Genomic DNA, 576716 nt, shown 5'->3' on the forward strand with positions numbered 1-576716 from the left:
GGAGACTCTTGTGAGTCCCATGGACTGCAAGAAGATCCAACCTATCCATTCTGAAGGAAATCAGCCCTGAGTGCTCACTGGAAGGACAGATCCTGAAGCTGAGACTCCAAGACTTTGGCCACCTCATGAGAAGAGAAGACTCCCTGGAAAAGACCCTGATGTTGGGAAAGATGGAGGGCACAAGGAGAAGGGGACCACAGAGGACGAGATGGTTGGATAGTGTTCTCAAAGCTACCAGCATGAGTTTGGTCAAATTGCGGAAGGCAGTGGAAGACAGAAGTGCCTGTCATTCTCTGGTCCATGGGGTCATGAAGAGTCGGACAGGACTAAACGACTAAACAACAACAACTATGACTGTACCTGAGCCACATCTGCTCACTATCAAGTCTCCACAGCTTATCCAGGTTGACTGTGGGAGAGAAGGGCTGTTTTTTGCTTCAAGCGGTAATGTCCCAGGAAATTGTGAGGTCACATCCACCATTGCCCTAGACATATTAGTAAGTACAGAAAGCATCCTAGAGGGGGTGGAAATGGTGGAGGCATGCATGCCCCCCCCCAGAATTAACTTTGATCAATACTGTCACGGCCACCCAGGACGGGTCCCAGCTCACAAGAGACCTCACTCCGTTGCAGTTTATTTACAGGAAAAGTTTATTGAAGATTTCTGCTTCTCGTACAGTTCAGCATCGTGGCCGTACGTCTGTCACGTTAGACCGCTGAAGTCCCCTCTGACTCCTCCCCTCTTCCACACCAACTTAATAGCCTGGCTCTAGACCACCTCTTCCTCTCCTTTCTTTTCCGCAGGGTCTTCCTGCCCCCCTGGGTTCCCTCTCTCCGTGACTCGCCTGAGGCTGAATCCTCTGCCGCCTCTTCCCCCCTCCTTCTGGCTTTAGGGCCGGGCTCCTCCCCTGAGCTCTCTCCACTTCCGCGCGCCTCTACGTTTGAACTTGGCGCGCGTACGTTGCTGCTGACCTTTCTTTCGACCGCTACACCACCCCTTGTTCCGCTCTCCACCCTTTCCGGCTGAACACCTTGCTCCAACCCCCTTTCTCTGTTCTCTCCTAATCCTGCTCCCTCCGAGAGGCTGACGACTCCACCCCCTTTTCTCCGTTCCGGCTGAGACGCCTCTTGCTGCGTCTGTCTTCCACTGGGCTCCTCTCCGCTTCTCCCTTCTCCTCCCTTTTGCTTGATTAAGGTAACCCCCTTTTGAGAATCCTCTGACTCGCTGCTCAGACTCGTGGATTCCCTCAGAATTCCGTCATCTTCTTCCTCATCCTTCTGCCCCTCCTCCCACTCGCTCTCCGTCTCCTCTGTCATCTCCTCCTCTCTCCCAGAAACCCTGACAAATACCAATTAAATATTTGAAGAGCGTACGTTGTGGTTGACTTTTTGACACCTCGTAACACCCACAGTGTGGATGTCCCCAAAGCTCAGAGGTAAAGCAAATCTTTGGCGTGCAGAAGATCCTTTGTCTTTTCATTCCCCATCAAGGAGATTTTCTGCTTCTCTGCTGGCACCTGCTCAGTTTGTTACCATTGTACGCCTGACCTTTTCTATCTCAGCACGTAGAATGTTTGTGGAAGTTCCGTGACATTCCCCAGATATTTCGCTGCACCTCAGCCAATGAGAGTGGCTGACGCTTGGGGGAAATGATTAATAGGCGACAGCAATACTTAGCACAGTCTTTCCGTATGAAAAATGTTACACCACCTGTCTGTTTATCTTGAGGCTGTTAAGACTGCTTTTCTTTGTCTGAAACTTTGCGGTCGCTCCAGAGCTGCGTAGCGTTTCATTGAAATGTTAAATAACTTTGCCACCTACCTACAGAATGAAGCAGCTTGTCAGGATGATTGACTATGCAGGCTTATGGTGCCATAAGATGCGAGCTTTGACGTTGCTCTGTTAGTCCCCCAACCAACAGAGCCGCGCAGAAACAGCTGAACCCTCAGTGGTGTCAGTCTCTGATTCTCAGCGATTATCATACAGATAACCTTCATTTGCTTAGCTTGCATTTCCGTGCTTTGGAGAGCTCAAGTTTTGCAAAAACAATTTGCACGGTGACCTTGAACTTGCAACAAAGTTGTTGGGTCTCTGTTTTCTCACTGTTGCATGAATTGCTTTCCTCTGCTAAAATGTGGGCTGGTTTTGTTTTTTGTTTTTTTACATAGAATCATAGAAATGTAGAGCTGGAAATGACACTGAAGGTCAATTAGTCCAACTCCCTGTGATGCAGGAATCTCAACTAGATAATACATGGCAGATGGACACCCAACCTCTGCTTAAAATCCTCCAAGGAAGGGAATTCCACTGTCAAACAGCTCTTACTGTCAAAATGTTCTTTGTGAGCTTGAGTTGGAATCTTCTTTCTTGTAACTTGAGTCCATTGGCTCAGATCCATCCTCTGGGGCAGGAGAAAACAAGCTTGCTCCAACTTCCATGTGGCAGCCTTTTAGATATTTGAAGATGGCTATAATATAAAAGACGCCTGCTTCTTGGGAGACAGCATCTTAAAAAGCAGAGACATCACCTTGCCAACAAAGGTCTGTATAGTTAAAGCTATGGTTTTCCCAGTAGTGATGTATGGAAGTGAGAGCTGGACCATCAAGAAGGCTGATCGCCACAGAATTGATGCTTTTGAATTCTGGTGCTGGAGGAGACTCTTGAGATTCCCATGGACTGCAAGAAGATCCAACCTCTCCATTCTGAAGGAAATCAGCCCTGAGTGCTCACTGGAAGGACAGATCCTGAAGCTGAGGCTCCAAGACTTTGGCCACCTCATGAGAAGAGAAAACTCCCCAGAAAAGACCCTAATGTTGGGAAAGATGGAGGGCACAAGGAGAAGGGGACGACACAGGACAAGATGTTTGGACAGTGTTCTCGAAGCTACCAGCATGAGTCTGACCAAACTGCTGGAGGCAGTGGAAAACAGGAGTGCCTGGCATGCTCTGGTCCAGGGGGTCACGAAGAGTTGGACACGACTAAACGACTAAACAACAGCAACCACCACCTTCCAGGGGTCCTTTTTTTACCTTTTATTGGAGCAAGCAGGTTTGTTTGGTTGATGTCCTTCATCTGCCAGAGCAAAGAGGTCCTCTCCCTTGCCCATCAGCTCTGTCTGCCTGTTCATTCACCAGCTCAAGAGTCCTGGCAACAGCCACGGCATTGGAGAGAGAGAGACTTTCCAAATAGTGTGCGGAGACTGGAATCATAGCAAAGAAAACACAGCTTTTCTGCCTGCTATTCAAGCAATAAGGGAAGGCTTTCCATTTAATATTGTGGAATTATGGAAAAGACGGCACAGCGCGTGTTTTCGCAAAACATTGCTCACCAGGTTAAGTCCCACTCAGCTGTGGAGCTCAACGGGAAGCCTTGAAGCAACTCACAATTTCTCAGCCCCTAGGTGGTGGAGGTTTGTGTGCGGCTCAAACGCCATTCAGAGCTCCTTGGAAGAAGGCAGGGGGAGAGACGTAGCAAATGGAGGAAGAATAGCTTGAGCCGCCTTAACCTTAGTGTGCCAGTTGAATGCTTTGTAAACGGAGGACGGATTGAGAACAATGAGAAAGACCATTATGTGCAGCTGCTGTTACCTGAAACACTCCTAATGGATTTGTGCTGCAGTAAACACTAGAGATGCGGTATGGATTTTCAAGAAGGTGGGCAGGTGACCTGGTTTAGAGGAGACAGTCTTCAGTTAGGACAGTCAGAACTGAACATGGAAAGAGCCTGCAGGATCAGGCCAACGGCCCATCTAGTCCAGCATCCCTGTTGGACAAGTTGGACAAAAGGCCCAGATATTGCACTTGGGCAAAAAAATGAGAGGCACAAATACAAGATGGGTGACACCTGGCTTGAGAGCAGTACATGTGAAAAGGATCCAGGAGTCTTGGTTGACCACAAACTTGACATGAGCCAACAGTGTGACGCGGCAGCTAAAAAAGCCAATGCAATTCTGGGCTGCATCACTAGGAGTATAGCATCTAGATCAAGGGAAGTAATAGTGCCACTGTATTCTGCTCTGGTCAGACCTCACCTGGAGTACTGTGTCCAGTTCTGGGCACTACAGTTCAAGAAGGACACTGACAAACTGGAACGTGTCCAGAGGAGGGCAACCAAAATGGTCAAAGGCCTGGAACCGATGCCTTATGAGGAACGGCTAAGGGAGCTGGGCATGTTTAGCCTGGAGAAGAGGAGGTTAAGGGGTGATATGATAGCCATGTTCAAATATATAAAAGGATGTCACATAGAGGAGGAAGAAAGGTTGTTTTCTGCTGCTCCAGAGAAGCGGACACGGAGCAATGGATCCAAACTACAAGAAAGAAGATTCCACCTAAACATTAGGAAGAACTTCCTGACAGTAAGAGCTGTTTGACAGTGGAATTTGCTGCCAAGGAGTGTGGTGGAGTCTCCTTCTTTGGAGGTCTTTAAGCAGAGGCTTGACAACCGTATGTCAGGAGTGCTCTCATGGTGTTTCCTGCTTGGCAGGGGGTTGGAATCGATGGCCCTTGTGGTCTCTTCCAACTCTATGATTCTATGATTCTATGATTCCTCTACTTTCCTATGTGACTGATGTCTAGGATGTGGCTCCACCCATCAAGAAAAGTTTTATGGATCCGTAGGTAGCCAGCACGGTGGCTTTAAATGTTGTTGGATTCAACTCATGAGAACATGGGAATAGCAATATTGGGTTGGGCCAGTGGTTCATCGTCCAGTATCCTGTTCTCACAGTGGCCAACTAGATTTATCTATTTATTTATTGAATTTATATACCGCCCTATACCTGGCAGTCTCAGGGCAGTTCACAGAAAAGATCACAATATATAAAATAAAAATATAAACAACAACCCAATAACATCCCCCAAAGAGAGACACATTTTAAAAGGGTATAGGATGTCAACCAGATGTTCCTTAAAAAGGAACGTTTTTGCCTGGTGTCTGAAGGTGTATAATGAAGGTGCCAGGCGAACTTCCCTGGGGAGAGCAGTCCACAGATGGGGAGCCACTGCAGAGAAGGCCCCGCTCTCGTGTTGCCACCCTCCAGACCTCTCAAGGAGGAGGCACACGAAGAAGGGCCTCAGATGATGATCTCAGGGTACAGGCAGGTTCATATGGAAAGAGGAAGTTCTTGAGGTATCACAATACTGAGCCATTTGAGGTTTTATAGGTCAAAGCCAGCACTTTGAATTGGGCCCGGAAACTTACTGGTAGCAAGTACAATCGGACCAGGATGGGTATGAGATGCTCAAACTGTCTTGCTCCAGTGAGCAACCTGGCTGCTGAATGCTACACTAGCTGAACTAGATGTCCAAGGGAAGATGAGAAGCAGAACATGAATACAACAGCCCTTTCACCTCCGGTGAGTTCCAGCAACTGGTGTTCAGAAACATTGCTACCTCCAACTGCAGAGAAATTTGTTGTGCTGCAACAGCAGCAAAAGCAAATCAGATAGGATCAGGCCTCCGAAAGAGAACTGTCCTTTATTGCTATATAACAGGAATGGGAAAAGAAACTCATTTGGGAGCTGTGCAGCATGCTAACTGCAGGTGCTCCTGGGTTCCGAAGAGCATGGCGCTGAAACACAACACTTCAATATTGCTCTCTATGGATTATTCACTCACTGCAAGCATTCCTGCTTGCCAGACAGAAGGATCCCCTCCATCCCTTTATGGGCTGTTCTGAAGGTTCTCCTGAACCTTCAGAGTGGGATTGGAGAGGCGTGTGGGGCACACAGGGAGTGGAGAGGTGGGAAAGGACATTTGCTCTAGCAAGAGCCTTTGTCCTGGCTTCCACTAGTCAGCCGGGTTCTGATTCACACCAAATTTCTCCTTTATTATTAGATGACCCTTGTGGTCTGTTCCAGCCCTACAATTCTATTATTCTATTATTTTCCAACAGAAACAAAACCAAGCCAATTTTGGAAGTGTGGAGAACTGAACATAGGAACGTAAAAATGAGAAACTGAAATCAATGTCTTCCTCCATCTCTGGCTCTTCTGCAAGCATCCATTGGAGGGAAATTGGGTGGAAGAAAACGATAATTATAAAGTAAATACAGTGGCACCTTGGGATGCGAACGGGATCCATTCCGGAGCCCTGTTCGCATCCTGAATAGAATATAAGACACGACAGCGCATCTGCGCATGCGTGGGTTGCGTTTTGTCGCTTCCGTGCATGCGCGTGACATCATTTTGAGCATCTGCGCATGTGTGAGCGGAGAAACCCGGAAGTAACACACTCCGTTACTTCTAGGTCTCCACAGAGCGCAACCTGAAAATACTTATCCTGAAGCATATTTATCCCAAGGTATGACTATACAGTGGCTAGATATGAACGGGATGCATTCCGGAGCCCTGTTCACATCTAGAAGAAAACGTAACTAGTGACAGCACGTCTGCGCACATGCACATTGCTTTTCGCCGCTTCTGCGCATGCGCATAACATCATTTTGAGCATCTGCGCAAGCAGTGAAACGCAGAAATAATGTGCTCCGTTATTTCCGGGTTGCTGCGGAGCGCAACTCGAACACGCTCATCCCAAAGCGCATTCAACCTGAGGTATGACTGTATGGAGTGACCACAGGAAAAGATCTGGGGGGGGGTGCGCAAACTATGGAAATGTGTGTCGAAACAGGAAAACCCGAGCATTGAATGGGATATCATGTTTCTAACCTGCCCACCCCCTGGGATTTGAAAAGGACAGAAGGGAAGAGAGTTGGGCGCCAAGGAGTTTGTGCTGTTGTCTTTGAGACTGTAACTCACCAGGGGTTGAACAGAAGAGCATCAGCTGCTCCCGGCTGAGATAGAGGATTAATGGAGTGGAAGCGGAGTGGGAAGGAAGCTCTCTGAATGGAATTGGGGATATGTCTAGACTCTGGGGGGAAATCATTAAATTAAGACGGTATAATGGGGCAGACAAAAAGCCAGCAACCCATTCTTATGCACAGCATAGTGGCCTGCTTGGCGGCTGAGCATGGACCTCTGAATATCCTGAGATATTTTCCAAGCCAGATTGTGGGGATTTGTCATCATCAAGACCACTTCTTGTGTGGCTGAGCTCAAGGGAACACACTGGAGATATTTGTCTCCCATCAACAGCCAGGGTGCAAATCTAAGGATGGAGGAGGCATAAGCTTCATGTCATGTTTACAAGCAAACCTCTGCCTGAGTCACGCTCTCCCAAACAATGCAAAAATTCACCCTTCCCCAGATTTTGCAGTGCGGTTCCCCAGTCAAGTAGCAGGCACAAAAAACATTGTGGTGGTCTTGCAGTAAGGTCAAAGCTTACTGGGAAACAGTGCCGTACTTACGTATAAGCTAAACAAGCTATAGCAGGAGGAGGCAACCTAAGGCCCAGGGGCCAGATGTGGCCCAATCACCTTCTCAATCCAGCCCACGGACGGTCCGGGAATCAGCATGTTTCTACATGAGTAGAATGTGTGCTTTTGTTAAAATGCATCCCTGGGATATTTGTGGGGCATAGGAATTCATTCATTCCCCCCCCCAAAAAAAGTCTTATCCACCACATAGTCTGAGGGACGGTGGACTGGCCCACGGCTGAAAAAGGTTGCTGACCCCTGAGCTATAGCAATCTTGGGGGCCCCCAAAAAAAATTAAAGGGGAAAAAACTGGATGTACATTTCCAAATGGGACGCAGGTGGCACTGTGGGTTAAACCACAGAGCCTAGGACTTGCCAATCAGAAGGTTGGCCATGATGGGGTGAGCTCCTGTGGCTCAGTCCCTGCTCCTGCCAACCTAGCAGTTCGAAAGCACATCAAAGTGCAAGTAGATAAATAAGTACCGCTCCAGCAGGAAGGTTAATGGCTTTTCCGTGCGCTGCTCCGTGCTGGCCACATGACCCGGAAGCTGTGTGCCAGCTCCCTTGGCCTATAGAGCGAGATGAGCGCCACAACCCCAGAGTCGGTCACGACTGGACTTAATAGTCAGGGGTCACTTTGCCTTTACCTTTCCAAAATATAAGATAAAAACCAAATAAAATAAAACCTACATACAGCAACAGTGTATTGTGTTGTGTATGCTCCTATGATGTAAGTAATGGACCCCACCTGTTAGCCTGCTCCCTAAAATATCACTGGTTTGCTTATTTCTATATATAGGGTCCCTGCATTCTGCATGGACTGGTTGCACGGCAACATGTGCAAATGGCTTTAGATACCTATTAGGTTCATAAATGGCCATATAGCATATATTCAACAGGAAAAAAACAGTGACAATTTGTTGCTGACAAAGGACAGCTCAACATATAAAGGGCCCCATTACCTTCAGTAGCTGAGGGCCTCATCAAACCTAAATCTGGCCCTCCTGGGAAGTGATATATAATGCAATGAAAAGGATGTTTAAAATAACCTTTGTAAAAAAAACAACAATCAAAAAACCAGAAGCTTTTCTTTTGAGAATTATAGGGACAGAACTACCTGAACTATATAGAAACTTATTCATGTATGCTACTACAGTGGCAAGAATGTAACTTGCCCCAAAATGGAAAGAAGCAGAAGTCCCAGCAAAGGAAGAATGGATACAAAAACTTATGGAATATGCAGAAATGGCGAAACTTACTGGAAGAATAAGAAAGCAAGATAACAAACTTTTTATAAAAGAATGGAAATGGTTTATTGAATATTTACAAACAAATTGTAAACAGATAAGAACACTGGCAGGATTATTGTAATAACCTTCAGTTTCATAAGAGTATATAAAGTAGATGAATAAATGAGCAAATTAAGTTAATTTGGATATGCAGAAGATATTAAAGATAAATTTAAGGAACCGCAGAAAGGGGGGGAGGAGGTCAAGTTTTGAAATGTCAAAGTGATTGTAAAATCAGTGGAATGTATAAACTTGAAAAGTATAAATTTAAAAATTAAAAAACAAAACAAAAATGTTGTTATTTTGTTGTTGTTGGTTGGCCAAAGGACTAAACAGCAAAAATGACACATATTTGCCTGTGTAGCATGTATTTTTCCCTTCATGGATCACTGCCTTGCCGTGGTGAAGGGGCTTGAACAACTCAGAGAAGCTATGAACTATGCCGAGCAGGGCACCCAAGACGAACAGGTCATAGTGGAGAGTTTTGACCAAACATGATCTACCTGGAGGAGGAACCGGCAAGCCACTCCAGTATCCCAGCATCCTAAAAAGCATCTTAAAAAGCAGCATCTTAAAAAGCAGAGACATCACATTGCCAACAAATGTCCGTATAGTTAAAGCTATGATTTTCCCAGTAGTGATGACAGAAGTGGGAGCTGGACCATAAAGAAGGCTGATCGTCAAAGAATAGATGCTTTTGAATTATGGTGCTGGAGGAGACTCTTGAGAGTCCCATGGACTGCAAGAAGATCAAACCTGTCCATTCTGAAGGAAATCAGCCCTGAATGCTCACTGGAAGGACAGATCCTGAAGCTGAGGCTCCAATACTTTGGCCACCTCATGAGAAGAGAAGACTCCCTGGAAAAGACCCTGATGTTGGGAAAGATGGAGGGCACAAGGAGAAGGGGACAACAGAGGACAAGATGGTTGGACAGTGTTCTCGAAGCTACCAGCATGAATTTGACTAAACTGCAGGAGGCAGTGGAAGACAGGAGTGTCTGGCGTGCTCTGGTCCATGGGGTCACGAAGAGTCGGACACGACTAAACGACTAAACAACAACAGCATGTATTTTAATAAAAATGCTCTTGCAGACTCTTTGGACTCCATCCTATAAGGCAGAGACACGAACCTGTGCCGAAGATTTGAGAGGGCTGAGTCGTGCAACAGGAGAAGCAAGTTGAGAGATCTGAACACAGCAGCCAGCAGCTCCTCTCTATCATGCTTGGCAGCCTTCCATGGTGGCAGGAGGAGGAAGAGGAGGAGCTGGCCACTGAAGCTGCCCTTGGCTCTGGGCTTGGCCTCCTCTGCACCCCTATGGTAGGGAACATTGGCGTACGCCCCCCCTAAAGTATTTGAAGGGCCATAAATGCCCCGCCCCCTGGAGTTGGCGCCCCTGCTATATGGCATGACTGAATCTAGCCTGACCCATTGGGAATCTAGTATCTGAACCCCAAAAGGGAATTTCTCCCACGTTAAGCACCGTAAATCACAATTGGGCGTGCTTCGCTCCCTTAATCTTCTTGCACTGCCAACTGGCTTGGGAGTCTATTTGTTCTGAGGTGTGGCGGGTGCCCCCTGCTGAATGAATGAATGAATCTTTATTTGCGTCAGCCATCGGCCATTGCAATAAAACAACAATACAATATACAAAGAATATATACCAATAGGAACATCTCGAACTTGGCCTTGTAGCAAATCAGCAAGCAGGGCAGATCTCTGAGCACAGGAGTTATATGCTGGCAAGACCTCACTGCAGTCAGCAATTGGGCTGCAGCATTATGCTCTAACTGCAGCTTGCAGATCAAGTGCAAGGGAGGCCCTGCGTAGAGTAAGGTTACCAGATTTTTTTTCAGTGAATCCGGGGACAATTTTCAACTTCCTACTAAATATATGGATTTTGTCAGGGGGCTGATTTGTAAATCCAGGGACTGTCCCCGGGAAACAGGGACATCTGGTAACCTCAGCGTAGAGCCTATTGCAGTAATAAAGATAACCTCAAAATAATGCTGGCTTCTTGAGTCCTCTTTGCAGGTGTGTGGGGGAATGCTGGTTTTCCCGATGACCCGAAAACCCACTTAGTCCAGAACCTTGTTCTCACTATGGCTAACCAGATAGCAACTATGAGAAACCTGGAAGCATACCCTGAGAGCAACAGCGAATAGTCTCCCGGGTACACTGCTTACGGCAGGGGAGGTAAAACTTAACCAGGTGTGCCTGGGCTCACTCTTGCAACAGGCTCCCTTTCTAGACAGAAAAGCCATCCTCTCTCTCCCCCTCCCCACCAGATCTCCCCTCCACCACCACCTCTCAAATTACCTCCTCCTTAGCGTAAAATCCACAGGAAAACAATCTGTGGAAAGAAACAGCCAGACTGCGATTCCTCCTCGCTCTGCAGCAAATTCTTCAAAAGCTATGAAATACGGTGCTGCACTCGGGTTGACCTGTACAGATAAAAACTGCTTTGCATGGTTATTACAGCTCATGGGGATGTGGGAAAAAGGCAGCAAGGAAGAGCCTGGCTGAAAATTAAACTCAGCGGGGGACATAGACGCTTAAGGACGGACCTGTATTTTCTGGTCTACCAAGATAATTTGGTGTTGTTGGGGGTTTTCGTGTTTTTGTTTCTGGGACTCAGTCCCTTTGCCCACCCACCACCCAGCTCTGCCTGCCCTCTACTTAATTTCTCTCTAGAGCCTTCTAAATCATAGAAACATAGAAACATAGAATTGTTGAATTGGAAGGGTTCCTGAGGGTCATCTATTCTAGGCCAACCCCCTGCAATGCTGCCCCATACAGAGATCAAACTTGCAACCTTGACATTATCATTGACCCTTTCTGTTCCGCAGAGAATGCTCTAAATATGGTCAAGCAGTAGGTTCTTCAAAGGTCAATAGGTCCAAGATACATAGCAAAAGGAACCATTTAGAACAGAAATGTGAACTGGAAGGGGGAGGGGAATTAATTAATTTTTATAATGTTTTTATAATGTTGCACTGCTTTAGTGTTGTTAACTGCCCTGAACCCGGCTTCAGCTGGGGAGGGCGGGATATAAATTATTATTGTTGTTGTTGTTGTTGTTGTTGTTGTTGTTGTTGTTGTTGTTGTTGTTGTTGTTGTTGTTCTTATTCCAGATCTGCAATTTAGAACTCACTCTGCAGCAGTGCTGCTGCTGCTGCTTCTTCTTCTTCTTCTTCTTCTTCTTCTTCTTCTTCTTCTTCTTCTTCTTCTTCTTCTTCTTCTTCTTCTTCTTCTTCTTCTTCTTCTTCTTACCCCGTCCATCTGGCTGGGTTTTCCCAGCCACTCTGGGCGGCTCCCAACAGAATATTAAAACGCAATACAGCATTAAGCATGAAAAACTTCCCTAAGCAGGGATGCCTTCAGATGTCTTTTAAAAGTAAGATAGTTGCTTATTGTCTTGATATCTGACAGGAGGGCATTCCACAGGGTGGGCGCCACTACCGAAAAGGCCCTCTGCCTGGTTCCTTGTAACCTCACTTCTCACAGTGAGGGAACCACCAAAAGGCCCTTGGAGCTGGACCTCAGTGTCCAGGCGCTGGACCTCAGTGTCCGTGCTTTCCAACCTTGGGTCGCCAGATACAGAGTTACCTGTAATAATAATAATAATAATAATAATAATAATAATAATAATAACAACAACAACAATAATAATTTATTATTTGTACCCCACCCATCTGGTTGGGTTTCCCCAGCCACTCTGGGCAGCTTCCAACAAAAATTTAAAATACATCAAAATGTCACACATTAAAAACTTCCCTAAGCAGGGTTGCCTTCAAATGTCTTCTTAAAAGTCATATACAGTGGTACCTTGGTTTAAGAACAACTTAGTTTATGAACAACTTGGATTAAGAATGCTGCAAACCCGGAAGCAAGTGTTTTGGTTTGTGAACTTTGCCTTGGAATAAGAACATGTTTCGCTTCCTGTTGAGTGTGGTTCCATTTGCAAATTGAGTCCCCCGCTGCTATAGCAAAGCACGCCTTGGTTTAAGAACGCTTTGGTTTAAGAACGGACTTCCGGAACGGATTAAGTTCGTAAACCAAGGTACCACTGTAGTTGTTTATTTCCTTGACATTTGATGGGAGGGTGTTCCACAGGGCGAGCACCACTACTGAGAAGGCCCTCTGCCTGGTTCCTTGTAACCTCACTTCTCAGAAACCTTTCTTCACACTAATGGTACCAGGGCTGTTGTTTATTCCACCAAGAGGACAAGCTGACCCTCAAAGCCTAGTTACACTGCTAAGGCCTAGGAGACCTGGGTTTGAATCCCCACTCAGCCACAGAGCTCACTGGGTGATCTTGGGCCAGTCAGTGTCTCTCAGCGTAGCCTACCTCAAAGGGTTGTTCTGAGGGCAAAAATGAGGAGGGGGAAAACCATGAAAGCCACTTTGTGTGATTTGAAGGAAAAGTTGGGTATATATGTAATAAAGAGCTCATCGAGCAAAGAATAAGTGCTGCGACAGGGCTGAAAGATGCTCTTGATACCTGCAGCGCCATCAGAAATGTCTACTCAGAAGTAAGTCTCATTAAATTCAATAGCACTTCTACTCAGGGATGGCAGTATTGTAAGATTGCAGCTGCAAATACATAGCCAGTTTCTGCAGTGCTTTTGAAATTTTAATGCCCTATCCATAAAGTCTTTTATTGCTTTCTCCAGACACCACATCCTTTCGGACATAGCAAAAGTGGTGGAAAATGAAGAGCACTTTTTCAAAATGTGCCATCGGAGAGGCTTGCTGCGGGTCTTCCCTTTTGATATCTCTCTTTCCCTCAAAAAGGAACCATATATATTACACCAATTTATTTATTTCTGCTTTCTTGTAAGTGTGCAGCTCTAAATAGCTGCTTGAAGAAGGGCAGTGCACCATACTGTGAATCTGGAAACTTTTGAAGCCAGTAACGGTTAGCATATGATTGTGTTTTCTTCCTATCTGTTAGCTCCTATCCGAAAGCCAGTGTGGTGTAGTGGTTGAGAGCGGTAGTCTTGTAATCTGGGGAACCGGGTTCGCGTCTCTGCTCCTCCACATGCAGCTGCTGGGTGACCTTGGGCCAGTCACAATTCTCTGAAGTCTCTCAGCCCCACTCACCTCACAGAGTGTTTGTTGTGGGGGAGGAAGGGAAAGGAGAATGTTAGCCACTTTGAGACTCCTGAAGGGGAGTGAAAGGCAGGATATCAAGTCCAAACTCCTCCTCCTCCTCCTCCTCCTCCTCCTCTTCTTCTTCTTCTTCTTCTTCTTCTTCTTCTTCTTCTTCTTCTTCTTCTTCTTCTTCAGTTGGACTGCCTGATGGTCCTCCAACAAGCTTCATGGCTGGATGGGGTTGTGAGGTGAGGAGCCAACAGCAAGTGTTTGTGTACGATGGGGAAGGAACCTTGGAAGGTGACTTGGAAACTACAACTAATCCAGAATGCGGCAGCAAGACTGGTGACTGTGGACGGTTGCCTGGACCATATCACACTGGTTCTAAAGGATCTTCACTGACTCCCAGTACGTTTCTGAGCACAATTCAAAGTGTTGGTGCTGACCTTTAAAGCCCTGAATGGCCTCGGCTTGTAATCTGGTGAACCGGGTTTGCGTCTCTGCTCCTCCACATGCAGCTGCTGGGTGACCTTGGGCCAGTCACACTTCTCTGAAGTCTCTCAGCCCCACTCACCTCACAGAGTGTTTGTTGTGGGGGAGGAATGGAAAGGAGAATGTTAGCTGCTTTGAGACTCCTTAGGATAGTGATAAAGCGGGATATCAAATCCAAACTTTTCTTCTTCTTCTTCTTCTCTCCTGACTAGATCAGTAGCAACTTTCACAGAAGGGAGCACAGAGGGTGCAAACTGGTTACAGCTGTATGTATTGTTACCATCGTCTGTGATTTGGCTGCTGGTGCTAGAATTTCAGTCTAATTACTGGACCAGAATCTGGTGCCCCCAAAATCCCAGCTTTCATTTTAAAACTACGTTCCTAGTCTTCGTGGGAGATAGTGGTTGGTGTATGCAGAGAGCACAGCCATGATAGTTCATCTGAGGGAAAGCTTCAAAGTGGTACAGTGTCAGCACCCTTCAAAATTTATTACCCTTGCACTGCTTCATCCTCAATCTCCTGATCATCTTATCCAATTTTAATTCTCTCTCTCTCTCTCTCTCTCTCTCTCTCTCTCTCTCTCTCTCTCTCTCTCTCTCTTCCCCACCCCAGTTCCAAGATGGGTGAATATGTCAGTCTCAGTTTCCAGTTTGCTCATTCTTAAGTTCACTTTTCCACATCAGTTTGCTATAAATCCCAGGAACGGTTTCGACTGGCTGGATAAACCGGGTGAGGGTATCCAATGGGTCTCAAACAGTCAGTGAGTTAGTCACTTACCCTGCATGTGAAGACAGGCTCCAGCGAATGGAGCACCCAGAGATCAACAGGTATAGGGCAGTATAAAGGTAAAGGGATCCCTGACCATTAGGTCCAGTCGCGGACAACTCTGGGGTTGCAGGGCTCATCTCGCTTTACTGGCTGAGGAAGCCGGCATACAGCTTCCAGGTCATGTGGCCAGCATGACTAAGCCGCTTCTGGCGAACCAGAGTAGCACACGGAAATGCCGTTTACCTTCCCACCGGAGCGGTACCTATTTATCTACTTGCACTTTGACGTGCTTTCAAACTGCTAGGTTGGCAGGAGCAGGGACCGAGCAATGGGAGCTCACCCCATTGCGGGGACCTTCTGATTGGCAAGTCCTAGGCTCTGTGGTTTAACCCACAGCGCCACCCGCGTCCCATATAGGGCAGTATACTACTACTACCACTACTACTACTAAGTCTAACAGTCAAGAAAGTGGTTTTTACATGTGCTGCAGAGGAAAGTGAGGGGCAGATGGGGCTCCTCAACCTGGGAAGGAAAACTCAGATCCTAAAGCTCTGCTGCCTTGTGGGATATCCTTGGGTGAAGAAAAAGCTAAGGAGCAAACCCTGAAAAAATTGAGAGTGCAGTCCCTAAGTGTCAGGAGGGGTGCCAGGAGCAGGTCAGTACAGTCATATCTCGAGTTACAGATGCTTCAGGTTGCGGTTTTTTTTGTACTTCCAGGTTTCGGAGGTTGCACATGCGCAGAAGCACTAAATCACGCTTTGCACATGCGAAGAAGAAGAAGAAGAAGAAGAAGAAGAAGAAGAAGAAGAAGAAGAAGAAGAAGAAGTAGTTATACCCCGCCCTCCCCAGCCAAGACTGGGCTCAGGGCAGCCAACAACCAATAATAAAAACAAGTTGATTGAAATACAACTTTAAAAACAAGATTAAAATACAACATTAAAACATTAAAGCACTGAATCGCAACCCGCGCATGTGCAGAGGTTGCAAACGCTGCGGGTTGCAAACGTGCATCCCGAATGGATCACGTTCGCAACCCAAGTGTCCACTGTAATAACTCACACAGTGTCAGTGAAGTTAACTCGTTATTCAAAGAAACAAGACAGCTCGGGAGGCCAGGCCTGGAGATCACAGCAACTCTTCCCTGTAGAACTTGCCCCTAGGAGGCCGTTGTGAAGATTGAAGACCCCTTTCTTCTCACAGCTCCTGAGGTTTCTTCCTCCCCGGTTCCTTCCCAAGCAATCTGGGGCTGCCTCATCTTGCCTGTCTTTGCTCTGTATTCTTCATACCCCTTTGGGTATGAAGATGTGGGTGGCGCTGTGGTCTAAACCACTGAGCCTTTGGGGCTTGCCAATCAGAGGGTGGGCGGTTTGAATGCTCGTGACGGGATGAGCTCCCGTTGCTCTGTTCCAGCTCCTGCCAACCTAGCAGTTCCAAAGCATGTCGGTGCAAGTAGATAAATAGGTAAACAGCCTTTCCATGCACTCTGGTTTCTGACACGGTGTTCCATTGCACCAGAAGCGGTTTAGTCCTGCTGGCCACAAGACCTGGAAAGCTGTCTGTGGACAAACGCCAGCTCCCTCACCTGAAAGCGAGGTGAGCACTGCAACCCCCTAGTCGCCTTTGACTGGACTTAAGCTTCCAGGGGTCCTTTACGTTTACCTTACCTCTTTGGGTTCTAAGAGACCAGGGGAGCGGGGAGCTGGTCACAGCAGCAAGAGGAGACAGCTTGGTACCTCACTAGCCTGACTCATCTCTTCCTCTTCTGCTTCTAGTTTTAGACTTCTCTCTGGCACAGGCTCTTTCTGCTCACTAAAGCTTGTTACCTTTTCAGCTTCTAACATCCCCTCCTCTCAGTCTTCTTCCTCTGACTCCTCATCTTTGTCCTACCACCAATCCCCGGAGTCTGCGCCTTCTTCCCTTGGGGCTTCCCCAGCTGCTGCCTTCCACACTGAAAGCCAGTGTGGTGTAGTGGTTAAGAGCGGTGGACTCGTAATCTGGTGAACCAGGTTCGCATCTCCACTCCTCCACATGCAGCTGCTGGGTGACCTTGGGTTAGTCACACTTCTTTGAAGTCTCTCAGCCCCATTCACCTCACAGAGTGTTTGTTGTGGGGGAGCAAGAGAAAGGAGAATGTTAGCCACTTTGAGACTCCTTTGGGTAGTGATAAAGCGGACTATCAAATCCATAGAATCATAGAATCATAGAGTTGGAAGAGACCACAAGGGCCATCGAGTCCAACCCCCTGCCAAGCAGGAAACACCATCAGAGCACTCCTGACATATGGTTGTCAAGCCTCTGCTTAAAGACCTCCAAAGAAGGAGACTCCACCACACTCCTTGGCAGCAAATTCCACTGTCAAACAGCTCTTACTGTCAGGAAGTTCTTCCTAATGTTTAGGTGGAATCTTCTTTCTTGTAGTTTGGATCCATTGCTCCGTGTCCGCTTCTCTGGAGCAGCAGAAAACAACCTTTCTCCCTCCTCTATATGACATCCTTTTATATATTTGAACATGGCTATCATATCACCCCTTAACCTCCTCTTCTCCAGGCTAAACATGCCCAGCTCCCTTAGCCGTTCCTCATAAGGCATCGTTTCCAGGCCTTTGACCATTTTGGTTGCCCTCCTCTGGACACGTTCCAGTTTGTCAGTGTCCTTCTTGAACTGTGGTGCCCAGAACTGGACACAGTACTCCAGGTGAGGTCTGACCAGAGCAGAATACAGTGGCACTATTACTTCCCTTGATCTAGATGCTATACTCCTATTGATCCAAACTACTACTACTACTACTACTACTACTACTATTCTTCTTCTTCTTCTTCTTCTTCTTCTTCTTCTTCTTCTTCTTCTTCTTCTTCTTCTTCTTCTTCTTCTTCCACCACTCCTCTGCATACAGCCATTCCAATTCAGACAGTTGGCTGACGTCTTGTAAACCTTCTGGCAACTCTGGTGCCAATGCATTGCTCTGCTTTCCTTTGAACCCTATCCATGAGACCATTGGGGTGGTTTAGTTATTTGGGCAGCCCAGGACCTCCATACACACTGTCCAGGCTTGTGCCCAAGAGATGTCACTTCGGTTTGACTTCTCCCCCAGAAGCACACTCCATCATCTCTTGAGACAGATGGATGTCAACCACAACCACCACAACACACACCTCCTGGAAATTCATCAGCATTATAGTGTGAATTTACCCTACTTTTGTATGCAATTTTGTTTAATTGCAAGGTCATTTTCCCTAATTCAGTCCATTTTAATATTATTTTTCATGCACAGTTTGCACAAATATGTGCATTTTTGTACACATTGCTTGGCTAAAGAAGTGTGGGTTTTAAAGCATGGGCTGTGAGTGTAAGACGGGGGCACTCATACCGCAACAGATCTTACTTTTCCATTAGTCACAGTTTTGGACACAGCACAGAGAAAACATGGTGTTAGACTAGATGATCCTCAGCATCCCTTTGAAATCTACAATTCTGTGATTCTTCAGCTTCCAACATGTTCCCAGCTCTCATACATGTAACCCTAGCTATTGTTCTCCTACCTAACAGCTAGGTGTGTTGGGAAACGGGGTCATCCCTTAATGTGGAGGGCACAACCACTTAGCTCCTGTAGCCTAGCTTATTCTTTTGGGATGCTGATGAAAACACTTATGTGGCCAGGTATGGCCATTGTCTTATAAAGGAACTTCTCTGACCAGACCAGCAACCTCTCCCACTAGATTCCAACCCTCACTGGGCACTGGACCAGGGAAGGGACTCAATGCATCTTCTGGACTGACCCCTCAAACTCGTAACAGTGCCATCACATCTAGTTGACTTTTCTTTGCAGTGTTTAAATAGCGTGCAAGCATCCTAGGGATGCCTGAGGAGTTTGTTCTTTGCAAATCTGATGGCAAACTGACCTGATTTGCACCTCCTTGTCTCACGTGGCAATCAAAACATAATTATCCTTCAGATTTAACATGCCTCCTAATTTTGCAATGCAATTCTCTCCTCAACAAATGTATGAAAATAGATCTTTAAAAGCATACTTTAGTGCAAAACTGGTTATGAATGTGCGTTCTGAGATAAAAACACACTTTTAAAAGTACAGTTTGCATTCATAAATATATATTTCGATGTGCATTTTTGTGTGGATTTACACACACACACACACACACACACACACACACATACCTGACAGATCAATTTATGAACAGGATTGGTAGATTTATGAATGAAAACATTGACATGGACCAGGAATATTTTTATTTATTTCCTTCATTCATATATATAAAAAAACCATGCCACCCTTCTGGTGCCCATGAATGACTCAGAGCAGCTTACAACAATTTAAGATCATGCTACAATAAATGAATGTTAAAATTCAAAGAGTAAAGCAATACACACAAGTAAAATGCACAACAGATAAAATACAAAACAAAATCTATTCTAAAGCCACAATGGCAGAGATCATAAGTGGTCAGCAACAGCCAAGGCGACATTTTTCCACCTTCGCCGCATCAAGCAGTTGGTCCCTTACCTCTCCCGCCCTGACCTGGCCACAGTGATCCATGCAACAGTCATCTCCAGGCTTGACTACTGTAATTCGCTCTATGCGGGGCTGCCCTTGAAGCTGTCCCAGAAACTCCAGCAGGTACAGAATGCTGCAGCGAGGCTCCTCACGGGGTCTCTGCCATGGGAGCATATTCACCCAGTGCTTTTCAAGCTGCACTGGCTCCTGGTGGAGTACAGGGTCAGATTTAAGGTGCTGCTTTTGACCTTTAAAGCCCTTCACGGCCTAGGACCCTCGTACCTACGGGACTGCCTCTCCTCGTATGCCCCATGGAGAGCCTCAAGGTCCATAAATAGCAACACCCTAGTGGTCCTGGGCCCTAAGGAAGTTAGATTGGCTTCACCCAGAGCCAGGGCCTTTTCAACTCTGGCTCCAGCCTGGTGGAACGCTCTGCCTCATGAGACCAGGGCCCTGCAGGATCTGATTTCTTTCTGCAGGGCCTGTAAGACAGAGTTGTTCTGCCTGGCCTTTGGCTTGGAGCCAATTTGATTCCCTCCCTCTCTTTTTTCCCCTTTCTTTTCCTTCTCCTCCTGCGATGAGGCTACATTTTAATATTTTAATGTTCCATTATTTTAATGTTGTATTTTATTTTTGTTTTTAAGTTGTAATCATTCATCTTGTTTTTATTATTGCTTGTAAGCCGCTCTGAGCCCGGCCTTGGCTGGGGAGGGCGGGGTATAAATAAAAAATTATTATTATTATTATTATTATTATTATTATTATTATTATTATAAGTAAACATGACCATAGCCAGCAAAAGTCTGTTGAAATGAAAATTATTTACCTGCAATTGAAATACCTTATCTTTTCCTATAATCATCCATGCCCCATCCGTGGTGGATTACAGAAAAGGGCTCCCCTTCTTTTTGTAGGGAGCGGGCAGTTTGTTCACCCCACCCTCCCAGTTTAAAGAGAGCAAGGAGAGATAAGGTAAAGCTGAAGGGATCCCTGACCATTAGGTCCAGTTGTGGCCGACTCTGGGGTTGTGGCGCTCATCTTGTTTTATTGGCTGAGGGAGACAACGTACAGATTCCGGGTCATGTGGCCAGCATGACTAAGCCACTTCTAGTGAACCAGAGCAGTGCACGGAAACACTGTTTATCTTCCCGCAGGAGCGGTACCTATTTATCTACTTGCACTTTGACGTGCTTTTGAACTGCTAGGTTGGCAGGAGCAGGGATCGAGCAACGGGAGCTCACCCCGTCACGGGGATTCGAACCGCCGACCTTCTGATCAGCAAGTGCTATGTTCTGTGGTTTAACCCATAGCGCCACCCGGGTCCCTCACTCAGGGAGACATATACAGTATTAATTTTAAACACTGCTGGTTTTTCAGTCTTTCTCCAAATGCATGAGGACTAGGATCTTCGCCCATGACACTTGTCACAGCCACAGCCAAGAGTTTTCCAAAACTCCCTAGCGGAGTCATTCAACTCAAATGAACTTGACTCTGTTCTGTAAATTAGAAAACTATAATCAGAATCCAATTAGTTTGCAGGACTTGAGTCACCAGCACTGGGGAAATCTATTGCCTGGTGAACACTAAAGTGACCCAAATAGCATCATATGGATGAAAGTCTACTGGAAATAGCACAAACATTTCCTTAAAACTCAAATTTCACAAAGCATTAGGACTGAATTTACATATGTGAAGCTATGTTGGTGTTTAGTCTTTATTTGTACAGGTGCAAATAATTTAGAAATAATTGGCTCTTGTCCCAACATATGCAATGCAATACAAGACAACTCTGCTCTCTGTTCTTATGGTTCAGGACTCCTTTAAAAAAGAGAGGACTGTTCTCTAACAGCTGGAAGAGGGATAGCCATGTTAGTCTGCTGGGCTCAGACTAACAAAATGAATATCAATGGGGACAAATGTAAGGTTCTACACTTAGGAAGAAAGAACCAAAGGGAAAAAGCTAATGCTATTGTAGGCTGCATCAACAGAAGTAATAGTACCAATCTATTCTGTCTTGGTCACAACACACCTGGAGTTCTGTGTCCAGTTCTAGGCACCATAATTTAAGAAGGATGTTGACAAGCTGGAATGTGTGGGCAACCGAGATGATCAAGGATCTGGAAACCAAGCCTTATGAGGAACAGTTGAAGGAGCTGGGTATGTTTAGCCTGGATAAGAGGAGATATGATAGCCATCTGCAAATACCTCAAGGGCTGCCACATGGAAGATGGATCAAGCTTGATTTCTCCTGCTGTGGAGGGTAGTACCTGAACCAATGGCCTTGTGCTGAGCCTGGGGGTAACCCATGAAACACTGGTTCAGAATCTGAAGGTTCTGCTAGGAGTCAGTTCAACAGGGCCAAGGCAGGACACGAGGCAGGAAACCAGGCAAGGACAGGTACAGGATCTCAGGCAGGATCTAGCATACAGCAATGTTGCTCCTGCAACCTGGGGCGGGGTCCGACAGCCTTTTATCTTTGTCAGGGTAGCGGCCGGTCCTGATCCCCCAGAAACTCACCTCCCTGTTTCGCCCAAAGGTGAGCACTCCTCCTGCGTGTACTCAGGTCTCTCCTTCTCTCAGACCTTAGTCTCTGCAGCTCGGGAGACATCAGTGGGTTACTAGACTCAGGGGCCACCTCAGCCTCCCCTGACCAAACCGGTAGTGGAGCAGCTGTAAGTGATGGCCCAACTGAAGGCAATGAGGTCATCCCCGCATCTGGAGCCAGGGCAGGCTCAGGCCCCTGACTCGGCCCAGCTGGTGTTTGTTGCATGGGAACCTGTGCAGACTGGGACTCTTCAGGATCAGGCCCCAGACTTGGTTCAGATTATGCCTGAGACAAAAGATCCGGTGCAGACTGAGTCTCCTCTGGTTCCGAGTCTGAGCCCGAGTCCCAGGCCATCACAGGCCTCAAGTTACAAGAAAGGAGATACAGAAGAACTATCTGACAGTAAGAGCTGTTTAACAGTGGAATGGTCTCCCTCGGGAGGTTGTGAAACTCTCCTTCCTTGGAGGTTTTTAAGCAGAGGTTGGATGGCCATCTGTGATTTCTGCATAGCAGGGAATTGGACTAGATAACTTTCAGAGTCACTTCTGACCAAACATCAGGAGGAACTTTCTGATAGTGAGAGCTGCATGACAATGGAACAGACTCCCATGAGTGGTGGTGGACTCTCCTGCAGTGGAGAACAGAGATTGGATGGACATCTGTCATGTATGCTTTAGTTAAGATTCCTGCATTGGGGGGGGGGCGTTGTGTCAGATGACCCTTGGGATCCCTTCCAACTCTACATTTTTATGATCAAAAGAACAAAGAGTCTTGTGGCACGTTAAAGACTAGCACATACGATTATTGTGCAAGCATCAGTCAAAGTGGACTCCAGACCTTGAAAGCTTATGCCAAGGGGTGCATCAATACTTTGCCCAGTGACCATATTGCCTTGTGTGCAAATGTTTGTGAGCTACATGCAACCAAGCAAGTCAGAAATTTCTATAGAAACATCTTTCTGCCTAGGAGTGGCTCAGGGTTCTGGTTAGATCTTGTGAAATCTCATATGCTCCATGAGATCTTGCCAGATTTTGGTGAGATCTTGCAAGAAACTGGCATCGCTGCTAGTGGTGGCAGGTGGGGCACCAACAGGGGTGCTAAATCTTGTGCTTCCACCAGCCGAGGTGGCTGTTTCACTCTGCCTTTGTCCATCATCCTTGCAAGAAAGAAGCATTAGCATAATTCAATGACTCCAAGTGAAAGCAGCCAAGAAGAGTATGGAGTAGAGCTGGTGAGAAGTCTACCCTGCGGATAGGGAATGTGTTCAGTCCATAGGTGTAATGGTTATATGGGGTTGCTCATGCGTACGTTGCCGCCACTCCTGGCTAGGTGGCCTGGTTAAACCTTTCCTGGCTGGACAGCCCTTCACTTTGTGGCTGTTCAGTCACTAGCAGAATCCATCTGTGGGCGTTTCTTGAACCTCTTCCAGCAAATAAGCTCTTTGACGCCAAGTCGCCACCTACTTTCCCTGCACGGAAGTCTTCTGTGCAGGGTGGATTTGGGCAGCGGAGGACCTGTGCTCTCCCCGCTGGTCTCCTGCGAAGAGTCCTGGAGTCTCCTCTCTGCTTCCCCCATCGGCCCCCCTCTATCCCTGGTGTAGCGCTGATTATCTTCCCCAGCCGGAGAACTGCCTCTCTCCTTCCTTGGCCCCTCTCCAGCATCGCTGTGGAGCCTCGCCTCCTCCGCTAGTTGCGATGGCAGTTCCCTGACAATAGGAACCAACTCCTAGGGGCAGAGGGATCTTCAGTGCCCCTAATAAAATAATTGAGAGGGTCAACCCCACCCCCAAAAGTTGATGGGCATTCAAATGGTGTGTGTGATCATTTGTGAGAGGTGGGGCTTCCCTGAAACTTCCAATATTTTATTCAAGTTCGCACCCCTGGTTCAGTCAGAGTCCTGAATCCAACATACAGAGGCCTGGAAGACAGCATTTGACCCCCAGACCTGATGTTCCAAACCCCTGTGGCTTATCCCATAGTAAAAATTGTTTATTTTTAACTCTTGGTCCCCACCACAATTCATGTTCGCTTTATTATGAGCATCAATAAGTTTGATGCTTGTTCAATCCAACCTTTGAGCAGCCATTTATAGAATATGCTGATTTTTAGAGGCATCATTTATTTTAATTTTATCAGGAGCAATATGGCTAGCCAATACGGAGAGACAGGATAATTTTATTTATGGCATGCCTGGTAAATCAGAAGCTAAACAGTTTCGTAACTGAGCAGAAGAAGGACATCTGGATTAATGAAATTTATGAAGCCGTCTCTTTGTTTTACAGTACACCATCCATCCTCTCCAACATACCACAATGGTAAATAGCAATAAATATTTGACCTGAATGCATGCTCTGGTTGAGCTAAACGTTCATCGTAGCCTTCAGATAGTCAACTGTGTTTGAGTCCAATGAGTGCTGATGCAGCCCATGAAGAGCCACGGCTGACCAGAAACAGAAGAAAGCAAGAAGAACCTGTTGGATGAGATCAATGGCCCATCTAGTCCAGGATCCTGTTTTCACAGGGGACAAGCAAAGGGAAGCCTACTAGCAGGATTCAAACACAAGGGAAACTCTCTCCTCCTGTGGTTTCCAGCAACTGGTGTTCAGAAGCATTGCTGCCTCTCACCATGGAAGTTGCAGAATGGAAGGGAAGGAGAAAAGAGAGCCGGGGGAATCCCCAGTCTCCATTGGTGAGTTGGTGACAGAGAAAGCAGAGGAACAGATTGTAGGAAAAGACCTGCCAAGGAAAGTGAAGAACATATTTATGTATGCGACAACGGTGGTAAGAGTCTTGATAGCACAAGGATGGAAGAATGAAGAAATCCTGACAAAAGAACAGTGGCAAGAGAAGTTGATGGATTATGCAGAACTGGCTAAACTAACATACAGTGGTACCTCAGGTTACATACGCTTCAGGTTACAGACTCCGCTAACCCAGAACTAGTACCTCGGGTTAAGAACTTTGTGTCAGGATGAGAACAGAAACTGTGCTCCGGCGGTGCAGTGGCAGCAGGAGGCCCCATTAGCTAAAGTGGTACCTTAGGTTAAGAACAGTTTCAAGTTAAGAACGGACCTCCGGAATGAATTAAGTACTTAACACAAGGTACCATTGTACAAATTGCGTGAGAAGGACAACTGTGACTACAAAGAAGAATGGGAACTTTTTACAAAATACTTAAAGAAACAACAAAATGAATTGGACTCCTTGGCAGGTTTTGAATAAACATACACAAATTTATTTGTTAATATAATAGATGGAAAATTCAGCGATCTTTCCATTTTTATAACATGCAAAGAATAGTACAGTGGTACCTCGCGTTACATATGCTTCAGGTTACAGAAGCTTCAGGTTATACACTCCGCTAACCCAGAAATAGTGCTTCAGGTTAAGAACTTTGCTTCAGGATGAGAACAGAAATCATGCTCTGGCGGTGCAGCGGCAGCAGGAGGCCCCATTAGCTAAAGTGGTCTTCAGGTTAAGAACAGTTTCAGGTTAAGTACGGACCTCTGAAACGAATTAAGTACCGTATTTTTCGCTCTATAGGATGCACTTTTTCCCCTCCAAAAATGAAGGGGAAATGTGTGTGTGTCCTATGGAGTGAATGCAGGCTTCAGGCAGCCATACGCAAGCCTTCAGAGTGCTCCGAAGCCTTGCGGACAGCAGCCTGCACCCCGAAGCCCGGCGGGCACTGCGCCAACTCCCGCTGTGCTCGCCGGGCTTCAGGCAGCCATCCGCAAGCCTTCTGAGCATGGCGGGAGTTCCTGCTGCGCTCAGAAGACTTGTGGATAGCTGCCTGTTCTGGGGGCTGGGGACAGGGGAAGCTCAGGCTTCTCCGCCCCCAGCCCCGCAAGCTTCGGGAACAGCGGCGAGGTTGTGCGCAATCTTACCACCACTCCTGGACCTGTTCTGGGGGCTGGGGTCGGGGGGAGCTCGGGTTTCCCCTGTTCCTAGCCCCGCAAGCTCCAGGAGCGGCGGCGAGGTTGCGCACAATCTTGCTGCCGCTCCTGGACCTGGGGGGGGGGGGGATAATTTTTTGTCACAGTCTTTTTAATGTGAGCTATATACAAGCATTTACAAAAGCAGTTCATACAGAGCACCTGCACCTTAAGGCAAACGAATATTCACCACCACACTACAGCACAACCACAGCACAACCACCACACTTACTGTTGAACAGGCTTTCCTTTTAAAACAGGTGATAGCCAATCACATTCCTGCTGAGTCACTCTGACCCAGCACTTCACAGAGTATTGCATCAGCCTGTTGAAGCCTGCAGACTTACTCAACATCCTGCGAATCCCAACAATTCCCCCCCCTTTATTTCCCCCCTAAAAACAAGGTGCGCCCTATGATTCGGTGTGCCTTATTATTGTTGTTGTTGTTGTTGTTATACTTTGGATCAGTGAGGCTTGCACCCCAAGGAGGTCACTAATGTGGCAAATACAACACAGGAGGCAGCAGTTATGAGTTACCAGTCTCTGTAGCCACAGCAGATGCTGTGATTCTCATAGAATCATGGAGTTGGACGAGACCACAAGGGCCATCGAGTCCAAACCCCTGCCAAGCAGGAAACACCATCAGAGCACTCCTGACATATGGTTGTCAAGCCTCTGCTTAAAGACCTCCAAAGAAGGAGACTCCACCACACTCCTTGGCAGCAAATTCCACTGTCAAACAGCTCTTACTGTCAGGAAGTTCTTCCTAATGTGTAGGTGGAATCTTCTTTCTTGTAATTTGGATCCATTGCTCCGTGTCCGCTTCTCTGGAGCAGCAGAAAACAACCTTTCTCCCTCCTCTATGTGACATCCTTTTATATATTTGAACATGGCTATCATATCACCCCTTAACCTCTTCTTCTCCAGGCTAAACATGCCCAGCTCCCTTAGCCGTTCCTCATAAGGCATCGTTTCCAGGCCTTTGACCATTTTGGTTGCCCTCCTCTGGACACGTTCCAGTTTGTCAGTGTCCTTCTTGAACTGTGGTGCCCAGAACTGGACACAGTACTCCAGGTGAGGTTTGACCAGAGCAGAATACAGTGGCACTATTACTACCCTTGATCTAGATACTATACTCCTATTGATGCAGCCCAGAATTGCATTGGCTTTTTTAGCTGCCGCGGCACACTGTTGGCTCATGTCAAGTTTGTGGTCAACCAAGACTCCTAGATCCTTTTCACATTCTCCAGCAGTTTGACTTCACCCCTGGAGACTCACAGACAGGCGGATGCCAACAATTAATTATATGATTTATATAACAAGGTGGGTCATTGGGCTGATCCAGCAGGGCACTTTATATGCTCCTATTAGTCCAGAAACATCACAGGTTGCCCACACCTGCCACAGATTAGCTGTGCAATTGTATGCATGTTTCCTGAGGGGCTCCATTTAGTTCCGTACGCACTTACACCCCGAAGTAAACGCGTCCACGATTAAAGCCTGAGAAGCGCTCCAAAATTAATCAATAATCTTTTCTGTAGCGGGGTCGGTTTCTCCTGTAATTATGCAGCACAGCTACATTCTCCTTTCTGTGAGATCATTAAAATGAAAAACGTTTAAGTAACAAAGAAAATGACTCCGGAATGATGTTGCTGCCTTGTTTTTAATCAAACAGTCTCTGTTCTTTTTTCCTCAGTGAAAACCAGCAAGAGACGGTTGGCATAACAGCTTCAGAAGACACCTGTTATATCAAAAGGCCAAGTGAACAAATAACTGCTTTCATCACTGGTCCTTTTTGGAGGTCATGCAGATCTCTCTTTTTTTAAGTCTTCAAGGATGGTAGTAACAACCACCAACATAGATGGCTCTTAAAGAGGATTAGACAAATTTCAGGAGAATTGTTCTATGTTAACACAGGAACTGACAGAGATGTATATTTGGGGATCCCTGTATGAAATTGCCACTCATGTGGTCCCAAAAACATGTTCACCAAAAAAGAATTAAGGTAAAGGAAGGTAAAGGAAGTAAGATCAAACCGATCCATAGCTGGACCATAAAGAAGGCTGATCACCAAATAATTGGTGCTTTTGAATTCTGGTGCTGGAGGAGACTCTTGAGAGTCCCATGGACTGCAAGAAGACCAAACCTCTCCATTCTGAAGAAAATCAGCCCTGAATGCTAACTGGAAGGACAGATCCTGAAGCTGAGGCTCCAAGACTTTGGCCACCTCAGGAGAAGAGAAGACTCCCTGGAAAAGACCCTGGTGTTGGGAAAGATGGAGGGCACAAGGAGAAGGGGACGACAGAGGACTAGATGGTTGGACAGTGTTCTCAAAGCTACCAACATGAGTTTGACCAAGCTGCGGGAGGCAGTGGAAGACAGGAGTGCCTGGCGTGCTCTGGTCTATGGGGTCACGAAGAGTCGGACACAACTAAACGACTAAACTACAACAATAACAACAAGGTAAAGGGGGAAAGGTAAAGGACCCCTGGATGGTTAAGTCCAATCAAATTTGACTATGGGGTGCGGCACTCATCTTGATTTCAGGCTCAGGTAGCCAGCGTTTGTCCACAGGCAGCTTTCTGGGTCATGTGGCCAGCATGACTAAACTGCATGATAAACACCATGATGGAAGCCAGAGCGCACAAAAACACCATTTGCCTTCCTGCTGCAGTGGTACCTATTTATCTACTTGCGCTGGTGTGCTTTTGAACTGCTAGGTTGGCAGAAGCTGAGACAGAGCAACGGAAGCTCATCCCATCACGGGGATTTGAACTGCTGACCTTCTGATTGGCAAGTCCAAGAGGCTCAGTGGTTTAGACCACAGCACCACCCGTGTTTACTCCAAAAAGAAGAATAGTGTTCTGATCAAGGTAGTAATAGTGACACTCTATTCTGCCTTGGTCAGAGCACACCTGGAATACTGTTTCCAATTCTGGACACCACATTTTAAGAAGGATGTAGATAAGCTGGAACATGTGGCAACCAAGATGATTAGGGGTCTGGAAATGAAGCCTTATGAGGAACAGTTGAAGGAGCTGAGTAGATAGATAGATGATAGATAGATGATAGATAGATGATAGATAGATGATAGATAGATAGATAGATAGATAGATAGATAGATAGATAGATAGATAGATGATAGACAGACAATTTATTATTGTCGGAGACCAGCTTATAAAACACACTTGGGGGTACAGTCACAGAAGGAAAACAAACAATTAAAACAATATACAACAATAAACTACGGCAGTGACCTGCCACAGTGTCACCCATAGAACTGAGTTTGGGGATTTTCTTAACAAACTAATTTGAGTTGGGAGATGGTCTGCGCCTACACATCTGTACACATAATCTGGCGATCATCCGGGTTGTCTTCTGATCTATGCCTAACAGGAAAAGGTAGAATTTTTGCTTTTCTGGGAGGTCAGCGAGCCTCACCAGTAGGGAATCAATGGTGTTACTGTTACCAAAAAGCACCAATGCGGCAGCAAGCAAAAGCTTTAGCAGCTTCATCAGCTGCAGGTGGCTGGAAAGCCAGACAGGATGTTTGTGACTGTTGCCATGGGAAGAAAGGGGCAGTCCATTCTGTACTGAGCACCGGATGTTAGCTCAGTGTGTGTCATGTGACCCGTACTGGAAGTACATGGGTGGAGTTTATTCTCACTGCTGTTGAGTGCAGACATGTTTCTCTGTACTGCTGTAAGAGACAGAAATAAAAGCATGTAGATACATTTCTGTCTGTTTCTTTCCCCTCCCTGGGGATACCAAAGGGGAGAGAGAAGGAATGGTGTGTTCTTCTCACATCTGGGAAGGATCGCCGATAAGAGACCTCGCTTGTTTTCCTGCCGGGAATCGCAGGGGGAGGTCTACAAGGAATTCAGCCGGTGCCTACGGCATGGCACATTCCTCTGACCGAGGCAGAATTCCAACAGTTACTACGTGCCCCTTCATAAAAGGAACATCTAAAGACAAGTGCTCTGGGCTTCCTATCTCCCCCAATGAACAGGTGCAAAGTCTCTGAGCATATGGGACTTTTTTAAAGGCTCCTTCAAGGACCGAAGAGGGCAGGGCCAAGCTTGGAGCTGGGTATGTTTAGCTTGCAGAAGAGGAGACTGAGAGGAGATATGATAGCCATCTTCAAATAGCTGAAGGGCTGTTGCCTGGAAGATGGAGCAAGCTTGTTTCCTGCTGCTTCAGGGTAAAGGACCCAAACCAATGGATTCAAATAGCAAAAAATGAGATTCTTACTAAATATCAGGAAGAACTGTCTGAGGGTAAAGCTGTTGGACGGTGCAATGGATTCCCTCAGGAGGTTGTAGAGGGATGTTTTGGATGTTTTGAAGCAGAGGCTGGATGGCCATCTGGACTAGATGATCCTTTGCAATCCCTTCCACCTCTACAATTCTATGATTCTATGCCCTTCAGCATAGAGTCAAACAAGCACTGCCTTGTGTGTGTGTGTGTCATGGATGTCTAGGAAAGCTGAATGTTGAAAGATTCAGGTCAGATAAAAGAAATAACTTTTTCATGCAGTGCATAAACTCTGGAACTCTGGAATAGGAGGCAGTGATGGCCAACTTGGATGGCTTTAGAGAAGGATTAGACAAATTCATGGTGGAGAAGACTATCAATGGCAACTAGCAATGCTTCTGAATTCTCGTTGCTGAAAACCGCAGGAGAGGAGAGGGCTCTTGCAGGTTTTCCACAGGTGTCTGGTTGGCCGCTACAAGAACAAGATGGTGGACTAGATGGGTCATTCGCCTTATCTAGCAGGATCTTCTTATGTTCTTAAGTCTTTGCAAGACATCTGAAGAAACGGAAGGGTTTCTTGTCACATATGGCAGAGGGAAGGGCACTTCACAGAGGAGGTACAACAGCAGAAAATGTCATTTTTCATATCACCACTCTATGAATTCTGTAGGGTTCAATGCTACAAGTAGCATCTCCCCAAATGATCTTACAATGTCACACCGTATAGCACTCTGCAAAGTTTCTGGGAAGAACTGGAGTATTTGCTGCAATTCCTAATTTTAGAATCGACATATTTCACTGTTAAATGTTAATTAAGGAATTACCCAGCCCATTTATGACTGGTCAGATGCCCATTCAGGAAGGCAAAGAGGAATTTACCAGTTCAGCAGAAACTGTCCTGTATTTCCCTTTTCAAGCTCAGCCACATGCATCAGGTGTTAAAAAAATAAATTTGCACTGGGAGATTTTTTAATCAGATTGCGGGGCAGGCCGGGGGGGGGGGGAGAGAACATAACAAGTGTTCCCTCAGCTCAGCACAGCGTTATTATTCGCAGCACCTGGAGGTGAGAAAGCTCCTCTTACATAATAAAATGTGTCACTTTCTTCAACTGGGTTTGGGAAAGTTAAAGAATGCATTGGGGTGCGAAAGGGTGAAGGCTGTGCTGACTCAGCCTTCCGCAAACAGCTGAGTCACAGCAAACCCAGCAGCGCCAAGCTCCCTGTCACTGTGTTGTGCTTTTCAGCTTTTGGAGGGGTTATATTATTTAACTGCAATTTGTCCTTTCCCTCCTCTTCCTCAGGCGAGGCCCAGACCCTCCTTACCAAGGCAGCCTGCTATTATCAGTCAGATTGTCCCCTACAGCAGTGAGGGGGCCGCTGTTTCTGCATATCCCCTTATCTACTCGTGAGAGCCTGCCAGCAACTTAGCCAATTAGTGCCAATCATGAGGGTGATGCTTCTTCTCCTTCGCCTCTCTCTCCTGATGTGCAGCACCATTGTCCGCTGAGACTTCAACATGGTGTCCCCCGCCCCTTGCCCAGCAACCATAAAGTTAGCCCTGCACCATCTTATGGTTACTTGGTGCAAGTATAAGATGGGGGGTAGGTTGCAAATGAACTGATTCACTTAAGTCACAGATGGCCAAACTTGGCCTTCCAGATGTTTTGGGACTACAGCTCCCATCATCCCTAGCTAACAGGACCAGTGGCCAGGGATGATGGGAACTGTAGTCCCAAAACAGCTTTAGGGCTGAGTTTGGCTATCTATGACCTAAGTGAATGCTGCTGTTGCAATCTCGTAGCATGTGAAATATTATATGGCTGAGGAACCAGTGGTTCTCAGCCTAATTTCATGTGGCCAGTCCGCAGTGTCATCCAGTGGCATTGCACGGAGGGGGCCACAAGGGCTGTTGCCCTGGGCACAAAATTATTAGGGGTGCAAAGTTTCAAAATCTGGTGCTGCCACAATACAGTTGCACACTTTCGTCGCTGGGCCCCATCGGAAATGGCTTCTCCATACGAACCAGGAAGCGACTTATCCAGACAACAGAATGGCTCTAATTTTTGTATCTGCAATCTCCTGGGTGACATGGACGCCATTAGGCAGCTGAGTACATGCGTGCTCCACCTGTTAATCCCCTCCAAATGGCCCCGGGTGCTGGCAACCCACGCTATGCCACTGGTGTCATCCAGCCATTGCAAATGTTGCAAGGCCACTCTGGCTCTCCAGGCCACTGCTCTGAGGTTCATTTACTCTTCTGGTTTGGGTGTGTGGGTGTGAAACAGAGATGGAGGGAGGGAAGGGGAAAAACACTTACATCTCCAAAAGAGATGTCTTGTTCTCAGCATTAACTGGGAAGATGGTGGCCTCTCCTTCATTGGACATTTTTAAACAGTGCTTGGGTGGCTGTCTGTCTGGGATTCTTTGGTTCCTTCCAACTCTGCAGTTCTATGCTTATATGAGTTGAATCTTGTGGCTGGAACACACACTTGCAACTTGCCTTTCCCCCTGCTACATTCCTGAATCAGTGGCCTTTTCCATGTAGGGGGGTCATAAAGGCATTATCAAAATGCCTCTTGCCAACTTTTTCTCAGTGCTAATATGCATTTCTTCCTGGGCACTCCTTTTACTTGTTTGGAACTTAAGCCTAGTGTCTCCACTAGTACTATGTAATGGGCCCATTCTGTTCATGAGGTCTAGAATGTTTGTTTCACAAAAGGCTTTTCCCAGGAAGGGTGGGGAGGAAAGGTTTTTGTGTTCCCCTGAATTTCCACTCCCAGCCATAACACTGTGTTAAGCTCATTTAATTGGCTGATTCATTTCTATTAACAAGGCCTTCCCGGGCAGGCTTTGAGACTCATAAGTGAAATGATATTAAGAGGCATGTGAGAGGGAAGCTGGAGGAGAAGAAAAACCCTGTGTAGTGTGTTTGAAAAGCTAATTAAAGAACAACCTATAATACAGTATGAGGCTCAGCTGAAGACCTCGGGCGAAAACATAATTTTGTATTAAGCTTTGCAACCCAGTGGAGGTGCTTCTGAGTGGAGCAGCTTTGGATTTTCACAACGGTCCCATTGGGTTATGCAAAGCTTTCTTTCCGAAGAGCTCCTCCCCCAACTCCCTTTTGGAAAAAGCCATTTTCACATTGAAGATGTTGTCTTTCGAATCAGGCGATTGGAGGTCGCTGTATGAACTACAATTCCCATAGTGCTCCAGCTTCTAAAATTAGTGATGTTCTCAGGAGCCTGAGAATGTGCTCTACTTAAAGTTATATAGAGGTGTTTGTTTCCCGCTTTGATCCTGCTGAATGCATGCAATAGCCTTTTTACAGTTTTTACAGACTTGTTTCAGCAGAGCTGCTGTAGTTACCCTAGAGGTCTCCAGTGATATTTTTGGTGTCTCCTAACCCTATTCAGGTCGGCGGTTCAAATCCCCGTGACAGGGTGAGCTGCCGTTGCTCGGTCCCTGCTCCTGCCAACCTAGCAGTTCGAAAGCACACCCAAAGTGCAAGTAGATAAATAGGTACCGCTCCGGCTGGAAGGTAAACGGCATTTCCATGTGCTGCTCTGGTTCGCCAGAAGCGGTTTAGTCATGCTGGCCACATGACCCGGAAGCTCTCTGCGGACAAACGCCAGCTCCCTCGGCCTATAGAGCGAGATGAGCGCACAACTCCAGAGTCAGTCACAACTGGACCTAATGGTCAGGGTTCCCTTTACCTTTACTTTAACCCTATTCAGAAGGCAGCACCTGGAAAGTAGCCAGGAGTTATAATGAAAGAGTGAGATTAAAAACACAAGACACTCTAAAAGTCAAGTAAAATTCTCTTGAGTCAGGAAACTCTCATATACTTCTGCCTGCCCTGGAACAACCAGTGGTCAGCCTGTGTGGTCAGTCCAGAACAGGGGTCAGTGAACTTTTTCAGCAGGGGCCAGTCCACTGTCCCTCAGACCTTGTGGGAGCAGGACTATATTTTTTGGGGTGGGAGAATGAATTCCTATGCCCCACAAATAACCCAGAGATGCATTTTAAATAAAAGGACACATTCTATTCATGTGAAAACATGCTGATTCCCGGACTGTCCACAGGCCGGATTGAGAAGGTGAATGGGCCGGATCTGGCCCCCAGGCCTTAGTTTGCCTACTCATGTTCCAGAACTTTGTTCACTGAGAAGCTCCACAAGGGACAGCAATAAGAGAAACTGCAGTGCTACAGCTTTGCCACGTGGGGCAGCAGTCAGTGGTCCTTCACATTCAGGTCCTACAACTAAACATTAGAACTGTTTTTAACGTCTCCATCACAACACTGATGCTCTATTTGATGAAGCATCTTACTGGAGCGAACAAAGTTGACAAGACCTGGGACTTGAGCCATTGCCATTACTTACCTAAACAATATCTCCAGACAATTCTGTCAAGGAGAAGATTCTCAGGGGGTTTTGAAGGCAGTGGGGAGAAACCACCTTTGCTAAGGCTGGCAAACCGTGTCCGGGGACTTTTGCATAACCACTCAGTTATGATATCAGGTTTCCTTCTTCCCCTCCCATCAAGTTCTAACATTCAGCACCCCCACATAAACGCTAACAAGTGGGTGTAATGATACTGATGGCAATTAAAGGGTCTCACTCCCATCAGCTCCTTAGGAGAGATTTAAAACACCATCCTGCCTGTAGGTGGTAATTTCAAGCTTTTCATTTGAGCAAATTAAAAACCTATTCCTTTCTCCATTTTTCTCTCCCTCCTTGGAAAATGCAAGCCTGCCTGTGTGTAGGCGTTCAGACTAAGCTCACCTTTAGCTATTCCAGTGTAAAAATAAATTCTCTGAGACGCTCAGTTCCTCTCGGGAGATTGCAGAGCTCCTGGTGGGCACCTCTGCAAAACAAAAAAAGGAAAAATGCATGCAATCTATAGGCAGATTTCTGGAATGTAGAGGTGAATGGTGTTTTTTTCTTCTTCTTCTTTTTAAAGTGCCAATTAGGAGTATTTTTAGTCAGAGTGATACCACACACTACCAAACTTAAAAACTTTGAGGTTTCGCAAGGAGGTTCCCTGACTGAAATCCACGGAGCAGCTAGGATCAAGAGTGTGGAAGCTGCTGACCACAAACCTTCACTTGAACACCTATTCAAAGAAGAATTGGTGATGCCATATAGAATCACAGAGTTGAAAGGTCATCTAGTCCAACTCCCTTCAATGCAGGAATCTCAACTAGAGCATCCATGACAGATGGCCATCCAACATCTGCTGAGAAACCTTCAAAGAAGGAGAGTCCACAACCTCCCGAGGGAATCTGCTCCACTGTCAAGCAGCTCTTACTGTCAGAACGTTCTTCCTGATGTTTAGTCAGAATCTCTGTTCTTGTAACGTGAAGCCATTGGTTCAAGTCCTACCCTCCAGAGCAGGAGAAAACAAGCTTGCTTCATCTCCCATGTGACAACCTTTTAGATATTTAAAGATGGTTATCGTATCTCACTGAAGGAAATCAGCCCTGAATGCTCACTGGAAGGACAGATCCTGAAGCTGAGGCTCCAAGACTTTGGCCACCTCATGAGAAGAGAAGACTCCCTGGAAAAGACCCTGATGTTCGGAAAGATGGAGGGCACAAGGAGAAGGGGACGACAGAGGAGAAGATGGTTGGATAGTGTCTTCGAAGCTACAAACATGAGTCTGACCAAACTGCGGGAGGCAGTGGAAGACAGAAGTGCCTGGCGTGCTCTGGTCCATGGGGTCACGAAGAGTTGGACACGACTAAACAACAACAACATCGTATCTCATCTCAATCACCTCTTTTCCAGGCTAAACATGCCCAGAGCCTTCAACCACTCCTCATAAGGCTTGGTTTCCAGTCCCTTGATCATACAGTTTCTTATTGACCCATGGTGCTTTCAAAGTGTAGGGAGAGTTGTGTTGTACTCATGTCCTGCTTGTAGAGTTTCTAGATGGGTTAGCCACTGTAAGAACAGAATTCTGATCTAGGCAGGCTTTTGGACATATGCAGCTGGGTTGTTTTTATGTTCTTATCTTTCTGCTACATGGACCTCTTCTTTGGGCAATCAGAGCAATATACTTCCTTGCCCTACTGCAGTCACACATCCCATTGAAAATTCTGCAGAGTAGATGGGCAAGATCTGTAGCCACCACATGCACACTTGGAAGTGGATGTTCTCCATCCTCACTGAATCCAGTGGAATGCATATTGGGATGAACATCCAAATGTGTACCTCCACCAGAAATTTTCACATAGAAGTGCCTCCCTGCTAAACCAAAGCAATAGTCAGTAATTAGCATTCTTTGCAAGAGTCTATAGAAGTGAGAGAATCTAGCTTAGTGCTAGAGGACCATGCTTTGTATGCAGAAGGTCCCAAGTGTGATCACTGAAATCTCCAGGGTTTTCTTTGAAGAACAATCAGTAGCACAAGGTGGAGAACACCTTCTGATGTTGCTGGACTACAACTCGCATCATCTGTGGACCATTGGCCATCCTGGCTAGGGCTGATGGGAGTTGAAGTCCAACAACATCTGAAGGGCCACTGCTTCCTCACCCTTAAGGATCAGATGATGTTTAAAGACCTTTGCTTGAGACCACAAGGGGCTTCTACCCATCAAAGTGAACAGTGTTGAACTAGGCAGGCACATAAACTGACCTGTCCTATGAATTTGAGTCTCCATGCTCTTAAAGGTCCAGAGCTCCTTTTTTATTTAACTTGGCACTGGTTTGGAGAGAGTAGGTTGCCCCTAAAATCAGAAGACACCCCCAGACATAGGCATCCAAGAATCAAAACACATTTTCTAATTTTTGTCCTAGTCTAAGAGAACACGATGGTTTCAGACTGAAAAGCTTCATTTATTTGAACTCCTAGATAAAGTGGGCAGGGGAAGGGCCCCTCACCCCAGATCTTAATGGATGCTCTTCCAAGACATGAAGCCCACCCTGAAATGTTCTCAGTATCCCTTGCCTCCCTTTGAGGAGGAAAGTAATGCTATAGGGGTCTTTGTTTCTGCAATGCTCTTTGTAGAAGCAGTTCTCTGAAAGTCAGACGTGGGCAGCCTGTCAAAATGGAGAGGATTCCTTACCACATTTTTGCCGCAGTGTTTTTTGTGGAGAGCTTTTTACTGAGGTGAGAATAAAGTATTAGGGAAAGTGTACCTTCTTGTTCCTCTGCCCATCCTCTTGCTGTTATTCCCAATTGCTGCCTCGTGCAAGACTTCTAAGTACAGGCAAGTGGAGGACAAGAGTTACATCAGAAGTAGAGAAGGATCAACGCTCACCCGTCATTTTCCTGTCTGAATCAAAGGGTAAGCTAGTGCCCCCTTTCCGTTCCACATGGAGAAACTGATGGGGCTGGCAGGTGACTCTTCAACATGGGACAGCTGTGTTTCTTCTTTCCATGGGACTTGGGTGGAGCTGGATTAATCAGTCTCTAGCATTAGATAAACAGACAGAAGCTGAAACCCAGTAAGATGGAGGTGCTGTTGACTGGTGAGTCTCAGGTACAGGAATTAAGTAACTCTGGATGTGGTTACACACTCCGCCTTCCCTGAAGGATCAGATATGTCATCGAAGGTTGCTTCTAGAAGTCCAAGTGGCTTCAATGACAGAGAGCGACTTAATAATAATAATAATAATAATAATAATAATAATAATAATAATAATAATAATTTATTATTTATACCCGCCCATCTGGCTGGGCCTCCCCAGCCACTCTGGGCGGCTTCCATAAAAACCAAAAATACAGTAAAAAATCTGTTTCACCAGCTCTGGACATTTCTGGATGGAGATAATCTGGCCACAGTAACACATGCCCCTGGTAACCTCACACTTAGACTACTGTAATGTGCTCTGTGTTGGGCTGCCATTGGTAATAGCACAGATATTTCAGCTACATAGTTCAAAATGCAGCTACAAGAGTGACTATAATAGACTACAGTATATGTATGACAGGAATGCGGATGGCGCTGTGGTCTAAACCACTGAGCCTCTTGGGCTTGCTGATCAGAAGGTCAGCGGTTCAAATCCCCGTGACGGGGTGAGCTCCCATTGTTCTGTCCCAGCTCTTGCCAACCTAGCAGTTCGAAAGCACAGCAGTGCAAGTAGATAAATAAGTACCGCTGTGGCAGGAAGGTAAATGGTGTTTCTGTGCGCTCTGGCACTCGTCACGGTCCTCCGTGTGCCAGTAGCAGTTTAGTCACACTGGCCACATGACCTGGAAAGCTGTCTGTGGACAAACGCTGGCTCCCTTGGCCTGAAAGTGAAATGAGCGCCATAACCCCAGAGTCGCCTTTGACTAGACTTGACTGGACTTAACCATCCAGGGGTCCTTTACAGTATATGACACTAGTCCTTAAAGATTTGCCCTGGCTGCCTGTTTGCTACTGAGTCCAATTTAAGGCGCTGTATGAAGTTCCAAATTGCTTAGATTTCAGTTACCTGAAATAATACACATCCCTGTATTACCCTGGTGGTGACACAAGATCTGCTATGTGTCAGACTTCCCTTCGACTGAGCGATTCCTCCGGTTGAGTCCTACAATGTGATTAACGACATGAGACTCCGGGGACGTTCCTTCATTATGCAGAGTACCCAATACAGAGGGAAGGAGGAGAAGTTTATGAGCTACATTGCTAAAGAGTTTTATTTCTAACTACGCAGACAGAAAAGAAACATACATGCTCTCTCTGTGAAAGCAGAGAGCAACTGAACAACAAAGGAATAGGAAACCAGTAACATCACATCCATCTCCTGTCTTCCGTGAGACTTCCAACAGCCTGGAATCTCTGGAATGTGAAACAGAGTCTTATGACTCCAAGCACTGAACAGTGGCAACACAGAGAAACCAACACTATGGATACCCTATGGGTTATATCATCACTGTATGAAGCTGAGCTGCTGGAACTTATGATAGGGTCTTCTCTGCAGTGGCATCCTGGATATGAAACCCCTTTCCTCTTGAAGCGAGGCTTGTGCCAACTTCAGCCTGTTCTTGGTACCAGCTGAAAACATTTCTTTCCTGCCTGGCTTTTGAGTGAATGAATAATATGAACTAAGGTGTTCAGACTGACAGATGAAAGCTGGTTGTGTGCTGAATTTTATGACCAATTGTTTCGGAATGGCTGTATTGATTGGTGTTACGTTTCTGTATGTCGCAGCTTGCCCTGGGATTGATTTATGATGAACAGCAGAATATACATTTAACAAATGAACATATCTCCCTCTGCACATGAGGCAGCAGGCCAGATTAAGGAGACAAGGAGAAGATGTGGGGCAACTGAGGGGAATGGCTAGGGGTGGGCCTCAGGAGGTAAACAAGGGGAGGCTACCCAGTATCTGCCACCTGGGGCTGTTTCCTGACTGTATCTAATCGTAGGGTTGTGAGATTTGGGTCAGTCTGAAATCTCAGATGTGGTCTCAGATTGGGGAAAGGGCAATCACAGCTCAGTTAATAACCCCTCCCACAGAAGAGGGCTGCCCACTGTGACTCTGACAATATCCATAGGTTTCCCACTGCTTGGGATGGATAAATCTCTGTTGGGGGGTGATAGGATCAGAGACACAGCAAAATTGTTGCCCCAAAACATAGCCTCCCTGTTGCATCTGTGCATGAACGAATTGTCCTGAGATTGCCTCTTTCCCAACCCACCTCAGAACAGAACAGTGACTCATGCAGATATACAGCAGGCGGCTTCCTCCAAAATCAGGTCATATTTGCACACACTATATGTGAACCTTAAGGCTCATGAGGAGGAAATCTGGCTTTAATTTAAATTCAGAGCGGGGAAAGTGGTGCGCTTCAAAGATCAGGCAGTCGAATGCCTCCATAAAATATGCAAACGTATAAATGAAATAATTGTACTTAATGGGATTGAATCTATGCAATTAATGCTGTGTGTATAGAAACGGCAACACTTCTCAGTGACATTTTCCAGTGCACTCATTTAAAACCTCTTAAAAGCAAGACCCGATAAATGAATGGAGTGCAAGGCTGCCTTTGGAGACCTCCATTCCTTTTTGGAGGTCTCGGATCACTACTCAAAGTCCCCCCCCCCCCAAAAAAACCATGTCTTCTTCTCCAGCCATTCCAAAAGACCTTAAATGATAGATTTGCCATGAAGGTGGCAAATGCTACGAAGTATCCTGCTGACTCATCTTCAAGCAGTAATTTCATTTAAAAGCTCTATTCTTGCCGGGGGGGGGGGTCAGCTTGTCTTTCCTGCACCTTCAAGCCAGGAGGTAATGGCCAAAGGAGCTGTCAAAAGCCAGCTGGGTGAGCTCTTTAAACAGCCCCCCCCAACTCATTCTTTCCTCTGATCAGAGCTGAACATGGATTGCTGGAAATAATGGAGCTATAGGCAGCTGGCTAACTGGGACCAGAGGCTGTGTCCATGCTCAGATAGCCATGGATGCTAAAATAGCAGCCCCAAGTTTAGCTCACAGCAGGGGTAGGGTCCCACCTTCACTCCACAGGCCAAATTTCATAGTGGGCAATGTGGGGGAAATTCACCTTGGGTTAAAGTATGGTGGCTCACAATTTCTCAGTCAGTCAGACTTTACTCAGTAATGCATTGCAGGACAGAGTCCAAAGAGTCTGCAAGAGTCTTCCATTAAAGGTAAAGGGACCCCTGACCATTAGGTCCAGTCGTGACTGACTCTAGGGTTGCGGCACTCATCTTGCTTTACTGGCCAAAGGAGCTGGCGTACAGCTTCCGGGTCATGTGGCCAGCATGACTAAGCCACTTCTGGCGAACCAGAGCAGCGCACGTAAAGACTGTTTACCTTCCTGCCGAAGCGGTACTTATTTATCTACTAGTACTTTGACATGCTTTCGAACTTCTAGGTTGGCAGGAGCAGGGACCGAGCAATGGGAGCTCACCCCATTGCGGGGGATTCAAATCGCTGACCTTCTGATCGGCAAGTCCTAGGCTCTGTGGTTTAATCCACAGCACCACCCGCGTCCCTATAGTCTTCCATTAGGTCACACTATATAGCATGGGTAGGCAACCTAAGGCCCGGGGGCCAGATCTGGCCCAATCACCTTCTAAATACGGCCTGCGGATGGTCCGGGAATCAGCATGTTTTTACATCAGTAGAATATGTCCTTTGATTTAAAATGCATCTCTGGGTTATTTGTGGGACCTGCCTAGTGTTTTTACACGAGTAGAATGTGTGCTTTTATTTAAAATGCATCTCTGGGTTATTTGTGGGACCTGCCTGGTATTTTTACACGAGTAGAAGGTGTGCTTTTATTTAAAATGCATCTCTGGGTTATTTGTGGGGCATAGAAATCCGTTCATTTTTTCCCTTCAAAATATAGTCCCCCCCCCCCACAAGGTCTGAGAGACAGTGGACCAGCCCCCTGCTGAAAAAGTTTGCTGACCCCTGCTATATAGGCAAACTTAGGTCATCTTGACTGTTTCGACCCTGTGGGACACCCTCCCATCAGATGTCAAAGAGATAAACAACGATCTGACTTTTAGAAGACATCCAAAGGCAGCCCTGTACAGGGAAGTTTTCAATGCTTGATGTTTTATTGTGTTTTTAATATTTTGTTGGGAGCCACCCAGAGTGGCTGGCACAACCCAGTCAGATCAGCAGCATATAAATTTATAAAAAATCATCATTATTATCCTCTGGCCAGCCACCACATTGCTCCGTCTCTCATCCAACCACAGTCCTTGAACTGCAACTTCAGCCCATGTTTACTATGTGTGCAGAGACCTCCATGTACCTTATCTGGAATTGTTTTTCACTCTAACCGTCAGGATTAGGTTTCCCCTTATCTGGTCGATACTAGTTTTGTGGTATCATACATGTTGCTGGCTTCACTGATTTCTACCTCAGCAACCATGCAGGGGCCACATGCCATTGATGGGCAGGGCCAGAAGCCCAAATAGGCAGATGAATGGATGTGATTCCTAGCCGCTATGTAGTTAGAATAACAGGATCATATAACTGCATAGTTGGAAGAAGCCACAAAGGTCATCTAGTCCATAACCCCACAGTGTAGGAACCTCAGCTAAAGCATCCATGACAGGTGGCCATCCAACCTCTACTTAAGAATGTCCAATGAAGGAAAGTCCACCCCCTTCTGAGGTAGTCCATTCCACTGTCAAACAGCTCTTGCCATCAGAAAGCTCTTCCTAATGCTTTGTCGGAATCTCCTTCTTTGTCATTTGATTCCTTTGTTTTGAGACCTGCCCTCCAGAGCAGGAGAAAACAAGCTTGTTCCCTCTTCCATGTGTAACATCCCTTGAGATATTTAAAGATGGCTATCTTATCAGCATATATGTAAGTGAGAGGTGGACCATAAAGAAGGCTGGCCGCCGAAGAATTCATGCTTTTGAATTCTGGTGCTGGAGGAGACTCTTGAGAGTCCCGTGGACTGCAAGAAGACCAAACCTATCCATTCTGAAGGAAATCAGCCCTGAGTGCTCACTGGAAGGACAGATCCTGAAGCTGAGGCTCCAATACTTTGGCCACCTCATGAGAAGAGAAGACTCTCTGGAAAAGACCCTGATGTTGGGAAAGATGGAGGGCACAAGGAGAAGGGGACGACAGAGGATGAGATGGTTGGACAGTGTTCTCGAAGCTACCGACATGAGTTTGACCAAACTGCGGGAGGCAGTGGAAGACAGAAGTGCCTGGCGTGCTCTGGTCCTTGGGGTCACGAAGAGTCGGATATGTCTAAACGATGACAACAAAATATACCCAGATTCCTCAACTGTTCATCATAAGGCTTGGTTCCCAGACCCTTGATCATCTTGGTCGCCCTTCTCTACACGCATTCCAGCTTGTCAATATCCTTTTCCAGTTGTGGTGCCCAGAAGTCAACTGTGGAATTCAGGTGGGGCCTGCCCAAGGCAGAATAGAGTAATACTATCAGGCTTCCTCAAACTCGGCCCTCCAGATGTTTTGAGACTACAATTCCCATCATCCCTGACCACTGGTCCTGCTAGCTAGGGATCATGGGAGTTGTAGGCCAAAAACACCTGGGGGGGCTGAGTTTTAGGAAGCCTGATCTGGATACTGTACATCTGTTGATGCAGCCCAAAATTGCATTAGCTTATAATTTTATTTGTTTGCTGCATCACAGTGTTGACTCCTGCTAAGTTTGTGACAGCTTTCACACAGCTTGATTCTCATCAGATACACCCAGGACACTGGTGAGAAGTTCACTGATATTCCAGCATTCTTCCATCACAGATCTGAAAGGTAGAGTGCATGGGCGTTCCCCAATGGTCTTCAGTCCAGGTACTTACACCTACACCTACTTAGGTTGAGCAGGAGACTGCAGTACATCAAGTGGGTTTAGCTCTGACCATGCTCTGGGAACAGGAAACCCCCTGAAGTTGCCAGGTAACCACAGAAAACACTCTGCCCTTCCCTGACGCACAAGCAGTTTGGAGTGATGTTGAAATGGTTCCCTAGACAACCAAAAATTGGATCTTGTAGAAATGGCAGTCCCATGAGCTAGAGAATGAAGTGTAGGCACAAGGCAGGAGAGAGCTGCCTGGATCCTCAGCATATGGTTATATATTGCTTCCTCCCTCAAGGCCTAATATATTTGGACAAGCGTCTCACTTATTGAGTGGAGAAACATGCTCAGGGATTTTTTAAAAAAGTAGTTTTGATTGTATTTCATATCATAAGGATGCTCTATGTTGACACTACAGAATGTCCTTAAAAGCATAACAAGAGTCCTGCTGAATCAGACCAAAGCAGTATTAGGCCAGGATCGTATTCTCACAGTGGACAAAAATAATATGAACCTTTGGGGAGTCTGCAAGCAGGATCTGAGAATAACAGCACTTGCTCCACCTGTGATTCCTGCCAATTGATACGACAGGTGTCAGGTGTGCATGCAGGAGCCAGGCCCTGTGACCAATAGGACTTTGCAGGACTTGGGCCTTCCTAAGTTTGTTCTGAAGAGGCAAGGCATGGCCACATAGGTGAGGTTGATTGGCAACTCACAGCACCTGGTGGAAAGAGCTGGGAAGGGACATAAGGTCAGCATTTCCCTTTGGCTCTTTCCCACAGCAACACACTCCCTGCCTTGCTGCATTTGGCTCCCTGCTTCCTGATCCTTGAACCTTGGTTTCTTGACTCCTTGCTTCCTGACCCTCAGACCCTTGACTTCGTGACTCCTTGCTTCTTGATCCTCAGACTCCTGACTTCATGACTCCTTGCTTCTTGATCCTCGGACCCTTGACTTTGTGACTCCTTGCTTCTTGATCCTCAGACTCCTGACTTCTTGCTTCTTGATCCTCTTGGCTTCCTGTCTTCTGGACCACCGTTCCTGCTCCCACCCCACCATCTTGCCCCCAGTCCTGACATCCCCAGCCGGGACTTCAATCGCCCATGAACAGGACCGTGACAAGTCCTACTGCCCCCAACATCTGTCTCTTTGTGAGATGTTCCTATCTTCTAACACACAAATCTATCCAACAAGAAATGAAACGATCCACGTCACGAATGACACCTGAATGCCCATCAATGATCTTCATCACAAAATTTTGGTTCTTCACAGCTTCCAACAATGAGCCCTCTCTGTAAATTTTGTTTAAATTAAGCCAGCATTTAGAAAAGTTAATATATCTGTAGGGAACCACAGACCTTACTTTATGTCAGAAAAACCCTCTGAATTAAGCTTGCCATATGCCAGGAAAATTCCTGAGATGTTGGGGAAAGTTTTGGGGTTTGTTCCTAAAAAGGAAGCTCAACAATTTTGGGGGCCTTCCTAAAAAAAGTTCAACTTTGTAAGTCTCAGGAATTTTTTGAAATATGGCAACCCTACTCTGAATAGTCTGCCTGTTGTCTTCATTTGAAATCTCCAGAAAATAATATTTATACCCCAAACCAACTTATTACAAATCTATAAATTATCTTTCATATAAAAAAGCTTGCACAGGCATCACAATATAATTTTGTCCCAGGGATTCTAATCAAGACGGAAATAATTTCCCTATAGTATTCATATGTAGTTTCCCGTCATTCAAATAAAATTAATACCCAGCAACTGTAATTTGGGAGCGTAAAATGTATGCAAGCTGTTATTCGGTGTTTTAACACTGAAGCAAGTGAACAAAATTTGCAGTGGGGTTTAATTAATTTTGTATTGCTAAATAACTCACCTTTGGTTACCAAGATACCCCCTTACCCACCCTTTAATACCAATTAACTCATCAGAATGTATTCTACACCTTCATTCCAGCACAGAAAGCTTTATACGGTTCACAGAAGATATTAAATTATTGCAAATGCAGAAGGCCCCAGGATCATTCCCCACCAACCTCCAAGTAGGGTTGGATTGCCCCATGTCCAAAACCTTGGAGAGACATTCTGCCAGTCAGTGAAGGCAGAACTAATCTAGACGGAGCAATGCTGCAACTGATGATGATGATGATGATGATGATGATGATGATGATGATGATGATAATAATAATAATAATAATAATAATAATAATAATAATAATAATAATTTTTATTTATACCCCACCCTCTTCAGCCAGAGCTGGGCTCAGGGCAGCTGACACCAGTAAAATTACAATAAAAACATAATGAGGAGAGAAGGGGGGAAAACCAATTTAAAATATGGGTTAAAATACAATTTAAAATGCAGCCTCATTTTAATAGTAGCCCATAGATCAAAACCATAAAGGGAGGGAAACATAAGGGTCAGGCTGAGTCCAAACCAAAGGCCAGGTGGAACAGCTCTGTCTTGTAGGCCCTGCAGAAAGATGTGAAGTCCCGCAGGGACAGAGCATTCCACCAAGTTGGGGCCAGCACTGAAAAGGCCCTGGCCCTATTTGAGACCAATCTAAACACCTTGTGACTTGGGACCTCCAAAATGTTGTCATTTGTGGACTTTAAGGTCCTCCACGGGGCATACCAGGAGAGGTGGTCCCGTAGGTACAAGGGTCCTAGGCCGCATAGGGCTTTAAAGGTCAAAACCAGCACCTTAAACCCGACACTGTACTCCCCCGGGAGCCAGTGCAGTTGGTAAAGCACTGGATGAATGTGATCCCATGGCAAGGAGCTCCACCGCGGCATTCTGCATCCGCTGGAGTTTCTGGGTCAGCTTCAAGGGCAGCCCCGCATAGAGCGAGTTACAATAATCAAGCCTGGAGGTGACTGTTGCATGGATCACTGTGGCCAGATCAGGGCGAGAAAGGTAAGGGATGAGATGAGAAATCTTTCTATGCTTACTTTCTACAGACAGGTGCTGATCTCCTCTTACCCCATTTCTTTATAGCTTTCATTGTTGGGAAATAGTCTCTTTGGTGCCTAGCAATGCTGTTACTTCACAAGGGAGGGAGGGAGGCCAGTGGCTCCAGCACCATGGATAGCTCCAGGTGAGCAGAGTGGTGGTCCAATAATGACTGGAGGTGAATTGAGACCTTTTGAACAGGGGTAGGCAGCCTAAGGCCCAGGGGCCGGATGCGGCCCAGTCGCCTTCTCAATCCAACCTGTGGACGGTCCGGGAATCAGTGTGTTTTTACATGAGTATTATGTGTCCTTTTATTTAAAATGCATGTCTGGGTTATTTGTGGGACATAGGAATTTGTTCTCCCCCCCCAAAAAAAAAAAAATAGTCTGGCCCACCATATGGTCTGAGGGACGATGGACTGGCCCACAGCTGGAAAAGGTTGCTGACCCCTGCTTTTGAATCTCTGCCTCAAGTCCAGGTCTCTTAGGCTCTGCCCCATTTGTTGGATAATTGCAGAGCCTTTGAGTTTTGACTTGTCCCACTCAGTCTGCTTCTTGCTGGTGAGGTAGTGTGGAAGGTACTAGGCAACTTTGGCTCAGAGGGAGGTTTCTCTGCTCTGCTTCTGTGGACCTTAGTGCTGTGACATCTGGTCCAGCAGGCTCCTGCCTGCCAGACCCAAGTTCAGTGAGCTCCTGGTCACCAACATCAGAGCCAGGAACCTGTTCCTCAACTCGTGGCATTTTAGCCTCTTGTTCTGCTGACTCACCCTCTTCTTCCATTCTTTAGCTGTGATTCCTGCATTCCAAGGGGCTGGACTAGATGACCCCTGGGGTCTCCTCCAACTCTTCAGTTCTATGGTTCTATGAAAAGCTGGCATATATATGCAATAAATAAATAGCGTGAGCCAAGATTTAGCTTCCATCAAACCCTATTCAACCCCAACCACACACTAATAATAATAATAATAATAATAATAATAATAATAATAGAATTTTCAATTTTACATTTGAAAATAAACATTTTAGGTACTGTTAAATATCCAATCACTTCCCTCCTTCTCCTTCCCTGGATCATTTTGCTGATCTATCATACCTGCATATTTTACTGTAACCATTTTAATCAGTTCTCCATGTTTACATCACTCAGACATTAATTACTCTGTTGATTTTCTCTTAATGCTGCCAGGGTTTTCAGCTGTGTACTATTATTTCCCGTATACTCAATAAGTATTTTCCACTCTTCTTTTTTTTTTAAAAAAAAATGTGTTCTTCTTGCTCTCTTATTCCTTGTGTAAAACCTGCAAGTTCTTCATATTCTATCATCTTAAGTTGCCAGTCCTTTTTTGCCTGGGAGCTCCCTCACTTTTGGGGGGGGGGCTAACAAAACTCGAGCCATCACTGTTGCATACATAAATATTTTTTTCTGACTCGCAGGAACTTCCGTCTGAACCCTAGCCTTCACTTTTAGGCACAGATAGAGAAGCTGTGGGTCAAAATAAATGTCGCTGCCACCAAGATGTCTAGTTTGACCCAAAGGGCACAGAGACACAAGTCAACAAATTCTGACAGTAGACAGTAACTAACTGCGGGGACGAGAACCGACAGCATAAATGCTTCCTTGTCATCTACTATTCTCTTGCTATTCATCTATCCAATATTTAGCTGCCATAAGCCCCTGCAGGGGACACACCTCCCCAAGACCTCACACCTGAACAGCCAGCTGCGCAACAGATCCCATCTCTCTGATTATTGTTGTCTGACATGCCTCTCTCTCTCTTTGCACTGCAGGTCATGCAGGCAGGTAATCTAATCTCTCGCTGCTCTTTGAAAGCTCTGCAAGCTCTCCCTTCTTTCTCCCCTGAGGCTCATTTCCTGATAGGTGAAGATAACCAGTTTGCCCTGTCTGCCAGCTTTTCGGAACCAGCCGATTGGGAGAGATCATGTCGCGGGTGGCAAATCCTCCCATTAACAATATCAAGAAAAGAAAATACTAGAGGATGCCTCTCATTTCTGGCATCTGGGCAGGAAGGCGTCTCCTTGCATTGGCAAAGGAACTCAATTGTAGACTGCCTCGAGGAGAGGAGGGAGGGAAGAAGAGAAACACAGTTAGAAGAGGCAGCAGTTTGCAGAGTCCAAAGACCAGCTGCTACAGGAAATGGGCTACTGCAGTAATTATAATAATTGTAATTATTATTATTGTTATTATTATTATTATTAATACCCCACCCTTCCTGGTTCAAAAACTGGGCTCAGGGCGGCTAACAACAAATTTTAAACACTTTAAAACAGTTAATTATAAAAGCAGCATAAAATACAGTATAAAAACATGAATAACAATAAAATTCAAAAATCAATTAGATAATCCCCAGGGCTAGCTGGCTGAACTGATCCTACTTGGGCCAGCGAGGAGGCCAGGGGAGAATTTCCTGTGGGGTCTCAGAGCGGGTAATCTTCATAAAAGGGGGAGGGGAGGGAAGAGAAGGGAAATAAAAGATCAGGCTGAATTCAAATTAAAGGCCAGGCGGAATAGCTCTGTCTTACAGGCCGATGGAAGGAGGTTATATCCCGAGGGGCCCTAGTCTTATGAGACAGAGCATTCCACCAGGTCGGAGCCATCACTGAAAAGGCCCTGGCCCTGGTGGAGGATAGTCTGATTTCCTTAGGGCCCAGGACCTCTAAACTAAGGTTATTCATGGACCTTAAGGTCCTCTGCAGGGCAGACCAGGAGAGGTGATCCCATAGATACATGGGCCTTAAGCCACAAAGGGCTTTAAAGGTCAAAACCAGCACCTTGAACCTGACCCTATACTCCACCAGGAACCAGTGCAACTGGTAAAGCACCTGGTGATAATGCTTCGATGGCAGAGGAGCCTCGCTGCAGCATTCTGCACCAGCTGGAGTTTATGGGACAGTTTCAAGGGCAGCCCCGCGTAGAGTGAATTACACACCTAAGGCTGCAATCCCAACCCTGCTTACCTGGGAGTAAATCTCACTGGCTTCCATATATCTCAGTTCTGAGTAGACACTGTTTGTGCTTGCCGAAGAAACTGGGGAAGCAGAACACAGCTCTCTTTTGAAATTTTTCTGCTCTGAATTTTGGAAACTGGAGAGAGAAATTCAGAAAAAGGAAAACTGACAGATTAATCTCTCATGCCCTCCAACATTTCTCCAATGGAAGGAAAAGTGAGACATTCTGGGATCAAATCAGAAACCAGGACAGCCCTTCTAAATCAAGAACATCCCTGATTTAGAGATCGGGGTCTGATCTCTTAACCCTAAAGCTACCATGAGCCCCAGCCAGCTATATTAGCATTTTTCAGTATGTTGGTTCTTTAAAGCATAGTTCTTTAAAGCATGGAAGTGAGAGCTGGACCATAAAGAAGGCTGATTGCTGAAGAATTGATGCTTTTGAATTATGGTGCTGGAGGAGACTCTTGAGAGTCCCATGGACTGCAAGAAGATCAAACCTCTCCATTCTGAAGGAAATCAGCTCTGAGTGCTCACTGGAAGGACAGATCCTGAAGCTGAGGCTCCAATACTTTGGCCATCTCATGAGAAGAGAAGACTCCCTGGAAAAGACCCTGATGTTGGGAAAGATGGAGGGCACAAGAAGAAGGGGACGACAGAGGATTAGATGGTTGGATGGTGTTCTTGAAGCTACCAGCATGAGTTTGACCAAACTGTGGGAGGCAGTGGAAGACAGAAGTGCCTGGCATGCTCCATAGGGTTATGAAGAGTCAGACACAACTAAACAACAACAAAGCCGATGAGATCAAGAAGCATATATCTGTGATGGCCTTTCACATTATGATGCTCAATTCTGCAAAAGGTTCACCAGACTTCCCTCAGCTGCACGGCCTTCCCTGTGCTCTGATGTCTCTAAGTCGCTATGAAAAATGGGAATATCATTGCAATGCCGAAGTTGGAGTGTTTGGCTAGGACTGTGGAGACCCACATTCAGATCTCCACTTAGCCATCAAGCTCTCTCATTTTGGACCAGCTTAACCTATGTCACTGGTTTGTTATGAGAATAAAATGGGGGGGGAGCACCACCCCAAGATCCTTGAAGGTAGCGCCTGTTATAAATCCCACAAAGAGATGGAAAAATGTTTTTGAGTTTTACTGCTGCTTTCAGCGACTGTGAATATATTATGCGCTAATGTTTTCAGGCAGCTTTTATTGGTTGTTTTATTGTACTGTTTAACTGTTAATCATTGTTATATGTGTTTTATATTGTGCATATACACCGTTTTGAATGCTGCTCGCCGAAAAAAAGAGGGAGACGTTGTCAGGTAAGGATGTAAAAAGGCATTCTTTTCCATTCCACTCCGCATTCGTCACACGTGTCACTGTTTCTTCTCTGCTGCAGTTCGCGTTTCACCAAAAACAATGATAAAGATCTCTCTGCCTGATGTGGTGAAATGACACAGATTACATGACTAACGATGAACGTTAAAAAGGTAAAGGTACCTCTGACCATTAGGTCCAGTCACGGATAACTCTGGGGTTGCAGCACGCATCTCGCTCTATAGGCCGAGGGAGCCGGCGTTTGTCCACAGACAGCTTCCGGGTCATGTGGCCAGCATGACTAAGCCGCTTCTGGTGAACCAGAGCAGCACACGGAAACGCCGTTTACCTTCCCGCTGGAGTGATACCTATTTATCTACTTGCACTTTGACGTGCTTTTGAACATCCCTTAATGATGAACACTACATTGCCATTAAGTTACTCAACCCTGATCATTGCAATGCAAAGGGGATGCAATGCAAAACGAAAGGGATGTAATCAATTAATAACATAAGAATAGCTTGCAGGATCAGGCCAATGGCCCATCTAGTCCAGCATCCTGTTCTCACAGTGGCAAACCAGATGCCCTTGAGATACCCACAAGCAGGGTTCAAGCACAACGGTACTCTCTCCTCCTGTGGGAAATAACATATATTGAGTGCAGACTGAAAGCCACAATAACTGGGCCACAATATCATTAGACATCATTTCCCAAAATCCCTTTACTACCTTACAATTTCACCACATATGTAATGAGCTGGGGAAAACCTTTGTTAAAAAGCCTGAAGCTTTCCTTTCAGGAATTCTAGGTGCCAAAATCCGAAAGGAGCAGAAAAGACTATTTATGTATGTGACCACGGCTACACAGATGTCACCGACCCAGAGATGGAAAGAAGATAAAGTTGTCACCAAAGAAGAATGGCAGATGAAATTAATGGACTATGCTGAAATGGCTGGAAGAGTCAGAAATCAGATAGACCAGAATTTTAACAAGGAATGGGTAAATTTTATAACTTGCCTTAAATATAGTTAAAATCATTAGTAGGATTGGAAGAGCGCTTGTAGTTTAAGGCTGAATTCTGGACATAATGGAAGAGGTAAAGGTTTTGGATTATCATAAAAGATGTAGGAGGAAAGTATTAATAAGGACCCACAAAGGGGAGGATAGAAGTCCAGGAGATTCCATGGAATCTTGTTTTTATGATTTATGTGTGATGTAAATAAATAAATTTTAAAAAGAAAAGAAAGCCACAACAACAGAATACTGATTGTATTCCCTGAATTGGTCCATGCCCCCCAGCACATGGCCAGCAGCAGACACAACGTTGAGCGTGGGGTCAGTGGGTGGAGCCACATTACACAGAGCCTAAAAAGCAAAGGGGGCTTCCTTGCCCAGGGATTGTGATTGCAGCTTCTCAAAAGTAAACGTATATTTAATTTTATGAATAGGTTGTGTGCCTTCTGCAAGGTGCTTGCTCAGGCTTCTGTCAAAGAAATTATGAAGGCAGCCGAGTACCCAGTGAGGAAGAGGTTAGCTGCTTTGCAGCAATTGCACAAGCAGCTATAGAACATCTGGCTTATGAAAATTTCAAGAAGCTAAGGATTATGTGGGGATGTTGGAAGCTCTGGAAAGCCGGTTAACTTTCTGATGTAAAGACATCAGCATTTTCCTGCTAGTGTGGGCTTTTAGGGCAAGCCAAAGGTTGCCAAAATGTGTGGAAACTTTGAACCACTTCATACGGGATTCTTTGAACTTGGGCAATGCCCCAGTCTCGATTTGTTACTCTTGTCTTCTTTTAAGGTGACACAGGGCCATATGTATTTATGCATCTTCTTTAAGACTGATTTGATTGACAGTAGACCCCGTGATGGGTCCTGAATACTGATTGAAAGGGATCCAAATGGACCACATCCTCCAGTTGTTCCAAGACCAACCACTCAAACACCTTGCCTAGAAATGGAAGATTTGAGACTGGGCAATAGTTGGCCATAGTTGTTTAGTCGACTCTGACTCTTCATGACCCCATGGACCAGAGCACGCCAGCCACTCCTGTCTTCCACTGCCTCCTGCAGTTTGGTCAAACTCATGCTGGTAGCTTTGAGAACACCGTCCAACCATCTTGTCCTCTGTAGTCCCCTTCTCCTTGTGCCCTCCATCTTTCCCAACACCAGGGTCTTTCCCAGGGAGTCTTCTCTTCTCATGAGGTGGCCAAAGTCTTGGAGCCTCAGCTTCAGGATCTGTCCTTCCAGTGAGCACTCAGGGCTGATTTCCTTCAGAATGGATAGGTTTGATCTTCTTGCATGCAGTTCATGGGACTCTCAAGAGTCTCTTTCAGCACCATAATTCAAAAGCATCAATTCTTCGGTGATCAGCCTTCTTGATGGTCCAGCTCTCACTTCCATACATCACTACTGGGAAAACCATACTGTAGCTTTAACTATACGGACCTTTGTTGGCCATAGTGGTTGGGTTCAAAGATGGTCTTTTAAGAAGCAGTCTAATAACCACCTCTTTAAGGGGTTCAGGAGAGACTCCCTCGCAAAGGGAAGCATTTACCACCCCACAGAGCCCATTGCCCTGCCTAGCTCGCTTTTATGAGCCAGGATGGGCAAGGAACAAGAAGACAGGTGATTGGTTTCATTTGTCCAAACAGCCCTTCCACATCCTAAGAGGTAACAAATTGAAACTGATCCCATACAACCTGACTAGACAGAACTCTGGCATTCTCCCACTCCAGCCTTCCTATCACCATGGAGACTACCTCCTTCCGAATCTGAGCAGAATCTGACACTCTACTCTTCCTTGGTCAGACCCTACCTAGAGTACTGTGTCCAGTTCTGGACACCACAGTCAAAAGCTATTGACAAGCTGCAACATGTGCAGAGGAGAGTCACTAAGATCATAAATCCTTATGAGGAGTGGTTGAAGGAGTTGGGTATGTTCAGCTTGAAGAAGACTGAGAGGTGATAGGAGCTGAAGGGCTGGCACACAGAAGATGGAGCAAGATTGTTTTTCTGCTGCTCCAGAGGGTAGGACATGAACCAATGGATTCAAGTGACAAGAAATGAGATTCCAGCTAAACATTAGGAAAAATTTCTGTTTGACAGTGGAACGGATTTCCTCAGAATGTGGAGACTCTCCTTCTTGGAGGCTTTTAAACAAAGGTTTGATGCCTGCCTGTTAATAATTATTTAGCTTTGATTCCTGCATTGAAGGAATTTAGACTAGATCAGGGTTTCCCAAACTTGGGTCCTCAGCTGTTTTTGAACCACAATTCCCATCACCCCTGCCCACTGGTCCTGCTAGCTAGGGATGGTGGAGGAGTTGTAGTCCAAAAGCAGCTGGAGACCGAAGTTTCGGAAACATTGGACTATGTAATGCCTGTTGTAAGGCATTCTGACAATGTGCCCTCTCATACATGATAGGGCTTGTTCTTCCAAACCCCACCTTCCATACAAACAAATGATCACTACCTCTCCCAGTAAAAGTTTGCCACCACTTTGCTTAGCCAGTTGGCTGAGTAACAATTTGTCTTCATTTAGTTATGAAGAGGAAAAAGTAATTCCATTATGCTTGAACCATGTTTCTGCTCCAGTCTTTTGTTACTTTAGTTTCCTCTCCTAGATTTTCTCCTTATGTCAGGCATAGGCAAACTCCGGCTCTCCAGATGTTTGGGACTACACTTCCCATCATCCCTGCCCACTGGTCCTGCTAGTTAGGGATGATGAGAGTTGTAGTCCAAAACCAGCTGGAGACCAAAGTTCCAGAAACACTGGACTAGATGGTGCATTGGTCTCCTTCCAATGCTGCAATTTCCTGATTCTTCAATTCTAGAATTCTGTCTGGACTGCACCAGTTTTGGGGAAGGCTTCATCCATAGCTGACCATAAATATCTGACCTCGCCTAAGCTGTTCCTTTAGTTAATTCTGACGGAATATCATTGCATTGTTGCTGCCATTCACTGTTCCGCAGCCATTGTGTTTCCAAATGGAGCGACTGCATAGGGCAGAATTAAGTGTTGCAAAAAAAAGAAAAGGCCTGAAAAAAGAGCTTCTACATTTCTATAGCTGATATGCGCTATTATTGCCGTGACTATGATGATGGCTCAACTTGATAATTTGCTCACCGAAAGCCCAGCTCACCCTTTTAATCATCAAATGAAAAATGTTGTTCTCGTAGTACAAAGCTAGATCATTAACTCCAGCAGCCGTCAAGCAGGTTTCCCTTGGGATCTATTATCCTTGGGCTTCTGCTCCAGGGGGAGAAGGAGCTTTGTAACATATTCCCCAGAATGAGTCAGAACCATCGCGATCGGTCTCCCAAGCTCAAAGAAAACAAATTGAGTATTGGATATTAAAGGAACTGCCAACGATTGAGGAGTGGCAGATGAAGATGGTGGATTATGCAGAGTTGGCCAAGCTGACCGGTAGAATCCAGAAACAGCGCAACCAAAAATTTCAAAGAGACTGGAGGAAATTTATTTGGTATATGAACAATTATTGTAAAAATGTAAAAACACTGGTAGGATTGAAATAAATCTTGCAACGGTAAACCGGAAAACCGTTTCTGGCCAGAGAGAAAGAGATGAATTTAAGAATGATAAAGGTCAGAAATTGACGATTTAAAATGTGAGTATAATTATCTGAAAACAAAAAAAAAAAAAACAGTTGAAGGGGTGGAGGGAAGTCATGAGCTCAGCAGAGCAAAGAGCACTAAATAATGATCTCAGGGCCAGTTGCAAGAAATAGCAAGCAGGGAGTAGGAAGGAATGAGATAGGTTTTAGGTTATGTTATGCCTTTAATAGGTTATGTTATATTCTGGATTATGTTATGTTTTATAGATTATGTCTGAATAGGATGAGAGTGTTGGAGATACGTGCAAATGTGTATGTGAACCCGGTCTTTGGGTGTTTGATTTTCGTTGTTGTGTATACTGTGTATATACGGACAATGACAATAAATTTATCTTATCTTATCTTATCTTATCTTATCTCAAAGAGTATACTGTTTGTTAATGTAATGTTTGAAATATTGTGTTAAGAAAGAAAGAAATAAAAATTATATGTAATTGTGTATTTATTGGAATGCCAAAGCCATATTTACCACTTGGGGGAGGCACATTAATTCAATTAGGACAACTCATAGAGAATAAGTCTAATTGGCAGCTGCTCAGATCGGCCCTCCAGATGTTTTGGACTATAATTCCCATCATCCCTGACCAGCTAGACTGGTGACTGAGGGCGGCCGCCGAGACCACATAACACCGGTCTTGAAAGACCTACATTGGCTCCCAGTATGTTTCTGAGCACAATTCAAAGTGTTGGTGTTGACCTTTAAAGCCCTAAACGGCCTCAGCCCAGTATACCTGAAGGAGCGTCTCCACCCCCATCGTTCTTCCCGGACGCTGAGGTCCAGCGCCGAGGGCCTTCTGGCGGTTCCCTCGTTGTGAGAAGCAAAGCTACAGGGAACCAGGCAGAGGACCTTCTCGGTGCGCCCTGTGGAACGCCCTCCCATCAGATGTCAAAGTGATAAACAACTAACTGACATTCAGAAGGCATCTTAAGGCAGCCCTGTTCAGGGAAGTTTTAAATGTGTGATATTTTAGTGTATTTTGGTCTCTGTGGAAGCCGCCCAGAGTGGCTGGGGTACAAATAATAAATAATAATAATAATAATAATAATAATAATAATAATTATTATTATTGGTCCTGTTAGCTAGGGATCATGGTAGTTGTAGGCCAAAACATCTGGAGGGTCGAAGGTTGCCTATGCCTGGTTTGATGGAACCTCCACGTTCAGAGGTCTTCTGTGGGTGCTGCAGACTAAGGACGGGGAAAGGCAGTTGCTTTGCACCTTGTTTGCAGTTGCAAATGCTCCATATCAGAAGATCGCTGCCATCTGTGGAAGAACTTCTCCTGCAAGTTCCGAAGATCTCAGAAGCCTACTCCCAAGAAATCTGGAGTGGGGCTTTTGGTGTTCCATGGTACAGCATTCCTGTTGAGATATGACAGGGATCCACTACCTGCACATTCTGAAAACATGCTTATTCCATTAGGCTTTCCCAACTGGATAAATCGGTCTCTTCTGTGTTTGTTTTGCTTTAAATTTATCGGCTGGCTTTGTATTTTTACCCACTTTTCATTATCTTTAGGGTACATCACCTTGAGACAGCTATTTAGAAGGCATTTAAGAAATGAATGATTTTTAAAATAAAAAATGATATTAATAACTGAGGTCCAGGGGGGACTGTGCAATTAGTTCAAAAAGGCCCCCTTGAAGATCTTTGGGGCAGGCTAACAGGTTGCATTCGGACACATTTGAGAGGTGGAAAAACTCACCCCAGACGTTGGGGTCACCAGGTGCAATGGGGAAAGTTTGAGCTCCTGCTCTCAGAACTTAGAAAGCTGCCTTTCTACCAAGCCAGGTAATATCTCCACCTAGCTCAGGGGTGTGGAACCTTAGCCCAAATGCCACCATCTAGTCCATTACATAGCTATCAAACGTCCCTTATTTGGCGGGACAGTCCCTTATCCCAGCACCATGTCCCACTGCTGTCCCATATTGATGAGGATTCGTTTGGCGGCTGGCTGGGCTTTCTGCCTTTGGCTCGGAGGGGCTCAGAAGTTGAACATACCTGTGCCTGGAAAATCCCTTATTTTGGCTGCTGATCCCTTATTTTCAAATCTGTAAGTTGACAGCTATGGTCCATTAGTCCCTGGCACTCTCTGCATGCCACACCCCCTCTACCCAGGCCACCCACCCTCACCCACCTGTCTTCATACACCCTTTCAGGATCCTTGAACTCTTGCTTGCTTGCCTGAACTCTTGGCTGCTTCCCTGAAAGCAGGATGGAGGGGTTTTGTGTGTTTCTGTTGTCCAAAGGGTGGGAAGAAGAATTGCATTGCTTCATCCCTCTTTGCCTCTGGCTCAGTTCACCACTGTATCCCCATGACCACCACAGGTTGCTCAGAAGAGAATGCAGACTTTTGCTGAAAAACGTCCTCCACACTTGACCTAGCTCAATACTGCCTTCGCCGACTGGCAGCAGCTCTCCAGAGTTTCCAACTGGAAGTCCTTCTCTTGAGATGGTAGGACCTTCTGCATGAACAGACGCTCTGTCACGGAGCTACAAAAACAGAGTTCCTAAGTGCAACTTTTTAATGTCTCCCCGCGGACATATATGGCTGCCACTCACTTGTACGGAGGGAAGTAAAGCAAAGGCCATGCATCAGGGAGAGTTTCAAACCCAGAAGCTTCTATGAAGGATGTTCTCCCTGAAGACACCTTGCACTGTTCCTGCCCCTGCCTCCACACACATGCCTTACCCCTAATAATTATGGGCACTTTTACTATTTCCAAACGTAATATTAAATAAGTGAGAGTGATGCTCTCCATGTGCTGGAACCCTAAATATAGCTGCTCTCACGCAGCAGACTACAGGATGCAATAGCGGTGAACTTTCTTAAAATAGAAGCTCTTGTTCCAAGAGCTGGTCCTGTTTTCTCTCTCCCTGCCGTTGTTTTAAACCAGAAGAGTTCTAAGTCAAAGCCTGCTCCTTCTGCCCTCCTACGGGACATGGTGAGAAAGAATATACACTAAAATCGTAGTTTCCATAAACAACAACTCATCAGTTTGTTTTAATAGAGTTATTATTATTATTATTATTATTATTATTATTATTATTATAGTTATACATACATACATACATACATACATACATACCCCACCAATCTGGCTGGGCTTCCCCAACCACTCTGGGAGGCTTCCAAAAAAATATTAAAATACTGTAAAGCATCAAACATTAAAAGCTTCCCTAAACAGGGCTGCGTCCAGATGTCTTCTAAAAGTCTGGTAGTTGTTGTTCTCTTTGACATCTGGTGGGAGGGCGTTTCACAGGGAGGGCACCACTACCGAGAAGGCCCTCTGCCTGGGTCCCTGTAACTTGACTTCTCACAGGGAGGGAACCACCAGAAGGCCCTCGGTGCTGGACCTCAGTGTACAGATAGAACGATGGGGGTGGAGACGCTCCTTCAGATATACAGGACCGAGGCCGTTTAGGGCTTTGAAGGTCAGTAGCAACACTTTGAATTGTGCTCGGAAACCTACTGGGAGCCAAGACCGGTTATATGGTCTCGGCGGCCGCTCCCAGTCAACAGTCTAGCTGGTGTACATTAAATGTCTTTATTTTATATCTTCTTTTTTCATTCAGAAGGTCCCTGGCACCCCCAGGTAGGGAAGGGAAATGTTTTCAGACTGAAACTATGGAAAGCTGCTGCCAGTCCGTGTGGGCCATGTCAGGGTTGATCAAGGGCCAGCAGAGCACCTGCCACGCTCTGTTCACACTCAGCCTCGGAGGAAAAACACACAGCAGAGAATATCTGATAAAAGCAGCAGACCTGCCAGCACGGTCATGAGAAACGCAGTGAAAGCCACCAGACTGGAAGTGGGCCAACCCAGATGCCCAGATGCTACACACAGGCTTGGGGTGGTGAGCCAATGGATTATTCCCTGTGATGGGGGATCCTTCCAACATCTCACCCTGCAGCACAATCAGGGCTGGGCTGGGGAGGAATTTGATTCCATTCGCATTTAAGAGTAATGCACACTTTCCGAAAAAATATCCAAAATGAAACCACAGGCATTTTTTGAAATCCCCACACCTCCAGATTTTGCAATGGAGCCCTCCAGCCAAACCAAATGTACTGAAATGCATATGAAGTAAATTCAAGTAAATTCTGTGTAAAAATGCATGTATTGGTGAAAATAACATGGGGAAATTATTATTATTATTATTATTATTATTATTATTATTATTATTATTATTATCACCATCATTATTATTAACAACAACAACAACAACAACAACAACAATAATAATAATTTATTTATACCTCACCTATCCGGCTGAGTTTCCCCAGCAACTCTGGGCGGCTCCCAATTGAGTGTTAAAAACAATACAGCATTAAATATTAAAAACTTTCCTAAACAGGGCCGCATTCAGATGTCTTTTAAAAATAAGATAGCTGCTTGGCATCTGATGGGAGGATGTTCCACAGGGCTGGCGCCACTACCAAGAAGCCCCTTTGCCTGGTTCCCTGTAACCTCACCTCTCGCAAGGAGGGAACCGCCAGAAGGCCCTCGGCACTGGACCTCAGTGTCCGGGCAGAACAATGGAGGTGGAGACAGTCCTTCAGGTATACTGGACGGAGGCCGTTTAGGGCTTTAAAGGTCAGCACCAACACTTTGAATTGTGCTCGGAAACGTACTGGGAGCCAATGCAGATCTCTCAGGTGTTATGTGGTCCCAGTGGCCACTCCATTATATTTGAGAAAATTTATCAATAAAATAACCCCCTGCCGCCCCAATATGTGTGCCCCCGGGACTGTGCAAATTGGACCTGCACTGCACCAGAGACTACCCACTCCTCCCTGAAACAATTAAGGAGCTGGGGCTAACAGACCCTCCAAGTGTCCCTATTATTTCAGAACAGTTCTACATTTGCAGATGCCATCCCAGTTTCTGATGTGATCCCAGAATGTCCCGCTTTTCCTTAGGATGTCCCTATTTCAAGTGGAGAAAAATTGGAGAGTATGAAGTTATGTAGCCCACAAACCACCTGAAGCCAGCCCTGTACAGGGGAGTCTTTAAAAGTTTAAGGTTTTTTTGTGTTTTTATATATGTTGGGAGCCACCCAGAATGGCTGGGGCAACCCAGTCAGATGGACGGGGTATAAAGAGCAAAATGATGATGATGGAGGAGGACACCTGTATTTTCATCGAAGAAATGCTGGAGGGTATGGGCTAAGGATTTCTTTACACCCCATTTTATTTTATTTTTTATAATATTTTTTATTCGTTTTACATATAACCACAATGAGTAACATCCTAAACCCTTATTAAATCTCTTTGGCTCAACTGAGCCTAATGACTTTCCTCCTTCCCACCTAATGCTTTACAAATTTCAATTTTTCATCTTTGCGTTTCACATCCTTTCTTATTCTTGATATATCACTACCTAAGGTATTAAATTATTCAACCTGGGGAAATAGCCATTTCATTTTACAAATCTTCAGATAACCCTGCTAATGATGTTAATTGCTTACAGTTGTCTTTCAAATATAATATAATTCCCCCCCCCCCCGTCTTGGTCTCGCTGGATCCAGATTCTTCTCGTCAATTTCACCAGTTCTGCAAAGTCCATCAGTATTGTCTGCCTCTTCTTCTGTTGGTACTTCATTCTTTAAAGCCCATTGAGAGCCAGTGTGGTGTAGTGGTTAAGAGCGGTGGACTCATAATCTGGTGAACCGGGTTTACATCTCTGCTCCTCCACATGCAGGGTGACCTTGGGCCAGTCACACTTCTCTGAAGTCTTTCAGCCCCACTCACCTCACTGAGTGTTTGTTGTGGGGGAGGAAGGGAAAGGAGAATGTTAGCCGCTTTGAGACTCCTGAAGAGGAATGAAAGGCGGGATATCAAATCCAAACTCCTCCTCCTCCTCCTCCTCTTCTTCTTCTTCTTCTTCTTCTTCTTCTTCTTCTTCTTCTTCATTTTAGCACACAGTTAAATCGCACTTAAAATACATTTGGAAGAGGGTGCACCAGCACTGTGCAGGATTGGATCCTCCCACTTACCAGCTGATAAGTGAAAGGACCTGATATGGGAAACCTGCGAGCAGGATCTCAGCACAAGAGCGCTCTCGTCTCCTGTGGTTTTCAGCGATGGTCTTGCAGAGCATTCCTGCCTCCAGCTGTGGAGGAGAGTCATTGTGCTGTGCAATTTAGGCAGATCTCTGCCCTCTTTCTGTCTCTCTCTTGGCAAAGCTTAAATGCCCACTTTAGAAATACCCTGGGTGGTCTTCATCAAGCCACTTTTTCTCAGCTCCAGCCCACCTGCCCACTCCCTTTTGTAACACAGAGATAATCATACTGATCAACGTTATAGGGGATTTGTAAGATTTCTGGCGCCAATGCGAGTGAACTGTGCTGGGCACTTAAGGAGAGTGCTGTATAAACACCAGATATTACAAATATTGCTTCCAAATAAAGATTTGTTACAGTTGAAGCACTGCAAAGTAATTTCTCACAAGAGCCATTGGAAACATGGCCGGCACTTCAAGGTTTAAGAAGCACTTTGTGAAAAAGGAGGGAAGGGATGATTATGTGACCTTTTAATAACAGTAGGGCGGTTTTTTTGGGGGGGGGTTGTGGGGGGTTGTTGCTGTTGAGTTTTTTCCATCTTTATTTTAGATTTTGTTGTGAGTTGTGTGGGGGAAAGGTTCAGTTTGGTTTTGTACTGTTTAATGTTTATTTGTTGCTTATGACTACATTTGCTTTGCCATAGTTAAGTATTCTTTTTTTTTTTTCATGCTGTAAGCCACATTGAGCATGGCTTGAACTGTGGAAAGGCAGCATAGAAATAAAATTATGTATGTATAGATTTATGTACGTCTGAATTTCTCCTATCCAAGGTCCCACTGAACATGTATGAAACAATGTTGGACCAAGGTATCCACCAACCTTCCTGAAATGATATTAATAATAATAAATGGGAATATTCCATTTGATTCTCTAAGTGAATTAGTTCCGTCTCATATGAATCTTGCCGGTGCCTCATACATAATGAAGGTTTGTCCTTTTCTGCAGAGGGTTTTCTTGTAAACTGTACCTCCCTGATGAAACCTCCAAAGGTGGTTATTCAAGCTCAGAGGAAGCTGTTGGAAAAGGCAGGGGCAGAATGCAACCACCAGCTTTTGTGAAAGAAAGAAAGAAAGAAAGAAAGAAAGAAAGAAAGAAAGAAAGAAAGAAAGAAAGAAAGAAGCAGAAAATCATGATTGAGTAAAGCCTTTTGACCACCATTTCCTCACCTGTTCATAATTTAGGTACGTACATCAGACTCTCCTATGTATGCATTCTTCCCCATCTCTTATGGCAAAGTATCACCATCCTGGCTCACCATTCATAGAATAATTGAATTATAGAACTGCAGAGTTGGAAAATGAGAATGTAAGAACAGTGGCATTGCTGCCTCCAACTGTGGAGATAGAGGAGAGTCATCATGGCTTGCTATTGTCAATAGCCCTCTTCTTCATGAATTTGTCTAATCCTCTTTTAAAGCCATCCAGGCTGGTGGACACCCCGTCTCCTGTGGGAATGAGTTTCATAGTTTAACTATGGAAGGGATCCCAAGAGTCATTTAATCCAAAGCCTTTGCAATGCAGGAATCACAGCTACTGAATTCCTGGCAGATGGCCATCCAACATCTGTTCAAGAACCTTGAGTGAAGAAGGGTCCACCACCTTTGGAGTCCCATCAACTCGGAATCATGGACTTCCCAATCCCGTGTTGCTGAATACGCTGGAGAACAAGTAACACTAAGCTCCATCCCCAGGTGTGTTCTCGTATTCTCTCCCCAGCAGCCCCCCTCCTGCTTTGTGAGTTGGAGAGGCAGGTATGATCTTCACCGGTGACCTACCACAGACAGACAACAGCACTTCTGGCCCAGGTGTATGTGAATGTTTGATTGATTACATTTTGTATTCAACCTTTCCTCCAAGGAGCTCCAGGTGTCATATATGGTTTTTCCCTTCCTCAGTTAATGCCCACAACAAGCCTTTGAGGTAAGTTAGGCTGGCCCAAGTTGCCACCCATTCCTGAGTCTTCATTCCTGAGTGGGGATTTTAACCGTGGTCTGCCAAGTCCTACTGTAACACTCTAACCACTACAACACCACTGGTCTCTACTTAACAAATGGAATATGAAAGTCAGGTCTATCTGTCAGGAGCTCAATCTACACTCGAGTAGGACCCTGGCAGAGAAACATGCCTGACTGGCATGTTCTCTCCCTCCTGGTCGATCGTTCAGGAGCTTCAAAAGCTTTCTTCAGCCTGATCATCACAGCGACCAGTGCCAACGACACTGGCACACTTAGGGATCCACAGAGTTTGTGCAGTTGCGTAACAGACCTCAGCAACTCAGCATTTTGGCTAATCTGCTTTATTTACATATAAACACACAGAGAGCACTGCAACATGGCTCCCTCTCTCTCTAGCATCAGACAGCAAAGAGAAAAAGAACAAAGGACAATAGTCCCACTTCACGGAACACAGTAACACAAACATCCTGTCTCCGTCACTTCCCACTCTGTGGAGTCAAAACATATACAGTCATGTGAAAGACAACAATCCCATGACTGCAATCATGGAGCAGGAATTCTATCACTAGCTGCTCCTAGCTTTCTATAATGACCTTATTATTTATGTAACTGGTTCATTTTATTTTTGTTTGATTTATTAATTGAATATAGTGCCACGCTAACAATAAATAGGAGCCTCACATTAACAGAAGCACAAGCCCTGTTTTGCAAATAATTCGTGGAAAACGTCCAGTCCTGTGTGAAGTTCTCCCATCTTTGTCTTTCTCCTAGCACTCAAACACAACGTGTCAGTTTTGACATAATAGTGTAATTGTACATTTTGTTTCCCCATTTAGTTAACAACTGAACAGATAATAATCTCTAATATTCTCGGAGCAGTAGCCATATGGAAAATTAATTCACAGAAAATTGCTGGTATATCTTTGACAAGGATCTTTTAACAAAAAAGATTAATGGAACAAGATATATCCACCAAGCTGTGCTCTTATTATCCTTGATAATACACATACCATTGTTGATATCAGTTCACCCATTTGGGGTTATATCTGAGCATAATAGATTGCCTGTCTATTCTTCTTACAGATGTGCATATTAAAGGTACCCCCGCAACTACTTTAGGGTCTGATCACATTATTTGCATATTTTCAAATCAGCTGCTGTGGTGAGACAGCTGACTGTGGTCGGTAAGTGGGAGCATAGTTAAACTATGGAACTTCCTCCCACAAGAGGCAGAGATGGTGACCAATTTGGGTGGCTTTAAAAGAGGGCTGGACAGATTCATAGAGGAGAGGGCTATTGATGGCTTTTAGCCATGATGGTTGTGCTGGGCCTGGGGGTAAACCTGAGCAACACAGTTCATGTCCAGTCCTGAATCCAAGGTTTCCACAAGGAGTCAGTCCAACAGGGCCAAGGCAGGAAACCAGACTAGATGAGGCACAGGGTAACAGGCAGGTTCTGGCAAGCAGCAACATTGCTCCCACAACCTGGGGTGGGGTCCGGCAGCCTTTTATCTTTGTCAGGGTAAAGGCCAGTCCTGATCCCCCAACGACTCACCTCCCTATTTCACCCAAAGGCGAGCACTCCTCCTGCAAGTATCTGTGTAGCTCGGAAGATGTTTACTTTCTTGGGCTCCATGATCACTGCAGATGGTGACAGCAGTCACGAAATTAAAAGACGCCTGATTCTTGGGGGGAAAGCAATGACAAACCTAGACAGCATCTTAAAAAGCAGAGACATCACCTTGCCAACAAAGGTCCGCATAGATAAAGCCATGGTTTTCCCAGTAGTGATGTATGGAAGTGAGAGCTGGACCATAAAGAAGGCTGATCGCAGAAGAATGGATGCTTTTGCGGGTAGGTTTGTGAATGGCAAGATGGCGACCGGCACTCTACTAATGTGAGCCCGTTGATTTTATCTTTTTATCTTTTTATTCTCTCTTACCCCTTTTAAAGACTATTTTAAAGACTATCTTATTTCTTTTAAAGACTCCTTTTAAAGATTATTTTAATGAACATTGAGCCCAGATAAATTTAAGCACCTCACCGCGAAGAGTTTACAGGAAGATTCATGGGCTGTTCTCACCACAAGTTTGGAGGCACAGACGGAGCATAATTTAGTGTTATGCCGATAACCTTTGGCACACTACTCTTCCTTGAATAGGATACTTTCAAGGAAAATACTCCCTCGACTCTTTGAAAAACCTAGGGAAGATAGAAGAGCGAGGTAAAGGGAGAGATGACTCAGCAATTCAACAGCCCTGCTGAAGCGAGGAGGGGGGTTGGAAAACGCTGCAGAGAATCTGAGGATTTAGAGGAAATGGCATGTTTGCCCCTCACCAAGCAAACCAAAATCAGCGAATTCTTTCATGGAAAAACAAAGGATACTTTTAATATTCCAACCTCGAATAGCTTCTCTCCATTAGCAGAGATAATAGATAAGGAAACTACACCGAAGGAACTTTCCGCTAAACAACCCACTGACCCCCTAAACAACACCATCATGAGACCAAAAGGTCCCAAAAAGGTTCCAACTATTCAGGCGGAAGACTGCATCAGAGAACAAGAAAACCATCTCTCTGAATTACTACTTGAACACTCTACCACGCTAGACCTTGTGGCTAAAACCGTGGACTGTATCTTTAAGTACATAAGAGACATCAAAGGCTCTTTAGAGAAGATCATATCCTTTGTATCCCCAAAAGTTAATGTCAGCACCGTAGACGTTTTACCGGAGGATAGGGCCGAACCAACACCCAGAGTACCTGCCCTACTGCGCTCAACTCCGCAGACTGGCTGCAAATTTGAAAATGAACAAACTATGGAAGACCTACACACCACATCTTCCTACAACCTTTCACTACAAGCCACTAGACTTTGTTTAATTATCCTCCCCTTCAAAGGTCAGGTTGTTAACTGGTCGTCTATACATGTCGCAAGAAGGCATCTAGCTGAGCTCTTGGGCATAAATCCCCTCTCCATCGATCTAGAATCCACTGTCCACATTTACAGCAAGCCACACATGCAGAGGATACTGCTCACCTTCAAATCTAAAAAGTTTCCAACTTATATGATGTCCCTACGAAGCTCCCTGACTAATTTTGGAATTTTTATTACAAGAGTTTTTATCAACACTAAGATTTGCCCTCTCATACCCTACCTTCCAGCTAAAAGGAAAGCAATTAAAAATGAGGGCACCCCACCTACTACGAGCTCTACCTCTCCACCCTCAGACTTAATTAGTTGGACAGAGACCCCCATGCCCCTCCTATCAAAGGCTACTCATCTAGAGAATTCGATGGAGCAGGAGTTACTTGTTTCCTTCTCCCATCTCCCAAAAGCCGAACAAACAGAGATAACGGACAGACTAGATGAGTTATTACTCTATCTTCGCAACCCTGAAGACCTAGCGCCCATAAAAGAGGCAAACACTCCACCTAACTTGGAGCGAAAAATGGAATATGAATCTCCTCAGGTCACGTCAGAACACCCCCCCCTACTCTGCCCAACTGAAATCCACGCCGAAATCGCTGTGGCGCCCCTAACCACATTACCGGAGCCTTCACCACCCAATGGCTGCATCTTCCACGACTCCGGGAAAGTCCTAGATGCTATTGAAGAGACAACATGACTCTCACCTCTATTACTATCCTGGAACGTTGCTGGGTGGCAATCGAAAACAATGGACATAGACGTTCTAAGCTACGTATCACAGTTTAAGATCATCCTGCTCCAAGAAACCTGGATGCAAAATCCTTTCGATCTACACAATTATTTTGCTTTCCACTCCTGTGCCTCAATTGGCCCCAAAGGCGGAAGACCGGCGGGAGGTCTGAGCACCTTCGTATCGATAGATCTAGGAACCTCCCCCACCCAATTGAAAATCGATAAAAAATGGATTTTGGCTGTGAAAATATTCTCTACCCACTTTAAGATCATATGCATCAATGTTTATATTCCCCCACTCATGAAACAAACTGATCTTAAAAACATCTGGAACGAACTGGAAGACTGCATTCTTCTTGTCTCAAATAAGTTTCCCTCTGCCTCCCTAATCATTGGTGGGGACTTTAATGCAAGGCTAGGTCATTCAGACGAACAACTAATCAACGAAAGTGGAATGGGTCCCCTAAATGCTAATGACGAACACTGGCCCCTATTCAGGCGTCATTCACTTGACCCAGTTACCAATTTCGCTGGTACATGTCTCTTTCTAATGGCACTTAGATTAAACCTTGTTATTTTAAACGGCCTCTCCTCGGGAGACTGTCCTGGCCAATTTACTTATTGGTCAGGCTTAAGGCATTCTGTTATTGACTACATCCTTGTCTCCCAAGAACTCTTTGATGAATATATTGAATTCACTGTAGATATAAGAACCGAAAGTGACCATCTCCCTCTAAATCTTAAAAGGACTGAATTTTGGGAACCCTCTAGATGTGGGCTCACCCCACAGACCTCTGATCCTAATGTTCTACAACCAATAGGCAGATCCAGAATCAAATGGTCCCCTTATGTTAATAACAATTTCAGCATTTGGACACAATCAATGGAAGGTCAACTCCTCTGGGCTGATCTGACCTCCAACGATACTGAAGAGCCCTCCCCAATTGGCCATTATAACACATTAATCCGAAAACTCCAACCGCTATTGTCAAGACTCGGGAGATCTAGCCACAATGCGTCCCCTACCAACAAAAAATGGTTTGACCGCGAATGCATCCAGGCAAAACTTATACTCAGGGAATGCTTTAAGGTCTTCCAGCAAAATCCTAACCCTATCACTAAATTAGAGTTACAACTTAAAAAAAAGAACTACAAAGAGTTACTAAAAACCAAAAAAAGAACCGCAGACTCTCTCACCTGGCAGGCCCTCATAAAAGCGTCAATAGAAAAAGACAATACCAACTTCTGGAAAATTATTTCCAGCCAAACCAAAGCTCCTAACGAGGGCACAATAATCCCTGCAAACTCATGGGAAGAGCACTATAAAGTGCTGTTTAGGGAACATCGACCTTCTGCGCTGCTTAACATCCCCTTAGACAATGATACATCATGGCCCCCAATATCTGAAACTGAAATCACTTCGTTAATTCTACAAATGAAATCTGGCAAAGCCCCAGGAAGTGATTTCATTGTTGCTGAACTTCTGAAAGCGCAAATAAACTGGTGGGCCCCGGTTCTTGCAAATCTATTTTCATATATAGATAAGACAACTGAAATCCCTAAAGATTGGGGACTGGCTATAATTGTGCCTATATTTAAAAAGGGTAACCCCTCTGACCCATCTAATTATAGACCAATTAGTCTTCTGAATGTGATCTGCAAACTTTATACAAAACATCTATGCCTAAAATTATGTGAATGGTTAGATCATAATGATTTACTAGAAATTGAACAAGCAGGGTTTACATCTGGACGTTCCACTATTGATCACTGCTTAGTGTTAGATTATTTTGTCTATAAGTATGTGAAACATTGGAAAAAGTCACTGTATGCAGCCTTTGTGGACCTAAAGGCAGCATTTGATTCTGTATCCAGGGGTAGGCTCTGGGCCAAATTGGCCAATATGGGTATTAACAGAAGGTTATTACTTCTGATGATTAAGCTTCATGAGAACAACACCCTCCAGATAAGACTTGCACAGGACGGCAGACTCTCTAGAGAAATCCCAGTCCAAAGAGGAGTTAGACAAGGATGCCTATTAGCCCCATTTTTATTTAACATCTATGTTAACTCCCTGGTCACATGCTGCCGTGAAATCGAAACCCACCCCCCCGTGTTCTCTAACGGCAGAAAAGTACCAGTTTTAATGTATGCGGATGACGCTGTTCTTCTCTCTCAAACCAAAGTGGGTCTGAAACGTGCCTTAGGAAAGTTTAGTGACCAATGTAACACTGAACTGTTAACAATTAACTTTGCCAAAACCAAAATTGTACATTTTAACCGCTCCTTCAGGAAAGATAATTGGAGCGTAAAGGGAAACGCCATTGAACAGACTAAGACCTTCCAATACTTAGGCATCACTTTCTCTTACAATGCCAAATTGTCAACACACCTGACCACATCAGCTATATCAGCAGGAAGAAGTGCAAATGCCATCCTTAGATTATTCAGAAGGAAAGGAGCTGGCTTCCTCCCGATGGCCCTAAAAGTTTTTCAGGCAAAATCTTTAGCCCAACTCCTGTATGGCACTCAAATTAGCCCCTCTGTCAACCTTAAGACCCTTGAAACAGTACAATCAAAATTCTTAAGATCACTATTTGCCACCCCAAAGTGTACACCTAATGCAGTCTTAAGGCAAGAGGCAGGACTACCCAGAGTGGAATTAAAAGTCTGGGAGCAAGCAATATCCCTCTGGCTGAAAATCCATTACAATCCTAAGGGACTGTTACCTTGCTTCCTGGCCGCAGTTCCCTATCCTCCTTGGCTTATGCAAATAACTAACAAGATCAAACAAATTGGCCTAAACCCTGAAAATCTCTTTCTTGGAACTCAGAACAAGGCAAAGGCAATTATCACTCAGAGACTTTACGATGTCGAATTACAACAAGAAGACGCCCTACTCCCGGAGACATATAGATGTTTAAAAGCTTGGCCTAACTTTGCAGCTGCCCCTTATCTAACTAACATCACTAACGAAGCTTATAGATGGGCTTTCTCCAGAGCCCGCTTTGAGACAATGCCCTCAGCAGTGCTGTACGGCAAATTCACGCGGGTACCGATGCATGCACGTCTCTGCCCCTGTATGTCTGATAGGGTGGAATCTGTTACACACATCCTTCTGTCCTGCAGATTTTATAGTGAAGAGCGAGCTCGACTTATCTTGCCGCTTTTGTCAAAATTCGTACCCCTACGGCATTATTTGGAATCCTCCCCCAAAATTCTAAGAAAATACCTTCTGGAGGATTCCTCGGGCTCAATATCATATGAGGTGGCCAAATTTTGCGCTTTAGCAATCAGGAAGCGTAGATTTCTGCTGTTGAATGGCACATAGCGAAGTTCCCTTGTGTAATCTTTTTTCTTCTTCTTCTTGATGTTCTTGTGGATCTCCCTTTTGTTTGACCTTGTGATGTTTGGTGTCGCTGGCTTTTGCCGCAACAAAACTTGGTAAACTTGGTAAACTTGGACTTCTGAAGCCCACCCCATATTGCTGTGTTAACCGATCTTTTAATTTTTCTTATAAATTTTTACTCACCCATTATCTATGCCTAATTAAGTATTCTATGTATATGTTTGGTTCTTGCTCTTATTTATTTAATAATTATTCACTTAGATTCATACTGTTATGCTACTTATTTAGATGTTTTGCTTATGCTGGTCTATGACCGTAATAAAGAACTTGACTTGACTTGCTTTTGAATTATGGTGCTGGAGGAGACTCTTGAGAGTCCCATGGACTGCAAGAAGGTCATACCTATCCATTCTTAAGGAAATCAGCCCTGAGTGCTCACTGGAAGGACAGATCCTGAAGCTGAGGCTCCAAGACTTTGGCCACCTCATGAGAAGAGAAGACTCCCTGGAAAAGACACTAATGTTGGGAAAGATTGAAGGGACAACAGAGGATGAGATGGTTGGACAGTGTTCTCGAAGCTACCAGCATGAGTTTGACCAAGCTGTGGGAGGCAGTGGAAGACAGGAGTGCCTGGCGTGCTCTGGTCCAGGGGGTCACAAAGAGTCGGAAATGACTAAACCACTAAACAACAATATACTAGACCCGGGGGCTGCCTCAGCCTCCCCTGACCTAATCAGTAGTGTAGCAGCTGTGAGTGATGGCACAGGGCAAGCTCAGGCCCCTGACTCGGCCCAGCTGGTGCTTGTTGCAGGGGAACCTGTGCAGACTGGGGCTCTTCAGAATCAGGCCTCAGACTAGGTTCAGATGCCGCCTGAAGCAGAGGATCTAGTACAGACTGAGACACCTCCGGGTCCAAGCCCGAGTCCCAGGCCATCACAATGGCTATGTTCTACCTCCACAGTTAGAGGCAGTGATGCTTCTGAATACCAGGGGCTGGAAACTGCAGGAGGGAAGAGCTGCTCTTGTGGTTGAGCCCTGCTTGAGGGTTTCCCCACAGGTATCTGGGTTGCTACCTTGAGAAGAGGTTGTTGTTGTTGTTGTTTAGTCGTTTAGTCGTGTCCAACTCTTCGTGACCCCATGGCAGGGACGCGGACTTATAAAAAATATTGGGGGGGGGGCCGGGAAAGCTCATGAATAATAAATAAGCTCATGAATATGCAAATAAAGTGGCGCCGCCTCCTCGTGAGCGAATAGGGGAGAGCGTGCTGCGCCTATTAATCAGCTCCAAAGGAAATTGGGTGGAGCTTTTGCTCGGGAGGGAGGGCAGGAGGCATGCAGCCCGCCCCTCCCTGTGCATTTTGGGCTGGGGGAGGGGCGGCGATGGCGCTCTGCTGGAGGGGCACCGGAGATTATTGGGGGGCGGAGCCCCCCCAAACGAATTTTTGAGGGGGCTCGGGCCCCCTCAAGCCCCATGGAGTCGGCGCCTATGCCCCATGGACCAGAGCACGCCAGGCACTCCTGTCTTCCACTGCCTCCCGCAGTTTGGTCAAACTCATGCTGGTATCTTCAAGAACAGTGTCCAACCATCTTGTCCTCTGTCGTCCCCTTCTCCTTGTGCCCTCCATCTTTCCCAACATCAGGGTCTTTTCCAGGGAGTCTTCTCTTCTCATGAGGTGGCCAAAGTCTTGGAGCCTCAGCTTCAGGGTCTGTCCTTCCAGTGAGCACTCAGGGCTGATTTCCTTCAGAATGGAGAGGTTGGATCTTCTTGCAGTCCATGGGACTCTCAAGAGTCTCCTCTAGCACCATAATTCAAAAGCATCAATTCTTTGGTGATCAGCCTTCTTTATGGTCCAGCTCTCACTTCCATACATCACTATTGGGAAAACCATAGCTTTAACTATACGGACCTTTGTCGACAAGCGGTATGATAGTCTAAAGGGGAGATAGCTTGGAGCAAGTGGAGTGCAAAGTCAGGGGATCTGAGATTTGCTCCTTCTGCAGGAGTCAAGGTGCTCTCTCCTTTGAAATCCTGTGTCAGCAAGATGGCAGCTCTCAACCATTCCTTGGAACTTGGTCTAGCAAAGTCTAGGGCTGATCCTTGAGATTGTTAAGGAGTGAAACTCTTGGAGTTGTGAGGTAACCAGCCATTGAAAACTTGGGATTTTAGTACACTTTGACTGTGGAGTATAACACTACATTCAGTCCATTGAACTGTTTCTTTCTTCTGTTGTGTTTTGTGACTTAAGTTCGAAGGGATGAGGACACGAACAGGATTTTGGGATGACGGCATTTTTATCCTTGCAGTCCGTGAATCATAAATTTACTCTTAAAAGAGATTTTCATTGCATGAAGTCTGGTTCCTGTGAATAGGAGGTTGATAACTAGATCTTTCCAGCAAATACAAGGATTACTGCTCTGACCGTTTCTTCAAATGTTAGGGTCAAGATGTTAGCTGCACCAAGTTGACAGACCTGGTTGACAGAAGACTATTACGTGTTGAGTTGTGCCACAAGGTGAAAAATTATAGATCAGAAATTCGTACCCATCTTAACTGAGTTCACCAATAAAAGTAGCACAAGTGACGTTATTTAAGTCCAGGGGTCTTTTACATTCTTAATGACCCAAGAGATTACTGAACTGTTCATTTGACTAAATGAAAGACTTCCTTCTTAAAAATAGACCTGCCTCCATGTAACAGGGTAGCCAACATTGAGCCTTCCAGATAGTGGCATGAGGAGATGGTCCAAAAGCTGGATGACTACAATTCAGGGATGGGGAATCTGGGTGTTGTCAGACTGCAGCTCACAGCATCCTTAACCATTGGCCATCTGGTTGATGGGCAGTTGGGAGCTGGAGCATAACAACATTTGGAGGGAAGAACTATGTAACCCAGCTAGTCTTTGCATAATTTCCAGGACAGAAATCAACAGAATTGTAGAGTTGGAAGGGACCCTGAGGATCATCTAGTCCACCCCACCACACCCCCCCCCCGCAATGCAGGAATATGCAGCTGTCCCATACGAGGATCAAAATGTTGAAAGCCGGTGTGTGGTGTAGTTGTTAGTGTCTCGGATCAGGACCTGGCTTGAATCCCCACGTGGCCATGAAATTCACGGGGGCCACCTTGGACCAGTCACTGCCTCTTAGCCTAACCCAAATCACAGGGTTGTTTGGGGGGATTAAAGGAGGAAGATGAGAGCGGCTGAGCTCCATGGAGAAGAAGTTTGGAAATATATTATGAAAATGATATACAGGTGGTACATGACACCAGTCAAACTTGCAAAAATATATCATTTGCCTGATAATAAATGCTGGAAATGTAAAGAGACCGAAGGTACATTCTTTCACCTTTGGTGGACGTGCCCAAGGATTAAGGCTTTCTGGGAGATGATCTAAAATGAAATGAAAAAGGTATTTAAATATAACTTTCTGAAGAAACCAGAGGCCTTTCTCCTGGGCATGGTCGGCTAAAGAAGGATAGAACCTTTTTTATGTATGCTACAGCAGCAGGAAGAATACTCATCGCAAAGTATTGGAAGACACAAGATTTACCCACCAAGGAAGAATGGCAGATGAAGGTGATGGACTATATGGAACTGGCGGAAATGACTGGCAGAATCCGAGATCAGGGAGAAGAATCGGTAGAAGAAGGCTGGAAGAAATTTAAAGACTATCTACAGAAACATTGCAAAATTAAGGAATGTTAGAAGGATGCTGGAATGAAGTCATGTGGTTTTAGAAGTAATGTTATAAAGGAGTATGTAAAAATGGGTTGTCAACAGGTGAGAATGTAAAGGTACAATATATTAAGATAAATAACTAAGATAAAAACAAAGATGGAAAGGATTTGCTGAATTAACTAATTGAACTAGAATACAAAAAACGGAGGTGTGAGGAGGTCAAGGAAACAAGTAAATGAAAGATAAGTTATGGAAAAACTGATTTGTTTTTAAATGTTTTTATTTTTCAGTTTTTTGTAATTTTTTGTTTTATTATCTTTTTTTACTTTTGTAACTTTTTGAAATTTTAATAAATATTACTTTTTTTAAAAAAAGAAGTTTGGAAATAAATGCAATAGATAATATACTTCCCTCTCGGATAAAGTCCCTCCACATACAAAGCAAACATATTAGGAAAGAGCTCTTTGGAAGTCAAATGAAGCAAAGGATTCAACATCAACATGTCTGTTTCAGCTCCAGGCCTAAGAAACGTCTAAGGTACGAGGCTAGGTTGATTCATGCCAGCTGAGAATCCACCTCCATTCATCTATTATGTTTCAATGTCCTTGTTAACTTTAGTTTCATGGCGAGGTGACTCATTAATAACTATTAAGGGTGATTAGTTTTCATCAGGCTTAAGTCTCAGGCACTACACCCATCCATCAATCCCCTTTTTGCTTTACATGGGTTGTACATATGGGGGACATTTAATTACATTTATTGGGCTGAATTCGCCAGTCTGTTAACCCCAGTTAGTTACTCCTTCAAGCAGCAGGAGGGACCATTTATGCAGCGCTGTAGGTAACTAACAGCAGATTTATTGGTAAAGCCAGACAAAAAGACAAAAAGAGAATTAGACAAATAGATGGAGGATTAGACTATCCATGAAAAACAGCTATGAAGGCGGAGGCAATGGGGGCATTGTATTATTAATAATATGATTTAGGGATGTATAGGGTTTTGGGGAGGGGTGGTACATCTGGTAGGGGACACATCATACTCCTTCTGCACTGGCTCCCGGTGGAGTACAGGATCAGGTTTAAGGTGCTGGTTTTAACCTTTAAAGCCCTATATGGCCTAGGATCCTCGTATCTACGGGACAGCCTCTCCTGGTATGTCCCACAGAGGACCTTATGGACTTCAAACAAGAACATTTTGGAGGTCCCGGGCCACAGGGAGGTTAGGCTGGCCTCAACCAGAGCCTGGGCTTTTTTGGCTGTGGCCCCGATCTGGTGGACCGCTCTGTCACAAGAGACTAGGGCTCTATGGGACTTGACATCTTTCTGCAGGTCCTGCAAGACAAAACTGTTCCACCAGGCCCTTGGCCAGGGCACAGTCTGACCCCCTCCTTCTGTAATCCTCATAGAACTCTAGCCCAATGGTTGCCATTAATTTGATTCTGAATTGATTTTAGAATGAATTGATTGATTGTGATTTTATGTAAACTGTGCTACTTTTACTGTTGTTAGCTGCTCTGAAACCAGCTTCGGTTGGGGAGGGTGGGTTATAAATAATATATTATTATTATTATTATTATTATTATTTTCTGCAGTGGTTTGTCCACCTTTGGTCCCCACTCTGCACTCAGCTGTCACCTGTGGTCCCTAGAAGCTGTCAGCGATAGCAGCTACGACCCAGGAAACGGCTTCAACTGGCCGGCTAAACCAGATGAGGGTAGCCAGCAGCGCTGGTTTGCCCCCACAACAGAGGGGGGCCAGGGCCATGTGATGTCACTATGCCTCCCAATGTGCTCCACGTCAACAGATTTAAAAACGATGCTTAAAACAAATATATTAAAATGGCAATAGTAAAAACAGCATAGCAATGTTAAAAAACCCTTCCCTTAAAAAAAGACAAAGCACAGGTCCCCAAAACACCTGGAATAAAATAGTGTGCACCTGCTCATGGAAAACAGCAAGGAAAGGAGCCAGTCTGGCAGTGGAGGGGCACAATCCAAGTGCCTCTCACCTCCGATCAGTGAAAGAGGAATAAATTATCAAACCAATAACTGGGGAACGTGGGTGGCGCTGTGGTCTAAACCACTGAGTCTCTTGGGCTTGCTGATCAGAAGGTCGGTGGTTTGAATCCCCCTGACAGGGTGAGCTCCCGTTGCTCCGTCCCAGCTCCTGCCAACCTAGCAGTTCAAAAGCACATGTAGTTCAAGTAGATAAATAGGTACCAGTGCAGCGGGAAGGTAAATGGCGTTTTCGTGCGCTCTGGAACTCATCATGGTGTCCCGTTGCACCAGAATTGGTTTAGTTAAGCTGGCCACATGACCCAGAAAGCTGTATGTGGACAAATGCCGGCTCCCTTGGCCTGAAGCAAGATGAGTGCCACACCTCATAGTTGCCTTTGACTGGACATAACTGTCCAGGGGTCCTTTTTACCTTTAAGGGTGCCCCAAATTAGCTAACTTGAAGTAACCACCTAAAGAGCCAAAGTAGATGAGGAAGATGTGAAGGAGCCCTACTTACTGTCTCACAGTTATCTTATAGACGCATAGAATTGTAGAGTTGGAAGGGACACCATGATTCATCTAGTCCAACCCCCTGCAATGCAGGAATCACAGTAAAGACTCCCTGACAAATGACCACCCAAACTCTGCTTAAAAGCCTCCAGTGAAGGAGGGTCCATCACCTTCCATGGTCCAGACTTACACTGGGGTTATGTTTCAGGGGTCAGTGTGCACTGGCAAAATTGCACAAAGTCAGAGCTATTCCTGGAACTGCCCTGCACTATCTGAGATCTTGCGAGATCGGACATGATGCCGTGAGATGTTGCAGAAGGCTCCCAGAGGCCCCATGTGTGCTGGGCTTGGGGGTCACCCATGAAACGTGGTTCAGGACTAGTCCAGAATCCAAAGGTTCTGCTGGGAGTCAGTCCGACAGGGCCAAGGCAGGAAACCAGGCAAAGACAGGTACAGGATCTCAGGCAGGATCTAGCATACAGCAGTGTTGCTCCTGCAACCGGGGGTGGGGTCCGACAGCCTTTTATCTTTGTCGGGGTAGCGGCCAGTCCTGATCCTCCGGCGACTCACCTCCCTGTTTTACCTGAAGGTGACCACTCCTCCTGCGAGTACTCAGGTCTCTCCTTCTCTCAGACCTTAGTCTCTGCAGCTCAGGAGACGTTGGTGGGTTATTAGACCCAGGGGCCGCCTCAGCCTCCCCTGACCCAACCGGTAGTGGAGCAGCTGTAAGGGATGGCCCAGCTGAAGGCAATGAGGTAATCCCTGCATCTGGAGCCAGGGCGGGCTCAGGCCCCTGACTCGGCACAGCTGGTGTTTGTTTCAGGGGAACCTGTGCAGACCAGAACTCTTCAGGATCAGGCCCCAGACTTGGTTCAGATGATGCCTGAGGCAAAGGATCTGGTGCAGATTGAGACTCCTCTGGTTCCAAGTCTGAGTCCCAGGTCATCACACCATGCAATCATCCCAGAGCCCTGTAAGCAAGGCAGAAAGCTTAAAAGCTATTTTTGCACAGGGGAACCGCTGTGGGCTCCAGTACCCTATCTGTTTCCAATCCACATAAGCTTGCAATCACACAAATCTTTAAAAAGTAGTATAAACACCAACAACTGGGAAACACTGGCCTGCGAGCGCTCCAGTTGGAGAACAGCCTTTACCAAAGGTGTAAGGGCTTTGAAGACACTTGAACTCAGGACACAAGGGAGAAATGTGCTAAGAGGAAGACACGCTTGGCATATCCACACCGTGATCAACTCCCACCCAGAAACCTACTGTGGAAGGATGTGTAGATCCAGAATCAGCTTCCACAGTCACTTACAGACTCACTGTTAAAACCATGTTTATGGAAGACAATCTTACTCGATCTCCAAAGAAGACTGCTTGAAAGTTCTTCCTAATGTTCAGTCAGAATCTCCTTTCTTTCACTTTGAACCCCTCGCCTCAGGTCCTATTTCCTATTTGAAATCATATTTGGTTGATTTTTCTGAGAAGAAGGCTTTTAGTGTTGTGGCACCCGTAGCTCGGAAGACTGTTCCTGCTGAAATCAGACAGACACCTGCAATTCTAAACAGCCTCAGCCCAGTATACCTGAAGGAGCGTCTCCACCCCCATCATTCTGCCCGGACACTGAGGTCCAGCGCCGAGGGCCTTCTGGTGGTTCCCTCATTGCAAGAAGCAAAGCTACAGGGAACCAAGCAGAAGGCCTTCTCGGTGGTGGCGCCCGCCCTGTGGAACGCCCTCCCATCAGATGTCAAAGAGATAAACAACTACCTGACATTTAGAAGACATCTGAAGGCAGCCTTGTTCAGGGAAGTTTTTGATGTGTGACATTTTGATGTACCGTATTTTTCGCCTTATAGGACGCACTTTTTCCCCTCCAAAAATGAAGGGGAAATGTGTGTGCGTCCTATGGGGCGAATGCAGGCTTTCGCTGAAGCCTGGAGAGCAAGAGGGTTTGGTGCGCACTGACCCCTCTCGCTCTCCAGGCTTCAGGAGAGCCCCAGCGCCAGCCCCACAAGCTCGGGGGACAGCGGGGAGGCACAGCGTGCCATCCCGTTGTCTCCCGATGTGGTTTGGAGGCTGATGGCGGGGAGAGCGTGCTTCTCCCTGCCGCCAGCCCCACAAGCTCTGGGGACAGCGGGGAGCGCAGCGCACCTTCCCACTGTCCCCGGACCTGGTCTGAAGGCTGGCGGCGAGAAGAGCTCTTCTCCCCGCTGCCGGCCCCACAAGCGCCTGGGGGGGGGAATTCTTTATTTCCCCCCCAAAAAACAGGTGCTTCCTATGGGCCAGTGCGTCCTATGGGGTGAAAAATACCGTATTTTTAATCTTTGTTGGAAGCTGCCCTGAGTGGCTGAGGAAACCCAGCCAGATGGGTGGGGTACAAATAATAAATTGTTGTTGTAGTAGTAGTAGTTATGCTAGCTGTTCAATGTTTTCCTTTCCCAAGTGTTTTTAGAGAGTGAATTTGACTCAGTCAAAAGAGGGAAGGCTGTGACTTCTGCCCCTCCTTCAACACCAACCTCTCCCCACTTCAGCTGGAGGTTTTCTTTTCAGGACATCCACCTCCGCCCTACACGGGGAACCCATTTGCTACCTGGGGAAGCGGCTTAAGGCAGGAGAGCTGTGCAGAGTGCCCCAGGGATCCAACCTTAGCCTTGGCAGCTGCTGAAGTCTAGCTTGACTTACAATTTCCCTAACACTAGGACTTCCTACAGCTCGTGGAAGAAATAATTCCCTCTTCCAAATTGACCAGATAGTTGTGCCGTCTGGGGGGGGGGAATCTCAGGTCACCGCCGTGCAGCCCTGAGAACCAGCATTAAAAGCTGCCCTTGTGTGCTCCTTCAAGGAGCATTCCGTCAGTGGTTCCTCTCTTGTCTCCCTCGGTTCCTTTTGCTTGGCTGGTTTGCTATGTGAGGTATTTGACTGGAAAATAGCCTTTTGTCTGAAGGAAGCCAGTTTTACCAGCTGTGCAGTTCTCTGTTAAAGTGCAGGATTTAAAAGTTAAGCACCAAGGCCAAGTGGAGTCATGCTTGACGCCACCTTCCCTGTGCAAGATTTTCTGTTCTTCCCCATGACAGGCGCCACCTCGCCCAGTGGATTCTCTTCCGGCCGCTGTTGCACTGAAAGCAACCATGCCAGGAAATAATTTCAGGAATTTCCCGTTCAATGACCATAAACTCTGAAATGCGTCATTAACTTCGAATTGCAAGGGAAGTCCAACTGCATGTGCAAAACTTGCTATTATTACTACTCTCAACATTATTATTATCATTGTTTGTTAACATCAAATATATTATCTATTTACTCGTTGCATTGATATCCTGCCTTTTTTTGCAAGGAGTTCCAGGTGGTGTGATTTGTTCTCCCCCTCCTCATTTAACCCCCACAATAACCCTGTGAGGTAGGTTAGGCTGAGAGGCACTGACTGGCCCAAGGTCACCCAGTGCATGTCATGGCCGAGTGGGGATTTGAACCCTGGTCTCTCCCAGGTCCTCCTTACTCCTCCTTTTATTTTTCCTAATGGGTATTTGCCCTATCAGGGAATTTTATCAGTGGTGGGTGATGTTCATAGGAAAATGGCATAGGGAAATAGCTTATCAACCTATGATGTATATAGGTAAAGGTAAAGGGACCCCTGACCATTAGGTCCAGTTGTGGCCGACTCTGGGGTTGCGGCGCTCATCACGCTTTATTGGCCAAGGGAGCCGGTGTACAGCTTCGGGTCATGTGGCCAGCATGACTAAGCTGCTTTTGGCGAACCAGAGCAGCACACGGAAATTCTCTTTACCTTCCCGCCAGAGTGGTACCTATTTATCTACTTGAAGTTTGAGGTGCTTTCGAACTGCTAAGTTGGCAGGAGCAGGGACCGAGCAATGGGAGCTCACCCCGTCATGGATATTTGAACCGCCAACCTTCTGATCACAAGTCCTTGGCTCTGTGGTTTAACCCACAGTGCCAGCTGTGTCTATATGATCTATATAGATCTATATGATCTATATAGATGATTGCAATGCCTGGAGACAATCATTTAACTCATGTGTCCACAGCAGTGACCAGAGGAGAAATGACCACTGGGAGGAGAAATGACCATCAGTGTCTATGACCTGTGTCAGAGGGATGCCAAGCCATCCCTATACGATGCCATCGTATAGTGAACTAAAATTAATGAGGGAAAACTGAGCCAAGAGTAAAGGTTGGTTGGATTCTGTTGAGCAGGCGGGGTGGTGGGAGAGAAAAAGATATTCTAGGACACTCACTATTTTTTTATTAAAGAGCCACACCAGTTGGGTTTGGACTGCTTTAATGATGTCTCTGAGCGCACATCAAATATTAAATAGCAAGAGGCTCCAAGAATTGATGAGCCAAGATTCAAGCCCAATGCAAGTCTTGAACTGGTGATCCAAGAGATATCAGAGATAAAGATAATAGCATTTTCCCCATCCTCTTCCTTTACTGTCCCTCTCCTTTGCTGTGCCCTGAACTCCATTTCCAGCAACTAGGAGAATTTCTAAAATTAATCCTCATAGGAGAATGTGCTCCATTTCCCTCCATTTTTCTGCCCTTTCTGTTCATTTACACCCCATCATCTTCGATAGTACTGTTAGATTTGGGTCTGGACAGGAGAGATGAATTGGTGGGGGTCACTTTTGTTAGCAATGTTACAGGTAAATGGCCCACAGATGACTACGATATAGCCAGATACTTTTTTGCTTCAGTTCACTTTCCCTGGGAGTTTGGAAGGTGTTCTGGAAAGTAGACGCCATTTTGGAATAACAGGTTCCTCTCCCTCGCACCACCCAACCTTCATGGTGAAGATGATGCTACTTAGTCTAGGTTAGTTGAGGAGTGTCAACCTTTTTAGTCTTGAAAAGCACATGATGCTGGAAGAGGAAGTGGGAAAGAATGTCACTCTTCCTCCTTCCTCCTCCAGGTCTATATAGTTTTCAAGGGGCAGTAAGGTAAGGACCATGATCATATCATGACACAGAAAGCATTGTGTGTGTTGTGGGGCAGGGGCTCACAGGCTTCATGGGCATCTATAGGAACGGTGACCCCTGGCCTGGGTTGTCCAAGTGTGTGTGTGTAAAGAACATGCAGACTGATTTTTGAGTCATAGGAGAGTTTGCACTCTGTAGGCATCTCAAGGTGCTTGCCATCTCTCTAGAGATCCTCTGTGTGTGTGTGTCTAACAGAGTTGGGGCAGTATTCAAAAATCGTCTACTCTGAAACCTGGCCAGTCCAGCAAACCTGCTGCTAATCGCCATTCAGCCTCTGCATAAAGACTTCAGACGAGGAGAGTCCATGACCTTCAATTGTTCCACAATTATAGCAACAGGCCATTCTCCCTAACATTCAATCCTTTGTGCCATCATCTACAGCAAAAGTGAGGAACCTTTGGTCCTCCAAATATTGCTGAACTACAACTCCCATCAGCCCTAACAAGCATGACCAATGGTTCAGAAACATCTGGAGGGCCGAAGGTTCCCTACAATTGACCTTTGTAGCATGTATGTGCACATATCAGTGAATTTGCTTTACTTCTGACTGTCTATATCTATCCATCCATCCATCTCAGTGCTTTCAAAATTCAGCCAGTTTCCCCCCATTTCATCAGAAATGAACTAGTCATAGGAAGGAAAGTCATTGGGGAGGTACAATTTAGGCATTGTCTTCTAACCAGTCTTCATGATACATATATTCTGCTTGTGGGCTTCCTGTAGGCATCTGGTTGCACACATAATAGGATGAAGGACTCGATAGGTCATTGGCCTGATCCTGCAGGTTCATCTTACATTCTTATATTGTTGAACTATTATACTTCATCAGATGGAGAAGAGCTGGAGGAACATTACAGCGTGACAGAATACACTTTCAGAACGTTATGAGTGTTATGTTATTTTCACAGCACTAAAGTTGAGGTGCAACTCTTCCCAAGGTCATGTCAACGCTATGACAAACAAGAGTACAGTTGGCTTTATTATTTGTGTTAATAAACACAATACATATAATTAATAAACACATATAATCCATAAATATTGTGTGGTTCCAACTATTCTGGACAACAGCCATGCAAGAAATATGTAAAATAAGTTAGCAAGTATTAGACATCACCCCAGAACTGACCCTACTAAACATCTTCCAAGACAACAATGTCCATTTACACCATAAAGAACTCATAACCCACCTACTTTCAGCATAACCAGACACTGGAGAGACCTGTCAGGAGTAAGCATGGACCAATGGTACCAAATAGTATGGGAAACAGCCCTACTAGAAAAATTAACCAATAAACTGAAACTGACACGGGGACAAACAGAAGAAAACACCTTTACCCTGGTATGGCTCCCCTTTATCACATACACAGCCCAACAAAACAATGGCAGTAATCCACCAACAGCATACGAATCGATATGGCTGGCCTGATCCAAAACACCCACCCCACTCACACACAAAAACAAAGATCACCACAGCCAATCAAAAACAACCACACCCTAGACCAACCCCAACCTCTCTCACCACCAAAGGAACACAAGCGAACAGCACAAACAATGCTGACACCAAACCCTACATACATTAAGCATAATAGAAACATTGCTGCCCGACCCCACCCCCACCCATCTTCCCTCCCTCCACCCCTTGGTTGTTTTTTTCCTCCCCGTAGTGTCTCAACAAATGAAACGGATTTGTAAAAATGTTACATGGAAAAAATATGAGAGACATTACATTTATTTCTGTAAAACAAGAAAATCTTTAATAAAAAAATAATTAAAAAAAATAAAATATTGTGTGGTTGGTGTGAATATTACTCATAAAAGAACATTCTCGTGCCTTGGATAGATAAAATATTGCACCAACAGTTGCATGGGAAAGAACATTTTCATGCCTTTGATGTGTGAAGATCACCTGAGAAACCACATAACCATGGATGGAAATTTGAGCTGTCAGTGTTATCGGGTGGGGAGAGTTCTCAAAGTCTCTTGATCTGAACTGGTTCCTAAAGTATCAGGCAACAGCATCTTAAGATGGCAAGTACACATACAAATCACTTACCTCAAGTCTATAAAGCAGAGGTTCGGTCTAGACTAAGGCTGCAGTCCTAACTTAGCAGGACTTACCTGCTAAGAGATAAGTCCTATTGGATTTAATGGGACCGACTCCCAGGTCTCGGGTGGTGCTGTGGTCTAAACCACTGAGCCTAGGGCTTGCCAATCAGAAGGTTGGCGGTTTGACATATCCAAATTTGTCTGGCAGGGCAAAAAGCCCAGAATAAAATTTAAGATTTTAACTGACGCAAAAGATAGAGGGGGCTTTGCCCTGCCGGACTTAAGACTCTATTATGAATCAGCAGCTTTTTGCTGGTTGAAACATTGGCTGCTTCTTGAAGATACAGACATTTTGGATTTGGAAGGATATGACAATAACTTCGTTTGGCATGCATATTTATGGTATGACAAGGTAAAGGTGTATAAAAGTTTTAAAAACCATATTGTTAGGAAAGCACTATACAACGTTTGGATTCGATATAAAGATTTGCTGGAAAGTAAAACTCCCAGGTGGTTGTCACCAATGGAAGCTAAGGCGGTGAAAAAACTTAATATGGATACTAATTGGCCAAAATATTGTGAAATCCTAGAACAAGATGGTGAGAAGTTTAAACTTCAGAGTTATGAGAAACTAAAGTTCAAAGTTCGAGATTGGCTACATTACCGTCAGATAAATGAGACATTTAAGCAGGACAGGAAAATAGGATTTCAGAAGGAGAGGTCAAAGTTAGAAACAGATCTGTTAGAACCCAATACTAAGAATTTGTCTAGAATGTATAACTTGCTGTTGAAATGGAATACACAAGATGAAACGGTGAAATCAGCTATGATTAAATGGGCACAGGATATCGGTCATGACATTATGTTTGCTGACTGGGAACAGTTATGGACCACTGGTGTTAAATTCACGGCATGTAATGCCTTAAAAGAGAACATAATGAAAATGATTTACAGGTGGTACATGACCCCAGTCAAGCTTGCAAAAATTTACCATTTGCCCAATAATAAATGTTGGAAATGTAATGAGACGGAAGGTACCTTCTACCACCTTTGGTGGACCTGCCCAAAGATTAAAGCCTTCTGGGAAATGATCTATAATGAAATTAAGAAGGTCCTTAAATGGACTTTTCCTAAGAAACCTGAGGCCTTTCTCCTGGGCATGGTCGGCCAACTGGTGCCAAAGAAGGATAGGACTTTTTTTATGTACGCTACCACAGCAGCAAGAATTCTTTTGGCAAAGTATTGGAAGATGCAAGAACTACCTACTCTGGAAGAATGGCAGACAAAGGTGACAGACTTCATGGGACTAGCAGAAATGACCAGCAGAATCCGAGACCAGGGGAAAGAGACAGTGGAAGAGGACTGGAAGAAGTTTAAATTATATCTTAAAAACTGTTGTAAAATAGAGGAGTGTTGAGATGTCAAGGGGTAAGAAGTAGAGAAATACAGCGGTAATTATTAAGTTCAAAGAAATTTAATGAAAGGGAAACAGTAGATAAACTGATTAAAGGGTTGCTAAAGAACTTCGGAATAAGGATGCAGCGAAAGGGAGGTATGGAGAAGTCGGTATATGTTTAATGTTGGGTATGTCTTTGTTTTGTAATGTGTATGTCTTTTATTATATGTTTGGAAAATCAATAAAAAAATTTATATAAAAAAAAGAAGGTCGGCGGTTTGAATCCCACAATGGGTGAGCTCCCATTGCTTGGTCCCAGCTCCTGTCAACCTAGCAGTTCCAAAGCATGTCAAAGTGCAAGTAGATAAATAGGCGTTTCCGTGCACTGCTCTGGTTTCACCAGAAGCAGCTTAGTCATGCTGGCCACATGACCCAGAAAAACTGTCTGCGGACCCAGAAAAACTGTCTGCGGACAAACGTCAGCTCCCTCGGCCAGTAAAGCGAGATGAGCACTGCAACCCCAGAGTCATTCGCGACTGGATTTAACTGTCAGGGGTCCTTTACCTTTACCTTTTTTACTCCCAGGTAAGCGGAGTTAGGCTTGTATCTTGCTTACAGTGTTAGTGTTGTGGTAAACAGAAACAGGCAGGGACTGAGTACCAACACTTTTTTCATAACCGGGGGAATGAGATAATATTACAGAGTGCTGTTTACCAGTATTCTGCATGTCAAATTGTGACTCAGTCATTTTTGTGTTTGGATGGAAAACCTGGATTACATAATAGTTGCTTTTCACTTTAAAGGGAGTCTTGCATAGCTGGGTCAAAAGTTCTTAGGAATGTTTAACAGCTGATGTTTTGCTCAGAAACCTCTGCACAGGAGGGTCAAAAATTTAGCCTATAAACCTATTCTCCTGATTGGCAAAAAGGTTCGAAGGCCGAGTGAAAATATTTTTATAGGTTGGAAAATAGGGTAGCTTATTGCAGGCCTGAAAATGGAAAGAGTTGTTATATAGACCTGCAATTGAAGAGTTAGAACTTTTCAAGAGGGCAGTGCAACCGAAAAAAAGCTAAGAGAAAACTACAAAGGGAAGAAGAAACGGAAATCAGGGATACAATCTTTGCAATCTAATTAAAGTTTCGATCCACTGAATGAGAAGATAAACCTATGTAAGTCTCTCTCTCTCTCTCTCTCTCTCTCTCTCTCTCTCACACACACACACACACACACACACTCCTGGGGCACCAAATATATTCCCCAGAGCCGCTTTATCGATCCTCTTAGCTGTTGTTGGTTTCCCATATAAGCCCCTGTTTTGGCACCAAGTGGGGCAAAAGGCTTGAGTTGCTTATTTCTTCATAAAGTGATCCTAGCCACTCAGGGAAATGCATAGTGAGCATGATGATATCACAGCACAAGAGCACCAGTCCAACTTAAAATCCCTGAGGGTGAGGGCAAATGCTGATAATTTGTTGAAAGGAGAATGCTTTAGGGTAGTGGTTATCCCAATTAGGGGTCTGAGGACCCCTGGGGGTCCGGGGAACACACCCAGGGGGTCCGTGGCCCTATGCCTTGCCTCCACCCAACTATTTTTTTTGGGGGGGGGTCATTTTTGCATGGTAATATCACAAATTTTATGTTTCATTTTTTTAGTAGACCTAAAATCCTTTGCTTATTAGGGGCTACCATAAAAAAATTGTTTTACCATAGAGTTATCAAAATTCCAAAAAGTAGGGGGTTCATGGCTTGGCTTTTGAAAAACAGGGCATCCTCAGCCATTACCTAACTGGGAACCTCTGCTTTTGTGTGCTTCCAAACCCATCTGTAAAAAGCCTGCCCTACAACCCCTTTGGTTCATCTGTAGGGTCTTACACATAGGTGCCCCAGTGCAATTTGGAGTAAAACTGCTAAGTCCTCAAGGAGGTGCCTCAAAAAGACTGTTGTCTTGACTCAGATTGCTAAAGTAATAATATGATAAAGGTAAAGGTAAAGGTACCCCTGCCCGTACGGGCCAGTCGTGACCCACTCTGGGGTTGCACGCCCATCTCGCTTAAGAGGCCGGGGGCCAGCGCTGTCCAAAGACACTTCCGGGTCATGTGGCCAGCGTGACTAAGCTGCAGCTGGCGAGCCAGCACAGCACACGGAACGCCGTTTACCTTCCCACTATAAAGCGGTACCTATTTATCTACTTGCACTTAGGGGTGCTTTTGAACTGCTAGGTGGGCAGGAGCTGGGACCTAATGACGGGAGCTCACCCCGCCGTGGGGATTCAAACCGCTGACCATACGATCGGCAAGTCCTAGGCGCTGAGGTTTTACCCACAGCGCCACACGGGTCCCTAATAATATGATAATGTACAATAAAGAAAAGTGCACTCAACTCCGCTGGGCCAATTAAACTTCTCTCTCTCTCTCTCGGAATCTGTGCAGCCCTCCCCCTGAATATTATGCAAGGCCTATTGATGTTGACTTTTCATAGGGAAGATAAAGCCCAGCTGAGCTACCTGATAGATGCTGTTAGAAGCTTAATGGGAAGCAATAATGGGAAGGGTGTAGAGCACAAGGAAGACAACAGAATCTTGATGTCAATGAAGGTTTATGACACTTTTGCCCCTAAGGTGCTTTCTTTTAAAGCAGTGCTGAGAGGTGATTTACCATTGCTGCAAAAGGATGCAGAAAGTCTTCTGGTGGTGGTGGCAACATTGGAGGGGGGGGGGGGAGTTGTAAAAATGGAATGTTTATGGAAGTGAAGTTTAGGTGGCCCTCGGCCCTTTTAAAAACTTTTCCCGCAAGCCTTGTGTTTGTGAGAGATTGCATTTGCAAACAAGCAAATCCTCCCTTAAACAAAATGATGTTCAAATGATGCTTTCAAGAAATGTTCCTGCAGGAAGCTAGACTGATCCTGCCTTCCTGAAGACAGAACCAAGGCAGGCCCAGCAAATGAAAAGAATATCTGGAGAAGCTCTATAATTTTACCTGAAGCAAAAGCAGAGGCAAATACGATTCCTCCTTAGAAAAAGCATCCAAAGAAATTTTGAACCGTCGAGAATCCTTGACAGCTAGCGAGTTTCTTCAACATATCAGGAACATCACCTATTCATTTAGAAATTTAAAAAAAATGATTTTCTGCTCTTTGCTGCAGATTAAATAGTGTTTGCCCTGGTTTTCTCCAACACCACCTCCAAGACCACTTCTCCTATGTTCTGTGGGAATGGCTCTGGGCAGTGCATGCTTGGCACACCAGCAGCATCTCTGTTTGTCTCTCTAGCAAAACACCAGGTCCATACTTGATAACTCCTCCTTTCCTATTACTGTGGATATTTGCTGCAGGGCCATTTCCTTGACTGTCCATCTGCCATGGCCCTGTACTAGGACTGCATTGGAGGCAGAATCTTCCAGAGATTGCATCTCTGAGGATGGTGGAATTATTCCCTGCTCTGTCCCAGGTAGATCTGCTGAGCCTGCCTCTTATCTTCCGAGACCTGAGGAGACACCTTTCCACCAGATTCCTATGGCTGAACCAATGACTCAATGGGAATACCCATAGCTGGGGGGAAAAGGCACTGATCCTTTACACTGGTCAGGAGGCAATAGTCGGGATGTGGGCTTCCAATCAATGACTACCTAACACCAGCCAGTTGCTCTAGGACAGTGGTTCTCAACCTGTTTTCCCCCAGATGTTGTTGGACTACAACTCCCATCATCCCTGAGCTCTGGCCTTGCTAGCTAGGGGTGATGGGTGTTGTAGTTCAACAACATCTTGGGACCCACAGGTTGAGAAAGGCTGCTCTAGGAGATTTTCAACCTTTTTGTGTCCACGGTTCCCTTAACCAACAACATTCTTTCTGCAGCACCCCTGTGGGGCTCAGGAGACCAGTTATGTCACCCCTTGCCTGCAGAGCTGGCAGCCTCTCACCCTTTTTCAAACACCCTCCCTTGTAGAGCATTCCTTCTCCTCTTCCCTCTCCTTGGGAGTCCTCTGGGCAGCCGCTGCCACTGCCCCTGGTCTCTGAGCTAACAAATTGAGAGGTACCTTCCAGAGGCATCGTTCGCCTGCAAAGCTTATAACCAGGGCTGTTGCAATAAACAGCTGTGCAAGCCTTTGGGAGGCAAAGATGCAAGAGGTCATCTTAGGAGGGAGGGAAGGAAGGAAAGAGGGTCAGAGGTCAGTGTTGCCCATGGCACTCGACAATCAATAAACACACAAGACATAACCAGCTGTACTTTTAACTAAATAAGATATAATATTCATTGTATCAAATTGTAGATATCAACAGAAGTCTCATAAAGTTCAACAAAAAAAGCCAAAAGACCCAGTGGATCAGTTCATTCTCTAGTCAGTACATGCATAAGGTCCATACATGTGTCTATTCCACCTCTATGTTCATAGAGTCCGATAATCCACATGAAGAGTCTAAGACAAGGATTTCCAGAATATTAGCCTTGTTTTGCCATCCTAGGCCTCACCACTACTATGCTATAAGATCCACTATCCTGTAATATTACATATGAGCCTGTACTACTGATTAAGCCTAGGATGGCGAAACAAGGCTCATATTCCAGAAATCCCTGTCTTAGACTCTGTGAAAGGATTTTGTGGAACTGTAACAACCCTTCATGTGGATTATTAGATTCTATGAACAGACAGGTGGAATAGACACTTATACATGTGTGGACTCTTGGGGAAAAGCAATGACAAACCTAGACAGCATCTTAAAAAGCAGAGACATCACCTTCCCAACAAAGGTCCGTATAGTTAAAGCTATGGTTTTCCCAGTAGTGATGTATGGAAGTGAGAGCTAGACCATAAAGAAGGCTGATCGCCAAAGAATTGGTGCTTTTGAATTATGGTGCTGGAAGAGACTCTTGAGAGTCCCATGGACTGCAAGAAGATCAAACCTCTCCATCCTTAAGGAAATCAGTCCTGAGTGCTGCCTGGAAGGACATCCTGAAGCTGAGGCTCCTATACTTTGGCCACCTCATGAGAAGAGAAGACTCCCTGGAAAAGACCCTGATGTTGGGAAAGATGGAGGGCACAAGGAGAAGGGGATGACAGAGGACAAGATGGTTGGACAGTGTTCTCGAAGCTACCAGCATGAGTTTGACCAAACTGCAGGAGGCAGTGGAAGACAGGAGTGCCTGGCATGCTCTGGTCCATGGGGTCACAAAGAGTCGGACACGACTAAACAACTAAACAACAACAACAACAACACATGTGTGGACCTTATGCATGAACTGAGTAGAGAATGAACTGATCCACTGGGTCCTCTGCATTTTTCGTTTAACTTTATGAGACCTCCGTTGATATCTACAATTTAATACAATGAATATTATATCTTATTTATTCAAAAGTACAGCCAGTTACGTCTTGTGTGTTTATTGAGTATGTTTCATGTAACATAGGGTTGTTGTTATTTTACCCCTGACAATCATTCAAGGCACCCCAGGGTGCCATAGCACACTGGTTGAAAACCACTGCTCAGCAAGGGCCTTGCTGAGTCAAGTTGAATGCATGGTGTCTGTGGCATGAGTGCTATCCATGGTGCTGAATCCACATTCCCCTCCAAGGTGCCTTGCTTTGCCTTGCCCTACACTGCCCTCCTGACTTTACCTTTGCTTCGACCGCCAGCCATCCTTGCCAGTAGACATCTCTGTGGAGCAAGACACCCATTGCCCTTGTGGTCTTCAGCGACACCGACTGAGCCAAGGTGAAAACTTTTGCAATATCACAGACTTCTTTCTCCGGGCAGGCATGCATGCATTTCCTCTGACGCTGCCAACTTTACTGGTGCCCAAAATGGGGAAAAGCAAAGCATACATGCCATTTTGAAGAAACAGACATGTCTGTGAAACAGAGACCAGGCTTTCCAAGGCCTACTGAAATTCACAAAACCACCTTTGAAATCGGGTGACCTTTAAAAGCAAGAAAAGTTTTGAAGGTTAACTGAAGTATAGGAAGACTTCCAAGTGCTAATTAAAATGCCTGGACATGCAGTCTTTACAAGCCAGTGGAATCTACACTGGGGTAAATTTTGCAAGCTTCAAGAGCCTCTCCTGCAGGAATCTGACAATGACAGCTATTCTTTATTTTGCTGTAGTAAAGAATAGGTATCCCAGCACCACTAAAACCCGAATAATCTTCTGCAAATTGAGGATAATGACACAATTAAAATCCTCGTTTGTTGCTGCTTTCCTCCCTCCCCCACCACACCTGGCACATAAATATAGGCAGCAATTAAGATTTAAGGAAGGCATGCAATTTGTAACAATGCTACCGATATTTTAATAAACTTGATTATCACTTCTCATGTCTTAGTCAGTGAAATGTTAATTACCAGCATAACCAGATTAGAGATAGATAGAATAACAGCCTGTGTTGAGTAGGAACTGCAACAAAAAATTGCAGCACAGAGTTGCAACAAAAAGTTGCAGCACAGATTTGAATCAGATTTGTATCACGAACTATCCTGTGATCCTCGGATGAAGGTGGTATATATTAAATAAATAACTGCCCCGTACCTCAATTTCACCACCACCCCTTTCATTTTTCTCAGTCCACGCCTCAATCAGTATTCCATGGCAATGCTCAAAATGTTTTCAGGGCCCTCTCCCACACTTTTTATTTTTTTAATGTTTTATTTAGACGTTTCATAAAACACACACATTCCTCTCTTGATTTCGGAACACCCACCTCCCCAAGGCTGCTAGCCTAAGGGAGCAATCTTATACACAAGAAGCTGGTGTAAAATAAGCATGAATAAAGTTGCGCCAGATCCAAACTTCACTGAGCATCGGGGCAACTGCTGGCTGAGCCAGTCTGAGCCTGGCAGAGGGAAAGCACCCCTCCTGCAAGAGCATTTGAGTTACAATATCCTTTCTGCTGGCTCAACTTTCGCTGGGTTGCCAGGTCACATGAATGAGGAAAACAGGCTACAGAACCAGCCTAGGTCTCCCCTCTCTGGTCCTCACTCCTTGCCATGCTCCCTTTTTCAGGGCTTATGCCGGGTTAAGATCCATTGGGTTCAGCTGGCTGGGTCTCACATGAGCTGGGATGGGAGACACAAGCCAGCCATGGGGGCGGGGGGGGGGGAGAAACAGAGCACAGAGGATCAGGGTGGATTTGATTTAAATCGAATTGATTTAAATCACGAGTTGAATCACTAGTCAGTAAAAGTAAAGGTAAAAGGACCCCTGACCATTAGGTCCAGTCGTGGCCGACTCTGGGGTTGCAGTGCTCATCTTGCTTTATTGGTGGAGGGAGCCAGTGTACAGCTTCCGGGTCATGTGGCCAGCATGACTAAGCTGCTTCTGGCAAAACAGAGCAGCGCACGGAAATGCTGTTTCCCTTCCCGCCAGAGTGGTACCTATTTCTCTACTTGCACTTTGAGGTGCTTTCGAACTGCTAGGTGGGCAGGAGCAGGGACCGAGCAATGGGAGCTCACCTCATCACAGTGATTCGAACCGCCAACCTTCTAATCGGCAAGTCCTAGGCTCTGTGGTTTAACCCACAGCGCCACCTGTGTCCCTGACTAGTCAGTAAGACTTGATTAAAGTTTTTTGTTTTTTTTTACAGAAAGACTCATTCTTGCTGGTATAATTTTAACATTTACAACCAGATGAAGGTTTCATTTTTGGAATAATACATTTTCAGAATAGTTTTTGCAGTTATATCAAAAATTACTGATTTGGTTATCCTTTTTCTGCTGTACTTTATTGGAAGGAGAAAAACAACCATTTCCTTAATAACGATTTATTTAACTAAAACAATAACATTATAGAATATGTATCCATGTTTGTTAACTGATGAGGTTAAATTATATATATATATATATATATATATATATATATATATATATATATTTGCTTTCACAGTATATACCAGACTGAGTTTTAGCACACATGAAAAACTTAAAACAAATCCTTATTTCCTGATGAATAGCCTTTGGACTACAATGTAACTTAAATAGAAAACAATAAAAGAAAGGAAGAAATTATAGAGACAGAACTACGCAAAAAATATAGAAATTTATTCATGTATGCAACTGCAGTGGCAAGAATGTTACTTGCCCATAAATGAAAAGAAGAAGAAGTGCCGATGGAAGAAGAATGGATACAAAAACTTACAGAATACGCAAAAGTGGCGAAACTTACCGGAAAAATATGAAATGATTGAATATTTACAAACAAACTGTAAACAGGTAAGAACATTGGCAGGATTATTGCAACAACCTGCAGTTTCACAAGACGATACATTTAAAGCAGATGGATAAATGATTAAGTTAATTTGGAGCATGCAGAAAATATATTTAAAAAATCAATAAACTGCAGAAAGAGGGGGAAGAAGGTCGAGTTTTGACATGTTAAAATGCTTGTAATTTTTTTGAAATGTGTAAAATTGAAAATCCTAAATAAAAATTATTAAAAAAGAAAAGAAAGACAGACTTGTGTGAGGTTACCAAGATTCAGGTAAGTAGCCGTGTTGGTCTGATGCAGTCAAAATAAATAATAATAATAATAATAATAATAATAATAATAATAATAATAAATTGTCCAGTAGCACCTTAGAGACCAACTAAGTTTGTTCTGGGTCTAAGCTTTTGTGTGCATGAACATTTCTTCAGATACTAAGTTTACCAAGTGAGGTTACCAAGTTTTGAAAACCTGGGGTGCTGACTTGCTTCGGTTTGATGAGGCCCTAAGCTATTGAAGGTAATGGGGCCCTTTATATGTCCAGCTGTCCTTTGTCAACAACAAATTGTCACTGGTTTTTGTGTTGAATATATGCTATATGGTAATTGATGGACCTAATAGGTATCTAAAGCCATTTGCACGTAACAAAATATGTATTTTATCAAAGTAATTGTTGAACTGAAATACAATTAAGTAGTAGTATAATAATAATAATTATAGTGAAATAATAATTAAGCTCTAACTTTAAATGATTTTTTTATTCATAACAAACTTAATCATAGCTGTCAACTTTTCCCTTTTCTTGCGAGGAATCCTATTTGGAATAAGGGAATTTCCCTTAGAAAAGGGAAACGTTGACAGCTATGAACTTAATACTGCAAACACATTGGCATTTGGCAATAACAAAAGTTCCTTTAGAAACACAGTTGACAAAGGCACACAATCTAGTCTCTAAAAACTTGCTATAACATGAAATAATAGTAGCAAACCAATGATATTTTAGGGAGCAGGCTAGCAGGCTTACTTAAATCATAGGAGCCTCCACAACACAAAACACTGTTGCTATATGTAGGCTTTATTTTATTCGTTTTTTATCTTTTATTTTGGAAATGTACATCCAGTTTCTCCCCCTTTACATTTTTTGGGAGCCCCCAAGAGAGTGAGGCCCTAAGCTATAGCTTGTTTAGCTTATGTTGTTGCTGTTGTTTAGTCATTTAGTCACGTCCGACTCTTCGTGACCCAATTGACCAGAGCACGCCAGGCACTCTTGTCTTCCACTGCCTCCCGCAGTTTGGACAGACTCATGTTTGTAGCTTCGAGAACACTGTCCCACCATCTTGTCCTCTGTCATCCCCTTCTTCTTGTGCCCTCCATCTTTCCCAACAATAGGGTCTTTTCCAGGGAGTCTTCTCTTCTCATGGGGTGGCCAAAATTTTGGAGCCTCAGCTTCAGGATCTGTCCTTCCAATGAGCACTCAGGGCTGATTTCCTTCAGAATGGACAGGTTTGATCTTCTTGCAGTCCATGGGACTCTCAAGAGTCTCCTCCAACACCAGAATTCAAAAGCATCAATTCTTTGGCAATCAGCCTTCTTTATGGTCCAGCTCTCACTTCCATACATCACTACTGGGAAAACCATGGCTTTATCTATGCGGACCTTTGTTGGCAAGGTGATGTCTCTGCTTTTTAAGATGCTGTCTAGGTTTGTCATTGCTTTTCTCCCAAGAAGCAGGCGTCTTTTAATTTCGTGGTCCAAAGGAAAGCAGTGATCATGGAGCCCAAGAAAGGAAAATCTCTCACTGCCTCCATAAATCCGGCGCTGGGCAGCTGCCTCGTAACAAACTATCCCGCAGTTCGCAGTTGCCCAACTCTCCTTTTTTATGAATGAATCTCCCAGCTTCTCCAGAGGCGGGGCCAGGCAGCTCCCCCTCGCTCCTATTCATTCGCTCCGCCTCCGCGCCGTGCTTGCTGGGATTTGTAGTCCGGCCCCTCCCTTCTTTCCCCGACGCAGGGAGCTGCGAGCCAATCAGACGCCGCGCAGCTGATCAAGGGGGGGAGGCCATTCTGTTTCCTCCCTCCCCGCTGCGCAAGCGCACTGCGGAGCCCCTCTGCTCTCGTCCTCCCAAGCCCAGGCTGCTGCCGCTGACAATCCCGTTACGCACACGCGCTGTGGGCAGGTGAGGAGCTGCGCGCGCAATGGTGCCCCAATTTCCATGGGGCTTTTTTGCCTGAGTCATGGCCCGGGGCCCCCCCCTACCCACCTAGCAAGGGGGATGATGATGGCGAGGGCCGTAGAAGAAGAAGAAGGAGCCTTGCAAGGCGGGGAGGCGGGCGGATCCTGCAACATTTGCACATGTGAATGCAAAAAAGGGGGCCACTTTGGCAGGCGCCGGAGGACCGGGTCTGGTCTCTTCAGTGGGGCTGCAGCAGGCTGGGGAGAGATGTGGGTCTCAGTTGTTTTGTGTGTAGTTGGATTCTGTCAGGGGCCAAAGCTCCCCCACCAGCCCTGTCCTACCAGAGAGGAGGGCTGGGCGTCTCAGTTTGCATGCAACAATTTGCTCCTCTTTTGCTGATGTAGCAAATTTAGTGTTGTTTTTGTTACGGATACTTTGAGGAGCTCCTAGGCGAGATTGCATCCTGCTACTGTATCCGGGTATGTGTTGTGTATGTTCACAGATAGTTGCATTTTCGCTTTCTCTGCGGACTTGTTAATTCTCGCATTCTGTGTAAGAGGGATGCTGCCTCTTCTTCAAAATCCTGGACTGTTTTGGCCTAGTGTTTCTGAGCATGTGCAGAAATACTTCCCCGTGCCCTAGAATCAGGCGTTGAACAACTTAGTTTCATGGAGAAAAGTATTGTCTTGTCTCCCAGGAGACCCTCTGAGCGTATCTTGAGTAGAGCTGAGCATTGTAACAACAACAACAACAACAATAATTTTTTATTTATACCCCGCCCATCTGGCTGGGCTTCCCCAGCCACTCTGGGTGGCTTCCAGCCAAATATTAAAATTCAGTAATGCATTGTCTTTGGGCTGTAATCTGCCTTGGCTTGCATTTCCCCTATAGCCACTGCTTAGTTTGAGAGATGTTCTGGGACACAATATATAACGATCGGAGGGAGAAGCTGGTGCTGTGCTTGGTCCACACTGTGATGATGAGGCCTGTACTGTAGACACACCCGATCTTGACATATGCAGACCATAAAACTGTGTTGACCATGAAAACATAAGAAGAGGCCTGATGAATGAGGCCAGTGGCCAACCTAACCATAAAATCAGTGTTGGCACCTGTCTGTCTCGAGAGACAATGGAGTGTGCCTCCAGGGGTGAAGACAAACCGCTGTGTTAGCAGACCTGAAGTGACCTTAGTGGGGTGCAAGCCTGCGCGGTGTGTATGGAGGTCCTGGACCTCCCAGATGACAACACACACACACACACACACACACACAGCCTCACTGATGTGGTCCAAAGGAAAGCAGAACCAGACATTTGGCATCGGTTTGGCTGCAGGAGTTGCCGGAAGGAGGTGTACAAAGTGCCATCCAACAGTCTTAGGGACCCTGCTCTGGATTTGTGTAGGGTTTCCCGCTTAGCCGTCTCCTGAAGATATCCCACAAGGCAGTGGAGGTTTAGGGTCAGAGTTTTGCTTCGCCTCTCATAGAGTTAGAAGGGACTACCTGGGTCATTTACTCCAACCAGTGCAATACAGTGGTACCTTGGGTTAAGTACTTAATTCGTTCTGGAGGTCCGTTCTTAACCTGAAACTATTCTTAACCTGAGGTACCACTTTAGCTAATGGGGCCTCCTCCTGCTGCTGCACTGCTGCCACACGATTTCTGTTCTCATCCTGAAGCAAAGTTCTTCACCCAAGGTACTATTTCTGGGTTAGCGGAGTCTGTACCCTGGGGCGTCTGTAACCCAAGGTACCACTGTATAGGAATCTTTCACCTAATGTGGGACTCAAACTCCGTGACCCCGAGTTTCATGCCTGAGTGGGGATTTGAATCACACTCTCTCCCAGGTCCTAGTCTGACACTCTAACCACTACTAAACACATCACTAGAACAAATTCATAATAACAGCAATAAAGCCGCAACACATGGCAAATGTAGTGGAATACAAATAACACATGTCTTGGTAGTAACATTCCACGTCCTGGCAGTAGCAAATACAACAAGGGAGTTTGAATGGATGCACCTTGGTCCTAGATGTCCTAGCCACTGAGGTTTGTCAGCTACAAATCGGTGAGGATTAAGTGAGTGTGATCCAATGTCTAGGTTTCAGCTTTACCAGAGGAGCACTGACCCCTTTGGCCAGGGATAGGCAAGCTCAGCCCTCCAGATGTTTTGGGACTACAGTTCCCACCATCCCTGACCATTGGTCCTGTTAGCTAGGGATCATGGGAGTTGTAGTCCCAAAACATCTGGAGGGCCGAGCTTGCCTATGCATGCCTTTCGAACTGCCAAACATCCCATAATGTTACTCACTGCCCCTCTCCTGCAGTTGTCTTCACACTTTGGGGGCCGAGGAGCACATACAGATTTTTTATTTTTATTTAGCCATGGCATGTAGCTACTCAGAATTAATCTGAGCCTTGAAAAGTACATAGAGCTGAAAGAGGAAGTGGGAGAGAAAGTCACTCATCAAACTTCCTTCTTCATCTCTCTCTCTCTCTATTTCTTCAGGGAGAAAACGGCAGCCAGCACCTCGGGGCCAAGGGGACAGTGAGTGGACGGAGGGGACTCAGGTTTTGTGGGTCCCTGGGGAAGACCCCAAGGACACCACTGTGCTCACAAAGTGACCCCTTCCTTATCCCAACAAGTCCACTTTCGAAAAGAAACAGGTTTTTGTTTTTGTTTGCAGTTAGGAAAGTGACTGAGAAATGCAGGGTAAAATGTGTGGAATGGACCATTTGGGTAGTTGTGTAAGTGACCCGCGAGCAAACCAGGATGATTCCAGGATGAGTGCTCGTTGACATATAACCTCCTTGCTCGCAGATCTGAACAGAAAAAACCCCCAGATATGATCTACCCTCAGTTTCAGCTTTGCACAAGCATATAAGGATGAATGCTAAGTAAATAGCTTGTCCAGAGGATCCTTTAATGTCCTTGACTGCATTATGCATTGGTGCTAATAGCAGAAGTGGCTTGGTATTTGGTATTTCTTGGTATTTCTTGCTTTGTACCCTCCATTTCCTCAAACTGGATAGGAAGGTAAAACTTCAAACAATGCATAATGTTAGGCTCATCACCATTTGGGGTAACTGAAGTGCCACAACATAGCTGGTTCTCATGTGAGTTATGAATTGCTCTGGGCTGAAAAGCAGTATAGAAATTAACTGCATTTAGAACATTTCCGTATAGTTTGCATTTAAGCTCATCCACAAGACGGTTGCATGCCACGAGACCCTATAATTCCCTCAACTTCGTTTCTCCTTCTGCAATGTGGGGACTTTCCCTACAGGGAGGTTGTCAGGGCTGCTGAGGCAACATCTGTGAAGAGCTTTGAACAACAAGTTTTTCAAATACAATAATGATCAGCCTAACAAAAAAAAACCTTTCTGATTTGCCAGGCAGTGAGTGCACAAAAGAGAACTTATCTGAGTGTGTCTCACCATACCAGGGGCAAGATTTAAAGGCAGTACAGTGGTACCTCGGGTTACATACACTTCAGGTTACAGACGCTTCAGGTTACAGACTTCACTAACCCAGAAATAGTACCTCGGGTTAAGAACTTTGCTTCAGAATGAGAACAGAAATCGTGCTCCGGCGGCGCGGCAGCAGCAGGAGGCCCCATTAGCTAAAGTGGTGCTTCAGTTTAAGAACAGTTTCAGGTTAAGAACGGATCTCTGGAACGAATTAAGTACTTAACCTCAGGTACCACTGTATTTATTCTTCCTGCAAGTGCAGTGCTAGTATTCCTTCAAGGCTGCGTAAAAATTGATACTGAAAAACCATTGCAAAAATAACCCCCCAAACGGCTTTCTCCTGACCCCCGCCCTTCCCCCATTTTACATAGTGTGGTAAAAATTAAATCTGAATACACAAACGTCCACTTATTATCTCTTAAAGCTGAATCAGTGGCCTTCAGTCAAAGACACTGAATTGAAAGGCTGCTTTTCTGTGTTGGATGAAAGATGCATGCGAGCGAGACTTACTTTTTGGAGGTCAAGCACTATAAAGAGGACAGATGGCGTCATAGACGGCATTGCAAGCATGGGCTCAGTACAAGGGCAGAAGCTGCTCTTTGGATGGTGTGGAGCAACTGGGTGGCTGTTGCTTTCCAGGAATGGTGAAGCAGTGGGAGGTTGGCATGGTGCAAACACAGTGGCAGAGACAACCTGTTACCCCTGCCAGTGAGTTTGCACCAAGCTGACCCCCTCTGCTATCTCCTCCTCCCTTCTTCCGGTAAGTAGCAGCGACTCACCTGCCGGGAAGCTTGTATAACATTCCTGCTCCACCTGTAAAGGCTTTTCTGCACAGGAGGTATTGTTCATGGTGTTTGCCTGGATGACCTCATAGTCTCTGAATTCTCATGCCCTGTCTACTCTTCACTCCGTTCTGAGAGCTGGGTAGTTACCCTTTTGCTCTCTCTAAGCAAATAAAGGCATTTCCTTTTCATCTTCCAGAAACAGAAAGGTATCTCCCTTATTCTAAAAAATAAAATCAAAGCTCTAATGGCTCAAACAAACAAATAATTGTGTGATGAAGCAACCACACAGGCCTGGATACAACTTGCATTTACAGTGGTACCTTGGTTCTGGAGCGGCTTAGTTGTTGAACAAATCGGCTCCCAAACGCCACAAACCCAGAAGTATGTGTTCGGTTTGCGAACATTTTTCGGAAGCCAAACGTCCTGACGCTGCTTCCGCTTGGGTGCAGGAAGCTCCTGCAGCCAATCAGAAGCTGCGCCTTGGTTTTCGGATAGTTTCAGGAGTTGAACGGACTCCCGGAACGGATCACGTTTGAGAACCAAGGTACCACTATATCTGTATTTATACCTTGCACGGCTTTCTGCAGCAATCTTTTGTTTTTTAAAGATATTTATTGAAGTTTCAAAAATTATACCAAAAAAAAAGTGATAAAAACAAAACACCAACACAAAAAATAACAAATATAAAAAACAAAATACAAAACTAAAAACCATTTAAAAACAAGTAAAGTTTCATTCCCTTATTTTCTTATAACTTACTTCCCCGACCTCCTCATACCTCCCCTTTCTGTATTCCAATTTCTAGTTATTAATTCAACAAATCCTCTCCCTTAATTTTCATTTAATTTTTAACCTTTCTTTTCTTTTCACTTAATCATTACAGCTGAAAACCACTTAATTTCTAAACCAACATCATTCTAACATTCATTAATTTTGCAATGTTTCCTAAGATAGTCCTTAAATTTCTTCCAATCTTCTTCCGCCGTCTCTCTTCCCTGGTCTCGGATTCTGCCAGTCATTTCTGTCAGTCCCATGTAGTCTATAACCTTCATCTGCCATTCTTCCAAGGTGGGTAGATCTTGTGTCTTCCAATACTTTGCGATAAGTATTCTTGCTGCTGTTGTTGCATACATAAAGAAAGTTCTATCCTTCTTTGGCACCAATTGGCCGACCATGCCCAGGAGAAAGGCCTCTGGTTTCTTCAGGAAGGTATATTTAAATACCTTTTTCAGCAATCTTTTGGCTCTGAATCCGGTACCTGGCTGCTTGGTTACCTTCTGCTGAGTAATGCATGGGCTTGGGACCCAACAAGGCAGTGAGCGAACTATCTGACTCTTGCCTTTGTGAAACTGGAGGTCATCCAGAAAAAGAAGCCCAATTTCTCCCTGATGATTTGGTGGGATGGTGGCTGTCCTAGTGGGCAGGGCTGTGTTTTTCTTCTGGGGTCCTTTTAGAGAATAAATCTCTCCTTTACACATTGGTATCTGTGGGATGTAGAGTCTGTACACAGTTGCAGGAAGGAAAAGGAAAACCCTCATTCCCTTTCCATGGTGCCCTGGCATGTGACAAACCTCTGGATTCTTAATAATAATAATAATAATAATAATAATAATAATAATAATAATAATAATAATTTTTATTTATATCCCGCCCTCCCCAGCTGAAGCCGGGCTCAGGGTGGCTAACAACAATAAAACAGTACAAATATACAGCACAACTGTACAGCTCTAAAATCATTCATTATAAAATTAATTAAATTCAAGCCACTGGCCACCATTGGGCCAGAGCTCCGCGAAGATTGCCAAAGGAGGGAGTCAGGCTGTGCCCTGGCCAAAGGCCTGGTGGAACAGCTCTGTCATTTCATGTTCTTAGCCATTTCATGTTTCTGCGCATTGCTTGGAGCAAAGCAGGTGGACTGTGGCAGCGATATATGAAAGGAGAGCAAAGGTAGAAGAGAAAGCTGCAGCGTTTATGAACATTGGGGAGAGGTATCGTGTAAACACTCTATTTAGTTGTAAATTAATAGGTTTTGTTGTTAGATGAAGCGGTTAGTATGCATCATTACTTGGGGATAATATGAGATAATAGTGGTAAAACTTGCTTTCAATCAGTTTTAATCATCCTTCTTCCTTAGTGATGCAAACTGCCTGGGTATAAATCAGTGATGTGGGTTTTCTGGAAAATTTTGAATTGGAAATTTCCCCCTCTACTCTGTGCCTTGGTTAAACTGCATCAGAAATGTTTTGGTTTGCATCTGAATTTTTTTCTGATGCCTTAGATAGCAATTTAAATGGGTGCAATTATTTTACTGGCATGCAGTAAAGCAAGCTAAACCCCTTGTCCAGTTTGCCCGATGCAGTATTGGCGATTGGATTCCAACCATATTTGAACTTTCGAAAACAGTAAACTTTCTATGGACAAATTAAGCACTGGGAAATTTTCTGTCCCACATAAACTGGTTCAAAACAAATGCACCCTAACTTGTTCTCACAGCAGCAATTCATTCATAACGGAGATGTACAGGGGTTCACCCAGACACGATTGGATTGGGGCCCAAATCTGCTTCTTGTGTGATGTCACCAGGTACAGAGAATCAAGGCTGTTCTGATCACTATAGCTCAGCTCCTTGCAAGCTGCATCCTGGGTTCTGTTATTTGGTTGCACTAGACTGTGGGTGGGGAACTGGTTAGACTCCAGCTCCCATCAGCCCCTGCCAGCATGGAGGTTCCTTGCTAGGAATTGTGGGAATTTAAGTCCAATTATATCTGGAGAGCTACTGGTTCCTACCCCTTCTCTAGAGTTGGTGAATATGTTCATTTGGGTGGTTTTTTTGTAGTTTGGGTTTCTTTATAAAGTGGTACCTCGGGTTACATATGCTTCAGGTTACATACGCTTCAGGTTGCAGACTCCGCTAACCCAGAAATATTACCTCGGGTTAAGAACGTTGCTTCAGGATGAGAACAAAAATCGTGCAGCGGTGGCGCAGCGGCAGCGGGTGCTTCAGGTTAAGAACAGTTTCTTAACAAGCTAAAGTGGTGCTTCAGGTTAAGAACAGTTTCAGGTTAAGAACAGACCTCCAGAACAAGTTAAGTTCTTAACCCGAGGTACCACTGTAGTGCTTAAGAGTGCCCAATCTTCACTTGACCACAAAACTCCCTTGGTGCCCAGGAGCCAACTGCATGGGCTCACTAGGGCTGGGCAATATATCAATACATCGTCCCAAACCGGTTTGAAGTCCACATTGTGATATCCATTTCATAATTTTTAGACCTGGTAATATATCAGGAATCGTGGTGGTGGTGGTGTGGGTGGGTGTGCTGTGTAAAAATTACAATTTTCACGGGAAAAACCATGAAGCCAGCCAATGCATCTCTCGATTCCTGCAGGCTCTGCTGGCTCAACTCTCACCTGCCTCCTTCAGGGGCCAGTGAATCGCAGGCGCCGGCAAAAATCGCGATGCAGGGAAACCGTGAAGCCAGCCAAGACCTCCACGTAGTTCAATCCTTATTTCAGAATCATGATGTATCGGTGTATTGCGATGTTTAGCTGGTGGTCTATTGCGATGTTGAAAGCCATTTATCGGCCAGCCCTAGCACTCACAGTTTGCCTACCAGATCAAAATGAGGAGATAACAGCAAAGGTTGCTAGGTTCATAGCTGGGGCAATCAGAATAAGGGCCACTAACCGACTACTGATTCAGGACTTTAAATTGTGCTCTTATACCAAATTTCCTTTTCTGTGTATAGTGTTTTACTTTTGCTATTGCAAATAAAGTTTTATCTATCTATCTAACACAGTTTGCCTACCTCGCAGGCTTGTTGTAGAGATACTGGCAGTGGTAATGTCCTTGCCTAGGGGTTTGCTAGACCATTAGCCCAAGTTTCTTGGAGAAAGCTTAACGTGCATGCCTCATGTCTCTTTAAAGGGCAGCTAGGTTTGCCACTGAGGTGTTGGGGTGCTTTTGTCTCCCCCCTCACTTTCAGAGGTACATTTGGTGGGAGAGCTAGACAGACCGGGCTTTCAGTGCTTTTTCACAAGAATGTGGAGTGCGGCTGATGTCAGGGTTTCTCAAACTGCCCGAGTGCATTGTGTGTGGCTTCCTGTTTTGCAGCACTGAGCCACAAGATAGGCATTTGCGGTTGTGTGCAGAGAGAGGCAATAGGAATGCCTTCAACAAATATATCTCCGGAGCCGCGATCTGACAGCGGGCGGGAAGGTGACGTCGGGACGGTGAGTGACTAACGCACGCACCGCCCCCATGCGACGTCACAGCCAGTACAGCGCCCGCCACAGTGGGGAGTGTCGGGGCGCACAATGCACCTCCTCCCCTCCCTAGTATCCGCCCCGGAGCCGCAGCAAAGGTGTAAAAGAGCCACATGCGGCTCCGGAGCCGCGGGTTGCAGACCCCTGCTCTATGGTGATCTTATCAGATTGCTGTGTAGTTCTCATGGGTGTGTGTGATTTTTCACAGCTATCCAGTGTGCATATCTGCTGCCATTATTTTTGTTTTCTCCCCCCCCCCCAGAAATACAGGGCTAAAAATATGATAAACCAATTTGTTCTGCATGCCATATACAACTTCAAATTGTCATTGTTGTTTTTTTAAAAAGATATTTATTGAAAATTTTCTTAATACAATAAAACAAAACAAACAAAATAACATACAATAATCATACTTTCTTCGCTTCATTTGACTTCCTTACGTCTCTCGTTCCTGCGTTCCAAATTCAAACTTTATCCAGCAATTTATCGCCTTATTTCAATTCTTATTTTATAATTTTCAAATATTATATCTCTAATTTTAAATAATTTAACCCAAACCTTAAAAGCTTAATTTTAACATGGTATTTATCCAAAGTTTAACTTTTCTTATATTTCACTTATCTTCCTATCCTTTCAACTAATTTAATGGTGCCATATTATTTGTAATCTTGCATCTTTCTTAACACTCATACAATTTACAATATTTTTGTAGATAGTCCTTGAATTTCTTCCAGTCCTCCTCCACAGCCTCTTCTCCCAGGTCTCGGATTCTGCCGGTCATTTCTGCTAGCTCCATATAGTCTATCAGTTGCATCTGCCATTCTTCCAGTGTGGGTAAATCTTGGGTTTTCCAGTGCTTGGCGACTAGTATCCTTGCTGCTGTTGTTGCATACATAAAAAATGTTCGGTCCTTCTTTAACACCCTCTGGTCGACGATGCCTAAAAGAAAGGCCTCTGGTTTCTTAGGGAAGGTATACTTAAATACCTTTTTCAACTCGTTATATATCATTTCCCAGAAAGCCTTGACTCTAGGGCAGGTCCACCAGAGGTGAAAGAACGTTCCTTCAGTTTCTTTACATTTCCAACATTTATTATCAGACAAATGGTATATTTTTGCAAGCTTGACTGGGGTCATGTACCACCTATATATCATTTTCATAATATTTTCTTTCAAGGCGTTACATGCCGTGAATTTCAGACCGGTGGTCCATAACCTTTCCCAGTCAGCAAACATAATATTGTACCCAATGTCCTGTGCCCATTTTATCATAACCGATTTGACCGTTTCATCTTGTGTATTCCATTTTAACAGCAAGTTATACATTCTGGAAAGTACCTTAGTCTTAGGTTCTAACAGTTCCGTTTCCAACTTTGATTTTTCCACCTGGAATCCTATCTTTTTATCCAATTTAAAAACCTCTTTAATCTGAGCATAATGTAGCCAATCTCGCACTTTGTCTTTTAATTTCTCCAAACTCTGCAACCTCCAATTATCTCCATCCTTTTCTAGTAATTCCCAATACTTCGGCCATTTGGCCTCCATATTGGGTCTTTTCAGAGCCTTAGCTTCCATAGGTGACAACCACCTTGGGGTCTTGTTTTCTAATAAGTCTTTATATTTTGTCCAGACATTAAACACTGCTTTCCTAACAATATGGTTCTTGAAAGTCTTATGAATTTTAACCTTGTCATACCACAGATATGCATGCCATCCAAACGCGTTATTAAATCCTTCCAAATCTAAAACATCAGTGTTTTCAAGAAGCAGCCAATCTTTCAACCAGCAGAAAGCTGCTGATTCATAATACAAATATGTCATTGTTATTGTTTACAGTGAACCCTCTGGATACGAAATAAATTCATTCCGGGGGTCCGTACTTAACCTGAAAAGTCCGTAACTGGAGGTGCCGCTTCTGCGCACGCGCGTGGCACGATAGAGTGCTTCTGCATACACGTGTGGTGCGCAGAGCGCTTCTGCACATGCATGCGCGGCGAAACCTGGACGTATACACATCCGGGTTTGCTGTGTTCGCAACCCAAATGTTATGTATCCAGAGTGGTACGTAACTCGAGGGTCCACTTACAGCATTTCTCCAGTGAAACTATGGACGTCCTGTTTAATAATAATAATAATAATAATAATAATAATAATAAATACTTTTATTGTTTATACCGTACCCACCTGACTGAGTTGCCCCAGCTACTCTGGGTGACTCCCAACATATAGAAAAACATAACAAAACATTAAGCATCCAAAACCTTCCTTACAGAGATGTCTCCTAAAGGTTGCATAGTTACTTATCTCCTTTGGCTTGGGGATCACATAACTCCATACCCTCCAACATTTCTCCGATGAAAATAGGGACATCCTTAGGAAAAGTGGGACATTCCAGGATCAAATCAGAAATCGGGACGGCTTCTATAATTTCTGGGACTGTCCCTGAAAAATGGGGACCTTTGGAGGTTCTGCCGTTCACACTTAAGAGTAATGCACACTTTCTGAAACAATATCCAAACAAAACACAGACATCCTTCTGTAAATCTGAGACTGTTCCTGGAAAATAGGAACACTTGGAGGGTCTGTTATATGCCGACATTCAGCCACAAAGCCTCCCGGATGCGCTTCACAAGAATAAACAGGTACATTAGGATACTATTTCAAACAAAACGAATTCAGGACATTTCACCCATGTTAAAAGACCAAACACATCCGTGTTCTGACCAAAAAGCAAATAACATGCCCTATAAGGGAACCTCACCAAAGGATGGAGTTCTTGTCCATGGCCCTGAAAATCTCTCCCCACAGTTCCAAGGGCTAGAACACTTAGTTTTTTGAATGCGTACTGAGGTTCTCGTCAGGTTGAGCTGAAAATCAGCCTACGTGAAGCCAGATCTGGGTGTAGGAAACCCTTGATTCTTTGAAAGACCTTCCCCTCTACTTTGTGAAAATACTACTTTGCGCTTGGTCTTTGACATGCTCCATAGCAACAGGTCTATTTCTGGATTTCAGGAGAGCCAGTGACATTGTAGTTTGCATCAGTTGGAGATAAATACAGTGGTACCTCAGTTTAACCAAAGGTTCGTTCTTAACCTGAAACTGTTCTTAACCTGAAGCACCACTTCAGCTAATGGGGCCTCCTGTTGCTGCCGCACCGTTGGAGCATGATTTCTGTTCTCATCCTGAAGTAAAGCTCTTAACCTGAAGCACTATTTCTAGGTTAGCGGAGTCTGTAACCTGAAGCGTATGTAACCTGAAGCGTATGTAACCCGAGGTACGACTCTATTCTGGTTGAGCCAAAAAAATTTGCTGTATCTATATATCATAGAATCATAGAGTTGGAAGAGACCACAAGGGCCATCGAGTTCAACCACCTGTATTGAAGCATTGGAAACTTACGAAACAGCTCAGTGCAGGTCTGGTGGGAAGTTATTTGGTGCAGAGGGTTGAGGTCTGGGTAAGGCTGGTGACAAACTGGGGAGGGTTCAGAAGGGAGCAGCACAGATCAGGGATGTCTACAAGGCAGATGCCTTTGCTTTTCTGAGGAAACGCTGTAGTTTTGTGACGGATCTCAGTCTCTAGTAACCCAATGGGGCACTTCTGGTGGTTCCTCACACCCCTGAGGTTCGATTGGTCTTCGCTAGGGGCTGAGCCTTTAGTGTGACAGGCCCTGCACTGTGGAACCGCCTGCCACTAGAGGTTCAGCAGGCACGGTCTCTTCCTTCTTTCTGACGCCTTCTATCAATTGTACTGTTCAGACCAGCCTATGCACCATGAATATCTCTTTTTTACCTATTGGTACCTGATGAGGTCTTATTGGTTTTTAAAATTATGTTTTTATGGGTATTTATGAACTGATGTTCTTATGTATGTGGTAAGCTACAATCTCGGCATAGGATTTCCCACCATGTATATATATATATATATTAGCACCAAGCTCTGGTTGGTTGATTCTGAAGTTACAGTTAAAAAATCAAAGTAGATCCAACAGGTCTGAAGTCTGCCCATGGTATTCCTTTTGCTGCTTGCTAAAGGCTTTCTTGTTTAGGGAAGCCTGCCCAGGCGTTTGTGACACGGGTGGCGCTGTGGGTTAAACCACAGAGCCTAGGACTTTCCAATCAAAAGGTCAGCGGTTCGAATCCCTGCGACGGGGTGAGCTCCCGTTGCTCGGTCCCTGCTCCTGCCAACCTAGCAGTTCGAAAGCACGTCAAAGTGCAAGTAGATAAATAGGTACCGCTCCGGCGGGAAGGTAAACTGTGTTTCCGTGCACTGCTCTGGTTCTCCAGAAGCGGCTTAGTCATGCTGGCCACATGACCCGGAAGCTGTACGCCAGCTTCCTCGGCCAGTAAAGCGAGATGAGCGCCATAACCCCAGAGTCGGTCACGACTGGACCTAATGTTCAGGGGTCCCTTTACCTTTACCTTTACCCAGGCGTTTAGAAATGCTGATGTGAATTTTAATTTGATTCGGTATTTTAACTTTTTGTATGTTTTAAAGCACAGTTGCAGATTTTCCTTGGCTTTATTGCTGTATATTTTTGCAAACCGCTTGTGAGGCTTTTGTGTTTCCTTTGCAATCAAGCGGTGTATAACTTTTATGAAATTACTAAAAAAATTCCATACTGCTTAGCTGTGCATACCTATACAGTCATACCTCACTTTGCGTCTGCTTCAGGTTACGTCTTTTCAAGTTGCTTCCCGCGGCAACCCGGAAGTACCAGAACAGTTACTTCTGGGTTTTGCCGCTTGCGCATGCGCAGAAGCGCTAAATCACGCCGTGCACATGCACAGACGCAACGGTTCTGGGTGCGAACGCTTCGAGTTGTGGACTTGCCTCTGGGGTGGGTTACGTCCGCAACGCGAGGTTTCACTGTACAGTATATGAGTGAACATGCATGGCGGCCCAAACCTCAGGCTGACTTTTTTACAAAGTGAAGAGCTTTGTGTGAAGAAACCAGCTCAATATATTTCTCTTCGGCTGCAAAATTCCCCAGATATGAATGCCCCCCTGCAGTGCTTACCCACAGTTGCAGAGCGTCTGAAACCTAATTCATACAAATGCTGGAAGAGAACTGGTGCCTTTTTTTTTGTTCAGAGCCATAAAAGTTTCATTAGGGCTTGTAAAACACACCCAATTTTGCTCTTCCTCGGGCCTGAAATAGAAACTTTGGTCTAAACTACTAGATAATATTCTCTCGGCTCACAATGCCGCTCAATACTTAAACAATAAGAATTGATCCTGCAAGGAATTAAAATGCTGCTTGCTTTTCTCCTGTGACACGATCTAACCAAAATAAAGTGGTTCACCCAGAGGCATAAAATACAGTAGCAAATACTGAAGTCGTGGCTAGGCTGTGAGCCACATTGAGAGGGAGGCTAAAATTTTGACATATGGGAGATGCTCAGATACAGCTGTTTGGAGCCTTACTGCAAGCCCTTAATATAAGCTGAGAGGTGCTTAGGCCTTCAAGATATCTGTGCCTGTCCAAAGCCAGAGACTGAGACACCCTATACAACCAGGATGACAGGAGCTGCCATGCTAAATTCCATCCCTGTTCCTTCAGGTGCTTCTCAGTGTCTGAGTCCTCCAAACCACGACTTGTACCAGCCTTCTCCATTGTGTTGCCTTCCAGATGTTTTGGACTATAATTCCCATTAGCCCTGCCCAGCACAGCCAGTAATAGGAATGGTGGGAATTCATAGAGTTGGAAGGGCACCCGAGGGTCATCTAGTCCTCTGCTTAAAAACCTTCAATGAAGGAGAGTCCACAACCTCCTGAGGGAGACCATTCCATGGTCTAACAATTCTCACTATCAGAATTTCCCCCCTGATTTTAGTCTGAATCTCCTTTTTTTTATAACATTGGAGATTGGTTTGCATCCTACACTCTGGAGCAGGAGAAAACAGGCTTGCTCCATCTCCCACTTGACAGCCCTTCAGGTATTTGAAGATGGCTATCGTATCTCCTTCTCCATCTCCTTTTCCCCCAGGCTAAACATACCCAGTTCCTTCAACCATTCCTCATAAGTCTTGGTTTCAACCTGGATAGTTTGCTGGAAGATTGGACGCAGTCCTGTGGGTCTTTAGCCCAGAGATGTTTCCCATTGGGTTGTGTGGTTGGCGCTGTGCTCTAAACCACTGAGCCTCTTGGGCTTGCTGACTGGAAGGTTGGCGGTTCGAATTTGCATGATGGGTTGAGCTCCCATTGCTTTGTGTGGTGTAGTGGTTAAGAGCGGTAGTCTCGTAATCTGGGGAACCGGGTTCGATTCCCCGCTCCTTCACATGCAGCTGCTGGGTAACCTTGGGCTAGTAACACTTCTCTGAAGTCTCTCAGCCTCACTTGCCTCACAGAGTGTTTGTTGTGGGGGAGGAAGGGAAAGGAGATTGTGAGCCGCTTTGAGTCTCCTTCGGGTAGTGATAAAGCGGGATATCAAATCCAAATGCCTCTCCTCCTCCTGCTCCTCCTCCTCCTTTTTCTGTCCCAGCTCCTGCCAACCTACCAGTTTGAAAGCATACCAGTGCAAGTAGATAAATAGGTACCGCTGCGGCGGGAAGGTAAACAGCGTTTTCATGCTCTCTGGTTTTCGGCACGGTGTTCTATTGCTGCAGAAGCAGTTTAGTCTGCTGGCCACATGACCTGGAAAACTGTCTGTGGACAAACGCCGGCTCCCTTGGCCTGAAAGCGAGATGAGCGCCACAACCCCATAGTCGCCTTTGACTGGACTTAACCATCCAGGGGTCCTTCCTTGCTGCTTACCTGGGAAACTCATTTTGCCGGAAGGAGGCTCAGCTGTGTGACTGCACTGTCTCATTTTCACTGGCTTCCTCAGCTGGCTAGAGGAAAGCTTTTGTCCCTCATAACCGGTGTTTGAAACTCAGATACAGAAGCTAGGCGCCAAATGGTACCTTAAACCTAGGTTACAGTCCCCACAACGGACTGTCCGTTCACCAGGGGGTTGGAATAGAGGACCCTACGGAGTCCCTTCCAACGCTACAATTCTATGATTCTATGATTCTCAACTGCATTGCTTGACAGTAGCTCTCACAACAATTCACTATGCAAGAAGGAGGAACCTACACAATGGAAATGGAAAAGGTATTAACTAGGAACGAAGTCAAATGTTTTCAAACTGGTTGCCAGCCTGGTGCCCAGAAATCTCCACATGGTTGCAATTGAACCCGTGCCAGTATCAAAATGCCCCTGGTGAATTTTGTTTTTGTTTTTTAATACTTTTATTAGTTTTTTAACATATCATTTCCAACTTGACATAACTTCTTATCTTACACAATATTTTTTACTTCCGTCAACACCTCTAATGATTTCTTTATCACTTACTCTGCATTTTTTAATTTCTCTATTGCTCTTAATTACCATTAACTAGTAATTCTCCTCATAGTCTTACTTGTAATATTTCAAATAGTCCTCCTTACAAAACTTCTTGAAAACCTACTAGCGTAATTTGTTCATTACTATTACTTTTCAAATGATTCATATATTTACTCCAGTCTTCTAAGAATCTCTGGTCCCGCAGGTTTCGAATCCTTCCTCTTAATTTATCTAATTCTGCATAGTCCATCAATTTCGTCCTCCATTCTTCTTCGTTGGTAGTTCTGCACCTGGCGAATTTTGAACACTGAAACTTGTGGACATCGGATAAAAGGGAATGTTGGAAGATTCAGGGCATGTAGAAGGAAGTACACTCAGATAACCTACGGAACTCCCTCCCACATGAGGAAATGATGACTATCTACCTAGATAGTTTTAAAAGAGGATTAGACAAATTCATGGAGGAGAGGGCTATCGATGGCTACTAGTTGTGATGGCTTTGTTCTAACTCCATGGTTGGGAAGCAGCAGTGTTCCTGAATGGTATTCATCCAGCCCAGCCTTTCGCATGATGAATTCTGCATATAAGTTAAATAAGCAGGGAGACAATATACAGCCTTGCCGTACTCCTTTCCCAATTTTGAACCAATCAGTTGTTCCATATCCAGTTCTAACTGTAGCTTCTTGTCCCACATAGAGATTTCTCAGGAGACAGATGAGGTGATCAGGCACTCCCATTTCTTTAAGAACTTGCCATAGTTTGCTGTGGTCGACACAGTCAAAGGCTTTTGCCTAGTCAATGAAGTAGAAGTAGATGTCTTTCTGGAACTCTCTAGCTTTCTCCATAATCCAGCGCATGTTTGCAATTTGGTCTCTGGTTCCTCTGCCCCTTTAAACCCAGCTTGCACTTCTGGGAGTTCTCGGTCCACGTACTGCTTGAGCTTTCCTTGTAGAATTTTAAGCATAACCTTGCTAGCGTGTGAAATGAGTGCAATTGTGCGGTAGTTGGAGCATTCTTTGGCACTGCCCTTCTTTGGGATTGGGATGTAGACTGATCTTCTCCAGTCCTCTGGCCACTGCTGAGTTTCCAAACTTGCTGGCATATTGAGTGTAGCACCTTAGCAGCAGCATCTTTTAAAATTTTAAATAGTTCAGCTGGAATACCATTACTTCCACTGGCCTTGTTATTTGCAGTGCTTTCTAAGGCCCATTTGACTTCACTCTCCAGGATGTCTGGGTCAAGGTCAGCAACCACACTACCTGGTATGCTCTTAGGTTCTCTGAATGGCTGGTGCACAGCCTCTGGCAAGAGACTTGATGCTGTCTTCAGAAACACGTAGAGTCCAAAACGGAATGTGCACGATGCTTTCTTTTGCAGACCTTGTCCTGTTTCCCATGAGTGTCCTCCTCTAATTAAATTGACATTTCTCCCAGCCGATGGGCCGACACAGAATGCCACATTACAACTCCTGAGTTTTCTGCTGTTGTGTTGAGACGGCATTTGGTATGCCAGAGCTGATAGTTCGAGCCATTTAAGTTAACTGTAGTGACTCAGCCTCAGCCTACATCTCTGACCTTACATCTCACAGCTTCTCCCTCCCACCTTGGCATTCCCTGCTTAGCTTCTCCCACTCTTCTCCCTGTGCCGCTGCCTCCCCCTTTCTCCCAGTGCCAGAATACTTTGCTGATTCCCGTTATCCAAGGCACAAGACTCCTCACTTGCCCTGTTAAATGCACAGTTCCTTCCTTCCTTCCTTCCTTCCTTCCTTCCTTCCTTCCTTCCTTCCTTCCTTCCTTCCTTTCCTTCTGCCCTGACCCTGAGGTCCAGCTCTGAGAGCCTTCTGGTGGTTCCCTCACTGCAAGAAGCCAAGTTACAGGGAACCAGGCAGATACTGTTCGCTGATACCCTTCTGTAGGCATGCGTCCATGTTCTCCTTGCCTCTTCAGACCCAGACGCCCCTGTTTGGACATGATTTGTTTCATTGCAGCTTGCAGCAGAGATGTTCCTGGTGTCTCAGTGGCCGGCTAGAGTCCTGTCAAGAGTTCATGTAAAGTGTGGCAATTAAATCTCCCACAGACCTCTCCTCTTGCATTCGTGGTTCAGAAGGATAGATGCAAAGTTAATGGCTGGAACCGTCCTTTAGATCATTCTCATCACTGGCCCTGGGTGCAGGTCAGGTTCTCTGGTGGAGGGCATCTCTGATAATTGCTCTTGGCTGCAATCAAAGCTGCTGGCTGCTTAAAGCTGGTTTTAGATTTAACTCTCAGTCATAAGTCACTGAGCAAAGGCTCCGCCGCCCTGTGCTTTCAGCAAAGGAAAATGTAGATGAAATGGAACTTTGCTGACACACTGGCTGCAAATGGTTCCATTTAATAAAATGCTGCGCCTTGCTGTTTCCCCCCCTCTTCGGCTCGCTATTTATTACCCATTCACCTGCCTTGAAATGGGACATATAATCTTTGATCAATTGGGTTGGTAAAGTTTTATATATAGAGAAAGGGGGAGAGATGCTGCACCTCTGCTGAAATACAAGTTTGTAACTTTCCATGCTCATTTTTCTATAATTAACTCTCTTTTTTTGTCTAACTTACTGACTTTCATAGAATTGTAGAGGTGGAAGGGACCCTGAGGTTCATCTAGTCCTACCCCCTGCTACTTATTTATTTTGTTAAATATATGGTTTTTTTATATCTGACAAAAGCACAGAAAGTAATACAATAATTTGGAACTGTGTGTGAAAAAATAGTATAAATGATAATACAGTGAGTTTAATCGGAAGTCAAATGTGTTTATTTTGTGTTTTCTTTTATTTCTTTTTTCCTTTCCCCCCTCTTTTCCCCCTTCCTTTTCTCTTTTCTTTTTTGTTCCTCCTTTCTTGGTCTTTCGCTTTTTGATTTGTTAAGAAAGCGATAAAGAAGTGTAATATGAAAACTTCAGTAAGTTCAAATTCATGTTGTGTAATTTTTCTATTATTCTTATATATATATATATTGTTAAAATCGGTTAATTGTAATGAATTGATGTAACAATTACTGTGGTTTGTTTCCTTTGTTATTGTTGAATTCTAAATAAAGTATTCTTCTTCTTTAAAACAACAACAACAACAAAAATAGTACAACCCCCTGCAATGCCAGAACATGCAGCTGTCCCATACAGGAATCGAACCTGCAACCTTGGCATTATCAGCCCCATGCTCTATCCAACTCTGGGTTTCCTCCAGGCATCTGGTTGGCTGCTGCAAGAACAGGATGCTGAGCTAGATGGACCTTTGGCCTCATCCAGCACAGCTCTTCTTATCTCTTAACGCTGAAACTCAGAGACGTCCAATGAAGCTGAGTGTTGGAAGACTCGGGGCAGATAAAATAAGGGACTTCTTCACAAGGCACATGTCAGGTGTGTGTGCAGGAGCCAGGCCCTGTGACCAATAGGACTTTGCAGGACTAGGGCCTTCCTAAGTTTGTTCTGAAGAGGCAAGGCGTGGCCTCACAGGTGAGGCCACTTGGTAACTCACAGCACCTGGTGGCAAGAGCTGGCAAGGGATATAAGGTCAGCATTTCCATTTGGTTCTTTGCCACAGCAACACGCTTCTTGCCTTTGGCTTCTTGCTTCCTTATCCTCGGATCTCGGCTTCTTGACTCCTTGCTTCTTGATCCTTGGACCCCTGACTTCGTGACTCCTTGCTTCCTGACCCTTGAACCCTTGGCTTCTTGACTTCTGGCGCTCTGACCCTTGGACTCTTCACTTCTGGACTCTTGGCTTCTGGACTCCCATTCCTGCTCCCACCCCACCATCTTGCCCCCGATCCTGATGTCCCCTGCCGGGACTTTGATTGCCCGTGAACCGGACCGTGACAGCACATAATTAACGGTGGAACTTCCTGCCACAGGAGGGTAGCGATGGTCATCAACTTGGATGGCTTTAAAAGAGGATTAGACAAATTCATCAAGCGGAGATCTATTGATAGCTGACTAGCCATGATGGCTGTGCTTCCAGCTGGAGGCAGCAAGGCTTCTGAATACGAGTTGCTGGAAACCAAAGGAGGGAAGAGGGCTCTGAAGGTGTGTCTCCATCTCCATCGTCCAGCCCAGACACTGAGGTCTAGCTCTGAGGGCCTTCTGGCAATTCCCTCACTGCAAGAAGTGAGTTACAGATAGGTAGCCATGTTGGTCTGCCATAGTCAAAACAAAAAAAATTCCTTCCAGTAGCACCTTAAAGACCAACTAAGTTAGTTCTTGGTATGAGCTTTCGTGTGCATGCACACTTCTTCAGATACACTGGTATCTGAAGTGTATCCAGTGTATCTGAAGAAGTGTGCATGCACACGAAAGCTCATACCAAGAACTAACTTAGTTGGTCTTTAAGGTGCTACTGGAAGGAATTTTTTTTTTTGCAAGAAGTGAGGTTACAGGGAACCTGGCAGAGGGCCTTCTTAGTAGTGGCACCTGTGGAACGCCCTCCCATCAGATGTCAAGAAAATAAACAACAAACTGACTTTTAGGAGACCTCTGAAGACAGCCTTGTTTAGGGGAAGTTTTTAATCAGAGAACTTGCTTACTGGGCTTCCCAGAGACATGGGTGCACCCGTCCTCTGAGACCTTAGACGAGATGACCTACTTCTTTTTCTGTACTGAATCTTTCAATATTCTTCTTCGTTGCATGGATTCCTGTATCAGGAAGTTTTTAACATTTGACATTTTATAATGTTTTTATATAGTCTTATATTTAAGACATATCTTCCCTCATTGCCTTATTTTTCTAAATTCGTAGAGTGCATTAACTGAGAGGTTCAACTGCGTTTACGGATTATTGTTTTATGGCAATAAACGGCCCCTGTGTTGGATTTCTTCCCCTGCTTTTGTGGTTGAAGGATGCCATTTTTGTACCACTCAAGGTTTTATGACCTGGTTACTAATGTTTGCAGAGTTGTAAATCACTAAGCTAAACAGGTTTTCACTCGTGTGTCGAGCATTGCCTTGTTTCTTGCTGATCCATGTTGATGGTAATGAAAATAAACTTTTGGCGGTTGTTAACTGCGAGGCACTTGCGTTCAATTCCCATTTGGAGAGTGAGGTTTATGCTAATGCTTTCAGCTGTAAGCAAAAACTACCTTGTTCCAAGATGTGCAACCTAGCAGGTGGTGTGTATCTTGTGATGGGTACCCGTTAGGAAGAAGGAGGCTTTAACAGCTGACTACTTGTTCTTTGTTTGGAAATGTCATTCTGAATGTGTCTGACACTGTGCATGGGAGAAGGCTGGGCTCTGCCTCCACGTTCAAAGTCACCAGTGCTTCTGAATATCAGCTACTGGGAATCACATGTCCTATCTATGCATTTGCCTCCACTTAGAGATCAGAAGGTCAGTGGTTCGAATCCCTGCGACGGGGTGAGCTCCCGTTGCTCGGTCCCTGCTCCTGCCAAACTAGCAGTTCGAAAGCACATCAAAGTGCAAGTAGATAAATAGGTACCACTCCGGTGGGAAGGTAAACAGTGTTTCCATGCACTGCTCTGGTTCGCCAGAAGCGGCTTAGTCAAGCCGGCCACATGACCCAGAAGCTATACACTGGCTCCCTCGGCCAATAAAGCGAGATGAGCGCCGCAACCCCAGAGTCGGTCATGACTGGACCTAATGGTCAGGGGTGCCTTTACCTTTACTAGAGACCATATGATTGTGGAGTTGGAAGGGATCCTGATGATCATCTAGTCCAATTCCTCGCAATGCAGGAATATGAAGCTCTACCATACGGGGATCGAACCGGCAACCTTGGCATTATCGGCACCATTCTTTTAACCAACTGAATTATCCTGGTAGAGTTCTGTTGCGCTCATGTCCAGCTTGCAGACTTCCAGCAGGCTCCTCATATGTTCTTGTGCTGGTGTTTTAATTTCAGAAAGTGGGCAGTCATCTTTCTTTAGGTGTAAGTAGCAACATAAGGACAAGGACTCCCTTGTGTTGTGTCAAGCCATTGGTCTCCCTGATCTGGCATTGTCTGCTATGTCTGGCAACTGTTGTCCAAAGTCCTGCTACTGACTTTTCACCAAATGTGGTGGCAATGGTGATTTAGATCACCCATGCTTCAGCATTAGGTTCCAACATAGGTCAAAACTCCTTAAAAACACAACATTATCAGTTACAGATAGGTAGCCGTGTTGGTCTGCCATAGTCAAAATAAAAAAAATTCCTTCCAGTAGCACCTTAAAGACCAACTAAGTCAGTTCTTGGTATGAGCTTTCGTGTGCATGCACACGAAAGCTCATACCAAGAACTGACTTAGTTGGTCTTTAAGGTGCTACTGGAAGGAACAACATTATCAGTTTAAGCAGATTGGAAGATGTTGTTCCCATGGAGCTGTCCATAGTCCTGTAGATCTTGCAATTCTTCTGTATCTGTCACAGGGACTAGGAAGCTCCGGCCTCAAAGCCAGATGCAGCCCCCCAATTTTTCTACCCTACCCTTGGAACTAAAAGGGACACGGGTGGCGCTGTGGGTTAAACCACAGAGCCTAGGACTTGCCGATCAGAAGGTTGGCGGTTCAAATCCCCGTGATGGGGTGAGCTCCCGTTGCTCGGTCCCTCCTCCTGCCAACCTAGCAGTTCGAAAGCACATCAAAGTGCAAGTAGATAAATAGGTACCGCTCTGGCAGGAAGGTAAACAGCGTTTCCATGCGCTGCTCTGGTTCGCCAGAAGCAGCTTAATCATGCTGGCTACGTGACCCGGAAGCTGTCTGCGGACAAAGGCCAGCTCCCTTGGCCTATAGAGCGAGATGAGTGCTGCAACCCCAGAGTCGGCCACGACTGGACCTAATGGTCAGGAGTCCCTTTACCTTTACCTTTACCCTTACCCTTGGAACTATTTCCCTTGCAGCTGTTTAGTTCAATAATCCCCCTTTCCTTTTTAAAAACAGCCATTTGCAGCTTCAGCTTATAAAATGGGAGCGAGGAACCTTTGCTGCTTTTTATTTTGTTAAAACCAAGCTTCTCCTTTTCCACTCTGCCTGGATCTGGTGTTAGCAACAACAAATTTAAACCTCTAACTAGGAGCGCTGTTTACTCTCTCCATGTCTCGGGAGTGGAAAATTACAATATGCCACTCATTTTCCCTTATGTTTCTCATCAATTTTACTCCCCCCCCCCCTTTCCTTTGCAGCCGAACAATGATTCTATATTTGGGTTGGAAGACGTTTCAGTTCCGTCAGAAATCCCTCTCAAACCAGAGATGGGGAGAACAGGTAGAAGGAGTAGAAACTTAACGTTATATATATATATATATATATATATATATATATATATATATATATATATTTCAGTCTGCTAAGGACTTGAGCCATAACAATGATATTATGTAGGTACCCGCCCACATCTCTCCCTTCAGCCCACGCAAATCGTAGCCATAGAGATTCTGAATCTGAGCCCTTGCTTCCCAATGGAGGATAATAGGGGACACGGATAACCAAGTCTGAAAAGAACCTTTTTTCCTAGGGACTGTGCTCTTGTAAGGCATCTTGGTTCAGAATTTATTGGACTACCACTTGTTGGTGGGGGATCGCAAACAAGGAGTATGTGCTGTTCTCACATCCTGCTTGAAGCTTTGTATGGAACAGGATGCTGGACTAGAAAAGATCACAAGAACAGTGGTGTTCAGGTGATTGCTGCCTTCAAGTGTGGAGCCGAGCCATTGTGGCTGGTAGCCACTGATTGCTTTATCCTCCATGATTTACCGTAGCTCCATAAGACGCACCTGACCATAAGGCGCACCTAGTTTTTAGAGGAGGAAAATAAGGGGGGGGAATTCCGAACGAAACAGTGGATGTATGATTTTTGTGGTTCATGCTGTGGCCACAGACATGTGATTTGATGGTGAGTTTGGGGTGGCCCAATGCAAAAATCCTGAGAATCCATGTGGATCCGTACTTTGCAACCACATTTTTGCGCCATTGCAGCACTACAAAACAGTTGGTGCGTGGTTTTTTTGGTGCAGGCTGTAGTCATGGACATGCTATGTAATCTGATGGTGAATTTGGAGTGACCCAATGTAAAACTCCTGAGGATCCATGGGCTTTCACCTCCCCCCTCCCAGGCAGCCTCCTTTATCACTAGCGTCCCTTATCTCCCTCCCGACCCCTTACCGATCAGCTGCTTCGTTTCAACACTCCCTTCCCTCTTGTTTGCCTTAGTGTCTTTTCCTTAGCTGGAGCAGTTTTTTGCTCCTCCTTTTCTTCTAATTTCTCTCCTCATTGCTTTAGACTTCCTGTCTCCTCTCCTTGCAAGTTGGCTGTCTTTACCTCCCTCCTCCCAGGCAGCCTCCTTTATTGCTGGCGTCCCTCATCTCGCTTCCGATCGCTTGCAGCGGCTTTGTTTCAACACCCACTTCCCTCTTTCAAAAAAAGAGAGCATGATCTGCTTTTCGCACCTGGGCAATTTGACTCCAGGGACCACGCATTCACTCCATAAGACGCACAGACAGTTCCCCTTACTTTTTAGGAAGAAAAACATGCGTCTTACGGAGCAAAAAATACAGTATCCAGTATTTTAAATCCATCCAAGCTGGTGGCCATCGCCGCCTCCTCTGGGAGCGAGTTCAATGTTCGTGGGTTCAATTCGCACAATGGGCTAAAGATTCCTGTATTGTAGGGAGTTGGACTAGATGAATCTATGCTTCTATATAATCTTGGGTGCTTTGTGCAACATGAAGGTGGTAGTACCTTTGGGTCAGTGCTTCCCTGGCTGTTTCTGCTCACCCTGTCCAGCACCAGCACTCTCTGGAGTCAGCTCCAGGGTCCGGCTTTTACTTAATACTGATTTGGGCATAAGAGTTGCAGGTACTATTGTGCCTGCAGTCTTCTATCGCCTTCCTCCAGGGGGCAGCATCCGTGGAGTCTCCGCAGTAAACACCGCGGCTCACAAAAGTGCCAAATAAACATTGTGTCCCCGCCGCCCTGACTTGTCAGATTGATCTTCCGTGCCTGTGTGTGGAATGCTGCAATTGTGCCCCTGGTGTTGGTGGATTAATGACACTCACTCGCCGATCTCACATTATTTGGACTAATTAAATCTGCAAATAATACTGTGCTGAAGACTTGGCGTGTTAAAGCAGGCTTTTTGACAGCCCATCGTAGGATTTCAGTTGTCAATCATATATATATATATATGACGCCTACATGGTTTTCTCCTCCCAGCCAGCTTTTTGCAAGGTGCCTAATGAAAGTCTGTTGTTGACAACCATAGCAACAAGCCAATCTCTGCGTGTCCCATGTACCAGTCATATATAATAGTTTGACACTGCCACACTTGTTTATGGAAGTTTGAAGCTTCACTTGGACTATTTGGCTCGGTTCAGAAAGGCCTGCTAAGCCTGGGAGAAGGAAGATTTGCTCTGGTACTGTTCAGATTCCCCCAACCTGGTGCCCCCAGAAGCTTTGGACGACAGCTCCCATCAGCACCAGCCAATATGGAAGGCATCAGGTTGGGGAAAGGTGGTCTGTGTCAGGGACTGGCTGGATGATGAGCGGTGGGAGGTGCCAGCTGGGAAACCCCCAAGGGAGACCCCATAGGAGAAAGGCTCAGAGCCCAGGGATTGGTGGTGGGACATAGAGGAGAGGTCAGATTGGGAGGAGGGGCTGGATGCTGAAGAGGAAACAGGGTTTAGTGAGCAGGGAGAGCCTATGACAGGGAGCAGTTCAGACTCCAAGGCTGAAGCAGAGGAGGAGAGTCAAGAGTGTGTGTGCTGGGCCCGGGCGTAACCCGTGAAACGCGGTCCAGGACCAGTCCAGAATCCGACGGTTCCGCTCGGAGTCAGTCTGACAGGGCCAAGGCAGGACACGAGGCAGGAAACCAGGCAAGGACAGGTACAGGATCTCAGGCAGGATCTAGCATACAGCAATGTTGCTCCCGCAACCTGGGGCAGGGTCCGACGTCCTTTTATCTTTGTCGGGGTAGCGGCTGGTCCTGATCCCCCAGTGGCTCACCTCCCTGTTTCGCCCAAAGATGAGCACTCCTCCTGCGAGTACTCAGGTCTCTCCTTCTCTCAGTCTTTGCAGCTCGGGAGAGTAGACCCAGGGGCCACCTCAGCCTCCCCTGACCCAACTGGTAGTGGAGCAGCTGTAAGTGGTTGCCCAGCTGAAGGCAACGAGGGAATCCCCACATCTGGAGCCAGGGCAAACTCAGGCCCCTGACTCAGCCCCGCTGGTGCTTGTTGCAGGGGAACCTGTGCAGACTGGGACTCTCCAGGATCACGCCCCAGACTTGGTTCAGGTGATGCCTGAGGCAAAGGATCTGGTGCAGACTGAGTCTCCTCCGGTTCCGAGTCTGAGCCCGAGTCCCAGGCCATCACAGGGTGCTGAAGAATCCAGGGAGCCTCTGTCTCCTGCTGTGACAAGCTCCTCTCTCCCCTGGTCTCCAGGAGAATAATGAGGAGAGCAGAAAAGAGGCCAGAGGTGCACAGACAGTCTGAGACTGCTTGGGAAACATCTGGGAGAGGAGGAGCCTTAGGAAGGGTAAAAGTCAGGGACCTTCAGTCCTGGCAACTGCTCCATAGGGGCAAGACGTCCTGGGAAGGGTTTCTGAGTTGTATGCCATTCCCTTGAATAGAGTTAACTTCACAGACAATGGGGTCCTGTGTCTTTAGTTCTGACCTACATCTGACTCCAGCCCTGGCAGTCTGGTGTAATGTCTGAGCTGAGAACCCATAAATGGAGGCTGCTGAGGCAACTGCCCCTGGATCCCGGAAGTGCTGAGCGGGTGAACAATGAAAGCAAGCAGGAGTAAACTGTGGTTTGCTTAGTGCACCTGGGAACTCAGAGGGGTTCTAAACTCTAGTTAGCACAAACCACGACTGGTGGTGGTGTCTGAATTAAACCAAGGTGTGTGTTGGGGCTGAGTTGCAAAGCATATAGAAGAATATCAGTCTCAAAGGACCCTCATACCTACAGGACCACCTCTCCTGGTATGCCCTGTGGAGGACTGTAAGGTCCATAAATAGCAACACTTTGGAGGTCCTGAGCCTCAAGGAGGTTAGATTGGTCTCAAGTAGGATTAGGGCCTTTTCAGTACTGGCCCCAACTTGGTGGAACGCTCTGTCACAAGAGACTACGGCCCTCTGGGATTTTACATCTTTCTGCAAGGCCTGCAAGACGGAGCTGTTCTGCCTGGCCTTCGGCTTAGACTCGCTGTGACCCCTTATATGGGATTTGGCATATCAATTTTCCCTTGGCTTTTTTGCTGGCCCATGTAGGACCAGCATGGATAGCTGGCTCGGGTGAATATCTGATGTTTCCTCCCTTTATGGTCTTGATTTATGGACTACACTAAAATGAGGCTGCATTTTAAGCTGTATTTTAATTAACTGTTTTTGTTTTTTTCTATTACGTTTTATTGTAATTTATATTTGGTGTTAGCCGCCCTGAGCCCGGCCCTGGCCTGGGAGGGCGGGGTATAAATAATTTTATTATTATTATTATTATTATTATTATTATTATTATTATTATTTGAAGGAGTTATAAGGCAGGACTCCCTGATGGTTCAAATGTGACTCTGATCCTTTAGTCACTTGGGAATGGATGTATGAATGCACATAGATTTGGTGTCGATGCATAATTCTGAATCCCGAGGGAAATTGGGTAATATTTGGGAGTTCACTGTAGGATGTTGAAAATCAGCTTGTCTCACTCCAGAATTCATGAGGCTGGGAAGTGAACCTAAGGAACAAATCTGAGGACTTCTGCCAGGCAAATAAACCAATGGACAGCGACAGCCCTGTTGTAAAATGTTTGTACAGTGTTTGGTAATTAGTAAATTTAGTATATATGATAATTGGCACATTAGGAATTGAATAAATTTAGGGCACTTTGCAAGTGATCTTTAAAAAATACTAAATCATAATGGTGTTTGGAGGTGCTGTGACTACCCAGTTCTATATTTAGCTCTGAACATTGGAACATTGGAAAAAATAGCCTTGTTTTACAGCAATCTAGCTCAACTCAAATATATTTTTTCTCTCCCGTTCTACAAAAATACATTGAGATTAATTATGAGCATTAGCATTCGCATAAATGGAACATGTAATTGATCAAATGGAGATGGATAACTGGAGCAGGCAGGAATGATCTCCATAAGCCATTTGACTCACTCAGACACCCCCAGCCCAACGGTGTGAGTGATTGAAATTCTGACAAGTAAGGCTTTGAGACAGCAACATTCAGCAAGGGGCAGAGCATCGAAAGCAACATTGCTTTCCTGCAGGGCCAGGATGCCAGGGGCCCAAGGAGCCACTTCAGGGGGGCTTGAAATAATAGATGTGATATACAACACCTGTGTTTATCAAAGGTTGTTTCTGTAAAGTTATGAGTCGGGGAAAGCCTGGGCAGAAAGATGTGTTTTTGCAGGACGTCTAAAGACGAGTTGATGGTTGCTATGGCAGAGGGAACGGCATTCCATGTTGCAGGTGAAATAGGAAATACCTCTTTAGGGGTCTTCACCCTCTGGTGTTCAGTGGGGTTCAGTACCATAAATTGAATTTCTCCAGGTGATTTGTGTAACTGGGGTTGCAGGTTTCTGCAGGGGCTGGCGGTCTTTCAGGTAACCTGGTCCCGAGTTGTTCAGGGCTGTAAACACTAGTATCAAGACCTTGAATATGGGTCTGGAGTTACATCTCTTGAGCTTCAGTTATATTCCTGGTGTCTGGAAGTGCGAATGTCAAGTCTGTGCTGAGAGAGGGGTGTCTTCTTTCCTCCTTGAAACTTTGCAAGCGAAGCCAGCGTAACCCACCGAAGAATTGTGGTTGTGACAAGTTCCTGGCTTTCCATTGATCTCCCACTCGGCTGCCTCCCAGTTCGTGGAAGGAGGGAATTTTCGCACTGAGAAAAGTAATGGGGAAAATTTCGTACTCTTGATTGTCTCAAAGCTGTAGGCGTGGACTCCCCCTACTGGCTATCTTCAATATTACGGCTTATTATTTTTTTTTTTAAAAAATAAACGAGATCTATTCCAGTGCTTCTTTGCGTGTGACTTCTTAAGCTGTGGTGTTTTGAACTCTGTCCAGTGCCTGATTAATTTTAAATCTGTAGCCTATCCCATGACAAAGCTTAGAGTGTGTAAAAATACTTTGCACACGAACACTCAGGTCTATGGGTGCTTAAGATCTGCTCACCTCTATAACCTCCAAGCCACTTTGCTTCAGCCACAGCTCAAAATACCGAACTGGATTAGAAGCAAACGCCCCTTGGGTAGCATCCTAATATTCCAAGCATTTGAGCCACACAGTGACTTGAGTTTTGAAAATGTATTTGGTACCCTTTTTTGTGATTGTGGTGAGATGGTATGGCTTTTCTCGTGTCCCTAAACTCCCATATTGTGGAGCTAGAAAGGCTGCAGCCATAATAATCAGGGGTGAGTGGTGCCCTGAAGCATCCTCCTGATAAGGAACAGTTCGAAAGCACACCAGTGCAAGTAGATAAATAGGTACCACTCCGGCGGGAAGGTAAATGGCGTTTCCGTGCGCTGCTCTGGTTCGCCAGAAGTGGCTTAGTCATGCTGGCCACAAGATCTGGAAGTTGTCTGTGGACAAATGCCGGCTCCGTCGGCCAGTAAAGCGAGATGAGTGCCGCAAACCCAGAGTCGTTCGCGACTGGACCTAACAGTCAGGGGTCCCTTTACCTTTACAGTGGTACCTCGGGTTACATATGCTTCAGGTTACATACACTTCAGGTTACAGACTCTGCTAACCCAGAAATAGTACCTTGGGTTAAGAACTTTGCTTCAGGATGAGAACCGAAATCATGTGGCGGCGGCAGTGGGAGGCCCCATTAGGTAAAGTGATGCTCCAGGTTAAGAACAGTTTCAGGTTAAGAACGGACCTCTGGAACAAATTAAGTACTTAACCTGGGGTACCACTGTATCTGCCACACTGACTAACCATCTTGGTCGCCCATCTTCTGCATGCCTTCCAGCTTGTCAACATCCGTCTTAAGCTCTGTGTTGATCTTTTGTTTTGACTGCTGAACTGGATTTTCTCATGGTGAGGTTTTGATGTTTGGACTGCATTGAGGTAACTTTCGAGAGCACTTTGTTATGCAAATCCTCTGTGTGGGCCTGCTCCTATGCATGCTCTCTTTCTGCAAACGCACCACCTAATCTTCTGCACGGTTGGGAATTTCGTTTCTATGGCATGTTAAAACAGCTCTTGCGTAAGAACACTTTTCCTGTTCTTACAGTTGTTGTTTGGGGTTTTTTTGCTGAGCCTTGCTGACTTGAGAAATCCTCCCCCCCCCTCCCCAACTCCCTGGGAAGAGATGATTTCATCAATTAGTTTTCTTCACTGTGGTGGGCATCCTTTTAAGCTGCCGCTCAGAATACTTTTCTCTCATTCCTCTTTTCTTCCCTCTCCAAGTGTTTGCTTGTCTTAGCCTGCTGCGTGCAAAATCCACTTTAATTGATCTTTGCAGACTATTTGCAACAGGGAAAGAGGAAAATGCTTAATGCTTTGTTTAATTCCTCTCAGCTTGGTTTTTTTTTACTTTTTATTTTATTTTTAAAAAACGACTTATTATGATCACTGAAGTGCAAGCACTTTCCGCTTCTGAGCTCTGCTGTTGTGAACTTGAAAAGCCTGTTTGAGTGGATCACCCAATTCCATTCCTTGACATTATCTCCCCACCCCATTCCCAAAGCGAAAACGGATCAAAACCCTTCCCTATTTTAATTATTTACCGTATTTGTCACTCCATAAGATGCACCTGACCATAAGACACACTTAGTTTTTAGAGGAGGAAAACAAGAAAAAAAAATATTCTGAACGAAACAGTGGATGTGTGATTTTTGTGGTTCATGCTGTGGCCACAGATATGATATGTGATTTGACGGTGAGTTTGGGGTAGCCCAATGCAAAAATCCTGAGGATCGATGTGGATCTGTGCTTTGCGCCATTGCGGCCCCACACAACAGTGGGTGCGTGATTTTTTTGCTGCAGGCTGTAGCCATGGAAATGCTATGTGATCTGATGGTGAATTTGGGGTGACCCAATGCAAAAATTCTGAGGATCCATGAGCTTTTACCTCCCCCCTCCCAGGCAGCCTCCTTTATCGCTAGCGTCCCTTATCTCCCTCCCGGTCGCTTGCCAATCAGCTGCTTCCTTTCAACACCCCCTTCGTTCTTGTTTGCCTTAGTGTCTTTTCCCTAGCTGGAGCAGTTTTTTTGCTGCTCCTTTTCTTCTAATTTCTCTCCTCATTGCTTTAGACTTCCTGTCTCCTTTCTTTGCAAGTTGGCTGTCTTTACCTCCCCCCTCCCAGGCAGCCTCCTTTATTGCTAGTGTCCCTTATCTTTCTTCCGATCACTTGCCGATCAGCGGCTTTGTTTCAACACCCACTTCCCTCTTTCAAAAAAAGAGAGCATGATCTGCTTTTCGCACCTGGGCAATTCGACTCCAGGGACCACACATTCACTCCATAAGACGCACAGACATTTCCCCTTACTTTTTAGAAGGAAAAAAGTGCATCTTATGGAGCAAAAAATACGGTATTTGTTGCTCAGTCACCGATGTTTCTTAGTGTTGAAACTTCAGCCGTTCCTCATCAGGCTTGGTTTCCAGACCGTTGATCATCTCGGTTGCCCTCCTCTGCAGCCATTCCATCTTGTCAACATCCTTCTTAAATTGTGATGCCCAGTGCAACACCCTGTTCTTACAGGGGCTAACCAGATGCCTGTGGGAAACCCACAGCAAGATTTGAGTACAAGAACACTCTCCCCATCTTGGAGGGAGATAAGAGTTGCCTTAGCTAGTAGTCTCCAAACGCATTGTGTGTCAAGACCCCAAAGCCATCTCCTCATTGAGAAATAACACACACAAGGACACAGATATTAGGTTAATGTTATTGGGCAAATTTTGGCCACAACTTTATTGATTACAGAATGTGAGCGGTATTGGCTTAGGCATTGAATGGACCTGAATATATCTGACTCCTGCCCGTTGCGCAGGGAGTCTGGTAAGGGTAAACCACCGGAAGAGGGAGCCCCGTAGATACAGACCAATTCGAGCTCCCCCTGGTGTTCCCATCGGGGTCGTCTCATGGCCATAGCCCCGCCCCGGGATTCGGACAAAATCCACACCCCTGGAATCCTTTAACAGAATACCCTTAAGCTTGGAGGGGCAGGTGATAGCCACACCTCACCTCCCCCATCACAAGGTCAAACAATGCCTAACCGCAACCCTAACAAAGTTGTGGCGATTGCTACGAGGTGGGTGAAAACCAAATGGCCTGTGCCAATTTGCCAGGTGGAAAAATTCCTACCAGGCCCCTCAACGGTGACCAACCGCGGTCCATAGCAAGAACATTGACTAAAACCTGCAAAATAGGGAGGGAGGGAGGGCAGGCGATTGAGGAAGCGGGCCAAAGAGGAAGCCCTCCTGCTCGCACCTCTGTTTAAATGGTCCCAGCCACGCCCCCGCCCAGCGGATTGGCTGACGTGGCTGAGATCCCCCGGGCAGCGGGGGACTAAGTCCTGCGCCCCCAGAGGAGAGTGGGTGGTCACGCGGTCCACTGCAACTGCTCCCTATGGGGAAGTGGAGCGGATCTCCCCTTCATGAATTTGCCTAAACCTCTTTTAAAGCCACCCAGGTGTAAGCCATCACTGCCTCCTGGGGAAGTGAGTTCCACAGTTTATCTCTGTGCTTTCTTTTATCTGTCCCGAATCTTCCAACATTCAGCTTCATTGCATGTCACACTTTCTAATGTTATGAGAGAGGGAGAAAAACTTTATCCAATTTCTCAGCGCCATGCGTAATTTCCGGACTTACGCAGGCACCCTTCTAGAAAATGGAAGAGCTGCTCTTGTTTTTGTGCAACTGGAAAAGCTGTTTTGCTTTTCTCGGTTGCAAGACTCTGACTCGACTCTCTTCAAAATCTGTAGGGCTGCTGGGAGCCAGAACTGGGCTCCTTCCGACTGTTTCCAGTCCAGGAGCCGGATTGTTTTCCTTGAATCTAGGAGATGTAGCTTCAGTTTCCTCCCCTGCCATTGACTCACTGCTAATTTACATGAACAGGGGAAAAAAAAATAAGTATGAGATGCTGTGTTTTTGGAATAGATAGATTGTTTTAGAACGCAGAAAGCAAAATTTCTCCATGGATACAGCCGTGGAGGTTCCGGTGACATTGCCAGCGCATTTTTCAGCTGCTGCAAGAGTGAGAATTGCATCTGGGAAGCTGTGGCTGCATCTGTGGAAGACTGAACATTTCTGATGGTCTTCCCTGAAAGTGCATCTCTGGGGACATCCCCAGCACATGGTATGGAGCTGTTTTACCCTGTGAACTAGCCATCTCAACACCAGTGTGGATGCTGGAGACCATGGCCTGATGGATTAAACCTTCCTCCTCTTACAGTGTGCTGTAGGGCCCTTAATAGAAGTTAGCTGAATGTGTGTGGTTGTAGGGTCTGCATTTTGGACCTTCAGGGGGTATCTTGTAGGTGGAGGCCAGGTTATCTGTTGTCAGAGATGGTGGGCAGGTTCTCCATCCAATGCGGGATACAGCACCTCCTCACTTCCAAGTCCGGTTCAAAGTGCTGGTACTTACAAAGCCCCTTGAGATGTTGCTGGACATCCATCCACCTCAGTTGGCCTGGCCAGTGGACAGGGATGATAGGAGTTGTAGTCCAACATTCTCTGGAGAGCCATCGGTCCACCAGCCCTGCTGGTAAGGTCTTAAATAGTTTTGAATCCAACATCCTGGAAAGATTGCCTCTTTCCCGATCAACCTGCACACTTCTGATTCCTGAGTCCTCTGCCTCTTCGGTGCTTCTCTTTCAGTCTCTCACGTTGCTCTACCAAAATGCATGAACTTTCATTATGCTGCAGTCGGTTGCCATTAGGTTGACGCGAAAGACATTCCTCTTCAGAAAACACAGCATAAAGGCCCTCTGGCTTTCTGGCAGGAAGCCTAAACTGAACTAGGTAGATATTTATTTATTTGTTCCATTGCCTTTCTCCTTCAGTATTGCAGGGCCTTGGGGCATGGGTCCGCTAGATCCCGGGGATCCGCTAGGCCTGTGTGTAATATGACCCAAGTCCTAAGGATCTTGAAGAAGAAGAAGAGGAGGAGGAGTTTGGATTTGATATCCCACTTTATCACTACCCGAAGGAGTCTCAAAGCGGCTAACATTCTCCTTTCCCTTCCTCCCCCACAACAAACACTCTGTGAGGTGAGTGGGGCTGAGAGACTTCAGAGAAGTGTGACTAGCCTAAGGTCACCCAGCAGCTGCATGTGGAGGAGCGGAGATGCGAACCTGGTTCACCAGATTATGAGTCCACCGCTCTTAACCACTATACTACACTGGCTCTTGAGTCACAAACACCTCCTACTTCTCAGCCCAGGATATCAGCATTGTCCCAGCAGGCACCAGGAAGTAGCAGGTTCTGGTGGCCTTCCAAAAAAACCTTCTTCCTGTCATGATGTGAGCACTGACCTCATCCAAGGCGAGGCTGAAATGAGGCCTTGTGCAGGACTTAAACTGTGTTATAAGACAGCAGAGCTCAGATGTTGCTTCAGCAATTGTCAGCCTAAGACCAAGCCTTATAAAGGAGCAGCAGTTATGTCTAAGCAGGGGAGACTCTGGTTATATTGAGATGTCTGATGGAGTCTTAAGACTCAGAGGTTGACAGTGTGACATCCTTAGGCCAGATGGGCATTGCCACCATGTACTCACCTTTTGGGCCCTCCAGTTCATCTCTTGGAGAAGGGAGTTAATCCCAGCATCATGATACTGTACCTCTACAGGAAACCATGGTTCCATTTTGGAGCCTTGGAGAAGACCAAGTATTGGAGATGACCAGTTACTAGTGATGGAAAGTTGTACGACTTGCTCTATACCAGAGAAGAGAACGGCTTGGACCTAAGAGCCACACCTTACAAAGGGACGGACTTGCCACATGGCGTGTTCTGTTCTAGTTTTAATGACTGCTGCAAGATGGGCTTCTGCCTTCAGCAGTTCTCCAGCAATGTTGGTTCATCCATCATGGACATGAGAGCTAGAATAGTCAAACAGAGCACTTCTCAAATTTTCAGAACTGTAGGGAACTCTATTACCCTTGCATCATCTTTTTTCTTGAGCAATCCTTGCAAGGCTGCTATGAGATGTGCACATGCAGATGGCAAATAGTGCTGAATTGGGCCTCACCGTGACTACACAGTGACAATGTGGTGTAGTGGTTAGAGTAGGTCCTGGGAGAACAGGATTCAAATGCCCTGTGTGGCCATGGAGCTCACTTGGTGACCTTGGGCCAGCCTAGCCTACCTCACAGGGTTGTTAAGGGGATTAAATGAGAGGGGGAGCCACATGCGCCATCTTTAGCATCATGGAGAAAAAGGTGGAATAGAAATGCAACAAAATAAAACAAATATGAATATACACCAACTGAGCTATAGAACACCCCAAAATCCAGATTGGTCATGGTGGGCAAGGCTTTCCAATATCATAATTTAGGAACGGCCCATCATCTTCTGTTGAATGTAGTTTGTAGACCGGTGTCTCAATAAGTCACATGGGGACAGCAGCGACCCTTCCACAGGTATGTTTTAATTAGGTGGAAAAAGCAAAAAATTTTGACGGCCTTCCAAGTTTTCTAAAGCAATATTAGAATAACTTGGAGAGCCTTTGCAAGGTCATAACAAGGTGATCACGAGGCAGTACAAGTGCTTAAAATGGATGAGCCTTCCCTGGAGTTATAGCTTTGGCAGTTAGACGTATCCTCTTTTTGACTTGTGCTTGGTAAACCAAAGGCTTTTGTGATGTCTCTTTTCCCCGATGACTAGAGGATACTTTATGCATTCAACCCCTGAGCAAGGTTCAGTGGTAGGGGAAGACGGAGAAGGAATAGCTGATGGAACCATGTGGAGCTTGCCGTTTTGTTGCAGGGGTGTTGCACTTTAAATATTCAGCAAATATAGTTCTTTACTTAACGGAGGAATCCGTCACTGAGTTTTGTTCCCTGGTGGTTCCCTTGTGTGAAGAGTCCCTTCAGCAATGCGGCAAGATGAATAAGTGATGAGAGCAGTATTTGGAAAGGCAGATACCCAGGTAATGATGTGAGCAGAACTTCTGTCATTCAGACGTCTGGCCATTTGCTGTAGAAATGTGTTTCTGTGTTCCAGTCTCTGCCCAAAATAAATCTGGCAGAAGATCTACCTTGCATCTTGGCTTTGAGAATGTACCATTCTCGGCGGACTGGGCCAGGGGTAGCCAATGACGTCCCCTTCAGATGGTCCTGGGTACAACTCCCATCACTCGTGAACATTGGCTATACTGGCTGAGGCTAATGGGTGTCTAAACAACATTGGTTTACGCAGCACCAGAGTCATGAATCCCAGTTGTGTGTTTGGTGGGACACTGATCATTCCCTTTGAATTAAAATTTGGTGTATGCTTCACCATGTTGGACATCATTGTATGCTTTGGGTTACTGGTGTGTGTGAAGGATCATTTGCGACCCAGTTGCTTGCAGTAATGGAAAATGTCCATCACTGGATTCGCAAAGACTCTTCTGTCCTATCACTCCATTCCATTTTATTTTGTGCTGACCAAGGGCCATCATAATATTCATAGAATCATAGAATCTTAGAGCTGGAAGGGATTCATTGGTCATCTAGTTGAACGCCCCCACACACAATGCAGGAATTTTGGCTAAAGCATCCATGACAGATAACCATCCAACCTCTGCTTAAAAACCTCCAGGAAAGCAGTCTTCCACCTCCTGAGGGAGTATATTCCACTGCCAAACAGCTAATAATAATAATAATAATAATAATAATAATAATAATAATATTGTTTATACGCCACCCACTCTAGGTGGCTTCCAGCACATATAAAAACATAATAAGATGTCAAACATTAAAAAAGTTCCCCAAACAAGGCTGCCTTCTGATGTCTTCCAAAAGTTGTGCAGTTCCTTATCTCCTTGACATTTGGTGGTGGTGAGGGGAAGGCGTTCCGCAGGGAGGGCACCACTACTGAGAAGGCCCTCTGCCTGCTTCCCTATAACCTCACTTCTTGCAGTGAAGAAACCACGAGAAGGCCCTTGGAGGTGGACCTCAGTGTCTGGGCTGAACCTTCTAGGCAACCTTCCAAGATCCATGTGCCAGTGGGGAGTGCCTGTCCTGGTTGCTCCCAGACTTCTCTGGTGAATGGACTCAGAGACAAAAGGGGAAAGAATAATTGATGTGAATGTTACCTTTGTACAGTAGACTAGTTTCTACATACATCCTCAAACCTTTCTCTACTTTCTACGTTATCCAAATTCAAGGGTGCATTCTCAAAGTGGACTATCTCAAAGTCCTCAGAAGTTAGTAGAATGCTCTATCCTGCCCATGGACATGACAGGGGAGATGGAAATCCAGCAAACACACTGGGACAGGATGTGCAGATTCTGAGCAATTAAAACAATAGGAGAATGTCTTTCAGGACCCTGGACAGAGACCAGGGAGTGCACACACATTGTTCCAATGAGACTCTCCACTGAGCTCTTAGCTACCTGAACTTGAGCGTACCTCTAAGGATTCCCAGCTGAGTAGTTCAGAGATTTTAAAAGGCAGCCCTTTGACCTAGATCTGAGGACTCATGTGTCTCTCCATGATCTCATGCCAAAGCCCACTGTCTGCAATGGTGCGAAGCACTTGGTTTAGGGTTCCAGCCTCATATTATCCTAGCCTTTGTACCTTTTGTAACAAAGCAACATTTTGACTGCCTGTGCATCTTTGCTGACTACTTCACAGAAATGCACATTCATCTGACCCTTGAAGAGTTTTGTAAGTAAACAATTTTATGACTTACCAAACACGTGGTCTGTCTCTATGCTAGGGAAGTAAGATAGCTCAGAAAGGGGAATATTTCGGGGGCTCACTGAGAGGGCACATTTTTAAGGTTTTGCAGTCTTATCTCTCCACACTTTTCTTTGCTGCATGTTTTGTGATGTGAGATCTCTGCTGGGTTTCTCTCATCAAAGGGTACTTGCCCCAAACCTTGGTCTGGGCTTCCCAGATTCCAACACTTGCTTAGAGGTCCAGGTTCAGAGGCCCGTATTTCAGTGGTTAGCCCTCATTATTTCAATTCTCCTTAGCTTCTCTGTCTGTATCCAAGTTACTGCAAGGTTTCAGGGTTCCTCCCCTTGGCCTCCTGAGGCTTTTACTTCATTAGTAGGGTGGTGCTGTGGGTTAAACCACAGAGCCTAGGACTTGCCGATCAGAAGGTCGGCGGTTTGAATCCCCTTGACGGGGTGAGCTCCCGTTGCTGGGTCCCTGCTCCGGCCAACCTAGCAGTCCGAAAGCATGTCAAAGTGCAAGTAGATAAATAGGTACCACTCCAGCGGAAAAGTAAACGGCATTTCAGTGCGCTGCTCTGGTTCGCCAGAAGTGGCTTAGTCATGCTGGCCACATGACCTGGAAGCTGTCTGTGGACAAACGCCGGCTCCCTCGGCCAATAAAGCGAGAAGAGCGCCGCAACCCCAGAGTCGGCCACGACTGGACCTAATGGTCAGGGGTCCCTTTAGCTTTTACCTTATACCAAGTCAGACCAGTGCTGCATATAGCTCAGTTTACTCACACTGTCTTTTGAAATCAGAGTTGCAAGTACTAGCATCTTGTCTCAAATGAATTGTTTTCCTCCACTTTGGTCTAAACAATGGATGGCTTTTGAGGAAAGAGTTTTGATTAAACTAGTGGGTTTTTCTTTGGGAAGGCTCCAGGCATCTGTATTTGAAGTTGCTGTTCTGCAAATTTTTCTTAGATTCTTGGTATCCTTTTCCCCCTTTGAAAAAGTAAAGCGAGGGTGCTTTATCCCCAGTAAAGATGTTTCGGCCATACTAAAATTACTTTAAAAAATACACTTTATACCTGATTCGACATGGTGGGTAGGATTCAGTGGTGTATATGTAGAGTGAAACAGGCCCCCCTCTTCTCCCCCTATGTGCACCCCCAAAATATATTCTGGGTTTCCCCCCAACACTTCATAGCATAGCAGATTTAGGGTGTTCTGGGAGAGGAGAGTGCAGGAAAGTCTTCTTGGGTAAGCGGACCTCATTCTGTAGTTTGGTATTTTCTACATTCATGTAGCTCTCCGCGGTTTCAGAGTGAGCACATTTCCAGATATGTTGGGAGACGCCAAGGTTTTGACCTGGGACCTTCTCCAAACCAAACAAGGGCTCTACCACTGAACTACAACTCTTCCCTATAACTGTTCAGCCCCTGCTCTCCCAAGTGTTCAGAGGCCTTTATTTAACAAATGCACCTTTTACAAAGCAAGGTTTTGGTCTATAACTTGAATTACAATTGACACGCTTCGGTGCATGGGGACAATTCACTTTTTTATATTGTCTATTACCGGGGAATTCGGGGCTGATTCTACAGCTACTGTAAAACGGGCTTTCAGTTCAAGTATGTTATAAATCGATTCTCTACGGTCTAGACGTGCCTACCTTTGCCTGACTTGACTTGCTGCCTGCAAGATACCATGTGGGAGGACCCAGTGTTTCTCATGAGACAGAGCTTATTTATCTTCTGTGACTCATTCACCTGACAGAGAAACAGCAGCCTTTTGATCGGTGGCTATTAGCTGTAATGGCGATTTGGAACTTGATGGTTAGAGCCAGAATGTCAGCTTTTGGAAGCGACAACTAGGAGATAGCTCTTGTCTCCATACCCTGATTGTCATTTGCATGTTACCTGCTTGGTGGTAGTGCAAAACAGGACTCTGGACTTGGTAGATATTTGGTCTGGTGCAGCAGGGCTCTTGTTACATAGGAACATAACCACCTTAAAGGTAAAGGGACCCCGACCATTAAGCCCAGTCATGGCCGACACTGGGGTTGCGGCGCTCATTTCACTTTATTGGCCATCATGCTGGTCCCCACTGGAGCGGATTTGCTACCTGACTTTGAACTAGGCCTCCTTAGAAATAATTCAATAGGGCTCCATTCTTGAATCTGGTGCTCTCGAGAGCTTTTGGACTACAACTTCCACTACCCCTGTTCCTTGATTGGAGTTTTTGGTGTATTTATTTATTTAGATAATTTATACCCTGCTCTTCAACCAAAAAGGCTCTCAGAACAACATCCATCAACATCCTGGAGGAATGCTTTGCTAGGGGATGTGATTTCCTTGAAATTCCGGGGGGGGGGGGGAATCAGGGTGGTGGTGGTGGTGGTTTTGCTCCCTGAAAGGAATTCTGGTTAACGTTCATTAGAATATTGCTGTTGGTTTGGGAGCTCAGTCTGAATGATGCCCTGAATCCCTCCCAGTTCCCAGAGTACAGGGAAGATTAGAATCTAACGGTGGATCCTGTTGCTGAACTAGTCGGACAAGCTTTTTTGCAAGGCAGTGACCTTAGCTGGCTTGAGAGCAGTACATGTGAAAAGGATCTAGGAGTCTTGGTTGACCACAAACTTGACATGAGCCAACAGTGTGACGCGGCAGCTAAAAAAGCCAATGCAATTCTGGGCTGCATCAATAGGAGTATTGCATCTAGATCAAGGGAAGTAATAGTGCCACTGTATTCTGCTCTGGTCAGACCTCACCTGGAGTACTGTGTCCAGTTCTGGGCACCACAGTTCAAGAAGGTGGAACGTGTCCAGAGGAGGGCAACCAAAATGGTCAAAGGCCTGGAAATTATGCCTTATGAGGAACGGCTAAGGGAGCTGGGCATGTTTAGCCTGGAGAAGAGGAGGTTAAGGGGTGATATGATAGCCATGTTTAAATATATAAAAGGATGTCACATAGAGGAGGGAGAAAGGTTGTTTTCTGCTGCTCCAGAGAAGCGGACACGGAGCAATGGTTCCAAACTACAAGAAAGAAGATTCCACCTAAACATTAGGAAGAACTTCCTGACAGTAAGAGCTGTTCGACAGTGGAATTTGCTGCCAAGGAGTGTGGTGGAGTCTCCTTCTTTGGAGGTCTTTAAGCAGAGGCTTGACAACCATATGTCAGGAGTGCTCTGATGGTGTTTCCTGCTTGGCAGGGGCTTGGACTCAATGGCCCTTGTGGTCTCTTCCAACTCTAGGATTCTAGCTGGCCACTTAGGTACCCTCATCAGCATCCCAAAAGAATGAGCTCAGTTGCAAGAGCTTCAAAGAAGAGAAGGTGCCCTCCAAGCTAATGAGTGGGCCTTTTCTCCACCCCCTGTCCTAGCTGCTAGGTAGGAGTGCAGTAACCAGAGTTGTATGTGAGTGAGCTGGAAACAGACTGGAAACTGGAGACACAGAGACCTGCTTGTTCTGTGCTGGATCCATGGAATTATACAGTCATACCTCTTGTTACGTTCGGTTCAAGTTATGTCTTTTCAGGTTTTGTCCCGCAGCGACCCAGAAGTACCAGAAAGGGTTACTTCCGGGTTTCGCCACTCGCACATGCGAAGACACGCAAAATGACGTCACACGCATGTGCAGAAGTGGTGACTCGCGACCCGTGTGTGTGCAGATGCGGGTTGCATTTCTTTCAGGTTGCGAACGGGGCTCTGGAACAGATCCTGTTCGCAACCGGAGGTATATCCTAAAGATACCACAGTCTGCACTGATCTTTATTCCAGGAAAACTGAACCCGAGTAAATGCTTAGAACCCCATTGCGTAATGATATTAACCTGACGTTCCGGCATTACTCAAACCGGTGCTTTCAGAATGGCATTCTGTGCTTCCTTTGAGGGGATAATAAAATGCAGAGTACATATTTGTTTCATGTCACACTCCTTATGCATGTGCTGTAAAGCGATACTTTTTACTTTTTGTTCCCGGAATTGGTAGTTATGTGCAGCCTGTGTAGTTGACAGCATACAACTTGAAGCAAAGTGGCATGAATGCGCTTTCTTTGATCAGCTTTTCACTAGTAATTTTGCTTGATGTGATTGGTAGGTTTATTTTACAAAATGATTCTTGGTTCGCAGCAGTAACAGGAGCGCATTGTGCATTTAAATGTGCCTCTCGCTTTGGACTCGTTGGAATAGCCACGTTTATCTAAAAGGCCGCATTGGTCCAAAAGTGGAAGTGGAAACCTTCCACAATCCACACTTGGGGAAGATCAAAATGATACAGGGACACAGAAAGCTGCCTTGTGCCAAGTGAGACCATTGGCCTGTCAGCCTCAGTGCTGCCCACACTGACTGGCAGCGACTCTCCAGGGTTTGAACCAGGGACCAAAGACCTGGTTAAAGAGGAATGTTTTTGCCTAACAGCGACTAAAGGTGCATAATGAAGGTGCCAGGCAAACCTCCCTGGGGAGAGCATTCCACAAACGGGAGCCACTGCAGAGAAGGCCCTTTCTCATGTTGTTACCCTCTGAGAGCCAGTGTGGTGTAATGGTTAAGAGCGGTAGACTCGTAATCTGGTGAACCGGGTTTGCGTCTCTGCTCCTCCACATGCAGGGTGACCTTGGGCTAGTCACACTTCTCTGAAGTCTTTCAGCCCCACTCACCTCACAGAGTGTTTGTTGTGGGGGAGGAAGGGAAAGGAGAATGTTGGCCACTTTGAGACTCCTTCGGGTAGTGATAAAGCGGGATATCAAATCCAAACTCCTCCTCTTCTTCCTCCTCCTCCTCCTCCTCCTCTGGACCTTTTGTGGAGGAAGCACGTGAAGAAGGACCTCAGAAGATGATCATAGGGCCATGCTCTCTTCTTCTCTAGAAGCAGGCTCAGGGACCTGAACCTGGTTTTAGCTGGAGACTCTGCAGCCACTCCTGAGTTTTGAGAGGCTATAGGCCTGTTCATCTGCTTTCACTTGAGTGGGGAATACGAATGAATGGAGAGGGTAGGTGCAGACTCAATGTGAGGTGGTGAGGGCTGAAGTGCATGGAGGCTGATGCACATGGGTATATTGTGGGGGCGTGGGGTCAGAGTCCACTCTTCTCCCCACATGCAATTGCCCTAGTCGTGTTTACATTCCCTGTTCAGGGACGGCAAGCTGGTTGGGGCCGTTCTCTTTATATAATGTGGCAAGTGGTTGTTAGGGAGTTCTGCCAGTCTTATGAAACTTTAGCATTATGAATCAGAGCACATCCTTCTGTGTGACATTATCATTTTATTTTTCTTTCTCCACTTGCCGAAATAGGAATATTCCTTCTGTAGGTAACAATGGGATTTGAGTTTTGATAACGGCAGTGGCCCTCATCCGAAGCTGACAACCCCCCGCCTCCTCTAGTTTCTCTCCCAGGTTTCTCTCCCCTTATTTAAATATCAAAAATTCAGATGCTTTCAGAAGTGGTGGTATTGGAAAGGGAAGCGTGGGTGTTATTGCAAGGTTGAGCCAATCCATTTTTATCTCATTATATATCTTTTTTTACCTAATGCTTTTTTATTATGTGAACTGTGCTGGGTTTTTAGATCCGATGCAGGGATGACGTTGCTATAACAACACGATGATTCATGTAATTTCTGCAACATTCTGTTGGGTGGGTTTTGCAGCTTGAAAGCTTCTATGCAGTAGTGATGGGGCTTCCTCTTGCTTGGTTCTGTCCACCCCACCGCAAATATGGTACCCAAGGGTCTTACAGATTCCCACCATCTTTGGTAGCAGACACCAATTGTTCACATGGCTTCCATGAAGTTCTTTGTTGACGGATGTGATGTATTGTGTTGGACATCAAACTGAGCTTCAGAAGCAAGGTCAAGGATGATAGGATGATGGCATTCACACTGCACCTTTGAGGGATTTGGAGCAATTCTGAAGCATCTCTAGCTATTCAAGCTCAAGGAGAAGAGGAAGTTGGCTTCATTCCAAAGGTAGCCAACCCTTGAGATGTGGTTGGACTAAACTTCCCATCACCCCTGACCATTGACCCTGCTGCTGGGGGGCTGATGGGAGCCAGAGTCCAACTACAAATGGAAAGCACACTGTTGGCAACTCCTGCTCCCATACACCCCGGAAGAGAAGACAAATAAAAGCCAGGTAGACTTGACAGTAAAAAGGTAAAGGGACCCCTGACCATTAGGTCCAGTCGTGACCGACTCTGGGGTTGCGGCACTCATCTCGCTTTATTGGCCGAGGGAGCCGGCGTACAGCTTCCGGGTCATGTGGCCAGCATGACTAAGCCTCTTCTGGCGAACCAGAGCAACGCATAGAAACACTGTTTACCTTCCCGCTGGAGTGGTACCTATTTATCTACTTGCACTTTGAGGTGCTTTCGAACTGCTAGGTTGGCAGGAGCAGGGACTGAGCAACAGGAGCTCACCCCGTCACGGGGATTCGAACCGTGACCTTCTGATCAGCAAGTCCTAGGCTCTGTGGTTTAACCCACAGCGCCACCTGTGTCTCTTAGACTTCACAGTAGAGCCTCTCAAAACGTTGATATTAAAGAGAAGGTGGAATAGAAGTGGTAGCTCAGTGAATGGTTTAGCCCTGAATGTTATGTTCTGCAGCATTTGTGCATCAATGCTGCTGGTTGAGGCCAATGGCCCATCTAGTCCAGCATTCTGTTCTTACAGCGGCCAGCCAGATACCTGTGGGAAATCCACAAGCAGGATTTGAGCACAAGAGCTCTTTCCTTGTCTGTGATTTCCAGCAACTGCTATTCAGAAGCATTGCTGCCTCTGACAGTTATCTTTCTTTCTTTGGTATCACTCATACCTGAGAAAGATTGTCTTCCATAAACACAGATTTAGCAATGAGTCTGTAAGTGACTGTGGAGGCCAATTCTGGATCCACATGTCCTTCCACAGTGGGCAGGAGTTTCCGGGCAGGAGTTTATCACGGTGTAGATTTGCCAAGCGTGCCTTCCTCTTAGCATGTTTCTCCCTTGTGTCCTGAGTTCCAAGCCCATGACACCTTTGGTAAATGCTGTTCTCCAATTGGAGCGCTCACAGGCAAGTGTTTCCCAATTGCTGGTGCTTATACTACATTTTTTAAAAATTTGCCTTGAGAGAGTCTTTAAACCTCTTTTGTTGACCACTAGCATTACACTTTCCATTTTTAAGCTGGGAATAGAGTAGTTGCTTTGGAAGACGATAATCAGGCATCCGCACAACATGACCAGTCCAAGAAAGTTGATGTTGAAGAATCATTGCTTTGACACTGGTGAGCTTTGCTTCTTCCAATACACTGGTATTAGTTCATTTGTTTTCCCAAGTGATGTGTAGAATTTTTCGGAGACCCTGTTGATGGAATCTTTTGGGGAGAGCAGGTACAGCATAGCAATCAGGGTTGGTAGTCATCTAAATCCCTCTCTTGCATGAGTTTGCTTAGTCCTATTTTAAAGCCATCCAAGTTGGCGGCCATCCCTGCCTCTTGTTGGAGCAAATTCTGTACTTCGACTTTGGGATGTGTGAAGAAGCACTTCCTTTTGTCTGTTCCGTTTCATGGGATGTCCACCTGTTCTAGTGTTACCAGAGAGGGAGGAAAGAAACACCTTTCTAAATCCACTTTCTTCACACCATGTAAAAAATGCTTCTGTTAGAGTCCTCCTGGTGGTGCAGCAATAAAACTGCTAGCACATTTGCAAAGCTAAGCAGGGTCCGATATGGTTTCAAATTGGATGGGGCACCAGGTGTTGAGATACCTGCATTGGACTAGAGGACTGACCTCCAGGATCCATCCCAACTCTACAACTCTTTGACTTTGAACCTCTTACTCCCCTATTCAGCCGCTCCCCCTTTTAGCTGTTGACAATCTCTTGTCCAAGCAAATATTAAATGCTTGGGCCCTTCCACTTGTCCTCTCTCACCAGTTTTACAAGGGCATTTCTTCCTTCGGTCTCTATGCCTTTAAATTCGGGAGTGACCTATTTTGAAACTGAAAGGTTCTTTGGGCAGGGATGGTGGGGGATGTACCTTAGATGGCTTGGAACGTTGCATTAAGAGTCTGGCGTGACAGATAAAAACACACGGTTGACCCTGCCTTCCTGTCCTGGCTAATTATATTAAACTCCATTTGCATGCTGACATGAGAGTTTAAGAGGGGTCGTTGGAGCCTCGATGCATATTAAATCTGCAAAATGACAGTCCGAGGCCAGGGGAGCATTGGACAAGTGGCAATTAGGCCACTAAGAGGATCACACCATGTTTTCGTATTGCTGGGAGAGGTCTGCCGATCTTTGCCTTTAAATGCTTAACAGAGGCACCCAGAGGTGCCTCTTGACTGCATTAGTGGCAGGATCAGTGCGGTGAAAGACAGCAGGCGGCCTCTTAGCAGAAAGTGGTGCAGTAGGTGTTTTGTGGAAAAATAGTAAGCCGTCAGCAGAGCGGCCCAGTAGCCCCTGCCAGATTCCTTGCTTCTTTGGTCCTGCTGAGGGAACTATGTCACTCAAAGGATGTACTGGCCTTCCCAAAATCCGCTTTGAGGTTTATTTTTACATCCAAGTAGGATATGAACATGGCCCAATCACTGCCTCACAGCCTAACCTGCCTAGCAGTGTAGATGAGAAGCGAGATAACCATAAATTCCTCTTGGGGGGAAAATATGGGATATAAATGCAACACACAACCAGATAGTTCTGAGGGTGGTCGAATGAGTTCTATGGGGGAGTGATTTTTTTATGAATACCCCCGAATTTTATTTTTTAACCCCTGCAAGTAGAAAAGTAGAGCGTCAAGAGTCCAGCCCATCCTTCTCCTTGCTGTGCTGGTTTCCTATTGCAGTGGCCTTCTCCCCTTGCTCCCCAGCAGTCTGAAATGGTACGTTCGATTCTCCCACCTCAGAAGGACCTAGTTGGATCAGGACCATGACCCATCTAGTCCAGTGTTGTGTTGTCACAGCAGAGAACCAGGTGCCTCTTGGAGGTCCCGTGATTCCTGTGTTGAAGGGGGTTGCATTAGATGACCTTTGGAGTCCCAGCTCTACTATCCTCTGATTCTATGCATTAAGGAGCAGAACAAAACACAGCTTCCCTTCCACCTCAAGAACTGCTCTACCTCCCCCAAGATCCATACCGTGCCACACCATTTTCTCCATGCTGCCTCTTAAAGGGTAAAGGGACCCCTGACTGTTAGGTCCAGTCGCAGAGGACTCTGGGGTTGCGGCGCTCATCTCACTTTATTGTCCGAGGGAGCCGGCGAACAGCTTCCGGGTCATGTGGCCAGCATGACTAAGCCACTTCTGGCGAACCAGAGCAGCGCACGGAAACACCATTTACCTTCCCGCCGGAGTGGTACCTATTTATCTACTTGCACTTTGACGTGCTTTAAAACTGCTAGGTTGGCAGGAGCAGGGACTGAGCAATGGGAGCTCACCCCATCGCGGGGATTCGAACCACCGGCTTTCTGATGAGCAAGTCCTAGGTTCTGTGGTTTAACCCACAGCGCCAACCACGTCCCATGCTGCCTCTTAAAGTAAATATAAAGGTAAAGGGACCCCTGACCATTAGGTCCAGTTGTGACAGACTCTGGGGTTGCGGCGCTCATCTCGCTTTACTGGCTGCGGGAGCCGGCATACAGCTTCTGGGTCATGTGGCCAGCATGACTAAGCCACTTCTGGTGAAACAGAGCAGCACACGGAAACGCCATTTACCTTCCCATCGGAGTGGTACCTATTTATCTACTTGCACTTTGACATGCTTTCAAACTGCTAGGTTGGCAGGAGCAGGGACCAAAAACGGAAGCTCACCCCGTCGTGGGGATTCGAACCTCTGACCTTCTGATCGACAAGTCCTAGGCTCTGTGGTTTAGACCACAGCACCACCCATTCTGCCTCTTAGCCTGGGTCAATTACCCTCATTTCTGCTTTGTCCCCTCACTTTCTTACCTTAACTACCAGCAAAAGTTCTAGTTACAGTTAGGTAGCCATGTTGGTCTGCTGTAGTTGAAACAATTTTTTTAAAAAAATTCCTTCCAGTAGCACCTTTCGACTACCAGCAGAAGATTTGCCAAAAAAGCCCACCTCATTGTATTTTTAAAGTGAAGCATTTCCCCCCAATGTGCTGAGTATAGTTGCAGTTTTAAAGCTGGCTGGATTTGGGGGGAAGTATTTGCTTAATCTCTTTCCATTGACGTTTCTCCTTTTTCCTTTTTGGTATGTTTTAAAATAATTATTACCTGTCCAAAGCATTTGAGGCTGGGAAGGCTGATAATTAGTAGGTCTGCAAACCTTAATTGGTTTAATCGGCAGATCAATCCACTAAAGCTTTAATTGATTAATTTGTAGGGCTCCAAGTTGAGACACACTTTCCTTTTATTTATTTTCTTCCGGCGAGCTACTACGTTAGGGAACAAAAAGGAATATAAGAAAGGAAAGTGAGGCCTACAACAGCAAAAAAATTGTAGTGTGGAGTTCAAATTTCCAAGCGCTTCACCACAATTCATTCCCCACAAGTGTTCCCAAACAGATAGTTACCCTCTCCTGCCCTCCCACCTTAAAGCAATATTGCACTTATCTATGAATAGACTTCACCCAAACCTGCTGATTTCTGCCTTTTGTGCATGAAGGATGCAATCTAAGTTAAAGCAGTAGGGAGCATGAACTGAATACCAGAAACAAAGGGAATCGTGTCTTCCTAGCCACATGTTTCGGTGGTACCTTGGTTCTCAAACTCCTTGGTACTCAAACAACTTGGAACCCAAACACTGCAAACCCAGAATTAAGTGTTCCAGTTCGCAAACTTCTTTCGGAAGCCAAATGTGCTCCGTTTTGAGTGTTACACTTCGGTTTTGGGTGCCACGCTTCCGTTTTGAGTGTTATGCTGAGCTCTGTCTATTTTTGCTATTTATTTTCCGTTTTTGTTTTTGTGGCTCTTTTGGTTTCGTTTTTGTGACTGTGTGGAACCCAGTTCAGCTACTGATTGATTGATTGATTGTGTGACTGCAGTACATTGTTTATTGCTTTCATTTTATGGATCAAGGCTTTTGATCATGATAAATTGCTGTTTCAGGGGTTGTTTTTAAAAGTCTGGAACGGATTAATCCATTCTGCATTATGGGAAAGCACGCCTTGGTTTTGGAACGGACTTCCGGAACGGATTAAGTTTGAGAACCAAGGTACCACCGTATAGTCCTGTACAGTTGCACCAAACTGTTGTTGGCATCCGACTGTCTCAAGAAACAATGGAAGTGCACCTCCGGGGGTGAAGTCAAACTGCTACATTAGCAGTACCGAGGTGACTTCCCTGGGGTGCAAGCTTGGGTAATGTGTCTGCAGGGACTGGGGTTCCCAGACAACAAGACCTGCCCCTCTTGGCCTCACTGTTGTTGTCCAAAGGAAAGCAGAGCAAGACTGTTGGCATCAGCTTGGCTGCAGGAGTTGCCAGAATGAGGCATACAAAGTGCCATCCAACCGCCTTAGGGACTCCACTCTGGATTTGTGCAGGGTTGATTCCTTAGCCTTTTCTTCTTCTGAAGATATCTGGCAAAAAACTACTTGTTGCAGAGTCCTTGGTATAGTAGTACTGGTAATAATAATAATAATAATAATAATAATAATAATAATAATAATAATAATAATAATAATAATAAATTATTTACACCCCGCCCATCTGGCTGGGCTTCCCCAGCCACTCTGGGCGGCTTCCAACAGAATATTTAAATACAGTAATCCATCAAACATTAAAAGCTTCCCTAAACAGGGCTGCCTTCAGATGTCGTCTAAAAGTCTGGTAGTTGTTGTTTCTTTGACATATGGTGGGAGGGTGTTCCACAGGGTGGGTGCCACCACCGAGAAGGCCCTCTGCCTGGTTCCCTGTAACTTGGCTTCTTGCAGCGAGGGAACCGCCAGAAGGCCCTCAGCGCTGGACCTCAGTGTCTGGGCAGAGCGATGGGGGTGGAGACGCTCCTTCAGGTATACTGGACCGAGGCTGTTTAGGGCTTTAAAGGTCAGCGCCAACACTTTGAATTGTGCTCGGAAATGTACTGGGAGCCAGTGTAGGTCTTTCAAGACCGGTGTTATGTGGTCTCAGCAGCTGCTCCCAGTCACCAGTCTAGCTGCCGCATTCTGGATTAGTTGTAGTTTCCGGGTCACCTTCAAATAATAATAATAATAATTATTATTAATAATAATAATAATAATTATTATTAATAATAATAATAATAATAATATTTATTATTTGTACCCCGCCCATCTGGTTGGGTTTCCCCAGGTAGTCCCACATAGAGCACATTGCAGTAGTCCAAGCGAGAGATAACTAGAGCATGCACCACTCTGGCGAGACAGTCTGCGGGCAGGTAGAATAGCTTCATTCACATTGCTCCCACTAGGAAAAGGTCCTTAGAGGCTATTTATTTGTAGTGTTTATTTAGCAATGTTTCTATATTTCATTGAAAGTTAATTATTGCAACCATGCTGTAAGACTGGCCAACATTATCATTACCATCCATTTCCTAGATCTGTGCATAGGCTGAGAGAGTATGTGGTCTGTTTCAGAGGATGTTCATAGGAATGTGGAATCTGAATCGCTGCACCAAATTTCTGTTTGGTTTCAATGATCGACACAATCTGTTTCGGGTAAATTGGACTCTACATTACTCATTCAGTCCCCACCCCCCATATTGTTTCCATAGATTGTCGGGAGAATCTTGGCTGATCGGGAGAGGTGGACTTTGGGAAACCTCCCTAGAAAATTTGGTATTGTTTCTGCACAAGGTAACGACAAGTTAAGTTCTTAAATTTAGTGACCTGATACTTGGGGGTTGTGTATTGAATAGGATGGTGTGCTATTTCCCTTGCCTCTGGGTCCCAGAGTTGCCTTGAGGAGGACTCTAATTCAGATGATGCACCAGCCATTCTGCTTGAGGGGCTATGCTGCCGTAGCCTGAAAACGTGGCTCTTCCATCAATCATCTTCTCAATCTGAAGTCCTTTATATATTGCAACAATCTCCACTGGCAGATGGAGCCAATGGAAGTGCCACCAGCCTTTTTAAGATTGCAGAGGACTTTAAGCCTTTGCTGATATAGTGTCAGGCCAAACTCATTTCCCTCCACACTGGGCTTACTGGGAGCTGTCCAGGGTCCTGGTTTGCCTTATCCCACCTTAGCCTGGACCAGAAGAAGCTCTGGTCTTTGTTACTACCTTCCCTGTGACATTTCAGCCCCAATGGAACAGGATAGGTAGGATGTCGCAAAAATCCTTCCTAGATGTTTTTTTGGATTAAAACTCCTATCAGTTCCAGCCAAAAAACATCTGGGTTAGGGAAGGCTGGTTTAAAGTGAGGTTAATGATTCCTAGACTAGTCACATGGGCGATCTAGTCACAGGCCAATCATGACTGGAGCAATGCTTCTTGAACAGGAGGACCCATCCGTACCATGTCATAGAACCCAAAGCCACTAGAGTGGCACCTTTTGATGCTCTCTCCTCTCTCCTCCCCAATCACTCTCCTGCTTGTTACTCAACCCTGATATAAGCATGGGTTTTCTATGCCCATAGAAGAAAGGACAGTAAACTGTGGGTGGTATCTTGTTCTGTTAGTGCAAGGACTTTGGCTTTGTAATAGAACTTCCCCTCTTCCCCCTATGCAGCCCATAAATAATTTGTAGGGCTCCTCCTAACTCACCAGAATGGAGTTTGGTTGAGGATGGGCACCTTTGGGGAGAAGGAGAGCAGCTCTGTTGTGCAATTGGAAACCCTTCATCTTATGGAACAAGTGCATTGGATGCTCATCCCTTCATAAAGTGTCATCTCAAAGGCTTCTGAAGGACCACTTAGTTTGTTATGGAGGTGAGAAGAAGCTGATACAGTGTCTTCTAGGAAGTTTGATGTAGCTATAAGGATGTGATAGCTGGTGATGGACCAGTTAGTGCATTTTAAGCCCTCCAAATTACATTCTTCTTTGAAGACCTTGGCAGTATCCCAGTGGGTGTGTAACTCCACCATTGGTTTGCCTCTGAGTTAACACATAATGAATTACCATCCAGCCCACAAATTTAAAATGTTTGATGGGTCGATCTAGTTGGCTGTATTTCAATCTATGCCTATAACTTAAAGGGCATTGAAAATGACCAGTAGATTGAAACAGGTCTTGCGATTGTATATAAAAACATTTTTTGGGGAAACACAGACATTCTTGTGTGTGTTCAGATTTGACCCAGTGAAGTATACTAGCAATTTCATCCATATTAACTCTCAATTGACACGTTTATTATTCCTGTGCAAGTAGAGTTGTGCTTTGTTACTCTCTCTCCGAGGTGAAGCTAGTCACACATAATGCTTCATTACAATGTTTTCGGCAGAAGATTTCTATGGTGTGCTATGGATGTTTTCAGTAACGCGGGATTTAATACACTTACTTCGTTAAAAAGAAGGGGGGAAAGAAAGGCCCTTTAAACTTTTTGAAATCTATCCCAACTTTTCGTGGCTGCTGTCAAAGCTCTGGCATATTTTGACACTAACGACTAGAGCTGAAGCGATAGGAGGTAAGAATTGTACAATGTTGCCTGCAGGTCTTGATGGCAAAGCTAGGTTAGCTACCATGGAAACGGAGTGAGCCATGGTCCCCCGTTCAGTGAGATGTTCCTGGGCTACCCACTGGTGATTTTTGCAAAGTTAATTGTTTTATGTAGAAATGTGCAAGCAGAGAACATCGGAGGCAAACCTACCCCCTATAAGCAAATAGCCCAACTGGTATTCCTGTATCAGCTTCCCTAAAGAGACCAACTAGACTCCAAAGATGCATCAGCCAAGTCTCTCACTTCTCCTGTGTCCAGTTTAATTACAGTTATTACAGTAGTTTCTAATGATAAACTGTCTGGGCATTTATGCATCATGTTCTCACCTCCCTTCAGAATGTGGGCTCTGAACCTCATCACTGAAAACAAATTGCCCGTTCGGGGGGGGGGGAATACTTGCACGCTAACAAGAAATTTAATAAATGATAAGTAATAATACCCCCTGCCTACTCCAAACAAAATCCATCTTAGTTCTTTTTCCAAGTCCCTGGATTTCATCAGATAGCATTTCAAGCAAAATAACTTAAATAATAATATTGAATTTAAGAAGGATATTGACAAAAAAATGGAGCATGTCCATCAATTCTTGCCTAACGCAATGTTTTGGGGAGAATTGGGGTGTTCTTGGGTGAAATATGCAAGGCATTTAGTGGGGATCTGAATGTTTGGACGAGCATGTTGTTCAGCCCGGGTAAAGCAAGAACAGCAGGACTTAACATGAGTGCTCAGAAACATGAGGAGATGTCTTATTACGGAATACACAGACCAAATTACTGTTCCAAGGTGTAACAGTGACTCTATAAGGCTTCTTTAAAAGTCCATTCTTCCCCCAAACACATGCCCTGCATATGCTATCAAGCAGGCTATCAAGATGGGGAAGAGTAGAGTAGCTGAATCCAGGAATGTGAAGATCTGTCACTGGTTACTGGTATGGTGGTGTGGAACCCCCCAGTGAATTTTGTTCATGGGGGGATTTGAGAAAAACAGCAGATAGTTGTTGCCTTCAAGCCCTGTTTCTGTGCCTCTTGGAAGCCTCTGATTGGCCATTGTGGGAAATGGGATTCTGCACTTCATTAACCTTTGGCCAGATCCATCTGTGCTTTTCATTGCAGCAACTGTTTTTGTAATTGAAGGATCTAGAACTGGAGACCCCGCAGTTCATTTCTGCAAGGGGGTGGGGGATTTTCCCCTGTTCCCGAGAGGGGGATGATGGCTTCAAGATGCCAAATTTAATGAGTCCCTGTTTTTAATCTGTGCAGAAATAGCTTAGCATCTGGTTGGGTTCATCTGTGAGTAACAAGGTCCCTCCCATGTTGTTCCCTGGACCTTTCCTTCAAGCGCTGTGTAGGCTGGAGATGAATAATGTCTCTCATGTCGAAAGCGTCGAGAATTCCAAAGTACCCTGGCGAGATGCACAAATAAACCTTCAGAGGTTCCTGCACATGCACACATATCTTCTGCTGTTTTCTGGTTGCCGTGTGGAGGTTTCCAACATCATTTGCCTTGCTAGGGTTGCGCTGGGCATGTTGAACCAGGAGGCCCTGGTGCTGGCGTTCATTGGGCACTACCTTCAGCCACCAGGGCTGATGGAGAACTAAGCCAGAATGCAGCCATTGCAGGCCTCTTAATCTTCAGCAATCAATTGACCCAGGAGAGCTTCTCCCAAACCTTCTATACAGGAACATAAGACCAGTGGTCCCTCTTTTCAAATAGTGTCTACAGAAATGGGCAGAAGCTCTCCAGGGTATCCCTGCCTTAACTGCTGCTGTTGTTGTTTAGTTGTGTCCGACTCTTCATGACCCCATGGACCAGAGCACTCCAGGCACTCCTGTCTTCCACTGCCTCCCACAGTTTGGTCAAACTCATGCTGGTAACTTCAAGAACAGTGTCCAACCATCTCGTCCTCTGTCGTCCCCTTCTCCTTGTGCCCTCAATCTTTCCCAACATCAGGGTCTTTTCCAGGGAGTCTTCTCTTCTCATGAGGTGGCCAAAGTATTGGAGCCTCAGCTTCAGGATCTGTCCTTACAGTGAGCACTCAGGGCTGATTTCCTTCAGAATGGAGAAGTTTGATCTTCTTGCAGTCCATGGGACTCTCAAGAGTCTCCTCCCGCACCAGAATTCAAAAGCATCAAACCTGGGACCTTCTGAATGCAAAGCAGACGCTCCATCACTGAGCTAAGGACCTTCCCTCTGTGCCATGTACTGTGTCATGTACTTCATCAATGTGGACAACTCATGGCTAGGAGGAAACACTAGGCTACTGCTTTAGGCTTCCATGTACCTGCACCATTTACAAAGAGACCCACTTTTCCGTTAGCAATGTCTTCTAATGGCAAGCAGCTCGAAACGGACCTGCAGAAATTGAAAGGATCCCTGCTTTTCCCTGTTGCTTTGAAAATTGATAAGAATTTTGGATCTCCCCACTGCCATCTGCCCGGGTTTCAGTTCTGCTCTTCAACTGAAGTGTGATGGGTAAAACCTCTATTTTTGTTGCAATTCATTCCCAGAGCTGCTTGATAGCTTTCCAGATCTGTCACACTCTCAAATCAAACTTGACACCCTTATAATAGGGCGTGTTAAATATATAATGGTGTCATTTGTGTATTTGCACTGTTACGCGCTCCTTCCCATGAATAGTAACTTATTTTTATATCTTGAAACTTTTTCATCCTTCAACTTGAATTGAGCTCTAGCTTGTTTCCAGATCTGCTTTTCTGAGAGGCATCTGAGAGGCTGGCTTGCCCAGGTTCCATGTTAGCAGGTATTAAATGACGAAGAGTGCATGATTCTTGTACTATGGTTTCTCACGTTTTGTGGCAGGGACACTCAAATGCTTCCCCAGATTGATGTCTCCACTGAGTGCTCATTGGGCTCTGATACACACAAGTTCTAGGAAGACCAATGATCCATCTATCTCAGTATTATTTGCAATGACTGGTAGTAGTGTTGTAGAATTTCAGGAAGGGGCCTCTTCTAGCCATAGCTTGAGATGCTCAAGATTGAACCTTCTGTGTGCACGTCAAATGTTCTGTCACCATGGCAAGAGGAAATATCTCACGTCCAGATCAGTTCTGTAGGACAGATGTGAACAGACTTCAGTCTTCTTTTGTCAGGCAAAAAGAAATAGAATCCCCATAGGGAACACCAACATATTTTAAGCTTAGAAAGCAAGGAGTGTGTACTCAGGAGCTCTAAAGGTATAACTGATCTGTGGCAATGATCCAAAATTTATGGGGTTTCCCTTAAGGCTGGTCCAGCAGGTGCAGCTGGTGCAAGATTGCTGAAGGGAAAGTCGACAACACTATTTCTCAATGAAATACATTGGTTGCCAATATGCTACTGGGCCATTTTAGGGTCTTGCCTTTAGCAGGTAAAGTCTTGAATTTAATGACACCTGATTGTCTTTGGGACTGCCTTACCTTATAAGAATCCTGCTTGGACCCTGCATTCCAGTAGAGAGACATTCTTAGTTAGGCCACATGCTCCTAGGATCCATCTTATCTCTGCAAAATGCAAGGTTTTTAGTGTGGCAGCAGTGGGGTGTTAGGGGAGGTGCAGTATGTCTTGTGGGGGACGTGGGTGGCGCTGTGCCCTAAACCACTGAGCCTGTTGGGCTTGCCAATTGGAAGGTCAGCAGTTCGAATCCCCATGACAAGATGAGCTCCCGTTGCTCTGCCCAGCTCCTACCAACCTAGCAGTTCCAAAGCATGCCAGTGCAAGTAGATAAATAGGTACTGCTGTGGCAGGAAGGTAAACGGCGTTTCCGTGCCCTCTGGTTTCCGTCATGGTGTTCCGTAGCACCAGAAGCGGTTTAATCATGCTGGCCACATGACCCGGAAAGCTGTCTGTAGACAAACACCGTCTCCCTCAGCTTGAAGCAAGATGACTGGCCTTAGCCATCCAGGGGTCCTTTACCTTTTACCTTTACCTTATCTAGTACCTCTTGTGGGGGAAATGTCGTGCTCATTCTGGGGTAGCTTCTCCACTTTTGGTCCCCACCCTGAACTCACCTCTCACCTGTGGCTCCTAGAATCTGTTAGCATGTGATAATGGCCACAGCCCGGGAATGGCATCGACTGGCTAGCTAAACCAGGTGAGGGTAGCTGAAGGGTCTCAAACCCTCAGTGAGTTACAGATTTCCCCTGCATGCAAAGACAAGCTCTGGCAGAATGAGCAGACAAGACCAAGAGTGGGCCCAATGGTCAAGAAGACTGTTTTTGCACACGCTGTAGAGTAGCCTTTCTAAACCTGTGGGTCCCCAGATGTTGTTGAACTACAAGCAAGGAGTGTGTACTCAGGAGCTCTAAACGTATAACTGATCTGTGGCAATGATCCAAAATTCATGCGGTTTCCCTTAAGGCCAGTCCAGCAGGTGCAGCTGTTGCAAGATTGCTGAAGGGACAATCAACAACACTATTTCTCAAAGAAATGCATTGGTTGCCAATATGCTCCTGGGCCATTTTAGGGTCTTGCATTTAGCAGGTGAAGTCCTGACACCAGATTGTCTTTGGGACTGCCTTACCTTATAAGAATCCTGCCTGGTCTCTGCATCCCTGAGCCGGAGCTCAGGGATGATGGGAGTTGTAGTCCAACAACAAATGGGGACCCACAGGTTGAGAACCGCTGCTGTAGAGGTAAGCGAGTGGCAGATGGGGCTCGTCTACTTGGCAAGGTAACCCATCTAGGAGAAGGAAGATTCTCATCCTAAACCTCCACTGCCTTGTGGCATATCTTCAGGAAAAGAGAAGGCTAAGGAGTTTACCCTACACAAATCAATCTGGAGGGGAGTCCCTAAGATGGTTGGGTGGCACCTTGTATGCCTCCTTCCAGCAGCTCCTGCAGCCAAGCTGGTGCTAAACGTCTTGCTCTGCTTACCTTTGGACCACCTCAGCAAGGACGAGAGAGGGGTCTTGTCGTCTGGTCAGCCCAGTGGCTTCTGCCCCAGGAAGGTCGTTTCAGTACTGCTAACACAGCGGTTTGACTTCACCCATTATCTCTTGAGACAGAAGGATGCCGAAAACAACAGTGTTGCAGCACATTGCCTTTTGGAATGTGCTCCTGGTAAATATCAGGCAGGTGCCTAAAATGTTAGCGCTTGGATGCTTGCTTGCAATGCATTCGTTCACCCAGGCTTTCCCCGAGGAGTGATACAGTAAAGCTGATGATGGATCTGATTCATTGATTTGTTTGTAATTTGTTTTTATTGATGCAATTTAATTAAAGATCTCCATGTTGTTTAACACCATCATACTTCCCCCCCCCAAAAAAAAAAAAACTGTTGGGCGGTTTAGAAATATTTGCTAAGTAAAGAAAAATAAACACACATGCTTTCTGGAGACTATACAGCTGCCAGAAATGCCTGGCTGGATTATATCTAGGTGCACCCAGTCCAGTGTTTATCGCAAGACTCCCAGTAACCAACAAGGAGGAGGTTGTTTACTGGAAAACGAAAAAAGAAAGAAAGAAGAAGAGTCCTGCTGGATCGGGCCCATCTAGATGCCTCTGGGAAGCCCTCAAGAGGCGGGAGGAAGCAGACCTGCAGTTGATGCTTGAAAGTATTTCATTAATTCGTTTCAAACCTTCTCTTCCTCCCAGAGGAGTCCCTGGGCAATGGTTGTTCTCACTCCAGACTTTGCTTATGTTTTTAAGGCAACTTCTCTTGGGCCCATTCTTGGCTGGACAGTGACACCTCTTTTATTTACAAATTTATATCTGTACATTTGGCTTGATGCATCTTGGGTGGGCTTGATCTGTTGTGCAGCGGAATGTTCAATTGTCTATTATATTTTAAAGTTGCTTGCCCAAAGCCACCTTTGAGAATGGCATCGGTGAGGGTGGTGACTCTCGCTAATGCCAAGGTTCTTTGTAGCTTGGACCAGGGAAGCCCAGGGCTGAGACTGGGATCTGGCCCACTTAGATACCGGGTGTTGCCTGTACTCAGTCCCTGAGCCCTCTGCAACAGAGGCAGCCAACATGGTGCCCTCCACATCCTTCAGACCGCAACTCCCATCAGCCCAAGCCAGTGCGGCCATTGCTCAAGGATGATGGGAGCTACAGTCCAGCCACCTCTGGAAGGCCACAGATTTGCTCTGCCTGCTGCCTTGTGTAAGAGCAGCGGTTCTCAACCTGTGGATCCCCAGATGTTGTTGGACTACAACTCCCATCACCCCTAGCTAGCAAGGCCAGAGCTCAGGGATGATGGGAGTTGTAGTCCAACATCTGGGGACCCACAGGTTGAGAACTGCTGTGTAAGAGGCACTTAACAAACAGTGTCTTCACTTTCCTTGATGTCCCAACTCTTTTATTTGCCTGCCTGCCTGCATTCTGGCTTGCTTTATGGTCTTGAAACTATTGCTCATTGACCCAGAGACCTTATCTAAGTTTATATCCTGGAATGGCTCCCCAGCCTGCGTGGAGAAGTAACATTTTCATTAGCCACTTGCCAAGAATAGTCCGAAGATATACATATTAAGAAAACCAAAAGAAGAGGGGGGTGGGGTGGGGAAGATAACTCTAATCAGTTTTTAAACTTCGGAGTCCATTTACCGGAGCATACATTTGCTGTGAATAAATGGACTGGGCCTGGGTGGGGTGAAGGAGGCATAGCTCAGATTGCAAAGCTCGCGTTTTGCATAGATTTAATTCCTGCCATCTCTAAGGGCTGGGACAACCCTTGCCTGATTTTTTGGAGAACTGCAGTCAGTCTGAACAGATGATTCTGGGGTCAGTGAGTAAGTCACAGAATCATAGAATTGTAGATTTGGAAAAGGACACCAGGGATCATCTCTTGCAATCTTCTTCGGTGCAGGAATCTCAGCTAAAGCATCCATAACAGATGGCCTCCCAACCTCTGTTTAAAAACCTCCTGTGAAGGAGAGTCCACGACATTTTGAGGGAGTCCATTCCACTGTTGAGCAGCTCTTGCTGGAAGAAAATTCTTCCTGATGGCTAGTTGGAATCTCCTTTCTTGCAACTGGAATCCATTGGCTCTGGAGCAGGAGACAACAAGCTTGCTCCATCTTATTGTCACTGTTCCTTAGATTTCTATGCAGCCTTTCACCTGAAGATCACAGGGCGGTTCACAGCATAAAAATACAGAAGGAGAACACAAAATACATAACAAAAGCAAGAACAAACCAGAAACCCGCCTCCTGCAAATACGTTTCAAAGGCCATATAAAGTTAATTGGACAAAGTTCTAGTTATAGAGAAACATTTTCACCTGGCACCTAAAGGTGTCAGGTGAGCCTCATTGGGGAGAGCATTTCACAAACGGGGAGCCACCACAGAGAAGGTCTGTTCTCATGTTGTTGCCCACCAGACCTCTTGTTGAGGAGGTACATGATGATGATCACAGGATCTAAGTCTGCTTTCAGGTCTTTAAGGTATTGTGTTCCTGAGCATGTATATACATTTGATATATATATATATATATACTGAAAGACTTCAATACAGTCGACATGTTGAACATTTTAGAGATGTTGACTCTTTTTCTTTCTTCAGTTGTTTTTCGTATAATATTGGGATCCAAACTGCACACATGCAGAGTGGCCTTAGCCAGATGGGAAATCGACATGCCTTTGCTGCAAACAACACCAACAGAGACTGAGAGAAGTGTTTACCTTAGTCCAAATGTTCTGAACATAGTTATGAAAAAGCCTTCTTATATAAGCTTTACCAAATACCCTCGACTGCTAGGAGAAATAGGAAAAGAGAAGGATATTTTGAGATCCATTGTACGGCGTCTGAAGAAACCAGCATAAAGATAACAGCATTGCTATAGAATTCTTCACTTGCTATGCACATACAATACCTGGCTTAAGAGTTAACCTTCAGTTATAAAAGTACATACCTTTCATGTGACAGCCCTTCAGATATTTAAAGATTGCTGTCGTATCCCCTCTCAGTCTTCTCCAGACTAAGCATCCCTCTCTCCCTCAATTGTTCCTCATAAAGTTTGGCTTCCAGACCCTTGATCATCTTGATCGCCCTTCTCTGCTCATCTTCCAGCTTGTCAAAACATATCTTCATCTGTGATGCCCACAACTGGACACAGGACTCTAGGTGTGGCCTCACCAAGGCAGGATAGAATGGTGCTATTCCTTCCCTTGACCTGGACAATAGACTTCTGTAGAAAAGCATTAGCCTTTTTTTGCTGTTGCATCACACCATCAATTCATGTAAAGCTTGTGGGCTCCTAAGACCTCTAGATCTTTTCTGTTCAGAATCTGAAGTGAGATACCAATGCAATGGAAGTTGCCCCCAGTTCCATTCACCACACAACTTAAGGTCCAAAATAGTTTACTGCTGCAGAAGATGAGTTTCATTAACACAGTACCAGACATTGATATATACATATAGCTTGTAGACTTTACAGATACAGATAGACAGTATTTCTCTTGCTCCAAAACAAAAAATTTTTTCCCTTCCAGTAGCACCTTAAATTTTTTTTGTTTTGACTATGGCAGACCAACACGGCTACCTATTTGTCTCTTGCTCCAGCAATTCATGATGTCTGATTCATGGACAGCACTCACTGACTCACAAAAGTACGCAAGACCCCAGACCCGTGTCCCCGGGGGGGGGGGGGCATTGCCACTTAAATTGATGGAGAGGGCTAATTATCGTTGGGTAATTATCCTGATGGGACATGGGTGGTGCTGAGGTTTAAACCGCAGAGCCTCTTGGGCTTTCCCATCAGAAGGTCAGTGGTTTGAATCCCCGCGGTGGGGTGAGCTCCCGTCACTCTGTCCCAGCTCCTGCCAACCTAGCAGTTTGAAAGCATGTCAGTGCAAGTAGATAAATGGGTATCGCTCTGGTGGGAAGGTAAACGGCGTTTCTGTGCTCTCTGGCTTCCATCACGGTGTCCCATTGCACCAGAAGCGGTTTAGTCCTGCTGGCCACATGACCTGGAAAGCTGTCTGTGGAAAAATGCCGGCTCCCTCGGCCTGAAAGTGAGATGAGCGCCGCCACCCCCTAGTCGCCTTTGACTGGACTTAACTGTCCAAGGGTCATTAACCCTTTACTTTTAACTTTACAGATCATGGGCTTGGCTGACCTAGCACCTGTTGGCTTATCCAGTACATGGGGTGATTTGTGCTCATGAAGGAAATCAATCCCTTCCTCCATGTCCAGTTCTTCCAGCACTATCAGCAAGCCAGGCCTCCCCCATCTTAAATTTATGCATATGGTTGTTCCTGCCTAAGTGTAGAGCCTTACACCTGAAGTTCATTTTGTTTGTTTTGGCCTAGTTCTCTCTGACTCCTTCAAAGTTGCTGCTATGATTCAGCCTCCTCAGTTGGCCTTAATTGCTCAGGAGAAAACTCTTAAGCACTGTGTTTCATCGGAAGGAGCTATCAAAGCTCTCTCAACCCCCCAGAGCTCAGGTGGGTGTTTCCCTGAGCATGACTATCTACCCCTTTTTGAGATGTAGCATGTTTTCAACCTCTAGCCTTTGTGCGGTTGTGAATCAAGATATGCCTGCAAACAAGAGTTTTATCTTCCTGACAGAGGAAGAACTTCCTGACAGTAAGAGCTGTTTGACAGTGGAATTTGCTGCCAAGGAGTGTGGTGGAGTCTCCTCCTTTGGAGGTCTTTAAGCAGAGGCTTGACAACCATATGTCAGGAGTACTCTGATGGTGTTTCCTGCTTGGCAGCGGGTTGTACTCGATGGCCCTTGTGGTCTCTTCCAACTCTATGATTCTATGATTCTATTTGCTGCAGCTGTTTGGAGCTAGACTACACTGGACGGAAACTCTGTCCCTTTAGCTCAGGAGTCACCAACCTTCTCGGGACCCCTGTGGACCCTTTGCGAAATGGAGAAGCTACCATGGGCATGCCACCACGGCTTCCCCCACCTTCCATTTGTAGAATCTCCACATATTCTGATGCTGTGCTTCAGTTAGGTTTGGTGGAAGAAAAACAACAGCATTCAGTTGGCTGAAGGAAGTTTCTCTTAAGTCCAATGCCAATGGGTGATGAGATCCTGCAGGAATCAGGAAAACACTCTACCCACAGGTACTATGTTAGTAGCCATGTAGCCCTCGAAGTCTCTCCGTATGACCCTCAGAACACTATCCTGGACACATACCTCCTTGGATTGGTACCCAAGAGTTCATTTTTTGCCTGGCCAGAATGCATCATAGAATTGTAGAGTTGGAAGGGACTCTAAGGATCATCTAGCACAGCCTTTCTCAACTTGTGGATCCCCAGATGTTGTTGAACTACAGCTCCCATCATCCCTAGCTAGCAAGGCCAGAGTTCAGGGATGATGGGAGTTGTAGTCCAACAACATCTGGGGACCCACAGGTTGAGAACCGCTGATCTAGCCCGATGCAGGAATTTGCAGTTGTCCCATCTGGGGATCAAACCTGTGACCTTGATGTTATCAGCACCACATTCTAACCAACTGAGCTATCCAGAGATATCTAGTGTCCTTCAACTTTGATGATGCCTCTTTCTTGGTTGGATGGTGGTCCCACAATCCAACTCGGTTTGGCCTCTGGTCCCACCCAGCATTGGCATGTAGCCCTCGTAAGGTTGCCCAAGAGAGAATTTGGCCCTTTAGCTTCTGGCAGAATATGAATTCCTTTCTGTCTCTCCAGGACATCCTCCTGCTTCTCCCCTGGCCAGAAACACACCTTGCCTTTTCCAAACAACTTATATATGGCTGAATTGCTCTGTTCCTTGCCTAGCTGGGGATCTAACCTCCCCCACCCCTTCTGCATTCCTGAGGAATGTGCTCTTACACCAAGCATGCAATAATAGCAAAGCCTTGAGGGTGTTACAGTGATTATTCTCAGATGGTGTCCCAGGTTATTCTATTCTGCCATGTCAGGATCTGTAATGTGCTGTGAAAATTTTTAAATCAGCTGTGTTATTCTTCATAGAAGAGGGCATGCAACATTGACTGTAGCTCTCTGAGATCATTTCCAAGCGCAGTTCCAAGTGCTGGTGCTTATCTGGAAGGCCCTGCATCAAGGATAGGGACTTGTGTACCTGCAGGTATTGCTGGACTGCATCCCCCCACCCTCCCTGACCCTTGACTCTGCTGGTTGGGGCTGATGGGAGTTGGAGTCACACAGCATCTGTCCTAATTTGTTTGAGACCCAGATATTTATCCTTCTCCTGATGGTGGATGGAGTGGAAGGATCCTTTGTTATTTGGATCCTGTTTCAGGATGGGGCAGAAGGATCCTTTGTTATTGGATCCTGTTTTGGGAGCCAATCCTTTAATAATAATAATAATAATAATAATAATAATAATGACGATGGTAAATTTTATTTATACCCTGCCCTCCCCTGCCAGAGCTGGGCTCAGGGTGGCTAACACCAATAAAATTTCAGTAAAAACATAACAACAACAACAACAGCAACAACAACAACAACAACAACAACAACAACAACAACAACTTAAAATACAGTTTAAAATGCCATTTAAAATGCAGCCTCATTTTAAAAGTCAAAACCATAAGGGGAGGGAAACATAAGGCTCAGACTGAGTCCAAACCAAAGGCCAGGTGGAACAGCTCTGTATTGCAGGCCCTGCGGAAAGTTGTCAAGTCCCGCAGCGTCCTGGTCTCTTGTGACAGAGCGTTCCACCAAGTTGGGGCCAGTACTGAAAAGGCCCTGGCCCTCGTTGAGACCAACCTAACCACCTTGTGACTTGGGACCTCCAAAATGTTGTCATTTTGGGTCCTCCGTGGGGCATATCAGGAGAGGCAGTCCTGTAGGTACGTGGGTCCTAGGCCACATAGAGCTTTGTTATTGCATCTGTTTTGGGAGCCGGTGGTGGAGTGCATCTTTGGTAGTAAAGTCAAACTGTTGGAGAGAGACGTGTTTTCTTCCAGCTGGGGCAGATGAAGGCATCTGGTTGCGTTGCACCACAGCGTTTCTTCTCTCTGTGCTCCTCCCAGCGGTCATTCCTCCTTTGGTCACTGCTATGGTTACACAACCTGACTATCTCCAGGGCTGTGATTATTTACAAAGGATTTCCATACGGTGGGTTGATGTGGCCAGCCTTCATGCCATCTTGGCATACACCATTGTAACACAGAGTTCCCCTGCCAGCAGGCCTGGTGTCTGAAGCCAACACTCCACAGAGCATGTCCTTGGGGATCCTGCCACCTTCCATTCTGTGGTCATGATTTGCTGCAGGATTCCAGACACTATGCCTTCATGAGTAGCTTGCTTCCTTTGAGTGCAGAGAAGCTGCTTGTGAAGGAGCAACACTATGCAGGATCAGATCCCGCTCTGTGTCTGCCCCGACCATATTTTCAAATCCTATCAGAGGGTGGATCTGCCTGATCCAGGAAGAGGCACAGATCTTGTGGGATTCTCTTCCACTGCTGAACAGCTCTTGCTGTCAGAAAGTTTTTCCGAATGTTTAGCCGGAATCTCCTTTCTTGCAACTTGAAGCCATTGGTTCGAGTCCTACCCTCCAGAGCAAGAGGAAACAAGCATGCTCCCTCCTCCATGTGACAGCCCTTAAGATATTTGAAGATGGCTATCATATCTCCTCTCAGTCTCTGCCTTTCCAGGCTAAACATACCCAGCTCCTTCAACAATTCCTCATAGGGCTTGGTTTCCAGACCCTTGATCATCTTGGTCTCCCTCCTCTGCACACCTTCCAGCTTGTCAACATCCTTCTTAAACTGTGGTGCCCAGAATTGGACACAGTATTCCAAGTGTGGTCTGACTAAGGCAGAATAAAGGTAAAGGGACCCCTGACCATTAGGTCCAGTCATGACCAACTCTGGGGTTGTGGCACTCATCTTGCTTTATTGGCCGAGGGAGCTGGTGAACCAGAGCAGCGCACAGAAACGCTGTTTACCTTCCAGCCAGAGTGCTATACCTATCTATCTACTTGCACTTTGACGTGCTTTTGAACTGCTAGGTTGGCAGGAGCCAGGACCGAGCAACAGGAGCTCACCCTGTCGCGGGGATTCGAACCACCGACCTTCCAATTGGCAAGTCCTAGGCTCTGTGGTTTAACCCACAGCGCCACCCGCGTCCCTTAAGGCAGAATAGAGTGGTACTATTACTTCCCTTGATCTGGACACTATACTTCTGTTGATGCAGCCTAGAACAGCATTAGCTTTTTTTTTTTGCTGCTGCATCACACTGTTGACTCATGTGAAGCTTGTGGTCCACCAAGACCCGTAGATCCTTTTCATACGACCAGCTGGCAAGCCAGGTGTCCCCCATCTTATATTTGTGCATCTGGTTTCTCCTACCTTACATTTGTCTCTATTGAAATTCATTCTGTTAGCTTGCACCCAGTTCTCCACTCGACCTTCTGCAAATGCACTTGACCTGCTGACTCCCAACAGTGAAAAATGCAAGCGCCTCTCGCCCTCCTTTCACCTCTCTCTGTCTTTTTTCTTCAGTTTGCCATTAGGTTCACGATGCACATAATGTGATTTATTCCTCCAAGCTCCCCCTTCATCCCTGCATTCTGGAGCTCTGCCGTGCATCCCTCCCCACATCTATTTTAATGCTAAACAAGTATTTGAGGACCCTTTTATTTTCCTTTTTCAGGTTGTCTGATTCAGGCAATATTAATGTGGCTGAGCATCTAATCTCAGCTGAATGAACTTCAGACTGTTCTAATTCTTTCTTTATAACTCGGAGACCTTGCAAGGACCTTCCTTTTTGTTCTTGCTAAATATGTATTGAAATCAAATCAGCCATGCACCGACCCTGTCGCCAGGCTTTTGTGAGCGAGCGAAAAGTTTTTACTTGGGTGACTAGGTCATTTCTCAAAAGTATGGAGAAATTATAGCTGTCATCCCCCCCTCCTTCCTTCTTAAAGAATATGATCTCTCCAGGTACTGGGGTGCAGTGCTGTAATCTTATGCCAGGGAAGGAACCAGGAAAGTGGATAAGCCAAGTTTATACCTTTATAGCTTGGACTGCTTTTAGGAGGCAGAAAATGCTGAGAATTCATCCTTTCACAAGTGAGCAAATATATAGCTCTCCCTCATTGATGGGTGACGCTCAACAGCGGTTATTAATATTTATCTTAATTTAAAAGTATTGAAGCCCCACCTTAGCATCCATTTTTTACATGGGGACTAATGGATGGTGTGGTGGGAAATTCAGTAGTGAGTTGAGAATGAAGGCCATGACTGAATCCTAGACTGTCAGGAGCAAGCCATCAAAAAAAGACAACACACAGAGTAAGTGAGCTCTTTATTAGAAGAAAAAAGGTCTGCTCAGGAGTGCCAGGCCTAATAATCGTAGATTTTTTTTTATATATAATTTTTTTATTGGTTTTTCATTTTAAAACAAACACACACATACAAACATGTATATTTTCATATCCTCCTTTTCATAAACCTTCTTTCATGGACTTCCCCATACCTCCCCCTCTCTGCATCCTTATTTTACAGTTTTTCAGCAACCCCTTGGTCCCATTATATTTATAACTTATTTTTTCTCAGTTTCATCTTAATTTATCAGACAGTTTCAGCTGCAATTCTGCATCTTCCTTCCCCTTGACATTTTAACACTCAACAATTTTACAACTGTTCTTAAGATAAACTTTAAATTTCTTCCAATCTTCCTCTACCGTCTCTTTCTCTTGGTCCCGAATTCTGCCGGTCATTTCTGCCAGTCCCATGAAGTCGATCACTTTCGTCTGCCATTCTTCCAGTGTGGGTAATTCTTGCATCTTCCAATACTTTTCTCCTATGAGGCAGTTGTGGAGGCTGAAGGTCCCCACCTCCCCACAGCTGCCCAAGTCCCCTCCTCCTTCTCAAGCAATCTGAGACTATGCCGACACTCCTGTCTCTGTTCCTCCATCTTCATACCTCTTCTGGTTCTGGGAACCAAGCGGGGAGGAGAGCTTGTTGCAGCAGGAGCTAGAGGTACCCTGGCTTCTTCACCAGTCTGACTCATCTCTGCCTCTTGGCTTCCCTCCTCCTCTGCTTCCCCTTCTGATTCTGGACTGCTCTCTTCCACAGACCCTTCCTGCTCACTAAACCCTGTTACCTCTTCAGCCTCCAACACTTCCTCCTCCCAATCTTCTTCCTTTGACCACTCAACATCATCCTACCACTACTCCCTGGGCTCTTTGATTATTTTATTATTTTGGTATGTATAAATCAACATTCTATGTGTCTGGGCAGGTTTGTTAAAAAAAGAAGAAGCATTTTTAAAGCATTCACTGGGGAAGAAATATTGTGAAGGTGCCTTCCTAATGTCAATGGGCAGGGAGTTCCACAGTGTAAAAGTCCTGCTCTCCACAAGATCTAGAAACATGCTGCTTATAGGAGACAAAATGGCTGAAGTTGGTTCTGGAATGTGGTAACTTCCTACGTTTCTTGAAGAGCGTGAGGGGAAGCCTCAGGCCACATTTACGCTGTACATTTAAAGCACAGTGATACCACTTTGAACTTTCATGGCTCCCCTCTCCCCCAAGAATCCTGGGCTGAGAGTTGTTAGGAGAAACCCAAGTTCCTCTTAAGGAGCTGCACTTTTCAGAGTTTCCAGTGAAGAGGAATCAGACATTAAACACATCTGGGTATTATAGTTCCGTGGCTAAAATAGATGTTTTTGCAAAACAACTTCCCCCAACATCATGCGTTTGGCATGCTATTTTCAGTGAAATGTGCATTTCTGTGCACACTTTTTAATGCAAATTGTAGATGCATTTTTTTCCACGCACATGACTTGTCTGGAGAACAGTGTTGCAAAATTTGGAGAAGTTCATATTTTGAAGACTGGCCATGTTTCCATTAACATGTTGATCTAGAAAATGCCAATTCCATAGTAAAAGGTAAAGGTAAAGGGACCCCTGACTGTTAGGTCCAGTCGTAGCTGACTCTGGGGCTGCAGTGCTCATCTTGCTTTACTGGTCGAGGGAGCCGGCACACAGCTTCCGGGTCATGTGGCCAGCATGACTAAGCCGCTTCTGGCAAACCAGAGCAGTGCACCAAAACACCGTTTACCTTCCCGCCGGAGCGGTACCTATTTATCTGCTTGCACTTTGACGTGCTTTTGAACTGCTAGGTTGGCAGGAGCAGGGACTGAGCAATGGGAGCTCAGCCCGTCACGGGGATTCGAACCTCCGACCTTCTGATTGGCAAGCTCTAGGCTCTGTGTTTTAGAGCACAGCGCCACCCACGTCCCTTTGTCAGTTCCATAGGTTTTCCTTTAAATGCAAAAGGGATCAAATTTCTTCCCCATCCCATCCTGTAAAGGACTACTTCATACTTGTGAAGATGGTGTTCAGATTCTACTTGCTTCCCTACCTGACAAAACTTTTATTTCCAGTGTGGAATAAATAAAAGTTCTGCCTGCATTGCCCTGAAATTTTGACCGCCTACCTGCACGACAGCACAAATCACCTGGGGGTAGAAAACACATTATTAGCTTGTTCCCACTGCCTCTCCCTCTGTCCAGTCCTCTCCTTCTGCTGTTCTCCCTCCCTTCCACTCACGCCCCTTTCTCCCCCCGAAGCGTCCAGCACGGCTGTCTTTTGTCAGGCCATTAAAGCATGAAGACGTACCGAGTGGGGAGAGAATGTACCTTTCGGTGGAGCTGCTTCGCGGGAAGCCTCCTGAGACAAATGGACAAAAATAAAGCAGAAAAATCCCGCAAGCTCTGTAAACAAGTGTCTACAGTAATAAATAGAGTGAGCAGTGGGCATGCTGTCCTCCTCTTCAAGGGAAACAGCATTCTGGCTGCTCAGGAACCCACCTTTTTGGGGGGGGTGTCTCTCTGCCCTGCCTATCCTGGAGCCACCTTTGCCCCCCCCCGACCTTCCTCTTCTTCCCCAAAACTGAACGCACACTGGGAGTTTTTAAAAAAAATAATAATCAATTTTTCTTTTTCATTCATTACATACACCTCAATTTCTTAACATTTACTATACAGTGGTACCTCAGGTTAAGAACTTAATTCGTTCTGGAGGTCTGTTCTTAACCTGAAACTGTTCTTAACCTGAAGCACCACTTTAACTAATGGGGCCTCCTGCTGCTGCTGCGCCACCAGAGCATGATTTCTGTTCTCATCCTGAAGCAAAGTTCTTAACCTGAAGCACTATTTCTGGGTTAGCGGAGTGTGTAGCGTGAAGCTTCTGTAACCTGAAGCATATGTAACCCGAGGTACCACTGTATTATTCTTTGCATGTTATAAAAATGAAAAGATCGCTGAATTTTCCATCTATTATATTAACAAATAAATTTGTGTATGTTTATTCAAAACCTGCCAAGGAGTCCAATTCATTTTGTTGTTTCTTTAAGTATTTTGTAAAAAGTTCCCATTCTTCTTTGTAGTCACAGTTGTCCTTCTCACACAATTTGTACAATGGTACCTCGGGTTAAGTACCGTACTTAATTCATTCTGGAGGTCCGTTCTCAACTTGAAACTGTTCTTAACCTGAGGTACCACTTTAGCTAATGGGGCCTCCTGCTGCCGCCGCACAATTTCTGTTCTCATCCCGAAGCAAAGTTCTTAACCCAATGTACTATTTCTGGGTTAGCAGAGTCTGTAACCTGAAGCGTCTGTAACCTGAGGTACCACTGTATATTCCCCCCTCCCTCCCCTCCAATACTTCCCCCAACTTGAGTTTCTTGTTTGTTTCTCTTTTCACTCGCTTTGCTATCTCTCAACAAAAAAAGTTATTAATAACATAACATCAAACCTAAAAACATAAAAATAAAATTAAATACACCTCCTATTTCACTATCTTCTAAACATGCAATGAATGAAACTTTCCCCAAAACGTCTAGCTATATATACATTATTTGCCCAATTGGCCCCGCATGATTGGCTAATTCCGGGATGCTCCTGCAGGCCAATCAGGTTGCTGATTCACTTCATTCAGGAGCCTGATTGGCTGCTCCTGCAGGCCAATCAGGTCGCTGATTCACTTTCACCTGGAGCTGGATTGGGTGGCTCCTGCGGACCAATCAGACTGCTACATTCTGGTTCCTGTTGTTCTAGAATTCAGCACAAAACATAACAGGAGGGTCCCAAAGGTCACACAGAGAGTGTGCTCAACCTCTCTAACCCTGTCTGATGGAAATATCTCTCTCTCTCTCTCTCTCTCTCTCTCTCTCTCTCTCTCTCTCTCTCTCTCTCGTCTGCTTTTCATAGAATTGTGGAGTTGCAAGGGGTTCTCCAAGTGTCCTCTAGTTCAACCTCTTGCCATGCAGGAATTGCAACTCAAGCACCCCTGACAGATGACCATCCAACCTCTGTTTAAAAATTGCCAAGGAAGGAAAGCCCACCACTTTCTTAGCAGTCTCTGTTCCACTGTCAGACAGCTCTTCTCCTCAGAAAGCTCTTCCTAAATTTGAGTTGGAATCTCCTTTCTTGTCATGAGAATCCAATGGTTCGGGACCTATCCCCTGGAGCAGCAGAAACAAAGCTTGCTGCATCTTCCATGTAGCAGCCCTTCAGATAGGAATATGTGGCTTTAGGCTGGGGGGGGGGAGCCATTCTACAATGTATTAAAGTATTGGCACCAACGGGTTTAGTTCCTGATGTCGTCTCCAGGTCAGCTTGAGAGGGACCCACGTCTGAAATCCTGGTGAGATGCTGGAGTCAGTGTTAGACTACTGGGCCAAATGGACCACTACAAGGCAGCTTTCTGTCCAAGTAGCATTCCAGGCCTGAAGACAGTTCTGTGGGCGTTGTGGGTGCATTTGTGTGGAATATGGTAGCTGAGTGTCACAATCCACAATAGAGATACTCCAGAAACCTCCCTTTTTGACAGCTCTGCTCAAAGCCTCAGATAGAATTTCCTAAAAACACGCAAGGGTTGGTCCAGAGTGACCTGCCTACCAGATCTGCAGCAGCTTCCTCCAAGATGTGTTTCCCAAGAAGCCACATGCTTAATTTCAGCTGCCAAAAATAATGGCCGGCGCATGCTGCCAGGCTTCTTTTTTGGGCGATTCCTAGAGGGATCGATTGCGGTGTTGTGCTCTCAGAAATTGCACCGTTACTTCCTGAATCGGAGAGAGAGGAGTGATAACGCCGGTGGCAGCATGCAGAGTCGTGGGTGTGCAGGGAGAAATCTGTGTATTAATAGAGCACTTTTATGTCAGAAGTGTCATTTACAGGATTAGAAAATAGCTTCATTTTGCCGATTTTTAATAAATTCTCATTAAAGATCACAGCTGTGTACTTGGCCTTCAGGTGTGCAGTGGAGAAGGGAAACATAGTCCTGGTTCCCAGTGAAGGATTAAATTTGGGTCTGGGTAAAAAAAGGGTAAAGGATCCCTGGACGGTTAAGTCCAGTCAAAGGCGACTAGGGGGTGGTGGCACTCATCTTCTGCTTCCAAGCTGACGGAGTCGCTGTTTGTCCACAGACAGCTTTCCGGGTCCTGTGGCCAGCATGACTAAACTGCTTCTGGTGCAACGGGACACTGTGACTAAAACCAGAGCACACGGAAACGCCATTTACTTTCCTGCCACAGCAGTACCTATTTATCTATTTGCGCTTTGACGTGCTTTCGAACTGCTAGGTTGGCAGGAGCTGGGACAGAGCAACAGGAGCCGATCACATCGCGGGGATTCAAACCACCGACCTTCCGATCGGCAAGCCCAAGAGGGTTGGTGGTTTAGACCGCAGCGCCACCCACGTGGACTGTACCACTGATACAACTGGGTGGTTCTTCACATTGCAAGGATGGGGAGACCTCATTGTACAGAATGATAGAATTGTAGAGTACAAACTGTAGAGAATCATAGAGTTGTAGAGCTGGAAGGTACCTCAAGGGACATCTAGCCCAACTTCCTGGAATGCCATAATCACAGCTGAAGAATCACTGGCAGATGGTCTTCCAACCTCTGTCTAAAAAACCCCACCACTCAAGAAGAGTCCGAGGGAGTTCCATTGTTGAACATCTCTTACCAGGAGTTTGGAGAGCCATGGATGCCACCTGGAGCTCCTTGAACAAAAAGTGAGATATAAGTGTAATAAATCAGAAGACAAGGTCCTTGGCTAGATGGGACTTTGGTCTAACCCAGGTCTTCTAATGGAAGTGGGGCATGGAGCAGAGTATCTGCATACAAATGATCTGGGGGGAGGGCAGACAGAATTGTGGAAGAGCAATTAGCCCCTTAGTGTTTAAAGGTAAAGGGACCCCTGACCATTAGGTCCAGTCATGAGCGACTCTGGAGTTGCGGCACTCCTCTTGCTTTATTGGCCGAGGGAGCCAGCGTACAGCTTCCAGATCATGTGACCAGCATGACTAAGCCGCTTCTGGCGAACCAGAGCAGCACACGGAAACGCCGTTTACCTTCCCGCCGGAGCGGTATCTACTTGCACTTTGACGTGCTTTTGAACTGCTAGGTTGACAGGAGCTGGGACCAAGCAATGGGAGCTCATCCCGTCATGGGGATTCAAACCACCGACCTTGTGATCGGCAAGTCCTAGGCTCTGTGGTTTAACCCACAGCGCCAGTGTTTAACCCTCCGTTAATCAAAACTGTGGCTCATTTTCTAGCCAGAACTTGTATCTCACCCCTGCATTCCTGTATTCGCTCTCAGTTAAGTGTGCCCCTTGGAATGATAACCTTTTACAACCTCCTTTGCAGTGGGGAAATCCTTGAGGGTCTTGGAAACCCTTTGCCTGACCCTTTTTCAAGTGCTACATCCTTGCGGTGGCTGAGAGGGTCAAGCCAGCTCCACCCTGGCGCAGTTTGACTTGCTGATTATTTCTCGTTTTCAAGTAGCGTTCTGGGAGCTTCTTGGTGCTCTTGGAGTATGTTGTATATATACTGGCAGGCTGCCCTCCAAGGGATGGGAGGGCAGCTTAGCTAGCCATTCTGTGCTTGGAATTTTGTAACATGCAAATGAAGGGAATTGATTGGTCTGCTTGCTGCTGATGTCATTGCCTAAGCTCCTGCGCTGAGAGGGATGTTTGCCATAATTTTGATTTCTGAGATCTGGTTCAACCCTGCAGGGAAATGTACTGCTGGAATCCTATCCAGGCAGAATAGGCCATATCATTCAGACTGCTTGTATGTGGTTCCGTATACCTCTTTTTTGAAAGCTCCAGGAAGATGGAAATGTAGCACATCAAGGAGTAAGCTAGGCCAGAATTTTTCTCCCTGATCTACTAACTCTTTGTTTGCAAGGACATTTCTTCTTCTTCTTCTTCAGCAATCAATTGTAGCCAAGTAAGATTGTCTTCCATAAACACTGTTTTAACAATGAGTCCGTAAGTGACTGTGGAGGCCAATTCCACAGTGGGTAACATAGGTTTCCAGGTGGGAGTTGATCACGGTGTGGATTTGCCAAGCGTGCCTTCCTCTTAGCACATTTCTCCTTTGCATCCTGAGTTTGAGTGTCTTCAAAGTCCATGACACCTTTGGTAAAGGCTGTTCTCCAATTGGAGCACTCGCAGGCAAGTGTTTCCCAATTGTTGGTGTTTATACTACATTTCTTAAAATTTGCCTTAAGACAGTCTTTAAACCTCTTTTGTTGACCACCAGCATTTCACTTTCCATTTTTAAGTTCGGAATAGAGTAGTTGCTTTGGAAGACAATCATCAGGCATTCGCACAACATGACCAGTCCAGCGAAGTTGATGTTGAAGAATCATTGCTTCAACACTGGTGATTTTTGTGTCTTCCAGTACACTGGTATTAGTTCACCTGTCTTCCCAAGTGATGTGTAGAATTTTTCGGAGACACTGTTGATGGAATCTTTTGAGGAGTTGGAGATGGTGTTTATAAGTGGTCCATGTTTCACAAGCACACAGGCAAGGCTGGTAGTACCAGAGCTTTGTAAACAAGCATTTTGGTTTCCCTGCAAATGTCCTCAAACGCTCTGCACATAAGTCAGGCCCCATTCAAATATAGCATTTTTCATTGCAGCTTAAATTGTGCAGGCTGTTTGACCCCTTCAGGATTCTGTGGCCTAATCCTGCTGAATGAGAAGATCAAGAGTATGAAAGTTGCATTTGGGAGATTGGCAAAAATCTTTCCTAACAGGAAGGTCACAGGTTCCTAAAGCTCTCTTGACCTACCTGTTTGCATCTTTGATTTTTGTATTTGTGTTGCCTATCCACACCAGTGCTTTCTCACGCAGCACAATGCTTGCCAGTGTATAGTTCAATGATGGAACTCACTCCACGGGGGGCAAAGATGGCCATCAAATTAGATGCCTTTAAGAGAGGATTAGACAAATTCATGGAGAAGGAAAGGGCTAGTGATGGTCACTAGCCAGGATGACTAGGGTCTGCCTCCAACTATGGTTGCCAGAAATTGCAGGAGGGGAAAGTGTTCCTGTGTTCGAATCCTGCTTACAGGATTTCCAGAGACATCTGGTTGGCTACTGTGAGAAAAGGAGGCTGGACTAAATGGGCCAGTGGCATGATCCAGTCAAATGGTCAGTGAAGAATTATTATTATTATTATTATTATTATTATTATTATTATTATTATTATTATTATCATCTTATGTCACCTTGTTCTTAGCCAGTTTGGGTGCCAGAAGACTCCCTTACAACATCTGGCAAATTCTTACTGGCGTATCCACATATGAGTATTAGGAATCTGTTCTCCCAAAGTTAAAGCCTGATTGCAGTGTTCCACTTACTGAACCATTAATTAACTTAATTAGGCTTCAATTAAAACAAAACAAAAAGTTTTCACTCCCACTGAATGACATTCTTCAGCACGAATCCTTTGGTGGATGTGGTCCATGGCCATATTGGATTAAAAACGGTATTTTTTTATTAAAGATCATGTTGCCAACATGCGTTTTCATCTGTCATTTATTCTTAATTAATTTCTCTCTCTCCCTCTCAATCTCTGTCTCAGCTAAAGAAAAATGTCAAGTCTATATATAGTAAGGAGAACCTTGGCCTTTGGTGAAAGTTCCTCTGTACCTGGAGTGAGACTGGAATATGGTACAAAGTTGAGATTCTGATGCGGGTCTCAGGGTTTGCTCCCCAGCAAAAACCACAACCCGCAGTACCTTAAAAAAAGAAAGTTTTGCCACCTTACATAATGAATTCAGATTCTCACAACTGTTGATCCAAGTTAAATATAATATATATGTCACATGGAAGAGGGAACCAGATTATTTTCTCCTGCTCTGGAGGGAAGGACTCAAACCAATGGCTTCAAGTTAGAAGAAAGGAGATTAAGACTATAAACATTGGTGGGGGGACTTTCTGACAGTAAGAGCTGTTCTTCAGTGGAACAGTCTCCCTTGGGAAGTTGTGGACTCTCCTTCCTTGAAGGTTTTAAGGCAGAAGTCGGATGGCCACCTGTCATGGATGCTTCCACATTGGCATGAGATTGTGTGCACTAACATCTTCTCAGTTCCACACATCCACATTCCACACTGCTTCACACATTAAACGCCCGCTTCCATCTGAGACTCAGGAAACACCTTGACAGGAAATGAGGCTGCCATCGGGGGCAGCAACGGAACTGACAATTCACCATGCTAGAGAAAAATCTAAAATTTCTTTAAAAAATAGTTTATTTTCCCGTTAGATTCACAAAATGTTTAGGGGAATGCGTCTCCCTGCGTCCCCCCAGAAAAAAAAAGCACTGGAAATATGTATACAGGCAAGCACCACTAGAAGTTTTGGCAACTGACACACAAGTTCAGGAGTCACGATTCTGAATTCAGGAATCGGGTAAGACTTTCAGAACTGGACAGAAGCATTGGAATTGTCCTGATGTCAATGAAAGAAGCAACAACAAAAATGATTGCAATGTCTAGCATAATGCATTACAGCTGCTACAACAAGCAGAAAGATCATTAAGTGGTCAACCCAAACAGTGATTTTCAAGTGGTCCATCGTGGGGCAAGGAGTTTGGGAACCCCACAAAAAGTCGCTGCGAGTCAGTGCAAAGAAAACTGAGCTGTGGTCTAACTCAAGAAGAAGAAGAAGAAGAAGAAGAAGAAGAAGAAGAAGAAGAAGAAGAAGAAGAAGAAGAAGAAGAGGAGTTGTTTGGATTTGGTATCCCACATTATCACTACCCGAAGGAGTCTCAAATCATTCTTCTTTCCCTTCCTCCCCCACAGCAAACACACTGTGAGGTGAGTGGTGAGTGGGGCTGAGAGACTTCAGAGAAGTGTGACTTGCCCAAGGTCACCCAGTAGCTGCATGTGGAGGAGCGGAGATGCGAACCCGGTTCACCAGATTACGAATCTACCGCTCTTAACCACTACACCGCACTGGCTCTCAGGCATCTTCCTAAGTTCCTTTGCTGACCCAGTGGGGTTCTCCTTTGCTGAGTCGGATTCTTGACATGCCTCTGAGCTGCCTGCCCCCTGCTATTCGATTATGGAATTGTATAGTTGGAAGGGACCACGAGGGTTAACTTTTGCCCAGCGTGGGGCTCGAACCCGTGGCCCTGAGATTGGTTGCCATTTTCACAGATCTTCTTCTGGCTGCCATCAGGCTTGGGAGCGTGTGCACAGATGAGCTCCTTTGCCCACGCTTCCTCGCTCATACCGAACGACCTCCTGCTGCGTCTATTGAGGTATGATGGGAATTAATGCCCAAGTGGTATTTCTGGAATTGACAGGCGGGGATGGGTTTTCCAGTCAAGAGGAGAGCTGTACTGGCAGGAGCAAATATCATGCGAGAGAAGCTTGTTAATTTCGCTGCCCCTTTGTCAGCCGGACAAATGGCTGCCCCCGTCATCCTATCGATTCCTCGTTACGCCAGACATATTTGTGCGAAGGTGCCTGACCTTTTACAGTTCTGGAGAACCCATGGGCCATTTGCCAGCTGCCAAGAGCCAGAAGTTAATTTTCATGGTCAATCAAATACCTGGATTTAAGTTGCAGCAAGGCAAGGTTTAGCTAGAACATTAGAGGGAAAGTACCCTAAACTGCAGAGGGAGACAGCTTCTCTTTCCTTGCCTCCCGAGGCCAATATTTTCAGAAGAGTCTTGATTGCAACAAAACTGCAATCACAGTCCAAGGTTTATATATAAAATTTCTCGGACTGAAATTGGAGAGTTCATCTCTATCTGACCCAGCCGTCTGCCCTTTTGCATTATTACTGAGCTCTGCAAACATTAGTGCTACACAGATAAAAGCCTCTTTGGGAGATTAACCAGTTGAAGCCAATTGTTGTTTAACAGAAAATGGCAATGCCAACCTTGGGGCCTTTTTCTGCTTAGCAAACTTAGGTGTTGCTAGGGCAGGTCAGCATAAAATGTGGTAAATGGCGACAATTTAGTTGTCAGATCCATCTATGTGCCCCTGCTTCTTTCGCGATCACTTGTAGCCGAGTAAGATTGTCTTCCATAAACATGGTTTTAACAGTGAGTCCGTGACTGACTGTGGAGGCCAATTCTGGATCCACATGTCCTTCCATAGTGGGGACATAGGTTTCTGGGCAGCAGTTGATCATGGTGAGGGTTTGCAAAACATGCCTTCCTCTTAGCACGTTTCTCCCTTGTGTCCTGAGTTCGAGTGTCTTCAAAGCCCATGACACCTTTGGTAAAGGCTGTTCTCCAATTGGAGTGCTCGCAGGCCACTGTTTCCCAGTTGTGGGTGTTTATACTACATTTTAAAGATTTGCCTCGAGAGAGTCTTTAAACTTCTTTTATTGATGCCAAGCATTATGCTTACCATGGTTCAATGGTACCTCAGGTTACATACGCTTCAGGTTACAGACTCCACTAACCCAGAAAAAGTGCTTCAGGTTAAGAACTTTGCTTCAGGATGAGAACAGAAATCGTGTTCCGGCGGCACGGCGGCAGCAGGAGGCCCCAATAGCTAAAGTGGTGCTTCAGGTTAAGAACAGTTTCAGGTTAAGAATGGACCTCCAGAACGAATTAAGTACTTAACCTGAGGTACCACTGTACTTGCTTTGAAAGATGATAATCGGACATCTGCACAACACTTGGGAAGATAGAAGATGTTTCAACATCAACTTCATCTATGTGCTAAGAGTATTATTAGTAAATCCATTGAAATCTCTCTAGCACCATGACAGCAAGGTGGTTTTTTCAAGTGTTTCTGTGTGAGAGTGAGTGAGTGGGCGATGTAATGACTCAGCTGGGAAAACAAAGTTCTCTGCTTTAAGACTCTTGCCCAGGTATAAGACATGTGAAAGGGCTTCAAGAACATCTGGATTTCCTCCTCCTTTCTGAGGTTATTTATTTATGGCATTTAAATAAATGCCAAGGGGCTCAAGGTGGCGTACATTTAATCCCCACAACAACCCTGTGAGGTAGGGCAGGCCGGGGAAGGGCCATAGTTCTGTGGCCCATTGGCTAACCAGCTTTGCGTTACAACAATGTCTTTGAACGTGACGAGAAGGCTGGCAACATCAACCCCTTTGTGTGGGAATCCCTTGCAGACGACCTCAGTATGTGGTATGGAGGCAGGCTGTCAGGTTGTGCATCCATTTTGTTGTTGTTGTTGTTGTTTAGTCATTTAGTCGTGTTCGACTCTTTGTGACCCCCTGGACCAGAGCACGCCAGGCACTCCTGTCTTCCACTGCCTCCCGCAGTTTGGTCAAACTCATGTTGGTCTCTTTGAGAACACTGTCCAACCATCTCGCCCTCTGTCATCCCCTTCTCCTTGTGCCCTCCATCTTTCCCAACATCAGGGTCTTTTCCAGGGAGTCTTCTCTTCTCATGAGGTGGCCAAAGTCTTGGAGCCTCAGCTTCCGGATCTGTCCTTCCAGTGAGCACTCAGGGCTGATTTCCTTCAGAATGGATAGGTTTCATCCATAGCTGTGACCAAAGGAGGAATGACCGCAGAGAGAAGAAATGCCATGGTGCATCTGCAGCAACACAAGACACCATCTGCCCCAGCTGCAACAAAACATCTCTCTCCCATATCAGTGTCTACAGCCACAGCAAGCATTGCAACTTTCCAACAGCTTGACCTCACTCCAAAAAGTATAGTCCTCCATTGTCTCCTGAGATGGATTGGATGCCACCCAAACTTGGAACTCTCTTGAACATATAATTTATGGAAGTAATGAATTACCTGTGGCCTTCCAGATTTTGTTGGCCCTCCCACCAGTCCCAGATAGCCTGGCCAATAGCCAAGGATGATGGAAATTGTATTCCAGTCCCATCTGGAGGACCATTGGTTCTCTGTCCTTGCATTTTCCAGCCAGGTGTTCAGCTGACCAGTCAAACAAAATGCATAATGTAAAATACAAAAAGCACAGCCTCAATGACATCAAATGACAAGCTGGGAACTGACTATCATGTCAGATTTATGAGACTTGACAGCATTCATATATTTTGCCACCTGCTTGGTCCCCTCAGAGATACCCAGAAAGGATTCCTGGAGATCAACCAGGAAACCATGTATTAAGAGGCTACATCATGCATTTCCGATCTGCCTGAGTAAAGAAAAAAATACAGTAAAAGAACACAGGAGGGACCATTTTGATCTCCAAGTGGTTATACGGGCAGAATCAGTCTTTAAAGGGAACTCAAGCACACCTGCCGTCTAAAAGCTTTGGAAGTAAAACGTTAAAACAGGACAATAAAATAGCTCTTCTGCACTTGGGTAATATTAAAAGAAATCAAATATGGTTTCTCCTTCCCCTGCTGTTGTGACTCAGTTCATGCACATCACAGATGCTGGTGGGCAGCATTTCTAGAGGAGATAAAGATCCTGCAGGATCAGGCCAGGGGGCTATCTAGTCTAGCATCCTTTCCTCACAGTGGCCAACCAAATGCCCCAATGGGAAGCCCAAAAGCAGGACCCAAGTGCGAGAAGACTTTCTCCTCCTGTGTGCTGAGCCCGGGGGTTAACCCGAGCAATGCGGTCCAGGTCTGGTCCCAAATCCAAGGATTCCACAAGGAGTCAGTCCAACAGGGCCAAGGCAGGAAACCAGGCTAGGTCAAGCACAGGGTCTCGGGCAGGTTCCAGCAAGCAGCAATGTTGCTCCCGCAACCTGGGGTGGGGTCCAACAGCCTTTTATCTTTGTCGGGGTAGCGGCTGGTCCTGATCCCCTGGCGACTCACCTCCCTGTCTCACCCGAAGGCAAACACTCCTCCTGCAAGTACTCAGGTTTCTCCTTCTCTCAGACCTTAGTCTCTGCAGCTCGGGAGACGTCAGTGGGTTACAAGACCCAGGGGCTGCCTCAGCCTCTCCTGACCCAACCGGTAGTGGAGCAGCTGTAAGTGATGGCCCAGCTGAAGGCAACGAGGTCATCCCCACATCTGGAGCCAGGGCAGGCTCAGGCCCCTGACTCGGCCCAGCTGGTGCTTGTTGCAGGGGAACCTGTGAGGACTGGGACTCTTCAGGATCAGGCCCCAGACTTGGTTCAGATGCCACCTGAGGCAGAGGATCTGGCACGGACCGAGACTCCTCCGGTTCTGAGTCTGAGCCCGAGTCCCAGGCCATCACATCCTGTGGGTTCCAGCAACTGCATCTGGCTCAGAGATGCTGGGCTTCAAAGTAGGTCTCTGCCCCAATGACTACAAAGCTTGAGTGGAGAAGTTCAGGTCCAGGGTTGAAATGTGCATTTCCCATACACTTGCCCCAAGGGAATGTGGTTCTCAGGTTGAAAGAGGGTAGACTATGGAACTTGCTGCTACAGGAGGCAGTGATGGAAACCCTTGTGGCTGGCTTCTGAATACTATTTGCTAGAAACCACAGAACAGGGAAGTGCTCTTGTTCTCAGCTCCCACTTGCAGGTTTCCCACAGGCATCTGGTTGGCCAGGATGATGGACTTGATGATCCAATGATCTCATCCAGCAGGGCTGCTCTTAGGCTCCCAACCTGCCCCTTTGAAGGTGACCCGGAAACTACAAGTAATCCAGAATGCGGCAGCTAGACTGGTGGCTGGGGGCAGCCGCTGAGACCACATAACACCAGTCTTGAAAGACCTACATTGGCTCCCAGTACATTTCCATACTGTGTAGCTGTGCATAGTGGACAGTTTTATGTGGTCAAGCATTCAAGCACTACCACCTCTTCCATCGCATGTGGGCTTTTCTGCCTGCCCATTTTAGCACTGAATGGCAAGGGACATCCTAGCCACACCAGAGCTCTCCTGACTAAGCACAGCCTCAGCAGATGCTATTGGGTCAGTTCTCTTCTCAGCTGAGGTCCTGTGCCCCAGAATCAGGTAACAGTGACCCATTGACAATCATGGCATTTTTATTTCTTTGCAGTAATATCAAGGGCTCGACTGACATCACGGGAGGGAGGGGAAGTTGAAGGAAATGGAGATGAGAGGTTGCTGCGGCCCAGGTCTCTGTGGGAGGCTGTCTGTAGCATAAGGAGGGTATTTTTTATTCTTCCTGTCTTCACAGCAGGCTCCAATTGCCTTCCTGCGGCTGAACTGCTGTTTTAAATAAACACAGAGAAGGTGCACTAACTTCCGTCTTGTGACCTCTCAGCCTTTTTTCCTGGTCAGAAATGAGCCATGGCTCACCACGTGACTCCACCACAGGCATTTCTCTGCTTGCTGAGCGACTGCAACAACTTTCTTCTAGGAAATTAGAAAAATCAATGAATGATAAGGGTCTGATCCAGCACAATGTTGACTTCAGATCCAAAAAGAGACAATTGCGTCCCACAATTTCATTCATTGTTTATTTTTAATGCAGTTCCTTCAATGATGGGGACATTCCAAAAAAAGATCTCTGCAAGCTGGATGAACGGGCAGTAAAATGGCAAATTCAATATAAGCATTTGCAAAGGAAAAGCGAGCCAAGTTTCACAGATACACTCATGGGGTGGTTTTGTATGTATTTCAGGAAAAAAACGATAGGTGTAAAATGCTCTAAATCCTCTAAGCCAGACTTTTTCAACCTGTGGGTTCCCAGATGTTGTTGGAGTACAACTCCCATCACCCTTAGCTAGCAAGGCCAGAGCCAGGGATGATGGGAATTGTAGTCCAACAATATCTGGGGACCCACAGGTTGAGAACCACTGCTAAGCAGTCTTTCCCAAGCTGGTGCACTCCAGACATTGATGGACTACAACTCCCAACACCCTCAGCCAGCACAATCAGTCGTCATGGATGATGGGAGTTGTAGTCTACCGGAATCTGGAGGATGCTAGTTTGGGGAAGGCCGAATGATTATAAAACCAATCATTATTATTATTTCTTCTTCTTCTTCTTCTTCTTCTTCTTCTTCTTCTTCTTCTTCTTCTTCTTCTTCTTCTTCTTCTTCTTCTTCTTCTTCTTTCTCCTTTTCCTTTTAAAAAACATTTTATATGTGGACTGGGCTCCCATGCATGCAATTTGGATTGGGGGGGGGGGCGACTTATTGAAGTGAATTGGGATTCTCCCCACAATGCATAGTATTACCCTCAAGGGAATGCCATCCTCACAGAAGAGGAGGGAAGGTTCCCACCCGTATTCTTTTCCTTTAAAGTTTCTAGCCCCCGTGGAGAGAGCACAAATCCCTTTTAATAGACAGCCCATTAAAAGACAGAAATCTGCACTCCTTCAATGTTCAAAGGAAACTCGGATTCTGCAACATTTATGCAGTAGTCAAAAAAGGCAGGTTGCAGACACCCCACAAGGATTTCCAGAGTGGTCAGTTGTGGACTACAGTTATACCTTGGTCCCAAAAACCCAGAAGTGAGTGTTCTGGTTTTCAAACATTCTTTGGAAGCCAAACGTCTGACACAGCTTCCGCTTGAGTGCAGGAACCACCTGCAGCCAATCGGAAGCTGTGCCTTGGTTTTCAAACATTTTCAGAAGTCGAATGGACTTCTGGAACGGATTACGTTCAAGAAGCAAGGTACAGTGGTACCTCAGGTTACAGGTGCTTCAGGTTACAGATGCTTCAGGTTACAGACTCCACTAACCCAGAAATAGTACCTCGGGTGAAGAACTTTGCTTCAGGATGAGAACAGAAATCGTGCGCGGCAGCGCAGCGGCAACAGGAGGCCCCATTAGCTAAAGTGGTGCTTCAGGTTAGGAATGAAGATAAAACAGAGACAAATAATTAAACCAAAACACCAAAACAGTATCTCCCCCCCCCAACAGAAACATTTAACAGTTTCAGGTTAAGAACAGACCTCCAGAACGAATTAAGTACTTAACCCAAGGTACCACTGTATTTCCTTTTCTTCCTTCCTTTGCACATCTGTATGGAGGAACAGTTTACATTTAAAGGTAAAGGGACCCCTGACCATTAGGTCCAGTCGTGGCTGACTCTGGGGTTGCGGAGCACATCTCGCTCTACGGACTGAGGGAGCTGGTGTACAGCTTCCGGGTCATGTGGCCAGCGTGATTAAGCCGCTTCTGGCGAACCAGAGCAGCACACAGAAATGCCATTTACCTTCCCACTGGAGCGGTACCTAATTATCTACAGTGGTATCTCGGGTTACATACGCTTCAGGTTACATACGCTTCAGCTTATAGACTCTGCTAACCCAGAAATAGTACCTCAGGTCAAGAACTTTGCTTCAGGATGAGAACAGAAATTGTGCTCCAATGGTGCAGCAGCAGCAGGAGCTAAAGTGGTGCTTCAGGTGAAGAACAATTTCAGGTTAAGAATGGACCTCCAGAACGAATTAAGTACTTAACCCAAGGTACCACTGTACTTGCACTTTGATGTGCTTTCAAACTGCTAGGTTGGCAGGAGCAGGGGCCGAGCAATGGGAGCTCACCCCGTAGCGGGGATTCAAACCGCCGACCATCTGATCGGCAAGTCCTAGGCTCTGTGGTTTAACCCACAGTGCCACCCGCATCCCATTTCACATTTACTGAGCACAATTTCAAATAACTACCCTTACTTTCAGGAAGCTTGCCCACTTCTGTCTCCTGAGATTGAGTGGGGTGCAGGACTCCAAGATACCAGGGATCACTTACACTGCTTGCAAATCTTTTTTTTTTTGTGTGTGTGTGTATATATATCTAAAATGAAGGGTGCAAGCCTCTTCTGTTTCTTCCATTTATTTTTAGAATTGATCTCTTAGCTTACCTTTCCGCTTCCTAGCTGTTGTGCAAAGCTTTGCTTAATCTCTCTTCCTCTCCCCCCCTCCCATTTTTTTTTTTTTAATGCAAGGACTCAAGATGGAACCTGCTGCATTTTGATTAATCCCCTTGGAAGGCTGCTTTGAGGGTGGGGGGAGGTGAGCGGTGGGGGGGAGGCTACACGGCTGAGCCTGCCGTCTGGAGAAAGCCATCGGTACATTGGCTGTCGGACGCAGGAGCTCACGGATGGGTAGATGCTTGGAGCCACAATCTAAGAAGGAGAAGGCTGTCATCTTTCTCCTCCTCCTCCCTTGTCCTAAAATGACTCGGAATGGAGATACGCAGGCAATTAAAGCCACAATCCAGATCAGCGCTGGCTTAATAGAGCAACAGGACCATGGCTGCAACCATTTCCCTGCTGCTCATACAGGCTGGGGCAAAAGGCATTGAAATCACTTCTCTTCCATTTACACCACAAAGAACTCATAACCCACCTACTTTCAGCAGCCAGAAACACCATAACCAGACACTGGAGAGACCTGTCAGGAGTAAGCATGGACCAATGGTACCAAATAGTATGGGAAACAGCCCTACTAGAAAAATTAACCAATAAACTGAAACTGACACGGGGACAAACAGAAGAAGACACCTTTACCCCGGTATGGCTCCCCTTTATCACATACACATCCCAACAAGACAATGACAATAATCCACTAACAGCATATAAATCAGTATGGCTAACCTGATCCAAAACACACACACACCCCACTCACACACAAAACCAAAGACCACTACAGCCAATCACAAACAACCAACCACACCCTAGGCCAACCCCAACTTCTCTCACCACCAAAGGAACCCAAGTGAACAGCACAAGCAGCGCTGACACCAAACCCTACGTACATTAAGCATAATAGAAACATCGCCACCCGACCCCACCCCCACCCATCTCCCCCCTCTCCCCCCTTTTTTTCCTCCCCCTAATGTCTCAACAAATGAAATGGATTTGTAAAAATGTTACATGGAAAAAATACGAGAGACATTACACATCTGTAAAACAAGAAAATCTTTAATAAAAAACAAAAAATTGAAATCACTTCCCCTCGATGCCGTCACTTGGTGAAAATTCTGAGGGCTGTTGTGGGCCCAGCAGTTCCTGGGCTGGCTCAGCCTTTCCTTGTCCCCATTTTGGTGCTTTCTACAGTCTACCATTTGTTGTGAGGAAGCACAAGTTCCCTGCTAGCAGAACGAAGCTTGGATTTCAGCCTGAGACATATTCTCCAACTTGAGAGGTGCAGAAGAGGTTATTAGTTGCATCTTGAACTGGGTGGGTTTAGACAGAATCATGGAGGATGAGGCAATCAATGACAAATTAACAATTACAATAATTTTATTATTTATACCCCACCCATCAGACTGGGTTGCTCCAGCCACTCTGTGCAGCTTCCAACAAAATATTGAAAACAAAACAAAAACCCCTCCAAATATAAAGAATCTCCCTGAACAGGGCTGCCTTCAGATGTCCTCTAAAGGCCAGATAGTTGTTTATCTCCTTGACATCTGATGGGAGGGCGTTCCACAGGGTGGGGGCCACTACTGAGAAGGCCCTCTGCCTGGTTCCCTGCAACCTCACTTCTTGCAGTGAGGGAACTGCCAGAAGGCCCTTGGAGCTGGATCTCAGTGTCTGGGGTGAATGACAAAAGGTGGAGAGTCTCATTCAGGTATACTGAGCCAAGGCTGTTTAGGGCTTTAACGGTCAGCACCAACACTTTGAATTGTGCTTGGAAGTGTACCGGGAGCCAGTGTAGGTCTTTCGGGCCCAGTGTTATGGGGTCTTGGTGGCTGCTCCCAGTCGCCAGTCTGGCATCCGCGTTCTGGATTAGTTGTAGATTCTGTGTTAACCCAGGTAGAGATCTATGCAACAATAAATGTTTAGGTTTATTTCTCTTATTAGAAACATTTTTGTTGAGTCTATCAATAGATGCTTTCAAGGCAGTTTGTCTCCAAAATACTGAAATGCTGAACATAAATAAGGCAACAAATCAGGAAATAATAGATAATAAGATAGGAAGGCATAAGATAATAAGAGAGCAATAAAACATCTCAATTACTTTTTTTTGTTTTGTAAAATGTATGGGCAGATGAGAACAATTCCACCTAGAATTCATCAGAATTGCGAAAAATGGGGAATAGTGGATACCAAGACAATCAGAATGCCTGTTTATGAGTGGCTGTTTGTGGGGGTACATACTGGCACCAGTCTCTCCTGGGAGACAATGGAAGGCTGCAGCAACTGCTGAGGCTGTAAATACAAGAGAGAGACATTTCAGGGTTGCCATATTTCAAACAGTGAAAATCCTAGAAAAGTTGCTTTTTAAAAAGTGGGATGTTTTGGGGGGTTTTGGCCCAAATTTGCCGTCTTTGAGCTGCCGTGCATCTGGATTTTCCTGGACATTTTGTTGATTTCCACCCGGACACTGCTAGAGACAGCAGTATTCTGGACATATGGCAACCCTAACATATTGCTTCCATTATGGTGTTCCAATGTCTCAGAAGCGGTTTAATCCTGCTGGCCACATGACCGGGAAAGCTGTCTGTGGACAAACACCGGCTCCCCTCAGCCTGAAAGTGAGATGAGCGCCACAACCCCATAGTCACCTTTGACTGGACTAAACCGTCCTTTACCTTTTTACCTATTTTGAATATGTTTTAGAATTCTGTAGGGATGTGTGAATACAGTGGTACCTCGGGTTAAGAACTTAATTCTTTCTGGAGGTCCGTCCTTAACCTGAAACTGTTCTTAACCTGAGATACCACTTTAGCTAATGGGGCCTCCCACCGCCGCCGCCCGATTTCTGTTCTCATCCTGAAGCAAAGTTCTTAACCTGAGGTACTGTTTCTGGGTTAGTGGAGTCTGTAACCTGAAGCATCTGTAGCCTGAAGCATCTGTAACCCGAGGTAACACTGTACTCTACCATGTGGCCCAATTCCATTGGTTTTTCTGCAGTGAGGCCCTGAAAGCTGGGATGCTGGGTTCTGATGCCACAGGAAATCCTGGGAAGTGAAAAGGGGAAGTCAGAATCTCTAAAACAGATCTTCAGTCTTGTCAAACTCCATTTCCCAGGATTCTGTGGGGAAAGTCCATGACAGTCAAACTGGCATGTGCCTGGGGACAAAGTTAGTATTATTTTTCTCTTGATCTTAAGTTTTCTCCAGTTTTTCCAATATCTGAAAATGGTTCTTTCCCCCCTCTCGAGAGCTTAATTCATTCAGTCTTACAGAGTATGGAGAGTTAAAAACAAATGGAAAAAGAAAGATACCCAGGTAGTTAATGAACCACAAAGTCACTGGTAATGAATGATAACTCAACAGCACATGTAGAAACCAAGCAAAGGGTCAGTCTACTGTAATGATATTAAATGAGATATCCGTTTATGGGCTCTCGAATTCACAGGAGCAATTCTGTCTTTCCACGCTTGAGGACTTAACAGTCCTCCGACGGATAAATCAACAAGACTGAATGAGTTCAACAGGCTGTAATGGAGTTGTGTGGCATCCTTATGATGCGGAAGGGTTAGTCGAATCGCTAAGGTTAATATGTACCAGGAGAAGATGCCATTAAACGTTGGCAGATAAAATGTGGCTTCTTGTTGATATCCACTCCTTGGGGGTGGAAATGGTGTTGGGGGCTGCACGATTATCAAGTTATTTATTGCTGTGTGGTTAACCCGGCTGTGATGGAGATCTACGGAACAAGAATTACTGCAGCGAGATTGTATGACTGGCTCAGCTCCACAACGCATTGGTGAAAATATCCTTTAACTGGTTGGCCATGGAAGTCTTCTTGGGTTGCATATTTTAAATACCTTCGGGTCCTGCCCTGTTACGGGGATTCTGTTTTCTTACGCTCACGGCAGCCTGTAGAAACAGGTTGGCAATCAGAATGGAAAAGGGAAACCATAAAGAGCAAGGAGCAATTCCTCTATTAGGAACATGTTTGGGACATTTTAGTTTAGAGAAAGGTTTAGAGGTGATACGATAGAAATTTTTAAAATCATGCATGGCATGGGGAAAGCGGATAGGAAAAAGTTTTTGCTCCCTCTTATAACACCAGAGGGACGCGGCTGGCAATGTGGGTTAAACCACAGAGCCTAGGACTTGCTGATCAGAAGGTCGGCGGTTCGAATCCCCATGACGGGGTGAACTCCTGTTGCTCGGTCCCTGCTCCTGCCAACGTAGCAGTTTGAAACCACGTCAAAGTGCAAGTAGATAAATAGGTACCACTCCAGTGGGAAGGTAAATGGTGTTTCATTGCGCTGCTCTGCTTTGCCAGAAGCGGCTTAGTTTGCTGGCCACATGACCCGGAAGCTGTACGCCGGCTCCCTCGGCCAATAAAGCGAGATGAGCACCGCAACCTCAGAGTCGGTCACGACTGGACCTAATGGTCAGGGGTCCCTTTACCTTTACCTTTATAACACCAGAACTATTGGACATCCAAGGAATTTGAAAGTTGGAAGATTCAGGACAGATTTTTATATATATATTCATGCAACACATGGTCAAACTACGGAACTTTCTGCCACTGGAAGCAGTGATAGCTATCAGCCTGGATGGCTTTAGAAGAAGATGGAACAAGTTCATTTATAATAAGATGGAGGTGGTAATGTTACCCTGTCGATTTGACAATAGATTATCTGTTTGCTTTTAAATGCAAACTGAATCGAATCTCTCCGCCATCTCTTGACTGTATTCCAAAATATAAGGTGGGCACCAGGTTGGCAAAGTGGGACAGAAGAGCACAAATATTTCCTGAAAAGGGTGCTGGTGTGTGGTCTGCTGGTGAACAGCTGTCTGTCTTTGTCTGCATCCTTAAATACATTGATTCTGATTCACTTGGGACACACAACCTTCCATGTATGTTTGTTTGCTAAATAACAATTGAACTGGATAGCAGCTGGTCTTGCAGTAGAGAAAGAAAGAAAGAAAAGAAAAGTCAAATAAGTTGGTGGGTGAAGCTTTGTTCATCCAGCTCATCGAAAAAGAAAAAAAGAAAAAGCAGTTTTCCAACAGCAGATTTCTAAATATTTTATAGAAATCGACAGGGATTCCATATGGATCATGGTTCTTGTTAAAGCCCCTGGCTTCTGTGGGAGGTTTTAAAAAATGCATGCAAAGGACTGACAGTCCTCAGACTTTGGGGATTGACTTTCCTGAAGACGGCTGACATGCCGTGTCTGATTTCCTGTCACGCCCTCTAGTCTTCAAACAAAACATCTTTTAGGCCCCGGGCCACAGGGAGGTTAGGCTGGCCTCAACCAGAGCCAGGGCCTTTTTGGCTGTGGTCCCGATCCGGTGGAACACTCTGTCACAAGAGACTAGGGCCCTGCAGGACTTGATACCTTTCCACAGGGCCTGTAAGACAGAACTTTTCCACCAGGCCTTTGGCCAAGGCACAGTCTGACCCCCTCCTTTGGCAATCTTCACAGAACTCTAGCCCAATGGTTGCCATTAAATAAATAAATAAATAAATATTAGAGGGGTACTATATATTAGGATATTTCCGTTCCACCTTAAAAGGGAGCAGGATGTTTGTGTCACAGCCTGTGTATTTCCTGTTCACAGGATGTATCTGTTGTGTCTTTGCTTTCGTTTCTCTCTCTGTGTCTGAGACACTGAAGCAGGCAGTCATGTTTTTTTCTTTGTTCTAACCAACGCTGAATAAACTTGTGAATATGCTCTCCTGCGTGCATATTTCGCTGTGCATTATCTGCTGATAGAGCGTGCACCAGCTCTGGAATGTGGCAAGCTATTTCTGGAGCTCGTGTCGCTAATTGAATGATACTGCGTTGTCTACGGGAGATTGATGGACGTCCGGAATCGGCTTGGGGGCCATGATGGTCTTTGTCTCCCTGGCAGTATCCCAACACTATCTCTGGTGGGGGGGACACATCATGCTCCTTCTGGAGTAGTTTGTCCACCTTTGGTCCCCACCCTGAACCCTCAGTTCTCACCTGAAGCTCCTAGAAGCTGTCAGCATGCAACAGTGGCCACTCACAGATTTGACTGGTTGGCTAAACCAGTTGAGGGTAACAGATGGGTCTCAGACTCTCCATGAGTTAGGGACTTCCCCTGCATGCGAAGACAGGCTCCAGCAGATGGAGCGGACGAGACCAAGAGTGGGTCGAACGGTCAAGAAGGCGGTTTCTGCATGCGCTGTAGAGGGAAGTGAGAGACAGATGGGGCTCGGTAACCTGGGAAGGTGGTTAATCTAGGACAGCCTTTCTCAACCTGTGGGTCCCCAGATGTTGTTGAACTACAACTCCTAACACTCCTCGCTAGGAAGGCCAGAGCTCAGGGATGATGGGAGTTATAGTCCAGCAACATCTGGGGACCCACAAATTGAGAACCACTGATCTAGGAGAAGGAAAACTCTGATGCTAAACCTCTGCTGCCTTGTGGGATATCGTCAGGAGAAGAAATGTCTAAGGAGCAAACCCTATACAGATCCAGAGTGGAGACCCTAAGGAGGTTGTATGCTACCTTGTGTGCCTCCTTCTGGTAATTCCTGCAGCCAAGCTGGTACCCTTCGGACAACATCAGCTAGGCTGAGAGGGGGCATCTTGTCACCTGGTCAGCCCAGGACCTCCATGCACACTTGCACTCTGGGAAGGTCACTTCGGTGCTGCTAACACAGTGGCTTGACCTCACCCCTGGAAACGCACTCCATTGTCTCTTGAGACAGATGGATGCCAACAACACCTGGAAGCTTTCAGCAGAGGAGGGTGCCGAACAAGGACAACATCTGTCTGCTTGCCCCCTTCTCCAGACCTCTGGTGGGTTTTTTTAAGGGCAGCATTTTTACTGTGTGACATCAGGCCCATGTTACCCTGGCAACCTCCATTTCACAGACCCAGCATCTTCTTTTGATGGTCCATCAATGCATTTGCAATACAGAGAAGCTAAACCTCCTGTGGGGTTTTTTTTTTTTACATTGCAAAGCTGTCTCTCTCCCAGGTGAAACTCCAAGCATTTAGTAATTCCTAACATTTACTTTCTTGGGCTCCATGATCACTGCAGATGGTGACAGTGGTCACGAAATTAAAGGACGCCTGCCTCTTGGGAGAAAAGCGATGACAAACCTAGACAGCATCTTAAAAACCAGAGACATCACCTTGCCAACAAAGGTCCGTATAGTTAAAGCTATGGTTTCCCCAGTAGTAATGTATGGAAGTGAGAGCTGGACCATAAAGAAGGCTGATCGCTGAAGAATTGATGCTTTTGAATTCTGGTGCTGGAGGATACTCTTGAGAGTCCCACGGAGCGCAAGAAGATCAAACACATCCATTCTTAAGGAAATCACCCCCAAGTGCTCACTGGAAGGACAGATCCTGAAGCTGATGCTCCAATACTTTGGCCACATGAGAAGAGAAGACTCCCTGGAAAAGACCCTGATGTTGGGAAAGATGGAGGGCACAAGGAGAAGGGGACGACAGAGGACGAGATGGTTGGACAGTGTTCTCGAAGCTACCAGCATGAGTTTGACCAAACTGCAGGGGGCAGTGGAAGACAGGAGTGTCTAGCGTGCTCTCGTCCAGGGGGTCACGAAGAGTTGGACACGGCTAAACGACTAGACAACAACAACATTTACTAATTTCAAACATTCACCAAATTCTTAGAATGACAGGCACATTTGCACCCTTAAACTCTGGTATCCCAAATCTCCAACAGTATCTTAGATTAGGAGAAGTGCCCAGTGATTTGTAGGACTGTGCCTGAGGGGCAGGATTTATCTCAGAGAGCTTATTACCTGCTTGGATAGATGGTGTGGCCTGCCAGCATGGGGTGGGAGAAATTCTCAGTGTGGGCAGGATGAGATTATTTGCTTGTGTCACACTGAAATACGAAGGGCACTTGGCATTCCGCTGGTGTTGGGAATCAGACCTGTTTACACCTGCGTTCCCTTGGCATATTGACCTGAGTCTCGTGTTTAATTGCTCTGCTGGTTCAATGGGGTAGTTTTACTGTTTATTTTAATTATGAATGTTTATATTTTAATGTTTCAGTGGGGTTGCTTTATTGTGTCTTGCAATTATAGGGGTTATATTTTAATGTTTGTGGAATTGGCTTTTATACTTAGAAATTACATGCAAGTCTACTTTGGCAAAAAGAGGAATATGAATGAAATAAAACAAGAATAGAACAAGGAGGCAATCTGACTCTACCTAATTCTTTGATTTATCATCACGTTGCAACATCTGGAAGAGCCCTCAGGAGTCAATTTATTGTCTAAAGCAGGTCTGGGGAAAACATTGACCCTCCAAATGTTGTTGGGCAACTCCCAGTTGGGCTAGTGACTATGGATGATGGAAGGGGTCATCCAGAAACATCTCCTTAGCCTTGCTCTAAAAGGACAGAATTGGATCCCCACCTGTCCTTTCCACCTTGCAAATATCAAAATACCTCTTGACCATCCATGGAATGGATCTTGTAGCCACCACATTCAGCTATGTGATCTCTTTCCACCTCTCTGTTGGAGCAGGCCTGTGGAACATCAGTGGTAAGACCCCTATGGGCTGGGTAAATCTGGACGGCCTAAAGCAAGGCAGAGGGGCTGAAAGAGGTGAGTCCAGAGACCACAGCAAGGCCAGGCCAAGATGGTCTGCAGCCAACTGCATAAAATCCTAATTCTTGTTGCTCAGAATGCAGAAAGCAGGGCAGCAAGTGAGACCAGGAAGAATTCAGATAGACCTTGTTCCCCTCCAGATGTTGTCAGACTCCAGCTCCCACTGGCCTCAGCCAGGAAGTCCATTCATCAAATAAGATGGGAGTTGTAGTCCAACTCAAAGGTCCTTGGTCGGGGAAGGCTCACTGACATGGTGTCAAGCCATACCACATGCCCTCTTCTGTCCTTTTGCATCTTCAGAGACTCCTTGGTTGGCCTGGCGTGGCTTCCAGTTCTGATGCTGTTGCTCCAGCCAAACATTTGTAGGGGTACATTTGGAGGGTCTGTGGGAATAATTAGATGCAAACCAGCCTACCGACAGAAAAACCCTAAAAGGATCAAAACCACCCATGACATAATTTATATTTGCAGATCTGTTCTTTGCCTCTTTCCAGATGCTTGTTTATTTTCCCCTGTCAGTTATTTTCTTTATTCTCCATTTCTTTCTGATGTTTCACTTGTGGGACATACTATTTCACGGTTTTCATTTTATCCTTGAGGTGTTTTTTCGGCTACTTGCTTTCCAATCAAAACACACACACCCCTTTTATTTCTGGGGATGACAGCTTGTAGCTGTCAGTCCCCCCCCCCCCCCCAATTTTTTTCCATGGGTTGGATTTGGATAACTTTTTAGAATTTCTTTTCTTTACGGTAAGATGGGCAATCGCTACAATAAAACGTTTTGTATTATATGTGATGGGTCTTCTCCCTCTTCTTGAAATTATCCCAATTTTCCTTTTCTTTTTTGCCTGCTATTGTTCATTTATTTTGTGGGGAGTGAATAAAACAATGCATTTTTCGTTTAAAGCTTTCCGTTTTTAGTGTAAGGTAATATTTAGGAGGGAAACAAACCCCAGCGAGTGTGATCCACCATTTGAAAGCAGTTGTCATGTGGGGAAAGCTGGTTACACACACTCACAAACCCAGAAACGAGGGTCATATTTGCCAGTGAGTTGGTTTGGATAGTTATATGCAATTTGTTATGCACAAATTGGCTTCCATTCTTCCACTTAATAAACGAAGTCTTCAACTAACCACAGTTTCTCATTATCTTCAAATCAGAAAACTATAGTTACCAGGTTCGGAAGAAGCCAGGTTCTTAAAACGTAAATTGAAGCTGGTTTAAGATCCTAACTTTCTTGTCTGTAATTGCAAGCTTTGTTACTGATGATGAGCCCCACGGATGAGGCACAAGGACTTTGACATATCTGTGACCGGGTTTCCAAGGAAGAGTCAATTATTTACTTATTTAATAAAATGTATATGCTGTTTGATTGGAAAAGCAACAACAACAAAACAACCAAACTTGAAGTGGTTTACAGAAAGGTGAAACTATTAGGGTTTAATTGAAAACTTCCTGGTATAATTGCAGAATTCTGAGAGGGGAATGAGGAAAAAGGGGCTCAGATAATTCTCCTCTTAGCTTATTAAGCCGAATCCAGTTGTCAAAATGCAGCCACTGATTCAGTGTCTACATCTTTTGAAATCTTTAAGAACCTCTGAGTTCTGTTGATCAGACCAAGGGTTTACCAAGTCCTCAAGATCCTTCTTTTCTCAGTTGCCTTGCAGGTGCCTCTGCTAGGGCCACAACTAGGACATGAAGACAGTTGCTGTCTCCCAATTATAACACCGTGTGGTGCTGTGGGATGCGGGTGGCGCTGTGGTCTAAACCACTGAGCCTAGGGCTTGCCGATCGATGGTTCGAATCCCCACGGCGGGATGAGCTCTTGTTGCTTGGTCCCATCTCCTGCCAACCCAGCACGTCAAAAGCACGTCAAAGTGCAAGTAGATAAATAGGTACCGCTCCGGCGGGAAGGTAAATGGCATTTCCGTGTGCTGCTCTGGTTTCACCAGAAGAGGCTTCGTCATGCTGGCCACATGACCTGGAAAAACTCTGTGGACAAACGCCGGCTCCCTCGGCCAGTAAAGTGAGATGAGCGCCGCAACCCCAGAGTCTTTCGCAACTGGACTTAACTGTCAGGGGTCCTTTACCTTTTTTAATGTTAACATCACTTTCCACCCGGTTCTGAAGGGTCTTCCGCTCTTTGGAGCTAATTTTATTGAGGGGAGGAATCGAGAGTAAAAATAGTGCAGGCATTCCTGCTTGATCTGTGAAAGTTTTAGACCAGTTGGTTGCTACCCAATACGCTTTAAAAGTGCTATCATTCATCATTGTCCAAAATAATTTTCTTCCCTTGCGCTGACCTTAAACCTTTCCCCTCATTTCATCTTCACAACAACCTTGCAAGATAAGTTAGTCTGAAAGCAAGCAATTGGCCCAAGGTCACCCAGTGTCCTTCATGGCCTAGTGGGGCTTTGAACCCGGATCTTGGCATTCCTGTTCCCAACACACTAACCACTTTACCTCCCTGGCTCTCAAATGACAGTGACAGCTATTTCTGTCACCAGGCAGTTATCTGTATATTCACCAGCAGCGGTGAGGTGGGTGATGCCAGAATTCTTGAAATGACTCGGGTTTTAATTTTGCTGTTCACTGAAATATGCAACGGTTCTGTGTTTGCTTTAGTGTGTTGGTAGATTAAGACTGTTCTGCGTGTAGGGTTCAAGGAGGAAAATGAAAGAAAGGGGCAAAATGTCACTACGGTAAATGGGTATCAATAAACTACAGACTTCATTATTGTTTTTTAGAAAGAGGAAGGGGAAAGGCATGCTCAGAGGAACTCAATAGATTAAGCCAAGCATTGGTTTAGTAATTATTAAGACATTTGGAAAGCAAATTGCATTTTTCTCTCTTTACAAGCGAGGAGATGGGGAATAGTTGCCCTATCTTTTGCCAAGATGCAGCCTCCAAGGAGCTCAGGTTGGCAGTAATTTAAACCAGTATCAGAATCACATGATTCCTGGATTCTGCTACTTCAAACTGCAGCTAGGTTTTTTTTAGGGTAGGGCGTGTCTATGTGTGAATGCTGCTTCTTCCAAACTCCTCACTGCCTGTAGAATAACAACATTATAGCTGGCAATCTGAAAAATGAAGAAAACAACCCAAAAACAAAACCCACGTTTTTCTGACATGCTAATTTTCTTTGTGCAAGGAATTGTTTTATGGGAGAAAACTCAAAATATGTGTAATTCTACTCGCAGCCTTTAGCGGTATGGTGCAGGGAAAACATTTGCAATTCACCGTTGCTAGCATGTCAGTAAAATGGTTCATCCAAGCATCTCTCCTGACATGCCTTTTGGGATAGATTTCTAAACTTTTTTTTATATTCCCAATCAGAATATTCAGACACACAACAGCTGCTTGCTAGCACCCATATCTGTATCCTCAGTGAAAAGCTCTGCCACTTAATTATTCGTTTAAAAAAACAAACAAACAGCAACAACAATCAAGTGTCGTATGAATTTTATGAGATAAATGTCTTTGCCTGAAATTCATTGTTTTCCTAAGGTCCCCCTGCACAATCTCATCATCTTTCAAGGGCCACAAAAAGTACTGATAATGTTTGCCTCCTTTAAGCTGGCAGCTCTTGGCAAGTGCTTTACCAAGAGATGTTGAGGCATGCTTAGTTTATAGTGAAAGATGGTACTTTTCCCTAGGGGTTGAACTGTTCTTTCAGAGAGAGAAGAACTACAGGATCCCTGAAATCACATATTTCACTGTAAAACCAGACCCCACAAAAAGAGAGAGCAGACTTAATGAAATGGCTTGGGCAAGATCGGCTCCGATCAGCACCATGGACAGTGTGGTACCATGAAGCCCTCGTTTTGATATCCACCACTTCTGATGGTGGGACGCGGGTGGCGCTGTGGGTTAAACCACAGAGCCTAGGGCTTGCCGATCAGAAGGTCGGCGGTTTGAATCCCCACGACGGGGTGATCTCCCATTGCTCGGTCCCTGCTCCTGTCAACCTAGCAGTTCGAAAGCACGTCAAAGTGCAAGTAGATAAATAGGTACCACTGCGGCAGGAAGGTAAACGGTGTTTCCATGCGCTACTCTGGTTCGCCAGAAGCGGCTTAGTCATGCTGGCCACATGACCCGGAAGTTGTACGCTGGCTCCCTCAGCCAATAAAGTGAGATGAGTGCCGCAACCCCAGAGTCAGCCATGACTGGACCTAATGGTCAGGGGTCCCTTTACCTTTACCTTACTTCTGATGGCTTTTTTTCCCCTCTCCTTGAACTTTCCTTCCCTCCTCTGTTTCCCCTTAGAATTGGGAATAGAGCTGGTTGTTTCCTGGTCACAGTTCAGTTCTTAAGATATCCATTTTGATCGTTCAAAAAAAATAATAATTTGGAGGAAGCACTTTGTAGTCTGCAAGGTAGGTAACTGTCAAGTGTTCCGCTCCTACAATAATAACAAGAGCCAACTAGATGGCTGTAGCAGGTCCTCTCTAGGCTTCCGGATTTTGTCTTGGATCCTGTTCCTTTTTTGTGAACAGTTTTAGACCATGTTAGTTCTTGGGGCACTCTGGAAAGCTTTTGCTTTTTTAAAAACGAAACGAAACAAAAAACGCAACAACCCTAAACCTGTTGAAGTTGGTGCTTGGGTAGAGCTGTGAGCAACAGTTTCACATTAAAGCAGGAATAAACATCGAATGCTACAAGTCTCGGGGAGCGATGAGAAAGGACCAAGATTGCCCTGCTGAGGATAAGGTATCTTGTATGCCTGAGGGCATGCCCTTCACATTTGCAGTGTCCTTGAGGCATTTTTTTTGCATAGGCTGTGGTCTGTTTTGGTGAAGCAGGAAAGCCTCTCCTCGAGGCAAAATGCGCTGAGGGCATTTGGACAATATAATGAGTTTATTTACTGCCTCAAATCTCTCTGTGTGTGTGTGTGTTGCTATTCTCCTGTTACCAAGAACTGTGCAGAATTCTATTTACTTTGCCTGTATTTTGAGGCCCTGAAGGCAATGACTCCAGGTATTAACCCCTATATATGTGCTTTGTGGAAGCTGTAATCAGTTGAGAAAAACTGGCATTCATTCAGAGAGCGCATCCTTTGCCGTCAGTCCCAGGCAATCTCTACTGATACAGATAAATATCAGATCATATTTTATGTATGTATGCATGTGTGTGAGAGGTAATGTAAGCTGAGCAGTTAATGTGCAATTGAGAAATGCACGTTCCTCTATGCCTGTTGGGGACTGTATATATTGGCTGGTAAAAGCACACAATTCCATCTTTGTAGATGGATTATGTGCACATTACCCATGTAGCGCGTTGAATGTTCATGGGGCCCACTTTTTATGCACATTAACCGCTCAAATGACATTACCCTTAACATCTATCAGTTCTGGGAAAACTAGTTTTCTTGCTTCCTGGGTTGTCCTCTTTTATGGAACTGCCTAGAAAGATCAGGGAGGATATTTTCATTCTTTAATGTGCCTGGGACCGGAAGATTATTAGTTGTCAGCATTGTGGTGGTGGGATTCCTAATACAGAAACCCCATAGTCCACACCGGCTAAATTCAGACACAGTTCATATTGGAATGTTGTTGGCTTCCATCTGACTCAGGAGACAATGTACCTTCAGGGGTGAAGTCAAACCATTGTCTACTGTGGTTGTAGAGGCCAATACAGAAGAAGTATGTTTTGTTGCAGCTGCGGCAGATGAAGGCATCTAGTTTTGCTGCTGCATGTGCACCATGGCATTTCTTTTTCTCTGCACTCCTCCCATCGGACGTTCCTTTTCTGGTCACTCCTATGGATACACAACCTGACTTATAGTCTCCAGGCTTTGTGGTCATATGCAAGGGATTCTCGCACAGCAGGGTTGATGTTTCCAGCCTTTGTGTCTTGTTGCAGACCTCTTTGCAGCACAGAGTTGGTCTGCCAGTGAGCCTGTTGCCTGAAGTCAGCTCCCAGTAAAGCCTGTCTTTGTGGATTCTACCATTTTCCATTCTGTGGACATGACCAAGTCAGCGTAGACATTGCTGAGACAGGAGAGCAAACATGCTGAGAATGTCTGCTTGGAAGGACGTGTCTTTGTTTGAGACTCTGTCCTGCCATGTGGTGCCCTAAACCTTCCCAATGTAGGCATAGAACAACAACAGGGAGAAGTATATGCCAAAAAGGTTTTGGGCAAGCATACAGTCTTGTTTCACACTGCTTTTTATAAGGAAGGTGTCAGAGGATGAGCCATCATCCTGGACGGTGTCCTTCCACATGTTCTTGTGGAAGGAGACAATCATCTTGTGGAGCTTGGGTGGGCATCCTGTGTTATTGAACAGTGCTTAAAGTCCTTTTTGGCTGGCAAGTTATGATATTGGATAGATGATAGATGATAGATAGATGATGATGATAGATAGATAGATAGATAGATAGATAGATAGATAGATGATAGATAGATAGATAGATATAGATAGATATAGATAGATGATAGATTAGATATATAGATAGAGATAGATAGATAGATGATATAGATAGATGATAGATAGATAAATGATAGATAGATAGATGGATGGATAGATAGATATAGATAGATAGATAGATGATAGATAGATAGATAGATAGATAGATAGATAGATAGATAGATAGATGTTAGATAGATAGATAGATAGATAGATAGATAGATAGATAGATGATAGATAGATAGATAGATAGATAGATAGATAGATAGATAGATGATAGATAAGATCTATACATATACAGTGGTGCCCCGCAAGACGAACACCTCGCAAGACGGAAAACCCGCTAGACGAAAGGGTTTTCCGTTTTGGAGGCACTTCGCAAAATGAATTTCCCTATGGGCTTGCTTCGCAAGACGAAAAAGTCTTGTGGGTTCCTTCGGGTTTTTCCCCTCCCCCCCTTTTCCTAAGCTGCTAAGCCGCTTATCAGCTGATCCGCTGATAAGCCACTTAACAGCTGATCGCTAAAAGCCGCTAAACCGCTAATAGCGCTAATCCGCTAAACTGTCAATGGGCTTGCTTCGTAAGACGAAAAAACCGCTATACGAAGAGCCTCACGGAACAAATTAATTTCGTCTTGTGAGGCACCACTGTAAATCCCCTCTCTCTGGTTCCCTCCTGGTTTTGGTAGCTATGCTGCTGTGACATGCAGATCAGTAAACCATGGTTAGTTCTCCACCTCTCCACCATGGTTTGAAACAGGCAAACAGTGATTTTAAGGATTCTGCTGCTGATTGGTACATCATAGCAAAATATGGCAAGTGATAAGCAGGGAAGGCAGAGCCCACACATGCAAGGGAATGATGAACCACATGACTCCACGGTGGGGATTCTGACCAGCAAAATGTGGTTTGGAAATACGTCTGAATTATTGTCATGGCCAGCCTAGCCTGAGACTCCATTTCTAGCAGCTCGGCTCAGCAGTCATTTGCAGCGAGTAATTCAAGAGACTTTTGACATACCACTTCTTAAAACACCTCCTGGCACCTTTCTTGAAGGACGTGGAGAATGTAGCATGCTTCACAAAACATCTGAGGGGAAAGGGCATGAATGAGTTTAAAGCCAGAGTCCCTTTTATGAAAAAAAGATTTTTTTGGGGGGGGGGGTGTAATCCTGCCTTACAGATCTTGCGATTGACCTCTGACATGCGCAGTGTATAACTCAATGGGAGTACGGGGGTTTGTGCAATTATTCTGGCCGTTCGTTGACATATTCCCTTCTCAAAGGATGGTCTAACAAAAGCAGTTGCTCATAAATTTGGAATGCACAGCAAGGGAAGGCAGCTCATTGCTAAGTGATGGGCCCTGGATGATGGAGAGGGAAAGAGAGGGAAAGATAAAGAGATATCATAACTGACCTAAATTGCTAGGAATTGATTTGGCAGACAGTGCATTGACATGTTTGAGTTCTGGGCAATGAGTGATTGACAGATAATTGCCAAAGATTTAGCACAGTGGTCAAGGTTTGGAGAGAGAGAGAGAGAGAGAGAGAGAGAGAGAGAGAGAGAGAGAGAGAGAGAGGGAATTATCCTTCCTATCAAAAGGCCCATTTTATATTCAAAATAGATCATCCCACTATTCATAGACATGTTGTTGTTTAGTCGTGTCTGACTCTTCATGACTCCATGGACCAGAGCACGCCAGGCACTTCTGTCTTCCACTGCCTCCCGCAGTTTGGTCAAACTCATGCTGGTAGCTTCGAGAACACTGTCCCACCATCTCGTCCTCTGTCGTCCCCTTCTCCCAACATCGGGGTCTTTTCCAGGGAGTCTTCTCTTCTCATGAGGTGGCCTAGGTCTTGGAGCCTCAGCTCCGAATCTGTCCTTCCAGTGAGCACTCAGGGCTGATTTCCTTCAGAATGGATAGGTTTGATCTTCTTGCAGTCCATGGGACTCTCAAGAGTCTCCTCCAGCACCAGTTCATAGACATAACCCACAGTAACCTGCGTTAAACAGAGTCAGGCCATTGGCCCATGTAGTTCAGCTTTGTCTACTTACTGGCACAGGCTATCCAGGATTTCAGACAAGGGACATTCCCAAAACTACCTAAAGATGCTGAGGAGAGAAAACCTGGGACCTTCTGCATTCATGGAGCTATGTTTATTCTTGGGAATCTTATGCTACCTCCCCCTTTGCTCCCATTAGATCCTCCTCAGCTTTCTCTATTTTAAAGACCTCCTAAACCTCACCTCTTCACTCTGGTCTTCTCGAACTGAGCTTCCTTCTCTCTGCCTTAAACCTCCACAGAGACCTTGTAGAGCCTCTGCAACACTAAGCTAGACTTACCAAGCATCTGACTCCTGTGTTCCTATGTGATTTCTCTCTCTCTGTGTGTGTTTTTTTTAAAATAAAATTTGTGTATTTTCTCTTTTGTGCAGCTTTAAAGCTCGACTCCAGAGCTGTCTGATAAAAAAATGTCTTACGGTTCCATTGATGGAAGTGGCGTTGGAAACAGGAGCCCCTTTGGCGGGCCTTCGAGACAAGGATACCAACCTTTAGGTATATTATTATTATTATTTTATCATTGTTATTATTCTGCTGCGTATGCAAAACCCCTAAGTGGCTTACATAACGTACAGTAAGATCGTTTTTAAAAAAGGAAAGGGAAATTCTATATGCAGCTTTATAACAAAAATTGCAAAGAACAGCATCGATAAAAACAGAGGATTTTATCAATAAAACTTTCCAGTAATAATAATAAAACACAGCAGCGTGATGAATCAGTTGATGCAGGCAAAGCATGTTTAAATAAATGGGTCGTCAGGAGGAGTCTGATGCTACCACACAGGAACAACACCCCCAAATAGGGTTTTCCAGAGAGTAAATGGTAAAGGACCCCTGGATGGTTAAGTCCAGTTGAATTCAACTATGAAGTTGCAGCACTCATCTTGCTTTCAGGCCAAGGGAGCTGGCGTTTGTCCACAGACAGCTTTCCAGGTCGTGTGGCCAGCATTACTTAATTGCTTTTGGCACAATGGAACACCATGACAGAAACTGGAGCGCACGGAAACGCTGTTTACCTTCCCACCACAGTAGTACCTATTTATCTACTTGCACTGGTGTGCTTTTGAACTACTAGGTTGGCAGGAGCCGGGACAGAACAACAGGAGCTCACCCCTTCGCAGGGATCCGAACTGCTGACCTTCTGATCGGCAAGCCCAAGGGGCTCAGTAGTTTAGACCACAGCGCCACCCGCATCCTATAGAGTAGGTGGAACTCTGACCTTTAGGAATATTGTGCTAGCTTCCCCAAATATAATGCTTGTACTTGTTCCCCATTTGCTACCATTCCTTTCACACTGCGGTACCTGTTGTGTTATGGAACTGTGGCTTTTTGAGCAATATACTGGTATGTTTTTTCACGCCAGCAAACGTTGTGTGACACAGGAAAAAACATTATTGGAGCATGCCTCTGTCCTCCACCCGTTTCACACATGCTTGCTTCCGTTTCCCCATGGTAGTGGATAGCTCAGCTGGTTAGAGCATGGTGCTGAGAATGCCAAGGTTGCAAGTTCGATTCCCGCATGCGGGGGGTTGGATGAGATGATCCTCAGGAACGCTTCCAACTCTACAATTCTATGATTTCTATGGAGATAGTAGGAAAGAACTCTATGGCAATATACTGCCCTGAATTCCATCACTTTAAGGGAGATGCAAATAAGCATTAGGTACCCCTGCCCGTACAGGCCAGTTGTGACCAACTCTAGGGTTGCGCGCTCATCTCGCCCAAGAGGCCGAGAGCCGGCGCCGTCCGAAGACACTTCCGGGTCACGTGGCCAGGTGACGAAGCTGCAACTGGCGAGCCAGCACCAGTGTCGCACACGGAAACGCCGTTTACCTTCCCGCTATAAAGCGGTACCTATTTATCTACTTGCACTTAGGGGTGCTTTCGAACTGCTAGGTGGGCAGGAGCTGGGACCGAACGACGGGAGCTCACCCCACCGTGGGGATTCGAACCACCGACCTTACGATCAGCAAGTCCTAGGCACTGAGGTTTTACCCACAGCGTGACCTGCGTCCCTAAAATAAGCATTAAGCATTCACTAAATTCCCTTAGTTTTCCAAAAGTGGCTTTATATTATATGAAAGTTAAAATATGTGGAAATTAACAAGGAAACACCGGGGAAATGGAATAAATACTATGTGAGTGCAGTCTTAAGCATTGTTCTTCAAAACAGTGTCTTGGGATGCTGCTAGACGAGGCTTAGGCAAGCTCGGCCCGCCAGATGTTTTTGGAACTACAACTCCCATCTTCCTTAGCTAATGGGACCAGTGGTCAGGGATGATGGGAGTTGTAGTCCCAAAACATCTGGAGGGCAGAGTTTGCCTATGCCTGTACTAGACTCTGACTTCCTCCATGCCCAGACAGCAGATCCAGTGGTCATAGGTGACAGGAGATGCTGTGTGGCAACATCTGGGCACTGAAGGCTGAAGAACATGTGGACTCATAGAAACATAGATTTGTAGAGCTGGAAGGGACCCCAGGGGGATTCTGTTCCAACCCCCCACAATGCACTCATCACAGCTAAAGAATCCTTGGCAGATGGCCACCCAACTTCTCTTGAAAGACTCTCCAATGAAGGAGAGTCCATCACCTTCCGAAGGAGTCTGCTCTGCTGTCAAACAGCTTTCACTGCCAGAAAGTTCTTCCTCATGTTCAGTTCGGAATCTCCTTCCTTGTGATTTGAATCCGTTGGTTTGGGGCCAACCCTCTGGAGTCGCAGGAAACAAGCTTGCTCCTTCTTCCATGTGACAGCCCGTCAAGTATTTGAAGATGGCTGTCATATCAACTCTCAGGAAGACGTGGAAGGAACTGGCAGCTTCTTTAATATGAAAACAGAGGCAAAGGGAGTGAGTAAATGAATGACTTTGGGGTTTCAAGGCTGGGTGGCAAACCGGGAGGTAAACAATATATTTCTGGGGCTGGCATGAAGCGTGGCGTGTGGGGGAGACGGTTAATGCCTGCCTTGCTCCACAGTCCTTCCAGGAGTCATTGCACTGCAGCAAAACACAAGCGATTGACACTCATCGGGTGACAACACAACCGATCACCTGAGCTTGCCATCATCTCTCTTGGCTTTCATTTCCGGTCTCGTCACCGAGCCGTCTGTGGCTCCCCCAGATTTCCCGGCACGTCAGATTGAAGCGGCATATGCCCACGCTGGGAAGTTTCCCAAGTCGTCACTGCCAGTGATGGAAAATGTCAGTCCGTTAAGTAACAGGAGCTAATTTAGAAAACAGTCTTCTGCCTTTTAAAGCCATCTCCGTAGACGAGATGACTAATTTAGAAATCCCACACTGTAGTGTGGGATAAGGGCCTCTTCCCCAAATGTGTCCCCCCCCCTCCATATTCCGGCAATGATCAAACATGTGCACGATACGTCGTGCCTCTTTTGATAGGCACGCGCATCTTCCAAATAATGATTTTTTTCGCAGAGAATATTTGCATCGCAGAACCGAGAGGTGCCTGGATTAGGAATACCTGCTCAGAATCTGGCTTCTAAGTATTTTCTGGGTAAAATACACCTCTATTTATGTCATTAAAGGTACACCACTTGATCGTAAAAAAAGAAAACCCTGAAAGTGGTTTGCAGAAAAAGTTAAAACAATTGAATTATCAGTAAGGAAGAATCCTGAACTGCCTTAAAGGTAAAGGTAAAGGGACCCCTGACCATTAGGTCCAGTCGTGGCCGACTCTGGGGTTGCGGCGCTCATCTCGCTTTATTGGCCGAAGGAGCCGGCATACAGCTTCCTGATCATGTGGCCAGCATGACTAAGCCACTTCTGGAGAACGAGAGCAGCGTACAGAAACACCATTTACCTTCCCTCCGGAGCAGTACCTATTTATCTACTTGCACTTTGACATGCTTTCGAACTGCTAGGTTGGCAAGAGCAGGGACTGAACAACGGGAGCTCACCCTGTTGCGGGGATTCGAACCACCGACCTTCTGATCAGCAAGTCCTAGGCTCTGTGGTTTAACCCACAGTGCCACCCACGTCCCTAGTGCCACAGAGACAAACACTTGGCCCATCTAGCACAGCATTGTATGCACTGACAGGCAGTGGCTCTCCTGGGTTTCAGCAGGGGACATATTCAAGCTTACCGGGAGATACCAGAGTTTGAACATGAGACTTCCTACACGACAGACAGATGTTCTCCCACTGAGCTTTGGCCCTTTTCAAGTCTTGCTAGCCTCAGCTTCTTAGACACCTCAGTGAGACCTGAGTGTCCTATTTATTAAGTTGAAAGTTCAGTATTGGCATATTGATTTTGCGGTTGGGCTGTTTCATTAATTGTCCCGTTGACCACAATGTATTTATTTGTTTAAATATACTGGCTTTGGGATAATCTGGTAGTTTCCAAACTTTTTTGAATCACAGCCACCTTGGTTCCATGAACTCATCCTCACTGTCCCCTACCCTATTAAGAACATTATTCCTAATAGCAGTTTGCATGTCCCACTAAGGAAGATAATAATGCTATACAGTACGTTTCCGGGTACAATTCAAAGTGTTGGTGCTGACCTTTAAAGCCCTAAATGGCCTCGGTCCAGTATACCTGAAGGAGCGTCTCCACCCCCATCGTTCTGCCCGGACACTGAGATCCAGCTCCGAGGGCCTTCTGGCGGTTCCCTCACTGTGAGAAGTGAGGCTACAGGGAACCAGGCTGAGGGCCTTCTCGGTTGTGGTGCCTGCCCTGTGGAATGCCCTCCCATCAGATGTCAAAGAAATAATTGACTATCTGACTTTTAGAAGACATCTGAAGGCAGCCCTGTTTAGGGAAGCTTTTAATATTTGGTGAATCATTGTATTGCACCCAGTGTGGCTGGGGAATCCCAGCCAGATGGGTGGAGTATAAATAATAAATTGTTGTTGTTATACAATTCAAAATGGTAACAGTTAATTGCACATTTATTCACAATCCACTTAAAACTATTTAGTTTAATTCAGCAAAAAGGGTGGACTTGATGCCAGCTTTTCAAAGTCCCCACTACTGCTCCTTGCCTCTTATCAATCCCCTCCCCCCCCCCGGTAATCACTCTGCCCCACCCCCAGTGGGAGTTACCACTCACTTTGGGAACAGCTGACTTAATCCACCTTTCTCTAGTCCTCTCTAAATTCAATGAATCACGCTCCCTTAATGCTACATTGTCTTCATTGCATGACTCACCATCTACTCCCATCATTATGACGGCTGCTCCTGCCTGTTTATATGCTTTGTTGGTCTGAAGTTATTTGGTCTTCCTGAAGTGCAAAGGAGGGGAAAGAGATGGGGAGCAAACTTTGGGAAGTCTGACAATCATCGCAGACGCCCGCCCGCCCACACATGCACACACAGCTTTGACTGACAGGTGTCGAATGGGAAGACACTTGTAGCCACGTTCTTGTTGTTTTTCAGCTTTGTCCAAGGTGAACCTGCTGGACCCAGATGGGTTTAAACTCCAGAGGGTGGTGAGCAAGCTTTTGCAAGACTTGGAACCAATCATTCTCCTTTCCTCTTTAGTTTGAGCAAACCACAGTTTCCCGTTACATAAGGATGCTGTGAACTGTAGCTTGTTCTAACCAATATTGTTGTTGTTGTTATTATTTATTAAATTTATACAGTGGTACCTTGGGCCACAGACACTTCAGGTTACAGACGCTTCAGGTTACAGACTCCGCTAACCCAGAAATAGTACCTCGGGTTAAGAACTTTGCTTCAGGATGAGAACAGAAATCGTGCTCTGGCGGCGTGGTGGCAGCAGGAGGCCCCATTAGCTAAAGTGTTGCTTCAGGTTAAGAACAGTTTCAGTTTAAGAACGGACCTCCAGAAGGAATTAAGTTCTTAACCCGAGGTAGCACTGTATACTGCCCTTCGTCAAAAGATCTCAGGGTGGTTGACAGAATGAAATACAAGATAAAACACAGACAAATAATTAAACCAAAACAACAAAACAGTATCTCTCCCCCCACAACAGACACATTTAAAAGGCTGTAGGATATTAATCAGCCAAAGGCCTGGTTGAACAGGAATGTTTTCACCTGGCACCTAAAATATATATAATGAAGGCACCAGGCAAACTTCCCTGGGAGAGCATTCCACAAATGCGAAGCCACTACAGAAAAGGCCCGTTTTTGTGTTGCCACCTTCTGGACTTCACAAAGAAGGGCCTCAGATGATGAACACACAGTCCTGGATGGTTTATATGGAGAGAGGCAGTCCCTGAGGTATTGTGGTCATAGCTGTCAACGTTTCCCTTTTTTTAAGGGAAATTCCCTTATTCCCATTAGGATTCCTCGCAAGAAAAGGGAAAAGTTGACAGGTATGATTGTGGTTCTGAGCTGCTTAAGGCTTTATAGGTCAAAATCAGCACTTTGAATCGGACCCAGAAGCTAATTGGCAGCCAGTGCAGTTGGACCTGGATCAATGTGAGATGCTCAAACTGTATTGCCCCAGTGAGCAACCTTGGTTGCCAAATTCTGCACCAGATGAACCGTATGTAGGCAGCCCTACGTATAATGCATTGCAGTAATCCAGCCAGAACATAGACAACAGAAATTAGGCTATCCTTGTCCAGTTAAGGGTGTAGCTAGTTCACCAGCTGAAGCTGATGGAAGGCACTCTACGCCAGTGTTTCCCAACCTTGTGCCTCCAGATGTTTTTGGCCTACAACTCCCATCATCCCTAGCTAGCAAGACCAGTGGTCAGGGATGATGGGAATTGTAGTTCAAAAACAGCTGGAGGCACAAGGTTGGGAAACACTGCTCTACGCCACTGAGGCCACCTGAGCTTCAAGAGACAGCATAGGATCCAGGAGTACCCCCAAGCTATGAACCTGCTCCTTCAGAGGAAGTGTAACTCCATCAAGGCAGCCTCCTAGCCATCTGGTCTAGGGAACCACCCGTTCACAGTGCCTCAATCTCAATCTGGATTGGGCTTCAGTTTGTTGGTTCTCATCCAGTCCATTACTGAGGCAAGACACTGGTCCAGCACTTCCACTTCCTCACCTGCAGATGTAAAGAAGAAGCAGAGTTGTGTGTCATCAGCATATTGCTGACAACGTGCTCCAAAACTCCAAATGATGCCACTCAGTGCTTTCATGAACAGTGGTACCTTGGTTTAATAACAGCTTAGTTTATGAGCAACTTGGATTAAGAACTCTGCAAACCCAGAAGGAGGTGTTTCGGTTTGTGAGCTTTGCCTTGGAAGCAGAACATGTTCAGCTTCCTGTTGAGTGTGTTCCATTGGTAAATTGAGTCCCCTGCTGCTATGGGAAAGTATGCCTTGGTTTAAGAACACTTTGGTTTAAGAATGGACATGCAGAGAGGCCAGCTGGCAACCCCAGCTCGGACGTCTCCTTCCATCGGTCCATGCTCCGATATAAATCAGTGACCCGAACTTCAGGGCACGCAATTAGCAGAGTGTAATGCGCACACAGAAGTAGGCGTGAGGCGTAAGTCATGCTACAGCTAAAGGTTTATTAATCATAAATCAGAACAAAGAAACATGTCGTCTCTCTCTCATGTCGTCTCGGAGAGAACAGCAAAAGCTATACACAAACAGAAGTTCCCAGCATACTGTGCTGGAATGTAAACAGACATGTGACATGCAACAGTTCCACATGCCTGTTCATTAAGGTGGAATGTAAATGTCAACAGGTACCACTGTAGATGTTAAATAGGGGGTAAAATTTCACCCTAAAAACTCCACATTGAAGGCTCCACAGGGCTGAAAAGTCCCAAGCGAGCATCGAAGTAGTTCTGGAACCACCGCAAAGCTGTGCCACCTGCTCCCAGCTCAGACAGCTGCTCCAGAAGGATACTGTGGTTGCTGGTATTGAAAGCCGCTGAGAGGTTGAGAATAAACAGGGACATATTGCCCCTGTCTCTCTCCCCACAGAGGTCATCATGCAGGGCAGCCAAAGCAGTTTCTGTGTGCAAACTGGGCCTTCTTTTCATAGTGGTAGTCCTGGTTCCTTTAAATGCCAGAAATAACTAACCTATGGAGTTGTTGACATTTGTGCAAGCTGAACTCAGACAAAGAAAAGAAAAAGCGGGGACAAGTGAAAAAGAAATGGGGGCCGAAGACAAGGAAAGCTCTAGGAAACATATTGTTTCTGTTTTGCAACCTAGAAAACATTGACTCTCAAACACATGCTTTGAGCGTACAGTTTTCACTAACAAACCAGGTCAATAAAATTATATCATCTTAATTTACTCTGTTCCTCCTTTTATGGGAACAGCATAGTAATGACACCCTGGGCCACTGTGGTTTGCAAAACTGCCAATTTGTTGGGCTTTGAGCAAGAACACACTGTTACGGTGAAGAATGCAATAAAGCCACAAGATTCGCCCTCAGATTTGATGGCATCTGAGTGAGACTTCTTATACTGATTATAGCCTTCCTACGGTAGTACAGTGATTATCTTTTCTCTTACAATTTCATGTGGCAGCCTGATCCTAAATATTTGTACTAGCATAGCCATCTTTGAAACTGTTGCTTTCTCACTCTGTTTTTTTAATGAGTGACATTATTAGTGGTGACTGTTAGTTGGGGATGGTTTGGGCTAGGAATGGGGAAACCCCTTTTTGGCACTCGGACCAGATAGAGAACTAGCTCGCCTTCTTGCCAGAAACCATCCTCAACTCGGCTGCCTTGTTAAGGACATTGTTGTTGTTGTTGTTTAGTCATTTAGTCCTGTCCGACTCTTCGTGACCCCCTGGACCAGAGCACGCCAGGCACTCCTGTCTTCCACTGCCTCCCACAGTTTGGTCTAACCCATGCTGGTAGCTCCGAGAACACTGTCCCACCATCTCGTCCTCTGTCGTCCCCTTCTCCTTGTGCCCTCCATCTTTCCCAACATCAGGGTCTTTTCCAGGGAGTCTTCTCTTCTCATAAGGTGGCCAAAGTATTAAGGACATTACGATCAGCAAATGGAACCGGGTCATTTTTGCCCCAGCCTGAGGATTTTTGGTTTGTGGTGACATGGAGGTGGGCTTCTGCACTAGTTGTGTCAGCATTGCTGCTGAAATATTAGGAGCCCCATCAGTATTGGCATTCTGCTGGCTTCCGAAGGGACACCAGCTTCGTAAGGCATTCCCCTGAACTTGAACTTCTGATCTTATTGTTGCAACAGTTTTAATTGTCATGCATTTTAACTGCCTTATTTTATGTAATATTTTAATTACAGGTCTTTTAATGTTCTGATGGAATTGTTATTGCATATTTTAATTAGGTAAGTTGAGGGAGCCCAGATATACTTAGCCTGGTGATGAGGAGACTGAGAGGAGATATGAAAGCCATCTTCAGTTACCTGAAGGGCTGTCACGGGGAGAAAACTTGTTTTCTGTTGTTCCAGAGGGTAGGGCCCGAAGCAATGGATTCAAATGACAAAAAAGGAGAGTTGGACTAAGCATCAGGAAGAACTTTGTGATAGCAAGAGCTGTGGATCAATGGAATGAATTATCTCTGAAGGTTGTGGACTTTTTCATGGGAGGTTTTAAGTGGAGGTTGGATGGGAACTGTTAGTGTATTTTTAATATTTTGTTGGAAGCTGCCCAGAGTAGCTGGGGAAACCCAACCGGATGGGTGGGGTATAAATAATAAATTCTCCTCCTCCTCCTCCTCCTCCTCCTCCTCCTCCTCCTCCTCCTCCTCTCCTTCTTCTTCTTCTGTTGTGATTCATGCATTGTAGTGGTTTGGACCACATGACCCTTGATGTCAGGCACGAAGCAGGAGGACATTTTTGGGGGGGAAATAGCCTCGTTGACAAAGTTAGGCCCCTGGGCTAGAACTTCCCCACCACTGATGGAACAGAATGCTGGCCTAGATGGCCATCAACCTGATGCTGCAGGCTCTTCATATGGGTTTTTCCATGTTCTTGTGGGTCTATGTGGGAGTGAGGGGATGGCTTCTTGACTTCTGTTTTCTACATAAATGGCAGACCTCTGAGCGCTTTTGTTTTCAGTGGGGTAGTTGACTCACCAGCATCTATTGGTCCCAATCCCCTTACCTCCTCGCCTCTGGATCATAGCTGTCAACTTTTCCCTTTTCTTGCGAGGAATCCTATTCAGAATAAGGGAATTTCCCTTAAAAAAGGAGAAACATTGACAGCTATGCCCTGGATTGCTCAGAGACAGGGATGACTGACTGGCATTTTTCAACATTTCATCAGACCATGTGTGGGTTGGAGGAGATTCTTTAGTAACCACTAATGGAGCAGATCATTTCTGATTTGAACAAAGGAACAAAACATGACTTCTTCTTTTTGACAATGAGAAAAATCGTATGCAATTCATCCTATTAAAAAAAAATCACATACTGAATCCCCTAGCAAAATGATAAGAACATAAGATCAGATTGTCAAAGATCAACATCTCTTAAAGATCTCTTCTTAAATGGCTCTGTCTGGTCACAGTCCACTTCCTACAGTCCACTTCCTTCTTTAACACACAGAAGAAGTGACATTAGTCTAGAGCAGCGGTTCTCAACCTGTGGGTCCCCAGATGTTGTTGGACTACAACTCCCATCATCCCTGAGCTCTGGCCTGGCTAGCTATGGATGATGGGAGTTGTAGTTCAATATCTGGGGACCCACAGGTTGAGAGAGGCTGGTCTAGAGATTCTAGTCCCACTTTAGAGCAAGCTGAAGACTGGCCTATAGGAGTGGATATAAATGTTAGGCTTGGCATGAAATGATGACTGACAATGGTACAATGGTACCCCATGCTGTGCTCTTCTCTCCCCTATTCCCCCATAATGCAGAGGTGGTAAACCTCATGCCTGGGCCCCAATGCACCCCACCGGTCTATCAGGCCCTCAGGAACCCCCCAAAATAATGGCTATTCCCAGGCCACACTCCTCACACCTTCCTCAGTTACTCAACTGGTTGTCCGTTACACAAAGGCAGAAAGAAATGGATGCTTTCAGAGGGAACCCTTAGCTGGACATCAAACAAAACCTAAGCTAGGGCATGGGGAATGGCTTATCCTCAAGCCTATACAGAACCACTAGATGTCCCTATTTGTTCCACCAGACGGTTCTGGTGGAGTGACAACACATATGAATTCAAGTCATATGTTTAGCCTGGAAAAGAAGAGATTGAGAGGGGATGTGATAGCCATCTTTTTTATTAAAAAAAACCCCTCAAGGTCTGCCACATGAAAGAGAAGAACTTGTTTTCTATTGCTCTGGAGGGTCGGACTCAAACCAAGGGAGTCAAATTACAAGAAAGGAGATTCCAGCTAAACTTCAGGAAGAAGTTTCAGAGAATAAGTGCTGTTCAGCAGTGGAACAGACTCTCTTGGAAGGTGGAATGGGCTCTCCTTCCTTGAAGGTTTTCAAGCAGATGTTGGCTGGTCACTTGCCATGGATGCTTTGGTTGAGATTCCTGCATTGCAGGAAGTTGGACTAGATGACCCTTCCATTCCAACCTTTGATGGCCTGGGACTCGGGCTCAGACTCAGAACTAGAGGAGACTCAGGCTGCACCAGATCCTTTGCCTCAGGCATCATCTGAACCAAGTCTGGGGCCTGATCCTGAAGAGTCCTGGTCTGCACAGGTTCCCCTGCAACAAACACCAGCTGGGCCTAGTCAGGGGCCTGAGCCTGCCCTGGCTCCAGATGTGGGGATGACCTCGTTGCCTTCAGCTGGGCCATCGCTTACAGCTGCTCCACTACTGGTTTGGTCAGGGGAGGCTGAGGCGGCCCCTGGGTCTAGTAACCCACTGACGTCTCCTGAGCTGCAGAGACTAAGGTATGAGAGAAGGAGAGACCTGAGTACTCGCAGGAGGAGTGCTCGCCTCTGGGCAAAACAGGGAGGTGAGTCGCCGGGGGATCAGGACCGGCCGTTACCCCGACAAAGATTAAAGGCTGTCAGACCACACCCCAGGTTGCAGGAGCAACATTGCTGTATGCAAGATCCTGCCTGAGATCCTGTACCTGTCCTTGCCTGGTTTCCTGCCTCATGTCCTGCCTTGGCCCTGTCAGACTGACTCCTAGTGGAACCTTCAGATTCTAGACCGATCCTGGACTGCACACAACCCTACAGTTCTGTGATTCTAAGTGTGGCACAGGTGAAGACACAGCTGGACCAAAATGAGGGGAAAGCAGATTGCAAGGAGCCACTGATTAGCTGACTGATGGAAGCCCCTGCAGAAACTCTACGCAGCTTCTTGCTGTGAATGGGAAAATGGCATGTATGTATTATCAGCAAGGCCAAAAATCAGATTACCTGGTTCCAAGTGTTTCACAGGTAGGTAGTCCCATGGAATGTGGGGAAGATAGGTCTCCCCAACCCTGACCTAAGTCCCACTTCACATTTGGTAGTCCCCACTGGTTGTCCTCAGGCAACAGCAGGCTGAGTAGCTTTAGTGCTGAGTACCTACGAAAGTGTCAGCACCAAGGAAAGTGTGTCACCAACTAAGCTGCAAAACTCTTAGCAACCAAATCCCTGGCGAGAGCTTGTTCCTTTCACCTGGGACCTGCCCTGCTTGTTCCTTGCCATCCCACAAGCTCAAATTTATGGCGAGGACACAGCTGGTGCTCTTGTACCATTTGCAAAAGGACAGGAGAGAAAGGGAGGGAGAGAAAGCCTTCCTTACAGTGAAGAAGCTCCTTGCAGATGGAGCCAGATTCAGTCCTTCGAAAGCTTCTGTTTATTTGGCACCGCGGCCCCTGGCAAGGGGCCATGGCGACTGGTGGATGGGCTCTAAGCCATCCCAGCAGATGGGGTTGAGGGAAAGGCAGCCAGTACTCCACAGAGCATCTTGTCTGCTTGGCAGCGGAGCAGATGATTCCTGGTTGCTGGAATTGAAGTAGGTGGACAAGCTGGGAGAGTTGTACATGCGTCCTGGGTGTGGCTGAGTGGAAGGGCCTCTGTAAATCCATCCCCTAGTAGATTGGTCCATCTGATGCTCTTTTTAGCAAAGACTTCTAGTGGAGTAGAGGTTCGCCAGAAGCAGCTTAGTCATGCTGGTCACATGACTTGGAAGCTGTCTGCAGACAAATGCCGGCTCCCTCGGCCTATAGAGTGAAATGAGTGCGCAACCCCAGAGTTGTCCGTGACTGGACCCTAACGGTCAGGGGTACCTTTACCTTTATCTTTTGGGAGGCTTTCAGTGAGGCTGCAATCCTGTATTTGCTTACCTGGGAGCAAATCCCACTGAACTCAATAGGACTTCTGACTAGATATGTATAGGATTCCAGTGTTAGTCTTCTTCCAGGAGTTTAGCAATGGAGTGTGGTGAAAGAGATAGAAATGCAAAGTTGGTGGATGCAGATAGGCTCATGGGATTGGCTTGTTAATTAAGTTACAGTGCTTTCCTCCTAGATAATTTCCATAGCATTGATGACACTGTTTGATATGAAAAATCATTACTGTATTTTAATGTATTTTAATATTTTGTTGTAAACCGCCCTGAGTGGCTGGGGAAGCCATTGATAATAATAATAATAATAATAATAATAATAATAATAATAATAATAATAATAATAATAAAAATAATTAATTTATTAATGTCATCGCTTATCGAGCAGCATTTTGTGTCTAGGTCTGTGTGTACAGGATCTGCCACCCGTTCTGTTTTCTGGCCGTCTTCTGCAGAAATGTAAAGTATCACCAAGCTTCTCTTCACACAGTCCGGCTTTTGGTTTGTTTTTTCCCCCAGACTCCCCCCATTACTCTAAATTTAGTAGGGATTTCTTCCTTTTGCCCATCTGAATACATGCCCTTGGGCAACTTATTAGAATCTGACAATGATGCTGTTGGCTTCAAGCGTCTTCTGTTGTTGTTGGCATATATCAAGAATCTATGGCGCTTCCTGAACTTGGGTCAAGATACCTTTGTAATAATAATAATAATAATAATAATAATAATAATAATAATAATAATATTTTTTTATTTATACCCTGCCCTCCCCAGCCAAGGCCGGGCTCAGAGCGGCTTACAAGCAATAATAAAAACAAGATGAATGATTACAACTTAAAAACAAAAATAAAATACAACATTAAAATAATGGAACATTAAAATGTAGCCTCATCGCAGGAGGAGAAGGAAAAGAAAGGGAAAAAAGAGAGGGAGGGAATCAAATTGGCTCCAAGCCAAAGGCCAGGCGGAACAACTCTGTCTTACAGGCCCTGCGGAAAGAAATCAGATCCTGCAGGGCCCTGGTCTCATGAGACAGAGCGTTCCACCAGGCCGGGGCCAGAGTTGAAAAGGCCCTGGCTCTGGTTGAAGCCAATCTAACTTCCTTAGGGCCCGGGACCACTAGGGTGTTGCTATTTATGGACTTTGAGGCTCTCCGTGGGGCATACCAGGAGAGGTGGTCCTGTAGGTACGAGGGTCCTAGGCCGTGAAGGGCTTTAAAGGTCAAACGCAGCACCTTAAATCTGACCCTGTACTCCACCGGGAGCCAGTGCAGCTTGAAAAGAACTGGGTGAATATGCTCCCACGGCAGAGACCCCATGAGGAGCCTCGCTGCAGCATTCTGTACCCGCTGGAGTTTCTGGGACAGCTTCAAGGGCAGCCCCGCATAGAGCGAATTACAGTAGTCAAGCTACTGTACAACAGACATGCACAACAGAGCTCTAATCTTTAAATATCAGTCAATCACGAGAACAAAAGGAATCACACATGCCGGGGGTATATGTTTGCATGGAAGAGAGCATGTCCTGTAACTTCAGATCCCATCTGGAACACTGTGTCCATTTCTGGGCACCACAGTTTAAGAAGGATATTGACAAGCTGGAAGGTGTTCAGAGGAGGGCAACCAAGATGATTAAAGATCTTATGATGTAAATAATAAATATTTTTTTATTATTTATACCCTGCCCTTCCCAGTTCAGAAAACCAGGCTCAGGGTGGCTAACAACAAATTTAAAACACTTAATTGTAGAAGCAGCATAAAATACAGTATTAAAACATGAATAACAGTAAAATTCAAATCAATTTGGGGGAGATCCATCTAATAAGCATTAGATAGTCACCAGGGCTAGCTGGCTGAGTTAGTCCTACTTGGGCCAGCGAGGAGGCCAGGGGAGAATTAGCTGTGAGGTCTCAGAGTGCGTAATCTTCATAAAAGGGGAGGGGGGAAGAGCAGGGAAATAAAATATCAGGCTGAATTCAAATTAAAGGCCAGGCGGAATAGCTCTGTCTTACAGGCCGGATGGAAGGAGGTTAAATCCTGAAGGGCCCTGGTCTCATGGTACACAGCATTCCACCAGATTGGAGCCATCACTCCCAGTCACCAGTCTAGCTGCCACATTCTGGATTAATTGTAGTTTCCAGGTCATTGCAGTTTATATACATTCCAGTTTGTCAACTGTCGTGCCCAGAACTGGACACAGTACTCCAGGTGTGGTCTGACAATGGCAGAATATCACTTCACTTGATTGGGACACCCTACTTATGTTTATGCAGCCTAAAATCGCATTCACTCTCTTTTTTTGCTGCTGCTGCTGTACCACACTGTTGACTCATGTTAACCTTGTGGTCTATTGAGATCCTTAGATTGCTTCTGTCCATCCTATATTTGTACATTTGATTATTTCTGCCTAAGCGTAGAACATTTGTCCCTATTAAAAATTCTCTTTGTAATCAGTTTCTCTGCAATACTGGGGTGAACTTTGGTTGCCCAGAAGGGTTTGAACCTTTAGGGGAGTAAGTAGGTGGGTTCAGAGAGGAGTCAAAACTCCTTTCCCATGTCTCCCATTGTTGCAGAAATATTTTTAGTTGATGGTTATGACTCATCCAGACTGAAATGCAAAGAACCATTAGGTCTAGCTTGACCTTTAACATTCACAATATTTTGTGATTCATAGGATCATAGAATGATAGAGTTGGAAGAGACCACAAGGGCCATTGAGTCCAACCCCCTGCCAAGCAGGAAACACCATCAGAGCACTCCTGACATATGGTTGTCAAGCCTCTGCTTAAAGACCTCCAAAGAAGGAGACTCCACCACACTCCTTGGCAGCAAATTCCACTGTCAAACAGCTCTTACTGTCAGGAAGTTCTTCCTAATGTTTAGGTGGAATCTTCTTTCTTGTAGTTTGGATCCATTGCTCCGTGTCCGCTTCTCTGGAGCAGCAGAAAACAACCTTTCTCCCTCCTCTGTGTGACATCCTTATATATTTGAACATGGCTATCATATCACCCCTTAACCTCTTCTTCTCCAGGCTAAACATGCCCAGCTCCCTTAGCCGTTCCTCATATGGCATCATCATACAGCGTGCTTAAAATGCTGGCGCCACCCGCTCACAAAAGCGGAGTATCCTCAGGGAAACCCCAAGATTTGCAGAAGTAGGGGGGGGACTTTAAGGAGGGAACCCCCCAAAAAACAGCCCAGGAGAACTGAGCATGCTCAGTAGCCATGGAGTGCTGGCAGAGTGTTGCGGAGGGTGGGAGGAAGGATGGAATGGAGGGCGGAACGCGCTGCCTTGCTGTGAAGGGGGTCGCAGTTTAGAAGCAGAGAAGGTCCCGGGTTCTAATCCCAGGAGAGACACCTTCCCTCCTACCTAAAACTCTGGAATGCTGCTGGTGGTCAGTGCAGGCGGCCGTGAGCTTGACAGACCAATGGTCTGACTCAATGATAAAACAGCTTCCTGTGTAGTAAGTTATAAGAAAATAAGGGAACGATACCTTATTTGTTTTTTAAATTGTTTTTAGTTTTTTGTATTTTGTCTATTTTATATCTGTTATTTTTCTGTGTTTGTGTTTTGTTTTTGCTATTGTTCTTTTTTCTTTGTTTTTGTATAATTTCTAAAAAAAACTTCAATAAATATCTTTTTTTTTTAAAAAAAAAGGCATCATCATGGGCTATGTGTGCTAAGATTGTTTTTAATTATTTTGCTTTGTGTGTGTTTTTAAAAACGAAGTCCGTAACTTCTTTTTATAGCTTTATGTATCATGACGAGAAGCCTTGGAGGTGGGGTAGAAAATTCAAAATAAACAAACGCAAACAGGCAGTAGCTGCACCAGTAAAATCTATAGATGGTTATGAGTTGATCTTCTTATCTGCCCGGAATTAACTCTCTGTGCTGGTGGGTCAGTTGTTTGGAATCCCTTAGAATCAAAGAACTGTAGAGTTGTAAGGGACCCTGAGGGTCATCCAGTTCACCCCCTGCAATGTGGGATTTGAACCCACAACCCCAGGCTTAAGAGTCTCATGCTCTGCTGACCCAACTATCTGACTTCTTGGGGGTATGTATCCTTTTGGGCCTGTCCATGGAGTTTTCTTGGCTGGGATACTGGAGCGGTTTGCTGGTTCCTGCTCCAGGTGGATCACGTTTGGTCAGAACTCTCCACTATGACCTGTCCATCTTGGGTGGTCCTGCACGGCATAGTTCATAGCTTCTCTGAGTTATTCAAGCCCCTTCACCACGGCAAGGCAGTGATCACCTTGCCAACAAAGGTCATAGAATCATAGAGTTGGACGAGATCACAAGGGCCATCGAGTCCAACCCCGTGCCAAGCAGGAAACACCATGAGAGCCTCAGGTCTGATATATAAGGACCATCAGGTCCGTATAGTTAAAGCTATGGTTTTCCCAGTAGTGATGTATGGAAGTGATAGCTGGAGCATAAAGAAGGCTGATCGCCAAAGAATTGATGCTTTTGAATTCTGGTGCTGGAGGAGACTCTTGAGAGTCCCACGGACTGCAAGAAGATCAAATGTATCCATTCTTAAGGAAATCAGCCCTGAGTGCTCACTGGAAGGACAGATCCTGAAGCTGAGGCTCCAAGACTTTGGCCACCTCATGAGAAGAGAAGACTCCCTGGAAAAGACCCTGATGTTGGGAAAGATGGAGGGCACAAGGAGAAGGGGACAACAGAGGACGAGATGGTTGGACAGTGTTCTCAAAGCTACCAACATGAGTGTGACCAAACTGCAGGAGGCAGTGGAAGACAGGAGTGCCTGGCATGCTCTGGTCCATGGGGTCATGAAGAGTCGGACACGGCTAAACGACTAAACAACAACAACATCCTTTGGGGCCACCTGAATTGCAGCTCTCCTGGATTGCACAAGATGACAGAATGTGGCAGCCTTCTGAGAGTTTTCCTTTACAGTGCCCCATAAATTCAGTTAAACTTTTACTAGTCAGCAAACTGGAAAGCAAGGAATAGCCACAGATTCCATTCCTCTATTTATTGTTTGCAAAAATAAAGCCACAGTTACCAGAGGGGCACTATTGCACATTTCAGAGAGTGCAGTACAGAAACAGTAGGCTTGTGCTGGATGGCTTGATATGCCATTATCTAAAGCAGCAGTTGGGAATCTCAGGACTGGGGGCCAAATGCAGCTCTCCATGACTCTGTCTGGCCCTCCATGACTCTTCCCTAGGCCATGACCTTCCCCAGGCAACACCCCTCATCCCTTGATTGCCCAATCCAGCTGCAATGTTTCATTGATTCCTCTTGCTTGCCTGATGTTTATATACACCTGTGCAAAGGTTAGCATCACATCCATTCCTCCTCCCACTTTTGCCGCTGGCCCCAGCCACTGCTGGCAGGTGGCCCCCCAAAATTTCGCCACAAGAGCACAGCTGTCTGGGAGTGGAAATCAACCCTTAGGTTGTGAAACCAACGATCTAATTTATCTTGCAACACCTCCACACATTTGGACCGGTGTGTGTTTTGATGAACCGCTGCATCTCTGCATATCTGTCAGGGAACGTGCTGAGTAGGGCTGCACTGAGTAGGAATGGTGAGAGCCTCCCCCTGTTCCTGATCAGGATCCTGAATCTTCCCAGGAGCAGGAGGACAGTATAGATTTGGAACAGTGGTTTGTAGAAGGGCATAGTTCAGAAGGCAGAAGCTGGGAAATTACTGGATGGGGAACAGCTAGGAGAAGAAGCACTGGGAGAGAGGGGGTTAACAGATTCACAGTCTCTGGAAAGCATTCATCTGCTTAGCCCAAGGTCAAGAAGAGCTGATAAGGTGGCAGAACAGAAAGCACAGAGGGTACGAGCTCAGGTTACACGAAGTGGTAGTGACCTGGGTGACTAGGGAGGAAGTGGGTGGAACCCTTAATTGGGAGCACCGTCATTCCTAGGAAATGGATTCTTTGTTCTCTCCCTGTGATCATTAAAGTTTCCAACTGGTAAGAAGATTCCTTTTCCTTTTCTGCTTATCTACTGCCAAGGGGGGGGGGGGAGAGGAGGAAGCCAATTCCCTGAAGCCTGACAATCTCTTCCACATCCCTCAGCATCAACTCAAAACATATGCTTTTCGGCGGAGTTTGTTCAAATCAAATACAATTTCACATCCAAATGTTAAGTACTTTTGTACACATTGAACCCAGGATACACATTTTGTGTGCCTTTGTATGTGAATTTTATATGCACCATCCCCAAAACAAACATTTTTGTATGCAGTTTTGAACCCAAACCAGATTGCAAATTGTGGTGATGCGTGCGTTCTGATCTGCACACACCTCTGGCACCTGCAAATTAGCTCATTTTGCCTCACACTGTGGACCGAACAAAACCCCCCATGATATTTCATCCTTTCACCATCCCAATACTTTGAGGGATTTCAATGCCTTTTCCTGGGGACTTTAAAAAAAAAAATCAAAAATCAAATCACAAATGGCACTTTTAACATCAGCTCGAGCACAATGCTTCTCAGCGCAGTTAGTTCAGCGTTTGGGAGCCAGCAATCAAGCGCAAATTAGCTGCGAGATTGAAGTTAGAGTGTGGAAGGTTTGGGACTGCAGACTCTGCTAAAAAGAAGAGTGAAGCAAAGCCAAGAATTCTGGGTCACCCACTGAATACGATCCTCTTAGCAAAGGCAGCGGCGGGGGGCGGGGGGCGGGAGAGCAGCAGTACAAATTCCTGTTCTTTCATGGACTTACTTGGTTTCTGCAGGGGGGGGAATGAACCCAGAATATATGAGAATAGAACTCAGTATACAAAATTCTGGATGCGATGCCCTATGTTGGCTTAAATAAAAATAAAAATACTTTGTGTCCCCCCCCTTCCCTCTATACATTCTTTCTAAGTTCTCTCTCTCTCTCTCGTTCCCCGGCCCAGGTTTTCCTTGTGATATTGGTTTATGACACTATAAAAATGCTTTTATGGTTTGGCACCAGCATATTTACGTTCACTCCACCCCCCTCTGGTGAGAACTGTAACTATACCCTACACTCAAACAAGTCCATTAATCTCGACGTGCCTGGAGAGCATAAAGAAGAGGTGGCTTTTTTTTTTCCGGAGGAGGAAGAGGAAGGAAGAAGGTGTTTGCTACATCTGTCTCAGGCTTGAAATGTGCAAGGCAAGCATGTTCTCCTGGCCTCCGCTGAAATTTCCACCGCTAGCCCAGTTCTTTTCGGTGACTTTTGATAGTCGCTTACTCCTGCAGTAAGGTTAGATAGGACCGGGGTTTGGGGTGGGGATATCAACCCACCCTGAATGTGGATTCTAGCAGATTTGGAGCTTTACTCCTGAGGTGCCATTTCAGCTGTCCTTGAGCATCTTCCCACAAGATGGTGGAAGCCACCCAGAAGAATACTGGTTGGCTGTTTGCTCATTTGGTTCTCTTTTAAATCAGAACCAGTGAAGGCGGTGAAGGTCCTGTGTGAGTGTCTGGAGGCGGCTGGAGGATGGATGGCGGCTAACAGATTGAGGTTGAATCCTGACAAGACAGAAGTACTGTTTTGGGGGGACAGAGGGTGGGCGGGTGTCGGGGACTCCCTGGTCCTGAATGGGGTAACTGTGCCCCTGAAGGACCAGGTGCACAGCCTGGGAGTCATTTTGGACTTACAGCTGTCCATGGAGGTGCAGGTTAATTCTGTGTCCAGGGCAGCTGTTTATCAGCTCCATCTGGTACACAGGCTGAGACCCTCCCTGCCCACAGACTGTCTCGCCAGAGTGGTGCATGCTCTAGTTATTTCCCACTTGGATTACTGCAATGCGCTCTACATGGGGCTACCTTGGAAGGTGACCCAGAAACTACAACTAATCCAGAATGTGGCAGCTAGACTGGTGACTGGGAGCAGCCGCTGAGACCACATAACACCGGTCCTGAAATATCTACATTGAATTTTGCTCGGATACGAACTGGGATCCAAAGTGTTGGTGCTGACCTTTAAAGCCCTAAATGGCCTCAGCCCAGTAGACCTGAAGGAGCGTCTCCACCCCCATTGTTCAGCCCAGACAGTGAGGTCCAGTGCCAAGGGCCTTCTGGCTGTTCCCTTACTGTGAGAAGTGAAAATACAGGGAACCAGGCAGAGGGCCTTCTCGGTAGTGGTACCCACCTTGTGGAACACCCTCCCATCAGATGTCAAGGAAATAAACAACTATCTGACTTATGGAAGACATCTGAAGGTAGCCCTGTTTAGGGAAGCTTTAAATGTTTGAAGATTTATTTTGTTTTTAGGGGAAGCCCAGCCAGATGGGCAGGGTATAAATAAAATTGTTATTATTATTATTATTATTATTATTATTATTATTATTATTATTATTATTATGCCAAGGTTGCAGGTTCAGTGCCCATATGGAACAGTTGCATATTCCTCCATTGCAGGGAGTTGGACTAGATTATCCTAAGAGCTCCTTCCAAATCTAGACTCTTTTGAGTCTATAATACCAACTGGAGGCACATCAAATGCCCTTTCCAAGGTCTTGGTGATAAATAGGAAGGTTGCTGTCCGGCATTAATCATATTTTTGAATTAATGGGATATTTTAGGATTCTTTTGGGAATTATACAGACAGAACTACCTAAACTGTATAGAAATCTATTCATGTACGCGACTACAGCGTTAAAAATGTTACTTGCCCCCAAATGGAAAGATAAGTCCCAGCAAAGGAAGAATGGATACAAATACTGATGGAACGTTGGCAGGATTGTTGTAATAACCTGCAATTTCATAAGAGTATACATTTAAAGCAGATGAATAAATGAGCAAATTAAGTTCATTTGGATATGCAGAAGATATTAACAATAAATTTAAGGAACTGCAGAGAGAAGGGGAAGGAAGTCAAGTTTTGAAACTGTAAAATTAGTGAAATGTATAAACCTGAAAAGCATTTTTTTTAAAAAAATCACATTTTAGGATTTGTCAGTTTAGAGAAAAGGCATGTAAGAGGTGTCAGGATAGAGGTATATAAAAAATTATATGTGCCACGGTGAAAATGGACAGAAATAAAAGCTTTTTTACCTCTCTCATAATGCCAGAACCCGTTGGCATCCAATGAATTTGATTGCTGGAAGATTCGGGACAGAGAAAAGAAAGGACATATTTGTGTAGATCAGAGTTAAACTTTGGAACTCTCTGCCACAGGAAGCTGTGATGGCCACGAACCTAGGTGGCTTTAAAAGAGGATTGGACAAATCTGTGGTGGTGGTGGTGGAGGAAGAGGAGGAGGAGATGATGGCTGTTGTTGGCTACTAGCAAAAATGACTCTGCCTAAACAGCTGGAGGCAGAAATGCTTCTGAATGCCATAATGTAGGAGTTACTGTAAGGCACACTGGTCCTCATGAGACTCCTCAGACAGAAGCTAGAACGGTTTGGGGAGAAGGTGGAAGTCAGATTATCCTCCACCAGGGCCAGGGCCTTCTCAGTGATGGCTCCAACCTGGTGGAATGATCTGTCCCATGAGACCAGGGCCCTGCAGGATTTAACTTCCTTCCGCAAGGCCTGTAAGAGAGAGCTATTTTGCCTGGCTTTCAATTTGAACTTAGCCTGATCTTTTATTCCCCTTCTTCCTTCCCCCTCCCCTTTTTATGAAGATTACCCGCTCTGGGATCCCACAGCTAATTCTCCCCTGGTCTCCTCACTGGCCCAAATAGGACTAATTTAGCCAGCTAGCCCTGGTGATCATCTAATGTTTATTGGATGGATTTTACCCCTAAACTGATTTCTGATTTAATTGTTATTCGTGTTTTATACTGTATGTTATGTTGTTTTTTGTTGCATCAATTAAGTTTTTTTAATTTGTTGTTAGCCACCCCTGAGCCCGGTTTTCTGAACCGGGAACGGTGGGGTATAAATAAATAAAAAATATTATTATTTACTCCCAGTTCACCATGAGGAACCCCCACCCTGCCGGATGAGACACTGTATGGCGAGAAGACCCATAACTGCCCTCTATTGCCATTTCCCCATCCTGCTCTCTCAATAGGCCATGTGGTCCTGAACTCTTAGAGCAGCTCTTCAGGCTTGTCTCAGCTTCTTCACCTTGAGGAGGGCTTTTGTTGTGGCTCTGGATCTCCCCGGAAACGCTTTTCAAAAGGGGCAAAGGGAGCGGCAGAGATAGTAAACATTCCTATAACGGCACTTGTACGTCCTGCAGGTATCGGGTTGGGGTGTGTGTGGAGAGAGAGTCGGGCAAGCAAAGTCGAAGCCGGCAGCCGCGTTGATTGAAGTTGTCGCAACCTCTTTGCAGGCCTCATCAATGAATAATGAATCAGGCAGCGGGTTTCGCGCCTTTGTCTCAGATTTATCAGGAGGAAGTTTACGAGACCCACCGGTGCAGTTGCTGGGAGGTTTATGGCGGGTTTGGCGTTATAGCTCTGCAAGCACCTACGATATGACGGGGAGGGGAGGCGGAAGAGGAGTCTGGCGCACTGCTCCCAACAACCTTCAGTTGTCAAGGAAAGGGGAAGAAGTGTCCTCTGCAGGCAACCTGACTTGGAACATGATTTCCAAAACATCTGTCCGTTTCAGAACTCAAGGGGTGGATTGCTGGGTCAAGCCAGGGATTTACAGTGGTGCCTCGCAAGACGAAAAGAATCCGTTCCGCGAGTCTCTTCGTCTTGCGGTTTTTTCGTCTTGCGAAGCAAGCCCATTAGCGGCTTAGCGTATTAGCGCTATTAGCGGCTTAGCGCTATTAGCGGCTTAGCGGGCTTAGCGGCTCAGCTGATAAGCGGCTTTGTGGATCAGCTGTTAAGCGGCTTAGAGGATCAGAAGATAAGCGGCTTAGTGGCTTGGGAAAAAGGGGGGGAAGGGGAAAAAAACCTGCAGGAACTCACAAGACATTTTTGTCTTGTGAGGCAAGCCCATAGGAAATTCGTTTTGCGAAGCACCTCCAAAACGGAAAACGCTTTCGTCTAGCGGGTTTTCCGTCTTGTGAGGCATTCGTCTTGTGGGGCACCACTGTATAAGCAATTGGATGAACCTACTGGATCAGGGTGGGACGCGGGTGGCGCTGTGGGTTAAACCACAGAGCCTAGGACTTGCTGATCAGAAGGTCGGCAGTTCGAATCCCCGCAACGGGGTGAGCTCCCATTGCTCAGTCCCTGCTCCTGCCAACCTAGCAGTACGAAAGCACGTCAAAGTGCAAGTAGATAAATAGGTACCACTCCGATGGGAAGGTAAACGGCATTTCCGTGCGCTGCTCTGGTTTGCCAGAAGTGGCATAGTCATGCTGGCCACATTACCCGGAAGCTGTATGCCAGCTCCCTCGGCAAATAAAGCAAGATGAGCGCCGCAACCCCAGAGTCGGTCACGACTGGACCTAATGGTCAGGGATCCCTTTACCTTTACTGGATCAGGACAATGGCCCATCGTGTTTCCCAGGGGCCAATCAGATGCCCGTGGGAAACCGAAAGCAGGATTTGAGCCTAAGAGTCCTCTCTATTAGAGGTTACTGATGATAACTGCTTCCCAAAGTGTCTAGCAGAGGTTCCCTAGCAGACGACAAGAACTGTAGGCACACTTGAATGCACAGTTAAGAATGACTTTATGCAAGCATTTGAGTATTCAAGCTTTTCAGCTTTTCTACCAACTATTTACAGTCCTTCTCCCTCTCTTCGGCACAGTATACTTTCAGTCTGGTAATAAACAGTCCTGATACTGCAAACTCATAGTTTCAGCATCACACTTTACCATGCATCCAAACTAGCTGTAAGCATGTGTACTAACAGCGAATGTGTGCTCTCTACGTGCGTCAAATTGCAAATTCATCTTCCTCCTTTTAAATGCATCTCCAGCTGCCACCGATTAAGCTTGGAGTGCCTGTCCCACACATTGAAGAAACCTCTGGAAACCTTTCTTAAACTTAAAGGAACCGTATTTGCTTCTTTAAAGAATGTTTTCCTAACACTCTACTCTTCTGTGGTCCTCTATGGATCTCCATGGTCCTTCTCCAATAGGAGGAACATTGGATGGTTGCCTACAGTGACTGACAACAGTTTTCTGGGATATCAGCCAGGAGTCTCTTCCACCCTTAACTGAATAATAATAATAATAATAATAATAATAATAATAATAATAATAAATTTATCATTTATATCCCACCCGTCTGCCCAGGTTTCCCCAGCCACTCTGGACAGCTTCCAACAGAATATTAAAATAAAATAACCTATTAAACTTTAAAAGCTTCCCTAAACAGGGCTGCCTTCAGACATCTTCTAAAAGCCTGGTAGTTGTTTTTCTCTTTGACATCTGGTGGGAGGGCGTTCCACAGGGCAGGAGCCACTACCGAGAAGGCCCTCTGCCTGGTTCCCTGTAACTTGGCCTCTCGCAGTGAGGGAACCGCCAGAAGGCCCTCGGCGCTGGACCTCAGTGTCCGGGCAGAATGATGGGGGTGGAGACACTCCTTCAGGTATACTGGACCAAGGCCGTTTAGGGCTTGAAAGGTCAGCACCAACACTGAAGATGCCAAGAATTGAATTTTGGACCTTCGAAATGCAAAGCAGGAGCTGTACCACCAAGCCACATCCCTCTTCTCAAAAAGTTTTTCATAAGGCTAGTGAAATTTTCCAAGCTGTGGGAGGAAGGGGATCGATTCACACTTCCCTAAGCCTTAGTAGAACCAATGTCCCTGTTAGGAATAAGGTGCTGGTTAGCTTCCACTGATGCAAGGGTATGGTGCCTGGTGCCTTTGCAAGTACCCACAGGTGTGGGCTGACTCTCTCTGAGTCAGAAGCAGGCCCCGTGATGTCTGCCGAATGTCTGATGCACTCCGAGCCCTAAATAAATTCTAAATAATAGCCGGCATTTGCTCCCTTCTGTTGTGATCTGAGAGCATCAAGTGCAGATCCATCTCCGCAGACAGAATCTATTATGCCTTCCTGCCAAGCAGAACAATGTCGCCTCCTTTGTTTTCCCTCTCTGCAAACACTCGATTTGTCTTTGGTCGAAGCACAGCTAGCCCACCACGTCGCTGAGCCCTTCCGGGACTCCCTAGGCAAAGCCTGGCTCCTATTAGGAGATTATCCTCTTAATTTCATTATCTATTTCTAATGGCTTTTTAATGGCTTTGCCACATTTGCAAAACGAAGGACTCTCTGCATTTTGAGTTTCTCCGGCAGATTTGCGGGAGAGGCATGGGTTGGCAGCGTGCCCCGCTCAGGAAGATCGATGGGCCACTGCTGAAAATGACAAGGATTTGCATTTGGGGATGAGAGAGAGTCTTCGGCAGGATTGCATGCCAGAGTTTTCCTGTCGAAGAACCTCGGCAGGCAAATTGGGTGATGATGGAGTTTTCAAATGCAGTTGTAGGGCTTGAGATTCAGGAGCTGAGTGCCTTGCTCCCTAGCATGTGTACGGATGAGTATAAATGCAGGAGAGGCTATATGTATTACATATTATCCTTCCTTCCTCACGTTTGTGGGTTCAGCAGAATGCCACCCCTTTGCAGCTTATAAAGGGAAGCTTTGCTAGGTGTCAGGGAACTGCCATTGGAGCCAGAGGGAGAGGGAGGGCTCCAGAGGGGTTCCGGAGAGCGTCCCGGGAGGGAGAGAAGCAGCCCATCTTCTGGGGAAGGAATTCCGCGTAGCACCAGTGGAGAAGGGGGGCAGATGGGGGAATCGGCGAGGTGGCTCCATGACTCCTCGCCGGAGACCAGCGGGGAGAGCACGGGGCCTCCGTTGCCCACACCCTCCCTGCGCAGAAGGCTTCCGCGCAGGGAGACTAGGCGGCGACTAGGCATCAAAGAGCTTCTTTGCTGGAAGAAGTTCAAGAAACGCCCACTGACGGATTCTGCCAGCGATTGAGACAGCCACGGGTGAGTGGCTATCCGGACAGAAAGGGTTCACCCAGGTAACCCAGCCAGGTGTGGCGTCGATTTACGCACGAGCAACCCCTAGAACCATTACACTAGGCTTGTTTTAGACTTTTAGTTTAAGCAATCCAAGATGATTTAAGGCAAGTTGGACTCTCCTGGTATGTCTCCCTTTTCCCCCCCTTAAAACAATAATCACAATAAACAGTCTTGTAAAAAGTAAAAATAGGGATGTGGGTGGTGCTGTTGGTTAAATCACAGAGCCTAGGACTTGCTGATCATAAGGTCGATGGTTCGAATCCCCATGACGAGGTGAGCTCCCATTGCTCGGTCCCTGCTCCTGCCAACCTAGCAGTTCGAAAGCACATCAAAGTGCAAGTAGATAAATAGGTACCACTGTGGCAGGAAGGTAAATGGCGTTTCTGTGCGCTGCTCTGGTTCGCCAGAAGCGGCTTAGTCATGCTGGCCACATGACCCGGAAGCTGTACGCCAGCTCCCTCGGCCAGTATAGCGAGATGAGCGTCGCAACCCCAGAGTCAGCCACGACTGGATCTAATGGTCAGGGGTCCCTTTACCTTTACCTAAAAGGTAAAAATAACATTTACTCACTCAGAATATTTGTCGAAGAGTAACAGGCACAGTAGCTTTGTTCAGATAGGCTTAAAATGGCCATCCACTTACAAAGACATACTTAAATCTATCTTAAGATGGAGTCTGAGTTGTAGCTCAAACTTAGCATGTGTTTTACATTGCTGGAATGAGGTGATAGAGCAGTGAGGAAGTACTCTGCTAGGTGAAGGCTACACTCTCCTTCTTTCAGAGTTCCTTCTAGCAAACTTACAGGAAAACTCTGTGAACTTCAGCTCCTATCATGTGCCTATCTAGCAAACACGCATGGTCGGTTTGACTGCATTGCAAATATCTCACAGCATGCTGCAAAGACTTTTTGTCTGTGGGGCAGGGCCCAGGGAACTGAGTCTCTGAAGTGGTCTCATGGACCTGACCCCTCTGCTCCCTGCAAGTCAGCAAAGGACAAGAAAGACTAAACTTGTTCACACATTACTCTGAACACAGGTGCAGGCTTTCTCTAGGCAGGGGCAAATGTCTCTGTGGAAGATTTGTGAGGCTGATCTCTATGCATGTTGACCTTACGCTCACTGTAACCAGTATGTGAATAGCGAGTGAGTGTAGGGCTCAGCTGTTTGTGGACAGAGGAACATATTGTACACTTATCAAATGAAAGGTCTGAAGCATCAATTCCCTGTCAATCCATGACCATAAGGGCTAAGAGTCCAGGTCATAAAGATCTCCCCATCTTCTCTCCTAGCCTTAATAAGGTGGCAAAAATGGGGGTGGGGTGGGAAGGGCCTTCTTTCTTATGGGAATCCTATGGGACAGAGTGAAGTCATAGAATCATAGAATTGAAAAAAATTCAAAGGCATCCCAATGGTCATCTAGTCCAAGCCCTTGCAATGCAGCAATTTGAACTAAAGCATCCATGGTAGATGACCATCCAAAATCTGCTTCAAATCCTCCAAGGAAGGAGAGTCCATCACCTCCCAAGGGAGTCTGTTCCACTGTCAAACAACTCTTCCTTTGTTTCCTGATGTTTAGTCTGAATCTCCTCTCTTGTTACTTGAAGCCATTGGTTCGGGTCCTACTCTCCAGAGTGGGAGAAAACCAGCTTGCTCCGTCTTCCATGTGATAGCCCTTGAGATATTTGAAGATGACTGTCATATCTCCTCTCAGCCGTCTCTTTTCCAGACTAAACATACTGAGCTCCCTCGACCATTCTTCATATGGCTTGGTCTCCAGACCCTTAATCATCCTGGTTGCCTTCCTCTGAACACATTCCAGCTGGTCAGTGTCCTTCATCCAGCGCTATTTTTCCCGAAAAAAAGAGGTGCCAGAACTCACCATGAGCACCTTCCTTTTTCTTTTATACAGTGGTACCTAGGGTTAAGTACTTAATTCGTTCTGGAGGTCTATTCTTAACCTGAAACTGTTCTTAACCTGAAGCACCACTTTAGCCAATGGGGCCTCCTGCTGCTGGGGTGCCGCCGGAACACAATTTCTGTTCTCATCCTGAAGCAAAGTTCTTAACCCGAGGTACTATTTCTGGGTTAGCGGAGTCTGTAACCTGAAGCGTATGTAACCCGAGGTACCACTGTAATGGCAATGGTGCCCACTGGAGAGGAGCCCTGCCTTCAACATCTGGGGTGCCCAGAATAGTGGTAGTATTGCATTTATGTGAGAGCTAGCATTGTGTAGCTACTAATAACTCATATTATTCTGAGCCAGTCCAGGGCGAGCTGGGGAAAGCTTGCCCATCTCTTACCCAGAAGATACAGAGGAATTTGGTTTGGTTATTCTGAATGAACACTGGGCTGTGTTTGGGAAGGTCTGCTGATGGCTAAGAAAAATAGAGGGAGAAGGACGGCTTATGCTTTGCAGGATTCTGTGGCTCATAAACCCTTGGGTACCAATGCAAAGGATCTTTTCTAAAGCTGGGCTCCTTGCATCTTGCAAGAAAGCCCCTGCAGCAGCGAGTTCTGTTTGAGAAGAGTGCTGTGTATTGAGTCAGCTCGGAAGTCTCAGTGCTTGAATGCAGAACAGTCGGAGAGGGTCAGGCCTCTGAGCATTTTCCGGGGGGTGGGATGCACTCCTTTCCCGGGGGGAGGGCAATCTGAACAGGTCTTTCTGGCTCTCTTCTTGTTTATGATTCAATGAATGTGTGGATCCATGGAGACCGGAACTGCTGACCTTCTGCCTCGGGAAGAAGAATAGCATCTACCAAATCCCCAGCTCCCTTTAGGCACCAGCCGGCCTTTTTCATCTGCAGTAAAGCTGCATATTCTTTCAACAAGCAGATGGAAAACTCCCCGGGAAGGAATTGTATCCGGGGGAGAAGACACAATGAAAAGGGTACCTGAATTCGCACAGTTTTATATACCAAAAGAGAGTGGCATCTGCAGTGGAAATGATGCATTTAATTGACGTGCAGAAGATGAGTTGACAGTTTCTGATAAATTAAACAAAATTCATGGACTACGTGTGTGTATACATGCATCGTCTCCCTGTGAAGGAATGAAACCATTTAGCCCAGATGTCAGGCCTCAGGCCGTTCATAGTTAAACCGTGGAACTTCCTGCCACAGGAGGCAGTGTGGCCACCAACCTAGATGGCCAGAGGATTGGACAAATTCATGGGGAAGGAGAGGGCTATTGATGGCTGCTAACCACAATGGCTATGCACTGCCCTGTAGGAGTGAGTTCCATAGTTTATGTATTGTGTGAAGATTGTTAGAATTCCTGCTCCATGATTGCAGTCATGGGATTGTTGTCTTTCACATGACGGTATATGTTTTGACTCCACAGAGTAGGAAGTGATGAAGACAGGATGTTTGTGTTCCGTGAAGTGGCACTCTTGTCCTTTGTTCTTTTCCCTCTTTGCTGTCTGATGCTAGAGAGAGAGGGAGCCATGTTGCAGTGCTCTGTGTGTGTTTGTATGTAAATAAAGTAGATTAGCCAAAATGCTGAGTTGCTGAGGTCTGTCACACATGATGCACAAACTCTGCAGACCCCTAAGTGTGCTGGTGTCGGTTGGCATCGGTCGCTGGGATGTTCGGGCAGAATAAAGCTTTTGAAGCTCCTAAACGAAAGACCAGGAGGGGGAAACATGCCAGTCGGGCATGTGTCTCTACCAGGGTCCTACTCGAGTGTAGGCTGAACTCCTGACACCCCTGTGGGAGTGATTTCCATAGTTTATGTACTGTGTGAAGACATGCTTCATTTTGGAGCAGACTGAGCAGGGGTCAGCAAACTTTTTCAGCAGGGGGCTGGTCCACTGTCCCTCAGACCTTGTGGGGGGCTGGACTATATTTTTGGGGGGGTAATGAACAAATCCCTATGCCCCCCAAATAACCCAGAGATGCATTTTAAATAAAAGGACACATTCTACTCATGTAAAAACACGCTGATTCCCGGACCGTCCATGGGCCGGATTGAGAAGACAAATGGGCCGGATCCAGCCCCTGGGCCTTAGTTTGCCTAGAACACAAGCTACCCAAATGGTGCAAAGTAGAAAGGGATTTTTGTGAAAATGCTGCAGAAGTCCATCGCTATCTTGGGGAGCTCTGCATCACATGGTCATCTGTACTGCCTGCTTGAAGAAGAACCAAGATGTGCACCAAGAATTAAAAAATACACTGGCTTTTGAGGTTTAAAAGAATTTTTAGAAGTCCTGACCATATTGACAAGTCCCAAGACAACAGTGTGGGAATCTACACTGGAGAGAAGTTTTAATGAGTCCCTTTATGAAGAGAGTGGGGTTTGTTGTGCTTGTTCATCAGAGGCTGGGATGCTGAAGACATGTTGGAGTATTTGAAATGTTTTTTTTTTTTTGTTAATTCCCTTGGTCCCTCTGCACAGCCTCTTTTATTTTGTAAAGCTGTGAACAGGTGTATGTGGAGAGAATCAGAGACTTACCTGTGTAGGGATTTGCTCTCGCAACTGATAAAATATTCACGTTTGCTGTAGTTTCCTTTCATCTCTTCAGTCACTTTCTTTGCAGTCCATTGATTCTTTCCAAACTCTGGCACGTTCAACGAAAGCAGGGGCTTCCCTGAACTGTGGACATACATTTGTGTTAGCTTTTGTCATGACCTGGGGTTCCACAACCAAAGCATCCCTGACCGATGTTCATTGAATCTCTGCTTAAAAACCTCCAGTGAAAGAGTTGACCACTCCCCCCACCACTTAATTCTGTCTTCTGCTCCCTGAGCACCAAGGCAGAAGAAACGGGGGCTGTGAGGCACGTGTGACCCAGGAACGAGACCTCCAGCAGCTATTGACAAAGCCCAAGAGGTACCCATAATTCCCTAGAGATGCTAGAGGAAGGAAATGGCACTTAAAACCAGCTTGAGAAGGTGACACTTTATGGCTTAAATCTGTTGAATTCTTGTGTTATTTACAGTGGATCTTTTTCCAGTACAGTGGTACCTCGGGTTAAGTATTTAATTTGTTCCGGAGGTCCGTACTTAACCTAATTAGCTAATGGGGCCTCCTGCTGCTGCCACGCCGCCGGAGCACAATTTCTATTCTCATCCTGAAGCAAAGTTCTTAACCTGAAGCGCTCTTTCTGGGTTAGCGGAGTCTGTAACCTGAAGCTTATGTAACCCGAGGTACCACTGTAAATGTGGCTTAATATTTTAATTCTTAGAACGTGTGCAACTTGCAACTTAATTCTGTTCTGTTTGTGAAATGAGTAGCATAGGTGAACCTCTTTGTCCCATTCACTTAAAAGACCAATGAGCTGTTTAAATTGAGCGGTTCTTTCCATCCATGGTAAGGTAAAGGCAAAGAGACCCCTGACCATTAAGTCCAGTCATGGCCGACTCTGGGGTTGCGCCGCTAATCTCGCTTTATTGGCCAAGGGAGTTGACGTACAGCTTCCGAGTCATGTGGCCAGCATGACTAAGCCGCTTCTGGCAAACCAGAGCAGCGCACGGAAACACTGTTTACCTTCCCGCCGGAGCGGTACCTATTTATCTATTTGCACTTTGACGTGCTTTCAAACTGCTAGGTTGCCAGGAGCAGGGACCGAGCAATGGGAGCTCACCCCGTCACGCGGATTCGAACCGCTGACCTTCTGATCAGCAAGTCCTATGTTCTGTAGTTTAACCCATAGCGCCACCCTATATCCATCCATGGTATTACTTGTTAAATGCACTGATTTCATTAGTATGTGGAATTATTTTGAGTGTATATCATATTATAAGATGTAATCTACTTAATAATAGAGCACTCCCCTCTTTGGGGATAAATTTTTATTAAAGCTTTTCCATAATACAATAATGGGGGGGGGGAATGACTCATCATCATCATTGTACAGGGAGAGAAAGAAAAGAAAATGCAGGATTCTGTCTCAAAAAAGGGTGGACCCTTGTATCTCTCACCTGGAACAGTGGCATAGCTATAGGGGTGCAGAAGGGGCAGATTACTGTGGGTGGCATTGGGCCAGCAGGGTGCCTGGGCCACCGTATCCCTCCTGATGAGCTCCAGCTGGGAGCAATATGGCGGTTCAGGCATGCAGCAAGACCCGTGCTGCCCCCGAAAGCAGCGCAGGACTGACGTATGCCAGCTGCGTCCCTGCGGGGTGCCCGGGACACAGTCGCTCCAGTGCATGCCCCATCCCCATGGCACAGTGCATGTGCCTGCCTAATGTGCTGGCAGGGCTTTCTACGCCACTGCCAGGCTTTGGGGAATGTGATCCCTCCTATGGTGGCAGCCGAGAAGTAGATAAACAAGGAGAGTTCTTACTAAGTCTTTTATTCAATATTCACAGTGAGAGAGACGTAAGAATGTCGTCTCTCTTAGATAATGGCATTGCTCTGAGTAAATTCCCACCCCCTCAGTCCCTCCTATTCTACATCATCCCTGCGCTGGCTGATCTGTGCTGTCTGCCTCTGAGATTTCTGTTCTACTACTGTCACGGTCCGGTCTATGGGCGATCAAAGTCCCAGTCAAAGTTGAGAGCCAGTGTGGTGTAGTGGTTAAGAGCGGTAGTCTTGTAATCTGGTGAACTGGGTTCACTTCCCCACTCCTCCACATGCAGCTGCTGGGTGATCTTGGGCCAGTCACACTTCTCTGAAGTCTCTCAGCCCCACTCACCTCACAGAGTGTTTGTTGTGGGGGAGGAAGGGAAAGGAGAATGTTGGCCACTTTGAGACTCCTTCTTGATAAAGCGGGATATCAAATCCAAACTCCTTTTCTTCTCTTCTTCAGCTGAGGATGTCGGGACCGGGGGCAAGATGGCGGGGTGGGAGCAGGAACGAGAGTCCAGAAGCCAGGGGTCCGAGGGTCAGGAAGCAGGGAGTCACAAAGTCAAGGGTCCGAGGGTCGAGAAGCAAGGAGTCAAGAAGTCGAGGTCCAAGTATCAGGAAGCCAGAAGCCAAATTCAGTGAGGCAGGAAACATGTTGCTGTGGCAAGGAGCCAAAGGGAAATGCTGACCTTATATCCCTTCCCGGCTCTTGCCACCAGGTGCAGTGAGTTACCAAGCGCCTCATCTGTACGGCCGTGCCTTGCCTCTCCAGAACAAACTTAAGAAGGCCCCAGTCCTGCAAAGCCCTACTGGTCACAGGGCCTGGCTCCTGCATGTACTCCTGACAACTACTCTCAATGCATGCCTGGTTCTGGGAAAGGGGGTCAGGAATGCTTTCCAAGGACACTGAGTTTGTCAGCTGTCTCTCCCCTGCTGCTTCTTCCTTCCTTTCCCCTCCCAATATTTCCCAGCTTCTCCTCTCTGCAGTCTCTGAACTATGACCTTCTGCAAACCGCTGTTCTAAATCTATACTGTCCTCTTCTCAGGAAGGTTCAGGGTGTGTGTGTGTGTGGTTCCCACCATTCCTCCTCAGTACAGTCCCTAACAGCCGCTGACCTGGGAGTTTTCCTTTTCCTTTTTGGTCCCAGTCTCTCACCCTGAGTATCTTGCTCTCCCACCACTGAGCTATGACCCTTATAATAATAATAATACCTTTATTGCCAATGTACAACCTGTGTACAGTGAAATTAACCAAGCCTCCCTCCCCCACACAAACACTCTGTGTGCTTCTCACACAACACACCAACCCCGAAAGTCAGTTGCACTATATTATTTTCCATTCAGCAGCCTAACAGCCCACGGATAGAAACTGTTTTTTAGCCTGTTGGTACAACTGATTATACTTCTATATCTCCTGCCCGGGGGTAGACAATTAAAGAGGTGCTGGCCAGGGTGTGAATCGTCCCTGAGAATTTTTCTCGCTCTCCTAAGGCGAGAAATGGAATTTGCTGCCAAGGAGTGTGGTGGAGTCTCCTTCTTTGGAGGTCTTTAATCAGAGGCTTGACAACCATATGTCAGGAGTTCTCTGGTGGTGTTTCCTGCTTGGCAGGGGGTTGGACTCGATGGCCCTTGTGGTCTCTTCCAACTCTAGGATTCTATAAGGCATCGATCCCTTGCGATGTCATCTAGCAGGCTTGGGACAGCCCATGAGATCATGTGCTGTGTTCACCACCCTGTGTAAAGACTTTCTGTCCATGGCTGTCAAGCCAACGTGCCACACTGTGATACAATATGAGAGGACACTTTCTATTGTGGAAGGTCATCAACTGTTGTTTAACGTTGTTCTTTCACAAGACCCTGAGGAAATGGAGTCTCTGTTGGGCCTTCCTAACCACCTGAGTTATATTGTTTTTCCAAATGAGGTCTTCACTAAGGTAAACTCCCAGGAGTTTATTCAGTAGAAGGCACTGCCCTGTTTTAAACATAAAATATAATTAATAATAATAATAATAATAATAATAATAATAATAATAATAATAATATTTATACCCCACTCTCCCCGGCCAGAGCCGGGCTCAGTGGGACTAACACCAATAAAATTTCAGTAAAAGCATAATAAGAAAAAAGGGGGGAATTAAAATACTGGTTAAAATGCAATTTAAAATGCAGCCTCATTTTAAAAGTCAAAACCATAAGGGGAGGGAAACATAATGGTCAGACTGAGTCCAAATCAAAGGCCAGGCGGAACAGCTCTGTCTTGCAGGCCCTGTGGAAAGATGTCAAGTCCTGCAGGGCCCTAGTCTCTTGTGACAGAGTGTTCTTTTGGACTTCTGCCTGTCCAGTGTGCTTCCCTCTGCCAAAAAAACACTGCTTTCTCTCAGTGCAATTTTCTGGGAAAAACTTCACCTGAGGCAGAAATAGCAGAGATGCAGCGGTCCCCGGCAACATGTTCCACCAAGTCGGGGCCAGTACTGAAAAGGCCCTGGCCCTAATTGAGACCAATCTAACCACCTTGTGACTTGGGACCTCCAAAGTGCTGTCATTTGTGGACCTTAAGGTCCTCCGCGGGGCATACCAGGAGAGGCGGTCCTGTAGGTACGAGGGTGCTGGGCCACATAGGGCTTTAAAGGGAAAACCAGCACCTTAAATCTGACCCTGTACTCCACCAAGAGCCAGTGCAGCTGGTAGAGCACTGGATGAATGTGATCCTGCGGCAAGGACCCCGTAAGGTGTCTTACTGTGGCATTCTGCACCCGCTGGAGTTTCTGGGTCAGCTTCAAGGGCAGCCCCGCATAGAGCGAGTTACAATAATCAAGCCTGGAGGTGACGTGACCATTGCATGGATCACTGTGGCCAGATCAGGGCGAGAAAGGTAAGGGACCAACTGCTTAATACAGCAGAGATGGAAAAATAAACATAAGAAGAGCCTGCAGGATCAGGCCAATGGCCCATCTAGTCCAGCATTCTGTTTTCATGATGGCCAACCAGATGCCTGCAGGGAAACATGCAAGCAGGATTTGAGCGCAAGAGCCTTGTCTCCTCCGGTGGTTTCCAGCAACTGCTATTCAGGAGCTTTCCTGCCTCCATCATGACTAGTAGTCATTCATTGCCTTATTCACCACAAATTTGTCCAGTGCTCCTTTAAAGCCATCCAGGTTGGTAGCCATCCCTGCCTCTTGTGGGAGCAAGTAATAATAATAATAATAATAATAATAATAATAATAATAATAATAATAATAATTTATTATTTGTACCCCGCCCATCTGGCTGGGTTTCCCCAGCCACTCTGGGCAGCTTCCAGCAAAGATGAAAGATACACCAAAATGTCACATATTAAAAACTTCCCTGAACAGGGCTGCCTTCAGATGTCTTCTGAATGTCAGGTAGATGTTTATCGCTTTGACATCTGGTGGGAGGGTGTTCCACAGGGCAGGAGCCACTACCGAGAAGGCCCTCTGCCTGGTTCCCTGTAACTTGGCCTCTCACAGTGAGGGAACCGCCAGAAGGCCCTCGGAGCTGGACCTCAGTGTCCGGGCAGAACGATGGGGGGAGGAGACGCTCCTTCAGATATACTGGACCATTTTCCTATTTATTTGATGCCAATAAATAAAACAAAGTGTGCAACTTTTCGTGGCAATGGCAACTTTATTTTCCAGCATGGATGCTTGACTCATTAATGGAAGGCCTTCCCCTTGGTGTGCCAGTGTGAGCTCTCCATTTCTGTTTTGACAACATTTTTTACCAACCAACAAAAGATGAGATCCCACACCTCCAGCTGGGATCCCAGAACTGTGTCTCTTCTTTCTCTGCGCGCTTCCCTTTTTGCATCCCACGCCTGACAGCCTATTTGCTGACACTCCGAGTATGCTCTGCTTTCCCAAAGATGCCTCTTCGCCTCTCGAGTGTTTACATTTCTTGCACCTCCTGGGAGCAGAACGCAAGGATATTTTTAGGTTGGCTTAATAGGGGAAACATGACATTAGAGACCCCCCGCCTCTGATCAAAAACCACCAGCTGTTGCTGCCCCAGCCCTGCAGAAGCTGCAATTGCAGTCACTTTGTAACAGTGCAATGCTAGGCATGTGTGCTCAGAAGTAAATCTGACTGTGGTCAGTTGTGCTTGTTCCCAGGCAAGCGTATTTAATATTGCAGCCTTAGATGATCTTAATTAGCTCACTCTATTCAAAGACTGTATGGAAGGTAAAATTAGGAGCAGTAATCTCTTCCTAGAATCATAGAGTTGGAAGAGACCACAAGGGCCATCGAGTCCAACCCCCTGCCAAGCAGGAAACACCATCAGAGCACTCCTGGCATATGGTTGTCAAGCCTCTGCTTAAAGACCTCCAAAGAAGGAGACTCCACCACACTCCTTGGCAGCAAATTCCACTGTCGAACAGCTCTTACTGTCAGGAAGTTCTTCCTAATGTTTAGGTGGAATCTTCTTTCTTGTAGTTTGGATCCATTGCTCCGTGTCCGCTTCTCTGGAGCAGCAGAAAACAACCTTTCTCTCTCCTCTATGTGACATCCTTTTATATATTTGAACATGGCTATCATATCACCCCTTAACCTCCTCTTCTCCAGGCTAAACATGCCTAGCTCCCTTAGCCGTTCCTCATAAGGCATCGTTTCCAGGCCTTTGACCATTTTGGTTGCCCTCCTCTGGACACGTTCCAGTTTGTCAGTGTCCTTCTTGAACTGTGGTGCCCAGAACTGGACACAGTACTCCAGGTGAGGTCTGACCAGAGCAGAATACAGTGGCACTATTACTTCCCTTGATCTAGATGCTATACTCCTATTGATGCAGCCCAGAATTGCATTGGCTTTTTTAGCTGCCGCGTCACACTGTTGGCTCATGTCAAGTTTGTGGTCAACCAAGACTCCTAGATCCTTTTCACGTGTACTGCTCTCAAGCCAGGTGTCACCCATCTTGTATTTGTGCCTCTCATTTTTTTTGCCCAAGTGCAATACTTTACATTTCTCCCTGTTATAATTCATCTTGTTTGTTTTGGCCCAGTTCTCTAATCTGTCAAGGTCGTTTTGAAGTGTGATCCTGTCCTCTGGGGTGTTAGCCACCCCTCCCAGTTTGGTGTCATCTGCAAATTTGATCAGGATGCCCTTGAGTCCATCATCCAAGTCGTTGATAAAGATGTTGAATAAGACCGGGCCCAAGACAGAACCCTGTGGCACCCCACTAGTCACTCTTCTCCAGGATGAAGAGGAACCATTGATGAGCACCCTTTGGGTTCGGTCAGTCAGCCAGTTACAAATCCACTGAGTGGTAGCATAGTCAAGACCACATTTTACCAGCTTCTTTACAAGAATATGATGGGGCACCTTGTCAAATGCCTTGCTGAAATCAAGGTAGGCTACATCCACTTCATTCCCTTCATCTACCAGGGTTGTAATTCTGTCAAAAAACGAGATCAGGTTAGTCTGACATGACTTATTTTTCAGAAATCCATGCTGACTATTGGTGATCACAGCATTCCTTTCTAGGTGCTCACAGACTGTTTGCTTAATGATCTGCTCCAGAATCTTCCCTGTTACTGAGGTCAGACTGACTGGGCAGTAATTATTTGGGTCCTCTCTTTTCCCCTTTTCGAAAATAGGGACAACATTTGCCCTCCTCCAGTCTGCCGGGACTTCGCCTGTTCTCCAGGAATTCTCAAAGATGACTGCCAGTGGTTCTGAGATCACATCTGCCAGTTCTTTTAATACTCTTGGATGCAGTTCATCTGGCCCTGGAGACTTGAATACATCTAAACTAGCCAAGTATTCTTGTACTATCTCCTTAGTTATTCTGGGCTGTGTTTCCTCTGCTGAATCATTTGCTCCAAATTCTTCAGGTCGGGCATTGTTTTCTTTATCGGAGAAGACTGAGGCAAGTCTTCAGTCCCCCCTTGGGGGGGGGGAATGGGAAGGAAAGTAAGGCAGTAAAGATGGGTATCTTGTTAGCATAACCATCCAGGTTGCAAAGAGCTAGTATAGGTTCATTCTTTCCTGGAAACAAACAAAACCAAGCCTTATGAGGAGTGGTTGAAGGAGCTGGGTATAAAACATGCAAACTGCGATGGGAGCTGAACTATCCTATCTCCTCTCAGTCTCCTCTTTTCCAGCCTAAAGTTCAGTTTGCATGTTTTAAAACCTATCATTGTGAACATTCATTAGCCTTTAAGTATGCTTTTCATCCAACATAGATATTCATGTATACATTGTGGTCTATTATACAGATCTTTGCATGCATTTCCCATGAATATAATGCATTTATGTTTATTAGCATAACCTTGGGCCATTCTCTGACTTTTAGCCTAACCTACCTCATAGGGGTTATTGCAAGGACAAAATGGGAATAAGGAGTAGGAGTGGAAGTTTATAATCCACCTTGAAGTGCCTTGTACTAAAGAGGTTTAGTTTTTTGTGGTCTCCTGCACTACACAGCTGGTCTTAGCCCAAAGATGCAAATAAGAGGCCCAAGATAGCATCCTCAATATCTTCATTGCTTAAACAAGGCTATAGCCACTCACAGTTCTTATCTTCCTCATTGATCCAGATTGGTGCCTCAGTCTGGTTCTGGAGTCCCTCCAACTTCACGTCAGCGAGGATAATCTCCTGAACGATGTATATCACTCCCTGAGATACACCGAGATTGGCTCAATATTACTGCCAGCCTTTCAATGCAATATGTTAGACCCTCTAGATAGAACTGTCAAGATTACACTCCCCGATACTGTTGTGCCTTTTTAAAAGCATTTATAATTCAGAAAGCTGGAAAGTAATACCCAACCGCATGGGCGATTTGCTCTGGAATCCATCTCCCGCTTCGATGTCTAAAAACGTGTCTCTCTTCGGTCGACGGAGATGATTTCTCCGCCGTATCACCTCTGTTCATCGTGAGCATGTTGTCAGGATAAGAAATGCTTGCCTGTTCTGTTGCTGCTAATACTGGTGATTATTAAAGACAGTGATAAAGGTGGCTAAATGCAACTGCAATGTGTCTCCTTTGTGGTGGTGGAGAGAATACCTTTTCGGACAGATGAGTTCATCAGGACTTATCTAAATGAGAAGTGAGGCTATTCCTTCACTTGCATTTTCTCCAACAATGCCACACTGACTAGTCTCATGCAAGTAATTTATTTTATGGTCTTCACTGCATCAGTTTTTTTTAGTCCAGTATTTTTTGGCAGTTCCCTCACTGCGAGAAGCCAAGTTACAGGGAACCAGGCAGAGGGCCTTCTCAGTGGTGGCACCCGCCCTGTGGAACACACTCCCACCAGATGTCAACGAGAACAACAACTACCAAACTTTTAGAAGACATCTGAAGGCAGCGCTGTTTAGGGAAGCTTTTAATGTTTGATGCATTACAATATTTTAATATTTGGTTGGAAGCCACCCAGCGTGGCTGGGGAAGCCCAGCCAGATGGGCAGGGTATAAATAATAAATTATTATTATATTATTATTTAAGCCTATAAAATGCCAACCTCATTCGCACAACTCAGTCAGGGTTGGACAACCTGCAGTCCTCTAGTTGCTGTTGGACTCCACAATGTCCATCAGCCCCAGCCAGCATCAGCAGTGGTCAGTGATGATGTGAGCTCTCCTTCAACTTCTTTAGGAATTCCCACAAATGATTTGACTAAGCAGGGTTTTCCAAATCTGCCAGGTGTACCACAGCTTTTAGGCCAGTGGTGGGAACCTGTGGTCCTGCAGATGTTTTTAGCTACAACTCCCATCAATCCCAACCAGCATGGTCAATGGTCAGGGATGATGCGAGGTGGAGTTTAGCAACCTCTGAAGGGTCACCCATTCCCCATTTTGTTATTGCTATCTTCTTCTTCTTCTTCTTTGGCGATCACTCATAGCCGAGTAAGATTGTCTTCCATAAACACAGTTTTAACAATGAGTCCGTAAGTGACTCTGGAGGTTAATTCTGGATCCACACGTCCTTCCACAGTGGGGACATTTGTTTCCGGGTGGTAGTTGATCACGGTGATAGTTTGCCAAGCATGTCTTCCTCTTGGTATGTTTCTCCCTTGCGTCCTGAGTTCGAGTGTCTTCAATTCTGCCCTCCATGCCCCTGAGGGAGGTGTCTGCATTCTTGGGGAAGCCTTCGGTTTGCAGAACAACAACAAATAATATTTAGGGGGGAAACAAACAACAGCAAAAGGGGCACAAAACAAAACACACAGTTTCAATGAGGACTGAACATGTTTCATTCATCTGGTCTCCAAGTTTGGATGCTCTACTTCGGCTGTGCTCACAGTAACACCCACAGAGAAACTATTAAACACAGAACAGTTATTTCTCACAAGTTTTGTGAGCAAATGGGCATTTTCCACGAGGCTGGTTTTATTCCATTAAATAACGAATTGTCTTTAAACTCTCTCTTAATCCTCCCCTGGCCTAAACGACTTAAATCACTTTGTCATTTTAAAACCCCCGCTAACGGAGATTTTGGTAATAAGGCACACTTTTTCCTGCAAAAGCCTTTCCATTTAATATTTTTTCCTCTCTCTCTTCATTGATTAAAAAGCAGGCGGATGCTTAATTTATAAAAGCAGCCGACTGAAACCGAAATGCCTGGCTTTTACCAAAATTAGAAAGCAGTTACCGCACACAGCTTGGCGATGAACAAGGTTTGCTCTGTGCTTTTTTTCTAATGGAACATCAGATAGAGACAAATACAGATGTCTTTGTGTTTGTCTCTTTCTCTGTGTGTGCATGCCCTCAGAGTATTTTACAAATAACTTTCCTATGAGGAACTGTTGCACCTTTGGGGGCTTTCGGAGAAAAGGTGAATAAACGGTGACATGATGGAGGTGAACACGCAAGGAAGCTGAACATTGGAAGAACTGGGACAAATACAGTGGTACCTCAGGTTACAGACGCTTCAGGTTACAGACGCTTCAGGTTACAGACTCTGCTAACCCAGAAATAGTACCTCTGGTTAAGAACTTTGCTTCAGGATGAGAACAGAAATCTCGCAGTGGCAGCGGAAGGCCCCATTAGCTAAAGTGGTGCTTCAGGTTAAGAACAGTTTCAGGTTAAGAATGGACCTCCAGAATGAATTAACTTCTTAACCCAAGGTACCACTGTAAAAGAAAGTACTTGTTCACACAAAGAATATCTCCCCACAGGAGGCAGTGATGACCTGCAATTTGGATGGCTTAAAAAGATGACTGAACAAAGTAATGAAGGACAAAGCTATCAACAGCTACTAGCAGAGGCAAAGGTAAAGGACACAGGTGGCGATGTGGTCTAAAATACGGAGCCTCTTAGGCTTGCTGATCGGAAGTTCGGCGGTTCGAATCTGCATGACGGGGTGAGCTCCCGTTGCTCTGCCCCAACTCCTGCTAACTTAGCAGTTTGAAAGCACACCAGTGCAAGTAGATAAATAGGTACCACTGCGATGGGAAAGTAAACGGCATTTCCATGCTCTCTGGTTTCTGTCACAGTATTCCGTTGCACCAGAAGCGGTTTTGTCCTGCTGGCCACACGACCCAGAAAGTTGTCTGTGGACAAATGCTGGCTCCCTCGGCCTGAAAGCGAGATGAGCATCACAACCCCATAGTCACCTTTGGCTGGACTTAACCATCCAGAGCTCACCCTGTCATGGGGATTTGAACTGCCAACCTTCTCATCATCAAACCCAAGAGGCTCAGTGGTTTAGACCACAGTGCCACCTGCGTCCAGCTCACTTATGAATACAAGGAACTGGGAACCATAGGAGAGGAGAGTGCCATTAGTAGTAGTAGTAGTAGTAGTAATAATAATAATAATAATAATAATAATTATACCCCACCCATCTGGCTGGGCTTCCCCAGCCACTCTGGGCAGCTTCCAACAAAATACAGTAGTGCCCCGCAAGACGAATGCCTCGCAAGACGAAAAACCCGCAAGACGAAAGGGTTTTTCGGTTTTTGCGACGCTTCGCTAGACGATTTTCCCTATGGGCTTGCATCGCAAGACGAAAGCCCATAGGGAAATCTCGGGGACCTTTTTTTAAATGCTGGCGGTGGGGAGCAAAGCCTTTCCCCCCCCCCCTCCGGACTTCAGAAGAGGTCCAGGAAGGCCGGCGGGGGCGAAAGGCTTTGCTCCCCACCGCCAGCATTTTAAAAGCGGTCCGGGATAGCAGGGAAGCGCTTCCCGCTATCCCGGACGGCTTTTGAAGGCAGGCAGGGGGGGGCAAAGACTTTTGCCCCCCGCCCGCCTTGGGAAGAGGTCCTGGACCTCTTCCGAAGGCGGGCGGGGGGCAAAAGTCTTTGCTCCCCCCTGCCTGCCTTTCCGGGAGAGCGGGAAGGTGCCTTTTCCGCTCTCCCGGAAAGGCAGGCAGGGGGGAGCAAAGACTTTTGCCCCCCGCCCGCCTTCGGAAGAGGTCCAGGACCTCTTCCCAAGGCGGGCGGGGGGCAAAAGTCTTTGCCCCCCCTGCCTGCCTAACCGGGGGCTTTTAAATCGCCCCGGGACTGTCCGGGGCGATTTAAAAGCCCCCGGACGGCTTTTGAAGCCTCCCCCCGCCGCCCGGCATCGGGGCAGGAACGCCTCCCCCCGCCGCCCGGCTTCGGGGCATCGTCCCGATGCCGGGCGGCGGGGCGAGAAAGCCTCCCCCCGCCGCCCGGCATCGGAACGATGTCCCGAAGCCCGGCGGCGGGGCGGGAAAGCCTCCCCCCGCCGCCCGGCATCGGAACGATGTCCCGAAGCTGGGCGGCGGGGCGGCAAAGGTGCCTTTTCCGCTCTCCCGGAAAGGCAGGCAGGGGGGAGCAAAGACTTTTGCCCCCCGCCCGCCTTCGGAAGAGGTCCAGGACCTCTTCCCAAGGCGGGCGGGGGGCAAAAGTCTTTGCCCCCCCTGCCTGCCTAACCGGGGGCTTTTAAATCGCCCCGGGACTGTCCGGGGCGATTTAAAAGCCCCCGGACGGCTTTTGAAGCCTCCCCCCGCCGCCCGGCATCGGGGCAGGAACGCCTCCCCCCGCCGCCCGGCTTCGGGGCATCGTCCCGATGCCGGGCGGCGGGGCGAGAAAGCCTCCCCCCGCCGCCCGGCATCGGAACGATGTCCCGAAGCCCGGCGGCGGGGCGGGAAAGCCTCCCCCCGCCGCCCGGCATCGGAACGATGTCCCGAAGCTGGGCGGCGGGGCGGCAAAGCCTCCCCCCGCCGCCCGGCTTCGGGGCATCGTCCCGATGCCGGCGGCGGGGCAGGAACGCCTCCCCCCGCCGCCCGGCATCGGAACGATGTCCCGAAGCCCGGCGGCGGGGCGGGAAAGCCTGGGCGCGCTGGCAACTCTCCGCAAGGAGCGCTCCCGCTGCTTGTGGAGAGGTCCGCGAAGCCTGTCCTGGACCTCTTCTGAAGGCAGGCAGGGGGCAAAAGTCTTTGTCCCCCCTGCCTGCCTTCCCAGGGGCTTTTAAATCGCCCCGGACAGCGGAGAAGTCCTCCGCTGTCCCGGGCGATTTTAAAATGCCGCCCGCCAGAAGAGGTCGGGGTAGGGGGTTTCCATAGGAACGCATTAATTGATTTTCAATGCATTCCTATGGAAAACCGTGCATCGCAAGACGAAAAACTCGCAAGACGAAGAGACTTGCGGAACGAATTAATTTCGTCTTGCGAGGCACCACTGTATTAAAATACAGTAATGCATCAAACATTAAAAGCTTCCCTAAACAGGGCTGCCTTCAGATGTCTTCTAAAAGTTGTAGTTGTTGTTCTCTTGGACATATGGTGGGAGGGCGTTCCACAGGGTGGGTGACACTATTGAGAAGGCCCTCTGTCTGCTTCCCTGTAACTTGACTTCTCGCATTAAGGAAACCGCCAGAAGGCCCTCTGCGCTGGACCTCAGTGTCCTGGCAGAACTATGGGGGTGGAGATGCTCCTTCAGATATACTGGACCAAGGCCATTTAGGGCTTTAAAGGTCAGCACCAAGATTGCATTCAGGTCCTGCCTGTGGGCTTTTTGAAGGCATATTGTTGGCTGCTGTGAGAACAGGATGTTGGAGGAATTGGGCCAATGGCCAGAATCAACAGGCTCTTCTTGTGTTCTTTCATCCTTGTATATGCCAGAGGTCCCTCACCGCTGTCTTAGGGGAATAGTTCATTCATCTCCCTCCTAAGGATAAAAAAGTACCATCTTCCTTTGTCCTGGTTCTCTCTTGACTCCCAACATTTCCATACTGTTTCATTGACTCTGGATGGTTTGATAAAAGAGGACCGTCATGCCAATGGTGGTGGCATATAAAATATATACACCATCAATTTATTTATTTTTACATCAGTGTCCTTCTAAAACCTGAAACATGAGCAGAATGTGAATGGGTTTGTGAGGCTGGGTGACAGTTGCTTTGTTCTTCCTGTTCAACCGCTTATTAACGATGGTGCTAAATAAGGAAACAAAAGAGAATGAAAACAAGTTAATTAAAAAAAATGCTAGGCACGGTTTGATTAAAGCTTGATTACAAGGTGGAAAAAATGTATTTATATTTCCGCCGCTTTTGCAATCATAAATCACTGGTGCCTCGAGTTGCGATCTGAAAGGTGAGACTAGTTCTGGAAATTCCTCCTTCAGGTCAAAAAGTTCTCTGAAAGGGTGAAAAGAAAAGAAGTTTGATCACGGGTGGTATGAAGAAAGAGGAAAGTTTTCCAAACTAATGAGAGAGAGAGAGAGAGAGAGAGAGAGAGAGAGAGAGAGAGAGAGAATTTCCCATAAGAGGTATCTGATTGGCTAACAGGAACAGGAACACAAAGCTGTGATAGGTTTGTCCTTGGCTTGATCCATTGAAGTTCTTCTTATGTCTGTGCCCTAGAGCAGTGTTCCCCAACCTTGGGCCTCCAGCTGTTTTTGGACTACAACTCCCATCATCCCTCGCTAACAAGACCAGTGGTCAAGGATGATGGGAACCGTAGTTCAAAAACAGCTGGAGGCCCAAGGTTGGGGAACACTGCCCTAGAGTATGTCTGGAGCTGGAATAAGAGCTTTTGTCCTTAACCCATTACCAAGCAGCAAGGCAGCAAGTCAAGTCCAAAGTTCAAAGACCAGGGGTCAATCCACACAAGCAAAGTTTGAAATCCAAACTCCGTGGTTCACAGGTCAGGAAACAGTCAATCCAAGTAGTCCATGTCTGATGTCCAGCAGTCAGGATACAGTGCAGAGTCAAACCCAAAACACAGTCCCATGGAGGTCCAGAAGCATCCAAGCTAAGGTCCTCCAACATGGGCAGTTGAACAAACACAGCAGCTCAGTTCTGCTTCCCTTCTGTATGTTGCATGCTGCTTGCAGCTTCTGGGTTTGATGAGGCAGGTGACCCTCAACTGTCCTGAGCCTACTGCAGCTGAGGAATCGCACACCTTGTCCCAGAGCTAGTGAGCTCCACCTGGCCAGCTAGGGGGCTGGGCTGTGGGCCCTTGGCTTCCTCTACCTCCTGGAGCGCCCCTGCCTCTGGTCCCTACACCTCAGAGCCTGCCATGTTCATGGAGACAGGGGCCCCTCTTGTTCTGGTGATGGGTCTTGCTGCTCTGGTTCCTGTGCATTGACCCCCTCCCCTTCCCATGACATTAGGCTGGACACTCGTGTGCAGATCCTGTTTTGCTAATAAAGAGTTAACTCCAGCTTGCTCTGCGTGAGTTGCTGCTGGCTCGCCCCTGTCATTGTCCATGGAGTTTTCTTGGCAGGGATACTGGAGTGGCTTGCCGGTTCCTGCTCCAGGTGGATCACGTTTGGTCAAAACTCTCCACTATGACCTGTCCATCTTGGGTGGCCCTGCACGGCATAGCTCAGAGCTTCTCTGAGTTATTCAAGCCCCTTCGCCACGGCAAGGCAGTCCATGAAGGGGAAGTGATCCATGAAGGGGATCCTGATGTTGGGAAAGATTGAGGGCACAAGAAGAAGGGGACGACAGAGGACAAGATGGTTGGACAGTGTTCTCGAAGCTACAAACATGAGTCTGACCAAATTGCGGGAGGCAGTGGAAGACAGGAGTGCCTGGAGTGCTCTGGTCCATGGGGTCACGGAGAGTTGGACACGACTAAACGACTAAACAACAATAACACCCCTGTCAACCTGCCGGGTCATCCAGCGCAGAACCTGTCCCAGAATCCCCTGCAAAAGTGCAGGTGAGCATCTCCACTCCCCAGTTGGGGTGAAAATACGTGGCGATAGAAAGTTTTGGGAGCCACTGCTGCAGAAGGCTTTGGTAATAGCTAAAGCTGGTTTAGGATAAAGGTCGGGAAGGAATAACATTTGCCCAAACTACAAGAAGATATGAAAAGCATTGAAATCTGACAAGGCATTGAGGTGTCTGTTCCTCCCCGGCAGTCGCTCACGTTAATGGCTGCTTTATCCAGCACCTGTCATGATGAAGGATTCTTTAGCTGCTTCCGAGGCTCTGCTTATGCCGAAATAATTTCCCTCTCTGTCAAAATGCTTCCTTTAGGGACTGAGGGTTGCCACTTATCCCAACCCCCCTTCCCCAGCAAATCTCATGTGCCTTTCACAGACGGCATGATGGGCCAAAATTCAACAGACAGGTTTTCCTCGCCACTTCAATCTCCGCGCTGGGAGCAGCTGCTCCCTTTCTCCTTTTTTCTTTTTTTCCTGCTAGTCACACCGCGATAGAAAACACCTCTTGTTGAGCAAGTGGGCAGCCATTTTTGTTGAGGGCAGAGGCGAAGTAGTGCTGAGGGGATATTGAAATGTCCTGGCACACTCGCTCAATGCCTCACGCTTTCAGACTGAGAGAAACTGGGCTGCGAAGAGTCTCCTGGGACGCACAACTTGAAGTAAGGACACAACAACAATACAATACATCTGCTGGATATGAACCAAGTGTCCGTCACACCTGAAACCTTGCTGTCCACAACCCATTTGTGGAAAGCAGACAAGCAGAAAAATGAGGGCAATAATAGCTGTTCTTCACAGTTAGTCCTCTTTGCCCCATGTCCGGTGGAAACATTCCTGTCTGAACAACCCTGGAAAGTTGCTGTCACTCGGTGTAGTCAGTACAGTGGTACCTCAGGTTACAAACACCTCGGGTTACAAACACTTCAGGTTACAGACTCCACTAACCCAGAAGTAGTACCTCGGGTTAAGAACTTTACCTCAGGATGAGAAAAGAAATTGCACGCTGGTGGTGCAACGGTAGCAGGAGACGCCATTAGCTAAAGTGGTACCTCAGGTTAAGAACGGTTTCAGGTTAAGAACAGACCTCCAAATTAAGCCCATAACCAGAGGTACCACTGTACTGAACTAGACTAACCAGTGATCTGACTTGGTTGAAGGCAGCTTCATATATCCCAACCTGCAGTTTTTACAAAGATATCATGTCTTGTAAACTCCGCCAGACTGAACAGGGGTGGCAACCTATGGTTTGGAGCCACACATAACTCCTCACCCATATCCTCACTCTATTGATATCCCATTTTTCTACCAAGGAGCTCAAAGTGGCACCAGTGGTTTCCCCCGCTCTCCATATTATCCTCAGAACAACCCTGTGAGGTAGGTTAGGCTGAGAGTTGGTGACAAACCTGAAGTCACCGAGTGAGGCACAAGAATGCTATTTTAATATTTTGCATTTTAATATTTTGTTGGACGCCACCCAGAGTGGATGGGGAAACCCAGCCAGACGGGCGGGGTATAAATAATAAATTATTATTATTAAGAATAAGGTCAGAAACATGACCCAGAAGCCAGGACAGGTCAGGACGGATAAATGGGCTGTTTGGGAGCGTGGGCACAGGTGCTGAAACATAGTGGCACCATGCCCACCTCCACCTTCCGTTCTGTGGCTTCACCTACACGCAAAACCCAGGAAACTCCTGGCCCAGGCAACTGACCCAGACAGCAGCCAAGTCACCAACCCAAGTGGTGGTTGAAGCAAAGAAGACGTCTCCCTAGTTCTTTCTCAAAGCATTGTGGGAATATCTTCCGAACAGAGGATAGAGTTGTATTTCTACCAAGGAAATGGGAGGGAGAGAGAGAATATAATATTTTAGCACTGCATTTTATGAAGTCTAACTCGTTTAATTTTTATTGGACACCGTGTTTTTGTGTTAGCTGTGTCCCCTCCCTCCCTTCCCCCCGCCCCTCTTTACATTTACAACCTTGGCGCGCATCCGTGCTGCCGGATCGTTGCTACGCCTGGCGACCGGGACGTGTTCTCTGCAAATTGCTTCTTTTCAGTCCAAAGCCCGGGTGTTTGTTTGTGACTGCTTCATTCCTCTAGAAGAGGAGATGTGTATGTGTGTTTGTGCGGGGGGGGGGGGAGAGATCGAGAGCGGAGGCTTCACTGCATCCATCCTAAACTGCAGACTTCCCCAGCTCAGATAACAGGCTCCCTCTGCCTCCTCTCCACTTCCACTCCCCTAGAATAATTAAGTTGTTATTGAACTGCAGGGCAGGATCTGGGAGAGGGCATTGAATGCCAGAGATTGTAAACCTGATTCCGTCCTGTTTTAACAGATCAGTTTCTTCACCTAAATAACTCGGAATGAACTTTCCAGCTAAGATGGGCTTTTCCTGTGCTTCGTGATGTGCCTGAAAAGCACCCGGCCAGCTAAATTCAGGTGGTGGAGATTCAGATCTTGCAAGCGGACCATACTTGTTTAAACATTCAGCCCAGGCCTACCCCAGAACAATAAAAGTAATATGAATTAAGGGGCAGAGGTCACTTACAAGGGAAAGTTTGTGGGGAAGTCACAAAGCCTGTTTGCTTTTCCTCCTGAGTACCTGTTTGCAGTGGCTTAGCGTCTCCTATGTCGTGCTCATATTTGAGACACTCTGGAGCATTATAAATCGAGACCAGATCAACAGCTGCAGCTTGATGTATTAACTGTCTCGCCTCTTCTTCTTTCTAGCCACACAGATGGATCCCAATGAACTACAGGATCTTTTCCAGGATACATCGGCCAGCGTCTTCCGAATTAATGCCAATGGTGCGTATTTCAGACACGCCAGTCTATTGGGTGCAATTTGTATTACAATGTTCAGAAACTCCTTTTTGAAGAAGAGGAGGCTGTTTTATAGAATGGTACATGCATAGGATGTCATGAACATGAACATGAAATTTATTACAGTCAGAGACCAGCTTGTGAAACACAAATGGAACTACAATCCCAATAGCAAAACAAACATTTAAAACAATATACAACAATGGATTTTAAGTTTAAAAGTGTGATAGGCATATAAACACATAAAAACTTTAAGATAGACTACCTTAGAGAAATGACCCAATGTACAGGCACACATAGGATCTCAGTTTGCAAAAATAGCCCTCTGTAGGCTGTGTTAAAGCAGTGTTGTACTTTCTGGTGCGCTTCCTTGTTTTCCAGTTGTCTCTCTTGTTTTTCGGGGCTTTCCAAAGGGTGTGACAGTGCAGCAGCTAGGAAGGTGAGAAAAGGGGATGTGCAGATATCCTGTGTGTGTGTCTCCTTTTCACTCTCCTCCCAAATGCATGTTTAAAGGTAAAGGTAAAGGGACCCCTAACCATTAGGTCAGTCATGACTGACTCTGGGGTTTCGGCGCTCACTCGCTTTATTGGCCGAGGGAGCTGGCGTACAGCTTCCGGGTCATGTGGCCAGCATGACCAAGAGCACAGAAATGCCATTTACCTTCCCGCCTGAGCGGTACCTATTATTTTACTTGCACTTGGACATGCTTTCAAACTTCTAGGTTGGCAGGAGCAGGGACCGAACAATGGGAGCTCACCCCATCGCGGGATTCGAACCGCCGACCTTCTGATCAGCAAGTCCTAGGCTCTGTGGTTTAACCCACAGCGCCACCCGTGTCCCTTCTAAATGCATGTTTAACTAGGGTTAAAAACACTTAGTGAACACCCCAAGAAGCTGAGTCTTGGAAGATTCAGGACAGAGAAGTGAAAAGACTTCTAGATACAGTGCATTTTGACCAAACTGCGGGAGGCAGTGGAAGACAGGAGTGCCTGGCGTGCTCTGGTCCACGGGGTCATGAAGAGTCAGACACGACTAAATGACTAAACAACAGCATACAGTGCATAGATAAACTAGGGAACTTGTTTCTGCAGGAGTCAGGGAGGGGCAGAAAGCTTTAGAGGAGGCAGTGGCATAGCTAGCTGCTCTGGCCCCCCGAGTGGCGGGGGCAGGATGACCCACCTACGGGGGCGGGGTAATTTGCTGATGGGAGCGGGGTGATCCACCGATGGGGCAGTGTGATCTGCCCACAGGGGTGCTGCATGGGGGTGCTGTGGTGAACCGCCCAGTGGGGTGGGGTGGTGAGCTGCCCACAGAGTCCACCTGGCGGACGCAAGCTCCACACTGCCATTTTGGGCAGTGCGAGGCCCTGAGCCACCGTGTCACTCCCAGGAAAGATGCATGGCTTGGGCGCACTGCAGGCCAGGCCCTGCGGTAAGTGCCGCCCCCCGCAGTGTGTCACTTTTTCACCCCTCTCAAAGATGACACCCAGGGTGGGCCTCACCCCCCTTCCTACGCCCCTGAGAAGAGGATTGGACAACTTCATGGAGGAGAGGGCCAGCACCGTCCATTAAGAGTTTGGGTGTAATCTGCGACACCTTCCTTTCCATGGAGGCGCAGATTGCAGCTATAACAAAGGCGGCATTTTTCCATCTCTGCCAAGCTGAGCAGTTGGCTCCTTACCTCTCTCACCCTGACCTAGCCACTGTGATCCACACGATGGTCACCTCCAGACTGGAGTATTGTAAGTCGCTCTACGTGGGGCTGCCCTTGAGACTGACCCAGAAACTCCAGCGGGTGCAGAATGCCACAGCGATACTCCTTACTGGGTCCTCGCTGCGAGATCACATTCACCCGGTGCTATACCAGCTGCCCTGGCTCCTGGTGGAGTACAGGATGAGATTCAAGGTGCTGGTTTCAACCTTTAAAGCCCTATACGGCCTAGCACACTCGTACCTATGGGACCGCCTCTCCTGGTATGTCCCACGGAGGACCTTACGGTCTTCAAACAAAAACATCTTGGAAACCCCAGGCCACAGGGAGGTTAGGCTGGCCCCAACCGGAGCCAGGGCTCTTTCGGCCGTGGCCCCGATCTGGTGGAACGCTCTGTCACAAGAGACCAGGCCCCTGCGGGACTTGACATCTTTCCACAGGACCTGCAAGACAGAGCTTTTCCACCAGGCTTTTGGCCAAGGCACATTCTGACCCCCTCCTTTGGTAATCCTCACAGAACTCTAGCCCAATGATTGCCATTAATTTGACTTTGAACTGATTTTAAAATGAATTGATTTTAGAATGCTGTGTTACTTTTATTGTTGTTAGCCGCTCTGAGCCCGGATTTGGCTGGGGAGGGCGGGATATAAATAAAATATTATTGTTGTTGTTGTTGTTGTTGTTATTGTTGTTGTTGTTGTTATTATTATTATTATTATTATTATTATTATTGGCTACTAGCCTTGATGTCTAGGCTCTGCCTCCACACTAAAAGACTGCAACACTTCTGAAAAGCACATGTCAGGGAACTGCCATTGGTTCAGGGGGAAGAGAGGAAAAGCCGAATGGAATATATATATATATATATATATATATATATATATATATATATATATATATATATATATATATATGTAGGTTTTGGTGTCCTCGGGTGTCTTCCCGTGTAAAAGTTGGGGTGTCTAGGCGACGTTTCGACGAGGTCTCACTCGTCATCTTCAGGCTGGTGCTTTCGGCTTCTTGTTACTGGAACAGAGCAGGATCTCAGTGTTTGAGTTCCTATAAATACTGTTGAGGGGGTGTGGTGTATAGCCTCCAATGTTCTGGGCAGAGAGGAAGTTCCCAGGCTAGTGTGCCTTTTCTTCTTTTGTCTAGGCTATACACCACACCCCCTCAACAGTATTTATAGGAACTCAAACACTGAGATCCTGCTCTGTTCCAGTAACAAGAAGCCGAAAGCACCAGCCTGAAGATGACGAGTGAGACCTCGTCGAAACGTCGCCTAGACACCCCAACTTTTACACGGGAAGACACCCGAGGACACCAAAACCTACATTCCTGTACCCGTGAAAATCTACGAAAGCATATATATATATATATATATATATATATATATATATATATATGATATTTATTAAAGTTTTACAAAAAGAAAGAAGTTACAGAAGAAAAAAGAAGAAAAAAGAAAAATAAAAAAGTACAAAATACAGAGAAAAAATACAAAATACAAAAAAAATAGAAAACAGTTAAAAACAAATCAATCTTTTCATATCTTATATTTCATTTACTTGTTTCCCTGACCTCCTCACACCTCCCTTTTTTGTATTCCAGTTCACATGGTTAATTCAGCAAATCCTTTCCCTCTTTGTTTTTATCTTAATTCTATATCTTAACATATTATAGCTTTATATTTTCATCTGTTATCAATCCGTTTTTACATATTCTTTTTAACCTTGTTGCTAAAACCGCTTCATTTCAATCCGACATCATTTTAACATTCATTAATTTTACAATGTTTCTGCAAATAGTCTTTAAATTTCTTCCAATCTTCTTCCACCAACTCTTCTCCCTGGTCCCGGATTCTACCAGTCATTTCCGCCAGTTCCATATAGACCATAACTTTCATCTGCCATTCTTCCAGGGTGGGTAGATCTTGTGTCTTCCAATACTTTGTGATGAGTATTCTTGCTGCTGTTGTAGCGTACATAAAGAAAGTTCTATCCTTCTTTGGCACCAATTGGCCGACCATGCCCAGGAGAAAGGCCTCTGGTTTCTTCAGGAAGGTATATTTAAATACCTTTTTCATTTCATTATAGATCATCTCCCAGAAAGCCTTAATCCTTGGGCACGTCCACCAAAGGTGAAAGAATGTACCTTCATTTTCTTTACATTTCCAACACTTATTATCGGGCAAATGATATATTTTTGCAAGCTTGACTGGTGTCATGTACCACCTGTATATCATTTTCATTAAATTCTCTCAGGGCATTACATGCCGTAAATTTCTTACCTGTGGTCCATAACTGTTCCCAGTCAGCCATCATTATGTTATGTCCAACATCTTGTGCCCATTTAATCATAGCAGATTTCACCGTTTCATCCTGAGTGTTCCATTTCAACAACAAGTTATACATTCTTGACAATTTCTTAATTTTGGTATCTAACAGTTCTGTTTCCAATTTTGACTTTTCAACCTGGAAGCCAATTTTTTTGTCCAAATTATATGCCTCCATTATTTGGTAATAATGGAGCCAGTCTCACACTCTATTTTTTAGCCCATTTCCCAGCTGTGTCTGGAAAAATCCGGACGTATGGCAGCCCTAGTTCTTATGTATCTTGTCCTAAAACTGTTGAAAAATGGATGAGAAATAGAAGTAAGCAGTAGATGGGAAGTCAGCTATATAGGAAAAAGTCATTTTTATGTTAAATGTATTGTGAGTAATATTTAATGTATTAGTGGTGGTGTTTTTTATTTTTATTTTCTTCTTCTTTAGTTGTTAGGAGGTGATGGATATTTGTGTATCTTCATATTTTCTTTTTGTATGGGTATATTCAAATGTATATCATTTTCAGAAAAGCCGAATGGATTATAGAGAGCCTCCAAGGATCATGGGAAGCAGCTCCTCTTCAATGGAGGAGAGTAACCACACATTCAGTGGTGAGGAGTTGCAGGGCTCGGAGGAGGCGATGCGGTGCCAGGACTCCTTGCCTGAGCAAAGTGGGGAGGAGAGGGGTTCTCCGTTACCCACGCCCTCCTTGCGCAGTAAGCATCCGCGCAGAGAGGGGAGGCACAGACTGGGCGTCAAGAAACTACTCTGCTGGGGAAGGTTTAAGGACCGCCCACTCATGGATTCTTCCAGTGAATGAGCCAGCCATGGGAGAGTGGCGCTCTGGACAGATAAAGTTTATTTTGGCAGCAAAGTCAAGGCTTCACAGCCAAGCAGGGAGACATTTGACTGCTTGCTCTCGAGCAACCCCTTGGAAACATAACAGCACAAGAGGGCTAGGGGACTCATGTGCTGAGATCCTGCTTGTAGGTTTCCCACAGACTTCAACCTGGCCACTGTGAGAATAGGATGTTCAGCTTGAGGGACCAATGGCTCTTCTTCTACTTCCTTAATTTACCCACAACAAACTTTGGTTTCTATCCGAATGGAGTTTGTCCTGAATTGCTGAGCTCCCCACAAAGCTTCGAGACATATTGAGATCAAGTGCGATTTCTTCTTATTGTTTATTTCTGAGGTAGCATATGAACCATACAGTGTAGAAGAAGAAGAAGAAGAAAGTTTTCTTCAGAATAAAGTAATTTATGTTGACACTATGTGTGGCTCATCCAATTCACTACTCCAGATTTATTGAGAATGATTTTTCATCTCCCTTTCTCAATCTCTGTTGCCTCCCTTGTCAGTTAGGAATGATTTCATATTCTTCTCGTTGCAATTTCACCTCAGTGAAAACTCAAAGCAAGGTGTTGGGTTTACATGTTCTCCATCCCAAAGTATAGGGATTTTGCTTCCATTATAATGAAAAAAACTACCAAATTCACACTTCTCTAACTAGTAGGCAAACCGAAACACAACAATTCTTCAGTATTTACAAGTCTCCAAATTTGCAGTTCAGTTCTCCAACCACACTGTGTGTACATAAATGAATACGATGGGGAGAATTGTGCCTAAAAATGCAGATATTAGAGATGATAACATCCACATTACCACATTATATACCACATAACCACATTATATTAGGGCAATTTCCTGCAAAAAAAGTTTTTTTGTTTTTTTTTTAAATGCTTGTATGCAGAAATGTGTTCATTAGCAGAAATGCCGATAAATCTTAATGGGGATTTACCTTTTAAAAACAAAAACAAAAAACCCAGTTTTGGCAGAACTGAATGTTAAGTTTAGGGGAGGAGGGAGAGAAATTACATTGACAGATTTGTTGCTTCTTCCTTAAGTAGTATCTGATCAGTCTGGCAAAGATCAAAATTTCTTCTCACACATCCCAGGAATAATCCTGTTCTTCCTCTTTGGTTCAATGTGAGAATGACACCCATAAAGATGGATTGGTGTTTTTTTGTCCCAGGGTGCTGTCCTATAAGATGATGAGGTTAATAATGAATTAAAACAAAATCTTCTTTTGACAGTGACTTCTCTGGAAAGGAGTCTTAAGTCCCTGGGGACGCCAAACGACACGCCAGAACTCCGAGATGGACTGTGAGTCTCTTTCCATGTGACTTGTCTTTCATGTGATTTGCCCTTCCTTTGTTCATAAGATCTTCTTGTTTTCCTCTTATTGCCTATGTTGGTTTCTTTTTTAAAATAATAATAATAATATTTTTTAATTAATTTTTAATTATTAATACTCCAATTGATACAATACCAAATCTTTCCACATCGTAATCCAAATAATAAAACCAATTATACATTCCAAATTATATAATTTCAGGAGACTTCCCATGTTCTGACTGGCCAGGATATTTTTATTTATTTATTTCTTGTTCCTGCTTTTCTCTCTCTTATTTATTCCTGATCTTAATCCTTTATCTTATCTTGATAGTCACTGGTATGCAACTTTCTATCCTGTTTAACAGATCTATATGTAAATTAACATGCCAATACCAATACCAAGTTTTATTGCGGCAAAAGCCAGTGACATTAAGCACCACAAGATCAAACAAAAAGAAATCAACAACAATATCAGAAAAAAAATTACACAAGGGAACTTTGCAGTGTGCCATTCAACAGAAGAGATTTACGCTTCTTGATTACTAAAGTGCAAAATTTGGCCACCTCATATGATATTGAGCTTGAGGAGTCAATATCATAAACATGGTATTAACATGCAAGAGGAATTTTTTGTTCTTTCTGTTGTTGTCCATCAATTATTTTTGGTGCAGTCCCCGCTCAGAGAGCCCTGTTTTCCTTCCACCATCTTATCTTCCAGGACTCTGGGCTATCTTCCAGCTTCCCTTTGTTTAGTTAAAATTAAGACACAGCGGTCTTTCATGTCTTTTAACGAACTGATACTTTCCCACTCTGAAGGATCTTCCATAAGAAACCAGACCCTGGGATATATTTTGCTGTTAAGAGTAATTTGGTTCCTCTACAATCCAAGCTTGCTCCCCGCGGGCCCTGGGGGAAGCTTACAAAGACCAAAGATTCACCTCAACTTTTATAAATCCAAATATAACAAAAGTCCATGCAATCAGATGTGGTAAATATTCCCCAGTTGCCCCAGCCTATGTTGGTTTCTTGCGACGTCTAACTCTGTTCTCTTACCTAATGACGGGGTGCACCCCTTGGACTGCCCTGCTTGAAAGAACTTAAAGGTAAAGAGACCCCTGACCATTAGGTCCAGTCGTGGACGACTCTGGGGTCGCGGCTCTCATCTCGCTTTACTGGCTGAGGGAGCCAGCGTACAGCTTCCGGGTCATGTGGCCAGCAGGACTAAGCTGCTTCTGGCGAACCAGAGCAGCGCACAGAAATGGTGATTACCTTCCTGCCTATTTATCTACTTGCACTTTGACGTGCTTTCGAACTGCTAGGTTGGCAGGAGCTGGAACCGAGCAACGGGAGCTCACTCCATCGTGGGGATTCAAACCGCCAACCTTCTGATCAGCAAGTCCTGGGCTCTGTGGTTTAACCTACAGTGCCCCCCCCCGCGTCCCTTGAAAGAACTTACCTCATGAGTTTTTGCCAGAGCTGGTGGAGCAGGCTGGAACATAGGGATACCGGGAAGGTGGGAACATCAAGGCCACTCTGCAAAATTTGAAGGACCCCCAAAATTTGAAGTCAGGGCCTGTTACATGCATAATTCTGTGACTTAGCATTTGCCGAAGCAGCTATGAGGTCTTCCAGTTGTTGTTGGCCTCCAACTCCTGCCATCTGTATAGGGAAGTTCTTAATGTTTGATGTTGTATTGTGTTTTTATATCTTTTGGAAGCCGCCCAGAGTGGTTGGCACAACCCAGTCAAATGGGTGGGCTACAAATAATGAAATTATTATTATCTTTGACCATTGGCCATGCAGCCTGGGGCTGATGGAAGACCGACTTCTGCAACATCTGGAGGGTCAAAGGTTTTCCATCTCTGCGCTAAAAACTCCTGTTTGTTTGGAGCGCAGGGTCCTTGTTAACAGGACGGGAAAACTTACTTTCCTTTTAAGAAAAAGTTATACACAACACACACCTTCCACAAACTGTTCACCTATTTCTCCTTGAACAGCCCCTGATTTAGAAGGTATTTAGGGAATAATGGGGGAACATTTGGCATCTTGATGGCTTTTATTGTTTACGTATTTAAGTAGGGTTTTTAATTACACAGTAAAACTGTCCTGTTTTTTAAGTCGTTACACATCTTATTCCCCCCCCCTTTTTCCAAAGGACACAGCGATGACAGGGTCAGAGGGGGAAAACTTTACCAAAAGGGGAAAAGAAAGAAGACGTTTAGAAGGGTTGTCAAGATTTGTTTGTGTTGAAAATACCCTGGAATTTAATTTTATAGATGCACACATTTTCCGATGCTTTGTTTGCCCTTCCAAAAAAACAAAGGGAAGCTGTGATGAATTAAGCATTTCCCAACACATTTTATGCACACATTTCACTCCTAATCAAAATGACAAAGTTGCACAAGTTTTTAGGACGCCTTCAGAATGTCAGAATTTGTAGGAGGGATTCAAACACATTCTTGGAAGTTTTCTGTTTCCTCAATTAAAGTGAAATAAAATGCTCTGCTTTCCCAGCATCACAGATCTACTTTTTTTTAAAAAAAGAAACCTGATTTTGTGTGTGTGTGTGTGTGTGGTTAAGAAATCGTTGGGGAAATGCATTGAAAAATGTGGAACGAGCAAATGATTAATGGAAAGATGTATTAGCACCAGGTAAGCAAATCAGGATGTACATGGAGCATTCTGCTCATTGTTGTATAACCGCCCTGCAACCAAATCAGATCAAATGTTTGATAAAGACTGGATGTAACTAGAATATCTGCATAAGCTTTGTGCAAGGAAGTCAGGATGAATAACCAAGTCATTTGAAACCCCTTAGCCTGGTTTCTCAGGACACATTTTATTTATCTGTGTACCTGTATTTGAGTACGTTTCCGAGCACAATTCAAAGTGTTGGGGCTGACCTTTAAAGCCCTAAACGGCCTTGGCCCAGTATACCTGAAGGAGCGTCTCCATCTCCATCATACAGCCAGGACACTGAGGTTCAGCTCTGAGTGCCTTCTGGTGGTTCCCTCAATTACAGGGAGCCAGGCAGTGTCAGGGAACTGAACAGATGAGGAGGAGGAGTGGAAACCTCAAGAGGCATCCAGGCAGGAGGAAGATGATGATAATAGGGACCCAGGTTCATGGTGGTGGCAAACAGGACAAACCCCAGAAGAAGAAGCAAAGAGCTGGGAAATAATGGAAGGATGAGGAACAGGAGAAAGCTAGCAGATGCTCCTGTCCTGAACAGAGACAGGACTCAGAAGTGGGAGAAACAGGGTAGTAGACAGTAGACACTATGTCACTTGAAAGCCTGGTAGATGTGATGGCCTGGGACTTGGGCTTGAAACCAGAGGAGACTAAGTCTGCACCGAATCCTTTGCCTCAGGCATCATCTGAACCAAGTCTGGGGCCTGATCCTGAAGAGTCCCAGTCTGCACAGGTTCCCCTGCAACAAGCACCAGTTGGGCCGAGTCAGGGGCCTGAGCCTGCCCTGGCTCCAGATGTGGGGATTACCTTGTGGCCTTCAGATGGGCCATCACTTACAACTGCTCCACTACCGGTTGGGTCAGGGGAGGCTGAGGCGGCCTCTGGATCTAGTAACCCACCGACATCTCCCGAGCTGCAGAGACTAAGGTCTGAGAGAAGGAGAGACCTGAGTACTTGCAGGAGGAGTGCTCACCTTCGGGCGATACAGGGAGGTGAGTTGCCTGGGGATCAGGACCGACCATTACCCCAACAAAAATTAAAGGCAGTTGGACCCTGCCCCAGGTTGTGGGAGCAACATTGCTGTATGGTAGATACTGCCTGAGATCCTGTACCTGTCCTTGCCTGGTTTCCTGCCTCGTGTCCTGCCTTGGCCTTGTCTAGATGCCCCGGAAATGATAGCCGACAGCAGCATTGGACGTTTGGCTTCCAAAAAATGTTAGAAAACTGGGACATTTACTTCTGGGTTTTCGACATTGGTTCAGGGGTCACACAACTCCATACCCTCCATTTCTCCAATGGAAGTAGGGGTGTCCTAAGAAAAAATGGGACATTCCAGAATCAAATCAGAAACTGGGACAGCTTCTGTAAATCAAGGACTGTCCCTGGAAAATAGGGACACTTGGAGGGTCTGTGTTATCCATATCTGGTTTCTGTGCTTCAAAGCCTAATCTTCCATTCACAGAGAGCCCTCATGTTTAGTACAAATGTAATGACTAATTACCCACATAATTTGAATATCTTTTGAGTCCAGACCACTGCGATAAACAAGGGTGCGTGTGATTTCCCTTCAAAATTGTGAAGGTTTTTAGAAGAAATTACCGTCAACTCTCCTCCCTCTTAATCCTCGCAGGGCCCAAGAAATCCAATGAGTTAAAATAGCCAAGGGGTTGGTTTGTGTTTAATCACCAGTGGCTAAAATATATATGTCAGACGGAAGCTTTTAAGTGTCGACATGTTTAATGGAGGGAGGGATTTTAATAATATTTCTCAGGGTTTTGTTATTCTGCTTGTACAAGCTTTATGAAAGCGATTTCCATAAATATTTTGAAATGGTGTTTGGAGTCTGTTAATATGTTAAACCCTTCAAAGTAATACCTTCCCCCGGTTTAATGTCAAAGCTGTTTGGATTTATCTAGTCACAGTGTGTTTATCAGGGCTGGTATCAGCTTCTGACTTGGAGGGCCTCATTGATTTGGCAGGGGAGGGAAGAAATGCCTCCAAATGCAGCATTTATACTTCTAATCTGGTCTATAAATTGTGCAAAGCCATGCACCCGGGGCGAGGCAGGACAATTGCACGGGGAAACCAGATTCCCTGAGACGGGGCTGTTTTGCAAAATAAAAAGATTGTGCATATATTGGCTTCATTCTTACCCTACTCTGCCTCCAATGAGCCCGGGGGTATCCTTCATAGTTCCCCACCGCTTATTGGAACCCTGCGAGGTCGGTTAGGTTGAGAGATGGTGACTGACTCCAGGTTGCTTATGGAGTTTCGTGGCTAAGCATTTGAACCTGGAACTGCCAAGTCAAAATCTGACATCCTGCCTTCTACATTACTTTTGTTGTAAGCGATGCACCAGAAGTTGGCCAGTCCCTTGATTCTAAGTCAGGATATGTGATGATATTTGGGCAGCATCAACAGAAGTTTAGTGTCCAGATAAAGGGGCGTAATAGTACCACTCTGTTTTGCCTTGGTCAGACCACACCTGGAATGTTGTTGTTTAGTCATTTAGTCATGCCTGACTCTTTGTGACCCCCTGGACCAGAGCACGCCAGGCACTCCTGTCTTCCACTGCCTCCTGCAGATTGGTCAAGCTCATGTTGGTAGCTTTGAGAACACTGTCCAACCATCTCGTTCTCTGTCATCCCCTTCTCCTTGTGCCCTCAATCTTTCCCAGCATCAGGGTCTTTTCCAAGGAGTCTTCTCTTCTCATGAGGTGGCCAAAGTATTGGAACCTCAGCTTCTGGATCTGTCCTTCCAGTGAGCACTCAGGGCTTATTTCCTTCAGAATGGATAGGTTTGATCTTCTTGCAGTCCATGGGACTCTCAAGCGTGTCCTCCAGCACCAGAATTCAAAAGCATCCATTCTTTGGCGATCAGCCTTCTTTATGGTCCAGCTTTCACTTCCATACATCACTACTGGGAAAACCATAGCTTTAACTATTCGGACCTTTGTTGGCAAGGTGATGTCTCTACTTTTTAAGATGCTGTCTTGGTTTGTAATAATTTTTCTCCCAAGAAGCAGGCGTCTTTTAATTTTGTGACTGCTGTCCACCATCATGGAGCCCAAGAAAGTAAAATTTCTCACTTCCTCCATTTCTTCCCTTTCTATTTGCCAGGAGGTGATGGGACCAGTGGCCATGATCTTCGTTTTTTTGATGTTGAGCTTCAGACCATATTTTGCGCTCTCCCTCATAAAGGGACGTAATAGGACCACTCTGTTTTGCCTTGGTCAGACCACACCTGGAATACTGTGTCCAATTCTGGGCACCACAATTAAAGAAGGATATTGACAAGCTGGAAACCAAGCCTGGTGAGGAACAGTTGAGGGAGTTGGGTATGTTTAGCCTGGAAAAGAGGAGACTGAGAGGAGAGATGATAAACATCTTCACACATATAAAGGGTTGTCACATGGAAGATGAACCAAGCTTGTTTTCTCCTGCTCTGGAGGGTAGAACTCGAACCAATGACTTCAAGTTACAAGAAAGGAGATTCCGACTAAACATCAGGATGAACGAAATTTCTGACAGTAAGAGCTCTTTGACAGTGGAACAAACTCCCTCGGAAGGTGATGGACTCAACTCCCTTGGAAGTTTTTAAGCTGAGGTTGGATGGCTATCTGTAATGGATGCTTTAGTTGAGATTCCGGCATTGCAGCGGGTTGGACTAGATTACCCACAGGGTCCTGCTATGATTTTGTGATATTATGATACGGTATTCATGGATATCCTAGGAAAGCAGCCTGTCCCAGCAGGGCTCTCCTTGTGTTCTCCTGAACCAAATTGATGTGGTAGAGTCAGCAGATAGCAGTGGTGCCCTATCCTAGGAAGAGAAGAAGACCAGGAATCTATTCACTAAAGAGCAGCTTATAACTCTCTGATTTCAGCACCAATTGCAATTTCTGGCTGTTGTGTTGATTTCCTCCGCACCCCATCTTGTGATGTTTCTTGATCCCAAGCTGAAATCCAGGAGCTAGTTGCAGCAGTGAACCACTGTTTGTGGAGGGCAGCTAGCTCAGGTAACAGTCACACGGCGGTGAAAGTTAATGCAGTCAAAAGAGCTGCCTGTTTATCAGGTAATAATGGCTTCCAAGCTCTGAAGGCTGCATTCAGAACATGATCTCCCCATCAAGTTGTCCAATTGCTCAATAATACAGATGCCGAGTGTCTGACATTCAGAGCTGCTCATTGCCTCGTCATGCTGAAGTGTCTCTGCACAGCCCATATTGCTGACAACTAAGGTGTCTGGGTATGGATAGAAATGGCACAGTGCTGTTGCTGAATGGAAGAACTTTGGGAGCTCCCTTTGTCCCACATTACTAAGCCCAAGGCAATGCAAAGGTGGTGCAATGGAGTCGATCAGCATCCCCTGGCTGATGCAAAAAACCCCTGTGCTGTTCCTGTTTGCACTGACTTGATGCCAAAATCCAGCATCACCTGAGCTCTGTGAGTGCTTCTTTCTCATTACTGAAGTGCAGAGTGTTTGAGGACAGGAACATTCGCAGGGAAACCAAAATGCTTGTTGACAAAGCTATTGTACTACCAACCTCACTGTGTGCTTGTGAAACATGGACCACTTATAAAAACCATCTCCAACTCCTCAAAAGATTCCATCAACTGTGTCTCCGAAAAATTTTACATATCACTTTGGAAGACAGGCGAACTAATACCAGTGTACTGGAAGAAGCAAAGATCACGTTGTGTGGATGCCTGATGATCGTCTTCCAAAGCAACTACTCTTTTCCGAACTTTAAACTGGAAAGCGTAATGCTGGTGGTCAACAAAGGAGTTTTAAAGACTGTCTCAAGGCAAATCTTTAAAAATGTAGTATAAACACTGACAACTGGGAAACACTGGCCTGTGAGCGCTCCAGTTGGAGAACAGCATTTACCAAAGCTATTGTGGGTTTTGAATACACTCGAACTCAGGACTCAAGGGAGAAATGTGCTAAGAGGAAGGCACACTTGGCAAATCCACACCATGATCAACTCCCACCCGGAAACCTATGTCCCCACTGTGGAAGGACGTGTGGATCCAGAATTGGCCTCCACAGTCACTTACGGACTCACTGTTAAAACCGTGTTTATGGAAGACAATCTTACTCAGCTACAAGTGATTGCCAAAGAAGAAGCACTGGCTTAGCCTCTTCCATGTTGAACTTGCCCATGTTTCATTGGGTGCGAGGATTGGATATTCATTCATTCATTCATTCATTTGTTCTCTGCATGAGGGCAAGTTTGACTGAGAATTAAGGACTGGCCCAAGGCCAGTCAGTGAGTTTCACGGCTGAGTGGGGCTTCTCTCTACCAAGAGGCCCAGCGGTGATCTGGGTGTTTGGACCCCCTCTTGATGGGGGTCTGAACATTGGGACATATTGTGTGGAAGCTATTTTATGTTAGACTGTACCCTTCAAGGCCGCCATTGTGAGGTAGGCTGAGAGGCTGTGACTTGCCCAAGGTTGACCTGTAAGCTTCACGACTGAGTGGGGATTTGAACCCTGGTCTCCTAGGTCTTAGCCTGGACCTCTAACCACAACACCACACTCAGGGCCAGATTAAGGTTTGATGAGGCCCTCAGCTGCTGGAGGTAATGGGGCCCTTTATATGTCCAGCTTTCCTTTGTCAACAACAAATTGTCACCGTTTTTTGTGTTGAATATGTGCTATATGGTAATTTATGGGCCTAATAGGTATCTTAAAACCGGTGATATTTTAGGGAGCAGGCTAGCAGGTGGGGCCCATTACTTACACAATAGGCCTACACAACACATGCCTACACAACACAAAACATTGTTGCTGTATGTAGGTTTTATTTTATTTGTTTTTTTATCTTATATTTTGGAAATGTACATCCAGTGTGTGTTTTTTCCTTTAATTTTTTGGGGAACCCCCAAGAGAGTGGCGCCCTAAGCTGTAGCTTGTTTAGCTGATATGTAAATACGCACTGAACTGTCTCTCTTTGAATTACATATGGGAGCACCATAATCTTTTCAGTTCTTAGGGCCTTTAAAGATGCCATTGTGCGACTGGCATCCTTCACTGACCTCAGTGTTTCAAATGTGGTTACCTGGCCAAACAAGTCGGTGTAGAATTAGCTCTGGGTACCCGTCCTATGATACCATACCCTCCACCATTTCTCCGATGAAAATAGGGACACCCTAGTTATATGGTTTATGTTTTTTATATCATAAACCACCTTGTGATCTTTGGATGAATGCCAGTATAGAAATGTAATGAATATTAATCATAATAATTTTGAGGTGAAATATGATGGTCTCCACCTCCCGGACAGACACAGCAGTTTACATTACAGGTGCCATGAACTACACTTTATTGTTATTTTTCCTTTGCATTCTTAACCATGTCTTACTCTGGTTATTAACTAAAAAGCTGGAAAACATAACAAGAGGCCCAGAGGCTGTCATTTCAGGAGGTTTTGTGTGACACAACAGCAGTTAATTGCATCAAGCGTGAGCCAGTGCCACTGTATTCAGGGCCAACAGCAACAACAACAAGCCAGCAACGCTTGATTTATTTCATTTTATTTGTATTTTAGTAATATTTTCCAACAGGAGCCAAGGCAGGGAGTCGCTCTTTCCCGGCTGGTCTCTTGTTCGGCCTGCAGATAACCTGATCCAAATTGCTCATGGGAGGCAGACAGTTAAAAGTCGGAGCCATCTGTTCCCTTAACTCTCCCCACAAGGCAGAGGGGGGGGGGAATGCTGCTATAAGCACTTTACCTTTAATGTCTACTTAGAGGTACATGAGAAGGAACAATGGTTAAATAAAAAGGGAGGAGGTGGCACAAAAGGAACTGAAGCAAACACCTGGCAGGCTGAGGCTTTGATGATTTTTTGTAAAAATCTTTTGCTAATGGGAAAGAAGGGGAGCTGTTTTAAATTTTCCGTCCATCAAATTTCTCCCTGTCTTTTGGGATTTTGAATTACCTAGTCTCCTCCCCCCCCTTAATTCGGCGAGCAAACCGTTAAGAACGGATCTCTTGGTTGTTATTGCAATTGTAATCATTGCATTGTTATAATTATTGTTATTATTGATTGCATATCTGTAATAACTATTTTATTATTTTGTTGTTACAGTTTGCATTTTTAAATATTTCTTTAAGCAGTTTATATACTGTTTAACTGCAGACCCCCCCCAAAAAAGTGGTTTATTAGGATGCCGTACAATGCAAAATAAAAGTCAGTTAAAACTATAAAACCAGACATCAACTGCTTATATTTATCCTGCTGCACACCACTTTGATGATCTCAGGCTGTGAAGAAATTTATAAATTTGTAAAGTCCCCCCCCCATCTAAATTTTGAACAAAGCTTAAGGCATATATACAGGTTTTTCCCCAACCCCCCGCTTTTGCTCCTTTCCATTTATTTGCATCTTTGCCATATGTTTTTCGGGGGTGGGGAGAGGGAAATCCCTGCAAAAATAGAGACAAGCCTTCTTGGGTTGCCATATGTCTAGAATTTTCTGGACATACCTGGAATACTGCAGAAGTGTCAGGGCGGAAATCAGTAAAAAGTCTGGCAGCCTTTGTTGGAAGTATAGTCATACCACGGTTTACAGATGCTTCAGGTTGCGTTTTTTTGGGTTACGGACCTGCCAAAACCCGGAATACTGGAATGGGTTACTTCTGGGTTTCGGGGGTCGTACATGCACAGAAGCGCTAAATCACACTTTGTGCACGCGCAGAAGTGCCGAATCGCAACTCGCGTGTGTGAAGACGCACCGCTGCGGGTTGCGAACGTGAATCCCACACGGATCACGTTTGCAACCCGAGCTTCCACTGTACCGTTTCTGCCATTTTTTTGCGGCATTCCTCAAAAGCGGGGGGTGGGGTAGCTTAGCAGCTTCACCAAAAAATGCTCAACAACTTTCCTGTCCAGATTTTCACTGTTTGAAATATGGCAACCCTATTTTTACCCCCCAAAAAACCCCCAAACAAAACCCCTGCACACTTTTGTACATAGATAAAACACAGCAACTGTTTGTTCAGTTGCAGCGGTGGACCAATTGGCAGATTAGCCACAGGTATAGCCAGCAATGAAGCCTTTGCACAACTCTGCAAGATTTGCTTGCAGAGAGAGTTCCCAAACAAATGAATTAGCCCCTTCCCTTGCTGTGTCAATAAGATATTCCCCCATCTATGTGTGATTCCAATGACCTTTGGGTGCAAGTGGTAGGACCAGGTCACATGCAATGCAGGGGTTGGAATAGAGGACCTTTGGGGTTCCTTTCAAAAACAACAACAACAACAACAACAATTTATTATTTATACTCCGCCCATCTGGCTGGGCTTCCCCAACTCTAAGATTCTATTATTCTTTGACCACATTCCCATCATCCTAGGCCACCATGGCCAATAGTCATGCAGTGCAAAATATCTTGAGGGATACAGGTTGGGGAAAAGTGATCTACAAAAAATGTCTTCCTCTAGTCTGGGTAAATATTTTACCCCTTCTGACCAATAAATCCATTTCACATTTCTATCAACTGCTTCTGGTACACAAACACACACCAAACAAACTTACTGTTAAACACAGGAGCAAAAGAATGCTTTAAATAATTATCGAGTAGAATGGTGGTGGTGGGATTAATTTCTGAATAAAAGAAGGAAGGAAATAAATGAAACAATATTTTTAAAAATATATAATAAAGCTGGATAGAGCTTTTAAAAACAAAACACATGTTGAGCGGAAGGGCAAGTGCCTGTTTCGTTAATTCCCCGTCAAGTAAGTAACAATTCACTCATATTTCTGGAGTAACACAAATGAGCCGTTTCTTATTCCTTGGTTATTAATGGGTGGCCGGCAGAATCCCCACAAAGCCCCATGTTCACTTGAGAACATAATATATATGTGTTGGCGTTCCATGACAATTTATCAAGAAGTTTAATTCTGTGTCTCGCAGTTTGAAATGGGATAATGGATTTTTATCGCACGGCATGTATTCATTAGCTTAACAATGCCAGAATTTCTTTGCTACCTCCGTCACGGCGTCACAAATGGTCACTATTAAGCTTCAGTGTAATTGTCACTGTCTCTGGATTTCACAAATTTTATTTCTCTCTGGCCTTCCTCTTTGCAAGCCATGCATGTGTATATCCCTCTGGAATTTAAGATTATGCTTCATGCATCTGGCCAAGGGAACCCATTTCCATGAAAGCTTCTTCCATAATAAAAATGTCTGTCTGCAGGATGCCACAATACACATTTTTGGTGTTTCTTCCTCGAGTCCAGCATCCTGTCTCTCACAGTGAGCAGACAGATGCTTCCAGGAAGTTCAGAACAAGTCAAGAAGGGATCTGGGCATGTTTAGCCTGGAGAAGAGGAGGTTAAGGGGTGATATGATAGCCATGTTCAAATATACAAAAGGATGTCACATAGAGGAGGGAGAAAGGTTGTTTTCTGCTGCTCCAGAGAAGCAATGGATCCAAACTACAAGAAAGAAGATTCCACCTAAACATTAGGAAGAACTTCCTGACAGTAAGAGCTGTTCGACAGTGGAATTTGCTGCCAAGGAGTGTGGTGGAGTCTCCTTCTTTGGAGGTCTTTAAGCAGAGGCTTGACAACCATATGTCAGGAGTGCTCTGATGGTGTTTCCTGCTTGGCAGGGGGTTGGACTTGATGGCCCTTGTGGTCTCTTCCAACTCTATGATTCTATGATTCTAGGCCACCTCTCCATTGCCCCATATCCTGTGCTCATCTGATATTCAAAGATTTAGTGCCCTTTAACATGGAGGATTCATATATGTGTGTGTGTGTGTGTGTACACACACACACACACACACACCCTTTTATTGATTTCTTAACGTATCATTTCCAACAGTCATTTAACATAACTTCTTATACAACATTTTAGACTTCCGTCAACAACCTCTGATGATTTTCCATTCGTTATCACTTATTCTGCATTTCTTAATTTATCTATTACTCTTAATTATCATTAACTAATAATTCTCCTCATAGTCTTTCTTGCAATATTTCAAATAATCCTACTTACAGAACTTCTTGCAGTCCTACTAGCGTAATCTGTTCATTACAGTTGCTTTTCAAATAGTTCATATATATTTACTCCAGTCTTCTAAGAATCCCTGGTCCTGCAGGTTTCGAATCCTTCCTGTTAATTTATCTAATTCTGCATAGTCCATTAATTCTGTCCACCATTCTTCTTTTGTCGGTAATTCTTCTTGCTTCCATTTTTGTGCCAATTGAACATAGAGGATTCATGTAGATTTCATGGCTTATAGTTGAGACATTAGATAATTTTCCTGCTTAGTTTCGCCAACAGATCTTGACTCTCTCTCTCTCTCTCTCTCTCTCTCTCTCTCTCTCTCTCTCTCTCTCTCTCTCTCACACACACACACACACACTTTTGGTATATCCAAGTTTCTTATTTTTCCAATCTTAAATCCAGTTCTCTACATTTCCACAGCAACTTGTATTTTTGTTTCTAAATGAAAACTTGTCAGTGCTGTAGTGCTGATGTCTCCTAATATACACATTTGTAGATAATATACATATTTTTGCATGCAATTTCCCACAAAACAATGCATTTTGTGTGTTTTTTTATTGCACTTTCCTTTAATAGGTGTAAGCATTGTTAGTTTTGAAACTGGCATCTCAAAATTTGGGAAAGTGTGCGTTCTGGAGGATAAAACCGTGTTTCAATTTGTGCATTGCTTCAAGAAGTGCAAATAAGGTAGTTTCTCATTAAAATGCAAAGGAAATCACATTTCTCCCCATCCAATGCACACTCATTCTTAAGAAGAAGTGTGCATGCACACAGAAGCTTATACCAGAACAAACTTAGGTGCTACTGGACAATTTTTTAATTTATTTTTATTTTGATTTTGACTGCGTCAGACCAACATGGCTACCTACCTGAATCGTTTTCAAGAGGAAGGGCACAGAAGAAAAAACACCACTATATTGTAGTGTGATTTGTAACGGGAGCGTTCTCAACAATTGCAGTTTTGCAGTGTGTTATGTGTTGTGTATACACTTCCCCCAAGCAAGGTCTTCCAGATTTCAAACGCAGGACAGACACCTTCTATGTATTTGTCTCCTGTTCCCTTTCAGATGCATCTGCTCATCCTATCATGCCTCCAAGGGACATTCCCTATCACAGAGTCTCTGTGTACAAACATCTAAGGAGACCACTTCCTCTGTTTCTTTTTTTGTCCTGGGAATGCATACCAAAGGCACAGATACCTTTGTTGCAAAAGAGAAACAAGTCAGGAATATGTTTGTCCCAAGGTGGTAACATTCATGTAGTTTCCAGCCCAAAGTACTTTGCTGCCCGAGGCAAAGTGTAAGACAGCGCATTCAAAAGCTCCCTGATTCCACCTACAGAAGCTGATGCGACTGATAATTGAATCTTGCTTTTGACACTGCTGATGGGAAGCAGTAGTCTAGGTTAGGCAGCCCATGGCATGCTGAGTGCTGAAGAGCTAAAGACAGTTTTCTGCAGTAAAATCATAAAGGTAAAGGTAAAGGGACCCCTGAAAGTTAAGTCCAGTCGATAATGCGATAATGACTCTGGGGTTGCGGCATTCATCTCGCTTTACAGGCCGAGGGAGCAGGCGTTTGTCCGCTCCACAGACAGTTTTTCCGGGTCATGTGGCCAGCATGACTAAGCCGCTTCTGGCGAAACTAGAGCAGCGCACGGAAACGCCATTTACCTTCCTGCCACAGTGGTAGCCATTTATCTACTTGCACTGGTGTGCTTTAGAACTGCTAGGTTGGCAGGAGCAGGGACCGAGCAACGGGAGCTCACCCCATCTCAGGGATTCAAACCGCCAACCTTTTGATCGGCAAGCCCTAGGCTCTGTGGTTTAGACCACAGCGCCAGCCGCGTCCCTCACAGTAAAATCAGAAAATCTTCCAAATACATTGATAATCCGAACACATACAATATATAAAAGACTAGCTAGCCACCACTGAATAAATTAGACAATTTTAGATTTAGCTTTAAAGAACTCAGCTAAGTACCCTGAAACAATCTTGCTAGTTTGGGGAGTATTATCCCTCAACAAATATTGGATTACTCACTCTTTGCAAATCAATATTTTGAGCTGTAAGGGAGTCACTAGGAGATCTCTGTGATGGGTGTCGAGAAGAGGGCAATCCAAAATTATGTGATGCATTGTATCTGGTGTTTTCTTATTACAGGAACAGAATCTGTTCTGGAAGGGGATGTTTTCGAAACCTTCCAAACGATATAGATGAGGGGAATGCATTTAGATGAGCTAGCATAAAAGCTCTGTGATGCGATGGAGTATCTAAATTATAAAAGTAATTAAGCATTACTCCTAAGTAAGAGGATGAACATACAAAAGGTTGGGAGGGGTAGAATTTTTGGATTTCATGATCTAGCAGTCTCTGCTTGATGAGAGAGAAGATCTGTGACTCATCCAATAGAAGAAGGGAATCTACACTGCAATCCCTGTTTGCCTGAGTTTGAGAGTAATATCAGAAAACAGCTGGTTAGTTCTAGTGGTACAGGACCTGTAATGCAGCGTACAGCTCTACCCTACAGCGGAAGGGAGTGCCCTGGAGACTCAGAAGGAACAGCTGCATCTAATGCCAGCTGTTTTCTACCTGAGCTCCTACCTGTAGCCCCCGTGGAACAGGGCCCTTTAGGGTGCAACAAGGGCATGCCCTCCAACGTGTCGGGAGGGCAAATCAGGACACTCACAACCATGCACCATCCTGCCAATAATAATAATAATAATAATAATAATAATTTATTATTCATACCCCACCCATCTGGCTGGGTTTCCCCAACCACTCTGGGTAGCTTCCAACAGAATACAATTGTCTATTAAACATTAAAAGCTTCCCTAAACAGGGCTGCCTTCAGATGTCTTCTAAAAGTCAGGTAGTTGTTTTTCTCTTTGACATCTGGTGGGAGGGCGTTCCACAGGGCGGGTGCCACTACCGAGAAGGCCCTCTGCCTGGTTCCCTGTAACTTGGCTTCTCGCAGCGAGGGAACCGCCAGAAGGCCCTTGGCGCTGGACCTCAGTGTTTGGGCAGAACCACTGCCATTTGTCTTCTCCCTCTCTTCCCAAACCACTTTGACAATCGCCAAAGGGCCTTTCTGGAAGGCGCTCGTGAAAAGTTTGGAGGTGCTTTGGCATGACCTTTGGATGACTGCTAAAGAGATCCCAGAATATGCTCTCGTGCCAGGGTGCCAGTCTTAAATGGGACATTCTGGGATCCAAACAGAAGCCAGGATTGGCTTCTGTGATCCATGATGTCCTGCTTAAAATGGAACAGGCTATGCAAGGAGGTCCCCGTTGGTCCTTCAAAAAGACCACCACTTTTATTGTGGGGCATAGTCTTAGAGGTGCCACAAGACTCTAGGGTGCTATTGCTATAGTTGTTGTTCCTAAAACAGATCTATCATCTATCTATTTCCCTCTGCATTCAGAACACTTTGCATCCTCCGAGGGGAGTGAGGAGCTGGATTTAGGTCTTCTGTTCAACATGCCAGATATTTAACCTGACACGGCTTGCTCTAAATTCCCAGGAATTCATTAGAGAGGCAGAACGTCAGATGAGAATCCAACTTGACCTTGCATTTCCCAGCTCTCCCTCTCCCCCTGGCTTTCTTGCTTCCAGACTTCAAAGTCACCATTTGGCAGCTTGCAGGCCCTCTAACCATCAGAAGGAGGGAGAATATGTTGGACATATTGCTGCTTTCTCTTTCCTCCTTATTTTTATCCATGACACAAGAATTACCCTGCCTAAGGAACTATTGCTGTCGTTTCATTATCCTCCCCTCACCCCCACCTCCACTTATTCCCTTCCGACTTACCGGGCTTGAGATTCAGCAAGTTCCAAGCCCCATTCTTGAATACAACCTTGTTTTATTTTTATTTTAAAATGTACTTTTGGAGCTAATATTGTGGCAATGTTGTTCTCAAAGGCGAAAGGGGACTCTCCCCCCCCCAACAAAATGGATGGAACGCAGGAGGCGACAGCTGCAAGGACTGAGCCACAAAACACATTCCCACATTGGCAGCCACCAAGCAACCTTGTTCTTTCTGCCATCCATCTCTGTCACATTCTCTGCTGGAATCTGCACCCAAGCAGATAGCTCGGTTGATTAGAGCACGAGGTTGCAGGTTCAATCCCTGTTTGGGACAGCTGCATATTCCTGCATTGCAGGGGGTTGGACTAGATCAGGCTTTCCTCAACCTGTGGGTCCCCAGATGTTGTTGGACTACAACTCCCATCACCCCTAGCTAGCAAGAGATGATGGGAGTTGTAGTCCAACAACATCTGGGGACCCACAGGTTGAGAACCGCTGGACTAGATGATTGTAAGGGTCCCTTTACAACTCTATGATTCTATGATATATGCACTCAAACACACATCTCCCCTGACCCTTGTCCCTGCTCCATCTTTGGCCTCCATCACAGTGAGTGGGATGGTAGCCACCAAACAGCATCACCCGAGCACTTTCACCAGCTTCTGCCAGGCAACTTTATCCCTGACTTCAGCTTGCCAACTGACGCTGGCTTCCTTCCATGAAAATACACTGGTTCATCCATTCATCCACCCTTCACCTCACCCACGTTTGAAACCTCCCACTCCCCATTGACTTCTGGTGGGAGGGCGTTCTACAGGGTGGGCACCCCTACTGAGAAGGCCCTCTGCCTGGTTCCCTGTAGCTTTGCTTCTCACAGTGAGGGAACCGCCACAAGGCCCTCGGCGCTGGACCTCAGTGTCCGGGCTGAAAGATAGGGGTGGAGACGCTCCTTCAGGTATACTGGGTCGAGGCATTATCTTTCTTTTGTTTGCTTTTTTTTTAATTAAAAAAAGGGTTGAGGCATTATCACAGTTCAAGAAAACCAATCAAGCAAAACTCGAGGAAAGTTTGGGGTTCAGCTGGTGAAGGACTTGGCCTGAGGAGAGGTCCTGAGGTCCAGATAGAAATGGCCTGAGGTTCCCACAGGCCAGAGGTTCTCTACTCCAATCTGAAAATAAAGGATTAAAAAGGGTGTTTGCAACATTAGTTGTATCCAGAGTAGACCCATATAGTTAATAGACCAAGACTAAGGAAGATGGGGCGCGGGTGGCACTGTGGGTTAAACCACAGAGCCTAGGATTTGCTGATCAGAAGGTCGGTGGTTCAAATCCCCACGACGGGGTGAGCTCCCGTTGCTCGGTCCCAGCTCCTGCCAACCTAGCAGTTTGAAAGCACATCAAAGTGCAAGTAGATAAATAGGTACCGCTCCTGCAGGTAGGTAAACAGCATTTCTGTGCGCTGCTCTGGTTCATCAGAAGCAGCTTAGTCATGCTGGCCACATGACCTGGAAGCTGTATGCCGGCTCCCTCGGCCAATAAAGCGAGATGAGCGCCGCAACCCCAGAGTCGGCCACGACTGGACCTAATGGTCAGGGGTCCCTTTACCTTTACCTTTAAGGAAGATGGAGTTGACAGGCAGTGCCATTTGCCTTGACAGGTTGGCTAAGGACAGACTCAGATGGTGGGGCAGTGCCTCATTTGTCCTAATGGACCAGCCAATGCATGGTGGTCTCCAGATGTTCTCAGACTACAGCTCCCATCAGTCCCAACCAGCATGGTCAGGGATGATCAGAGTTGTAGTCTGGACAGCAAATCAGGTGTCCCTGCAGTAGAGGGCAAAGCTGAGCAGTCCCACATAGGCCCAGTTCCCATTTCTCATCCCACTGTGCATTGCCTCCTTGTCAATGATAAATAACTATTAATTGAGTTCTCTGGCTCTTGTTTGCATTTGAATGCAGTATTCTTCAGAGCTGGGAATTTGGGAAAGCTGTGCCAAATCAATGTGATTTATTCAAGCCCACCCCTCCCTCTCCTTCAGCTGGAGGAAGAGAGCTTTAATTCAGGTGAGGTTTGGATGGCAATTTTTCAGCACTAGCAGGTGTCCGAGGGAAGTGGAACGTGCGGTTTTGTGCCTGAGAAATCCCTTTTGTGGAATTAGGGGATGTGCACAAACTCCCCTGGTGAAACATGTTTGTCTCTTCACAAGGTACATTCAGCTTCCTTTGAAATGTCTGTCATCTTTGCTGTTTTGCCACTTTGCAATTTTCCACTTTATTTATTTGTTTTGCATAGCGTGCTGATTCCGTTATAAACTGTCTGGCAGAGACTTAAGCCATGGTGTGTGTGTGGGGGGGGGGGTTCTTTAGGAATGGGGTAATATAGACCTGGAAAGGGTGTCAGGCAAGATGACCAAGAGGAATATCTCTAGAAGGAAAACATCTATATGGATGCTTTTTCTTTCCCTTTCAAGGAGGGAGTGAATAAGAGAAAGAAATCATAAAATAATGGAAGTGCTGCAGATAATTTGGAGATGTTTTCCTTCCCCTCTCATAGTACTAGAACCATCCAACAGAGATGCATGTTGGAAGATTCAGAACAGGAAAGAACAAACACTTATTCACACACCAAAGAGCAATGGAATTGGCTTTCACAAAACATGACATTTTCTTAAAGAACTTGAGAAGGGGAAAAAATATTTTGCCCAAAAAGGAACTTTGAATTCCTGCATTGCAGGGGGTTCGACAAGTTGATTCTTGGGTTACTTTCCAGAGGTACTTTGCTCCCAGTATGTTTCCGAGCACAATTCAAAGTGTTGGTGCTGACCTTTAAAGCCCTAAACGGCCTCGGTCCTTTATGCCTGAAGGAGCGTCTCCACCCCCATCGTTCAGCCCAGACACTGAGGTCCAGCGCTGAGGGCCGTCTGGCAGTTCCCTCGCTGCGAGAAGTGAGGTTACAGGGAACCAGGCAGAGGGCCTTCTCAGCAGTGGTGCCTGCCCTATGGAACGCCCTTCCAGCAGATGTCAAGGCAATAAACAACTATTTTACTTTTAAAAGACAACTGAAGGTGGCCCTGTTTAGGGAAGTTTTTAGTGTCTGACGCTGTATTGTTTTTAATACAGTGGTACCTTGGGTTAAGAACTTAATTTGTTCTGGAGGTCTGTTCTTAACCTCAAGCACTGCTTTAGCTAATGGGGCCTCCTGCCGCCACGCCACTGGAGCACGATTTCTGTTCTCATCCTGAAGCAAAGTTCTTAACCCGAGGTACTATTTCTGGGTTAGCGGAGTCTGTAACCTGAAGCGTATGTAACCTGAAGCGTATGTAACCCGAGGTACCACTGTATTCGGTTGGAAGCTGCCCAGAGTGGCTGGGGAAACCCAGCCAGATGGGCAGGGTATAAATAATAAATTATTATTATTATTATTATTATTATTTTATTATTATTATTATTAATTTCAAGAGCTCTGCAGGAATTGGGCTTGCACATATCTCCTCATCATGATCTAACTACCCTTAAACTATTTAAAATCACCAAATCCTTTCTTTTCCAAGTCGCCACCAATGAGGGCTCTGATATATTTGGGGTTGGAAAGTTAGTGCGTGCCTCTCCTGGAGCATCTAACACACACCTGATACCTCCTTTAGATCCATCCAGAGTCTTGCAGCAGGCACCCTGAAATAAAACCTCAGTCCCCGCAGACCATCATAGAGGTTAAAGGAGGAACTGCGGGCAGCGGACAACCCCTAGGGATGAGGTTGCTAAGGGACAGAGAAGCAGGACAGAGAACGTGCTCCTGCACTTTTGTTCACCGACAATGGGGGATTATAAATAGCAGATATTAGAAACACTGTCCTGCAGGAACCGTGAATAATTAGACAGATGATGTACAAGTTCGGGTAGAGGGCAGGGAGATAAAGCCAACTCATAAATGAGTTTGTGTGGAGAACGGGGAGCTGTGTTCGGCAAGCTTCTCTCACGGAAATGGCAGGAATTAGAAAATAATAGGAATAAAATAAATGTGCTTAGCAATGCAAGCTTTTGGGACCTACTGGGACTGGTAGGGTGGCAGGCAGGGAGACCAACAGTAGGGGGAGCCAGAGGCTTTCTGGATCAGTGGCAGAGCATCTCCCTTGCAAATTGAAGGTTCCAGGTTCAATCCCCGGGGTCTCTGGATAGGGTTGGGAGAGATGCCTGCCTGAAATCGTGGACAGCCACTGCTGGTCAGTGTAGAAATCACTGATCTTAGTGAACCAATAGGCAGCTTCCTGTGTTGCAGTAACAGGCAGAGCGACCCCGTGACTGGGTTAAAGTATAAGAAGGCAAGCAAATGGGAACCTGCTGAGGTTGGTGGGGCAGCCTCCACTGGTCTACTCAGAAGTAAACCCTACTGAGCTGACTGGCACTTATTTCCAGGGATATGTGGGTGTTGGTGTGGGTTCGTGCATATAGAATGGCAAAACCTCAAATTATGTAGCTCTGTTGTGGTTTTTCTTCTTCTTTTTAGAACAGTTGTCAATGCACTAATTCCATATGGTTTTACTGCTATGGAAATACAGACAAGTCCTAGGAAAGGGAAAAAAACCCACATAGAACGATGTAAGAAATAGAGGCAGCTATTGTTTGTATTATTTAGTTTATTTCTTTATTTAATTTCACATATATATGTATGTGTACAGTACTTATGTATAAACTTCCATATATATGTATATATTCTACTTGATTGTAAGAACAGCAGCAGCAGCAACAACAACATCAAAGTAGTTTACAAAAATCATAGAACAGTGGAGGGGCGACTTTAAAATAATTGTGAAATAACTATTTAAAACATTCAAAAACAATTAAATTCAGCAATCGGCTAAAAACCGATGGCAAATGGCAACTGTTTACATATATGGGTAAAGGTAAAGGTAAAGGGACCCCTGACCATTAGGTCCGGTCGTGACCGACTCTGGGGTTGTGGCGCTCATCTCACTTTATTGGCTGAGGGAGCCGGCGTACAGCTTCCAGGTCATGTGGCCAGCATGACTAAGCCGCTTCTGGTGAACCAGAGCAGCGCACGGAAATGCCGTTTACCACCGGAGCGGTACCTATTTATCTACTTGCAGTTTGACGTGCTTTTGATCTGCTAGGTTGGCAGGAGCTGGCACCGAGCTACGGGAGCTCACCCCGTCACGGGGATTCAAACCGCCAACTTTCTGATCGACAAGTCCTAGGCTTTGTGGTTTAACCCACAGCGCCACCTACGTCCGTATGGGTAGGTTTGCCTAAACAGCAATGCAGGAGTAAAGAAGGTACATTTTGGATCCTGCAGAGACCACAACCCCCTTCCTAAGTCTCTGGATATATTTCTGGCCAAACCTAGTTGCTGAGAATTCATACATTTCTGCTTTCGGTGAGTCAATCAAATATTTCCAAGCACTCGGCTTGCAAGTGCAGAATCTTTCAATAGGAGAATGACTGGGTGCGTAAGCTGCAATGCAGACTAAGCTAATTCTGCTTTGGTGAGCTATCTGTGCCTTGGGGTGAAGATACAGGATGCACAGCTCAGGCAATGGCAGATGAGGAAAGGTCTGCAAAAGGGACTTGGATCTCTACAGTGAAAATGATACCCAGATAAATGTCCTCGATAGAGGTGGCTGACAGTCAGGAAGGCAGAAAATATTCACATTGTGAGCCATTTCGCAGGCCTCCAAGCTTTGAGCTGTCCTAACTAGTGAAGTGAAGAAATGGAGGCAGTGAGAGATTTTGCTTTCTTGGGCTCCATGATCACTGCAGATGGTGACAGCAGTCACAAAATTAAAAAAAAACTCCTGCTTCTTGGGAGAAAAGTGATGACAAACCTAGACAGCATCTTAAAAAACAGACATCACCTTGCCAACAAAGGTCCGAATAGTTAAAGCTATGGTTTTCCCAGTAGTGATATATGGAAGTGAGAGCTGGACCATAAAGAAGGCTGATCACCAAAGAATCGATGCTTTTGAATTATGGTGCTGGAGGAGACTCTTGAGAGTCCCATGGACTGCAAGAAGATCAAACCTCTCCATTCTGAAGGAAATCAGCCCTGAGTGCTCACTGGAAGGACAGACTCTGAAGCTGAGGCTCCAATACTTTGGCCACCTCATGAGAAGAGAAGACTCCCTGGAAAAGACCCTGATGCTGGGAAAGATGGAGGGCACAAGGAGAAGGGGACGACAGAGGACGAGATGGTTGGACAGTACAGTGTTCTCGAAGCTACCAGCGTGAGTTTGACCAAACTGCGGGAGGCAGTGGAAGACAGGAGTGCCTGTCGTGCTCTGGTCCATGGGGTCACGAAGAGTCGGGCACAACTAAATGACAAGATCAACAACTAGTGAAGTTGGGAGTCAAAGTTCAGGCCTCTTACATGCGATCTCCGCATCTGATCTGCAGCCCTTTAAACGCTGTGGGGTTGTACTCTGATTTTAACGCTTCTGTTTCTCCTGCCGGATTTCGCCCCTTCCTCTTCCACTGCTACGCGGAAATCCATTTGCATCCTCCAGATTCTCGGCGGCAGATTCCAATGGGAGATGGAATATCCATTAGCACCGATGAGAAGATTTCATCAAGCGATTGCCCGGTGCTGAGGAAATAGCAGCACAATTCTTTAATAGAATTGGATTCCCCACTGACTCCCCTGCAAAATGCATTATTTCCCCCCAGTTATGTGCCCTTGCATAACCTGTTCTGGAGGGAGTAAAGCTGATTTTAATCAATTTTCAGAATATGTAAAGCCTCCCTCCTGAGGATGACTTTAATAATTTACCGTGCACTCTTTAATCTCTTTCTCAGGTCAACATGGGGCTTTGTTTTCTTTTAATCAAACATTTGAATATTGCTGTCTCCTTGTTTCCTGGCTCTGGGCTTCTTGAAGCCAGTGGGAAATTCTAACGCCCCTGCCTGTGTCCCGTAAACATATTAATTTAATTGATTTAAAGTTAAGCGCAACATAGGAAGCTTCCTTACAGTGAGAGACACCAGATCCATTGGTTCTCCAGGCAGCGATCCTTTCCCCAGCCTTAAATGGATATTCCGGGGATCAAACCTGGAATATTCTGCATGAAGAGTGGATGCTCTACCACTGAGCTATAACCCTTCTCCAAACTGGAAGATGATAGGAACAGGAGAGTATTTCACTGTGAATGTTGGGTTTACATATGCAATTGCAAAATCAGAAGTGCAGGGTCCCTTCATGATAGTTGCAGTCATACCCCCTCACATTTACACCCTTTCTAAGATTATAAAGCCCTCTAAGATTATAGGATTATAATTGTAGAACAATAGCAATTAGGGATATAGGGTAACAATCAATGGAGATCTCCCTGTGTTTTGTTCCAGCTAGCGCCAGCAACCTTTTTCAGCCATGGGCCGCTCCACTGTCCTTCAGACCATGTGGTGGGCTGGATTATATTTTTTTTGGGGGGGGGGATGAATGAATTCCTATGCCCCTCAAATAACCCAGAGATGAACGCAAGAAGGACTTTTACTCTTGCTAGAAGCTCAGTCTTGCCCTCACCAGTCCTGGAAAGCTCCTATTGAAGAGTCCCGTACGCACAGAGACTTTGCGCCTGCCCATTAGGGGAAATAGGAAGCCCTGAACATATATTTTTTAGATGTCCTTTTTATGTTGAGATTCGTAGAGACACCATTGATCCTTCGCTGAAGAGGCTCCCCGATCTTTCAGACAAGTCTAAACTTAATTCTCTCCTCTTAGACAAAGATCACAAGACGACCTGGCTGGTAGCCAGATTCTGCGCCCAGATTTGTAGGCACAGATCATCCTCTAGAATAAAATAGCTTACTAGGGAAATGCTGAAGTCGCCCTTTGGGGCGCCTCAGGGTCAATTTTTTATGGTAGCCCAAATCTCAGTTGTACGGGTGTATGTATAGATCTTAATTTTAACTCATGACCTATTGCTGCAATACACTCCGATTGTATATTTTATCTATATGAACAATTTTTTTATTGTGTTATGTTATGTGAGCTGGTCTTTGACCGTAATAAATTATCTATCTAACCCAGTGATGCATTTTAAATAAACGGACACATTCTACACATGTAAAAACACTCTGATTCCTGGACTGTCCACGGGCTGGATTTAGAAGGTGATTGGGCCGGATCTGATCCCTGGGCCTTAGTTTGCCTATCCCTGATCTACAGTGTTCCAATGTAATCTTTCCGAGTGACTGAGTTTCACCAGGCTAAACATACCCGACTCCTTCAACCATTCCTCATATGGCATGACTTCCATACTTTTCATCACCTTGGTCGCCCTGTTCTGTGCACATTCCAGCTTGTCAATATCCCTTTTTTAAAGAAACAGTGGTGTCCAGAACTGGACAACAGAACTGCAGGTGAGGCCTGGCTGAGGCAGAATTGATCCTGCCACATTTGAATTCCAGTTCTGCAACATACTTACTGTTTTGCAGATCAGCAAGAGCTGCAGATCAGATGGAGTGTCTCCTGCACGCCCCCTGACCCTTTGCTTAGAGCCACCCATTATAGACATTTAATAGGGGAACAGCAAGAGATCACAAAATCTGAATTGGGAAAGGACAGCCTGAGGAATGCAAACCCTATGGGCCTGATGGACTTCACCCCCACCAACCCTGCCTCCCCAAGCAGTAAAAGGATTAGCAGAAAAAGAGAGGGAGGGAGAGAGCCCTGAAATTGCTGGCAATTATTTCTAAGAGCACGCAAAGGGCGGGAGAGGTCTTAGCAGCCTGGAAAGGGACAACATTCAAGCTCATTCCATTTCAAAAGCAGGGTGGAAATGTCACCATCTCTGGGAACCAGAAAAACTCCGTGCAAAGTTTAGATGCACGTTCAGCTACACGCAAAGCTGCCAGACTAATAAAGCAAGTTATCATTGAGAGGATGAGGGACACACATATCCTTTTGCAGCTGTTTCTGATGTTTGCAGTAATTTAAGGGTTTTAAAGAGTGATTTTGATAAATGTTTCAGGCTGTTTTGAGATTGCCATGCCTGCACTGTATCTAACTTACCCCGGGACTTTTTGGGGAAGGGTGGGCGATAAATCTGTCACCCTACAAGGCACCCCAGGGATGCGGGTGGCACTGTGGTCTAAACCACAGAGCCTAGGGCTTGCCGATCAGAAGGTCGGCGGTTCGAATCCCCGCAACAGGGTGAGCTCCCATTGCTCGGTCCCCGCTCCTGCCAACTTAGCAGTTCGAAAGCACGTCAAAGTGCAAGTAGATAAATAGGTAGTGCATATTCAATCATTTTTAGAGTCCACTCTGATCTAGAAGGAACTTTGTCGCTTTTCCAATTTGTCACAATGAGTATTCCTGCTGCAACCGTAGCATAAAGATAAAGTTCCTTACCGTTTTTTAGGGATATCCGAGTCTGTGATTCCCAGTAGGTAAGCTTCTGGTTTTTTGCTGAAAGATATTTTTAAATTTTTTTCAAATTCCAATTCGGAATGAATATCCTCCCAGAACTCCTTGATTTATTTACATTGCCACCACATGTGGTATAAATTACCTGGTTTTCCTTTACACCTCCAACAATTGCTTGGTACACTTTTATATATCTTGGAGAGCTTCCAAGGGGTTAGGTACCACCAATGTTGCATTTTAAGGAAGTTCTCTAAGAAGCGGCTTAGTCATGCTGGACACATAACCCGGAAGCTGTCTGCGGACAAATGCTGGCTCCCTCGGCCTATAGAGCAAGATGAGTGTGCAACCCCAGAGTCGTCCGTTACTGGACCTAACGGTCTGGGGTACCTTTACCTTTATAAAGCACCCTATTCTGAGGACTCTGCAAAGTCAGGATCCAGTGTTGCTGCCTTGTCTAAGCTCCACACCATTCCACCATCACTCTTAGGATTAAGACATGAATGAGAAAGGAGGCTGAAACAAAGAACTCATGCAGACATCCTTTTGCATCATGCTTTCAAGGAAGATGTTCATGCTTGAAAGCAGTGTTTCCCAAACTTGGGACTCCATCTGCTTTTTTAAGACTACAGTTCTCATCCTCCTCGACCATTGGTCTTGCTAGCTAGGGATGATGGGAGTTCCAAAAACAGCTGGTGACCCAAGTTTGGGAACGCTGCTTTAAAGCATTGTGCCTGAGAGGTTTTCCTTCTTTTTTTGTTTCAGCGCTTTCCCTGGGAATACCTGGGTTTTACCACTGAATCGGAGCAAACAGCAGTCTGCCAAAAACCCAATTGGCATTTGGTTTGATCCAGCAGTAAAACACTGGTTTTCCTGGGGAACGTGCCAGGACGAAAAACAAAAACAAACCTATGCTTACACACAGAGTTTTAAAGTCTAGACATAGAAATGCAGGAAAAAAAGGAAACCTGGCCTGGATGAGACCTCAGGCAAATGCAATGGGTGCTTAAGGAAGGATGTTGAAACTTTAGACCTTTGGTCATTTTTGAACCCCAGCTCCCATGAGAGCCAACTGAGATTATGGGAGTTGGAGTCTATGGCGTTTGCCCTCCTATGTGTGTGACATCATACTGGGTTCATAGGGAAAGGGTTAACTAATTGTAAAATGACTAACCAATGGGAACCCAGGGGGCAGAGTTAACTGTGTATAAGGTTTAAGTGCAGAGGGCTTTTTAAGAGGAGAGAGTTAGAGTTAGGGTGGTTGAGAAGACAGTCTGGAGTTAGAAGAGACAGATAAGATAAGTCTGTGGGTTGGGCTAGTCTGGTGTGAGAGAGGGGGAGAATTTGTTAAGAGGAGTCAGTCAAACAGTTGAGATACAGTCATACCTTGGGTTGAAGTAGCTTCGGGATGAATATTTTTGGGTTGCGCTCCGTGACCCGCGCATGCGCAGATACTCAAAATGATGTCGCACACATGCGCAGAAGTGGCAAATCGTAACCTGCGGATGCGGGTTGCGTTTGCTTCAGGATGCGAACGGGGCTCTGGAACGGATCCTGTTCGCATCCAGAGGTACCACTGTAATCAGTCAGAAGGTATTAGGAAGGTATAGGCCGGTAAAGAAACTAAAGTTAAGGAACTGACAGGAATATTATCGGGGAAACCATAAACTTGTTAATGTTTGTAAAATAAACTTGGGGGTTTTTGGTTCACTTTTAACAACTGTCTGGACTCAGTGTTTTACCAGAGAGTAGCTGGTTGGTGGCAGCGGGGCAGCAAGCACAGTGGTGGCACAGGGATCAATAAACAGTTAAATGTCCGGGGACCCTGTGTGATTGCCACAGAGTCCAATAAAGGGGGGGAAGTCCATCAAATCCCCCCTTGCTTAGCCATTAGCCATTAGCCCTTGTTCCTTGCTGAATATTCAGCATGGCCCCTGTGCAAACTTAGTTGCCCAACTCGGCAGTGGATCCTTTGCCCTTCCATTCCTGTAAAATCGAAGGATCAAAGCACCAAGGGGGAAGGCAAGCAAGCTCAGGACCAATTTCCCACCCCGTATTTTGTTTTAGTTTATTGTCTGGATGCCGCACGGTGGGAAATTATCCCCTTCGCTTAAAACCAACAACATGTTTTAAGCATCATTCTGGGTGTAATTTGAGACACGGGATGTAGTTTGCTTTCTATTCCCAAGACTGTACGGCAGGTGGGTTCTCTCGCTTGTGTTTCCACTGTGTTTATTTTGGCAATAAATGCCCCTCGGCTGTAAAATGAAGGATACTTTAATCTGTCTTTTCATATATAAACAGAAGGGGAAATCTAGAGGACAAATTGAGGTGGCTGTAAAATGCAGCTCCCCCTGCTTATAGCTGTTTGTTCTCTGCAAGGGCCAAGGAAACCACTCTCTGATAGACTAATCTATTAATCTCACTTATTCAAATGGAATCTGTGGGTCTTTATCGGAGTTCAAGCAGAGCAATGCCTTTTGAAGAGGGTTTCTTTTGTTTGTTTCTGGTGGTAGCGATGTACAGAGTCTGCATACGCTTCCTGACAAAATAAGCTGTATGTCTGTTGATGTTCCGAGCAGGAAATAAATGCTGCCATGATTTAGAAAGTCATTGATTGGTGAATGGATGGTTTCAGGGCTTTTTTCCAGCTGGAACTCACCAGAACTCAGTTCCGTCACCTCTCAGGTGGGCACCATTGCTATTATAAGAGAACAAGGGAGGTGTTCATGGTACGTTCCAGCACCTCTCTTTCTAAAAAAAATAACACTGGATGTATCCGTTGTTATTTATGGTCAACTTTCCATTAAAAAATGTGGCCAGGTCAATGTGCAATAAAGGTAACGAAGAACAGATATATCTCTGGCATTTTGTCCCATCAATGACTTAAATATTTTATTTCTTCAGTATTTTGCTTCAGTTGGGCTGCCATTACTATTTATTAAATTTGTTAGTCATTTTATCTTGCCCGAGGCAACCTCAACAAACAACAAAAAAATTCTCACAGATACTTTAAAACCAAAGAGGAATGATTATAGGGTTGTATTTCAAGAGCAAATTGCAAACCCACTTTAATGTTACTTCTTTAGGCCTAGACTTCCCTCTTAACCTGAGAATTTCTCAAGCAAGTGTAAAACTTGAAGCTTTCTTATTTATATTCTCCCCTTTTTGGTTAACAAGTTACGCTGAGTCTGCTTTCCCAAGAGCCATTGTGCCAGGGAATGTATGTGGAGCAGCTATGTTTGGCACACATTATTTGACTTAACTGGCCTCCAATATATGCTGCCTCCCCTGCTTTTAACAGTCCTGGATTTACAGAAGCTGTCCTGGTTTCTTATTTGATCCTGGGATATCCCACTTTCCCTTAGGACATCCCTATTTTCATCAGAGGAATGTTGGAGAGTATGGAATAGGATGTCCCTATTTTCATTGGAAAAATGTTGGGGGATATGGGAGAACAACAAGACTGAACCAGAGGGACCATTGTTCCTGATGATAATGGGGCTGGTTGGAGTTTAACTTAGTGTCAGCTTGGTGTGTGTTTGTTTTTTGATGGATGTATGATTTTATTTTATTTTTTGTAATTGATGTTGTGTGTGGTTTTTTTATTGTCAGCTGCCCTGTGCTCTGATTTGGAGGAAGGGCAAAGTATAAAAACTCCAAAATTAATCGTAGTGGGTCCGCCACTTACGTGAGGGTTCGGTTCTGGGGGTCCACATGCAAAGGAAAAATCACAAAAGGTCAGGAATCCCTGGAAATGTTTCCCCACCACCACCACCACAAAGCAGAGGGCTGCTCACTGGGATCTGGGAAGGTCCTATCCTGGGACCTTCCTAGACCCTGCCAAGCGAAGAAGTGCCAGTGTGGTGTAGTGGTTAAGAGTGGTGGACTCGTAATCTGGTGAACTGGGTTTGTGACTCCGCTCCTCCACATGCAGCTGCTGGGTGACATTGGGCTAGTCACACTTCTTGAAGTCTCTCAGGCCCACTCACCACACAGAGTGTTTGTTGTGGGGGAGGAAGGGAAAGGAGAATGTTAGCCTATTTTATAGTCCTTCGGGTAGTGATAAAGTGGGATATCAAATCCAAACTCCTACTCCTACTCCTCTCTTCTTCTCCTCCTCCTCCTCCTCTTCTTCTTCTTCCTTACCAGCCACACTCCCAGAGCCCTCACACCTTCCCAGAAACTGATAAGAAAGGCACTGCCATGCTTACTGGGTTTGGGAAAGGCAGTGCAAGGGCTCTGGGAAGCTGCCAGAGCCCTCACAGTGCCTTCCCAAAGCTAGGTAAGTGGGGCGAGATTTCAAGGATGGCTGCATTTCGTTTCTCACATTGTCCAGAAAGTGCAAATTCTGTTGGTTTACATTTCAATGTGAACTGAATTGAATTCCCCCTCCATTTCTAGTAGTGATTCCGATCAAACTAAATTGAACTTGTATCTGGGTAAGTATGCCTAGGAATGTGGCATTATCCGTTTCAGCTACATTCTAATTTAATAGCTGCTTTCTGAAATAATTCCACTTTATTTGATATTTGGCAGTTCTTCCCCCTGAAAGCAATCTCTATCTTTCTCTTTTAATATGAATTTTATCGAACTGCTTTTTCAAGATCTACAGTATTAAAAACTATAAAAAGGATACCAATTAAAATGAAATTGGTTCAAAACTAAAGAGACAAAAAAAGGGGCGAATTCTCAAATACGCAAACAATTGAGTTCCTAAAATATCTTATATCAATGTCAACTAAAGACCGTAGAAAGGGAAGATCAGCTTGGGGGAAGGGAGGAAGAGTGAGATGAAGGAAGATACAAATTCAAATTAAATATGAGGCATACACTTCATAGGGGTGGACTGAGCAGAAAATTACATCCCATGTTGGACTCTCTGACAATCGTACGTCTGCTCCATCCCACTATGTCCTCTGGTGTTGTGTACATTTTGCTCCTTGTACACATTTTGTGCACCCATTTTGCATACGCACAGCTTCCTCATGGCTGATGTAGAGCCTATGACGGGGTAGCCAACACATACACTCCAAATACCTTAGAATTATAGCTCCCATCAGTCCTAGGCAGCATGGTCAGTAATCAGGGACAATGGGAGCAAGGGAATATGGAGAATTTGGGTGAGGCTATTCTAACATAAAGAAGGCTGATCGCCGAAGAATTGATACTTTTGAATTATGATGCTGGAGGAGACTCTTGAGAGTCCCATGGACTGCAAGAAGATCAAACCTGTATCCATTCTGAAGGGAATCAGCCCTGAGTGCTCACTGGAAGGACAGATCCTGAAGCTGAGGCTCCAATACATTGGCCACCTCATGAGAAGAGAAGACTCCCTGGAAAAGACCCTGATGTTGGGAAAGGTTGAGGGCACAAGGAGAAGGGGACGACAGAGGATGAGATGGTTGGACAGTGTTCTTGAAGCTACCAGCATGAGTTTGACCAAACTGCGGGAGGCAGTGGAAGACAGGAGTGCCTGGCGTGCTCTGGTCCATGGGGTCGCGAAGAGTTGGACATGACTAAACGACTAAACAACAACTAATTCTACATGGAGGATCTTACGCTGACTCAGACTATCTGCCCAACTGTTGTTATCGGCATCCACCTGTCTCTCGAGACGATGGAGTGCACATCTAGGGGTGACGTCCAGCTAATGCATTAGGAGCACCAAAATTACCTCCCCAGGTTGCAAGCCTGGGGAGTGTGTGTGGAGGTCCTGGGTTGCCCAGGTGACAAGACCTGCCCCCTCTCGGCCTTGCTGATGTGGTCCAAAGGAAAGCAGAGCAAGATGTTTAGCACCAGCTCAGCTGTAGGAGTTGCCAGAAGGAGGCATACATGATACCGTTCAACCGTCTTAGGGACCCCACTCCTGATTTGTGTAGGGTTTATTCCTTAGCCTCTTTTTGTCCCGCAAGATATCCTGCAAGGTTAGGGTCAGAGTCTTCCTTCTCCTGGATGGACCAACTTCCCACTTTGACGATCCCCATCTGGCCCTTATTTCCCTCTGCAGCACGTGCAGAAACCGCCTTCTCGAGTGTTGGATCCACTATTGCTCTCATCCAGTGCTGTTTTTCTAGAAAAAAATAGTTGCCAGAACTCACTACGAACGCCTCCCTTGTTCTATAATGGGAATGGCCACTCCTATAATGGGAATGGCAACCACCTGAGAGATGCCAGAACTGAGTTCCTGTGCATTCTGGCTGAAGAAAAGCCCTGGTCTTCTCTGTTCAATCTGCGGGAACCTGTCTTCACATGAAGAAGAAGAAGAAGGAGAAGGAGAAGGAGAAGGAGAAGGAGAAGAGTAGTAGTAGTAGTAGTAGTTAGTGGTGGTGGTGGTGGTGGTGGTGGTGGTAGTTTGGATTTGATATCCCACTTTATCACTACCCGAAGGAGTCTCAAAGCGGCTAACAATCTCCTTTCCCTTCCTCCCCCACAACAAACACTCTGTGAGGTGAGTGAGGCTGAGAGACTTCAGAGAAGTGTGACGAGCCCAAGGTGATCCAGCAGCTGCTTGTGGAGGAGCGGAGATGCGAACCCGGTTCACCAGATTACGAGTCCACCGCTCTTAACCACTACACCACACTCGCTCTCAACTCAGCTGCACTGGCTCACGGTGAAGTACAGCATCAGGTTTAAGATGCTGGTTTTAACCTTCAAAGCCCTATACGGCCTAGGACCCTCGTACCTACTGGATTGCCTCCTCTGGTATGCCCCATGGAGGACCTTATGGTCTGCAAACAACAACACTCTGAAGATCCCGGGCCCTAGGGAAATTCAACTGGCCTTGACCAGAGCCAGGGCCTTTTCGGCCATGCCCCCAGCCTGGTTGAACACTCTCCCACCAGAGACACGGGCCCTGTGGGATTTGACATCTTTCTGAAGGGCCTGCAAGATGGAGCTGTTCCGTCAGACCTTTGGCCAGGGTGCAGTCTGACCTATTTTCCATTGTATAAGAACAAGCATAAAGGAGGGCCCCCAGCCTGTTCACAGGTCCTTATATGATCAGTGAAAACTGTTGGTCCTGGCAAGTATTAACTGCTCTCAATCTTGACCTGATAACTGCCATTTGTCCAGATTTTAATTTGTCTGAATTAATTTTAAGATGTATTTTAATTAATTGATGCCTGTTTTATGTATACTGTGTTATTGATAAGATGTTAGCCGCTCTGAGCCCAGCTCCTGCTAGGGAGGGCAGGGTACAAATAAATTATTATTATTATTAAGGGTTTGTGACCCATTGGCTATCCTCGCCTGTTTTAGCCAGGCACTTGGAGCTGTTCCCAAGATATGGCCGCTGTCAAACGCTGACAGCTTCTAGCCCTCCTCTTGCCTGCCTAGCTTGCTATTTTTGACATTGACTAGCAGTAGTTCCCCAGGGGTTTGGGCAGGGTGTGCTGGGCCTGGGGTCAGAAGCGCGGTCCAGGTCTGGTTCAGAATCCGAAGGTTCTGCTAGGAGTCAGTCCAACAGGGCCAAGGCAGGACACGAGGCAGGAAACCAGGCAAGGACAGGTAAAGGATCTCAGGCAGGATCTGGCATACAGCAATGTTGCTCCCGCAGCCTGGAGCAGGGTCCGACAGCCTTTTATCTTTGTTGGGGTAGAGGCTGGTCCTGATCCCCCGGCGACTCACCTCCGTTTCGCCCGAAGGCGAGCACTCCTCCTGCAAGTACTCATGTCTCTCCTTCTCTCAGACCTTAGTCTCTGAAGCTCGGGAAACATTGGTGGGTTACTAGACCCAGGGGCCACCTCAGCCTCCCCTGACCCAACCAGTAGTGGAGCAGCTGTGAGGCCCAGCTGGAGGCAACGAGGTAATCCCCGCATCTGGAGCCACGGCAGGCTCAGGCCCCTGACTCAGCCCAGCTGGTGTTTGTTGCAGGGGAACCTGTGCAGACTTCAGGATCAGGCCCCAGACTTGGTTCAGATGATGCCTGAGGCAAAGGATCTGGTGCAGACTGAGTGTCCTCTGGTTCTGAGTCCGAGCCCGAGTCCCAGGCCATCACACTGAGAAATGGGCATGGGACCTTCTGAAGGCAAGCTATGCTCTCTTCCATGGGGAAACTCTGACTGCCTGGATGTTGCCTGACTACAGCGTATCCTTGACCATGCGATCTTGGAATGACAGAGTTGTAGCTCAACAACATCTGCATGACCACAGTTTCCCCACTCCTTCTTTACTCCACCCAATGGCCATTCTCAGCCATCTCAAAACTCAATGTCTCTTGCCTTTGCTGCACTGTCAGCATAATTAACTTTGCGAGGCTTCACTCTTGGAGACTCATTCATAAATCAGGTCGTAATTAGGTTTAATTTACATTCTGTGCCATTAAGATCTTCATTAAAAAATAAAAGCTTTGGAATTTCACCTCCCACAGCATTTTATTTTATTTTAATATGGAAGAGTAATAAGATATGTCAGTATTATTTTTATTATTAGCTTTCTGCCGTATCCTTCTCCCCACGGGACAGTAAGAAGTTAATTAAAGGGACGTCTCAGGCGGAAAGAATTGGATTCCGAGGAATGTCACCCTACGGTACAGCGAGGGAGATCCTTAATCTATATATCTATACAGACACGCTGTGCAACAAATGCAGACAGAGGGAAGAGCTGCATTTTGGTTTTTTTTACCAGATTCCACTGCAAGCTGGCGGAACAAGGAAGGGAAAGTGTTTGAGGGTGATTCCCTTGCAGCAAATTCCATGTTCCGTTTAAAACATTTATATGCTGCTTTTAATAAGAAGCAATTTGCCAAAAATATAGGATTTAAAAGAAGCAAATCAGCAACAAATGCATAGAAAATAAGCTGGTAGTTGAGCAAAGTCTACTCAGAGTAGACCCACTGAAATGCACAGAAGTGGCAGGTCCATTTAATGTCAATGGCTTTACTCGGAATGCAACTGAGTTGGCTGCAACCCATAGCGAGTTGAAATAATTATCATCATCATCATCATCAAACCTTTATTGGCATCACATAGAAACATTCAGAATACATTCAGAATAAATAGGCCAGTGCGATCTCGTTGCCATTTCAACAGTACAGTCATTTGCCAAAGGGAAGAAGAGGCGAGCAATCTATTTCGTCTCTGTGGGTCTCCAGCAAGGGCAGGATCCTGTAGCATACTTCGGCGACAAAAAATCAAATAGAGGAACTTAGCTACTGTCTTGGTGAGCTCCTGGTCTCTTCCCTGTAATAAGAAGCATATAACTTCTGTCTTTGGTTTCCATGCTGGAATAAATAGATGGTCTAGAAATTGTTGGTGGAGATCATCATACATTTTACTTTTCAGGGCCACGTGAGCTAGAGTTTCCACCAGGTGAGCATCGCATGGGCAGATCCTATCTCCTTCTGCCATACCCACAAACCTACCCCAAAGGAGGTTAGAAGGATTAGAAATAATTATGCGTTGGTGTCTTTAAACATCCCATGGCTAAAAGATTGCACGGTGTTGAAGAGGGGAGAAAACATGTATCCCACCTTGAGCTCCGTAGAGGCAAAGTGGGATATAAAACAGAGAAACGAATAAGTAGAAGGATGGCAAAAAAAAAAAAAAAATATTCCCTAGAGAGTCGTATCAGGCAACTGGTTATGTGTGTATGCATGTGATCAATTGGACTCATGTTCAGAACAGTAAGTGCTATAAACACTGAAAACATGGATGAGAAAGGCGCCATGTGGCAGCTTAATGATGTCTATTCTGCCAAGTTTTTTTGGTGGTTGTTTCAATCTAAAGAGCATCCTTTAGTCCTGGCCCACTGTGTATTTTTCTTCTTTGACTTTCCTTCGGCTGCCGAGCAGTGTCAAAAATAGCCTCTTCTCTCTAGTACATATATATATATTTAAACCAGTAATATGTATCTGAAGTACTGCTCTGTGGCTGAAGAGATGTTATCTTCATGGTACACTAAGTTCTCGTTTATAGGATTGCTGGGTACTGTGCATAAAATTGCAGCGTGTTTTTTCTTTTAATCACAGGCATCTGTTCTACCTGTGCTCGCTGCTTTGAAGCTCTCGGGAGCCCTTTCTTGCAAAGTGGCGCACGCTGCATAGATTTGCCACAGAGGTGAAGCTGCCAGTCATGTAACCATAGAATGCACATTAGTTCAGGCTAAAGCAGAGGTCTCAAGGGGCACTTTCTACGATTCCCACCACAGATGAAAAATTGGCTGGCAGGAGAGGGCAGTTTTTGATCTGAGAGAAAGAGTGACCCTTATTCTTATCAGATTCAAGGGTTGCTGCCTTATTGTGTTCTTCTTTTTAATGGGAAAAATAATAATGCAATTCCTTGTAACATCTTGTCTGACCCACAATGGTGATGGTGATGAGAATAATAATAATTTTATTATTTATGCTCCGCCCATCTGGCTGGGTTTTCCCAGCCATTCTGGGCAGTTTACAGCATATATAAAACATAGTAAAACATCAAACATTAACAACTCCTCCATGCTGCTGAGAGGTTGGCTATTAGCTATAACTGGAGGGTGGGAGAAGGACCCTTTCTTGGATGCTAAGAACTGGTTTGAGGTACAGATGAGAAAAATGACCAAATATTATTGAAGTCAAATAATATTAATATTAATAATAATATAATAATTTATTATCTATACCCCGCCCATCTGGCTGGGCTTCCCCTGCCACTCTGGGCGGCTTCTAACAAAATATTAAAATACAGTAATGCATCAAACATTAAAAGCTTCCCTAAACAGGGCTGCCTTCAGATGTCTTCTAGAAGTTATGTAGTTCTTTATCTCCTTGACATCTGACCAGAGGGCGTTCCACAGGGCAGGAGCCACTACCGAGAAGGCCCTCTGCCTGGTTCTCTGTAACTTCTCTTCTCACAGCGATGGAACCGCCAGAAGACCCTCAGAGCTGGACCTCAGTGTCCAGGCTGAACGATTTGGGTGGAGATGCTCCTTCAGATGGTTATCATTATTTTTAGTTTCTTACAAGGCATTCTACTGGGGGAAATGTGCTTTGCTTTGAACTATGGATATTATTTGGGTGGGGGTGGTTCTTGGTGCTTTGACTCAATATGAGCAGATATTCATATTTGTTGGATGTGCTCATAAGCTAATGGGATCCTGGATGTTGCCCTTGATCAAAGAGAGGGAATGTCTGGTTCTCTTTTTACTATGGACCTGTTATCATTATTTATTAGTTTCTTAATGAATTAATTAATTTTTGCACAACCTTTCCCTCAAAGATCGCAAGGAGGTTACTTTCATTTGTTAGTTCTCTGCCGCGACAGTGACAACACACGCAAACGATTTAAAACCACAGAAAAATGGAAGCACTGGCAATACCATATAAATAAAAAGCTCATCCAGCAATAAATTTTAATAGGCACCAAGTCCTCCCTACCCTACTGAAAGATGACTACCACCATTACTTAACCCAAGGTCTGTGAAGGCAGAAAAGTCTGTAGGCAAAAAAAAAAAAACTGACCAAGATGTATAGTATCCCAGTGTCTCTCTCTGGGAATAGCATCCCATAGACTGGGGGCTCTGAAAAGGCCTCTACCCTTCCCTTGGGTGGGAACCACAGATAAGGGCCTCTGATGCACATCAAAGGATCCAGGATGATTCATATGTAAGCTATACTATTTTGTCATATGAGAGCATCATTGGTCCTGCTAGCAGTATGGAGTTGGTGAGTCTCCTCCATGCTGCTGAGAGGTTGGCTATTAGCTATAACTGGAGGGTGGGAGAAGGACCCTTTCTTGGATGCTAAGAACTGGTTTGAGGTACAGATGAGAAAAATGACCAAATATTATTGAAGTCAAATAATATTAATATTAATAATAATATAATAATTTATTATCTATACCCCGCCCATCTGGCTGGGCTTCCCCTGCCACTCTGGGCGGCTTCTAACAAAATATTAAAATACAGTAATGCATCAAACATTAAAAGCTTCCCTAAACAGGGCTGCCTTCAGATGTCTTCTAAAGGTCTGGTAGTTGTTCTTCTCTTTGACATCTGGTGGGAGGGCGTTCCACAGGGCAGGTGCCACTACCGAGAAGGCTCTCTGCCTGGTTCCCAGTAACTTGGCTTCTCACAGTGAGGGAACCGCCAGAAGGCCCTCAGTGCTGGACCTCAGTGTCCGGGTAGAACGATGGGGGTGGAGATGCTCCTTCAGGTATACTGGACCGAGGCCATTTAGGGTTTTAAAGGTCAGCACCAACACTTGATGAAGATAGGTGGAGAGATAATAGATTTGTTGGAAACGGGAGCATCTTTGCACTGTACCGGAATCGGAAGGTTCTGGATTCAATTGAAGCACATATGGTATGTGAGGTAAAATTAAGCTGTGATGGAACATGAAAAAAGTGACTGCTGGAAAGAAACACAACTGTGTTTTTCCAGTGCATTTCAACTTTGAAGTCAATCCCACCTGCAGGGTAGTCATTGCAACTTAAATCAGGGGCTGTGGAACCTATGGCGTTCCCGATATCATTGTACTCCAACTCTCAGCATGGCCAATGATCAGGGATTAATGGAGCTGGAGGGCTGGTATGATGCTCTGGTGGGTATATTTTGTGTAACTGTGTCCTGTATCAAGTGTCCTCTAAGGAGAAATATCTACTTACTTTCTGTGCTTTCTTAAAGTGTAAGAAGAACATCTCTTTTCACAGTTTAAAGGATTATCAAGAGTAGGGGATTGGCTCCGTGTGTTTCCTTTGAGTCCAGTTCCCCCTGCCCAACACCTTCCAGTTGTGAAATTTAACAGCTGCAAGCTGATTGTTGTTATGGTTCAATCTGCACTACAGGAGTCGCGAATTCATCATTCTGGTCTATAAGATACGAGAGTGCATTTGTATTATCCCCAACAGTCTGATCATTCAGACTGAAATTCCCAGGTGTCAGAAAAGGTTATTTATGTATGCTACTACTGTGTGGCGCTGTGGGTTAAACCACAGAGCCTAGGACTTGTTGATCAGAAGGTTGGCAGTTCGAATCCCCGCGACAGGGTGAGCTCCTGTTGCTCGGTCCCAGCTCCTGCCAACCTAGCAGTTCGAAAGCACGTCAAAGTGCAAGTAGATAAATAGGCACCACTCCAGCGGGAAGGTAAATGGCATTTCTGTGTGCTGCTTTGGTTCACCAGAAGCGGCTTATTCATGCTGGCCACATGACCCGGAATCTGTACGCTGGCTCCCTCGGCCAATATAGTGAGATGAGCGCCGCAACCCCAGAGTTGGTCACGACTGGACCTAATGGTCAGGGGTCCCTTTACCTTTACCTTTACTACTGCAGCCCATATTTTGTTAGCCCCAAAATGGAAAACGAGTGAGGTCTCAACCAAAGAAGAACGGCAACTTAACAGAACTGACAGAATATGCTCAGCTTGCAGACTTAAGATATACAAGAAGAGAACAAGAAGAATATACGTTTAGGGAAGATTGGAAAATGTCTATTGAATATATGGGAAATAATAGTGTGCAGCTGAAAATGTTGGCAGCATTAAGAGAAATTCAACGCTGTAAATAAGTTTTGATGGATGCAATAACGGAATACTGAATGGTTTGGTTTTTGTAAAATATGCAGGGATTTATGATATGTAAAGTGAACCATGGAAAGAGAAGAAAGGAAGTCATTGATATTTTAAGGATGTTAAAATGAGTATTTTAAATTGTAAAACAGAAAATTTAATAAAAATGAGAGAGTGAGAGTGTGTGTGTGCATTTGTAGCTGTGTGCAAATGTTTACCTTCAAAGCATGGGTTTTCATTATAGTTTGTAGTTGTTAGTTTCACTAACAAAATGTTCAGGGGGAGGGACCCACAATTTTCAAAGTCAAGCTCTACAGCTCAGGAGCATTAATTGGCATTAATTGGCACACCCAACATCGATGCGAAAGTAGATCACTGGCAAAGGTTGACACTTATGTTTCCAGGGATGGCTTTCGAAATAACATTTGATTATTATTATTGCTGCAAAGTCATTGACCTCTTTCTTTCTTTCTTTCTTTCTTTCTTTCTTTCTTTCTTTCTTTCTAGGCACACGACTCAACAAGAGACCAACAAAACCATCACAACATGCACAAATGCCATCCGACAGCTGTCTGAGGTCATCAGAGGTTCTTCAAGGGTAAGTGGCCTTTGAAATGGTTTCTGACAAAGTTGTGGAGGGTGACAGCACAATCCTATGGCTGCAAAACCCAGGAAAAATGGAAATTCCATAAAGGATCTGGAAGGGGAAAGCAAAGGGGTTGTAGTCAAAAGAGATCTTTATTGATCCAGTGCATTTCAGATCCTTTGAATTTCTTATGCTCAGGAAAGGAAGAGGCAGCACAACTACACGCTAAATCTCTGTTTCTATGAAGGTACCCAAAGGAGGACCAATAGGCTCTCTTTGAACCATCCCATTACTTTTTGTTTTGAATCCTATGTATGCCTTACTCAGAAGTAAGTCCTGTTGATTGGGATTTTCTCACAAGTTAATCTGCACTAGACTGCACTCATCCATATTTTTGAAGCATATCCCCCCCCCATTTTTAAGGAAGGAAGGCTTCCCAGTGACCCCCCCCAAAGTTCCTTGTTTTAAGCCATGCTTTCCTAATAATGAGCAGTTTCCAAGATTCCTAGTTTTATTTTTGTATCTGCGCACAATTTTTGCACAACAGTATTCATGTTAAAAAGTAATTAAATTTAAATAATACTTTGGAGTGTAGAGACTTGAACAGCAGAACCTGTACATTTAATTGTATCTAAAGAGAGAGAGAGAGAGAAAGCCTGTTGAGTTATAGCCAACTAAGTTCTACTTTGAGTAGATCCATTGAAATGAATGGACCTGTAAGTCATATCCATCACTTTTAATGGATCTGCTCTGAATATCTTTAATATTGGATACAGGCTGTTGATTTAAACTTCAAGCAGTTCATTTGAAATGGAAGACGGAAGCATCAAACATTGAAAAATGACAGAAGTAACAGGAAATTGGGCATCCATGTTTAGCTCTCCTAGTTTTTCATTTGTTTTTAATTCTAATAGGCAGCCTCAGCCGGATCAGGACTGCATGACATTTCCCAAATCCTTTCGAAGTTTCTGTTTTCCTCATTAGGAAATGCTTACAAGTGCACAGTTCTGCACTATGATACCTTAAGATGTCAAGACAGTAACTGCTCAGCTCTAGTAAGGATATTTAGGGTTCAACTGCTACTATGCCATGCCAGTTTGGTAGATGTTTTATGGCACAATCACATCCAGGCCAGATCCATACACTAGATCATGCTTTACATTGTAAGTTGTGTGTGTGTGTTAGATAAATCAATCAACAATGCTTTAAGCAACCACTCCTGGTTTCTATTCTGGACACGTGTAACAATGTCTTCTGTGAGCAGACAGCTTTTGGAGGTCTTAAAAAGAGAAGAGCAATGGCTTTATCAATGGGAAGAGAGCAAAACAATGAATGACATCTCCCATTCCACCCCTGGAAAAGGAGCCACGTCCATGTGGCTCTGATCAGGGGACCCTTGTGGGAGAAATAGTTAAAATATGGAGATGGGGGTGTGTGTGGAAAGCATGAAATTTAGGGACTGAGATCATCAGCACCATCGTCTTCATCTGTTTACGCACCTTTCACTTTTCTACAAAATTGTGCTCAAACGGCCCGCAGTATATCAAATGAGCAATGTATAACAATTCAGAACATATTAGAAACAATTATATTCATACATACAAAAAAATCAATCTGTGCAACCTTTGTTAAGCTGACCTAATTTAACAGCACAAACTAAGCAACACGCTATAAAACAATACCAATCTACCAATATAATTAAAGAACGGAAACTAAGCAGAAGAGAACATGATCCCCATGCAAAAACGGAAGAATATCGTTCAAAATATCATTCTGCTCCAGACCATGCATCTGTATAAATATTTTGGTTCGAAGACTCAGTCTTGAGCATCCTCCCCAACTCATAGCCCTTGTGTGTTCAGCTTATTTCTCACAGTCTTATTCCAGAGTTCCTGAATGGATGCCTCTTTGGGGTGGAAAATCTGATTTCAATATTGAGGGTGTTCTGGCTAGTCTGTGGAGATATAGGACATGTATAGCAGACACCCTATCAAGATGGTGATGACCATCAAAAGAACACGGCAGTTCATCCTAGTAGGGCTAGAATTTAAAGACTCAGTTACCAGGTCTTCCAGAGTCCTATTCATAAACTCTGGGTCTGGGAACCAATTGCAGGGAATATTTACATGTCAGGATTCTTGTATCTCAACACTTGGATGAATCACTTCATTTCCCAAATCAAGGGCATCTGGATGAATGGAATTTTCATGGACTGTGGTCAAAGTTTGGCGGCTGATAATGGAGTTAATATTAAATTGTGAATGGTTTGCTTCTACCTGGGTATGGAAGTCCGTAATTAGTCTCTGCTGGTGGCTTGTGTAGGCTTTATCTGCTAGCATGCACAGTGACTGAGCTCAGGTAACCACCATTATGAAATAGCATATTTAGTGTCCCGCACAATGATTACCAGGGTGGAGCCAAGCTATGATGGCAAGGACCTTCTGATGACCAGCGCTGCTGTCTCATAGCTACTCTATTCTGAACTTAAGAATGGGAAGCATAATGCTGGTGGTCAACAAAGAAGTTTAAAACTCTCTCAAGGTTGGAGGGAGGTCTCTGTTAGATAGAGGCTAATTGTTCACTGAAAGGACAGATCGTGAAGCTGAGGTTCCAATACTTTGGCCACCTCATGAGAAGAGAAGACTCCCTGGAAAAGACCCTGATGTTTGGAAAGATGGAGGGCACAAGGAGAAGGGGATGACAGAGAATGAGATGGTTGGACAGTGTTCTCGAAGCTACCAGCATGAGTTTGACCAAACTGCGGGAGGCAGTGGAAGACAGGAGTGCCTGGCGTGGTCTGGGTCCATGGGGTCACGAAGAGTCGGACACGACTAAACGACTAAACAACAACAAATTTGTACTAAGGTACGCAGGTGGCGCTGTAGGTTAAACCACAGAGCCTAGGACTTGCCGATCAGAAAGTTGGCGGTTTGAATCCCCGTGACGGGGTGAGTTCCCGTTGCTCAGTCCCTGCCCCGGCCAACCTAGCAGTTCAAAAGCACATCAAAGTGCAAGTAGATAAATAGGTACCGCTCCGGCAGGAAGGTAAACGGTGTTTCCGTGAGCTGCTCTGGTTCTCCAGAAGCAGCTTAGTCATGCTGGCCACATGACCCAGAAGCTGTACGCCGGCTCCCTCGGCCAATAAAGCAAGATGAGCTCCGCAACCCCAGAGTTGGTCACGACTGGACCTAATGGTCAGGGGTCCCTTTACCTTTACCTAATTTGTACCAAATTCAACACAACAATTAAAGTGTACAGCATCTTTTGCAAATGCAGCACCATTGCAAATTTATAAGGGAGTTTTTTCTTCTTCTCGAAATAATGCAGCAGGCGATTGGATTATTAAGTTACCAAACGGAAGCTCGGGTGAAATAAAATGAAATATCTTTTCTTGTGGTCTGTTATCAAGACGCAGAAAAATTGGCCGGAGACTTCCAGAGACGTTTTCTGTGGCGCAAATTGGGTCCAATGGGAAGTCAAATGAAGAAAGAGAGAGAATCGTTCCTGGTACTCTTATGTCATTACCATCAACATTGGCAGCACGGCAAAAACAAAACAAAGTATAATTGGAGCAAGACCAGCTAGGAGAGAACGTATTTTTTTTATTTTATTTTTTTGCAAATAAATGAATTTTGAAAGTATGGTTTGCAGAAGAAGGAAATGTTAATATTCCGGCATTAGGAAAAAGTGTGGTCCTCTGTCTTGGCATTCCTTAATATCTTATGGAACCTCCTACTAAATTCGTATAACAGATCTACAATCTTCCACTCTCCCCCCTTTCACCTGCATCACCCTGCTGCTGCAATAATTAAACCTAGAAATTGTGATGTGAAACCTGCAATCTTTCTCCCTCACAACAAATGGCCCAAGTGGGTACCGGTTGCTGAGCCTCGATGTTCCTCTTGGGGAATTTCTGAATAGTGCTCCAAAACTTCTCTCTCATAAAGCTTCTGATATCATGAGACACCATCTGTTGATTTAGAGCTTTGCAGTCTATCCCTTCTGTATGCATTATGTTGTGTACTGTTTGTTTCATGTCCTTAGAAAGAGAGAGAGCAGTGTTTCTACCCCAGAAGAATTTGTAAAGCCATCTGAGGGATGCTATGATAGTGCAGAGGTGGGAAACCTGTTTTCTTCTAATGCTGTTGGACTCCAGTGGCCACCACACCTGTCCAGGAATTGTGTTGGCTGGAGCTTGTAGGAGTTGCTAGTCCAACAACATCCCTGGGCTTGAGTTTCTGGCTGTGTAGGATGCACCCAGATAGAGCTCTATGAGTGCAGCCTTCTCCCGATTGAAGTGCAGAGTGTTTGAGGACCAGGACATTTGCAGGGAAACCAAAATGCTTGTTTACAACGCTATTGTGCTACCAACCTTGCTGTATGCCTGTGAAACATGGACCACTTATAAATGCCATCTCCAACTCCTCGAAAGATTCCATCAACGGTGTCTCTGAAAAATTCTACACATTACTTGGGAAGACAGGTGAACTAATTTCAGTGTACTGGAAGAAGCAAAGATCACAGTGTTGAAGCAATGATCAACTTCGTTAGACTGTTCATGTTGTACAGATGCCTGATGTTCGTCTTCCAAAGCAACTACTTTATTCTGAACTTAGAAATGGAAAGCATAATGCTGGCGGTCAACAAGAGAGGTTTAAAGACTCTCTCAAGGCAAATTTTTAAAAATGTAGTATAAGCACCGAGAACTGGGAAACACTGGCCTGTGAGCGCTCCAGTTGGAGAACAGCCTTTACCAAAGGTGTCATGGGCTTTGAAGACACTCGAACTCAGGACACAAGGGAGAAGAGGTGCTAAGAGGAAGGCACGCTTGGCAAACCCTCACCGTGATCAACTTCCACCTGGAAACCTACTGTGGAAGGACATGTGGATCCAGAATCGGCCTCCACAGTCACTTACAGACTCACTGTTAAAGCTGTGTTCATGGAAGACATGGTTATGAGGGATCGCCAAAGAAGAAGACCCAGATAGAACAGGTTGCACAACACAAGAGCTACCAAGCTGCAATTTACTTACAGTTGTCATGATCCCTCTAGAGATGTGTTGGATGGGATGGTTGGATCAGGAGGAAAAGTGAAAGTCAAAGTGCTGGAGTCTTATGGCTCAAGAGAGGGTAAAAGCAGATTGGGAAAGGCTTCTTCAGGTCCCCAGGATGACCAGGATTTAACCAAGAGAGAGACTGTAAGCCTGTGGTTCTCAGACTCCACCCCCCTGGGCCACCCTTTGGGAATAAACATTTGCTCCTTCCACCCCAATTTCATATATATATATTTATTAGTTTTTTTAACATAACATTTTCAACAATTATTAAGCATACTTTTATATCTTATACAATTTTTTGACTTCCATCAATCACATCTGAAAATTTTCCAATCTTTTTCACTTCATTTACATTTCTTACTTTCACTATTACATGTAAATATCATAACCAATATCTCTCTTCTTTCTCTTCTTTGCAATACTTGATATATTTCTCCTTACAAAACTTCTTGTAGCGTAATTTGTTGATTACAGTTGCTCTTCACATAATTCATATACTTCTTCCAATCTTCTGTAAATCTCTGGTCCTGCAGGTTTCAAATTCTTCCTGTCATTTTGTCCAATTCTGCGTAGTCCATCCACCCTAATTTTTTAATTGATAAAAAATACATGGGGGGGGGGGACAACTCTTAGTAGTGCTTGATTTATAACATAGAAAGCAACTACTTTATAATATGACCATGTTAAAGTTAAAGGTAAAGGGACCCCGACCTTTAGGTCCAGTCGTGACCGACTCTGTGGTTGCGGTGCTCATCTCGCTTTATTGGCCGAGGGAGCTGGTGTACAGCTTCCGGGTCATGTGGCCAGCATGACTAAGCTGCTTCTGGCGAACCAGAGCAGCACACGGAAATGCCATTTACCTTCCCGCTGGAACGGTACCTATTTATCTGCTTGCACTTTGACGTGCTTTTGAACTGCTAGGTTGGCAGGAGCAGGGACTGAGCAATGGTAGATCACCCCATCGCGGGGATTCGAACCGCCAACCTTCTGATTGGCAAGTCCTAGGCTCTGTGGTTTAACCCACAGTGCCACCCGCATCTATGTTACATCAACGCAAAGAAGCCTTTCTCCTTTTTGATCTTTCACATTTGTCAGAGCTGAAACTCCCTGTCCCATAACTATCCACATTCTGCAAATAAGAAGTGTTATTTTGATGCTGTGCTATACAACACAATATTAGTAGTTCTATAGGTGGCCTGTTTTGCTGGGATGGCAGAGAGAGGGGGACTTGGAAAGCCGCCATAAATAGTCCTATTCTGATTTGTGTTTGTTCTAGGAAGTTAGTTTAAACCGCTAAGAACTGCCGTGCAACATTTGGAGATCAGAATAAGCTCTCCATTGGATTTCACACTTCTCCAAATGTAGCAACATAGTTCCCAACAGTTTGGATGTACCAAAACGGAAATTTAATTAATATTGTTGAAACCCAAAGATATGCACTTGTGTGAATAAACATATTTTGAGACTTAAAAATAAAATGAAACGCAGAAACAGAATTGCATGCCAATATGGGTAAAAAAGGGGGATGCGGGTGGCGCTGTAGGTAAAAGCCTCAGCGGCTAGGACTTGCCGATCGCATGGTCGGTGGTCCGAATCCCCGCGGCGGGGTGCGCTCCCATTGCTCGGTCCCAGCGCCTGCCAACCTAGCAGTTCGAAAGCACCCTCGGGTGCAAGTAGATAAATAGGGACCGCTTACTAGCGGGAAGGTGAACGGCGTTTCCGTGTGCAGCTCTGGCTTGCCAGAGTAGCTTCGTCACGCTGGCTACGTGACCTGGAAGTGTCTGCGGACAGCGCTGGCTCCCGGCTTCTAGAGTGAGATGAGCACCACAACCCCAGAGTCTGGCAAGACTGGCCCGTATGGGCAGGAGTACCTTTACCTTTACTATGGGTAAAAAAACAAAAACATGTGAGCCTGGATTGCTCCAGAAATAGACCTGCTCTTCCTTAGTTTTAAAGCGATTCTGGTTAGGCTGAAGCATAGCTGGTGCAGATGTTGATAAATACATCAGAATAATTGTGGTTTAATTGTGTCTCAAGCAACTTGATGGAAGAGAGAGCACAGTCGAAGCAGAGACTGGTTAATAATCCATAATTTGGAGACTGAGAACGTTATGAGTGCACCAGAACAGTGTTGTTGTGGGAAATGTTTTTGCAAATTAGATTAATTCCAGAGAATTAGAGCATGCAAACTAGCTCTGGCCCTGCGGTTGATGAGTTCTAACATGGCTCTTTGTGTTTGACAAGTCCTGTGATGAGATTTCCTGGGTTGCTATCCAAGACTGGATAATAGTTACAAATCATGGTAGGAAATGCATCTCTAAATTACAGATAATAGAAACCATCATCAGCATTGTCAGCCTGCTGAATCAATAGATCATTTTGTTTCCGCTTTGTTTGGTTTCTTCTCTTGCACTGTCAGATATCGATCTCCCCGCAGCAGCCGAATAAATAGCAATTTTCGAAAAACAAAACAAAAGCATTTTTATAATACATTGGCTAAGTTAAAAAAATATGAAACTTTGAATGGCAATTCTTTAAGCTGTTTTCATTGTAATTATTGGTGTATTTCCAGCAAATATTGCATATGTATCTAGTTTTAATTCCCACTTTGCTGGGAGCAAACTGTACAGTAGATGGCAAATGAGCTAGCAGTTACATAAGAAGAAACAGCTGGATGTGGCCAAGAAAGCCAACAACAACAACATGAAACACATGGAAACTCAAGAAGACCCTCTGGGGTAGGTTAGGTTGAAAGTGAGTGACTGGTCAAGATGTCCAAGGATTTGAACCCTGGCCTCCCAGGTCCTAATCTGACACTCTGTGGTGTTGTTGTTGTTGTTTAGTCATTTAGTCGTGTCTGACTCTTCGTGACCCCATGGACCAGAGCACGCCAGGCCCTCCTGTCTTCCACTGCCTCCTGCAGTTTGGTCAAACTCATGCTGGTAGCTTCGAGAATACTGTCCAACCACCTCGTCCTCTGTCGTCCCCTTCTCCCTGTGCCCTCCATCTTTCCCAACATCAGGGTCTTTTCCAGGGAGTCTTCTCTTCTCATGAGGTGGCCAAAATCTCGGAGCCTCAGCTTCAGGATCTGTCCTTCCAGTGAGCACTCAGGGCTGATTTCCTTAAGAATGGAGAGGTTAGATCTTCTTACAGTCCATGGGACTCTCAAGAGTCTCCTCCAGCACCATAATTCAAAAGCATCAATTCTTCGGTGATCAGCTGTCTTTATGGTCCAGCTTTCACTTCCATACATCATTACTGGGAAGACCATAGCTTTAACTATACGGACCTTTGTTGGCAAGGCGATGTCTCTACTTTTTAAGATGCTGTCTAGGTTTGTCATTGCTTTTCTCCCAAGAAGCAGGCGTCTTTTAATTTCATGGCTGCTGTCACCATCTGCAGTGATCATGGAGCCCAAGAAAGTAAAATCTCTCACTGCCTCCATATCTTCCCCTTCTATTTGCCAGGAGGTGATGGACCCAGTGGCCATAATCTTCATTTTTTTGATGTTGAGCTTCAGACCTTATTTTGCACTCACCTCTTTCACCCTCATTAAAAGGTTCTTTTATTCCTCCTCACTTTCTGCCATCAAGGTTGTGTTATTTGCATACCTGAGGTTGTTGATATTTTTTCCGGCGATCTTAATTCCGTTTTGGGATTCATCCAGCCCAGCCTTTCGCATGATGAATTCTGCATATAAGTTAAATAAGCAGGGAGACAATATACAGCCTTGTTGTACTCCTTTCCCAATTTTGAACCAATCAGTCGTTCCATAATCTGACACACTATGTAACCACTATCCCACACTGGCTCTCTAGACAAGCATGTCACTCCCTGCCACCTTGGAATCAAGACTTATTTGTCTTGCTTACAGCCATACTGTGAATGGCTTGTTTACCTTGTGTAGCGCAAATGTATTCATCTTCTGATGCCTCATGGCAGAGAATATGTGTCAGATCCATTCCTTCAACGGTGATGCTTTACTTGCCAAGGTTGCCTGCCCTATTCAGCACCGGTGCAATGTAAATGAAATCAGTGTTTCTTCCCCATCTGTCTTCAAGAGCGGCATCCTCTAAATGCATTCAGATACAGCTTTGACAAAGATTTGACACAATCTCTCTGCGAGCGCCATTCAGGCAATTGTGCTTTCGAGATGCTCCGCAGTAGAGTTTCTTCAAGCTGCATAGAATGGGATTCCCTTGTGTGTGCGTTTGCTCAGGAGCTGGAAAATGAACAAAATAATGTGGTCCAGTTTCACAGTAACATCACTTCTACACACACACACACACACAGAGAGAGAGAGAGAGAGAGAGAGAGAGAGAGAGAGAGAGAGAGAGAGAGAGAGAGAGACTTGGTCCAGACAGGCCTATATGATGCCTCTCAATCATGGCTCAATTTAAAGTCAGTTTAAAATACACTTGCCAATAATAACAAAAATATGAATGGTTTTGTTTATAAATGACTTCCTAGGAAGAATCTGAAAGCAATTTCACATTCCATTATTATTATTATTATTATTATTATTATTATTATTATTATTATACCACTCCTTGTGCAAAGGATAGCTTAGTTGTAGAGTATGAGACTCTTAATCTCAGGGTCATAGTTTTGAGCCCCAAGTTTGGGCAAAATGATTCCTGCATTGCAAGAGAGAGACTGGGATAGGTTTTTTTGTTTTAAATAATTTTATAAGCTGTGTGTCTTTGTTTCTTAATTTAATCCTTTTACATTGTTTTGTATGAATTATTTAATGTATTGTGATTTGCTGCTATTTTTATGGATTGTAGATGAGTGATTCTTTATTGTAATAAGTGTAAACTGTCTAATTATTACTTGCCAATTTTTAATTTAAGTGTTTACTATTGGATTCTAATGCATTATTGCATATTGCTTTATTTGGTATAAGTTGTTTATTTTAAAGTTGTTGTGACTTTTTATATAGGATCTGATTATTACTATTAACGTTGATGTTTTATTATTTACTCTGTGTGTGTTGGAAGCCGCCCAGAGTGGCTGGGGCAACTCAGCCAGATGGGTGGGATATAATAATAATAATAATAATAATAATAATAATAATAATAATAATAAACAACAACAGAAGAAGAAGAAGAATATTGGATGTGGTGAATTCTGTTCCATGTTGCAGCTTTAGCCCAATATCAACCCGGTGCTAATGTAATAAGTTTGGGGGTCAAGGGGCCTTAAGAATTTATTATCTCTGGTTAAGTAGTGGCAGAAAAGCAATGTCCTGTTATCTGCTAATGATGCTTGTTGATCTTCTTGTTTATCTTGTGCAGCAAGAACGACTTCAATTGGACCGGCTGAAGAACCAGCTCTCTGATGCCATTCAGCGATATGGAACGGTGCAAAAGGTGATTATGAATCTGTATCTGAAAAAAATAAATAAGCTGAGTTGGAATGGGTAGTAGTCCCTTTCTAGAGGGTTTCTGAGTGATCACAAGATGATAAGTTTACCCAGAGGGTTAAGAGGAAGGAGACATGCAGAAACGTTGGGACCAGAAACAAGCAGAGTGGTCTAAGAGTAGCCAAGAGGAGGCATCTGAGGCAGCATATTGGAGGCCAACAGTTCAGAGGGAGGTAAAAAGGTAAAGGGACCCCTGACCAATAGGTCCAGTCGTGGGCGACTCTGGGGTTGCGGCCCTCATCTCGCTTTATTGGCTGAGGGAGCCAGTGTACAGCTTCTGGGTCATGTGGCCAGCTTGACTAAGCTGCATCTGACGAATCAGAGCAGCACACGGAAACGCCGTTTACCTTCCCACCAGAGCGGTACCTATTTATCTACTTGAACTTTGACGTGCTTTCAAACTGCTAGGTTGGCAGGAGCTGGGACCGAGCAATGCGAGCTCACCCCGTCGCGGGGATTCACAGTGCAAAGAAATGACCAGGGATTTCAAATCTTCCTAAGCCAGGAACTTAGCCTAAAAGAACCTCCCAACTTGGAAGCAAGTTGCTGAGATTGAAAGGCGAACTCCAAGGCTAAGGCCAAGGCTAAGACCCCTTTTCTGGGGTCTGCATAATTGTGAAGAGCGCTCTGACAATGAGGATCTTTTGTACATTTCCCAAATTTGGTCCCCTTTCTTAGCTCTTCATTTCCACCACCTAACTCATCTCTGGCAACTACCTATGGATCCACCTCAACATAGTGTTGGTCACTTTCCATTCTACACGAACCTGTATATTACATTAGTTCCTATTCCAATTCTTGCCAGAATTCTCCTTATTTTTTTAGGGTTGGGTCCAAGAGTGCCATTCTTCTTGCACAGAAGTCAGCAGAGATCCTCTCCCTCCTCTCCTCTTCCTTTCCCCCACAAAATCTCCTCCAGAGGGTTGAGGAACACTCCAGAGCAGTTCATGGAGTTCAGGGAGAGAAGAAGGGGACATCCCATTGCATGAGTTGAACCCTAAGTGTACACCATTGGACACAGCCATGATTGTTTACCCAACTATCACACTTTTCCTCCAACGCGCTCAAGGTGGTGTACATGGTTCTCCCCCGTCCTCTTTTATCCTCACAACAACCCAGTGAGGTAGGCTAGGCTGAGATTGTGGCTGGCTGAAGGTCAGTGGTTCTCACCTGTTGAGGCTTGAGCTGTTTTATTCCCTCCCTGATCATAAATCTGGATTGACATATCTGGAGAGAATGTATTCAATGACACCAGTCGTTGGTGTCATTGAATACATTCTGCAATTCCCGTTCCTCTCATTCAGCAATGCATGTTCCATCAGAACCTACACAGGCGGTTTTCCACCTATATATTTATTTTTAATAAATTACAATGTGCCAAAATTATCCATTGCATATTCCCCCTCCCTGAGTGGCCTGGTTGTGTCAGGGAGCTGCTGTTGAGTGGCAAATTGCTATTTCACCACACTTGGGGCTGTCAGTTTTTAAATGCATGCTTTGCTTTTGATAACCCTGTCGCCCTTGAAGTTAAAATTACTTCTGATTTCTCAAAAGGCCTACCCTTTCAAAGCACTCCCCCCTTTCCTAAATTATAGGGTTATCTCATCCCCCAATATTCCTCTCTCCCTGTGTGTGTGTGTGTGTGTGTGTGTGTGTGTGTGTGCATACACACATACACAAGTTTCTAATGCAATTCAGTTCTGACCACTAATTCTGTTATTGTATTTCCAGAAAATCGCCGAGAAGTCAAAAGCGCTGCTTCCCAAGGGACAGAGTAGTAGGAAGCAGGTAAGCACAGTATTTGTTCAATGCATTTTGAGCCGATATGCTAACCTCTAATTTTCTTCTTGGTATCACGCACCAAATGTTTAGCAAGGTGCAAAACATCCCGTTGAAATCCCTCCCTTCTCCTGCATTGCATTGCAAGGACTTCCAGATTTTTTTATCCCTCTCTGTATCATCTTGACCTGCAAACTAATGAAAGTGGGTGTGTGGGTGTGGATTATTTGAACCATAGAACCTGGTAGATGGTCCTCCTAGGTCCTCCTCCAGAAGAGACTGGGGTGAAGGCCAAACTGCTAGAGCCCACCAGCTTGGAGAAGATGGGTTGGGTCTCTTTTGTGGCATTTTCAGTCGTTCTGGGTGAGCTCTGTGGGTGAAGCTAAGCTCCTAGGTCTCTATAGTTATAACTATAAAGTCTTTATAATTTGCACTACATAGAAAAGCTACAAACTTCAATAAGATGTGGCAATGATACCACTTTAGGCAGATTTAACTCAGGCAGTGTAAGGCACATACTCACCAACATTTCTCAGATGAATATAGGGACATTTCTCACTCCCCCCACAACTGATCCTCCTTGACCCCCCCCATTTTCGGTGTCCCCCATAAACGAATTCCTATCAGAATAAGGGTGTGTGCTATCAGCACTGCACCAATAGGACACAGCAAACACACCCTCCAACGCCCTGAGAAATTTCCAGTTTTATTTTATTTTATTCTTTGGTAGATTTACAAAAAGGAAACACACACAGCAATCAATTTTGGAAAGGGGCAAGATTAGACACGGATGCAGAAAGCTGCTATTATTATCATTATTATTATTATTATTATCATTCCCCACCCATCTGACTGGGTTGCCCCAGCCACTCTGGGCAGCTTCCAACAAATATAAAAGCATAACAAAGCATCAAACATTAAAAACTTTGCTATACAGGGCTGCCTTCAGATGTCTTCTAAAAGTCTGGTAGTTGTTGTTCTCTTTGACATCTGATGGGAGGGCGTTCCACAGGGCAGGCGCCACTACTGAGAAGGCCCTCTGCCTGGTTCCCTGTAACCTCACTTCTCACAGTGAGGGAACCGCCAGAGGGTCCTCGGCGCTGGATCTCAATGGCCAGGTTGAACGATGGAGATGCTCCTTCAGGTCTACTGGGCCAAGGCCTTTTAGGGCTTTAAAGTTCAGCGCCAACGCTTTGAATTGTGCTTAGAAACTTACTGGAAGCCAGTGAAGATCTTTTAGGACCGGTGTTATATGGTTCTGACGGCTGCTCCCAGTCACCAGTCTAGCTGCCACATTTTGTATTAGTTGTAGTTTCTGAGTCTCCTTTGAAGATAGCCCAACAAAGAGTGCATTGCAATAGTCTATGCAGGAGATAATAAATTTAATACTTATAGTTAACATAATATAGGGTAAAACAAAAAAAAAATTCCTTCCAGTAGCACCTTAAAGACCAACTAAGTTAGTTCTTGGTATGAGCTTTCGTGTGCATGCACACTTCTTCAGATACACTGAAACAGAAGTTTCCAGACCCTTCTATATAGTGAGAAGGTGGGGAGGGGTATTACTCAGAAGGGTGGTGGGAATGGGTGATTGGCAGATAGCTGTGATGAGCCTGTTGGCGACTCTTAACGACTGCAATAGGTCTTACAGGAAAAAGCAAGGGGTGAGAAGGTGAAAAATGGCTTTGTCATGTATAATGAGATAATCCAATGTCTTTGTTCAGACCAGGTCTCTCCATGGTTTTAAGTTTGGTAATAAGTTGCAATTCAGCAGCTTCTCTTTCCAGTCTATTTCTGAAATTCCTTTGTAGTAGAACAGCTACTTTGAGATCTTGTATAGAATGTCCTGGGAGATTGAAGTGTTCTCCTACTGGTTTCTCTGTCTTGTGATTCCTGATGTCTGATTTATGTCCGTTTATTCTTTATCTGTAACTGATAATATAGGGTGAAGATGTTTACTGTTGAATGACATAACCTCCTGCAACATGAAGCCATGCCAGATCTTTGAGGATGGTGTGGTGTTCAGTAGATCCAGCGTGTTCTGGATAGTCCAAAAACAGACCCATATATCCTCTGTTGCCTCTGTTAAAGGTAGCAGTGCCTCTGACTGCCAGATGCTGGGGGAGCGCTCTTGTGCTTCAGTCCTGCTTGTGGTGTTCCAGTTGAATGAAATAAATAAATACATGTGGGTTCTTTTCTGTTGAGACTTTAAAAAAAGGATTCCATCTCTGTGCCTTTATGCATTTCCACTCATGTCCATCTGCATCCATTATCCATTCTTGATTTCCCATTTTTTATATATTTTCCCTCTTCCTTCCTCCACAAAGCAAAATAAAGCAAGGGAATTGAAGGCTTTGAAAGCTGCCTTTAATGCATCATTACTGTTGATTTTATTTTCTCTCATGTACAACAGCCAGGGACTTTGCAAAGCACAGCTCCCCACAGCACCAGTAATTTTGGTGCATTGTGCATCTATTGAAGCAGTAAAGTTAACATCCTGTATAACAAATGCAAGAGTCCACATTTATTCTGAGGTGGGAGACAGCTTGCCGTTCCTTGGAGACTGGGAGCCTGAATGTCTCTCCGCCGGTGTTCATGAAATGTATTGCTTTTTCACACAATAGGGGGGGGGGAAGTTGGGTTCGTTTGTGTCATAATAGGTCCCAGCTGGTCCCTGGACTGAAAAGGACCAATTGATATCTCTCTAGAGATGGACTGATGACATATGTTGAACAGTTTGCTGTCTGCGGTGAAATTGACCTAAGTCTTGAAGTGTAAATAGACAGAGTGGCAAACAGTGTGACTCTTTGCAACCCAAGTCTTTCATCTTCCTGGGAGGCTCAAAGCATGGAAAGAGGAGACTGAGAGGAGATAGGATAGCCATCTTCAAATATCTAAAGGGCTGACACATGGGAAATGAAGCAAACTAATAGATTCAAGTTATAAGAAAGGAGATTCTGGCTATATAAGAGGAAGAACTTTCTGAAGGTAGTGTTTGGATGGTCGTCTGTCGGGAATTATTTAGCTGTGATTGCTGCATGGCTGGTGGAATAGACTAGATCAGCCATGTCCAACGGTTCGATTGCGATCGACAGGTCAATCGCCGGTGTGCTCCAGGTCGATTGCTGGATGAAATAAATATGGAGGGGAAAGCTCAACAACTCTTGGCAACCCTCCCCCCCAAAAAGCTCAAAAACTCTTGGCAACGACAAAGGGTAGATCACTGCCAGTATTTTTTTTTAAAATAATAATAATACTGGCAGTAGAGCGCAGTCTCTTGGGAGTTGGGTGTGCCTGGACTAGATGATTATGCTTTGAGGCTCTTCCCCTGAAAATAACTTCACACTGACACATAATTTTAGTTTAAGTTATTGGGCAAAATTTAGGCCACAACTTTATTGACTACAGCAAAGTGAGCGCTGTTGGCTTAGGCATTGGCAACAGACTATATTTGATTCCTGCCTCTCTGGCTGGAAGTCTGAAAGGGTAAATGTAATGTTTCCAAGGGGTTGCTCGAGAGCAGCAGGCAAATATCTCCCTGCTTGGCTGTGAAGCCTTGCTTTTGCTGCCAAAATAAACCTTATCTGTCCGGAGCGACACTCTCCCATGGCTAACTCAATCGCTGGCAGTATCCGTGAGTGGGCGGTTCCTAAACTTTCCCCAGCAAAGCAGCTTCTTGACGCCCAGTCTGCACCTCCCCTCTCTGCGCGGATGCTTTCTGCGCAAGGAGGGCGTGGGTAATGGAAGACCCCTCTCCTCCCCACTTTGCCCAGGCAAGGTGTCCTGGCACCGCCTCGCCTCTCCCGACTCCTGCAGCTCCTCTCCACTGGAGGCGTGTTTACTCTCCTCCATTGAAGAGAAGAGGAGATGCTTCCCAGGTTCCCTGGAGGCTCTCTATAATCCATTCAGCTTTTCCTCTCTCCCTCCTGAACCGATGGCAGTTCCCTGACAGTAAACACCAAACGAGGGAGCAACATCAATGAAGACCAATGAAGCTCACCCTGGGGTTCCTGTGGGTCCTGGCATGGCCCTAGCCCCTCAAGCAGACTTCAGACGAGATCCAGGACCCCCAGATTCCTTTACCGGAATACCCTTCTTCATGGAGGGGCAGGTGATGGCTGCACCTCCCCTCCCACACACTTCAATAAGCCAATGCCTCACTGCCAAACCTTACAAAGTTGTGACGATTGCTAAGGGGGTAGGCGAAAACCAAGTGGCCACATCCAATCTGCCAAATGGAAAAATTCCTACCCAGCCCCTGCTCCAAAGCAGGCGACCCAATCCAAAGCAAGGCCAAAGCAGCAGCACCTAAAATTAGGGAGGGAGGGCAGGTGTTCGGCAGCACGAATGCAAGTACCCCCAGTTACGCTGTGCTGCTGCTTTTATAGGCCCCAGGAATCACACCAACTGCCCTGATTGGCCCAAACAGCCTGGCGTGATCCCGGGGCGCAACGGTTAAGGCTTGGGCCATGCCGTGCAACAACTCTTTTTTTATATATATATATAATTTTTTTATTAAAGTTTCAAAAGTTTTTTATAACAACAAAAACAAAACAAAACAATACAATAAAAATGACAAACAAAAAATATAAAAAACAAATATAATTTCAACCCTTATTTTCTTATAACTTACTTCGCCGACTTCCTCTTGCCTCCCCTTCCTGTATTCCAATTTCCAAATTATTCTTCAGCAAATCCTTTCCTTATTTTTCACTTAATTTTAACCTTTCTTTTTCTTTTAAACTTATCCATTGCCACTAATAACCACATATTTTCTAATCCAGCGTCATTCTAACATTCATTAATTTTGCAGTATTTCTTTAGATAGTCCTTAAATTTTTTCCGATCCTCTTCTGCTGTTTCCCTTCCCTGGTTTCGGATTCTGCTCGTCATCTCTGCCAGTCCCATATAGTCTATCACCTTCATCTGCCATTCTTCCAAGGTGGGTAGATCTTGTGTCTTCCAATACTTCGCGATGAGTATTCTTGCTGCTGTTGTGGCATACATAAAGAATGTTCTGTCCTTCTTTGGCACCACTTGGCCGACAATACCCAAGAGAAAGGAGGGCCATGCCGTGCAAAAACTCTCCCTGCGGGGGTGCCTTAGGGGTCCGTGCACAACCAGGACCCTCATTAAAGAGGACCCCATATCTTGGGGTACCCACCACCTCTAAAATCCTAGCAGCATATCTTGTTGACATCCGGCAAAGCTAAACTTTGAATGTTTCCGGACAGGTGAAAGAAAGTCCTTCTTCACGCAGTGCATAGTTTAAACTGCGGAACTCCCTCCCACTGGAGGCAGCGATGGTCACCAATGTAGATGGTTTTAAAAGAGGACGAGACAGATTCGTGGAGGAGACGGCTATCAGTGGCTATTCTGCCTCCACAATTGGAGGCAGTGATGCTTCTGAATAGCAGTTGCTGGAAGCCGCAAGAGGGGAGAGCGCTCTTGTGCTCGAATCCTGTCTCTGGGTTTTCCATGGGCAGATATCTGGTCAGTCACCAGGAGAACAGGATGCTGGACTAGATGGGCCAGTGGCGTGATCCAGTAGGTTAATCTTACCTGCTTAAGGGTGTTCCATAGTGCAGAAAATGCCAGGGGCACAGGATTTTAGGAACTGAGTGCCACACCAGGGAGGAATCGGGTGCCATCGGTTAGGGCTGTGCTGACATTGCTGTGCTTGTCCTGCAGACGATGATTGCAATGTGTGGTGTGCTTCTGTCTTCACACAGAGCAATTGTGGATTTGCTGGAGGGGTGGCGAAGGGAGAGGTGGTGACTGAGTGACTGCGATTCTCTGCGCAATCCACGTGAACTCTCCTCTTCCCCGTCTCTCAACCAAAGCTGCCTCTGCGACGGCTTTAAATCAAGGCTTTCCCCCTGCCAAAAGAGGTCACACGGTTACCAGAGAAATAAATGGGAAGCCTCATCCGGCCTGTCATCTCATTTTGATGTGAAATGCAGCATTATTTTAATACCCACAGAGATGGATTATGGAAGGGGAGGGAAATTGCATTCTCCTAAACCTTCTTTGGCGATGGCATTTGTAACATGATTAAAGGTGAGCGCTGCCAGGCCTGCTTCCCCTCCTGTCTCTTCCACTTGCTTCTTCCACCCCAGAAAAAAAAATTCTGAAAGGAGGTAGTAATAATAATAATAATAATAATAATAATAATAATAATAATAATAATTTATTATTGATCCCCGCCCATCTGGCTGAGTTTTCCCAGCCACTCTGGGCGGCTTCCAACAGAATATTAAAATACAATAGCCTGTCAAACATTAAAAGCTTCCCTAAACAGGGCTGCCTTCAGATGTCTTCTAAAAGTCTGGCAGTTGTTTTTCCCTTTGACATCTGGTGGGAGGGCGTTCCACAGGGCGGGTGCCACTACCAAGAAGGCCCTCTGCCTGGTTCCCTGTAACTTGGCTTCTTGTAGCTAAGGTAACCCCTTAGGCCACAGAAGGGAACATACCGGCCTCAGAAAAAGGGCATGGACACAGCCAGATGCAATCACAGAGATGGAAGGGTTATCTAACCCCCAGAAATGCAAGGATCACAGCTAAAGGATCCCGGCAGATGGTCACCCAACCTCTTCTTCGAAGCCTCTGAGGAAGGAGAGTGGGGGAAGCCACAGCTCTTGGGGTGTGTGTGTGTGTGGACGACAGTTCCCATTATCCCTAGTCCTTGGCCATGCTGGTTGGAGAGTGATGGGAGGGAGCTGCAATTCAACAGCATCAGAAAGTCTGCAGGTTCCCTGTGCATTGCCAAACCATATAGTCATGGTCTGAAAAGAGATGGTCAGGCCTGTGGCCCTGCAGAGCCGAATCCGTCCCATCAGATGTCAAGGAAATAACTACCCGACTTTCAGAAGACCTCTGAAGGCAGCCCTGTTTAGTGAAGTTTGAAGTTTTATTCTGTTTTTAATGTTCTGTTGGAAGCCGCCCAGAGTGGCTGGGGAAACCCAGCCAGATGGGCGAGGTCAAAATAAATTATTATTATTATCCCACCTTTGTAGACACCGACCTCTCACATTCAGGACTCAAGAACTGTAAATCACTCCGCATGTTTGGGTGCCTAGATTCCCCACTGCTGCTGCTGCCTTCTCCTGCCTTGTTCCTTTTAATGCTTCATTACCATTTCCTCCTGCTGCTCATTCCCCTCGCCTTCATTTCTAGCTCTCCAACTCCCAAAGCACCCCGCCCCTGGCATAAACCCACCGGAGAAAGATCTAAGTTTGCACAGATTCCCCTTTAATCACCGTTTAACTTCTTAAAACGGAATCTCGCCAGAGGTAAAGTTCCCCAACCTCTCGAGAGCTCCCTGGACATCATTTGAATTCCAATTAACTGTAGCCAAGAGAAATGTGCAGAAGGGAAAATATCCACTACAATCAGGGAATCACATTCTCTCCTGGTTGCCCCCGCCTCATTTCCCCCTCTCCTCTTTAAACGTCTCTCCTCCCTCCTTCCCTCCCTTTCTCTCTCTCTCTGTCTCTCCCCCGCCTCCCAAAGTATCAGAGCTTAGTGGTTTGGAGGGAATCCCCTGTTATGTAATTGTGCATTAACAGACACAGAAAACAGTCTGATTCCTTATTTAGATGGAGGGGCTGACGCAGCTCATATTTCATTTTGGGGTAGGAGGACTCTAAAACAGAAGATGATCTCTTTTGAAAACATGGAAGATCCTGGGTTCAGATCACAACGTATATTCAACACAAAAAACAGCGACAATTTGTTGTTGACAAAGGACAGCTGGACATATGTTGTTGTTTAGTCGTTTAGACATGTCCAACTCTTTGTGACCCCATGGACCAGAGCATGCCAGGCACTCCTGTCTTCCACTGCCTCCTGCAGTTTGGTCAAACTCATGCTGGTAGCTTCAAGAACACTGTCCAACCATCTCATTCTCTGTCGTCCCCTTCTCCTTGTGTCCTCCATCTTTCCCAGTATCAGGGTCTTTTCCAAGGAGTCTTCTCTTCTCATGAGGTGGCCAAAGTCTTGGAGCCTCAGCTTCAGGGTCCTTCCAGTGAACACTTGGGGCTGATTTCCTTCAGAATGTATAGGTTTGATCTTCTTGCAGTCCATGGGACCCTCCATCACCATAATTCAAAAGCATCGATTCTTTGGCGATCAGCCTTCTTTATGATCCAGCTCTCACTTCCATACATCACTACTGGGAAAACCATAGCTTTAACTATACGGACCTTTGTTGGCAAGGTGACAGCTGGACATATCGAGGGCCCCATTACCTTCAGTAGCTTAGGGCCTCGTCAAACCTAAATCCGGACCTGTTCACGACGATCTCTACTCCTACCTCTGTCTTCATTCTCATTCTGCTTTTCCCCAAACTCACTCTTTCTCCTCCTCCTCTTGTGTTGGGGCTCTTCCAAAGATAAGATTCAGGAGCACAGAACAATTAAGAAGATTCCTGTGACATATGTTTTCCCCTTGCTTTTTATATATATATATACAGCGCACAAAGTAATCTCTTGCATTTCTGCCTGTAACCATCCTATTAATGCTTCAATTGCTCTTATTGACATAATGATACCTTTTTTCTTTTTCTTTTTTGGCGAGGCTAACAATGTAAATATGCTGGAGGAACAGCCAAGGAGCGCAGATAAGATGATTCTGGCGCCCAGGGGATGCGCACGAGATGGGGAGTAATAGGAGAGCATTATGCATTTTGCTCATCAACAGTTTTTCAATAAAAGACGATTTCAAAATTGAAGCGTCTTTCAGCATATTAAACCTGGAGCTGGGAAGCAAATTGGAAATAGCAGGCAGGCTACCCTTGGTGGGTTCTTATTAGGGATGTTTTCTGTAGCAATCAACTATATGAAACTTGGTTTGATTAGAGGGGAGGGAAATGGGGGGAAGTGAGGATGCCTTAAAATAAGTTGTTGGTATTTTTACCTGAGAAAGATTCAGGAGCAAACTATTCTAGGAGGGAGAAGGCTTGTAGCTTGGTGTTAGGGTCTATGCTTGGCATGTAGAAGGTCCCAGGTTGAATCCTGAGCATCTCTGGGTAGGAGAGCTGTGGAGAGTTGCAGCTAGTGTAGACAATGCTGAACTAGATCAGGCATGGGCAAACTCAGACCTCCAGATGTTTTGGGACTACAATTCCCATCATCCCTGACCACTGGTCCTGTTAGCTAGGGATCATGGGTGTTGTAGTCCCAAAACATCTGGAGGGTCGCCGAGGTTGCCCATGCCTGAACTAGATGAACCAGTGGTTTGACTTGGTATAAGGCTGCTTTCTATATGCCTGGGCTTGAGTTAAGAAGGGATGCCAGCCTATATTTTTTTGTAATGTTTCCGCAGTTGTAAAGGTGATAAGGGTTCTGCCTGCTGCATAGGGTTGCCAAATTAGTTCTTTTTTTTCCCCCAATACACACTTATTAGCATGTTTGTATGCCAATGTTCTGTCGTAGATGGCATTCAAGGCCACTAAATGCAAGTCAAACATGAGTCAAACAATCATCATAAAAGCATGAAACAGCAGGGAGGGAAATGCTAGCAAAATGCTAAATTGCATCTTCAGGAACAGCTGGAACAGATTGCATGAATTGAGACAAGCCTAGCAGCCAAGGTGCCAAGCGGAAGCAATCGCCAGGTGATCAACAGTCCAATCCAAGGCATTTTTTTAAATGACTTTAAAGTGAACAACTTATGCCAAATGAAATCATGTCAAAGAATCTATTTACAATACAACATTACACACTGGAATCAGCAGATAGTAATTTAACAGACGTTCACCCTCTGCGATTGCAATATTATTATGATTATTTCTTCCTCCTCTTCCTCTTGTTTTGTAACAAGGTAAAGATGTACTTCTATTTATTTTCCTTTTGTAACCCCCGCTTCCCTTCTGGCTTTCAAATGTGAAATGATTCACAGTCATGACCACAGCCCTATGCACACTTACTTGAGAGTAAGCTTTGTTTAACTTGGTGGAACTTACTTCTCAGTAAACATGCCTTGTATTCATTTGCTTTTTCCATTGTCTAACATTGCCTAAGGGACACAGGTGGTGCTGTGGGTTAAACCACAGAGCCTAGGACTTGACGATCAGAAGGTCGGCGGTTTGAATCCCCACAACAGAGTGAGCTTCCCGTGGCTCAGTCCATGCTCCTGCCAACCTAGCAGTTCGAAAGCACGTCAAAGTGCAAGTAGATAAATAGGTACCACTCCGGCGGGAAGGTAAACGGCGTTTCTGTGCGCTGCTCTGGTTTGCCAGAAGCGGCTTAGTCATGCTGGCCACATGACCTGGAAGCTGTATGCAGGATTTCTCAGCCAATAAAGCAAGATGAGCGCCGCAACCCCAGAGTCAGCCACGACTGGACCTAATGGTCAGTGGTCCCTTTATCTTTACCTAACATTGCCTAGTTGTTAGATGCATCAGTAACCATGAATGCCAGTTTAGAAAACCCTACCTGTGAGAAAAATCACAGCCACGCTTTTGCTTCTAAGTGCCCCAAGGTTGCACCCCAGTCTTTGGCAAAGCAGATATATGGGTTAACTAAATGGGAAGTGTTAGCACAGGGTGGGGAACCCATGGTCCTCCAGGTGTTGCTGAACTCCAGCTCCCATCATCCCTGTTCATTGGCCATGCTGGCTGGGGCTGGTGGGAGTTGGAGTCCAGCAACATCTGGAGGTGCCTGCTGTTTCTCCATCCTTACTTTGCTAGATCTCCAAGAAGGTCCTGATTTCTGGCCCTGTTGACACCATCCAGTTGAGAATGTGTGTGTCTCTCTTTCTTCAAAGGATGCAGTAGTGAGGGCATCTTTCCTCTTTACTCACCCAGCAAGTTTTGTTTTGAAGAAAATATTTATTAGGAGGACATCTCCACCCAGGGATGGAGAAAGCTCATGCAAGCAATCAGCCCTGGTTAACTTGAGTATGAAAGAGTTCTTGTCTCTGATGTAGCTCTCAGTCCTCCTTTGTTAACAGAGAAAATCTGAGGGCTCCCTTGGACAATAAACAAGGACACCAGCCACAAATACCAGAGCAAAACAGCAGTCATTAGGCTTGGTCTTTATTGAAGACTGTCGCGACAGGACTCCCACCTGCTACAAGGTGAAACAAGATGGAAGCCCCGAACAAAAGAGAACCCAAACTTTTATTAGCTGCTAATCCCCTTGTTACACCCCCCAAAAAATACATCACTAATTCATCATGGTTACATCATGAAAGGAGAGGTCTAGTGGCAGTAATCTGAGCATCCTGGACCCTGCCCCATGGTTCCCCTTGCCCTCCACCAAACACCCATCAAGTGTAACAAAAGAGATATTTACATTTCCCTGTTTCCCACCCAATTTAATCACACCCTTTTGTCTTCATCTGGGTTTGTTATTTCTGGAATGGCTACCTGTCTGGCACTCAGGTATCAGGATGCCAGGAATTATCACTCAGGAAGAGGGGCTGCTGAGTAGCTGAGCTCACATGTCTATATGAATTTCTGAAGTTTTCCCTGTGAGCCAGTACTTAGATACATTTATCAGTGAATTCTTACATTTGGTATCGTGCAGCAAAGACCCTTTGAATAGATAGGAAGAAACTGTGATGAAGTGTTTTGTAGGGACAAATCACAAAAGTCACAAAAGTGATTGTGCTGATTTTGGTAGTGGGCTGCATGTGCACGATATCTCCTGGAGGGGCAACCCCTCCCGACCTATACATAAATTCCTGCAACTCCATCAAATAATCAATCACTGTGTACATTACTACCCTTTAACCACACATTAGTAGAATGTATCAGACACCCTGATGTCCGGGTCATCACCCTAAGGTTGAACAGATACAGGGGGAATCTATCAAAGTTTTGAGGTTCTGTGATTTTAAAGTTGGCAAAAGGATGTCACAAGTTGGACCTTGTATTGGAAGTTGAAGGTATTGGGTGTGGAGACACCCAGGACTCGATGGACCATTAGCCTGATCCTGAAGCATCTTCTTACGTTGTTAGTTCAGGGAAGATATAACATGCTCAAAGTGGGCGAGCGAAAATAACACCAGTTCCAGGGCTAGGAGATATAAGAAGCTAGAATGAAGATGCTAAATTTATGTAGCCTTGGGAGGAGGGTTTTTGCAGGGAAGTGATTGCACTCTCTATAAATACCTTCAAGGTGACAATAGACATGAAGAATGGGTAATTTATTTACAGCACTGGGTGACTTGATATCCGTCAATATGGCCGAAAGCAGAGGATGGGGACATTTAGAGCTGAGATCAGGCCGGCGTTTAGCATTAGGACGCCCTGGGCATCAGGATAGATCCCCCAGGGGGGCATGATCAAGGAGCGCAATCTCCCCTGAAGCTCCATAGCGGAGACCTATCAGTGGAAATAAGGTCAGCTTAATAACCCCGTGCCCGTGAAATATAAGCCAATTGTGATTTCAAATTATCTCCTGAGCCCCTGGTGCCAACAAATAAACCCTTATTTCAATGTTTCCCAAGAGAGCATTTAGATTACAGACAACTATACTGCAGTACACAACTTCCAAGCGGAATAATCAATACGAATTATAGGACGGGCACATTTTTCAAAGTCAGAAAGTGAATCCCAGCGTTGCTCTGTAGCTCCTGCTTGTCTAAACAAATTGGGGATGGAAAGGTGGACATGACAGTGTAGCTAATCCCCTCCCAGAGGGGTTGGTCCCCCCTACCCAATAAGGGTCACTTTGCCAAAACTTTCTTCCTTTCTTCCCTGTTTTCTTTTTGTGTGGATAATACAGGCAGTCCACTTCTATGTCACATTAGTGATTATTTATTTGTTTGTTGTGTTTATATCCTTTTTTTTCCCTCCAAGGAGCTCAAGGTGGCATACATGGAGTTTCTTTCCCCCTCCTCAATTAATCCCCACCACTACCCGGTGAGGTACGTTAGGCTGGCCCCTGAAGTTAACCCCCCCCCCCCAGTGATCTTCATGATGGCCGAGTGGATATTTGAACCCTGATCTTCCAGGTCCTAGTCTGGCACTCTAACTGTCACACCACACAGGCTCTTGATACGATATCCAGGCAAGGTACAACAGTTTACATATAAAATCCCATAAAAGGCAACACATCATAGTCATGACCAGTGGCGTAGCGTGGGGAGTGCAGGGGGGGCCGGCCGCACCGGGCACAACATCTGGGGGTTAGGGTTAGGGGGCGCAAATCCACGGGTTAGGGGGTGCAAATTACTTGCCTTGCCCCGGGTGCTGACAACCCATGCTACGCCACTGGTCATGACAATGTATCCTGATATGGAAACGGCTGATGAAGACAAATCTCAGTTGTGTATATTAGGTGGGATAGGGAGGGAGAAGATTGAAAGGAGCTTGGTTTGTATCTGGGCTTCTCCATCTCTCTTTGACATCCAAGTGTTCTAAGTGGGGAGGCGTCCCAGCAAGGCCCCAGTGAATCTGCCTTTTTGAGGACTTTCTCACAGTTTCTTGTTATTCCCAGTCTCTATCTCTCCAATCTCTCCACATTTCCACATCAGTCTGGTCCATCCTGATGTGGGAAGGTGTGTAGTGCAGCATTCAAAAGATATTGGTTCAAGCTCCGGCATCTCTGGGTAGGACTGGGAAGAGCTCCTCCCTAAACCCTTGGAGAGCCGGTCGCTATCCAAAATACCGAATCAGATGGACCTTCTTCTCCTTCTCCGTCTCCTCCTTCTTCTTCTGTGTGGTGTAGTGGTTAAGAGCGGTGGACTTGTAATCTGGGTAACCGGGTTTGAGTCTCCACTCCTCCACATGCAGCTGCTGGGTGACCTTGAGCTAGTCACACTTCTTTGAAGTCTCTCAAGACCACTCACCTCACGGACTGATTGTTGTGGGGGAGGAAGGGAAAGGAGAATGTTAGCCACTTTGAGACTCCTTTGGGTAGTGATAAAGCGTGATATCAAATCCAAACTCTTCTTCTTTTTTTTCATATTCTGTGATCCCTCGTAACCAAGTAAGATTGTCTTCCATAAACACGGTTTTAACAATGAGTCCGTAAGTGACCGTGGAGGCCAATTCTGGATCCACACATCCTTCCACAGTGGGGACATTGGTTTCCGGGCAGGAGTTGATCACGGTGTGGATTTGCTAAGTGTACCTTCCTCTTAGCACATTTCTCCCTTTCATCCTGAGTTCAAGTGTCTTCAAAGCCCATGACACCTTTGGTAAAGGCTGTTCTCCAATTGGAGCGTTCGCAGGCCAGTGTTTCCCAGTTGTCAGTGTTGATACTACATTTTTAAAGATTTGCCTTGAGGGAGTCTTTAAACCTCTTTTGTTGACCACCAGCATTACGCTTTCCATTTTAAAGTTTGGAATAGAGCAGTTGCTTTGGAAGACGATCATCAGGCATCCGTACAACATGACCAGTCCAACGAAGTTGATGTTGAAAAGCCTGACTTTTGATATAAGTCAGGTTCCTGTGTTCCTGATCCTGCAACAGTGGGGAACGGGGGTGTTGAAACGCTGCTTTTGTTCTCAGAAATAAGAGCCATTGAGAAGGAAGAAGTATTTTTTGAGATTTCCATGGAACATCTCCAAGGTATCCTCTACAACTCCATGTCTGTGAAATAGTGATTTGGTGTCTTGGCTTTCAAATAAAGAGCCATAAACCTCCAAGTGGGGTGACTTTGTACCCTGTTGATTTCTCCTTGCCCCCATTGTCTATCTCCCCATTTTCATTTCTAGGAAGATGCAAAACCCTGCAGATCATAACCCAGAGTGGCAACCTTCCCCAAGCTTCTTCCATACCCTATAAACAGAGAGTGCTTAATGTTCATTTTTGACCCAAGGCAGATGTCCCCTGCGGTGGGGACTTACTGCTCTCTGAAGTTCAAACCAATGATATCATGACTTTATTGAGGGAGGCTAAATTGCAGGCTTCCTCAGTGAAGGGACATTGTGGGTTGCAGCACCAAGGGGAAAGATTCCTCACCCGCGGAAGGAACTTAGGTTCATGGGAACCATGTCTGCGAAATGGCAATTTGGCGTGTTGACTTTCAAAGAAACAGCGATAAACCTCTAAGTGGGGTCACTTTGCACCATGTTGTAGGTGGAGTCGTACCTTGGCTCCTGAACGCTTTGGCTCCTGAACGATCGAAACCTGGAAGTGAGTGTTTTTGAATGATTTTAGGAAGCCAAATATCCAGCGCAGCTTCCGCAGCTTCCGCTTGGCAGCAAGACACTCCGGTAGCCAATCGGAAGCCACACCTTTGTTTCTGAATGGTTTCGGGAGTCATGTGGACTCTCAGAACGTGTTCTCCTCGAGAACCAAGGTATGACCATACTGGAGTGATACTCTGTGTTTTTTTCAGTCATCTAAGACAGCCAGAATGGTTTGCTGGCAGGTGGAACACAACAGAGCCTCAAGAATAATTAGGATATAATTCCGGCAGCTGGGGAAATATTTAAAAATCAGCTGCTCTGCAATTTTATTTTATTTTATGTTTTAAATCCCAGTCGATGCTCCCATTGACCAAAGATCTGGGGGACTATTCACTTGGGTCATTTTCTGGGTGTGCAGAAGCTGCATGTTTCCCTAGAGGACCGCAAGTTTCACTCTGTCATGACATATGTTCACGTTGTGATTAAAATTTCTGCTGGTTAAATAAAAGAGGCTCTTTTAAAAGAAAATAATAATAATAATATCAGGCTGCAGAGGGAGGAGGGGAATGTTTATGCTTCTGCTCTGCTTTATTATTATCCTCCTTCACTCATGTTGCCGTAGGACCATCTGTTGGCATTGTAGATAAAGCCATCAGTTGAGAAGGGGAGGGAAGCACAGAGCTCTAAATAGACACAGGCAAGGATCTCTTTTAAGGAAGATGCTGGAGAATTTGCTGGAGGCACAACAGCACTGTGCCAGCATGGCCATTGCTGCCTAAAAATGGCCTTGATTGCAGCAGCCATCCCATCAAGTGTCAGGGACTGGCTGGATGAAGAGGGGTTGTGGAAGAAGGCTGACCAAGAGCCCCCCAGGGAAAGCACAGGGGGAGAGGATTTAGATCCTGGGTCCTGGTGGTGGACAACAGGAATCACCCCAGAGGAGGGGAAGAGCTGGGAAGTACAGGAGAACTGGGAGCTTGGAGGAAGAGGAGGAAACAGTAGGTGCCCCAATACACAGGGGGGAAAAACCCAGGAATCAGCAGCTTTGCCACAGAGCCAGCCTGGCAGCTTTTCTGCTGACAGCCTGCAAGTCCCAACCCCAAACTCCCAGAACAAGGCATCTGGTGTACATCACAGAGCGGAGAGCCAGGAAGAAACATAGAGGGCCCCTTGGGGCTCTCTGTAGACAGGGGGAGCAGCCTGACACAGAGAGAATGGGGGTACAAGACAGTCTGAACAACTGCTTCACCTAGGTGGAGCATATCTCAGAGGTCTCCGTATGTTCTCTGTTCTGCTTCCTTAATAAAGAATCCCTAAGCTAGCTGGTGTTTCCCTGTCTTTCCCTGAACTGCTAGCATTCTGCTCTCCTGGGCAGCTCCCTTGAACTCCAATGGAGGCAAGCTGATTGCTGACCAGGAAGCAAAACAAGGTAAAAACCAACCTTCTTCCCTCTGGCAGTGTCCCAGAAGAACATCCCACGAGAGGTCTGGTATGGTGTAGTGGTTCAAGTTTTGAACTTGAAGCTAGGGAAGCAGGGTTCAAATCACCACTTGGGCATCGTGAAGCTCACCTTTGGCCAGTTGCTGTCTTCTCCTCACCTAACCACCCTCACAGGATTGTTTTGAAGGAGAAAGGGGGGAAATGCATCCACCACCTTGGTAGAGAATGTTAGTATTTTCATTCTCCATTGCTATACAGGGTTATCAGGACAACTAGTCATGCTTAAAAGTAAAGGTAAAGGTAAAGGTACCCCTGCCCGTACGGGCCAGTCTTGACAGACTCTGGGGTTGTGCGCCCATCTCACTCAAGAGGCCAGGGGCCAGCGCTGTCCGGAGACACTTCCGGGTCACGTGGCCAGCGTGACATCGCTGCTCTGGCGAGCCAGAGCTGCACACGGAAACGCCGTTTACCTTCCTGCTGGTAAGCGGTCCCTATTTATCTACTTGCACCCGAAGGTGCTTTCGAACTGCTAGGTTGTTAGCTTTGCTTAATTCTGAAGGATGTAAGCAAAGAACCAAATACTTGCAGATAAAGTTATGTCATGCAAGGGATTGTATCCCAAGAGGACTCAACAACGTGTCCTACATTCCAGGTAAAGAAATACCTGCTGATTTGTTGTCAAAGGTTGTTAACAAAGAACAACTGCGTCTGTATGGAAATAGGCTGCAAATGTGCTAAAGTCTATGATGTCATGAAAAGGAGGAGGGTGTTAGCATTTTCATTCTCCATTGCTATTGGATCTCGTGATCCACTGTCTGTGATAGGATGGAAGTACAATGTCTAGTTCTGTTCCCACACTCCTATGTGCTTTTGTACTCTCTCTTTGTTCATTTTTTTCGGACAGAGCAGATGTGTGAAGCTGCTGCTCACACTAGCCATGTTTGTTGTTTTGATTTGTAAATAAAGGAAGCTTTCGCTTCCTTAAGAAGACATCTTAAGGCAGCCCTGTTCAGGGAAGTTTTTAACGTGTGATTTTACTGTATTTTTGGTTTTTATGGAAGCCGCCCAGAGTGGCTGGGGAGGCCCAGCCAGATGGGCGGGGTATAAATAATAAATTATTATTATTATTATTATTATTATTATTATTATTATTATTATGCCAGTGCCTCCACAGCCTCACTTCTTGCTGTTACTCTGCTGATGCATTAGTGTGCCCACAGCTCCACCGGAAGTGGGTCGCTGGACACTTGTCTGCGTCCCCAGGCAGGGCCGTGGCCAAGGGGGCTGGCATGTTCATAGAAATGCAATTTGATTGAGTGATTGATTAGTTAAAATAAGAATGGATAAAATAAGCTGGAGAGGGCTGTCTAATTTAGCATCCTGTCCTCACAGTGGCAAAGGTCCGTATATTTAAAGCTATGGTTTTCCCAGTAGTGATGTATGGAAGTGAGAGCTGGACCATCAAGAAGGCTGATCGCCGAAGAATTGATGCTTTTGAATTCTGGTGCTGGAGGAGACTCTTGAGAGTCCCATGGACTGCAAGAAGATCAAACCTATCCATTCTCAAGGAAATCAGCCCTGAGTGCTCACTGGAAAGACAGATCCTGAAGCTGAGGCTCCAATACTTTGGCCACCTCATGAGAAGAGAAGACTCCCTGGAAAAGACCGCAAAGCTACCAGCATGAGTTTGACCAAACTGCGGGAGGCAGTGGAAGACAGAAGTGCCTGGCGTGCTCTGGTCCATGGGGTCACAAAGAGTCGGACATGACTAAACGACTAAACAACAACAACAACCTCACAGTGGCCAAACAGATGCCCATGGGAAGCCTGAACACAGGACCAGGGTGCAACAGCCACACTCCTCTCCTGTGGTTCCTAGCAAGGGAGATAGAACCCAGCCTCCTTGGTTAGTAACCACTGACAACCTTGTCCTCCACAAATTTGCCGGACCCTCTTTTAAAGCCATCAATGTTGGCACCCATCGCTACATCTTATGAAAAGGGAAATGAGTAAGCCTCGTTGACTTCATTTGGGCTTGTTTCTCAGTAGACACAATTAGGAATGTAGCCCAAGTTGGGAGCCCCCAGTGCATCTTATTTAAAAGAAGATAAAGCCAAAGAGGTTCACGCAAACAAGGACAGTCCCCCTCTCTGAAGTTGGTTGGGCAAACCCGTTTCTGAGGACCCCCAATCTTCCAGGAAAGCCCAGTGTGCAGAGAGGAATTTGTAGCTGGAATAGCACACACACACACACACACACCCCGACACGATTGAGGAGTCCGAAAGGGATTCTGGAAAAAATATCTGTAGCAGCTTCTCCAGTTAATTTTGTCTAAACTGCCAAACTGACCCACAAGAGACCCCGAGGCACTGTTTGCAGAATCATTTCCCCTGGGATGAAATAGAGGATAAGTCTGGACCCCTCTCTCCACCCTAAGACTGTCTTCTGATTCCTCTTAGCCTCTGATTCACCCTTCAGATGTGTGCTTTGCAATGCACGGAAATCCTTCATTCCAGTTAACAGTTTCAGTGAACCTGACTTAAATGCTAGTCAGCATCAGTCCAAAGTGAAGTGCCAGAAATTGCCAACGGGAGCCAATTCTTTGACTTCCAGTAGGGCTATTTGTTGTTATGAAACCCTCTGAGCAATATGCAAAGCAAAAAGAGAGTGTGAGAAAGCAAATTATGCACAAAGACAAGCCCATCTGCATCCAGAATTAAGGAGCCACATCAATAAGGGGGAAAAATGTGTTCATCCATGCCTATTTTGCTGCACACCTCCTGAATTTTCATGCTTTAGCGTGAACCATATTTGATTATTTTGCTTTCTTTTAGAAAGCAGATTATTTTCGGCAACGAGAAGTTGTGAAGGAGGGGAGGCATAGATAACAGAGGAGAGACAGGGAAGTATTCCAAAGAGACTTTGATGGGAAGCCAGGAGAGAACAAGAAAGCTCTGGGCCATTGGCTTGTTTAAAAATGGATATGCAGCCTATCCAGCTGTTTGAGACTAACAGTCAAAGCAATCAATGAATACTCATATCAATGCACACATCCCCTTTGGCTATTTTTCTTTATTGATTTATTTATTTTTCACTGTCTTTATTTTATTTAAATATTTATCGGCCACCCTTTTCATAAGAATCCGGCAAGGGAAAACTGCAGCAACTTTGATAAAACATTAATAAATGCATCAGGGGAAAGTAAAGTTAGCTTCTTTCTAGCAAGTCAGGTGTTTTTGCTTTTTCCCATAAGGCACGGTATTGCTTTGCTCACCTTTCAAAATGGAGATGTCGGGGATTGAACCTGGGACCTTTTGGTGTGCAAACATGTTGCCTTGACTCTTCAGCTCTGGTCCCCGAAGCAGAGAAAACCAAATCCCTACTAGTGGTGAGAACTCCCTACTGAATTTAGCCTAAAGTAGAACGAAAAATAATGCACATTTAGAACTAGTGCAGCTCTGTTCATGCATCACCTTAGAATAAACCCATAGTCCAACTTGCAGTCCTTTTTTGGGTGGCTCTCTGTGACATTTGATGCTCAGGCAAAGCCAGGTAAGCGAGGCACCGGGCTCTGGCAAGGTCCTAGAGCCCTCACGACTCCTTCCTGAAGCCTAGTTAGCACTTTTCCAGCTTTGGGAAGGAGGTGGAAAGGTTCTAGGATAGGGGTCAGCAAACTTTTTCATAAGGGGGGCAGTCCACTGTCCCTCAGACCTTGTGAGGGGGCCAGACTATATTTTTGGGGGGGCAAAGAACGAATTCCTGTGCCCCACAAATAACCCAGAGATGCATTTTAAATAAAAGGACACATTCTACTCATGTAAAACCACGCTGATTCCTGGACCGTTCGCGGGCAAGATTGAGAAGGTGCTTGGGCCGGATCTGGCCTCCGGGCCTTAGCTTGCCTATCCATGTTCTAGGACCCTGCCAGAGCATCGTGCCTCCTTCTCAAATCCTGGTGCTAGTTTAGCTGGCTTTGGGAAGGCAGCAGGTGGGCTGGGACATCAGATTTGGGCCTCGCTCCCTGCCCCTGCAACAAGGCAGTGAAAAAGCACACTTGCAACCCACTTGGTATGAAAGGTTTGGCTGTGCTGCCAACATGATGCCCTCCAGGAGTTTCTAGACTGCAGCTCTCATCAACCAGCATGGGATCAGTCAGGGATGATGGGAGCTGTCCTTCAGCAAAATCTGGGGGGCATCATATTTACTCCCCCTGCTTTTAGAGGATCCTATCCCCCAACACCACAATCCATATCCCCATTAGTTTTCAGCATTCATTGCAGTGAAGTCAGACCCAACTAAGACAAATTACGCTCTGCGTGGCATGAAGTGAGACAGATCTGAGCATTTCATTCCGGGTTTCTGCCAACCTGGGGGCTTGACCTGTGTTTGTTGAAAGAGAGAGACTGGCAGCTATCAAAAGACAGTGGGGACTCCTTCTGTTCTCAGAACCCCATTCCCATCTCTCCTGCTGCAAAGGGTTCGCTCCTCCTTCACATCTAATGCTGGCTGCTTAATGAATTTGTGCAGACTCGAGCACAGAGCGGTCAACGCTAGGGACTAGAGACATGGTGCAAGGAAGCAAATGAAAATGTAGAGGCAAGGTCTCCTCAGTGGAGCTAACAAGCAGAGGTGGGAGGCAGTTTTGTGGAGGGAGGGAGAGAGGAGGTTTTCTGTGTCTGTTTCTCCCCATTCCTTGCAATTCCAGGATACTTTTCTAAGCTACAAGTTTAACTCGCAGGATAAGCTGCAATTGTTCGCTGTGGCTGCTGAGAACACAGGGAGATGCTTTGTTCTTCCTGCAGATTTCTCCAAGCCCTGTAAACTGAAACTAATAAATAGCTGTAGGGCTTTTTCTTCTTTATCCCCCTTAACCTTCCAGTGCTTGTAAAAAGAGCTCTGTTCCCCCATTCATGATCTATGGAAGAGAGAGGGAGCAATTATCTCAGAGTTGCTTAACCTTCTTATCTGTCAAGGGCTGTTTTCACTCAATGCTATTCTGTTAGGGAGATACATTTGGGGAAGGTGATTTCGGAGCCAAAGGTGAGACAGGCCACTTCCTTTCTTCTTTATTCATGCCCTCCTCCTTTCCACCAGCCCTATCTCTCTCTTTCTCCCCTTACCCCTTCTCTCTGCTCTTTTTCTCTGCCACGCCTTTCTCTTGCTTTCTGACTTCTTGCTTTCTCCCCCCCCCCATGGCACTTCTACCCCTTCCCCCTCCTTGCCATTGACAGGGATTTGCCCAAGGGCCACATGAAATGGACTGAGGGCCACAGGTTGCCCAACTATGAGTTGTTGTTGTTTAGTCATGTCCGACTCTTCGTGACCCCATGGACCAGAGCACACCAGGCACTCCTGTCTTCCACTGCCTCCCGCTGTTTGATCAAACTCATGTTCGTAGCTTGGAGAACACTGTCCAACCATCTCGTCCTCTGTCGTCCCCTTCTCCTTGTGCCTTCCATCTTTCCCAACATCAGGGTCTTTTCCAGGGAGTCTTCTCTTCGCATGAGGTGGCCAAAGTCTTGGAGCCTCAGCTTCAGGCTCTGTCCTTCCAGTGAGCACTCAGGGCTGATTTCCTTCAGAATGGATAGGTTTGATCTTCTTGCAGTCCATGGGACTCTCAAGTGTCTCCTCCATCACCATAATTCAAAAGGATCCATTCTCCAGCGATCAGCCTTCTTTATGGTCCAGCTCTCACTTCCATACATCACTACTGGGAAAACCATCACTATACGGATCTTTGTCGGCAAGGTGATGTCTCTGTTTTTTAAGATGTTGTCTTAACCTGCGAGTTACCTGGATTTAACTGTTCATAAGAATGTAAGAAGAATCTGCTGGATGAGGCCAATGACCCATCTAGTCCAGCATCCTGTTCTCACAGCAGCTGGGCTTTGTAAAAATGGAAAACAGGATTTGAACACAACCACTGCTGATCCATCTTTTTCCCCAAACATGATGCATCAAGTAGCCTGATAAACATCCCTGGAACCTTGTTTTATCAAACTATGGTGGAAGCAGATGTTTGGTTGCAACTAAGGTATTCTTAATGCTGTCCATGTCTCCAAGATCCTTTTCCTCTCTACAACTTCAGCCTTCATCCACCAGTTTATTCAAGTGTAAGAGGAAGGTAAGGCAACCCCTTCCAGATATTAAGCTCCTTACTCCTTATTCATGTGGACTAGGGATGGGGCAAAACCCCAAATCCATTCACACTTTGCTACACAAACCAAAATCTGCACTTCCCTGAGTTTTGTGCTGCAGCCAAGTAGCAGTTGCAGAAATGCATCTACAAGAGTAAAGTGTGCATTAAAATGCATATGCTCGTGAAACGAACATATTCAAATTCTGCATTACAAATTCTGACTGAAAGTAATTAAGGAATAACTTTCTGAAAGTAAGAGCTGTTCTGCTCTGGAACAGACTGCTGCAGAAGGTGGACTCTCCTTCATTGGAGGTTATTCAACAGAGGTTGAATGGCCAGTTGTCAGGGAGTCTTTAGTCGTGATTCCTGCATTGCAGGGGGCTGGACTAGATGACCCTTGGGGGGGTCCATTCCACCTCTACAATTCTTCAGTTCTATGAAATAAGGCACATTCACCAAACCCATCAAATAGGCCACACCAGGAATGGAAAGGTGGAGTCAAAAGTAATGGGCTGTTATTCTTGGATCTTAAGAACCTAAGCTTCCCATCACCTCTCCCTCCTTCTGCCTGAAAGATAACGCGAAAACAGTAATCACACTCCAGATCTCATCTGGAAAAGTCTTCAGAGTCCCCGGCCAAATGTTCTGCTGCTGCCTTGGACCTTCTCCTCCTGTAATTGCTTTGGGCTTCTGTTCAGTGCCTTGCAGCAGAAGACTCTCCCGGCGACAGCAGCGTGTCTTGGTTTCAGGAAAGGCGAGCTGGGCAGGAATTAGCCAGTCTAATGAAACCAAGCAGACTGTTTGGCTGCATCGCAGCTAGGCAAGCAAAATGTAGCTGCTATTCCGGCAGTTGTTGTTTAGTCGTATTGGAGCCTCAGCTTCAGGAGGCTGTAGGAGATGAGACCTTGCCTTGATCCAGCAAGCTCTTCTTAGGTTCTTACGACAATGATGTTTCTGGGTACCAGTTGCTGGCAATCTCAAGAGGGGAGGGTGCTCCTATGTTCTGGTCCAGCTTGCAGGTTCCTCATTAGGTATCTGGTTAGTCCTGTGAGAATGGGATGCAAGACACAATGAGCCATAGGCCTTCTGCAGGAGGCTCTGCTATTTATGTCCTTCAAGCAGCAACTACAGTAAATCCCATTTTAAAATATATCCACCTTGAATTTGTTTTCTCCTTTTCTATGTTCGTTCTCCCCCTGCAACCTCTGCTTTCCTTGGGAATCAAGCCTGTGGGTAGATGTTTGTTAATTTAAACCTCATATGGAGTAGAGGAGCAATAGCCTGCTAATGTAATAACTAATTTTAAATATGCATTGGCTCCATTAATAGAAAATCCGATCCCCTGTGAACTGTGGCACCCAGATGACTATTATGCTGGGGGAAATATCAGTATTGAAACCTACATAATTATTAGTACATATATAATTAATGTTTACAATATCAGCGGAACCGAAGGTTTATAAATGCATAGCTTCACATACATATCTCAGTGCTTTGAGCTAATATATGTTGAAGGGCAGAAATGTATCAAATTGCCGCGTTTTAATTACACAGTCTGCCCCTTTAAGGAGTGATTCAATTTTCCAGCATTTGGATTTGTAAACTCTGTTAATTTGTTGGTTCTCTTCCAAGTACTGGTGAGGTTCATTTTCTACTAACGCTTTGATATATATTTTCCCCCAAATGTATAGATCTCCGTACATGACATATTTAATAACTGAGGGTCTGCTGTAGTTACTGATGCAGTGGTTGTGAGCTAGTTATGAAATCCCTAGTTCACATCTCGCCTAAAGCATGGACTTATTAAAATGTCTTAAGCAAGTCACTGTTCTCTAATCGCCAACATCCATTTGAATCACAGAGATCCCCTTTCCTTACAGGAAAAAAAAAGATGTATTTCTGTGTTGATATCTGGGGAGGGGGGAGGAGTGGAAAGAAGGATGGGAACAAAATTCTGCCTCTCCACAGCCACCTCGCAAAGTATGGGGGAGTTTGTCAGGATTTTATTCCAGGACAGAGAAGGATTTGGGGGGTTTTAAATCTTTCTCCTCCATCAAGAGGCTGGCTTTTGCCATCGCTGTCCCACACAAGCTCATAGCAATGCCTGAATCCGGAGAAGAACTTTGGCATCTCTAGCAAGGATGAGATAGTGTAAGAAAGTGGCGGAAAGTACTTTTTCATGCAGTGCTTAGTTCAACTATGGAACTAGCTCCCACAGGAGGCAGTAATGGCCACCATTGGATATAGCCCATAGCTAGATAGATCTTCCTATATAAATAGAAATGGAATGCTGTCATCACGCGGCCCCTATTGGGCGATTTGTAGTGCCTGATCGCAGTCCTGGATTTGCATGAAGTCAGAGCAGGGGAAGGGAACAACAGAGAAGGCAACTTTTAAACAGCAGAGGTTTGAGTAAATCAGGGCAGAGGGACACAGAGGGACAGAGAGGATATGAGGGACTTGAAGGTGCTGTGAGAATATAGGGGCTGCCAGTCAGTGTAGACAATATTGAGCAGCATGGGGACTCAGTATAAGGCAACTGCCTATGTCCAACTGGTTGTTGTTGTTTTGCTGTGTCAAGCTTCTTATTGTGGAGTAATGTTTTCCTCTCTTACATGATCCTCCTTTGGGAGTCATAGAATCATAGAATTGCCGAGTTGGAAGGGCCCAATCCCATCCAACCCACTGCAATGCAGGGATCTCAGTCCACTGGTTCTAAATTCTGCTATGTTTTCTCCACTTCAGCAAAGTCCCAAGACCCCTTTCTCCAACCTGGCGGATGACGAAAAGATCTTCAACGGCGGAGACAGCCTGTGGACGGAGCAGAACCAGGAGCATGCCCTGCTCTCCGAAATCACAGAGGAGGACCTGGAGGTCATCCGCCAGCGAGAAGAAGCCATCCAGCAGATCGAGGTCAGTCACTGTCATTGTGGGGAAAGCCTCTGAGAGTTCAGTGCCTCAGCCCTCATGGGATTTTTGGAAATGTGGAGGAATATTGAATGTGTGTGCAGTCCTTTGGGGGAATCCTGCTACACTGAGAAATCCTCAACCATTAGGGGTTTGGGAAATAGTCCGATACAGTTCTGCTTGGAAGCTAATTTGGACTGTGAAAGTGCCTATTGGTGTGGTGAAAATTCAGCTCAGGGATCTTGCCAACAGAAAAGCAGTACCATTAAAAAAAAAAATGTTAGTGCTTAATCAGCAGCCATTAGGCATAAAGATTATGAGTTTATATACTTGGTCTGCACCGTGATTTTAATTTAAACAGGAATCTGTAACATAGAGCCAGCCAGCCAGCCAGTCACTGGCCTTGCTGGTGTTGTTGCTGTGTCGTGTTTTATGCAATTTCAGTTTCTTGGGGCCTGTTCCCTAAAATGCCACTTTTGTACTGAAAATCACAACACAAGTGGTTTTACTACTCTTTTTACTCTCAGCTTTTATATATACATTTAAAAAATGTTGCCTAGCTGCCTTTGCTTTGTTGTTAACTGCCTTGAGCTTTGGGGACATTTTGGACTTTTTAGTTTAGAGGAAAGGTGAGCAAGCGGTGGCAGTGCAGAAATTTATAAAGCTCTCTTGTAACACTACAACTCATGGGCACCCAATGCAGATGGATGTGGAAATATTAGGACAGAGAAAGGAAAGTTCTTTTTAATGAGGTCCTAGTTGAACTATGGAACTCATTCCCAGGGGTGGCAAAGATGGTCACCAACTTGGGAGAGAGCTATCTATGGCTACTAGCAGAGATGGCTATGTTCTGCCTCTACAGTTGGAGGCCTCAGCACTCCTGAAGACAAAATTGCTGGAAACCGCAGGAGAGGAGTGGGATCTTCTTCTGAGGTCCTGCTTGCAGGTGTGCTTGGCCCAGGGGTAACCCATGAAACACAGTCCAGGACCGGTCCAGAATCCAAAGGTTCCGCTGTGAGTCAGTCCGACAGGGCCAAGGCAGGACACGAGGCAGGAAACCAGGCAAGGACGGGCAGGATCTAGCATATAGCAATGTTGCTCCTGCAACCTGGGGTGGGGTCCGACAGCCTTTTATCTTTGTTGGGGTAGCAGCCGGTCCTGATCCCCCGCTGATTCACCTCCCTGTCTCGCCCAAAGGTGAGCACTCCTCCTGCGAATACTCAGGTCTCTCCTTCTCTCAGACCTCAGTCTCTGCAGCTCGGGAGACATCGGTGGGTTACTAGACCCAGGGGCCTCCTCAGTCTCCCCTGACCCAACTGTTAGTGGAGCAGCTGTAAGTGATGGCCCAGGTGAAGGCAACGAGCTCATGCCCGCATCTGGAGCCAGGGCAGGCTCAGGCCCCTGACTCGGCCCAGCTGGTGCTTGTTGCAGGGGAACCTGTGCAGACTGGGACTCTTCAAGATCAGGCCCCAGACTTGGTTCAGATTATGCCTGAGACAGAGGATCCAGTGTGGACTGAGACTCCTCTGGTTCCGAGTCCAAGCCCAAGTCCCAGGCCATCATATCACTACCCTAAGGAGTCTCAAAGCGGCTAACATTCTCCTTTCCCTTCCTCCCCCACAACAAACACTCTGTGAGGTGAGTGAGGCTGAGAGACTTCAGAGAAGCCTGACTAGCCCAAGATCACCCAGCAGCTGCATGTGGAGGAGCGGGGAAGCGAACCCAGTTCACCAGATTACGAGTCCACCACTCTAAACCACTACACCACACTGGCTATCTATGGCTACTAGCTGGTATGGCTATGTTCTGCCTCTACAATTGGAGGCATCAGTGCTGGAAACCACAGGAGAGGAGTGGGATCTTCTTCTGAGGTCCTGCTTACAGGCTTCCCGCAGGCATCTTGGTTAGCCACTGTGAGACCAGGATGATCTCCAGCAGGCACTTCTTACCTTCTTATGAGCTCTGCTGTATAGAATTGTACATACATCACTATCATCTCCTCAACATGTTTCTGACTTTCCTTGTAAATCCCCACCACCACCATCAGCACCCGCAGCTCAAATGCAAAGGCAACGCTCGTATACAAACATAAATAATCAGGAGCTTCCTTGTACTCTCACACCATCTTGGTCAGCGCTGCCAGTATTTGGAATGGCACCGCTTCCCCAGGAGGGAGATGTTTCAGAAAATTTGCCCACATTTCAGGGACAGATCACCTGTTTTGTTTCAGGGTCTCCTTTCTTTCAGCCCCTGACATCTTCAGCAGCAGGTATCTCAGGTAGAATCACCTGGGAAAGATCTCTCTGCCTGCTAGGTTGGAGAGTTGTTGCTCTAAGTAGTGGTGATAGTGCTGTTGTGTTCAGGTCCTTCTTCTTTCTACATTCTCCCAGTTGGCCACTGGTCTAGATGGTTTCCCTTTCACTTGATCCAACAAGGTTCTATTGATGTTCTTAATGCTGGGCTCCATCAACAAATGGTGAGGCTTCCACACCCGTTTTATTATTATTATTATTATTATTGGAGATTCCTTGACTCTTTCAGGAAGTGGTGGACTATCTGTCAGGCGTGCGTGCAGGAGCCAGGTCCTGTGACCAATAGGACTTTTCAGGACTGGGGCCTTCCTAAGTTTGTTCTGAAGAGGCAAGGTGAGGCCGATTGGTAACTCACAGCACCTGGTGGCAAGAGCTGGGAAGGGATATAAGGTCAGCATTTCCCTTCGGCTCTTTGCCGCAGCAACACGCTTCCTGCCTTGCTGTGTTTAGCGTCTTGCTTCTTGATCCTTGAACCTCGGCTTCTTGACTCCCTGCTTTTTGATCCTCGGACCCTTGAATTCTTGACTCCTTGCTTCCTGACTCTCGGACCCCTAGCTTCCTGGCTTCTGGACCCATTCCTGCTCCCACCTCACCATCTTACCCCCCCCCCCCCGGTCCTGACATCTCCTGCTGGGACTTCAATTGCCCGTGAACTGGACGGTGACACTGTCCTTCATTGGAGGTTTTCAAGCAGCAGTTGGAGGATCACATGTCATGGATTCTTTAGTTGAGATTCCTGCATTGCCGGGGGCTGGAGTAGAGGAGACTGAGAGGAGATATGATAGCCATCTTCAAATATCTCAAGGGCTGTCCCAGGGAAGATGGAGGAAGCTTGTTTTCTCCAACCAATGGCTTCAAGTCATAAGAAAGGAGATTTTGAATAAACATCAGGAAGAATTTTCTTACGGTAGCAGCTGTTTGAAAGGTTGTGTTCTCTTTTTCATTGGAGGCTTTTAAGCAGCAGTTGGGTGTTCATCTGTCTTGGAAGCTTTTGTTGAGATTCCCTCATTGCAGGACTAGATGACCCTTGTGGTCCCTTCCAACTCGACAATCGTATGATTCAGTGGTTCCTTAGATCAGTGTTTCCCAACCTTTTTTGGGCAAAGGCACACTTGTTTCATGAAAAAAATCTCGAGGCACACCACCATGCCAGATGGGGAAAGGTCACTTTTTACTTATGTAAAAAAAAATAAAAAAAATAGTAACAGCATAGAAGGTAATGGTTAGGCTAGCATCCCTCTTCCAAATATGCTAGGTTTTTATTTGCAGGGACTGTTCTACATGGGAAAGCATTCAGTTGCTCCGAAGTTTGGGGGGCCGCGGGGGTGGGCGCGCGTCCCAGGAGGCGGAGGCCAGCCCGGGCTGGGAGCCGCGCCGCAGCCCGGGGGCGGTAGGCGGACCGCGGCTCCTAGGATGTGGAAAGGGGACGGCGGCGCAGGGGGAGGAGACCCGCACGGCTAGGGCAGCGCGCAGGGGGAGGGGAGCGGGCCGGAGGCGGGCGAGGGGGGCCGCGATCCCGCGCGCCGCGAACATGGCCCCCTTCCCCGCGGGCCCCGCCGAGCCCCCCGGCTGCCCCCAACAGACAACCAGGCCTGCAAGCTTCCTCTTCTGACATCGCCCAGGCCCCCACGCAGCCCCCCACCAGCAAAACGCCCAGGAGTTTGAAGGGACCCGAGGGCCACGCAGCCAAGGGGTCTAACTCTGCAGGGAAAAGCTTCCTGTCTTTCCTCTGCCCCCTCCCCACTGGAAAGGGATGGTGGCTGCAGGCTCTGCCCCCCCCTTAACATCTGCAAAATGATTAAGGCTGATACATTGTGTTACAGGATTTTATCTAGGTAACTTCCCTGAGCTGTCAAGTTGAAAGGGTACATTCAGGCATAATATTTGCAACATTTAACAACTTTAAATATGTGCCCCCCCTGTAATTTCCATAACAGTTGGAAGGTCAAAAATATAACCTCCTATGACAACTCCTGCAACCCATGAGCTTTCAGACAAAGATCATGCATGGACAAATGTAAAGATCTTTGGAAAGTATTGATCGAAACCACAGTAACAAACGAATCAATGTATCTTCAAGGGAAAGAATAAGTAGATCCATTTGCATATATAGCTCTGTAGGCTTAATTATATTCCATTGCTATTTTGTTATTGCTCGTTTACTCTGCTTCTATTTATTTTTAGTGCGTGTAACCTTTTTATTCCCCCTCCCCCCCCCGCCAATTTAACTCCTTGTAATACTCTCAATAAAATATAAGGAAACAAGAAAGGAGATTCCCACAAAACATTAGGAAGGCCTTTCTGGTGGTGAGAGCAGTCAGACAGGGGAAGGGGCTTTTAGGGAGAGGTCGGGGGGGGGGCATCTGCCAGGGATGCTTTAGCTGTGAGTCCTGAATTGCTGGGGGTTGGACTGGATGACCTTTGGGTTCCTTCCACCTCTATGATTCCATGACCTTTAAGTGAAGTCACCTCCATCTTCCTCTCAGAGCAGATGCCCACAAGCCCTGGGCGGGAAGAGCCAGAGAGAGAGAGAGAGAAAGAGAGAGAGAGAGAGGAGGACATTCCTAAGAACCGGCAGCTCAGCTCTCGCCTCCCTCCAGGAACCAGAAAAGCCAGTTTAGGGCTCAGATCTTTCCCACAGGCCTTTCTGAGTTCTTCTCCGGGGACACCCCAGGATGGCCAGAGCGTCACAAGAACCGCACCAGACATTCACCAGACCCCAAATCTTTCCCCCTTCCTGGCCTGAGAGGCTGCAAATTCTACCTGCCTTCCCCCCTCCAGTTGATCAACACACAGAGATGCAGGTGGCCAGGGACCCACCTGTGCACACCTGAGCCTGCAAGGGGCAGCCAAGCCCCCTTCACCGCCTGCCCCCCCCCGCCAGCCCCCTCTCCCCTCCTCCCTAGGCGGCAGCTCCGCCATGACCACAAACGGCGGCGGCAGCAGCAGCCGCGCGCGGCCCAGGCTCCCCTCGCCGCCCGCGGGAGCCAAGGCGCGCGACGAGGGAGCCAAGGCGCGCGATAATTTTCTTAAATTATGTCAGCGGCGCCCGGCAGAGCAGCCCTCTCGGCCACGGCAGCCCGGCTCTCCCAGCCCCCGGGGGCCGCCCTCCTCCCTCGCGCACCCGCAGCGTTCCCGCCCGGGGAGGCGGCGCCCCCAGGAGAGGCGGCGGCGGCGGCAGCTGCTGCGCGCGGCCCGGGCTCCCCTCGCCGGCCGCGGGAGCCAAGGCGCGCGACGAGGGAGCCAAGGCGCGCAATAATTTTTTTAATTATTGGGGGGCAGAGCCCCCCCAATAAAATTTTTGAGGGGGCTCAGGCCCCCTCAGGCCCCATGGTGTCGGCGCCTATGCGCCCGCCCCGTCGCCGCAGGCTCCTCCCGGCCGAGAGCCAGAGGACGGCGGCGGAGCAGGAGGAGGAGGATCGGGTTTGGCGACAGCTGCTGTGTCCTCTCCAAGCGCGGGGCTGGCCTCCGCCGTGCCCGATCCTCCGCAGTCGCCGCGCTTCTCGGCGGAGCAGGTCTCGTGCGTGTGCGAGGCGCTGCTGCAGGCGGGCGACCCCGGCCGGCTGGGCCGCTTCCTGGGCTCGCTGCCGCCTGATGCCGAGGCGCCGTGCCTGGAGGCGCAGGCAGGCGAGAGCCTGGCCAAGGCGCGCGCGCTGCTGGCCTTCCAGCGTGGCGACTTCGCCGAGCTCTACCGCCTGGTGCAGAGCCGGCGATGGGATGTGGGAGGGAGCTCGCTCGCCGCCCCGCGTGTGCCGCCCGACTCGCCCGCCTCCCTCCCACGGCACACCAGGCAACCTCTCGCGGCACACTAGTGTGCCGCGGAACACCGGTTGGGAAACACTGCCTTAGATGTTGTCTGTTGACAGCATGCACTGAGCTACAGCCACTGCCCAGACCTCCACTAACCAATAGGACAGCGATTCTCAACCTGTGGGTCCCCAGATGTTGTTGGACTACAACTCCCACCATCCCTGAGCTCTGACCTTGCTAGCTAGGGGTGATGGGAGTTGTAGTTCAACAGCATCTGGGGACCCACAGGTTGAAAAAGGCTACAATAGGAAGACAGACAGGAAAGTCTGCTCAAATTTTGACTCTCTTCACACCAAGCCATCTTCTGGTCTCAGCATTAAGTGTTGGGAACCCTGATATTTCCAGTGTCTTAAACCGTAAGAGAAGCCTCCCAAGGAGACTTCAAGCAGGACACTCATTTCTGCTGCCCTCCCATCCATGTTTTCTTAACAATTAATGGGCTTGAGATGTTTACACCCCCAATAGTGTTTATTATTATTATTATTATTATTATTATTATTATTATTATTATTGTTATTATTATTGTTATTATTATTAAAAATAAGAACAAACATATTTCCAAAACAGGAGTTGTAAAACACCTATGGCCTTGAGATGATTCCTCCTCCTAATAACATTTATTATTATCTTTTAAAAAATAACAATATGAACAACAAACATCCTGTTTCCAAAACAGGATTTCCAAAACATGGACGTTGCGAGGCTTTCTGTCTCTTCTTCTGAAGTGCACCCTCTGTCTTTTCCTTACTCCTTCCTTTAACCCCAGTGTTGAATGCAAGCAACTCAGGAAAAATAAGATGTTTGTATATATATCTCTCTCCCTCTCCATGCAGGGCTTAAACTGCAAATGAACTCTGCGCTAGGAGTGCACAATAAATCACAAGATTGGATTAAGAAACATAGTCTTGCGCCTCTCTAATTGGATTAGGCTAATTGTTTCAGGGTGGATTTGGGAATATTATTAGTGCAGCAGGAAATGTGATGTTATCAACACCGTTAGAAGACCATAAACGTTCAAACAAGCCGCCTGTTGCCAGCCAGTTTTCAGCAGGGAAGAGACACGGGTGGAAGCGGAGATGAGAACTAGGCGTGATTTAATGTTGTAAACAGCAGCCTTAATTCAGCTGATGGGAATTATATGGGGCAATGGATCTCTAATGAAGCTAATTTTATGGTGGTGCTTATCTCCAGTGCTTAGAACTTCATGGAGTGTAAAGGTACATACCTGGAGGTGGCTGTTGACTCCTTGCCCGCGTGGACATCCCACTGAGTTTGATAGGATTCAAGCCCAAATAAGCATACATAAATTTACCTAAGATAATTACAGACCCTCCGAGTGTCCCTATTTTCCAGGGACAGTCCCAGATTTACAGAAGCTGCCCCGGTTTCTGATTTGATCATGGAATGTCCCGCTTTTCCTTAGGACATCGCCATTTTCATCGGAGAAATGTTGGAGGGTTGGAAATAATAATAATAATAATTTATTATTTGTACCCCGCCCATCTGGCTGGGTTTCTGCAGCCACTCTGGGCGGCTTCCATAGAAACAAAAAATACACTAAAATATCACAGATTAAAAACTTCCCTGAACAGGGCTGCCTTAAGATGTCTTCTGAATGTCAGGTAGCTATTTATTGCTTTGACATCTGATGGGAGGGCGTTCCACAGGGCGGGTGCCACTAGCAAGAAGGCCCTCTACCTGGTTCCCTTTAACCTCACTTCTCGCAGGGAGGGAACCGCCAGAAGGCCCTCGGCGCTGGATCTCAGTGTCCGGGCAGAACGATGGGAGTGGAGACGCTCCTTCAGGTATACTGGGCCGAGGCCGTTTAGGGCTTTAAAGGTCAACACCAGAAATGTTGGAGGGACACGGGTGGCGCTGTGGGTTAAACCACAGAACCTAGGACTTGCCAATCAGAAGGTCAGTGGTTCGAATCCCTGCAACGGGGTGAGCTCCCGTTGCTCAGTCACCTTGGTCATTCTTCCCTGCGCATGTTCCAGCTTGTCAAAATCTTTCTTAGACCATGGTGCCCATAACTGGACACAGCACCCTAGGTGTGCTCTGTCCAAGGCAGTACCATTGTTTTGCGTGATCAGGACACTTATCACCACATATCTTTCAATATCTTAAAGGGGGGGGGAGGTGATATAATGAAATTCAGTTAGAGAGGATTTGAAGAAGTCAGTTATAAATGTTAAGAGAATTAGGTATTTGAAGAAATAATTTTTCTCTGTGTTTGATTTTGTTATATTGTGGTGTGTTTTTCTTTGTTGTGTGTTTTGTTGTGTCATTTTGAGATAAATGTGGAAAATCAATGAAAAAAATTTGGGGGGAAAATAAAGGGGGGGGGGGGGAAATACATGTACAGTCATACCTCGGGTTGCGTTTCTTCAGGTTACAGACCCGCCGAAACCTGGAAGTACCAGAACGGGTTACTTCTGGGTTTCGGGAGTCGCGCATGCACAGAAGTGCTAAATCGTGCTTTGCACATGCGCAGCGGTGCTAAATTGCAACCCATGCATGCACAGATGCACCGCTGCGGGTTGCGAACGTGCATCCCTCACGGATGACGTTTGCAGCCCGAGCGTCCACTGTATAGAGATTTTGGTGTTTTGCAAGAAAACATCACCTGAATTTAGTTGAGTATTTGCTGAGGAGGCAAATAATTCATCTACTTAGTGCACACACGTTTTCAAATGACTGGCAGCTCTGGCAAGGCTTCTCCCAACGTGCTGTAGATATGCTGATGTGCTTTGAGGCAATTACCGTTAGGAGCAGAGGGGGGTGAAATAACATCAACACATGGCTAATGTTATGTCACAATTGGCTGACAGACAATCAGTGCCAGCCGCACTGTGCTATTGCAAGCAGCTCCATAAAATATGTGCCGTCTAAATGTTTATGCCCCTGAATCCAAACACTGTAAAATGTTGGAGCTCGTCCTGCAATTTAGGCATCGACTGCCTTGTGGAAGAAGGAGAAGAAGAAAAGACAAAAAAGAAGAGAGCAAATAGAAGATGCTCAATGGAGAGGAGAATCTAGAAAGAAAAGGACAGAAGACAAAGGATTTGTCAGGGAACTGCCATCGGAGCCAGAGGCGGAGGGAAGGCTCCAGAGGGATGCCGGAGAGGGTCCCAGCAGGCAGAGAGGCAGCCCATCTGCTGGGGAAGGAAATCAGCGTAACACCAGTGGAGAAGGGGGGCAGATGGGGGAATCGGAGAGGAGGCTCCAGGACTCTTCACCGGAGACCAGCGGAGAGAGCGCGGGTCCTCCGCTGCCCACACCCTCCCTGCGCAGAAGACTTCCGCGCAGGGAGAGTAGGAGGAGACTTGGCGTCAAAGAACTTCTTTGCTGGAAGAAGTTCAAGAAACGCCCACTGACGGATTCTGCCAGCGACTGAAACAGCCACGAAGTGAAGGGCTGTCCAGACAGAAAGGGTTCAACCAGGTAACCTAGCCAGGAGTGGCGGCAACTTACGCACGAGCAACCCCTATAACCATTACAGGATTATATAAATGATAAAATTATACTGCCAGCAGAGAAAAGAGGTAGAGCCAGAGGTAGGACCACCAGATGATTTTGGACTACAACTCCCATCATCCCAGGATCCCTGCAACAAAATGTTGCAGCGCTGAGAGTCCCTGTTACATTGAATCAGCCAAGGCCTTGTCTATTGTGTCCCATTCCATTAGCCCTCTCACCTGCTTTTCCATTTTATATGAGCTTCTCTTTTTTTTTATTGAATCAAAAACTTTATTACCTTTTCAAAATTTACAAAGAAAGAATAAAAAGAATAATTTGATGCTCAGCTATGTATTCTAAGACAAAAATAGGTGTTAGAGAATATATGGTAAAACTATAAACAAAACAACAATAAAAAGGGGGGAAGAAGAAGATCAACACAAAACGACAAAAACTAGGAAAAAAAACAGGAAAAAACAAAATTACTTTTCTTCTAAAAAATATTATTTAGGAAGTTCAAACCAATATTTGAATATTCTGTACACAATGTCTTTCATGCTGGTTAGAGTCTATTATGGTTTTGTTGATTTCTGTCTATCTCTTCGCGGTTTCGACTCAACTATTACAGTTAAATAATCTGTGTTTTGTTGTTTATCCAAACAATAGGAAGATTCCCCCCCCTTTTCTGTGAAATTAATCTAAACACAACTAAGTATTATTATTGGAACCGTATTTATTCAGATACTTTTGGAAGCATTCACATTCTTTTTTGACCTTATCTACCGACCTTATGGGACATGGGTGGTGCTGTGGGTTAAACCACAGAGCCTAGGACTTGCCGATCAGAAGGTTGGCGGTTTGAATCCCCGCGACAGGGTGAGCTCCCGTTGCTCGGTCCCTGCTCTTGCCAACCTAGCAGTTTGAAAGCACGTCAAAGTGCAAGTAGATAAATAGGTACCGCTCCGGCGGGAAGGTAAACGGCGTTTCCGTGTGCTGCTCTGGTTCGCCAGAAGCGGCTTAGTCATGCTGGCCACATGACCTGGAAGCTGTACGCCGGCTCCCTTGGCCAATAAAGCGAGATGAACGCTGCAACCCCAGAGTCGTCCGCGACGGGACCTAATGGTCAGGGGTCCCTTTACCTTTACTGACCTTATATGAGTTTCTTGTGGCTCCTGACCAACTTCAGTCCTCATAGAGGAGCCCCCCTTTCCTTCCTTTTTTCATACTGTTGCAGCCTGTGGAGTGCCCCCAAGACTGTGGTTACCTGCCTCTTGTTCCCAAGTGATGCTGTTTTGCCTATAGAAGCAATAACACTCACACCTGAGCAAGGAGTAGCACTTCTGAGGCAGATCTGAAAGCTGCCCCTGATGCAAAATTTGAATGCTCAATTGCCCCCCATTGTGTTACCCCACTGATGAAAATATCGTATTCACCACCATTAGCTACAGGGCTGAGTTGAAGATGCTGTTTTTGGTGCACAAAGCCCCATACAACTTAGGACCAGAATACTCAAAAGACCATCTGTTATCAGTTATGCATTTAATGCCCTGGGCTCCTTTGGGACGAAGAGTGGGACATTAATTCATTAAACAACTGTGTTGGAAATAGAAGATTGGGCAAGGCTGCCCGAATGGTCTATGTCCAAAGATGGAAAGTCCCAGTGAAAAATGATTGGCAATTAAAATTGATGGAACACACAGAGATGGCAAAATTTACCAGAAGAATAAGAGATCAAGATGAGAGACTTTTTTAATAGATAATTGGTTGAATATATGAAGACAAATTGTAAACAATTAAAAACGTTAGCAGGATTGACATAAACACAAGCAGTAAAAAAAATAGAGAGAGTAAAAAGATTAAATTTATAAATAGGTTGGAACTGGTTATGCATAAGATTGTGACATAAAATAAGAAGCGACAGAAAGGAGAGGACAGGAGAAAATGTTGATTTTTGTTTAGATTTAATTTTTTGTTCTATGAACATTGTAAAATGAAAAAGTGGGGATTTTTTATTTTTTTATTTTAGGAAATAGAAGATGTGATGAAGTATGATCCTTGCACATTTTTACTGCTTGTCCCAAGAGAAAGAAATGAAAATCTCTGAGGATAGTCCATTACGTACATGCTGTTCAGCATAGTGGTGGAGTGTCTCAGCATTCCATTAATTTCTTGTTCCCTATAAATACATCGTTTTTTAGTTGTTGGTCCAGCAGTTTTCACATCCTTTCTGACCAGTGGGTAGCTTAGCCTCAGTGCCTCTGATCTGTGAAATGCAGTGCTCTTGAACCGAGGGTGAGTTTCTCATCTCCCAACGGCCTGCGGTGCAGGGTGAGTGATCCGGTTAAAGTGCTTTAAAAAGAGAAACTCTGAAAACTTTTTCATTTGCCCCAGTATATATATTTCCCCTTTAATGTAGCACAACGAAGAACTGTCCCATTTCTTCAGAGCGTTAGAGACTTTGAGGTGGAATAATAGAACTTTGCAAATGGAGGGCAAGAGACGAGGGGCGGTGAGGGAAAAAGAGAGAAAGAAATCATGTAGGGGAAAAGAAATGATTCCTTCTGCTCCTCTCTCGCACACAAATATATATTCTTTCTTGGAATAATAAACAGTTGTGGTTGGAGTTTCCATATGAACAACATCTGGCACGGAGCAAGCGAGAAGTTTAAGACCTAACTGCGACATGATTGTGCAGGGAAATCTATTTGAGGTCGTTTTGACTGGTTTCTAATAATCGCCCGATATAACAGCCCTCTTCCCCCAAGATCTGTAAAATTGGATTCGTATGATCTAATCTAAACCCTGTTTGGAAGTCAAGGAGAAGGGCTTTTCTCCCTCCATTAACATGGGCTGTGCATCTCAGCTGGCAACCTCTGTTCTGGTTCACCAAAGCTCTTGAACACTTGCTTAAGTGTTTTCATGAATAAGGATTGGCTTAAGCAGATACTTGAATTTAGCATGCTTCTGCAAGGTTAGCAGAGTCAAGGTTGTAGTGGAGAGGGGACTTTTATACCCCTTCAGAACTGGAGTAAGGACATTTCCCCCCTTTCTAAATCAGCAGGATAAGGATTAGGGGAAGCAAAGTGGTGGGAACGTAGTCAGGGCATCTTGAGGGTCATTTTCACCAACCCAGAGCTCCCCTGAGCTTGACTCCACCACCTTGTTCTGCCCTATCCCCATCTCCACCAGCTTTGTAGAGAGGACATCAAGGTCCCCAGCACCATCACTCTTGAGATGCTGCTACACAAATTGGTCCACTTGTACAGCTGGGGAGAAATCATGACCGAAGGAATTTGAGAAGGGCTAAAGTGAAAGTTGGGTTACGGGTGGCACTGTGGGTTAAACCACAGAGCCTAGGACTTGCCGATCAGAAGGTCAAAAGTTCGAATCCCCGCGATGGGGTGAGCTCCCATTGCTCAGTCCCTGCTCCTGCCAACCTAGCAGTTTGAAAGCACGTCAAAGTGCAAGTAGATAAATAGGTACCACTCCAGCAGGAAGGTAAACGGCGTTTCCGCGTGCTGCTCTGGTTCGCCAGAAGCGGTTTAGTCATGCTGGCCACATGACCCGGAAGCTGTACGCCGGCTCCCTCAGTCAGTAAAGCGAGATGAGCGCCGCAACCCCAGAGTCAGCCTCGACTGGACCTAATGGTCAGGGGTCCCTTTACCTAAAGTGAGGGTGGGAAGCTGCCTGCATGTTTGATTCATATGAAGTCTGGCTGTTGTTGCTCCTTCTGAGCCCTCATATTCAGATAGAAATGGGAGACACATGAGAACATAATTGAGCGTGGATAGCTGAGTTGGGTAGAGCATGGTAGTGATGACGCCAAGTTTGCAGGTTCAATCCCTGTATGAGACAGCTGCGTATTCCTACATGGCAGTGAGTTGAACTAGATCGGAGTTTCCCAAACTTGGGTCTGTTTTTGGACTACAATTCCCATCCTTCCCATCCCACTGGTTCTACTAGCTCGGGATGATGGGACTTGTAGTCCAAAAACATCTGGAGACCTAAGTTCGGGAAACCCTGAATTAGATGATCCTTAGGGTACCTTTCATCTATGATTCTACGATAATAAGTGCCTGCTGGGTCAGGTCAATGGGCCACATATTTCAGAATCCTTTTCTCACAGTGGTCCACCAGATGCCTGTGAGAAACCAGGAAGCGGGATCTGAGCACACAAGAGCAACTCTCCCCTCTGTGGTTTCCTGCGACTGATATTCACTGTGGAGACAGAGCTTAGCCCTTATGGCTAGTAGCCATCAATAGCCCTCTCCTCCACCGTGAATTTGTCCAATCCTCTTTTGAAACAATACAACTTGGTAGCCATCTCTCCCTACTGTGGCAGTGAGTTCCATAGTTTAACTGTATGCTACGTTCTTTTATCTGTCTTAAATCTTCCAACATTCAGCTTCATTGGGTGCCCATGAGTTCTAGTGTTATGGGAGATGGTGTGGATGAGGACTTAGAATAATAATAATAACTTATTATTTATACCCCGCCCATCTGGCTGGGTTTCCCCAGCCACTCTGGGCGGCTTCCAACAGAACACTAAAATACAATAACCTATTAAACATAAAAAGGTTCCCTAAACAGGGCTGCCTTCAGATGTCTTTTAAAAGTCTGGTAGTTGTTCTTCTCTTTGGCGTCTAGTGGGTGATGCTCCTTCAGGTATACTGGACTGAGGCCATTTAGGGCTTTCAAGGTCAGCACCAACACTTTGAATTCTGCTCAGAAACGTACTGGGAGCCAGTGTAGGTCTTTCAAGACCGGTGTTATATGGTCTCGATGACTGCCCCCAGTCACCAATCTAGCTGCCGCATTCTGGATTAGTTGTAGTTTCCAGGTCAACTTCGAAGGTAGCCCCACACAGAGAGCATTGCAGTAGTCCATGCGGGAGATAACTAGAGCATGCACCACTCTGGCGAGACAGTCTGTGGGCAGGTAGGGTCTCAGCATGCGTACCAGATGGAGCTACCAGATGGAGCTGATAAACAGAAAATAGAAGACTATACAGCAGAACATCTTCCACCTCTGCTTAAAAGCTTGCCAGGGAAACTCTTTGGAACGGCATCACATCTCCCTGGCAGTTTTGGAGCCAGTATGGTGTAGTGGTTAAGAGCGGTAGTCTCGTAATCTGGGGAACCGGGTTCGCGTCTCCGCTCCTCCACATGCAGCTGCTGGGTGACCTTGGGCCAGTCACACTTCTTTGAAGTCTCTCAGCCCCACTCACCTCACAGAGTGTTTGTTGTGGGGGAGGAAGGGAAAGGAGAATGTTAGCCGCTTTGAGACTCCTTAAAGGGAGTGAAAGGCGGGATATCAAATCCAAACTCTTCTTCTTCTTCTTTTTAACTAATCTTGGATGCTTGATCTTTTGCGCTTAGAACAGATTTATTGTACAAACCCCTTTTCCTTGAAAGAGCAGCTGGGCTAGACCCTGCTCTTTCCTAGTCACTGAGTTTGCTAAACTGCTGTAATAAAATCTTACTTCTTTCCCTGCAAGTAAAAGCCTCTGCTCTCTGGTTTTGGGTGAGAGCCAGGGCCTGCGAATGCCGGTCTATGCTACACACTTCTCTCTTGAGACCTGCCACCACTTCTCCACGGATTGGCAGATAGTCTCTTGTGTCTTTTAATGCACAAACAGATCTCCAGGCAGAAGGGGGCCTTCAATAACAGCAATGCTAATAACATGGCAGCAGTTAAATGCAGCGAAGGCCTTTTGGTCTGCATAATTCCTCCACCGGTCCCCTTTCCCTTAATTTCCCAGGTGGTAAGTCGGTCTCGCAAGCAAGTACTGAAGTAATTCCTCCTGTAAGCGGGTTGCCAGTTACAAATCCTGCTCACCCTCTTTATTCTTGCCGCTGCTCATTGATGATGATGGTAAAAAAGGTTGTTATTATTATTGCACATCTGACCAGGCACAACTTGCATAAATAATGCAGAAAACACGTTCATAAATAAACCACACTCTGACTATTAAAGAAACTGCCTTTCAGGCTCCATAATGGCCTGGACTGAACAGTGTCTGGAGCCACAAATTTTCACGTTCTTCTTGCACTAATAAAGAGGGCATTTGCAAGGTGCATCACTTGACTTTCATTTGCTAATTAAGAATGAGACACTAATCAGGGTCTCATAAGCTTGTGATGATATGTTTATTACAGTGTTCTAGTATCCATTGAAGTGTATGTGTGTGTGTGTGTGTGCGCGCGCATTGACCTTGGCATTTCTCTGGAAACTTAAGAAAACATTTTAGCCTACAAAGTATATCCCAAACTCATGATTTGTCAGACTGGTGTCTCTGTGCCCAGCTGTGGTGGACCCATATATCAGGGGGCACCTCAGAAGGATATGATTTCCTCCTACCCCCATTTTCTATCTTCGTATAGTTAAAGCTATGGTTTTCCCAGTAGTGATGTATGGAAGTGAGAGCTGGACCATAAAGAAGGCTGATTGCCGAAGAATTGATGCTTTTGAATTCTGGTGCTGGAGGAGACTCTGGAGAGTCCCATGGACTGCAAGAAGATCAAACCTCTCCATACTGAAGGAAATCAACCCTGAGTGCTCACTGGAAGGACAGATCCAGAAGCTGAGGCTCCAAGACTTTGGCCACCTCATGAGAAGAGAAGACTCCCTGGAAAAGACCCTGATGTTGGGAAAGATGGAGGGCACAAGGAGAAGGGGTCGACAGAGGACGAGATGGTTGGATAGTGTTTTCGAGGTTACCAGCATGAGTTTGACCAAACTGCGGGAGGCAGTGGAGGACAGAGGTGCCTGGCGTTCTCTGGTCCATGCGGTCACGAAGAGTCGGACACGACTAAATGACTACACAACAACAACAACAAAATTTTCATTTCTAGGAAGATGCAGAACCCTGCAGATCAAAACCCAGAATAGCAAGCTTCTTCCTTACCCTATAAACAGAGAGTGCTTAATGTTCATTTTTGACCCAAGGCAGATGTCCCCTGCAGTGAGGACTTACTGCTCTCTGAATTTCAAACCAATGATATCATGACTTTATCGAGGGAGGCTAAATTGCAGGCTGCCTCAGTGAAGGGACATTGTGGGTTGAAGCACCAAGGGGAAAGATTTCCCACCTGTGGAAGGATCATAGGATCATGGGCACCATGTCTGTGAAATGGCAATTTGGTGTGTTGGCTTTCAAAGAAACAGCGATAAACTTCCATGTGGGGTCACTTTGCACGATGTTGTAGGTGCTGAAATGATGCTCTGTGTTGTTTTCAGCCAGCTATGATAGTCAGAATGCTTTGCTGGCAGGTAGAACACAACAGAGCAGGGGTTGGCCTTAAACTCTGTGATATTATTGATCTATAAAGCCCTGAAAGCTGTCTGAAAGACCTTACTCCCCCACACAAACCTGCCAAAGATCTGTGATCTTCAGGGGAAACCCTTCAGTTGCTCCCACCAGCCCCACAGGAATGCTTAGTGGTGGTTCTGGGAATGGTCCTCATGATAGCTGCTCCCAGACTTTGAAACTCCCTGTCTATAAAAGCTGGACTGTGTCCTTCCTTGTTGTCTTTCTGCTGGCAGATGAAGACCTTCTTGTTCCAACAGGTTTTGGGGAAACTGACTGCTTTAATGAGGAGGCTGGTAATGTGCCATTTTTCTTGGGCAGGGGGGTGTATTAAATTGTTTTTAATGATTGCTTCCCCTCTATGTTAGGGACACGGGTGGCGCTGTGGGTTAAACCACAGAGTCTAGGACTTGCTGATCAGGAGGTTGGCGGTTCGAATCCCCGTGACGGGTGAGCTCCCGTTACTCGGTTCCTGCTCCTGCCCACCTAGCAGTTCGAAAGCACATCAAAGTGCAAGTAGATAAATAGGTACCACTCTGGCGGGAAGGTAAACGGCGTTTCCGTGCGCTGCTCTGGTTCTCCAGAAGCAGCTTAGTCATGCTGGCCACATGACCCTGAAGCTGTACACCTGCTCCCTCGGTCAATAAAGCGAGATGAGCACTGCAACCCAAGTTGATCACGACTGGACCTAATGGTCAGGGGTCCCTTTACCCTTTACCTTTACCTCCCCTCTATGTTATCTTTAAGTCACCTTCAGCACCTATCTGGGGCAGAAAGATACAACAACAACAACAACAACAACAACAACAACAACTCAGTGTATAGGAAGGGTGGCAACCATGTTTTGAACAAGCCTTGGGGAAGCATTCAGTCTCCGGTTAAATGAGAGTAAATCCCATTGGACCCAGGCTGGATGTATTTTGGGAAGGTGCTGTTAGTGCTGGTTATATACCAATGCTTATATGTCGCCTTTCAAAACTGGTTTAATCTAGCTGAATGCCATGCTGCCAGGATAGATGTTGTCCTCTGAAGTAGAAAAGACGATCCATTTCCCAGGGGTCAGCACAGAAATGATGTGCTGGAGCCTCACTGTTTGTTTTCTTTACAAGTCGTATGGAGCTGTCTGCTAAGGACTTAAGAACTGCATTGCTGGATCAAACCAAGGTGCTTTTTTTCCTAAACAAGCATCCAGTCTCAACTAAAGCTGTGCCTCAAAGCCCCACACATCACACACACACACACACACACACACACACACACCATTCATTGCATAAGGGTTAGCAAAGCAAATCCATCTCAAGAGAATAGAGGGCATTTTCTCTTTAAGTTTCAGGAGGGGTATGTGTTGGTTACCCTGCTTGACCAAGGGTATTCCATTCTTTCTTGCCTTTAAAAGAAAAAAGAAAAGTGCCTTATGCCAATCACAGGCTCCTAATGCAGCTTGACAACTTCCTGGAATGCCTTGGGAGTGACAGTATGCCACACTGTATCACATCGCTGCTATTGTGGTCCAGAGATTGTGATTGGTTGGAGGTGGCGTGAGGTTCCCACCACCCCTTTCTGATTGCAACATGTCCTGGCAAGATTCAGTATGCCCCGTAGAGGACCTAAAGGTCCACAAATGACAACACTTTGGAGGTCCCAGGTCACAAGGTGGTTAGGTTGGTCTCAACTAGGGCCAGGGCCTTTTCAGTACTGGCCCCGACTTGGCGGAACGCTCTGTCACAAGAGACCAGGGCCCTGCGTGATATCTTTCCACAGGGCCTGCAAGATGGAGCTGTTCCTTGTGGCCTTTGGTTTGGACAGGAGAGATATGTCTTGTTGGAGCTGGGGCAGATGAAGGCATCCAGTTGTGCTGATGTAGGTGTATCATGATGTTTCTTCTCTCTGTGCTTTCCCAGACGTCATTCCTCCTCTCATCAGGAAGTCATATTTACAGTCATACCTCATGTTACGTTTGCTTCATGTTACGTTTTTTCAGGTTGCATCCTGTGGCGACCCCGAAGTACTGGAAAGGGTTACTTCCAGGTTTTGCCGTTCACACATTCGCAGAAGCACTAAATCCCGCTTCACATATGCACACAAGCACCAAATCGAGCTGTGCACCTGTGCAGATATGGCGCTTCAGGATGCGCCTTTTCATGTTGCAAACGGGCCTCCGAAATGGATCCCCATTCACAACCAGAGGTACCACTGTAGTCTGAATCTCCTTTCTTGTTGTTTGAATCTGTTGGTTCAGGTCCTACCCTCTGGCGTAGCAGAAAACAAGCTTGTTCCCTCTTCCATGTGACAGCCCTTCAGATAGTTGAAGGCAGCTCTTATATCACCTCTCAGTCTTCTCTTCTCCAGACCAGACATACCCAATGGCCTCAGCCATTCCCCATAAGACTTGGTCGCCCTCTTATGCAAACCTTCCAGCTTGTCAAGATCCTCCTTAAATTGTGGTGCACAGAACTAGCATCTGCAGGAAGGTCTGGAAGCAGCCCCTGTCTGAAGCTTTGCCCAGCTGCTGCCAGTTATTGTCAACAACGTGAGGCTATATGAACCAATAGCCTGGCTTGGTATAACAAGGGGGTTGTACTTTACTGGTAGGGATACGGGTGGCGCTGTGGGTTAAACCACAGAACCTAGGACTTGCCGATCAGAAGGTCAGCAGTTCGAATCCCTGCGATGGGGTGAGCTCCCGTTGCTCCTGCCAACCTGGCAGTTCGAAAGCATGTCAAAGTGCAAGTAGATAAATAGGTACCACTCCGGTGGGAAGGTAAACGGCGTTTCCGTGCGCTGCTCTGGTTTGACAGAAGTGGCTTAGTCCTGCTGGCCACATGACCCGGAAGCTGTACGCCGGCTCCCTCAGCCAGTAAAGCAAGATGAGCGCCGCAACCCCAGAGTCGGCCACAACTGGACCTAATGGCCAAGGGTCCCTTTACCTTTACCTTAGTGGTAGAGCATCTGTTTTGCATGAAAAAGGTCCCAGGTTCAAATCCCAGCCTCTCCAGGTAGGACTGGATGCTTCCTGTCCTGTATTATGCTGGGTCTTCTTCAATCTGTGACACTCTGTGCTTCCTGTGCTGCTTCCACTGCATTGATAAGCCGTGGCCATTTTATACCCGAAATGTCTCTGTGCCTTTGTCGGTTCCTGCAGCAGACACTCTTGTTTACATCTCAGAGAGAGAGAAACAGCCTGGGGTTATTGCCAATGGCAGTAATCACAACAAGACTCCAGGGCCTTTACCATCCCCAATCCTTTAAAAACGGCAAACAAACTAAAAGCCCCTGTTTTAAGGCGAGCTGGCCAAAGGGAGATTTCTGCAATCAGCACCGGTTTCTGATTTATGTTTGCTGGAATGTTTTATCTATATGTTTGTGAAACCAGAGCCAGCTTTGAGCAACCTTGAGGGCACTTGCTACCGCTGCAGAGAGACAAATTAAATCACCGGACTCTGGTATTTGCAGGGAAATAGCGCTTTTGCCAATTAACCCCTCAGAATCAGATAAACTTGATAAAATGAAAAGGCAGCCATTGAAATCCTTGTGGTTCTTTGCAACGGGAGCTCTGGCTTCATCTGATAGAAATTAGCCCTCTGAGTCATCGGCTTCTCTGCAGAGGTGTAATGGAATGTCTGCAATCTGGGGCAAAAGCTCACCGACAGAATTCATTTCCAGGCAGCATAAGAGTACCATTCTGCATCGATGTTAGAAATGTTGGGTGCACCAATACAGGGCAGGTGACACCTGACCTGATAACAGTAGATGAGAAAGCAAGGATTGAAGGGGTTTAGCAGACCACAACCTTTGGAACCCTGGAAAATATTCAAAAAGGGTTAACCCAAAGGATCAAGGGGATGGTAGCAATTCACAAATGGAAACCTAGGGTTGTTGTTGGCACTCTCCTGTCTTGAAAGAGATGGAGTGCACCTGTAGAGGTGAAGTCAAACTGCCAGAGAATTACAGCACACCCTAACACCATCTGCTGCTTTGACAATTGCCGTTCCACCACACCTGATTGAACCCCCTCTCGCTTGGATTACTGCAATGCACTCTATGTGGGGCTACCTTTGAAGGTGACCCGGAAACTACAACTAATCCAGAATGCGGCAGCTAGACTGGTGACTGGGAGCGGCCGCCGAGACCACATAACACTGGTCTTGAAGGATCTACATTGGCTCCCAGTATGTTTCCGAGCACAATTAAAAGTGTTGGTGCTGACCTTTCAAGCCCTAAACAGCCTTGGTCCAGTATATCTGAAGGAGCGTCTCCATCCCCATCGTTCTGCCCAGATACTGAGGTCCAGCGCCAAGGGCCTTCTGGCGGTTCCCTCACTTCGAGAAGCAAAGTTACAGGGAATCAGGCAGAGGCCTTCTCGGTAGTGGCACCCGCCATGTGGAACACCCTCCCACCATATGTCAAAGAGAACAACAACTACCAGACTTTTAGAAGACATCTGAAGGCAGCCCTGTTTAGGGAAGCTTTTAATGTTTAATAGACTATTATATTTTAATATTCTGTTGGAAGCCATCCAGAGTGGCTGGGCAAACCCAGCCAAATGGGCGGGGTATAAATAATAAATTTATTATTATTATTATTATTATTATTATTATTATTATTATTATTATTATACACTCATCTCACCTGCTTCCTCTCCCCCACAACTCACCCCAAGACACACACCCTCCTCTTACAGTTCACTCCAAGCAAATGGGAAAAAAGAATGGAAAATATAATGTATTTTCCATGTGGATGAAGAAGAGAGAGATAGAGACAGAAAGACAGACAGACAGACAGAGAGAGAGAGATATTGAAATTCGTCTCCGCTTCTTAGCTCTTTTCCATCCCACTTGAAAAGGTGGCATTTTGCACTCGCCATTGTAAATCACAGTCCAGATACTTAAGCAAACTGTGACAGAGGTGAGATGCCCATGAAACCGCTGAGCCAGGAATAAAGCACTTTTAAATCCCAATGGCAGGAGGGGGGGGTGGAGGAAAGAAGCCCCACTTGACTCAGCTGATCATCTTTCACCCTCCTCGAGGTTGAAGAGGTCTCCGTCTTTTAAGTACACAGTCTTTGATATTAAATTCATATGCTTCCCAAATGGCAGCGGGGTTTATAGCCTGCCTATAAAGAACCTAAAAGATGGCCCCTCTCTTAGACTACCCCCCCTTTGCCTTTTGACAATATTTGGCTCACAAAGGAAGCTCATAACTTCTCAGAAATGTTACCCGTCTCCATGCAAGAGCCTTCCTAATGTCAGGGATCACATTCCCTTCCCTGTCCTTTGTCCCCCCTGTAGTTGTGTCTGGTTCCTCCATATCTTTTTATTAAAGGTGGGTACCTTGCATGGTGGCACTGTGGTCTAAGCCACAGAGCCTAGGGCTTGCCGATCAGAAGGTCGGCAGTGCGAATCCACATGACGGGGTGAGCTCCCGTTGCTCGGTCCCAGCTCCTGCCAACCTAGCAGTTCGAAAGCATGTCAAAGTGCAAGTAGATAAATAAGTACCGCTCCGGCGGGAAGGTAACCAGCATTTCCGTGCACTGCTCTGGTTTCGCCAGAAGCAGCTTAGTCATGTTTGCCACATGACCCGGAAGCTGTATGCCGACTCCCTTGGCCAGTAAAGCAAGATGAGTGCCACAACCCCAGAGTCGTCCATGACTGGCCCTAACGGTCAGGGGTCCCTTTACCTTTACCTTTATCCAACTTTCAGATTGGAAAATGTTATGGAAATCTGATTTGAAATTCTTGGCATGTTGTACGCTGAAAGGAAACTATATGAAAATAATGTGCCGGTGGTATTTGACTCCTAGTAAGGTAGGACACAAGTGGTGCTGTGGTATAAACCACTGAGCCTCTTAGGCTTGCCGATCGGAAGGTTGGCGGTTCGAATCCCCATAACGGGGTGAGCTCCCGTTGCTCGATACCTGCTCCTGCCAACCTAGCAGTTCGAAAGCACGTCAAAGTGCAAGTAGATAAATAGGTACCGCTCCGGCAGGAGGGTAAACGGCATTTCCATGCGCTGCTCTGGTTCGCCAGAAGCAGCTTAGTCATGCTGGCCACATGACCTGGAAGCTGTATGCCAGCTCCCTTGGCCAGTAAAGCAAGATGAGCGCTGCAACCCCAGAGTCGTTCACGACTGGACTTAACAGTCAGGGGTCCCTTTAGCTTTACCTTTACCTTTTGCTTTACCAGTACCTTGCATGGTGAGAAATTTGTTGTCACAAGCTAAAGCAGAGATCAGAACAGGAAATGTCTACTAGGGCTTCACATGGACACCCCCCCCCCCCACTCCCTGATCTGATTTGTGTTTTGAACTTTTGCGCCAACACAGATTGTCCACAGCGACTGGGGCGTAGAGACAGAAGGCTGTCCTCAATATCTTTGCTTAGTTTTATTTCAAAACCATAACAGTGAAAAGCTTCTAGCCATCATTCCTCCTCACCAGCAGCATACAGCAACATTGGATCAATCTATCACATCCCTGCATTCGGTGCTCAAAGGAAACTCCCTCTTTAAGTAGTCAAATTGTCAATAGACCACAGGTGTGCTGGTCAAAACTGCAAATATTCACTTCTGAGTAGCACCATTGACCATCACAAGTTAAAGAAAACCCAACTGTGGGTAAATCTGAATCACACGAGATCCAGGCCAGAGTGATCTTGAACTCGTCTGAACCAATCTAAACCCCAACTTTGAAAATATCCAGAAATTGAGTTGACTTGACTTGCAAAATGAAAATTTCCATAATCTTATTGCTTTTTGACATAGGGGTATGACGTGATAGCCCTTATAGAGGGGATTATCCCCACCTGAATTCAGAAGAGAAGCTTCAAGGGTTTCATGCTAACCACCTTTAAAGTTTGGATTTCTACAGAAAGAAAGAAAGAAAGAAAGAAAGAAAGAAAGAAAGAAAGAAAGAAAGAAAGAGAAGGTTTTTTAAAAAAGACTTTGAGTGCTAAGTCATGCCAGTTCCTGTGTCCCCGTGTTCGTCTTGTTCATTTCATCAAGATTTTGAAAACGTTTGAGGGTTTGTTTTGTTTTAAATCAGGTCTGAGATACTAGACACGGACAGGCAGCATTAGACAGACACCAGCAGGCAAGAACATGAAGATCATATGGACCTAGGTACCTGTCAGCAGCAGCAGAGGGGAGAGTACAAAATTATTTACTATGAATAATACACACCATGGATTGCAATTGGAAATTATTAGTATGAGTATTATGGTTATGATTATTTTCAGAAGGCTGTGCCAAAGTATGACTGTATGTCAGGCTAATAATAATAAAAAATTGTATAACCCCCACTATGATACAAAGCACAAGCAGAGTATTTGTTGTTTGTGGTTAGCAATTTTAAGTGATAATAAGAACAGCAACATTTTTTTAGCGATGAGAGGAGAGAGGAAATGAAACTTTTTCCTTTAAAAATCAGAATGAGAATGATTGGAAGGGATAGGAAACAAACACAAGGTGAACAAATGCCCCCCCCAACCCCATGAAATGCTTTCTGAGGGGCAGAACTTGCAAATGAGTTCTGCATTGTAAGACTTAACCACCATTAAGCTTTCCGATAGGCTGTGAATATTCTTGCCTTCCTCCAGATCCCCTCTTCCCCTCCACAGCCTGGCATTCTCCTAATATGGTGCAGTAACTAATAATTGCAACATTTCTGAGACAGCCTTTCTGGTTTTCTGAGAGACTGGTTGAGCTACAGATCTGCATAAATTCACGCAGATTAAATCAGGACAAGTCAATCCCCTTGACAACGATTTGTATCTGCTTCAACCTGATCCAGACAAGATAGAAATCAGCCCAGAGCAACCCAATTCAGTTTGAGATTTGGCAAAATGTAGTGCACAGCCCTGGTTTCAAATCTGTCTCCTTTATTTCTATTGATGGTTTTGACAGAGCTGAATTGTTGGCTCACAGTATTTATATATAAGTTGTCCAGTTGCAAATATCATATGGGCAGCATTCAATAAAAGATCAAAAGGGGCGTAAATGTAAAAGCAAATATGAAGTCTAGAACAGAATAAAACCAACAGCTGAGGATAATATCAATATATTCACAGCAGCAGTGAAAAGGTCCACACTGATCTTTAAAAACCCCCAAATCTCAAAAACACCTGCACGATTTTACTCTTTAAAGGCGTAGGAAGCTTCAAATGTTTGACATCTTGGTTTCTACTTGCTGAGATTGAGATAGGCAGGTGGAGTAGCCTGAGCAATTTCACGATCATCAAATGTTGCTTCGCTTCTCTTGAAGCTCCTCAGGTGTTACCCCTGGGTCGGAAGCTCCCAGCTGAAGCAAAACCTTGAAGTTTTGCTTGCGGCAAAAGCCTGACGCATGATTCCTCTCCGATCTGCTCTGACGTGTCCGAGCCAGGCAGAACTATATCCACCACGGTGAGAACTTAAACCCTCAGAGATGCGCAGAAGTCCCCAGGAGAAATTTAAGTTTGTATTTGAATGAAATGTTTTGTGTGATTTTTTAATTATTATTAAAAAATGCATATTGGAATATAGATTAAAATACCTTTTTCTGCATGTGTGAGGATTAAAAGAAAATCCTCAGATTAATTGAGAAATGCGATGGATTAATGCTGAAATGAAATGGGCTTCTGTTCCACAGTCAAATTGAATTTGACTTACAGCAGAATTTAATGGAAACTGTAGGATATGTACGGGTGAAGGTGCCAGGAGATATTTGGGAACTTATGATGACCTCATAAATACTATCTAACGCTCTACTGATGCTTGTCCTCCAATTTCTTGAACGTTGACTTCCCTGTGATTCCCCCTATACCTCTTCCTCTGGACATTTTAGAATTTCTTTAGAATTTTTTTTTTATTTTATCAGAATCAGAAGCCGCACTTTGGGAGCTGAATGTTTCAGAAGTTGAACGGACTTCCGGAACGGATTCCGTTCGACTTCCAATGTACAATTGTAATGTCATTTCTTTTCCCCTGAACTGATGGATCATGGTTGAGAGAGGGAATGCTTGGGATATTATTTTTTCAGCACACATCTGCTATCAGCTGACATTGTTGTTGTTGTTTAGTCATTTAGTCATTTAGTCTTCGTGACCCCATGGACCAGAGCACGCCAGGCACTCCTGTCTTCCACTGTCTCCCACAGTTTGGTCAAACCCATGCTGGTAGCTTTGAGAACACTGTCCAACCATCTCATCCTCTGTCGTCCCCTTCTCCTTGTGCCCTCCATCTTTCCCAACATTATCTTGGGACAATTTTCACCCAGTGTGACCATTCAAACAAGCAATCAAAACAGCTAAGGATGTCATTTGATAAGTCAAATCTTTGCTTTGCAGGTGAGTTATCTCAATAGGGGGCTAGAACTGTTGTCAGTGGAAGGTCAGGCTGGTGGTTCATTCGAGCAGATGGCTGTCAACACATCGGTGTCCCTGCAACCTTCAGCAGATACTATAATGACCCTCCACCATGTATCAGGCAGGGGAAGGGAATCGATGCTATCGCTTTACCTCCAGAACATCTCCATTTTCAATCTGACAGCTCTGCCTTCCAATGTGAAGCTGGCAGGAGGCTCCTAAATTGCCTGATTACAATTCTTAGGAATCTTGTGTGTGGAGACCATCACATGTTTCTCCCTTGGGAAGTGGCCAAAGTGAAGGGCCAAAGAGCATATTCTATCAACCACCTCCAAAGTGACCTCTTGTCTTTCCATTTACCAGACTCCGGTTTCTTTCTTTCACTCTTTCCCCCCCAGGAATCTCTGTCTGAACCTTCTAAGACCTTGTCCAAAGGCACGTGGGCAGCCAGGACAAAATGGTTTATTCATTAAATGAAACTGGTCTTGGGTGGTGCAGCCCTCAGGAAGTTGTTTGACTTAGTGTTGCACCGTGTTTGATGGAGTTTTTGGTTTTTTTGCACCAGTGCACGAAATTTTCATGCAGAGCTACCTGACATGCAGTTTATGGAACAAATGCATGAACCAAAACTCAAGTGTCCTTTTAAATTCATGCTAGTCTAAACTTTGTGCTGCAGTTTTCCAAACACACAATGCATACAAAAATGAAGATATCAGCAGTAACAGTGCGTAAAAATTCATCTATTGGTGGCAGTAGAAATGCAAAAACCAATGCATTCTATTTATAATAATTTAATACTAATTTTATTATTTATATCACACCCATCTGCCTGGGTTTCCTCAGTTACTTGTGAAAAACTTAATATTGTGGAAAATCAGAAACAAAAAAAATTGTATGTAAGAAGAAACATGCCCTGAAATCCTGTCGAACTCTAACAAGCATCTTTTTTAAAGAAAAAAATGCATACTGATGCAGAGATGTGGAGAATTGAACTTAAAATTGGAAATATGAGAAACAGAGAGAAGCCAAAATTGACAATTTCATCCATGCGGTATCAGAAAAGTTAGTGATCTAACTTCCGACCAACTTCCACCAAGCCGTTCTTTTGTCTATGTCCAGCCTCATCCTTGACTAATCTTCTCAAGGTTATCATGAAGTGAAGATGGGTGTCTCTTTCTTTTATGAATATTCCCTTTCCAACAGAGAATGAGGCTAGAGAGACGGCCGGGCCAATTAACGAACAATGGAGATACTTGATGAAAAGCGTCTTTATTGCTAGCTTGAAAATGAGATATCTGACTGCATTGCTGCAGTTTGACAGCTGAGAATTTAAAGTGGCCTGAAGGTCGCTCCTGCAAGAGAGGGTGGGGTTATGCAAGGCGAAGGGGATGCCTTTCAGACATTAGAGCAGCCTTTCCAAGCTTTTGCTCTCCAGAGGGCTCTGGACCAGCCTTTCCCAGTCTGTGCGTCCCAGCTTTTCCGAAGCCTTGCCATTTTTATTATTCTATTATGTATTGACTAGACAGCATCTTAAAAAGTCGAGACATCACCTTGCCAACAAAGGTCCGTATAGTAAAAGCTATGGTTTTCCCAGTAGTGATGTATGGAAGTGAGAGCTGGACCATAAAGAAGGCTGATCGCCGAAGAATGGATGCTTTTGAATTCTGGTGCTGGAGGAGACTCTTGAGAGTCCCATGGACTGCAAGAAGATCAAACCGATCCATTCTTAAGGAAATCAGCCCTGAGTGCTCACTGGAAGGACAGATTGTGAAGCTGAGGCTCCAATACTTTGGCCACCTCATGAGAAGAGAAGACTCCCTGGAAAAGACCCTGATGTTGGGAAAGATGGAGGGCACAAGGAGAAGGGGACGGCAGAGGACGAGGTGGTTGGATAGTGTCTTCGAAGCTACAAACATGAGTCTTTCCAAACTGCGGGAGGCAGTGGAAGACAGAAGTGCCTGGCGTGCTCTGGTCTATGGGGTCACGAAGAGTCGGACACGACTAAACGACTAAACAACGACAACAACATTATGTATTGAATTTATATACTGCCATGTATCCAAGGATCACAGAGCAGTTTGCACTATAGAAACCCAAAAATGCATATCATAACAAACAAAAAAATAACCACACATAGTTTAAATGGCCATAGGTTTTTGTAATTAGATAAAGGCTTTTGGAGAAGAGGAGTGTTTTTGCCTGGCACCTAAAGTTATGTAATGGGAAGAGCATTTCACAATAGATGGCATGTGTACATTCCCATGAACAAAACCATGAATAACTTTGTGCAGTTGTACCTCAGAAGTCGAACAGAATCTGTTCCAGAAGTCCGTTCGACTTCCGAAATGCTTGTCTTCCAAAGCGTGGGTTCTGATTGGTTGCAGGGATCTCCTGCAGCCAATTTGAAGCTACAGAAGCCCCTTTGGATGTTCTGCTTCCAAAAGATTGTTCGAAAACCAGAACACTCACTTCTGGTTTTCGATTGTTTGGGAGCTGGAACGTTCGAACTCCCAAGGCGTTCAGGAGCCGAGGTATGACTGTAATTACTATACAGTCATACCTCTTGTTTCATTTGCTTCAGGTTAAATCTTTTCAGGTTGTGTGCCACGGTGATCCGAAAGTACCAGAAAGGGTTACTTCTGCGTTTCGCCACTCATGCATGCGCAGATGCTCAAAATGACATCATGCGCATGCACAGAAGCAGCGAATCATGACCTGCGCACATGCAGACTCAGGTTGCGTTCTGCTCAGGTTGCAAACAGGGCTCCAGAACAGATCCCATTCGCAACCAGAGGTACCACTGTAAATAATTTAACAAACTCCACATTGATGGGGTGTAATGAAAGAATCTAAGAAGGGTTTGCTAGGTCAAGCCAATGGTCCATTTAGTTCAGCATCCTGTTCTCATTGTGGCCAACTAGATGCCAGTGTGTGTGTACACTCTTTTTACATCTGTGACTCCACCTAGCTCCACCTAGCACCTAGCCTCAATTGGTCAAGCTACAGGGCAGGGCCAATTCATATTTCATTTTCTTCAATCCATCTCCCCTGTAGCAGTGGCAGGCTTGGAGGTTTCCTCTACCTTTGCACTCATGTGGTTTCTGCAAGAGTCCTTCCGGGCTGCCCTAGCCATCCGCCTTAATCTAAGAGAACAAGTGAGACAAAGATTAATTTATTTGACCTGCCTCAGAAGCAGGGGCAACCCCCAAACCAGCTAGGGAGACAGATAATAATAGTTTTTAGCATTTCTGCGGGGCAGTGAACATGGCTGTTGTCAAACTGGCATTTGTGCAGGGCTGCCCCAATTTGCCTGGTGACTTCATGCTGAGTTTCGGCACCTATTTTCTTTTTCTTTTCTTTTTTAAACATGATTTTTTATAAAGTTTTCCATATTTCATTACATTTCCATATCAAAAATCAAAAATCCATAACTTAAAACATTGCTTAAATAATGCATGGACCTCCTTCCCTCCCTCTGACTGACTTCCACACAACTTTACCAATTTCATCACATTTCTATATCCCCCTTTTTTTTACCTTATGTCAATCTTTTAGCATTGACCTTCTTATATGTAAATCAGCTCCTTATTTTCCCATTACCAAACATTTCAACTCAAACCTACAAACGTTTTCAACTGTTTACAATTTTCTTTCATATAGAGTATAAATTTGCCCCAGCCCTTTTGAAACAGTTCATCACTCCGATTCCGGATCTTCCCCGTCAGCTTTGCCAGCTCCACGTATTCGACCATCTTTATCTGCCAGTCTTCCAATGTAGGGAGTTTTTGCTGCTTCCATTTCTGAGCCAGGAGTATTCTTGCAGCTGTTGTGGCATACGTAAACAAATTTACATCTTTCTTTTGAATTTCCTCATCAATTAACCCCAACAGAAAAGCCTCTGTTTTTTTTTTTTTACTGAAATTATACTTAAATACCTTTTCCAATTCATTATATATAATGTCCCAAAAGGCCCAAAATGTCCCAAAATCTTAGTACAAGTCCACCACATATGCAAAAAATATCCCTCCTTCTCCTTACATTTCCAGGAAGCTTTATCCTGGTTTCTATACATTTTGGCAAGTTTACTTGGTGTGATGTACCAACGATACATCAAGTTTAGGCACCTATTTTCTTGGGGGGGGGGGGGACACACAGAGTACACACAAACACACACACACACAAACACACACACACACATTATTACTATTGTTATTGTTGATTTGTGCTTTCATGAAACCCAAGCTCAGCTAACTCAGCTGAGTGTCTCATTCCGTTTTTGCTGAGTGATGGCCGTACTTCTATGTTATGCTTTCTGTATGGGTTGCTGATGAAGTCTAGGACCTCTTTTGTCTTCTTTTAGCTATTGCTGACAATAAAAAAATACAGGGGGCAGGCTTTTATCTTTGGGGGGGGGCATGGAAAAACCCTTCCTTCTCCGTCATTTCTGTCCATGGCAGTAATACCTGGAGATTTATGTCCTGCAGGGTGATATTGAATTTGCTTCAGTGGACAGAAATTGGCTGTCCACCCTCACACACTATGTGTGCTAAAGAGCCTGAAGACATGGGGGTGGAGAGAGAGAGGGAGGGAGTTTTCTTGTTTTCTTTTTCTTTTTGCGAAGTCCCTAGAAATGTCCTGTTGTTCACATCGCACCAGATTCACCTTGTGGAAACCTGATGTTCCCCAGGGACCCCAGTCCACAGAGAAAGCGTTCTCCTATTACTGGAGAAGCCAGTGTGGTGTAGTGGTTAAGAGCGGTGGACTCACAATCTGGTGAACCGGGTTCGCTTCCCTGCTCCTCCACATGCAGCTGCTGGGTGACCTTGGGCCAGTCACACTTCTTTGAAGTCTCTCAGCTCCACGCACCTCACAGAGTGTTTGTTGTGGGGGAGGAAGGGAAAGGAGAAGGTTCGCTACTTTGAGACCCTTTGGGTAGTGATAAAGCAAGATATCAAATCCAAACTCTTCGTCTATTAGCCTGGATTTGTTCTATGCCTTCTCCATCTCTTACCTTCCAAGTTCATGAGAGTTGGTTGATTGTTGTCATTCACTTCCTTTCCCAATGTCTTCTTTCAGTGACACCCCACCCAACCAAGTTGATGCGGAACTTCAGAAAACTGAATTTAAGGTTGCGGAGGGTGGAGGATGAGAAACCGAGAGATGCTGAAATGGATATATATGATCCCCATTTAAAAGCAGGCTTCAGTGCCGGATTTATGTATAGGCTAAGTAGATTGAAGCCTAGGGCCTCTAAATCTAGGGGGCCTCCCCAGACCACCCAACCCCCAGCGGGCAATCTCCCCTCTCCCCAAATTTGCAAACCCAAGACTTCATTCAAGGGCAGGGCAACTCAGGCCCAGCAACTATGAGACTCAGGGCCAGTCAGCGGGGCCCAATTTGAAACTCTGGGGCCCAACCTGAAATTTTATTGTGGGGCTCTAGTTCACAGCCAAAGTCTGCAGAATCTTAGAGCTATAAACCAGTGTCTTAAGTCATTTTCACAAGGTCAGCAAAGCCCTTCAGAAATCAGGCCTGTTTTTGAGTTCTTGCGCAAGTTTGTACAGTTCACTTCAGAATTTTTAAAGGAAAATCAGAGAAGATTTTGATGAGCTTGAGAAACAAGCAAAAGCCACCTTGCCAAATGTTAACTATAAAACAAGGAGACAAAGAGTGAGGGAATGACAAAGAAATGACAGAATTGCATCTGATGCTTTAGATGCACTTTCTTCAAGAGATAAGTTTAGGATAAAACCCTTTATTCCTATATTTCTATATTAGATGCACTTGAAGAGAATTTAAAGAGAAGTACTGTGTACAGTGATGTTGCACAGTTGTTTTCCATTCTTGCTAACCTGATAGCATCTAAGCAAGAAATTCAGCAAGGTGTTGAACTGTTGATGGAAGCATACCCAGAAGATATTGACCTGAAACTAATTGATGAACTTTTGCACTTTCACCTGTACTTGAGACAAAGCCATAGGCTTACAGCAGAGCACTCTCTGTCTCATACAGACCTTTATCAAATGATATACAAGGAAAAAAATTCAGATGGCCTTTTCTAAAGTGGAAGCAAACTTGCGGCTATTTATTAGCCTCATGGTCACTAACTGCTCAGGAGAGAGGAGTTTTTCAAGATTCAAAAGAATTAAAAATGAACTAAGGGCCATGATGTCTCAAGAGAGGTTGTCCACACTAACCATTCTGTACACTGAAAGTTACAAACTTACACAAACAAATATTGATGAAGTTTTCTGATGTCCTTTAGAGGAGAAATTGTGAATTGCAGAATTTTGAATACCTGTCATCACCCTTGGCTTCACTCAATTTTGTTTATAACACTCTTCCATTTTCTTCTAGTGTGAGGGTGGGGGCTTGGGAGGGGCCTCACAAGTGGAGTAGCCAAGGGTCTCTCTTCATCTAAATCCGGCCCTGGCAGGCTTGGATGTTTTTAGAGACTGAGAGCCAAAGAAAATATGTAACCGGGAAGGGCTGACCGCAGTCATTGGTGGCAGTCTCTCCTGTCGACGAAGATGAAGGTGTGGTGATGTTTCAGGAAGGAATTAAAAGGAAGAGTGTGTTCCTGGCATTGCAAGGGCATAATGTGCCAGGCATAATCCTTCAACTGAACCATAGTTAGTTAAATGAAGCAGACGATGCGTCAAGCAGCCTCCTTTCACGCTGCTGCTTTTCTGGTTTCGAAATCAAGCCCTGTGGCAAAGAAGCAAAACTGTATCAGTTTCTTATCTCTCTACTCAGTAATCCTCATTCTCTCCCCCCTCTCTTCTGTAGACATTCCGCTCTGTTTGCATCCTGTAAATGTGGATTTACAGATGTTTTCAGGAAAAGGGCACAGGAAACTGTCAGAAAGGACAGTGGTCCATTGAGACCTGACTCCTGCAGCCTTGATGCCCTGCATATATTTTGAAGTATCTCTCTCATCAGCCTTGTTGGCTGGGATGGATCGCCATCATGGGCAGGTCCTTTAACTGCAGACAGGCTGGAGAGAGGGTGAAGCAGATTTACAAGGTTCCACAAAGCGGCGACCAAAATGTTCAAGGGACAACTCCCCTATGAAGGTTGCAGCCCTTGGGATTTTTTTGGTTTAGACAATAGGGAAGTGTGAGGCAACGTGATAGAAATTATGTGCAGTGTGGAGAAAGTTTCGTAACGCCAGAACTCGTGGACAACCAATGAGGCTGAATCGTGGAAGATTCAGGACAGAGAAAAGCAACGACTTCTTCATGCAATGCATAGTTAAACTACCGAACTAATTCCCACAGGAGGCAGTGATATCCAGCAACCTAGATGGCTTTAAAACAGGTTTAGACAAATTCACAAAGGAGAAGGTTATGCAAGGCTATTAGTGGTCCTCTGTCCATGGTGCTGATCAGATATGGTCCTGCTAAGCAATGGGCCATTTCCTTAAGGCAGTTCTTATTTTTGTGGAGTCTGTTTTTCACAGTGAAATGTATTGTTTCAGGGATCATGTACTTGCTTCCTTTCTTTGCACTTTTAATCTTTTTTTATTCATCGTTTTCTGCATTTCCAGTTGCTTTTATTTGTGTGTCTCCTTCACTTCTCTTCTTTTTATGAATGTGCATGAGCTGGGGTGCACTGATGGCACATTCCTTTATGTACAGTACATTCATTTATATGGTCAACATTTATTTATGTGCAGTATTTTATTGATACCCAGTCATCAGTTCTCTCATTCTTCAAAATTAATTTTGCAGCTGCTTATGCTGCCAAACAGGCAAGTTTACCTGAAAGTGGCTTGCCTCTTCAGCATGCAAAGTTCTCAGGACCCTGCAACTCTACAAAACTTTACCTTCTTGTTGCTAGTACCATAGTTCATGACCTACTGCAACCTCCAGCATCCTTCCACTTTATCCTAGCCACTTTTTATTTTGCTTCCTATAGCAGAATACAAATACAGACTCACGCTCCTTCCGAAAATATATCTGACCCCCTCCAATTCCTCCCCTGTCTAAGTACTCAGAAAATGAGTACAAAGGTTCTCGTTGCTTTGCTTCAGCATCTAAAAACAGACTACTGTCCTTGATTGGCAACTCTTGAGTTGATAACGTACACATCTTGCAAATGTTATTGTTCCTGGCTAACGAGGCGATCTGGGGCTGTCTGATTAGCCTGTGATGTTAGTTAATGGCCAAAAATATCTTCATCGCTTGATGATAACGTGTGGAAGTTTTGCAGGGGTTACGGTGTTAAGTCTCTTGCAGTGAAAGCAGCAAAGAATCTCAAATCATACTCAAAGGGTATGAATTGAAAGTGGAGACAATAGGTGTACCTTCCCCTGTTTATCTGTTTGCTTTGTAACACAACAAAGATAGATAGATGATAGATAGATAGATGATAGATGATATAGATAGATAGATAGATGATAGATAGATAGATAGATGATAGATAGATAGATAAATGATAGATAGATATAGATAGATAGATGATAGATAGAGATAGATAGATAGATGATAGATAGATAGATAGATAGATAGATAGATAGATAGATAGATAGATGATGATAGATAGATAGATAGATTAGATAGATAGATAGATAGATAGATAGATAGATAGATAGATAGATAGATAGATGATAGATAGATAGATAGATGATAGATGATATAGGAACAATTGCACAAAGTGACAGCTGCTTAGGACAGAGAGGGAAAAAAAAAACCCCAGGAAGAGGCTGTAGGTCACACACAAAAATTATCTGTTGTTTTTACAGCATAGAACCATTAAATGCAATAAAACACAGCATTCACAAACAAGAACTAAAAGCCAGAAAGGATACAGCAGGGCACCTTGGCCTACTTAGTATGGCAAGGCTATGATGCTACCTTCAGAATCACAGGCAGTGCATCTTACTTCCAGACACATTGGAGAATGTTCCTGGATGTCACTGAGACTTTTGGTCGACCGCTGGAGGAAACAAGATGCTTCACTGCATAGGCATTTTGTCTGATCCAGCAAGGATCTTCTTAAATTTGCTTGGCAATGGCTATATATAAACTACTCTGAGAACTGGTGTGGTGCAGTGACCCCAGAGCTATGACTAATCCAGTCCCCACTCTGAATCTTGTCTGTGCCATCAAATCTCTAGAAAGCCTTAGGGGAGCCACTCTGCCACAGTCCCCATCTCCAATATGGGACACTTAACTTACAGAGTTGCCCTAAGCCAGGCATGGCCAAACTTGGCCCTCCAGCTCTTTTGGGACTACAACTCCCATCATCCCTAGCTAACAGGACCAGTGGTCAGGGATGATGGGAATTGTAGTCTCAAAACAGCTGGAGGGCCAAGTTTGGCCATGCCTGCCCTAAGCACTACAGCTAGATAAAGACTGTGAAGCACTTGGAACACAAGGAAATGCTATGCAAATGTTGTCTTATCAGTCATATATCCTGAGAGGCAATCTTGTCCTCCCCTCGCTCTTTCAGCAATTAGGAAAACTCTGACACAATCCTGACTCAAAGCATCCAGTGTGGTGTAGTGGTTAAGAGCGGTAGTCTCGTAATCTGGGGAACCGGGTTCGAGTCTCCGCTCCTCCACATGCAACTGCTGGGTGACCTTGGGCCAGTCACACTTCTCTGAAGTCTCTCAGCCCCACTCACCTCACAGAGTGTTTGTTGTGGGGGAGGAAGGGAAAGGAGAATGTTAGCCGCTTTGAGACTCCTTAAAGGGCGTGAAAGGCGGGATATCAAATCCAAACTCTTCTTCTTCTTCTACATCCCTGTGTGGATTCTAGGAGCCATCAACCTCAAATTTTGTACCATCTCTTTAAAAAAGATGTGAGCATCTGATAGCAGGATGAGTCATGGTATGGACAACCTTCAACTCTTTGGTGGTCCTGAGACATTGCTTCTCAAGCTTTGAAAAGAGGACCTAATGTGGAAGTGAATTTTACAAGTACTAGGGGGTGGCAGAGGGCTTGCTGCTGAGATTGTACTTAAATTATTTCCAGGAATAAGAGCTCAAGAGAGAGCTTTATGTGCAGGGAATCTGAGTACCAGACCTCATTGCAATCTCTTTCCATTTTTGACCATCGCACTTGTCGCTTAATGAGGAATGTGGGATCAGAATGCAGAAGTAGTGGCAAACAAGTGTGATATAGCAGTCAAAAACAAAAAAACCAAGGTTACAGCTCAGGTTGGAAACAGCCGCACTCTAATAATAGCTCCTTGGAGTAATTCTTATCAGCAAGTGTATTTAATTTGTCCTGAATTATTTCAGACCCGACACTAATCCATGTGTTAATAATAACGACAATGGCATTCTTTATTTAAACCGCTCTAAGATTGGGGTGTGCGTTCCTTCATTTCCATTATACGATTGATTAGCTATTCCAATAAGTGTGTCGCCAAAGTCATTTCGAAAGAGAAAGAACCGCACTAAAACAAACCCTACTTTGAAGAATGATTATTAACAATTCAAGAGTTGCATTTTTCAGTGTCGTTTTAAGGAATGTGTTTAATGGTATCAAGCTCGAGACGCAATAAAATAAAAATAAAATTCCAATAGCAACCAAGAAAACCTATTATTTTTGCCACGTCACTGCAATCTTGTTACTATTTTGGCTGGAGGAATATTAATTATGTATTCCTCTGTTCATCAGACAATTGTTCTCTGCAGAGGAAGCTGAGTGCTTATGCAGGAAGCTGCCTTTTATACCAAGACCCATACAGTTCAATATAGTCTACACCAGGGGTCCTCAAGCTTTTTAAATGGGGGGCCAGTTCACTATCCCTCAGACACTGTTGGGGGCCGGACTATAGTTTGAAAAAAATATGAACGAATTCCTATGCCTGCCCGCACAGAGTGTTTGTTGTGGGGGAGGAAGGGAAAGGAGAATGTTAGCCGCTTTGAGACTCCTTCGGGTAGTGATAAAGCGGGATATCAGATCTAAACTCTTAGAATCATAGAATCATAGAGTTGGAAGAGACCACAAGGGCCATCGAGTCCAACCCCCTGCCATGCAGGAAACACCATCAGAGCACTCCTGACATATGGTTGTCAAGCCTCTGCTTAAAGACCTCCAAAGAAGGAGACTCCACCACACTCCTTGGCAGCAAATTCCCCTGTCGAACAGCTCTTACTGTCAGGAAGTTCTTCCTAATGTTTAGGTGGAATCTTCTTTCTTGTAGTTTGGATCCATTGCTCTGTGTCCGCTTCTCTGGAGCAGCAGAAAACAACCTTTCTCCCTCCTCTATGTGACATCCTTTTATATATTTGAACATGGCTGCTGCTGCTGCTTCTTCTTCTTCTTCTTCTTCTTCTTCTTCTTCTTCTTCTTCTTCTTCTTCTTCTTCTTTTTCTTCTTCTTCTTCTTCTTCCCTCACCCTGCCTCCCTTCCCTGCCCTCACCCGCACACTGTCTCAAGGCTCTTGATGAGCTTCTTGATCGTCCAGATCTCCACATTCCTGTCAGCAATGCTGGGATCATCCGCCATCTTCTCCCTCCTCCTCCTCCTCCTCCACCGCCCCACCTGCGGCTGTTCAAGTCAACCGCCAAGGCCACCACCACACAGAGAGAGAGGAGGGAAAGAGAAAAATGAGAATGGAACCTCGGCAGAGGTAAAAGTAAAAGCCGCCCCTCCCATCCCAGGCTAGGCTAGCAGGGTCAGCAAAGTTTTTGTGGCTTGGGCCAGTTCACAGTCCCACAGACGCTGCGGTGGGCTGAAGTGTGTGTGCGTGCATGCATGCGCAAACGTTATTTCCGGCATTCCTTCCGGCATGGAGGAGGCATGCGCAGCTTCCTGCAGCCAATGGGAAGCCGGCCAGCATCGTGGAAGGCGATCCCTGCTCTGCTCCAAGCCGGTTTAGCATGGAGCCAACCAAGCAGGGGTCCCTGAGCAGGCGGCGGGGGTCCATGGGCCGGTTAAATGACCCCCATGGGCCACTTGTGGCCCATGAGCCTTAGGTTGGCGACCCCTGAAGAGTCATGGCTGCCCATGCGCAACACTGCCCACCGATATAGAGGTGAGCAGATTTACCATGCTCCTAAAGTTGTGTCTCCTGCATTTTCACATCCTCAGGAGCAGCTAGATCCTGGCCTGTCAGTTGCATTCTGCTTTGTTTCATCTGCTTGGAAAAATATAAAAACCCGTGTCTCCTTGGACATGGTCTGTTTCAGCTGGGGCAAAGACCAGTTTATCCTCCCACTCTTAAAGATAAGTTGAAGTTGAATCAGTGAGAAGGAATAATGCAAGGACTAGGTATAATGTACAAGGAGAGATTATATAAAGGGATGCAAGTATAGCCTCGAGGACATTACACCATGTCGTCGGTGGGGTGGGGGCTGAACAGCAATATCTTAAGTTGTGTGCTTCAACTTAATCGCATTCTGAGGGGGTGGAATTATTTAAGACAGCTGAAAATTGAGTACAGAGGGGCCTATCAGATAGAGATTAGAGAAGTGAATATGTAAATGAAGAGGGGAGAGTTATGATAACTCTCCGAAGTTAATTATTTGGGAGATAACGGGATAATTCCCAAGGGCAGCTTTTGAGTCACTGGCGTCAGGAAGTGTTCCTCATACATAGACTGCGTATTGCAGAAAATCAAAAGGGTGGTCAAACGAAATCTGAATGTTCCAGTTACAGATAGTTAGCCGTGTTGGTCTGCCATAGTCAAAACAAAAAAAATTCCTTCCAGTAGCACCTTAAAGACCAACTAAGTTAGTTCTTGGTATGAGCTTTCGTGTGCATGCACACTTGTGGTATCTGAAGTGTGCATGCACACGAAAGCTCATACCAAGAACTAACTTAGTTGGTCTTTAAGGTGCTACTGGAAGGGATTTTTTTTGTTTTGAAATCTGAATGGGTCGGAATAAGCTAGGGCTTGATCCAAAAATCTTCTGCTGTACGTTATTCTGACCCCTCTGATGAGCTACTGGAGAAGAAGGGAAAGGAAAGATGAGATCTGGCATCATCACTGTGCACTGGCTGTTCTTGAACTGGTCTGGCTATAAATGTCTCTTTGTCAAGGTTGGGTCTTTAGGATTGTGTATTTCAGCAGTTGAACTAGATGATCCTCATGGTCCCAACTCTACAGTTCTGTGATTCTCTGATCCCATTATTATGGCATCTCTCTCTCTCTCTCTCTCTCTCTCTCTCTCTCTCTCTCTCTCTCTCTCTCTCTTGCTTCTCAGCCTGTCCATTGATTATCATAGAATTTCAGAGTCAGAAGGGACCACGAGGATCATCTAGTCCAGGGGTCAAAGAACCATTTTCAGCCGTGGGCCAGTCCACCATCCCTCAGACCATGTGGTGGGCCAGACTATTTTTTTTGGGGGGGGGATGAATGAATTCCTATGCCCCACAAATAACCCAGAGATTCATTTTAAATAAAAGCACACATTCTACTTGTCAGGTGTGCGTGCAGGAGCCAGGCCCTGTGACCAATAGGACTTTGCAGGACTGGGGCCTTCTAAGTTTGTTCTGGAGAGGCAAGGCGTGGCCACACAGGTGAGGCTGATTGGTAACTCACAGCACCTGGTGGCAAGAGCCGGGAAGGGATTTAAGGTCAGCATTCCCCGTTGGCTCTTTGCCACAGCAACACGCTTCCTGCCTTGCTGCGTTTTGCTTCTTACTTCCTGATCCTTGAACTTTGGCTTCTTGACTCCTTGCTTCTTGATCCTCGGAGCCCTGACTTCATGACTCCCAGCTCTCTGACCCTCTTGGCTCCTGACTCCTGGACCCCCGTTCCTGCTCCCACCCCGCCATCTTGCCCCTGGTCCTGACATCCCCTGCTGGGACTTCAATCGCCGTGAACCAGACCGTGACACTACTCATGTAAAAACACCAGGCAGGCCCCACAAATAACCCAGAGATGCATTTTAAATAAAAGGACACATTCTACACATGTAAAAAAAGCCGATTCCCAGACCGTCCGTGGGCCGGATTGAGAAGGCGATTGTGCCACATCTGGTCCACGGGCCTTAGGTTACCTACCCCTGATCTAGTCCAACCGCCTGCAAGGCAGGAATATTTTGCCCAATGTGGCACTTGATCACACAAACCTGAGATTAAGAGTTGCATGTTCTACCAATTGGGCTACCCCAAACTCGCATGCCACCACCACCACCATCATCATCATCAAACTGCCATGAAATAAGCAACAATGAAACATGTATAATAAACCAGGGGTAGCCAGTTTGGTTTCCTAGCCTACAACTCCCATCATCCATGACCATTGGCCATGCTGGCTGCAACTGATAGGAGCTTGAGTATGACATTTGGAGGGCACCACGTTGGCTAGCCTTGTAATTAAAACAGCACCGCTGAAAGGATGGCAATAAGCAGACATATACTTTTTTTTAAAAAAAATTACATCATTAATGCCCCACCTGAATAAAGCCATTTCCTAGGCATGCTCAAATAGCTACCTGAATTTTCCCAAGAAAGGAAGCCCATAACTGGGGTGCCATGACAGAAAATATTCTGTATCTGGTACAAAACAAATGAGCCATGACTAAAGGGATATATGAGAAAGCAGAAGCTGAGTTGGTAGTCTTGAATGTTGGGTAAGTTAAAATGGGCATAGGCGTTCAGTGACTTTGGCGGCTGAAGGATGATTACAGTAAAGGGATAATTGAATGCATAATCCATTGAAATTAATGGACTCAAGTCAGCCATTATTAAAGTATACATTGCTTCACTGACAATGTGTCTTCTGATTGGCTATGGGGTAAACCAACTATAGGGCGCAGGGGGAACTCCAACAATTAATATAAACAATAAAATAGTTTCAGCAAGGCATGAAAATAAACTTCTACAACCAAAATGCATACTAAAACAAACCAACTGAAAGAGTTAAAACCACAATTGAAGCAGGAGGTCAGGTAACTGTGTCTAAACAGGCTTTGTCTCCAAGTTCCGGCAGCATGCCAATACTGACAGGGCCTAGGGGTGGATAAATCAGTTTCGGTTTCTCTCCGTTTCTCATTTCTCATTCATAAGTTTTTTCTTCATATGTCAGCATCAGTCTGAAAATTTTATTTTTTAAAAAAGGTTTTCATGAAAATTCATCAGCATTAGCATTTTAGAGCAAATTTCTCCAAATAGAGAGAATTTTGAACGCAAATTTCTCTGATGAGCACATTTCTGCAAAACAATTTCCCCTAATATGACACGTTTTATATCTTTATGCATTTCCCCAGTATACAAACTTTCATTGCAGATTGTTGGGCTGTACCTTGGTTCATACAGTGTTACCTCTGGTTGCGGTTTCCGCAACCGGAGCTCTGGAATGCTTCTGCGCATACATGCAGTGCGGTGCAGCGAAACACTTCCGGGTTTCCCACTTTCGCAACCCGAAGTTTACGTTACTCGAGGGTAACGTATGCCGAGGTGCTACTGTATATTGTTTTAAAGAATCTGAATTGTGTAGGTTCACACTGAGATGCTAACCAAATCAATTGTTGTTGTTTAGTCGTTTAGTCGTATCCGACTCTTTGTGACCCCATGGACCAGAGCACGCCAGGCACTCCTGTCTTCCACTGCCTCTCGCAGTTTGGTCAAACTCATGCTGGTAGCTTCAAGAACACTGTCCAACCATCTCGACCTCTGACGTCCCCTTCTCCTTTTGCCCTCCATCTTTCCCAACATCAGGGTCTTTTCCAAGAAGTCTTCTCTTCTCATGAGGTGGCCAAAGTATGGGAGCCACAGCTTCAGGATCTGTCCTTCCAGTGAGCACTCGGGGCTGATTTCTTTCAGAATGGATAGGTTTGATCTTCTTGCAGTCCATGGGACTCTCAAGAGTCTCCTCCAGGTCCAGAATTCAAAAGTATCAATTCTTCGGCAATCAGCCTTCTTTATGGTCCAGCTCTCACTTCCATACATCACTGTATGGAACCCACTGTATGGTTTTCCATACTGGTAAAACCATAGCTTTAACTATACGGACCAACCAAATCAATAGCAGACAGTTCTGAGGAAGCACAGATTCCCCGCCCCCAAACCTAAAGGCTAATTTTGCAACATTTCTACTTCCAGCAGTCAGTAAAGCAAACACATTGTGGGTCGATAGCTTGATAAATAAAGCCTGTGTCATATTTCTGGTTTTGATTCCCTTTGATTCACTGCCTAGCAGACTTATTCTCCACCCCGTATTTCTCCCATTAAATATATTAAATCTTCTGGGTGACTCAGGTGCTCGCTAACTGCAAATCAAACCTTTTCTTGTGAAGCTGATACCACATTTTAAGTGAAATAATAATTGAACAGCAATTGATAATTCATGGCAGTTTAAGACAGCAATAATTACTTTCATTTCCCAGAACTCTCCTAAAATGAAAATGAATTTATCTGTGCTATTTCCCCAGTTTTAAATGACCCTGGTGGGAAAAGGGTAGGTGTGTGAGAAGACCCTCTTCAGAGCAAAATTACTTCTATCCACTCCCATACCTTGCCTTTCACTTTCAAAATTTCCCTGGTTCCTTTTTCTTCTGCTCTGTAGACTTATGGCCTTCCAGCTGCCATGGGACTCTCAGCCTATAAAATCTGAGGATTCTTGCAGAGCAGGTGAGGTCCCCGTGGACTGGAGGTGAGTGTCAGGAGTTCAGCCTACACTCGAGTAGGACTCTGGCAGAGACACATACCCGAATGGCATGTTCCCTCCCTCCTGATCGATCATTTGGGAGCTTCCAAAGCTTTCTTCTGCCTTACATCACAGCGACCGATGCCAACAGACAACGGCACACTTAGGGATCTGCAGAGTTTGCACAGTTTGCATAACAGACCTCAGCAACTCAGCATTTTGGCTAATCTACTTTATTTACATATGAACACACGGAGTACTGAAACAAGGTTCCATCTCTCTCTAGCATCAGACGGCAAAGAGAAAAAGAACAAAGGACAATAGTCCCACTTCACGGAACACAGTGACACAAACATCCTGTCTCTGTCACTTCCCACTCTGTAGAGTCAAAACATATATCGTCATGTGATAGTCATGTGATAGACAAAAATCCCATGACTGCAATCACAGAGCAGGAATTCTAACAGTGAGAAGATGCTACTCCAGAGTGTAGGACCCAAACCAATGGATTCAAAATTAAAGAAAGGAGATTCCAACTAAACATCAGTGATAACTTTCTGATGGCAAGAGTTGTTCATCAGTAGAATGGACTCACTCCCAGGGTGATGGACCCTCCCTCTCTTGAGATATTAAAACATAGATTGGAGAACCATCTGTCAAGAGTTCTTTAGCTGTGGTGCCTGCAGTGCAGGGGTTTGACCACCAGAGATACCTTCCAATCATTCACTTATATGATTCTATGATTTCAACTCTCAGTAGCCTCATCTAGCATGGGATTCTGCATCCCACCACCATACAGAGGGCCTCAGGTTCTCACATGACCTCTAGAGGGAATTGTTTGTTCAGGAGTTTGCATGGCTATTACAGATAGGTAGCCGTGTTGGTCTGCCATAGTCAAAACAAAACAAAATTCCTTCCAGTAGCACCTTAAAGACCAACTAAGTTAGTTCTTGGTATGAGCTTTCGTGTGCATGCACACTTCTTCAGATACACTGAAACAGAAGTTTCCAGACCCTTCTATATAGTGAGAAGGTGGGGAGGGGTATTACTCAGAAGGGTGGTGGGAATGGGTGATTGGCAGATAGCTGTGATGAGCCTGTTGACGACTCTTAACAACTGCAATAGGTCTTACAGGAAAAAGCAAGGGGTGAGAAGGTGAAAAATGGCTTTGTCATGTATAATGAGATAAGAATCCAAGGTCTTTGTTCAGACCAGGACTCTCCATGGTTTTAAGTTTGGTGATAAGTTGCAATTCAGCAGCTTCTCTTTCCAGTCTATTTCTGAAACTTAGTTGGTCTGAAGACTTAGTTGGTCTTTAAGGTGCTACTGGAAGGAATTTTGCATGGCTATTGTATGCAAAAGAGAAGCAGGCAGGAATGTTGTTGTGCATGCTAAAAGCGCCAGAGCAAACAGAGTGAGGACCAGGAGCTGCAGAATTCTTCTGGCATGCAGAACCCCAAGCAAAGTCAGTGCAACATGTTGGAAACCATTCAAGGAGCTGCTACAGCTCCAGGCTGCAGTTATACTCCCTCTTGACCTCTTGCACCATCTTCTTAGCTTCAGTCACTCAGCAGACCTCACATGGTACCTCTTCCAGTATTCAGTGCAAGCGATACCCAGTGACTTGTTTCCCCCTCTTTTTTAAAAGCAAGGTTGTACAAGCCCACAATAAGCAGCCCTCTCCAACAGCTGCCGTCAATCAATGTGAGAGATGATCGCGGTGGCTTCTCCTGTATTAGTTTGCACTCTATTTAGCCTCCGGCATGCATTAGATGATTCTCAAGTTCAAAGGAAGCTCCTGTGATGTTCGGAAAATCGTTTCCTTGTTGTTGCCTTCCCCCATGTCCTTCATCCGTTTGGTTGCGGGACTCTTTGTTCTCAGAAGCTGCTCAAAAGGGAAGGAAGTTTTTGCTTTGCTAGATAAATGCTGAAGCCAATTTAATTTATTTGGAGAGTGGCTTTGCATGTGTGATTTGGGCTGAGTGCCAGTGCTGGCAAAGAAAAAAAAAAGTTACTGAAAGACAGGGCTGGTTATTCTCCCTGTCCTGTAATGCATATGATTCTAACACAACCATTGTCCCACCCATTTTGCCTCTGACCCATCATGGTCATGCAGTCTTGGGAACATTGTGCTTGAGGGAATGTGCCACTCAGACTGAGAAAGGTCCCTGAAACCTGTGATAAATGTACTTTGCCCCATGGGGAATTTTTAAGAACCGCTTAATAGAGAGGGTGAGCTAGGTATGGTTTGTTGGCATACAACCAAGGAAATGGGGGCAACTGGCAGGCCTCCAGAAGGCTCCAGCCCATCGGCTGGTGTGCCAAGTGATCTCCAGTCCTTGTTTCAGCATTTGCAATCCACAGCTTCAAAAGCTGGGGCACGCAACTCAGCAGAGATAATGTGCAAACCGAAGTTGCAGGAGAGGTTGTGTAAGCATATTTACAAGCAGTTTATTCAGCATACATCAGGACAAAAGGGAAACATGTCTAATCTCCTTCGTGTCCAAAGCAAGACGGCATAAGCAAAAGCTATAGACAAACAGAAGTTCCCAGCAAGCTGTGCTGGAGTGTAAACAGACATGTGACACCCAATAGTCTCATGCCTGTCCCTTAAGGTGGAATGGAATACCCCAGCATGGTTTTCCTATTAGTAAATTCCATTTAGTTAGACTAAATGTGGAGGATCAGGAGAGATAATAGCCGTGATGGCTATGTTCTACCTTCCCAGCCAGAGGCAGTAAAGTTTCTGAATTCCAGTTGCTAGAAACCACAAGAGAGGAGCAGGCTGTTGTGCTCGCATCCTGCTTGCAGATTTCACACGATTTTCTGGGTTTCCACTGCAATATCAGGATGCTGGTCTAGATGGGCCATTGGTCTGATCCAGCAGGCTGTTTCTTTGTTCTTCTTCCTTGTCTTCAGACCAATCCTGTTTCTCGCCCATATGAAGGGTTACTTTTGGTGTTCTACTCATCCTGAAAGTGCACAGTCCTCGTGAAAGCCCATGGGGCTGAATCCCAGGAGCTCGAGCACAGCTTGAGACAAGACATTTACAAGACAGGCAATTCACTCCAGCAATTCTTTTCCATGAGAGATTGTCAGGCTTGACCAAGAGGAATAAATCAGTGAGCAGCAGAATAGCTACAAGCCTTCCTGGCTCCTTTCCATCTGCGGCTTCTGGTCCTGAGCTTGACACACAGGACGACAATAAGTGACGGTGGTTAAGTGTTGTTTCACAACGTGGCCTCGCCTCTATTAGGGAGCGCTGGAGTATGTTGCCAAATTATTTCACATTGGCTTCGGAACAGCTCCGCTGAGCCGCAGACTCCTCATAAGGCCAGCAAGCGATGTGAGGGAAGATGCTTTCAACAGAGAGAGAATGCATGTGGTGACACAGCTGTATATCTTGATTTCTTATGAGGGTCAAACCAAGGAGCAGATCTGATGGTCACCCCCAAGGGCCACTCTGGAAATAACAACAGCACTCAGAAAGACTCAACAAATGCTCTTACAACTGTAGTCTTTAAGGCCCACAAGACTCTTGTGTAATGCACCCTGTGGAATCTTGAAATTTACAATTTAGGATTGCATTGATAAAATAAGTCAGGGATGAGGAACACACACCTGGTGGCCCTCCAGATCTCTATATGGCCCTCAAAACTCTCCCCAGACCAGAACTCACCATTCCTGCTTTGCACCCTCCTTGAGAGCTTATTGCTGGCTGGGATGTATCCTTGAACTCTAATATTGCCTCTTCCTTGCCTAGAAGGAGGATAGAGAGGGCTGGGGTGTGTGTTTATGGAAACTAGCCACTTGTACACATAGTTGAAATTTGCATTCATTGATCTGCCTGTTAGAATATAGGTCCATTCCACCTTTAGAACAGATGTGCGGATTGTTGTATGTCACATGTCTGTTTACTTCCAGCACAGTCAGTTGGGAACTTCCGTTGTATATAGCTTTTGCTATGCTGCTGTTTGCTTGGACACGAAGGGAAGCAGACATGTTTTTCCTTTGTTCCTGATGCTGAATAAACGCCTGTAAATACCGGCCCATAGGACGCACCAAGTTTTTTTGGGGGGAAATAAAGAAAAGAAGAAAAAAAATATCCCCCCCAGCCGCGGGGGAAGCCCGAGCTTTTAAAAACGCACCTACCATAGTTTTTAGAATAGAAAAGGATATCTGCCCGAAGCGCGGGGCGCTGTGCTTCAGCGTGCCCCACGCTCTGGGCAGCAGGCTGCTATGGGCAGCCTAGGGAGCCCTGCGGGAACTCCCGTGGGCTCCCCAGGCTTGTTGATAGCTTCCTGAAGCTTGGAGAGTGAGGGGGGTTTGGTGCGCACCGACCCCTCTCACTCTCCAAGCTTCAGCGAAAGCCTGCATTTGCCCCATAGGATGCACACAGATTTCCCCTTCATTTTTGGAGGGGGAAAAGTGCATCCTATAGGGCGAAAAATACGTATGCTTCCATATGCCTCTGTCCGCCACTTCCGTTGTGAAAAGTTATTCACTCTGCTGATTAGAGCGTGCTCAGTCTCTGAAAGCTTCTGAGGCTCGAGTCGCTGATAGATGCTGTTGCCCTGCTGCTGCCGGCCATTGGCTGGAGCCAGCTGGGGCCCTGACAAATGCCCCCGTCTCCCCGGACGCATCCCAACACTGCCAACCTTATCCTCCAGCCTCAACCATTGACGGGGTATTGGCCTTAGAAGGAAGCATAGAAGGGAATGCAGCCCCCAAGCTGAAATATTAATCCATTGTGTAAACATTCTGTTCCTTGCTTGCTGTCCCCCAAAAATGTTTCTCCAGTAGCGTACCACCATGCAAAACTTTTGTTCCTGCTTTGAGCACACACAAGGTAAAGATAAAGGGACCCCTGACCATTAGGTCCAGTCGTGTCCGACTCTGGGGTTGCGGTGCTCATCTCGCTTTATTGGCTGAGGGAGCCGGCATACAGCTTCCGGGTCATGTGGCCAGCATGACTAAGCTGCTTCTGGCGAACCAGAGCAGCGCACGGAAACGCTGTTTACCTTCCTGCCAGAGTGGTACCTATTTATCTACTTTGATGTGCTTTCGAACTGCTAGGTGGGCAGGAGCAGGGACCGAGCAACGGGAGCTCACCCCATCACGGAGATTTGAACCGCTGACCTTCTGATCGGCAAGTCCTAGGGTCTGTGGTTTAACCCACAGCGCCACCTGCCTCCCTGAGCATACACAAAGGGCAGCCTAAATTGAGGGATTCATCCATCACTAGATGTAACAGGCACCACCTCTGAGCAATTAGCACCCACCTGCTGAATCTCAAGACTTGAGCCTCGGGTGATGCGGCGACGCTAGTACTGTGATATAAAGAGATGCCTAAACTGGGAGAATTACAAACCCGCCATTTGGACGCCCCCTGTGAAATTTCTGTGCGCTAAAAGCACAAAAAAGGACTAAAACTCAAGGGTGTTCTCTTTTTGTGGCAATGCATGTTGCTCTGACATTTCTGACCCCTGCTTTATAGTCCACATTTCCATCATTGGTGTTTCATTTTCTATTTCGGAGCGGGGGAAAGGTGCTATATTTAGCTGTACCCATTACTCGCTGCAGGTGCCTTTGGAGCTACTGTTTGTCCACCCTATGCAATTTGAGCCAGCCTGCCCTGTTTCAGCGACCTGATGAGATTTTAATCTCTGTGATTTTCAGAGTTCAATGTGTCCCGTTCACCCTCATGACGCTGATAGTGGAACCAGAGGATGGCATTATATTGGTGGGCAATTAATTTATCTAGGGAGGCAGGTAGGAGACAGTGATCTGTAGAAGGCTCCGTCTATTGTGAGAAACAGCGTACTATTATTATTTTTTGTTTGGTTTGGTTTCCTGCTTTCAAATATGAATTACAAAGTCCCAGAGGCTTCTGCCATCTGGACTAATGAAGTGGGAAGCCTCCCGTGCTCAGCAAAAGGAAAGTGGGAAAGTGGTTTTGAGAGCCAAGCTGACGTTTCTGTCTGCTCTCAGGAGAAACACCTTCCTCTGCTGTTTGCTTTATGCGCAGATCATTTCCCACTTCTAGAGTTTATTAGTCATTCTGTCGGCGTCTTCTCCTTCCTTAAATATGCCTGTTTGTGTGCTGGAGAGGAAGATGGTGTGTGAAGGCTATGTACCACCATCAAATGTAGCATTCGACCCACAGCTCCACGCACTTGTGGAAAAATGATTCAGGCTCTTGGCATCGTGTAGTGGGGAAATTATGGGCTGCACCGCTTCTGGACTGCACCATGTCAGACATGAGGTAGTCGTGTGAGGTCATACTTCTCAATGCTCTCAAGAATGTAGCAAACCATCAGGTCAGATCACTGTTCCATCTACCTCAATGTTCTCTAAACTGACTGGCGGCAGCACTCTGGGAATTCAAGGTGTGGGCTTTCCCAGTCCAAAGTCGATATTTCAGGGATTAGGACCTTTGCTAACCTTCGTTAACAAGACAGAAGTACTGTTTCAGGGGACAGGGGGTGGGCAGGATTCCCTGGTCCTGAGGGGGCTAATTGTGCCTTTGAAGGACCAGATACGCAGTCTGGGAGTCATTTTGGACTCACAGCGGTCCATGGAGGTGCAGGTCAATTCTGTGTCCAGGGCTGCTGTCTACCCGCTCCATCTGGTGTCCTGACTGGAATCCTACTCCCTGTCTGCTCCCTGTCTTGCCAGAGTGGTGCATGCTCTAGTTATCTCCTGCTTGGACTACTGCAATATTCTCTACATGGGGCTACCTTGGAAGGTGATTAGGAAACTACAAGTAATCCAGAATGCATCTGCCAGACTGGTGAGTGGGAGCAGCTGCTAGGACCATATAACACCGGCGCTAAAGGACCTACACTGGCTCCTGGCATGTTTCCGAGCAGAATTCAAAATGTTGGTGCTGACTTTTAAAGCTCTAAATAGGAGGTTTTGTTTGTTTAATGTAGAGACAGGGCACATGTAGGTAGGGAGTATTAAAAACAACAACCATCCATTTCTGGGGATGTAGTGCTCCTTTGTTGAATATGTGGCAGGGGCAGCTCTCTTAAGGTGAAAAAGAAAGGTGCTGCTCTGCTGCTGATAATAATAATAATAATAATAATAATAATAATAATAATAATAATAATAATACATTTATACCCCACCCATCTGGTTGGGTTTCCCCAGCCACTCTGGGCGGCTCACATTAGAATATTAAACTCACGATAAAACATCAAACATTTAAAACTTCCCTAAACAGGGCTGCCTTCAGATGTCTTCTAAAAGTCAGATAGCTGTTTATTTCCTTGACATCTGATAGGAGGGCATTCCACAGGGTGGGCACCACTACCGAGAAAGCCCTCTGCCTGGTTCCCTTTAGCTTCACTTCTCACAGTGAGGGACCCACCAGAAGTTCCTCAAAGCTGGACCTCAGTGTCTGGGCTGAACGATGGGGGTGGAGACACTCCTTCATGTATACTGGGCTGAGGCCATTTAGGGCTTTCAAGGTCAGCACCAACCCTTTGAATTGTGCTCGGAAATGTACCAGGAGCCAATGATGTCCCTGCCATCAAAGTTTTGCTTCCTGGTGTCATACAGTTGGGACAGCTTCCAGTGAAATCTCTTGAGATCTCACCAGAAGCCACTGTCAAGCAGAGGTGGGGCACCCATGGCCCCCACAGGATTCTGCCACCCAAGGCCACTGCTTCATTCTGCCTCATGGGAGGGCCGGTTCTGATATGCGATTGCTCAAAGTGGAAATAGGTCAGTTGTAACCCAATACCAATCTTTTGGGCTCTTTTTGTCGTGATAGAAGCATGTGTTGGATCTCTTAATCTGTCTGTTCCTGTTGCAGCCAAAGAGCCAAGTAGTATGGGTGCGCTTTGGATGTGCTGTTGACATTAAGCTCTCTGGGGAAGGGGTTTCAAATTACATGAAAGGAGATTCCAGCTCAACATTAGGAAGAACTTCCAGGTGGTAAGAGCTGCTTGGCAGTGGAACAGACTTCCTCAGGAGGTTGTAGACTTCCTTCATTGGAGGTTTTTCAACAGAGGTTGGATAGTCCTCTGCCATGGATGCTTTGGTTGAGATTACTGCACTGTAGGGAGGTTGGAATACATTACCCTTGGGGATCCTTCCAACCCTTCACTTCTATGTTTCTGTGATTCTAAGCAAACCTCCTTCACAACAAAGACAGGCACGTGGCCAACAGAGGATTGTCCTTGTGTTGGGTTGGGAAAAAGATAGAAAAGCTTCTCAGCCCCTGATTTAAAAGTTACCCCCCGTTCCTCCCCCAGGATTCTGCAGACCCTTTTGCAACTGTTAATATTGTTGTTTAGTTGTTTAGTCATTTAGTCGTGTCTGACTCTTCATGACCCCCTGGACCAGAGCACGCCAGGCACTCCTGTCTTCCACTGCCTCCCGCAGTTTCGTCAAACTCATGCTGGTAGCTTCGAGAACCCAACCATCTCGTCCTTCTGTCGTCCCCTTCTCCTTGTGTCCTCCATCTTTCCCAACATCAGGGTCTTTTCCAGGGAGTTTTCTCTTCTCATGAGGTGGCCAAAGTATTGGAGCCTCAGCTTCAGGATCTGTCCTTCCAGTGAGCACTCAGGGCTGATTTCCTTCAGAATGGATTGGTTTGATCTTCTTGCAGTCCATGGGACTCTCAAGAGTCTCCTCCAGCACCATAATACAAAAGCATCAATTCTTCGGCGATCAGCCTTCTTTATGGTCCAGCTCTCACTAATATTAGCATAAATAATTAAAGGTTTATTGTGTTTAATGACAAAGAGAACGGATAATATTTGTGAGACATTATCCCTAGCCTTTGTTCTGTTTTTTTCTCCCTTCCTCTTCTCTTTTTCTTGGTTTTTGTTTCTTGGATTTGTTCAGTGGCTCAATCGTGTGTGTGTGTGTGTGTGTGTGTGTGTGTGCCTGCCTTCAGTAATTCACAATGACTCTTTCCGGCTTTATTACAAATTAATGAGATTCTTACTGCATTACATAATTAAGTACTGTGGTATTCACAGTCACATAATGAACTCTCTCCCCCAAAAGAGCATAGATCCACTTGGCACCTCTGATGAATTCATCACGGGAGACAGCTTAGCGTTCCAAGCAGCGGGGCTGCGATTACTCAGACGCCACAGGTTCTAATCCCAGAAGGGGCGAACTTGCAAATGAGCTGGGCACCGTGGAATTGAATATTCAAGGGAGCTGTTCTCGAGGGAGCATTGGATAACTGAGCTTGGAAGAGAGCACATCTGGGGGGGGGGGGGTTCTGCAAAGCCAGTTCATCAGGGACCAGGGTAGTCTAGTGAATCCCACTTAAAGCCATGACCCGAAGATGGCTTGGACATCACTTTGAGAGCATTCAAAGTGAGATGTGACATTCCAAATGCTCATGTAAGAACATAGGAACATGTTCCGCTCATGAGTCCCCCAGAGCCTAGAGCATGCTGCTTCTTGCTCAGGTGGAACAACTCTTTGTTATTTAAATGAAAATTGTTTTTCATAAGACCAGGAAAAAATCTCATGTATTGTTGCTTAGTTTGCAGAAAATGCTGATTTTCTTTATTCTTTTCAGAGTGATATGCTGGATGTAAACCAGATCATCAAGGACCTGGCCTCTATGGTATATGAGCAGGGTGACACAATAGGTAGGTATCATTGTAGCATAATGCTGTTGGTTTGTTGCTTGTTTTGTGATGTTCCTTAAATCCAGGATTCTTCTTCTTCTTCGTTGGCGATCACTCATAGCCGAGTAAGATTGTCTTCCATGAATACAGTTTTACCAAAGAGTCCATAAGTGACTGTGGATGCCAATTCTGGTTCCACACGTCCTTCCACAGTGGGGACATTGGTTTCCAGGTGGGAGTTGATCACGGTGTGGATTTGAGCTGGGACCGAGCAACAGGAGCTCACCCCGTTGTGGGGATTCAAACCACCAACCTTCTGATCAGCAAGTCCTAGGCTCTGTGGTTTAACCCACCGTGCCACCCGCGTCCCGAGATTACACTAGTCAGCCATTCTTCTTCTTCTTTCTTCCTTGACAATCACTCGTAGCTGAGTAAGATTGTCTTCCATGAACATAGTCTTAATAGTGTGTCCGTAAGTGGCTGTGGAGGCCAATTCTGGATCCACACATCCTTCCACAGAGGGAACATAGGTTTCCGGGTGGGAGTTGATCATGGTGAGGGTTTGCCAAGGGTGCCTTCCTCTTAGCACGTTTCTCCCTTGTGTCCTGAGTTCAAGTGTCTTCAAAGCCCATGACACCTTTGGTAAAGGCTGTTCTCCAATTGGAGCACTCGCAGGCCAGTGTTTCCCAGTTGCTGGAGCTTGTGCTACATTTTTTAAGACTTGCCTTGAGAGTGTCTTTAAGCCTCTTTTGTTGACCACTGACTTTACACTTTCCATTTTTAAGTTCTCAATAGAATAGTTGCTTTGGAAGACGATAATCAGGCATGACCAGTCCAACGAAGTTGAAGTCGAAAAATCATTGCTTCCACAATGGTGATCTTTGCTTCTTCCAGTACACTGGTATTAGTTCACTTGTCTTCCCAAGTGATGTGTAGAATTTTTCAGAGACACTGTTGAAGGAATCTTTCAAGGCGTTGGAGATGGCGTTTATAAGTGGTCCATGTTTCAAAAGCATACAGTAAGGTTGGTAGTACAACAGCTTTGTAAATCCAGGATATCCCATACTAATATCCAGGATATCCCATACTAAGAACAGAAGAAGAGTAGCTGCTGGATCAGACCAAAGGCCCATCCAGCATATCATCCTGTTTCCTACTGTGGCCAACCAGATGGCTCTGGGGGGTCCAAAAATGGATCACGAGCACACAAACAGGTCACATGCCCCAGCAACTGGCATTCAGGCCAATGGACCACATAGTCCAGCATCATGTTCTCACAGTGGCCAACCAGTGCCTGAATGGGAAACTCACAAGCAGGATTCAAGCACAAAAACACTCTCCTTTGCTGCAGTTTCCAACAACCTGTGTTTGGAAGCTGTGGAGGCAGAGCATGGTTATCCTGACTAATAGCCCTTGGCAGTCCTCTCCTCCATGACTATTTGCTGTTGTGAAAAAGCACTGTCCGTCTTCAGCCTTCTACCATTCAGTTTCATGGATAGAGTGCAAGAAGAAGAAGAAGAGTTTGGATTTGATATCCCGTTTTATCACTACCCTAAGGAGTCTCAAAGGGACCCAGGTGGCGCTGTGGATTAAACCACAGAGCCTAGAACTTGTCAATCAGAAAGTCGGCAGTTCAAATCCCCGCGACACGGTGAGCTCCCGTTGCTCGGTCCCTGCTCCTGCCAACCTAGCAGATCAAAAGCACGCCAAAGTGCAAGTAGATAAATAGGTACCGCTGCAGCGGGAAGGTAAACGGCATTTCCATGCGCTGCTCTGGTTCATCAGAAGCGGCTTAATCATGCTGGCCACGTGACCCGGAAGCTGTACACCGGCTCCCTCGGCCAATAAATCAAGATGAGTGCCGCAACCCCAGAGTCAGTCACGACTGGACCTAATGGTCAGGGGTCCCTTTACCTTTAAGGAGTCTCAAAGCGGCTAACAATCTCCTTTTCCCTTCCTCCCCTACAACAAACACTCTGTGAGGTGAGTGAGGCTGAGAGACTTCAGAGAAACATGACTAGCCCAAGGTCACCCAGCAACTGCATGTAGAGGAGTGGGGAAGCGAACCCGGTTCACCAGATTACGAGTCCATCGCTCTTAACCACTACACCTGCAAAGGTCTAGTTCTCACAAGCAATCTGCATCTGGACTATACATCTCTAGACTGCATATTTGGGGTGGAAGCTCATATGTCTGAATGTCCTTCCTTACATGGGATGCTAGTTCACAAATTGAAGAAGAAGAAGAGTTTGGATTTGATATCCCACCTTTCATTCCCTTTAAGGAGTCTCAAAGCGGCTAACATTCTCCTTTCCCTTCCTCCCCCACAACAAACACTCTGTGAGGTGAGTGGGGCTGAGAGACTTCAAAGAAGTGTGACTGGCCCAAGGTCACCCAGCAGCTGCATGTGGAGGAGCGGAGACGTGAACCCGGTTCCCCAGATTACGAGACTACCGCTCTTAACCACTACACCACACTGGCTCTCAAACTTGCATGGGTTTGACAGCCTTATTCTCCACACATCTATCCGATTCCCTTTAAAGCCATCCCAAGTTGCTGGCCATCATTGCACCTGGTGGGAGCAAGTTAGATAGCTTAACTCTGCAAATAGGGAATGTGGTTTTATATATCAGATGCCACAAATTTGCAGGTTTGATGTGGCCCATAGGCTCTGTTTGTTTTCCCTACTGTTCACCTACAGTGGTTCACATTCTTCCTGAAGAATTGCAAAGTCTTTCCAATCTCCAGGGACCTGGGCTTACAACAGCATCCTTCTTTGCCAGGGATTTCTCCCTGCGAGTTGTGAGGTGCAGCCTCTTGCAAATTCAAAGGGAGCCTAATCTGAAATGTCAGCTAAGAGGAAGAAGCCCCACATCTCCTTCATGGGAACGAGAGGGAAACAGACCAACGAGTGCCTTCACATTAACTGAGAAAATCTTGCCAGCCCAACTGAGGAGTTTAGACAAATATTCACCTTCAGATAATGAAATGTGCTTCAGGATGTAAAATGTTCTTTGCATGGCAAGTCCCCTCCCCCATGTGAAATGAAGACACTGGACACATTATTTAAGGTTAATGGGCATAAAAAGGCCACAACTTTATTGATTACAGAATTGAAAGGTATTGGCCTTAGGCATTGGCTCCTTTCGACTACCCGGCATGGGGACCGGGAAGGGTTGTCCACAAGCCGTGGGAGTCCTGTTGAAGTACGCCAACTAGGATCCCACGGGTGTCACCGCTCAGGGGCGTGCCGGGGGCCCTTACCTCGATAGGTTTCGGACAAGGCAACGCCCCCCGGAGTCCTCTACTGGACTACCCTTTCCATTGGGGAAGGTGATGGCGCTTGCTTCCCCCCATTCATTTGCATAACAATTAACCCCTGCCAATGCCTAACCGCCAATACCGTGGAAGTTGTGACGTTTGCTACGAGGTAGGCGAAAAAACCAAAAGGCACGAAGTGTGCCAAATTGGGAAAAAATCCTACCAGGCCCCTTGCGGCAACCAACCGAAGTCCATAGCAAGGTCATAGCTAGCTAATCCTAAAGGGTGGGTGGGATGGGAAAACCACTCAGCTGGGAAGGGGACAGAGGGCGGTCCCCGGGTGTGCCTGGCCTTAAATGGGCTAGGACCCGCCTCCCCAGCCCGCCAATTGGTGGATGGGGTGGAAGGCACGCCCCGGGGTTTCCCTGTTCACGCGGGGGCAAGGTCCTGCCCCCGCGTGTGTGGGAGGAGGGTTTTGCCCGCTACCCCCTCTCCTCCCAGGGTGGAAATGGCTTTGCGCAAAGGAGTCAGAGATTCCCCAGAAGTACTCAAGTGGAGAGGAGTTTCCTGGTGCACAGCTAAGAGAGGCTAGCATGTACCAGGAACAGAAAGGCAGAAATAAGAACATAGGGAGAGCCAGGCTGGATCAGAGCAAAGGTCCCTCTCCTCCAGGGACAGTGAATGGAGTTATGGGACCCCCAGGCCAAGATGTGAAGTAACTATACAAGCTTTGGAAGACATCCAAAGGCAGCCCTGTATAGGGAACTTTTTAAATGTTTAATATTTTATTTTAATAATGGTTTAATATATGTTGGAAGCTGCCCAGAATGGCTGGGGGCAACCTAGTCAGGTGGGCAGGGTATAAATAATAAAATTATTATTATTACTATGGAATAAGGTAAAGGTAAAGGACCCCTGATAGTTAAGTCCAGTCGCGAACGACTCTGGGGTTGCAGCGCTCATCTCGCTTTACTGGCCGAGGGAGCTGGTGGACTAAGCCACTTCTGGCAAAACCAGAGCAGCGCACGGAAATGCTGTTTATCTTCCTGCCAGAGAGGTACTTATTTATCTACTTGCACTTTTATGTGCTTTCAAACTGCTAGGTTGGCAGGAGCAGGGACAGCGCAATGGGAGCTCACCCCATCGCGGGGATTTGAACCGCCAACCTTGCAATCGGCAAGCCCTAAGCTCTGTGGTTTAGACCACAGCGCCACCCACATCCCTTTACTATGGAATAGGATGTCCCTATTTACATCAGAGAAATGTTGGAGAGTGTGCAGAGGCCACTAACCCTTTTAGCCCTGTGAGCACATTGGGATTTTTGAGACAGAGGGACAGAGGACACTATACAATCTTGCAGTGCAAACGCACCCTGATTGCATGGGAAAGCAAAATGTTGGTTCTGGCAGAATTAATCTGAACCTTGAAACCTCAACGAGCTGAAGGAGGAACTTCCTCCCTTAGCTCTGTGTAAAGATGCAAGGCACATCCTAATTTAGGGGCTACACAGAGAGTGCACTTTCCCAATGCACCATCACCTGAACTATTGAGGGTGGCAGAACTACCAAGAGGGCAATCTTAACACCATCCATCACATAGACTTGCAGAATTATAGAGTTGGAAGGGACTCCAGTCCAGCCCCCTGCAATGCAGGAATATGCAAGTGCCTCTTACAGGGATCGAACCTGCAACCTTGGCATTATCAGCACTCTCACCAACTGAGCTATCCTGTCATGGTGCCTTGATTTCTTTCTGCTGCAGCTTGTCTTCTGCCAAAAACCACATTATTTGTCTTGCTGTCCACTGTGGCAGAATTAAGCAACTTATGCAATTTACATAATTAATGCTGTACATAGCCCTAGGATCATTATAGTACTCATTACGCAATGCAAATAGGAGGGAGCGGGGACCGTAATCAACTGCATATCATTGACGGATTGAAAACAACAGCAAATGCCAATTGTGCTTGTTGGAATGATTTCTGTAAGTGGACCCTCTCAATTTCCTCTTCCGTTTCTGCTTTTGTCAGAATTCTCTGACAATCCTAGACATTTGCTGCCATTTCGTGGCAAAACATCACATACTTTCGTCCCCATACAGTTCACCCCTCAATCATGCTTCATGCATAATGTGAGCTGCTGAAAGTGTCAAAGTTGGTTGCTTGGCATCTGTCTGTCTCGGGAGACCATGAAGAAGGAACGTGCTTTGGGGAGTGGAGGGGGGGAACAAAGCTGGGAACAACACCCAGGAATAGAAATCCCACTAGTTTATTTTCCTGTATGGATATTGTCCATGTCACAGACCTGTTGGGAGACCCGCAGCCCTTGCCCGCCATCCTTGCTCAGAGCTGATGGGTGCCCTCCTTGATGGACGTGGCGAGAGATCGAGAAGACATCAACAACCCGTGTGTCTGTCTTCTTCCTTGGCAGTCCTTTTTTGCACAGAATTAAGCTTCTCGGTTTTTTCCCGGGCTCCGGGAGACATATCAGATGTGAAAGCCTCAAGCTACATGATAGCATGCATCAGTTACTTCCCGTGACCCTTGTCACGGTGTCCCTTACGGCGAGATTTATTTTCTGAGGAGTTTCCCATGCAGCGAAAGGGGTCCCACTCCCGACTCGCTGGCGGTGGTGGTGTCACCGTTGGAAAATATCCAAGCAAAGCAGAACGGCTTCTGTCTGATAATGTAGCATTCCAAATTATCCCACCCAGCCCCATGGGCCACTGCTGTGGCTGTTTCTTTCTGAGCTGATGTGGGCTCTTGTCTTCTGCAGAGGAGAGGTGAATTGGCCCAATCTGATGCTTCTTTTAGTGCCAAACAGAGGATTTTTTGTTTTTAAAGAAAGCCCCTAGGTGAGAGATGGAGGTGTTGCTTTGAGCAAGAGACACTCTTCGCATCCAGCTTTGATTTGTAATTAACTCCCCGGGCCAAAGAATTTGTGGCAGCTTTAAGAGTCATTTCCCTCCTGATTGATGGGTACATTTTATGCTGCTGGTGACACGATCCTGTATTTTTTTTTTTTTGAAAAAAATATCTGTGTGTTTATTGTTTATTTATTTTGCAGAAGGGGGATTTTAAAGCAGAATTCCTCTTTTCCTGTAATGTCTCTCTTTTGTTTTAATTTGTTGTCATTTGCATCTGTAATTGCTTGTTGGTCCTATATTTTGTCAACCACTTTGAGTGTGACTTGGGTTATGTATAAATTAAATTAAATTTCAGAATTTGCTCGCTACTCCACACCATGTAATTACTTTCTATTATCTTAATTTACAGATAGCATTGAAGCCAACATCGAGACTGCCTCCTCCAATGTACAATCTGCCAATGAGCAGTTGGCTAAGGCCAGCCAACACCAAGTAAGTTTGTGTGTGCGTTTTAAGGAACAGAAAAATATCCTGATTAGATCCATGCTATTTAAAATGATTTGGGCAAATTGAACCTGGCTCTGTACCAGTAACTCTCTTACCGTGTTTGGAAGTGACTTGGAGAGTTTTCCTAAAATAAGAGCTTAACCTCTCTCTCTCTCTCCTTTCCCCCTCCCAAGATTTAAATGACTTTTTTTCTCTGCTGGCAGCTTGCATTAAAGACATCATTTTGAGACCTGCATATTAAGCAGACTTTTCCCAACAGAAAACGAAGCAATTAGCAACTGTTGTTCTTTGAAAAATGGTGTTAAAATGCATCCTTTACGCCTGTTGTGTTCTCCATTCTTGGAGCATCCTAACTAGACAGCTGATTGAAAAGATTGTGTCACCGGCAGATGTGGTCCCGTGGGGAAATGGGATTAAGCCGCAGTCTTTTAAAGCTTCTACGAAGGGTCCTTTTTCATTGTGGCAAGAATGAAATAGGCAATGCAAACTGCTAGACGTATTTGAGAATAGGCAGAGTTGTGGATGGACTCTTGAAAAATGTGTGTGGATACACCCGTACTATGAAACAGGGCCTAGAACAGGGGTCAGAAAACATTTTCAGCAGGGGGCCGCTCCACTGTCCCTCAGACCTTGTGGGGGGCCGGACTATATTTTGGAGGAGGGGGAATGATGCAAGAGCACCACGAACCCCAGTGGCTGTTTACCTGCGTCTTGCGAGCAACAGGGGATGAGTGGCGCATGAAAGGGCTCCGGAGAGGGGCTGCTTAAAATGGCAGCCGCTCGAGCACTGCTGCTGTTGCTGACACCAAGAAAGCCCAGCCCCCTTCCTCCTCTAGGCAGGGCAGGGAGAAGCCAGGAGGAGGGCGGGAGGAGGACGCGCCGCTGAGGGAGGGAGAGGGAAAGAACGCACGAGCTGGCGATCCACGCAGTGATTCCCGGACCATCCGCGGGCTAGATCCAGAAGGCAACTCTGCCAGCCTGCAGGCCTTTGTTTGCCTACCCATGGCCTAAAACATGTGAGAGATCCCAGGTTTTGCCTGTGACTGACAGGTGATATGTCTGGCTTGGCCATGGGGTCCTCATGACCATCTTGTTACTCTGTTGTGGCGAAAATGCTCTCTGACTCTGCCATCTCACCATCCAAGCAAAGGTTGGAGCTGTTCCTTGATAAGCAGCTTTCTGTTTGCTGGTAGGACAAGAAAATCAGGAGCCAAGGGCAAAGCAGAAGACACCTGATGTCTCGTCTGTCCTCAGAAACCCACCAGAAGCAGGTGGACTCCAGAAATAGCTAGCATGCAGCTCCTTCGACTGCCACAGACTGTGCTGAGGCCCATAGAGGAGAGTTTCCAAGCTGCTTTCATATCTGGCAAACATAAACGTTCCCAGGGACTCCATGGCTAGACACCAGGGCTCCTTTAACAGGTGGCTGACCTTGCTGTCTTGCCAAGGGCTGCCCGTGACTAAGCAAAAGGTAGGAAATTGGCCATCCTTCTCAGCAGACATCTGAATGCAATACAAGAGATGTGACTGACTAATGAAGGGATCCCAGATCCGTTAGAGATGGTCTAGGCCATGGGTCTGCAATCTGGCCCAATTGCCTTATGGATCCGGCCTGCGGATGGTTCGAGAATCGCCGTGTGGATCGGCGTGGGGATTCTGATCGTTCGAGCTGTGCCATTTCCCCCCCTTTCCCTCTCACACACTGCGGCGGCGCCTCCTCCCTTCCTCCCTCCTCCTGGCTTCTCTGTGCCCTGTCTAGAGGAGGAAGGGAGCTGGGCTTTGTTGAGCCATGGTTGGCTGAGTGTCATTTTAAGCAGCCCCTCTCCTGAGCCAGCCCTTTCACGCCGCTCATCGTCCCCCCCCGCCGCCGCCAACACCAGCCCCTGGCACTCGCAAGGCACAGGTAAGCAGCCACAGGGGCTCATACGGTGCTGTGGAGAAGGGAGGAGAGAGTCATGTGGGGGGATTTTTTCCCTTCAAAATATAGTCCAGCCCCCCACAAGGTCCAAGGGACAGTGGACTGGCCCCCTGCGGAAACAGTTTGCTGACCCCTGACTCTAGGCACAAGTGGAGCCATTGCTGTGCACTACAAACTCCTCAAAATACAAAGGTCTTTGCATTTCCATGACAGCGTAAGAGCGAATGCATGTTAGAAAGCATCTTCTCTATAAATGAGCACTTTTTGGTCCCCTGTGTGTTGAGACCTGTGAGTATCGTACTCCCTGGGCTGATACCTGAACATGCTCCCACCCCATGGATGCTTAGAGAAGCAAGACTTCTTCTGACGAAGTGGATCCCTCACACTTGCCTCCTCTCCTCGTCTTCATGTGTCTCAGCTGCATCTGTTGCTTCCTCACAGGGTTTAGCCAGCTCCCTTGCAGGAAATGTAACCCCAAAAGGACACGGACACACACACACACATATGGATGGTCCCAAGGGAAACAGAATGGAAATCCTGCATGGACATGCTAGCAGTTCTTTACTAGTCCAGACTCCCGTCTAAAAGATGGCAAGGATCATTTTGTTGTGCAAGGATTCCAATGAATCAGTTTCTGCTGACATATTTGGGTTTTATATGTAGTATAAGCACATTTTATAAAATTATCATATTTTTCCATGTATAAGACAAAGGTTTTTTTTAATTAAAATGTTTAGACATTTGGGGCTCGTCTTATACACGGGTAGTGCATTGGGGGGGACATGTTATATGTTGCTTCCGGGAGCCAGAAATTGTCCATGGCTATTGGGCGTGTTATTGGTGGCTGCGTCAAGGGCTGGGCTTGATTGGCTGTCGCTGTGGCAATTGGGCAGGTGATCGGGGACAGTGGATTGGAGGCATTTGTGATACGTGCGAGTGGCAGTGTAGGTCTGGTGGGTGAGAAATCCCCCCCAAAATAGCTCAACAACTCTGGGCATTTCCCCCCCCCATTTTCTTAATTTGGAGTCTCCCAAAATACAGTCTTCTACATGGGGGGGGGGAGTGTTATATATGGAAAAATACGGTACCTTATTCTATTTTATGTAAACGGCTTAGGCATTTTGCATGTTAAGCAGTATATAAATATTACTGAGGATTGTTATGGTCATAGAATCTTGGAAGGGACCCAGGGGTCATCTAGTCCAACCCCCTGCCATGCAGCAATCTCAGCGAAAGCATCCATGGCAGATGGCCATCTAAACTCCATTTAAAAACCTCCAAGGAAGGGCAGTCCGCCACCTCTTGTAGGAGCCTGTTCCACTGCCAAAATGATGATGATCATTGTTTTTGAACATTTCCAAGTGCTAGAAAATACCAGGCATGATTTGGAGCACCACAGACCTGGATAGCTGGGCAACCAGGGACAGCCCTAATTAGGGAAGAAGTGGAGATTCTAATTCATGTTAACGAAGTACAAGCCACTTCGGGCTTCCCTTGCGTTGTTAACAACAGGATAGGCAAACCGCAACATTGTTTGTGCGGTCGGCGTGTGATGCAATTAAGCCGTATTGTTTTAATTTCCATTTAGGAACGGATAGGAGCAGGTGGCCCTAATAAAGCCTGCACTTTCAATGGTTTTCCCCCTCCTTTTTTCCCCCTTCCCTTCCTGGCCTGCTGCATTGGCTGAATACGAAAGCTTGCCTGTGATTACAGGTATGAGAGTACTTTCGGTTTGCAAGGCAGCGTTTGTGCACCTGCTGTTTTTACGCTTACCTTAATGCAAGCTTTTCCCCGCTCCCTCCCCGAAGCAGCTGCTTCCCTCAGAACGGGAAGGGGAGTTGCTAAATGAAGTGAACGAATGTGGCAACTTCACCTTTTGCTAGGTCTGAGCCGTTCGTGCTTCCATTCAGAGCCCTCGTTTTATTGTTTTATTTATTGCTTTAAATCTGTCCCGCCCTCCCTCAAATAAGTGCATCTGCCATGAAACATTTATAGGGCCGGGTTCATTCGGGGCTTTGGGATGCTTCTAAGCTTGGAGGTGCAATCTTCCAAGGGACACGGCAGAGACATCCGAGCAGCTGTGTATTCCGCTGTGATGTGACAAAGCGCAGGTGTGTGTTTGGAGCTCTAATTTGAATCGTTTCCAGTTTATGGCAGCAAGCGTTGAGCGAACCAGGTGTGCTTCATGAACGCACCCTAAAAAGGATCCCTTATGGAACTCATTCACACAGGAGACAGTGGTGTCCACCAACCTGGATGACATTAAAAGAGGATTAGCCACATTCATGGAGAAGAGGACTATCAATGGCTACAAGCCATGCAGATGGAGGCATCAATGCTTCTGAATACCAGTTGCTGGAAACCACAAGAAGAGAGAGCTTCTCTTGTGCTCAAATCACGCTTGTGGGTTTCCCACAAGCTGCTGCAAGAAGAAGATTCTGAACTCAATGGTCCATTGACCTGGTCCAGTAGGATCTTGAGGTCTTAAGTTGACCTTCTAGTTGAAAAGGCCTTTGACTCACTTGGATGAACCAAGGAAGACAGAACTCCATTGTGTGCACCACAACCTCTGAGCAGTGAGGGAGACTGACGGGTTCCAGCACTTACCCAGGACTCAGTTTCCTTGGAATGAAGGTCAATAGTAGTGGTGGCATCTTTAGGATGTTTACACATCTATACAACCTGAGTGGGGGATGAAGGGACTCACAGCATTAACACTCCCAACAGATCCTGTTTCCTCGTTATGTTTCCAGGGAAGCCCCATACTCAGCTTCTGGGTCCAGCCCAGAGCAATACAATGAGTCTCCAGCTTCCAGCATCGGTCATAACTCACACATAAACACAACTCCCATGTTTCCACATCCTGGGATGACTTGGCATCCAGCCCAATGAGAGGCCCATTGTTGATCAATGTCTTTCTAAATGATTTGGATGAAGGAATTGAGGGGATGCTCATCAAATTGGCAGATGACACCAAACTGGGAGGAATAGTTAATGCCTCAGAAGACAGAATCAGAATTCCAAATAACCTTAGCAGATTGGAGACCTGGGTGCACACCAACAACATGAATTTCAATAGGGACAAATGTCAGGTTCTGCACATAGGCAGGAAGAACCAGATGCACATATATAAAGTGGGGGACACCTGGCTTACCAGCAGTACATGTGAAAAGGACTTAGGGGTCTTGGTGGACCACAAGCTTAACATGAATCAATGGTGTGATGCAATTGGGGGGGGGGATACTGTTTTAGGCTGCATCAACAGAAGTATAGTGTCCAGATCAAAGGATGTAATTCTGCCTTGGTTAGAACACACTTGGTATACTGCGTCCAATTCTGGGCACCACGATTTAAGAAGGATGTTGACAAGCTGGAATGAAGGCAACCAAGATGATCAAGGGTCCATGATTATATGCAACAGCTGCTGCCTTCTTAGAGTGTACCATCACTCTAAGAAGAATCAAAAGAATGTTAGAGTTAGAAGGCACACCAAGGGCAGAAATCTCAACTAAAGCATCCATGACAGATGGTCACATAGTTCACTCTTTGAGATGCTGGTGACAACACTTCAATGGCCAGCTAAGGCCATTCACCTTTCAAACATACTAGTCAGGCTGGTTCCGCAGCTTTTTCTTTTAGATTCTCAACCTGGTTTCTACTGGCACCGATGCGAAAGGAGGTTGAGTCACAAAGGAGTCACGGAGCCCTTTGTTGGTGACTGTATCTTGATCTCTATTGGACTCTGGGCTCACGCTATGAGGCACTCAGATGGGCGACATGTTCCTTAAAGGACTGCAGAGTTGAAGCAAGTAAAAATTCGCTAAGCATCAGAGGAGCAATACCAAAGGAGCCTGCATAACCTGGAGGCAGTAAATGCCCAAATATTCCAAAAACCGAGTGTCACAGCTGTGGAGCCCAGGGCAGTACCATTTTGGACTGTCAGCTTGTCAGATCACATCAACTAAAACTCCATTGGGCACAGTCGACCTCCAGCTTCAGGGAAATCCAAGGGCTCTCTGGGACTAAATGCTTTGCAAACTGGGGTGTCCCACACCCTGCACCGCCTCTGGTTTGGAATATAGACTTGCAGATTTCTTCCTCTTCTAAAGCAACTAAATCGATGTAGTCTCATACCCTGCAAATGTCTCAATGTTCAACTTTCAACAAACGACACTTCCCAAGATTATGTGGGGGAAGCCAAATTCTTTCAGTTTTTGGCATATATCTAACCTAAATGCACGAGACTGCAGCCTGAGCATTTGAAACAGCTCCAGCTTTCTTGAATATCTGTCCAATTGTTGATGTTGTTTAGTCGTTTAGTCGTGTCCGACTCTTCGTGACCCCATGGATCAGACCACGCCAGGCACTCCTGTCTTCCACTGCCTCCCGTAGTTTGGTCAAACTCACGTTGGTAGCTTCGAGAACACTGTCCAACCATCTCGACCTTTCATCCACTTCTCCTTGTCCCCTCAATCTTTCCCAACACCAGGGTCTTTTCCAGGGAGTGTTCTTTTCTCATGAGGTGGCCAAAGTCTTGGAGCCTCAGCTTCAGAATCTGTCCTTCCAGTGTGCACTCTGGGCTGATTTCCTTCAGAATGGAGAGGTTTGATCTCCTTGCAGTCCATGGGACTCTCAAGAGTCTCCTCCAGCACCATAACTCAAAAGCATCAATTCTTTGGCGATCAGCCTTCTTTATTGTCCAGCTCTCACTTCCATACATCCCTACTGGGAAAACCATAGCTTTAACTATACAGATCTTTGTTGGCAAGGTGATGTCTCTGCTTTTTAAGATGCTGTCTAGGTTTGTCATTGCTTTTCTCCCAAGAAGCAGGCGTCTTTTAATTTTGTGACTGCTGTCACCATCTGCAGTGATCATGGAGCCCAAGAAAGTAAAATCTCTTACTGCCTCCATTTCTTCCCCTTCTATTTGCCAGGAAGTGCAATTACTACATTTCTATAATTCATAAATAAAGGATATTCCAGTGTGGCCAATAGGAGAGTGAGGATAATTAATAAAGCTGGGCTGAAAGTCCTCCTTTGAGAACGTTTGACTCAGAAGACCAATCCAAGAGCTCAGGTTTATTGCTATGACTGAAGATACTTGGAGTTGAACCTACCTTTCTGCTACCCTTCTCTTCTTTGAATCAGAGCATCATAAAATTGTAAAGTTTGAAAGGACCCTGAGGGTCATCCAGTTCAACTCCCTGCCATGCAGGAATCTTGGCTAAAGCATCCATGACAAATGGCCATCCAGCCTCTGCTTTAGAAACCTCCAACGAAGGAGAAAGTCCACAATCTTCCAAGGTAGACCGTTCCACTATGGAACAGCTCTTCCTAAGTTCTTCCTAAGTCAGAATCTGTTTTCTTGTGATTTGAATCCATTGGTTCAGGTCCTACCCTCCAGAGCAGGAGAAAACAAGCTTGCTCCATCTTCCATGGAAGAGTCCTTCAGATATTTGAAGATGACCATTTTATCTCCTTTCAGTCTTGTCTTATCCAGGCTAAAAATACCCAACTATCTCCACCATTCCTTGCAAGGCTTGGTTTCCAGGCCCTTTATCTTCTTGGTCACCTTCCTCTACACATGTTCCAGCTTGTCAACATCCTCAGGAGTCCAGGGTGTGTGTGACCAAGGCAGAATGGAGTATACTGTTATTTCTTTTGATCTGGACACTAGACTGCTGTTGAATGACAATCACTTTTTTTTTTTACTGCTGCCTTTGTGACAGCATTTCTCCCCCTGCACACCTCTGTTCCTAACCAGCTGGTCTCCATGTTGTTGCCTTTGTGATGGACACAAGAGATGTGGCCAGACAGCAGTCAAAGTTTGAATGGCGATGGGCAATTTGTAAATGAAATGGGGTGTGTAATTATTCATTATCCTCTGGCCCATGAGTCATGAAGCGCTGTTTCCCTAGTGCTTCATGTCAGGAGAATTGTGCTTCTTGGGAGGTGTGAGGAGCCTTTTTAACATCTCTGTGTTGAGAAAGTATCACTGGGTTGTTAAAATCCAATGTAATTCTGCTTTGGGCTTGTCTGTCACTGTCCGGTCAACAGGCGATCAAAGTCCCAGCTGAGGACGTCGGGACCGGGGGCAAGATGACAGGGTGGGAGCAGGAATGAGAGTCCAGAAGCCAGGAGTCCAAGGGTCAGGAAGCAAGGAAACACGAAGTCAAGGGTCCAAGGGTTGAGAAGCAAGGAGTCACGAAGTCAAGGGTCCGAGGGTCAAGAAGCAAGGAGTCACAAAGTCAAGGGTCTGAGGGCCGAGAAGCAAGGAGTCAAGAAGCCGAGGTCCAAAGATCAGGAAGCAAGAAGCCCAAGGCAGGAAACGAGTTGCTGTGGCAAAGAGCCGAAGAGAAATGCTGACCTGATATCCTTTCCTGGCTCTTGCCACCAGGTGCTGTGAGTTACCAATTGGCCTCACCTGTGCGGCCGTGCCTTGCCTCTCCAGAACAAACTTAAGAAGGCCCCAGTCCTATGAAGCCCTACTGGTCACAGGGCCTGGCTCCTGCACACACTCCTGACATTGTCCCCTGCCCACCTCTTATAAGTGGGGGTTAACACCAGGATGTTTGTGGTATGGATAAAACATGAGTGGCTAGGATAAGCAAGCCTAGTTGAAAATCAATCTGTAAGAGTTGATGGGGACCTCAGTGCTGGACATCTGCATCAAAGAGATGTTCAGCTCCTTCTTTGAAACCTTCAGCAAGGGGGACAGCTCATCCCACATTTGGTGTTTATCCAACTAAGATCATATCCACAACTCATATTAAAAGCACTAGGATACCACATTGAACAGCCATGGCTTCCCCCAATGAATTTTGGGAGCTATTTTTTGGAAGAAGAAAATCCCAATGAAGAAAAGCCCTCTACTTTCCAAGGTATCAAACAGCTCTTGCTGTTAGAAAATTATTCCTGATGTTAAGTCGGAATCTCCTTTCTTGTAACTTGAAGCCATTGGTTCAGGCCCTGGCCTCTAGAGCCGGAGAAAACAAGCTTGTTCCATCTTCCATGTGGCAGCCCTCGAGTCTCCGCTTTTCCAGACTAAACATACCCAGCTCCTTCAAACATTCCCTATAAGGCTTGGTTTCCAGACCCTTCAACATCTTGGTTGTCCTGCTTGGCATACATTCCGGTTTGTCAATATCCTTCTGTAATTGTGGCACCCAGTGTTAGAATTCCTGCTCCATGATTGCAGTCATGGGATTGTTGCCTTTCACATGACTCTATATGTTTTGATTCCACAGAGTGGGAAGTGACGGAGACAGGATGTTTGTGTTCCTGTGTTCCGTGAAGTGGGACTATTGTCATTTGTTCCTTTTCTCTTTGCTGTCTGATGCTAGAGAGAGAGAGAGAGAGACGTTTTGCAGTGCTCTGTGTGTTTATATGTAAATAAAGGAGATTAGCCAAAATGCTGAGTTGCTGTGGTCTGTTACGCTGCAAAGCTGCGAAGACTCTGTGGATCCCCAAGTGTGCCGGTGTCGGTTGGCATCGGTCGCTGTGATGTTTGGGCTGAAGAAAGCTTAGGAAGCTCCTGAATGATCGACCAGAAGGGAGAGAACATGCCAGTCGGGCATGTGTCTCTGCCAGGGTCCTACTCGAGTGTAGGCTGAACTCCTGACACCCAGAACTGGGCACAAGACTGCAGATGGGCTCCAGTTGATCTCCTATGTCCCCAAATGCTATGACATACCCTTAAAAGTGGAGTGGGGTAATGCACAAATCAAAACAGCAGCATTATGTTTCCTGTTCTTTCATCTGAGAGCCTTGAACTGTTTTCTTTTCTCAGTCAATTTTTGCCTCTCCAAAAAGAGAAAGAAACAATATTAATGCCAGAGAGGGTTTTCGGATGGGAGGGAGAGGGAGAGAGAGAGAGAGATATAAATGTTTAAATTGCTGCAGTAATAGGTTAATTGAAATTTAGCATGTTTTGCAAGTATTAATCACCCTCTAAATAGGATTTAGGTAATTGATCCTGCGTTGATCTACAATTTCTCTTTTCCTTCCTTCCAGCAGCAGAGCAGTCTTCATATAGTTCATTGATATTTTGTCCTTTCTTTAGCTGTGATTCCGGCATTGCGGACTGTGTGGACTAGATGACCTTTGGAGTGCCTTCCCACCGTACAGTTTTATGATTCTGTTATTCTTTGGGCAGATTCTCTTTTCTCCCTTCTGCCCTGCGCTCCGTCAGCAAGAGGCTCTTGCAGATTTAGGAATCTCACTGCTCCCTTTTAATATATGGGAAATTATTTCAATAATGTCAGAGCTGATCCTGCAGTTGCTTTGGCTGAGGGCTCATTCTGGGGTTTCATTTGACAACAGGCATTAACCTCTCTTGAACCAAATTTCAGAAAACATCTACTTCAGTGTCGATATGGAGAAAACTCAGCAGCCTTTCAGCAGAGCTGCATTTAATTGTGACTCGGGAAAATATAATTTATTACGCAATCCTCCTGCCTGCATTTCTGCAGAGGCACTAAGCCTTCAGTGAGAAAGATGGGGTTTTCTGCTTTTCACCCCTCCATAGGATCGTGTGTGTTAGAAACCTCTCGATTCTATGCATTTTGCACCCCGTCTCTGTAAAATTATGCTGTTTTACAAGCTTTGGGTTTATCTGGCACAGACACCAAAAAGCCAGTATGGTTTTGGGAAGATAAACGCTTCTGGAGTAAACATTTTGGACCTTCCCAATTTGTCCTTTGCTCCATCTTAGCAAGAGATGAAAGAAACATTCATTCTGTCCAAGCACAGTGCCCTAATTTAGATTTGCATGCTGATTGGAATGCAGCTATCAATTCTCTTGCACATTAGATAAAGTTATTAGAAGCTTGGACTGACGGGAATTGTCGTCAAACAACATCTGAATAGCCTCGGCCCTAAACAGCTTCAGCCCAGTATACCTGAAGGAGCGTCTCCACCCCCATCGATCAGCCTGAGGTCCCGTGCTGAGGGCCTTCTGGCGGTTACCTCACTGTGAGAAATGAGGTTACAGGGAACCAGGCAGAGGGCCTTCTTGGCAGTGGCACTCTCCCGGTGGAAATTCCTCCCAGCAGATGTCAAGGAAATAAAACAACTATCTGACTTTTAGAAGACATCTGAAGGCAGCCCTGTTTCAGGAGGTTTTTAGGGAAGTTTTGATCTTTTATCATGTTTTTAATATTTTGTTGGGAGCCAGCCAGAGTGGCTGGGGAAACTGAGCCAGATGTGCAGGGTATAAATATTATTATTATTATTATTATTATTATTATTATTATTATTAGCACATGGAATTTTGGCCACCACTACTGACACTGCTGGCATCATCACAAAGGAGAAAGTGCATATTCTTTTAATTCTCAATTGAATGGTCAGAAGCTGGATTACTTTAGAAAGTCTGCAAAGCTCTTAACAAGTCAGAACTCCCTAGCAGGCAAGCGGTGGTGGTATTTTTGTTTTGTTTCTTTTTTTCGTTTGTTGTTTTGTGAATCAGGTTTGTATAGATTCTCACTCCACCGACATAAGTTGGATTTCCCTGCAGTGGCTGAGAACAATGCAATACACTCATGCAGTAAAGGAAAAGCATTAGTATATTTAAAAAATAGAAGGGCTTCTCAGCCTTCGTATATCTCTCCCTTTCCCCCAACCTTCCTCTAGCTAAAGCTAATCTTCTTTATTTTATTTTATTTTTTAAAAACCTTCCTTCTCCAAATTGGGACATTCTGGCCCCGCATAACCTCTTATTATGTGTTTAAAATTAATGCAAAGTAGGGGGAAATGCAAAGTAGAAGAAAAAATAACCCTGGGCAAAGATTTAAATCAATCTGTTCTGCACTGAATAAATACAAGGGAGATAGATATCTTAGAGGCACTGTAGGAAGAAGTAACAACCCAAAAAGAAAAAGAAAGAGAGAATCTTCAGCATCTCTGCTGGAGTGTAGGAGAGGAAAAGGAAGGCCATTTGCAATGCGATTCCACGTTCTGGGTTTCTGACCTTCCTATTGCTTGCCTGCTGGTTTAATGGCTCTAAGCAGCCACCCAAAATAATGATTGAGGAAGCCAGGTCTATGTTGTCTATGCTCTGGTAACCTCAAGGTTAGATTACTGCAATGTGTTATACGTAGGGCTGCCTCTGAAGACAGTTCAGAAACTTTAGCTGGTGCAGAATTCAGCGGCCAGGTTGCTCCCCTGAGCAAGACGGTTTGGGCATATTACACAGATCTTGGTCCCACTGCACTGGCTGCCAATTAGTTTCCAGGCCCAATTCAAGGTGCTGGTTTTGACCTATAAAGCCTTAAATGTCTCAGGACCACAATACCACAATGCACCTCTTTCCGTATGAACCTACCCGGACCCTGAGATCATCTTCTGAGGCCCTTCTTTGTGTGCCTCCTCCTCAAGAGGTCCAGAGGGTGTTAACACAAGAGCAGGGCCTTCTCTGCAGTGGCTCCCCATCTGCGGAATGCTCTCCCCAGGGAAGTTCGCCTTCATTATACACCTTTAGGCGCCAGGCAAAAACATTCCTTATTAACCACGACTTTGGTTGACCTGATCAACATCCTATACACTTTTGGAACGTGGCTCTTTGGGGGCAGTTATTATTTGGTTGGGTTATTGTTTTTATTTTGATTATGTAAATTGTGATATTTTTTGTGAACCGCCCTGAGACTATGGCTAGGCTCTCTCTCCACAGTTGGAAGCAGCAATGCCTTTGAATGCCAGTTGCTTGCTAAGATGTATAAGACTGAATCAGATAAGTGCTAGAGATGCAATGAGGTCGAGGGTACATTCTTTCACATGTGGTGGACCTGTAAAAGGGTAAAAGAGTATTGGGAAATACCGTATTTTCCCATCTATAAGACACCCCCCATGTATAAGACGCCCCCTATTTGGGGGGACTCAGATTTCAGAAAATGGCCTCAGCATTATCGGTGTATAAGACGCCCCTAATTTTTGACATAATTTATTAGGAAAAAAACTAGTCTTATACACAGAAAAATACGGTAATTTATAGTGAACTGGGGGTAAAAATGTTTAGAAGCACTTTCTCAAAAAGAACAGAGTCCTTTTTGTTGGGGATATTTCAGATGGAAATTCCCAGGTGTCAAAAAAAGGTTATTTATGTATGCCACCAAGGCAGCCTATGCTTCATTAGCCCCCAAAATGGAAAACGAGCGAGGTCCCAACTAAAGAAGAATGGCGAGTTAAACTGATGGGATATGTGCAGCTTGCGGATCTAACTTATAGAATAAGAGAATAAGAAGAACATTGGTTTAAAGAAGATTGGGAAATGTTTATTGAATATATGGGGCTGTACACTTGAAAACGTTGGCAGTGTAAATAAGTTTGGGTGGAAGTAATAATGGAATACTGAAGCGTTTAGTCTTTTTATAAAATATGCAGGGATTTATGCTATGCAAAATGAACCATGGAAAGAGAAGAAGGGAAGTCACTGATATTTTGTTGTTATTGTTGTTGTTTAGTTGTTTAGTTGTGTCCAGCTCTTTGTGACCCCCTGGACCAGAGCACGACAGGCACTCCTGTTTTCCACTGCCTCCCGCAGTTTGGTCAAACTCATGCTGGTAGCTTCGAGAATAATGTCCAACCATCTCATCCTCTGTCGTCCCCTTCTCCTTGTGCCCTCCATCTTTCCCAACATCAGGGTCTTTTCCAGGGAGTCTTCTCTTCTCATGAGGTGGCCAAAGTATTGGAGCCTCAGCTTCAGGATCTGTCCTTCCAGTGAGCACTCAGGGCTGATTTCCTTCAGAATGGAGAGGTTGGATCTTCTTGCAGTCCATGGGACTCTCAAGAGTCTCCTCCAGCACCATAATTCAAAAGCATCAATTCTTTGGCGATCAGCCTTCTTTATGGTCCAGCTCTCACTTCCATACATCACTACTGGGAAAACAATAGCTTTAACTATACAGACCTTTGTTGGCACTGATATTTTAAGGTTGTTTAAATGAATACTCTAAATTGTAAAACAGAAATTTTTATATATATATATATATATATATATATATATATATATATATATGAGAATGAATGTCAGTTGCTGGAAATTGCAAAAAGGGAGAGTGTTCTTATGCTCGAATCCTGCTAATTTGATTTTGATTTTGAATTGATTTTAGAATACATTGCAATTAATTGATTGTGATTTTATGTAAACTGTGTTACTTTTATTGTTGTTAACCGCTCTGAGCCCGGCCTCGGCTGGGGAGGGTGTGATATAAATAAATCATCATCATCATCATCATCATCATCATTATTATTAGTTTCACACACACATCTGGTTGGCCACTGTGAGAACAGGTGCAGGTGGCTGGACTACATGGGCCATTGTCCAGACCTTTATTATTTTTATTTTTATTATTAGAATGAGGAACTGTTTGCATCTGATAAAAGGTTGGAGGCTACGCTTGTGTGAGAGAGCTGCGTGAAACGACAAATACAAAAGTCAGCTTGCCTTATTTCTTGGAAGCCACTCAGATGTTGCCTGTGGTCCATGGAGCAGGGTACTGCTCTATCGATTAGATGTCACGTTGCATTATGAGAATACCCGCATATATACTCTTCAAAAAGCCCTGGATGTTTAATCAATAGAGCTGCACTTTAGTCACTGTTCCTGTCAGGCTGGAGATGAAAGAGCATAAAGGCAGGATGCCGGCACAGAAGTAAATTTCTCAGGCTGCACGCCCAAGTGCCGTGCATCCAAAACCAAAGGAAGAAATAAGATAATGGACTCAGCTGCCACCGCCATCGCCGTGTCACCGGAGATAACCAATCAATAGCGGTCAGAAGAGATTATCAAGAAGCAGAGCTGGAGGGGGTGGGGGGTTTGTTAGCCAAGCTTACAGCATACTGAGGGACTTCTGTGGAATACACATGGCTGGGATATGGGGAAAGGTGATAGCGTGGTGATAAAACATCGGCTTTGCAGGCAAGAAGATACCGTATTTTTCACTCTATAGGACACACTTTTCCCCCTCCAAAAATTAAGGGGAAATGTGTGTGCATCCTATGGGGCGAATGCAGGCTCCTTGGCTTCAGCGATAGCAACGCGAAGCCTCCGAAGCGCAGAGGAAGAGCTCCCTCGACGCTCCAGAGGCTTCGTGTTGCTTTCGCTGAAGCCTGGAGAGTGAGAGGGGTCGGTGTGCAGGGCTTCAGGAATAGCCACCTGAAGCCTTCAGAGCGCAGCGCGAGTTCCCTCTGTGCTCTGGAGGCTTCGGGTTCCTTTTGCTGAAGCCAGGAGAGCAAGACTCTCCTGGCTTCAGAAGAGAGGGAGAGCTGCGCAGCACCCCTTCAGCCAAGCTGGAGGAAAAATGGAAGGGGCTCCGTTTCTCCTGCCGCTTCGCTGAAGGGGTGCTGAGCAGAGAGGGGGAGATTTTTTTTCTCTTGTTCTCCCCCTCTAAATCATGGTGCGTCCTATGGTTGGGTGCGTCCTATAGAGCGAAAAATATGGTTAATCTCCAGGTAGAGTTAGGAGAGATCCTACCCTGGGACCCCAGAAAGCCTGTTGTTAGTAATCCAAAGCCACTTTCGCCCTACAGAGGAGGTGGGGTTGTGGGCTTCATGGCCCCACCATGCTCGTGGTGGCTGAAGCCCAGCCACAGCACGATTGGGGGAATCCCCAGCCGTGTCACCCCCCGGCCAGCCAATCAGCTGTCTATGGGGGTGTGGTCTGCCCTATTTAAGGCAGGATGCGGCCCAGGATCTCCCCCTTTACTGCCTGCCAGCTTTTCCCACCCTCCTGCCCTATAAGGTTTTCATTCCTTGACCTTGCTATGGACCTTGGTTGGTTGCCGTTGAGGGGCCTGGTAGGAATTTTCCCACTTGGCAAATTGGCACCAGCCACTTGGTTTCGGCCACCTTGTAGCAAATCATCACAACTTTCTGGGTATTTGCGGTTAGGCATTGGTATTGCTCTGTAGATGGAAGAGGGGAGGTTACACCATCACCTGCCCCGCATATTGAAGGGTAGTCTGATAAAGTCCGAAGCCTATGGAGGTGAGGCATGCAACCAAGGAAACAGGGGCAATTTGCAGACCCCCGGCTGGCTCCAGCCCACCGGCAGGTGTGCCAGACGATCTCCAGTCCTTGATCTGTGACCCACAGCTTCAGAAGCTAGAGCATTCTACTCAGCAGAGATTACGCTACACAACAGAAGTGGCAGGAGAGGCTGTGTGAGCATATTTACAAGCAGTTTATTCAGCATAAAGGTAAAGGTAAAAGGACCCCTGACCATTAGGTCCAGTCGTGACCAACTGTGGGGTTGCAGCGCTCATCTCGCTTTATTGGCAGAGGGAGCCAGCATACAGCTTCCGGGTCATGTGGCCAACATGACTAAGCCGCTTCTGGTGAACCAGAGCAACACACGGAAACGCTGTTTACCTTCCCGCCGGAGCGGTACCTATTTATCTACTTGCACTTGGACGTGCTTTCAAACTGCTAGGTTGGCAGGAGCAGGGACCGGGCAACGGGAGCTCACCCTGTCGCGGGGATTCGAACCGCCGACCTTCTGATCAGCAAGTCCTAGGCTCTGTGGTATAATAATAATAATAATAATAATAATAATAATAATAATAATAATAATAATATATTATTTATACCATGCCCATCTGGCTGAGTTTCCCCAACCACTCTGGGCGGCTCCCAATCGAGTGTTTAAAACAATACCGTATTAAATATTAAAAACTTCCCTAAACAGGGCTGCCTTCAGAGGTCTTTTAAAAATAGGATAGCTGCTTATTTCCTTCACATCTGAAGGGAGGGCGTTCCACAGGGTGGGCGCCACTACCAAGAAGGCCCTCTGCTTGGTTCCCTGTAACCTCACTTCTCGCATTGAGGGATCCCCTAGAAGGCCTTCAGCGCTCGATCTCAGTGTCCAGGCTGAACGATGGGGGTGGAGACGCACGTCCCTTTTATTCAACATACATCAGGACAAAAGGAAACATGTCTGATCTCCTTCGTGTCCAAAGCAAGACAGCAAAAGCAAAAGCTATACACAAATGGAAGTTCCCAGCAAGCTGTGCTGGAGAGTAAACAGACATGTGACATACAGCAATCCACACGTCTGTTCTTAAGGTGGAACGGAGTATCCCAACAGTTTCCACAGTTGGAGGCAGAAATGCTTTTCAATACTAGTTGCTGGAAACCACAGGAGTGGAGAATGCTGTTTTCCTTGGCTGTGGATGGCTAGTAGCCAAGGACTGACTTGATTCAACCAAGGGCACCTGAGCCTCAACTGGCAAACCTGGATCAAGGAATATCTCCATTCTGCGAACCTGATCCGTCAAATATAGTGCAAACTCCATCCAAAGCAGATTGAGGCCATTCCTCTTGGACCAGAGGACTATCCACTCACAGATCACTCTGGTCAGTGACCGAAATACTGTGGTACCTCAGGTTACAGACGCTTCAGGTTACAGACTCTGCTAACCCAGAAATAGTACCTTGGGTTAAGAACTTTGCTTCAGGATAAGAACAGAAATCATGCTCCGGTGATGCGGCAGCAGTGGGAGGCCCCATTAGCTAAAGTAGTCCCTCAGGTTAAGAACAGTTTCAGGTTAAGAACGAACCTCCAGAACGAATTAAGTTCTTAACCTGAGGTACCACTGTAAATCAATTCATTCATATCCACCCACAGGGCCTCTGTCTTCTACATCTGACTCTTCCTCACAGCACGAGAGACCCACAAACCATCTTCCTCTTCGAACGACGTTATGCTTGGCATTAATGTGGAGGCCTTCAGAGACATCTCTGAGGAATCTTGAATGAGATGATAAGACTGGGAAAGCTTTCTGGATTTGAGGGTAGGAGTTGGCAGAGAAGAGGAGAGAGACAGCAGGGCTAGGAAAGGCTGACTGGGATCCAAGACAGCAGCTGCCTGTCAGTGTTGGAAGCATAGCACAGATAGGCTAAGTACAGGACAGCCCTGGTTAATCTGAATTCAAAGCCAGTCATCTCACGCTCCCATTGCATGCCTCCCCAATTTTCTCTTGCATTTATGTATTTAACATATCAGAGCTCCAAACTGCTCCAGCTGGGATTGAGGAGTGCTCTGAAGTGTCAATCCCAATGTCTTTCCTAAATGTGCTGAAATGGTGATAATTAATTCCATCTGTCCATCTTTGCATTATTATTTTTTTAAGGAAAAACCTCTTGCAGCTTCAAGAGCTGTTGAGATATGAATATTCTGAAATCTGTAGATGTCTGTCAGTTTTCAGTGCTTCTCCACAAACACAGAAGTTGCTTTTTATTTTTATTTTGACATTTCTCTCTTTACTCCATATACATGTGCCCCCAAAATGAGGGAGGAGTGTTTGTTTCATTCTTCAGTAGTGATCGCCTTGGTCATTTGGCATTTTCTTGCATGCTAATTGACTTCCCTTCATAAGAACATTTGTTGCAGGAACAAAGGCTGTAGTGTGTTTCGGGATGCTGAAAGAACGTCTCTTAATGATACTGCTGGTCCCGTTTTCCCTTTCAACAACTGCTACTGAGTTTTGATCCATGTAAGAAGGGATCTTTTGCAAAATCAAACAATGATCATATACTTTCCTGTGACAATTAGAGAGGAAGTACTCAATGAATATTTATTTGTTTTGATGATTCTTACCCCTGTCTTTCAATCAAATGATTAGCAAACCAGATTTCAAGCAATGTCTGCTAATACAAAACATTAGGTAAAGGTAAAGGGACCCCTGGCCATTAGGTCCAGTTGTGACCAACACTGGGGTTGCGGCGCTCAACTCGCTTTATTGGCCAAGGGAGCCGGTGTACAGCTTCCGGGGCATGTGGCCAGCATGACTAAGCTGCTTCTGGTGAACCAGAGCAGTGCACGGAAACACCATTTACCTTCTCGCCGGAGCGGTACCTATTTATCTACTTGCACTTTCTCATGCTTTCAAACTGCTAGGTTGGCAGGAGCAGGGACTGAGCAATGGGAGCTCACCCCGTCGCGGGGATTCGAACCGCCGACCTTCTGATCAGCAAGCCCTAGGTTCTGTGGTTTAGACCACAGTGCCACCCGTGACAATGACTTATCCCTGCCAGACCAGTAGTCCATCTAGTTCAGTGTTGTCTACACTGACTGGCAGCAAGTTCCCAAGGTTTCTGCCTGCCAACACATTGAGGAGCCCGGCTGGCCGATGCAGCCCTTGGCGAGTGAATCCCAAAAAAGCCCATGAAGAGGAGTGTTGGGCCAGGCCACGTTGGGTCACCCCTTGCCTGCCACTTTCATCCATGCCTGCAGGATGCAAGCGAGATAGTTAAATTCAGCTTCCCATAAGCAGCCCCTGTATGTGCAAGCTTTTCCAGAGGTTTGCCATTGCTCATTGAATCATAGGGGATACGGGTGGCGCTGTGGTCTAAACCACTGAGCCTCTTGGGCTTGCCGATCGGAAGGTTGGCGGTTTGAATCCCCACGGCGGGGTGAGCTCTGTCCCAGCTCCTGCCAACCTAGCAGTTCAAAAGCACACCAGCACAAGTAGATAAATAGGTACCACTGTGGTGGGAAGGTAAATGGTGTTTCCGTGCACTCTGGTTTCCGTCATGATGTCCCATTGCACCAGAAGCAGTTTAGTCCTGCTGGCCCCATGACCCAGAAAGCTGTCTGTGGACAAATGCCGGCTCCCTCAGCCTGAAAGCGAGATGAGCGCTGCAACCCCATAGTCAGCTTTGACTGGACTTAACTATCCAGGGGTCCTTTACCTTTACGTTTACCATTGAATCATATAATTGGAAGGGAATCCCAAGCGTCATCTAGTCCACCCCCTGCAATGCAGGATTCTCAGCTAAAGCATCCCTGACAGATGGCCATCCAACCTCTGCTTAGAAACCTCCAAGGAGGCAGAGTCCACAATCTCCCAAGGGAGTCTATTCCACTGTCAAAAAGCTCTTACTGGCAGAAAGTTCTTCCTAGCGTTAAGTTAGAATCTCTTTTCTTGTAACTTGAACCCTCTGGAGCAGGAGAAAACCAGCTTGTTCCCTCTTCCATGTGACAGCTCTTGAGATAGTAAATAGCATATGCGAAATAAGCAGCGTCCAAGGGTAAATATTGAAGCCATGGAAGGGGAGGGCTGGAAATCAATAGATAAAGTAATTTGGTTCTGTTTCTTCGTTGGTTTTCTTTTTGTGTGAAAAATTAATAAATAAGATTTACCCAAAAAAGGTAAATGCTTTAGTCATATAGGAAAGGTGTGCAGAGAATCCTGAGGTCATCACCAAACTTCAAACTCACAGGTGACCTGCTAAATTTATGCTCTTTTGCAATGAGTTTCTGATTATGATTTTTTTTTTAAAAAAATTAAAACTCCAACCCAGGTGGGTGTTTTTTAAAATCACATTTGCAGCATTCGTAGTTAGGTATCAAGAGATTATCCCTTTAATAGAGCCCCACACCTGGCTGTTTAATAGAGGTCAACAGCCAAAACAGGGGGAAATAGCTTAGGTTGCCATATGGAGGTGTAGCCGATTTAGAGCGAAGTGAATCCTTGCTTTGGCCGCAAATGTGTGGAAAATGGGACTAAATTAAGTTGCCTCAGCCCTTTCACCGCCACAAACTGATATAAATTGGTTTCATTAAAAATCCCTAACATATTTTAAAGCGGCAGTCCTAACCTATTACGTTTCGTGCCATCGCCGAAAGCTACCAGCTCGGTGGCATTTTGTGTAGAAAATGAACAAGGGACAAATAGAATTTTATTGCTTTCTAAATGAAAAGCTGGGATAGTCTGAGAATAAAATTGATTTTTCACATCCGGGGAAGAACGTTCTCTATCCCAGCCACCCACCCTGTCTCTGCTTCTTATCATTCATTCTCAATCTCTCCCTCTCTTAAAAAATTAAAAAGTTCCTCTTGTTTTCTACTTAAGTTTCCAAACCAGATGTGTAATTCCATTGAATAGTGGATGCAAAAAGTTGGAAGAGGACCCCAAAGTCCATCTATTCCAACCAACCCCCCAGCTATATACCTTTGCTTCTACTACGTTTAGACGCCTCTTGTCATTGTTGAGATGTTGGGCCTGTCAGGGGGAAACTGCTCCCAAATGCCCCAGATCACAATGATCATGTGCAAAATGTATGTTTTTTCCTTCTTTGCTATTTCATTTATTTGATTGCATTTGCTAATTGCTTCCTATAACAGCATGGGTAGGGAAACGAAGGCCTGGGGGCTGGATCCAGTCCAATCACCTTCTAAATCTGGCCCGCGGGAATCAGCGTGTTTTTACATGAGTAGAATGTGTGCTTTTACTTAAAACACATCTCTGGGTTATTTGTGGGGCATAGGAATTTTTCTTTTCCCCCTTCAAAATCACCTCTAGCCCCCCACAAGGTCTGAGGGACAGTGGACTGGCCCCCTGCTGAAAAAGTTTGCTGACCCCTGATACATATTCTGTTTACTTATTTCACTTTTTCTCCACCTTTCCAAGCTGAATGTGACAAAAACAACAACCCAAAGAGTGAGGTTAGGCTGAGAGTTTGTGACTGGCCCGAGGTCATCCAGTAATAATAATAATAATAATAATAATAATAATAATAATAATAATAATAATAATTTTATTATTTATGCCCCACCCTTCTTGCTGGGTTTCCCCAGGCACTCTGGGTGGCTTCCAGCACATGTAAAAACATAATATAAAATCAAACGTTCAAAACTTCCAGTGAATGTCATGGTTGAGTAGGGATTTGAACTCTGGTCTCCCAGGTCCTAGTCCAACACTCTAACCACTGCACCACTCAAAAGCAATCTCATAGTAGAAGTTTCAACAGTAAGAACTGCGTAGGTAAAACAACTGCATATGTGAAACCACTTAAGAACAACTATTGAACAGCAATTTCATATGTACAAACGATTTCAAATATAATGCAGACATAGACTGGGATACAGATCTCCACTTAAAAAGTTTGTTGGCAAAGGAGGGTCCTCAACAGGTGTAAAGACAAAATAGACGAATATAGTACTGCTACCATTAATCTGTCTAGGTCAGTATTGTCTACACGGACTGGCAGCAGCTCTCTGCGTTTCAGATAGGGAGCCTCTGCCAGCCCTACCTGGAGATGCTGGGGAATGAACCTGGGACCTTCTGCATGAAAGTCTGGAGCTCTACCACTGTGCTACTGTTGTTGTTGTTGCTTAATCGCATAGGCGTGTCCAACTCTTCATGACCCCATGGACCAGAGCATGCCAGGCACTCCTGTCTTCCACTACCTCCCGCAGTTTATTCAAACTCATGCAGGTAGCTTCGAGAACACTGTCCAACCATCTCGACCTCTGCCGTCCCCTTCTCATTGTGCCCTCAATCTTTCCCAACATCAGGGTCTTTCCCAGGGAGTCTTGGAGTCTCAGCTTCAGGATCTGTCTTTCCAGTGAGCACTCAGGGCTGATTTCCTTCAGAATGGAGAGGTTTGATCTTCTTGCAGTCCATGGGACTCTCAAGAGTCTCCACCAGCAGCATAATTCAAAAGTATCCATTCTTCAGCGATCAGCCTTCTTTATGGTCCAGCTCTCACTTCCATACATCACTACTGGGAAAACCATAGCTTGAACTATACGGACCTTTGTCGGCAAGGTGATGTCTCTGCTTTTTAAGATGCTGTCTAGGTTTGCTTTTCTCCCAAGAAGCAGGCGTCTTTTAATTTTGTGGCTGCTGTCACCATCTGCAGTGATCATGGAGCCCAAGAAAGTCAAATCTCTCACTGCCTCCATTTCTTCTCCTTCTATTTGCCAGGAGGTGATGGGACCAGTGGCCATGATCTTCATTTTTTTGATGTTGAGCTTCAGACCATATTTTGCGCTCTCCCCTTTCACCCTCATTAAAAGGTTTTTAAATTCCTCCTCACTTTCTGCCATCAAGGTTGTACAGTGGTGCCTCGCTAGACGAAAAGAATTCGTTCCGCAATTCTCTTCATCTAGCGGTTTTTTCGTCTTGTGAAGCAAGACCATTGACAGCTTAGCGGATTAGCCCCACAGGTGTCAAGCGGCTTCCAGCGATCAGCTGTTAAGCGGCTTATCAGCGGAACAGCTGATAAGTGGCTTAGCGGCTTAAGAAAAGGGCGAAAAAAGCGGGGGAAACCCCGCGGGGGGACGCATAGGGAAATTCGTTTTGCGAAGCGCCTCCAAAACGGAAAACCCTTTCGTCTAGCGGGTTTTCCGTCTTGCGAGGCGTTCGTCTTCCGGGGCACCACTGTACAGCCATTTCCAAATGTCACAGTTCAAGGATACGTTCAAGCCAGGCAAAAGCTTTTGCAGAGGGTGAAGAGTGGGTGTGGCAAGGGGTGTGGCCCATGGAGACTCTCAAGGGCCAGGCAGAGAGGCCTCGGGGGGCCAGAGGTTCCTCACTTCATAGTTAGTGTCTGAGCGGTGCGGAGATCTACTAGGGGCTCTGATCTCCTGGCTCCTTGTCCAGTGAGAGTCTTGATCTGGGCAGGTCTGAAGCTTGACATTCTGGTGAAATTTAGGACAATGGAAAAGGATGCATAACTTCATGTAGGCTGCATATATGCAGCAGTTTATTTCACTTAGATCTGAATGCTCTTGTTGTTGTTTAGTTGTTTAGTCGTTTAGTCGTGTCTGACTCTTCGTGACCCCATGGACCAGAGCACGCCAGGCCCTCCTGTCTTCCACTGCCTCCCGCAGTTTGGTCAAACTCATGCTGGTAGCTTCGAGAATACTGTCCAACCATCTCGTCCTCTGTCGTCCCCTTCTCCTTGTGCCCTCCATCTTTCCCAACATCAGGGTCTTTTCCAGGGAGTCTTCTCTTCTCATGAGATGGCTATAGTATTGAAGCCTCAGCTTCATGATCTGTCCTTCCAGAATGCTCTACCAATGAGCTATGGCCCTTCAGCAAAGACAGGTCCTGTCTGATATGTAAAAAGAATAGGAATAGAGCTCCATCTCCTAAAAAAAAGGAAGGAAGGAAGGAAGGAAGGAATCTTATTGTATTGTTACAATCTTATTGTATTATTTGTTCCTCACCTTTCAACCTGCATCGTGAGGCACACAAGGAAACCTACAGTAAGATCACCACAACCTGCACACTCCCATTTCCCCTGACATTCGTCAGCAAGGCAGAGTCAGGAGGAGTTTCCGCTCATCTCTTAGATCTTCGACTGTGTTTACAAAGAAGTTTATTCTGCATGAGTGCCTATCCGTCGGATTCATAGGCTGTATAATTACCCACGCCGATATACCCTCCGAAATTCTATTCAGCCCGCTGCAAACACAAAACAGCAAGGATACTTCCCACACACCTCCCTTCTGAAATGAATGGTGCATTTGAGTTTATGCACGGCGACATCATTTGAATCAGCGTGAAGCCAATTCTTGCAAGAGAAAGAACGTAAAGAGCAATTGTTAAGAGAGAGAATTCAGTGGATTAAATATTAAATAGCTACTCTTAGGATCCAAACGCTCTTGATTGCAGTGATCAGAGAAGAAGGCTGAGTATGCCTCCCCAGTGGAGTTTGCAATATGGGTGTGAGCCAAATGTAGAATTCAGTTTGTACCCCAATTCAGCAGCTTGGGAAATGGTCCAGTTAAGGTTGGGCTGCTTGGGAGAACATTGACTTGTGTGGTTGTTGTTTAGTCGTATCCGACTCTTCGTGACCCCATGGACCAGAGCAAACCAGGTACTCCTGTCTTCCACTGCCTCCTGCAGTTTGGTCAAACTCATGTTTGTAGCTTCAAGAACACTGTCCAACCATTTCGTCCTCTGTCGTCCCCTTCTCCTTGTGCCCTCATTCTTTGTGCCCTCACTCCTTCATGGATCACTGCCTTGCCGTGGCAAAGGGGCTTGAATAACTCAGAGAAGCTATGAACTATGCCGTGCAGGGCCACCCAAGATGCACAAGTCATAGTGGAGAGTTTTAACCAAACGTGATCCAACTGGAACAGGAACCGGCAAGCCACTCCAGTATCCCTGCCAAGAAAACTCCATAGACAAAGACAACAGGCATTGACTTGTACCAAGGTCTGAATCAGAATTTCATTTGGGAAATTCAAGCCTTTTTGTCTATTCACAATTATAGAGAAAGGGAGAGGAAACAATTAACTTTTGTACTTCTTAATATATTCAGATGAAATGTGTAGAGAATTTACTGTGCAGATAAAGTCAGTGACATTTCAGGAGAATAGGGGTTTTTGCAAAACCATGGGGTTTTGCACTGGGTGCAATGAGTCAGTGCATCTTGTTCTTAACCAGAAGTTTGGTGGTTCGAGCCCATGCAGGGACAACTGTAGGCACGATTCCTGCATTGCAGGGAGTTGGACAAGCTAGATGACCCTTGGAGTCCCTCCCAACTATATAGTTCTCTCTCTCTCTCTCTCTCTCTCTCTCTCTCTCTCTCTGTGTGTGTGTGTGTGTGTGTAGGCAGAAATAGATGGATTTTGCAGCCATGTTAGCCCTGTGGAGAGTATAAATACCCCCAAATTTCAGAATAATAGGGACAGTATTTTTTCCTTCAAGGACAACCTTTAAAGGGTTGGGGTTTTTTTAGGGAGGAGAGTAAGATAAGGGCCCTGCTAGGTCAGTCCAAAAACCTACCTAGGCCTACATTCCATTCTCACAGTGACCATCCAGATGTTTAAAGGAAGCCTGCAAGCATCATATGAATGCAATAGCACTCCTACTCATAGATTCATTTACTGTATCTCCCATCTACTGTGGGGTGGGCAGCTTAAATGAAAATATCATACAAATGGAGGTGAGACTACATAAGAAATCTGACAAATTTTAGAAGTCTGGGTGTGCTAAACACCATTAAATTTTATTTGGGGAGAGAATTAAAGAAGGATTTGCTTACCTCCCCATGTAACGTCATTTTTGGGCCGGGGAGGGGATCTTAAAAATGTATATGGAAACAGTATGCATAATGGAGAGTCAATGTGGTACTCCAGATGTCATTGGGCTACAACTCCCATCATCCCTGACCGTTGGCCATGATGCCTGGGCTGATGGGAGTTGTAGTCCATCAACACATGTAGGGCACCATATTGGCATACATCATAGAGGTGCCCCTAGGTAAATAATGTAGACATTTTCAGGAAGATTTGTCAATGGGGTAAGGAGCTCTAATGAATAAAAATGGGGGTTGGGGCAGTTCTGTTCAACTGAGAGTGTGCAAGTTTCTTACATCTGCATCCTTTCCAAAAGCACTGTGATGCAGAACCCTGAAGAGGATATTTACTGGCTAGAAGCTAGAGCTGTCTGTCAGAAAACCACACCCCTCCTCTGTCCCTGTGCTTTTATGGAGACCTTGAAGGAATGTGGTGCATTACATAGATATGTAGATGGCATCTGCATTCTCTGAGATGATCCCAGGTCTTTGGAGGAAGCCCTGTTTGTTGGTTCAGGACACTTTGGTGGAAATGTCAGGGCAAAGGAATGATGGAGACCACCTCCCCACCCTGACCCTTCCAGGGAGGAAGAAGAGGAAGACAGTATAGATTTACATGGGTGGGTTGTGGGAGGTCACAGCTCAGAAGAAGATGAGGGAGAAAACTGGGAAATAATGGGAGAGCCAGAGCAACACCCTGCTGACACGTTGTCGTTAGAAAGCATCACAGACCCTCCCAGAACCCAGAGAGCCTTAAAAGTAGGAGAGCAAAGAGCTCAAAGACAGAGGTCGCTTAGTGACACTCGTAGAGGAGGTGATGATGATGACGAATGAGGAAGGGAGAGATGGGGGGTGGAGATTCACTCAGGACGACACCATTATCCAAGAGGCTGGGTTCTATAACCTCTCTGTGTAAAGATTGAAATAAAAAAGGAGGTAAGAAACCTTTCCCTGTCTTTATACAGCATCCCAGGCAGGGAGATACCTTTGATTCTGCCCAAGTCAGCTCAGGACTTGGGATGTGTCCGAACCAAGTGCACACTCCTGCTTTACAGTGATAACTAAAGTCACAACTAGCCTACGAATAAAAACAACACCACAAGCAGGTATAAATGTTTCAAAGCAATGTTGTAAAAGCTTGTTCTGAAAGCCATCAGGGATGGGTTGCTGTTTTTTCCTCTTTTCGTGAGGCCATTCTCCAACCTAGACCAGCTGCTCATCTCTGCTCTGAAGTACCTTATACACAGAAGAAGGAGCCAGCGACTCAGTCCCAGAGTTCCTCTTCTGTCTTTCACCTCCCCTGCTCCTAATCTCGTCTCCCCTTGTCCTAGCAGAGTAAGGGCTCCTTTCCCCATGCCCAACCTTCTATCGCAGCTCCCACCTGCATCCTTTTGACAGCCTCGACGGGCATAACTGGAACACTCAGATCTCTCCTGTATCGTCATTCAGCCCAAAGGCTCTTCAGTTGCATTCTGAAGAGGGGCTAAGGAGAATGGCTCACATGGCATCAAAAGAGGAGAAGGCGGGGAAGGGGGTGAATTGTGAGAGCCTCAGAACGGTTTCTCAATTCAGCTGCAGCTGGAGACTATTGTGTTTGTTGTTCCTTCGGCGTCATTCATTTCCTTGCATTTCTTCTAATTCCCCACTTTTGATGGGTGAGTGTTGCAATACACTTAAAAAGAAAAAAAAGGAGCTCAACAGAGAAGATTCTGGGGACGTTTTCGTGCCACTTGCTCCTGGAGACGCCTGCCATGGTCTGGCCGATGCAGATGTAAGATCAGCGGACCCAGGGGAGGACTGCAGCAGGATGTAGCGCCCTCTGTTAGAAGGGGGCAGTCTTCTAGGAAAGATCCTCAACCCAATCTGTTGTCTCAACCCATCCCCATGGCAAGAGTAGTAGTAGTAGTAGTAGTAGTAGTAGTAATAATAATAATAATAATAATAATAATAATTATTTATTTATACCCCGCCCATCTGGTTGGGTTTCCCCAGCCACTCTGGGCAGCTTCCAACCGAATATTAAAAACAATACAGTATCAAACATTAAAAACTTTCCTAAACATGGCCACCTTCAGTTGTCTTTTAAAAGTAAAATAGTTGCCGAATGCCTTGACATCTGCTGGGAGGGCGGTCCACAGGGAAGGTACCACCACCGAGAAGGCCCTCTGCCTGGTTCCCTATAACCTCACTTCTTGCGGGGGGGGGACTGCCAGAAGGCCCTTGGTGCTGGACCTCAGTGTCTGGGCTGGACGATGTGGGTAGAGACGCCCCTTCAGGTATACAGGACCGAGACCGTTTAGGGCTTTAAAGGTCAGCACCAACACTTTGAATTGTGCTCGGAAACGTACTGGGAGCCAATGAAGATCTTTCAGGATGGGTGTTATATGGTCTCAGCGGCCACTCCCAGTCACCAGCCTAGCTGCCGCATTCTGGATTAATTGCAGTTTCAGAGTCACCTTCAAAGTAGCCCCACGTAGAGCGCATTGCTGGCAAATCAGTCTGTGGCCAGGTAGGGTCTCTCCTTCCTCTCTACCCTCACCTTCATCTCCAAGCTTATTGGACCCTCTCTCCACTGACCCTGGCAAAGCCAGACACTGAGAGTACCTCTGCTTATCCAAAGGCGAGTCTTCCACCTGTCCTGTCCAACCCCTTTCAGGAGGCAGAGACACCTTTCCTGTCACCTAGGCAATTGGGCAGGTGATTGGCGGCTGTGGCAAGTGGGTGGGCTGTTGGCGGCGAGCGAGCAGACAATTGTCGGCTGCAGCAAGGTGTGTGATTGGCAGTGGCGGGCAGGCGGGTGAGCGATTGGCGGAATGACCTCCCCCAACCCCCCCCCAAAGGCTAAATAACTTAATTTCTTAATTTGGGGTTTAAAAAAGCAGGGGTCATCTTATACATGGGGGTGTCTTATACGCGGAAAAATACAGTGGTTGTTGTTTTTTACCTGCTCTTCATCGTAAGGTCACAGGGTTGATTTGTTGATTTGTGGGTCAAACATAGTTTTGATATTGTAGAATGAGCTCCGACAGAGACCAGGAAGACACTGACCATTGCAGTGTGGGAACATTGATGCACTGTCATAGATAGCATTTTTGTTTGGGCTGGTGTTTACTAACTTCATAATAAAAGGAGGAGGAGGAGAAGGAATGCTTGTTTCTTGATTTCATCTATGTATCACTTCCGGTGAAGCATCTCAAGGCAATTTCACAACTCAGTAACAACCAGCTACAAAACAATGGCATATGCAGAAAGCAATTAAAAGAATGGCGCCTATAGAAACAATCACAGTTCTGGCTGCTGCTGCTGCAGCTTCTGAAATTATACGACTGTCTGCATGTTTAAGCTGTTATTTATTGATTTTAACAAATGCACGTCTATTGAGATGCATACATTTATAAATGAAAAGCGGTACATTGGGTTTGTTCCGGTTTCCGTTTTCGTTTCAGAGAAAATAAGCAAATAATGGTCTGACGCAGCCCTGAATCCTGCATTCACACACAAGGGAAAGGAAAGTCGAACTGAACTTTCTTTACCGGAAGGTCGATAACACAGGAGTTCCCTGGCAGTGCATCAATCCAGCCGCCACCTAGTCAGCTTGACACCAAGCTTTCTGTAATGAATACATTTCTTGCATTGCTGCCCGCTGCTCCCAGCGCCGACACCTCATGATTAATATGCCTTGTCTTCTATAAACAAACCTAATGCAAAGCCAGTAATGCAAGCCCCATCCCGTTATTCAGGAGCCTCGCAGGTTGGCATTGTTTTTGGATATATATGTGTAAGGGAAGAGAGATGGATGCTCATTCCGACTCGGGAGAAAGAGCCCGGAATGAATTTATGAGATGAAAAATGTACAGCGGTGGGAAGTGAATGAGTTTCGAGGAGGCCTCTGCCTCACTCCTGACTCCATTTCATGCTGTGTGTGTGTGTGTGTGTGTGTGTGTGTGTGTGTGTGTGTGACAGGGGAGAAATGCGACCCTGCTTTCATTTTAAAGATAAACTACCTGGTTCACGCTTCTCAATGCAATACACAAACGGAAACACAATTATGCTTTGAAATTTGCACTTTCCTGAAACCTGTGGCACTTCTCCTACTGAAAAACATGTGCCAAATTCCATATGTTAGGAGAAAATGATGAGGATAGTAATTTTGTTGTTGTTGTTTAGTCGTTTAGTTGTGTCCGACTCTTTGGGACCCCCTGGCCCAGAGCACGCCAGGCACTCCTGTCTTCCACTGCCTCCATCTTTTCCAACATCAGGGTCTTTTCCAGGGAGTCTTCTCTTCTCATGAGGTGGCCAAAGTCTTGGAGCCTAAGCTTCAGGATCTGTCCTTCCAGTGAGCACTCAGGGCTGATTTCCTTCAGAATGGAGAGGTTTGATCTTCTTGCAGTCCATGGGACTCTCAAGAGTCTCCTCCAGCACCAGAATTCAAAGGCATCAATTCTTTGGCGATCAGCCTTCTTTATGGTCCAGCTCTCACTTCCATACATCACTACTGGGAAAACTATAGCTTTAATTATACGGACCTTTGCTAGCAAGGTGATGTCTCTGCTTTTTGATCATGATGATGATTTTCTTTCTTTCTTTCTTTCTTTCTTTCTTTCTTTCTTTCTTTCTTTCTTTCTTTCTTTCTTTCTTTCTTTCTTTCTTTCTTTCTTTCTACATACCCCACCCATCTGGCTGGGTTTCCCCAGCCACTCTGGGTGGCTCCCAACAGAATTAAAAGGACAATAAAACATTCATATATAAATGTATATATTTGTGAAAATAGCAAATTTTGTTGATAATGCCCATCCGACTGGGCTGCCCCCAGCCACTTCAACGAATTACAAACTACTAAATTAATTGTGTTGTGGGAAATTGTTTTGCAAATATCTGTATATTACTCAAAGCTGCATATAGAGATGTGTACTATACCTTAGGATAAATTCAGGCTAACGGTGGAATTCAAAATCTTATAGGATGAGTGAGTTTGAAATTATGACAATGATTACTACCGCTGTTGGTGTGAATTAAATTTATTAGCCCCGTTTTTGCCACAGCAACTCAAAGTGACACAGAGTTTTGAGCAAAATAGTCTTGGGTCCCCAAATGCTGACCACAGCTCCCATCATCCCTGCCCACCTTGGCCAGTAGAGATGTTGGTATATAAAGTGCAGCATCACCTTGGGACTCAAGCTTGGAGTGAGCTGCTAAATTTCCTTGTTTCTCTTACACACCTGTGAATGGATCTGTACATTTCACACTTGGAAGTCGGATTCAGGAGCCTGTGAGTCACTGAGGTGTGATGCCTCTGAAGGCAGAAGTTCTAGTTAACTGTCTACTGAAGCATCACTGATAGATCTGTGCTCCCTGAATAGACCTATCACCCACAGTTTGAACCAGGATGGAAAAATAACTAGAACTGAGCTGAAAATCCTCAGAATCTTTGCGAGATTTTCCTTTCCCTCAAGAAAAAGACGCCCATTTAACATTTTTTGTCTCCAAATATTTTTGACCCTTCTGTTGTTGTTGAATACACTGCCTTGTCGCCCCCATGCCTATAGCGACACTAGTTTTCCATAAAATTGTATGGGAATGCAAAATAATGGCGGTCCAAAAAAAGTTGCTACTGCTGGCCACCTCATGAGAAGAGAAGACTCCCTGGAAAAGACCCTGATGTTGGGAAAGATGGAGGGCACAAGGAGAAGGGGACGACAGAGGACAAGATGGTTGGACAATGTTCTCGAAGCTACTAACATGAGTTTGACCAAGCTGCAGGAGGCCGTGAAAGACAGGAGTGCCTGGCGTGCTCTGGTCCATGGGGTCACGAAGAGTCGGACACGACTAAATGACTAAACAACAACCGCCGTTCCTGCTTATTGCCAAAAAAATAGAAGCTTAGAGGAAAAGAAAGAAACCTTGCTCCCAAAATAGGCAGTGATGGCCACCAACTTGGATGGCTTCAAAAGAATGACAAATTCCTGGAGAATCAGGCTATATCAATGGCTACTAACTTGGGTCTCCAGCTGTTTTTGGACTACAATGCCCATCATCCCCAGCTAGCAGGACCAGTGGTCAGGGATGATGGGAATTGTAGTCACGAATCAGCTGGAGACCCTAGTTATGGAAACCCTGGGCAAGATGGACAGCTCTCCAGATCCAGTAGACTCTTCTTATGTTTTCCACTGATAAAATTTCTCCCGCCCCTGGGGAAGTTTTGTGAAATTGCTCACTGCCCCGTTAAATATTCTCAGCCCACAAGATAGGGTAGAGAATTTCAATATGTGCTGTTTGCACATACATAGCTCTAAAAATAAAAGCACCCCCAATATGCCGCCACTCGAAAAAATATCAGAGAGCAGTTTCAATGCGAAGTAGGCAGTAATGCCCGGATTAGGAACGTGTTTAGCAGAAACTGCTTATCATGCAATACATTTCAGTGCTATCTTTGGGATGCTAAACCTTGTAATATGCTTTCAGAAATGACGTTCCGTGTGATCCTTTTAAAAAATCTGTACCTCTGCAGTACAGTGGAGCCCACGGTCAATGGACAAGAGCTTAGCTGGAAGCATTTGCTGAAGAGTTTGATTCCCTCCTCCCATTTTTTTAAAAAAACTTTTCCAAAGTGTTTCTTCTAAAAATATTACAAAAATATATGTTGAGTCACCTAAATGCAATGAATGTACAGGAAAGAGCTTTTGAAGAGCAGTGGTTGAGGAAGGGGGCAAAAGGAAGTTTATATAAAGCAGGAGCAAGCATTCCAGATGGAAAACATTATCTATAATAAGTAAATAATATTTGCACATACCGAATTATTTTTAATTGCTCGTGGTGTGGAAACACGCCACTGCAAATGTGGGGAGAGAGGGGTAAAATTGTGGGGCTCGGTGCTAACTAAGATCATGGCCGCTGGTCCCATCACCTCCTGGCAAATAGAAGGGGAAGAAATGGAGGCAGTGAGAGATTTTACTATCTTGGGCTCCATGATCACTGCAGATGGTGATGGCAGCTACGAAATTAAAAGATGCCTGCTTCTTAGGAGTAAAGGAAATCAGCCCTGAGTGCTCACTGGAAGGACAGATCCTGAAGCTGAGGCTCCAAGACTTTGGCCACCTCATGAGAAGAGAAGACTCCCTGGAAAAGACCCTGATGTTGGGAAAGATGGAGGGCACAAGGAGAAGGGGACGACGGAGGACGAGATGGTTGGACAGTGTTCTCAAAGCTACCAGCATGAGTTTGACTAAACTGCGGGAGCCAGTGGAAGACAGGAGTGCCTGGCGTGCTCTGGTCCAGGGGGTCACGAAGAGTCAGACACGACTAAACGACTAAACAACAATAAGGCTCAGTGCAAATTGGCTGTGCCAGCCCTCCTGAACCCAATTGTTTTTGGACTACTTTTTGGCTGTGCTGGCTGAGGGTGATGGGACTATCAACACCTGGAGGACACCAGGTTTTGCGAAGCTGGCATGGATGGGTGAAGTTGTGGTCTCCTCACCTCATCACCTCCCTACCTTTTCTCCCCACCCCCTAAACTAAAAGCCCCATCCCCAACCTTTGCTCTCTGGGGAGTCAATCCACCCCCTTGATCATTTTGGTTGCCCAATTCTGAACCTTTTCCAATGCTACAACATATCATTTATTTATTTTTTAGCCAGAGCTTTAAAAATAAATAAATACATAGCACAGCGGTACCTCTGGTTGCGAATAGGATCTGTTCCGGAGGCCTGTTTGCAATATGAAAAGAACGCAACCTGCAACGGCGCGTCTGTGCACACGTGGGTTGCGATCGCCACTTCTGCCCATGCGCGTGATGTCATTTTGTGCTTCTGTGCAAGCGTGAGCGGCAAAACCCGGAAGTAGCCCTTTCTGGTACCTCCGGGTCGCCACGGGACGTATCCTGAAAGAACGTACCATGAAGCGGACGTAACGTGAGGTATGACTGTACATAGTATCGAAAGTGTAATTACCTCGTGTATTTAAACTGCAGAATTATGGTACTGGCGGATAAGTTTTCGATTAGCATAAAACCATAAGAAGATCCTGCTGGATCAGGCCAGTGGCCCATCTAGTCCAGCATCCTCTTCTCACAATGGCCAACAAAATACCTGTGGGGAACCCACAAACAGGATCCATTTACAAGAGCAGCTCTCCCTTCCTGTGGTTTCCAGAAGATGGTATTCAGAAACACTCCTGTCTCCATCTGTTTGGGCAGACCATGGCCGTCATGTCTAGTAGGCATCAATAGTCCATGAATTTTCCCAATCCACTTTGGAAGCCATCTCGTTTGGTGGCCATATCTGCCTCCTGTAGGAGTTCCATAGTTTAACTGTGCTGTGTCAAGGAATACCCTCTTCTATCTGTCCTGAGCCTTTCAGTATTCAACTTCATCCAATGTCCATCACTTCTTGTGATATAGGAGCTGTTTAACTCTCAATGAATTGCCATCTGCTTCAGCTTTTATCACCTCCCTTGCTTTCTTTTTGCATCAGCTTCCTTAGATCCCCAACCTTGTGCCCTCCACACATTGTGGACTGCAACTCCCATAATACCTCTCCGTTGCTTGTGGTAGCAGGGGCTGATGGGAGTTGGAGTCTAACAGTACCTGGAGGGAACTGCATTGCATTATGCCGCCTCCTTCCTCTCCCACTTCACTCGAAAGCAGCTCTTTCTTCCCTCTCCAGCTAATTCTGCTTTTAATTTGTGATTATTTAAATCCCTAAGCCATATGAAATCCCTTCACCATTCCAGAGGCTCTGTCAGGCTCAGAGGACGCAGTTTGCAATGAACTATTGTCGTAGGTAGGTGCTTTGTCATGTAGAACTAATGTTAATGGGCAGTTTACATCTGGCCTGTCTCAGCCGCTGAAAATAGAGCACATTATTAAACTTCTCATTTTATTAAGATTAAATGCTGTGTTTGTTTACCTTGCCAGCGAAATGCTTGAAGATTGCATTTCGTTCTCTCTCCTCTCTCTCTCTCTCTCTCTCTCTCTCTCTCTCACACACACACACACACACACACACACAGAGATCTCCATATATATGCTCTCTGAATACACACAATGCACACCAAAAGACACAAATGCAAATTATGGAATGGTGTTAAAAAAAAAAATCACTGCAATAAGATGTTCGAAACCTATTGGGCACAAACTGTACTATCATAAGGGGACAAATTGACACTTACGGAAGAACAAGATTCCACACTAAAAGGGCCAACATCTATCAGCCATAATTGGGCAAATTAATAGCTACTTGAAGTCACATCTTTTGGTTAGTATCCCGTGAAACGACATCGGAAGTGGCAGAGAGGGAGCTTAAGGCCCGACGCTTGCAAATGACTTGTCGCTGAGCCAGCAAACCTGTGTCCTGCCTGCACCACTTTAACCTACAATATTGGGATGCAATTGATTGACCTTTGCCAACCGGGTGCCCCCAAGGCGTTTTGTACTACAATTCCCTGGCACCAAGGGGAAGGACTGTAGAGTATCTCAGTGGTAGAGTGTCGGCTTGAATGCTGAAGGTCCCACGTTCGATCCATGGCATATCCAGGTAGGATTGGGAGAGAACCCCGTCCAAAATCCTGGAGAACAGGATTGCTAGTCTATGTGGACAATGCTGTACCAGATGAACCAATGAGCTGACTCAATGAAAGGCAGCTTCCATCACTATTATTTGTTTGTTTATACCCCACTCATCTGACTGGGTTGTCCCAGCCACTCTGGGTAGCTTCCAACATATACAAAAACATTATAAAACATTAAACCTTTAAAAGCTTACAGGCCTTCAGATGTCTTCTAAAGGTTACATAGTTACTCATCTCCTTGACATCTGATGGGAGGGCACTCCACAGGGTGGGCGCCACTACCAAGAAGGCCCTCGGCCTTGTTCCCTGTAGCTTCATTTCTCGCAGTGAGGGAACTGCCAGAAGGCCCTCAGAGGAAGACCTCAGTGTCAAAGCTGAGCGATGGGGGTCAAGAGCCAGTGTGGTGTAGTGGTTAGGAGCAGTAGACTCGTAATCTGGTGAACCGGGTTCACTTCCCCACTCCTCCACATGCAGCTGCTGGGTGACTTTGGGCCAGTCACACTTCTCTGAAGTCTCTCAGGCCCACTCACCTCACAGAGTGTTTGTTATGGGGGAGGAAAGGAAAGGAGAATGTTAGCCGCTTTGAGACTCCTTAGGGTAGTGATAAAGCGGGATATCAAATCCAAACTACTATTCTTCTTCTTCTTCTTCTTCTTCTTCTTCTTCTTCTTCTTCTTCTTCTTCTTCTTCTTCTTCTTCTTCTTCTTCTTCCTTCAGGTATACAGGGCCGTGGCTGTTTAGAGCATTAAATTCTATAAATTCCTAGGGGGTCATCTGTCAGTATTTCCATCCCTCCCATTGCAAGGATCACCTGATCCCATTGTTTACTTTCATATTGTGAGATAGGAAGGGGTGGAAGCCACTCTTCAAGACTTCCATCATTGGTACTATTGTACTTTTTTTTTGCGAGGAGGCAGGATGTGTGTATGAGAGCTGCTCCTCACCTCCATGTTTGTTATGTTCTTTTATTTGACTAATTGGTAGAAATAAGTTAGGTATGCTGCAAAACCTCCACAGCTTTGCTTCTGTTGACTCTGCTGAGTTTGGGTGCTCACATGAGCAGATGTAAGTCCACAGCGACAGGACCTGCTCCTCGGGAATGCTCGTTGGTGTTCCTCTGTTCCTGTGATCAAGGGTCAGAGAAGGTGTTCCAGTCGCCCAGGCCATGCAGGCCTTGAAGAGACGGGCTAACAGGTGTACCAAAATCATCCTGGCTGAGGCAGATGTTTATGACTTTTGTAATTATGTAGATCTCGTTATGCATTGTTTTCTAACTGTGGAAAGGTGGCATACAAATGAAAAACAAAAAATGAAAAAAAAATGAGATGGGAGCAGTGGTCCAAAATATCTAGAGGGCACCAGGATGAGGGAGGTTTGGCTTCAGTAATGCCGATGCACAAAGTAGAACTCCCTGCATGTAAAACAAGACTATCACTAGGAAGCAGAGCAATGGACCCTTATCACTGACGTCATCTTTTCTCTCTATCTGCAGTAGCAGGAGTTGCTTTGAATTCTCCCCTGCAGGCTAAAGTGATGCAGTAGCGACCAGTCTTTAGCCCTGGAAGTGAGTGGGATGAGTCTATGTTTGTGAGATGGAGAGCAAAAGATAAATACTTGGCTTTTTCCCAGAGGTTTCATGTAAGAAAAGGCCAAAATGCCGTTCCTCAGAAAAGTCAATACAATGGTACCTCGGGTTACATACGCTTCAGATTACATACGCTTCAGGTTACAGACTCCGCTAACCCAGAAATAGTGCTTCAGGTTAAGAACTTTGCTTCAGGATGAGAACAGAAATTGTGCTCTGGTGGCGCAGCAGCAGCAGGAGGCCCCATTAGCTAAAGTGGTGCTTCAGGTTAAGAACAGGTTCAGGTTAAGGACGGACCTCCGGAACGAATTAAGTACTTAACCCGAGGTACCACTGTAATATCCAAGGCAACACGATGACCAAGTACAACAATTTGACCCATTGCTTCTTTCAGAGACTTCCATAGTCTACAAAGACTTTCAGAGACTTATAAGACTTATGTTTATTTGCTTCTATGTTTTCTATTTGGTTTCTCATATTGTTCAATGTTCCATATAGACTATATAAAGAGTTTATATTGAAATTGCATTGTTTTACTTGATTCTCGTGTTGCCTTGGATATTACTGATAATTGTTTGCAACACAGGGGTTTAATTGTTTCCTCAGAGAAGCACAGTGGTAAATACCTCGGAAGGTAGAATCGGGATTCAAGATGGCCTTAACAGAGTGGAGAACTGGGCCAAAACTAACAAAAGGAATCTCAACAGGGGCAAATGTAAGGTTCTGCACATGGGCATGAAAAATCAGAGGCACAAATATAAGATGGGGGATGCTTGGATTGCCAGTAGTATATGTGAAAAGGATCTAGGGGTCTTAGTTGACCACAGGCTTAACATGTGCTGCATGTACTTTTTGATATTTATCCTTTTAAAAAAATAAATAAATGAATATTTGTAAGGGGCAAGTGTTCCTCTCTGCCTCTCTCCCTGTGTCCCAAAAGGTACCCTACTTTCTCTATTCAATGACGCCACCCCACTGCTAAGCATCTATTTCACTTTTCATAGCTTGGAACGTAGCGTTCATATTAAATTATTATTTTATATTTCCTCCAGGAAGCCTCACATAAAAAGAGGGAGATGAATGAGCAATCATGCTTTGCATTTGGACACCTTTTTATGTTAGATTAAATATAAAATGCTTAATTTATTTATTTTCCCCCCTCCCTGCTTCCTTTATTATGGTTTTACTAGAGCAAGTGGGACTCCCTGCTATGTCTGACTAATTTAAATAGTGCTAAATGTCCATGGGGGGTGACTAAGCATGCCAAAGTTAGAAAGTAGGAGAATCTTGCTGCTCTCTGCTATTCTGAGCAAGAGACAGGCTAAGATCCTGCTGTCTTGAAGTTGACACCTCCTTATGAACAATTGAAACACTTTTTTCCCATAGGGAGTGCCTTTGAAGACTGTTTAGAAAGTACATCTGCTAAATTACTGAATAGGATCAATCAGATGGAACATGTTTGGACTACTCTCCATTTCTCAGTCATCCCCTCTCCCATATTAAATTGAGAGCCAGTGTGGTGTAGTGGTTAAGAGCGGTAGTCTCGTAATCTGGGGAACCGGGTTCGAGTCTCCGCTCCTCCACATGCAGCTGCTGGGTGACCTTGGGCCAGTCACACTTCTCTGAAGTCTCTCAGCCCCACTCACCTCACAGAGTGTTTGTTGTGGGGGAGGAAGGGAAAGGAGAATGTTAGCGCTTTGAGACTCCTTAAAGGGAGTGAAAGGCGGGGTATCAAATCCAAACTCCTCTTCTTCTTCTTCTTCCCACATTTCCAAAGCAGTTTGCAAACTTTTTTTAAAAAAATCCCTTAGGAATATGTCAGCATTCCAGGGCACATTTCTTCTGATATGCACATTTTGTGTGTGGAATTTTGCCCAACAAACACACGGTTGCAAGCAATTGTCCTTTTCTTGGCATACATCTGTCTCGGGAGACAATGGAGTGCTCCTCCATAGGTGAAGTCTGTACTGCAATTCACTCCATAGGTGAAGTTTGACAGCCGCGTTAACAGTGACAAAGCCAGCTGTAAAACTTCTTGATATTCAGAACAGCTATGATGCCAAGACTAGTCTATGTGCCAGATGGAAAGGCCCAAGGCTAATCCAGTTGCAGGTAGTTCCAAGGGTGGAACGGGTGATACAGAAGTATACTGTGTGTATGACATCTGTATGGTTGTTGCAGTTTCACTGATGACTGCAACACATGAATTGGGGGAGGATGTGAGAATTCCTGATCTATGATTGCATTCATGGGATTTTTGTCTATCACATGACGGTATATGTTTTCACTCCACAGAGTGGGAAGTGACGGAAACAGGATGTTTGTGTTACTGTGTTCCATGAAGTGGGACTATTGTCCTTTCTCTTTTTCTCTTTGCTGCCTGATGCTAGAGAGAGAGGGAGCCATGTTGCAGTGGTCCGTGTGTATTTATATGTAAATAAAGTAGATTAGCCAAAATGCCGAGTTGCAGAGGTCTGTTACGCATGATGCGCAAACTCTGCGGATCCCTAAGTGTGCCGGTGTCTGTTGGCATCAGTCACTGTGATGTTCGGGCTGAAGAAAGCTTTTGAAGCTCCTGAACGATCGACCAGGAGGGAGAGAACATGCCAGTCGGGCATGTGTCTCTGCCAGGGTTCTAGGGCTTGCCGATCAGAAGATTGATGGTTAATCCCCGTGACGGGGTGAGCTCCCGTTGCTCAGTCCCAGCTCCTGCCAACCTAGCAGTTCGAAAGCACATCAAAGTGCAAGTAGATAAATAGGTACCGCTCTGGCGGGAAGGTAAACGGCGTTTCTGTGTGCTGCTCTGGTTTCACCAGAAGCGGCTTAGTCCTGCTGGCCACATGACCAAGAAATTGGTCTGTAGACAATTGCCGGCTCCCTTGGCCTGTAAAGTGAGATGAGCACCGCAACCCCAGAGTCGTTCGCAACTGGACTTAACTGTCAGGGGTCCTTTACCTTTTTTATGCACATTTATGCACACTCTATCCTGGTTATATGCATTCCTGTATGCATAACTTGGACAGATCATGGGACTGCAAAATTCAGAGTTCTCGATTGGTAGCTGTCTTTTGGTTCATTGGTTGCTTCAGAAAGTGCAATTTTGGTTGGTTTGTCTTTAAATACGAATTACATCACATTTCTGTCCCATCCTTTGCAAATCTTTGCTGTGGTGGCAGTGCTCCAAGTACGTCCTTTTTTTCTCTTTCCCGTAGCTGTGAGTAGAATCCATTCTCTTAAGGTAGATTTAGAAGTAGGGCAGAACTTAATGAGTATTTTGGGGAGTTCTTGGAAAAGATCTCTCCCACCTGCCCTGGCAGTGCCAAATTGACTTGTAATGTTGGTTATACTATTTTAGATTGGCTTGAAATTTAATCTTTTCCCCCTTCCTTGCCCCAAATCTTTGACCCTAATCTTAGCTTAAACAAAACTAAGCAAACACCCTCAATGAAGTTTGCAAGACTCCGGGGACAAGTAGGTCAGCTCCTGTTTGCTTAGCTAGATCAGAGGACTTTTTTATGCCCAAGACTTCAATATCTTTAACTTTAAAGAAACACTCTCAGCCCATGTATGGGGATATATTTTCCCATAAGAGCTGTTGAAGAACCTTCGAGGGAAGTAACATGTGATTTGCATCACATATGGACCTTTCGAGGTAGAGAAATTTGTGTTCTAACCTAGACGGTACCAAGGTTTGGTGCCAAGGATGGAGAATCTTTCTTTTCTGGAAAGGTCAACAGTGCCGTTGGGAAAGAATCATATAATCAATGTGGTATGCTGGTTTGACATCATCTGATAGGAAGTGCCTACAGAGGGTGGTGAATACAGCACAAGATATTATGGGCTGTCCCGTGAATCCACTGGATGACATCACGGAAGAGCATTGCCTCAGGAGAGTGAGGAAAATTCTCAGGGATGATTCACACCCTGGCCGGCACTTTCTTGATCTCCTGCCCTCGGGCAGAAGATGATTAGTTGCACCAAAAGGGCAAAGAACAGCTTCTATCCATGGGCTGTTAGGCTGCTGAATGAAAAGGTAGCAACAGGGCAACTGACTTTCGGGTTTGGTAGGTGTGCGTTAATAAACGAGGGGAATTAAGACTAAGAGAGCTGAGTGGGGGTGCTTGTGTAATCTCACTGTATACAAGTTGTACAAGTGACAATAAAGTATTTCAATATAACATGACTGGAAAAGCAGTGTTGCATAGTGGTTGAAATGTCTGTCTTCAAGCTATGTTGACATCCGTACTGTGGAGGTAAGGATTCTCTGTGGAGGTAAACCTGATCTCATTTTTTGACAGAATTACAAGCCTGGTAGATGAAGGGAATGCAGTGGATGTAGCCTACCTTGATTTCAGCAAGGCATTTGACAAGGTGCCCCGTGATATTTTTGTAAAGAAGCTGGTAAAATGTGGTCTTGACTATGCTACCACTCAGTGGATTTGTAACTGGCTGACTGACCGAACTCAAAGGGTGCTCATCAATGGTTCCTCTTCATCCTGGAGAAGAATGACTAGTGGGGTGCCACAGGGTTCTGTCTTGGGCCCAGTCTTATTCAACATCTTTATCAACGACTTGGATGATGGACTCAAGGGCATCCTGATCAAATTTGCAGATGACACCAAACTGGGAGGGGTGGCTAACACCCCAGAGGACAGGATCACACTTCAAAACGACCTTGACAGATTAGAGAACTGGGCCAAAACAAACAAGATGAATTTTAACAGGGAGAAATGTAAAGTATTGCAATTGGGCAAAAAAAATGAGAAGCACAAATACAAGATGGGTGACACCTGGCTTGAGAGCAGTACATGTGAAAAGGATCTAGGAGTCTAGGTTGACCACAAACTTGACATGAGCCAACAGTGTGACGCAGCAGCTAAAAAAGCCAATGCAATTCTGGGCTGCATCAATAGGAGTATAGCATCTAGATCAAGGGAAGTAATAGTGCCACTGTATTCTGCTCTGGTCAAACCTCACCTGGAGTACTGTGTCCAGTTCTGGGCACCACAGTTCAAGAAGGACACTGACAAACTGGAACGTGTCCAGAGGAGGGCAACCAAAATGGTCAAAGGCCTGGAAACGATGCCTTATGAGGAACGGCTAAGGGAGCTGGGCATGTTTAGCCTGGAGAAGAGGAGGTTAAGGGGTGATATGATAGCCATGTTCAAATATATAAAAGGATGTCACATAGAGGAGGGAGAAAGGATGTTTTCTGCTTCTCCAGAGAAGCGGACACGGAGCAATGGATCCAAACTACAAGAAAGAAGATTCCACCTAAGCATTAGGTAGAACTTCCTGACAGTAGGAGCTGTTCGACTGTGGAATTTGCTGCCAAGGAGTGTGGTGGAGTCTCCTTCTTTGGAGGTCTTTAAGCAGAGGCTTGACAACCATATGTCAGGAGTGCTCTGATGGTGTTTCCTGCTTGGCAGGGGGTTGGACTCGATGGCCCTTGTGGTCTCTTCCAACTCTATGATTCTATGATTCTAAAATCTCCACCACCACCCCACAGACACACACAAAGCAATATTTTGGTCCTCCAGTATTTGGGGGCATGGGTTTTGTCTTAGCAGTGCTGTTATTGTGCTGCTGTATAATGGCATTAGAAAAAATAGAACAACATTTTAACATTTATCCCCTTGAGTCTCTCCCAACCCTTCCTGGAGATACTAGGAACTGAACCTGCGATATATTTTTGTGCATGCCAAGCAGAACGTCTACCGCAGAACTATGGCCCTTCCCTATTATTATGTTAGTTGTGCGGTTTTAAAATGTTTTAATTATTATGTGCAATTGCTCCACTTTTTACAGTGGTACCTTGGTTCTCAAACACCTTGGTACTCAAACAACTTGGAACCCAAACACTGCAAACCTGGAAGTAAGTGTTCCAGTTTGCGAACTTTTTTCGGAAGTCGAACGTGCTCCATTTTGAGTGTTATGCTTCTGATCTGAGTGTTACGCTGAGGTCTGTCTGTTTTTGTCATTTATTTTGCTTTTTTGTTTTTGTGGCTCTTTTTTTTGTTACTGTTCAGCTACTGATTGATTGATTGATTGATTGATTGATTGATTGATTGGTGTGACTGCAGTACATGCAGTTTCATTTTATGGATCAATGGTCTTGTTAGATAGTAAAATTCATGTTAAATTGCTGTTTTAGGGTTTGTTTTTAAAAGTCTGGAATGGATTAATCCATTTTGCATTACAGTGGTACATCTGGTTACGAACTTAATTTGTTCCGGAGGTCCGTTCTTAACCTGAAACCATTCTTAACCTGAGGTACCACTTTAGCTACCACTATTGTCTACACCAGGCTTCCTCAACCTCGGCCCTCCAGATGCTTTCGGCCTACAACTCCCATGATCCCTAGCTAGCAGGACCATTGGTCAGGGATGATGGGAATTGTAGTCTCAAAACATCTGGAGGGCCGAGGTTGAGGAAGCCTGGTCTACACTGACTGGCAGCAGCTCTCCATATTACTCTCCTGTATTGAATTTCTCACCAAATGATGCCTAACTCAAAACATTCCAAGGCTAATGGAGAAACTGCTCTGGGATTTTGAGAGAAACAGCATGTGAGTCTGCATTTGGGGTGGGAGAGTCTATCTATTCCTACCTACAATCAACCTACCATAGTATGGATGGGAATCACAAAGGGCCCAATTTGAGAATGCCCTACTCTTGTGTCTCTCCCCCCTGAGCTCTCAACTGCTTCCGGCCTTCTAAGGTCGGGATCAGATTGCCGGAGGCACCCTCTCCTTTGAACCTCTTAGCGAAAAGGGCTATTTCCCCAAATTCTCTGATCCCCTCATTTCCTCACTCATATTGAAGAAGGAAAAGAGCTCTGCTCAGCTCCAGAAATAGAAATTGCTAAGATTAGCCTTCAAGCCTTTTCATGCACCCCCCTTGTGTGTTCTCTAATTTCATGGAGGGCATGAAAGAGGAACTATTAGATAGCTCAGTTGGTAGAGCATGAGATCCTTCATCTCAGGGTTGTGGGTTTGAGCCCCACAGTGGGCAAAAGATATATGCATTTCAGGAGTTTGGCCCTTATGGTCTCTTGCAACTACACAATTCTATGATTCTGTTATTATTATTGTTGTTGTTGTTAATATTATTATTCAGTGGACACTCGGGTTGTGAACATGATCTGTGCGGGGTGCAAGTTAACAACCCGCAGCGTTCGCAACCCATAGTGACATGTCTGCACATGCATGGGTTGCGATGTCGTGTTTCTGCACATGTGCAAAGTGCAATTTAGTGCTTCTGTGCATGTGCAACCGCCAAAACCCGAAAGTAACCTGTTCCGGTACTTCCGGGTTTTGGTGGTCCGTAACCTGAAAAAACACAACCTGAGGCATCTGTAACCCGAAGTATGACTGTACTTAATTTTTAAGCACCATCTAAACCACTGTCTCAAGGCAACGGACACATAAAATAACCTGAAACAGCTCAAAACACAAAAACAACCAATATCTTCAAAACAAGATTAAAACCCTAACTGTAGACACTCGTGGTAAGAAGCCATTTAACCTGCAGGGAAAGCCGGTCAAAACTAAAACGACTTTGACTGTTTTTGCAGGCAGTTGGCAGCTGTCATATGATGTCAAGAGTGCTGCTCCAAGTGCAGTTTATGTTCCCATTAATTGGTAGAGACTGGCTGGCTGAGTTGTGTGTACCTTGAGAACACAGGAAGAGTGTCACAGGTTCAGGTCAATGGCCCATTTAATCCAGCACCCACTTCAACCAGGTGTCTCCAAAGGGAAGTGGCAAGTAGGACCTGACATTAACTCCACCTTCCTCCCACTTACTTGTTTAAGTTTCCCATTAAACTGCTTGGGTCTTCCGCTTTCTCGCACATTGTCCCAGGCTTCACACAAAAAAGGAACAAAAATTATGCAGAACCCAGAGCAGGACTCCTTACACCCCATCCTTTCTCGCTCAACCCCCCCAATTGCAACTGCTGCCCCCCCTCTCCAAGCCCAGTCTCTGCCGCTCGCTGTGTGGAGCATAACGAAGCCATCAGGTCAGATCAGGATCACGCCTTGGGTCCCCTGTCGTTTCGCCGCTCCATTTTCCTTGGCCTCCTTTTTATCAATACTGCATCTGTCGCGACCCATAAGCTCACATGTTAGCTCTCCTCCGCTGCGCAAGGGCCGCTTTTGATTTGATTATTATTATTTTAATCCCAGCCCTGCGTCTGTCTGCTCTTCTCTCCGGGAGAAGTCATCCCAATCTCACTGCCGGAGATCAAAAGGGGAAGAAGCAAAATCTGCAGTCTTGACTTTGGGCTTTCTACAAATTCCGCAGTGTTTGGGCCTTATTCTGTGTAAACTGAAGAGGATATCCCAGGCTGTGCTGAGGATAGGGTCACCCTTTGAAGCAGGGCTGTTCAACTAAGCCATCATCTCCGCACAGCTTACAATGAACCATTCTAGGGAGATTTGCCTGTCCTTGAACACAATGCTGCTGGCATCCAGACCGACTTTTTCTACCTGATGCTGTCTCTCCCTCCTCAAGGGAGGGAAGGAACTTTCCCTTTGGAGAAGGGAGATGCGACGAGCATGGTGGTGCTTTTTCCTCTCACGCCACTGCACCCGCTCTCACTTGGATAAACTGCAGTCATCGGTGTAACTGCAACAACCATACAGATAGTATACCTCTGTATCACCCGTTCCACTCTTGGAACTACCTGCAACTGGAATGGCCTTGGGCCTCACCATCTTGCACTTCTGACTAGTCTTGGCGTCATAATCCTTCTCACACTTGGCTTTGTTGGGACTCAAACCCTAGCCTCATTCCTCTCTGAGAAATCAGTGTTGCCACACACAGACTCTGGACGTGGTTCAGCGTCCTTCTCCAAGGAAACTGTGTCTACCCTTACAGCCTTTGGGCGTGGTTTCCTGTCCCTTGAGGACAAACCCTGTACCCCTTTCAAGACTCCGGGTTTCAAGACCTGTGTTGAACCACTAACCACAGCTAAATCTGCAACAGCTGTGTTAGCAAACTCCTGAGCATACCTGGTGGGCATCTCACCCTTTGTAGTTCCTCCTGATTTGTGCATCTGGCGCATCTACTCCACTGTATCTCTGCCAGGGTCCTACTCGAGTGTAGGCTGAACTCCTGACAAAATTGCCCCTATCTCACTGAACAACTAGATGACCCTCATGTCCCTTCCAACTCTTCAATTCTATGATTCTTTGATTCTATCTGTTCTGAATCTTGGAAGAGTCACATCTCAGCATTAGATAGTAATGGGCAAATTTCTCCCCAGTTTCTTATTTTCCCATTTCCACACTGGTTTGCCGCTATTATTATTATTATTATTATTATTATTATTATTATTATTATTATTATGTATTTTTTCTAAAAACTCCTCATGAAAATTCACTAGCGCATTAGTACCAATTTCCCCAAATATACACATTTCTGCAAAGTACTTCCCCTTAGTATAATACATTCTGTGTGCTATCTCTGGGGTTGTGTGTGTGTGTGCGTGTTTAATGTACACTTTACCCCACTAAATGCATTTTTGCAGACATTCCTAGGTTGGCGAACCACACTGCAAAATTCAAAGGAGTGCGAATGCCTGAGAATGGCTGTGATTTGGTTCACATACTGTCTCACAAAATGTGAATTAGGTAGATTCGCTTTTAAATTTTAACTGAATAGAATCCCCAGTCATCCTTATTGGTGAAGCTTCACAGAATGTCCTGGGTTCAGTCCACAGAATCTCCAGGTTCTGCTGGAAATTTCTCTTGTGTGAAAACCTAGACTGCTGCTGCCAGTCCGTGTAGACAGTACTGAGGAGGAGGAGGAGGAGTTAGGATTTGATATCCCGCTTTATCACTACCCTAAGGAGTCTCAAAGTGGCTAACATTCTCCTTTCCCTTCCTGCGCCACAGCAAACACTCTGTGAGGTGAGTGGGGCTGAGAGACTTCAGAGAAGTGTGACTGGCCCAAGGTCACCCAGCAGCTGCATATGGAGGAGCAGGGAAGCGAACCTGGTTCACCAGATTACGAGTCCACTGCTCTCAACCACTACACCACACTGGCTCTCTGGCTACTGAGCTAGATAGACCAATGTTCTGATGTGGTGTAAGGCACCTCCCTATGTCCCTATGCTTGCATTTGTAGAACCAGCTCCGTTTTAAACAATGGAGCTGTCTTTCTGGGTTCCCCACTGATGTGTCTTTTGCATGAGAAAAGATGAAGTGAGCGTCGGGGGAGAAAAATCTAATAACTTTGCAGTACAATATTTCCGGCCTGTAATCCGACAACTAATTTAAAACTCATGATGAAAATGTAACTGAAGAACGGCGACGGAATCTTCCTGCGAAGAACTCACTTTATTACTATATATAAAAGGGGATGAGGAAAAAATCCGAGGGCAAATTATTTGTCTAAGTCTTTTGTTCTTGCTTCCTTTTGGTTTTAAAGTGGGTTTTGTACTCACAGAGTTCTTTTGCTAAAGGAGAAACAGAGTTTGCAATGAATCCAGAGCCCGAAATGTTAGCAAGTGCCTTGAAGAGAAGAAAGCAATGCCATTGTGGATTTTCTGTATCGATTTATTGCATTTATATCCCATATTTTATCCAATGAGATCAAAGTAGTGTACATAGTTCACCTCCTCTCCATCTTATCCTCTCAACAACCCTGTGGGGTTGATTTGGCTGAGAATGAGTGACAGGCCCAAGGTCACCCAGTGAGCTTGATGGCCAAGTGGGGAATAATAATAATAATAATAATAATAATAATAATAATAATTTATTTATACCCACCCCGCCCATCTGGCTGAGTCTCCCCAGCCACTCTGGGCGGCTCCCAATTGAGTGTTAAAAACAATACAGCATTAAATATTAAAAACCTCCCTAAACAGGGCTGCTTTCAGATGTCTTTTAAAGATAGGATAGCTACTTATTTCCTTCACATCTGAAGGGAGGGTCTTCCACAGGGAGGGCGCCACTACCGAGAACGTCCTCTGTCTGGTTCCCTGTAACCTCACTTCTGGCAATGAGGGACCCGCCAGAAGGCCCTCGGTGCTGGATCTCAGTGTCCGTGCTGAACGACGGGGGTGGAGGTATACAGGACTGAGGCCGTTTGGGCTTTAAAGGTCAGCACCAACACTTTGAATTGTGCTCGATGCTGTCTAGGTTTAGGTTTAGATCCCTTCATGGATCACTGCCTTGCCATGGTGAAGGGGCTTGAATAACTGAGAGAAGCTATGAGCTATGCCGTGCAGGGCCACCCAAGATGGACAGGTCATAGTGGAGAGTTTTGACCAAACGTGATCCACCTGGAGCAGGAACCGGCAAGCCACTCCAGTGTCCCTGCCATGAAAACTCCATAGACAAAGACAACAGTTTATGTGTTAGAATTGTGGAGCTGGCAGGGACCACGAGGGTCATCTACTCTAACCCCCTGCAATGCAGGAGTATTTTGCCCAACTTGTGACCAACTTGTTGTGTGAAGGAGCCAAGCTCACAAATAGGGCATGTATAGATAAGTGGGCAGTGCCACGGAGAGCTCCTGGAGTTGACAAGGGCTTTGTGCTGAATGCAGATAGGTTGGGAAACCAATCTGGAAATTGCCTTTGCTGGATTTACATATATCTTATTTAAAGTAGGTGTCAGACAAAGGGACAGCAAGCATGTTTGCTGAAAATGATTATCTCCATATAATTTTCCTCTCCTCCTCCTGAGCGGAAGCAATTTGCTGGGGTTTAAATACATCTTAGTTCTTCCACTGCTGGGTTACATACTGACGAGGTCACTTAGAATGATGTCATTACCAAAGTATCTGGGGTTTTTAAAATTAGCTCCCCGCCCACATTGGTCTCGTCTTTGCGTGAATTAGTATAATTTGTTACACTCGATCCTGATAACTCTAAGCCTCAATTATAATGTTCTCTTATATAAGCGAGATTTCCTGAGATCTCTGTTTGATAGAGGACAGCAGATGATTTGGGGCAATTTAATCCTTTGGCCTTTTCCGGTACAGAATCCTCATTGATGTTATTAATCAGAGCTTTGGCACCAACTTCTCGGCCCATGTTAGCAAAAAAGGGAATCATGTAGGCTTTGTAAGTGTGCATTTCCTCCCTTGAATACACAGTATTTATAAATGGCAAACATTAGGGGAAATTGTGACCAGGGTAGTGCATTGATTTCTTTCCCCCCAGTTGCTTTTCAAGGCGTTGTGCAGTGTAAGATGAATATCAATATATGTCACTAATAAAAACACATTTAAAACTGTACACTAGCACACACTCATGCATGCATGCAGTTATTGAACACAAAGCCTCCCATTGATGTTCAGGATAAACATGAGCATATCAAACTGGGGAGACATGGGTTTTTTCTGTATTTTTCTGACATTGAAATCCCAACAAGGAAGAGGACAGATTCCAGGAGGTGGATCCAGAGTTGTTGGTCTGCTACAGAGAAGGCCCTGGTTTACATCCCCTCCCCATAAATCCTCATGTGGACCCCAAGCAGCCTCCAACCCCAGCCTATCTTAAAGGATGAGCCATTCGGCATTGAAATAGACATTCTTGCAGATCATAGAATCATAGAATCATAGAGTTGGAAGAGACCACAAGGGCCATCGAGTCCAACCCCCTGCCAAGCAGGAAACACCATCAGAGCACTCCTGAGGTTGTCAAGCCTCTGCTTAAAGACCTCCAAAGAAGGAGACTCCACCACACTCCTTGGCAGCAAATTCCACTGTCGAACAGCTCTTACTGTCAGGAAGTTCTTCCTAATGTTTAGGTGGAATCTTTTTTCTTGTAGTTTGGATCCATTGCTCCGTGTCCGCTTCTCTGGAGCAGCAGAAAACAAACTTTCTCCCTCCTCTATGTGACATCCTTTTATATATTTGAACATGGCTATCATATCACCCCTTAACCTCCTCTTCTCCAGGCTAAACATGCCCAGCTCCCTTAGCCGTTCCTCATAAGGCATCGTTTCCAGGCCTTTGACCATTTTGGTTGCCCTCCTCTGGACACATTCCAGTTTGTCAGTGTCCTTCTTGAACTGTGGTGCCCAGAACTGGACACAGTACACCTCTGGATACTTTGGCTCTGAGCCATTTCAGTATTTAAAAGCCATGACCAACACTTTGACTTGGACCTGGTGTGATGCCTTTGGATTCCATAGCAGTGAAAGGGGTCAGGGTTGCATATGATGTTCAGTTTGCTTTTTCTTCCACGTCCCTGTATGTAGATCAGACCTTTTGTCCTCATTGATTCACAGCAGCCTGCAAGCTTCTCAGGCATAGATGTCTTCCCCAGTTCTGCTGTCTGTTAATAGAAGATGCCAGGGACATAAGAACATAATGAGAGCCCTGCTGGATCAGCCCAAAGGTCATAGAATCCTAGAACTGTAGAGTTGGACAGAACCCCATGGGCCATCTAGTCCAACCCTCTGCAATGTCACTGGTCCATTTAGTCCACTGACCAACCAGATGTCAACAAAAGCCCAAGAGTAAGGCCAGAGGGCAGCAGTTCTCTCTCCGCTTTACAATTTCCAGCAAATGGTATTCGATGGTGGAGGCAGAACATATTCATTGAGGCAAGTAGTCTTTGATCACCTTAAAGAAATTGTTCTGATCCTCTTTTGAAGCCACCCAAGTTGGTCACCATCTTTTTGGGATTAAATACCAAAGCTTAGCTATGCACTGTGCTTCCTTTTTGTCTTTGTCCATGGAGTTTTCTTGGCAGGGATACTGGAGTGGCTTGCCGGTTCCTACTCCAGGTGGATCACGTTTGGTCAAAACTCTCCACTATGACCTGTCCATCTTGGGTAGCCCTGCACGGCATAGCTCATAGCTTCTCTGAGTTATTCAAGCCCCTTCGCCACGGCATGGCAGTGATCCATGAAGGAGTAGCAATGACAAACCTAGCAATGACAAACCTAGACAGCATCTTAAAAAGCAAAGACATCACCTTGCTGACAAAGGTCCGTATAGTTCAAGCTATGGTTTTCCCAGTAATGATGTATGGAAGTGAGAGCTGGACCATAAAGAAGGCTGATCGCCAAAGAATGGATGCTTTTGAATTCTGGTGCTGGAGAAGACTCTTGAGAGTCCCATGGACTGCAAGAAGATCAAACCAATCCATTCTGAAGGAAATCAGCCCTGAGTTCTCACTGGAAGGACAGATCCTGAAGCTGAGGCTCCAAGACTTTGGCCACCTCATGAGAAGAGAAGACTCCTTGGAAAAGACCCTGATGTTGGGAAAGATGGAGGGCACAAGGAGAAGGGCACGACAGAGGACGAGATGGTTGGACAGTGTTCTCAAAGCTACCAACATTGAGTTTGACCAAACTGCGGGAGCCAGTGGAAGACATGAGTGCCTGGTGTGCTCTGGTCCATGGGGTCACGAAGAGTCGGACATGACTAAACGACTAAATGACAACAAGTGCTTCCTTGTCTGCCTTAAACTTTCCAACCTTTGGCTTTTTTGGGACTGGGAACCTGAGACCTTCAACACCCAAAAGCAAACGCTTGGTCACTGAGCTACAGACCCTCTCCAATGGGACCCAAGTCTGACATAATCTGATGTCATTCTGGGCCCCCCCCCCACTGGGGCTGAATCCGAGAGCCAACCTTGGAAACAGAGAGCACAGCCTTCCCGCTTTCTCACTCCATCTGCAACGGCTCTCCGAGATTTCCTAATAGCGTGAAACCCGAACCTGAAAGAGCCTCGGTTATCTCTTTCCTGCCCTCCCAAGCAGAAAATTGCTGACAAGGCTTAGAGGGGGAGATATGGGAGCTGAAGAGGGGGAGCTGGAGGGATGCAAGCTTAAGGGAGCAGCCTGCTCGCCGCCTGCCTGCTCGGCTCCCATTCAGCATGCCAATCTGCAAGGCAACAACAGATCGCGTCTTATACATGAAGGGGTTTATGAGGCTAACCCCCTTGCGTGTCTGTTCCTTCGCCCATCATCTCACGGGTTCTTTACATCCGCAATGGGATTTGCAGCTTCTCCCTGTCATCTTTGCATCGGCCTCCCGAGCGAACCTGTCTCCCGAGCCGTCCCAGGCCCCCCGTTCTAAGCCCTGTCAAACAGTGACAGCATCATGTACCGCCGGCATCCGCCAGCGCGTCTGAGCTCATAAGTGCCTTAGAATTTTCTGCACACCGATGAGGTTTTCCATTGTAATTGGAGCGGATCGGCATGCAAACTCCCTTCCACTGCTTGCTGCTCGAGAGCCTGGTTGAGAGTGACAGAATTCATTACGCAGTGGAAGCAGGCAAGAGGGCTTTCAAAGGAGCCATTCATCGCGGAGGAGAAGACTGCGAGTGCCGAGATAGTGGGCAGAGAGCTTTGAAGGGGGGGGGAGTCAATCCCCCATCCATAGCACAGAAAATTACCAATCTTCTTATCTTGCCTATACCTTATTATGCATTTTTTTTCAAGTGAAACGCTCTAATTGGGAGAAAAGAGACTTTATTGTAAAGAAAGGGAGAAGAGGGTGCCTTTCTCTGCAAGATATCTGGGTTTTTTTGCTCTCCTGCTGAGTGAATGATTGATTGCTTGTGCCGCCTCGGGAGAGCGCGGTTTGGAAACAATGTTGTAATACCTCCTCTAGTGTAGTAGTCCAAGCCTGTTTTGCAAAGCAAGATGCAGTGTTTGTGGGCTAAGCAGTGAGTTAAGGAGTGCTTCCACTGCGCTTCGCTCACATCCCAGATTGCTGCTAGTGTGGAAGGATAAAATAAAGTCAATTCGGAAAACCAGCCCCTCTAACTAGAAGTAAGAAGTAATCTAAGTCCAGCATCCTTCACTCGCAGTCACCCAAAAGATGCCTATGGGATGCTGGTGAGCAGGACCAGAGTGCAACAGCCCATCTTGCTCAAAGGTTCTCTAAAACCTGGAGCTAGCATTAAGGATATGAGTGAATATGGCAATTTCATTTTCTCTCAATTTATCACCTTTTCTCATTCCTAAATCCAGTCCTCCAAACTTCCACATCAGTCTGCCTCATGAGAATTCAGCAATGTTTTAATAGCAGTTTCTCCTAATCGTTACACCTCTCTGTGTGATTTTGTCTACTATACGCATTTTTGCAGCAGTTTTTTTCCCATTTGGGTATGCCGTGTGCACCGATATATTCATTTTTTTTAGCCTTTGAATTTTTCTATGCATGACTCGGCTGGAGAAACGCATTGCAGATTTCGACGGATAGCTGTGTTTTGGTTCATGTATCGTTTTGGGAAGAGTGAATTAGATAAGCTCACCTATGAATGGGAACTGGATCGAATTTTCTCCCCATATTTAGCTAGCACAGCTGTAGGCTACTCCCACTAGGATGAAGAGGGGCACTCAGAAAAGCCTGGATCACTAGATTTGCACAAAATGTTGGAATCTCCGCTACGACCAAGCTGGAAAAGCTCATCCTCTGGCTTGATTGACAACCTGAGCCTTTGATGAGAATCCAGGCACATTTCCCCATAACGCAGAGTATCCCGCACGCAGGGAAGGAGCCAAGAAATATGAGTTTTATTTCTAACTACGCAGACAGAAAAGAAATATACATGCTCTCTCTGTGAAAGCAGAGAGACAACTGAACAAAACAAAGGAACAGGAAACCAGTAATGTCACATCTGTCTCCTGTCTTCTGTGAGACTTCGAACAGCCTGGAATCTCTGGAATGCAGAACAGAGTCTTGTGACTCCAAGCATTGCACAGTGGCATAAACAGAAACCAACCCACATGGAGAACAAGGGGAGGGGAACAAGGGGAGATAGACCAGGTTAGTCTGTCTCCTTCCACCTTGCTATTTCCTCTCCCACTTCAACCATTACTCTGTTACCAGCTTCCAGTCCTCTGTGCATCAGATCCTCTTGTTTTCTAGCCACCTTTGGTAACGTTTAATGCAAAAGTGGGCTGTCTATATTAAATAATAAAATATACATTTAAAAACGTGCATGTAATATGCAGCAAGGATTCAAATCCAAATAATTCTTATTAGAGACAGGATGTGTTAATCATGGCCCTGCTGACATCGTAAGGCCTGCTGCAACTCCTGACTATTGACCATGCTGACTGGGGCTTGCTCTACAGAACTCACTCCCAGGGCAGGGGGTGGGGGAAGTGATGGCCACAACTTGGATGGCTTTGAAAGAAGACTGGAGAAATTCATAGGTGGGGGGAGGGCTGTCGACAGCTCCTAGCCATGATGTCTATGCACTTCCTCCAACATGGGAGGCAGTAATGCTTCTGATGATGAGTTGCTGGAAGCTGCAGGAGCAGAGAGAGATCTTACGCTCAGGTCCTGCTGGAGGGTTTCCCACAGGCATGGCCACTGTGGGAACAGGATGCTGGAATAGATGGGCCATTGGTCTGATCCATTGGGCTCTTCTTTTGTTCTCTTAGGAGCTGGCAACTGAAGATCACAGGTTTCTGTCGGTATGCAGAGGGCTGGGAGGCCAGCTGGCAAGCTCCAGCTGGGCCTTCTCCTTCCAGCCGTCCTGCTGCAAAGACCATCACTTCTGCTCCAACGTAAATCAGCAACCCAGGCTTCAAAGCCAGGGCACACTATCAGCAGATCGAACTGCGCACACAGAATAGGTGTGAGGCTTGTGGAAGCATACTACAACTACAGATTTATTAATCATAAATCAGGACAAAGAAACATGTTGTCTCTCTCTTATGTTGTCTTAGAACAGCTAAAAGCTAAAGCAATACACAACGGAAGTTCCCAGCAAGCTGTGCTGGAATGTAAACAGACATGTGACACGTAACAATCCCATGTCTGTTCCTTAAGGTGGAAGGGAAATGTCCACAGTTTCCCCATCCCTGGCTCAGAGAGTTTTTGAGCAGGGAGCAGACTACGTCAGAAAGTGATGGACTCTCCTTCTTTTGAGTTCCTTAAACAGAGGTTGGGTGCCCATCTGTCTGGGATTCTTCAGCTGGGATTCCTGCATTGCAGGGGGATGAAATAGATGACCTTTTGGGTCCCTTCCAACTCTACAGTTCTTTTATTTTAAGACACTGTGCGTAATAATACTCACATGGTTCACCACCACTATTTGGAAATGGATTGTGAAATCGGCTTGGCTTGGCTTTTTCAAGTCAGCGACGTCAGTGTGCAACTTCACATCCCGAGAAGGCAGAAATATCCGCAGATATTGGCCAACAACATCCCCCACCCACCCACATCCCTAGCTTTGTCCCAACATGGAAACTAATACAAGCGACATCTGCCAGGTGTCCTTGTGGCGTGTTGCTAAATAGCTACTTGGCAGCAGAAGTATTGGTGAAACATGCTTTGCTTGCCGAAATCCGTCTCGCCTCCCCACGCACATTTTCTCGCTTGTCAGAGAGATTCCCAATTCAAAGGTTGCAGACATCTCGCTCCTGTCTAATTTTCACTCTGTCAGGTATGTCAGATACTTCTCTGTCTCTCTCCCTGCAGGTGCTCTGCTCTCGAAAGGTTGCTTTTGATCACCGCCTATTGTATTTAAGGATGCATCCCCGAAACCGCTATAAACAATGTGCCAGTCAGTGTTATAAATAATGCTAGAGACTGCCTACCCTTTAATTACAGAGTTTGTGCACGGCATTTTTCAATGTCTAGGGATGATTTTTAGTATTTCTGTAGTGTGTGTTTGTGTATATGTGTGTGTATAAAAGAGAGCATTGTAACTTTGCGTGTTTGACAGCCATGGAGAGATTTGCCAGAGTCGTTATGTGGAAGATCTCCCATGCGTTTCCTAGATAGTGGGAAGCCAGCCTGGCTGTTCCAGGAATTGAATCTGTGCTGGTTCCAGGAATTAAAGGGGGCCCAGACATACTGCCTACTCCCCCACCCCAACTCATAACATTACCTTCCCCCAAAACCAGACATCAGCCCCCCGATGTACATACAAACAGCAGAATACAGCTTTCCAAGGCATTAAAACACAAATCATTAAAAATAAATCTTCTTGTTGTTTAGTCATGTCCGACTCTTCATGGCCCCCTGGACCAGAGCACGCCAGGCACTCCTGTCTTCCACTGCCTCCCGCAGTTTGGTCAAACTCATGCTGGTAGCTTTCAGAACACTGTCCAACCATCTCGTCCTCTGTCGTCCTCTTCTCCTTGTGCCCTCCATCTTTCCCAACATCAGGGTTTTTTCCAGGGAGTCTTCTCTTCTCATGAGGTGGCCAAAGTCTTGGAGCCTCAGCTTCAATACACAATTACACTTTTAACCCAACACCAGTAAAATATTTCAAGTCCATTAGGATCTCTTCAAGCCTTTCTCTTTTGCCTTGGTGCATCTTCACAGTCCCAGTTCTGCATCCAAGCAGCTTACCCAGTCCCCACCCTTGGGAGGCCCCAAGACGATGTCTTTCCGACACGTTTAATCCAGGATGCACCAGAGCTGCATTACCCAAAAAGCCTTACTCGTTCTTTGTGCCACTGCAGCACACAGCAGCTTTCCAACACAGAGACAGTTATCATAGCAATCCCTAGAAAACCATTAAGCAGTTCCCATCACCACAAATGTGCAAAAAGCACAAATCAAAAGCATAAAAAACCACAAAAATGGCCAAAATTGCAAGAAGGACCCCCGCAATTTAACCAGTAAACAGTCGCTTCAATTTAAAAAGTGAACAGTCTTGAAATGCACAAACTCCCTTTGCCTTCAGGTACTGACTGCATCTCTTCTCTGTTACATCCCCTCAGCTGCCCGTCTACATTCTGGGTCTCCTTGGCCACCGCTTCCATCTAGGTGCCTTGCAGCTAGGCTGCTGGGTCACTTTGAACCCACTGTAGCATCTCACCCAGCAGGCTCTTCACCTCCCATGGAGTCACACTTTCTTCTCCATGGAGGCTTCTCACCTACTCTGCTTACAGCTGCTCTGTTTTATCAAACTGCTGGCTTTATCACTGCTGCATTGGGTCAGGCTGCTAGCTTGTCAACGTGAACTGTTTGAGATCTGTTGCTATTTCTCCCTCCATCGTGACCCAGACACACCTTGCTCACAGGCTCTCCGTCAGAAAAACAAGAGCCCCACTTCTAACACCAGTGTTGCATGCCAGTCCAATTCTCGAGTAGTGTGAGATTTCATGGGGTCCCAGGCACTTACCCGGGGATCGGTTTCAATTGGAATGAGAGACAGCAGAGATTGTGGTGTCTTTATGATACATGATTGATTTACACGTATATGCAACCTGAGAGTATGGTCGAGGGAGGGGCTCACAGCATTAGCAACCCAAGAGGGTCTTGCTTCTTGCATCTTATGCCACTAACTGGTGCTTGCATCTGCTCATGAGTCATTCCTTTAATAACTTTGCCCAAAGCACAAGAGTTCCTTTGTTTGAGAGAATCTACACCAGAAAGAAGAAAACCTGGCTCACTTCTTGAAGCATGGGAAACGAATCACTCTCCATCGTTCCAGTTACAAGAATGACATAGAAAATGATTTGAAAACTATTTGCCTGAGGTCCTTGGGTGCCTCTAACAGCCATTGTAGAAAATACTGGACCTGATGGACAAACTGACCTGCTCTTAAGGCGGCTTTCTATGTCCCTGTGGAAAGTGTGCAAGCCGATCCTAGATTGGGGATCCTTGCAGAGTGTCATTCCGCATTCAGTGTGAAGATACGACTATCCTGGGGTTGCATTAGTGTACAACATCTCCATTGCGCTGATAATAGTCTCTCTGGGGGAAGGGATTTGCCTAGGAGGTGAGAAATTAATTTCCTAATGTGTGCATATACAAGGAGGCCCACATTATAACAAAACACTTCCCTTGATTTTTGAGATAATATATTCCCCTTGAAGCGTCAATTCTGAGCCACTATTCTGACATTCTCCCTCTTCCTTTGTGGAATGTACCCATTTGTAAAAAATAAAATAAAAATATTGTAGCATTTTGTCAACAGCCTAAGAAAATAACAGCATAGTGCCACGAGAGACAGGAGCACTATGGAATAAACACGATCCGGGCACATCTTTCTAAATTGGCTATAGTTGTTTTTTCCTCCTGAATAATTGTTCTGAAATGCAGTCCAAACATATACAAATAGATGGCTCTTAAGTGCCATATTTTGTGAATATATTTACATAGAAAATATGTTTTTGATAAATCCATTCAGAAATAATGAGGCTTTTAGCCAGATAAAATTCAACATTCATGGCAGTAGGGAGGTTTGCTTTGTCTCTCTCTGTTTCATTCTGCATTCCTTCCTTCTGGACACAGCCATTTGTCTTAGTACACGTGGTTCCCTTTCCTTGCCTGGCATTTGGGATAGGATTCCGAAAGTAAGGACTGCATGCTGTAGATTTATTTAACCTGTTGTTAGCTCAGGGACAGAGAATCCGTTGCACTTCCAGAAAGTCCCATGGTCAGTTCCTAGCATTTCCTCCCAGGATTTCCTGCCTGAATATTTAGGAAGCTGCTATCAATCAGCATAGATAATACTAAGACCATGGCCACTGGTCCCATCACCTCCTGGCAAATAGATGGGGAAGAAATGGAGGCAGAGTTTTACTGCATGATCACTGCAGTCACTTAATTAAAAGATGCCTGCTACTTGGGAGAAAAGCAATGACAAACCTAGACAGCATCTTAAAAAGCAGAGACATCACCTTGCCAACAAAGGTCCGTATAGTTAAAGCTATAGTTTTCCCAGTAGTGATGTATGGAAGTGAGAGCTGGACCATAAAGAAGGCTGATCGCCAAAGAATGGATGCTTTTGAATTCTGGTGCTGGAGGAGACTCTTGAGAGTCCCATGGACTGCAAGAAGATCCAACCTCTCCACTCTGAGGGAAATCAGCCCTGAGTGCTCACTGGAAGGACAGATCCTGAAGCTGAAGCTCCAAGACTTTGGCCACCTCATGAGAAGAGAAGACTCCCTGGAAAAGACCCTGGTGTTGGGAAAGATTGAGGGCACAAGAAGAAGGGGACAACAGAGGACGAGATGGTTGGACAGTGTTCTCAAAGCTACTAACATGAGTTTGACCAAACTGCAGGAGGCAGTGGAAGACAGGAATGCCTGGCATACTCTGGTCCATGGGGTCATGAAGAGTCGGAGACGACTGAACCACTAAACAACAACAACAAATTGGTCTGATTCACTATAAGGCAGCTTTCCCATGGGGTCAATGTTTCCTTTAACTCACAAAGTGATTGCTGCTTTGGGTGCCTATGAGGAGCTGGCCTTTTTGAGGCTAACATTGTCACCTTCTCTAACGTTCACGTGGCACCTTCCCCAATCTCTGGTGAGTGTCTCATTCCAAGCATCCAGGAGAGATCCCCAGCCAGCAGGAGACCATGAGGGGAATCCAACTAACATGTCCCACCAGTACAAGGACTTACGCTTGAACAACAGTGCATTTTCCCTCTCTTCCTGCCTGCCTGTGTGAGCTGCCCCTGCAAAAATCTGCTCTGGAGGGTTGGGGGAACCCCAAGAACAGATTTAAGAGGTGCATGGAGGGAGGAGAAGGGAACGTTTGTTGTGCAAGTGTAAATCCTTGCACTGGTGGGATCAGTTTTTTGAATGCTGCCTTCTCTCTAACCATCATCTCCTATGATGAAACATCACATAGTCATCCTGGTCAGTTAGCCAGCCATCAGCCTAACAAGAGCCGAAATCAGCTGGCAGCTCTAGCACAATATATCCTACTCTCGAATCATGAGCAGACTCCCCAAAAGGGGCAACATTTTCTGATGTTCCATGGGATTAGAATTATTGGTAATTGAATCATATAGGGTTATTATAATATACGCCAACAAGTATATCATGCAATATGATGATGTGCAAAAACCAGCCAAAATTTCAACAACAACAAAACCCAAGTCTCATGAGCCAGACATCTAGGTCATTTTCTTGAGTTAAGAAATAACTGAAAGAGTCTCTACACTCCCAAAGAAAAATGCAAGCTGGCAAGGCGAGAGGGCCATGATCTATGGATCCCTGCCCAGAATGTTCACACTGACTGGATGCCCTGCCATGGCATTGGCAATAGGAAGTGGAGCAGAGCTGTGAGGATGGCAGCCCTTTGTGCCAGTCCAAATTGCTTGGAGCAGGAAAGGACAGATGCTTCAGCATCATGGGGATGGCAGAAAGTGGCGAGAGGTTTCATCTCCCAACACGGCCATCTCACGTCTCCAGCCCATTTCATCTTCAGAAAGAGTCAGCCTTTGCTGGTGGCAGAACACTTCTCCCCAGATACTTCTAGATGCTATCAATAGGAGTATAGCATCTAGATCAAGGGAAGTAATAGTGCCACTGTATTCAGCTCTGGTCAGACCTCACCTGGAGTACTGTGTCCAGTTCTGGGCACCACAGTTCAAGAAGGACACTGACAAACTGGAACGTGTCCAGAGGAGGGCAACCAAAATGGTCAAAGGCCTGGAAGCGATGCCTTATGAGGAACGGCTAAGGGAGGGGCATGATTAGCCTGGAGAAGAGGAGGTTAAGGGGTGATATGATAGCCATGTTCAAATATATAAAAGGATGTCACATAGAGGAGGGAGAAAGGTTGTTTTCTGCTGCTCCAGAGAAGCGGACACGGAGCAATGGATCCAAATTACAAGAAAGAAGATTCCACCTAAACATTAGGAAGAACTTCCTGACAGTAAGAGCTGTTTGACAGTGGAATTTGCTGCCAAGGAGTGTGGTGGAGTCTCCTTCTTTGGAGGTCTTTAAGCAGAGGCTTGACAACCATATGTCAGGAGTGCTCTGATGGTGTTTCCTGCTTGGCAGGGGGTTGGACTCGATGGCCCTTGTGGTCTCTTCCAACTCTATGATTCTATGATTCTCAGGCTGAGCCAGCCCAGTGTCAAGAGTATTGTGCCGTGACTTTCCCGTTCAACCTCCCAGAGAAGGGACATATAGTCATTAATTTCGCCAGTCATGTTTTCCTCAGAACATCAAAGAAAGCAGTGTTGTTGTTGTTGTTGTTGTTGTTGTTGTTGTTGTTGTTGTTGTTTTACTTAGGGACAAAACCATTTGTTTCCAGATGTCAGTCAGAACTTGCAGGGAAATCAGCCCAATGACCTACCTAGTCCAGCCTCTTGTTCTCACAGTGGCCAACCAGATGCCTCTGGGAAAATAACAAGCAGGACCAGAGCATCTAGTAGCCCTCTCCTCCATGAATTCATCTAATCCTCTTTTACAGCCATCAAAGTTGGTGGCTATCACTTCCTCCTGTAAGAGCAAGTTCCACGGTTTTAACAGTAAGCTGCAGAGTCTGGGCTTGGAGGAAACAGAGCCCTAGGCTTTGAGAAGCTGTACCAAAATAAATCTCTCTCTCTCTCTCTCTCTCTCTCTCTCTCTCTCTCTCTCTCTCTCTCTCTCTCTCTCTCTCTCTCCTTTTCAGATATATACATTTCACTAATTTTACATTCATGTTGACATTTTAAAACTTGTCTGCCTTTCCCCTCTTTCTGCGGTTCCTTAAATTTTTATTTACCTTCTTTATATATATATATATATATATATATATATATATATATATGCAGGTTTTGGTGTCCTCGGGTGTCTTCCCGTGTAAAAGTTGGGGTGTCTAGGCGACGTTTCGACGAGGTCTCAGTGAGACCTCGTCGAAACGTCGCCTAGACACCCCAACTTTTACACGGGAAGACACCGGAGGACACCAAAACCTGCATTCCTGTACCCGTGAAAATCTACGAAAGCATATATATATATATATATATATATATATGTATGTATATGTGTGTGTATATATATATATATATATATATATATATATATATATATATATATATATATGCTTTCGTAGATTTTCACGGGTACAGGAATGCAGGTTTTGGTGTCCTCGGGTGTCTTCCCGTGTAAAAGTTGGGGTGTCTAGGCGACGTTTCGACGAGGTCTCACTCGTCATCTTCAGGCTGGTGCTTTCGGCTTCTTGTTACTGGAACAGAGCAGGATCTCAGTGTTTGAGTTCCTATAAATACTGTTGAGGGGGTGTGGTGTATAGCCTCCAATGTTCTGGGCAGAGAGGAAGTTCCCAGGCTAGTGTGCCTTATATATATATATATGGAAAACTCAGCAGTGGCCAGAGGACTGGAGAAGATCAGTCTACATCCCAATCCCAATGAAGGGCAGTGCCAAAGAATGCTCCAACTACCGCACAATTGCACACATTTCACACGCTAGCAAGGTTATGCTTAAAATTCTACAAGGCAGGCTTAAGCAGTATGTGGATTGAGAACTCCCAGAAGTGCAAGCTGGATTTGGAAGGGGCAGAGGAACCAGATACCAAATTGCAAACATGTGCTGGATTTTTGAGAAAGCTAGAGAATTCCAGAACAACATCTACTTCTGCTTCATTGACTATGCAAAAGCCTTTGACTGTGTCAACCACAGCAAACTATGGCAAGTTCTTAAAGAAATGGGAGTGCCTGATCACCTCATCTGTCTCCTGAGAAATCTCTATGTGGGACAAGAAGCTACAGTTAGAACTGGATATGGAACAACTGATTGGCTCAAATTTGGGAAAGGAGTATGACAAGGCTGTATATTGTCTCCCTGCTTATTTAATATATACAGAATTTATCATGTGAAAGGCTGGACTGGATGAATCCCAAGCCAGAGTTAAGATTGCCGGAAGAAATATCAACAGCCTCAGATATGCAGATGACACAATTTTGATGGCAGAAAGTGAGGAGGAATTAAAGAACCTTTTAATGAGGGTGAAAGAGGAGAGCACAAAATATGGTCTGAAGCTCAACATAAAAAAAACCCAAGATAATGGCCACTGGTCCCATCACCTCCTGCCAAATAGAAGGGGAAGAAATGGAGGCAGTGAGAGATTTTACTTTCTTGGGCTCTATAATCACTGCAGATGGTGACAGCAGCCACGAAATTAAAAGACGCCTGCTTCTTGGGAGAAAGGCGATGACAAACCTAGACAGCATCTTAAAAAGCCAGAGATATCACCTTGTCAACAAAGGTCTGTATAGTTAAAGCCATGGTTTTCCCAGTAGTGATGTATGGAAGTGAGAGCTGGACCATAAAGAAGGCTGATCGCCGAAGAATTGATGCTTTTGAATTCTGGTGCTGGAGGAGACTCTGGAGAGTCCCATGTGGGGGGGGGGGGGAATGGCAACTTCCACAAAAATATAAACTAAAAACCACTGGGATATTTTTTGCATGGGGTTGGAATATTCAAAGTGGACTTTGTTTCTTTGTTTGTTTGTTTGTTTGTTTGTTTAGCAAGGAAGGCGTCTCTGAGAAAAAGTAAAATCTCAGAAATTTTCTCAGCAAAAAGACTGTATTTGACTCCGCTCTGCCTCAGACAGTTACTTCCAGCCTTTCCACGAACATCAGCTCCCAAGGGAGCTTGCAACAAATGATTAGAAACACACTTTGTTCAAAACAGAACAGCATGCAATGAAACACCAGACAAATCAGGAATAAAATACATGAAAACAGAATGCTGCCACGAAAAAAAAAGGTCTGCGTTTGTCGCCGCCACATTTCTTGTGAAGTAAAATTTGAGCTGCGTTGGGGGAGGGAGGTCTTTGCTGGGGTGAAATCTCTGTAGGGTTTTTTCTTGGCATGTAAATAATCTTATTTTAGTTTAAAGCGATTTATCATAGCTTTATGAACCTCTGGAATCAACCCATCTGCATGGAGGGACCTTCCCATTAAACGTTTTACATCTGCCCCTCTTTTCATGGCTGAGCCTGTCAGTGACCTTGACTGAAGCCCATGACGCTATGCATTTTTTACAGGTCTCCTGCCATTTTTGGCAAGTTGTCCCTTCTGCCAAGGAACAATTCTGTGCCCAAACACCGCAGATTGCACTATATAACCTCTCTGTGTGCAACTGCCCCAAGAAATCTGGATTCGCTTTCTGTCTCTGGCACACGAGGGTGTGAAAAAGAGCCGTCCAATTATTCCATTTCAACACACTCGGCGTGACATTCTTGGATCCCAAACACCATATGAAGGATCCCCGCCTTTGAAAAGCCAGGAATGATGCCAGCTTTCATATGCAGAAGGCCTTCAGCCATCCACCAGGCTTGCCATGCCATCCAATCAAGCCATCCATGATTCATTATTCTTCAATGACAGGAGCACATTCAAGCAAGCTGATCGCTGCTGACAGTGGGACTCCAATTAACCTGAATTACTATCTTGATTGTAGCCCAATTAATGTCAGCTGCCGAGTGTCAGAAGTGAAAGCCCAGCTAATAGAATTGTTTAATTAATTTGCAGGCAGCGAGGGGCGGAGGCCTGTGCTGGGAACGTCCCCTCGTCTCCACCTTTGCCGTTTGCTTTAGCACTGCTTCTGAAACAAAAACATTAACATTAATCTGGAAGAAGATTGGAAAAAGTTTAAAGACTATTTACAGAAATATTGTAAAATTAATGAATGTTAGAAAAATGTGGGAATGAAGTTATATGGCTTTAGTAGAAATGTTATAAGGAATTAAGTATAAATAGATTATTAGAGTATTAAAAGAAAAAAATAAGGTTAGAATATGTTAAGATAATTATGGGATAGAAAACAGAGGAAGATGGAAAGGAATTGCTGAAACAATAGAAGTGGAATACAAAAAGGGAGGTGTGAGGAGGTCATTGAAATAAGCGAATGAAGGATAGGATGATGAAATTGTATGACGTGTTGTAAATTGTTTTTATTTTGTTGTGTTAGTTTAATATGTTAGTGTTGTGTGGTGTTTTTTGTACTGTATTGTATTGTCTATTTTGTTTTGTAATGTCTGTAATGCTTAAATTGTTGGAAAAGTAATAAATATTATTAAAAAAAACACATTAACTTTCTGTTGGGAAACTCGGTAACATCTGACTTTCTTCTTCTCTCAAGAAGTGAAATAGCGTTTGAAAAGGACTTCTCTGGAAGAGTCCAGAGGGAAATACTTAAGCTTGCCTTGTGATTCTGCTAATTCCCTGTATCTTTTTGCCATCTCCAGGATAAAAAGAGAACCACAATCTGAATTCAGGTGTTTATCTGAGGACATGAAGGGTTAAACTGAGTTTGGAACATACCACACAAATCCTGTCCCTTTGGCTGCTCTTTATTTTATTTTTTAATTTTTTTAAAAAAAATATTAGGAATTTCAACATAACAATTTATCAAAAATCCATCATCCTCATTCCCCCCCATTTTTCCCTCCCTCCTGCCAAAAAAGAACCCCCCCTCCCACCCTGGTTTCTCAGTACATGTTATTCTCTGCATATTATAAACTTGTAAAGATCCTTAGTTAATCTATCAATATGTTACCAATAAAAAAATTGTGTATGTTTATTCAAAACCTGCCAAGGAGTCCCGTTCATTTTGTTGTTTCTTTAAGTACTTTTGAAAGGTTCCCATTCTTCTTTAAAGTCATAGAATCATAGAATCATAGAGTTGGAAGAGACCACAAGGCCCATCGAGTCCAACCCCCTGCCAAGCAGGAAACACCATCAGAGCACTCCTGACATATGGTTGTCAAGCCTCTGCTTAAAGACCTCCAAAGAAGGAGACTCCACCACACTCCTTGGCAGCAAATTCCACTGTCAAACAGCTCTTACTGTCAGGAAGTTCTTCCTAATGTTTAGGTGGAATCTTCTTTCTTGTAGTTTGGAACCATTGCTCCGTGTCCGCTTCTCTGGAGCAACAGAAAACAACCTTTCTCCCTCCTCTATGTGACATCCTTTTATATATTTGAACATGGCTATCATATCACCCCTTAGCCTCCTCTTCTCCAGGCTAAACATGCCCAGCTCCCTTAGCCCTTCCTCATAAGGCATCGTTTCCAGGCCTTTGACCATTTTGGTTGCCCTCCTCTGGACACGTTCCAGTTTGTCAGTGTCCTTCTTGAACTGTGGTGCCCAGAACTGGACACAGTACTCCAGGTGAGGTCTGACCAGAGCATAGTTGTCCTTATCACATAGTTTGTGTGTCAATTTCGCCAGTTCCACGTAGTCCATAAGTTTCTCTTGCCAAAGTTCCTTGGTCGGGATTTCCTCATTCTTCCATCCTTGTGCTATTAAGACTCTTGCTGCCGTTGTCACTTACATAAATATATTTCTGAATTTCCTTGGCAGGTCTTTTCCTACAATCCCCAAGAAAAATGCTTCAGGTTTTTTTTACCAATGTTAATTGGAACATTTTCTTCAGCTCATTGTATATCATTTCCCATATTTTTTACATCTCCTTCGGCTGCTCTTTAAATTTTTTCTTTCTCTCATATTTTTTCCATTATATAAATTAAAAATAAAACAAAGAAAGGAAATATCTCCTGCTTCTTTATAGGTGAAGCTGTCTGTCCTCCAAACATCCTTTTTTTTCCCTCGGAAAATTGCAGAAAATGCCTCTCCCCAATTTTGTGTCATGCACATGGACGTAGGAAAATGGAGGGTGGAGTGTTTGGGATACAGTTCTAAAAAGGAAGACCAAGACCCATCATGAAAGGGCACAATCAATTCTTGATGCCCATGCTATCCCAAAGTAGGATCGTTCTAGTTTTATAGTTGGGAAGAAACACAGCAGTGATATTTACAACACAGCAACATTCAGAAGAGGAACTTGGAGAAAGACATGGCTTTTGGGCCACTGTTGTGGGGCTGGAAAGAGGGGAGGGAGGGTGAGAAGGGGAGGAAACACTGTTATTTTGGCTGTACAAAGTATAAATCATAATAGGTTTTTGCCGGATATGGTTTTCCCAGTAGTGATGTATGGAAGTGAGAGCTGGACCATAAAGAAGGCTGATCGCCGAAGAATTGATGCTTTTGAATTCTGGTGCTGGAGGAGACTCTTGAGAGTCCCATGGACTGCAAGAAAATCAAACCTATCCATTCTTAAGGAAATCAGCCCTGAGTGCTCACTGGAAGGACAGATCCTGAAGCTGAGGCTCCAAGACTTTGGCCACCTCATGAGAAGAGAAGACTCCCTGGAAAAGACCCTGATGTTGGGAAAGATGGAGGGCACAAGGAGAAGGGGACGACAGAGGACAAGATGGTTGGACAATGTTCTCGAAGCTACCAACATGAGTTTGACCAAACTGAAATTGGCAGTGGAAGGCAGGAGTGCCTGGCGTGCTCTGGTCCATGGGGTCACGAAGAGTCGGACACGACTAAACGAGTAAACAACAACAAGATTGAAACAGCAATGGTTTCTTTTTAATGTCTGGTAAACTCAAGTTTTGTGACTGAAAGGTTAAAACAAAAAGAGGTTGTGAAGAGCTCCAAAAGCATCTCTCCAAACTGGTACAAGAACAGGATGGAGAAACTTGCTAGGTCGCCAAGTAAATAGAAATATGTATAACAGCATACAAACCAGGCAAACTTGCATTTGTTCAACGTTCATTTCAAACAACCCTAAAACTACAGGACAAATTTGTTTAGCCTAATTTGATGCATGCCGGAGATGGCCGTGGATAGTGACTGTTTACCTGGATTAGACGTTGTTTAGCATCGCTCAGATCTCCTTTGCTTTGAGACCCATAGGGAGCCTGCAATCTTCTTTGCCCAGCTATAGAGAAAAACAGCAAGACTGGGATGGGTAGAAAAGCTTGTGCTTTAGGAGGATAAATGGTGCCTAGGATTTACATTCATTTCACCATGAATGAAGCATTGGAGCTCGTTCAGTGAGATATTAATGCCAGCTCAAGTATTGCCGTCAGGTTCTGCTCATGGGCATCTTTCTGGCTGGCTGCTGTCTTTTCTTACAGCAGATGTTTTTGGACACCAGCTCCCATTAGTCCCAAGCAATACAGCCGCCAGTCAGGGATGATGGGCGTTGAATCCAGCAACATCTGAAAGGAACTAGGTTCTTTATCCCTACCTTATAGGTTCCCATTTTTAAAAAAGAACAGAATGGGTTATTTCACCCGTGTTTCTCCATTTTGGAAAAGAGTGCAGAATCCATTGATCCCAGTTATAAGAACGTTCTGAATCGTCGTTGTTAAGAGGGCTTAAATTGCCTGCCATCTTGTGTATTGAGTTGCTACTGCCCAGACCTGCTGGACCCATAAAAACTATCCACAAATCTGTGTCTTTAAGGCCGTTTGTACACAAAAGCAAATATTCAGTTTTGCTTTGGGAACAGGAAAGTAGTTGTTTGTGCCATTCCTAATTGTAAATTGATTGGATCATTCAGCTTTGGACCCAAGTACCTATGATAGCATATTCTTTTTTTTTTTTTAAGAAATATATTTTTATTAAAGTTTCTTGGTTTACAAAAGTATGGGCAGTGTCTCTTTTTTCAAGTTACATTTTCTACAGATCATTTTAATTTGTTGAGACATTAGTGCGGGCATAAGCAAACCCGGCCCTCCAGATGTTTTGGAACTACAACTCCCATCATCCCTAGCTAGCAGGACCAGTGGTCAGGGATAACGGGAGTTGTAGTCCCAAAACATCTGAAGGGCCAGGTTTGGGGGTGCCTGACTTAGTGTATGTGTGGGGTTTTGTGTCAGTGTCACTTGTGTCGGTTCTCTTTACTATACTCTTGTATTCCTTTGGTGGTGAGAGAGGTTGGGGTTGGTCTAGGGTATGGTTGGTTGGTTGTGACTGGATGTGGTGAACTTTGTTTCTGTGTGTGAGTGGGGTGGGTGGGTGTTTTGGGGTGTTTTGGATCAATGATCTTCAGAGCCTTAATAGTAACAACAATAATAAATTTATTCTTTGTGCCCTGCCCATCTGGGTCGCCCCACCAACTCTGGGCAGCTTCCATCATATACAGATTAATAATTCTACACACCATTCCTTGGGAGAAAGCCCAACTGAGCTGGCTTTTGAGGAGAGGATTCTGCCCACGATCACGCCCACTAAATGGAAGCAAAAGGCAGGAGTAGGGAACCTGTGACCCTTCAGACAACGCTGGGCTCTCAACTCCTGCCAGGCTCCAGGGAGTTAGCTGCTCTGCATTCCCTCCGGGAGGAAGAATGGGAGGATGAGAACAAGGAAATAGAAAAACAAATTCTTCTTGACCAGCAGCTGCTATTTTGTGTGGCACCTCAAGCTCCACACCGAGGGTGTGGATTGAGTGAAAGTTTGCCACAAGAAAGAAACTCCAGCTAGCAGAAAGAAGATGACGAAGCAACAGAGGTGATTGCATATCCCACCTCTGATTTATTACTCAGTCCTATATGGAAAGTAAAACTTAGGCTTTAGTTAGTTTGAGGAGCCAGTACCACAGTGCAGATGTCCCTCTACTCCTGCCTCCCACCCCTCAAACACAACAACTTGTTTCTACAGATTATAAAACTGGCCACAGAGCCAGGATTTTGGTGTCCTGCTCAGAGGCTTAGCAGAGGCGACACCTTCCCTATCTCCCTCTCTTCTAGCAGTCCTGACAGCTACTTATATATAAATCTGGATTCCACGTGAGAAATCTTATGTTATGTATCACATGCATTCCGTCGGGTTGTCATATCCCTTGTACTTAAACTTGAAAAAGAAAAAGATCATCATTTAGCGCTGGCTTCTTTATGTCATTAGAACTTCTCTTTAGCTGTAATCCGCTTATTTTGGTAATCACTTTGGGTTGGTCTGTCCTCAATTTCTTTCCCCCCTTCATGTAAGTGGATAAGATGAAGGAGGAAAAGTTTTCCTCTTCAAGTAGTTTACTTGAAGTTAATTGCCTGTATCCTGAGATCACCCCGAGGCCTAGATAATCTAGGAAGTTAAATGGTAGGAACAATCTGGCAAGTCTTGCATTTCGCAACCAACCATTAGCTCCTTGGGGGCATTAATGTGCCCATGTTACTTGGCACTGGAGTGGGGGGTTCGGATCGCTTAGCAGCGATTCTCAACCTGTGGGTCCCTGTTAGTTTCTGTTCTTATCACTGTGCAGCTGCTTGGAGTCACAGGACTCTGTTTACATTCCAGAGACCTTCCTGCTATTGGAAGTCTCATGGGAGAGGAGACGGAATGTGACATTAGTGGTTTCCTGTTTCCTTTGTTCCTTTGTTCAGTTGCTCTCTGCTTTCATAGAGAGAGGATGTCTTTTCTGACTGCGTAGCTTAGAAATAAAACTCTTTACAATGTAGCCCAAACCTCTTGTCTCTTCCCTGTGCTGGTAACTTTGCTTAATGGATGAAGAATGTGCCTTGGAGCCTCATCAAAGGCTCAGGTCATTACACATGTCGGGAGGCAATTCCGAAGGCTCGGCTAGGAGGAAGATGAGGGTTTATCAGCTTGGGCGAGCGGAGATTCCGACAGTCCCCAGATGTTGTTGGACTACAACTCCCATCATCCCTGAGCTCTGGCCATGCTAGCTAGGGGTGATTGGAGTTGTAGTTCAACAACATCTGGGGACCCACAGGTTGAGAAAGGCTGGCTTAGAGTGTGTCTCAAAGGGTTAATTTTGATATTGATCCGGCTGACAGCTGGCTCTGATTGGCTGGAAGTTTGCATTTGGGAATTGGGAGTTAGTTGTCAGTGAGGAAGAGATTTGACAGCTGGAGGAATTGGTAGGAAAATTGCTTTTGAAGGAGTTTGTCTCCTGACCTAAAAAAGACAAACTTCTCTGTTTTATTGCTCCTTGTATTATTTACCGGGCTCTTGCTCAGTTTGTTATCTGCAAAATATCATTGGTTTAGGGTTAGGCAGCATCTGCTGAATTCTGATCACTCTGCTATGAGCTAGAAACTCTGTAAAACCTTCTATCTGTGAGGCAGTCTAACGATGCAGCTTGACCGCAAAACTGGTAAGAACCAGTTAAGGAAAAACCTAACAGCCAAATGTGAGGGTGACAAACAACTCCAGATACAAGGAGGGCTCTGCATGAACAGTAGAAAAATTGGGTTGAGTAAGTGTTTTTGAGGACTCTGGTTGGATGAGAGATGGTGAGGTGCTAGCTGTTGTTGTTGTTGTTGTTGTTTAGTCGTTTAGTCATGTCCGACTCTTCGTGACCCCATTGACCAGAGCATGCCAGGCACTCCTGTCTTCCACTGCCTCCCGCAGTTTGGTCAAACTCATGCTGGTAGCTTCGAGAACACTGTCCAACCACCTTGTCCTCTGTCATCCCCTTCTCCTTGTGCCCTCCATCTTTCCCAACATCAGGGTTTTTTCCAGGGAGTTCTCTTCTCAAGTCTTGGAACCTCAGCTTCAGGATCTGTCCTTCCAGTAAGCACTCAGGGCTGATTTCCTTCAGAAGGGAGAGGTTTGATCTTCTTGCAGTCCATGGGACTCTCAAGAGTCTCCTCCAGCACCAGAATTCAAAAGCATCAATTCTAAGGCGATCAGCCTTCTTTATGGTCCAGCTCTCACTTCCATACATCACTACTGGGAAAACCATAGCTTGAACTATATGAACCTTTGTCAGCAAGGTGATGTATTTGCTTTTTAAGATGCTGTCTAGGTTGGGGCAGAAAGCATTCGCTGGAGGATGAAACAGCCAAGATATTATTTTACTTTATATTATTATTATTGATTGATTGATTGATTTTGATTCATTGTATCACATCATACAATTAAAACAAACAAAGACAACATACAAAACACAGTTACAGATAGTTAGCCGTGTTGGTCTGCCATAGTCAAAACAAAAAAAAATTCCTTCCAGTAGCACCTTAAAGACCAACTAAGTTAGTTCTTGGTATGAGCTTTCGTGTGCATGCATCTGAAGAAGTGTGCATGCACACGAAAGCTCATACCAAGAACTAACTAAGTTGGTCTTTAAGGTGCTACTGGAAGGAATTTTTTTTGTTTTATACAAAACACAGTCACACAGAGAAAAAATACATAATAAAGGAAATAATAATAATAAAGAAAATAATAATTCCATTCGTTATTAAACTTTATGCCTTTTTTATTTCTTATTTTCTCTGTCATTTTTGCCAATTCTAAATAATCGAATAGTTTGGATTGCCACTCGTTTATAGTTGGGATTTTGGACGTCTTCCAATTCTGCGCTATTAAAGTTCTGGCAGCCACTGTTGCGTACTGGAAAAGTGTTTGATCTTCCTTTTTGATTTATTATTTTACAATACCTTGGTAGAGCATGAAACTCTTCATCCCAGGATTGTGGGTTCAAGTCCCTCATTGGGCAGAAAATTCCTGCATAGCAGGGGGGGGGGTTGGGCTAGACTCTTGTGGTCCCTTCCATCTCTACAGTTCTCTGACATGGCTATTGTGTGGCTTCCATTGGAAGTTGAATTGCAGGATTAAACCAATCTTTAGCCTAATCAGTAGCATGCCTAGCTTCCTTTCCATGTTTAAGCTTAAAGCATGTGCAAATATTTTAAATAAATAAAATAATTATCATTTCACATGTGCTGGAATATCCTGGATAGCTTAGGATGGCCAGGGAAGTGATTGTAGGACCATGGACTCACATTTCTATAAGCCTCGTTCTCATCCTTGAATCCCTTCTTTTTAGGTAGCCTTGGTTGGGTCACGATCTCACAACCTATTGTGTCTCTTGGATTGTTGATGATAAAATGAGAAAATAATACAGGAAAGATTTATCTGAGCCATTGTCATGCAATGTGTGGGGAAAGGGGAGTGGGTCTAACTTGACCAAATTATTGAGTGGATGAAGACAACTTATCTAATTATCTGTATAATTTAGCAGCAATTTCATCCACTTCATGTTCCTTGACTGGCCGGCATTGTTCATTAAAACGTATCTCACTCTAAGCTGGCTTTATTTGCCCCCAGTGATTAATTCACATGCTCAGGTCGTATTGGCTAACCCAATTCATGATGCCATCTTTGTCCTTGCAAGATGCCCAAATGGCTGGAATCGCCCATGTGACAAAACCAGGAAGGAGAAGGAGAAGTGATTAGCTTTAAGAAGTGGTGTCACACAAGGAAACCCTAGATCTTCCTGAACATCCTGTTAAGGACCATAGTGTGGCAATCGCACAGGGTCCCTGGACATTTCACCATCTATTGATCCCTGTGCCACCAGTTTATTTCTCGCTGCCACCACCCAGGCCCTACCTGGTACAATACTGAGTTCAATCAGGGTTAAATTGGAACATAAACTTTTGTTTATTTATTGCAGTTTAACAAGTGTGTGGTTTCATAAACAGTATCAGTCAATTACATTCATGGGGTGCCTATCCAGACCTATAACTTCTGCTACTTGCTCTCACTCACTAAACCACCTCTCAGATATTTACTTATCTTTGTAGCCCCTAACTATTCCTGACTCAGATTATTTTGTTACACTAACTCAACCTACCCACAAACTCTATCCCAATTCACTCCCATTCAAACCAACCACCCAACTCCCAAGGAACTCCTTCACGAACTCCCCCCAGAACTGGTTTTATAGTCCCCCTGACTCCACCCCCTGGGTCCTGATTGGGTAACCTGTTTAACTATTTCACCTCCAGCACTCTCATATGTTAACATCACATATAGCAACTCGGTCACAATTTAAATAACTCCTCCACCAGACAAAAAAACCCACTGTGGTTAATGATACAATTGGCCTTTCCAGGCTGCACTGTCAAAGCAGTGATGTTTCACAGCAAATACATTTTAAGGAAGTTTTTGCCTTAAAGGTTGCCGGGCTCGGGCAATGCATTATAATTCGAACATCTTTTAAAAGGTCACTTTGCCCAGTTCTCTCTCAGTAGCATGGACTTCTTGCCCCCTTTACCAGAAATGCGTGGGAACTGCATGAACAACAGATTTGATCAAAGGAGAGCAGAAGTTCAGTTAGCATGGAAGATCGGGCAACAATAAACAAAGGGGAAATGGCTCATTCTGAAGACTTTATTCCTTTCTCCTGCATCTACCAGAGAGCCAGAGCCCGCAAGGAGCAGCACAGGCCACAGCTGTAGGTGCAAGTTGCTGTGGCTATTAATAGCATTTATTACAGCAAATTGCACAAAGCTTTGCTGCTGCTGCTTGCTGAGATTAAAGGGAAGGTAGTAACTATTCCAGGGAGGGGGGTTGGAAGGTAAGGTTGGGGGGGGGAAATGTGGTTACATGGGATTATTATTATTATTATTATTATTATTATTATTATTATTATTATGCCCCACCCATCTGGCTGGGTTTCCCCAGTCACTCTGGGTGGCTTACAGCACATTAAAAAAATGTAAAATATTAGACATTAAAACTTCCCCAATACAGGGTTGCCTTCAGATGCCTTCTAAAAGTCTGGTAGTTGTTTATTTCCTTGACATCTGATGGGAGGGAGTTCCACAGGGCAGGCGCCACCACTGAGAAGGCCCTCTGCCTGGTTGCCTGTGACTTCGCTTCTCACAGTGAGACCAGAAGGCCCTTGGCACTGGACCTCAGCGTCCGGGCAGAACGATGGGGGTGGAGATGCTCCTTCAGGTATACTGGGCTGAGGCTGTTTAGGGCTTGAAAGATCTGCACCAACACTGTGAATTGTGTTCAGAAATGTAATGCCCTTTACCCATGGATCTCAGGACAGTTCACAACAAAGAATCACAATGTAAAAAACACAAAATACCCAATAATACCCCCTTTCACAACACATTTTAAAAGGTCATTGTATTTCAATCAGCCCAAGGCCTGGTTAAAGAGGAACATTTTTGCCTGGCACCTAAAGGTACATAATGAAGACACCAGGCAAATCTCCCTAGGGAGAGCATTCCACAAATGGAGAGCCACCACAGAAAAGGCATATTCTCCTGTTGCTACCCTCTGGACCTCTTGTGAAGGAAGCACACAATGAAGAGCTTCAGATGATGACCTCAGGTTTATATGGAGAAAGGTGGTCCTTCGGGTGTTGTGGTCCTGGTCCATTTAAGGCTTTATAGGTCAAAACCAGCACTTTGAATTGGGCCCGGAAACTTAATTGGTAGCCAGTGCAGTCAGGCCAGGATTGGTGTAATAAGTTCAAAAAATCTTGCCCCGGTGAGCAACCTGGCCACTGAATTCTGCAGAAGTTAAGGCAGCCCTATGCATAACGTGTTGTAGTAATTGAACCTAGAGGTTACCAGAACAAAGACAGCAGTAGTTAGGCTGTCCTTGTCCAGATAAGGGTGTAGCTGGGCCACTGGCCAAAGCTGGTGGGGATGTCCAATGCACGCATATCAAGATGCATGGTTTCCAAGTACCTCACTCATGATGCACCTACTTTGCTCCATTTCTCTGAATGTGCAAATCAGCTCCCAGTTGCAGTTGACTCAGAAGGCATCACCCAATGTCCCATAGCGATCAGCCAGTCCTACCACTCGAGGATAATGTATTCATCCTGGTTTCTTTCCTTTATCTGTTTCAGCGACGAGCCAGGAGGGTCAAGTGCTGCGTCTTATCCGCCGGCCTGGCAGTTCTTCTGGTCATCATCATAATCATCTCCGTTTCGGTCAAGAATTAAACCCTCTGGGTTTTCCCAGGTAGGCGCTTCTCATGGGATCTCATAGCATGGATGCAGAAGCTAAGAAAACCAGATGGCTCAAGGGAGCTGTTATAGGCAAGAGCAGCAACTTTATTTTTGGTTAGTGTGGAAGCAACTTGGGTAGGTCAAAACGTAAAATGAAATGTATTGCAGCTGTGCTGTCCGGCTTTATTCGCCAAAGTGGGTAGAATTTTTTGGTATTTCTGACATTTCTAGCCAATTCCCATACCGCCTTCAGCAGCCAGTTGACTGGGGTTGATGGGAGTTTTAATCCAAGAAATCTGGAGGGCACTAAGTTGGTGAAGGCTGCCTCATACTACATCCAGCTCCCAAGATATATTACATGAAATACTTTTAAGCACAGTTAGCATTGAAAGGTCATTTAACACCCCCAGTGTATCACAATATCTCTCTAGTTGCTCTTCTTTTCATTGTAGAACACCGGTGGGTGACCTGTGGCTCTCCCAAAGTTCTTGGACTACAAATCCCATCAGATCTGGCCATTAGCCATCCTGGCTGGAGATAAAGGGAGTTGGGAGTCCAGTGGCATTTGGAGGGCACCAGGTTAGCTACCCATGCTGCAGAGGAAGGAGCAGTACACCTGGGCATCTGCTCAATTAAATTTGTTGTAAGATCGTAGGTGTGTGTCTGGTAGGGAGTATTTAACTTAATACTATATAGTAAAAGGCTATAGTCAATCCTACCAAAATTCCCCTCCTGTTTAAAGCAGTTTTAGCCCAAGGGTCAGTGGTTATGTATCTCCCTTCTGTTGAAGGCACATCTAGAGGCCACATGATCAAGAGTCTAAAGCAGGGATTCTCAATGTGGTGCCTACCACGACCTCCTATGGCAAAAGGTTTTGGTCAATATTCCTTCAAAAATCTGCAATGCATGACCGACTGTTTCCTCTTCTTGCTCAGTTCCTCTTTGCATAGGCACAGCGTTTCCCACATTAAACACATGTTCTCTTAACCATGTCCACCTTTCATTAGGTGTCAGTGTTGGTCACCCATCCATCTCTTCCTAACACAGGAAAGGTGCAAAGAACCTTTCTCTGTGGGAGGCCACAGCAGAGACTAATGGAGACATCATGTTCCCTGTGATGTGTGGTGTGGGTTGGATATGATCACACCATTTTGTGTTCCTTTTTCTTGCTCTGTGGTTTTTTAAAGATATGGCAGCCTTTACACCAGGCCCCTATGGAAGCCATTTTGTGTTAGGCCATACACCCATGACAGCCATTTTGTGACTGGTGCCCACAACACTTTCTCAAAGTGCCAGATATGCCCAGGGGCTCAAAATGTGTGGTGCCCCCTGTTCTATGTGAACATTCTGACTCTTACAGGGGGCAGGCAGCCTTCCATATATGTACTTATCAGTCTGACCTTATATGTATGGGTTCTGCCAGGCTCTGACTCATATTGGAGCAACATCCATGATTCTTGGGAGCTGTCCTTGGTCCTGAATCCTCTGGTGCTGATGGCCACCTATTGCTGCCTTTAAATTGCTCACTGTTGTCGTCTAGTGTTTGCTTTTGGCTCCTTGTTGCTACTGACTGCCCCAAAACGTCTCCTGGCTCAGTGTCTCATGGCTTTGTCCAGCATTTCTGCCAGCCCTCACCCACCCTGGCATGGGGTCCAGACTCCTCCATCCATACCAATGCGCACGAAATGGAACTTACTGTCTGCAATGTCAAGGTGAAGTAAGTTCCCACAGAGTTTTCCTCTCCTTAGAAATAATTTCTCTGAAATACAGCTGAGCCAGCTGTCATCCTCCCAAGTTTCTAAAGCAGAAAATGCACCACTGATTCTTCAGCTCAGTGAGCACAGAGGAGCCAGCTGTGTCTCGTACTGAGAGACCCTTGCTGCTCCTTTGCAAAGCCCTTTCTATAAGTATGTCATTTCCTTCCCTGGAGCAGCTTTGAAGAGCAAGAAGAGAGATTTGGAGAAACTCCTGGAGATGTTTGATCCATCTCCCTTATCCTCAGAGTAGAGAACTAACCAAGGATTTGAGAGTTGAATTTTCAGTGTATACTGATGTCTGCTATACTTCTCTCAATTTGGAAGGCCAGCCATAATCGACATAACGCCGGTGTATTTATTTATTTTGGTCCACCTTGAATCCTACTTTAGGATATTTTCAGTACCAGCTTGAGCACCTTGAGGTGTCCAGGATAAATAATTGCAGGGGCAAGTTGGAATATGTGGGGTGAGCCTTGTCCCACTGATGAAACTGTGTGTGCAAGGCAGACACTCTGACCTGTATATGTTTGATATTAGTCTGAAAGGGAAACCATAGGGTTTCCGAGATGGGAACATGAGCCATTTTCAGACTGGCACCGGGGAATTTTGCCCAGTGTTCACATCCATACTGGGGGAGTGGGGTTCTCATTTGCACCTTCAAAACACATGCTTGAAGAGGCCTCAGGGGTGCTTGAGAAGGTTGTTCACCTTCTCAAGTGGTGTGATATGGATAGAGTCTCAGGGACATGGAGGACGCACATTCATCTCCCTGGCCTGAGGTTTACCATCCCTGAATTAGATGGTCCAGTCATCCAACCAACATAAGGCTGATTGGCTCACATAATGCAATGTGGTGATTCCTGTACTTGGAAGAAATAGCTCCAAAGAATGCCTGAAGGTGCTTTTGAGAGGTGGAGTTCGCAATGCTTTCTACATTGAATTCCCTGCTGGAAAAGGTTACGTCTTTAGGGCAAGTCTCTGGTCTCCAGACCTGCTTTTAATGTTGCCTCCTGTATGCTTCCTATGGAAAGATGGTGCATCCGCTTATTGCATCGGGGTGCATGTTTCTGGCACCTCCCCTCCGGCCTTTCCAGAGAACTACTGGGAAAAGGTTGTTGCAGCCACAGCAGTTCCCGTCTATGAAGAAATGTTGAGTGAAGCAATAACTCAGCCTAACGAACGCTGTAAATAAGGGCAAAACACGGCCAGCTCTCTTCCATGGAATTGCTCTTTCTTCCCAAATTGATGCCATGGGGCCAGTTTTGCTTATTGGCTCTCTGTTTTTACCACCGCGTCATACGTCGGCTAGTGGTGGAGAGAGCAGGCCAGATTGCAGGACTATTTCCCCCTCCAGAACCTCTGGGACTTCATCCTATTTAACAGCTGCCAGTCATTGGGCAAAAGCAGCCCACTGGCATGGCCACATTGCTTAGCGGCCTATGGAATCCCGTCCTCTCTAGTCCTCCATGGACCTATGATCCTTTCCCCTCCCCCAATACAATTTTCCCAAATTTCAACTTGTGTCCATTTCTTTTTAATCTTCTCTATTTCTCAATCAATCTCTTTCCAAACAGTGCACAACTATTGCAAAAATTAGTCTCTGGGATTCTCTCAAGTCCCTGTGTTAAGTTTGAGGTCGCTCTCATTGTGAGCCCTTTGAAATGCAAAATTTCCAATGAGAACTGCATTTAGGGGATGCAAAACTGGTCCCATTTGTCTCCCCTTATTTGTTCATTTGCATATACAGTGGTACCTCGGGTTAAGTACTTAATTCGTTCCGGAGGTCCGTTCTTAACATGAAACTGTTCTTAACCTGAAGCACCACATTAACTAATGGGGCCTCCTGCTGCTGTGGCGCCACCGGAGCACGATTTCTGTTCTCATCCTGAAGCAAAGTTCTTAACCCGAGGTCCTATTTCTGGGTTAGCGGAGTCTGTAACCTGAAGCGTCTGTAACCCGAAGTGCCACTGTAGTCTTTTAAACTCCACTCGCCACTTTTTAAGAACTTTGCCTAAATCATGTTAAGGCAAAGGATTTTGAAAAGTAAGCATAGGGCTTCCATTTTTTATCAACAACTCATGCCTGTTCTACCCTGAGGACAAACCACAGTACAAAATTCCTCGAGGAGGTGCTTCTGCCATGCTCCCCATTTGAATTCCCATCCATATTTTGGACTTACAAATTATGGAGGAATCCCACCGCCGTCCGTACGGTGCTCCAGCAGCACTGGTGGCAAACCACTATGTACAGGGCATGTGCGACGTCACAACGTACAGCACATGCATGTGACACCACACATGCGTTGTACATAGCGGTTTGCTGTTGGCGTCGCTCAAACGCCGTATGGACAGTGGCAGGATCTTCTTCTCATGGCTGCAGCCGCGAATGGAGGTCCGCCACCTGTGGCTGCGGCGGCAGAATGGCTGCTCACGCTGCCGTGCCAGGGCTGGGGCAGCAGGGCTAGTACTCTGTGGGGTGCTTTCTTGTCACCCTCCCAAACATGGAACCCGGGGCGCCCCGCCCCCCCCACCCCCAACTTGCGACGCCACTGGTTCACCCCATATCATGTACCTGCACAATGCCAACAATAATGGTTTTTCAAAGTTCTCATGCTTCCAAAATACTCATAAGTGCATGGTGACATTGCATAGTCTCCACACAGACACATAGAGTTAGTTGTACAGTGGTACCTTGGGTTACAGACACTTCAGGTTACAGACGCTTCAGGTTACAAACTCCGCTAACCCAGAAATAGTACCTCAGGTTAAGAACTTTGCATCAGGATGAGAACAGAAATCGGGTGGTGGTGGCGCAGCAGTAGCTGGAGGCCTCATTAGCTAAAGAACGGTTAAGGTTAAGGTTAAGAATGGACCTCCAGAACGAATTAAATTCTTATCTCGAGGTACCACTGTATTTATTGATTTGGGGTTTTCTTTTCCCCTCAGACTCCCCTAAACGCAATACATAAATTCAAAGATTTCTGTGCTTAAAATGCTGCCATTTTGTGTGTTTTCTCTTATAACATTGGAGCTTGACCAAGAGGAAATGTTCTGGCCAGTGGTACTAAGGTAGAACAAAATGTCCCCGTTTTCCTCTGAGGAATGTTGGAGAGTATGACATCATAATTAAAATTCAGTAGGGCTGAAGATTGGGATGCAGTCTTCAGACTGCCTCAGCCATCCCTGCGCCAGGAAGAGTGGGCCACAGAGAGCAAGAGTAGAAGGGGGAAAGAGGACTCCAAAGTCCCATATCCGCCCAACTATAGAATTAAGCTCATTGTAGTGACAGGGTATCACCATCACCCTGATAATTTACCTGTCACCATCGCCACAGATGAAATATCCTCCTGAGATGCTCAGTTCTCAAAGCGACACAGCGATGGATGTTGCAGCCATGTTCCCCTGGGAAATATCTGGCATCTGGAGACTCAGCGTGCAGAACAGACATGACCTCAGGGGGAGAAATAGCAGCATTTACCATTTTCTATTCTTCCCCCCCCCCCCTCTCTCTTTTGCCTCGTTACAATATTAAAGATATTTCTCCGAATAACAAATAAGCACAATATCCACAACCTGCCCTTTGACTCCAGATGCGATTCCGTTTGCAAGAGCGAAACGCTCCGAGGGAATTGCTGTGTTAGCTTTTACCTCTCCATTCCTAAATCCTGCTGGAGGGGTGGATTTTATTTTTTTCTAATACATACTCATAAAACAGGTAACACCAAAAAAAGCCAGTTAGTACTTACTTTCCCTCCTCTGTATATCTGCTGCACTTTTCATGTTTTATTGACATTTCAACGCATTTAATTGGCCTCTTTTAGAGCTGTTTAACCCACTCACCTCTACTTTTCTGGACGACACAAGGCATATGTATTTTAAAATGTTGATTTATTTATCGGTTGTGAGTGATCAAGTTCCTCACAGTTTATTTCTCTCTCCCCACCTGTGCAAGGTTTTCAATACAGTGGTACCTCTGGTTGCGAATGGGATCCATTCTGGAGGCTCGTTTGCAACATGAAAAGCCCGCAACCTGAAGCGCAGTATCTGCACAGGTGTGCAGTGTGATTTGGCGCTCGTGTGCATGCGCAAAGTGCAATTTAGCGCTTCTGCGCATGCGTGAGCGGCGAAACCCTGAAGTAACCCTTTCCAGTACTTCTGGGTCGCCGCAGGACGCAACCTGAAAAAACGTAACATGAAGCAAATGTAACATGAGGTATGACTGTATCTAGGGCCCTCCATAACAACGGCCCATTTCATTCATGGAAAACTGCCATATAGTAAATCAGACCATGGCCCATTTTGCTTTGTGTAGACTGCACCATGGGTTTGGAAATCCTGTGATCACAGAATCATAGAATCAGAGAGCTGGAAGAGACCCATAAGGATAATCTAGTCCAGCCTCTTCAATGCAAGAGTCACAGCTAAGGAATCCCTGTCAGATAACCATCCACCCACTCTTTAAAAACTTCCAATGAAGGTCCATCACCTTCCATGGGACTCCATCCCACTGTCTGACATCTCCTACTGTGAGAAAGTTATTCCCAATGTTTAGTCAGAATCTCCTTTCTTGTAATCTGAATCTCTTGCTTTGGGTTCTATCCTCTGGAGCAGCAGGAAGCAATCTTCCTCCATCTTCCACAGATATTTGAAGATGGCTATAATGAAGATGGCTTCAAAGGGACGTGGGTGGCACTGTGGGTTAAACCACAGAGCTTAGGGCTTGCCGATCAGAAGGTCAGCGGTTCGAATCCCCGTGACAAGGGTGAGCTCCCATTGCTCGGTCCCTTCTCATGCCAACCTAGCAGTTCGAAAGCACATCAAAGTGCAAGTAAATAGGTACCGCTCTGGCAGGAAGGTAAACGCCGTTTCCGTGTGCTGCTCTGGTTCACCAGAAGTGGCTTAGTCATGCTGGCCACATGACCCGGAAGTTGTACACCGGTTCCCTCAGCCAATAAAGCGAGATGAGCGCTGCAACCCCAATATCGGCCACGACAGGACCTAATGGTCAGGGGTTCCTTTACCTTTACATTTATCATGTCAGCTTTCGGTCTTCTTCTTCTGCAGGCTGAATGGCTGGTCCCCCAGATATAAATGGCCTCTCAACTCCTATCATCTCTAACCACTGGCCATGCTGACTAGGTTGATGGATGCTGAAGCCCAGCATCAACTAGGGGCTTCCACGTGTTCTCCATCAGAGATCCCTTTTAGCCAAGATGTCAGGAACTGAACATGGGCTGTGCAAAGCATACCCTCTAATGGCCTCTCGCCAAATTATATGTGTGCGTAAATTTGTAGGCTGCTGTAGGCTGCTGTGCCTTTGAGATGATGAAGGAGAAACTCTTCCTTTCATGATTGCTTTCATAAGGTTGAATGACTAAGAACTGACAGACCAAGCCTAGGGCTTGTGTGCGTGTCTCTTTGTGTGTGTGTTTCTGGGATTCTTTTGAATGTCTGCCAGTTGGTTTGACAAGAACCCTTCAAATAAGCAGATGCATCACTCCGTATAAAATGCACTGTTTCTAAATGATTGCCACAGAGCAATTATCTTTCGCGATAGTGTGCAAGTCTCCTTTGTGAGCGCGCTGCATGCGCTTACCCCCTTTGCATGATACATACTTATAATGCACTGGGGCTTTTCAATGTTTTTGCACTGCAGGAAATGAAGAACAGTTTGGCATAAGTGAGCCGTGATCAGTTTAGCAATGACGGGGTGTGTTTTCATTGACTTTTTAAGAACCTGAGGGATCCCTCGCTCACGTTAAATTTATTGCAACGACAGCCTGCAAAGACATTCCCTTTACCCCTGATCCAAATGAAATCTCCACGTGTTGCAGAAATTTGGCAGGTTTGCTCCCAGACAGAGATAATTGTGTTTCCGCTGGTGCAGACAACGATCCTGTACCTACTTTCTGCCTAACTCTGTCCAATTTATTTGCTCCTGGGAAAGGCATTATTGGCAGCTGGGAGTATAAACACCTGTTAAAATTAGCCAGGGGTTGAATATATGCATGGAAGAACATTCAGTTGTGTGATTTTCCCCCACCCACCTGCATTGTGCAGTGGTACAGCTCAGATACCTGCTGCCTAGGAGAACTTAAGAATGCAAGAAGCACTTTGCTGGATCGCACCAGAGGCCCGTCTAGTCCAGCATCCTGTTTGCACAGTAGTCAGCCACATGCCCCAGTGGGAAGCCTGCAAGCATAGAATTGGGACCCTGAGGGCCATCTAGTCCAGGCTTCCTCAACCTCTGCCCTCCAGATGTTTTTGGCCTACAACTCCCATAATCCCTAGCTAGCAGGACCAGTGGTCAGGGATGCTGGGAATCAAAACATCTGGAGGGCCGAGGTTGAGGAAGCCTCATCTAGTCCAGGTATCCCCAAACTTGGCCTTTCAGATGTTTTGGGACTACAATTCCCATCATCCCTGACCACTGGTCCTGTTAGCTAGGGATGATGGGAGTTGTAGTCTCAAAACATCTGGAGGGCCGAGGTTGAGGAAGCCTCATCTAGTCCATCTCCCTGCAAATGCAGGAATATGCAGCTGTCCCATAGGGAGTTCGAACCTGCAACCTTGGCTTTATCAGCACCATGTTCTAACCAACTGGCACTCAGATGGATGGTCTTTCTGCTCCTGGAGGTACTATACAACCATCTTGACAAGTAGCCGTGGCTAGTCTTATCCTTCATGAATTTGTGAAACTCCAAACCTAGCCGAAAGAGCTTAGTTTTATTACGTGTTCCCACAATCTCCCAAAGGAGAGTCCACGAACTAATTTTTAAAAAAGAACTTTAATGTTTCATTCCTCATTGCAGTTCCAAGCCTCGCTAAATAACTTAACAGCCTGCGTATTTTTGCTTTTGCCACTCCTTGACATCCAGCTAGCCCAATGAGTGGATCCTGATCTGACACTCTCTAAAGCCTCTATCCTGTCAAAGTCCCGCTGCGAAGGCCACCCGCCACTTTGGTTATTAGCATATGCCCGTCAGTCGTGTCTCTAAATCGGTGGGAGTTTTCTTATCAGCAAATAGCCCCTCCAGCTTTGGGCACAGGGGAAGGGCACCCTTTAAGACAGCGTTGATATTCTGTTAGCTTACTGAGGGTTGTATTCGTACTAGCATTTTAATTCTAACTTCTTCTCCTTTTTTTCTTTTTCTTTTTTCTTTTTGCATTTTACTCTTTAAGCCCACAGGCATGCCAACTTGGAATGTACAAAATATATCACTCTGTATCCACAGATAATGTCCATTCTGCAGCAGGAACACCGCAAATCTATGCAGTTATTCAAGCAATGTTTCGCAGCTCGGTGTAGATGCAAAGTAACGCGGCTTGTATTTGAGAAGGGACTGGAGTCTTGAACGTCACCAATTTGGCGGGGGGCACTAAGGGGATTAATGTATATGCATCTGTGCATTTTAAAATATATATTATCTGTTTCTGAATTGTTATGCGCTCTCTGTTTTTATCCATGCTTCCCTTTCCGTTCCACTCTGTATAAAATGAAGCTCTGTATTACCCACTCACTATAATGGGAAAAATAAAAAATGGCTATGACTTTCCCCCTTTTGGCCAAAGTGTGTGAAATGTGCAGGCACAGAACGCCCACCCCCAAATAGATCTAGCTTGCCAAATTGCAGACAAATTGGCTTTCTGTGGGTGAACTAGAAGGGATGTACATTCCTCCATAATCTCATACGAGGTGGGAGGTTTGATGGGCTTTCTCTCTTTCTTACCTTAAAATAATTACAATATGGTTGAGTTTTGTATATTCTTGCTTGTACTTAAAAAAACTTTAACTTTGTGCCAGCATTTCCTTTCCAGTGATTGTTTGGGTCCTCATGTTGGGTCTTACAACATGACACTGTCTAGAACAGGCATCCCCAAACTCGGCCTTCCAGATGTTTTGGGACTACAACTCCCATCATCCCTAGCAAATAGGACCAGTGGTCAGGGATGATGGGAATTGTAGTCCCAAAACATCTGGAGGGCTGAGTTTGTGGATGCCTGGTCTAGAATGTTGCCTGCTGAGTTCTGAAGAACTCTGGAGTTCAGGTTTATTTTTAAATCAGATCAACATATGATTTTTTAAAAATATAAATCTCAAATGAAGCTGTTTCTCTCAGTCACAGAGGGTATTTTGCATGTTCTTACTGCACAGGGCCTTGAGACAAAAGACACCAAGGCACCTCCCTTCAAAATGGAGATTTGCAACTCAATACCTTCATCACATGATCTAAGGTTACAACACTCACATGTTAGCTACCAGATAACAGCCATTAGTTAGTTAATTATCGACTCAGCAAGAACTCAGAATACTCTCCTTGGCTTTAATATAGCCCCATGGAAAATCCCCATGTTAAACCTGCAGCAATATACCTTGAGGCGTTTTTTTTTCATTTCTGTGTCAATTAAACCAATTCTACTTAACAATGTAGCTACTGTAAGAATTCTGCAAATGAATGCAAATAGATCATAGAATCATACAGCTGTAGAGTTGGAAGGGACCCTGATAGTCATTTCGTCCAACCCCCTGCAATGCAGAATATTCCATTCTGCCACACCAGGCTTAACACAAGGTTTATTTTTAGGCTTAACTTTCCGGCCTTCTCTCTCCCAGGCTGTAGTTCTCAGCAATTTTTATAGCCAGCTGTAGAGGAGAGAGACAAATTTTAAACTCACTTTCAGAGAAGGCTATTATTGAAGAGGTATTAAGTAAGTTCAGCTGTGTCCATTTCAGTGTACTATATCCCCCCCCCCCACTGCCGCCCATGCCTGCCTGTAGCCTCTCCATCAAACCTGATTTCAGTATTTGGTGCTAAATGTTGTTTTATGCCTCATACTCATTTCATAAAAGGAGATAACTCGGCATTGCTCAATTGGGGCTGTGTTAATGCACTTTTTAATAACAGAGTGTCATGCATTGCTGCTTTTCAGCATTTACAGCTGTGATTAACATTGGTGGAATAATGTTTGGGTACAGGAGGGTTTTGCCAGGCAGCGGAAAGCAGATGAGCATCATGAACCCACTAAGCGAAGTGCTCAGTCGCGTGCCAAGAGTAGACTTGAATAGAGATAACAGCTTGAAATAGGGTCATATACTCTATTTCGTGGGTCGGCAAACTAAGGCCCAGGGGCCAAATCCGGCCCAATTGCTTTCTGGAGCCGGCCCACAGATGGTCCGGGAATCTCCGTGTGGATTAGGGTTACCAGACATACCCAGTTGCCGGGGACAGGCGCCGGATTTGCAAATCTGTCCCCGGACAAATTCCGTCCCCAGAATGTCCCCAGATTTGCAAATCTGTCCCCTGGAAATGTGGCAGTGGTAGCCTCAGCAGCCCAGAGCCAGCCTGGTAGCGCGGTTGGCTCTGGCTGGCTCCAGGAGCTGCTTGCTGCCACCACCACTGCTGAGGGGGAACTGGGGACGTCCAGCGGTACAGATTTCCTGCCCCCTTCTCCCTTTGTTTTGACAGATCGGGGGAGGCTTGGGAGTTGCAGGCGCGCAGCCGTTGCCCAGGAGGGGTGCAAGGTGCATGGTTTCTCTGCCAGGCAAGGTGCAAAGCCCTTCTTTCACACTCTGTGAAACATAGATGGGCAGTTTTTTAAAAACTGGACAACAGCCAGTCGCCCATGACTCCCAAGCCTCCCCTGATCAGTCTAAACAAAGGGGCAAGGGGACAGGAGATTGGGGGAGGCTCGGGAGTCACGGGCGAGCAGCACACGGTTGCCCAGTTTTTTAAAAAACTGTGCATATATGTTTCACAGGGAATGAAAGAAGGGCTTAGCACCTTTATACAATATGCATGTGGGCTTGGGCCCAGGGTCTTTTGCCTCACCATCCCCCTACTGACTCCCTGTTGCTACTCAGCTTCCAAATAATAAAAAAGTGTCCCCGGATTCATTGAAAAAATTCTGGTAACCATAGTGTGCATCGGCATGAGGATTCTGATTGTTCGGCCTGTGCCATTTCCACCCCTTCCTCTCACACTCCCTCCCTCCTCCTGGCTTCTCTCCGCCCTGCCTAGAGGAGGAAGGGGGCTGGGCATTGTTGAGCCACAGTTGACTGAGCACCATTTTAAGCAGCCCCTCTCTGGAACAAGCCCTTTCGTGCCACTCATCGTCCTTCCGCCGCCATCACCGCCAGCCCCTGCCCCTCGCAAGGCACAGGTAAGCAGCCACCGGGGTTCATCTGGTGGAGTTGAGAAGGGAGGGGAGAGTCATTTTTTTTCTCCAAAATATAGTCTGGCCCCCCACAAGGTCTGAGGGACAGTGGATTGGCTCCCTGCGGAAAATGTTTGCTGATCCCTGCTCTATTTGCTCATATACCACCTTTGTTGGAAAAACTCCCTGGGAAGGCTGCCAACTTCCCAAGTCTTTGGGACATCTCTTCGGTGGTCCTCTCTGGCTATAAATCTTCTTCAGTCCAGAGAGACCAGTAATAAGCGACCCTTCTCTCCTGAAAAGAGCATGCTAGTTTTCTGGCATATCATAGCAGAAGAAAGACTCAATCATAGTTCTAAAACTACTTTATTTACAGTCTTATATACAGAGACTCCTTCAGTACGTCTGTGCTCTCTGAACACCAGTACAGAACTGTGACACACACAGAAGTGAAACCAACTTCCAATAGTACTCAGACTTCCTTTCTCACACTCACTCAGACACTCATATGATGTATACAAATCATAGGACTATAGGACCACTCGCTGGTGCAGCTCGGATAGATAAAAATCCATATGTGCGCAAGGAAGAGGGTAGGGCCCAAACCGATGGATTACAAGAAAGGGGATGTGATGACTGCAACATCTGTCACCCCGTCGATCACCAGGGTTGATTCGGCTGATCTGGCTGGCTAGGCAGGTGTCCCCTTCCTTTCTCACCGCTCCATGTGCGTCCCTCCTGAAGCTGCACGCTCGGTGGAAGAGGACGACCATCCCAGATAGAAGGAGTGTACCGTTCTTCGGTCAAGGGTGTACAATAGCTGCGCTCCCCTGCTAGAACGGCCAAACAAGCTTAAATTACAAGATTTCAATTAAACCTTCCAACTCTACAGTTCTATGATTCTATGACTAGTTGGGCCATTGGCCTGATCCTGAAAGCTTCTCTTGTGTTCTTACAATATTAATGAAAGCAAAGGAGCAGGTTTTAAACACCTGCAGGTCTGTGAGCTTTTGCGTGGCATAGAACTTTGCCACATCCTTTTCTTTGGGACATTTACCACCATCAGTTGTGCAATCAGGCATCCGTCCCACCTGGAATAAATAATAATAATAATAATAATAATAATAATAATAATAATAATAATAATAAATTAATTTTATTTATATCCCGCTCTCCCCAGCCGAAGCCGGGCTCAGGGCGGCTAACAACAATAAAATAGTACAACATTCTAAAATCATTTCATTATAAAATTAATTCAAATCAAATTGATGGCAACCATTAGGCTGTGTTAGTTCTGTGTAGATTGCCAAAGGAGGGGGTCAGGCTGTGCCCTGGCCAAAAGCTTGGTGGAACAGCTCTGTCTTGTAGGCCCTGCGGAAAGATGTCATGTCCTGCAAGGCCCTAGTCTCTTGTGACAGAGCGTTCCACCAGATTGGAGCCACAGCCAAAAAAGCTCTGGCTCTAGTTGAGGCCAGCCTCACTTCTCTGTGGCCTGGGACCTTCAGGATGTTTTGTTTGAAGGCCGTAAGTTCCTCTGTGGGACATACCAGGAGAACCAAACAGTTCTTTTGCTGGGAGGAAAGGAAAGCACTGCTCAGGACAAGAAGAGTGGAAACTCTGTTATTTTGCAGTGTCCTCCATTTAACCATAGCCTAGTGATACATTTCTCAAGGCACTTGCGAATGAGACCCATTTTCCACTAATGGGAGCTGAGCATTGCATGTTTTTGACAACTTGGAAGGAAAAAGAACTCATCACTATCTCATTTTCCCTACCTCCCTCTACTGTATACTTTCCATTTTGGTAAGCAATGTTTTACTACAATTACACCTTGGGATCCTATTTGTTCTATTCCCTTCTGAAATGAATCTTGCACGGGCTCTTTATTTATTTCTTAAAAAAAGAAAAAGAAATCATAAACCAAACCAAACAACGAAATGAGCAAGGATTCTTCTTCTCCAAAGGGATAATATTATTTCATCTCTCATATATTAGGGCAGCATAAAAGCTTTCACACTCACCTTTGCTAGACATTATCCAGAAATGAAGGTGTGGCCCATAGTTGAATTGAAGGGAGTGAAAGTTCTCCAATTTGAGATGGGGAGGATGTGAAACATAGATAATGGCTGGATGAGATGGTCTGAAGGCTAGCTCTTTTATTTGTGTGCACACATGGCACATCCATTCCCACACAATTGATTTACAGCAATAAAACATAAAACCCATACAATTTTTTTAAAGTGGTATTTATTTCTTTAACACTTTAAATAAGCTGAATATAGTAAATACAGTGGTACCTCGTGTTACAGATGCTTCAGGTTACAGATGCTTCAGGTTACAGACTCCACTAACCCAGAAATAGTACCTCGGGTTAAGAACTTTGCTTCAGGATGAGATCAGAAATTGTGTGGTGGTGGTGCGGCGGCAGCAGGAGGCCCCATTAGCTAAAGTGGCGCTTCAGGTTAAGAACAGTTTCAGGTTAAGAACGGACCTCCAGAACGAATTAAATTCTTAACCCGAGGTACCACTGTACCTTTTATCATTGTTAGCTATGTTGCTGAATTTACCACTATTGCATTGAATGTAGGAAGCCTCATTCTGGATGGTTTTGAGAGGCAGCCATGAATAGCTCTGGTTATGATTATTGCAACAGGATAGGTGAGGAGAGGAAGTTTTGAGTTATTTCCCACCGCATCACTGTTCTGATTATGACACTTCTACAAATCGGGGTGATGGCAAGAGCAGGATAATTGCTCTGGTGCTGTAGGACCAAACTTTTGTGACCCAGGTTAACTGTCCCCAAATGTGTGCTACAGTCAAATCTCGGTCCCCAAACGCCTCCGTTTTGGAACGTTTCGGCTCCCAAACACCAAAAATCCAGAAGTAAATGTTCCAGTTTTCTAATGTTTTTCGGATGCTCCTGCCGTCAATCAGAAGTCACACCTTGGTTGCTGAGCATTTCAGAAGCCGAATGGGCTTCCAGAATGGATTACGTTCGCCAAACAAGGTTTAACTGTGCGCCTCAGTCCCAAGATACATCTATCTCAGTCAATGACTGCCAGTGATTTCAGACAAGGGATGCTAATAAATCATCATCATTATCCCATCTCAGGTTTCTTATAAATGTCCACACAGAACATTTGCTCAGTTGAACTGAAAAGCTTGCATGCTACTACTTAATCTTGGGTTGGGTCTAATTTAGGCCTCATTTTACTATCCCTGTATGCCTTTATTTATCTAACAAGATTAATATACCGCTGGATTGTAGCAAAACCTCTAAACTGTTCATGAGAAACATTAAAAATTATCAGTGAAAACAGTTAAAAACAATAATTAAGAACATTTAAAATATTTTTTATAAAAAATCAGCAGTAAAAAGAAGCTTATGTGGATAGCTCCTTCCCCAGTGGACCAAATGCTGGCAAAATTTGTTTCTGTGTGTAGCAGAACACAACGTGTATCTCCAGCGACAGAACTGAACAGCTCCCAAATGCTTTTCTCTTTCAAAATTTGATCCGGCGCCCTTAAGTAAGGCAGAGTTCACTCCAACTAGTCTGCAACAATCATTCCCCCCACCCAACCGCCTGATTAAAGAGGATTGGGAAATGATGGCACCATGTGAGCTCTGGGAATACTTCAAAGGAAGCAAGGAGAGGAGACTGGCAGTGGCATTTGCATTCTAAATATGGATAAAAAAGGGATGGGGGGGGGGTCTTCCAGTGCCTTTGCAGAGCAATACCAAGGCTTCAGTTTCTTGCTGCAGAAAACCAAAGCATAATAAATGAGACCTGGTCGGGCAGGGCAGGGCATGCCTGGGATATGTTAGAAGACTAATCTAGCCTTTTTCTGACCACACTTCTCGTCTGCTGAAAGTAAGGATAGGCACAGGGATGTCCATCTTCATTACCAAATTTCTGGTGCCATTTTCTCCTGCCATTTCGCAGATATTAGGCAATGGATATTGGGAGAGCCTAGAAACCTGGGGTGTCTACATTCAAGAAGTAGTTCAGTTCAGCTTGCCTGAGCAGGTGTATCTGGTTTAGAGCAGGGGTTGGCAACCTAAGGCCCATGGGCCACAAGCGGTCCATGGGGGTCGTTTAACTGGCCCATGGACCACCACTGTCCGCTTGGGGACACACACATACCCCACCGCCGGCCAGGAAACAAACCAGAACTTCCACCCTGAAACTTTTGCAGGTGCAAACATTGAAAGCAGGATTGCATACAACTGTCCCGATAGCACCGTGAGAACAAATCATCATAGATGTGCAATAAAAAGGACGTCTCGAGGGGCCCATGCTCTCTTCCCCCTTTCCCTTGCAGCCTGAAGACAAACCAGAATCTTCCTGTCTGATTCTATCACTCCATTCTGCATAATGCATACCATAGATCAGCTCTTGGTCTGCACCCACAGTGTGAAAAAGAAGGCAAGCTTTCCAAAAGTCATTTTTTTAATTTTTAAAAAAGGATTTGGGGAAAGAGCTTTGGGCAATCAACTTTGGCAAGGGACATCTCATCCATCCTCTCTCGCTGTGTGTGGCTACACAGTCCGGAGGAGATTGATATATTTTGTATGGATGTGGCTTAGTGAGCGGAAGTCGGTGCCTTAGGCCACAGAGGCTAGAACAAATTATCTCCATGCGCTTTGAGAGCTTAAGACGATGCCCGGCGTTTCAGAATGAGCGTCTATGCAGCCCAGCGTCCAGTTCCCAATACTTGCCAGCCTGTTTCAAGCCCACAAGAATCAATAGATAGGTGCACAAAGCACCTGTTTCAAGCCCACAAGAATCAATAGATAGGTGCACAAAGCACAAAGCATTTTACTCTCTCTTTCTTAAAAAAATAATTTTATTAATTTTCCATTTAAACATATATGATCACATCATTATTATCCATTTTACTTCTTTGGCTCTTTAGAGCTTGTCGACTTCTTTCCCTCCCACCTCCTGGCTTTCAAAACTAACCTTTATATCACAGCATTTTATATATTTTCTGATTCTAATATAACTCATTACTAAATAGCTCAAAAATTAAATAAATATAGAAAGGTGAAAAAATAAATTCTCATTACAAGTCTTCAGATAACCCTACTAGTGTTGTTAATCGCTCGCAATGATCTTTCAAATATTGTATAAATTTACTCCAGTCTTTTTGGAATGCTTGGTCGTGCTGGTTTCGGATTTTTCCCGTCAGCTTCACCAGTTCCACAAAGTCCATCATTTTCACCTGCCACTCTTCTTTTGTTGGTAACATTTCACACTCTCAGGTATACTGTGTTCAGACCTGGTGGCTCCAATTAGCCATCACTCTTGTTAGAAGCAAACTCCAATGGTAAAGGCAGGGTTGATGGGACAAGAGGGAGATGTCAGTGTGCACAAGAGAGCCCTGATGTTTGCAAAAGTTCCCCCCCCCCAAAAAAAAAAATGTAAAAAGTGAATCCAAATTAGGGAGAGGTTCAGCCCACTGTAAACTGAACATACTCACTGGCTATGGAATGCTGAGTAGAATTCAGCAGGTGAGAAAAGAGGGGGAATGGAATGGAGTAGCTTGGAGTAGGGCAAGGCTATCTGACTGGCTGGGAGGAAGGAATGAAGAAACAGACCTTCATCAGATTATAGCTTTTGCCCAAGCAGATGCAATTTACTCTTGACTGTTAAGCTGCTATGGCCGTCGACGGACTGCGGAATGTCCCTCCACAAATTTGCCCTTTTCTGAAAGGCCATTCTGCACTGTTATGCCACTTTGTTGGAACCATGCAAAGACGAAGAGCTGGGAGCCCTGGCAACATTTCCCTCCCCAAATTCCCTGAACGCCACTCTGCTCCCGCGAAGTGCCTCCGATATCTGGGAGGCCTGCTGTTGCATGCAGAGAACTGGCTGCGGTGTTATTAAATGGATTTCATTTTTAATTGTGTTTGGGGATTTTACCGTCTGGCAAGGAGAGGCCCTGGAAATGGGCTTTTCAGCCTGCCTAATTTAAATGCATTCATGAATGCACAAAAACACAGCCTGGATCTCGCGCCTTGCCCAGTAGCATGTGTTGGCTCAAACAGCTCGGATTTGCAGTAATCCCTTTTCCTCTCCAGTAACCACCTTACTATCTTCAAGTTTCTGCCCTCCTCCTGCCCCATCTTGGCCTCGCTTTTAATTAGTTGGTTGCTCCTTGTGTCTTGTTCAAGGAACTTTTTGTGTGATTTGGGCAGTTCAGGGAAACTCCGAAGTAGCAACAAGTTGCATTGTGAATAGCAGCTTAACAAACAAAGCATTCATGGTGCCAGCAGAAGTAAAGGAACTGTGGCAGCATTTTGAGGGATGCAAGCGTGAGGATGGTAGATGAATCACTGAATCAAAAGACTGTAGAGTTGGAAGGGACCGAAAGAGTCATCTAGTCCAGTCTCCTGCAATTCAGGAATCACAGCCAAAGAATCCCTGGCAGATGGCCATTCCGCCAAAACACACGAAAGATCTTTCTGAGCTGTTTGACAGTAGAACGGTCTCCCTTGGGAAGTTGTGAATTCTCCTACCTTGGAGGTTTTTAAGCAGAGGTTGGATGGTCATCTGTCATGGATGCTATAGCTGAGATTCCTGCATTGAAGGGAGTTGGACTAGATCAGCCTTTCTCAACCTGTGGGTCCCCAGATGTTCTTGAACTACAACTCCCACCACCCATAGCTAGCGTGATAGGAATTTTGAGGTCTTAGATATATGTTAAATGTTCATAAGTGTACCAACCAAGCACGTACATACATATAGTAGATCAGCACAGGAAGACCGACCTGAAGCCATTTTTGATTCCCAAACTGACCAAATGTTTTCTCTGCAAGGTCAAAGGAAAATGGAAAAGCCTCCTCATTGTCTTTTCCTTCACAAATCCTGTCTTAAGGGCACATTTAGGATATGAATAGGGTGGGAGCCTGTGACCTGGCTCGGAAACTAAATATTTATCATTACAAAAGACTGGCCAGGCTCCCCAGGCAATCCACTCAAGTGACCATTAAACAGGTAACCTGGCAGACAGGAGGTAAAAAAGCACTCAGATTTCTGCTGTAGACCGCCCTTTCTGTGATGTAGGTATGATGTATCTGGGGGTGGTCTTGGAGTCCAGGGAGGGAATTTAAAATGTCTATATAAGGGCAGGCACACTTTTGTTCTGGGTTCCTCCTCCCTCCTGCTTGTGGTGAGTGAGGACCCTGTTGCAACAGATCAAAAAACAGATCAATAAAGATCAGGCTTACTAGCTGCTTTGCTTCTCAATATTCTCTGGTTGGCCTCTGTTATTTTCTCCTACCAATAGGGAACCTATGTAGGCTCTTGGATACCCCGTAAGGGAAAAGGGCATATTTTTGTTTACAACACTAGCAAGGCCAGAGCTCAGGGATGATGGGAGTTGTAGTCCAACAACCTCTGGGGACCCACAGGTTGAGAACCACTGGACTAGATGATCCTTGGGACCCTTCTGACTCCACAATTCTATGAATCTCAGCTTAAGAACCTGCAAGAATCAATCAGTCAGAGGATAATCTAGAGGAGCCCTGTTAGTTCTCCTCCACTATCCTCAGTCAGAAATCAGAAATTTAGAACTGCCAGTCCCAGGCTCAGGAACATTCTTCCACCAGGGATGTAGCATGTATCCTCACCTGTGACTTTCAAGCTCTTTTGATGCATTTTTTTAGGCAGACATCCATCCTGGGAGGGACACGGGTGGCGCTGTGGGCTATACCACAGAACCTAGGGCTTGCTGATCAGAATCTCGGTGGTTCAAATCCCCGCAACGGGGTGAGCTCCCATTGCTTGGTCCCTGCTCCTGCCAATCTAGCAGTTCAAAAGCACGTCAAAGTGCAAGTAGATAAATAGGTACCCCTCCGGCGGGAAGGTAAACAGCATTTCTGTGTGCTGCTCTGGTTAGCCAGAAGCAGCTTAGTCATGCTAGCCACATGACCAAGAACCTGTACACCAGCTCCCTCGGCCAGCAAAGTGAGATGAGCGCCGCAACCCCAGAGTCGTCCATGACTGGACCTAATGGTCAAGGATCCCTTTACCTTTACCATCCTGGGAGAGCAGCAGGGTACAGATGGAGCTGTTTGGCAACCGGCTGGGTCCCGCGGCCCGTCTGTGAGCCACCTGCGTGCCATTACGGTCTCGCACTGGGCAGCGGCACACACGCAAAACCACAAAGGATTAAATCTCAGGATTTGCAAAGCGAATCTCTCCTTCCATCTTTCCTCCAGCCTCCCCCGTCATTCCGTGACACTAATGCTGGCGAAACAGAGATTAGGAAAGCTTCTACTGAGCTAAGTGGAGACTGCAGCTGGGAGATAAGTGAGCCGGCCTATCTCTCTGGAGCTCATTTGTTCAACTTCGCTCACTCAGAACCGTTCTGACTTGGAAATATTGGCCTGAATACAAAATCGCTGGCTGGCATATATCTTTCGCCTGATCCTCACCTCCGCGAGTGAGATGAACGGATCATTAATGGGCCCGGCAAAACTTTTTCCGGTGGGAGGAACAATCTTCCGGAATGTCAAAATCCATTGTTTGGAAATGTAATGTCTCATTTCTGCATGCAAAGCTCCATGGGACATTGGGGAAAGTTCAGCAGGATGCAAGTCAGATAGCTGATTTCAGTTTCCCCTAAGCAGCCCCTGGTGTGCAGGCTTTTGCAGGAGTTGCTCATTGAATCATATAATTGGAAGGGAACCTCAAGGCTCATCTAGTCCACCCCACTGCAATGCAAGAATCACAGCTAAAGAATCAAAGACGGACAGAAGTCCAACCTCTCTTTAAAAACCACAAATGAAGGAGAGTCTAGAAACTCCAGAGGGAACCCATTGTACTGCCCATCAGCTTTTACTCTCAGATGGTTCTTCCTAATGTTTAGCTGGAATCTCCTTCCTTGTAATTTTTTAATTAAAAAGTGCTTTTCAAAGATTTATAGACATACAAATCACAAAACCACAAATCACATACATTTCTAATATGTAGCCAGATGGATCAGTGGTCTAACTTAGTATCAGATAGCATCTGATGTTATTTGTAGTAGATGTTTGTCTGCATAGAAAGGCATTCTTCCCCACTTGACATCACCCTGTTTTTTGTGCCTTCCTTTTGACTTTTGTTGTTGTTGTTTAGTCGTGTCCGACTCTTCGTGACCCCATGGTCCAGAGCACGCCAGGCACTACTGTCTTCCACTTCCTCCTGCAGCTTGGTCAAACTCATGTTGGTAGCTTTGAGAACACTGTCCAGCCATCTCGTCCTCTGTCGTCCCCTTCTCCTTGTGCCCTCCATCTTTCCCAACATCAGGGTCTTTTCCAGGGAGTCTTCTCTTCTCATGAGGTGGCCAAAGTCTTGGAGCCTCAGCTTCACGATCTGTCCTTCCAGTGAGCACTCAGGGCTGATTTCCTTCAGAATGGATAGGTTTGATCTTCTTGCAGTCCATGGGACTCTCAAGAGTCTCCTCCAGCACCAGAATTCAAAAGCATCAATTCTTCGGCGATCAGCCTTCTTTATGGTCCAGCTCTCACTTCCACACATCACTACTGGGATAACCATCGCTTTAACTATACGGACCTTTGCTGGCAAGGTGATGTCTCTGCTTTTTAAGATGCTGTCTAGGTTTGTCATCGCTTTTCTCCCAAGAAGCAGGCATCTTTTCATTTCGTGACTGCTGTCACCATCTGCAGTGATCATGGAGCCCAAATCCCCACAATCCTGTGAGGCAGGTTAGGCTAAGAGACAGTGACTAGCCCAAGGTTACCCTTTGAGTTTCATGGCCCCTTGGGGATTTGAACCCTGGTGTCCCAGATTTTAGTCTGACACTCTAACCACTAAACAACACGGGTTCATGGGAGGGTGGACTCTCCATACATGCTGTGCACATGGGGGGGGGGGTAGATTATAACAGGCATATTCCACAGCTCCTTTGAACCAGCGTGGTACAGTTTGCAACGAACCTTTGCACCCTGGGGCTGATCATTCCCTTTGCCCCTTTCTTTCATCTTATTGAATTCTCCTTTTCGTCCATCAAGGAACCTGGCCTTAACTTTCTGATGTAGCAGAAAAGTGTCTCTGCGGGGAATCATTTGCAGCAGAAATGATTTTTTTCTTTTCTTACTCAGGTTTAATGCCCCGTGATATTTTTTAAAGGTATATATATATATATATATATATATATATATATATATATATATATATATATATCTGGATTATGGACTTAAAAGGACGTATGTCTTGAGCAAGCGCTCTTCCCCTTTCTAAAATGAACGATAATTTCCAGGCTTTTGCTTAGTTAGCATTGATGGAGGGAGGCTGCTGGATGGGGAGAAATCTATCATCCTATTACGGTTCTGGAGCTAAGATGGGCCACATAAGGGCAGCCCAATTATAGGGATGAAATAGATGGTATGGCAGGAAAGTAGAGGTGACAGATGTTGAGAACATCTTACATAAATAAAGGCCAGTTATGGACTAATTAATGGGCCAGCAAAATGCCTATTATGATGGTAGATGCAGGGGAGAAGATTTGCTCTACACAATAGTCCCACAACAGAGGTAGAGCTCCTGTCAGGGTCTGGTTCACGGGTGGTCGAAGTCCCGGCTGGGGACGTCAGGACCAGGGGCAAGATGGCGAGGTGGGAGCAGGAATGGAAGTCCAGAAGCCAGGAGTCAGGAAGCCAAGAGTCTGAGGGTCAGAGAGCCGGGAGTCAAGAAGTCAGGGGTCCGAGGATCAAGAAGCAGGGAGTCAAGAAGCCGAGGTTCAAGGATCAGGAAGCAGGGAGTCACGAAGTAAAGGGTCCAGGTGTCAAGAAGCAAGGAGTCATGAAGTCAAGGGTCCGAGGATCAAGAAGCAGGGAGTCAAGGAGCCAAACACAGCAAGGCAAAGAATGTGTTGCTGTGGCAAAGAGCTGAAGGGAAATGCTGATCTTATATCCCTTCCCAGCTCTTGCCACCAGGTGCTGTGAGTTACCAATTGGCCTCACCTGTGCGGCCATGCCTTGCCTCTTCAGAACAAACTTAGGAAGGCCCCAGTCCTGCAAAGTCCTACTGGTCACAGGGCCTGGCTCCTGCACACACTCCTGACAGCTCCCAGAGCAAAGGAAGTAACAGTACCACTCTATTCTGCCTTAGTCAGACCCCACCAGGAGTATCAACAGTACTGAGCTGTCTATCTGAAGATTCAGGACCGGGAGAAGAGAGTACTTCTTCAATTAGCACATAGTTGGACTGTGGAACTCCCTGCAACATGAGGCAGTGATGGACAGAAAGCCAGGCGGCTTCAAAAGATGAGGTGAATTCATGAAAGAGGCCATCAATGGCTATTCGCTATGATGTTTATGCTCTCCCACAGCTGGACGCAGCAATGATTCTGGAAACCAGTTGCTTGAAAGTGCAGGAGGGGAGAGGGCTTTTGTGATTGGATCCTGCCTGTTTGTCTTCCATTGATGCATCTGCTCAGCTATCATGACAGGATGCTAGATATAATTATTATTATTATTATTATTATTATTATTATTATTATTATTATTATTATTATTATTATTTATACCCCGCCCACCCCAGCCAAGATCGGGCTCAGGGCGGCTAACACCAAATATAAAAACAATTAATTGAAATACAGTTAAAAAAACAAGATTAAAATACAACATAAAAACACTAAAATGCAGCCTCATTTCAGTGGAAACTCAAATCAAAAACTTTTGGGGGGATGAAAACGTCAAGTCTTCACCAAGGCTAACTATCCAGACTGGTCCTACGTGGGCCAGAAAAAAGCCAGGGAAGTCCCCAAATAGGCGTTCCAACACAGAAGGAGAAAGGAAAAAAGAAAGAGGGGAAGGGGATCAAGTTGATTCCAAGCCAAAAGCCAGGCAGAACAACTCTGTCTTACAGGCCCTGTAGAAAGAAATCAGATCCCGCAGGGCCCTGGTCTCATGAGACAGAGTGTTCCACCAGGCTGGAACCAGTGTTGAAAAGGCCCTGGCTCTGGTTGAGGCTAATCTGACTTCCTTAGGGCCCGGGACCTCTAGGGTGCTGCTATCTATGGACCTTAAGGTCCTCCGTGGGGCATATCGGGAGAGGCGGTACCGTAGGTACGAGGGTCGTAGGATGTGGGACTAAATGGGCCATTGGCCTGATCCTGCAGGCTCTTCTTATGTTTTTATTCTCAGTTTCAGCCTCTGGATTTGAGATGACCAGTCCTAAACTTTTTCCTTCCACCAGTCCTAAACCAGTGGAAACTAGCCGTCTCGTTGAAATGAAAAATGCACCACCCCTCACTCCTCCTCGGAACGAACGTACTGTAGTGTGGGCTGAAACGCTGGGAGATTAAGGGAAATGTGCGCCGTCAGCAAAGCAGAGGGAAGAGAAATTGGAGGGAGGATGGAAATGCCATTTGTGAAGGCTTAGAGTTTGACAAAACCAATGCACTCCCCTGCTTTTGAGATAACTGATGATCTGATGTCGTAGCCTAGATGGGCGATAAACTGAATCACAATGGAAATAAATCCAGAGGGATTAGAAAAATGAAAGTCTGTGCAATTCCATTTCTAGCATCCATTAGGAAAGGGGGGGGTAACCCACTGTTGGGTTACAGGGGGCAGAAGGGAACATATGCAAGTAAACTCGGGCAGAGTAGCCATAGATCAGCAGAAGCACATCCGTGGCACGTGGCCCATTTTGTAACCGATTTCCCTGTTCCCAATTCCGCTATTTGCTTAGTGCACAGTTCTGGCCAAATTGCTGGCAGATTCTCTGCGGTGATAAGGATTAACTAGGCAAATTAGGCCAATTTGAATAAATTGGCTTAATCCGAAATGTTTGCTTCCCTAAGAAGATGAAAACTAAGCCGTGGCTTCCCTGCTGAGCAAGATATTTTGCTGCCCTGAGCAAACCTGAGTGCTTTAACTTGATATACATGCAAGAACAACAGTGGGAGCAGGCTAGCTCTCTCTTTTCTGGGAAGCCGGCTGATGAATTCAGCCTGCTGCGGGGTTCATCAATGGCTACTAGCCGTGATGGCTGTGCTCTGCCTTATTTGCAATCCATTGATCTCACAATGAGAACGATAGTGCAGTGCTAGATGGACGGAAGATCTGCCTCAAGGCAAGTCAGATTCCTGTGTCCCAGGTGTGCTCTATCCCCAGTGCCCTGATGTCACTGACTGGCTGGACAAAGAGGAGTAGTGGGAGGCACCAGCTGAGGACACCCCCCCCCCAAGGGAGGCCCCAGAAGAGAAAGGCTTAGAGTCAGGGGATTGGTGGTGGGACACTGAGGAGAGGTCAGAGGGAGAAGATTGGGAGGAGGGGCTTGATGCTGAAGAAGAAGAGTTTGGATTTGATATCCCGCTTTATCACTACCCGAAGGAGTCTCAAAGCAGCTAACAATCTCCTTTCCCTTCCTCCCCCACAACAAACACTCTGTGAGGTGAGTGGGGCTGAGAGACTTCAGAGAAGTGTAACTAGCCCAACCCAAGGTCACCCAGCAGCTGCATGTGGAGGAGCGGGGAAGCGAACCCAGTTCACCAGATTACGAGTCCACCACTCACTCTGAACCACTACACCACACTGGCAACAGGATTTAGTGAGCAGGAAGAACCTGGGACAGAGAGCAGTTCAGGCTCTGAGGTGGAAGCAGAGGAGGTGAGTCAAGAGGCTTTTGAAGAATCCAGGGAGTCTCTCCCTCCTCCCCTGGTCTCCAAGAACATGCAGTATAATGAGAAGAGCAGAACAGAGACCAGAGGTGTCCAGAAGCAGTTTGAGACTGCTTGGGAAATATCTAGGAGAGGAAGAGCCTGAGAAAGGGTGGAAGGCAGGCATGGTCAGTCCTCGCAACCAGGGGCGTTGCAAGAGGAGGAGTGGTCCACCCCAGGTGTCATGCCTAAGGGGTGTGTGTGACAAAATCCCCCACGGTGGATCGGTGTTTCCTATACAGGGCTGTTTTCAGAAAGGAGTCAGAAAACTCCATAACCTCCAACATTTCTCCAATGAAAATACAGACATCTTACCATTCTAAATCAGGGACTGTCCATGGAAAATAGGGAAACTTGGACAGTCTGCTAGCTACCAGAGAGAGGGCCCCATAACATGACTTGGTTATTTAAGACTGTTGTGCTCCTCCAGGAAAGAGGCTATTTTTAGCCTTTGTTTTTCATGTTGACTCATTCGAAAGGTGAGGAAAGCAAAGAGGGCCGTCAGGTCCCATTACCATAGTTTTCGCAAGTCGAGGCAGCTCATGACAAGGGCACCTGGTCAATAGAGCAGTACAGAAGATTGCACTTTGTCTGCCAATTAGGAGAGCCAAGGAGGAAGATGGCACTCTGTGCTTTCCATTTAACTTCCAAAAATACAAAGGTTCCATTAAGCCAACTTGTGTGGGCAGTTCCTGGGCAACCAGTTCAGCACTCTCAGTCCCTCGCTTTGATTGTGAGGGGAGCACAAACACATTTATGAAATCTTCTTGCAAGCCTCGCTTAGGGCAAAAAAAGGAAAAAAAAACTCAAGAAGTTCTCTTTCAGAAAACTAAAGTATGGAAAGGGGGGGGAGTACAGCAAGGCCAAAGGGCGCCATTTTGGAAGCTTGGGCAGGATCATAGCTGTCAATGTTTCCCTTTTTTAAGGGAAATTCCCTTATTCTGAATAGGATTCCCTGCAAGAAAAGGGAAAAGTTGACAGCTATGGGCAGGATGTGGCCCATGAAACTAAACACAACAGAAATTCTTGCATGTAGGAAAACTAGCTGTGAAGACAAGGCTGGGAAAGCCTTTCTTCTTGACAACTGGCTTTCTAAGTGCAATAAATTGATTTTTTAAATTTCAAAAATGGTTAATTTGCGGGGAAGGAATAGGAAAGTGTGTTCCTATTTGGAGCCCAAAGTGGTACCGCCCAGACACAGGTGGAGAACCAGGTCATCCAGCTACCTATGTTAAACACTGGATTGTTGTTGTTGTTGTTTAGTCGTTCAGTCGTGTACTGCCCAATGGCTTTTACTCTCAGATGGTTCTTCCTAATGTTTAGCTGGAATCTCCTTTCTCATAATATTTTTAATTAAAAAATGTTTTTCAAAGATTTACAGACATACAAATCACAAAACCACAAATCACATACATTTCTAATATGTAGCCAGATGGATCAGTGGTCTAACTTAGTATCAGATAACATCTGATGTTATTTGTAGTAGATGTTTGTCTGCATAGAAAGACATTCTTCCCCACTTGACGTCACCCTGCTTTTTGTGCCTTCCTTTTGACTTTTGTTGTTGTTGTTTAGTCGTTTAGTCGTGTCCGACTCTTCATGACCCCATGGACTAGAGCACGCTAGGCACTCCTGTCTTCCACTGCCTCCCGCAGTTTGGTCAAACTCAAGCTGGTAGCTTCGAGAACACCATCCAACAATCTCGTCCTCTGTCGTCCCCTTCTCCTTGTGCCCTCCATCTTTCCCAACATCAGGGTCTTTCCCAGGGAGTCTTCTCTTCTCATGAGGGGGCCAAAGTCTTGGAACCTCAGCTTCAGGATCTGTCTTTCCAGTGAGCACTCAGGGCTGATTTACTTCAGAATGGATCAGTTGGATCTTCTTGCAGTCCACGGGACTCTCAAGAGTCTCCTCCAGCACCATAGTTCAAATAATTTAACACTGGATTGGGCAGAGCTAAAATGGCATGTGCTGTTTGGCATTCTATTTGTGGGGGATTGTGATGATGAAAGAGGGGTGGACAGGGGTGAAGAATTTTCTCTCCATCACCAGTGTCCTCATTCTGCCTTACCTGCCTTCTGAACTGTTGGTTCCTGAGAGGGAGAAATAGGAGGTGCATTGCACCAGGTCGGAGCCATCACTGAAAAGGCCCTGGCCCTGGTGGAGGATAATCTGACTTCCTTAAGGCCCGGGACCTCTAAACTATTATTATTCATGGACTTTAAGCAAGAATACTCATCACAAAGTATTGGAAGACACAAGATCTACCCACCTTGGAAGAATGGCAGATGAAGGTGATAGACTACATGGGACTGGCAGAAATGACTGGCAGAATCCGAGACCAGGGAAGAGAGACGGCGGAAGAAGATTGGAAGAAATTTAAGGATTATGTTAGGAAACATAGCAAAATTAATGAATGTTAGAATGACGTTGGTTTAGAAATTAAGTGGTTTTCAGCTGTAATGATTAAGTAAAAAGAAAAGAAAGGCTAAAAATTAAATGAAAAATAAGGGAGAGGATTTGCTAAATTAATAATTAGAAATTGGAATACAGAAAGGGGAGGTATGAGGAGGTCGGGGAAGTAAGTTACAAGAAAATAAGGGATTGAAATTATACTTTTTTGTTTGTGTTTGTTTGTATTGTTGTTTTGTTTTTATACATTTTTTTGAAACTTTAATAAATATCTTAAAAAAAAAAATATTCATGGACTTTAAGGTCCTCTGCGGGGCAGACCAGGAGAGGCAGTCCCGTAAATACAAGGGCCCTTTTGCACATTGCCATATTATTTGGTGCAATTAGCTGTGGAAGGTAGGAAGGCATATCATTGTTTTGTTTAGCTCAATATTTTCTACACTGGCTGGAAGCAAAGGTTTCCCCAACATCCCAGCTGGAGCTGCCAGGGACTGATGCAGCGCATCAAACTCTGTCCTTTATTATGGACCAGGTTTCAGATTGTGTCAGGAAGGAGAGCTGATGTTTGCACCAAGGTACCTTTGGAGAGGGGTGCTGCAGAAGGCCACTTCCAGCACGCTGCGCTTGTGTCCCTGCAGATGTTCCTTTCTCAATGCCATCGCTTCAGAGGCCTCTTAATCGGATGCGATGGGTGCAGAGCACAGCGAAAGGCTTTCAGATGCAAAGCAGGCATAGAGGAGCAGCGTATGGCTGGGTGGCTGGATGTGTCTGTGACGGAAAATGTGGGTTTTTGTTTGTTCAGAGGCTCAGGAAGCAGGCGAAACTGTGAGGCTGGGAAGATGGAGATGAGGAGAAGGAGAAGCTTTATTGCTTTTGACAGGACACAGAAACCTGCCTCTTGTCAATTCAAATACATTTTGTTGGGGGGGGCAGACTGAGAGTAACAGAACCCCCCCAAAAACGTGTGGATTTCATTCCCCCCCCATTTTTTTCATGCTGGAGTTTGCCTTTTTGACATGGAGATTTTTTTTCATTCAAGAGGAATGAAAATCAGGGGAACTATGCAGAATTGGCTAAATTGACATACAAACTGCGTGATAAGAACAATTGTGACTTCAAGGAAGAATGAGAACTTTTTACAAATTACCTAAAAAGACAACAAAATGATCTGGATGCCTTGGCAGGTTTTGAATAAACATCCACAAATTTATTAGTTGAACACATGATAGACAAGGCAAGGATATGTACAATTTTATAAAATGCAGAGAACAATATGTGGAAAGAAACCAGAGAGGGGAGCTGAGGCACGTCCTGGGTAATAATGTAATTATTTGGGCTGATAATATGTTATGTTGAAATTGTTTAATAAAAATATTTATTAAAAAAAAGAAAATTACATGAACATTTCTCTCTCTCTCTCTCTCTCTCTCTCGCCCAAGTCCTAAACACAAAGCTATATTCATGATATCCTCAATGTCTAATAATAATAATAATAATTTATTATTTGTACCCCGCTCATCCAGCTGGGTTTCCCCAGCCACTCTGGGCAGCTTCCAATAAACATTAAAAATATATTAAAACATCAGTCATTAAAAGCTTCCCTAAACAGGGCTGCCTTCAGGTGTCTTCTAAATGTCAGGTAGTTGTTTATCTCTTTGACATCTGATGGGAGGGTGTTCCACAGGGCGGGCGCCACTACAAAGAAGGCCCTCTGCCTGGTTCCCTGTAATTTGGCTTCTCGCAGTGAGGGAACCGCCAGAAGTCCCTCAGCACTGAACCTCAGTTTCAGGGCAGAACGATGGGGGTGGAGACGCTCCTTCAGGTATACTGGGCCGAGGCCATTTAGGGCTTTAAAGGTCAGCACCAACACTTTGAATTGTGCTCGGAAACGTACTGGGAGCCAATGTAGGTCTTTCAGGACCGGTGTTATATGGTCTCGGCAGCCGCTCCCAGTCACCAGTCTAGCTGTCGCATTCTGGATTAGTTGTAGTTTCCGGGTCATCTTCAAAGGTAGCCCCACGTAGAAAGTGTTGCAGTAATCCAAGCGGGACTTAAAACAAACCAACCACAAACACAACATCATCATCATGATCTAAGCAGTCAAGCTCAGGGAAGCATCATGTTCCAACAGGGAAAATACTTTAAGTCAACTATGCATGACAAAAAAATCTCTTGATTCCTATTTCTCATTTGCAGAGCAATCCTAGCTATGGAAAGTCAGCATACTTACACTCGTGTAAGATACTTCTCTTCCAAACATCACCCTTTGGGCAGCTAAATCAAAAGCACTGGTTAGACTATATGGGACTGGCAGAAATGACTGGCAGAATCCAAGACCAGGGAAGAGAGACGGCGGAAGAAGATTGGAAGAAATTTAAGGACTATCTTGGGAAATATTGCAAAATTAATGAATGTTAGAATGAAGTTGGTTTAGAAATTAAGTGGTTTTCAGCTGTAATGATTAAGAAAATTGGAGGGAAAAAAGAAAGAAAGGTTGAAAATTAAATGAAAATCAATGGTGAGGATTTGCTGAATTAATAATTAGAATTGGAATACAAAAAAGGGAGGTATGAGGAGGTCTGGGAAGTAAGTTATAAGAAAATAAGTGAATGAAATTTTATATGTTTTTAAATTGTTTTCAGTTTTGTATTTTTCTATTTTTGTTATTTTTTCTGTTTGTGTTTTGTTTTTATTATTGTTTTTTGTATAACCTTTGAAATGTTAATAAATATCTTTTTTTAAAAAAAGCACTGGATAGTTGGCATATTACTTGCATTTTTTCAATTTGTAAGCTGGGTGAATTTACCTTTGTCAAAAAGTGGGATACAAGCCTCCTAAATAACAACGAGTGAACACATAAATGATGTAAGGTTGAAAGCTAGCCTAGACTTCTTTCACCTTGAGATGCTAGCTTTCCACAAACTTTTGGTATGTGGGAGCATTTTCAATCGACGTCCTGAAGTGGTCTCGCCCCAGAAGTGCAGAACAAATGCTGGGTTTGTTTTGAGTGCTTTAAATGGTTCTCAGTAGCATAGGAGGGGAAGTTTGTCAGTAAGCCACAAAAGCACTTTGAAAGCAAAAAAAAAGGAGCAATTATGAAGCCAATTTGTAGTTTGCTCCCCAGGGAAATCCCATAAGAGCTGTTAAAATAATAACAGCCCAAAGTTAATTGTGAATCAAATTGTTCTGACGATTCGCTGTGTTTGACCTCTCGTTCAGTAGTCAGCCTCTTGAGCAATTGGAGAACGTATTATCAGAAAAGTACGACCAAGGGGAACTTGGTATGAAGAAAAAATTGGCAGATTCAAGGATCTAGCACTAAGGCTGTTAATGAGACACAGTGATTGTTATCATAATTCTTTGTTTTTATTTAATCAATTTACAGACTGTTGGCTATTTTTGAATTTTGAGTTTTACAGTAATAACAGTTAGAATTCTAAAACACATAACATAATTAATTCTCGGTAGTGGCGCCTGCCCTGTGGAACACCCTCCCATCTGATGTCACGGAGACACAAAACTACATAACTTTTAGACGACATCTGAAGGCAGTCCTGTATCAGAAAGTTTTTAATGTTTGATATTATGTTTTTATATATGTTGGAAGCCGCCCAGAGTGGCTGGAGAATCCCAGTCAGATAAGTGGGGCAAATTGTTGTTGTTGTTGCTGTTGTTGTTGCTGCTGCTGCTGCTGCTGTTGTATCAAAACACAATATATAACTAAAAATACCATAGACTGAGAATGTCCAATATATTTTAACACTGAGGAGCATGATCCCGTAATTTGCCATCGGGAAGTGCCTGAACAAAAACAAACAAACATGTTATTGCTTTTAGCAAACATCTAAAGCATGTTGCAGTTGGTGCCTTCTGGAAAATAAGGAGGAGACTGTTCCCAAGGGTAGGGGCCACCACTGGCAAGGCCCTTTTCTGCTAGATGACAATCTGCTAAACATTATTGCTGTAGAGCTAGATACATAATTCACCTGCGGAAGCACAACCGGACCCCTTCATCTGCCCCAGTTGCAACAAAACACGTCTCTCCCATATTGGTCTCTACAGTCACAGCAGGCACTGTAACTCCCAACACTTGAATTCACTCCCAAAGGCGCACTCTTCCATTGTCTCCTGAATCAGACAGAAAATTCCAGACACAAAAAAAGAAAGTAATTCTTGACTCAGCGTATAGTCAAACTATGGCACTCGTTCTCACAAAAGGCAGTGGGACTTTTTGAGTTTGAGAAAAGGCAAATAAGAGGCAACAGGATGGGAGTTTATGAAATATTGGATAATATGGAGAAAGTGCATAGGAAAAAGATTTTCTTCCTCGTAACAAGAGAAGTCAAGGGCATCCAATAAAGCTGAATGTTGGAAGATTCAGGACAGATAAAAGAAAGTACGTTTTATGGAGTGCATAGTTAACATCAACGGTGTCTCCGAAAAAAATTACACATCACTTGGGAAGACAGGTGAACTAATGCCAGTGTACTGGAAGAAGCAAAGATCACCAGTGTTGAAGCAATGATTCTTCAACATCAACTTCATTGGACTGATCATGCTGTGCAGATGCCTGATGATCGTCTTCCAAAGCAACTACTCTCTTCCGAACTGAAAAATGGAAAGTGTAATGCTGGTGGTCAACAAGAGACGTTTAAAGACTCTCTCAAGGCAAATTTTTAAAAAATGTAGTATAAATACCAACAATTGGGAAACATTTGCCTGCGAGCGCTCCAATTGGAGAACAGCCTTTACCAAAGGTGTCATGGGCTTTGAAGATGCTCGAACTCAGGACGAAAGGGAGAAACATGCTAAGAGGAAGGCACGCTTGGCAAATCCACACCATGATCAACTCCAGCCCAGAAACCAATGTCCCCACTGTGGAAGGCCGTGTGGATCCAGAATTGGCCTCCACAGTCACTTACAGACTCATTGCTAAAACCGTGTTTAAGGAAGACAATCTTACTCGGCTACAAGGGATTGCTGAAGAAGAAGAAGAAGGAGAAGGAGAAGGAGAAGAGAGTTAACTATGGAACACGTTCCCACAGGAGAAAGTAATGTTGACCACTTTTGATGTCTTTAAAAGAAGGTTAGACACATTCATGGAACAGAAGGTTATCAGTGGCTACTAGCCAATTTGGCTGTGCTCTGCCTCCATGACAGGAAAGTAGAAATACTTCTGAATACCAGTTGCTGAAAACCACAAGAGGGAGAAGTCATCTTGTACTCGAATCCTGCTTGCATGTTTCCCATAGGCTACTCTGATAACAGGATGATCGACTAGATGGGCCATTGGGCATCTGGCAAGCTTACTTTCTAAAAAGTGCATTAGTGGATGATTTATTCTGCTTTATTAACCTGCAGTGCTACCACGTTATTGCTGTCCAGAAGAGAAAGTTCTAGGAGTGAACCTGCAGTCTGCTCTGCTATAGAACAAATGAACCACTGTACTATAGAGCTATGGCTCTACCCCTTATATTTTCACATTAAGAAGGTTTGTTCTGATTTGCTGGAGGGATGTGTGTTTTTGTGTTGTTGCCTACTAAATCGGAAGGAAGGAAGGAAGGAAGGAAGGACTCCTCTCTGCTCTGTGATTTTTTACTCTTCCACCAAGCACCATAATTACTTGTGTTCTTTCCCTACCTGTGCCAGGATAGCTATTACTTGGGATGGAGAAGGAAGAGGTGTTTTCACCAAAAATGGAGGAGAGCAGCACAGGAGAAAGGGGGAAAGTGGAGAAGTGCATGGACACAATATTGGTCTCCCATACGAATCAGACCCTCATCTTGCTTGCACCGGAAAGTTAAATATTGTCACAATAAAAGATGCACTGTGAAATATACTCAGAGTCAATAGTGGATTTCATGCTCTTTCTTCAGCTCATAGTGGTGAGGAGGAATGGAAGTTCCCCCAGAATGTCTGCTTTATATACATTATTTACACAATGGGCCCCACGTGATTGGCTAATTCTGGGATTCTCCTGGAGGCCAATCAGGTTGCGGATTCACTTCCACCTGGAGCTGGATTGGGTGGCTCTTGTGGACCAATCAGATTGCTGCATTCTGGATCCTAGTCAACTCAGTACATAACACACTGTGGAAAGGAGATGGAGGGAAATTTCATTTATTATTATTATTAATAATAATAATAATAATAATAATAATAATAATAATAATAACAACAACAACCTGCACAGAATCAGATTTAGTACAAAGGAATCAGATACACAGACGCAGGAACTCAAAGTACAATGGATGATCAGATGCCACACAGGTTTGAATGTTTTCAAATAATGGCATAATTGAGAAGATGATTAGAGCAACAGTTTCAGCTAAGAGCCCTGACACACTTTGAGAAGATAATGATAATGGAGAAAGGAAATAGAGAATACTCTAATGTTAGGCACACATAAGACAAGAGAGGGGAGGAGGACTGGAGGGGGAAAAAACAAAGAGGGAAGACGATCAAAGCAAAGTGGGTGAAATTGTTCCTTTTTTATAGTCCTTTTCTTTGCTGATCCAAGCAAGGAAATGCACATGCAGAAGAAGGCTTTTGATGGACATATGTCAATTATGGGATCAGGCACGTGCCTTTAAGAATGTAAGAGGAGCCTACTGGATCAGACCAATGGCCCATCTATTCCAGAATCCTGTTCTCATAGTGGCCTATGGAAAATGGGAATCAGGATTTGAACTCAAGACACCTCTTCCCCCCTGAGGTTTCCAGCAGCTGGTATTCCAGGCAGGCAAAAGCACTCAAAGAGGATGTGGGGTGTGGCCTGTAGAGGGGGAGTGGCCTAAATGGGGTCCTGAGGGCCAGATATAGAACCCTAGAGGGCCAAATTCAGTCCCTGGACCTGAGCTTTCCCACTGCTGCAATTAAAAAAATCCCATTTCTGGTCCATCTTATTACATTTACACCTCATTTCTTGATCTTAAACTTTGCCAGAAGTTCATGATAATGTATTTTTTTCATTCCTACTCTACTATCGTAGCTGCTTCTAGTAATCTTCAGCATATAGTGCAAAGTACACAAGCAGCTGTTGCAATAAGGACCTGTAATTCTCTAGAGCTCCTATTAACATTTTTCACATGTCAATAAAGAAGCAACACACAGACCTGTTATTGCAATAACTGCATTTTTTTATATTACTCCCGTATTTTCTACCTGCTATGGGAGGTCTGGCATGCATGATAGAAGCTCCCTATTTCTTTTCTTCTCCCCCCAAAAAATTCCCACCTTTCTGTAAACAGCATAATAAGTAACAGTTTTTAATGATATTTTGGAGGGGTGATAATGTGCCATTTGGACATTTCTTTATAGCAGCTCTCTCATAAGCTAGTAGAGATTCATACACTTGTGTGCTATTTCCATACCTTTTACCAATTTTCAAAGTGTACCGGTTCCCCAAAGCATTGTGCCAAACTTATATATAGTTTTTAAATTCTCCCGTTTCACAGTAATATCCTGGTGATAGCATTACCCCAGGTTGTAAGGTGGGTGTCCCAGAAAGGAGGGATGCTAAGGCAGGCAGAGAAATCCTGCTTCTTAAAGAAAAACTTTGATTTCCCCAGTCACACCCTCCAGGAGAAAAGAGCATCAACTGGCAGATGCCAAGGAGTCCAGCTGTGCCCTGTTCTCATGCAGTATATGAGGAAGGGCTGTAGTTCCCAGGGACATAGCTGTCAACAGTCCCTTATTTGGCGGGAAACTCCCTTATCCCAGCGCCGTTTCCTGCTGCTGTCCCTTATTGATGATGTCCCTTAAATATCCCGGGTTTCAAAGGAAGCAGCTCCTCTCCCTCCCTCCCTGCCGGCCAGGGAGGAGGGAGGCTCCAACTGTGTTGCTTGGCTGCATTGCTCACCCAATAAGGAGTCTAAGAACGACTGGGGGGGTGGAGCTTGCATGTCTTGTGCCGATCAAATCGGCCGCGTTGCCTGGGGACTCGCCTTTGCTCAGCGCTTCCCAGTGGAGAGGTGATGGTGGTTTTCCTTGCTGCATCCCCTTTGCCGGGTTGCTGCGCTGTGGGAACTACCGCTTGATGCTTCGTTTGGCAGCTGGCTGGGCTTTCTGCCTTTGGCTCGGAGGGGCTCAGAAGTTGAACATACCTGTGCTCGGAATCGGATGGATACGTCATGGACGGCCCACTTACCCTTGCTGGGGAAAAGTGGGGGCACATGGTGGGGGGAAAGGAAAGGAGCTGGTTGAGTACAATGACGGACAGCGATCTTGTGGGAGGGGGGGCTTTTGGATTTGTTTTGGAGGCTCCTTCGATGGATGGTTATGGGGGAAAGGAAAGGAGCTGGTTGGCTAAAATCCCTTATTTTGGCTGCTGATCCCTTATTTTCGAGGCTGCTGGTCCCTTATTTTCAAATCTGTAAGTTGACAGCTATGCCCAGGGAACAACTTTCTCCTCCCCTTCTCTGTCTTGGTATGCAGCAGCAAGCCGGTAGGAGGAATGCCAGATACCTAGCCTTGAGATTAATTTAGAGTGAGGCAAGTGGAGAATTGGAATTAGAAACTGAGCATCAGCTTGGAATTGAGGGTGAGAAGCTAAATGCGCTGTGGTGGTGCCGTGGTCTAAACCACTGAGCCTCTTGGGCTTGCCGATTGGAAGGTCGGTGGTTCGAATCCCCCGCAACAGGGTGAGCTCCTGTTGCTCAGTCCCTGCTCCTGCCCACCTAGCAGTTTGAAAGCACGCCAAAGTGCACGTAGATAAATAGGTACCTCTCTGGTGGGAAGGTAAATGGCGTTTCCCTGCGCTGCTCTTGTTCGCCAGAAGCGGCTTAGTCATGCTGGCCACAGGACCCGGAAGCTGTACGCTGGCTCCCTCAGCCAATAAAGTGAGATGAGCGCCGCAACCCCAGAGTCGGTCATGACTCGACTTAATGGTCAGGGGACACTGCAACTATATCTCTTTTTTGTTTGGCAGAAAGGCAGTACATAAATCCAATCTTTTTATTCTTCTTTGGTGATCTCTCGTAGCTGAGTAAAACTATCTTCCATAAACACAGTTTTAACAATGAGTCCATAAGTGACTGCAGAGATCAACTCTGGATCCACATGTCCGTCCACAGTGGGGACATTGGTTTCTGGGCGGGAGTTGATCTCGGTGTGGATCTGCCAAGCATGCCTTCCTCTTAGCATGTTTCTCCCTTGCGCCCTGAGTTTGAGCGTCTTCAAAGCCCATGACACCTTTGGTAAAGGCTGTTCTCCAACTGGAGCGCTCGCAGGCCAGTGTATCCCAGTTGCTGGTGTTTATACTACATTTTTTAAAAAAATTGCCTTGAGACAGTCTTTCAACCTCTTTTGTTGACCACCAGCATTACATTTTCCATTTTTAAATTCGGAATAGAGTAGTTGCTTTGGAAGATGATAATCAGGCATCCGCACAACATGATCAGTCCAATGAAGTTGATGTTGAAGAATCATTGCTTCAACACTGGTGATCTTTGCTTCTTCCAGTACACTGGTATTAGTTTGCCTGTCTTCGCAAGTGATGTGTAAAAATTTTCAGAGACACTGTTGATGGAATCTTAGATCACTACCACCATCACCACCACCACCACCACCATCATACCAGGTTGGCCTTTAAGAAGGTCCTGCTCGGAACCGCGCAGAGCCAATGGCCAGTCTGTGTAGACAATACTAAACAAGATAGACAAATGTCCACAGAATGGAAGAGGGCAGAATCCCCAAGGATGTGCTCTATGGGGCACCAGGCTTGTGAGCATCACTTGTGGACAATCAAGGTGCTTGAAGTTGGGCAGTCAGATCATGCATCCACAGCCGTGACCAGAGAAGAAATGATGAACTGGGAAGAGCACAGAAGAAACGCCTTGGTACACCTGCATCAGCACAACTGGACACTTTCATCTGTCCCAGCTGCAACAGAACATGTCTCTCCTCTATCAGTCTCTACAGCCACAGCAGGTGCTGTAACTCTCCAACGATTTGACTTCACCTCTGAAGGTGCACTCTTCGATTGTCTCTCAAGACAGAGGGATTTCAACAAGACCAACGGTTTGACTCAGTACTAGGCAGCTTCCTATCTTCCTAAATATATGGTGATTCAGGCGGACAAGTACTCACCAACTGGAGTTGACAATCTGTGCAACCCCTGCCCCACAAGAAATCCTTCAAACAATATTTAGGGCTGCCTTTTTACAGTTTAAAGATCAGTGTGTCAGCCACTCCTCATCTAGGGACACACACACACACAAAAAATCAGTTGATTTTGCATTCAAAGGCAAACTTACCTAATCTGCAGCTTCTGAAACAATAAGAGAACTGATGGTCATAAAAATGCATATACAGTAGAAGAAGAAGAAGAAGAAGAAGAAGAAGAAGAAGAAGAAGAAGAAGAAGAAGAAGAAGAAGGAGGAGGAGAGGAGTAGCTTGGATTTGATATCCCGCCTTTCACTCCCTTTAAGGAGTCTCAAAGTGGCTAACAATCTCCTTTCCCTTCCTTCCCCACAACAAACACTCTGTGAGGTGAGTGGGGCTGAGAGACTTCAGAGAAGTGTGACTGGCCCAAGGTCACCCAGCAGCTGCAGGAGGAGGAGCGGAGACACGAACCCAGTTCCCCAGATTACGAGACTACCGCTCTTAACCACTATAACACACTGGCTCTCATACTGGGGCAAAGTAAGCATAAACATGCAGGTATTAGTACAAAAAGAAAAGAAAGCATAGAAGTACGGGAAATTGCTCTGCACAAATTGTGTGAAACGTGTATATTAGGAGAAATCCACACTGAAATAAATTCTCACGGGGACTTAGAAAGAATTGCAATCTGATGCCAAAGTGTGGAGAACGGAACTGAGGACTGGAAAATCAAGAAACTTGATTGAGAGCAATTGAAAAAAAATCAGATTTACCCATCCCCACTCTCAGCCCTATTTCTCCCTCCCAAGGCAGTTTCAGGCAGCAGTTTCCATCAGCCTCAGAACGTGCTGCTAATAGTCAGGGATGATGTGTGTTGTAGTCCCAGGTTGGGTGAGGGTGCTCTGCATGGACGTGAAACCAAAGGGAGTCTCCATGCAATGGCTGTAACTCTGCAAACCATCCTTTGGAAGCTTCTTTCCTTCTCATGGGACGAGGAGGAACATCCAAGATCTTCTAGAGCTGGATTAATTCTGGCAGGCAACAGGAGGGAGCCATGTGTTCCTTGCTCCCATTTCTTATTTTCCTTGCAAAGATTACTCACTATTAAGATAACAACCTCACAGCCCCTCAGGCCAGTATGGCTCATCTGTTAAAAATAAATGGGAGAAGGAGGCAGCGTTTCACTGCTAAGCAGAAGTAATGCAGCTCCGGCGATGATGGGAGACCCCCCATCAAGTTCAGCCAAGCAATTTCCTTGGCTGCCCAACACCATCTGCTAAATGTCACTTAAAGTTAGACCATGCTTTGCCTGCACTCTTGACCTCTGTCTCCCCGCCCCAACCCCAAGGCTCCAAGATGGAGTCAAAGTCTATTGACACTTGTGCCTTCGACCTTTCTGGGACTGCCCATTCTTTGAGTCATGACAGCCTTAGAAAACAGAACAGAAGCATTCAGTGAGATCACTAACTCGCAAGTAGTACCTACAGCACAATGTTGGGATGTGGAGGTCCACCATTTCAGGGTTTTGGACACCAACCTATATGAGATAAAGCCACAAAATGGCACTTGAAAACAGAAACTGCTTTGAAGGGTCCCTATCCCTGCACAACATGGTTAGATCAGACAGGGAGTGACAAAGAATTTGGGGTGAGAGTTATGTGTGCACCCAGGCGGACCCTCTAAGTGTCCCTATTTTCCAGGGACAGTCCCGGATTTACAGAAGCCATCCCAGTTTCTGATTGATCTCAGAATGCCCCACTTTTCCTTAAAGGTAAAGGTACCCCTGCCCGTACGGGCCAGTCTTGACAGACTCTGGGGTTGTGCGCCCATCTCACTCAAGAGGCCAGGGGCCAGCGCTGTCCGAAGACACTTCCGGGTCACATGGCCAGTGTGACATCGCTGCTCTGGCGAGCCAGAGCTGCACACGGAAACGCCGTTTACCTTCCCGCTGGTAAGCGGTCCCTATTTATCTACTTGCACCCGGAGGTGCTTTCGAACTGCTAGGTTGGCAGGCGCTGGGACCGAGCAGCGGGAGCGCACCCCGCAGCAGGGATTCGAACCGCCGACCTTTCGATCAGCAAGTCCTAGGCGCTGAGGCTTTAACCCACAGCGCCACCTGTGTCCCATCCACTTTTCCTTAGGATGTCCCTATTTTCACTGGAGAAATGTTGGAGGGTATGGAGTTATGCAAGCCCCATGCCAAGGAGATAAATAACTATACAATCTTTAGAAGATATCTGAAGGCAGCCCTGTATAGGGAAGCTTTTTTTAACTAAAAGAATGTTTAATGTTTTTTATGTTTTTATATATTTTGGAAACTGCCCAGAGTGGCTGGTGCAGCCCAGTCAGATGGGTGGGGTATAAATAATAAAGTTATCATCATCATTGTTTATATTATTATTGTATAGGATATCCGTGTGTGTGTGTGTGTGTGTGTGTGTGTGTGTGTTTTAACATACCTTTTTCAACAGTAATTAAACATACTTTTACATCTTAACCAATTTTTTGACTTCCATCAGTCCTGTCTGAAATTTTTCCAATCTAATCTCTTAGTATGCATTTCTTATTTTCCCTATTACATTTAAAACTTATAACCAATATCTCTATCTTTATCTACTTCGTATATTTCTCCTTACAAAACTTCTTGTAGTTCTACTAGCGTAATTTGTTGATTACAGTTGCTCTTCAAATAATTCATATACTTCTTCCAATCTTCCGTGAATCTCTGGTCCCGCAGGTTTCGAATCCTTCCTGTCATTTTATCCAAATCTGAGTAGTCCATTAATTTCGTCTGCCATTCTTCTTTCATCAGAATTTCTTCTTGCTTCCATTTCTGAGCTAACAATACTTTTGCCGCTGTTGTTGCATATAAAAACAGTTTAACATTTTGCCTATTAATATCCTGGCCTATAATACCAAGTAAAAATGCTTCTGGTTTTTTAAAGAATGTATCCCTATTTTCACCTTTATTCACACATTTACAAGGTCAAGGATTAAGTAACACAAGGCAGGATCAAGTAACCAAGAACACTGAAGCATACCATTTCTTAGGAAGGCCTTGTTGCTCAAGCAGGGCTCTAATAGAATAGGAAGATTATTTTGTATTCCTACCCATCTTGGATGGGCAGAGTCAGTCCCTGGGGCCTGAAGGTACTTCACTGAGAAGCTGCCACCTGCAGTTCAGAGGTTCACCACATGAGGGCACTGCACACAGATCCAGCCATCCCTGGCAACTATGGTGTAGGAAGCTCCCAATTAATGTATTCTTTTCAGCAAACCAGGTTAGCTTAGGCAAGCCAGTTTTCATCAGCCCACAGGTTTGTATTATGGGCATAATAATTCTGATGTACCTTGCCGGGTTGTTGAAAAAAAATGCACAAGGATTATATGCACCTGAAAGGACCACCTAATTATTAACATAATTCATAGCTATTGTTGCAACGTAAGAATGAGAATTTTCGCCCATCTGCAAATTCTCAAGTCTGCCTTAAAATTTAGCTTTAGATGGCAAGTCTAGTTCAAAAGTAGAAAGGGGTGGATATGTCAACATTGGTTTCTCTCCGTTTCTCGTTTATTTTTATTTATTTTTAATCTTAACATGGTTTTCTCATCCTTTCAAAATCAGTTTGCAACTTTCCAAAAGTTCCCAGTGAAAATTAATCAGCATGTGATTGCAAAGTTCTCCTGTTATAAACATTTCCTTGTTGCAATTTTGCCTACTGTAATAGGTGCATATACATACGTGGCCATGGTATACTTTTTTGAATGCAACGCTTGGCTGGCAAACTGAATGGCATATTTCAGAGAAAGGCGAGTCTCAAAGAATGACTGCGTTTTGGTTCACGTGTTGTTTTGGGATGGATGAATTAGTGAAGTTTGCCTTTAATCTGAACTGAATCCTCCCCTCATTCAGATGGGTAAAATGGGAACCAAACATGCCATTTTGCTTGTGTAAAGCAACTATTTCCATCTCTCAATCACATATGGAAACTTGGTGGATGGCCAAATCAGCCAAGAGCCAAAGATCCTTCCAATATGTTCATTGATGAGTTCCTCCAGGACTAGGAGAAGGCGGTTGGTTGGGAAGTCATGAGACAGAGTTGTCAAGGAGATAATGTCATGGCTCATTATGAAGCCAGATTGGCTTTGGAGGGGCTAAATGGCCAAAAGAAAATTGTAATCACCCTCCAATAAACACATCACCCGGCTCGGGAGGAGTATTTAAGGACAGGCTGGGCTTGTCATAATGAGAAGATTATTTTGGCAATGAAAACAAGCCCCTGGGTTCCAAAGTGTCGCTTGCTATTTAATCAGAAGAAAGAACACAGTGTATAATTGTCAGAGATCGGCTACACTTCCACAGTTCCGTCCAAGATCCCGGTTACTGAGAAATGGCAAGGGTAGGACGAGATTGGCTGAAGAAGCTCATTGCTATCCTTGACTTCTTAAAGTGGTGGAATCATAAATTTGGAGGGTGGAGAGTATGCTTGGCATTCAGAAAGTCCTTCTTTCAACCCTTATCATCTCCAGATAGGGATGGAGTGGGTGCAGAGCAAACATGGTGAATAAACAACTGGGCAGTACTAAGTTATTCCAAATTAATTCTATGTTCAGTTCTGCAGCTCGCTGGTGGGGTGAAGATGACTCATTGCTTATCAGTGTAACACACATCAGGGGGCTGTAAAGAGAAGATGAGTTAACCTTATGTATAGCACTCTTGACAGTTTGGAGGCGAAGCAATTCAGCCAACCGACCAATCCTGGCAATTTTCAAACTGTGTTCCAGGCAGTGACCATCACAGCTTCTTATAAGTGAAAAGGCCAGTAATGGCGGATGTCGGTAAAGGCTTGGAGGACACACCAGGTAGGAATCTAGACAAGAACTTTATTGTTTCTCTCAAATGATAGTAGAATAGCAGCAGGAAACTCCTGATTCCTCCCAGATATAAGTCCAGTGCCACCTAGTGACTAAACTAGTTAATGATGTTCTCCACATAGTAGACGGGATGCGGGTGGCGCTGTGGTCTAAACCACTGAGCCTCTTGGGCTTGCTGATCAGAATGTCGGTGGTTCGAATCCCTGCGATGGGGTGAGCTCCCGTTGTTCAGTTCCAGCTTCTGCCCACCTAGCAGTTCGAAAGCATGTCAAAGTGCAAGTAGATAAATAGGTACTGCTCTGGCAGTACCTCTGCTCTTTCCATGCAATGCTATGGTTCGCCAGAAGCGACTTAGTCATGCTGGCCAAATGACCCGGAAAAACTGTCTGCGGATAAACACCGGCTCCCTCGGCCTATAGAGCGAGATGAGCGCCGCAACCCCAGAGTCATCCGCGACAGGACCTAATGGTCAGGGGTCCCTTTATGTTTACATAGTAGACAATGTTCCCTGACAGACAGATTGTTCAGTGCTACAGATTCTTCCATGTAATGTGCTGTGGCAGGAGAGTGTGGGGTGTTTTCTACAATATATTCTCAGTTCATGAAGGCTCAGCAGGCCTGACAACACCCTAGAACACTTCCCAGAATTGATGGGATGCTATGATTCTACACATGATTGTGGCCTGATGGGAAGTCTTGCTCCTAAGCTTCGCTTCTGTACATAATGCTGCACAAACCATTCTAATACTAAGACATTCACTCACCACCTTAGAATGTTCAGTTCACATTGAGTTCAGGAAAACATTGTACCTGACCCGTTCTTAATGCATAGTTGACCACATCTACGGATGAATGCTATATCAATCACTAGTAAAAGTTTAATAAGGAGGTTTTCACGCCTGTCCAATTCTGTGTTCCCTTTCCCACCCTTTAATCTATTGGTGATTAATGCTTATATGCAACCCTTGTATTGTATTTGTGTTAACCAATCAGCAACAAGCACATACGTGGCAATGCTGTAATATTCAATAAAAGGGACTCCCCGAGACATGCTCGAGAGGTGCCTCCCATATGATGCTCGCTACCTGTCTGTCGTTATTTCAACCCAATACAGAATCATAAAATCGATGAGTTGGGAGTCACACTGAAGGTCATCTAGTCCACCCTGTGCAATGCAGGGATTTATTTTTTGCCCACAATGGGGCTCAGATCATAAAGGTAAAGGATCCCTGACAGTTAAGTCCAGTCGTGAATGACTCTGTGGTTGTGGCGTTCATCTCGCTTTACTTTACTGGCCGAGGGAGCCGGTGTTTGTCCACAGACATTTTTTTCCGGGTTATGTCAGCAGCATGACTAAGCCGCTTCTGGCAAAACCAGAACAGCACATGGAAACACCGGAGCGGTACCTATTTATCTACTTGCACTTTGACGTGCTTTTGAACTGCTAGGTTGGCAGGAGCAGGGACCGAGCAATGGGAGCTCACCCCATCATGGGGATTCGAACCGCCGACCTTCTGATCGGCAAGTCCTAGGCTCTGTGGTTTAACCCACAGTGCCACCCGCGTCCTATATTGCAAATACAACATATATAAACCACTGTTTCTTTACCAGTCTAGCTGAGTCCTCAATCTCAGGGTCATTTTTCCAGGGACATCCCTGATTTAGAGAAGCCATCCCGGTTTCTGATTTGATCCTGGAATGTCTCACTTTTCCTTAGGATGTCCCTATTTTCATTGGAGAAATGGTATGGAGTTATCTGACTCCCAAGCTGTTTGAAGACAATCTTGTATAGGGAAGGGTTTTTTAAAATGTTTAACATTTTATTATATTTTTATGTATGTTGGAAGCCGCCCACTGTGGCTGGGGCAACCCAGAAAAACGTGTGGGGCGTAAATCGTAAAATTATTGTTATGGAATAGGACATCCCTGTCTTCATTGGAGAAATGTTGGAGGGTATGGTTTGAGCAGGGACGCGGGTGGTGCTGTGGTCTAAACCACTGAGACTAGGACTTGCCGATCAGAAGGTTGGCGGTTCAAATCCCTGCGACGGGGTGAGCTCCCGTTGCTCGGTCCCTGCTCCTGCCAACCCAGCAGTTCAAAAGCACGTCAAAGTGCAAGTAGATAAATAGGTACCGCTCCAGCAGGAAGGTAAACGGCATTTCCATGCATTGCTCTGGTTCGCCAGAAGCAACATAGTCATGCTGGCCACATGACTGTACACCGGCTCCCTCAGCCAATAAAGCGAGATGAGCACTGCAACCCCAGACTCAGTCATGACTGGACCTAATGGTCAGGGATCCCTTTACCTATATGCAATATAACATTGTGCCACCAGATGGTGACGTGGAGTCCCATTTTTCTCTACCTGTTTTCCCTGTTTGAATTTACAATGCTTTAAACTGAAACGCTTCTTTGATGTGTCTAGATCCAGGCTAAGAGTCTCATGCTCTACTGACCAAGCTCAGTCCTCAAAAACATATAAAGTTCACAGCAGGGGTGAGAAACGTTTGGCCTGTGAGCTCCCACACCTGGCGTCATATGAGCTGAAAGGTGTGGGGCAGATAAGGACATGTCTCCACATGAAGAATCGGGAGATTTAAGTCAGCTCCCAATTATTCCTTTGCTAGTAGAGCTGATTGATAGTTCTGGCAGCAAACCCCACTGGAAAGATTCCCCAATAGGAACTTTCTTGTGTCGCTGAAAGCACCAACAATCAGCTGATCGTCAGAGCCTGGAAAGTCCTGTGATTTGCAAGGACTGCCAGTCAGTAGGAGATGGGGGAAGATAAAGAGCTGGCCAGCTGGCCATTTTACAGGGATACTCAGGTCCTCTTTTAGAGGCCTGTCATTGTGGAGTTTTCCCTGGAGGAGGATGGAAGTTTGAAATGCACTGAGTCAATCGAGGAATCGCTAGAAAATGGGAACTGGTTGCCTTACGCAGAGCACTTGGTTCATTCACGCACAATAACTGCAGGTGCCTGTTCACCATTTTCTCCCTCAAACTGCCTTCAAGATGTGCAGTTATAACAAGGGAAAATGGAGCTCCCCAGCTATTTATCATTGCAACATTACATCCCACTCATAAGAACACTGATTGAAAAAGGCTTATGGGCAGGAAGAAAAAGGGAAGCACAATTGGCTTTCCAGCACAACGTCAGCAGAGAAGAATGGGTTTTAAAAGGAGATGGATAGATATCTGTTGTTAGAAAACCAAGCTGCTTCAAAAACATCTTGACGCCGGGGATTACCTATGAACAAAAGGCCTACGAAGAAAAGCCAGCATTGGATTAATCTGATGTCTGATAATTCCCTTCAAAGAGCCCAAACATGTTGTTGTTTTCATGTTTCCCATGCCTTGTTGATTTTTCTTCTCCTCTATGCTTGATGGTAGCCTCACCCAAGTAGTAGTAGATACATACAGGGACGAACGAAGGCGTTGTGACACCCGGGGTGGAAAACTGCTATGTATGGCGTATTGGCAAAGCCTATTGGCATTTCACAACTTTCTGACTAGTTGCAGGACCTTAGCCAGACCTAGCAGAGTAAACACAGAATCCACGGAAGCAATTGGCGACTTGGCTGCAGACAGGATAGACGAAGCAGGAACCAGGAACTTGTAGATAGGTGTTTATTATATACAGTGGACTATTTACAGGAACAGAACATGGATATTTAGCTAACTCTCTCATACACGACTCACAACTCCTTCACTGACACACTGAACTCTCGAACCACTGAACTAACACATTCCAGTTAGTAGGCCATTAATTATCACTCCCTTGAGAGAGCTTGACCAATCATGGAGCTGTCTCCATGTCTGTTATCACCAGGCAGACTTACTCCTTCACATGACCTTTTGGCTGTCTGCCAAACCTTAATTGACTCTGTGTGAGTAGCTGCACAGACACAGTTTCCCAACACGGTGCATGATTCGAAAACAATTTGAAACAAGGGTCAAAACATAAGAAGAGCTTTCTGAATTAGGCCAATGACCCATCTAGTTCAGAATCTTGTCCTTACAATGGCCAACAAGATGCAGTGATGGCCGCCATCTTGGATGGTTTTGAATGAGGATCACACAAATTCATTGAGGATAGGGGCATTGGTGGTTGCTAGCCTTGAAGGCTATGTTCTCCCTTCACCACCAGGGGCAAGATGTCTCTGAACACCAGTTGTTGTGTATCACATGTGGGAAGAATGATGCGTCACTCATTTGCAACCTTCCAATAGACATCCGGTTGGTCGCTATGGAAACAGGACGATGGATTAGATAGGCCTTTGGTCTGATCCTGCAGAGATCTTTTTATGCTCTTATGACTATGCCATTAAGTTAGCTGCTCAGCCCTTCTTAGGAAATCTCATCTTGCCACTGACATCCTTTTAGAATTGTTTTAGAATTGTCAACCTATTTCTCTAAAACTGTTACTCTTTTTAAACTTCCAGTATTTCCTCATTTTCCTCCTGGTCTCTACGTCTCCCTACCCACAATCCTCTGCACCCTTCAGATTCTGTCAATATCCCTTTCAAGGGAATGAGCTTCCTTAAAATAACCTGATCTCCTCTTCCTGAAAAGGCAGCTGTTCATAAGGTTCACTGGGTAGGAAAATTGCAATTAGGAGAATAAAGGGAATCACTGGCTGAAAAATACAGATAGAAAACAATAAATGGCCTATTGTCAGCAGGAACTCAGAGCTAACCCTAAAAGAGGATCAGGTACCTTGTAAAGTCTTAGTGGTGATTTGAAAGAGGAATAAAAATATTTATGTATAAGCATCACTCTGTCGATTGCGAGTGAATGCTTGAAGGCTAAAGAATGAATGGCTCAGAGACAGATAAACTGAGCTGGAGCTGGCTGTGTTACAGAACTGTAGAGAATGCACTTATACAAAGCTGGAACTAAAACTTTTTGGAGATGTGTGGCTTCTGCTAAAACCCAGACCCCCACATCTCCTCGTTCAGTACCGTGAGGCTGCATCAGCTGAAATCTAGCGTACAGAACAAGGGAAGGAAGAGTGCTATATTCTGCCTTGGACAGATCCAGTGCCAGATTTATGTATAAGCTAAACAAGCTATAACTTAGGGCCCCACTCTCTTGGGGGCTCCAAAAGAATTAAAGAAAAAACCACTGGATGTATATTTCCAAAATATAAGATAAAAAGCAAATAAAATAAAACCTACATACAGCAACAGTGTTTTGTGTTCTGTAGGCTCCTATGATGTAAGTCATGGGCCCCACCTGTTCCCTAAAATATCACTGATTTGCTCCTTTCTATATATAGGGTGCCTACGTTCTGCTTGGACTGGTTGCACGGCAACCTGCGCAAATGGCTTTAGATACCCAGTAGGTCCATCAATTACCATATAGCACATATTCAACACAAAAAACAGCGGCAATTTGTTGTTGACAAAGGACAACTGGACATTACCTCCAGTAGCTTAGGGCCTCATCAAACCTAAATCCAGGCCTGGTCAGAGCCCATGAGTCCTGTGTTCAGTTCTACGCACCTTCGCCTTGCCATACATCCTGGAAATTCCAGACATGCCAGGAAATCGGATGCCTAAAACGGTGTCTTTGGGGGGGGGGTGTATTTTTGAATTTAAAGATATGTCAGGAATTTCCAGAACGTATGACAATCCTGGGTGGTTTTTTTGGTGGTTTTTGTTGTTGTTGTTGTTTCCATTTTTTGGGTTTTTTTTTAAAAAAAATTCTGGGGGAGGCTGCACCCCGGTGACAGTGCCTCCCCCTCCCAGGGGCAGGGAGGGCAGTCCACACCAGGTGTCACTTTTTTGGGGGGGCGGTGCAGCGTATTATTTACGTATTTAGCAATATATGCTCCCATCATGCCTCCATCACCATGTCCACCTGGCCTAGGGGGCGGGGCTCAGACTCACCTTGAACAGCTAAAATGTTACTGGGAGGCTATTGGGACATTGCTGGAGCAACTCTTGGGTTCGGGCAACTGGCTAAAATGTTTTAAAATGTTTTAGATGCTTCTTAAGACGGCAGTAGAGGGACGCGGGTGGCACTGTGGGTTAAATCACAGAGCCTAGGGCTTACTGATCAGAAGGTCAGCGGTTTGAATCCGTGCGACGGGTTGAGCTCCCGTTGCTCGGTCCCAGCTCCTGCCAACCTAGCAGTTTGAAAGCATGTCAAAATGCAAGTAGATAAATAGGTACTTCTCCAGCGGGAAGGTAAACAACATTTCCGTGCGCTGCTCTGGTTCGCCAGAAGTGGCTTAGTCATGCTGGCCACATGACCCGGAAGCTGTACACCGGCTCCCTTGGCCAATAAAGCAAGATGAGTGCTGCAACCCCAGAGTCGGCCACGACTGAACCTAATGGTCAGGGATCCCTTTACCTTTAAGATGGCAGTGGGCAGAGCTTTCTAAAAACAAAAAAACCCTTCCTTACCAATTTTGGATAAAAAAACAAAGCGCAACAATTTTGTTGGTTTCCTAAAGAAACATCTCAACAACTTTGGGGGTGTCAGGAATTTTACTTTTTGAGGTATTCCAAGATGATCAATGTTCTGTGTAAAGCAAGCTTTATGAGGAACAGTTGAGGGAGTTGGGTATGTTTATCCTGGAGAAGAGGAGATATGATAGCATCTTCAAATATCTGAAGGGCTGTCACATGGAAGAGGGAGCAAACTTCTTTTCTTCTGCTCTTACCCACAAGGAAAGCCCTGAATAAGAATGGCGTATTTGCATTTCGGGAGATTCTTTCTTCCTCTCTATCTTCCTCTCTGACAAATGTCACCAATACTGATCAACTTTTCTCTTCATTCACAGAGCATCTGATCCCATCACCCAATGGAAGACAAGCCAAAGACGCCGTGTATTCAGGCCATGCATCAATGTCAACTTCAGTGAATATATTGCATTAAAAAGTGTTGTAGCCAATAAACACTGCAATTATATAAGAAGGAGAAGATCTAGTGGTTTCTGCTGATTAGTAATTGTGACTGTGCTTCCCTCACTTGAGGCCCTGATGCCTGACCTCTGAATATAGATTTTCCCTGTTCTTAATAGCTTTTTAAATCCCATTCCATCATAAAGTAGCTTCTGCACAGAACTCTTGACACTCTGATTCATTTTGGTGGGTGGGGAAGAGGTGTACTGTACTGGCAGAAATGTTGCAGCACAGATCCTGAATTCTGATCTGAACCCAGAGATCAAGGGGACAGTGGCACTCTCAAAACCACCCTGCTTGGGAAAGTGCAAGAGGAACATAAACCCTGCACTGATCAAATGCAGCCTTCTCTGGATGTTGGTGTCCTCTAAATGTTTTGAATGTCACCTTCCATCATCCCTGACCATGGGTCTGCAGACCCTCCAAATGCCCCTATTTTCCTGGATTCACAGAAACTGCCCCTGTTTCTGATTTGATCCCAGAATGTCTTGGGCATGAGGTGAGGCAATCTCACAACTAAACTGGTCCCAAGTTGTTAAGGGCTTTATATACTAATAGTAACACCTTGAATCTGGCTTGATAGTGGGGCTGTTTAACTCTTTCTTTTCCTGCCTGTTGCTCAGTTGTTCCACTTCAGCCACTTACTCCCCGTGGGCAAGAAGAAACTGGGTCCTTGTGTGATTCACCTCCTTTTTGGGAGTAAGACACTGCTGGAGGGGAAAGGGGTATGCAACACCTCCCCAGTGTGAGGGCCAGTGTGGTGTAGTGGTTTAAGAGTGGTGGACTCGTAATCTGGTGAACTGGGTTCGCGTCTCCGCTCCTCCACATGCAGCTGCTGGGTGACCTTGGGCTAGTCACACTTCTCTGAAGTCTCTCAGCCCCACTCACCTCACAGAGTGTTTGTTGTGGGGGAGGAAGGGAAAGGAGAATGTGAGCCGCTTTGAGACTCCTTTGGGTAGTGATAAAGCTGGATATCAAATCCAAACTCCTCCTCCTCCTCCTCTTCTTCTTATTCCCCACCTGACCTTCTTCCACTTAAGACTTTCCCAGGCTTTCCCAGGCTCCCTTTTGTGGGGAGAAAATTGTTGAAATGATCATGAAACTGCTTGCAATGTGAAGTTTTGCAAGTGCTGTTGTATGTTTTAGAGGCAGTCATCATTGACAGGTTCGTTGATTGATTAAGTGATCAGTCGGAAAACTCTGCACTTCCTTGGATTAAAACCAGGGGTCCGCAATGGCTTTCCTCTGTTTTCTGGTGTGCTTATTTAGGTCACCTTCTTTTTTAATTACAAAAGACAATGATTCCGGCGACTGCAGATGGGAATACTCTGCCCCACAATCTGCCGTCCCAAATTAACATGTACCACCAAATGAAACCTTGCCCCTCCGAATGTAACCTGTTCCTCTTCTCCATGGAAACAAATAGAATCTTTCACGCTATTCATTTGTATGGAACAGGAATGCCAAAAAAGGCTTAATGGCCCAACAGCTTGCACAGCTAAGCCCTGCATACAAATAATGGGGAAAAATGCCTGCAAGGCAGCTAGCTGTTTCTTCAGGATCCATAACTGCAGCAGACCAAGTGAAACAATCAGACCCTTGATCATATTGGTGTTTCGCAATTTGCAGGACCTGTTGCAGGACCTTAGCCAGACCTTAGCAGAGCATACACAGAGTTCCAGAAAGCAATCAGTTGCAGGCAGGATGGATGAAGCAGGAACAAGACGCTGCTACTAGTATCTTGGTTACTTAGAGATGTTTATTATTTACAGCAGACTCTACAAGTTACTATATACAAGAACAGAACAGATACGGATCTTAACTAGCTCTCTCTTTACAAACTCCAAACGACTCTCAGAATTCAGAACACCACACTGACCAACAAACTATTCAGTCAGTAAGGTCATAAGTCACCATGCCTTTGTGAGACCTCAACCAATGTTAGAGGTGTATCCAAGGTCCCATATCTCCAGGCAGAATTACTCCTCTCTGATCAGTCGTCCTTGGCTTTCGGCCAACTCTTAATTGACTCTGTGTGAAGCTTCACAGAATTGCACATAGTCAAAAAAACCCAACAGATCAGACCCACCAAGAATCCTGCATCTAGTTCTCGGCACCAGAGTTTAAGAAGGATATTGACAGCCTGGAACATGTGCAGAAAAGGCAACCAAGATGGTCAAGGGTCTGGAAGCCAAGGCTTATGAGCACAGTTGAAGGAGTTGGGCATTTGTAGCAGGGAGAAGAGAAGATTAGGAGGTGATACAATAGACATCTTCAAATCTTTGAAGGGCTGTCATGTGGAAGATGGAACGAGCTTTTTTCTGCTGCTTCAGAAGGCAGGATCCCAACCAATGGATCCAAATTACAAGAGAGGATATTCCAGCTCAACATTAGGAAGAGCTTTCTGAGGGTAAGAGCTGTTCAACAGTGGAACAGAGGACCTCAGAAGGTGGCAGGCACTCCTTAGTTGGAGGTTTTTAAACAAAATTTGGATAGCCACCTGCCAGGAGTTATTTAGCTGTGCCTTCCACATTGCAGGTGGGTGTTTCAACCTAAGGAACTTATTTATACTACGATGGACCATTAATCTATCTAACCTGAAATTGACGACCCTTTCAAGACTGAAAGCAAGAGATGTTTGCAGCCTTCACAGTCATGCTGACTGTAGATGCCCAAGAGTGAACTGGAGACATTCTTCATGCCAAAGATGTGTTCTACCATTGAGCCCCTCTTGTGTTTTTAAAGAGAAAAGCAATTAATAATAATCTTTAAAAACACAAAAACAAAGATTTTAAGAAATGTGCTGTTGAAGTAAATTTTAGTTTGGTTTGTCTCTGGAAGGCTACAAAGCTGTCTTCAACTGAGTCAGACTGTTGGGCCATATTTTCTCTTTTTGTCTATATTTTCTCTTTTTGTTCTTTCAATTTCCCCACAGACCCCCCAAAATACATTACAAAAACCAGCATTCCATTACACAAACCACAACTTATAACAATATACAGTGGTACCTCGGGTTAAGTACTTAATTCGTTCCGGAGGTCCGTTCTTAACCTGAAACTGTTCTTAACCTGAAGCACCACTTTAGCTAAAGGGGCCTCCCACTGCCGCCGCGCTGCCAGAGCACAATTTCTGTTCTCATCCTGAAGCAAAGTTCTTAACCTGAAGCACTATTTCTGGGTTAGCGAAGTCTGTAACCTCAAGCGTATGTAACCCGAGGTACCACTGTACATCTGTAAAACACGTTCTTATTAAGTGATACACAATTTAGTATAAACCTTTGGAACTGGTCCTTGCTTTTTCTGGATAATTTGTAAACAAGACGCTACTCCCTCATTCTCCCACAAAAGTATATTTGTGCTTTGTTCCTCTTGCCAGTCTTGCTTAGTGATTCAATTTTTCTTCACAGTGCAGAGGTTTTGGTACCCGTCAGAGAATTATAGAATTGGAAGGGACCCCAAGGGTCATCTAGTTCAACACCCTGCAACACAATAATCTTTTTGACTAGCATGGGACTCAAACCCATAACCCTGAGATTAAGAGTCTCATGCTCTACCAACTGAGCTGTCTCCCTCTAGTTCACTTTCAATTTATTGACTGTGAGATTTGGCATTTACAGACTGGCAGAGGAATCGGTCCATGACCAGTGATGTCAGATGGTGATCAACATGACTGACATCACTTCCTGTCTAGGCAGTTAAACACAAATCTGGACTTCCTGTCTATGCACCTGGCTTGGGGCTTTCTTGATAGGAAATGATATGAGCCAGTATTTAGCGAGCTTGTTGAACAGTACTTTATTAACTCTATTATTGCTTAAGTATTGATTTGCACATGACAAGGGTGCATTCATCTGCTAATTTGTCTGACAAATTAACTCAGCAGTGCCATTGAACTGCTGTTTACCCTGATGATGCTCGAACTCGTTTGTGGAAAATACGAGTTGGCACCGCTTCCCCTTCCTTAAAATATCTCTGCTCTGCAGTCTGTTGTGCCCAGTTTTCCCCAAGAGCTGGCAAGGGTTGGTGGGCATTTTGCCCAGCTCAGAGCTCTGTAGGGAGCCTCTGGATAGTGTGAATAATGAGAAATACACAAAAGGAGGGATTTTAAAATGCTCCAGTTTGGGGGAGCTACTAAGGACATTCCTTGAGCTTTCACAACACAAGGGGGGGGGGGAAAGAGAATGGAATCTTGGCAAAATTGGGTAAAGGCACCATCAATGCATAATGATTGGACAATCTTATCAAAGCCTGGTTGACTTCTGTCAAGTTTAGGGTTTAAATCAGTGGGAACTCTTTAAGGGCAAATGGTGTGTGGGTGTAGGCATGGTGTTGGGCCACATGAGGCAAAAGGGGAATGTGCCACCTCCCCATTGCTGTCACGCAACACCTCTCTTGTCTGGGTTGTGTAGTCACAATTGCAAAACACAGGCCACAGTTTCTGGTGATGTCAGGCATGAAGGATCCTCTCCTCCCCTGGCAGCATCAAAGGCGAGAAGAACAAGCAAGTTCGTATTCATGGTTTTTATTCAGTCATCTGAGTGCAAGACAAAGAATCCATGTCTCCACGCAAACGTGACGTTGCCTTCTCTGAGTCCCTCCTCTCCCGTTCCCAACAGCTTCCTGAGTACCTACAGTCACACTTCTCTGCATTCTCTGTTCTTGAATGCGGAGTGATCAATGAGCCCTTGGAGAAGGATGATCTCTCAGATTCTAAAGGGAGGTCTCTGCTGGCTGCTCTCTCACTCCCCCTTCCTCCTCCGCAATCTCATAACTAGGCAATTCTTCATTCAGCTGTAATTCAGCCCTGTCTCCTTCTCCTTTTGGAACTGCTGGAGACAAGGAGGGCCAACCTTCCCACTCCCACTCCTCTTCAGAGAGGAGCTGAGCAGACCAAGGGGACTCTTCCCAGTCCTCCTGTTCAGTCCAGTCCCTGACAGGTGAGATCTCACCAAATGCTCCAGAGATCTGATGTGCTCCATGAGTTCTCCTGAGATTTCAACAATATCTCACCAGAAACTCTTATTTCTGGTGCTGCTTCTCTGCTGCTGCAGGAGACAGCAGGGTGGATGAAGGAGGTGAGGTGGGTGGCATGTCCTGGGCTTCCACCACTCAAGGCAGAAGCCTCACCTTGCCTCACTAATGGTAAGAACTTGTGATGGCCTGGGACTCAGGCTCGGACTTGGAACTAGAGAGTCTCAGTCCACACCAGATCCTTTGTCTCAGGCATCATCTGAACCAAGCCTGGGGCCTGATCCTGAAGAGTCCCAGTCTGCATAGGTTCCCTGCAACAAACACCAGCTGGGCCAAGTCAGGGGCCTGAGCCTGCCCTGGCTCCAGATATGGGGATTACCTCATTGCCTTCAGCTGGGCCATCACTTACAGCTGCTCCACTACCGGTTGGGTCAGGGGAGGCTGAGGCGGCCTCTGGGTCTAGTAACCCACCAACGTCTCCCGAGCCACAGAGACTAAGGTCTGAGAGAAGGAGAGACCTGAGTACTTGCAGGAGGAGTGCTCGCCTTTGTGTGAAACAAGGAGGTGAGTCGCCAGGGGATCAGGACCGGCCATTACCTGGCTTCCTGCCATTGCCTGGTTTCCTGCCTCATGTCCTGCCTTCGCCCTGTTGGACTAACTCCCAGTGGAACCTTCAAATTCTGGACTGGTCCTGGACCGCATTTCACGGGATAGTCCCGGGCCCAGCACAGAACTGTTCAACAGTGGAATGGATGCCCTCAGGAGGTGGAGGAGTCTCCTTCCTTGGAAGTTCTTAAGTAGAGGTTGGGCGACCATCTGTCATGGGTGCTTTAAATGAGTTTCCTGCATTGCAGGGGGTTGGACAAGGGTTCTGTTCCAGCTCTTTGATTCCATGAGATGACTGGCACTGAATTTCAGGAGAGAGGGGCAAATGTTGTGTTAAGTCTAGGAGAGGGCTCAGTTCAGAATATGTAGGAAACATGAATGTAGTAGATGTGCATCTAATTTAATCAATGCAGAAATGAGACTATGCACCCAAAGTGGAGTTTTCGTTCAACATTCTAGCAAGCCAGCCTGAGTCTCTTGCAGAATACTCCATTATGTTTTGCCTGATTGATTCCCCAGCTCACATTCAGAATTCTGTTGCTATTATATTACACAAAAATTCTCCTTTTCTGGTGTTCTCACTTATTTTTCCCACCCACCCCACTCAGATTTTATGCTCTGTTGTCTCCCCATCCCCATTAGAGTGCAGCTCATGCTGTGAGTGGGGAGCTTGGCAACACAGCTCCGTACTTCCATATTCAGCCTCTCCTCCTTCCCCTTTCCCCTGCACGAATATACACATGGTCAGTTCTTTTTTTTTCTGTTAGGGAGGAGGTTGGCTCCAGGAACATGTGAGAAATTTGTATCGGCTCACATTTAAAGATGAACCCACTTTTAAAAATCAGTGTGCAAACCAAAACACAGGCATCCTTCAAAATTTGCACTTCTCTGAATTTTGCAGTGAAGTTTCCCAGCTAAGCAATATGCACAAAAATGCATATTCTAATATCAACATTGCATAAAAATCCACGTTTGTGAAAATAGCATTAAAATACATTAAATTAGGAGAAATTGTTTTTTTTTTGAGGGGGGGGAGTATACCTTAGACAATATTTCATAGGAGCATGTCATTTTTAGGAGAAATTTGCTGATTAATTTTTCCTGAGGATGACTACTCCTTCTCCATCTTCTTCTTCTTGATGTAGAAATGTGGAGAACTGAACTTAAAATTGGAAAAATGGGAAATGGAGATTGTTGTTGTTTAGTCATTTAGTTGTGTCCGACTCTTTGTGACCCTATGGACCAGAGCACGCCAGGCACTCCTGTCTTCCACTGCCTCCTGCAGTTTGGTCAAACTCATGCTGGTAGCTTTGAGAACACTGTCCAACCATCTCGTCCTGTCGTCCCCTTCTCCTTGTGCCCTCCATCTTTCCCAGCATCAGGGTCTTTTCCAGGGAGTCTTCTCTTCTTATGAGGTGGCCAAAGTACTAGAGCCTCAGCTTCAGGATCTGTCCTTCCAGTGAGCACTCAGGGCTGATTTCCTTAAGAATGGATAGGTTTGATCTTCTTGCATTCTGCAGGACTCTCAGGAGTCTCCTTCAGACCATAATTCAAAAGCATCAATTCTTCGGCAATCAGCCTTCTTTATGGTCCAGCTCTCATGGAAACGGAGATAGAGATTGCTATATAACGATCACTGGACACCCCAAGTTTCACTATAATAGAATGCTGTTAATAGAAACATTTTTACCCACTCTCATTATATTAAACCTCAGGGTTGCCCATTGATGTTGATTGTGAATAGATTGAAGGCAAACAAAGGCAATTAATGTTTTCACATAGTGGTTCTGCAAGGTCCAGTTCATGAGCCTGAGTGGCGGGGAAATCAACACTGAGTGCTCACTGGAAGGACAGATCCTGAAGCTGAGGCTCCAGTACTTTGGCCACCTCATGAGAAGAGAAGATTCCCTGGAAAAGACCTCGATGCTGGGAAAGATTGAGGGCACAAGGAGAAGGGGACGACAGAGGACGAGATGGTTGGAAAGTGTTCTTGAAGCTACTAACATGAATTTGACCAAACTGCGGGAGGCAGTAGAAGACAGGAGGGCCTGGCATGCTCTGGTCCATGGGGCCACGAAGAGTTGGACATGACTAAACAAAAACAGCAATTCTTGAATACCAATAGGTATTAGCCATGATGACTATGTTCTGCCTGCACCATGACTACAATCACTGAGTAAGAATCCTAACAGGAAGCAGTAATCCTTCTGAATATCAGTGGCTGGAAGCCCCAGGAGGAGAGAGGAATCATGCACTCAGTTCCTGCTTGAGGGTTTCCCATAATCATCTGGTTGACCACTGTGAAGACAGTATGCTAGACCTGATGTGTTATTGGTTTGATCCAGCAAGTTCCTCCTTATGATCTCTGCCTCAACTATTGGGGCCAGAGCAATCAGCAACATGAAGTATGCAGCTAGAAAAGCAGGTTGCCAACTGTTCTGTTAGTGTTACACTAAATAATCCAAAACCATTGGAGGACTGCACACATGCCCAGCCCCTTTCAATGGTGGATTGACTGACAAGTTGACATAATGAGTTCTGGATATTCCCCAGCTGGATAACTGCATGTTTCACTAGTCCTATATAAAGCTTATCTTCTTCCGTGTTGCTTTGCTGCCGTGGCTGATGGTTCACAATGCGCTCTGTGAATACTGCTTATTTAAGAGGGTGGTGGTGGTGTGTTCATGATGCTCTGCAAATGGCGTCCCTGATGGAAGGTGGCATTCAGGTACAGCAGTCTACAATGAACATTAGAAATAGGGACAAATCTAGCATTATCAGGGCTGGCCCAGCATGTTTTGCTGCTTGGGACAAAGAGGAAACATTGCCCACCACACCTCTTCATCCTCTGAAGACCTCCCCCCCTCCTCCACTGCCCACAGCTGCTGTAGCTTTCTCCTGAGCTTCCACCCTTCCACCTCCTTCCTGTCCTTCTTCCCTGAAGCCACTGCATCCTTCTCTTGATGTAGCTGGATGTGTTCCAAGGGAGTCCTGGCACACTGAAGGTGGAGGAGGAAAAGAAATCCAAAGGGGAGAAGTTGGCAATAGGGAGCTGCAGATGATGGTGGTGAGGCCAACATGTGCAGAAAGTAGTGAGCTGTGGCCGGTTCTTCCCCCTCTCCCAGCTGTTGCCCTGAGACAATTGCCTCACCCAGCTTCATGGGTGCACCAGCCTTGACCATTAAAATGAATGCAATAAATGTCATGTCTGAATGCATGCGTAGACTCCTGAACAGAGTTTGGAATGGGGAAATTTACATTTGTGTAAATTATGCTGGTCTAATTTACACTGGCTTCCTGTAGGGCTTGGAATCCTAGCCCTGTGGTGCCAGCGTGGTGTAGTGGTTAAGAGCGGTGTACTCATAATCTGGTGAACTGGGTTCGCTTCCCCACTCCTCCACATGCAGCTGCTGGATGACCTTCTCTGAAGTCTCTCAGCCTTACTCACCTCACAGAGTGTTTGTTGTGGGGGAGGAAGGGAAAGGAGAATGTTAGCTGTTTTGAGACTCCTTAGGGTAGTGATAAAGTGGGTGGCACTGTGGGTTAAACCACAGAGCCTAGGACTTGCCGATGAGAAGGTCGGCGGTTTGAATCCCTACGATGGGTTGAGCTCCCGTTGCTCGGTCCCTGCTCCTGCCAACGTAGCAGTTCGAAAGCACAAAGTGCAAGTAGATAAATAGGTACCGCTCTGGTGGGAAGGTAAACGAAGTTTCCATGCACTGCTCTGGTTCGCCAGAAGCACCTTAGTCATGCTGGCCACATGACCCGGAAGCTGTACGCCGGCTCCCTCGGCCAATAAAACGAGATGAGCGCCACAACCCCAGAGTCAGCCACGACTGGACCTAATGGTCAGGGGTCCCTTTACCTTTAAGGGGAGTGAAAGGCAGGATATCAAGTCCAAACTCTTCTTCTTCGTCTTCTGTTTAGCTGGGATTAAGCCCCCACTGAGTTAGATACGATTTATTTCAGAGGAGGCATGGTTTAGGATTGTTAAGAAAGATCTGCACCTTTGAGAACACGCTAAGCTAACTGCCCGTTAACATGCCATTGCACCGGCCAGAAAATGTGTGTCCACTGGAACTGGCTGCAATTCATCCATATCGTATAAGTGCATTAACTCACGAAATTAGGACTGGCCTTTTCTCGGAGTAGCAGCCATGAGCATATTAATGCTCTCCCTCCGTACTGAACTGAGCTGCTCCTGTCCATTCATTACACCCTTCAATACCGCCGAGTTGACTTGAACCTAATTAGACCCCCAAAGAAAAATGGTTATAATTAGACTGGGGCAGCATTGTAAAATGTAATGAGTGTGTTTAATTGGTTGCTTCCTTCTCTTAACGATCCCAGAATTTATGAGATTTAATGTTCAGGGGATACTCGCTGACTCCTGCTGCTCTCCCCCCCCCTTCCCTACATAGCAGTGGAAAAAGTTGATCAGGTAGGTAGCAATGGGCACATCTTTTCAATGTTGGTGTCTTTCCCTGGTGCCTGTCGATGGACAAATTTACTCTCTTGAGGAAGTCACAGCTGAATCTTGTGGCTAGGCATTTCCTGTGGAATCTATCTTGCTCCTTGCCATGCCTTCAAAGGAACAGTTCCTAGTTGGCCATAGGTTTTCCCCTCCTCTGAGGAACATTGTCCATTGTGCATTATGGTCTAAAACGCAGCATAACTTTGGGTGCAGCGCATTCGCACAACGCATCCAACACCTGACTATTCCAAGTGAAGAACTGGAAATACTGAATTAGCACAACATTTTGATAGCACATTTAATGTGTTTTGCAGATTATGGGTCGAATCCAGATTTAGTCACACTTAGAACAGCCCCAGTCAAATCAATGGGTGTACTCAAACATAGTGATGTATGGAAGTGAGCGCTGGACCATAAAGAAGGCTGATCGCCAAAGAATTGATGCTTTTGAATTATGGTGCTGAAGGAGACTCTTGAGAGTCCCATGGACTGCAAGAAGATCAAACCTATTCTTTCTGAAGGAAATCAGCCCTGAGTGCTCCCTGGAAGGACAGATCCTGAAGATGAGGCTCCAAGACTTTGGCCACCTCATGTGAAGAGAAGACTCCCTGGAAAAGATTGAGGGCACAAGGAGAAGTAGATGATAGAGGACGAGATGGTGGGACAGTGTTCTCGAAGCTACGAACATGAGTTTGACCAAGTTGAGGGAGGCAGTGGAATACAGGTGTGCCTGACATGCTCTGGTCCATGGGGGTCACAAGGAGTCGGACACGACTAAATGACTAAACAACAACTCTAAGCATGGTCAAGTATGAACTCACCCCATTGTCTTCCTGTTATTCTTGCAGCAATCCTATAAGGTAGACCCGCCTTGTTTATAAACAATGGACTGAAAATAGAAAGAAAGGCTTGCCAGAAGCTGACTGGTTAGTTCATGGCAGCTCATGGATTTGATGCAGAAACTTTGGGATTCCCATCACTCTGTCTCTTAGCCAGGCATAGGCAAACTTGGCCCTCCAGATGTTTTGGGACTACAGTTCCCAGCATCCCTGACCACTGGTCCTGTTAGCTAGGGGTGATGGGAGTTGTAGTCCCAAAACATCTGGAGGGTCGAGTTTGCCTATGCCTGATCTTAGCCATCGTGCTCCACTGCTTTACATGATACTTGGACACTAATGCTGATTCAGACCTGGATTTCTTGCACTCCTCAAGTTTAGGAAGTAGAGCTACACAATTGAATTTCCGTCACTGTGTCTGGAGATGATGACGTCCCTCCTCTTGCCATTTCTTCAATCCTGATTTTCAATAAGGTCTTTACCTGAAATTTCATTACAGCAAAGCAACAATGGATGCCTGAAGCAACAAACAATCAGGACTCTAAATGTATGGTTGATGTTATAGCATCGTATTCTCTCCTGTTGGTAAAAAACCTCCTTCTAGTTGGCTGTGTCATTGCCCCTGAGACCCCATCCTGAATTTGTGTTGATCTCCCACACCCCAGCTTAAAACAAAGAGCCGTACATTTCAAAGTTGAGCACTGCCTCCTCTGTTTGGCCCTCCCTTGGTGTTCTGCAGTTCTTCTGCCCTAACTTCACAAAGCGTTAAATCCAATTTTCTCTCTGAACACCTCTAGCAAGACTGGCTTGGCCACCTCCCGGAGGAAATTACTCCCTGGCCCCTGTGACCTGACTGTTAGCTGCATTTTCCTGGTATCAAGGTGGAATTTTCTACTTTCTCTTGATGCTATGTGTTTCTCTCTATCTTTGCTCCCTACCCCCTAACCCCCCCCCCCGTTCTGGCTTCTCCCCCACTGGGAAAACTAACAACTTAAAAAGGGAAAGAATGCAATCAACTAGGCATATTCCAAACAGATAAAACAAAGCCCTTCTTCACACCCCATAAAGTTAGACTACAGAGTTCACTCCCAAAGGAGGCAGTGATGGCCATCAACTTGGATGGCTTCAAAGGAAAAGGCAAATCAATATTATTATTATTATTATTAATAATAATAAATTTGTACACCAACCATCTGACTGGATTGCCCCAGCCACTCTGGAAGGCTTCCAGCACTTATAGAAGCATAGTAAAACATTAAACCTATCAATGGCTACTAGCCGTGATGGCTGAGCTCTATCTCCACGATCAAGGTCACTAATGCTTATGAATGCCAGTTACTAAAAACCATGGGAAGGGATTCCTGTGCTCAAATCCTGCTTGTGGGTTTCTCACCGGCATATGCTTGGCCACTGTGTCAGAGTCGTTCCATTTCTGACAGGCAATAGAGAAGAACTTGAGCTGCAAGGCAATGAGACATTCCAAGGAGAGGGAGAGGAACAAGAGATCAGCAGAAATATGACTCCTTCAGACGATGAGAACGATGAGAACGAGAGGGGGTGGGGAGTAGCCTGCTTCAGCCAGAAGAGGTTAGATCTGGCAACTGATACCAATAGTGACACCTGAGTGGATGAAGCTCTGATTACCGGACTTGTTAATTGCTGAATAAATCATTTAATAAAACTGTGGGAGATCGTGTCTTGTGTGGGAGACCCTACCATACCTGACACACCGCGAGAACAGGGTGCTGGACTAGATGGGCCATTGGTGTCAGGCTTCAGAAGATCCAGCCCCAAATTAGAAACAGAACTGTTAGAACCCAATACTAAGAATTTATCAAGAATGTATAATTTGTTGCTGAAGTGGAATACAATAGATGAGACAGTCAAATCAGCTATGATTAAATGGGCACAGGACATTGGTCATGACATTATGTTTGCGGACTGGGAACAGTTATGGACCACCGGTATTAAATTTACGGCATGTAATGCCTTAAGAGAAAATATTATGAAAATGATTTATAGGTGGTACATGACTCCAGTCAAGCTTGCAAAGATCTATCATTTGCCCAACAATAAATGCTGGAAATGTAACGAAACTGAAGGTACCTTCTTTCACCTTTGGTGGACCTGCCCAAAGATTAAAGCCTTCTGGGAAATGATTTATAATGAAATTAAGAAGGTACTTAAATGTACTTTTCATAAGAAACCAGAGGCATTTCTCTTGGGCATGGTTGACCAATTGGTGTCAAGAAAGGATAGGATTTTTTTAATGTACGCTACCACAGCAGCAAGGATACTTCTAGCAAAGTATTGGAAGACGCAAGAATTACCCACACTGGAAGAATGGCAGACGAAAGTGATCGACTTTATGGGATTGGCAGAAATGACCGGCAGAATTCGGGACCAAGAGAAAAAGACGGTGGAGGAAGATTGGAAGAAATTTAAAGTGTATCTTAAGAACAGTTGTAAAATTGTTGAGTGCTAAAATGTCAAGGGGAAGGAAGATGCAGAATTGCAGCTGAAACTGTCTGATAAATTATGATGGCGTTGCTCTGAGTGGAACCCCACCCCCTCCGTCCCTCCCATTATACATCATACCTACGGTGGCTGATCTGTGCCTTCTGCCTCTGAGCTCTCCGCTTTCCTACTTTCAATACCTGCCACGTTCTGGGAGAACGGGGGTGAGGAATGCTTTCTAAAGACACTGAGTCTGTCAGCTGTCTCTCACCTGGTCTTCTTCTTCTTCCTGTTCCTCTCCCATTATTTTCCAGCTTTCCGCCTCTGAGCTGTGACCACTGTTGTAAATCTATATTGTCTTCCTCTTTTCTGGAAGGTTTAGGCTTGTCAGGAGTTCAGCCTACACTCGAGTAGGACCCTGGCAGAGACACATGCCCAACTGGCATGTTCTCTCCCTCCTGGTCGATTGTTTGGGAGCTTCAAAAGCTTTCCCGAACATCGCAGCGACTGATGCCAACAGACACTGGCACACTTAGGGATTCGCAGAGTTTGTGCCGCTTGCGTAACAGACCTCAGCAACTCAGCATATTGGCTAATCTACTTTATTTACATATAAACACACACGGAGCACTGCAACATGGCTCCCATGTAACACAAACATCCTGTCTCCATCACAGTAACACAAACATCCTGTCTCCATCACTTCCCACTTTGTGGAGTCAAGACATAACATCATGTGAAAGACAACAATCCCATGACTGTAATCACGGAGCAGGAATTCTAACAAGGCTGGGGAGGTGGTCTCCACCATTCCTCCTCTGTCCAGGCCCTGACAATTGGCCTGATCCAGCAGGCTCTTCTTGGGTTATTATCTTTCATCCATGCCCAATGCTAGTGGAGGCAGTTAGGCATAGACAAGCAGAAGTTGAAAGCACATGTGGGACAGATAAGAGTGAGTAGCTTTGAGAGTGTTTTGGGGGCTGGGTGGGGCATTAATTGCTTGATATTCTCCTGGGGATTTCTGTATCCTTGTAGTCCTGGCACTGGATGCATCTTAGAGGTCCAAGGTTAGACCCATGGTATCTCCAGGTAGGGCTGGGGGCAGAGGGACCCCTGCCTGAGAACTTTGAGGGCCACTACTAGCCAGTCTTGGCAACAATGAGCTTGATGAACCAGTGCTCTGGTGGTAGGAAGTATATTCTTAAATTTTTAGACAAGGAATATAGGCTAAGAACAAAAGACACCATTTCACGCCAGCAGACCACTGGTTCATCAAGCTCATCCTTGCCTAACTGGAGATGTCATGGGTCTAGCCAGTGACAAAATGTTAATACACTATTGGGTCTTGGTTGGTTGGCTGGTTGGCTCAGCATATGATAAGTCTAAAAACCTCAATTTGTGGTCAAAGCAGTGGGGATTTTTTAAATGTCTGAGCTATGGCCAGTTCCCATTATTTAATTGCTTTTTGGAGGATGAGGAAAGTACCCTCATAACACTATCCCATTCCATGGGCTGGTTCTGTGCATTGAGCTGATTGAGACTTGATAGGGCTTTTTTGAAGCTTCTCTGAGCTTCATGGGAGCCTCTCAAGTACAACCAGCTCCCACACAGCTGGGGGAGCATCTAAAAAACTTCAGATTGCAAAGAGGCCCCAGGTGTGCAACCAAGTGGGCAAATATTCTCATTAGAGCAACTTCCATCACGTTGGCTACATAAAAGGTAGCCTTTTCTAGCTCGAAGATGAAACAACACCTGTGGCCTAAAGAGAATGGCGGAGGGGGAGAAATCCCTCTCTCTCCCACCTTCTGTGGAATCAAGAACAGTGGCAAAGAAGCCATTGTTTAATAAATAAAATAATATTAATAAAAAGTAGAAGCGGATTCATTATCCTCAGCTAACCACATATTCAGGTGGGTAAACTGAGGACATTTCTTCTCTGGGACTGTCAAGCCGTTGTCCTTATGAAAGAAAACAGCATGGCTGTGCTTTGCAAGTTTGTCACGGGCACCGTTTCAATATTGCTATGGGTGCTGGGTAGTCCGTCACTCAGCAAAGGTCACTTTTTCAAGCATCCCATATGTTTCCTGGCGAGGTATTTCATTCCCAAGCAGATAAAAGCCCCAGCTGTCTCTAGTGGTTAGCATCCCCATGTTTTATTTATTACCCTTTTGTTTCTTTATTCACAGCAAAGGACACCTTGATGTCCTTTCACTCACCTCCAAGTGACTGCAGTTTGGGGCAGCAGGTGGGATTGGTGCAAAGAACAGCATCCTTGAGTGGAACAGGGGAAATGTACCAGACTTGATAAAACAACATTTGGTTTTAGGTAGAGATAAGCTCACCTGCTTCGTAAAGTTTCTCTTAGTTTCTCATTTTTTGCCCATTTTAACGCTCGTTCACATTTTTGCATCAGTTTGTACTATTTTAAGCCTCATGAAAATTTCTCCTGACAAACACATTTACATATGCAATTTTGCATAATACACACATATTGGCAAACAGTGTCCCCAATAATAATATTTGCCGGCTACTTGCTCCAATATGTGTATATGTGTGTGTGTGTGTGTGTGTATATATATATATATATATATATATATATATATATATTGCACACTTTCCCCTAATATACAGGGTTTTCTACACAATTTTGCAATGAACTGCATTGCAAAATTTGGACCAGTGCAAATTTCGAAGGGTAGTGACATTTTGGTTTATGTATCGTTTCAGGAATTGTGAATCAGTTAGATTTGCATTAAAAAGCAAAGCAAACATAATTTCTCCCCCATTCCTTTTTTTTTTATAATGATTTTTTTTATTATTTTTACAAAACAAAAAAAACAGGGAACAAGGGTAAAGGAAAAAGGAAAAACAAACACATCACAAACGAATACATAAAACATGACTTCCCCATACCTCCCCTTCTCTGCATTGTTATTTTATAATGTGTCAGCAACCCTTCAGTCCATTTCTTTATATATTCTCATTAAGTTTTCCCCTTTAATTTAGCTGTAATTCTTTGTTTCTAGCCTCTCAACATCTTAACCGTCCAATATTTTACAGTAGTTCTTAAGATATACTTTAAATTTTCTCCAATCTTCCTCCACCGCCTCCTTCCTCTGGTCTCGGATTTCTCCCCCATTCCTAGGTATAGGTTTCTGCTGGGGAAACCAAGGAGAAAGATGGTTTCGTAAGAAATGAGCAGCAGCAATTTTGTCTCAATGTGAACTGGGATTAGGCGATGCTAAGCGCTGCAGAGACCTGACAGGCCAGAGAACAGGAGGCTGACAGAACGGTTTGCAAAGCTTCTCTGAGTTTGAAGAGAAGTATAAAAAATGTGGGGGAGAGGAACAAGTAGGTGGCTTTGAGATTGCTTGACATTTTCTTTCTTTCTTTTCCAATATTTTTTTATTAAGTTTTACAAAATTATACACAAACAAACAAACAAACAAACGTAAGTCATATCCTTATTAAAATTGCACTTATTGACATTGTTAAGTGACTTCTTCGCTTCCCCTTGGTTGAATTTCCATGCATATCCTTATAACGGCTTTCCAAATCACAATTCTTATAAACTTAACTTAGTTCATTAACATCCTTATATCTTTTCAGTTCAAAATTGTACATGTTAAATATCACTTAACTTATATAAGTTCCTAAGCCAATCTGTTGCCTGCAAGCTATTTCCAATTAGTTTAAATTAACAAATTTAGCTAAGTAATTGTTAAATTTTGTCCATTCTTCCTGATACTCCTCCTCCTTCTGGTCACGGACTGGTCCAGTTAGGTCGGCTAGCTCCAAAAAATCCATCATCTTCATCTGCCATTCTTCCACCGTTGGTAATTCTTGGGTATTCCACTTTTTAGCTAGTAAAATTCGAGCAGCAGTTGTGGCATACAAAAATAATTTAACATCTTTCTCGGGCAATTCCAAACCTGTTATTCTAAGAAGAAAGGCCTCTGGTTTCTTTATAAATGTATGTTTCAACATTTTTTTCAGTTCATTATAAATCTTTTCCCAGAAGTCTTTCACCTTGGGACAGGTCCACCACATGTGATAAAAAGTTCCTTCCTTTTCTTTACATTTCCAACATAAATTATCACAGTTATCTTTGCTTGTTTAACTGTAGTCAAATACCATCTGTACATCATTTTCATTATATTTTCCTTTAACAAAGTACATGCAGTGAACTTGACCCCTTTCTTCCACAATCTTTCCCAATCCTCAAACATTATATTATGTCCTACATCTCTTGCCCAATCTATCATCAAGATTGCTTGACATTTTCTTTGGGAGGTCTGTGCCCCAGTGGAACAGCCTCCACTCAATGCATCTTATAGTTAAGCCACTAATTCAATTTGTGCATCAGTCTGAAAACACAATAGATGCCATTCTTGTGCAAGGAACCTGGGAAAAAAAATAGAAACATTACAGTTTTCACATTTGGTGTAATTTAATTTGAAAACAGGTGAAACTTTTCACTTCTCCTCTTTTTGCCCAAGAAGGCATCCCTAATTTTCTGGGGACTCGTATAATTTCACTAGTCTTTTCTTCCAGGTGGGCTGTGTATTCAAATAGCAAACTTTCAGAATGCATGGGTTTCTCAACATGCATTCTTAAACTTTTTTGTTTGTTAGGAGGCACCTGAAAGATAATTAGAAAACTGCTGGAAATATGTCTTCTTTAGTCACCAGGTGCATGGAAGCCAGTTGGCTAGAGGCCAGCCGGCATGTGCGTAGGGAAGCAAAACACACAGCTTGCACACAACAGCAAAAGACCACCCACTGGAATTGTTTGGAATAGAGAAGGACTTTGCAAATCGAATAAAAAACAACAACCCCACACCAACTGCAATCAAACTAAATTCAGACAAAATTATGCATGCAAATTAGGTTGCTTTGTGAAATGCTGAAGTAAGATTTTCTTTTTTGCACAACCAGCACATTCTCCTTCCCTCTCCCTCTATCATACAAGCGCGCACGCACACACACACAAATCCAAAGAGGCGTTAAGAGATGGAAGCAAGTCGAAAATGAAGGTTTATCCAATGCTGTGCAAAGTAGAGTTCCATGCATGCCATGGGGTTTTTTGTTTCCTCTAATCCAGGGGTCAGCAAACTTTTTCAGCAGGGGGCCGGTCCACTGTCCCTCAGACCTTGTGGGGGGTCGAACTATATTTTTTTGGGGGGGAGTGAATGAAGAAGATTCCACCTAAACATTAGAAAGAACTTCCTGACAGTAAGAGCTGTTCGACAGTGGAATTTGCTGCCAAGGAGTGTGGTGGAGTCTCCTTCTTTGGAGGTCTTTAAGCAGAGTCTTGACAACCATATGTCAGGAGTGCTCTGATGCTGTTTCCTGCTTGACAGGGGGTTGGACTCGATGGCCCTTGTGGTCTCTTCCAACTCTATGATTCTATTATTCTATTCTATTCCCCACAAATAACCCAGAGATGCATTTTAAATAAAAGGGCACATTCTACTCATGTAAAAACACTGATTCCCGGACCGTCTGTGGGCCAGATTTAGAAGGCGAGTGGGCCTGATCCGGCCCCCGGGCCTTAGTTTGCCTACCCATGCACTAATCTTCCCATACCCACCCCATATCTGCTTTGGGGAGCTTCCCACTCCTCTGGAGCTGATTTTGAGGGCACACAATGGCCTGGAGAGGGCAGAAGAAGCAGCTCTGTTGCATGCACAGATACCTGTTGCACAAGAACCGGAGTTAGCCCGGCTGCTGGCCGGTGGGCTGGAGTCAGCTGGGGGGCTGCCAATTGCCCCTGTCTCCCAGGACGCATCCCAACAACCACACCTATTTATTTATTTATTTATTTATTCAATTTATACCTTTCGACTTTGCAGGGCTCAAGTGAGATGGGAGCCAATGCAGTTTCCCACCTGCTCCTCTAAAGAATCACAAGTATTCTATTTTAAATTTTCTTTCTCTTTCTTCTTCTTCTTTTTTATATATATATATTGGGTTTTATTGCTTTTTTGTAAACAATTTTGGTTTTCGTTGCTCAATAGGTTAAAAACCTGCAATGAAATTGTATATGTATGCAATTATGCTGATCCTGGCAGTTTTCGGTCTGATCCACTCATTGCATAGGACGAGCCGCTTTCAGATTGCATGGCCCTTCCTGGCTGTCTGCTTACATGCAGCCCATCAGCCTTGACAATCAGCAAGGTGAGACCATTAGTGGGCTGACAGCCCAGGGCTGCGCATGCATATATCCTTGGATCTGGCCTATATTCTCTTTCCTCTCTCTCCATCTCTATTTTGTGGGCGACGTCCAGCTCGCTCTCACATGGCGGAGCTACCACATTAAACTCTGTTCCAGTGCCAGGGAGCATTAACCCGCTGTCAATTTCACTTCAGAGGAAGAACTTGATACTTTAATCAATAGTTGGTCCTGTTCAAATATTAATGCTTATAAATGGCTTTTAGGCAGCTGAGGAGTAAGAGACAGGGATGTTCTGTCGGGAAAGTCAGTTCGGGGCCAAGGACACCGTAAGATGAGATTGCATGTTAATTCTGGCTTCGACTCTCTCTCCTTTCTGTCCCTGAGTCTTTTTCTTGATGCTTCAGGAAGAAGAGTGGTACCTTGAGCCCAAAGAAAGATGCGGATGTTGGGATCACAAGGGGATGCAGAGGAATCCCTATGAGGAAAGCTTCCAGCATTCGGAGCTTATTAGTTTAGAGAAAGGGCGAGTAAGAGGCAACATGGCAGGAGCTTTTAAAATTATATATAGCATGGAGAAAGTGGATAGAACTCAAGGGAGTTGAATGTTGGGAGATTTAGGAATGTTGGGAGAAAGTACTTCTTCACACCTCACATAGTTATGGAAGTCACTCCCACAGAAGACAGTGATGTCCACCAACCTGGGTAGCTTTGAAAGAGGATTAGACAAATTCATGGAGGAGGAGGAGGATAATTTATTATTTATACCCCACCCATCTGGCTGGACTTCCCCGGACACTCTGGGCGGCTTCCAACAAAATACAGCGGTACCTTGGGTTTAGTACTTAATTCGTTCCAGAGGTCTGTACTTAACTTGAAACTGTTCTTAACCTGAAGCACCACTTTAGCTAATGGGGCCTCCTGCTGCCGCCGCACCACTGAAGCACAATTTCTATACTTATCCTGAAGCAAAGTTCTTAACCCGAGGTAATATTTCTGGGTTAGCGGAGTCTGTAACCTGAAGCGTATGTAACCCGAGGTACCACTGTATTAAAATACCGTAATGCATCAAACATTAAAAGCTTCCCTAAACAGGGCTGCCGTCAGATGTCTTCTAAAAGTCTGGTAGATGTTGTTCTCTTTGACATCTGGTGGGAGGGCATTACACAGGGCGGTTGCCACTACCGAAAAGGCCCTCTTTCGGTATTAAAAACATGATAAAATATCAAACATTAAAACAGGGCTGCCTTCAGATGTGTTCTATAAGCAAGATAGTTGCTTATTTACTTGACATCTGATGGGAGGGTGTTCCTCAGGGAGGGCGCCACTACCGAGAAGGCCCTCTGCCTGGTTCCCTGAAACCTTGCTTCTCGCAGGGAGGGAACCACCAGAAGGCCCTCAGAGCTGGACCTCAGTGTCTGGGCTGGATGATGCAGGTGAAGACTCTCCTTCAAGCTGAGGCCGTTTAGGGCTTTAAAGGTCAGCACCAACACTTTGAATTGTGCTCAGATATGTACTGGGAGCCAATGTAGGTCATTCAGGACCGGTGTTATATGGTCTCGGAGGCCACTCCCAGTCACCAGCCTAGCTGCCGCATGCTGGATTAGTTGTAGCTTCCAGGTCACCTTCAAAGGTAGCCCCATGTAGAATGCATTGCAGTAGTCCAAGTAGGAGATAACTAGAGCATGCACCACTCTGGTGAGACAGTCTGCGGGCAGGTAGGGTCTCAGCCTGTGTACCAGATGGAGCTCTCTGTGTGAAAACCATGTATGCCACCTCTTTGGAGGAAAGAAAGGATATAAATGTAACAAACAAACAAACTGTAGCCAACCCCAGATATCAGAGAACAGGGTGGACAGCTTTAACTCCGAATGTTCAGGAAGCTTGAATGATGATAAACAGCACTGGTAGTGTCCCACCGAAACACCTTTACAGTCCAGGCTTACCACTAGCTTAAAAAAACCCATTTCACCAGGGGAATCCTGGTTGTTCCCTAAACTATCCCTCCACAAACAAATTGCCCATCAACCCCCTGGGCTGGAAATTTGATATTTTTAAAAAGAGGACTGAGTTAAGCAAGGATACAGCAAAATAAGTCATCACTCTAACACATGTGTAAGCTCCAGTGGTGTATTCCCCCGTGGAGACGCAGCTGTTGAGTCATATGGGGAACCATATGTTCTCTATGATGAATTAATTCTGCTCTCTCAGTGGGAGGAAAGTCTGCTTCCCAGCATCATTTTAGATGCCCACCAATTCAGTCTCGAAAATTCTCGGAGGGAGAAGAGAGTCATCTTCTTAGGAGCTACAATTTGGAAAGAGGAAGACAGGAAGCCGCCTTATATGGAGTCAGACCCTTGGCCTGGTTTGCTCAAGCAGGGGCAGCCCATCACATCTCACCACCTGAGGCAATATGTGAATTGCCATCTCCTGGCCCACCAGGCCATGTTGCTGGCACTGTATCCCAGCTCTCACTGGACTCAGCGAGAGGTGGGGCACTCCGCAAAATGTTGCCGATTGGCGTCCCCTGCCTCGGGCGGAAACCAAGTGGCAACTGGCCGACAGGAATGCATCAGCTCCCACAAAACTGGGAAGTGAGGTTTCAGGGAATCAGGCAGAGGGCCTTCTCGGTAGTGGCACCCTCCCTGAGGAACACCCTCCCATCAGATGTCAAGGAAATAAGCAACTATCTTGCTTATAGAAGACATCTGAAGGCAGCCCTGTTTAGGGAACTTTTTAAAGTTTAATATTTTATCATGTTTTTAATCTTTTGTTGGAAGCCATCCAGAGTGGCTGGGGAAACACAGCCAGATGGGCAGTGTATAAATAATAAATTATTATTAGAAGAGAGATCTTAACCTCACAACACCCCAGTGAGGTAGATCACATTGACTGTGACTATGAAACAGGTGGATGGATAAATTCTAAATCAAGGATAAGGAACTTGGGTTTCCTTGGATATTGTTTGACTCAAACTCCTATTGGTTTCACCCAGCATGGCCAGTAGTCAGGAGATTAACTCCAAATAATGGATTTCTCAGTCTCATGATAGTTAGGCAGTTATTCTTTAAATAACTGTTGTTTTAAAACAACAACAACGAATCATTTTAGCACTTTAAAAGAGCAAGGGCACCATCTATTAGCAGGCTTCCTGCTGACATGAAAGGAAGAATATCACTTCTATGCACTTCCCTGGCTCCTATCCATGGGACTTGAGCATGGAAAGATCCCCTGGTTTATGGATGGCAGCATGTGGCCTCATGAACTGGAGCCTGCTTGCTTTGATGTGTTGTGCGGCAGCGCTGCGCCTGTGGCTGAGGTGCAGCAGTTAATGTGGAAAGCCATGCTGACATGCTATCTCAAAAGGCAGCTTTTCTTTCAGAGAACTGGCAGCATTTATTTTTTTCATGCTTTGGGCGGGGGGAAGCAAATTATGCTTGTGACAATTGGTCGCAAGAGCTGCATCTATCAGGCGATGCACCAAGACTGCTGTGTTTCCAGGATTCTTCAAAATCTACTTCATGCACATATTCCCCCCCAATAGCTCCCTTTTCTTTTCTTTTTTTAATATAATTTTTATTGAATTTTCAAATTTTAATACAAAGCAAAAAAAAAAAAAGAAGAAAGAAAGGAAAAAGAAGAAAGAAAAAAGAAAAAAAGAGAAATAAACACAAATAGATTCTTTCATAACCCTCTTTCATTGACTTCCCCCCACCCCCACCCATGCATCCCAATTTTCAAACTTAATTCAGCAAGTTCTTGTTTCATTCCTTAAACCTCTTCTTATTATATTTAAGCTTAATTCCCTTTATTAGGCCCAACTTATTTATCCCATTTTCTTATATACCTTAAATTCTTTTTCTAAGATCGATCGAGGTTCTTATACCATAAATTTCCCCATTTTCATATTAAAATATAAGTCAAAATTATAAAACCCCAAAGTAATAAACTAGTTTTAAAACTTTCTATTTTCCCCCTCCCTCCTTGTCCGGATATCTGTCCCTTCCTAGATATCTGCCCTCTTATAAAACTCCTAGCCTGGATTCCTCACATCTGAGGCCTCTAACACCATTTGAGCCTCTCTCTGCCTGTTTTGTTGATAGTCCTTCTTATTGATCTTCAAGTCTCGAGGGATGTCTAATACAGTCTCTTCACCTTCTCTCCAGTCAATCCTAGTTGAAAAGACTTGCTGCAGGGGTTCTGCCAGATGTTCCCTTAAATCACGTTCACCAATGCCAGAAAAGAGGAGGAAGTCCCAGTTATATTTCTTCATTATTTCAGCTTCCCATCTATAGTGTCCAAAAACTTCCTCCTTTACTTTTCTCTTTTCAAAATCCATAATCCAATAAACTTCTCTGTCCCCTTGCTGCATGAAGTCCTGTTCCTGTACTTTTTGCCCTCCAGACTCCTTGTCCTCCAACTTCAAAGAAACTTTTTCCAGTTCAGCTGCAGAATCTTTCAAGGTCAAATCCTCAGTTCCATCAGTAGAGTTGCTTGTTTTTGAAATCAAAGCCGTGAGCTGTTTGTCCATAGCTATCTCTTGCTCTTGTAGAATTCCCACGAGAAAAAGGGCTCTTTCTATTTCTGCTTGTAATTTTCCTTCTGCAGCCATTGTAATGTCTCTGGTTTCCCCTAGGGGGATTGCCATTTTTTTTCCCTTTACCAACAGTCTATTACTTTGTTATTACTTGTTGTTACTTAATTTCCAGCCACTTCTGGTTAAATGTAACACCTTTGGATCAGAGAGATATAAAGATACAGTTCTTGTCTTGATTCCGCTGTTTGACAGCTCAGATGACAGCTGTCAAACTCCCTTTCTTTCAGGCTAGGCTAATGCGGAACACTCCCGGATCCCGGGTGGGGGTTCCCAAAAATTTTCCCAAATACACCTCTTCCTCCAGCACAACTTAAAAAGACAGAAAAAAGCTTATTTTCACAAATCGATGGAATCTTTTATCAGTCCCAAAAGACAAAAAGAAGATCTTTTTAATCCGATCTTAGGCTTTCGCTCCTTGCTTCAGATCGTGCATGCAGGGGGGGGGGGTGCGGACTTCCTTTTGACACAGCCCCCCCGTTCGCCAAATTAAAGGAGTTAATTTCTTTTAAAATCCAAATTTCGTTTTACTCACGAGGGTGTTTGTTTCAGTCCAAATGTCAGGAAGAAAGTTGACGCTCTCCGGCAATGGCTTGCGGCTTCGCTCCACCGAGGTAGCGGTCTACTCTCAGCACCACGCCGCTCCTCAGACCTTCTCCGCAGCCTTTAAAAAGGCTCTTCGACTGTCAAGGAGGGCGCTTAAGGTGCCCACCGAGTCACCAGGTCCACAGGTATCAGCACCTGTGGTTTCTAAGGGCCCCCACGTCGCCGGCGCGGCAAGACCCGTCCTCGATGGAGCCGATTCCCTCCGGAGCTCGGAGGGAATCCGCCATTAAACCGATCGCGTGAACCCGGAAGTCCCAATAGCTCCCTTTTCATGTTCTGGGAAGGGTGGTGTGTGTGTGTGTGTGTGTGTGTGTCCCTGGTTTCTTTTAATTTCCCTTCAACTCCTGTTACAAGTTGCCACTACATTTTGTTTCAAGTGAAAGACGGGGCAAACTTGGAAGTTCCTTTTTGGGTGGCTGATAGATTTCCAGGGCTTTTTTTTTTTTTGGGTTCTGAACAGAGAATAAAGAGCATTTAAGAAAGAGTCACCATTGCACAAGATTGTCACATTCCCCCCACTCTCATTTCTCCTCAACTGTCTTGGGTGACTTGGAATCACTGCAAAAAAATATTACAGCTTTGCTGAATATTTCCTAGTGCATAAAGGGGAGGAATTATCCATATTTCCCCTATCAGGGCACTTCTGGTCTGCCGAATGTGGGTGAACTACAATTCCCATCAGCCCTAGCAGGCCTGGCCAATGATAATACAGAGCCTTAAGACATCCACCTCCATCGTTCAGTCCAGACACTGAGATCCAGCTCTGAGGGCCTTCTGGCAGTTCCCTCATTGCGAGAAGTGAAGTTACAGGGAACCAGGCAGAGGGCCTTCTCGGTAGTGGCACCCACCCTGTGGAACGCCCTCCCTTCAGATGTGAAGGAAATAAGCAGTTATCTTATCTTTAAAAGACATCTGAAGGCAGCCCTGTTTAGGGAAGTTTTTAATATTTAATGCTGTATTGTTTTTAACACTCGATTGGGAGCCACCCAGAGTGGCTGGGGAAACTCAGCCAGATGGGCGGGGTATAAATAATCAATTATGATTATTATTATTATTATTATGGAAGTGGCAGGGTGTGTTTCGCCTCAGGCATTGAAATGTTTCACGCTGCCCCTCTGAGGCTCAAGCTTGTAGCCACCAAAATTGTAAAGTGAATCAGGCAGAAAAAAAAGGTCTTTGCAGAGGAAGGAAACCTTTGAGAAGTTCGAAGTCAGATTTGGCACATCCCTGAATCTTTGTTGCATCTACAGAGTTTTGTTCGCATCTGTCTGTCTGTCTCTGGAAACAATGTACAGGGGTGAAGTCAAACTGTTGGAGAGTTACGGCGCCTGCTGTGGCTGTAGAGCATGGGTAGGCAAACTAAGGCCCAGGGGCTGGATCCGGCCCAATCGCCTTCTAAATCCAGCCCGCATACAGTCTGGGAATCAGCGTGTTTTTACATGAGTAGAATGTGTCCTTTTATTTAAAATGCATCTCTGGGTTATTTGTGGGGCATAGGAATGCATTCATATTTTGTTCCAAAATATAGTCCGGCCCCCCACAAGGCCTGAGGGACAGTGGACCGGCCCCCTGCTGAAAAAAATTTGCTGACCCCTGCTGTAGAGACTGATATGGGAGAGACATGCTTTGTTGAGGCCGGGGCCGATGAAGACATCCGCTTGTGTTGCTGTAGATGCACAAGGGATTTCTTCTCTCTGAGCTCCTCCCAGCGGTCATTCCTCCTCTGGTCACTGCTATGGATACATGACCTGTCTGTTTGTCTCCAGGCACTGTGATCAGAACCCTATATTTGTCTTTGATTTCTGCTTCATGGATCTAACCAGGAGCCAGTTGTGAATCATGCAATATGTTATTTTGTTTTGCGATCTCCACACTTTGCCCTTGTAAGACATATAAGAAGTTGTTGCAGGAGAGAGACAGCGAGCAAAATCATGGGAAGAGTGTTTCTAGCACTAAGATGAAGCTCCCTTGATATTTTTGCCATTGGATCCTTTTAGTAATCTTGTTATATTTATAGTACAGTGTTACCTCTAGGGGTGCTGTGGTCTAAACCACAGAGCCTAGGGCTTGCCGATCAGAAGGTTGGCGGTTCGAATCCCCGCGACGGGGTGAGCTCCCGTTGCTTTTTCCCTGCTCCTGCCCACCTAGCAGTTTGAAAGCACGTCAAAGTGCAAATAGATAAATAGGAAGCGCTCCAGCGGGAAGGTAAACGGCGTTTCCATGCACTGCTCTGGTTTGCCAGAAGCAGCTTTGTCATGCTGGCCACATGACCCGGAAGCTGTCTGCAGACAAACGCCGGCTCCCTTGGCTAGTAAAGCAAGATGAGCGCCACAACCGCAGAGTCATTCAAGACTGGACTTAACAGTCAGGGGTCCCTTTACCTTTACCTCTGGTTATGTACTTAATTCATTCCGGATGTCCATTCTTAACCTGAAGCACCACCTTAGCTAATGGGGCCTCCTGCTGCTGCCTCGCCGCTGCTGTGCAATTTCTCTTCTCATCCTGAAGCAAAGTTCTTAACCCGAGGTACTATTTGTTTAGCGGAGTCCGTAACCTGAAGCGTATGTAACCTGAAGTGTGTGTAACCCAAGGTACCACTGTATTGAAACATGTTTTTTGTATATTTTTGTTTTGCTGTGCTATTATGAAATTCTTGCTGTGTTATTGTTTTGCCATGTTATTATGAAATCGTTTTTGCAGTCTTTGTTTGGGATGAATGAATGACTCAAGTGTTGTGTTCCTCCTCATAGATTCAAAGAAGAGATTGTGATGGATCTGCGAGTAGCTTGCAAGAATTGTCTGGTGGGGCGGGGAATGTTGCAGAACAAGGTGGGAAAAGGCAAAGAAATTATTAATTAAAGGGAATCAAGTTGTAACACACACACAAAAATGCATTTCTTATTTCACCATCTCCTTAAGAATTTCTGTTGCCCAAACTCCCTTCGCCCATAATAACATGCTACTATGGGTTTGGTACACTCTGTTTTTATACTGCCGGTAAATCATATACAGTAATGATTCCTGAGAGCTATGAAAGAGCATATTTATCTCTCTAGGGGAGTTTGTGGTGATGACAGCTCATTGCTGGAGTGAAGTCTGGCCTCTTATATTTCTGCTCACTAGCTTTTCTCTCTTTTTATTCTCTATACAAAAACACATAATTGAGACTTCCCTCAGCAGAATTCTTTTTTTTCCCTTTTTCTTTTAAAGTAATGAATCATTTGCAGAAATCATTAGAATAAAATTTCAAGGTAAACGTGGCGTTCCTCGCTTGGGAGAAACAGCCATGGGATTTCAAGGGAAGCGAAAATACGTTTTGATAACAAATTAGCAAAATGTCGCAGGAAAGGTCTCGCACATCTCTACTTTACATATAATGGCCCTTTTGATTCTATTTTAGGAATTGTAATTCTTTTTTTATATTAAAGTGCTTTATTACAAAGCAATTTACATCAAACATCATCAAAGACAGTAAACAACATAAACAAACCATAGACACTAACAACATATCCTTTGACATTACGCATACTTTAACTTCCGACTCACTTTATTGTGCTTTTTACACCCTATTATTCTATATGCACTTCATTATTATTTCCCTTTACTTGTCAAAAGAATTTTTATTTTATAATTTCCTTACACTTCAAGATTCAATCTAAATCTGTCAGGAGCATTGCATTGTCACAGTACTTTAAAAAAATATTCTTTGAATATTATCCAATTTTTGCTAACTTTCTGGTTTGATTTTCCTCTTATTCTCCCAGTCATTTTCGCAAGTCCTAAATATTCTATCATCTTCGCTTGCCAATAATTTTTTTGTGGGGATTGTATTGCCTTTCCAGTTTTTAGCTATTAAAATCCTAGCTGCTGTGGTTGCGTACATGAAAAGGGTTCTAAAGGTTTTTTTGTATTTCAGTGGACATGATACTTAACAAAAAGGCTTCAGGGTGTTTTTGGAAAGAGAATTTAAAAATATTTTTGAGTTCATTATATATTATATCCCAAAATTCTCTTATCTTCATACAGTCCCACCACATGTGTATGAAGGTGCCTGTCCCATTTTTACATCTCCAACATACATCTGAGCTCCTCTTACACATCTTGGACAATTTGGCTGGGGTCAAATACCATCGGTACAACATTTCCATTACGTATTCTCTCAAATTATAACATGCGGTGAACTTTATGTCTTTTCGCCACAGCCTTTCCCATTCATTCAAATACATATTTTGTCCATTGTCCTGAGCCCAACAAGGTAAAGTCGGTTATGGTTTGTTTGGCTTAGGAATTGTAATTATGGCCAAATTGGTGACCCTTTTTAAAAAAATAAATAAATATTTATTTATTTTAAAAAGATTTTTTAAAAAATTTATTTTTTAAAGTTAAAGAAGAGACCCTGTTTCCAAAATGGCAGGCTTTTAATCCCCCTTCCCTTCTTCCAACATGATTGTGGTCCATATCCCCACTTTTGCTTTCTCCTTCACATGTTGCTTTCAAGTTTTACATACCCATCAACAGTCCTATGGTTTTCCCAGTAGTGATGTATGGAAGTGAGAGTTGGATCATAAAGAAGGCTGATCGCAAAAGAATTGATGCTTTTGAATTATGGTGCTGGAGGAGACTCTTGAGAGTCCCATGGACTGCAAGAAGATCAAACCTCTCCATTCTGAAGGAAATCAGCCCTGAGTGCTCACTGGAAGGACAGATCCTGAAGCTGAGGCTCCAATACTTTGGCCACCTCATGAGAAGAGAAGACTCCCTGGAAAAGACCCTGATGTTGGGAAAGATGGAGGGCACAAGGAGAAAGGAACGACAGAGGACGAGATGGTTGGACAGTGTTCTCGAAGCTACCAGCATGGGTTTGACCAAACTGCGGGAGGCAGTAGAAGACAGGAGTGCCTGACGTGCTCTGGTCCATGGGTTCACGAAGAGTCAGACACGACTAAATGACTAAACAACAACAACAACAGTCCTGATGTGACTAGTACATCCCATAATTACAGAAGCGATGCCGGTTTCTGATTAGACGTTACGTTTCAGCGTCGAGCTCTCACACAAGTCGGCTAGCTCCTGCAAGAGCTCGGCACCAAAGGACACATGTCTTCTATGCAAAAGAATGTGCCTGAGTTGGAGCCCATGGAAGAGGGAATGCCAAAGATGGAACAAGCTTGTTGCTCCACAGAGCAGAACTCAATCCAATGGATTCAAATTACGAGAAGGAGATTCTGACTAAACTTTAAGAAGAACTTTCTGACAGTAAGAGTTGTTTGACAGTGGAACAGACAACCTCAGAAGGTGGTGGACACGCCTTCATTGGAGGTTCTTAAACAGAGGTTGGATGGCCACCTACCAGTGATCATTTAGCTGTGATTTCTGAGTTGCAGAGGGTTACATGAGATGACCCTTGGTATCTCTCTCTGTCTTCTTTTCTGCAGGCTAAACATACCCAACTGTCCTACCCAGGACAGGATGGGGTTGTGCAAGTTGTTAAGGCAGCAGAGAGCATTGTTGGCTGCCCACTCTCCACCTTAGAGCAGATTTATGCCACAAGGTGCCATAGGAAGGCACTGGACATAGTAAAAGATCCATCGCATCCTGGTCACTGTCTCTTCGAGCTCCTGCCATCGGGACGGAGATACAGGACCATGAAGAAAAGAACGAGCCGTCTTAAGAACAGCTTCTTCTCCAGAGCGATCTCGGCCCTGAATGGGAAGCCTGGACTTTGAAAGTCATCTAATCTTCCTTGCTGTATTATACGGTATTGTTTTAATTAGTGTTTTTATAGTTGTTTTGATTTTGTGTGGAGTGCCGTACCCCGAGAGGGGGCAATGACAATAAAGATATTATTATTATTATTATTATTATTATTATTATTATTCATTAACTGTTCCTCATCAGGTTTGGTTTTCAGACCCTTGATCATCTTGTTCACCTTGTCTGCCCACGTTCCCCCTTGTCAATATCCTTCTTAAGCTGTGGTGCCCAGAACTGGATACAGGACTCTCAATCTCTCTCTCTCTCTCTCTCTCTCTCTCTCTCTCTCTCTCTCTCTCTCTCTCTCTCTCTCTCTCTCTCTCTCTCTCGTTTTTACTCATTTTACATCCTTAAGATATCAATGACTTCCCTTCTTCGCTTTCCATGGTTCATTTTACATATCTTAAATCCCTGCATATTTTTCAAAAAGTACATCAATCAGTTTTCCATTATTGCATCCATCAAGACTTATTTACACTGCTGAATTTATCTTAATGCTGCCAGCGTATTCAGCTGCACACAATTATTTTTCATATATCCAATAAACGTTTTCCAATCTCCTTTAAACGTACGTTCTTCTTGTTCTCTTATTCTGTATGTTAGGTCTGCAAGTTGAGCACAGGACTCTGGATCTGGTCTGACCAAGGAAGAAGAGAGCAGTACTAGGATGTCTGTTTTCAAGGGAGCTGCCAGAGAACATCATTGTTTCTCTGTCTCCCTCAGGAGGTGCTCACTGAGATGGAAATAATTTCCTGCACCTTATGCCATTGATTGCATGTAGTGAAGGGGGTGGGGAGTGGGTGGGTTACTGGTAGCGATGGAGAACAGAATCCCACTTGTGTGTGTTTTACAGTAATGACAGCCTAGTTTGACGGGTAATGATAACTTCTGATGTCTTGCTGTATTCCGCAGCCTGTCAATTTACTGGAGTGTTCATAAATATTGATTCCTTTAGATAGCACCACTTCATCTATGGCTGCAGCAACATGACAACATTGTATTTCAGGCTTTCCATTTGGAGGATGGAGTGACAGCCGGGGCTTTCTACACATGCACAAACAGACCAGAATAGTCATAGGGTTGTAACGAACAAAATCTCTCCCTCTTAATGTGTTACATTATGTTCTTATAATAGTGGTGTCAGCCATCTTAGATGGCTTTAGATTGGACAAATTTGCGGGGGATACAGCTGTTGAGGCTGTTAGACAGGATGGCAATGTTCTGCCTTCAAAGTTGAAGGCAGCAATGTTGCTGAATACCAGTTGCTGGAAACCACAAGAAGGGACAGCGCTCTTGTGGTTGGAACCTGCTGGCAGGCTTCCCATAGCCAAGCACTTTAGTGGTGTCCTTGAGACTCCTGCTTGGCTTGGTGTCACCTCTGCTTCTGTGGTCATGGAGCAGATAGGAAGGTCTGAGAACCAAGCAGGAACCCAGGCAGCTGGTGTGGAGACTTCTATTCCAGGGGCAAGGATGTCTATGTACAGCAGCTCTTCAAGGTCACTGGTGCCGTGGAGAGCTGCTTGTAGAGGAGATTTCCTGTTCCTCCAGCTCCTACTCTGTGTTGGTCTTGTATTCCAGGACTTGTTCCAGATGAGCCTCCCTGGCAAGAGCATTCCACAAACAGGGAGGCGCCACAGAAAATGTCTGTTCTCATGTTGCCATCCTCTGGACCTCTCGTTGAGGAGGCATATGAAGAAGGGCCTCAGATGATGATCACAGGTTCTGGGGAGAGGCAGTCCACGAGGTATTGTGACCCTGAGCCATTTAAGGCTTTATAGGTCAAAACCTATTGGGTCTGGAAACTAATTGCCAGCCAATGCAGTCGGGCCAGAATCGGTATTATATGCTCAAAGCGTCTTGCCCCAGTGAGCAATCCTGCTGCCGAATTTTTCACCAGCTGATTTATTCTGAACCGTTTTCAGAGGCAGCCGCATGTATGACGTGTTGCAGCAGTCCAACTCAGAGGTTAGAAATGCAGGGTAGAGTGACCAAAAAGTGCCCCTACCTATGATGCCTCAGGAATTTTAACCCAAGAGATCTCTGATTTCACTTACCTGCCTAGATAAAACCAATTGACAAAATGCCTCTCTGAACACACAGAGGGTGAAGCAGGTGGAAAAGATGTCCAAATGTCTCAAAAAATGTCTACTCAGACCCTTTATGAGGAATGTAAACAGAGTCCTGTGACTCCACGCAGCTGCACAGTGATAAGAACAGAAACTAACAACAGGCATCTACCTATGCCCGCTCTGTAAAAGGGAAAGTGGGCAGCCGTTGCAGAAAAGAAGGGGGAGAGTATGAAAGGGGCCATTTTATATGCCAAGCCATTATAAACCAAGACCCAACGCTGACCACACCCAGCTCCTCCCTAGGGCAAAACCAACTTGACTACTCTTGCGGGAATTTTGGTGTGGTGAATTTGATCCCACCCTTGAGTGACAGCGGGAATATCTGCACATGGGATGGTAAATTGCCAGGAACCTCTAGCAATTTGGAGTTGCTCAGTTGACTCTGTTAGCCAGTGGGGAAGACAGGATCAGTCCTCTGAAGATGCTTTGCCCAAACAGCTGCCTAGCGAAGAAACATTTCTTTGTTCTTATTTTGACTCAAAAAATTGAAGCTTATCAAAACATTGGCTCGCCCCCTAACATTATATTCACCTCCTGTTATTATTCTGTCTTCAGTAATAATGCAGGCTGAAATTACTGGCACGACATTATCTCCATTAGTACGAAAAGGCAAATATGTGTCTTTCAATCTGTCTCTGGTGTGGTGACACAAGACTAGGAAGAACACAATATTCAGTTATGCACAGCGCCTAATGTAGGTGTCTTTCCATGAGTTGTATTGATTCGCAGGCATGACAGATTGGTTATAAATTGGCTGATATATTGGCCTGTAAATGAAATAGATTGGATAGCTGAAGAGGATTAGCTGCAGTATTGAATTCTTGGGGGCTTTATAGCATTGTCTTTGTGTACATATAAACAGTGGTGCTGGATGTTGGGTGTGCCTGCTCAGGTCCTTTAAGCCAGAGGTTCCCAAATTTTGCAGTGCCACCACCTCTTTGCTTCCATAAACACATTCCCAGTGCCTCCTGTCCTGCTGTATAAAAAGCATTATTCATAATAGTGGTTTGCATGACCCACCAAGGAAGAAAATATCAAAATAAAATTCAAAACAGCAACAACTTAATGCACATTTATTCAAAGTTCAGTTAAAACTTTAGTTTGATTCAAAAGAAGAATGGCAGACAAAATTAATGGACTATGCAGAATTGGATAAAATGACAGGAAGGATTCGAAACCTGCGGGACCAGAGATTTAAAGAAGATTGGAAGAAATATACAAACTATTTGAAGAGCATCTTTAATCAGCAAATTATGCTAGTAGGACTACAAGAAGTTTTGTAAGGAGAAATATATGAAATATTGCAAAGAAGAGAAAGAAGAGAGACATTAGTTATGATATTTAAATGTAATAGTGAAAGTAAGAAATGTAAGTTTAGTGAAAAAATTGTATAAGTTATAAAAGTATGTTTGATAATTGCTGAAAATGATATGTTAAAAATATATATATTTAAAAAACGCTCCCTGGAAGGACAGATCCTGAAGCTGAGGCTCCAATACTTTGGCCACCTCATGAGAAGAGAAGACTCCCTGGAAAAGACCCTGATGTTGGGAAAGATGGAGGGCACAAGGAGAAGGGGATGAAAGAGGATGAGGTGGTTGGATAGTATTCTTGAAGCTACCAGCATGAGTTTGACCAAACTGCAGGAGGCAGTGGAAGACAGAAGTGCCTGGAGTGCTCTGGTCCATGGGGTCATGAAGAGTCGGACACGACTAAACGACTAAACAACAACAACAACAACTTGCCTATTGTTCTAGGATCCAAGCTTAGTACACAACACCTTCCTTCTTTTATTCAAGCATGACAATAAGTCCTGGTAGCTTTTGACCTCTTTTGTCACTGAGGCAAAACTCACTCCAGTTACTTTTAAAACCACAACTATGTTCTTTAAATTATCAGTGTTCATTGGGAAGGTTTCTGGCAGCTGAGGAATAACCTTGGCCCCTTTCTCCTCACTTCCATGTCCTGCTGTCAACAGAATTAGGTATGTCACAGCAAACTCAGCTGGGACTTTTAGAAGCTGATGAATAATATATCCCTTTGTAAAGCTTATAAAAGAAGTTTCATCATTAATGATTTGAATATGCACAATGATGCGGACCATTCGGCAAGCTTCTGTGGATATTTACTGCTATAAATGGCACAAATGTCTATGAAAGGTTTTTGAAACGAGAGGTTTCAAATATCCCTAGACAGTACCACTTTTCTTTTTAAAAAAAAATCTTCTCCATTGGAAGCAGTGTGATTTCCAGGATAACAGGAGACCGAAGTATGCATTTGCTGCAAAGACCTTTTTCCAAGAAGCAGTCGGACAAATTGGTTCCTCTTTATCCTGGAGAAGAGTGACTAGTGGGGTGCCACAGGGTTCTGTCTTGGGCCCGGTCTTATTCAATATCTTTATCAACGACTTGGATGATGGACTCAAGGGCATCCTGATCAAATTTGCAGATGACACCAAACTGGGAGGGGTGGCTAATACCCCAGAGGACAGGATCACACTTCAAACCTTGACAGATTAGAGAACTGGGCCAAAACAAACAAGATGAATTTTAACAGGGAGAAATGTAAAGTATTGCACTTGGGCAAAAAAAATGAGAGGCACAAATACAAGATGGGTGACACCTGGCTTGAGAGCAGTACATGTGAAAAGGATCTAGGAGTCTTGGTTGACCACAAACTTGACATGAGCCAACAGTGTGACGCGGCAGCTAAAAAAGCCAATGCAATTCTGGGCTGCATCAATAGGAGTATAGCATCTAGATCAAGGGAAGTAATAGTGCCACTGTATTCTGCTCTGGTCAGACCTCACCTGGAGTACTGTGTCCAGTTCTGGGCACCGCAGTTCAAGAAGGACACTGACAAACTGGAACGTGTCCAGAGGAGGGCAACCAAAATGGTCAAAGGCCTGGAAGCGATGCCTTATGAGGAACGGCTAAGGGAGCTGGGCATGTTTAGCCTGGAGAAGAGGAGGTTAAGGGGTGATATGATAGCCATGTTCAAATATATAAAAGGATGTCACATAGAGGAGGGAGAAAGGTTGTTTTCTGCTGCTCCAGAGAAGCGGACACAGAGCAATGGATCCAAACTACAAGAAAGAAGATTCCACCTAAACATTAGGAAGAACTTCCTGACAGTAAGAGCTGTTCGACAGTGGAATTTGCTGCCAAGGAGTGTGGTCGAGTCTCCTTCTTTGGAGGTCTTTAAGCAGAGGCTTGACAACCATATATCAGGAGTGCGCTGATGGTGTTTCCTGCTTGACAGGGGGTTGGACTCGATGGCCCTTGTGGTCTCTTCCAACTCTATGATTCTATATTCTCCTTCTGCTCCAAAAACTCTGGAGATCGTCTTGTCTATGGCTCTGATTCACTGGCACTTAGAGGAGTTTTTGTAGGATGACATGAAGAGAGGAAAGGAGAGATTTCAGACAAGTTTTCTCTTCTGGGCAAAGACAAACCTTTTGTCTCCAAGATAGTGGCAGTGAATGGTATCTTCTCCTGCTCAGTCTACTATTTGTTACAGGCACAAGTGCATTTCGATAATCTTTATCATGCTCACTTATATTATTGTCAATGGTCACGAGTGATTCTGATACTTTTAAACGTACTATTGAACATATCTGATGCAAAATATTCCTAATCCACAGGGTAAGATGCAGAGATGTATTTCCAATAACAAACTTCCAATTCCAGTTCCCTGCCTGTTGAATTAAGTGCAGAATATATCTAAAGCAGTGCCAGATTTACATATAAGGTAAACAAGCTATAGCTTAGGGCCCCACTCTCTTGCCTCCCCCCCCAAAAAAAAATTAAAGGGAAAAAAACTGGATGTACATTTCCAAAATATAAGATAATTGTTATTCAGTTCAACAATTACTTTGCAAAAATACATATTTTGTTATGTGCAAATGGTTTAGATACCTATTAGGTCCATAAATTACCATATAGCATATATTCAACACAAAAAACAGTGACTATTTGTTGTTGACAAAGGACAGCTGGACATATAAAGGGCCCCATTACCTTCAGTAGCTCAGGGCCTCATCAGACCTAAATCCGGCTCTGAAGGCATGTAATTGATGCTGGATGCCTGTACTTTCCTAGTTTGATGTCTTGTTAATAATATAATGGGGATCATCAGGCCAAAGAAGGGGGACAAATTTGACCCTCCATGCCTCTCTATTTAGCCTGGTGGTTTCCCAAACTGAGTGGTAGTATCCCTGGGGAGTGGGATTACCTAAGGGGGCACTAAGAGGCAAGGAGACAGCCGGGTAAATGACTGCCAGACTTTGGAAAGCTGGTATCACTGGATGAAGTTCATCAAGATTGATGAATTAATCAACAAATCAAGTTTTTTTAATTGTTGTTGTTGTTTAGTCATTTAGTCGTGTCCGCCTCTTTGTGACCCCATGGACCAGAGCACTCCAGGCACTTCTGTCTTTCACTGCCTCCCGCAGTTTGGTCAAACTCATGCTGGTAGCTTCAAGAATACTATCCAACCACCTCATCCTCTTTCATCCCCTTCTCCTTGTGCCCTCCATCTTTCCCAACATCAGGGTCTTTTCCAGGGAGTCTTCTCTTCTCATGAGGTGGCCAAAGTATTGGAGCCTCAGCTTCAGGATCTGTCCTTCCAGGGAGCACTCAGGGCTGATTTCCTTCAGAATGGATAGGTTTGATCTTCTTGCAGTCCATGGGACTCTCAAGAGTCTCCTGCAGCACCATAATTCAAAAGCATCAATTCTTCGGCAATCAGCCTTCTTTATGGTCCAGCTCTCACTTCCATACATCACTAATAGGTAAGTAGGATCCTAGAATGCAACAACTAATTGGCTTGCAGGACCAATCAGGCTCCTTCAGAAACATTAAGGATCAAGTGAGCAATATCCATTCAAATATCCAAAGTCTGACATGGGGCGAGGAGAGAAAATTATGTACTTCTGGAATTTCCAGTTCCAGTCAATTTCCAGTTCCAGTCCCCATGCTCCCCCCCCCTTTATCTAGAATGATATCTGTTGCTGAGTAAGCTACTGTTGAAGGCACAATTGAGGAGGCTGGTAAAAAAGTTGGTGCCCAGAAATGGAAGGAAGAAAGTACTCCGACCAGAGAAGACTGGCAAACCACGTTGATGGACTATGCCAAAATGGCAAAATTAATTGGGAAGCTCAGAAATCAAGAAGAGAAGAACTTTAATAAGGAATGGGAAAATTTTATAATTTACTTATGAGACCACTCTAAGCAGGTTAAAACATTAGCAGGATTTTGACCACACTTGTAAAGTACAGTGGTACCTCGGGTTACATACGCTTCAGGTTATAGACTCCACTAACCCAGAAATAGTACTTCGGGTTAAGAACTTTGCTTCAGGGAGAGGAGACGGTAGAAGAAGATTGGAAAAAAAATAAGATTTATTTGCAAAAACATTGTAAACTGTATGAATGTTAAGCAGGATGCTTGATTATAAACAATTTGGCACCATTAAAATAGATGAAGCGAAGTAGGAAGATAAGTTAAAATGTAAGAAAAAACAATTTTTCTTTTGGATAACTATTTGGCTAAATTTAATTGATAACCAGACAGTAAGGATGGAAGTAAGGTGATAATTTGCTGGATTAATTTTTTAACATGGAAGGTAGGGGCGGGGGATGTGAGGAGGTCACAAGAAGATGAGAAAATATGTTATGTTATGTTATAACTTTGTTTGTTTGCTATACTGTAACTTAAAAATTTTAATAAATATTTATTAAAAAAAAGAACTTTGCTTCAGGATGAGAAGAGAAATCGTGCTCCAGTGGCACGGCAGCAGCAGGAGGCCCCATTAGCTAAAGCGGTGATTCAGGTTAAGAACAGTTTCAGGTTAAGAACGGACCTCCAGACGAATTAACTACGTAACCAGAGGTACCACTGTACTGGCAAGTATGGATAATATAGAAGGATTAAAATTTTGGATAAGTATTGATATGCAGTTGTATCGAATTGCATTAGGACCCATGGAAGGGATGGTGGGGGGAGTCAGGAGATTTGGGGTAATCTCAATATTTGGATCTATTTTTTTGTTGTATGATTATATATATTTTTCTTTTTAAAAAATTCAAATAAAAAATTATGCATGTAAAAAAGTTGGCAGCCCTAATCTGTATTACAGATTACACCAGTTTATGCCATCTACCCAAGCAATCATGGAGACTGTTGGAACTTTTACAAATATTTTCTTGGGATCCTCAGTAATATAATTGTAAAATTTCCTTAGAGGAAGCAAGCTATGGCAATTAAAATGCTTCAGCTAAATGGGACATTGCTGTATGAAACCGGCCTCTCCTCACTGGTAGAACATAAGAAAATAAACTATCTTAACTTTCTTTCTGCTCTCAGTGCTTCTTTCTTCTTCTTTGGCGATCCCTTGTAGCTGAGTAAGATTGTCTTCCATAAACACGGTTTAAACAATGAGTCCGTAAGTGAATGTGGAGGCCAATTCTGGATCCACACATCCTTCCACAGTGGGGACATTGGTTTCTGGGTGGGAGTTGATCACGGTGAGGGTTTGCATCGCAACTGCACAATTCTATGACTCTATGACTCCATGCCATCTGTTGTTTTCCTTTCCTCAAGATGCAAAAGTCCCCAACACTGTCTTCTTCTTAGGCGATCTCTCGTAGCCGAGTAAGATTGTCTTCCTTAAACACGGTTTTAACAGTGAGTCCTTAAGTGACTGTGGAGGCCATTTCTGGATCCACATGTCCTTCCGCAGTGGGGACATTGGTTTCCGGGTGGGAGTTGATCATGGTGAGGGTTTGCCAAGCGTGCCTTCCTCTTAGCATGCTTCTCCCTTGTGTCCTGAGTTTGAGTGTCTTCAAAGCCCATGACACCTTTGGTAAAGGCTGTTCTCCAATTGGAGCACTCGCAGGCAAGTGTTTCCCAATTGCTGGTGTTTATACTACATTTTTAAAAAATTCCCTTGAGAGAGTCTTTAAACCTCTTTTGTTGACCACCAGCATTACTCTTTCCATTTTAAAGTTTGGATTAGAGTAGTTGCTTTGGAAGATGATCATCAGGCATCTGCACAACATGACCAGACCAAAGAAGTTGAAGTATCATTGCTTCAACACTGGTGATCATTGCTTCTTCCAGTACACTGGTATTAGTTCACCTGTCTTCCCAAGTGATGTGTAGAATTTTTTGGAGACAGCGTTGATGGAATCTTTCAAGGAGTTGGAGATGGCATTAATAAGTGGTCCATGTTTCACAAGCATAATGTAAGGTTGGTACTGTAACCTTCTTCCTGCACACAGTGCATTGGGGAAGGGGCTGTAGTGACATGCCGTCTGCTTGGTTTGCAGATTATATCAGGTTCAGTTCTTGGGAACTTATTTGATGAATCTCAGGAAAGCTTGGGAAAGGCTTTGGTCCTAAGACCTTAGAGTTGCTGTCACTTTGAATGCTGGAGCTCCCAGATTCTGGGATCTCCATTTCCATGGATCTCAGGTACCACAGATGGGGAAAGCCTTGTTGTTGTTCAAAGCAGAGAATATTAGGCTGGATGAACCGTGGGTTGGCCTTACTATAAAACAGCTCCATAGATGCACACACACAGAAAAAACCATGTACCATATCGACCTGCTCTTTAGAATTACTTTGGATGCTAATTGTACATAGCCTGGATCATGACATCTTGACACCGCTATTGTTAAGGAGCAAATCATTGCCAGGCAAGGGTCTTCCGAAAGGTTACGGCAACCATGCTAATTGTCCTGCTCAGCGGCGTGCCATGGTGCCTCTCCTTGTTTCTCCAGGACAGATAAAAATATTCCACTGCGTTGGGAGATAATTGACAATCCCCATCACGCTTCCATCATCGGCTAATAACAGTGTCAGCGTAAATACAACATGGGATAATTGAATCAGCAAACAATAAAAAGTCAGGATGCCTCGCCAACTAAAGATCCAGGATGATTTAATCTATAACGGGAAGGTCTAATTATATTGTAAAATATAATAATGGGGATATTATCAAGCTTCTCTCCCAACCTATTTAATTTGTTTTCTCTCCTTTCATAATTCCTTGCAGTGTTTACCCATGGCAGTTGTAGTCTGGTATCCAACATCCGATGACGGTTGCTTATTTTGAGTTAGAGATGGGCAAAAAAGAGAGAAAAGAAATCATATATCTCAATTCAGAATGGGACTGGGCATTAGAGGGCTGATAGGAAATTTGTGGAGGTTCAGAGAGATGGGATCTTATCCAGGAGCTTCCTATCAGCTCACCTGCGTCCATGTCTTCTTCTGATGAGCTGCCCTCTTCCTCCATTCCACAAATATACTATACAAATAGGAGGAGGAGAGAAAATGGGGATGGGAAGGCCGAGATCTGAAAAATGCAATGCCCCAGAAAACCAGTTGCTGGTGGTGATAATGATGATGATGATTTATTAAATTTCTATATCACACTTCATCCAAAGAACACCGGGCAGTTTACAATATAAAAACACAAAAATACATACCATAATATCAAACTACATAGTATACAGTGGACGCTCAGGTTACGGAAGTGATCCGTGCGGGGGGCACGGTCGCAACCTGCAGCATTCGCAACCTGCAGTGCCGCGTCTGTGCACGCACAGGTCACAATTTGGTGCTTCTGCGCATGCACAAAGTGCAATTTAGCACTTCTGCGCATGCGCAAGTGCCGAAACCTGGAAGTAACCCATTCTGGTACTTCTGGGTTCAGTGTGGTGTGCAACTTGAAAACGCACAACCTGAAGTGTCTGTAACCCAAGGTATGACTGTATAAAGCTATGTAGCCTGAAGTATTCTTGCCCATGCAGTAGAGAATGGGGACAACAAAGTCGTGATAAGCCTTTGTATTGCTGTTAAGTACTGAGTTGAATAGGATTCAGAATGCAGCAGTCTGATTGGTCCTAGAACAATGCAGCAGTATGATTGGTCCGGAGGAGCCACCCAATCCAGCTCCAGGTGGAAGTGAATCCACAACCTGATTGACCTCCAGGAGAATCCCGGAATAAGCCAATCACGTGGGGCCCATTGTGTAAATAATGTATATAAAGCAGACATTCTGGGAGAACTTCCATTCCTCCTCACCACTATGAGCTGAATAAAGAGCATGAAATCCACTCTCGACTCCGAGTATATTTCAATTGCAAAGATCTCTAGGGAGCCATGGGTGCTTGGGCACCCACAATAATATAATTGTGGGGGCTGGGTATCCAGAAAGTCAATGAAGAAAGCCAGATAGAGGCAGCCAGCCAGCCTTTGCGGTGCTGCCTCCGAGAGAGAAGCAGTTCAGCTCTGCCCTCCACAGCCAGCTAGCGAGTCACCCTTTTATTTGGGGGGTGGCCCTCAGATGGGGAAGCAGAGTCCCTTAGTCTGAGCCCCTCTCCACAGAAAAGGGTGCCTCGTTGGCTGACGAAAGGAGGAAGAAGAGGAGCCATCACTGCTGCAACGCTTCAATGTGCCACCTCCAATATTTTTATAGGAGGGAGTATCCTGTCAAAACGCAACACAACATTGCATTGTGCAGGAATGTGTGTTTGATGCCGCCCACCTGTATTACAGCAGCAGGCACCTAGAATTCCGAGGGCATGATGGCGCCCCTGTCCAGGGCTACAATGAGTCTCAGTTTTCCCTGTACCAGTGTCAGGAGTTCGGTCCCTGGCTTGATCGCACAGTAAGCATGGTTAATTTAAAGGGATGATTTATTGTCAAAACAGCAGATAGTTCCAGACGGCTCTAACACAGTCTCCCGGCATCATCAATCATGATGACCCTTCTGAAGACCCCTTCTGGTTACAGAAGATATTGAACTTTTTCACTTTGCGCCTCTTAGGAGGGATTGGCTCAGCTCCAATCTTTTCCTGTTCTGACAAACTGCTTCCTTCTCTGTTCGCACTAGTTTATACTTCTCGAAAGCACTGGCTGGGTCCTGGCCCACTCTCAGCCATTCCCTTATCAACTGGCATTCCAAGGGGAGGGGAGTTGGCACTAGCTGAGGCTCATCCTGGCAGTTAACCCTCTCTGTTCCTGGCTGCTTTCATCAGATGGTTGCAAACCTTCACTGGGAGCTGGCCCATTCATGACAACCAGGGACATTTGCTCCTCCCTCAAATAAACAGGGGTGAGGGGCAGGTTTTGGCCACACTAAAACTTGTTGTTGTTTAGTCGTTTAGTCGTGTCCGACTCTTCATGACCCCCTGGACCAGAGCATGCCAGGCACTCCTGTCTTCCACTGCCTCCCACAGTTTGGTCAAACTCATGCTGGTAGCTTCAAGAACACTGTCCAACCATATCGTCCTCTGCCGTCCTCTTCTCCTTGTGCCCTCCATCTTTCCCAACATCAGGGTCTTTTCCATGGAGTCTTCTCTTCTCATGAGGTGGCCAAAGTATTGGAGCCTCAGCTTCACGATCTGTCCTTCCAGTGAGCACTCAGGTCTGATTTCCTTAAGAATGGATCGGTTTCATCTTCTTGCAGTCCATGGGAGTATCCTCCAGCACCAGAATTCAAAAAAACACACTATAACAGTGGCTATTAATAATGCCCATTGACTTCAACAGGGCTACCCTGAGTAGGACTATTCTTGAATACAACCCGATAGCTGGTTTCATATAGCTGGAGAATATACAGTAGTGCCTTGGGTTAAGAACTTAATTCGTTCCGGAGGTCTGTTCTTAACCTGAAACTGTTCTTAACCTGAAGCAGCACTTTAGCTAATGGGGCATCCTGCTGCCACTGCACCACCACTGCGCAATTTCTGTTCTCATCCTGAAGCAAAGTTATTAACCCGAGGTACTATTTCTGGGTTAGCAGAGTCTGTAACCTGAAGCGTCTGTAACCTGAAGCGTCTCTACCCCAAGGTACCACTGTATAATGCAAAATAAATTCTCTTGCTCAGCTGAATCCTCTCTGAGCCCAGAACAAATGCAGCAGAGAAATGACTGAGAAGGGATGGCAGAACACTCCCCACCTCGATTTGGCTCCAGACAAATGGCTCGGAAAGGAATGTAATAGCTCCCAACTTGGCAAAAAAATAAACATTCAATATTCATTTGTATCACAGCCTCTCCTAACACTCCATGACAAATTTCCTCGGTCCCCCTCCCTCCCCTGCAATGTCCTGGGGTCACCTCTGCAGGTCTGATACAGCATGGGCGTAATGAAAACAGTATTTCATAGTGGGGGGAGGGGGGAAACTCAGCCACCAACCACCTCTAGGTAATTACTGGCAATTCCAGCCAAAGAGAAATATGTTATCTGTTAAAATTTCTTGCACTTAACCCAAAGAGCGGGTGGCGACACCAGACCAGATCTGCATAATGGATGGCGTCTGGGTGGTTGAGCGACTCTTTGAGTTCAAAAGGATGAGCATAAGCCATGTGTTAGGATAGGGCTGATGCCAACTGTTCCTGCAAAAACTGTCACGCACCAAACTCTCTGCATCCTTGCACCATATAAATCACCCAGCCAGGTATTTGAAAAACCTTCCACGTTTGCTCCCTTCCTCAAGCAACACTTTGGCAAAGTGGAGGTGAGGAGCTGTGAAAACAAGTGAATTCGCATCTGTTGGTAAAAGTATTCCTGGTTCTTCCTCTAGAGGTCTCCCTTGAGTGGGAGCAGGAAGTGCTGTGCTCAGTCGGATTGGCTACCTGACACCATTGCCCGATAACATGGCACTGCCATGGGGCCAATCAGAGTAAGGGCAATGCTTCCTTCCCTTAATATAGGAATCTCAAGAGTCTCCTCCAGCACCAGAATTCAAAAGCATCATTTCTTCAGTGATCAGCCTTCTTTACAGACCAGCTCTCGCTTCCATACATCACTACTGGGAAAACCATAGCTTTAACTATACGGACCTTTGTTGGCAAGGTGGTGTCTCTGCTTTTTAAGATGCTGTCTAGGTTTGCCTCTTAGAATTCTGGTGCTGGAGGAGACTCTTGAGAGTGCCATGGACTGCAAGAAGATCAAACCAATCCATTCTTAAGGAAAGCAGCCCTGAGTGCTCACTGGAAGGACAGATCCTGAAGCTGAGACTCCAATACTTTGGCCACCTCATGAGAAGAGAAGACTCCCTGGAAAAGACCCTGATGTTGGGAAAGATGGAGGGCACAAGGAGAAGGGGACGACAGAGGACGAGATGGTGGGACAGTGTTCTTGAAGCTACCAGCATGAGTTTGACCAAACTGCGGGAGGCAGTGGAAGACAGGAGTGCCTGGAGTGCTCTGGTCCAGGGGGTCACGAAGAGTCAGACACGACTAAACGACTAAACAACAACAACAATCCTTTGGGTAACCCCACTGTCCCCCAGGGGGCAGTACAACCCACTTTGGGAACTGCTAGAATAGACAATACAATACGATTTTGTGTAAAGCAGCTTCCTGTGTCCTTACTTTGTGGGTCACAAGTTCTGTTGGCCTGTTTTAACACCCATCAGCCAAGACGTACAACCTGCCCTTAAGAAACACTCACCTCTTCTGTGCTTCTTGTGATTAGGAACTCTGTGAAGGATCATTACGGGGAAATTAGCAAGCAGAGTTAGGGAGGGGGGGAGAGAGAAAAGACAGTCTTTTTAAAATTCAAGAGCTTCATCTCTAATCAAGTGTTTTCATATGCTTAGTCCTCATAAATCATTCTGAATTTCATTTCGACAAAAAAAAAAAATCACATACCAGCAACTCCTGTCTGAAATTCCTTTGCGTTTATGAATTGGCATCATAAGAAGAAAAGCGAGGCTGTTTGCTGGAGAGATGGACCTTGAAATGACAATGCTGTCCATTGATGTTGCTTCTTGGACAATTTTAATTACACCCATTTATTATAGCCCTGTCCTGCAAGACATGTACAGGGGTTCTCTTCAGTCGGCGACATTTGCATCCAGCACAATGTGGGACACCTTGACACCGCACTCGTATTTTCCGAAGAATGGGACATGGATCATAAGGAGCACATGCAAATGTGATAGAAGCAAGAGAGAACAGGAGCAAATTGAAACACACAAACACACAGTTTGGCTGGTGGGTGGGGAGAGTTCACTGAGGAAGAAAGGAATTTACAATCAGTGATAGATAGAAAAGACCTGCAGGATGAGGCCAATGGCCCATCTAGTCCAGCATAGCCACTTCCGCCCTTTGAAGGATCCCTGACCACTGGTCCTGTTAGCTAGGGATCATGGGAGTTGTAGTCCCAAAACATCTGGAGGGATGAGTTTGCCTATGCCTGCTCTAACCACTACACCACATTGTTAAGTTTCGCTGGCATAATTAAGCCCAGTGCAAATGATACAGCCTTCCTGTAATTTGGTCTGTCCTGCCAAGGATCTACTCCACCTCCTGCTATCATGGTCGGGACCTGATTCTTTCCTGTGCTTTGCATACAAATCTTATTCCCCCCTCCCCTTTCCTTGACTGCTTCAGCCTCATTCCCTTTGGATAAATATTTATGACTCCTTTGGTCATTCTTGTTCTGGCCTCCCCTTTGTCTTGAACTCTTCATACATCTTTTAAAACCTGTATTTGTAATAGTACAACAATAAAATTCTAACATGAACTTAGGGGAGAAAAATACATACATCGGCATTTATAGAGCCTGGGATGAGAGCCAAGGATTTTTTAGCTTCGGTGCCAATGAAATTGCCTCTCGTTTATTATTCATACTTCAGAATTTCATTTTCTTTCTTTCTTTCTTTCGTCCGTTCTTTCCTTTCACAAGCAAAATAGCACCCTTTAACATAGTGTTAAATCTATTAACTGCCCAGAATTGTGAATCTATTAAATACAATTAAGCCCTAAGACCTGACTCTCACTCTGAAGTATCAAAAAAAGTACTATTCCACCCCTCCAAAAGTCCCTAGATTTTTTTAAAAAACCTCAATGTTGGGATCTTCCTTAATATGGCAAGCTGGAATTAAGATTGCCGGAAGAAATATCAACAACCTCAGATATGCAGATGACACAACCTTGATGGCAGAAAGTGAGGAGGAATTAAAGAACCTTTTAATGAGGATGAAAGAGGAGAGCGCAAAATATGGCTTGAAGCTCAGCATCAAAAAAACGAAGATCATGGCCACTGGTCCCATCACCTCCAGGCAAATAGAAGGGGAAGAAATGGAGGCAGTGCGAGATTTTAATTTCTTGGGCTCCATGATCACTGCAGATGGTGACAGCAGTCATGAAATTAAAAGCCGCCTGCTTCTTGGGAGAAAAGCAATGACAAACCTAGACAGCATCTTAAAAAGCAGAGACATCACCTTGCCGACAAAGGTCCGTATAGTTAAAGCTATGGTTTCCCCAGTAGTGATGTATGGAAGTGAGAGTTAGACCATAAAGAAGGCTGATCACTGAAGAAGACCCGAGGGCTATCTAGTCCAACCCTCTGCAATGCAGGAATCTCAACTATGGCAGGTGGCCATCCAATCTCTGCTTAAATACCTCCAAGGAAGGAGAGTCCACAGTCTCCCGAGGGAGAGCACTCCACTGTCAAACAGTTTACTGTCAGAAAATGTTTCTGTATGTTGGAATCTCCTTCCTTGTAACTTGAAGCCACTGATTCAAGTCCTACCCTCTAGAGCAGGAGAAAAACAGCTTTTCCCCTCTTCCATGTGACAGCATTTAAGCTATTTGAAGATGGCTATCATATCTCCCTGGAAAAGACCCTGTTGTTGGGAAAGATTGAGGGCACAAGGAGAAGGGGAAGACAGAGGACAGTGTTCTCGAAGCTACCAGCATGAGTTTGACCAAACTGCAGAAGGCAGTGGAAGACAGGAGTGCCTGGAATGCTCTGGTCCAGGGGGTCACAAAGAGCCGGACACGACTAAACGACTAAACAACAACAATCATATCTCCTCTCAGTCTCCTCTTTTCCAGGTTCCCGATGCTCAGTAACCCTCCTTTTATTAATTCTGTCCAATTCTCCCTCCCCAAATTTTGTTATTCATTTTATAACACAAATAAACAACATAAACAAACAAAAAAATACAAAGAAATTCTTATCTTATCCTTATTTTTTCTAAACATTGTTAGGTGAGCTTCCCCAAGTCCCCCCTATCTGATTTTCATTTTAGCTCATCTTTAGCAGTTTACATATATCATAATTTTTAACCATTTTTCTTTTCACACTTACTTTTACCATAACAATCTTCAAACTTTATCCCTTACATATAATACTAATTTAAAATACCCTATCTTCTCCTTCTAACCCTACAGCCTTTATCCACTTCCAAAGCTATTCTAAGATTTAAATATGAACATATTTTTTTCAAATATTCTTTAAACTTCTTCCAGCCTTCTTCCACCGTCTCTTCTCTCTGGTCTCAGAGTCTCCCAGTCAGTTCGGCAAGTTCCATATAGTCCATCATCTTCATCTGCCATTCTTCGATAGTTGGTAAATCTTCTTTCTTCCAATTCCTCGCTAGTAATATTCTCGCAGCTGTATCATCCTTTTTGGGGATTTCAAACCCCCCCCCCACTATACCAAGTAAAAAGGCTTCTGGTTTTTTAATAAATGTGTTTTTCAACACTTTTTTCAGTTCATTACAAATCCTTTAATTCTGTCCAATTCTTGCCCATTTCTTCTTTCTCTTTCATCCATATCAGCCCTTCAGCTCCTCATTATACACCCACCCATCCCTCATTTACTTATTTATTTATTGCATTTATATCTGCACCCTTTCTTCAAGAAACTCAAGCTGGCATACATACTTCTCCTCCTCCCTGATTTTATTCTCACAACAACCCCATAATATAAGCTGAGAGTGAGTGACTGGTCCAAGATCACCCAGTGAGGTTCATGGCTTAATGGGGGATTTGAACCCTGTGTTAGAATTCCTGCTCCGTGATTGCAGTCATGGGATTGTTGTCTTTCACTCTATGTTTTGACTCCACAGAATGGGAAGTGACGGAGACAGGATGTTTGTGTTACTGTGTTCCGTGAAGTGGGACTGTTGTCCTTTGTTCTTTTTCTCTTTGCTGTCTGATGCTAGAGAGAGAGGGAGCCATGTTGCAGTGCTCCGTGTGTAAATAAAGTAGATTAGCCAAAATGCTGAGTTGCTGAGGTCTATTACGCAACTGTGCAAACTCTGCGGATCCCTAAGTGTGCCGGTGTCAGTTGGCATCGGTTGCTGTGATGTTCGGGCTGAAGAAAGCTTTTGAAGCTCCCGAAAGAAAGACCAGGAGGGAGAGAGCATGCCAGTCGGGCATGTTTCTCTGCCAGGGTCCTACTCGAGTGTAGGCTGAACTCCTGACACCAACCCCCTGCAATGCAGCTGTCCCTTTCCCACCAAGAAGCAGAACCACTAGCATTCCAGAGGTTTCTTTCCCTGAGCATTTTGGAATTCGCATGAACTTTGCTGCCACAAGCACAACATGCGCAAGAGACAGGTTATTTCAAAAGCGCAGTTAAGCCCATGTTTACATCTCTGGCAGTGAAATCATGGGGTCTTTAAAGCGCTCCAATTTGATCCGATCATGCCCTTTGTCTGTATAGAAACAGCCAATGGTGTACCTTGTGTATATCAACCTCTTCCATTAATTCGTTTTGTCGGAAACGGCAATACAGGTGTCAGGGAAGAATGTAAATGATGGGCAAATAGGGGTTAGAAAAGGTCGCATTCCAGACCTGCTTTCTGAGGTCTTTATAATTAAGGGTCAGGAGAGAAGCCGGTTTAGTGGTTCTCTTTAATGGATATCTTCATAACTCTTCAATCACTGCAATGTACAGCCTCATTAGACATTCACTGAGGATGCGGAGACCAGGAATTCACCTTGTTAATAAAAAGAAATTGTCATGTCTCCGTGTAACCCAAGTCAATTATCTCCCATGTCAGCCGCTGCGAAAGATAAGGATGCTATGAACACAGCAAAGGCGAAAAGATAAAGGTGCCTAAGGCGCTTTTCATATTCGAAACATGTCAAAAAGCCATGCCATAGATTCGTAGAATCGTGGAATTGTAGAGTTGGAAGGGACCACAAGGTTCGTCAACAATGCAGGAATCTTTTACCCACTGTGGGGCTCAAACCCATGACCACGAGATGAGGAGTCTCATGCTCTACCTCCTGAGCATTTGCGAAGGGCAATCCACCAACCAACCAATGCAGCCCCTGGCCATGAAGATGCCTTGGGAAAGGGCTGTGTTTCAGTGACGGAGTATCTGCTTTGCAGAGCCGGTGCACCCATAAGGTAAGGTGAGGAAACTGCCTCAGGCTGCATTATCCAGAGGGTCAGCAGATTCCCCTCAGGGCCAGCCCACCCAGGAGGCAAGATGAGGTGACTGCTTCAGGCGGCAGGAGCCAATATTGAAGATGACTCGGACACTATAGCTAATCCAGAATGCAGCTGCCAGATTGGGAGCGACCACTTGCACCATATAACACCAGTCCTAAAGGATCTACACTGGCTCCCAGTACGTTTCCAAGCCCAATTCAAAGTGTTGGTGTTGACCAGGCTTCCTCAACCTCGGCCCTCCAGATGTTTTTGGCCTACAAATCCCATGATCCCTAGCTAGCAGGACCAGGGGTCAGGGATGATGGGGATTGTAGTCTCAAAACATCTGGAGGATGTTGAGATTGAGGAAGCCTGGTGTTGACCTTCAAAGCCCTAAACAGCCTCATCCCTGTATACCTAAACTATACCTGTATACTGTTGGGATACTGCCAGGGAGACAAAGGCCATCACTGCCTTCCACGTCGTCTCCGGACGATCTGTTGATGTCCCGTAGTCACGCAGTATCAGCAATTAGCGGCACCAAGCCTCAGAAACATTCCTGGGCTGATGCACACTCTATCAGCAGAATTCACACACAGCAAAAGTTGCACTCAGGAGAGTATCATTTAGAATGTTTATTCAGTGTTGGTCAGAACAAAGAAAAACATGACCGACTGCTATCGTGTTCTGGCGCAGAGAGAGAAAACGAAAGCAATAGCAAACATAAAACATCCTGAGAAAACAGGAAACACGCAGACTCTGACTCACACAGCCTGCTCCCTTTTAAGGTGGAACGGAAATATCCTAACATATACTCCCATTGTTCAGCCCAGACCAGTGGTGTCAACTTGAATAAAATATTGGGGGGAGGGACAGGTAAGCCCCACCCTGCATAATTGATCACATGATGTGGTGCACACACAACATTTGAATGGCAATGCCCCTCAGATATTTTATTGGGGGAGGCTGAAGAGACCTCAGCCCCTAGGAGTTGGCTCCTATGGCCTGGACACTGAGGTCCAGCTCCGAAGGCCTTCTGGTGGTTCAATCACTGTGAGAAGTGAAGAAGGCAGAAGTCCTTCTCAGGGGTGGTGCCTGCCCTCCCACCAGATGTCATGGAAATAAACAACTATCTGACTTTTAAAAGACATCGGAAGGCAACCCTGTTTAGGGAAGTTTTAAAAGTTTGCTGTCTTGCTGTGTTTTAATTTGTTGGAAGTCACTCAGAATGGCTGGGGTAGCACAGTTAAATGGGCGGCATATAAATATGTTGTTGTTGTTGTTGTTGTTGTTGTTGTTTTATAGCAGATCCCAATGTACATCTTTATTCTGTACCCCTTTGTCCCCTGATTCACCCCTTCTTACCTGTTGAGGAGTGGCACCATTTTGCAGTGCACCCCAGGTGCACCTCAGGTGCCAAAATGTTTGTTTTGCGGGGGTTTTCATGTAGAAGTTTCCAGCTTCAGTCTTCAGCATCTATCAACAGAGACTCCTCTGCCTGAAACCCCCAGAAAGCTGTTGTCAATCATTAGTGTTGAGCTGGTCAGACTAATGTTCTGACTCAATAAAAGGCAGCTTCCAATATTTCCCTTGCCCTACAGGAAGGATGATGTGGGAAAATTCATTTGAGTTTGTAGTTCCCACAAAAGGCACAGTGAAAAAAGGGTTCAGTTTTGCAGTCTATAAAAAAGGACTATAAAAAGGACTACAGAAAAAGGATTCAAGATTGGAGAACTGGGCCCAAACTAACAAGATGAATTCCAACAGGAACAAATGTAAAGTTCTTCACTTAGACAGGAAGAACCAGCTGCAGAAATATAAGACGGGGACACCTGGCTTGACACCTGGGGTCTTGGTAGGCTACAAGCTTAACATGAGTCAACAGTGTGACACAACAGCAAAACAACTACAGTGGTACCTCGGGTACCACTGTATTTGTTCCAGAGGTCTGTTCTTAACCTGAAACTGTTCTTAACCTGAAGCACTACTTTAGGTAATGGGGCTTCCTGTGATTGTTGCGCTGCTGCCATGCGATTTCTGTTCTCATCCTGAAGCAAAGTTCTTAACCTGAAGCACAATTTCTGGGTTAGTGGAGTCTGTAACCTGAAGCATATGTAACCTGAGGTACCACTGTATTGTAATTCTAGACTGTATCTACAGAAATCTAGGGTTCCAATCAAGGGAAGTAATAGTACTGCTCTATTCTGCCTTGGTCAGACCACACCTGGAATACTGTGTCCAATTCTGGGCAGCACAATTTAAGAAGGATGTTGACAAGCTAGAAGGTGTGCCGAGGAAGGTGACAAAGATGATCAAGGGTCTGGAAACCAAGCCTTATGGGGGACGGTTGAAGGAGCTGGGTATGTTTAGCCTGGAAAGGAGGAGACTGAGAGGAGATATGATAGCCATCTTCAAATATCTCAAGGGCTGTCACACAGAAGAGGCAGCAAGCTTGTTTTCTCCTGATCTAGTAGGTAGGACTCAAACCAATGGATTCACATTGCAAGAAAGGAGATTCTGACTAAACATCAGGTAGAACTTTCTGACAGTGACAGCTGTTCAAAACTTGGATGGACTTCCTCAGAAGGTGGTGGGCTTCTCTTCATTGGCAGTTTTGAAGCAGAGGTTGGTGGCCGTCTGTCATGGATGCTTTAGCTGAGATTCCTATACTGCAGGGGGCTGGACTAGATGGCCATTGATGTCCCATCCAACTCTGCAGTTATAATATGGTATAATAATAATAATAATAATAATAATAATAATAATAATAATAATAATTTATTTATTATTTATACCCTGCCCAGCTGGCTGGGCTTCCCCAGACACTCTGGGCGGCTTCCAACAAAATATTAAAATACAGTAATGCATCAAACATTAAAAGCTTCCCTAAACAGGGCTGCCTTCAGATGTCTTCTAAAAGTCTGGTACAGTGGTACCTCGGGTTAAGTACTTAATTAGTTCCAGAGGTCCATTCTTAACCTGAAACTGTTCTTAACTTGAAGCACCACTTTAGCTAATGGGGCCTCCTCCTGCTGCCGCACCGCCCGAGCACGGATTTCTGTTCTCATCCTGAAGCAAAGTTCTTAATTCGAGGTACTATTTCTGGGTTAGCGGAGTGTGTAACCTGAAGCGTATGTAACCCGAGGTACCACTGCAGTTGTTGTTCTCTTTGACATCTGGTGGGAGGGCGTTCCACAGGGTGGGCGCCACCACCCAGAAGGCCCTCTGCCTGGTTCCCTGTAACTTGGTTTCTCGCAGTGAGAGAACCTCCAGAAGGCCTTCAGTGCTGAACCTCAGTGTCTGGGCAGAACAATGGGGGTGGAGATGCTCCTTCAGGTATACTGGACCGAGGCCATACTATGCACAGTTCGTGATAAAGTTTCATTTCCATCCCGGTGTTATCGTACAGAAACTATATCCTGGTAGATGGCTAAAAGCTGGAACACTGTGATGTGTCTGTGACCATCTTACTCATGCAAGGCCAGGATTTTGAGATATGAAAGAGGAACATCCATAGGTGTCATTCAGCCATTCCGCCATCGTGCTATGTGTGCCCCCGAGCTCTGTGGCTTATTTGAAGCTTTGTCATTGCCCAGCATGCAGTATCTTGTTCAAAAGTAGCACTCTCGCTTCTCAAGACTGTGTGTTTTTCTCTCTCATCCTAAGCAATGAGCCGCAACATCGCACACTTCAATTGCTTTTCACATCTCTCTTCCTGCCCTCTACAGGACCTGAGATTACTTCCTTCACCTGAGACCCTGAATGTTTCCCTCATGCTGGTGAAAGAGAATATCTAGAACATATTGTGTCCCTCTTGTGCCTTCCAGGAAGAGGGGAAAGTGTTAACAACATCCTGTTGAGAAGATGAGTAGCAATCTTATAGCCTCTCCTGCTGACATATGGAGGACTTCAGCCAGTCTTCTGGTAGGGAAGCAATCAGTATCCCAAGAATAATGTTCTATCCTCCTCCATCAGCGGATTCATACAGTGGTACCTCGGGTTACATACGCTTCAGGTTACAGACTCCGCTAACCCAGAAATATTACCTCAGGTTAAGAACTTTGCTTCAGGATGAGAACAGAAATCGTGCTCCGGCAGCGCAGCAGCAGCAGCAGAAGGCACCATTAGCTAAAGTGGTGCTTCAGGTTAAGAATGGACCTCCAGAATGAATTAATTACTTAACCTGAGGTACCACTGTAAAGGTAAAGGGACCCCTGCCTATTAGGTCCAGTCGCAGACGACTCTGGGGTTGTGGCGCTCATCTTGCTTTACTGGCTGAGGAAGCCGGCATACAGCTTCTGGGTCATGTGGCCAGCATGACTAAGCTGCTTTTGGCGAACCAGTGCAGCGCATGGAAATGCCGTTTACCTTCCCGCTGGAGCGGTATCTATCTACTTGCACTTTGATGTGCTTTCGAACTGCTCGGTTGGCAGGAGCAGGGACCGAGCAACGGGAGCTCACCCCATCGCGTGGATTCAAACCGCCAACCTTCTGATCGGCAAGTCCTAGGCTCTGTGGCTTAAACCACAGTGTCACCCGCGTCCCTAAGGGCATTAGTAGTACTGCTCTATTCTGTCTAGGTCAGACCACACCTGGAATACTGTGTCCAGTTCTGGGGACCACAATTTAAGAAGGGTGTTGACAAACTGGAATGTGTGCAAAAGAAGGCAGCTAAGATGATCTGGAGTCTGGAAACCAAGACTTACAGTGTGAGGAACAGTTGAGGAGCTGGATAAGTTTAGCCTGTAAAAGAAGAGAGTGAGAATAGATATGATGACCATCTTCCAATATCAAAAGGGCTGCCCCATGGAAGAGGGAATAAGAGTGTTTTCTCTCACTCTGGAGAGTAGGACTCTAACCAATGGCTACCAGTTACAAGAAAGGAGATTCCAACTAAAAATTGGAAAGAACATTCTGACAATAAGAGCTGTTCGACAGTGGAACGGTCTTCCTCAAAAAGTTGTGGACTCTCCGTCCTTTGAGGTTGTTAAGCAGAGGTGGGATGGCCATTTGTCAGGGATGCTTTAGCCGAGATTCTTGCATTGCAGGGGGTTGGACTCTTGAGGTCCATTTCAACTCTACAATCCAATGATTCTATGTGTATTGTCTATGCAGCTGGGAATAAAGCTCCATGAGGCCTCCGATGAGGCCTCCTCAAGATGTTGGTGATTAAACCTGGGATATTTTGCAGTCAAAACAGGTGTTCAGTCACTGAGTTGTGGCTCTTCCTGCAAACGCTGTGTTTGATTCAGCTCCCAATTGTACGAACCAATCACTCCATATTCAGGCATTTACTGAACCTGAGTAGAAGAAGGTCTTAGCTTGCTGCCCTACCCATGTGTCAACGGAAGTTTACATAGCATCACTGCTTGACTTATCCAATTCACCCAGCTGCTACCCAGAAAAGGGGTGGGGATAAGCCTAGTTTGTATGCTGACATATTCAGACATCAGAGATAACAGCTGGGTCACTCAAGGAAACCGTAATGCTCACATATTGCTAGGTTTTAAAAGCTTTTAAATGTTTTTTCCCCTCTTTGAATTTCCTGATTTCCCCCCACCTATGCATTGCAAGATGGAGCAATCTGCATCCTTTCGATGAATAACTTCTCTTTCTCCAAGTTTTCAGATGTGAGAGAACAAACTTCCAATCCTCCCCACTCTATTCTGCTCCTTTGCCGGAGCTGCTACCAGCAGCTTAAACTTTAAACGAAGTTAATTACAAAATTGTTCTTTTAATACTATATGCCCTAGGGAGGAGTGTCAGCTTTTATTTCCACCACCACCAATAATGATTGTTGATAGTTGGTTATAAAGCATGCTGTGCAATGGACAAAAATGTTACTTCTTTTTGTTGTTTAGTCGTTTAGTCGTGTCCAACTCTTCGTGACCCCATGGACCAGAGCACGCCAGGCACTCCTGTCTTCCACTGCCTCCCGTAGTTTGGTCAAACTCATGTTGGTAGCTTCGAGAACACTGTCCAACCATCTCGTCCTCTGTCGTCCCCTTCTCCTTGTGCCCTCCATCTTTCCCAGCATCAGGGTCTTTTCCAGGGAGCCTTCTCTTCTCATGAGGTGGCCAAAGTCTGGGAGCCTCAGCTTCAGGATCTGTCCTTCCAGTGAGCACTCAGGTCTGATTTCCTTCAGAATGGATCGGTTTGATCTTCTTGCAGTCCATGGAACTCTCAAGAGTCTCCTCCAGCACCATAATTCATAAGCATCAATTCTTCTTCTTTTTAGCTTCAGCTATTACTCCCTCGATGAAAAGACTCCCTTGGGAGTTGATCAGCCAAAGTTGGTTTCCCAACTTGGCACTCTCTATACTTTTTGATTTAAGGTTCCCCTGTTTTTTTTCCAGTCAGCTTTGCTAATTGGAAATACTCTATCATGAGTGTTTGCCATTCTGTTATTGCTGGCATTGTTTCGCATTTCCAACTTCCGGCCACCAGTATTCTCGAAGCCATGACCCAGCAGCAGTGGCGTAGCGTGGGGGGTGCAGGGGGGCCGGCAGCACTGGGCGCAACATCTGGGGGTTAGGGAAATCCACGGGTTAGGGGGCGCAAATCCATGGGTTAGGAGGCGCAAATTACTTGCCTTGCCCCGGGTGCTGATAACCCATGCTACATCACTCCCCACTCGTCTTAATGCTCTTATGTTAGGCAGTGGTTTCTCCCAGGTTTTCTTGGGAACCAATTGCTAGGGGAAAGGGACAAAATCTCTTTTGTTGCACTTCTGGACCCCATCACCACCCCTTTGTGGATTTCATGCTTTCATTTTGTATTTTTACATCGTAAACCAACCTGCAATCTCCAGATGAAAGGCAGTATATAAATTTATGAAATAATGAAATCATCATCATCCTATTCTTGTTCAAATTTAGCTGAAGAAGAAGTAGAGTTTGGATTTGATATCCCGCTTTATCACTACCCAAAGGAGTCTCAAAGTGGCTAACATTCTCCTTTCCCTTCCTCCCCCACAACAAACACTCTGTGAGGTGAGTGAGGCTGAGAGACTTCAGAGAAGCGTGACTAGCCCACATGCCCAACTGCATGTGGAGGAGCAGAGACGCGAACCCAGTTCACCAGATTATGAGTCCACTGCTCTTAACCACTACACCATACTGACCTTCATGTCATTGCTCAATCCGTTGCTTTCATTAATCTCCATGCCACGAAGAGGATGGACTGGCAGAAGCAGGGAGAGAGAGAGAGAGGAGGCAAAAGAAGGAAATTGAATTGGCAGAGTAAGAATCCAATTAAAAATTAAAGTTTTATTAACATACCAATATCCCCCTGCTCGGCTCAATCCATATTCCCATGCATATTTGCCATGAAGACTCCTGGTTTAATAAACCCAATATCCATCCCGCGAATCAGGTGCGCTCCCAACTTCCCTTCCCCAGGAAGGAGATTACACATCTTATTAATGGCGCTGCATCGGACAAGGCTGAATGCTTGCGTGTTTTACACGGCTGCCTATCATCTGTGAGATTGTAATTATTTTTAGCTGCTAATTATAGATGCTGTGCCCACACCAGTGGAAACTGACAGATGTAATTTCCACAGGATCATTGAATTGCCGGGAAGGAAATTCCAGCTGTAACATTATCACTCTCCCATATCAGTTGGGGCTGACGGGGGTTTGGATTTCAGTCGAGCAAGCAGTAACTATGAATGCTTGCTTAGTGCAAGATACCCAGTGGATCTGCTTTGCTGCCATTGCAGCACTGTAGGAAACCTAGAGCTCAGCTGCAACTAGGTCCAGCTTCCCCAGGCACTTTTTGATTTGAATAAGCAATGTTTGCCTCTTTTGTGGTTTCCAGAACTCCTTGCAATAGGCTTCTCTCCATTTGCATTCCCCAGTAACCGGTAATCAGAAATGTACTTCCTCTGACCTGGAGGTGGTATACAACCATCAGAAAATATGAAGAGCCTGATGGATCAGGCCAGTGGTCCATGTAGACCAGCGGTTCTCAACCTGTGGGTCCCCAGATGTCATTGGACTACAACTTCCATCATCTCTGAGCTCTGGCCTTGCTAGCTAGGGGTGATGGGATTTGTAGTTCAACAACATCTGGAGACCCACAGGTTGAGAAAGGCTGATGTAGACCATCATCCTGTTCTCACAGTGGCCAACCAGATGCCTGTATGAAGCCAGCATACAGGATCCAAACACAAGAGACCTCTCCACTCCTGGGCCTTGGGCCAGTATACCTGGAGTGCCTCAACCCCCATCATCCAGCCCGGACACTAAGATCCAGCTCCAAGGGCCTTCTGGCGGTTCTCTCCCTGTGAGAAGCGAGGTTACAGGGAACCAAGCAGAGGGCCTTCTTGGTGGTGGCTCCCTCCCATCAGATGTCAAGGAAATAAACAACTATCTGACTTTTAGAAGACATCTGAAGGCAGTCCTGTTTAGGGAACTTTTTAATGTTTGGTGTTTTTAATATTCTATTGGGAGCTGCCCAGAGTGGCTGGGGAAACCCAACCAGAAGGGCGGGGTATTATTATTATTGTTGTTGTTGTTGTTGTTGTTGTTGTTGTTGTTGTTGTTGTTCTGGAATTCACTCTCACAAGAGGTAATTGTGGCTTTCAGCAACTGGTAGTCAGAAGCATTTACTGCCTCTAATCATGGAGGCAAAGCGTAGCCATGTCTAGTAGCCATCGATAGCTATATCCTCCATGAATTCATCCAATCCCCTTTAAAAGCCACCCATGTTGGCGTCTATCAGTGCTTCGGGTAGGAGTGAGAGCCATAATTTAACAATGTCCTACTTTCTTTTATCTGTCCTCGATTTTCCAATATCCAGCTTTCCAATATTCAAGTTGCAGTCTTAGGAGAGTATGCTTGGTGCTTGAATCCTGCTCGTGGGTTTCCCACAAACATTCGGTTGGCCTCTAGAGAACAGGATGTTGAACAACATGGCCTTAACCAGCACGCCCTTTTTATGGTCGTAATAATTTTCTTGAAGGCTTTCTTTTAAAAAATAAACAGATAAGTAAATCACAAACTGATGTGGAAATGTGGAAAGATGAGAAACTGAAAAAAAAAACAGTCAGAGGGCCTTCTTGGTGGTGGCACCCACCCTGTGGAATGTTCTCCCATCAGATGTCAAGGAAATAGACAAGTATCTGACTTTTAGAAGACATCTGACGGCAGCCCTCTTTTGGGAAGTTTTTAATGTCTGAAGTTTTATCGTTAACATCATCAACAACATTAATTCTGTTGGGAGCCACCCACAGTAGCTGGGGAAACCCAGCCAGATGGGTGGGGTAAAAATTATGAATTATTATTATTATTAAACTGAAATGGACACATTCTAAGCCAGAACTATGTGTGCTGGCTCATAGTAGCATTGCCAAGTAGATGTTTCAAATGGTTTTAGGATACAGTTTATTGGTTACATTTTGATGTGAATGTACTAAGCCACTTTGTGATAAATGCCTCTTTAAAAGTGGGCTGTAAATCTGTGCAATAAAGGAGGGAGAAGCAAGTCCTATTGAATTAAATGAAGCTTATTCCCAGGTAAGTGGGATTAGGACTGCCAGCTTCCTTGGTAAATCAAGTTCTAGATCCACACCCCAGCAGGATGCAATTGATTGGGTCTCAGATCTGAGCTTTTGAAGCTAGCTATGGGTGCTGATAGGGACGCAGGTGGCGCTGTGGGTTAAAGCCTCAGTGCCTAGGACTTGCCGATCGAAAGGTCGGCGGTTCGAATCCCTGCGGCGGGGTGCGCTCCCGCTGCTCAGTCCCAGCGCCTGCCAACCTAGCAGTTCGAAAGCACCTCCGGGTGCAAGTAGATAAATAGGGACCGCTTACCAGCGGGAAGGTAAACGGTGTTTCCGTGTGCGGCTCTGGCTCGCCAGAGCAGCGATGTCACTCTGGCCACGTGACCCGGAAGTGTCTCCGCACAGCGCTGGCCCCTGGCCTCTTAAGTGAGATGGGCGCACAACCCCAGAGTCTGTCAAGACTGGCCCGTACGGGCAGGGGTACCTTTACCTTTACCTATGGGTGCTGATAGGCAGGGGTCCCTTTACCTTTACCTATTACTTCCCTTGATCCAGGCACCATACTGCTTGCATGTTTCCCAGAAGAGGCATCTGGTTGGTCACTGTGAGAAGAGGATGTTGGACCAGATGGACCATTGACCTGATATAATAATAATAATAATAATAATAATAATAATAATAATAATAATAATAATTTATTATTTGTACCCCGCCCATCTGGCTGGGTCTCCCCAGCCACTCTGGGCAGCTTCCAACAGAGATGAAAGATACACTAAAATGTCACATATTAAAAACTTCCCTGAACAGGGCTGCCTTCAGATGTCTTCTGAATGTCAGGTAGATGTTTATCGCTTTGACATCTGATTGGAGGGCGTTCCACAGGGCGGGCGCCACTACCGAGAAGGCCCTCTGCCTGGTTCCCTGTAACCTGGCCTCTCGCAGTGAGGGAACCGCCAGACGGCCCTCAGAGCTGGACCTCAGTGTCCAGGCAGAACGATGGGGGAGGAGACGCTCCTTCAGATATGCTGGACTGAGGCCATTTAGGGCTTTAAAGGTCAGCACCAACACTTTGAATTGTGCTCGGAAACGTACTGGGAGCCAATGTAGGTCTTTCAAGACCGGTGTTATATGGTCTCGGCGGCCGCTCCCAGTCACCAGTCTAGCTGCCGCATTCTGGATTAGTTGTAGTTTCCGGGTCACCTTCAAAGGTAGCCCCACATAGAGCGCATTGCAGTAGTCCACAAGGGTCCTCTTATGTTCTTAAAAGCGTCTTGTTCTTTATGTTTTCTCTACAGAGGCATAAGATCTGAACCCTCTTTCTCTCTCGTGACAAAACTGAACATTGCTTTGCAATTCAATATTTGGACGTTTTGCCCAGTTCCCGATTTGTTGTGAACATCTGATTTGGCTAATAGTGAAGGCTCATCTTTCCTAGCATCTAATTAGCATCCCAAACACAGTGTGCCGAGCTCATGAGCATTCCAAAAAGCAGAGTTCTCAATGAGGATTGGCATTTTGAATTAATAGTCCAACCGGCTCGAGGGATAACGCTTTACTCTTAACTGTCCTATTATTGCAGTTTCTCTTGAAATCCACTGTGAAAACATTAATCAAGAAGAGCAGGGGGGGGGGTTGTCTTCAGTTTTAAGGGGACAAAGAGGTTGGAAAGCTGAAGGATTCGATTAGCTCCTGGTTCTGCTTTGGACTGGATACAGGGCTGGCTTTTGTAGCTGTCATCAATATTTATCCCTTTGTTTGTTTGGAATATTTTATACAACTTATCAGCTACAAACAACAAATTGCAGGTTTGCAAACTAAAATAATGATATTAATACACACAAACACAACCCCTCCAAATGCAGCACATATGATAGAAACAGCAGAACACAATGAAACAAATTAATCACCCAAGGCGGAATGAAAAATATTTTGACTTGAAAGATAGTTTGGGAGCCCATACAGACCTACCAAAGAAGGACACACACACATATATTTTAAAGATGGAGCAGAGATAGAAGGCCCTGCTTTTCATAGAGGATAATCTTACTTCCACGTTCTGAAACTTTAGCAGAACCTAATTTTTAAGTCCTCCTTCGTAAGGGTGGGGGTCAAAAGCATTCTCTGAGATAAACAGGACTTTAGTTTTTGAAATATCTGAAAGCTGCACCTAACAGCACCTTGAATTGGAGATGGAAACAAATCGGTAGCCAGTGCAGTTTTCATAAAAAAAAATATACCGTATTTTTCGCCCCATAAGACGCACTTTTTCCCCTCCAAAAATGAAGGGGAAATCTGGGTGCGTCCTATGGGGCGAATGCAGGCTTTCGCTGAAGCTTGGAGAGCGAGAGGGGTGGGTGCGCACCGACCCCTCTCGCTCTCCAGGCTTCAGGAAGACATCCGCAGCCCGGGCAGCCCTGCAGGAGGTCCAGCAGGGCTGTCTAGGCTGCGGATAGCAGCCTGCTTCCCGGAGCATCGGGCGCCCTGAAAGTAGAGCGCCCAGCGCTTCAGGAGCGCATCCGCAGCCTGGGCAGCCCTGTGGGAGTTCTCCGCAGGGCTCCCCATGCTGCGGATAGCAGCCTGCCGCCGGGCGGGCGGGGCGCCCTGAAGCAGAGCGCCCCGTGCGCCAGGCAGACATCCGCAGCGTGGGGAGCCCTGCAGGGGTTCCCCACAGGGCTCCCCACGCTGCGGATAGCAGCCTGCCGCCGGGCGGGCGGAGCACCCTGAAGCAGAGCGCCCCGCGCGCCGGATAGACATCCGCAGCGTGGGGAGCCCTGCAGTTCCCCGCAGGGCTCCCCACGCT

At 45.4% G+C, this 576716-nt stretch overlaps 1 protein-coding gene across 1 annotated transcript; it reads left to right on the forward strand.

Annotated features, from left to right (window-relative positions):
- The first annotated feature begins 95210 nt into the window (after positions 1-95210).
- On the forward strand, positions 95211-474037 carry TSNARE1 (t-SNARE domain containing 1). The gene is made up of 12 exons (XM_081919019.1): positions 95211-95331; positions 145600-145681; positions 246499-246576; positions 252725-252794; positions 292688-292778; positions 303122-303196; positions 304981-305037; positions 330440-330607; positions 382936-383008; positions 389523-389605; positions 464625-464739; positions 473665-474037. Exons 3-11 carry the CDS (start codon positions 246507-246509, stop codon positions 464718-464720), a joined length of 783 nt encoding a protein of 260 aa, XP_081775145.1. The 5' UTR covers positions 95211-95331; positions 145600-145681; positions 246499-246506; the 3' UTR covers positions 464721-464739; positions 473665-474037.
- Positions 474038-576716: the final 102679 nt, after the last annotated feature.

This window comes from Podarcis melisellensis (assembly GCF_964234715.1).
Source record: "Podarcis melisellensis genome assembly, chromosome: 7".
NCBI lineage: Eukaryota > Metazoa > Chordata > Lepidosauria > Squamata > Lacertidae > Podarcis > Podarcis melisellensis.

Excerpts from the sequence above, each read along its gene's own strand:
- TSNARE1 (XM_081919019.1), top strand. The coding sequence starts at position 246,507 with ATGGATCCCAATGAACTACAGGATCTTTTCCAGGATACATCGGCCAGC. Across the intron at positions 330,608-382,935 it reads AAGCCATCCAGCAGATCGAG|AGTGATATGCTGGATGTAAA; the intron begins GTCAGTCACTGT and ends TATTCTTTTCAG. Across the intron at positions 383,009-389,522 it reads TGAGCAGGGTGACACAATAG|ATAGCATTGAAGCCAACATC; the intron begins GTAGGTATCATT and ends CTTAATTTACAG.